General features: G+C 45.1%; 7 protein-coding genes and 1 long non-coding RNA gene across 10 annotated transcripts; 3 read left to right on the forward strand and 5 right to left on the reverse strand.

Moving 5' to 3' along the window:
- Positions 1–445: 445 nt before the first annotated feature.
- On the reverse strand, positions 446–68,907 carry PTPRN (protein tyrosine phosphatase receptor type N). Its single transcript, XM_044303251.1, has 23 exons — positions 68,823–68,907; positions 57,959–58,009; positions 52,586–52,699; positions 49,031–49,136; positions 47,577–47,811; positions 43,641–43,977; positions 39,909–40,097; positions 39,389–39,423; positions 36,523–36,866; positions 26,718–26,804; positions 24,102–24,181; positions 21,476–21,540; positions 12,114–12,332; positions 9,809–10,018; positions 9,536–9,683; positions 8,915–8,988; positions 7,456–7,533; positions 7,248–7,367; positions 6,530–6,696; positions 5,458–5,511; positions 2,935–2,999; positions 2,567–2,640; positions 446–2,425 (listed from the first exon to the last, which is right to left on the reverse strand). The coding sequence occupies exons 1-23, from the start codon at positions 68,905–68,907 to the stop codon at positions 2,354–2,356; spliced, it is 3,009 nt and encodes a 1,002-aa protein (XP_044159186.1). The 3' UTR covers positions 446–2,353.
- Positions 68,908–77,738: 8,831 nt separating this feature from the next.
- Positions 77,739–90,744, reverse strand: LOC122944908 (aspartyl aminopeptidase). The gene is made up of 15 exons (XM_044303637.1): positions 90,676–90,744; positions 89,313–89,403; positions 87,434–87,522; positions 87,241–87,354; positions 87,035–87,160; positions 86,427–86,551; positions 86,248–86,344; positions 86,015–86,122; positions 84,522–84,599; positions 83,087–83,170; positions 82,530–82,690; positions 81,824–81,863; positions 81,637–81,738; positions 81,386–81,553; positions 77,739–77,932 (listed from the first exon to the last, which is right to left on the reverse strand). The coding sequence occupies exons 1-15, from the start codon at positions 90,679–90,681 to the stop codon at positions 77,882–77,884; spliced, it is 1,440 nt and encodes a 479-aa protein (XP_044159572.1). The 5' UTR covers positions 90,682–90,744; the 3' UTR covers positions 77,739–77,881.
- A 43,123-nt stretch (positions 90,745–133,867) lies between these two features.
- LOC122944914 lies at positions 133,868–135,045 on the reverse strand. The gene is made up of 2 exons (XR_006391069.1): positions 134,934–135,045; positions 133,868–134,564 (listed from the first exon to the last, which is right to left on the reverse strand). It is a non-coding gene; the product is annotated as an uncharacterized LOC122944914 (long non-coding RNA).
- Positions 135,046–141,281: 6,236 nt separating this feature from the next.
- DES (desmin) lies at positions 141,282–156,933 on the forward strand. 2 transcript variants are annotated; one of them, XM_044303639.1, is made up of 10 exons: positions 141,282–141,912; positions 150,665–150,725; positions 150,861–150,956; positions 151,632–151,793; positions 151,895–152,020; positions 152,192–152,412; positions 152,763–152,806; positions 152,913–152,995; positions 155,601–155,633; positions 156,635–156,933. In XM_044303639.1, exons 1-9 carry the CDS (start codon positions 141,380–141,382, stop codon positions 155,604–155,606), a joined length of 1,332 nt encoding a protein of 443 aa, XP_044159574.1. In that variant the 5' UTR covers positions 141,282–141,379; the 3' UTR covers positions 155,607–155,633; positions 156,635–156,933. The 2 variants fall into 2 exon arrangements, with proteins under 2 accessions (XP_044159574.1, XP_044159573.1); XM_044303638.1 differs by lacking the exon at positions 155,601–155,633.
- A 33,713-nt stretch (positions 156,934–190,646) lies between these two features.
- Positions 190,647–408,957, forward strand: SPEG (striated muscle enriched protein kinase). Its single transcript, XM_044303636.1, is given in 43 exon segments — positions 190,647–191,469; positions 273,965–274,054; positions 276,171–276,306; positions 279,322–280,733; positions 281,720–281,863; positions 283,077–283,259; positions 294,662–294,846; positions 295,261–295,349; positions 296,788–296,963; positions 318,947–319,207; positions 322,916–323,074; positions 323,270–323,459; positions 324,039–324,268; positions 324,536–324,655; positions 325,384–325,488; positions 326,921–327,127; positions 327,210–327,333; positions 337,394–337,566; positions 338,343–338,455; positions 338,534–338,702; positions 345,955–346,048; positions 347,081–347,258; positions 347,260–347,282; positions 348,061–348,121; positions 352,886–352,963; positions 354,231–354,403; positions 355,963–355,989; positions 356,170–356,322; positions 360,278–360,320; positions 361,137–361,205; positions 361,299–362,093; positions 362,095–364,432; positions 365,946–366,086; positions 375,102–375,218; positions 380,014–380,181; positions 384,740–384,862; positions 385,372–385,533; positions 386,847–388,254; positions 390,170–390,409; positions 393,488–393,711; positions 393,790–393,865; positions 400,234–400,383; positions 407,004–408,957. Coding segments are annotated over 43 exon segments (11,748 nt in total). The 5' UTR covers positions 190,647–191,042; the 3' UTR covers positions 407,218–408,957.
- Positions 369,048–371,702, reverse strand: LOC122944911 (tubulin alpha-1A chain-like). The gene is made up of 4 exons (XM_044303640.1): positions 371,372–371,702; positions 370,595–370,817; positions 370,322–370,470; positions 369,048–370,099 (listed from the first exon to the last, which is right to left on the reverse strand). The coding sequence occupies exons 1-4, from the start codon at positions 371,372–371,374 to the stop codon at positions 369,116–369,118; spliced, it is 1,359 nt and encodes a 452-aa protein (XP_044159575.1). The 5' UTR covers positions 371,375–371,702; the 3' UTR covers positions 369,048–369,115.
- A 9,132-nt stretch (positions 408,958–418,089) lies between the features above and the next one.
- GMPPA (GDP-mannose pyrophosphorylase A) lies at positions 418,090–433,878 on the forward strand. 2 transcript variants are annotated; one of them, XM_044304140.1, is made up of 14 exons: positions 418,090–418,148; positions 419,076–419,126; positions 421,620–421,717; positions 423,685–423,788; positions 424,549–424,741; positions 426,491–426,550; positions 426,774–426,904; positions 427,061–427,078; positions 428,083–428,214; positions 428,327–428,424; positions 428,583–428,629; positions 431,285–431,377; positions 431,456–431,624; positions 433,465–433,878. In XM_044304140.1, the coding sequence occupies exons 2-14, from the start codon at positions 419,087–419,089 to the stop codon at positions 433,563–433,565; spliced, it is 1,284 nt and encodes a 427-aa protein (XP_044160075.1). In that variant the 5' UTR covers positions 418,090–418,148; positions 419,076–419,086; the 3' UTR covers positions 433,566–433,878. The 2 variants fall into 2 exon arrangements, with proteins under 2 accessions (XP_044160075.1, XP_044160076.1); XM_044304141.1 differs by lacking the exon at positions 427,061–427,078.
- A 148-nt stretch (positions 433,879–434,026) lies between these two features.
- LOC122945195 (rac GTPase-activating protein 1-like) lies at positions 434,027–466,727 on the reverse strand. The gene is made up of 16 exons (XM_044304139.1): positions 466,643–466,727; positions 462,405–462,607; positions 461,829–461,965; positions 454,028–454,100; positions 451,669–451,722; positions 449,318–449,398; positions 444,692–444,821; positions 442,847–442,950; positions 442,027–442,200; positions 441,825–441,920; positions 440,491–440,689; positions 440,103–440,208; positions 437,176–437,308; positions 437,006–437,105; positions 435,279–435,363; positions 434,027–434,708 (listed from the first exon to the last, which is right to left on the reverse strand). Exons 1-16 carry the CDS (start codon positions 466,725–466,727, stop codon positions 434,639–434,641), a joined length of 1,830 nt encoding a protein of 609 aa, XP_044160074.1. The 3' UTR covers positions 434,027–434,638.
- Between the last annotated feature and the right edge of the window lie 109,989 nt (positions 466,728–576,716).

Genomic DNA, 576,716 nt, shown 5'->3' on the forward strand with positions numbered 1-576,716 from the left:
GTCACCACAGTGCGCACATGATTTGGCGCGTTTTCTTCAATCAAGATGGCCGCGACGGCCTCTCCGCAAGCAAATGGATAAAGTATGATTTTTTTGTTTGTTTTTAACTAAGGATTAACCCCTGAAAGGCCTCAGTGTGACTGTCAGAGTCCGCGATTACCGTTGAACACAGCATCTGAGGGGTTCAATGCCAGGGGGTGGTGCGATTGCCGTCATTGCGCCCGCTACCATCGCTGTCATTGCGCTCGCTACATACAATGGAATGAGATTCGTGACGAAGTAATTCATAACGAATTTAATTTCTTTGTGAACTTAGGTGAAGTAGCCGAATTGAGTTTTTGATCGTGTGCATGGCTGGTGCCCATCCGCCCCTACAAGCCGCCCCAGTCGGCAGACCCTCCTCTGTGTAACGGACGACACGCGACGCCTTTTGCATTTGCACAAACGAAACACAATTACTTTATTCACATCAATATACAAAATTAAAGTCTATTATATCTCTCTAGAAATGATTCTCTGATTTTTGGCGATGAAGTACGATGCGTTATGATCTAGAAAACATAAAGGGGGTGTAAGGCTGGGCAGTGAAAGCGCTACCTCGTCTCGTGCCTCCCCCCATGCCAATCCCCAGCGGAGAATGCAGCATATTCAGATACAGAGAAGATCGGACAGGACGGAATATGAGGGGCGGGCGTCACATATCACCCCCCCCCCACTAGACACCAACACCTATGGTCAGGCAACGATTCCCGTCTTTAAACCCTTTGTGTTTCAATTCAAAATCCTTGCTTGCTGTCAGTGAACTTAAATAGTCCTGGTTATTGGTAAACTCTACAGGCCTAATACATGAGAGAGATTAGCGCAGCTCATGTAAAACCCGCAAGGTATTACCATTTACTAGACGTCTGCTTCTTGTCAATGAATTGAAGCATTTTTTAGATCTAGAGCCTGAAAAGTGGAACATGCTTGGTCCTGCTCACAGCTGAGGGTTTGCTACATTTGTACTCAATATAGATAATCCTGGCATCAGCAGCAGTAATCTCTTTTGTCCTGCCCTGATAATCTGATACAATGTAACAACGCAGGTAAAATGTTTCCCACATACAATTGTCTAGTCTGGGTACAACTGTAACAAACCCTCAGCTGTGAGAAGTATCAGGTCTGTACAGGTTTTCAGTTTCTGGATGGGATGCAAACAACAATGGGGGTCATCTATTAAGTGTTTTGTATGCCGGTCTTGATATCTCAAGCACCGCCAGCCACATCATAAATTAAGTGCATCCTCTGGCATTGGGTGCACTTGGAATGAACTCTTTGTCAGCTGGTGTAGATTTCAGTCATCAGCTATGCCAGAAAAGTCATGTAAATGTAGATAAAACTTCATGGGATGATAGGCGCCCACATCAAGCCCACTTTTTTGAAAAGTGGCAAGGGTGGGGTTAAAGCGCCATTTTTGCATAAATGACATTTTTTAAAAGTTTCAGATCCATAGTTTGATACTTTTTATAGCCAGCTTTCTGATGTAGGGGTTGTTAAATGCCCCCCAATCATCATCATCATCATCATCTTATGATCCCAGACTGTTACATTTTACCAGCACTGATACATTGTAGCAAACTATCAGCACAGGAGACACTGATGTATTGTCTAGACTGGATACAATTATAGCAATCCCACAGGTGTGAGAAGAATCTGGTCTTGGGTTTTCAAGCTATGAATTCAAATGATGTTCCTATTCACTGACTGCAAGCCAAGATGGTGAGACATTGAAACATTAAGTTTATTACAAAGTTGCATAACTTTTCATTCAGCTTTATATACAGGGATGTTCACCAGTATGGGAGCTTTCACTGGAATTACCGGCAGGCTTCCACCAGATATAGACTGATCCCCACGTGGAATATATAGAAATATCTTTTAAAGGTGCACTTGTGATAAGATCATGGATGAAGGGATATAAAACAGGGAGTGTACAGGTCTCTAGAACGTTGTATTCCAGATGTAAGACCCTTTGCTATAAGTGTTATTGTTTGGATTTCACCCCAGAGAACTTAGGAGACTAAGAACCAGTTTGCTGCTGGGAAACATGAACAGACATGACTACATGATAATGAGGTACTAGCAGCTCAGGGGTGAAGCATGGGGGACGAGGTAGCAAATGTTGGGCTAGAAATCAGGCAGTACTGGGATAAAAGCTTGGATAGGCAGTAGGGGCATGGAAGGGCAGCCTTGGCTCCCTGGCATGATGAGCAGAGAGAACACCGAACGGGTATTTGAGGACGGATCGAGCTGCCATCTCCGTAAGGCAGTACCAGGTCACAACCTTGAGTGGGGAACCTTGGTCACCACGTTCTCATTGCGGCAGAGCCTTAAGAATCGCGTTGACCTCCTCGGCCACAGCCGTCAGGGCGAATTCAAACTGATCCTAGAAAAGACAGGAAAATGACCAATTAAAGGAGATGTGCCTTGTGCAGGGGGCGGAGCATGACACTGGGATTCTGTAGCCCCTCCGTAAATAGTTAATATATCTTCTCCATGCACATTGTGTGTTATAGTGAGAGCATACCTTGGTTCGCACCATCCCTGGCCTCTGGTCCCGGACATGTTCTAGTGAGGCAGCAATATCGATCTCCTTAACTCCTGCATGACAGAGACATACCCCATATCAATCAGGTGCCCTCTCCGTTTCTTATTCTCCCTCCCCCACATTACAGAAATCCAAGAGCTGTGTTTGGCTGCTGGAGGACCCATCGCCGTGGATGTACTGTAATGCTCTGGTTTACCTTTAGGGGAGCTGTAGGGAGAATGAGCATAACAAATGGCAGCCACAATATGCTGCTGACTGATGCTGAGCAACCAAAAGGCATCATGGACACGGAATATCACTGGGGACACTCCTGTTTTCTAGTGACATTTTTAGGTATGTTCTCTCACCTTTAGCCATGCGACTCAGAACCATGTCTACGAGGATGTAGGTCCCGGTCCTCCCGGCTCCATCACTAAGGGAAAAATATATCATAGGCAGATTACATCTGTAGTGTATGTACTGGGTTACAGTATAGCAGAGCTGTGCACCTGTAGTGTATGTACTGGGTTACAGTATAGCAGAGCTGTGCACCTGTAGTGTATGTACTTGGTAATAGTATAGCAGAGCTGTGCACCTATAGTGTATGTACTGGGTCACAGTATAGCAGAGCTGTGCACCTGTAGTGTATGTACTGGGTTACAGTATAGCAGAGCTGTGCACCTGTAGTGTATGTACTTGGTAATAGTATAGCAGAGCTGTGCACCTATAGTGTATGTACTGGGTCACAGTATAGTAGAGCTGTGCACCTGTAGTGTATGTACTGGGTTATAGTAGTGTATGTACTGGTTTACAGTATAGCAGAGCTGTGCACCTGTAGTGTATGTACTGGGTTATAGTATAGCAGAGCTGTGCACCTGTAGTGTATGTCCTGGGTCACAGTATAGCAGAGCTGTGCACCTGTAGTGTATGTACTGGGTCACGGTATAGCAGAGCTGTGCCCCTGTAGTGTATGTACTGGGTCACAGTATAGCAGAGCTGTGCACCTGTAGTGTATGTACTGGGTTACAGTATAGCAGAGCTGTGCACCTGTAGTGTATGTACTTGGTAATAGTATAGCAGAGCTGTGCACCTATAGTGTATGTACTGGGTCACAGTATAGTAGAGCTGTGCACCTGTAGTGTATGTACTGGGTTATAGTATAGCAGAGCTGTGCACCTGTAGTGTATGTCCTGGGTCATGGTATAGCAGAGCTGTGCACCTGTAGTTTATGTACTGGGTCACAGTATAGCAGAGCTGTGCACCTGTAGTGTATGTCCTGGGTCATGGTATAGCAGAGCTGTGCACCTGTAGTGTATGTACTTGGTAATAGTATAGCAGAGCTGTGCACCTATAGTGTATGTACTGGGTCACAGTATAGCAGAGCTGTGCACCTGTAGTGTATGTACTGGGTTATAGTATAGCAGAGCTGTGCACCTGTAGTGTATGTCCTGGGTCATGGTATAGCAGAGCTGTGCACCTGTAGTGTATGTACTGGGTCACAGTATAGCAGAGCTGTGCACCTGTAGTGTATGTCCTGGGTCATGGTATAGCAGAGCTGTGCACCTGTAGTGTATGTACTTGGTAATAGTATAGCAGAGCTGTGCACCTATAGTGTATGTACTGGGTCACAGTATAGCAGAGCTGTGCACCTGTAGTATATGTACTGGGTTATAGTATAGCAGAGCTGTGCACCTGTAGTGTATGTCCTGGGTCACAGTATAGCAGAGCTGTGCACCTGTAGTGTATGTACTGGGTTATAGTATAGCAGAGCTGTGCACCTGTAGTGTATGTACTGGGTCACAGTATAGCAGAGCTGTGCACCTGTAGTGTATGTCCTGGGTCATGGTATAGCAGAGCTGTGCACCTGTAGTGTATGTACTGGGTCACAGTATAGCAGAGCTGTGCACCTGTAGTGTATGTACTTGGTAATAGTATAGCAGAGCTGTGCACCTGTAGTGTATGTCCTGGGTCACAGTATAGCAGAGCTGTGCACCTGTAGTGTATGTACTTGGTAATAGTATAGCAGAGCTGTGCACCTGTAGTGTATGTCCTGGGTCACAGTATAGCAGAGCTGTGCACCTGTAGTGTATGTACTGGGTTATAGTATAGCAGAGCTGTGCACCTGTAGTGTATGTACTGGGTTACAGTATAGTAGAGCTGTGCACCTGTAGTGTATGTACTGGGTTACGGTATAGCAGAGCTGTGCACCTGTAGTGTATGTCCTGGGTCATGGTATAGCAGAGCTGTGCACCTGTAGTGTATGTACTTGGTAATAGTATAGCAGAGCTGTGCACCTATAGTGTATGTACTGGGTCACAGTATAGCAGAGCTGTGCACCTGTAGTGTATGTACTGGGTTATAGTATAGCAGAGCTGTGCACCTGTAGTGTATGTACCTTGGTTATAGTATAGCAGAGCTGTGCACCTGTAGTGTATGTACTGGGTTATAGTATAGCAGAGCTGTGCACCTGTAGTGTATGTACCTTGGTTATAGTATAGCAGAGCTGTGCACCTGTAGTGTATGTCCTGGGTCACAGTATAGCAGAGCTGTGCACCTGTAGTGTATGTACTGGGTTATAGTATAGCAGAGCTGTGCACCTGTAGTGTATGTACCTTGGTTATAGTATAGCAGAGCTGTGCACCTGTAGTGTATGTACTGGGTTACAGTATAGCAGAGCTGTGCACCTGTAGTGTATGTACTGGGTCACAGTGTAGCAGAGCTGTGCACCTATAGTGTATGTACTGGGTCACAGTATAGCAGATCTGTGCACTTGTAGTGTATGTCCTGGATCACGGTATAGCAGAGCTGTGCACCTGTAGTGTATGTACTGGGTCATGGTATAGCAGAGCTGTGCACATGTAGTGTATGTCTATGTGAGACTGTACTGTTACCTGCAGTGCACAATAATGGGGCAGGATCGTCCTCGGAAAGATTTGTTCACCTTCCTGTAACACAAGATGGCACATTCACACCAGTATCACCAGTTATTACTGCCACTTACTGAACCCCCCCCCCCCCCATCCCATGTAAGACAAGTCCCCCCACTCCACCATGCAAAGTCTATGCACCGGGTTCGGGGGCGTTCCATGTTCGTGACGTCCATGGTTAAGAGGAAGTTGTCAGACCCCTTCTCTCTAGTGTCACCTTCTGCCTCTGTCCAGCATTGAGACTAGAGGACAGATGGTGCCCCCTGGTGGCGGAGGCGCGTCTCACCTGCTCATGATCACTTTTGTGACTATGCAACTGAGACCAAAATTACAAGCTGCAAATCACAAAAATGACAAGGGCAGCCGTGAGCTGATACCCAGGAAGATGCAAGGAGGAGATTAAAGAGGCTCCAAGACAGGATCAGGAGGCCGCGCGTCTGTGAAGAAACAAGTCGCGGAAACGTATCACCTCCTGGAGTATAAAGGTTTATCAGCGCAGTCAGGGCTGGCGAGGGAAGGAGTTTCCAGTTTTGCTTCATTAAAACAGAATCATTATATCATCAATAGTTTGACAACTTTCTATTGTACTTTGTGTTTCAGTTCTTCACCATTTTCAAGATCTTCGCTTGCTGTCAGTGGATGAGAACGCTCTCGGGAATGAAAACCTGTAAAGATTTTATTAATTCTCACAGCTGAGGCTTATTACAGTCGTATCCAGTTGGGACAATCCTCTGAGAACTAAAGGCAACAGCAACACAAATGTCTACAGCCCTGGTAGTTTGTTACAATGTATCAGTGCAGGTAAAATGTATCAGTCTGGAATACAACTGGATACAATTGTAAAAAGTCATCAGTTTTGAGACGTTATTGGGTTATATTCACACTTTGCAGATTTCTTGTTAAAACATTTGATTCTGTCCCTTTCCTCTGCATGGGGTTTGCAGAAATTCTCACCTCCCAAGGATCTTCACAAGACCCCAGAGCCTACACGGATGACCTGTCTTAGCTGTGAATGAAAGGAGATTGGGGCGCTCACCTGCGGAAGTCCAGCAATGGGCGAGTGCTGCTGGGGATGCCCTCTGCTGGCCAGCTCAGGAAGTGGAATTGTGTAAGAGTTCGGGTCTCTTGGGTTTGGACATTCTTTAGGTAAAAACTGCGAACCAGGAAATCTTCACACCAGATATGTTCAGACACAAGATTCACCTGAGACGAAGAAAAATATAAAACATGTGACCTAAGCCAAATATCTACTATAATGCACAACTAAGTTATATCTTAAAGTGGACCTCCACCTTTTTGCACCATTTCACTTTCAAAATATTGAATGTAACTTTATAGCAGTCAGAGCTTTATTTTAGTCAAGAGGTAAAATTCTACCTGCCTGCAGCCACCACTAGGGGGAGCTCACTGCATACTGTTTTCTTATTCAGGTCCATATAAGTAATATGCAGTGAGCTCCCCCTAGTGGTGGCTGCAGGCAGCAGTAAACTCATCCTTATGCAGGGGATTAAGACACATTAGGAACATCATTTTGAAGGGGAAAGGAGACACTGATTAACATAAAGGGCTATATTCTTTTCTCAAAGAGGTTCTGCAGCAGCTGATGGATGTAGCTGACTGGATGAACCATACATTGTGAAGTTGCCCAGTCTAAAAATGTAGATTCACTTTTGGGTCCCTGCAAGATTTGCAGTCTGTGCAGCCTCCATGCGGGGTGTCCGCATAGACTGGGGTACGCTGGAGGCTTCACTGACCTCATAGATGTGGTAGAGAGAGGATCCTTCATCAGGCCAATAGCGATCGCACTGCTTAACCCCGTCCTCCACCAGGGGGCTCAGCATCACTATCACTGTGCAGCCGTTCTCCCAAACCATCTAGAGAGGAGAAGAACCAACGTGATCCCGGGGGATAATACACAGATCTACGGACGAGGCAGGAGACATTATAATAGTCCAAACTCACCTGCCAGAAATCAGCAATGGTGTGAGAGAGGGGCCCCTGGGTGGCGATGTAAGCCGGCATACGAGGGTCGTGTTCAATCTGTGATAGAGAATCATAGAAACCGACAATAGAAAATATCTGTAAATATCTGATTCGCCATCTCTATTAACAAGACTGGAGAACATTCTATCTCATATCTCTCTATCTATAGAAAGAAAGATTTGCAGCGCAGCAAATAGCAGATATAGACTGAGGTGCAACACAGAAGTAGACAAATCATCCATCTCATATCTATCTATCTATCTCCTATCTATCTATCTATCTCCTATCTATCTCATATCTCTCTATCTATAGAAAGAAAGATTTGCAGTGCAGCAAATAGCAGATATAGACTGAGGTGCAACACAGAAGTAGACAAATCATCCATCTCATATCTATTATCTATCTATCTCATAGCTATCTATCTATCTATCTATCTATCTATCTATCTCATATCTATTATCTATCTATCATCTATCTCATATCTATCTATCTATCTATCTATCTATCTATCTATCTCATATCTATTATCTATCTATCTATCTATCTATCTATCTTTGTTTTCCATCTTGCATAATGGGAACCAGACGGATCCGTTATGCTGCCCATAGACTTCTGTTATAACGGACCAAAACGAAATGCCTTTAAAAGGCTTCTGTTTTGACTTCCGTCATAATCCTATGGGCAGCATAACGGATCCGTCCTGGTTTCCGTTATGTAGGACTTGGCTCCTGCATAATGGAAACCAGGACGGATCCGTTATGATTTTCATAGACTTGTATTATGAAGGATCATAACGTAATGCCTCTTAAAGGTTTCCGTTTTGACTTCCATCTTATGGATTCCGTTATTTTCCATTATAACCATGTTATAACGGAAAACAATGACGGAATTTATAACGCTGATGTGAACCCGCCCTAAGGGTGCATTCACATCAACGTTAAGCTTTCCGTTCTTCTGATCTGTCAAAAGAAAAGAGAGAGAGAAAAAACTGCATCCTGTAAATAAAACGGATCCTGTTGCATCAGTTGTCATCCATCTGTATGAGATCCTTTTTTTTAAATAGGAAAAAAAGTCCTGCATGCAGGGATCTTAGACAGAAAAGGCTCAAACGGATGACAACTGATGCAACAGGATCCTTTTTTTTTTTTTACAGGATCCTCTTTTTTTTCTTCTGATGATGATCAGAAGAACGGAAAGCTGAACCATGTGAACTCAGCCCAAGCGATTACAATTCCTGTACATTACTTCCAGCCCTGGCCGTTACTTTGGTTGATGCCAGATCCATGTATCCATTACCAGTGAGAACCATTTGTAAGCTCTTCCTGGGGAACATCATGTTCTGGTAGTAGTACTGCTTGTTGGGGGTTGTAATATTAGCAGCTGGATAACAACATGTGACTTATCTGATTTACAGGAACAATCAGTGACTATTACGTACGATGGGACTGGCGTTGATATAATCGCTGCGGGACGGGTTGTTATCGCTCCTCAGCTTTATACGCGCGTGGTCGTCTACAGGAGAGACAGAAAGTCCGAAGTCACCGAGAGAAGAAGGAGAGAACACTGAATCTACATAACGAATCAGCAAGAGAAAATGGCGACCAGCTGTGTCTAAATAGACCTGGTATATGTGGGCAGGCCCAGAGGGGCACCACAAAGCCCAGCCTACTGTTAACATTTGCCCTGTGAGGATCTCAATGGTCGACTCTGATGGTCCCCATTGTATATCTATACAGTGTCATATGTCGCCAATAGGCTCTAAGGTTAAAGGGGTTGTCCACAAACAGCACCCCCACCTGCCCACAGGCTGTTTGTGGTATTGTAGCTCAGTACCATTCACTTCAATGGAGCTGAGCTGCAGTCCCAGGCATAATGCATGAACAGGCGCGGGGCTGCTTTTCAAATAAAGCCACCATAGTTTACTAATCCTGGACAACTCCTTTAAACTGCGCGATGTGCATTTTTTGCAGGATTTTTTGGAGGCCGCTCTCACTTGCTGGGGATTGTAGTGAGGAGACACGGAGTCAGCTTAGTGGTTAAATATAACTATGGCACTCACAGGGTACAAAGTCTGGATTCCTATTCTTCTTCAGGTTGGTATCATTCTTGGCAATAGAGCAGGTGCTTGGCTCAGCCTGGTAGGCACCCAGGGCTTGCCACTCCTTGGCCAGACGATCCCTATTTCTCATATGATCTTCCATGTATGCCTGTAGGGGGTGACGGCAAAAATATGGGGTATTTACTAAACTAAAAGTACTCCAATCACAAAAGACGAGCATCTAATATCATTCACGTGCGGAGGCTTTACGATCGCCCTACGCATTTCACTCACCAGGATCATGTGACCGGTAGAAATGTCCATGTTAGACTGCACGGGCTCCTCACACCAGGACGGAGTGCTGCTGTGGGAACTAGGGCTTGGTTGTGGGACATCACTAAATTGGGAAGACACGCTGCTTACACGGGAGTTCTCCGCCGCTGCCCCCGCTCCCTCTGTGCGACTGAAGAGAGATTTTCCAGCCATGTGCTGCCTGCAAAGGTCCTGCATTGAGATGGAAAGACATAAAGAAGCAAGTTATCTCGACCTCTGTGATTAGAAGGACAGAACTGACTTTAGTAGTTACGGAAAGCTCCAAAGATAAGCGGACTGAATGGTAAGAAGTGGCGTACTCGACGGGATGTGACAAGGCAGCCAAAGTCACAGAGTTAGATCTGAGACACCAGGTAACAATCGTACATCCAATGGATAGAATAATAGGCTGAGCGACCCAATCTCATACATAAATAATGGCACTTTATGTTTCATAAAACCTTAAAGTGAATTTCCAGTCACCATTGATATTAAGGAGAAGGTTCATTTACTGCAAATCTCCAATATCTACCTATTACCTGAATAGAAGCAATTTGGGTAATAAGGGAAAACAATGGTTAGGAAATCAAATTTCAGACAACCGCTCTGCCTCATGCTTTCAGCCGTCGCCATATATTGTACGTGAAGATAACTGCTATAATACTGCTCCTATGTACAGGAATATAACTACTATAATACTGCTCCTATGTACAAGAATATAACTACTATAACACTGCCTCCTGTGTACAAGAATATAACTACTATAATACTGCTCCTATGTACAAGAATATAACTACTATAATACTGCTCCTATGTACAAGAATATAACTACTATAATACTGCCTCCTATGTACAAGAATATAACTACTATAATACTGCTCCCTATGTACAAGAATATATCTACTTTAATACTGCTCCTATGTACAAGAATATAACTACTATAATACTGCCTCCTATGTACAAGAATATAACTACTATAATACTGCTCCTATGTACAAGAATATAACTACTATAATACTGCTCCTATGTACAAGAATATAACTACTATAATACTGTCTCCTATGTAGAAGAATATAACTACTATAATACTGCTCCTATGTACAAGAATATAACTACCATAATACTGCTCCTATGTACAAGAATATAACTACTATAATACTGTCTCCTATGTAGAAGAATATAACTACTATAATACTGCTCCTATGTACAAGAATATAACTACCATAATACTGCTCCTATGTACAAGAATATAACTACCATAATACTGCTCCTATGTACAAGAATATAACTACTATAATACTGCTCCTATGTACAAAAATATCACTACTATAATACTGCTCCTATGTACAATAATATAACTACTATAATACTGCCTCCTATGTACAAGAATATAACTACTATAATACTGCTCCTATGTACAAGAATATAACTACTATAATACTGCCTCCTATGTACAAGAATATAACTACTATAATACTGCTCCTATGTACAGGAATATAACTACTATAATTCTGCTCCTATGTACAGGAATATAACTACTATAATACTGCTCCTATGTACAATAATATAACTACTATAATACTGCCTCCTACGTACAAGAATTTAACTACTTTAATACTGCTCCTATGTACAAGAATATAACTACTATAATACTGGTCCCTATGTACAAGAATATATCTACTTTAATACTGCTCCTATGTACAAGAATATAACTACTATAATACTGCCTCCTATGTACAAGAATATAACTACTATAATACTGCTCCTATGTACAAGAATATAACTACTATAATACTGCTCCTATGTACAAGAATATAACTACTATAATACTGTCTCCTATGTAGAAGAATATAACTACTATAATACTGCTCCTATGTACAAGAATATAACTACCATAATACTGCTCCTATGTACAAGAATATAACTACTATAATACTGTCTCCTATGTAGAAGAATATAACTACTATAATACTGCTCCTATGTACAAGAATATAACTACGATAATACTGCCTCCTATGTACAGGACTATAACTACTATAATACTGCTCCTATGTACAAGAATATAACTACTATAATACTGCTCCCTATGTACAAGAATATAACTGCTATAATACTGCCTCCTATGTACAAGAATATAACTACTATAATACTGCTCCTATGTACAAGAATATAACTACTATAATACTGCTCCTATGTACAAAAATATCACTACTATAATACTGCTCCTATGTACAAGAATATAACTACTATAACACTAACACTTCAAGACAAGAACATGAGTCTTTACCTGATACTCAAAGGTGGAGTCTCCGGCTCCTTCAGGCCCAAGCCCTGCAAGTCGCTCTTTTTCCCGCTGCTTGGCATGTTGTCGTAAACAGAAGATCACAGCAGAGGCGATTACGATTCCAGCTATGCAGGCCAGTGCGATGAAGATAAGGAGAACAAATCGGAAAGTGTCCCCAAAGTGAGAAGCATGGGGGAAGGTGGTGCCGGTGGCATTGCTCCTCTGTATATGAAGAAGGACACGGATTAATACCAGAAACCTTTAATACGGGATCAAATAAAGAACTTTTGTGATTGGCTTCATTAAATAGAGTTGGGAATATCCTACTCGTAGGCATCTCTCTAGGGCCTATATCTGGACACAGGACCACTTTAATAGACATGTACACTATACGGTATACGGTGACATACATGTTATGTGGACACATGATCCATGTTATATGATGACACGGGATTCATGAAGATAATTTTAGAACTTCGACTTGTGATCCCTGTGAATTCTCCACTTACATTTATCTTGAAGTAAATCTGATTACTAGAGCATTAAGAGACATGGAAAAGTGTGCTGTAATATTGTTGCCACTCCACGTCTCCTCTGTGACCCTCAGCATGATCTCAGTTCACCCTGAGTTATATAAGACAGGCTGGTTGCTATGGACATTCTTCCTGACAGCCTCATGTCCTCACCATCTCGGCTGCCACTAGTAATCAGATTTCTCAGAATCCTTATATTGTGTCCAAAGCAAAACTGAATTATTCAAGAACCGAACATCATATTGTGAATTTAATATGATTAAACCCTGTTCATTCTGGCTTCTTTCTCTTATTTTTATATAAGAAAATTATTTAACCCTATGATTATCTCATTTCATTCCACAGTGCAAGACTTGAAGAACATATGATGACTCTTCTGCATTGGGTTTTGGGCATTATATTCGAGGTTCTGGAATGACCGTAGTTTGGGTTGACCTATGTCTATAGTTGGACACACACCCTTAGGAGACCCCAAGAGAGACATCTGCTCATCCTGTGAACCAATAGTCTCCAACTTGTGTCTCTCCAACTGTTGGGCAATCAACAAATCCAAGAAATACCTTCTTAGCAACATAGCAATCTGAGGAGTAGACTAAAACAGAGTTCTGCAAAGGTTTCTTCAGGTTTTAAGTCAATTTTTGGGAGAAGATGGGCATGGGCCTGATTATTCAGACCTCTTCTGAACTCTAAACTACAGCTCAAATCAGGGTAGGATGGCCCCACCAGAGTACCAGAAAATACTCCAGTGAGTGGGCCCTTTATAAAACAGGGTTGTTTATAAGGCAGGGTCCACTAAGGTCTACCAGAGGGTAGGCCTCCAGAAACATTTCCTCTGGTGGACCCAAGGAAATTCATTCTGGCTCTGTATCAAATACCTGACTAATGGGATTGCCTTCTATGGACACTACTTGCTTTTTGTCCTTTTTGGAAATTAGCACTTGATGAGCTATGAGGGTCTATAGAGCATTTCCAAAAACATCTTCCACCCTGAAGGACCACAGATGACCCATGATCCACAACTATTAATCTTCATATTAGAACTGTTGTAGAAAACATTTATTGACATGGTGGCCTCAGGACAAAAATATTCCAAAACATTAAAGGGCTTTTGCTATATGCAACATGTATCACGTTTCCTCAGGATCAGTGATAACTGTATGACTGCTGGGGGTCCGACCGCTGGGTCCCCACTGATCATGAGTATAGGGGTCCCTGAGTCCCACTGTCTATCAGTACTGAGCTTAGCTTCATACGCCCCATAGATGTGAATAAAGCGGCAATCATGCCGGTACTCAAGAACGGCCGCTTTTGTAATCTGGGGGGATTCTAGTGGTTAGACCCCCGGCGATCATACATTTATCACCTATACTGGGCACAAACTACAAACATCGACATACACAAATGATGTAAGTTCTGGACATTTCTTCCATAAAACACTTTTTACATTGTTTTGCTTTTGTACAAAATTGTAACATTGTATCGGATCTGATATAAATATTCCCCTACATTAATACACATAAAAACAATCCAACTCATTTAGATGCATAAAGATTAAAAATTAAAAGAATTTTCAAAAAAACAAACGTTGACACATGAGATATTCATCCTACACATTACACATCATAAAAAAAATAGAATTTCTATGCAATGGTAGAAACTACAATCTCTATACAGCCATATACTGGACTCATATCCCATATCTGACTCTACAGATCTCTACATATCACACATCCCATAAGATTGACATCACCCCCTCTGCTGCACAGGCCTGAATTTGCAATTCCAATTGACACTGCTGTGCCCACAGAGCTTGCAATCCAGACCCGGCAGTCTCTAGAGGTTAACTGGTCTTGTCAAGGTCAATGTTAACCCAGAGCCTAAGGTTGTTCTATTGGCCCTAAGCCCATCTAGGCTACAAGGGCCGAGGCTATGCCGCTTTATATCGATCGTGTTCAGTAAAAAACGAAGAATATGGAATAAACATAAAGAAAGCTGCAGTAGAAAAAAAGCTATAAAAAAATTCAAAAGATTAAAAATGCAAAAAAAAGAAAAAGCTTCTCTCCATTTTGAGGCAACACCCTCCTGCACAGATAGAAGTGGAGAGGAGCTGCTCTCATACAACTTACCTAATGGCAGCTGAGGACAGATCAACCTGAGCGCCTCCTTACTCAGTTCTCCAAGGGGAGGGGGGGACGATGACAATACTGGGATCTTAGGGCCCCAAACCTTATTCATGTCACACACACAAAGCTCTGGGCCAAAGGGAGACAATACAAAGGGACTAATGGAGGAATTAGGGATGGAATGGGAGGAAGCGAGAAGGCCAGGGGGTCTTGGAAAAGTGAGAAAGAGGCGTCCAGATGAGGCTGTGTGTGCAATGAATGAGCGGATCTCGGGGATGGGGTGATGAGGGTGGATGGACAATACCGAGGGGGGCACAAAAGATGGGCAAGTGAGGCACAGGGGGGGATGGAGAGCAGTGATGGAGGAGAGGAGATGGGAGCGGCAGGCAGGGTGTGGGATGGGGTCTCTTGTACCCTCTCCTTGCCACTGTTAGCTCCCTAGAACATCAGCTCCTCCGTCACAATCACAGCACTTGTCACATCAAAAGAGGTTGCCATGACAACAGCTCCATGTTACTGAAAAGAGGCGTGATTCCAATCGCAGGCGTCCGCCCTCCCTCCCCCCACCCAAAGGCAGACTGACACCACCCATGTTCACCCCCCTTTCTTGCAGCTGGAGGACACCTCCCCCCGTGCCCCCGCTAAGAGCCCTTCCCCCACATTAACTTGTAATCAATAAGATGAGACAGGGACAACTGCAAAAACTGCAACATAACAGATACATCGAATCAAGAACTGTCACACAGAGAGCTGTCACATAGAGAGCCACTGACATACAGAGCTGTCACATAGAGAGCCACTGATATACAGAGCTGTCACATAGAGAGCCACTGACATACAGAGCTGTCACATAGAGAGCCACTGATATACAGAGCTGTCACATAGAGAGCCACTGATATCCAGAGCTGTCACATAGAGAGCCACTGATATCCAGAGCTGTCACATAGAGAGCCACTGATATACAGAGCTGTCACATAGAGAGCTGTCACATAGAGAGCCACTGATATACAGAGCTGTCACATAGAGAGCCACTGATATCCAGAGCTGTCACATAGAGAGGCACTGATATACAGAGCTGTCACATAGAGAGCTGTCACATAGAGAGCCACTGATATCCAGAGCTGTCACATAGAAAGCCACTGATATACAGAGCTGTCACATAGAGAGCCACTGATATCCAGAGGTGTCACATAGAGAGCCACTGATATCCAGAGCTGTCACATAGAGAGCCACTGATATCCAGAGCTGTCACATAGAGAGCCACTGATATCCAGAGCTGTCACATAGAGAGCCGCTGATATACAGAGCTGTCACATAGAGAGCCGCTGATATACAAAGCTGTCACATAGAGAGCCACTGATATACAGAGCTGTCACATAGAGAGCCACTGATATCCAGAGCTGTCACATAGAGAGCCACTGATATCCAGAGCTGTCACATAGAAAGCCACTGATATCCAGAGCTGTCACATAGAGAGCCACTGATATACAGAGCTGTCACATAGAGAGCTGCTGACATACAGAGCTGTCACATAGAAAGCCACTGATATACAGCACTGTCACATAGAGAGCCACTGATATACAGAGCTGTCACATAGAGAGCCACTGACATACAGCGCTGTCACATAGAGACCCACTGATATACAGAGCTGTCACATAGAGAGCCACTGATATACAGAGCTGTCACATAGAGAGGCACTGACATACAGAGCTGTCACATAGAGGGGCACTGATATACAGAGCTGTCACATAGAGAGCCACTGATATACAGAGCTGTCACATAGAGAGCCACTGATATACAGAGCTGTCACATAGAGAGCCACTGATATACAGAGCAGTCACATAGAGAGCCACTGATACACAGAGCTGTCACATAGAGAGCCACTGACATACAGCGCTGTCACATAGAGAGCCACTGATATACAGAGCTGTCACATAGAGAGCCACTGATATAGAGAGCTGTCACATAGAGAGCCACTGATATACAGAGCTGTCACATAGAGAGCCACTGATATACAGAGCTGTCACATAGAGAGCCACTGACATACAGAGCTGTCACATAGAGAGCCACTGATATACAGAGCTGTCACATAGAGAGCCACTGATATACAGAGCTGTCACATAGAGAGGCACTGACATACAGAACTGTCACATAGAGAGCTACTGACATAGAGCTGTTACATAGAGAGCCACTGATATACAGCATCCAGAGCCGTCACATAGACAGCCACTAACATACAGAGCTGTCACATAGAGAGGCACTGATATACAGAACTGTCACATAGAGAGCCACTGACATCCAGAGCTTTCACATAGAAAGGCACTGACATACAGAGCTGTCACATAGAGAGCCACTGACATCCAGAGCTGTCGCATAGAGAGGCACTGACATCCAGAGCTGTCGCATAGAGAGGCACTGACATCCAGAGCTGTCACATACAGAGCCACTGATATACAGCATCCAGAGCTGTCACATAGACAGCCACTAACATACAGAGCTGTCACATAGAGTGGCACTGACATACAGAGCTGTCACACAGAGAGGCACTGACATCCAGAGCTGTCACATACAGAGACACTGATATACAGCATCCAGAGCTGTCACATAGAGAGCCACTGAAATCCAGAGCTGTCACATAGAGAGGCACTGACATCCAGAGCTGTCACATAGAGAGGCACTGACATCCAGAGCTGTCACATAGAGAGCCACTGACATCCAGAGCTGTCACATAGAGAGCCACTGACATCCAGAGCTGTCACATAGAGAGGCACTGACATCCAGAGCTGTCACATAGAGAGGCACTGACATCCAGAGCTGTCACATAGAGAGGCACTGACATCCAGAGCTGTCACATAGAGAGGCACTGACATCCAGAGCTGTCACATAGAGAGGCACTGACATCCAGAGCTGTCACATATCTTGCACCATATACTGGACATAAGGTCCTTTTTCTCGGACACTTGACCTCTTCTATAAGACGCACTGATTGCCGTCCTGATCACCATTTTATATTATGCAATCAAATACAGAAATGAGTCTTCCAAATCGGGTTGTCATGGCAACCTAGTGATGATTTTCATGTGATCTCAGCGTGATACACCCCGCACTTTGTCGCATATATCACTCCTCATAGTGATTCTCATCTGTCTGTCATCTCCCAGTACACGCCATCTGCACCAGCATAGATGTGGCAGGACCTGGACCCATCTGACCAGGGACATACACTGTGATCAAAAGTGACAAATCTCAGAGTGACCCTATCCACAAAAAGACAGGCCCAAGGCATGTCACAGTCTGACACACCGGAATCTCCTATAATCGGGCACATCGACGGCCTGGAGGATGCCGGATTACTGGGATTTACTGTACATTGATACACAGCTCCAAATCCTCCACTTTCCATCAAAGCCATAGAGTTCAAGGAATACCGCACAGAAGCTGTCGGAGCGCACAGTCTAGCGGGGGCTGCAGGCAGGCTCGGACTGGCCCACAGGGGTACAGGGGAATTCCCCGGTGGGCCCCTGAGCAATGTGGGCCCCTAGTCTCCCACCCCTGCACAAGTGGCACATAACACATTACATTTACTGCACTACATACATATATTCAATGTCCAGCACCTCCACCAGCCGATGTTCATATAAAAAACTTGTTAGATTATTTATTATATTTGAATGTATCCATACAGTGGGCCCTCAAATTTTTTTTACTGGTGGGCCCTAGGTACCCCAGTCCGACACTGGCTGCAGGTAATCAGAATTTTTCTAAATAGACAATTGCTTAAATGACAATCCCTTGTTATAATATTCTGTAGACAGGAGACAGCAGTCCGGCTGCTGCTGCTAATAGGGCAAATACATATATAAAGTATGTAATCTATTGAATATATTATATTAGGGCAGTGGTGTCTTCTTTGTCTTGCTACCGTCCTATGACTCTCCTGTCCCTGTCTGCAGTCCCCGGAAATTCAGCATCATGACCACTGGTCCCTCTACGCTGTTTCTAGAATTGAAAGAGTTAAAAATTGCAAACTCTGCAGCAGGTAAAGCGTTGCTTCTGATGCCAGCACGGCCACCACTGCATATCCCCATCGCGCGGATCAAAACATGTGGTGACGGGCGTAGGGGGATGGGGTTGGTTAGCCAATAGCAGGCCATGATGGGAAGACGCCTCCATAGTGTCACCCGCCGTGACGGCATAAGAAGCAACGCGGGTGCCGGAGAATGGGGTAAGCAGGGGCGTAGCTATAGGGGGTGCAGAGGTAGCAGTCGCTACCGGACGCAGGAGCCCGGGGGGCCCAAAGACACTTATGCCACATAAGACACTGGCATTATAGAAAGTGCATGCTGGTCTATTTACACCTCTGGGGGAAGGGGTTAGGTCAAGAATTTGGCATGAGGGGGTGCCCTTTCAATGTTTGCCTCTGGCAGCAGGAAGGTTATGTGCTACCCTGCCCCTTGCCAACAAGCACTAAGGGAATGGGGGCCCAAGCTGAACTCTTGCACCAGGGCCCGTGAGCCGCTACGCCCCTGGGGGTAAGTATGACAGTATGAGGGGCACAGGCATTTTTTTGGGGGGGAGCATTACAGGCGTTAATGCTTGTTAATGTCGTTTGAACCCTCTCCTTTCCAGAGTGCACAGCTTAGAGAGAAGACTGATAGTGACAGGGAAGAGGGGAGGAGGGGAGATGCAGCTGCAGACTCTTTTGCTCAGTGTGTGAGGATGCATGCTGCGCGAGGGTAGAGAGAGCAGAAAGGCGAGGCATCTTATTGGCTACGGGCACAGTGCATCGCTCGGACATCACACCAGGATGAGCTCCCCCCCCCCCCCCCCCCCCCCCCCGCACACACTCAGCAGAATTGGGGCACATTTATTAAGACCGGCGTTTTAGACGTTTCACCAGAAGTGATTATGTAAGTTATAATAGATTGCAACTAGTTTTTTTTTTTATTAAAAAAGGACAGGACATATCCGTAGATCGGTGGGGACGATAACCCTATGATAGATTATATTTAAAGGAATTGTCAATCAGACATGTCAAGTCAACAGGGGTCCGATACACAGATCAGGCAAGGGGGCTGTGCTTTGTCATTCCTCTCAATGGCAGCCATGGAAATCTCTCATTGTAATGGAGAGGAATGGGTTATGAACATCCACCCATTCTGAGTGTCAGGATCATTTCTTCCATCCAGGGGTGTAGTAAGTAACCTTGGGACCCCATATATGTATTTCTATGTATGTTGAGCTCCCTCTAGTGGTTGCTGCAGGTAGCAAGAACTTTGCAAGTTATATGAAAGGGTTCTCCTACAAACCACACTTATCACCTTTGCACGGGATAGGTAATACGTTTCTGATCACTTGGGGCCCCCAATGATGATGTGAATTCTGGTCCCTTGTCCCTTGTTCATATGGAGTGACAATCAAGCATGCTGCTCTATTTAAGGACTATGGGACCAACAGCAAGTACAGAGCTCAGCTATCTCTATCAGTTACGCTAAGTTTCAATGGAGCGGCAGCATACATACACAGGACCAGTGTTCTTGTGGTTGGTGGGGGTTCCAGCGGTGGGGCCCCAGGTGATCCTGTGGACAGGTGATACGTTTCGTTCATGGGAAAACCCTTGTAAGCACCTGCTCAAGTGGCACCTTTATCACCCTAAATCAATGACTGTCCCTCCCCTCTGTTGCTGGCCCCTATTATCAATTGCTATGGTTGCTATCATCTCTCTGGTCTAAAAAGGGGCCCCCAGCTCCCTGTGAGTGCAGTACAGCATGGAAGAGCTAAGTGAGTTACCTGGTCACTGAAGGTGGAGATCTTTTTCAAGGTGCCCATACACAGACCAATCTCAGCATTTCTATGGGTTCTTACATCTGTCCTGTTTCAGCAAATATGCAGAAAACTAACGGGACCTTGATCATATATCCATATTTTTAAAGTGAAGCTTCCGCTGCACATTGGCCCCATAGGCAGCAAACAGAAAATCCTTTAAGACCTTTTTTATGCATTTCTTAATTTTTTTCAGTCAGGAGTTCCTACATTAAATCCACCAACAAACTGCTGTTGACGGATCCAGCTGGAAAATAGATAAATACCATGGAACTCCTAAACTTGATAACACTGGAGTAGCCTGTTACTGTTTCCGACATTTTGTAAAAACCCAAGTGACCCTATGTCTGTACCGATATAACCGCTGGGGCCACTAATTGGAAACGCATGTCAAGTAAACAATGATCAGCGGGGCCCATGTAAGTGTTAGTGCATGACTGGCAGAGAATCTGAAAGGTGGGTATGAGGCAATTAGCTTTTAACTACTGTAATATACATGATGCTACCCTTGGGTTTATGAGTCGGGCTGCAGGGTACTAAGGTGAATGACCCAACCAGATCCTTATTTTATCTACAGCGAGTCACAATTATGTGCTGAAAATATGCTATAGAGACAAACAGTGATAACAGATCTGTCAACAGCAGCTTGCTGATTGTCTCCAGGAAGCAATAGGAGATTTTTATATTAGAGATATAGATATTTATATATTTTTATTTAGAGATATATTACTACTGGAATTTACATTTGCTTACTCTAGAACCAATAGGAATCATCTGTATAATGCAGGCTGCCATTTATGGGAGCCTGTACTCAGCTATGTACCATGCAGGCTGTCATACACAATATGTACACATCCATGTAATGAATATCAGACGTCTTCCTCACCTGTCCGATGCCGGTCTGGACAATCTTTATGCCTGTCGCAGTTTGCAGATCCGACTTCAGAGCCACTGAAAGAGGAGGAAAGTTTTACAAATAATTTACTTTTACAACATGAAATGAAACATTTTGAAATAACGTATCAAAACATTCTAAAAAAATATGTGGAGGTATCCCGCAGCAGTTCTGTGCCCTGTCTCTGTGGTAGGTATGCCACTGCCAGGAGCAAACTATGGCTGCAGCTGAGGCATGAGGGAGTGCAAAATGTCTCTCTGCTGCAAAAAAGGAGACCGGTGCCACAAATAACATGTGACTGTCATGGGGCCCTGTTAAAAATTGTGCATTGGGGTCCAGGAACTAAGCCCCTGGCCACTTCACCTGTACAGTTATATGGTAACTAACTGCAGTTGTGATATTCAGCCTGAGAATGAAAGGAAAAAGATTGCCATTCATTGACAGCAAGCAGACATTTTGAAAATAGTAAGGAATTGAAACTCTATAACTAATTAGCACATGACAGCCTGCTCAAGGGAAATATCTGAAGACCCTACATCAAGTGCATAGACACAGCACCGCAGGCAGCCATCTTGACCAGCACTATATACACCAATATATATAGTAGAGCCACATACAGTTCACCAGCCTCCCTCTATTAAGCCCTTTAAAACATAACCTTTATTTGATTGTTTTAAATGAAACAAAAAGAGAAGAAACTAAAACCTTTTGCACCTGTCAGGGGCTACTTGTTTGATAGCCAGACTGTATATTATTGAGTAGGTTAGAGGCTCCTCATGTTTCGTGGCACCAGCAGCGTCATCAGGGGACTACAGACAATAGCAAGATTGTCTGTTGTCTGTAGTCCCCTGATGATGCTGCTGCTGCAGTAGCTTATCAATTGCTATTTTAATAGCACCATATCCTACTGTTGCAGAATCAACTAGGGCTCCGGAACCTAGTTGTTAGATAGGATAAATTATAAATATGTGAGAAAGAGATAAAAAAAGTAGGTGCCTCTAACCTCCTGAATAATATACAGTGAGGCTATCAAACCAGTAGCTCCTGACTCAGACACTTAGGACGCAGGTGCAATAAGGTTTTAACATATTTAGTGTCTTCTGTTTTACGTTTTCATTTAAAGGGGTTCTGCAGTTTGTTTAAACTGATGATCTATCCTCTGGATAGATCATCAGCATCTGATCGGCGGGGGTCCGACACCCGGAACTCCCGCCGATCAGCTGTTTGAGAAGGCAGCGGCGCTGGCAGTAGCGCCGCGGCCTTCTCACTGTTTACCGCTGGCCCAGTGACGTCACGACTAGTATCACTGGACTGGGCAGGGCTAAGCTCTGCTCACTTGAATGGAGCTTAGCCCCACCCAGGCCAGTTGATACTAGTCGTGACATCACTGGGCCAGCGGTAAACAGTGAGAAGGCTATAGCGCCGCTGCCTTCTCAAACAGCTGATCGGCAGGATCACACTAGCGACATGGACCTTCGGCAGGCTGTTCCGTCGGGTGAACAGCATGCCGGATCCGTCCTGCCGCTAGGGACCATGTGCCCCGGACTGCTGCTCAGTCCCCATTGACTATAATCAGGGCGGGGGCAGAGTTCCGGCGAGGCACGGCAGCGCACGGCGAGAGGCTGCCAGAATAAATGTCGTCATGCCATGCGCTGCCGTGCCTCTTCCGGAACTACGCCTCCGCCCCATTTATAGTTAATGGGGACGGAACGGCAGTCCGGCGGCACACGGTCAAGCGGCAGTCCGGGGGCACACGGTCACTAGCGACAGGACGGCTCCGGCAGGCTGTTCACCCGACGGAACAGCCTGCCGGAGGTCCGTGACGCTAGTGTGAAAGTAGCCTTAGTTCTTGTCTTACTGATAAGAACATGGCTTAAATAAGTGTTTATGACCTTTTAGTAGTTTAGAGATGAGGCATTTTAGAAAAGGCACAAACTGAAAGTGAAAGTACCAGTCACACAGTTAGACAAACGGTTAATCCTTTGTGTCAGAACGGCTCAATATTTTTTAATAAAGGCCAATTTAAAATATGATTTTTAGATAAAAATTAGTAAAATGCAATCATAAACAAACATTGCCTCCGAAGGTGTACAGAGCCTTTAAATTTTAAAGGGCCTAATAGAGGGAGGCTGGCGAACTATCAAGCTGTGTCCTGTATGATGCTCTACTGTATATATACATATATATACATTTTCTTCTTTTTTTTGCACTCCCCTCACGTAATCATTGAGTTTCAGTATATATACCTATGGACAGCTAGGACATAATATCTGATATACCCCTGACCCCAGGGATGAGACCTTATATAAATTGATAGTTCTTTATCTCATGTGTTACATACATCATTCAGGTTAAGGTTACAACCTTCAGATTAGCAAATTCCTTACAGCGATGATTTAAATATCCTATATTCACCAATCACACAGGCCAGTAACAATGTAAGTGCCAGCTCTGTAGTGCCACCATGTGATAGACCACAAGTACTGCAGTCTCTTATCTACTAATCCGGAATAACAGAAATTTCCCAGGGAGAATAAAATTGATTATTCTGTGAATTATTATTATTATTTATTTATTTTTAATCTAAATTAGGTAAGGAAACACAGAATGTACTCACTTGCATGATCGGTAATATCCGTTAGTGTGAGGTTTTGCCGATTTTTTCTGATCCGAAATGTCACAGCAGATCCAGCCACACTGTAGAGAAATAAGAGGAGCTTGAGTCCTGGAAGTGCCCATGTTATTCCCAGAAGTAGCAGGATTATTTCATACTAATGAAGCACAATCGTGAAGGGTAGAAATAATTTTGTAGCAGAGCTCAAATAGTTTGAATATGTAATGTTTTGGAGCACCGCAATTCTTCAGTGAGTCTGATAGCTCCGTAGGGTTACAGAAAACCATCTACAGTCACGAGTGACAATTTCAGCACTGCTACATGCCCTATGGTATTGCTGGCCCTCCTACTTCTGTTGTCCCTGCCTATTATGTTGCCTTCTTTTAAAATAGACCCGCCTGCGACATAGGGCCACTTTTAATTTTTTTTTTCCAGGGCCACATTTATTTCCCAGTCCGCCCCTGGTGTTACTGTTTGTAATATCTTACATTATTATAGTTTATACTATGAATTTGTTCTTGATGTTATTATAGTGTTACTTGTATATGTCTATGTTTCTCCTTAGCACGCTTGTGCAAGCTACTCTGTTTCCTTTCTGAAAACTAAAGGGAAGTGCTACAATACAACCGATGTGTTTCCATTAGGGCATCCATTAGTCCAGATCTGATCCTGACTCTTATCTTCCTAAATGTCACTTGCCTATTCTAATTATTAGGCCTACCTATGAATATCCAAACAGATTTTACCAGCTTCCTCTACATGCTGACAGCTGATTGGTCTGTCATCTGACTTCACATTGACTTCAGAACAACAGTAAACGTGATTGGTCAATGTCTTCACTGAAGCTCCGTCTTCTAGACGCATTCGCAAACAGGTGAACAATATCTCAATGGGTCACTAATAATCAAGAAATCTCATTTATGTGAATCCTCCCATGAGAATACTTTGCAAAATAAGAAGACAATTAAGAAAAGAAGCTGCAAACACAATCTACAAGATTATACCAAACAGGTGTAACACTCTCATTACCAATCATGCGCCTGGGAGAGAATAGGGAATCAGATTGGAGCACTGTTATGGTCACAAAACCTTTTTAGCATTTATCAGATAAGGGACCGCCATGGGGCCAAGTATAACCCCTACTTATCAACTGCATTATTTCCTATTCATTCTTTCTAGATATTATTTCCTCTATACATACCTTCATTTCTACTTTGTGGTAGGGAGCTTGTGTGATGTGTCCATTTACATTACCTGGAAATCTGTGCTGTGGAACCTGAGGAACCTGGCAAGAGCTCTAATGCACCAGGTAGGGCAATAAACTAAAGCTGTATTTAAGGGACTTTCTGGTATTTTTTTAAAAATGGGCACAAATCAGTAACTTGCATAAAAAAGAAACAAAAACTCACCTAAAATAGAAACAAAAACTCCCCTTTTTGATAACTAGCCTCTCTAGCGCCACCTCTCCAGGCCCCGCTGGTCCCGCAGTGATCCTGCGCGGTTTATCGTTCACATTAGCACTGGCCTCTGCGGTCACGACTGCATAAATAGCCCACGACCGCTCAGGCCAGCGATTGGCTGCAGTGGTCACATGAAGGATGGACGAGTCATTGTTACTGCAGGATCGGCGGGGACTGGAGTGATGAGGACCAGAGCTGCAGGGCTGGAAAGGCAGGTCATGTGGCCCTCCTTTTTAAAACATTTCAGAAAACCCCTTTAAATTCTATCTCCAGACTTTCATATCACATTGTTTTCTAATCTGAAACTGCCTAATTACTTGTGCAGCCTCCTCGTGTTTATTCTTCACTGATAAGGAGCCACCTACATCAATTTTCTGCACCATGAAAAGGTACCGTAGATTGTACTGCAGATACAACTTCCTGCGACCACCTACATGAAATCAAATGGTGGTCACGCAGACAGGAAGTCAAGTGGTTGCCAGGTAAGCTAAACTCACACACTGCAGGAGACACTAGGAGAGAGGGGGAGCTAAGAAGAGTAATAAAACAGTCCTGTGGGGTATGTATTACTAATTATACCAAGTGTACGGAATGACTGCAGTGGAATCTGGTGTCCTGGCATTTGATCTGATGTAGGCTGATTTGAAGATGCTCCAGGTTTGAGTTTTGAATAGAATGTCCCTTAAAGGATACGTCCACCTGTACAACATTTCTATTAAAAGCTGAAATAATAAATGAAGCAGCTTTACAAATAGTTTTCTTTAAAACATTCAATTCTTTTTTTTTTGTATACAGCCCCTAGGCAGTCCTACGTTTCTCCATGGTTACAGACTACAAACAAACCCTGTGTAGTCTGATCTTGCAGTGAAGTGTTTGTCTCCTGATTTGGTAGAAGGTGGTCTAATAGCATATGACTGCCGTATCTGACTACACATAGGATTTATCTGTAGTCTGTAACCATGGAGATGCCTAGAAGCTGCACCAAATGTAACAGACACTAGATTTTTAATAAAGACTTTTTGCAAAGTTGACTCATTTTTCGCTCATCTCTAGATCTGCTCAGACTTCGGGACCACCAGGTCATGTATATTAGGCCTCGATCTCTTGTGTCTATTTTTATTATGTCTACAGCTACATATTATAGATTGTTCTTCCTCACCTGATGTTGATGAAGCTGGACGTGGACATGTGGACGCTTTGGGCCAGGAAATCCAAGAGGCGAAACCCATTATACAGGCTCAGAGGCCTAAGGAGAAAGGCAGAGGGGTGATGGTAAGCCCAGGGCTGTGGCCCTTTTCATGGTTAAGTGACCTTCCCACCCCCATAGATGTATTTGAAGGTTGGTGTCCTCACTGGATGATTCATATGATTTCAGGTTTACAATTATCTGGAGCTTCATGCTAAGAAAACCTATTTCCATATATTCCATTAGGCACTTCTGAATTAATATATGGGATTTCATTGATGCGGACCCCCTCCCATCTATGAGCCGCGAGGTGGAGGACTCAGCAAGTTTATGTCAATGGGAATTGTGTAATACTTCACTTCCCCTGAGGTGGCACTGCAGGAAAACTGGACACTTCTTGTCATTTCCTCCACAGATTATAACTGATCGCTGAGGGTCCTGACAGCAGAACGCCCAGTGATCACCTTATCATCAGGGACCCCATTGAGAAAGTGGAGAACCCCTTTAAGACTAGAAACATATCTAATTTTACCTCTGCCAAGGTTTCCCTTGAGATACATGTCTACTACTCTAGGTCAGCCGTGCATTTGAATTGAGGCAATGTAATACTACACTTTGCCTGTAGAGGCCACTGCAGCTCCCTCCGATGAACAGTGGATCGGAGATCGGTCATATATCATCTCATTCTGCTGTATTACTAGTATAATTGACTACAGAAATGAAATTATTCATAGTACACTGGAGTTTTAATGGTCTAAACATCCATCTTATGGTCATCACCGCAGCCGTCTGCCGTAAATTGGCTGTGTAGGAAAATATATATCAGTATTTCTCAGCATTATTCACCAAACCATAGTGATCCTAAATGCTGATTTGTTGTATACAGTATATACGCCATGTATAGCTCATTTAAAGGGGAACTCCACCAAGACGCATCGGATATGCTGCCGGGTACAGGTGGGACAGAAGCCTTTCACCAGTCAGGAGACCCCCATTTAGCCATCCGGTGGAGAAGACTGTCATCAAATGCAGGAAAAAGTTAGATTATGTAATTTTGTTTTTGAAGAATTCTATTTAACATGTTGTCCATCATTAGAAACACAAAGACAGCGCCTCACCTGTTCACAGGTTGTGTGTGGTATTGCATCTCAGCCCCTTTTACTTCAAAGGAGCTGAACTGCAATACCACTCAGAACCTTGTGGGCAGGGGTGGCGCTGTTTTTGGAAGTAAGCATCCATGATTCTCTGATTATGAATTCCAGTATTATTTAACTAAGGTATACAATTACACTATTTATTATTTAATTATATGTTCACTATATTGTGGCATCATATGTGTATATAGTGCAACTTCATTTGTGTGTACAGTCTATAACGGCTTTGTGTGTGCAGTTTATAGCAGTTTTATTTGTGTGTACAATTTATAGCGGCTTTATTTATGCGCACAGTTTTAAGCGACTTTGTCTGTACAGTATAGTACATTATAGTGGTTTACTTGTGTGTACAGTATATAGTAGCTTTATATATCTGTAAAGTATATAGTGGATTAATTTGTGTGCACAATATATAGTGACTATTTGTAGGTACAGTCTATAGCGGCTTTATTTGTGTTCAGTATATAATGGATTTATTTTCTTTGTACAGTATATAGGAGCTTTATTTGTATGTAGAGTATGTAGCAGCTTTATTTTCTGTGTACAGTATATAGCAGCTTTATTATCTGTGTACAGTATATAGCAGCTTTATTTTCTGTGTACAGTATATAGAAGCATTATTTTCTGTGTACAGTATATAGCAGCTTTATTATCTGTGTACAGTATATAGCAGCTTTATTTTCTGTGTACAGTATATAGCAGCTTTATTTGTATGTAGATCATGTAGCAGCTTTATTTTCTGTGTACAGTATATAGCAGCTTTATTATCTGTGTACAGTATATAGCAGCTTTATTTTCTGTGTACAGTATATAGCAGCTTTATTTGTATGTAGAGTATGTAGCAGCTTTATTTTCTGTGTACAGTATATAGCAGCTTTATTATCTGTGTACAGTATATAGCAGCTTTATTATCTGTGTACAGTATATAGCAGCTTTATTTTCTGTGTACAGTATATAGCAGCTTTATTTTCTGTGTACAGTATATAGCAGCTTTATTTGTATGTAGATCATGTAGCAGCTTTATTTTCTGTGTACAGTATATAGCAGCTTTATTTTCTGTGTACAGTATATAGCAGCTTTATTATCTGTGTACAGTATATAGCAGCTTTATTTTCTGTGTACAGTATATAGCAGCTTTATTTTCTGTGTACAGTATATAGCAGCTTTATTTGTATGTAGATCATGTAGCAGCTTTATTTTCTGTGTACAGTATATAGCAGCTTTATTATCTGTGTACAGTATATAGCAGCTTTTTTTGTATGTAGATTATGTAGCAGCTTTATTATCTGTGTACAGTATATAGCAGCTTTATTTTCTGTGTACAGTATATAGCAGCTTTATTTTCTATGTACAGTATATAGCAGCTTTATTTGTATGTAGAGTATGTAGCAGCTTTATTTTCTGTGTACAGTATATAGTAGCTTTATATATCTGTAAAGTATATAGTGGATTAATTTGTGTGCACAATATATAGTGACTATTTGTAGGTACAGTCTATAGCGGCTTTATTTGTGTTCAGTATATAATGGATTTATTTTCTTTGTACAGTATATAGGAGCTTTATTTGTATGTAGAGTATGTAGCAGCTTTATTTTCTGTGTACAGTATATAGCAGCTTTATTATCTGTGTACAGTATATAGCAGCTTTATTTTCTGTGTACAGTATATAGAAGCATTATTTTCTGTGTACAGTATATAGCAGCTTTATTATCTGTGTACAGTATATAGCAGCTTTATTTTCTGTGTACAGTATATAGCAGCTTTATTTGTATGTAGATCATGTAGCAGCTTTATTTTCTGTGTACAGTATATAGCAGCTTTATTATCTGTGTACAGTATATAGCAGCTTTATTTTCTGTGTACAGTATATAGCAGCTTTATTTGTATGTAGAGTATGTAGCAGCTTTATTTTCTGTGTACAGTATATAGCAGCTTTATTATCTGTGTACAGTATATAGCAGCTTTATTATCTGTGTACAGTATATAGCAGCTTTATTTTCTGTGTACAGTATATAGCAGCTTTATTTTCTGTGTACAGTATATAGCAGCTTTATTTGTATGTAGATCATGTAGCAGCTTTATTTTCTGTGTACAGTATATAGCAGCTTTATTTTCTGTGTACAGTATATAGCAGCTTTATTATCTGTGTACAGTATATAGCAGCTTTATTTTCTGTGTACAGTATATAGCAGCTTTATTTTCTGTGTACAGTATATAGCAGCTTTATTTGTATGTAGATCATGTAGCAGCTTTATTTTCTGTGTACAGTATATAGCAGCTTTATTATCTGTGTACAGTATATAGCAGCTTTTTTTGTATGTAGATTATGTAGCAGCTTTATTATCTGTGTACAGTATATAGCAGCTTTATTTTCTGTGTACAGTATATAGCAGCTTTATTTTCTATGTACAGTATATAGCAGCTTTATTTGTATGTAGAGTATGTAGCAGCTTTATTTTCTGTGTACAGTATATAGCAGCTTTGTTTTCTGTGTACAGTATATAGCAGCTTTATTTGTATGTTTAGTATATAGCAGCTTTATTTTCTGTGTACAGTATATAGCAGCTTTATTTGTATGTAGATTATATAGCAGCTTTATTTGTATGTAGATTATATAGCAGCTTTATTTTCTGTGTACAGTATATAATGGCTTTATTTTCTGTGTACAGTATATAGCAGCTTTTTTAGTATGTAGAGTATATAGCAGCTTTATTTTCTGTGTACAGTATATAGCAGCTTTATTCTTATGTACAGAATATAGAGTGGCTTTAGTTGTGTATAATGTATATAGTGAATGTATTTGTGTGCGCAGTATATAGCAGCTTTATTTGTATGTACCATCTATAGTGGCTTCATTTATGTGCACAGTTTATAATTACTTTATTTGTAGGTACAGTCTATAACAGCTTTATTTTCTTGGTACAGTATATAGCAACTTTATTTGTGTATACAGTGTATAACAGCTTAATCTTGTACAGTGTTGGCTTTATCTGTATATACATTATATAGCGGCTTTATTTGTGTGTGGATTATATAGCGGCTTAATTTTTGCATACTGCATATGGCAGAATTATTTATGTGTGCAGTGTGTGTCACTATCACCGAGGTACGACTACCTAAAATTTAACCTTTATTTTGGTCAATTAAAAATGAAATTCCCTGGAAGAGGGACAAATGGTGCAACAAAACACAACAAAAACACAGTACAATTTACACACGAAAGAGCAGGATCAGACAAGCGGATCAATATGAGAGGGAAAAAGGGCAGGAACGCATCAGGGCAACCCGTGCCATAACAGTATCTGTCCCTATGTTGTCCCTTTATAACTCCTCAGCCCGGAGATGTGTCTTAGTGGTAGGCACACTCCGTCCACGTACCTATGCTGTCTATCCTTATGATGCCCTTAATATAGTATCCCATATGGATAACTGGGTAGTAGTATATATGATAGATATCGGTTGTACAATCACGCGTCCCGACGCGTTTCCCCCCTTCCTCTCATTGAAGGGGTTCATCAGGGGACAAAAACAAATGTCAATCAAACACATAAAGTGTTCAACAGATATCCGTGAAGATGGATCATTAATCTGGAGGCCACAGCCAAAGCGAGTTCACTAAATATATAGAAGAGAGTCCGCACAAGGTTGTGTTAATATAAACCAACTCTCAAACAGTAATAGATACACTTAGCTGGTCCACTGGATAAGGATCCAAGTCAGCGGTCCTGGGTGAACGTCTTGGAAGGGCCTCCAGGGGGCCTTGGAAGGGCCTCCCTACAACATATCTTGCCCCCTGGAGGCCCTTCCAAGACGTTCACCCAGGACCGCTGACTTGGATCCTTATCCAGTGGACCAGCTAAGTGTATCTATTACTGTTTGAGAGTTGGTTTATATTAACACAACCTTGTGCGGACTCTCTTCTATATATTTAGTGAACTCGCTTTGGCTGTGGCCTCCAGATTAATGATCCATCTTCACGGATATCTGTTGAACACTTTATGTGTTTGATTGACATTTGTTTTTGTCCCCTGATGAACCCCTTCAATGAGAGGAAGGGGGGAAACGCGTCGGGACGCGTGATTGTACAACCGATATCTATCATATATACTACTACCCAGTTATCCATATTGGATAGTATATTAAGGGCATCATAAGGATAGACAGCATAGGTACGTGGACGGAGTGTGCCTACCACTAAGACACATCTCCGGGCTGAGGAGTTATAAAGGGACAACATAGGGACAGATACTGTTATGGCACGGGTTGCCCTGATGCGTTCCTGCCCTTTTTCCCTCTCATATTGATCCGCTTGTCTGATCCTGCTCTTTCGTGTGTAAATTGTACTGTGTTTTTGTTGTGTTTTGTTGCACCATTTGTCCCTCTTCCAGGGAATTTTCATTTTTAATTGACCAAAATAAAGGTTAAATTTTAGGTAGTCGTACCTCGGTGATATTGATTGAATAGTTTTACGACCACCCGCTTTATCTAAATTTAGAGCTTTATTACATTAATTGCAGTGTGTGTCACTATAATTCATATATGCTTTACTCTGTTATTTTTTGGGGGGCACTACGGCAGTAATATCCACTTTCTATGGGATGACATGCCGTACGGTTCATCCAATTCCCCGTATAAAACCAATCTCTAAAGAAGAAGCTTCTAGCTAAGTCTTGGTGTCTCTAGTACAGTGAGCTGGCCGGGATTTGCGCTATAATTTATGCCATGATAAGCAAATATGCCACGCCCCTCCTGCTTAGCCCTGCCCACTTTTTTAAATAATTAAAAAAAAGAACTAAGCCACAGATTTTCATGCAAATTTTGTGCTCAAAGCTGCGACTTTTCTGCTTACGGATACATCGTATCTACATTGCACATAGTATCCTGTCAGTGTTGCAGATTCCGGTGATTTTTCTTTCGGCTCCTTTATCTTTGGATGTAAATTATTTATGTCCATCCCAACCCCCATCCTCGCTGTGTTCCCTGACTCAGTTGGTACGCTCATTGGCGCTGCTCTGGAATAATTGCATAAAATTACAGCAATTACACTTATTGACTCTCATCTGTTTCTGCTGTGCCTGGCAGCTCACAATCTGGACAGTATGTACCACTCGTACAAGGCCCGGTCGAGGTGAAAGGGTCATAAAATCCTCTCCCGCCTCCTTAAAGATTTCAATATATTCTCATTGCGATATTTGTAAGGGAAGTAAATTTGTATCAGGAAGGGAGGAGAGATCAACCAAGAGCTGGAAATAATCCATGAGATAAGGAGTAATGAAGGCACTGTCTCCTTTAAGATTGTCATTGTCTGGTAAAGCTGGGTGACAACAACCAATATGACTACCATTCCAGCTCCCACAGGAGCTACCACCCAACTTTCTTGGGCTCCTGAGAATGTGACTGGAGTGAGTGATATCAGATAAGGAGATGTATTACTGCAAATAGACAAGATGCAATTTTTTCAGCTTTTGTAGATTTGCTTCTCTGGTGCACAGACTGCCTGGAGATGCACCACAGTGCCGCAGGATTCTGAGAAAGCTGAGTGGGAGCTGCAACGTCAGTCATATTGGTACAGTACTCCGCTATAGGGGTGGAATTAGATTTGTCTGGGCCTCTGGGCAAAAAGGGCTATGATCTCGATAGGAGCTGTATAAATGTGAATGCAGTGTGTTCCCCTAGCGGTGGCTGCAGGAGCTGTATAAATCTGTATGCAGTGTGTTCCCCTAGTGGTGGCTGCAGGAGCTGTATAAATCTGTATGCAGTGTGTTCCCCTAGTGGTGGCTGCAGGAGCTGTATAAATCTGTAGGCAGTGTGTTCTCCTAGCGGTGGCTGCAGGAGCTGTATAAGTCTATATGCAGTGAGCTCCCCCTAGTGGTGGCTGCAGGAGCTGTATAAATCTACATGCAGTGTGTTCCCCTAGTGGTGGCTGCAGGAGCTGTATAAATCTGTATGCCGTGTGTCCCCCTAGTGGTGACTGCAGGAGCTGTATAAATCTACATGCCGTGTGTTCCCCTAGTGGTGGCTGCAGGAACTGTATAAATCAATATGCAGTGAGCTCCCCCTAGTGGTGGCTGCAGGAGCTGTATAAATCTACATGCAGTGTGTTCCCCTGGTGGTGGCTGCAGGAGCTGTATAAATCTGTATGCCGTGTGTCCCCCTAGTGGTGACTGCAGGAGCTGTATAAATCTATATGCAGTGAGCTCCCCCTAGTGGTGGCTGCAGGAGCTGTATAAATCTACATGCAGTGTGTTCCCCTAGTGGTGGCTGCAGGAGCTGTATAAATCTGTATGCAGTGTGTTCCCCCTAGTGGTGGCTGCAGGAGCTGTATAAATCTATATGCAGTCTGTTCCCCTAGTGGTGGCTGCAGGAGCTGTATAAATCTGTATGCAGTGAGCTCTCCCTAGTAGTGGCTGAAGGAGCTGTATAAATCTGTATGCAGTGAGATCCCCCTAGTGGTGGCTGCAGGAGCTGTATAAATCTATATGCAGTGAGCTCCCCCTAGTGGTGGCTGAAGGAGCTGTATAAATCTGTATGCAGTGAGCTCCCCTAGTGGTGGCTGCAGCAGCTGTATAAATCTATATGCAGTGAGATCCCCCTAGTGGTGGCTGCAGGAGCTGTATAAATCTGTATGCAGTGTGTTCCCCTAGTGGTGGCTGAAGGAGCTGTATAAATCTGTATGCAGTGTGTTCCCCTAGTGGTGGCTGCAGCAGCTGTATAAATCTATATGCAGTGAGCTCCCCCTAGTGGTGGCTGCAGGAGCTGTATAAATCTGTATGCAGTGTGTTCCCCCTAGTGGTGGCTGCAGGAGCTGTATAAATCTATATGCAGTCTGTTCCCCTAGTGGTGGCTGAAGAAGCTGTATAAATCTGTATGCAGTGAGCTCCCCTAGTGGTGGCTGCAGGAGCTGTACAAATCTGTATGCAGTGTGTTCCCCCTAGTGGTGGCTGAAGGAGCTGTATAAATCTATATGCAGTGTGTTCCTCTAGTGGTGGCTGCAGGAGCTGTATAAATCTGTATGCAGTGGGCTCCCCTAGTGGTGGCTGCAGGAGCTGTATAAATCTGTATGCCATGTGTTCCCCTAGTGGTGGCTGCAGGAGCTGTATAAATCTGTAGGCAGTGTGTTCTCCTAGTGGTGGCTGCAGGAGCTGTATAACTCTATATGCAGTGAGCTCCCCCTAGTGGTGGCTGCAGGAGCTGTATAAATCTACATGCAGTGTGTTCCCCTAGTGGTGGCTGCAGGAGCTGTATAAATCTGTATGCCGTGTGTCCCCCTAGTGGTGACTGCAGGAGCTGTATAAATCTACATGCCGTGTGTTCCCCTAGTGGTGGCTGCAGGAGCTGTATAAATCAATATGCAGTGAGCTCCCCCTAGTGGTGGCTGCAGGAGCTGTATAAATCTATATGCAGTGTGTTCCCCTAGTGGTGGCTGCAGGAGCTGTATAAATCTGTATGCCGTGTGTCCCCCTAGTGGTGACTGCAGGAGCTGTATAAATCTACATGCCGTGTGTTCCCCCTAGTGGTGGCTGCAGGAGCTTTATAAATCTGTATGCAGTGTGTTCCCCTAGTGGTGGCTGCAGGAGCTGTATAAATCTGTATGCAGTGAGCTCCCCCTAGTGGTGGCTGCAGGAGCTGTATAAATCTGTATGCAGTGTGTTCCCCTAGTGGTGGCTGCAGGAGTTGAATAACTGTGTATGAAGTGATCTCTCCCTAGAGGTGCCTGCCGGAGCTGTAGAAGTCTGCATGCAGTGAGCTCACAATAGTGGCGTCTGCAGGATTTGCATAAATCTGCATGCAGAGTGCTCCACCTAGTGGCAGTTGCATGAGCTGCATAAATCTGTAGGCAGAATGCTCCCCCTAGTGATGGCTACAGCAGCTTTTTAAATATGTATGCAGTGAGCTCCCCCTAGTGGTGTCTGCAGGAGCAATATAATTCTGTATGTAGTGAGCTTTCCCTAGAGGTGGTGCAGGTAGCTAGAAATTTAGAAGTTTCCTAGAGAATTTCTGTGAGCCCCTTATGCCCAAACTTATGCCTTATGTGCACCCTTACTCAGCCAAAAAATAACCAAATAGATTTTTGACAACTTTCTGATTTTTCAGTTCAGAGTAGGTCTACTTTCACACTAGCGTTTTGGCTTTCCGTTTTTTGGATCCGTTCAGGGCTCTCACAAGCGGTCCAAAACGGATCAGTTTACATTCTAATGCATTCTGAATGGAAAAGGATCCGCTCACAATGCATCAGTTTGCATCAGTTCAGTCTCCATTACGCTAGAGAGACGGACACCAAAACGCTGCTTGCAGCGTTTTGTTGTCCGTCTGACGAAATGGAGCCAAACGAATCCGTCCTGACACACAATGTAAGTCAATAGGGTCGAATCCGTTTTCACTGACATGATCTGGCACAGTTGACTTTCAATGGTGTTTAAGAAGTCTTGGCTATGTTAAAGATAATACAAACGGATCCGTTCTGAACGGATGCAGACGGTTGTATTATCTGAATGGATCCGCACAAAAGGCGAGTGTGAACGTAGCCTAACTTGCTCTTTATGGCTCTTGGTTGTTCAGTAACCTTCCCCTCGTCACTGGCCCTTTCCCCGGCCTTGATTCTGTGTGACGTCACAGGTACTCACTTCTGATCAGTTAGGATGTATCCATAGTCTTCAGTAGCTTCTTGGGGTTTCTTCTCCGAACCATCAGGTGTTTCTCCAGTTTCTTGGTAACTTTTCTTCTCCAGGCTCTTCTGGGAATCGTCTCTGATGGCGGCCAGCAGATGAGCTTGTTGTTCTCCCAATGTCTGTGCGTCAGGTGCCAGGTGGGTGGTAATAGAGGCGGGGGTGGCACTCATGACGCGCTCCTCGTCCCGTTGGTCAGCATTAAGGGCCACAGGGGCTGGAGAGATGTCCCTTGGGATAATGTCTGGAGGTGGGAAGGGGGGCTGAGCTCCAGAAGAATGCTGCATATCGCCTTCTGAGATCTGAAAGACAAACACAATATGTTATTTGTCCTACAGTGACACAACCCAGCTTTCCTGGTGTCCTGAAAAGCAGCTATTTATTTAAAGTGAACCTCGACTTCAGATTGATACAATTTTGAGTAACTTTGCAAAGTTTTGCTTTTCTTTTGCTGATCTTTAGTCACATCATTCTAGTCTATGTTATGATGATAGAGGGAAACCTATGTTTCCTATTCTCTTTGCTCATCAGATGATACATTGAACCATTAACCCATTCCTGACCACGTTATGTATTTTTACATCGGCGGTCAGGACTTTAAATATGGCGCCCACTCGTGCATGCAACGGGCGCCACAGCTGCTGGGTGCCTGCTCTTTTAAACAGTAGGCACCCAGGGCTCATGGCCACAATGGGCGGTAATGCGATCACAGACTTTTAACCCTTACGATGCCATGGTCAAAAGTTACCACGACATCTGGAGGCACAAAAACCTGGAAGCATACGCTTCCGGGTGTGTTCCGGCTGCTGCACATTAGTTCCTATGGAGAACCTGCCTGTGGCAAGGCTCAATAGGAACTTGGAGAAAGGGCTCATGCACACGAAAGTATTTTCTTTCCGCTTCCGTTCCGGGTTTTTTGCAGACCTTATACGGAACCATTCACTTCAATAGGTCTGCAAAAACAACGGAAGGTACTCCGTATGAATTCCGTTTCCGTATTTCCGTTCCGCAAAAAAGTAGTGCATGTCCTATTATTGTCCGCAAATCACGGTCCGAGGCCCCATTCAAGTCAACAGGTCCGCAAAAAATACGGAACACACACGGAACACATCCGTATGTCATACGTATTTCATCCGTATTTTGCGGATCCATACTGTAGAAATGCTATGCCCAGCCCATATTGCTCATGTGTTTGGTGATTAATAAGTTACTGTTTCCGTTTCCGATCCGCAAAAAAAAAAAGGATCGCATACGGAAACCATATGGATATGTTTTGTGGAATAACGGAACGGAAGAGTACTTAAATCAGAGAAAAAAAAAAAACGGACCGCAAAACAACAACGGTCGTGTGCATAAGTCCCAATTGTCATAAACTCCAATGCTAATGCATTAGAGTCTATGAGAGAAGCAATCTAATGATCGCTTGCTATGGTTCCATAGCTGAACTAAAAAAAAAAGGGTAAAAAAATAATAATAAAATATAAAAAATTCTAATCACCCCCTTTCCCCCAAAATTAAAATAAAAGTACATAAGCAATAAAAAAATTAAACATCATGGGTATCGCCGCGTGTGAAAACGCCCGTACTATTAAAATTTAAAACTATTTATCTCATACGGCAAACAGTGAAATGGAAAAAAAAGTCAAAAAGGCCAATTCGTCGTTTTTTGGTCGCTTTGTCTCCCGCCAAAAATGGAATAAAAAGTGATCAAAATGTGATATACACCCCACAATGGTATCAATGAAAAGTAAAGATCGCCCTGCAAAAAATATTTGACTTCAAACAGCCCTGTACATAAAAAGGTTATGGGGGGTAAGACTATGGTGATGCAAGGAAAAAATTTTTTTTTCCAAAGTTTAAATTTTTGAGGGGTATTGTTATAAATAGTTTTATTGCGTAGGAAACTGTGTAGTAACAAAAAAAAATATAAAAAATTGTGGAGGAATTTTTTAGTTTTTTTATAATTACACCCCATTTGGAATTTAGTTTCGCACTTCCCACTACGGTGCATGCAACTGTAAATGGTGCCATTAGAAAGTACAACTCGTATTGCAAAAAAACAAGCCCTCGTACGGCTGGGGCAGGGAGTAAGAAACGAAAAGGAAAAAAAGTGAAAATGTCCTGGTCATTAAAGGGTTAACAGCAATATGCTATACTGTTGTGTCTGAGAAAGGCTAGCCATTATCCATTCCTATAGGCTGGCCTTTCTGATGATGTAGCAGAGCTTAATTTGCATTATTACATTATTAAGTCTTTGAGTAGTGGGTTTACATGCAGTCCCATGTAAGGCCTCATGCACATGACCGTTCAGTTTCTTTTTGCGGTCCGCAAAACACGGAAGCCGCCCGTGTGTCTTCCGCAATTTGCGGAACGGAACAGGCGGCCCATTGTAGAAATGCCTACTCTTGTCTGCAAAACAGACAAGAATAGGACGTTACATTTTTTTTTGCGGGGCCACGGAACGTGAAGTGAATGGGTCCGCACCCGAGCCGCAAAAACTGCGGCTCGGATGCTGACCAGAACAACGGTCGTGTGCATGAGGCCAAAAACAATACATTTTACTAAATTACTCAGCTCTGCTACATCTGTAGGTCACATTTTTGGAGCACCTACTGTTCTGCTTTTCTATTCAGAGCTCCTGTGCAAAATTTGTAACAGGGCCCCCACTTACCATCTGCCATTTATATCATTGGTAACTTCCTATGAGGCTTGGGGCCCTTTTGGCCCCCCAGACACCAGGGCCTTGATACAACTGCTATCTCTACACCCTCTATAGGTACACCCCTGTGTCAAATGAATGATCACATGATAAAAGGGCACTCACTCGTTTTGGTGGGCTTCTGTCTCCACCTCTTCTTCCTGCAAAAGCAACAATGTCACATCAGACCGCGGGCAATGGTTGTCACCCAGCTTTCTACAGTCTCAGAATAGCATGCAAAGCTCAGTACTAGTCTGTTACATTCCTAAGCATGATCTTGTCTCCTGCTTTGAATGGTGTCAGTCTTCACTGAAGTTCTGACATTCTATTAATGATTAAGATAAGCCCTGCTATAGGTCCTTTGAATAAATTACATTACTGTAGTGGAATGAATTATGGGAACTTAAAAATGAATGAGAATGGAAGGATAAATACTCTTTTAAAGTATTTGTGGATGCTGTATATGTAAAGGTGACAAGGACCTGTAATAACAGCCATTACAGAGATCACCCAGCTTTCTACACACCCTGAATTCTGTAGATGCTGCCTAATCTTTCTCTCCCACTGCTCTGACTGTGCTAGAGTCAGTCTTCACTGCATTCCTGGCATTCTATTCATAAATCACCAAATCTGTGAATTTTCTCACCCTGATTCTGGGGAGCATCTAACTGGAGCATTTGGAGAAGGTATGACAGTTGCTCCAGCTGAGATTCGCTGAGCTGCTTCAAGTCGACTCCGAATTTCTCTAGGACGCCGGCTAAGCTCTGCGCGTCTAATAGGCCGGACACCTCTGGCGCTGATTGAGCCTCCGCTGTGTTCTGAATTCCAATCGAACCTGTGACATAGAAGATGGATCACTCAATATCGCCATCCAGACACTGCAATGAGTAATGGGGTGCGCAAGGAGAGTAATGAATGAGCAGATCCCACCATCAATATCAGCTGATAATCACAGGGGTCTATTGTATCTGCCCCGGACCCTCACCCTGTCAGATTATAAGACGCACGGAGCGATAAGACGTACCCAAGGTTAAGAAAAGAAAGGACATAAACTTATTATAAACACTATACTGATACATACTGATAAATAATGATACATACTGATACATACTGATAAATATTTTCATAATGAAAAACATAGGGTCAAATTTAATACATCATGTACATCAAATTCTAACGTAGAATTCTGTGCCTAAAAGCTGTAGTCCAGACCGTGCGCCAGATTTATTATTCAGTTTTTCGATATTCAGAAAAGGAGATATATAAAAGGAGGCATGGGCAACTGCATTGTAAAATTTGCCAGATTTAGGCAAGGGCTACACAGCAACAATGGTCGCACGTCACCTGTCGTGGACAGGATTGCTGAGCTGCGATGATACCTTAGAAATGAATGGGATCGCCGCGGCAGTCGCAAGAAATCCAACACGGCTGGATTTCTTGCGACTGCCGCGGCGATCCCATATGTTTCTATCAGTGGCGTACACACAATCCATGGGGCCCCGGTGCAAAACTGAATCATGGGGCCCCCCTCCCCGTCGCCGCCACCCCCCAACCTCCCTCCACCAGCAGCAGAGTTAGGCTACTTTCACACCTGCGTTAGGTGCGGATCCGTCTGGCATCTGCACAGACGGATCCGCACCTATAATGCAAACGCTTGCATCTGTTCTGAACGGATCCGTCCAGACTTACAATGTCTGGACGGAGCCTGTGCGGATCCGTCCAGACTTACAATGTAAGTCAATGGGGACGGATCCGTTTGAAGATGCCACAATATGGCTCAATCTTCAAACGGATCCGTCCCCCATTGACTTTCAATGTAAAAGTCTGGACGGATCCGCTCAGGCTAATTTCACACTTAGCCATTATTTGCCAATATAATTCAGACGGATCCGTTCTGAACGGAGCCACCGTCTGCATTAATATGAGCAGATCCGTTCAGAACGGATACGATCGAACGTTAGTGTGAAAGTAGCCTAACTCTGCTATATTTCTGTAGCCTGCAACCTCTGACTGCCCAGTTGGGCTGAAACTACTACACCCAACATGTTTTGGCAATAATAGTAAATGGATATTGGTGCAATTCTGACCTATTAGTCTATATAATACATATATTATATAGACTAATAGCCCAGAATTGCACCAATATCCATTTACTATTACTGCCAAAACATGTTGGGTGTAGTAGTTTCAGCCCAATTGGGCAGTCAGAGGTTGCAGGCTACAGAAATATAGCAGAGTTAGTTATAAAGCCAGCCCCTGCCGACCCTACTCTGAGTCTACTCTGAACTCACTCACTCATAAATGTGGTGAGCAATTAGGAAGATCTTTTTTTTTTCTTTTTACAAATCTAATGTTATCTTATCTTAACTTCCGGACCGGCGCCAGCTTCTTCGCGCTCTCCAGAAAGCGCCTTCTCCCTGCTGCATCTCGGGCTCTCGGCGTCATGTCCGGTGCGGCCGCCCAACCAGAAATGACGAGGCACGCCACACCAGCACGGGGAGGAGAATCAGGGGGTGGAGACTCAAGGAGGGTAGGGCTGGCCTTGGCACTGACTGCAGCTCAGAAACGCAACACTGGGCGGTGGGCCCCGGGTTAAACAGGCAGGCACAGCACTACTGCGGGGCGGGGCCAGGGGTCCACAGGCGGCTGGGCCCCCTGGAGTGCCGGGCCCGGTCGCAACTGCGACCCCTGCGACCCCTGTATGTACTCCCCTGGTTTCTATGTTTCATATGTGGCCGTGACAGGTGTCGCGGTATAGCCTTTATTTTATTACTGACATAAGGCACAATTTTGGCACAAATTCTGGTGTAAGGTAAGCCAACCAGGATGTGGCACGGAGAGGAATAAATGAAAAAAAAAAAAAACACAGTATGGCAGCACAACGGAAAAACGATAAATACCATCCCTTAATGTGGTGGTGCCAGCCGTGTTGGGAGTCAGTCCTGAACTCCCCCAGGTATAGATGCACTTGTAAAGAAAACCGCAGCACTCTCCAGCCTTGAATTTCCAAAAGTTTATTCACCAGCAAAAATGCGACGTTTCGACCTGTGTGGTCTTTTTCAAGCAACTAACAATGTGAACAGAACCAAGTACGTGGACACCCAACTGCCAGTTCGAGGTGGGCGCATCCTCTGTTTGAATGGGACGGCTTAGTTGGGGCGAAAGGGTTAACCCGGGAACGGGGGACTCAACTACCTGACTAAGCTGGTCAGCAGTGGTTGGAACAGAGGAGGGGCGTTCCTTCTATCAAATGGAGGATACGCCCACCTCGAACTGACAGTTGGGTGTCCATGGCGGGTATGTCTACCCCATACGTTAAATGTGGGGTGATGTGTCATCCATTAAGACACTAGAGTGGTTTTGTGGGGGAGAGGAGGGTGATGACCCATACTGGAACGGGGGTTTATGACCTATACCCGATCGGGTTTGGCGATACGGCCCCTTCCCCCAATAAATTGGACATATAAGCCCAATAACCATTAAGCTGAATTAGGTACTTTACCCTGAAATCGTGGCATTATAGTGGATTCTATATTTATGTTTGACAAAAACTCTCTTTATAAAAATATGTAAAGAGGATTTTTTTTTATAAGTAGGCTACCCTTGGACATTGTTAGTTGCTTGAAAAAGGCCACGGAGGTCGAAACGTCGCTGGTGAATAAACTTTTGGAAATTCAAGGCTGGAGAGTGCTGCGGTTTTCTTTACAAGTGCACGGAGAGGAATAAAGTGTCTATCACTGTGATAACTTGGGCGCATCTTCTGCCTGTCTCCTCAGCATTTAAGCCGCCTCTAATGATACAAGGATCTGCAGGATATGATCCAGTGACCCTAGCATTTTTCCAATATTTTTCTTCAAATTGGACCACAAAGGGTGTGGGGGAGACAACTATATGTGAAATTAAGCAAATCAGGGTAGGGTTAAATATGCCCCGGAATTGGGGATCCCAATGTTGAAAGGTATAATATAGTCTTACACAGATCTGTGTAATATGGCACCCATAGTCCTATAGGCCCATCCTGTACCTCTAGTGCTTCAGAGGACTGTGACATGTATCATGCCACATTATAGAGCATCGCTTCTAGGGCATAACACAGGGCCTCATAGAAGCCCCATACTGTGACACACGCGGTGCCAACGAATGCATAATGTGGAGCCACAAAGACTCTGTGCCACTGTGCATGGGACCTTATAGTCCAGTATACACTGACCGGCCATTTCTGATTAAACACTCTGCAATTAGATCTTTGGAGAGCTAATTTGCGTATGTTTTCCCATGGACCATTGCCTGTAATGCTTCATAAACCCGTTAGATGTCTACATTGAGAACCAGTGCCCCCAGATTTTGTAATCTACCAAATTAGTCTTAGGGTTACCACCTCTGAATGTCCGTCCACCTTCCTCTCGACTTTCTGGCTGATGGTTCTGGTCGCCATCTGGCATGCGGTTCATCTGGCTCATCCTCTCGATCCTCTCAGAGCTTTCTGATACGTCATCTGCCAAGCTGTCAAGGCTCCCGCGGGGAAGCTTCCTCCTTAGTTCTGACCAAGACTGATGTATATCACTGGGCACTTGCAGGGGCAGTGGTGGGGTGTCCCGTCCTCCTTCATACCTCCCATAGATAAGTCTTCTGGTTCCGTCTGGCCGGGTGTGGGTAGCAGCAAAGTGAGCATGGTGAGTTGGGTTCCTTGCGCGGGTCAGGTCCTGATAGCTTGGCTGAACAGAGACATAAAGATATTCCATTACATGGTATTCAGACTCTGCATGACTCTGTGGTCAGAAGATGACCTGCAACCACCTTTATCAGACTAGTGGAGTCAGACAAAAGAACATGCAACAAACCCGGTGAGCAGCCAGATATTACCCAGCCACGCCATGCACAGGTCAGTCATCTGGAGGTCTGGTCATATATGGCCCTCTATAGATGTACATTCCGGTTCTTCAAGGGGGTGTCCAGTTTAGACATACTATTAGGGAATTCTGAGTTAATAGAGAAGGTCTCCCCTTTTCAAGATCCTCATATCTTGGACTGGGGTTCAGAGAAGTTATAAAGAGTGTCTCTCAATCTGGAGGACCCGTCCTATCCAGCATCACCCATTGATGTGAATGGACACTGTGTAATCCCTCTTTTCCCCCTGTGGTGGCAGTGCAGGTAAAAAAGTAGACTAACTATACTGGAGTTCAATGTATAAACTGTAAACAGCAAGCTCATGAGCTCCCCCTGGTGGTGACTGGAGGTAGTCAGCATTTTATCATTTAAAGGGCATCTGTCAGCAGATTTGTCCCTATGATACTGGCTGACCTGTTACATGTGCACTTGGCAGCTGAAGGCATCTGTGTTGGTCCCCTCTTCATATGTGCCCGCATTGCTGAGAAAAATGATGTGTTAATATATGCAAATGAGCCTCTGGGTGCAACGGGGGCGTTACCATTACACCTAGATACTCAGCTTTGTCTGCAACTGCCATGTCCTTTGCACTTTGATTGACAGGACCAGGTGTGATGATGTTTTCACTGCCTGGCCCTGTCAATTAAAGTGCAAAGGGAGCGGCAGCTGCAGAGAGAGACAAACCTCTAAGTGTAATGGTAACGCCCCCATTGCCCTAGAAGCTCATTTGCATATAATTTCTCCTAAGCAATGCGGACACGTAAGAACATGGGACCAACACAGAGGCCTTCAGCTGCCAAATGCACATGGAACAGGTCAGCCAGTGTCGTAGGGACAAATCTGCTGACAGATGCCCTTTAAATGATAAAATGCTGACTACCTCCAGTCACCACTAGGGGGAGCTCAAAGGTACAAATCTGCTGACAGATGCTACGCAGGGGATTTGGAGCTTTGTATCAGCAAAAGGATGAAGAAAAAGATGTAAAGAAACAAGTCAGCACAGAATGGTGTTGGATTGCTATGTATACATTTAGTAAATTAAATTAACCCTATAAACATCATTGTTGATTGACTGCTCAGGTTTAGTAATAAGCCCCAATGACAACCCGTCAGACATTCAGAACGACCCTGACTCATATGATTCTAGATTTATTGACTCCTGTTTCTCCATGAAATATTCTAGTATGGAGTAGAAAGCGTAGGTGACATTTATCTTGTCCCCGTTGTGTTTTTTCACAATGGCGCGTCTCTGCAGAAAGTGAGGCAGCAGCAGTGACTCATACGGAGATTATCTGACTTCTGCCGGCACATTGGAAGCCGCAGTTCTCCCCGGAGTCACTTCACAACAATATGTTCTGCAATCTGCAAACACTCCGCCATTTACTGGCCACGTACTGACTGCGCTCGTTTTTTTTTGTTTTTTTTTTATAATTTGGAGATGGAGGACAGATAGTCAAAATTAGACCTGAAATAGGAGGCAGTATACAGTAAGAAGTATTAGGTTACTCCACAGCACAAGTACTAGGAAATTAAAGTACAAGATGATAAGACGACGTGAAGATTTAAAGGTCTCCTACCTACTGTGTATACAGGACATGTCATATACCGCCCTATGCTCTCTGCACTGTATACTGCAATCTCCTGGACATCAATCACTGTCCGGGTTAGGGGTTGGCATAACCTAATAGATGTCACAGAGAGGTCCTACTACAGTTTATCCGGTACAACCACGGCTGGGTGCATTTGTCGTCAAGCCTGTTGACTGGTTCCAGCAGTAGAATAGTGAGTGCAGCTCTGGAGTATGATACAGAATGTAACTCAGGATCAGTACAGGATAAGTAATGTAATGGATGTACACAGTGACTCCACCAGCAGAATGGTGAGTGCAGCTCTGGAGTATAATACAGGATGTAACTCAGGATCAGTACAGGATAAGTAATGTAATGGATGTACACAGTGACTCCACCAGCAGAATGGTGAGTGCAGCTCTGGAGTATAATACAGGATGTAACTCAGGATCAGTACAGGATAAGTAATGTAATGGATGTACACAGTGACTCCACCAGCAGAATGGTGAGTGCAGCTCTGGAGTATAATACAGGATGTAACTCAGGATCAGTACAGGATAAGTAATGTAATGGATGTACACAGTGACTCCACCAGCAGAATGGTGAGTGCAGCTCTGGAGTATAATACAGGATGTAACTCAGGATCAGTACAGGATAAGTAATGTATGTACACAGTGACTGCACCAGCAGAATAGTGAGTGCAGCTCTGGAGTATAACACAGGATGTAACTCAGGATCAGTACAGGATAAGTAATGTAATGTATGTACACAGTGACTGCACCAGCAGAATAGTGAGTGCAGCTCTGGAGTATAATACAGGATGTAACTCAGGATCAGTACAGGATAAGTAATGTATGTACACAGTGACTCCACCAGCAGAATAGTGAGTGCAGCTCTGCAGTATAATACAGGATGTAACTCAGGATCAGTACAGGATACGTAATGTATGTACACAGTGACTCCACCAGCAGAATAGTGAGTGCAGCTCTGGAGTATAATACAGGATGTAACTCAGGATCAGTACAGGATAAGTAATGTATGTACACAGTGACTGCACCAGCAGAATAGTGAGTGCAGCTTTGGAGTATAATACAGGATGTTACTTAGGATCAGTACAGGATAAGTAATGTATGTACACAGTGACTCCACCAGCAGAATAGTGAGTGCAGCTCTGGAGTATAATACAGGATGTAACTCAGGATTAGTACAGGATAAGTAATGTAATGTATGTACACAGTGACTCCACCAGCAGAATAGTGAGTGCAGCTCTGGAGTATAATACAGGATGTAACTCAGGATCAGTACAGGATATGTAATGTATGTACACAGTGACTCCACCAGCAGAATAGTGAGTGCAGCTCTGAAGTATAATACAGGATGTAACTCAGGACCAGTACAGGATAAGTAATATATGTACACAGTGACTGCACCAGCAGAATAGTGAGTGCAGCTCTGGAGTATAATACAGGATGTAACTCAGGATCAGTACAGGATAAGTAATGTATGTACACAGTGACTCCACCAGCAGAATAGTGAGTGCAGCTCTGGAGTATAATACAGGATGTAACTCAGGATCAGTACAGGATACGTAGTGTATGTACACAGTGACTCCACCAGCAGAATAGTGAGTGCAGCTCTGGAGTATGATAGAAGAGGAAATTAAAAATGTTCTTCTATGACTATGCAGGGTATGCGGAGCACTGCATCAGAATATTGGTGACTTAACCCCTATAAAAGGAAGGAATTAATCAGCAGAGAATATTTGGCCTACTTGGGTCCCTCTCCGCTCATCTGCGATACCCGTCAATATAACCTCTACATACAATAAATGTTCATTAGTTTCCATGGCTAGTGCCCACCTGAGGATTGGCCGACTGTAAACTCAGCAGGGAGTATGTCAGGTAACGATCCAACAGAGGAGAAATGTTCTGCTTGAAGTTCCCAGGAAGCCTTTGAGACAGAGTTGAAGAATCTGATGAAGAAACCCGAGGTCTGAAGTACTGCAGGGTATCAGCACGACTGCTCCATCTCTGCAGTGGACCTGCCCCCGTAAGGCGCTGAATAGAGCGCCCAGGTGAAAGGGGCAAAGAAGACCTAAAAATCAGGATGTAGAAATATTTTTATGAGAATGATGTAAATATTTATTGCCTTTCCAGGTACATGAAGTAGGTCTAGGATACACTTCGATACCTGCTCTGTGTATCTGCATAACCAGACCCCTGTGTGCAGTGAAATGCTGGGCCTACCACAGACATGTCACTGCAATGGGCCTGAAATTTCACTGTGCGAATGGTCCACGTGCTGCTGATGTTTGTCACAAGGGCCTCTCTGCACGTGAGTATAGCTTTATATTGGATCATATTGGTCACAAATTCTTCCTTAACAAACCCTGAGATCATCTGCATCAATAAATAAGTCATACTGGACCAATATGGCAGTAGCTGTAGCAGCAGCTGCCTGACACTGAGATTTAAAGGCTATGTACACCTTTGGGGGGAAATTTTTTTATGATTGCATTTTACTCATTTTGGTCTAAAAATCTTTTTTTTCAATTGGTCTTTATTAAAAATATTGAGTTGTTCTGTCACAAAGGGTTAACTGTCTAGCTGTGTTACAAGTACTTTCACTTATCTAATAAACCTTATCTCTATATTACTAAAAGCTCAAAAACACTTATTTAAGCCACATTCTTATCAGTAATGTAAGAAATGCACTATAATGAGGGTTTAGGAGGTCAGAGAGCAGAGATAAGGAGCCCTCAACTGAGCTGCCTGACTAAACAGAGACAAAATTCAGATCCTGAGAGAAACTCAAGACTGCACAGAGAAAGGGGCTCAACATTTTTACTAAAGACCAAATGAAAAAATGATATTTAGCTCAAAATGAGTACAATGCAATAATAAATAATTGCCCCCAAAAATGCACATAGCCTTTAACTTCATCGTCTTCACCTGAACAAGCTTAGGATCAGTTCTACTGTCACACGTCCTTGATGTCATCCATGACAAGATGGTCATCGGTGTGAATACACACATTAAAGTCAATGGGTACATGTGCTGTCTGTGAAGGTGTGAAAGAGGCCTTATAAATAATGCGGAAATTTGGGATCATAATGCTCTGCAGCAATATTCTTGGACGGTCTTCCACTTTCGATATTTTTTTTTTTTTTTTTTACACTTTTTCACCGCTATGTGAACATAGATGAACCCTAACTCATAAAATCAGTTCTTCACATGGTACAACATAGCATAGTTCTAGGCTACAGCATGTCACATTGACCAAATATCAGAGCACACCGCTTCCTCTGGCTTACCTGTCCTCATCCAGAAGGTCAAGTGGCTCCAGGGACTTATGCTGCGGGATCCGTCCCATCTCATGAGCCATTACACGTTGCGTTACATCATCCTTCCACGACAGCCCTGCAGCCACAAGCACAAAGAGTCTTCAAAGGTCAGATCCATAAATTAGATTTACCCTTATTTGAGTTTGTCCATGATGGCTGCATAATCATATATATGTGCCAATGAGTATAAATAAGGGCAACGGTCCTGAACCTGAGTGTTGAAAAACTACAACTACCAGCATGCCCTGCCAACCTCTGGTAAGGCATGCTGGTTGCTTTGAAATCAATAAGGGGTCCACTCCTTAGCAAATGTACTTCTTTATTAGAAAAAGTTAAATCTCAGTGTCAGGGCTGTGCATCCGATCCACATTTTTTGCGGGTCAGATGCAAACCCATTCACTTTAATGGGGCTTCAAAAGATGCGAACCTCACACCGTGCGCTATACGCATCCGTATGTCAATTCAGTGGCACCTACAAAAAAATAGAACATAGAAAAATAGTAAAATTTTTGTCCTTTTTGCAGACAAGGATAGGACTATAGATGGCAGGATGTTAGATTCCGCAAATTGCGGAATGCACATGGTCGGTATCCGTGTTTTGAGGATCTGCAATTTGTGGACCACAAAAATAGCAACGGCCGCATGCATGAGCCCTTAGGCAGCTGCTGCTACAGATAAAGCAGTATTCGTGTGCATCAAATTGGTGTAGACGATATTAGGGCTTGTTGGGGCATGCTGGGAGCTGTAGTTCCACAACACCAGGAGAGGACAGATAGAGGACCATTGTGTTAGACAACAGATGTTTATTAAGTATTCCTATATACAGCATGTGTGAGATGACCAGAGCCATAACTTGAACCTCCTGGACACTAAGGCCTCATGCACAGGACCGTATGTATTTTGCAGTCCGAAAAAACGGATCCGCAAAAAATGCGGGCAACGTCTGTGTGCATTCCGTATTTTGCAGAACAGAACAGCTGGCCCCTAATAGAACAGTCCTATCCTTGTCCTTGACGTGGACAATAATAGGACATGTTCAGTTTTTTTTGCGGAACAGAAATACGGAAACGGAATGCACATGGAGTAACTTCCGTTTGTTTTTGTGGACCCATTGAAATGAATGGTTCCGTATATGGTCGGGAAAAAATACGGAATGGATACGGAAAGAAAATACGTTCGCGTGCATGAAGCCTAATGCAACATGTCGGTCTTTAGCCCCCATTGACACAAAAAAACACACAAGTCAAGTGAAGAAAAATGCCACTGACAAAATAAAAATAAATGTTTTTGTGTTGCATTTAATAATTAACATTGACACCTGGAACTGGTGTTTTATGCATAAAAAGCCTGTTTCTGACTGTCTTATTTTTTCAGTCTCATTTACCAACTGTTTTTGCGCCTGTTTTGGAGGCATTTGCGCCTGTTGCACCTGTTTTGAGTTTTAAAACAAATTCAGAAGTTTTCTAACTTTTGCACCTAACTTCTGTCCTATTTATGTAGGTGCGCCTTATTTTGCACCACATCTTGTTGCAAATACAGTCTAATTTCTACACCACCCCAGGGCTGGCGTACTTTTGTGTCTGTTTTGAGTGGTGAATTGCGTCATAATTTGCCTTCTTTCATGGAGACTTGAGTCAAAATTAAGTTCACTTGCGCCACATTTTCATGCCTATACTATTTAGACCAGTTTAGTGAATTTGAATCTGTCTTACAAGAAAATAACCACTAGATGTCAGACTTAAACCAAAAAAGACAAACCAGATTTATTAAGGCAAATTAAAGGCAGAATTTGCCAATATGCCTGTTTTTTTTACTAAAAAAAAAAGGCCGAACTTAGTAAATTTGCCCCCCCCAAAAAAAAAATGCCGGGCTTTGATAGTCTATGCACTGCCGAAGGATGTGCCTAATTTATGAGGAAGTGTGCACCTTTTTTTAAATAATGCACATCCCTCGGCACTCCATGCTCCTAGTTTGAAATCTACTCCAGTCCCTGGAAATAGGTGTAAATGTTAGTGACGGCCCAGCATCTGCCATAATCCTGACACTCCCCAGTGGACAGCATAAAAACACCCCTGCAACAAAATATTGTTTAAAAAGTCGCAAAACGGCATCTTGCAACTGTTTTTATGCCAAAAATTGGCGTATTAGACTTAATAAATGATCTCCTATAGGTGAAACGACCCTCAAGGTCTCCACCTACTGTGTGAGATGCCTAGAGATACTGTAACTGTAACTCCTCAACTGATCCCAATGCATAATCTGTATCAAGGCCCCCATCTAATGTGAGTTATTTAGACTTTGGGTGCATTGTTAAAGAGGAACTCTAACCTCTCCTGACATGTAACTGCTTGCATTCCCTGTGTAATAACGATTCTGGAGCATCCATTCGTATGACTCCATGTTGTACTTTGAGTTTATGGATGAATTGTCAGCAGCTTGCAGTGAAGGTACAGATGAGTGTTACCAGTTGGGGGCGTGTCCCTGCACAGTCTGACACCAGCAGACATGCCCACTACTGGTAACATCCATGTGCACTTTTAATGCAGACTGTTGGCAATTAATTTGTAAACTTCTAGCAGGAATAATACAGGAAAGGCACAACATAGAGTCATAAGAATAGATACTCCATGGGGAATTTAACATGTCAGGATTGGTGACAGGTCCTCTAAGTGACAGGAGGGGGGAAGGCTGAATTATATCGGCCACAAAATATATTAAATATATTACTAAAAGTATAATAAACCCTGGTATTATGTGCACCTATATAGATTTAACTGTCTAAGCTTTATCAGCAGCTGCCTGACACTGAGATTTACCATCCTCTATGGATATAGTATGGAAGTATTTTTGCTACAGAACCTGTGTTAACCCTTTTAGATTGTGTTCTATGATCTCATATACGATAAGGTGAACACATTTATTATCCTTTCTGCCAATGTTATAAGTAATGCAGACGTCAGGGCCTCCTCCCCATGGTTGGGCTCCTGGAGTTGATTGAAAGGGTTCTGTAGAGGGGCCAATTTTGTCACAGGATGGAGATATGGAAATACATAAGGCTAGTTTCACACTTGCGGCAGGACGGATCCGACAGGCTGTTCACCATGTCGGATCCGTCCTGCAGCTATTTCGCCGTGCCCGCGGACTGCCGCTCCGTCCCCATTAACTACAATGGGGACAGGGGCGGAGCTCTGACGCAGCACGGCGCTGCACGGAGAAAGCCGCCGGACTAAAAAGCCTGACATGCAGTAATTTTAGTCCGGCGGCCTTTCTCCATGCAGCGCCGGAGCTCCGCCCCCGTCCCCATTATAGTCAATGGGGACGGAGCGGCGGTCCGGCGGTACGGCGAAATAGCCGCAGGACGGATCCGACATGGTGAACAGCCTGTCGGATCCGTCCTGCCGCAAGTGTGAAAGTACCCTAAGACGGCAGCGACTGACCGTCAGTCACAGAGCCTAGAGATGGCGAGCCCTGTCATTTCCAATATATCTGACAGTCATTTCCACCAGCAATTTCGTTTGGACTTACCTTTTGCTGTGAGTCGCCGTAGTACGGCCTGCAGCTGCTGCAGCGTACCCGGCGTCACCTGGAACTGGCCCACGTCCCTTTCAGACCGATCACGGCACTGACCGAATAAACCATCTGAAACCGAAAGGCCTGATGTTACAGGTGCAAGGACTACAGCATATGCAAGAAAAAGCGAGTGATGACAGCTCCTTCATGATCTCTGTGATAGAAAGGACCAATCTGACTACATTAATAATGTGAAAACCATTTTGTAATATCTTACTCCTAGGCTGAGATATGGGCACTTGAAGTTACAGGCCCGAAGCCCGAGGCTGCACTACTGAGAGAGACGACGATGTTCTGGTCTTTGTTAGGTACAGCATCATCATGGAGCCCTTGTGTGAATTCAAGTCACCAAATACAACTATATCTATATCCCCTCCCCTGACAAGAATAGCGGCCTTTATTTGTCTTTATGTGGGGAGAGCCATAGATTGTGTGACTGAAATCCACACAGGGTTTCCATGACAACGAGGCTTGCGGCCTGCAACTTCCAGCGCTCATATCTTAGCCCAGGAGTCATATACTGTATTAAAATGGTGGTTTTCACATTATTAGGCTACATTCACATTGCAAAATTGCCGTTACCTGCGCTTTTCATGGGTCCCATTTAGGGTTGCCACCCGGACGATAATTTAGTGCCCCTGCCAGTAATTCTTTTTATACAGAAAAAGAAAAAAAGCACTCATCCATTTGATCGCACTCGCTACTCACTGGAGGACAGGACCTGCGAGATGTCATCACGCTGGAGCGCAGGTCCTGTCCTGAGCTTCCAGTCAGCAGTGAGTGTTCGGCCTCATGCACACGACAGTATTTTTTCATGGTCTGCAAAAACGGGGTCCGTAGGTCCGTGATCCGTGACCGTTTTTTCATCCGTGGGTCTTCCTTGATTTTTGGAGGATCCACGGACATGAAAAAAAAGTTTTGGTGTCCGCCTGGCCGTGCGGAGCCAAACGGATCCGTCCTGAATTACAATGCAAGTCAATGGGGACGGATCCGTGTGATGTTGACACAATATGGTGCAATTGCAAACGGATCCGTCCCCATTGACTTTCAATGTAAAGTCAGGAGTCCCTTCATGGGATCGGAGTTTTCTCCAATCCGATGGCATATTTTAACTTGAAGCGTCCCCATCACCATGGGAACGCCTCTATGTTAGAATATACTGTCGGATATGAGTTACATCGTGAAACTCAGATCCGACAGTATATTCTAACACAGAGGCGTTCCCATGGTGATGGGGACACTTCAGGTTAGAATATACTAAAAAACTGTGTACATGACTGCCCCCTGCTGCCTGGCCAGCAGGGGGCAGACCCCCCCCCCCTCCACCCCTGTAGTTAACTCATTGGTGGCCAGTGGGCCCCCCCTCCCTCCCCTGTAGTTAACGCGTTGGTGGCCAGCCCCCCCTCCCTCCCCTGTAGTTAACTCATTTGTAGCCAGTGGGCCCCCCCCTCCCTCCCCTGTAGTTAACTCATTGGTAGCCAGTGGGGCCCCCCCCTCCCTCCCTCCCCTGTAGTTAACTCATTGGTAGCCAGTGGGGCCCCCCCTCCCTCCCCTGTAGTTAACTCGTTGGTAGCCAGCCCCCCCCCTCCCTCCCCTGTAGTTAACTCATTGGTGTCCAGTGGGCCCACCCTCCCTCCCCTGTAGTTAACTCGTTGGTGGCCAGTGGGCCCTCTCCCCTCCCTCCCCCTCCTAATTAAAATCTCTCCCCTATCATTGGTGGCAGTGGAGAGTACCGATCGGAGTCCCAGTTTAATCGCTGGGGCTCCGATCGGTAACCATGGCAACCGGGACGCTACTGCAGTCCCGGTTGCCATGGTTACTTTGCAATTTGTAGAAGCATCATACTTACCTGCGAGCTGCAATGTCTGTGTCCGGCCGGGAGCTCCTCCTACTGGTAAGTGACAGGTCATTAGGCAATGCACCGGACAGACCTGTCACTTACCAGTAGGAGGAGCTCCCTGCCGGACACAGACATCGCACTGTCGGATCTGAGTTTTCACAAAGTGAAAACTCAGCTCTGAAAAAGCTTTTATGCAGACGGATCTTCGGATCCGTCTATATGAAAGTAACCTACGGCCACAGATCACGGACACGGATGCCAATCTTTTGTGCATCCGTGTTCTTTCACGGACCCATTGACTTGAATGGGTCCGTGAACCGTTGTCCGTCAAAAAAATAGGACAGGTCATATTTTTTTGACGGACAGGATACACGGATCACGGTCTCGGCTGCAAAACGGTGCATTTTCCGATTTTTCCACGGACCCATTGAAAGTCAATGGGTCTGCGAAAAAAAAACGGAAAACGGCACAACGGCCACGGATGCACACAACGGTCGTGTGCATGAGGCCTTCCCCACAGCGCCATCAAATGGAGGAGGTGAGTGCTTTTTTTTTTGCACAGAGAAGAGAAGGGAGCACTAATAGGGGGCATTATTAATTCTGGGGGGGGGGGGGGCGCTAATGGGGTAATTATTAATGCTGGGGGTGCTAATGGGGCATTATTAATTTTGGGGGGTTACTAATGGAGCCATTACTGTTACTGGGGGCACTGATGGGGGCATTATTAATTCAGGAGACACTAATGGGGGCATAACTATTAATAGGGGGCACTACTGGGGGCATTAATATTACTTGGGGAACTAATGGGGGCACTATTAGTTCTGGGGGGCACTAATGGGGACATTTCTATTATTGGGGGCACTATTAATTTTGGGGAGCGCTAATGGGGGCATTATTAATTCTGGGGGCACTAATAGGGGCATTATTAATTCAGGGGGCGCTAATGGGGACATTATTCATCCTGGGGGCACTAATGGGGGCATTATTAATTCTGGGGAAGCTAATGGGGGCATTATTTAACTGGGGGTTGCTAATGGGGTAATTATTAATCCTGGGGGTGCTAATGGGGGCATTGTCCATTCTGGGGGTCACTAATGGAGGCATTAATATTACTGGGGGGCATTAATGGGGGCACTGTTAATACTGGGAGCCACATTATGACACCGTAGCACCATCAAATGGAGGAGGTGAGTTCTTTTTTTTTGCACAGAAAAGAGAAGGGGGCACTAATGGGGGCATTATTAATTCTGCGGGCACTAATGGGGGCATAATTAATTCTGGGGGTGCTAATAGGGGCATTATTACTGTAATGCTGGGGGTGCTAATGGGGGCATTATTAATTATGGGGGGCACTAATGAAGGCATTACTATTACTGGGGGGCACTAATGGGGGCATTGTGAATTCTGGGGGTCACTGATGGACCCATTAATATTACTGTGGGGCACTAATTGGGGGACTATTAATACTGGGAGCCACCTTATGAAACCGCGGCGCCATCAAATGGAGAAGGTGAGTTCTTTTTTCTTTTTTTGCACAGAAAAGAGAAAGGGGCACTAATGGGGGGCATTAATAATTCTGGTGGGCACTAATGGGGATATTACTATGACCAGGGGCATTAATATTACTGGGCGCACTAATGGGGGCACTATCAATTCTGGGGGGCACTAATGATGGGGGCATTACTATTACTGGGGGAACTAATGGGGCACAATTAATTCTGGGGGGCACTAATGGGGGAATTACTATTACTGAGGGCACTAATGGGGACATTATTAATTTTTGGGGCACTAATGGGGGAATTTGTAATTCTGGGTGGGCTAATGGGGGCATTATTAACACAGGGGGTGCTAATGGGGTCATTATTAATTATGCAGGGCACTAATAGAGGCATTACTATTACTGGGGCGCTAATGGGGGCATTATTAATTATGCAGGACACTAATAGAGGCATTACTATTACTGGGGGCACTAATGGGGGCATTAATAATCCCGGGGGGCACTAATAGGGGCCTTATCCATTCTAGGAGTCACTAATGGAGGCATTAACAGTACATGGGGTCACTAATGGGGGCACTATAAATACTGGGAGCTACATAATGACATAGCGACTTAACACCCCGTGTTAAGCCACGCCCAACTTGGTCAGTATTTTTTGTTGGGAAAGGTTCCAACCATAGTCCCACTGTCAAAATGCCTATTCACAAAAGGTACAAGAATAGGACATGTTCTATCATTTGCAGAACGGCCCCACAGATGACATCCATGTGATGACCACTTTTTTTGTGCAATCCACAAAAAATGCTGACTGAATATACGGTCGTGTAAATGACGCCTTATGGGGCCTTTTGAACTGGTCTCCCTAAAGGGTTTTTCCAGCTTTCAGATTTTGATGCCATATCCTCAGGATAGCATACTTACTGACATTTTGGTTTGTAAAATCGGGGCATCCAAAACACTGCGCCCCAGGTAACGCCGCCAACTCCGCCCAGAAATGCCCACTTATGGGCAGGGGGTTATCATAACCCCCACCCATTTTGGTCCGATTTTGCCAGGACTGTGCCTGCAAATTCCGGACAGTTGGCAACTATGAGGATAGGTCATCAATATCAGATTAGTGGGGGTCCGATTCCTGGCACCCTTGCTGATCAGCTCTTTGAAGAAGAGGTGGCGCTTCGTGAGTGCTGCAGCCTGCCCAGCACAGCGCTGTACACTGTATAGTGGCCGTGTTTGGTATTGCAACTCAGGCCCCATTAACTTGAATGGGAATGAGCTGCATAAAGACATGTTACCAATGAACGTGACGTCACTGGCCTATGAAGACGCCGCGCTGTTTGCCAACTGATCGGTGGGGGGAGGGGTTGTCAGGATCAGATACAGATGACCTATCCTGAGGATCTGTCATCGATATTCTACTTCTGGAAAAGCCCTTCAATTAGCACACCACGCTGTAGTGACATCACTGGTATGATTTGCCTGTGTCTGTTGATGTCACGAATTACTACCCTAAAAGCTTAGGCATTATTTGGGAATTAGGATGTGAGCATCGTCTTGGATTAATTCGGTGGCATTCTTTGAGCACTGTATGGCGCTGCTATTTAGGCACTGCATTGCAATACTGTATAGTGGTAAGGTGGTATTGTTTAAATACTCTACGCCCCAAGTGATATTCCGGCAGTACAATGTTTTTCCAAGGGGCCTTTAAGGGGTATTCCCATCTCAGAAATTTATGTCATATTTACAGGTTGGAATATCCCTTTAAAGAAGTAGAAATGATAGAATCAAATATTTTACAGTCTGTTTGCAGACTGACGCTCCTGAGTTCCGTCAGCTGACTGCTCAGGTGAAGCCTTATCTCTGATCTCCTGACCTCATAAACACTCATTACTGCTAAACTCTTATCCTTATAGGAAGTATGGGGAAGGTAGGTACCGCTGCTATGGGCAGAGTTGTACATATGGGTTTCCATTCTTGTGTTTTGCACACTTACCCTGTACGCAGACCTCCTCCTTAGAACAAAGCCGCAGATCAAAGAGACAGCCTGGGGAAAATACAGGAATGTGTGAAAAGGTGGTCGGGAAATACTGTGTGTTTAAAGGCTGTGGACACCTTCGGGGCAAATTATTTTATTATTGCATTTTACTCATTTTGGACTCAAAGTAATTTTTTCAGTTGGTCTTTATTAAAAAATGTCAGCAATTTTTGTGATACATGGGGTTAAAAATGAGTCTATTTACAGACTGTGCCTTCTGAGTTCCATAAGCTGTCGGCTCGTATGAAGCCTTATCTCTGATTTCCTGACCTCATTAAAGCCATCTTCTTATTGGTTAGCTATTACGGTAGTTATAATGAGTGTTTATGAGGTCAGGAGATCAGAGATAAGGCTTCACATGACTGTTGGAACTCAGGAAAGACTGTCTGCAAATAAACAGATTTTTAACCTCATGTATCACAATAAATGCTAAGAAATTTTTAATAAACACCAATTGAAAAAAAATATTTTAAGCCCAATGCAAAATGCAATCATAAATAAATGCCCCGAAGGTATCCATAGCCTTTAAGACTGGGTTCATACAGGACATTTTTGATGCAGTTTTCCATATTTTTTTTACCACATTTTTTAATGACCAAAAATATTATCCTGAAAAAGAATCGGTGCATGCTCCATGATATGTGGCGATAGTCTCTGTAATATCAATGCCATCAACCACATATGGGACATACGGAGCATCAGTCGACGGCCCTGACATGTGCAAGAGGCCTGAATCTACCCTCTACTCAGTTCCTTCTCATACGGATAACACACGCTATTCATCTTACTACGCTTTCTTTTACTACCATCTGCAGGACTACAAACCGCATATCCTTCTGGTCTATATCTGAGGGCAGTAGGAGAAACTCAGAGCTCAGGGATATATCGTTTTCTTTTATATGATTCTGTATTGTCATGTAAAAAGGGATTTTTCAAGAATTTTTCTTAGAAACAGTTCACTCCAGGACTCGCTTTCTCTATGAATTGGTGGGGGATCCAGGACTCACAGGTTTTCTCTATGAGGATGCAGGACTCACAGGCTTTCTCTATGATTTAGTGGGGGATTCGGGACTCACAGGGTTTCTCTATGAATGGGTGGGGGATCCAGGACTCACAGGTTTTCTCTATGAATGGGTGGGGGATTCGGGACTCACAGGCTTTCTCTATGATTTGGTGGGGGATTCGGGACTCACAGGCTTTCTCTATGAATGGGTGGGGGATCCAGGACTTACAGGTTTTTTCTATGAATGGGCGAGGGATTCAGGACTCACTGGCTTTCTCTATGAATAGGTGGGGGATTCAGGACTCACAGGCTTTCTCTATGAATGGCTGGGGGATCCAGGACTCACAGGCTTTCTCTATGAATGGGTGGGGGATCCAGGACTCACAGGCTTTCTCTATGAATGGGTGGGGGATTCAGGACTCACAGACTTTCTATATGAATGTGTGGGGGATTCAGGACTCACAGACTTTCTCTATGAATGGGTGGGGGATTCAGGACTCATAGGCTTTCTCTATGAATGGGTGGGGGATTAAGGACTCACAGGCTTTCTCTATGAATGGGTGAAGGATCCAGGACTCACAGGCTTTATCTATGGATGAGTGGGGAATTCAGGACTCACTTTCTTTCTCTTTGATTGGGTGTAAGATGCAGACTTCACAGGCTTTCTTTATGAATGGGTGGGGGATTCAGGACTCACAGGCTTTCTCAGTGGTTACCGGGATCATTTTACCCCTCCTCTCTATCCCGCACTGCCTTCTGATAAAGACATGACAGATCTGCTTTATCCTTCTTTACTGCATCTTTTCCTACCTGTCAGCTACAAAGTAGTATCTTCCCATCATACTTATACTACACGTTAATCATTTTCTTATCCCTGCACTACCGACTATTATACTGCTCTGTTTCCTCTCTTTCTTATACTTTTATTATCAACCTTCTTTCCATCCTTGTCTATTATCTTCCTATCCCATCACACACTACTCCTCTTCTTCCATCTTCCATCTATATATGTGATACATGGGGTTAAAAATGAGTCTATTTACAGACTGTGCCTTCTGAGTTCCATAAGCTGTCGGCTCGTATGAAGCCTTATCTCTGATTTCCTGACCTCATTATAGCCATATTCTTATCGGTTAGCTATTACGGTAGTTATAATGAGTGTGTATGAGGTCAGGAGATCAGAGATAAGGCTTCACATGACTGTTGGAACTCAGGAAAGACTGTCTGCAAATAAACTGATTTTTAACCCCATGTATCACAAAAAATGCTAAGAAATTTTTAATAAACAACAATTGAAAAAAATATATTTTAAGCCCAATGCAAAATGCAATCATAAATAAATACCCTGAAGGTTCATACAGGACATTTTTGATGCAGTTTTCCATATTTTTTTTACCATATTTTTTAATGACCAAAAATATTATCCTGAAAAAGAATCGGTGCATGCTCCATGATATGTGGCGATAGTCTCTGTAATATCAATGCCATCAACCACATATGGGACATACGAAGCATCAGTCGACGGCCCTGAGATGTGCACGAGGCCTGAGGCCTAACACACGCTATTCATCTTACTCTGCTTTCTTTTACTACCATCTGCAGGACTACAAACCGCATATCCTTCTGGTCTATATCTGAGGGCAGTAGGAGAAACTCAGAGCTCAGGGATATATCGTTTTCTTTTATATGATTCTGTATTGTCATGTAAAAAGGGATTTTTCAAGAATTTTTCTTAGAAACAGTTCACTCCAGGACTCGCTTTCTCTATGAATTGGTGGGGGATTCAGGACTCACAGGTTTTCTCTATGAGGATGCAGGACTCACAGGCTTTCTCTATGATTTAGTAGGGGATTCGGGACTCACAGGGTTTCTCCATGAATGGGTGGGGGATCCAGGATCACAGGTTTTCTCTATGAATGGGTGAGAGATTCAGGACTCACAGGTTTTCTCTATGAATGGGTGGGGGATTCAGGAATCACAGACTTTCTATATGAATGGGTGGGGGATTCAGGACTCATAGGCTTTCTCTATGAATGGGTGGGGGATTAAGGACTCACAGGCTTTCTCTATGAATGGGTGGGGGATCCAGGACTCACAGGCTTTCTCTATGAATGGGTGGGGGATTCAGGAATCACAGACTTTCTATATGAATGGGTGGGGGATTCAGGACTCATAGGCTTTCTCTATGAATGGGTGGGGGATTAAGGACTCACAGACTTTCTCTATGAATGGGTGGGGGATCCAGGACTCACAGGCTTTCTCTATGAATGGGTGGGGGATCCAGGACTCACAGGCTTTCTCTATGAATGGGTGGGGGATCCAGGACTCACAGGCTTTCTCTATGAATGGGTGGGGGATTCAGGACTCACAGGCTTTCTCTATGAATGGGTGGGGGATCCAGGACTCACAGGCTTTCTCTATGAATTGGTGGGGGATTCAGGACTCACAGACTTTCTATATGAATGGGTGGGGGATTCAGGACTCACAGGCTTTCTCTATGAATGGGTGGGGGATTCAGGACTCATAGGCTTTCTCTATGAATGGGTGGGGAATTAAGGACTCACAGGCTTTCTCTATGAATGGGTAAGGGATCCAGGACTCACAGGCTTTCTCTATGAATGGGTGGGGGATCCAGGACTCACAGGCTTTCTCTATGAATGGGTGGGGGATTCAGGACTCACAGACTTTCTATATGAATGTGTGGGGGATTCAGGACTCACAGACTTTCTCTATGAATGGGTGGGGGATTCAGGACTCACAGGCTTTCTCTATGAATGGGTGGGGGATTCAGGACTCACTGGCTTTCTCTATGAATGGCTGGGGGTTTCAGGACTCACTGGCTTTCTCTATGAATGGGTGGGGGATTCAGGACTCACAGGCTTTCTCTATGAATGGGTGGGGGATTAAGGACTCACAGACTTTCTCTATGAATGGGTGAGGGATCCAGGACTCACAGGCTTTATCTATGGATGAGTGGGGAATTCAGGACTCACTTTCTTTCTCTTTGATTGGGTGTAAGATGCAGACTTCACAGGCTTTCTCTATGAATGGGTGGGGGATTCAGGACTCACAGGCTTTCTCAGTGGTTACGGGGATCATTTTACCCCTCCTCTCTATCCCACACTGCCTTCTGATAAAGACATGACAGATCTGCTTTATCCTTCTTTACTGCATCTTTTCCTACCTGTCAGCTACAAAGTAGTATCTTCCCATCATACTTATACTACACGCTAATCATTTTCTTATCCCTGCACTACCGACTATTATACTGCTCTGTTTCCTCTCTTTCTTATACTTTTATTATCGACCTTCTTTCCATCCTTGTCTATCATCTTCCTATCCCATCACACACTACTCCTCTTCTTCCATCTTCCATATATATAGTCCACTCTTATCCTCGGCTGCTTTTCCTTCCTGATCCATATTTTCCCTATTCACATTCAGCACCACAATTAGTGTCCCTCTCACTAGTATTTATCTGTCTCTATATCTATCCATCTATCTATCTATCATCTATATTTATCTCTATCTATCTATTCTATTTACCTATCTATCTACTACATACATCTCATCCTCTGTCCACGCCTTATCCATTCACCCCTTCAGCAGCTGTCATCTATGGCTAAAGATCCTCCTCATCTCAAGAAACCACAAAATACCTGAATGTTCCTTCAATCGTGTAATAATGACATGTATCCAGATCAACAAGAACATTGACGCAGAGACCAAAAACTGATGGGAAGGGGGTGGGTGAGAATGTCTGAAATCCTCCGAGACGTCCAGCTGAATTACCAGAGCTTCTTCGTGTGTTAGAACATTCCCATTTTTACTTGACGTAGCAGATGATTGCCCTCACTGACGTCAGCCTGGGCTTTCAGATGAATGTGAGAGGAGCAGGGGCAGGAAATATAGACGAAAATCCCAGACAACAGCAATAGAATATTTCCCAGTTGGATTATCCATCAATGCATGCTACAGAGCTACCAGTAATCCTGGGCGCAACGTCAGCTCTGCTACATCTTATTTCAAACTATAACATACAAACCCCTGCTTCCTTCCTGGTTATTGATGCGATGAATAGACTACAGTATGATCTGGATTAGATTCTACAACTGAACCCTTTGCATTGGTTCGGTGTAAAGGTGCCCCTACAACCTAATGAAGTTGGAATGAGCTATGGCACCCAGTTCTCCATGTAGGGCTTAGGGCGATAATTAATGGTGCTTATGATCACCCACACAAGCGCTTCACAGACTAGATTACATGAAATTGTAAAGGCCATCTTCAATATTTGACGTGGGATGAGTCACAGGAGGGAGAGGGGGTGGAGAACCAGGCACAAGTAACGTCAGCGTCTGAATCAGCATACGCTTCACACACGACATACGGTATATGTACAATGAAGGGGCGAGATTAACCAGAAGGATATTACATAGAAGCCTTGAAAAAATAGACCATAGAGGATACAGAATATACTGTGAAGAAGGTGGGGTACATGGGATAAAGATAATTCTCATGTCCATGTTACAGTCATTTCTACTCAATGTCAGAGTATTATATAGATTACATAACACTACTAGTAATAACAGTCATTAGTAATTATAATAGTAAAGGCAATTCATGGAGAACAGGCCAGATATGATGGGGGGAGTAGTGCTACATGCAAATGACTCTGCTCCTGCACTGGGCATGAAACTCTGCAGGTTTTAGAATATGAGGTTTACCTGGACCCCAGACTGATACAATGTTACCTGCTCTGATACATTGTAGGAAGCCACAGCTCACAGAGGATGGTCTAGACTGGATCCAGTAGGATCAAACCTTTGTACATCTTGGAAATGGATAGATAGAAATGGAGGAACTGATACTCGAAGTCTGTTAGAAAGTAGGTGTCCACATCCCAGGTATGTAAATAGAATGCTCAGATCAAGGGCGGACACAGACAGAAGTGGTCCCCTGTGCCAGAATAGTATATGGGCCCCTTGACCTCCAGTAGACTGTGACAGAGCCCCTCCAGTAAGCATTTACTGACTGTCCCTTAGGGCTCATGCACACAAAAGTATTTTCTTTCTGTGTCCATTCCGTTTTCTTTGCAGACTGTATACAGAACCATTCATTTTAATGGGTCCGCAAAAAAAAACGGAAGTTACTCCGTGTGCTTTCCATGTCCGTATTTCCGTTCCGCAAAAAAATAGAACATGTCCTATTCTTGTCCGCAATTGCGGACAAGAAAAGGCATTTTCTATGAGAGTGGAACGCACATTGCCGGTGTCCGTGTTTTGCGGATCCGCAAAACACATACAGAAGTGTGAATGGACCCTAACGGATAAGGATAGGACTGTTCTATTAGGGGCCAGTTGTTCCGTTCCGCAAAATACGGAATGCACATGGAAGCCATCCGTATTTTTTGCGGATCTGTGTTTTGCAGACTGCAAAATACATACGGTCGTGTGCATGATCCCTTACATCAGTGTTCCCCAACTCCAGTCCTCAGGGCCCACCTACCGGTCATGATTTGAGAATATCCCACAGAATGAATGCCTGAGGTAAGTCCTGATGCATCAACACTAATTGTATCACCTGCTCAATACTAAGGAAATCCTGAGCACATGACCAGAAGGTGGGCCCCGAGGGCTGGAGTTCTGGAGAGAGCTGCCTGCTGCTCTTAGGATGGCAGTGGGCCCCTTATCTATTGGGCCCCTGTGCAGCTGGACAGGTTGCACATATGGTATGTCTGCCCCTGCCTCAAAAAGATTATACAATAATTTACGGGGATTTCTATAAATATAGTTTCACCTCTGTATAATGAAAAGTTCTCCCACTTTCTAACAGGCTTCGAGTATCAGTTCCTCACCATTTCCAAGACGTACAAAGGTTTGATCCTACTGGATCCAGTCTAGACCATCCTCTGTGAGCTGTGGTGTCCTACAATGTATCAGTGCAGGTAACATTGTATCAGTCTGGGGTCCAGGTTGTTTATCTCAGACTGGATACAGTTGTAGCGAGTATCAGGTTTCTACAGATTTTCTGCCTCTGACTGTTCCCATTCACTGATCACAAGCAGAGATAATGTAGAGGTAATAATCATGGATACAACATAGAATTTCAGCCACGCTGCAGTTTTTCAGTTTTATGTTACAGCCAGGACAACCCGAAATAACAAGTGAAGCGTCCCGTCCGTGTTACAGCAGCGCAGCCCTCGCCAAGACCATTTATCAAACAGAAGAATTTGTCACATTTAGGCCTCATGCACACGACCGTAGCTCGGGTCCGCATCCGAGCCGCAGTTTTTGCGGCTCGGGTGCGGATCCATTCACTTCAATGGGGCCGCAAAAGATGCGAACAGCACTCCGTGTGCTGTCCGCATCCTTTGCTCCGTTCCATAGCCCCGCAAAAAAAATATAGCATGTCCTATTCTTGTCCGTTTTGCGGACAAGAATAGGCATTTCTACAATGGGAGCCAGTTCCGTTCCGCAAATTGCGGAAGGCACATGGACAGCTTCAGTTTTTCCGCGGTTTGTGGACTGCAAAAAACGGAACGGTCGTGTGCATGAGGCCTTAGCATTATCCATCCTGGGGCAGTGGATGACTTTTCTCCTAATCTAAGCAGAATATCCTGAAAATATTTATATGATATTATTATACAATATTTTTTGCATGTTTCAGTCCTTGGCAGTGCTGACATTGTGTGTGGCCATGTTACAATAGACCAGGGATGGCCAATCTGCGGCTCTCCAGCTGTTGCAAAACTACAACTCCCAGCATGCTCAGTCTGCCTACAGCTCTCAGCCCACAGCAGGGCAGGGTGGGAGTTGTAGTTTTACAACAGCCAGAGAGCCGCAGGTTGGCCAGCCCTGCAATAGACTGTCACATGTACAATCGGGCAAATTACTGAACTGACCGAGTGCACTGGGCGTGATCTCATGGGCTATAAATGCTTTACTGATCAGATACTGATGAACTATCCTGAGGATAGTCATCAGCTTTAAACACTTGGACCACCCCTTTAATGTTGTCAGAAAGCGACCTCACGTTTCTTTGGAGGTTCAGGCTGCTGCTCTGTCCTCCATGCTTTACACTGCTGCTTTGCTCATTCATATTGGCTGCTGTGCACAAGCTCAGCATGAAGTCAGTGAATGGAGAGACAGAACGATTAAAGACTACAAATAACGAAGCCACCATTGAAGAAAATAAGTAGAATAGAGGGAACAGTGGTTATGTGCAATCCATCTACTTTGACCCAAAAATCATGTCATTCGGTGCGTCTTGTTGCATTAGCAGGAGGGGTTAATTAAGCAACGTAGCAAAGCTAAATGTGTCCCAGTAGTATATAGGGTTTGCCGTTTGTTAATCTTCAGTTTTACATAGGTTTGCTGTTAACCTACTCTCATATCTGACTTCAATGAGTTAAAGGACACAATCAACTCTGCTACATCTGATGCTGAACATTCATTTCCATGGCAGCAATTAAAGGGCGAAAATGTCTTTGGGTATCCGTTTGGCATAAATAAAGCTTAAAGGGTCACCAGATACCAGAACGGATTCTCTTCAATGTGGGGGGTGCACCATTGTACCCATTAACCATAAAAGTGCTAGTAAGAGGTCTGTGAAATTGCCTGCCATGTATACCCCTGCCCTCCGTGAGCCAAGCCAAAGGAAACATGACAAAATTCCCTGTACTCCAGGAAGAAACTATCCAAGGAGTTCTCATCTCTCAGCTTCCTGAACCTATGACATGGGGGTGATTGGGGGTTAACTGTAGACCGTGGGGAAAGCCGACCACGGCAATGAGGATGTTTTGTCACATCAGATATACTTAAAGGGGTCCTCTCGCTTCAGTAAATGGCATTTATCATGTAGACAAAGTTAATACAAGGCACTTACTAATGTATTGTTTTTATCCATATTGCTTCCATTGCTGGCTATAGTCATTTCTCGATCGCATTATACACTGCTCATTTCCATGGTTACGACCACCCTGTAATCTATCAGTGGTGGTAGTGCTTGCATACTATAGGAAAAAGCACCAGCCTATGCGAGCTCCCATAGCCTCTGGTCACCAGAGATGGCGGCACTTTTGACTATAGTCTGCAAGCACGACCACCACTGCTGATGGATTGCAGGGTGGTCGTAACCATGGAAATGAGCAGTGATGCGATGGAAAAATGAATTCAGCCAGCAAAGGAAGCAATATGGATAATAGCAATACATTAGTAAGTGCCTTGTATTAACTTTCTCTACATGATAGATGCCATCTGCTGAAGTTAGACAACCCCTTTAATGTCATGGAGCCTCCTTTTCCACAGAGATAAGCGGCATTATATGTGTCTGGCAGCCACTTATACCCAGAATGATGGTTTATATATATTGTATACCCGCCTCTCACCAGTCTCACCCCCATCTTCCCATTCCTGGCACCAGGAAGAACATAAATCTATCTTTACCTAATGACAAACCCTCCATTGTCATCCGCTGAATATGACTGATCTGTTACACCGAGCCCCCAGCACACAGTCCCCCGTCAGACCATCCAAACCTCATACTCAGGGGTCAGAAAGCGGCACTTGGAAAGGGGCCCCCGCTCCATCAGCAAGGATAAGCCCCTCATGTCCTATGGACCCCCATGACATTTGCTGCCTGGAGGGTCACACCCATGTTCTTCCTCCCACACACCTTCCCTATAATCATCATCATAGATAATACACATCAAAGACAAAAGCGTGAAGGTTAATTCTAAGGAGCCCCCAGAACAGGTCATGTCCATAGAAACATAGGCATGGAATACTGTCCTCAAAGCAGGAGAAGTGAAGAGGTTCTGCAGCAGCAGACTGGGGGTGGGGAAGAAGGACATGAGATCCCAATGCATACCAAGCCCTACACTTCTCAGGTACCTATAGTGGATGCAAGATGAAGAGGTTCTGCAGCAGCACACGGGGGAGCCCATGCATACCAAGCCCTAAGGTTCTAAGATACTTGTAGTGGATGCAGGTCTATGCAAGATGAAGAGGTTCTGCCGCTGCAGACTGGGAGGGGGGGGGGGGGGACACACACACACACACATTAGAGCCCTATGCACACTAAGTTCTAGGATTCTCAAGTAACTGTGGTGGATGCAAGATGAAGAGGTTCTGCAGCAGCACACGGGGGAGGGAAGACACAAGAGCCCATGCATACCAAGCCCTAATGTTCTCAGATACCTGTAGTGGATGCAGGTCTATGCAAGATGAAGAGGTTCTGCAGCAGCAGACTGGGGGGGGGGGGGGACACACATTAGAGCCCTATGCACACTAAGTTCTAGGATTCTCAAGTAACTCTGGTGGATGCAAGATGAAGAGGTTCTGCAGCAGCACACGGGGGGAGGGGAGACACAAGAGCCCATGCATACCAAGCCCTAATGTTCTCGGATACCTGTAGTGGATGCAGGTGGATGCCAGATGAAGAGGTTCTGCAGCAGCTAAGCAAGTAGTAATAGGTGCATAGAGAATAAATGGGACTCCAACTCACTGAGACTTCTGGTTGTGAGGCCCCTATGGTGGCAGCAGGAGAGGCAGGATCACCACCACCACCATCCATAATAATATAACTACAACACTGATGGCAAAGTTTAAGAAGCCCCCAGCAGACCCTGCCCGCTCCACAGGGGGCGCTCTTATCTTTCCTGCATTGAGCTGTGCGGATCCTGCTCATAACCAGCCCTGCGTGTGCAATCAGTGGGGGGTGGGGGGTGGGGGGGGGGGGGGCTGAAGAGGTTCTACGGCAGCCGGGCCGGGGATTGGTGCCCAGGCTGTACACAAGCCCCCCGCCTCCCCCGGTACTCACCGTGGCTCCGGGCCCCCAGGCCCCTGTGATGGCAGCAGCAGGTGAGGAGCAGGAGGCAGAGCACGGTCCCCGCAGACAGCCTCATCCTGGTGTACGAGGCGCCCCTACAGCACAGCGGACATTGTGCCCTCAAAAGACGGATCCCCCCGGAGATGAGCGGCGGCCGCTCCAGCACCACGGACAGCAGCTGAGAGCCTCCCGAACCCCGCCCCCGAACACAAGACCCCGCCCCCATACGTCTGCAACTAGACCACACCCAAATGCCGACCCGCCACATGGCCCCGCCCACATCCCTGACAGCCCATGAATGGAGTCCACATGTGATTACTCCCCCTATCATCATACTGTTATCACTCCTATCATCGCCTGTGATTATTCCCCCTGTCATCATACATTATTACTCCTATCATCAGTCTAGCTTTCTATCGCTCATTATCTGCAATTAATCAATAAAGCTTTATTGGCAGGTCTAAAATTATACATTAGTATTGCCAAAGCTTGTGGGAAATAGGGGGTTGAGAAATTGGGGCACACCCGGGGTCAGGTTATAGGAGTCCGTGGTGTATCATGACAGGGGGGAAGGGGTGCGGACACACCCGGGGTCAGGGTATCGGAATCTATCTATTCAGAGGCGTAGCTATAGGGGGTGCAGAGGTAGCAGTCGCTACTGGGCCCAAGAGCCTGAGGGGCCCCAAAGACCCTTGTACCACATGAGAAGACACCTGTTTTATAGAAAGTGCTGCTGCTCTAGTTACACCTCTGGCTGGAGGGAAGGAGTTAGGTCAAGAATTGGGGGGGGGGGGGGGGGGGTGCAGTTTAAATTTTTTCCTCAGGCAGTAGGAAGGCAATGTCCTCCCCTGCCCCTGGCCACAAAGCACTGAGGGACGGGGGCCCAAGCTGAACTCTTGCACCAGGGCCCATGAGCTTTTAGCTACGACCCTGTATCTATCTCATATCTATTTCTCTCTCTCTCTCAGAAATTCAGACCCCTCTGTTATCACATGTGTATTGTGACCCCCCTGGGCCTCCTACTTTTGGGCTATGTACTAGGAGACCCCCGCCTGTCGCTGGAGGTAAGGGCCCGGGCTCCTGTAGCCGGGGCTGGGTCTAGGAGGAGGAGGCCGCTGAGCACACGGTGTGGTCCTGTCCGGAGAAGACACGGGCCCCCTGGACGCTCGGTCGCTGGATTTTCTGCAGGTTTATATCAGAAGCCGCACTTGCTTCACGTTGGATCCAGATGGTGACTGGTGGTGGGGTCCGTCCTGGATCCAATGGTTCTGCTGCTTCCTATTCATTGTGTCAAAAGTGGCGAACAGATCAGGTGAAACGACCGGTCCTGTGGGGCGTCCTCCTCGGTATGAATGGTCGGCGCCCACCGATAGTGGTGACAGGGTTATGGGCGCCCGAGACTCATTGATGTGACGGCGAGCCCGTCTGGTCCGAACCCTCAGAATGGCTGCTGTACACCGCTGTTCCCAGCGACCTCCAGAGCCGCCTACACACACGCATCGCCGCGGTTCACCCGATTAAAACGCTGTTTTTGTTTTGTAGGTCCTGAGTTAATATGTAAATGAGGCAGAACTAAGGGCATCGCTGCTGCTCCTGTCACCCCGATACACCAGGGTCAGAACACCAGTCCGAGTGGTGCCAAAAACTACACCACAAATAATAGCAGAATAGAAAAAAACTGTACAAAAACATTAACAATCATAATAAACCATTAAAAGAAGGGACATCAAATGGGAAGTGGGTATAAAAGGTGTTTTGAGCTGGCGCAGTGGGTATATAAGGTGTGTTAATCTGGCTCGGTTTGTATATAAGGTGTGCTGAGCTGGCTCGTGGGTATATAAGGTGTTTTGAGCTGGCTCAGTGGGTATATAAGGTGTGTTGAGCTGGCTCAGTGGGTATATAAGGTGTGTTGAGCTGGCTCGTGGGTATATAAGGTGTGTTGAGCTGGCTCAGTGGGTATATAAGGTGTGTTGAGCTGGCTCGTGGGTATATAAGGTGTTTTGAGCTGGCTCAGTGGGTATATAAGGTGTGTTGAGCTGGCTCGTGGGTATATAAGGTGTGTTGAGCTGGCTCAGTGGGTATATAAGGTGTGTTGAGCTGGCTCGTGGGTATATAAGGTGTGCTGAGCTGGCTCAGTGGGTATATAAGGTGTTTTGAGCAGGCTCGGTGGGTATATAAGGTGTGCTGAGCTGGCTCGGTGGGTATATATGGTGTGTTGAGCTGGCTCACTGGGTATATAAGGTGTGTTGAGCTGGCTCAGTGGGTATATATGGTGTGTTGAGCTGGCTCGGTGGGTATATAAGGTGTGCTGAACGGGCTCGGTGGGTTTATAACAGTTGTGATAGGCTGTCTGCACACATATCCCTTGTAAAAAGGGATGACTACTGGCTTTTAGGCCCCGGGTGGCGGTATTTCTGAACCTGCGCAGTGTGAACTGTTCTCTGCTGCTGCGCTGAAAGTGTATGGTGAGTGAACAAATGGCGCCATTGTGATGTGGAAGCTGCGGAGCACCAGGTGCCATTGATGTGAGAGGTGAATGTTGGCGATGAAGGGGCACAAGGGCTGACCGACACCCTACAGAGGAGCAGCTCACCGCCAGAATGAATCAGGGGCCACCAGACGTGTGTCTAACACAGCAGTTCAGTAAACCGTGCTGTGTATGGGGTCCCGGAGCAGACGGACGGTCACTGCTCCTCTGATAATGAAGCTGCATCGGCAGAAAAGGCTTCAGTTTTTGCGACAATATCGAAATTAGACCTCCGCTGATTGGTAAAGGGTTGTCTTCTCCGATGAGTCACGTTTCCTGCTTCATGGAACAGATGGACGTTGACGTGTCAGGTGAGGATCATCAGAGAGGGAACGCCCTGCAGCCATTGCTGGAAGAACACAAGCCGATTGTCTTCCCTGGGACAGATGGGATCTTCCTGCAAGCCAACGCAACATGTCTGTCACACGGCTAGAAATGTTCAACATTGGTTGGAAGAGCATGACCAAGGCTTCCCAGTACTACCCTGGCCCCCTAAATTCCCAGACATGAACCCAATTGAGCATCTGTGGGACCACCTCGATGGTCATGTTCTCTATATGGATCCCCCCACGCCCCCTCCAGCAGCTGTGGGGTGCACTGCCGTCAGCATGGCTCCAGATACCTGTGACAACCACCAGGACCTTATGGAGTCACTCCGGGCCCGTCTAGCTGCTGTCCGTGCTGCACACGGCGGTCACTGGAGATTAACTGCTGCTCAGAATAATGGGCTCCACTGTGTATGTTTATTGTATCATTGCTGTGTCATGTGACCACTGGATCTGGCTACATTGTATCTATGTTCTTACCTGTCATCCTATATATGCAGTTCCTGCGGGATTTATGAGGACTTGGACCGCGTACATTTTACTCATCACATGTTTTCTGGAAGTGATGACATTCTGCGCAGCTTTACTGTACTGGGTCACCCAATCCTCATGTAAATCACAGTCGCCATTGTGCGGCGCAGGAGGCATCGTCTACATTGAAGTCGCCATTATCTTTGAGTTTACCAGGACACAGACAAAATTACCCTCAGTGGTCGCTTGTCCGGCAGTAATGGTTGATGGTGGAAGGGCTGTGGAAACGACTTGTATTTTTTATGTAATTGCAATTCTGGAACATTTTTCATATAAATCTATATTGTGCCGTTACTCTATTATTCCTACCAGAAGTTATGAATGAATTGCTAGCCGTTTGCAATGAAGGTCTAGTTGTGTGTTACCGGCCCGGGGATAAGCTGTTCACAGTGGGGCACATTTACTAAAGTCTTTGAGCCTGTTTTTAGTCTAAAAAATTCAGTTTTAGACGGTCTTTTTTTACTACTGAAATTGCGCCTGTTTTGGAGCCTTTTGCACCTTGTTCACCTATTTAATTTTTTTTTTGACTAATTCAGAAGTTTTCTAACCTTTGTGACTTTTTTTCACAGGCTCGTCTTTTTTGCCCCTGAATTTGTCTCATAAACAATCTAATTTCTACTCCACCCCAGTGTCAGTTTTGGATCAGTGGTAACACGGACCGTGTTCAATCTGTGTTTTCTCCCGTGACAGATCCGTGTTGAGTCTGTGGGTACGTTTTTTGCTGTCCGTGTTGCATCCGTGTTTCACTGACACTGAACAGCTGAAGAAATAATTTTCAAAGCATCTCTTCTTAATGATCCGTGAAATACGGATGCAACATGGATGGCATCCGTGTTTTTCACAGACCCATAGACTATAATGGGCGTGAGGGATCCGGGAACACGGACCAAGATAGGACATGCATCCGTGCTGAAAACACAGACCCACGGACCGTGCTAAAACACTGATGTGTGAATACACACATTCAAATGAATGGAGAACACGTACGTGAAACACTGTCGTGTGAATGAGGCTTTAAGCTGTTAGGGATGTGTCTGATGACAAGACTGATGACTGTTTCCCAATGGCAACCAAGCAGAATGATTCAAGTAAATGACTGTCCGACCCAAATCCGGTGGTTCCTGGCGCCTGCTCAGGCCCTATAGAAAATAAAAGCAGCGACCAGTTTGCATTCGTTTTCCGAAATCTTCCCAAAATATTTCCTTTACTAGACATCCCCTCCATCACATCGAATTCCGCAGGATCCTCGCCTTGGGGCGCTCCGCAGCTGAGCTCGCCGCCGATGACGATTTTATTAATGACTTTCATCCGTTTTTCTGGATCTTCTATGTATATTTTATTGTAATCACTGTTTAGCTTGGGGGATGGGCACCAGCCGGGTGATTAATGTGGGTGCAGGGGCTTTCTGCGGGTATGACAGCCCTAGCTCTGGGTGTAATCTCATCAACAGGGTGACATGTAATCCATGGTGGTGTACAGGAAATAACAGCAGCATCAAACAGATGATCATGGACGTTTGCCTGGCTGCCGATCCCCGATATACATACAGATACAGCCGGGCGTAGCTATAGCGGGCGCTGGCTGTTGGGTTCTCCCTACCACCAGAACTATAAGTGGCGCCGGATATCAGGGGACTCTGGTAAAGGTTTTGGATCTTCTAGACCCTAACACTTCAAATGACATCTCTGGATGTAGTAGAGCTGAATTTGTCACACCATTGGTGCCCCGTGAAGTGTAAGCAACGACCAATTGTCCTCCTGTCCTTGAAGCATTGAGGGTCCCACTACGCTGGAGATGGACTGATGCTGTTTAAAGAGCTCCCGTCCCCCTTCCTGACATGTTTTAATAGCTACCTACCTTCCCCGTGTAATAATTCTGGAGCATCTTTTCTTGTGACTCTGTGTTGTGTCATTCCTCTATTATTCCAACTAGAAGTTATGAATGAATTACTAGCAGTTTACAGTGAAGGTCCAGCTGGGAGGTACCAGTTGAGGGTGTGTCCCTGCACAGTCTGACACCAGCAGCGCTGATTGGACAGTGACAGACTGTGCAAGGACACGCCCTCCAACCGGTAACTCCCAGCTGGACCTTTATGGCAAACTGCTGGTAATCAGGGGCAAAGCTATAGGGGGAAGCGGCTGCTTTGGGGCCCATCCAGGAGGAGGACTAAAAGATTTTATTGTCAGTGCCCCCTCATCAGTATTATACAATGACATTATATACAGAGACACTGTATATAAATTTGGTGTGGGGCCCAGTCATTTCTAGTTACGCCACTGCTGGTAATTATTATTCTAGCAGGAATAATAGAGGGATGGCACAATATAGAGTCATAAGAATAGATACTTTCGAATTGTTGTTACATGGGGAATGCAAGTAATTACTCAGGAGAGGGGAGAGGTCCTCTTTAAGGCCATGGCCCACTAGCTCTTCTAGACCAGAAGACCTTGACTGCTTGGCGACTCATTTATTGTAGTAAAATCTCAAGACCACTGCAATGCGTCCTCGGTTTCACGTGGCAGGGAACGGTCTAAAAAATTCAACTATTTTGGATTCTTTGCGACTCGCACATGACCGCCAGTCTCCCGAGAGTCCGTTTCTAGGGAACCTTCACTAGTGCAATAGCTGAATCGTATGACTTTATTCTATAAGATATTACCCCCAGTTGTGCCATAGAACAAAATCAGCTCTGCTACATCTGTAAATCATATATAAAATCCACAGCGGAAGATATCACATTGAATCCAGCCTGACACACATTGAGTGGGAGTCTGCACCCCCCCCATAGACCAGCATTAGATATGGATCCATGAGTCAGGGACGCTCCGCACCCAGCAGGATCTTCGTTCAGGAAAATCTAATTTTGGAGCCTGGAAGCAATGACTACTCTATCTCTGGAGCGGCATTATTGGAATTGCTGCGCTCGGCTTCCTGCGACTCCGCAGAGATTATCTGCTTCGATTATTGGAGATAAAAAAGAAAGTCAATCGTCATTTATCTTCAGTCTTCACTTTCTTCTCCCTCTTCACTGAAAACCACGAAAATCTTACTTTACGTATATTTCTCATTATTTCATATTTTTCTGGTTGCGCTGCTTGTAGCTTATACTGTAGCTCTATGACTTTGTGCAGAGCTGGTGCTTATACGCTGCAGCCAATCTGGACAAGTGGAGCTGCAGTGTAAGGGCTCATGCACACAAACGTATTTTTTTTTTCCATTTCCATTTTGTTTTACAGGTCCATACGCAGAACCATTCATTTCAATAGGTCCGCAAAAAATCACTCAGTGTGCATTCTGTTTCCGTATGTCCGTTCCACAAAAAAATAGAACAATGTATGCACAAAAAAAACGGATGCAATACAGATGTAATGTGGATGTCATCCATTTTTTTTTCCGGATTCGTGTTTTGAGGACCGCAAAATACATAGTCGTGTGCATGTGCCATAAAGCACAGAGAAAAGAAAGGACCACTACTGAATTTGGAGATGGGTTTCAGACAAGAGGCACAGCAGCTAAGCCGACCCTAAAATACCTGACTTCTGCATTAAAGTAACAATTCTGGAGCATCTATTCTTAAAGCTCTGCATTGTGCGGGTCCTCTGTTATTCCTCCACAAAATGTATGAATAAATTGACATCTCACTTCTGTTATAAAAGTTTATATATATATATATATATATATATATATATATATATATATATATATATAATATATAATCAGTTAGTCTTGTATTTTTCTGATACAGAGAAAAAAATAATGTATCACCACTAGGGGGAGCTTCAGAGCTCACTGCATACTGCTTATGCATGGAGCTCAATAATAAAACACAGTGGTGTACCACACAACTATGCCTCTTCCACACAGTTAAGATACCTGCTTAGTAATCCACACAGAAAAAGTGCCCTTAGTGAAGCCCTCAAACATTGTACTGCCTCGTTAGTGCCTCTTCATGCAGCATAATGCCCCCTTAATGCATCTTCCACATAGTATGGTGCCCACCTACTGTCTCCCCAACACAGTATAATTTACCCTTAGTGACCCCTCAGACATAGTATGATGCCCCTTAGTGCCCTCCACACAGTAAAGATACCTGTTACATAGTTAATACGATTGAAAAAAGACATACGTCCATCAAGTTCAACCAGGGGATAGGTAGGGACGCGAATCCCAGAAGGAAGTGAGGCTCAGATTTCTACACGTTTTCAGAAGCATTAATGTTTTTTACTTTTAAGAATTCGTCTAAACCCTTTTTGAAACTGTCCCCTATTCCTGCGGTGACCACGTCCGGAGGTGTCTATTCCACAGATTCACAGTTCTTCATAGTAAAGAAGTTTTGACGCTTCCGGAGACTGAACTTTTTCTTCTCCAGTCGGAGGCAGCGCCCCCTTGTCTTTCGAGGGCATTTTACATGGAACAGCTTTTCGCCGTATTTTTTGTATGGCCCATTTATATACTTGTACAGGTTAATCATGTCCCCCCTTAGACGTCTCTTCTCAAGACTAAATAAATTCTTTTAATCTTTCCTCATAACTCAGACCCTCCAGGCCCCTTATCAGGTTAGTCGCTCGCCTCTGTACTTTTTCCATCTCCAGGGCATACTTTCTATAGACTGGTGCCCAGAACTGAACTGCGTCCCAGTCAGCTTGTAGTTTGTGGACATCTTCCATAGACTGTACAGTACTACACAGCTTAGTGTCATCTGCAAAACTAGATATGGTGCTAGTAATCCTCAATATCATTAATAAATAAATTAAATAATAAAGGGCCCAGCACTGAACCTTGGGGTCACCACTTAATTGCAGATACCTGCTTAGTCAGAAATAGTGCCCTTAATGATGCAGCCAAACAGTGTACTGCCTCCTTAGTGCCTCCTCGTGCAGTATAATGCCCCCTTGTTGTATCTTTCACACAGTATGATGCCCCTAAACAGTGTAATGCCCCCTTAGTGCCTCTACACACAGTATGATGCCCACCTAGCGCCTCCCCCCACACAGTATGATGTCCCCTTAGTGCCTCTACACACAGTATGATGCCCACCTAGCGCCTCCCCCCACACAGTATGTTGTCCCCTTACGGCCCCCCCACACAGTCTGATGCCCCTTCGCAGTCCCAAAATGCTCATCTTGGCCTGTCCCTATGATGAAGGAGGCAGACCACCGCTCAGTGCAGGCCTGCTCCATCTCGTGCAGGCTTGGCACATCAGGCATGATGAAGTCACTGTACGATGCCTGCCAGGGTCAAGCCGCCGGCGACAGGGCACAGGATGAATGGTGGCGCAGGATGCTGATGGCTCCCTTGCCGAAGTTGCCGTGATATTCAATAGTATCTGAAACCTGAAATTGCAGATACCGTTGATAGCGGGGGATGCCGCAAAATCCAGGACTGTCCCGCTGGATCCTGGACGGATTTGGAAGGACTCGCGTTTCCCCGATATTTCATTCCTGGGGGTCTCACTTGGCAGCGCTCTATCACTTGCTGCACATAGGAGGGATGTGAATGCACAAAGAACACGCGGCGGCGAAATATACAGAAAAGGTGTTTATTTCCACAAATAAGGGGCGGCTCTTGCCTCTTGCACAAACACCACACCCATCATCACATGGTCAACGGGGGTCCGGGCAGGCAGGGGACACGTGCTCCGTCCACGACGTGGCTGACGGGATTCTTCAGTCCACCAGGAGACAGCTGTTCACAGCCGGGTACTGCTCAAAGAACCCCTGCAAAAAGAGGGGAGGGTGGAGAGGTCACGCATCAGACATGTACAATAGAAGGGGCCCCCAAACTGTACGGCCGTGTTCTATGAGGAGCGGCCGATATCAGCCACTGTATCTGGAGGTCCTCCGCCCTGCAGGTGTGATCATGGGGGGCTGTGAATTTCCTGAACTTCCACCTAGGTTAAAGGGGAAACCTGCCTAAAATCAAGTGGGATTTTCAAGCAGCACTGAAAGGGTTAATAGTCTTTGGAGAGGTTTGAGGTGGGGGGGGGCTAAATTGGACTTCCCCTTTAAAGGGGTTATCCAACACCGATGATGACCCCCCCTTAATACCTTGGCCCCTCATATGGATTATAAGTTACCCCGCTCCCCGGAATCCGTGTCCTGTACGGCCGGGATCAGAAGTGACGCAGATGCCGGGGAGCGGGGTAATTATAATCCATATGAGGGGCCCGGGTATTAGGGTGGTCATTATAGGGTTTGGATAACCCCTTTAAGGTTACCATACACCTTTAATCAGCCGCTCCTCCTCACTCCCCTGGGTACATGAATGCTCAGTCCGGCCCAAGCGTGCGTGTGTTTTCAATGGCCATCGCCGGATGCCTCATCTCGTGCCAGGACATTGCAATTTGACTTGACCACTCCTCTCCTTTCTCCTAGAAATTTGGGAAGCCCCCCATACATTATATGGGACCTATAGGCGTCTACGACGATATATCCCTGGTGCGATTACCACACGCTAGGTCACCTACATTTTCAACAAGGCAGCTGGTCAGGGAGGCTGTTGCCTAGCAACAGGCCTGGTGGGCAGGTCCACACCGGACGGCCATGGTCTTGTGGAGGCCAGGGTGGTCACCGTCGTGCATATTGTTGACAGGTCACCAGAACTACTACTCCCTGGCCACCAGTGCCTATTCCGTTCGGCTTAGACATGCTGGCACTTGTAGTACTTCAGCATCTGAAACATGCTTTGTAGAAATCTCAGGCCTTTTTGGGACGTCGTCTTGGAAGTGGCACGTACAGAGAAATTTGGGAAAAGACGACAGAGCCGAAGACCGGAGAAGCAAATACCCAAGAGACTGCGCAGAATAGGAGCGGGGGAGGGGTGGGGGAGGGCTCTGGTTGCCATGGTTTCCATTATATCATCTCATAGGCTAATACATGCTATTGCTCATTAGAGAGGTACTGCTGTTGCCATAGCAACCACTCGACTAAACCACTGATGTCTGCTGTTGCCACAGCAACTACCCATTGACTTCAAGGCCAGTGTCGGTTGCCATGGCAGCAGCCAATGGGAGAGGGGCACACACATAATTAGAAGCTCGTTCACATAAACCAATAGAAGGACGCATGTGGAAATTTGCGGGAACACGCGGCGATGTGAATGTACACAAACACCATGACATCTCCGGAAGAGAGCGTAGCGCCAGCCCCGTCACACCGCCCGCCGCGACACAGCGGCTGGGGGATACAATCTAGCACAGATTATATATATATATATATATATATATATACACCCACCCCCAACTGCACTAAAACAGGCATAGCAAAGCTGAGTTTGTCATCAAAGATGTCCTAAGGAAACACCCTAGGTAAATGACAAATTCAGCTCTGCTACATCCTTCTCTATAAAAACAATACACACAGAACACAACACTCTGTACTGAAAACAGTGACCTGACTGCATGACAATTAAACAATGATACTCTCTACACAGAGTACTACAACCCCCAACATGACCCAGACAATAGACACTATAGTACATTACTCTATAGTGCTGTTTATTATTACAGGACTACAACCCCCAACATGACCCAGACAATAGATCTGACCATAGTACAATTCTATGCACTGATTAATACAGAACTACAACCCCCAACATGACTTGGTCAATAGACGTGACCATAGTACAATTCTATTGCACCCTAGCAATACAGAACTACAACCCCCAACATGAGCCAGACAATAGATCTGACCATAGTACAATTCTATTGCACTCTTTCAAAACAGAACTAACTACAACTCCCAACATGACCTGTACAATAGACTTGACCATAGTATACAAGTCCTGCGGCTTTCTAATATATGTTGTGCTTCCATCCACCCCATTTTCAAGATATCTGCTTGCTGTCAGTAAACGCGAGCACTTTCTTTACATCCTGAGGCTTTAAGCCTGTAGAGTCCTGACACTTCTCACAGCTGAGGATTTGCTACAATTGCGTCCAGTCTAGACAATCAGCGGCACAGATTCATCTCCTGATGGTTTGTTACAGTTTATCTGCGCTGATACATTGGATCAGTCTGAAGTCTTGTATTAGATTAGCACTGGTTTTCTGCCTCTTGATGCAAGGAAGAATGTTCCCATTCATTGACTGCAAGCAGAACTCTTGAAAATGGTGAGGAATTAAAACACAAAGTGTATTAGAGAACTGCAGGACTCTTCAGCTTACAGTGAATAAGCTTGAGTTACATACATTCGGGAAGCCTTTTAGTTCTTTGTGGTTGTCAGTGCAGCTGGTTTAGCTCTGCTACATCTGTGGGTATTATATATGGTTGGACTATACTCAGTGCAAAGTATTTTTTATTTTTTTTTCGCTTTCTTCAATGTCCTGGGTTTGACGACCTCCTAATTTTTATGCTGTAATTACTGCACTTGAAGCTCCATGCACAGTGTCCCTTACCTCCTCCTGATACTGGAGCTGCTCAGCACTTTCTGCTGTGTTCATATTTAAAGGGGTATTCTCTGATCACAAGAACAGGGATCCTATACCCCCCAGAGTCCCCCGAAATCAAGGGTGGTCCGGCATGTGAACTGAACTGCCACTCCATTTATCTCTATGAGAGTTTTGAAAAAGTACTCGGCTGTCTCTGGAACTCCCATAGAGATGAATGGAGCTCAACCTGCCACTCCGTTCGTTTCCAGGGGGCTCAAAGGGGTCGGGAGTCCTTGCTCTTGTGAACGGTGGGGGATCCCCACCAAATAGGGGTATAACTTCTAACAACCGGAATACCCCTTTAAACTTTATTTCCCTACTGCCCCCTAATACCTCTATGACAGCCTCACTATTAGGCTCCATTCACACGTCCGCAATGTGTTTTGCGGATACACAGAGACACAGATCCGCAAAACACGGAAAGAGGCAATGTGCGTTCTGCATTTTGCGGACCGCACATTGCCGACATAATAGAATATGCCTGTTCTTGTCCGCAATTGCGGACAAGAATAGGACATGTTCTATTTTTTTGCGGAAACGGAAGCGCGGATGCGGAAGTGCGGATCCGCAAATGTCGATGCGGACAGCACATTCCGTCCCCATAGAGAATGAATGGGTCCGCACCCTTTCCGCAAAATTGCGGAAAGGATGCGGACCCATTTTGCGGACGTGTGAATGGAGCCTTACACATGCTCATTAACACTGCCCTCTAGTGGTGACTCAGACACAACACACATATTACCTGGAAGAGAGTGCAGGTCTGCAGGACGCCAGAGGTGCAGCACATCTCCCTGACGGAGTGCATGGCCAGCTGCGGGGATCCTAGATCCAGAACCCTCATGCCCAGCTTGCTTGCCAGAATCGGGCCAATGGTGGTGCCACACGGCACATCATTCCGCACCATGAATTCCTAAAGAGGTAAATTCCAGTTACCAGAACATAAAGGCGTGGATTATGGTTGGCGTTAGGAGGAAGTATGATGGGGGTGATCACCTGCAGCGGGACTCCAACACGTCCAGCAATTTCCCGCAGGACGGCTTCAGTCACAGCGGTGGAGGAGTAGCGCTGGTTGCTATTCACTTTGATAACAGGTCCCTGATTACAAAACACAGACAATAAAGGGATTTATACAGAGCGATACAATGTATCAAGCTGCACATAGGGGCCTGCAGGGACTAACCTTGTGGAAGAGGGGCCGATGATTCTCCTCATGTTTGTCCCTGCAGAAGAAATAAAACAAGAAGTTTTGCAGCTTTCTAATATACTTTGTGTATCAATTCCTCATTGCTTTCAATATATCTCTGCTTGCTTTCTGTGAAAGAGGCTAAATGACCTGATTATGTCCAACTGACACATGAATTGTTGCAGGTTTGTAAAAAATAAAACATCCCAAGATGGGTTTCCAGCCTCTGGATCGAAAGCGCCATGTTTCTGTTCACAGACAGCAAGCAGATATTTTTAGAAAGTCGTAGATTTTTTTTTTTAATTATACAATGATTGAGATTTATTTTCAAGGAAAGGCATCATATGGGGATGCTCCAAAACAAAGATCATTAGGCCCTTTTTGGCAGCTGCCTGACACCAGCACTCCCCCCATTTTCATCTTCCTTCTTCGCAGCACTGGTGGAGATCACGTCCCAGCGCAGGTGGTGGGAAATGGGAATGAGACCAAACTGAAATGGGCCCCATCTCTCCAGGGGCCCCACAGCAGCAGCATGGACTCTCTCTACGGTATACTCATCATGTTCTTTTCATGCTTGATCCCTGCAGTTTCTCGTAGCTGTGGAGGACTACAAGAACAAGCATGCCCTGTACTGTGATTTAGTAGGGATCTGTCACCTTCCCCCCTCTTCCTTGCAGTCTCCGCTCACATCGGGGTCTCTTACATGTAGTTGGGGTGCACGGCATGGGCCATGTCGGCGCTGATCATGAAGGATTTGGGCACGGACTCCTCGAAGGCGGTGAGGTTCTGCGGAGTGGAGGAGATACGGCGCAGGATCAGCTCCGTCAGAAGCGACTCGGCGCCGTGGGCGCTCTCCGATCCGACCTGCCGAGACACGAATGGAAAGCGATGAATACGGTATATACTGCGGCAGCGTACGGAATTCTCCAAATGGCGAGGTGGTTGTCACAGCCCCGCCCACATGACTAATAACTGCATTTAGCGCGGTCTTTCACTTCTTCCAACCCCTGGACACAGAGGTGGTCACCCAGCTTTCCCAAACCTCTGAGCAACTTCTCCCGATAATTCTTGCGGCAGATTTTCCATTCAGGATCCCGGAAAAGCTGGGTGACAACCTCAGTGAGGACTGTACATCAGCCAAGCCGGTTGTCACCCGGCCTTTATGGATGCAGCATTGTACGTCATGTGATTAAAGGTCAGGCCGTCTCCATAAAAGTCGCCTACATACAGCGCAGGCGTCACGCTCCCAGCATGCCTCACCTCTTCATTGTCATACAGGGTGATCATCCTGACGTTGGGGTCATTGGCGAGAGAGGTTGGGGGGTCACAGGAGCCGAGAAGAGCCTGCGGGGGAAGGGGGGGGGGGGGAGACAATGGACGGCAGATTAGTCAGAGGAGATGACATTTTATTGCTTTGCTATTATCACATTGCTAATTCTTGTTCACAGCTGATCCTGGGAAAGCTGGGTGACAGTAAATGTGGCCACCATCACAGCTTTCACAGGCAGTGTATGAGAAGGAAAGCAGTTACTCCCGTCAGGACCCTCATCTATCAGAGCAGCTCCCCTCCGTGCGTTTGATGGACAGCCCATTGATTTCAATAATAACAGGGAAATGCATCATCTCTCCTGCGGGGGCGCTGCAGCTACGCTGAACACCCCCCGACTGCTTCCGATCACTGGGGATCCCCGAGATTAGAGTATATTCATAGGACCCTTATAACAAAAAAAGAGACTGTCCAAAGCGGAGAACCCCTTTAAGGATGAACAGCCACGTCTCCTGCACAGAGAGTAAACGATACGGACATGTAAAGGTCTGGAGCCCGCAGTCCCTCAGGAAGGAAGACTTCTTAAAGGAGCAGCGTCACCTCTTCACCCATGGATGCACGGCTGGCCATGCACACTGGCTGAACGCCATCTCTCCTGCCCCCCCCATACATGCTTACCCCAAACCGAGCATGCATGTGTGTCTGTTCTGAAAGGACTGAGAGGAGTAAGCCACTGACAGATCGGACATGTTGAAATCCAACTGCCCAATCCTTCTTTCCCTGACATCCGTCATCAGGAAGAGTCAGGAGGCCACCATATAACGTTAGATCAGACGATTGTCCTCTCCGGGTGAAGTCGGCGAGTTTGGCCAATATACATAAAGCTGATAACAGAACAATAAATAATCGCTCAGCAGTTAAAGGATATGGACACCTTGGAAACAAAAAAAAATAATAATTGCATTTTACTCATTTTGGGCTAAAATTTCATTTTATCAATTGGTCTTTATTAAAAATGTTCAGCTGTGTCTGAGATGCAGGAGTTAAAACACCAGTCTGTTTTCTCTGAATCCTGTCAGCTGACAGCTCATGTGTATGTCTTCTCTGATCTCCTGACACTTATTTAAGCCATATTCCTATCAGTTTGATAAGAATTGAGGTGTCAATGATGGAAACAGTCAGCAATGATGTCACAAGCTAACTCCATCTGACTACAATAGATCATGCCGATTGGCGCTTTACACCGGAGGCACTGGGCATGAGGACGGGATCCTGTACCCTGCACACCCAGGCCTCGCCCGTCACCACTGCTGCAGCTGCCATGTATAAGGATCTGCTGGAATAACCCCTTATTACCCATGTACAGGGCAGAAATCCCATTCTTACCCAGGATCACCCTGCAGCCGTGTAAGCTGGCACCATACCCACCTGAAGGGCACAATAGCAGCTGTGCAGATTATCCAGGCGCGGCCCAAAGATGAACTCCTCATAGGCGCCCCCTAAAGTCTGAAAGAGGAGGGAGGAAGTTAGCAGGAGCGACTGACACAATCCCATGTGATACAATGTAACAAAGTGTAGATATGAGTCCGGAAATGCAACTGATTGGCTGTGGGTGCTCCGCTAGGTCAAGCATGGCACATAGACTAGATTGTCCACCCTCTATTATACATCCTGGAAGTGAAACATTCACTGGGGATGCTCCACTAGGTCAAGCATGGCACATAGACTAGATTGTATACCCTCTATTATACACCCTGGCAGTAAACCATTGGCTGTGGGTGCTCCACTAGGTCAAGCATGGTGCATAGACTAGATTGTCTACCCTCTATTACACATACTGGAAGTGAACCATTGGCTGGGATTGCTATACTAGATCAAGTATGGCACATAGACTAGATTGCCCACCCTCTATTATACATCCTGGCAGTAAACCATTGGCTGGGAGGGCTCCACTAGATGAAGCATGGCACATAGACTAGATTGCCCACCCTCTATTATACATCCTGGCAGTAAACCATTGGCTGGGGATGCTCCACTAGGATCAAGCATGGTGCATAGACTAGATTGTCTACCCTCTATTACACATCTTGGAAGTGAACCATTGGCTGGGATTGCTATACTAGATCAAGTATGGCACATAGACTAGATTGCCCACCCTCTATTATACATCCTGGCAGTAAACCATTGGCTGGGAGTGCTCCACTAGACCAAGCATGGCGCATAGACTAGATTTTCCACCCTCCATTACACATCCTGGCAGTAAACCATTGGCTGGGTTTGCTATACTAGATCAAGTATGGCGCATAGACTAGATTGCCCACCCTCTATTATACATCCTGGCAGTAAACCATTGGCTGGGATTGCTCCACTAGACCAAGCATGGCACTTAGACTAGATTGCCCACCCTCTATTATACACCCTGGCAGTAAACCATTGGCTGGGATTGCTCCACTAGACCAAGTATGGTGCATAGACTAGATTGCCCACCCTCTATTATACACCCTGGCAGTAAACCATTGGCTGGGATTGCTCCACTAGACCAAGTATGGTGCATAGACTAGATTGCCCACCCTCTATTATACATCCTGGCAGTAAACCATTGGCTGGGAGGGCTCCACTAGACCAAGCATGGCACATAGACTAGATTGCCCACCCTCTATTATACATCCTGGCAGTAAACCATTGGCTGGGAGGGCTCCACTAGACCAAGCATGGCGCATAGACTAGATTGCACACCCTCTATTACACATCCAGAAAGTGAATCATACCCCTATGTAAAATGACATTTAGACAGGACCCTCATCTAGGCCGATACGAACAGCACTGTGTGCCAGTCACAGGGTCCCGGTGCGCAGCGCTGTAATGGTCACTTACTACCGGCAGTAGTAAGTGACACAACGGCGAAGCGTGATAGGACATACCGCAGGTTGGGTGTCAGTCAGGCAGAGCTCCAGTTCCAAAATCTGCTCCGGTTTGACCCCCAGCCGGTCACAGAGCAAGCTGAGCAGAAGAGGATGATGTCTCTCCGTCTAGAGGGGGATTTAAAGAGACAGGCACTACATAAACGGCCATCAATCTGAGGCAGAAGGACAGTGGACGGCACCATAACGTGAGCAAGAGTCCAGGCTGGTGGCCATGATGTCTTTCATCTCACCTGGTTTTGGCCTCCAGCGGTGGAGTGACAGGACGATCCCGAATCCATGGTCTCCTTCTCCAAACCTTCTTGAACCGAAGAAGCAAGGATGGGAACGCTGGCAGGAGAAGAGAGAGGGTGAGAAGGAAGACTCTGGAGCGCGCAGGACTCCGGGGTCTGCACGTCGCTCGCACACTCACAGATGCTGCTCTGTATTGGGTCCAAAGCTCTCGTTGACGTTCCTCTGCAGGTGGATGGCCAGATGGGGGATGCGCAGGATGGGGCGCTCCACGTAGACCAGGCGATGCTGCAGGCGGTGCCCCTCCTGAGACCGTGCAAGAATCATAGATAACATCGATAAATGTCCAAAACAACATCTTCAATTGTTTTTATTACAGTTTTGCACTTGTTATGGAAACCATCAGCAGGCAGATTTGGTTCTATTACCGGATCTTACTCTGGTTTTATTGTATTGTAGTTGGGTGTAGATGGCAGCTTGCTTATCAAGACCATATGGCCATACGCAGAGCTCCTGTGGCTCCGTAGGATTAAACTATAGGGGCCCCGTCTGCATTACAGGCTCCGTGTACATAAAAATACCTCGGCTTGCACAGGATTGGGCATCCATGTGTTAAAGAATTTAATAAGATCCATAGCAGAAAACCATTATACCCACCTTCAAAGCAATATAGACGCACAAGAATGACAGATCTGTCAACAGCAGCTTGCTGACAGTTTCCAGCAGCTATATATGAAGTCATGCAGTAGAGGACTAATTATCAGAATTATGTATCAAAAATATCATCACCTTAACGATCACTCGACCAGCGACAGTCAGATCTCGGTCAAACCAGGTGCTCCAGATCCCACCGCCATAGCACTCGACGCCGACCTGCAGATATCCGGCCTGACCGCGGCAAGACCTGCGCTTCACCTGCCGTAGCAAGACGTAGATTAGAGAGGAGGACGGGCGACGCTTGGTAATTCTAATATCGTGTAGGGTCCCTGCCTTACCCTGAGACACGGGCTGTCTGTATGGGCTCCAACCATCGTAAATCCATTTCCCTGCTGGTAATGGCCGCCCACTGCAAACGCCACCAAGGTGGAGTAATTGCGGGTCACAAAGTACTGCACGGAGATAGGAATGGGTAAGTAGGTCAGCCCCGAGCGTGCTACTTAATAGTGAGAAGGGGCAGCGTGTGCTTACCTTGTGGTTGGGTTTGATATCCCAGTGATCGGCTTCCTTCAGCTCCTGGAATCCTGCTTGTAAGAGGCGGCTCTTGCACTCCTCCACCACTAGGGGGAGCAAGAAGACGTCTTAGGAAAATAATCTGCCCCCAGCGACCTCCGTACCAAACTATATGCACAGACACATCGCTGGGGTTCACCTGATTAAAACACTGCTGTTCTTTCATTGATCCGAGGCTCCTAAAATGAGACCTTTGGTGCAATGAGGGCGTCACCAATGCTCTTGTTATGCCCAAGCTCATCTCCTTGGTATTGCAGCTCGGCTCTATTGTAGTCAACGGAGATGCAATACCATACACAACCTGGAGACAGATGTGGCGCTGTTTTGTGACATGCACCATCTCAATGGTAAAGTGGGGACCTCATGCGCCGCTGTACGGGGTCTGGGCACACTGTTCCGCTATAACCATGACCCATAGTGGGGCCATTGATTTTAGGTACCAGCTCCACAACGCCATCTGGTGGCGGTATGAAGGAAATGTCTTTAGGCCAGGTTCACACAGTACATTATTTTTTATTTTTTTTTGGGGGGGGGGGGGGGGATATGCTACCACTTTATGGTCACTGAAGATCTTTCCTTTTGGGACCCCCCTGATCCTGAGAATGAAGGGGATGCAGCGCCGCTCTAGAGCTATATCCCCTTCAGCGGTTCTGTGCACTGCAGTGCGGCGCTATCCGAGTAAATGGGCCTGGCTGCATTACTCTGGGTGGCCGTACAAAGAATTGGAACCGGACACCAGAATCCTCTTCATTCTCAGGATTAAGGGGGTCCCTACTTTATGACATTTGACTACTTTATGACATATGACTACCCCTAAGACATAGTATACGCTCTGCAAGTGCCAAGCCGTGCCCAAAAGACCGGGCAGTGGTAAAGTTACGGTTTCTGTACATTCATAACGGCCGTCTACACAGCTGGCGGTGAAAAATGCTTCCGATCCCCAGCACTGGAGCGGAGGTCTAGGTAAGTACCTTCCGGTGCAATGTCTGACAGTGGGTACACGTGTGACAGACCCTTACCGTCGGTGAGACATCTGCACGTCTAGGATAGCCTGCACCTGTAGGGTATGAGAAGAGGGAAAGGGCTGTGTATATTTCAGGGGTGGAGGTCACCAGTGATCTAAATGGCACCGCAGGTAAATCAGTGCATAATACTGACTCGTGTACTTCACCCACCGAAGAAATAGACAGGCCAGCACTTTCCTCTTATCACTCAGTTCTCCAAGGAACATGGTGCAAAGGGTAAGATCAGGTACTTTGGACCACCACTGCCGCACGGAGCAGGTGGGTGGTGCAGGCAAGAATGCAGAAATCAGCTTTCACCATGCAATATGGTGACACTTTATAGCAGCCACCACTAGGGGGAGCTCACTGCCTACAGATTGATGCAGTTCCCATCCAGTTCAATACTGCAGTGAGCTCCCCCTAGTGGTGGTTGCAGGAAGAATGATATCATTTGGCATGTATTGAGATCAGGCAGGTCTAACTAAACATGGATTGGTAATAAATGTGTAGTACAGAGGCAACAAACTTTAACTTAACTTTTTAAGGTGGTTTTGTTGTGTCAGTTTACATTGTGCTGCATCTGTTGTATCTCTGCTTTGGAAAATCTAGCTTTTCTGTGTATGAACCCTGATCAAGGCTCTCACCTTCTATCACAGGCATCCTCAAACTGCGGCCCTCCAGCTGTTGTAAAACTACAACTCCCACAACCTGTAGGCTGTTCGGGCATGCTGGGAGTTGTAGTGTGCAACAGCTGGAGGGCCGCAGTTTGAGGATGCCTGTTCTATCAGATATGCCGCCTCTAAAGAATTGCACAATGACCCAGGTTCTCTTACCATGATATGGAGAAACTCCACGATTCAGAAACTTCAGAAACTCCCTGGCTGCTGCCTGACCTGCTTCTCGTGTTCCCTTCATGGCGGCAACCTGCAATGAGAATTAAAGGGATAATGAAATACCTGATGGTCAGGGTATAAACCACCCCTGAAATGCCTTCTCTAGACCTATGGCCTTGATCTGACAGCTGGTACACCTAATCCTCCAGCAGGGCATGGCCGGCTAAGGTACAGTATGTAGGTCACGTCTTGACTCTCATCAATGGGCTGCGCTCGTAATTGCTCTTGTATTGACTTGAATTGGATTGAGGTGCAATACCAGACTCAGCCTACAGGTTAGAGTGGCGCTGTTTCTGGAAGAAAAGTATGTTTTTCTGATCATCCCCCTCCAACATATGATGAGAAAAAGTTTTTCGCAGGAGGAGACCGTGGCCTCCCATGGACACCTGGTAGGTTTAGTATATTTTACATAGGAAAGTGGCAAAAATTAAAGAAAAAGTCTGCAGAATGAGGACGCCCCCATTAAAGCAAGCACTGTACATTAACAGCCTCCTCCGCCCCCCCTTATTTCGCCCCCAAAAAAACAAACAAACAGGATGAGCTGCAGTCATTTGTAACTGTAATATCAATAAGGCAAAGTGAGAAAATAGAGAAACTACAGCGCCCCCTAGATGTTGCAGAACTACAACTGCAAGCATGAGATCACGGAAAGGGGTTGGTCCATTGCAGACATTGATGGTAATGCACCTATCTGCATATCTGGCCCCCCCCCAGAGAGAAGGAGTGCATGGTGCACTCTCCATTCACTGCTATAGGAAAGTAGCTGAGCGAGCGTGCACGGCTATTTTCGGAAGTACCATAGCGGTGAATGCAGGGTGGCAGTGCAGTGCACTCACCTTTACTTCGGGGGCCTGTTCTGGAGATATAAACGAGTCCCAGACATGGGACCCGCACCTATCTGACATTGATGGCATATCTGAGCGATACGAAGTCGATTTGCATAAAACTTTGTTTCAAGACTGTACAGACAGAGCACTATTAGAATGTATTGGCTCCGATGAGCCGAAGTTATTACTTAGCGAAGTCTCAATTGATTTATACTGTAAAAAAACATTTCCCGAACTCGCTCCGTACAGTATTGAAACAAAGTTTCATCCGAAGTCGATTCGCTCATCCCCAGTTACCAGGGTCTGAGATGGGAAAACCCCAACTACAGACAAGACGTAATATTATCTTTGCGTAAACAATGCACAACAATGTAAACAAACTGCTTGTCACTGGATACAATGTTGCACTGCAGTTTGTATACACAGCACTGAGCCATGCACTGCACATCTGTAGCGCAGCCCCGGTGTGTACTGACCTGCATGGTGTGTGCTGTCACTGCTCTCTCTGCCTGGGACTACATTCACTTCCTATATCTCTGTACTCAAGAGCAGCTGCTGCACACTGCACACCCCAGTATGAGGGACCTCTGGGGGATGGGAGGTTATACTGCAGTCTGGACGCCAGAAACTGAAAGGAAAACTACAGGGGTAGCACCACATTTCTCAGACTGTGTCACGTCTGCGCTGGCTACACTGTAACAACACTGCAGCTCATATGCAAAATGTATTATAGCGGCCTTACATAAAACAGTAAAGGATGCTATGCTTGCAGGCTCTGAAGATACCCGGGCTCCATAAGGCCCTGGCAGTAGGGCACAGATGCAGGGTTCAGATTCAGTTTTTTAGCAGAGGTTTTGGTGCAGATTTTCCTGCAGGTTTTTTGGCCAAAGCCAGAAGTTCTGCTTTTAGGGTCCATTCACACGTCCATGAATGTGTCCGCACCCGTTCTGCAATTCTGCGTAACGGGTGCGGACCCATTCATTCTCTATGGGGGCAAGAATGGATGCGGACAGCACACAGTGTGCTGTCTGCATCCACATTTCCGGAGCGCGGCCCCAATTTTTCGGTCCGGGGCTCCGGAAAAAAATAGAACATGTCCTATTCTTGTCTGCAATTGCGGACAAGAATAGGCAGTTCTATGAGGGGGCCGGCCGGGTGTATTGCGGATCCGCAATGCACTACGGACGTGTGAATGGATCCCTATATTTCCAATTCCTTTTGAATCCACTTTTGGCTTTGGCTGAAAAACCTGCAGGAAAATCTGCCCCAAAAACCCCATGTGAATCTACCCTTTTTAAATTTGGTGCCAAGAGCCCTGGGGAATCAGGTGAAAGACCCAGGTTGTTGCCCCTGGTGCCAGGTGCTGCCAATGCGGAGCGAGGGCTCATGCACACGGTCACATTTTGCAGTCCGCAATTCATGGATCTGCATAAAAATGTCCTATCCTTGTCCACAAAACAGGGCTGCGGAACCGACTTACGGATGCTGACAGCACTCAGGTGTGCTGTCAGCATCTTTTCGGCCCTTTTGAGATGAATGGGTCCGCATTCTATCTGCAAAAAAAGCGGATCGGATGTGGACTGAAACTACAGCCATGTGCATGAGCCCTAAAAGATATTTCCCTTTAAAAAATCCTAGTAGGGGCCCATACACGCGGCCGTTGCTGTTTTTGCAGTCTGCAAATTGCCAGATCCGCAAAACCCGGATACCGGCCATGTGCATTCTACACTTTGCGGAACTGAACCTCTGGCCATCTACAGAACTGTCCTATCCTTGTCATGGACATGCTCTATTTTTTTTATAGGTGTCGTGGAATGGACATACGGATGCGGACAGGACACGGTGTGCTGTCCGCATCTTTTGCGTCCCCATTAAAGTGAATAGTCCACATTCGATACACAAAAAATGTGGATTGGATGCGAAAAGTAAATATGTTTGTGTGCATGAGCCCTAATTAGAAGTCCTGGAGTCTTAGACCCCTTTCACACGAGCAAGTATTCTGCGCGGGTGCAATGTGTGATGCGAATGCACTGAGCCCGCACGGAATCCGGAACCATTCATTTCAATAGGTCTGTGTACATGTGCATTGGTTTTTTAATGCATCACTTGTGCGTTGCGTGAAAATCGCAGCATGCTCTATATTCTGCGATTTTCACGCATCGCTGGCCTCATAGAAGTGAATGGAGCTGCGTGAAAATCACATCGCATCCGCAAGCAAGTGCGGATGCGATGCGTTTTTCACGGATGGTTGCTAAGAGACGTTGTTTGTATACCTTCAGTTTTTTTTATCACGCGCGTGCAAAACACATTAAATCGCATTGCACGCGATCGCAGACAAAACTGAATGACTTTGTTTGCGAAATCACGCATTTTTCACTGAACGCATTCGCAACGCATCCGGACCTAATCCGCACACGCTGTTCTGCAAGGGGCTTTAGGGCTCATGCACACGAGCATATTTTCTTTCCGTATCCGTTTTTTTTGCAGACCTATGCGGAACCATTCAATTGGTGTGTATTTGCATGCGGATTTTCCATGTGTGGATTTTACTAAGTGATTGGAGAAAATCCGGTCAGGAAAAATAAAACAAATTTACATGCTGCGGATTTTAAAATCCACGCTGAAAAAATCTTTCAAATTCTCATAGGACACAATGCACATGACCTACAGTACGGATTTTCCCCACTCAAATCTGCGTGGAAAATCCGCACGCAATCCTGATCGTGTGCATTTAGCCTTACTGTGTTTCCTCATTATAGCAACATTTTTACGTTACTGATAAGGGTCCATTCACACGTCCGCAATTTCCTTCAATTGCGGACCCATTCATTTCTATGGGGCAGCACGATTCCCTTCCCGAAAAAAATAGAACATGTCCTATTCTTGTCCGCAATTGCGACAAGAATAGGCATATTCTATTAGTTTCGGCAATGTGCGGTCCGCAAAATGCAGAACGCACATTGCCGCTGTCCGTGTTTTGTGGATCCGCAAAACACGTTGCGGACGTGTGAATGGACCCTTAAGAATGTGGCTCAAATAAGTGTTTATAACCTTTTAGCAATTTAGAGATAAGGTTTATTAGATGACACAAAGTGAAAGTAGCATTCACACCGCAAGACAAACCGTTAACCCTTTGTGACAGAATGACTGAATATTTTTAATAAAGACCAAATTAAAAAATGATTTTTTTTTTAGGTCAAAATTAGTAAAAATACTTTTTTAAAGGGCTTGCGCAGTGCGTAAATATTGATGACCTACCCTCCGATCTGATATTGATGACTTTAATATCTACCCACTGTACAAACCCTTTAATCTAAATAGGTCTAAAGTTCTGTGCTGGTTTATTATTGACTATACCTTTATAGCAGTCAGAATTCCAGTTTTCTGACACAGAGCTCCAAATCTCCATCATAGACATGTCATTACATGATACAATTCCGTATGCCTGAAATCACCACTAGGGGGAGCTCGCAGCATGTAGATTTATACATAAACTTGAATAATATAGCTGTCCTCAGTGAGCTCCCCCTAGTGGCCACTTCAGATGAACAGAACTTGAAGAGAGCTGAAGTTGTGGGCTTAGAGCTTTGTCTGGAACTGGCTACTATTAAAATATATTATGGAATTATTCAGCACAGAAGGGGTTCATTATTATTTATAGACCCTGTCTCTCAATATACATTCTTCTAGATGCCCCTGTGTCTCTACCCAAAGAATATAATCATGTGTTCAGTGTCATATGCAGTCTGGTTAGTTTTCAGTGGCCCTTTGATACCATTATAGCAAATCCCTAGTGTCTAATATACTTTGTGTTTCATTTTCTTACCATCTTCTGCTTGCTGTCAGTGAACTGGAACATTCTTGTTTTCATTCTAGAGTCTGAACGCCCACATTATCTTCTAAGGCTACTTTCACACCAGCGTTTTTCTTTTCCGGCACTGAGTTCCGTCCTAGGGGCTCAATACCGGAAAATAACTGATCAGTTTTATCCCCATGGAATGGAGAGAAATCCGTTCAGGATGCATCAGGACGTCTTCAGTTCAGTCACTGAACAGAGTTTTGGACGGAGGAAATACCGCAGCATCCTGCTGTATTATCTCCGTCCAAAATTCTGCTGGAATTAATTTAGATTGAAATGTATTAGTGCCGGATCCGGCATTAAAAATACTGAAATGCCGGATACGTCCTTTCGGTCTGCGTATATAACGGATCAGTTTTTCCGGATGACATATGGAGAGACGGATCTGTTCTTGCAATGCATTTGTAAGGGCTCTTTAACACCTGCGTTATTGTCTTGCGGCATAGAGTTCCGTCGTCGGGGCTCTATGCCGGAAGAATCCTGATCAGTTTTATCCTAATGCATTCTGAATGGAGTGAAATCCGTTCAGGATGCATCAGGACGTCTTCAATTCCGGAACGGAACGTTTTCTGGCCGGAGAAAATACCGCAGCATGCTGCGCTTTTTGCTCCGGGCAAAAAAACTGAAGACTTGCCGCAAGGCCGGATCCGGAATGAATGCCCATTGAAAGGCATTGATCCGGATCTGGCCTTAAGCTAAACGTCGTTTCGGCGCATTGCTGGATACGACGTTTAGCTTTTTTAGAGTGGTTATCATGGCTGCCGGGACGCTAAAGTCCTGTTTGCCATGGTAAAGTGTAGCGGGGAGCGGGGGAGCAGCATACTTACCGTCCGTGCGGCTCCCGGGGCGCTCCAGAGTGACGTCAGGGCGCCCCAAGCGTATGGATCACGTGATCGCATGCGCATGGGGCGCTCTGACGTCATTCTGGAGCGCCCCGGGAGCCACGCGGACTGTAAGTATACCGCTCCCCCGCTCCCCACTACTACTATGGCAACCAGGACTTTAATAGCGTCCTGGCTGCCATAGTAACACTGAACGCATTTTGAAGACGGATCCGGCTTCAAATGCTTTCAGTACACTTGCGTTTTTCCGGATCCGGCGTGTAATTCCGGCAAGTGGAGTACACGCCGTATCCGGACAACGCAAGTGTGAAAGAGGCCTTAGATGGATCTGCATCCGGAGATCGTCTACAAATGCTGTCCTTTTGCATGCAGATTGCCGGATTCCGGCGACAGAACTGCTTGCCAGATCACTCTGCTGCAAGTGTGAAAGTAGCCTAATACTTCTCACAGCTGAGGGTTTGCTACAATTGTATCGAGTCTAGACAGTCCCCTGTGAGCTACAGTCTGGACTCCAGGCTGATACATTGTAACTATCCGGGCAGGAGGCAGCTTTCAGGTGCTGGTGTGCTGAACTGATAGAGGATTATCTACAGCGGATACTACTGTAGTAAACGCTCCGATGTGACGTGTGTTAGGTTTGTACAGGTTCTCAGCCTCTAAATAGCAATATGTTTCCTATTCACTTATAGTAAGCAGATATTTTGAAAATTTGGGAATTTTAAAGCATATTGTTTTCAAAATTTTCATTCATTTAAACAATGATTAAAGGGGTTGTCTCATTGGTGATGGGATTCAGCTGGGGTGCTCCGAGTCCTCCTCCCGCCACCCCCTTACAGTCAGCAGGCATTTCGGATGACATCTAATACAAGGACAACCCGAGTTCTTCAGAACAGAGCAATTCCTTTGGGGCAGCTGGAAAATTCTGGCTCAAGGTGGGGGTTGTAGAGTGGGGGACCCCTCTATATGCCGTGTATGGACCCTCCTATAATGAAGCATATAGACAGGCTTTGTCTTCATGAGACCACCCCTTTAAACTTTAATTTTTAAATCGACATCTCTTATTGTGATAATTTCCGAAACCTTACAAATGTCCTAACAATGGGCATAAATCACATGGGATTCATATGGCGATGCCATGCATTTTTTGCCCTCCTATCAACCCACCCGCCGCCCTCCCATTGTCCTCCGCTCCATCAGCTCTACATTCTTCATCCTTACCTTGGTTGACCTATCTCCCAGTGTAGCCCCCTCCTCCTTGTGCCCCCAACTCCCATTTTGGGTCTACATCGCGCTCCCAGCCAATAGACGCCACCTATACATATTTTATTATCTCTTACTCTGCAGCCCAGTGTACAGCCATCACTTACATAACACTTCGCTCCTGCCATAGTAATTCCTTATTCTGCTTAGTGCTGACCTACATACCCCGCCGAGTGACGGCACAGTCTTAGCCTGGCCGGACAGATGCCACCCACACCTCCATGTTCTGTGCCTCCAAATAGCATCCTTGATGGATGCCTGTTATATAAGCGGAGGCCGTTCTGCAAAGCCCCAAACCCTCCCCAAAGACCTCCAAGCCGTTCCAGATCCCCAAACTCTTCCACCCCCCCCTCCAGATCTCGAAACCACTCTGCACCCTCAAGGGTCACAAATCATTCCACTCTCCCCTGACCACCAAACTATTCTGCACCCCCCAAAAACCCAAACCAATCCACACTAACTCAGACCTCCAAACCATTCTGCACCCTCAAGGGTCCCAAATCATTTCACTCTCCCCTCAACCCCCAAACCATTCTGCACGCCCAAGAACCGGAAACCATTCTGCACCCCCCAAGAACACCAAACCATTCAACTCTTCCCTAAACCCTCAAAATATTCTGCCCCCCAAGAATCCCAAACCATTTTACTTAACCCCCAAACTATTCTGCACTGCAAAAAAAATAATCCCAAACCATTCCATTTTTTCCTAGACCTCCAAACTATTCTGCGTCCCCCTAGATCCCCCTCCTATTCTGCACCCCCAAAACCATTCCGCTCCCTCCCAACCCCTATATTATTCTCTACCGCTCCCAGAATAAGAGCAGACGATGGTCAATGAGGATACAATCTGTGCCAGTATCAGGCAATTACTGGATGATTTCAATTAAATAATTTGAGCCAACAGCCCGACAGCGACGACCGCTGGGTTTGATGATGTTTCAAGCGACCCAAAATAATGGGGGGGGGGGGTCAATGGCGACAAAATAATATGTGGTAAAATTGGACATCATTTACGACTGCGATGCATCAAAGTAGCAGAGCTGACTATGTCATTTTATGATTGCGTCGTCGCCATGATATCGCCATAAATTGTGCCAAACCAAATCAGCTCTGCTACATCTTCAGAAGAGATTAGAGATAATTCCAGGGGGGATACAGTTACCTGTGTGTCAGTATAGCCGCCCTCTTCCCAGCATCTCTTGCCCAGGCGAAGCAGTTTGAGATTGCCACCAGCTGCCATCTCCACTCAGTGCTCACCCTCTCGCAGGCTGTGCAGAATGTGTGCCAGGGTATGTGCGTGTCACTGTGTGTGTGTGCATGCATGCGTGTGTAAATGTGTGCTCCACACAGAGGCGGGGGCTGTACACGGAGAGAAAGGCGGGGGGGCAGCAAGGATTAGTGAGGTGCAGCCAGTGACAAATGAGAACGAGCTGAGGCAAGCAGTACTGGGCAAACTTTTAACCTAATCGTATGTATAAAGCAAGGCCGCCAATGTAAATACCTATAGGGGAGGCTAAACCCGCTAGTCCCAGCTCAGCAGCCTCATGAATAGGCTCATCCTGTAGAGTTAATAGGGAGGTTAGCGCGATGAACCGTGTCATCCGTCACATATGTAATGTCAGACTATGTGAGGTGTTAGGGACCCTCTAGACAGAACACCCTGCACCCCACATTTGCCTACGACGAGGACTGGCAAGATTCCAACAAATATATGGACTTTATCCACTTTCCAGATACATTCCATCCCACACCTGTAAATAGGGTGGTCTTTGTATTCGGGTCTTACCCCTGGTGGTCTAGAGTGGCTCAGTGGTTAATATTTGATACTGCTAGTGGCCTGAGCTGTTGAAGGGGTTAATGTTGATATACAAACCGGATTCCCAAAAAGTTGGGACACTTTACAAATCGTGAATAAAAACTGAATGCAATGATGTGGAGGCGCCAACTTCTAATATTTTATTCAGAATAGAACATAAATCACGGAACAAAAGTTTAAACTGAGAAAATGTACCATTTTAAGGGAAAAATATGTTGAATCAGAATTTCATGGTGTCAACAAATCCCCAAAAAGTTGGGACAAGGCCATTTTCACCACTGTGTGGCATCTCCCCTTCTTCTTACAACACTCAACAGACGTCTGGGGACCGAGGAGACCAGTTTCTCAAGTTTAGAAATAGGAAGGCTCTCCCATTCTTGTCTAATACAGGCCTCTAACTGTTCCATCGTCTTGGGCCTTCTTTGTTGCACCTTCCTCTTTATGATGCGCCAAATGTTCTCTATAGGTGAAAGATCTGGACTGCAGACTGGCCATTTCAGTACCCGGATCCTTCTCCTACGCAGCCATGATGTTGTGATTGATGCAGAATGTGGTCTGGCATTATCTTGTTGAAAAATGCAGGGTCTTCCCTGAAAGAGATGACGTCTGGATGGGAGCAGATGTTGTTCTAGAACCTGAATATATTTTTCTGCATTGATGGTGCCTTTCCAGACATGCAAGCTGCCCATGCCACACGCACTCATGCAACCCCATACCATCAGAGATGCAGGCTTCTGAACTGAGCGTTGATAACCACTTGGGTTGTCCTTGTCCTCTTTGGTCCGGATGACATGGCGTCCCAGATTTCCAAAAAGAACTTCGAATCGTGACTCGTCTGACCACAGAACAGTCTTCCATTTTGCCACACTCCATTGTAAATGATCCCTGGCCCAGTGAAAACGCCTGAGCTTGTGGATCTTGCTTAGAAATGGCTTCTTCTTTGCACTGTAGAGTTTCAGCTGGCAACGGCGGATGGCACGGTGGATTGTGTTCACTGACAATGGTTTCTGGAAGTATTCCTGAGCCCATTCTGGGATTTCCTTTACAGTAGCATTCCTGTTTGTGGTGCAGTGTCGTTTAAGGGCCTGGAGATCACGGGCATCCAGTATGGTTTTACGGCCTTGACCCTTACGCACAGAGATTGTTCCAGATTCTCGGAATCTTCGGATGATGTTATGCACAGTTGATGATGATAGATGCAAAGTCTTTGCAATGTTTCGCTGGGTAACACCTTTCTGATATTGCTCCACTATCTTTCTGCGCAACATTGTGGGAATTGGTGATCCTCTACCCATCTTGGCTTCTGAGAGACACTGCCACTCTGAGAAGCTCTTTTTATACCCAATCATGTTGCCAATTGACCTAATTAGTGTTAATTGGTCTTCCAGCTCTTCGTTATGCTCAAATTTACTTTTTCCAGCCTCTTATTGCTACTTGTCCCAACTTTTTGGGGATTTGTTGACACCGTGAAAATTTGAATCAACGTATTTTTCCTTTAACCACTTAAGGACCACAGGTTTATACCCCCCTAGTGACCAGGCCCTTTTTTATAAATCGGCACTCCACAACTTTAGCGGTTTATTGCTCGGTCATGCAACTTACCACCCAAATGAATTTTACCTCCTTTTCTTCTCACTAATAGAGCTTTCATTTGGTGGTATTTCATTGCCGCTGACATTTTTACTTTTTTTGTTATTAATCGAAATTTAACGATTTTTTTGCAAAAAAATGACATTTTTCATTTTCAGCTGTAAAATTTTGCAAAAAAAACGACATCCATATATACATTTTTCGCCAAATTTATTGTTCTACATGTCTTTGATAAAAAAAAAATGGGCAAAAAAAAATGGTTTGGGTAAAAGTTATAGCATTTACAAACTATGGTACAAAAATGTGAATTTCCGCTTTTTGAAACAGCTCTGACTTTCTGAGCACCTGTCATGATTCCTGAGGTTCTACAATGCCCAAACAGTAGAAAACCCCCACAAATGACCCCATTTCGGAAAGTAGACACCCTAAGGTATTCGCTGATGGGCATAGTGAGTTCATAGAACTTTTTATTTTTTGTCACAAGTTAGCGGAAAATGATGATGATTTTATTTTGTTTATTTTTTCTTACAAAGTCTCATATTCCACTAACTTGCGACAAAAAATAAAAAATTCTAAAAACTTGCCATGCCCCTCACGGAATACCTTGGGGTGTCTTCTTTCCAAAATGGGGTCACTTGTGGGGTAGTTATACTGCCCTGGCAATTTAGGGGCCCAAATGTGTGAGAAGAACTTTGCAATCAAAATGTGTAAAAAATGACCGGTGAAATCCAAAAGGTGCACTTTGGAATATGTGCCCCTTTGCCCACCTTGGCAGCAAAAAAGTGTGACACATCTGGTATCGCCGTACTCAGGAGAAGTTGGGGAATGTGTTTTGGGGTGTCATTTTACATATACCCATGCTGGGTGAGAAAAATATCTTGGTCAAATGCCAACTTTGTATAAAAAAATGGGAAAAGTTGTCTTTTGCCAAGATATTTTTCTCACCCAGCATGGGTATATGTAAAATGACACCCCAAAACACATTCCCCAACTTCTCCTGAGTACGGCGATACCAGATGTGTCACACTTTTTTGCAGCCAAGGTGGGCAAAGGGGCACATATTCCAAAGTGCACCTTTCAGATTTTGCAGGCCATTTTGTACACATTTTGATTGCAAGGTACTTCTCACACATTAGGGCCCCTAGAATGCCAGGGCAGTATAACTACGCCACAAGTGACCCCATTTTGGAAAGAAGACACCCCAAGGTATTCTGTGAGGGGCATGGCGAGTTCCTAGAATTTTTTATTTTTTGTCACAAGTTAGCGGAAAATGATGATTTTTTTTTTTTCTCTTTTTTCCTTACAAAGTCTCATATTCCACTAACTTGCGACAAAAAATAAAAAATTCTAGGAACTCGCCGTGCCCCTCACGGAATACCTTGGGGTGTCTTCTTTCCAAAATGGGGTCACTTGTGGCGTAGTTATACTGCCCTGGCATTCTAGGGGCCCTAATGTGTGAGAAGTACCTTGCAATCAAAATGTGTACAAAATGGCCTGCGAAATCTGAAAGGTGCACTTTGGAATATGTGCCCCTTTGCCCACCTTGGCTGCAAAAAAGTGTGACACATCTGGTATCGCCGTACTCAGGAGAAGTTGGGGAATGTGTTTTGGGGTGTCATTTTACATATACCCATGCTGGGTGAGAGAAATATCTTGGCAAACGACAACTTTTCCCATTTTTTTATACAAAGTTGGCATTTGACCAAGATATTTTTCTCACCCAGCATGGGTATATGTAAAATGACACCCCAAAACACATTCCCCAACTTCTCCTGAGTACGGCGATACCAGATGTGTCACACTTTTTTGCTGCCAAGGTGGGCAAAGGGGCACATATTCCAAAGTGCACCTTTCGGATTTCGCAGGCCATTTTTTACACATTTTGATTGCAAGGTACTTCTTACACATTTGGGCCCCTAAATTGCCAGGGCAGTATAACTACGCCACAAGTGACCCCATTTTGGAAAGAAGACACCCCAAGGTATTCCGTGAGGGGCATGGCGAGTTCCTAGAATTTTTTATTTTTTGTCGCCCGTTAGTGGAATATGAGACTTTGTAAGGAAAAAAGAAAAAAAAAGAAAAATCATCATTTTCCGCTAACTTGTGACAAAAAATAAAAATTTTTAGGAACTCGCCGTGCCCCTCACGGAATACCTTGGGGTGTCTTCTTTCCAAAATGGGGTCACTTGTGGCGTAGTTATACTGCCCTGGCAATTTAGGGGCCCAAATGTGTAAGAAGTACCTTGCAATCAAAATGTGTAAAAAATGGCCTGCGAAATCCGAAAGGTGCACTTTGGAATATGTGCCCCTTTGCCCACCTTGGCTGCAAAAAAGTGTCACACATCTGGTATCACCGTACTCAGGAGAAGTTGGGCAATGTGTTTTGGGGTGTCATTTTACATATACCCATGCTGGGTGAGAGAAATATCTTGGCAAAAGACAACTTTTCCCATTTTTTTATACAAAGTTGGCATTTGACCAAGATATTTTTCTCACCCAGTATGGGTATATGTAAAATGACACCCCAAAACACATTCCCCAACTTCTCCTGAGTACGGCGATACCACATGTGTGACACTTTTTTGCAGCCTAGATGCGCAAAGGGGCCCAAATTCCTTTTAGGAGGGCATTTTTAGACATTTGGATCCCAGACTTCTTCTCACACTTTCGGGCCCCTAAAAAGCCAGGGCAGTATAAATACCCCACATGTGACCCCACTTTGGAAAGAAGACACCCCAAGGTATTCAATGAGGGGCATGGCGAGTTCCTAGAATTTTTATTTTTTTTGCATAAGTTAGCGGATATTGATTTTTTTTTGTTTTTTTCTCACAAAGTCTCACTTTCCGCTAACTTAGGACAAAAATTTCAATCTTTCATGGACTCAATATGCCCCTCACGGAATACCTTGGGGTGTCTTCTTTCCGAAATGGGGTCACATGTGGGGTATTTATACTGCCCTGGCTTTTTAGGGGCCCTAAAGCGTGAGAAGAAGTCTGGAATATAAATGTCTAAAAATGTTTACGCATTTGGATTCCGTGAGGGGTATGGTGCGTCCATGTGAGATTTTATTTTTTGACACAAGTTAGTGGAATATGAGACTTAGTAAGAAAAAACAAAAACAAAAACAAACAAAAAATTTCCGCTAACTTGTGCCAAAAAAAATGTCTGAATGGAGCCTTACCGGGGGGGGGGGGGGGGTGATCAATGACAGGGGGGTGATCAATGACAGGGGGGTGATCACCCATATAGACTCCCTGATCACCCCCCTGTCATTGATCACCCCCCCTGTAAGGCTCCATTCAGACATCCGCATGATTTTTTACGGATCCATGGATACATGGATCGGATCCACAGAACGCATGCGGACGTCTGAATGGAGCCTTACAGGGGGGTTATCAATGACAGGGGGTGATCAGGGTAATCAGGGTGATCACCCCCCTGTCACTGATCACCCCCCCTGTAAGGCTCCATTCAGACATCCGCATGATTTTTTACGGATCCATGGATACATGGATCGGATCCACAAAACGCATGCGGACGTCTGAATGGAGCCTTACAGGGGGGTTATCAATGACAGGGGTGATCAGGGTAATCAGGGTGATCACCCCCCTGTCACTGATCACCCCCCCCTGTAAGGCTCCATTCAGACATCCGCATGATTTTTTACGGATCCATGGATACATGGATCGGATCCACAAAACGCATGCGGACGTCTGAATGGAGCCTTACAGGGGGGTTATCAATGACAGGGGGTGATCAGGGTAATCACCCCCCTGTCACTGATCACCCCCCCTGTAAGGCTCCATTCAGACATCCGCATGATTTTTTACGGATCCATGGATACATGGATCGGATCCACAAAACGCATGCTGACGTCTGAATGGAGCCTTACAGGGGGGTTATCAATGACAGGGGGTGATCAGGGTGATCAGGGTGATCACCCCCCTGTCACTGATCACCCCCCCTGTAAGGCTCCATTCAGACATCCGCATGATTTTTTACGGATCCATGGATACATGAATCGGATCCACAAAACGCATGCGGACGTCTGAATGGAGCCTTACAGGGGGGTGATCAATGACAGGGGGGTGATCAGGGAGTGTATATGGATGATCACCCGCCTGTCATTGATCACCCCCTGTAAGGCTCCATTCAGACGTCCGCATGTGTTTTGCGGATCCGATCCATGTATCCATGGATCCGTAAAAATCATGCGGACGTCTGAATGGAGCCTTACAGGGGAGTGATCAATGACAGGGGGGTGATCAATGACAGGGGGTGATCAGGGAGTGTATATGGGTGATCACCCGCCTGTCATTGATCACCCCCCTGTAAGGCTCCATTCAGACGTCCGTATGCTTTTTGCGGATCCGATCCATGTATCCGTGGATCCGTAAAAATCATACGGACGTCTGAACGGAGCCTGACAGGGGGGTGATCAATGACAGGGCGGTGATCAATGACAGGGGGGTGATCAGGGAGTTTATATGGGGTGATCATGGGTGGTCAGGGGTTTATAAGGGGTTAATAAGTGACGGGGGGGGGGGGTGTAGTGTAGTGTAGTGTGGTGTTTGGTGCGACTGTACTGACCTACCTGAGTCCTCTGGTGGTCGATCCTAACAAAAGGGACCACCAGAGGACCAGGTAGGAGGTATATTAGACGCTGTTATGAAAACAGCGTCTAATATACCTGTTAGGGGTTAAAAAATTCGCTTTAGATCCACTCGCTTACCTTCCGTTCCTGTGAGCGCGCGCGCCTGTGTGCGCGCGTTCACAGGAAATCTTGCGTCTCGCGAGATGACGCCTATTGGCGTTAGTGTGACCTGGGAGAGCCGCCGCGATGACGCCTTTCGGCGTTAGCGTGGCGGCAAGCGGTTAAAATGATACATTTACTCGGATTAAACGTTTGATCCGTCATCTACGTTCTATTACAAATAACATATTGACATTTGCCGTCTCCACATCATTGCATTCAGTTTTTTCTCACGATTTGTTTAGTGTCCCAACTTTTTTGGAATCCGGTTTGTACAATTTATATCACACATTTAGGCCCCATGCACACGGCCGTTGTTCACAGCCGTGTGCGGGCCGTGGAACCGCGGCCTGGATCCCTGCTGAGAGCAGGAGCGCACGGCGTCACTGGTTGCTATGACGCCGTGCGCTCCCTGCTGCCGGCACAGTACAGTAATACACTGGTATAGATCATACCAGTGTATTACTGTATTGCGGCGGCAGCAGGGAGCGCACGGAGTCATAGCAACCAGTGACGCCGTGCGCTCCTGCTCTCAGGAGGGATCCAGGCCGCGGTTCCACGGCCCGCACACGGCTGTGAAACACGGCCGTGTGCATGGGGCCTTAAATATCGGATGCTTTTGGAGTTAGTCATTGTCTTCCGGCCATAGCCCTGGTGGTCCGGAGTTGCCTCTTTGCTTATTTAATTCTTAAAGGGGTTGTGTCACTTCAGCAAATAGCAGTTATTAGGTAGAAGAAGTTACTAATGTCTTGGGATTGTCCATATTGCTTCCTTTGCTGGCTGGATTCATTTTTTCCATCACATTATACACTGCTCGTTTCCAATCCATCAGTGGTGGTCGTGCTTGCACTCTATAGGAAAAAGTGCCGGCCTGTTTGGTGGCTAGGTCCGTGGGAGCTCAGATAGGCTACAGATTTTAACTATAGTGTACAAGCACGACCACCACTGTTGGATTGCAAGGCGGTCGTAACCATAGAAACAAGCAGTGCACGATGTGATGGAAAAATGAATCCAGCCAGCAAAGGTGGCAATATGGATAATCACAATACATTAGTAAGTGCCTTGTATTAACTTCCTCTACATGATCAATTCTATTTGCTGAAGTGAGACAACTCCTTTAATACCACTGGGGTGATGAAGGGGTTAATATTCATATAAAATTGACATTTATACACAGGGCGGTTTCAAGGCTTAGTGGCGGTGTACCAGACATAGTCCTGGTGGCCTTGAGTACTTGATACTTTATGCTTACATATTGATATATCATTTACATGGTGGTGTACGGTAGTTATGGGCTAATTCTAGTATCCCTGGAGGTCTGTGGGGAGTCAGAGATTAACCCTTAAAATTATATAATTAGTGGATAGGATTGTTATTACTATACTTTAGGTGGAAAGGGGTTAATCAGGGTGGTCTTGGGCAGAAAGTCAATGTTATGTAATCCTAATATAGGTTCAGGCTGTGTTTTCTGTCCTGCAGACACCACTAGGGGGAGCTCATTACACAGAGATTTACACAGGGTCTCTATAGAACTCAATAATAAATGAATTTGTTGTGAAATGAAAAAAAAAACAAAAACATTGGTTGCCAACACATAAAGATTGGGAACAATTAGGCTATGTCCTCGACTGTTAAGGCGGATCTGTAAAGCTACTTGTCCAGAAGGGCAAGTCTTGTGCTGCACAGACTGGCAGTTTACGTATGGCAAGGCAGGATTATGGGGTATGGGCTGGAGAGCGGATGCAGAAGAGTTGTAGCAGAGTTGATGATATAGCAGAGCTGATGATGTAGCAGAGTTGATGATGTAGCAGAGCTGATGATGTAGCAGAGCTGATGATGTAGCAGAGTTGATGATGTAGCAGAGTTGATGATGTAGCAGAGCTGATGATGTAGCAGAGCTGATGATGTAGAAGAGTTGATGATATAGCAGAGCTGATGATGAAGCAAAACTGATAATGCAGCAGTGCTGAAGATGTACCTGAGGTGATGATGCAGCAGAGCTGATGGTCCGGGACAGGTGAGTAACAAAGGTAGAAAGTATCAGTAAAGAGGATACATAAGATGCAGGGCCAAGTTTAGGGTGCATGTGTCATGTACAGAGCACTGCTGAAGGGGTCACTTCAGGGGGTCAGGCCCCGAGGCTTGTGCCCACCACTGGTCTCAGTATTCGTTTTATAGTAGTATTATTCAGATGTATATTTGTCGGATATTTGGTCACTGTAGGTTGGTATTATTTCAGGGAAAATAAGAACCAGAACACAAAGCCATATAAAACATGTTATATCTTTTTATTACAGCATAAATAAATACATATATAAACATTAATCATAATAATGGGAACAAAACATCCGATTATGGAACAATCTCCACAAATGCTGCACTGAGTGTGGAACCCTACACACCCACACCGCTCCCACAAAAGATGAAAGTACATGCAAATGACACAAGGGTTAACAAACCTATACCAATCCATATAATAATCCAACATACTGGGGACACCACTCTAGTCTGCCCATAGGGTGCCCATGCGCGCCCCAGCTCTAAAAGTGCCAATGTGCGTGGACCTTAAACTTCAGCACTAACTTCAACTTAACAGCGAATGGCTGGCAAACCTGGGGTACTTAAAGGGGTTATCCAACATCATACAACAGCCTTCCCCCCCATGTGCTGGGCCCCTCAGAGGGAATATACTTACCTCGCTCGCCGCGCCTGGTCCCCGCACCGCCGCTGCTGCTCCTCCCTGTACACGGATGAAAACATCCGGTGTCGGAAGGGTGCAGCCAATGGCAGGCAGGGACGGGGACAAGCCTCCCTAGAGTCACCTGCGATGCTAGGGAGTCTCGTCCCCATCCCCGCCTGCCATTGGCTGCTCCCCCCCCCCCCAGACACCCGGATGTTTTAATCCGTGCACGGGGAGAAGCAGCAGCGGCGGTGCGGGGACCAGGAGCGGCGAGCGAGGTAAGTATATTCCCTCTGAGGGGCCCGGCACATGGGGGGGCTGTTGTATGATGTTGGATAACCCCTTTAAGGCACCTTCCCTATGGGAGGGTGCCTGAGCAATAGGTTATTCTAGCTTGCAAGTTCCTGTGTGCTGTTCTTTTTGTCTGCCCGTGTATCGATCTCTGCCTCTTTCCTTACCTTCAGCTGCCTGACCTGAGCCATGCTTGATCACTGTGCTGACCCTGTGCTGTCTGCCATGACCTCTGACCTGTATTCACATGTGCAGTTGTGTTCAAAATAATAGCAGTCAGTCATCACTAACCTGATCAATCACTGTTTTTGGTAGAAATTATATTTCTACATGGCAAATAATTTACTAGCAGGTATAGTAGAGTAATAGAAATCCAACAGACCCAACAGTCATGACATGCATGCTGCTGGTTCTGTGTAATTGAATCACATATTGAAAGGGGCATGTTCAAAATAATAGCAGTGTGGAGTTCAATGAGTGAGGTCATTCATTTTTTGAAAAACAGGTGGCAATTATTGCCCTTATTTAAGGAAGGAAGGCAGCAAATGTTGTACATGCTGGTTACAGTGCATTTCTCTCTGAAATTCTGAGGAAAATTGGTCGTTCCAGACATTGTTCAGAAGAACAGCGTACCTTGATTAAAAAGTTGATTGGAGAGGGGAAAACATATAAAGAAGTGCAGAAAATGATACGCTGCTCAGCTAAAATGATCGCAAATGCTTTAAAATGGCAACAAAAACCTGAAAGACGTGGAAGAAAGCGAAAAACTACCATTCAAATCGATAGAAGAATAGCCAAAACGGCAAGGACTCAGCCAACAATCATCTCCAGGAAGATGAAAGAAGCTGTAAAGTTCCCTGTGAGTCCTGTTACAATGAGAAGACGCCTATGTGAAGCCGAGCGATCTGCACGAAGCCCCCGCAAAGTCCCACTGCTGAAGAAAAGACCTGTGCTGAAGAGCTTACAATCTGCCAAAGAGCACAGTGATGGCCTGAAGAGACATTCTGTGGACTGATGGAAGTAAGATTGTTCTTTTTGGGTCTAGTGGCCGGAGACAGTTTGTCAGACGACCCCCAAACACTGAATTCAGCCGCAGGAGACTGTGAAGACAGTGAAGCATGGTGGGCAAGCATCATGATATGGGGATGTGTCTCATACTACGGCGTTGGGCCTATTTATCGCAGACCAGGGATCATGGATCAGTGTGAATCTATCAGAATACTGGAGGAGGTCATGCTGCCTTATGCTGGAGAGGAAATGCCCTTGAAATGGGTGTTCCAACAAGACAACGACCCCAAACACACCAGTAAACGGGCAACATCTCGGTTCCAGACCAACAAGATTGAAGTTACGGAGTGGCCGGCCCGATCCCCGGATCTTAATCCAATAGAAAACTTGTGGGTGACATCAAAAATGCAGTTTCTGAGGCAAAACCAAGAAATAGAGAAGAACTGTGGAATGTGGTCCAATCCTCCTGGGCGGGAGAACCTGGTCACAGAGGCAGAAGATGGTGACTCCGAGCAGCACAGACGTCCAGCCGTTCTCAGAGACAGCGGTTATACAACTAATTAGTGAAGGGATTCAAAGGAAAGCAACATCTTCCAACATTCTTCAGTTTATATAGTGAATGTAAAGAAAAATACAAACACTGCTATTTTTTTGAACAGTCTAATATTCACTTTTCTTAAAAAAATTTAGAGTAACAACACAAATTTGATATATTTTTCTTCATGTTTTGATTTGGAATAGAATGTGTAGTGTCCCCCATGCATTTGTGTGGATGGAAAAAAAGCTATTAGAAGGATTTTGAGCTTTATTCACTTCTTTAAACACACTGCTATTATTTTGAACACAACTGTACTTCTCCTGCCTGTCCTCAGCCTGTCCCTGACTACAATTTTGCCTGACCCCTCGGTGCCCTCCACCAGTTTCTCTGACACGTGTGGGTCAGCTGTCAACCACTCCAGGAAGTAACTGCCTAGTGGTTGCCTGCAGCAAAGTCCAGATCCCTGTACCGAGGGACCTCCAGCAGGGGTGCACCTAGCCCTTCTGCTGCCTGAGGTGAAACCTGAAACAGCTCCCCCCTCCCCCATACCAATTTCTTAACCTAACCCCTTCCCTTCAGCCCATGGCCCTTCTGCTGCCTCCACTCTTGCCCCTACCTGGTGCTGCCTGAGGCGATCGCCTCCCCTGGCCTCATTGGTGGTGCACCCCTGGACCTCCAGGACAATGCCCTTAGGTCTAACTGAAAGTCAAACCAGTTGGTTGACACAGTGGATCCACACCCAATGCCGTACCCCTGCATAATGGAATTGGGACGGATCCATTTTGCAGCCTATAGACTTCTATTATGACGGAAATAACGGAATGCCTCTAAAGACATTCCGTTATGCAGTCCGTCATAGAATTGCGTTATGGTTCGTGGTAACGGAATCCATAACGCAATTCTGCTTTTACCACCAAACAAAGCTTGAACGAATTTCAAGATATGAAATTGGCTCATCTCTATATGAGACATAACACAAGTGCCTGTAGAGTATGACGCGCCGCGCGCAGTACAGTCCAAAAATAGTACATATAATCCTCAGGCTAAAGTGCTCCGTTGTCAGATCACAGAGCGGATCCAAGTGAAGAAGTGACGCGCTGCCACTGCGAATTCTGGCCTCATAATGTCTGAGCGTTCTGCAGTAACAGGATATAATACCCCTATAATGTGCTCAGTATATACCGCACACCGCCATACACACATCATTAGTGCTCAGTGCCACTGGCTCAGTTTTATATGAAACAAAAATCCAGGACACTTCCAGCGCAGGGAGAAACACCCAGGAAGGTGCGTGACGAGGACGTTTTGAGGTCCTTTATTGGTCACTGTGCTTTAGCCCACCGAAATAGCACCTTCATCCGGTCAGCTTTGGCCCTTGGTGACCAGTGATTCTCCAGAAGGTCCCATCTTCTGTGTTCCATATTGATATCTTTCTCTAGGGGTCAGAGATCCACCCCCTGCACAGCCACAGACTAAATGATAAAACCTCTCACTACCTGCAGTTACCACTAGAGGGAGCTTCTCTATTTACTGTATATTGTATACATTGACCTCCTGAGCTCCCCCTAGTGGTGACCACAGGCAGACAGTATAATATGATGCAACTGTATGACTACACAGGGGATTTGTAGCTCTGTATCAGAAACTCAGAGCTTTAGCAGCTATGAAGATATTTTAATTATTGAACCTAAATATTTCATAATAATGAACAGTGGACATTCGCTTTAAGCAAGGCTGCTATTGACCACCAGGCCTATTATAAAAAACGTTTACGGCATCATCAGTCCCCTTCCCTGGCCAAGCTCCATTGGGCAGAGGACATGTACTCAAGGTGGTGCCGAAAGAAAATAACCAGGTTCTTTAGGGGGGTGTTTCCTCTAATGACATCTTACCAGATAATAGAAAACGTTGTGTCCCCCTCCACTTTACAATCTGCTAGACTAGACCCTAAGTATGAAGCATGAACCCCTTTTCTACCCTAGATGATGAGTAACACCCTCAGTAACCCCTGCTCTAGATTGGCAGGGATTTTAGCATTAGTCCCCTTCATTACCCTAGACCACCAGAGACATGTTGTCCTCGGCCACCAGGAGCATTGATATTAACCCCTTTATCGCCCTAGCCCATAAGGAATGCTGTCATTAAACTTTTCACTGTCTGCTCTTGCTGCCAGGGATTTTACTTCATTAAATACTTCAGTACTCTAGACCACCAGAATGAATCCTTCTATCGCTTTAGAAGACCAGATTTTCAGATATTAACCGTCGCACTTCGCTAGATCTGAGGGTTATTTCTATAAATCGCTCCATTACCCGAGTCCACTCGAACAGGCTGTTACCATCAACCCCTTTACTACCCTAGATCACCAGGGACCTGGACAATAATGCATTCACTATCCTAGGCCGTTGGGAAAGTTGACATTAACTCCTTTACTATCTTAGACCACAAGATGTAGATGTTGTCATTAACCCTTTTTACTGTCTATCTTAGCTGCCACGGATTTTACCACTGAATGCTTCACTACTCTAGACCACCAGGGATGTTGACATGAATCTGTCAATCACTTTAATAGACCAGATTTGCAGACATCAGCTCTTTCACTGTCCTATGCCTGAGGTATGTTGCCACAGATCACCTCACTACCCTACTGAACTAGAGTGGGCTGTTGCTATTAACCCCGTAACTACTCTAGACCACCAGGGATATTACCATTGCTCCTTCACCCTTAGCACCAGAATGACAACACTTTTCTGGGGTCCTAGAATTTTTCTGAGCCGACTGCCAGACCCTAGAAATCATTTTGTCTTCTTCGGGATCAACACAGATTGAAAAATTGGCCATTGGTCTGACCTTTAGCTTTGATGACTGTGCTGCGGCGGGTCATACTGGGAGATGTCTGCATTGTATGTCCTGCATAATACATGTCACCTGTGAGCTCAGAGCATGAAAGCTTGTGGACGGGTGAGAGGTGTGGAGCAACTGCTCCGGGCCAGGCGGCAGATTGCTGAGCTTTCACAAGACCTTAAGTCTGCTTGACTGCAGATGGGCTGAGAATCCTCCCGTTGTGCCCGGGGCGCCTGCCTCTTCTGCCATGCCAGGTGCAATGTGATGTGATTATTGCACTTACGCTTTGTTAGCTGCCTGGAACGGGGAATGCAGATCCTCCCTTATCACTGCCTCGTCCAGTAGTCAACACACCCTGATCCCCCCCCCCATACACACACATTCTTCAGCCTTTTCCCACAATGGTATCAGGTCCACTATGTCTACCTGCAGCCGTCCCTTTATGCTTCTGTGTAAAATATCAAATAATGTTATACAATTTTTACATTGTGTGGGGATTTGCTCTGGTAGTTGGGATTAGCGGGTGCAGCACAGACGCAAAGTACAAGTTCTTGGTTCAAAATATCAGTGTTTATTCACATGTGAAAGCAAAACAAAAATGCAAGTTGCTTGGTGATCGTTCACACACATGAAAAGTTCATATACAAAACAGTCACCTTTTCTCCTGGGTGTTACTTCACACCCTGTTGGAAGTTTTGCTTTGTCAAGTCCACAGGCAGGCATTACGCGGCCTATTCGCCCTCATAGGAGTCTGAGCCCTCCAGCCCGGCTCAAGCGGCAGATCCCAACACAGCCCTCAGATCAGCACACAGACCTCCTGAGCTCCACTGTCAGACGGAGGTAATCCTCATCACCTGGCAGTGCTGGCTGGTTTTTATGCCTGGCAAAAACCTGGCCTGGAACGTGGGGAGTAGTCACCCACCCAGCACTTTGACTACTCCCAGTAAGAGCCGTCCCGGATCAGCTATTACAGCCATACTAAGTATCAACTGCTGCTGACACATAAAAACCGTCTCTTACTTCACCGAGGCCAGGAACCTCGTTGATATGTACCTATCATCCACGATGATTCCTTGTACCTTCTTACATACCTTCCCCCTTTGTTTAACCCTGAGGGAGTGAACACATGTCATACAGTATACCCAGGACAGGGCATCTGCGTTTCCTGCAACCGGCCTGCCCTGTGTTCTACGGAGAACTTAACGTTTTGTAAGGACAGGAACCACCTGGTGACTCGGGCATTTCTCTCTTTGGCCTGGCTCATCTATTTGAGAGCGAGTGGTCGGTCACCAGGCTAATGTTCTCCCCAACAAATAATAGCGGAGAGACTTGAGTGCCCACTTGATCGCCAGGCACTCTCTCTCCACTATACTGTACCTGGTCTTGGCTGGGGTGAGATTGCAGCTTAGGAAGACAACAGGATGCTCCTCCTCGTTGACTTCCTGATACAGTACAGCACCGAGGCCTACTTCGGAGGCGTCCGTCTGTACTATGAATTCCCTCTTGAAGACAGGCGTCACCAAAACCGGGGACTCGCACAGGGCCGACTTCAAAGGGGAGAAAGCCTCTTCCGCCCGGTCATTCCACGTCCCCCACCATTACCCTATGCAGGGTTGTCTCCCCCTCTTCCACCGAACTCAGAGGTACCAGTCACTCTCACAATCGGCCATAGGGCCGGGAAACCTGGAAAGTCTCTCCCTATTATGAGTTTGTAGTGCAAATTTGCGGTGACTGCCACTTGGAGGGTCCACCTGCCAGCTACCGTGGGTAGAGTCACCAGCGCTGTGGGGTAGTCTTTTAAGTCTCCGTGAATGCACATCACTAGGGTAGCCCTTACTAGGGTCACCAAGCTCCCTGAGTCCAGCAGCGCCTCAGCTTGAGTGTCTCCCACTTCCACCTGGCACAAGTGGTCTAGAGCCTCCGGGGTACCTGTGGCACACAGTTTCATAGCATACAGTGACTGACGGTAACCACAATTAGTGTCCATGGGCTCAACCCGATGGGGACACTCAGCCCTTATATGGCCAGGTTCCTGACACCGACAGCAGATTACCTGGGTCCGGCCCATAGTGGGAACCTACCAGGTGGGTTTCACCGGCTCATACCGTTGGGCCTGGGGAGGGGAGTTCTGGGGTTTACCTGCCCCCCCTCCCGAAAGAATGCCCCTTAAGATTCTTAGTGGCCTCATAGCGGTCCAGCAGGTCCACCATTTCCAGGGCATTTTCAGGAGATACCTGGCCGATCCAGTGCTGGACAGGGGGTGGCAGAGTCCTCCAGAATATGTCATCCAATAGTCTATCCAGCATAGCCGTGGGACTCAGCACATCAGGCTGCAAAAGGTGGAGTAAGTCATAATACTGGGGTCTCGTAGGCTCAGCTGGCTTAAACCCCCACTGCTGTTCCCGCTGGGCCCGGACCAACACATTTACCCCCAGTCTTGCTAAAATCTCACCCTTTACCTTCGGGTAGTCGGCCGCTTGATCGTTCAGCAAGTCGAAATACACCCGCTGGGACTCTGATGCCAGGAAAGGAGCAATGACCTCAGCCCATTGGTCTTGGTGCAGCTTTTCCCCGGTGGCCACTTTCTCGTACATCACCAGGTAGGTTTCGATGTAATCTGTGCGTGTCATCTTAGGGATCGCTGCATGGACTGCTTTCCGGGCATCGCAGACGCTTGGGGTTGACACTGCTGTCTGCAAAGCCATCATGTGTTGTAGCAGCAACTGGTTGGTCTCTTGCTGCTGCTTATTAGCCTCACGTTGGTGCAGGTTGGTCTCTCGCGGCTGCAGATTAGCCTCCATGAGGGCCTTCACAACAGCCTCCATTTTGTCGTGGGACACGGGTTGTAATACCGCTGGTTTGATGTACAACCGTGCCTGAAAAATGCAGAAACCCAAAAATATATTGGCGTTCACGCCAGCCTCACTGCGCTTGCCCGCATCCTCCACCAAATGTGGGGATTCGCTCTGGTATTTAGGATTAGCGGGTGCAGCACAGAGGCAAAGTACAAGTTCTTGGTTCAAAACATCAGTGTTTATTCACACGTGAAAGCAAAATAAAAACGCAAGTTGCTTGGTGATCGTTCACACACATGAAAAGTTCATATACAAAACAGTCACCTTTTCTCCTGTTCTCCTGGGTGTTACTTCACACCCTGTTGGAAATTCTGCCTTGTCAAGTCCACAGGCAGGCGTTAGGCGGCCTGTTCGCCCTCACAGGGGTCTGAGCCCTCCAGCCCGGCTCAAGCCGCGGATCCCAACACAGCCTTCAGATCACAGCACACAGACCTCCTGAGCTTCACTGTCAGACGGAGTTAATCCTGTCCACCTGGCAGTGCTGGCTGTTTTTTTTTGGCTGGCAAAGCCCGGCCTGGAACGTGGGGAGTAGTCACCCACCCAGCACTTTGACTACTTCCAGTAAGAGCCGTCCCGGATCAGCTATTATAGCCCTACTAAGTATCAAGGTGTCAAACAGCAACTACTACTGACACATAAAACCTGGTTCTTACTCCACCGGGGCCAGGAACCTCGGTGACACGTACCTATCATCCACAATGATTTCAGGTACCTTCTTACAATTGTCAGCGGAGATTTGTATCCTCTGCCATAACTTTTTAGTGCAGTGGTAAACTCAGTGCTGCAAGAATTCCAACGAGGTCGAAATTTGCAGTTTCTGGCTACTTTTTCTTCCATAGTGAAGCACTGGGTTTAAGCGACGATCGTGGACTCTGCCGAGAAAATCTAAACCTACCCAACAGCGTCACAAGCTCTGATCCTAGCTGAGAAGTACGTAGAGATGGGATGGGTTTTCTGCCTCTGAAAGGAAACAATGAATGTATCAATTCACTGACAAGCAGAGATTTTGAAATTGGTTTGAAATTTAAACACAACATTTTAGAACTTTTTGTGATACAATGAGTCAACTTGATTTACAGAAAACACACTATTAGAGGGGGTCTGTAATGAAGCCTAGCCTGCTTCCAAAAAGTTGTATCCCTGTCCAGTCCAGTCCCCCCATCCCCAAGCTGCATTCGGGGCATCTCACTCAGCCATCCGGCATCCTGCTCCTTACCGATGAGGGGAAAGCACTCCGAAACAGCTCTTTTTCTGTTTTTGAATGGATGTTTGGCTTGGCTATTTTTCCTTTGTCATGTCCTCAAGTTTGTTAAAAAGATGGACCTAGACTAAGGATCCATTCACACGTCCGTACAATGGGTCCGGATCCGTTCTGCAACGTTGCGGAACAAATCCGGGCCCATTCATTCTCTATGGGGCCGGAAGAGATGCGGACAGTACAGAGTGTGCTATCCGCATCCTCATTTCCGGAGCGCGGCCCCGATTTTCCGGTCCGCAGCTCCCGGGAAAAATAGAACATGCTCAATTCTTGTCCGCAATTGCAGACAAGAATAGGCAGTTCTATGGAGGTGCCGGCCGGGTGTATTGAGGATCCGCAATACACCACGGACGTGTGAATGGACCCTAACAGGGAGACACTTTAAAGAGGTGGGGCTACGAGATGGTCCTCTTTGCCTAGAAGATGCCAGCTTGCTCTTTAATTAGGCTACTTTCACACTTGCTGCAGAGGAATCCGGCAGGCAGTTCTGGCAACGGAACTGCCTGCCGGATCCGTCAAAACGTATGCCAACTGATGGCATTTGTAAGACTGATCAGGATCCTGATCAGTCTTACAAATGCACTGACATGCCGGATCCGTCTTTCCGGTGTCATCTGGAAAAACAGATCCGGCATTTATTTTTTTCACATTTTGTTTCGGTCTGCGCAAGGACAGATCTGGCATTGCGATATTTTGAATGCCGGATCCAGCACTAATACATTCCTATGAAAAAATGCCGGATCCTGCATTCCGGCAAGTGTTCCGGATTTTTGGCCGGAGATAAAACCGTAGCATGCTGCGGTATTATCTCCGTCCTGAACAGTCAAAAAGACTGAAGACATCCTGATGCATCCTGAACGGATTGCTCTCCATTTAGAATGCATGGGGATAAAACTGATTCCGGTATTGAGCCCCTAGGACAGAACTCTATGCCGGAAAAGAAAAACGCTAGTGTGAAAGTACCCTTAGAGGAGTTAGTGCCTCACAGTTTTCTGTTAGAGTCCTGTTAGATTCCAAAAGATCAGGTAGTTCTGTGCCTAAAAAAATGCCAGACTAGGGAATTTTACTGCTTTTAAACTTTACATTTGTTTTTTCAGTCCAGTCCTTTCATTTTATTGTAATGGTTGGTAAGACTTTCTTCATGTGCTGTAAAGACTCGTGAACAGGAGATGGCGCTGTGGCTCACAGTCTGCAGGAATATCCCAGAAAGGCTGTGCACGGACCTGTCCATAGAAACACTGCCAAAACAAAAAGGACTCTGCTCCAACTACAGGGGTTCACTATAGAAAGAGGCAGGGAATACAAGATCCTTTAAGCGATCCGATTCCAGCAGTATGTTTTCCAGTCTTCACCATTACATTCTTTGCTATCTCTTCTATTTTAACATTTTAATTGAAAATATAAGGAAAAGGATACTAAAAGAAAAAAGGATCAAAAATTAGCATATCTGTGGCAAGCATGCATATGGACATTAAAGATCACACCTGTAATGCAGCTTTGGATGAGGCACCTATGGCTGAGACCTGGGGTACACATATGGCAAAAGCAGACAGCAGGGGGCAGACTTCCATTCTCACACAAGTTGAATGGGGAGGTTGTCTGCATTGTATGTATCTATCTGTATTTGTGGATACCCATTTGGAGATTAAAGATACCCTCCACCCCTAGTAATATAGGGGCATATGCGATGTGCATAGCTCTCTCTGTAGTAAATTTCCATTTAAAGGGGTTTTTCACCCCTGGGGACCTTTTCTGCAGACCTGCGGATGGGGTCATACTAACTTGATGCCTACTCCTGGGTTCCGTCTCCATCTCTTCCCACTGGCCACTGTAGATCTTGGGTCTCCCAGTTTCAACATCCGGTTTGACACGAGGTAGTCGTTGCAGCTGATGACTGGCTGCAGAGGTGACATGTCACTGGGTGGATGGATGACACGTTACTGCTGTGGTCAGTCATTGGCTCCAGTGGCCATGTGACCCACGTCAAGCCAAATATTGACATGGTGAGGGATGGAGCCAGAACCCAGCAGTAGGGATCAGGTAGGTATCAATCCCACTGAAGGTCCGGCCAGGGGTGAATAAACCCTTGGAGAATAAATATGCTATACTAGTCCTCAATTTTTTTAATGCTGAGGACCAGAGGCGTAACTTCTACCATGTGCCATTTATAATACTGGTATCTTCCTACATGGGGTCCTGAGGGCCCTCAGATCCTGGAATTGAATACAACTGTGCGCCCACTGTAGCGACCCCCTTTGGCTGAGACCTTCAGGTTGGATGTTGTCGCCCCTATAAAACAGGAGCCCTAGAGTCCTGTGTGTCTAAGTGTCAGTGCATTTCCGGTCACTCATTCCAATGCTGTGACTATAACTGGTGCTCAATGCATTTACCCAGCGAGATGCCCGGGCGGTGAAGTCACGTGGGGCAGTAAGACGTGATATTCTGGGGTTTCCCTGATTTATATAAATAGCCCAGTGATGAGACTTCTCACTTTAAACTTCAAAACCCCACATCTCAGCTGAAAAGTGGAGCAGACGTGTCGGCGGCTGATAGGCCCCCGGTGCTGGACAGGAGAATGTTCCCGGCGCTCATCACCCTGTTTGTTTGTTAGAGGTTGCTGGGTTTTGAATGATGACTTTCTGGGCCGGGAGCCAGCCGGGTCCACTAAACAGAGGGGCATCTGGAATATGTCTGTATATGGAGAGAGGCTAAAGAGAAAGCGAGAGTGCAACAAGGGAGCGAAGACACAGGAGAGGGCGATACAATGTATCAAGTTCTCCAATCACCTGTTCCGTTTGTTTTTCTATGTTCAAACGCAAAGGAGACTATTATTATTATTAGATGGATTACATTAAAATAAAAATAAACATGATAACAAAAGTGGCGCAAAAAATTCTTTATTGAATTAGGCTACCTTACCCTCGCGTTTGGTGCTGATCCGTCATGGATCTGCACAGACGGATCCATTCAGATAATACAGCCGTCTGCATCCGTTCAGAATGGATCCGTTTGTATTATCTTTACACCATTGAAAGTCAATGGAGGACGGATCAGTTTTCTATTGTGCCAGATTGTGTCATAGTAAACGGATCCGTCCCCATTGACTTACATTGTGTTCCAGGACGGATCCGTTTGGCTCAGTTTTGTCAGACGGACACCAAAACGCTGCAAGCAGCCTCCAAAGCGGAATGGAGACGGAACGGAGGCAAACTGATGCATTCTGAGCGGATCCTTTTCCATTCAGAATGCATTGGGGCAAAACTGATCCGTTTTGGACCGCGTGTGAGAGCCCTGAAACGGATCTCACAAACGGAAAGCCAAAACGCCAGTGTGAAAGTAGCCTTAAGTGTTCCAGCAGTCATATTATCAAAGAAAAAAAAAAAAAGTTCCAACCTCTGTTCCACAGCTCCAGCACTGCTCTGGGAAATCAGGGTTGAGTCTGTGCAAGTATTCTGGCGTTTTGTACCAGCGCGTTAGAAGTTTAAATGCATCGATTAAAGCCATGAGAGTGAGACAGAATAAATGCTTTCTCTGGCTCGGAGAAATGGATTGAGAGCTCCTTTTCCCAGGCAGACATAACATGCAGTGCTGGAGGGGCAGAGGAGAGCAACTCTCTGTACAGCATCGAGAGGTTTTTTTTCGGTGTCTCGGAAACACAAAGCCTTTTTACCATCCCAGTGGGCAACTCGGTAATGAGGGGAGGTAGTTTAAGAGCCTTGATCTCCCGGCTAAATGCCCAGGTAGAAAGGAAGGAGAGGGCTTTAACTCTGGGTAGAGTGTGGATCTTGTCCCATGCCAAGTCCCCAGTAGGAGATATAATGTCTTGTAGGGTAAGGTCGGACCCCAGGTGCCAAACAGGTGCCATAGTTAAGCCCAAATAAGTCGTCGTGGTCGGCTGAGATGCGGATCCCCAAAAACGTGATATCATGGGAAGCCCAAGCAAAAGAGGTGGTGCGCTTGAGGGTCCTGACTTCAGAGGATTTGCAAGATACATTTAGAGCAAGGGACTTGCTGTAATTGATCTTGAAGTTAGAGACCGATCCAAACTCTTCAAATAGTGAATAGAGCCGTGGGAATGAAATCAAAGGGTTAGTGGTCATAATGAGCAGATCATCCACAAAAGCTGCGGTGAGATGAGTGTGGGTGGCCATCTTGATGCCTTTGATATCTGGGTCTTGTCTGATCTTACATAATAAGGTCTCCATAACTATGACAAAGAGGGACGGGGACAGTGGACAACCTTGCCTTGTGCCATTAGTTAAGGCAAAAGCGGGTGAAAGAGTGCCGTTGACCTTGACTCTGGCAGAGGGGGACGAGTACAATGAGAAAATAGCCGAGATGAATTGGTCCGGGAAGCCAAATTTCGACAGGGCCGCAGCCATATAATGCCAGCTAACCCTGTCGAAGGCCTTCTCCGCGTCGGTGCTGAGCAAATCTAGCGGAGCAGAGGTGCTCTGTGCCCAATTCATAAGATGAAGAAGGCGGACAGTGTTTTCGTTCCCCTGTCTGCCAGAGACAAACCCAACCTGCTCCCTATGGATGATATCAGGGAGAACCCGCTGGATCCGCTGAGCTAAGATCTTAGCCCACCATTTTACATCCGTGTTGAGGAGGGATATTGGGCGGTAGCTGCCACAATTTATGGGGTCTTTGTTCTCTTTATGAATTATGGTAATATGGGCCGAGAGCGATTGGGGAGGGAGTTGGCCTCCGTTAAGAAGATGGTTACACATGGAGCGAAAAGTGGGGGACTAGAATATCTTGAAAGGTTTTATAATAGGTGATGGAGAAGCCGTCAGGACCTGGGCTGTTCCCTGAGGGGATAGAGGCAAGAACTCTCAAAGCTTCAGAGTCTGTGATTGGGGCTATCAGATGAGCGGATTGAGCCGGGGTGACATTAGGGAGTTGTAGGGAGGACAGACATTTTCCCGTGGTTTCTGTGAGGGTGTTAATTGACTGACCCGAGGGGGGTGGGAGGTTATAGAGCTCCTAATAGAAGGTGCTAAAGGCCTTCGCTGTGTCGGGGGTAGACTTAAGGTGGGCCCCTGTAGCATCTTTAATTGCAGGGATAAAGGAGTCTGAGTATTGTTTTTTGACTAGTGCCGCCATAAGTTTATTCCCTTTGTCGCCATGTGCGTAGGATCTAAACTTAGAGTGGAGGAGAAGTTTGGCCGAGGTCACATTAAGTCGATTTTTAAGTTTCGCTCTTGCATCAGTAAGTTCAGTTGCACAATTAAGCACTTGCGATCGTTTGTGTACAAGTTCAAGCGACTCAATTTGGGATAATATGGTGGTAATAGCTTGGGAGCGCTGTTTTTTTATATGGGAACCGAGGGCGATGAGTTTCCCATATGATGGGAGGGGAAGGTGGGGCATGTCCGGCATTGTTCTGCTGGAAAAACTCGGTCAAGGAAGAGGTTAGCTTCTGGGAGTTGGTTTGATCCAAAATAAGGGTATCATTGAGGCGCCAATTCCATTCCTTTTTCGGAAGGGTAGACAAGGAGAAGTGCAGGAAAATGGGGGAATGGTCCGACAGAGTGATATTACCTATCTTGGCGTGTAGGAGTAGCTGGGCATGATCTGAGGACAGGAAGAAGTGATCCAATCTATGGTAGGAGGACTTGGCATGGGAGAAGAATGTATAGTCCCGACCTGAAAGGTTTAGGGTGCGCCACGTGTCGAAGACACCTAATTTTTTCAAGGCAGGTTTCAAGCGCCTCAAACGTACGTGTAATAGCCGATTTTCCAGAGGAGGAGTCAAGACTAGGGTCCAGGGACACATTGAAATCGCCTCCTAATATGACAATACCATCTTTAAAAGAGGAAAGGGACGATAGGGTCTGAATTAGCCATGGGACCTGGCCTCTGTTTGGCGCGTACACATTGGCTAATGTAACCGGTGTGTCTGCAATGGTGCCCTTCACAAACAAATATCGACCCTCAGGGTCCGAAGAAGAGGCAGAAACTACAAAAGGGAGTTGCTTGTGAATGGCTTTGCTGACACCCCTTCTAGCAGAGCTATGCGTACTGTGGAACCACTGCGAGAATTTTTTAGGAGGGAGGCTAGGTATCTTTTGGAAGAATGCGATGGAGACTTTGTCTTTCTGCAACAGAGATAGGACCTGGGATCTCTTGCATGGCTCAGTCAGACCTCTAACGTTGAAGGAAGATACTACAATGGAAGCCATCTTGGTACAATGAAAAGGGATGATGCGGGCAGTCGCCATGTAGACCAATTGAGTGTGGAAGAGGGAGGGGGGGGGGCACACACAAAAGGGGAGAGAGACAAAGACAATAGTAAAAGAGTATCTGCAATTGAAGAAACAAAGGATTAAATGCAGCAACCAAAACAATATTCTAGTGAATGGTGGCTCTACAGAGTGCCAGATTTTGAGATGATCCTTTCTCATAACGGCGGTCGGCCGAGATCCATCAGGCGGGGGGTCTCGTAGAGCCCTCGAGGGCCAGTAAAAGGCCATCAGGGGACAGGGGTAGTGAACCTGAGTAGTCGCTGGCTAAACCCAGCTTCTGAGGGGGGGGCAGGGTGGGGGGATATTAAACCATGGAACTATAACAATAACAAGGTCCCAAGAAGACCACAATAGATAGAGTCTCGCTCGCGTTGTATCTATGAACGACATCAGGGTGTCATCAGTGGTCACACGCAGGGTGACCATGAGGTGACGTGCCCTGGGAGAGGGCTTCAAAGCTCAGAGGAAGTCACGAAAGTACCGTGTGCTCTTAACGATGTGGAGGAAGTCCAGACTTAGCAGGGGGCTGACGGTCTCGACCGGATCTGTCCCCTTTACCCGAGGAGACGAGATTCCACTGATCTGCATTTGGAGGAGCGGGTATGGGCTCCCCCTGGTCAGCAGGCATCCAGGACGGAATGTCCAAGGGCGAAATACCCAGGTGGTCCCAGGCAGCATGCAAGTCCTGAGGAGTGCGTATGGTGATCTGTCTCCCATTCTTCATGACAGCTAGGCCAAACAGATAAAGCCATCTGAACTGGGTGGCCGAGGCTTTAAGGGCTTCTAGTAGTGGGCGTAGAATTCTGCGTTTCGCCAACGTGGTAGGAGCTAAGTCCTGAAAGAACAAAATCGGTGTGCCTTCAAATTCAAGGCGATCTGCTTCTCTACCTGCTCTCAGCAGAGCAGCAGTGTCCACATAACTGAGAAGGCCGCAGACCACATCCCTTGGCGGTCCAGAAACTTTAGGCTTGGGTCTCAGAGCTCTATGGATGCGTTTGATTATGATTTTCGCAGCTCTATTAGGACCTAGGAGTTTTGCGAAAATTTCAATCGCAATTTTTTCGAGTGCTTTCGATGCGAATGTTTCAGGCAGCCATCGGATCCGAATATTCCGTCTGCGACTGCGATTTTCTTGATCTTCGATGCGAAGAAGAGCATCATTGAGCAGATCTTTATGCGAATTAAGAGCGACACAGGTTTTCTCCTCGTGGCGAATAATCGCGTCTTGCGAATTTTCCAGTGACGCCACTCAATCGCCTATGGTGCGAAGATCTACCTTGATGTCAGCCAGATCTTGCTTCAGGGGAGCCAGAGCAGAATCGAGGACTTCTCGAAGAGCTGTTTTCGAAAGCAGCATACCTCTTTTCCGAGCAGATGTGTCAGATGCGCTTCCCGCTTCAGAATATTCCTCCGCTTCAGAATGCTGAGTTGCTACCGGCGCCATCTTGGGAGTTTCGGCAGCACGGCCCTTGAGCTGTTTCCTCAAGAATTGCTCCATGTCAGACTGTTTGGAGCAGACCGGAGTATGTTCTACAGGGTCCTTGGTGCGGTCTCTCCCTACTTTGCCCATTTGTGCTGATTAAATATATTCTTGTACATAGGAGGCAGTATTATAGTAGTTATATTCTTAACCAAATTTCTTTTTATTGAAAGAAAAATCAAGGCCATAGCCCACACATGACAGTACAATGATGGCAATAGGATACAAGATATACATCCAGCATACATGTCAAGTGCAAACAGTACCAGCTGTCATTGACAATAATCATACAAAGAAATCAAATAAAGAGAAAAAAAAGGGGGGGAGAAGAGGACCTCAGGAGGGGAGGGAGGGGAGGGAAACAGGGAAGGGATACCCATCTGCTCCATCAAGTAAAATTTCTATAAACTTTCCATGGAGACCACAATTTCAAGAAGCGAGAGCGAGAGTTAGTCTCCCAATGCGCTAGCTCCTCGAAACGGTAGAGCTGGTCCACCTTCTCAGACCACATAAGGGCAGTCGGCGGGGAATCGTTCTTCCACAGAAAGGGAATGATCAACCTAGCCGCTGTGAGCAACATCGTTGGAAGGTCATGTTTGGTGGGTGTGAGGGACTTGTTTGGGCACCATAATAGAATGAGCTTAACATCTAGTGATATCTCAGTATTACATATTTGGTTGATTAGGGCCTCAATCTCGCTCCAGAACGACCGGATCTTAAGACAAAACCACCAAATATGTGATAGGGATCCAGTATCTGTGCCGCATCTCCAACATTTTTCGGAGACCTCTGGGTTCAGTTTATGCAAAAATTCAGGTGTTTTGTACCACCTGCAGAGAAGTTTAAATGAGTTCTCCTGGATTCTCACACAACGGCTGAAACCGTGCGAATGAGCCAGAATAAACGCCCTCTCTGGGTCCGTGAAGGCTACGGAGAGTTCACGTTCCCATGACGCCATGAAACGAAGCTCCGGGGGCAGGGAGGAGAGCAACTCTTTATACATCTGAGATAACGGCCGAATAGGAGGCTTAGAAGTCAGAACCTTTTTTTCAAGCCAGGAAGGGGAGCCACTACCCAAAAGGAGTCCAACACAAAGTTTGGTGTCCCTCTGGAAGTTCGCTAGATGGAAAAAGGGGGCAGCTTTGACCACAGGGAGGTCCATTACTGAATCCCAGTGCCAGCTACCGTCCGGGAGAAGGACATCCCGCAGAGCAGTGTCAGCGAGCTTAGACCAAATCCCGGAGGGGCGTGACACAGCAGGGTGCAGGTGACATTGAAGAAGTCTAAGCGGCATACAAGCGTTTGGGAAGCTAAAAGTACGGGATTGGATCATTTTTGACCACTCCACCAGCATGCCCTTCCAAACCGGGGACGTATAACAATGATTAGCTGAAACAGGCCTTATACCCCACATGGCTAACAGTTCCTGGTCAGTTAAAAGAGCATGTTCAAGACGGGAACAAAGGGAGTTGGACTGGTGAGACATAATATTAACACATCTACCTAGCTGAACAGCGGTGTAGTAAAGCTTGACATCTGGCATCCCAAAACCTCCTAACTTCTTATCCCTTGTAAGCACAGAGTAGGCAATGCGTGGCGATTTGCCATTCCATAGGAAGCGTGTGAACACCCTGCGGACTTCAGCAAAGTATGAATTCGGAAGCCAAATGGGGAGAGATTGCAGCAAGTATAAAAATTTGGGGAGAATAAGGCCCCTTTCACACGGGCGAGTTTTCCGTGCGGGTGCGATGCGTGCGGTGAACGCATTGCACCCGCACTGAATCCTGACCCATTCATTTCTATGAGACTGTGCACACGAGCGGTGATTTTCACGCATCACTTGTGCGTTGCGTGAAAATCGCAGCATGCTCCTCTTTGTGCGTTTTTCACGTAACGCAGGCCCTATAGAAATGAATGGGGTTGCGTGAAAATCGCATGCATCCGCAAGCAAGTGCGGATGCGGTGCGATTTTCACGCATGGGTTCTAGGTGACAGTCTATTCACTGTATTATTTTCCCTTATAACATGGTTATAAGGGAAAATAATAGCATTCTGAATACAGAATGCTTAGTATAATAGTGCTGGAGGGGTTAAAAATAATAAAAAAGTTAACTCACCTTCTCCTCTTGTTAGCGCAGATGCCGGTCTGTTCTTTATCTGTGGGCTAAAGGACCTTTGATGACGTCAGATCACATGCTCCATCACCATGGTGATGGACCATGTGATTGGAGCATGTGATCTGACGTCACCTCAGGTCATTCAGTCCACAGCTAAAGAACAGAGTGGCATCTGCGCGAACAAGAGGAGAAGGTGAGTTAACTTTTTTATTATTTTTAACCCTTCCAGCACTATTATACAAAGCATTCTGTAGTCAGAATGCTATTATTTTCCCTTATAACCATGTTATAAGGGAAAATAATACAATCTTCAGAACATCAATCCCAAGCCCGAACTTCTGTGAAGAAGTTCGGGTCTGGGTACCAAACATGCGCGATTTTTCTCACGCAAGTGCAAAACGCATGACAATGTTTTGCACTCGCGCAGAAAAATCGCGCATTTTCCCGCAACGCACCCGCCTCTTATCCGGGCAAAAAACATGACGCCCGTGTGAAAGAGGCCTAAAGGTCTTGATGTAGTTTTTACGGCCAACCCAGGAAACAAACGGGAGTTTCAGGTTCTGTAAATGTGAGCGAACATTTTGCAGGAGCGGCATAAAGTTAAGGGAAATGAGATCCTGGACATTAGCTGAGATATGCGTCCCCAAATACACAATGTCTCTGGAGGCCCAAGAAAAAGGAGTTGCACGCTTAAGAGCCGTGATCACCTTTTGTGGACATGATATGTTGAGAGCCATGGATTTCCCATAATTAATTTTAAAATTCGAAATGAACCCAAAATCTTCAAATACATTCAGCAACCTGGGCAAGGCCTCCTTGGGGTTCGATGTCATGACTAAAAGGTCATCCGCGAATGCTGCAGCAACGTGAGTACAGGAACCGATACGTAGACCCTCAATCATTGGGTCCAACCGAATTTTACAAAGCAGGGTCTCCAACACCAGAACGAACAATGCAGGAGAAAGGGGGCACCCCTGCCTCGTCCCGTTAGTGATGCGAAATGGCGGCGATAGTGTACCATTCACTTTGACCATGGCAGAGGGGGCCGAGTATAACGTATAGATAGCTTTAATAAACTGGTCCGGTAAACCGAACCTCGACAGGGCCTCGGACATAAAGTGCCAGCTGACCCTGTCGAAGGCCTTCTCCGCATCCGTGCTCACCAACACCAAGGGCTTGGCTGATCGTTTGGCCCAGTTTACAAGCTGAAGGAGCCTTATGGTGTTCTCAGACCCCTGTCTGCCATGGACAAAACCTACCTGGTCCTCATGAATGATGTCGGGTAACACATCCTGGAGCCTAGTAGCTAGGATCTTCGCCCACCACTTCACATCACAATTAAGCAAAGAGATCGGCCTGTAGTTGCTGCAGCATGTCGGATCCTTATTCTCCTTATGTAAGATCGTAATATGCGCCATCAAGGAGTGGGGAGCCAAAGAGCCCCCAGTGAGGAGGTGGTTGCACAGGTCCCTGAAACGAGGAATTAAAACATCTTTAAAGGACTTAAAATAAGCGATGGAAAACCCATCCGGGCCTGGGCTCTTGCCCGAGGGGATGGACATGAGAACCTTATGGATCTCTGAATCGGTGACTGGTCTAGTCAGCTGAGAAGCCTTGAGAGAGGATATGGAGGGGAGGTCTAGATTCTGCAGGAATTTATTCGTGGCTTCAGAAATATCAGTAGCAGCAGCGCCCTCTGGGGGGGGCAGGTTGTAGAGCGCCTCATAGAAAGTACAGAAGGCCTTGGCTATATCTGGGGTGGATTTACATACTGTGCCCTTGGGGTCCTTAATAGAGGAAACAAAGGAGTCAGAGAACTGCTTCTTAGCAATCGCCGACATCAGTCTGTTTCCTCTATCCCCATGTGCATAGGCTTTAAATCGGGAGCGTAGGATCAGCTTAGCAGAGGTGACATTTAAAAGATTTTTCAAATGCACCCTAGCCTCAGTGAGTTCCGCCAAAATGGCCTTAGCCTGAGATTCCTTGTGAGAGGACTCCAGGCGGGCAATTTTCGCAAGCAAAGCATCTAAAGCCTGTGTCCTACGCTTTTTCACATAAGCCCCTAACGCTATTAGTTCCCCCCGTATAACTACCTTATGTGTCTCCCATAGAGTGGAAGGGGAAGGAGGTGACTCCGTTGTGTCATTGAGCACAAAAAACTCAGCAAGCGAGGCCCTGATTTTGCGAGCGTGGGTAGGATCCAAAATCAGGGTGTCGTTCAGACGCCAGATGCGTTCTTTTCTCATTGATCCGGACAGGGAGAAATTAATGATGACAGGCGCATGGTCAGACAATGTGATACTACCAATCCGGGCCTCAGAGACATTGCGTATATGTGAGTCAGACAGGAACAGATAATCTAACCTATGGAATGACATCTTAGCATGTGAATAAAAGGTATAGTCACGGCCATTAGGGTTCATAGTACGCCAAACATCAAGAACCTTCAATTTCCGTAGGGAAGATTTAAGCCTTCTCAAGAGCCTGTAGGACACAGACGGTTTCCCCAATGATGTGTCAACAGCTGGTTCTAGAGCCACATTGAAGTCGCCCCCCAGAACCAACAACCCATCAGTGAATGCTGATAAGGAGGCAAGGGTCTGAACGAGCCATGGTACTTGTCCTCTGTTAGGCGCATAGAGATTGGCGAACGTAACCGGCGAGTCACCAATTACACCCTTTACAAAAATGTACCTGCCCTCAGGATCCGCTGAAGTAGCTGCATGCTTAAAGGGGAGGTTTTTGTGTATAGCAACACTGACTCCTCTACTGGCGGAATCATGTGTACTATGGAACCACTGAACAAACCTCTTAGGAGGGAGACGTGGGATCTTATTCGTTCTAAAATGCGTCTCCTGAAGGAAGACCACCGAGACCTTATCCTTCAGAAGAAGGGAAATAGTGTGAGACCGTTTGCATGGCTCGTTCAGCCCGTGCGCATTCAGGGAGGCGACTACAATCGATGACATGATACAATCCGTATTAAGCAGAGAGAGCACAAATCACTCATGGAAATGTCTAGCAGAGTACAGTATATACGAGCAGGATGAGGGAGGGAGGGAAAGGGAAAACATGTAAAATAAAATAAATTAAGAAAAATAACCAACAACATAGTTGGCCGGTAAAAAACCAGCTCAGATGTAACATACATCTAAAAGAAAGGTTGGTGTTCACCTATCACCATCCAAGACAGGGTTGGAGTGGCGAGGGGGCAAGTGAGACACCTCTAGGTCTACTATAAAACGGAGACCAAAAAACATAAAATGCTTCCAGCACCGGAAACGATCCGGCCATTCCCCTGCATTTGGGGGGGAAAGAAAAAATGCCCACTGAGAGGCATAGTCCCAAAACATGAGAAAAGAGTCCCGAATAAAGCGTGACTTGTTGTAAAAACTCTAGGACCAAAAAACATCATATTTTATGAAAAGTAAAGCGAACCAAAAAGAAGGCCTTAACCCTCCATGTAAACACAAGGCTGTGAAGCCAGGAGACAGTCATCTCTCACATATGAACAGAAGGCAAGGCACGGTAACGGCAGCCCTTGCTAACAGGCAAAAATAATCAATCAACGGCACCTTGTCCTGGGCTCAAGTGAGGGCCCTGTCCATCTTGCTGCGACTCATGCGATCCGACTTGCCAGCGGAGGCCGTCTGCCAAGGAGACACCCGCGGCGGGACAGGTAAGGGGCCATCTTGGTCAGCTGGTAGCCACGAGGGAATCTCCACCGGAGGGACATCTAGGGACCTCCAAACCGACTCTAGGTCCGCAGGTGACCGTACTGTAAGCAGCTTCCCGTTCCTGGAGACAGCCAGCCCAAACGGATAGAGCCACCGGAACGGAGTCGACGTCTTCCTAAGAACTTCAAGGAGAGGCTTGAATAAGCGACGTTTAGCCAGGGTGGAAGGCGCCAGATCCTGGAACATCTGTATCTGTATCAACACCTCCATCTCACGTTGCCTTTTTAAGAGAGCTGCGGTATCAATATAGCTCAATAGGCCACAAATCACGTCACGTGGCGGCTCTTGTGGTTTCGGCCTAGGGCGCAGCGCCCTGTGTATGCGTTCCACCACGATCCCTTCCGCTCTGTCTGGCCCCAGCATGGTGGAGAACAACTCACGCGCCACAGTCGGTAAGGCCTCTGCTGCTATCGATTCAGGTAGGCCGCGGATGCGGATGTTGCGCCGGCGGCTCCGGTTCTCTTGGTCCTCCAATTTCAAGAAGGCCTCATTTAGTAGGGCTTTATGGGACGCTAGTACTTCTGACGCTTTACCTTCATAGGTTAAGATGGCGTCCTGCGTACCCTCCAGCGTGACCACTCTCTGGCCTAGGTGCTTCATGTCGTCCTTGATGTCCGCCAAGTCTTGTTTAAGAGGCGTAAGGGCCGATTCAAGGACCCGACGAAGGGTCCGCTCCGACAGAGGCGGATCTCTGGGCCTCCTGTCTGAGGTATCGGAGCCGCTGCCCGCATCGGATAGCTCTCCTGCATCGGAGTCCTGTGCAATAGACGCCGCCATATTGGCGCCTTTCTGTGCGGCAGCTCTCGGCGTTTTTCGGAGGAATTTCTCCATTTCAGGCTGTCTGGAGCGCTGCGGGGTAGACTCTGAGCTTCCTCTTGTCTTTTCTTTGCCAGGTTTCCCCATAATCAGGTAAAATCCAAGCTTTTATAGGGTAAATGAGCCGGAATGCTGGAGGAGCTCAAGCTCGTGCGGCCATTCAGCAGCGTGGCTCGGCTCCGCCCCTATAGTAGTTATATTCTTGTACATAGGGAGCAGTATTATAGCAGTTATATTCTTGTACATAGGATCAGTATTATAGTAGTTATATTCTTGTACATAGGGAGCAGTATTATTGCAGTTATATTCTTGTACATAGGAGCAGTATTATTGCAGTTATATTCTTGTACATAGGAAGCAGTATTATAGCAGTTATATTCTTGTACATAGGAGCAGTATTATAGTAGTTATATTCTTGTAGATAGGAGCAGTATTATAGTAGTTATATTCTTGTACATAGGAGCAGTATTATAGTAGTTATATTCTTGTACATAGGAGCAGTATTATAGTAGTTATATTCTTGTACATAGGAGCAGTATTATAGTAGTTATATTCTTGTACATAGGAAGCAGTATTATAGCAGTTATATTCTTGTACAAAGGAGCAGTATTATAGCAGTCATATTCTTGTACATAGGAGCAGTATTATAGTAGTTATATTCTTGTACATAGGAGGCAGTATTATAGTAGTTATATTATTGTACATAGGAGGCAGTATTATAGTAGTTATATTCCTGTACAGAGGAGCAGTATTATAGTAGTTATATTCTTGTACATAGGAGGCAGTATTATAGTAGTTATATTCTTGTACATAGGAGGCAGTATTATAGTAGTTATATTCTTGTACATAGGAGGCAGTATTATAGTAGTTATAGTCTTGTACATAGGAGGCAGTATTATAGTAATTATAGTCTTGTACATAGGAGCAGTATTATAGTTGTTATATTCTTGTACATAGGAGCAGTATTATAGTTGTTATATTCTTGTACATAGGATAAGTATTATAGTAGTTATATACTTGTACATAGGAAGCAGTATTATAGTTGTTATATTCTTGTACATAGGATAAGTATTATAGTAGTAATATTCTTGTACATAGGAAGCAGTATTATAGCAGTTATATTCTTGTACATAGGAGCAGTATTATAGCAGTTATATTCTTGTACATAGGATAAGTATTATAGTAGTTATATACTTGTACATAGGAAGCAGTATTATAGCAGTTATATTCTTGTACATAGGAGGCAGTATTATAGTAGTTATATTCTTGTACATAGGAGCAGTATTATAGTAGTTATATTCTTGTACATAGGAGCAGTATTATAGTAGTTATATTCTTGTACATAGGAGCAGTATTATAGTAGTTATATTCTTGTACATAGGAGCAGTATTATAGTAGTTATATTCTTGTACATAGGAAGCAGTATTATAGCAGTTATATTCTTGTACAAAGGAGCAGTATTATAGCAGTCATATTCTTGTACATAGGAGCAGTATTATAGTAGTTATATTCTTGTACATAGGAGGCAGTATTATAGTAGTTATATTATTGTACATAGGAGGCAGTATTATAGTAGTTATATTCCTGTACATAGGAGCAGTATTATAGTAGTTATATTCTTGTACATAGGAGGCAGTATTATAGTAGTTATATTCTTGTACATAGGAGGCAGTATTATAGTAGTTATAGTCTTGTACATAGGAGGCAGTATTATAGTAATTATAGTCTTGTACATAGGAGCAGTATTATAGCAGTTATATTCTTGTACATAGGAGCAGTATTATAGTTGTTATATTCTTGTACATAGGATAAGTATTATAGTAGTTATATACTTGTACATAGGAAGCAGTATTATAGTTGTTATATTCTTGTACATAGGATAAGTATTATAGTAGTAATATTCTTGTACATAGGAAGCAGTATTATAGCAGTTATATTCTTGTACATAGGAGCAGTATTATAGCAGTTATATTCTTGTACATAGGATAAGTATTATAGTAGTTATATTCTTGTACATAGGAAGCAGTATTATAGCAGTTATATTATTGTACATAGGAGCAGTATTATAGTAGTTATATTCTTGTACATAGGAGCAGTATTATAGTAGTTATATTCTTGTACATAGGAGCAGTATTATAGTAGTTATATTCTTGTACATAGGAGCAGTATTATAGTAGTTATATTCTTGTACACAGGAGCAGTATTATAGTAGTTATATTCTTGTACATAGGAGTAGTATTATAGTTGTTATATTCTTGTACATAGGAGGCAGTATTATAGTAGTTATATTCTTGTACATAGGAGGCAATATTATAGTAGTTATATTCTTGTACATAGGAGCAGTATTATAGTAGTTATATTCTTGTACATAGGAGGCAGTATTATAGTAGTTATATTCTTGTACATAGGAGCAGTATTATAGTAGTTATATTCTTGTACATAGGATGCAGTATTATAGTAGTTATATTCTTGTACATAGAAGCAGTATTATAGTAGTTGTATTCTTGTACATAGGAGCAGTATTATAGTAGTTATATTCTTGTACATAGGATGCAGTATTATAGTAGTTATATTCTTGTACATAGAAGCAGTATTATAGTAGTTATATTCTTGTACATAGGAGGCAGTATTATAGTAGTTGTATTTTTGTACATAGGATGCAGTATTATAGTAGTTATATTCTTGTACATAGAAGCAGTATTATAGTAGTTGTATTCTTGTACATAGGAGTAGTATTATAGTAGTTATATTCTTGTACATAGGAGCAGTATGATAGTGGGTATATTCGCGTACATAGGCGCAGTATTATAGTAGTTATATTCTTATACATAGGAGGCAGTATTATAGTAGTTATATTCCTGTACATAGGAGCAGTATTATAGTAGTTGTATTCTTGTACATAGGAGGCAGTATTATATTAGTTTTATTTCTGAATATTTTTTTTACATCTTTATGACTGAGGACGATGTAAACTGTGTCTTTTTTACAGATTTTTATTTTTTACCATATTAGTGTTCTATGTAGAATGACTGAATTTGCTATAAGTGAGGACCACCCATAGTGAGTTTGCTTTAAAGGCCTTATAGGAGAAGACAACACACTTACACATTAGCTAACATCCCTGGTATGTTTAAGTTTTGTATAATAAAATATACTCTGCTCTGTGCATCTCCTCTCCTCTTAAAACTGTGCAGAAGTCTCACGAAAGGAAATTCCATCCCTTGTAAAGTCATATAAATGCCCTAACAAATGTGATATAGTCAATGGAGGCATATAATAATGTATGGATTTAATACAACTAGTATGTGCACGTTTTGCAGGAAAGATGTCCGTATGTGTGACGGCTGCCGGTGATGCCCCAGCGGTATCTGTGATAATCATTATTTTTATATTACACTAATTAATGCAAATATGTTCTTATCAGTATTCTCAGCTATAGACAAATATCACTTCTAATCATTATCAGCATTCTAGTTTGTCTGCAAAGTTTATTGCCTGTCAATGATAGAGATGTGTAGGTTGGTAGATAGATAAATAGATAGATAATGTACATAGATAGACAGAAAGATAAGAGAAATATGGATATATTGATAGAGTTACTATTGAGTTACATTAGCTGCTATGTTGTTGCCAACCTGGAAAAAAAAAAAGATAAATGATAATAACTAGCAAACCAGTGAGATTATATTTTATTTTTGGGAATAATGCTCTCCACTGGGAGGTGTACGGCTGTGATTGGAGCTTCCTATGGGTTTGGAGACATTTGTCCTTTCATCCCCTCCCCCTCCTTCGGCTCCAGCTGAATTCTGTCTAAATACTGGAGTCCCAAACAGCCTGGACTGAAGATAAACACATCCAACAGCACAGACCACCTGTCCGCAGACCCCATAATGTCAGTGCAGACGACCAGACGTGCTTAACATCTTCATTGCTGGAAACCGTTCAAGAGGTACTGAAAAAAAGATTGAAATGGTGCCACCGTCCCCACCTTACCCGCTGGTGCTTGTTGATCCTTCTAACTATCTCTTGTAAAACAGAATGGACTTGTAGGATAATGGAGGCTCCTTGTGGAGAGGGAGCCTTGCACAGGTTTACTCAAACCTTCTGGGCAACTTGATTTGGACCCTTTTTTAGGAGTGTAAAGAGTCACGTGGGCCCCAGAGGCCTATAGATCTCAGGTGATGTCTTTTCTGATTGCAGTTGTTCTATTTGCTTTTTCTTCTCCATCTGATCCAGGCCACCATGGTGACTTCTTCCAGCCACAACTCCTGTCTGCAGAATTTTGCGGACCCATTCATTTCTATGGGGCCCCAAAAAGATGCAGACAGCACACCGTTTGCTGTCCGTGCCTTTTCTTCGGTTCCACGGCCCTGCAAAACAAATAAAACATGTCCTATACTTGGCAGTAAAAATCAGAACATTGCTCCATTGAAGTCTATGGGTCGGCAAAAATGAGGAATGCAATCAATTTTTTAGCGGACTTGCTGAACTGTTTCGGATCCGCATTTTAGCGGATTGCAAAAAACATACGGCCGTCTGAATGAGCCCTTATTCTGGTGTATAATATAGTAGACTACGGTGGATACAGCAAAAATGAAAATGTATACCGTGTGGATAATGGTAGACATGTGCCTATAGAGTGGTATACGCCCAAGCCTACCATTAGAGGTATACTTCAGAAAATCCTACCAACACATACCATCAATGGAAGACCCCAGCTCAGTGTGACAGAGTCTTACCCTTTACTCCGCTCACACACGACACATATACTGCTGCCGGGAAGGGCATCTGATAGCGTCCTATTCTGGTAGCAGCCTATTAATACAGACTCCGAAAGTAGATCGTTGTATTCTTTTCCAGCCTTGGAATCCTTGGGTGGAGAGCTGTCAGGTGATACGCAGGAAAGTCACTCTGAAACGTGCGTTGAGTCATTCAGACGACGGACGCCTGGGGTGTAATATGCAGGAGCTAGGTTTAGTATATACACCAGAGTGATTCAGCGACCCTGGGTATAATTATAGGCCCAGTATACCGTCATCAGTATATAATTATATATGCCATGCAATGGGGGGGGGGGGCACTGTATGCTTTCCTTTATAACATATGAACTGAGGATGTACCCTATATAATTGGGCGCCTGTTACTTTAAATGGACTATATGACCATCAGTCATTGTATATGATTGTATGTGTTGTATATGTGCTGTCTTTACAGGCGTGCTGCTCCGCCATAAGGGCCATAAGCATGACTGTCATCTACATGGGGAGTTATGGATGGCAGTGTAGGTCTAGGAAGAGCCCGGTTCTTGGTGAGAGGCAAGGTGATGCCGGGGCACAGTGCCACCACATGGCCGGAGAAGAGAAAAGGTAGGTTTGATGCCAGAGTATGCTGGTGGTCCATGTGCGGTTGACCTATAACAAAGTTGGGTCTAGGTCTGTCCACGTAGGAGGAACCTGGAAGCCGGTGAAGGCTTCGTCAATGAGGAGTAGTAGTGGTGGACTGGAGGCTGGAAAGGTTGGCGGTGGGCTGGAGAATGGGGATGAAGGGCCTGAAGAAAAACTATGTGGTGGTCACTTGGGTCTTCAGTGTGACAATGAGTATGGCCACAGTGCCCTTTACCTACTATACAGCGTGATCTGCTGTTCTTCCATAAGCGCTTATACTTACCACATCCTTCTCCTTCCCTCTACGAGCGGCATTAGTCTGAAGAAGGCCCCACGGCCGAAACGTCACTATCGCAGCCGCAGCAATTATCAAATAAACTACAATTGCATTACTTTTGGAGCTGGAGTTTACTTTCTTTATAATGAGTATGGCCATGGAGTCTTTTGTCTTTGAAACCAGTAATGTTTTCATCCAAGGTGTAGTGCAGGAGATACTTCAATCTGGGGCCCAGAGAAAAGAGGGGAGCTCCCTCACCCCTAGGTTGTTGTCCACCAGATCTTTAAAGTTTCACAAATAACAGGATGGGGAAAATCTAAGAGAGAACCTTTTATTTTAGAGGAGTTCAAATGCACAGACCTCCGTGTCTAGCCCCCCCCCCCCATCCCATGGAACCCCTAGACATAAGGTGCATTTAAAAAAAAAAAAAACGTGGCAATCCAGTGATCACTGCGGCCGCTGCTCTCTAATTTGACAATCAGCTTCCAAAAATCCTGGGAGACATAAAAAGAACGCAGGACGACGTGAATGACTTTCTGTTCTACTCATAGAAATCACAAGTGGGGAATCCCTGGACAACACAGATTAAATATAGAATGGGTGAAGAATGGCGCGGCCTTCTGTACCAGCTGCTTTTGGGGGAGGTTGGGGGAGCCGTACATTTACATGGCACCTGTCCCCGTCATTCTTCATGGTCTAATGTTTAGGTATTTCTTACCGGTGGTGGATATGATCAGATTGCTGTGTCAGAACGTCCTTTTCAGGTCAGTCTCTTACTAGGGTAATAGGGGCAGATTTTTCCAGCTATATGACAGCCCCAAATCCTTGTCCTAGAGCGGCCCTAACAATCCAGACAGACAGCAACAGAGACCCTAGAAGACTTAGGCCTCACGCACACGACCGTATGTATTTTGCGGTCCGCAAAAAACAGATCCGCAATAAATACGGATGACGTCCGTGTGCATTCCGTATTTTGCAGGAACGGAACAGCTGGCCCCTAATAGAACAGTCCTATCCTTGTCCGTAATGCAGACAATAATAGGACATGTTCTATTTTTTTGCGGAACGGAAATACAGACATACGGAAAAGGAATGTACACGGAGTACCTTCCTTTTTTTTTTTTTTTGCAGACCCATTGAAATGAATGGTTCCGTATACAGTTCGCAGAAAAAACGGAACGGACACGGAAAGAAAATACGTTTGTGTGCATGAGGCCTTAGTCTGGGTTATTAGACCCTAGTTGGGCCAGTGGCTGTAATATAACCTCAAACATGCGCCCGTGTTATATCTTTGAGTAGCCGGCCTTATGGTGGAAATACAACGGTGACTATGTAAAGGTCATTTCCTCCTTAATATTAACCCCTTAAAGGGGTTGTCCAGGATTGATGATCTCTCCGTAGGCCATCAGCAGGGGTATAACTAGAACTTATTGGGCCCCACAGCAAATATTTGAACACTCCTCCCCCCCAGCAACTTCTTTGCAACCTCTTTTTCCTGTGCAACCCCCCCCCCCCCCCCTTCCCTGCGACTAGTCAAGATCGCCCTCTCAGACCAGGCCCGGCGGCGTCCGTTTCCAACACATATATACTGTATGTTATGTCACTGTATATAATGTCATTGTATAATACTGTTGAGGGGGCCTGACAATAAAATCTTTTAGTCCTCCTCCCGGGCGGGCCCCTTCTGAATTTGGCTCCCATAGCAGCTGACCCCCCTTCTTCCACTATAGCTACGCCCCTGGCCATCATAATTTGAACAGCAGCGATCCTACACCCCATACCCCTGCCAATCAGCTTTTTTGGGGTAGCTCTGGTGCCGGAACTATACAGCCCCCTGCACTGTGTTGTGGACTGAGCTGGTAACTATTCACTTCAGTGGGAGCAGTGCTGCAGTTACCAGCTGCGCCCACTGCAAAAGAGATGGCGCTGTGCAGCTAAGGCATGGGAGCTACCACGAAACAGCAGGGGAACTGGACATGTGATCCTCTCATTGCTGATATAATACACCACAATACTTCTGTATTATTCTGTATTGTTGCCTGTCAGTGTTTTATTGAGAGGCAGCCTATTAGACATTGTCCCGGCTATGGTGAGGCCTAATAGGCGCTTACATACTGCCAGGCCCCTCCTATTGGCATGCCATGGGGGTGCCGACGAGGTGACAGAGGAAGCCTACCCCCTCAGCCTAACGGTTAAGTGGCCATTAGAGCAGGGTGACAGCTGTAATACAACCTCTACTGATGGAGCGGGCATGGCTCCGGCGGCTGTACAGGTATGCCACTCACCTTTCTGCAGCGGAGATGCGGCACAGAAAGAGGATTTCAGACTCCTCCAGACTCCATCAGACAGCGCAGCTAAGGCTACTTTCACACTTGCGTTCGGAGCGGATCCGTCTGGTATTTGTACAGACGGATCCGCTCCTATAATGCAAACGATGGGATCCGTTCAGACGGAACCGTCTGCATTATATTTTACTAAAAAAGTCTAAGTACAAATTGTATTCAGACGGATCCGTCCAGACTTTACATTGAAAGTCAATGGGGGCGGATCCGTTTGAAAAATGCACCATATTGTGTCACCTTCGAACGGATCCGCCCCCATTGACTTCCATTGTAACTCAGGACGGATATGTTTGCGGGTGTCCGCCTGCTGAGCGGAGCGGAGGACAGACGGTGCCAGACTGATGCATTCTGAGCGGATCCGCATCCACTCAGAATGCATTGGGGCTGAACGGATGCGTTCGGGGCCGCTTGTGAGAGCCTTCAAACGGAACTCACAAGCGGAGCCCCGAACGCAAGTGTGAAAGTAGCCTTAGCTGGAGCCACGGACCACGGCTGTTACAATGACCTTTCTGGACACTTGTAAAGTTTGACATTAGTATCTAAAGTCTTTTAAGAATTTCTGCTACTTTGTTTCTAATCTTATTTAACAAACATCCCAGAATTGTTCCTCTCACCTTCAGCCTCAAGGGCCTGGACTCTTGTCCTTGTCTTAGCCAAATTACTTCACTCATGAACTTCATTCAATGTCCTCAAACAGGAACCCCCTCCCCTTCACCCCCCGAGTCACAGAGCTCAATATCAGCTTCAAGGAGAAGTAGCAGAACGTCTTGAAATTGTAGAAGCGGAATGTTAAGATCTCATCTATTACAGGTTGCTTTGTAGAACATCCTGCCTTCAAGACGACCTCAGGTCCTGATTATAACAACCAGTGAGGTCTCTGCTGGACAGGGAAAGTGTCATCAGAAGAGGACCTATTGTCAAGTTTTTATGTTAAAAATATCTTATTTCTAAAGAATTTTTGGTGATGCTATTTTTAATTTTCAATATCAATATTTATGTAAAAAAAAAGAAAGAAAAAACTAAAAATCCTGCAGTTTTTGCACTGGCCACTAAGCTTATGAATAGGCGTCACTTCATGGTCTGTACAGTTATCTGCTTATCATTACAGGCAGGACTAGAGTGACAGGTATCATCTGTCCAATACATATGGATAACACAGGATCCACCATTCACAGGTGATATTGCAGCTTATCTTCTCCCTCCTGACCTCTGCACAGGTCACAGACCATGCCTAGAAAACTCCACCATACTATAGAAGTCAATGAGGTCTCCTCCTGACCATTGTGACTAAGGACCATGGGGCTGCTGTAAAGCAATTCTCTAAATGCTATTAAAAATAGCTTAGAAAAGATGGCCGCCCCCCTAAATCATGGGCAGGAAATAGAATAAAAAAATCTGCAAAAAAGGAAATGTGTCACTGTCTGGTTTTAACTGGAAGAAGAAAAAAAAATTGCTGACATTTTCCCTTTAATTTTCTTCGCTGTCATAGATAAAGGAAGGTTCTAATAAGAGGCTATTACATCACTGTGATAAGTATGAGTGGTATGAGCATGGGCAGGAAGTGTTGTCATGGGGAGACATACAAATAGGCTGTTAGGGGGGTGGAAACTTTACCTGCTAAATTAGATAAAAGACATAAAACCAGGGGTGCACCAGCAATGAGGCCAGGTGAGGCGATCACCTCAGGCAGCACCAGGTAGGGGCAAGAGGGGGGCAGCGGAAGGGCCATGGGCTAAAGGGAAGGGGTTAGGTTAAGAAATTGGCATTGGGGAAGGGGGGGGGGGGGGGCGCCGTTTCAGTTCTTGCCTCAGGCTGCAGAAAGGCTAGGTGCACCCAGGGGTGCACCTAGCCTTTCTGCTGCCTGAGGCAAAAACTGATACGGCGCCCCCCTCCATGCCAATTTCTTAACCTAACCCCTTTGCCACAATGAAAGCGCTCATTGCCCATGGCCCTTCTGCTGCCCCTCTTTGCCCCTACCTGGTGCTGCCTCACCTGGCCTTATTGGTGGTGCACCCCTGGGTGCACACCTGCATAACACCCACATATTTTAGGACTAAACCGTCTAGTACTTCTAGTTTAATTATAAATGATATCAAGATCCAATTAAAATATGCAAATTTCGTGTATGTAACTAATTTGTATAAAAAGTTAGAAACATTGTATATTATACAGTGTATGTGTGTGATGAATACTGGGAGACTAAATATCCCTTATGCATTGTACACATTTAGCAGATCTGAATTTGTTACAAATGTAACCCCTTTGGGCCCCATGATAATTTTGTCTAAATGAATCAGATCCTTTAGGAGTCACAGAAAACACATGGAGACACCGTTGATGACAACTTCAGCTCTGCTACATCTGCTAAGCTTAAAGGGGTTCTCTCACTTCAGTAAGTGGCATTTATCATGTATAGAAAGTTAACACAAGCCACTTACTAATGTATTGTTATTATCCATATTGCTTCCTTTGCTGGCTGGATTCATTTTTCCATCACATTATACACTGCTTGTTTCCATGGTTACGACCACCCTGCTATCCGTCAGCAGTGGTCGTGCTTGCACACTATAGGAAAAAGCATTAGCCTCTCTGATGGCCGGAACCAATACTACTTCACTGTAAGTATGGCGTCCAGCTTTATGGATGGGGGGGGGATGCACCATTTTCAGTATTTGAACCATTCAAATACAGTGTAACAGTAGCAACTTTCTGTTTCCTCTGTTAACCCTTTCCAGGCCTACTGCAAGCTGGAGACTCAGGGTTAAATCTCCATAGGGTTCAAAAAGTTTTTGGAAGAATGAAACTTTCCCGAAAGTTAAGAAAATAATCCAAATTATTTTTAGACGTTAACAAATCTTCGTTCTTGAGACCCTTGGCTGATTTTCAAGTCGCTCTTTCCCCTTCTCTTGTCCCAGACATGGGAGGACATTGCAGCTGTTCAGAAGACAATTGGACACGATCTTCACTTACTGTGTGGGATGGAATAGGGGGGTGGGTGGGCGTTATGGGAAGAGGTGGGAGCGCCAGAGAGGGAGAGGAGGTCTCTCATGTCACTGCTCAGGGACGTACAGTACAAATAGACAAGGACCTCTACTTTCGCTCTTGACAATTCACCCCGCTTCCATTCAGAGCCCTACCTCCAGGCTCACCGCATCAAAGCAGCAAGCAAGCCAACCGCAAGCATGAGCCAGTCATACTCCTCCAGCCAACGGGTGTCTTCCTACCGCCGCACCTTCGGAGGTGCATCTCCATCCTTTTCCAGAACCTCCTTTGGATCGAAAGGAGGTTCCGCCAGCTCCCTCAACTCCAGAGTCTACCAGGTGTCTCGTTCCTCAGCAGTCCCAAGTCTCTCCAGTTTCAAGTCCACAAGGCTCGCCCCATCAAGAGCAAGTTACGATGTCCTGGACTTCAACCTGGCAGATGCGATGAACCAGGAGTTCCTTCAAACCCGAACCAACGAGAAGGTTGAGCTGCAGGAACTGAACGACAGGTTCGCCAATTACATTGACAAGGTGCGATACCTGGAGCAGCAGAATGCCATCCTGGTGGCCGAAGTCAACCGACTCAAGGGCAAGGAGCCAACCAGAATCAGCGAGCTGTACGAGGAGCAGATGAGGGAGCTGAGGCACCAGGTGGATATCATTACCAATCAGAGGTCACGGGTGGAGGTGGAAAGGGACAACCTGGCAGATGACCTGCAGAGGCTAAAACAGAAGTGAGTACGCCATACCAAGAGGAAAGAGTCAATGTAGAGGATGGATAGATAGAAGGATGGATGGATAGATGAATGGAAGAATGGATGGAAGGCTAGAAGTAGGGATGCAGGTTCGGACTGGCCCACAGGGGTACAGGTGAATCCCCTGGTGGGCCCCTGAGCAAGGTGGGACCCTAGTCTCCCACCCCTGCACAAGTGGCACATAACACAGTAGATTTACTGCACTACATACATATATTCCATGTACAGCACCTCAATCAGCCGATGTTCATATACAAAACTTGTTAGATTATTATATTTAAATGTATCTGGATAGTAGCCCCCCAAATAAATTTTACTGGTGGGCCCTAGGTGCCCCAGTCCGACACTGGAAGGATGGATGGATGGATGGATAGATAGATAGATAGATAGAAGGATGGATGGATGGATGGATAGATGAAAAGATAGATGGATGGATGGATAGATGAATGGAAGAATGGATGAAAGGCTAGAAGGAAGGATGGATGGATAGATATGAGATAGATAGATAGATATGAGATAGATAGATAGATAAATAGAAGGATGGATGGATAGATGAATGGAAGAATGGATGGAAGGCTAGAAGGAAGGATGGATGGATAGATAAAAGGATGGATGGATAGCTAGATGAAAAGATAGAAGGATGGATGGATAGATGAATGGAAGAATGGATGGAAGGCTAGAAGGAAGGATGGATGGATAGATAGATAGATATGAGATAGATAGATAGATAGATAGATAGATAGATATGAGATAGATAGATAGATAGATAGATAGATAAATAGAAGGATGGATGGATAGATGGATGGAAGGCTAGAAGGAAGGATGAATGGATGGATAGATAGATAGATATGCGATTGATAGATAGATAGATAAATAGAAGGATAGATGGATAGATGAATGGAAGAATGGATGGAGGGCTAGAAGGAAGGATGGATGGATAGATAGGAGATAGATAGATAGATAGATAGATAGATAGATAGATGAAAAGATAGAAGGATGGTTGGATAAATCAATGACAGAATGGATGGAAGGCTAAAAGGATGGATAGATAGATATATGAATGGATGGATGGATGGATATATAGATAGATGGATGGATAGATATATAGATGGATATATGAATGGATGTCAGAGACACAATAAGGTGACTGGCAGTGGGTAGTATGAATAGAGAACAAGCTGATGGAGGGTGCAAGAAGCAAAATTTAATATCGTGATGTATATTTTATTTTTATAGTTCGTAATTTCATTTTGCAAATAAAACAAAATGTCAGATGTAGTGGAGCTGAGTTTGTCCTAATTCATTATACAGTGACATATAAGCCTTGCCATAGATCTGCAGCTTCCACTACTGCACTAGATTTACTCGTAGAGTTATCACAAAATCCATGTAGAGGGACAAACTCAGTTCTGCTACATCTGTACAATCCATTATATATTACACTATATCAGGGGGAAAGAGTCAGTACAGGAGACGGACGATGCCTCAGGGGGTTGTAACAAGGGGCCGGGCAGGAGGCAGTAAGAAAAGGGAAAACGTTGAAGGAGGGCACAAGGAGTAACATTCATACTGTGACGATGTCTATTATTTTTATACTTTGTAACTTGTTATTGCAAGTCAAAAATATTGTGCTGTGAAAACGAGCTGGATATTTTAGATGTAGTAGGGCTGAGTTTGTCACGAGTCATTATGAAGTGACATATAGGCTTTGCTATAGGGCCGCAGCTTCCACTACCTTTTCTCAAGGAGTTAATGATGACCACGTAGAGTGACAAACTCAGCTCTACTGCATCTGTATAGAACTGCTCTATATCACATTGATAGGATGATAGTAAAGGGTTAACAGTACCTGCTGACTGCCATGTAGGCCATCGCCTGTGTACCCCTAGGGCCCCTTGCTCCCCGCTATATCCCATATCTCTGCAGTCACCATATAAGGGTCTTACCCTTCCAGGAATTTGGGAGCGGATATAGACCTCGTGTCGGTGACTTCCTCTTTATGCTCCTCAGCTGTGAGAGGAGACTTCAGTTTGGGGCCCCTGATAACTTCACATAGTGATGTCCCATTGTGCCGCCATCCCATCATTTCCTGATGTACAGTTATATATGAGCTGTAGCAGGGCAATGCTGGGGGTAATAATCAATTATTTAATACTTAGGTCCTCCCTTGAGCTTACACCCATTAGCTAGTCTGAACAAGCAGAGCTGCAGTGTAAAGCATGGGGGAAAGAGCAATAGGAAGCATCTGTTGTATGTTAAGTAGCGCACCCCTCTCTGGTTGGCCTTGAGGGATCTGACAGACTTAGGGCTCATTCACACAAATCGCTATGAGGTGGACGTTGTTGTGTCACCTGTCACACAGCGTTTTCCAGAACCCATTAAAGTCTATGGGACTATTCACATGGCCAGTGATTAGCAGCCATCAAAAAATATGACTTGTCCTATTTATGTCCGTTTTCACGGCCAGACGGACACCATGAAAATCAATGGGCCCTGCTTTTGTCCAAAAAGGGCTTTTCTGAGGTTAAAATAAAACAAAATACTCACCTCATCCACTTGCACATGTGGGAACACTCGCTCCTCCCTGGAGGCCGCAGGACCTGATGTTCCCTGCGGGGTGGCGTCACATGATCACACTAGGAGCATCAGGTCCTGCTGCTCCCAGTGCAAGCTAGTGTTCATGCAAGCCGTGAGGTTTTTGTTATTTTTGGTATTATTAGAATAAGGCGCACTAACGGGGTCATTATTCCTACTGGGGGGCACTAAGTGGGTCACTGTTCCTACTGGGGGGCATTAAAGGGGTGATTATTCCTACTAAAGGGAACTAAGGGGGTCATTATTCCTACTGGGGGGCACTAAGGGGGTGATTATTCCTACTGGGGGGCACTAAGGGGGTCATGATTTCCACTGGAGGACACTAAAGTGGTCATTATTCCTACTGAGTGACACTAATGGAGTCGTTCTTCCTACTGGGGGCACTAAGGGGGTCATTATTCCTACTGGCTGAAACTAATGGGGTCATTATTCGTACTGAAGGGAACTAAGGGGGTTATTATTCCTACTGGGGCACTAAGGGGGTCACTATTCCTACTGGGAGACACTAAGGGGGTCATTATTCCTACTGAAGGGAACTAGGGGGGTTATTATTCCTACTGGGGGGCACTAAGGAGGTCATTATTCCTACTGGGGGCACTAAGGAGGTCATTATTCCTACTGGGGAACACTAAGGGGGTCATTATTCCTACTGGGTGACACAAATGGGGTCATTATTCCTACTGGGGGGCACTAAGGGGGTCATTATTCCTACTGGGTGGCACGAAGGGGATCATTCTTCCTACTGGGGGGCACTAAGGGGGTCATTATTCCTACTGGGTGAAATTAATGGGGTCATGATCCCTACTGGAGGGCACTAAGGGGGTCATTCTTCCTACTGGGGGGCACTGAGAGAGACATTATTCATACTAGGGCCACACAAAGGGGGTCATTATTCATACTGGGGGGCACTATAGGAACCATTTCATGACCAGAGGGTGCTATGGGGGGCACTACAGAGGTTGGGATAAAAAAAAGCCTATCAAATTTACCAATTTTTAATGCCCATTTTTAACATCTGTTAAAATCTGAGGCAAAACAGGCATTAAGAACGGATCGAGGGCGAGAAAAAATGGACGCACAAACGGATGCAAAATGGCTGTGAAAAACTGACAGTGTATCCGTTTTTTTTCACTGTTGTGTAGCCTTAGATACTAGTGACTCGCTTTAGGCACCAAAATCTAAAATAAATATTCGCACCACGTGAACTGACATTATACTGACAGGATATACCATATGAGGGTCCACCGGCACACTGCGGATTTTGTTGCAGAAATTTCCGTAACCGAAAATCGGTTCCATTCATCTGATTGGGGTGGTTTGACTTCTGCAAGCCCCATTGAGGTGAATGGAACTGATTTTCAGTCCAGCGGAAAGTTCCACAACAAATTCCCCCCTGAGCGTACGATCGACGGGGCCCGATCAATGCTTTCTGTTGCAGTCCTATGTAAAACAAGAGACAACACGTTGCCAAATGACAAACTCAGCCCTGCTACATCTGACACTCAGGCCATACTGTACACAGGAGTGACAATTGCTATGCACCAAATGCCACCACGTGCTGGTCCCAGGAGCAGCTGCTCATTCCAGCAAACCGGCAACTATTTATACCGACCCGGTGCCGTATTTCATGTGTCACCCGCAAGGTCGCCTATACTGTGCTCCGTGAAAGGGCAGGGTGACCTATATACAGCCTCCATGACATTTACATGGCGTCTTCTCACTGACGCCATTTGCCATTGCGGGGGCTGACTGCTTACAGTGACGGGGCTGTGGCCCCCCTAGGGCTTCCCCCCAATATAACCTCACCTCAACCAGTTGGGGAGGGAAGAAACCTAGCTGGTTGTGGCCCCCATTGCCTTTGGGACTATTGGGGGTCCCAGACGTCAAAATCCCATTGATCTGTCATTTGCGGCGTTACTAATGGATACGTCATGAATGTTACTGGCACAAATCAATGAATGATTTTGGGGTCTGCACATCCCCTATTAGGGCTGGGGTGTGACTTTCAGCTCCTGGGCGTCAATGCAAAATCAGTACCAGCCCCCCCCCCTCTTACAGAGGAAAGAGGTTACCAGGGGGCAGCTGGTGGCGCTGGACCCCCTAAAGCATGGGGCTCCCCTCTATGAGCCGGATCACAGCCATTAACATAGAAGGGGCCTCGCTCTTACCCTTCCCTACTTGGTGATTGGGGTGGGACCGGCCCTAATCTGTATGAGGGGCCTCCTGACTCCAGACGACCGCATGAATGAGTCCGTACCTGTTCCGCAATTTTGCGGAACGGGTGCGGACCCATTCCTTTCAATGGGGCTGCAAAAGATGCTGACAGCAAACCGTGTGCTGTCCGCATCCGTAGTTCCTTTCCGCGGCTTCGCAAAAAAGATAGAGCATGTCCTATTCTTGTCCGCCATCGTGGACAAGAATAGGCGTTTCTATCCTTATAGTCCGCCTGTCCGCAAAATGCAGAACGCACGCGGCCCGCAAAACACTATGGCCGTCTGAATGAGCCATTATCCAGGGGAGGAAGGATTGGCATGTTGAGTTTTATCACGCCCGAGCCTTTCTTCCCCCAGGAGATAAGCCGCCTCCGCAGACAGGTTTGGCAGAAGCTTACCCCCCATTGAAAACACATGTATGCTCGGCTGCTTACTGTCAATGAGTGGAAACTCTCCTTTAAATCCAGCTGCTGAAAGCCCACCCGTCTAGTCCAATACCTCTCACAGGCGAGCGCCAAATACAGTTGTGTCCCCTCTGGGCTCCAGACTGATACTTTTTACCTGCACTGATACATTGTAACAACCAATCAGGAGAGAGATCTGAGCTGCTGATGCGTCACTTCGCAGGTAGTTGTCTAGACTGGATACAACTGAAGCCTGATTTGTGCAGGACTTATGGATACTGGCAGTAAAGAAGACATTCTATTCAATTAAAGAAAGCAGGGATCTTGAAATGGGTTTCAAATGGAAACACAAAGCAGATTAGAAAGTTGTAGACCTTTTCTTAAAGGGCTATTCCCATCTGAGACATTGATGGCCTATTGCTAGGATACGGAACGTTTGGGACCTGCTCCTATTTCCAGAACGTGGACGTCAAAGCGAGCAGAGAGCAGCTGCGCATGCGTGGCCGCCCTCCGTTCTCCGCTATGGGAGTCCTGAAAATAGCTGGGCACCGGCTCAGCTATTTCTGACACTCCAATAGCTGCACATGGAACCGTGGCTGCGCTTGCGCAGTGTGCTCTCTATACACTGCTATAGGACTTCTGAAAAAAAAAGCCACGCAATATCTGAGCTCCGATAGTGATGAATGGAGGGCACTCCGCATGCACTGTGTGCTCTGCTTCACTTTTGGGGGCCCCCGTTCTGAAGATAGGTGCAGGTCCCACCCAGAGGTGCACCTAGCCGTTCTGCTGCCTGAGGCGAAAACTGAAAGGGCGCCACCACTCCCCAATGCCAATTTCTTAACCTAACCCCTTCCCTTCAGCCCAGGGCCCTTCGGCTGCCGTCCTCTTGCCCCTACCTGTCTCACCTGGCCTCATTGGTGGTGCACCCCTGGACCTGCACCTGTCTGACATTGATGGCATCCGTATCTGAGATGGGAATATTTTACGTAAAGATGACCGTATCTCATTGTCACTTATAATTAGCGGAGACACCCCCCCCCCCACACACACACACTGATACATTTAGGAGTCCGGTTTTTCCTTTTTAGATATTTCCCCAAATTTAGGGAAGATTTCTGTACGGTATTATATATGACATGGGGACAAATAGTATTTCTGTCATTTTTCTTACATCAGTAAATTCTACATGTCAATACAAAGGATGGAGCAGCTTTAATGATTGCAGCACTGCAGGCTATAAATATACATCCCCCCACCTGGCCTGAGGGATAATGGGAGTCACTGACCACTTGTTCACAGCTGACACATAACTCTCATGAGACAGCCTGTTAAAGGGACACTACCGCCAAATCATCCTCTATATTGGCTGTGCCAGTGACCGCAATCTATGTTTCCAGGGATCCGCCATACCGAGCCAGAGAGGTGCTGGGACAGGCGGCCGGTGCCTGGTGACCGCTACCCCTCTCCCTTTAATGATCACTTCCTCCCCACCATGCTGTCAGGAGTGAGGAAGAGCAGACAGCGGAGACATCCTATGTTTGCTCCCTATATGGCGAGGGCGGCGATCATTTCTCCTATGGAATATATAACCATTTGTGTTATGAGCTCACGGCCATTCCTGAAATAAGTGGGGGTCGCAGAAATGGCCTTATTAGGAGTGGAGCGGTGGATATCCGTCTGTCTCTGGCCCATCCATCATATTAACGGTATACCCTGTGATCGGCGCCGCCTATTACACCATTACATAAGGCTGCACTACGGACAGAGGAGCTGCTGAACCTGCACCGGAGTATTCTCCAACTGTACTGCCATAATATGTCTATGTGACACTGATCTTTGCTGTAAATATACATTTCTTTACAATTGTTCTTCATATTACACTGTTAATAGTATGAAGACATTATCTATCTCCTATCTATCTATCTATCTATCTATCTATCTATCTATCTCATATCTATCTATCTATCTCATATCTATCTATCTATCTAAAAAACTAAAATACAACAGCAGCACAGTTAGAAAAAAAGTAAATAGGGTGCAAATCCTCAGGGAAGGTCGGCGACCATTCCACTGTACAATATTTCCAAAAAATGAGGGAGCACTCCAGATAAAAGTGAAAGGTGATGACCCAATATATTCCCAGGCAACATTTCAGCCACCCAATGCGGCCTTTGTCAAGTCTATCTATCTATCTATCTATCTATCTATTATCTATTATCTATCTATATCTATCTATCTATCTATCTATTATCTATTATCTATCTATCTCATATCTATCTATCTATTATCTATCTATCTATCTATCTATCTATCTATTATCTATCTATCTATCTATCTATCTCATATCTATCTAGCTATATCTATCTATCTATTATCTATCTATCTATCTATCTATCTATCTATCTCATATCTATCTATCTATCTATCTATCTATCTCATATCCATCTATCTATCTATCTATCTATCTATCTATCTATCTATCTATCTATCTATCTATCTATCTATCTATCTATCTATCTAGCGAGAGCGAGCGAGCGAGCGAGCGAGCAGCGCGAGCGAGCGAGCGAGCGAGCGAGCGAGCGAGGAGCGAGCGAGCGAGCGAGGAGCGAGCGCAGAGCGAGCGAGCGAGCGAGCGAGCAGCGCAGAGCGAGAGCGAGAGAGAGCGAGCGCAGAGCGAGCGAGGAGCGAGCGAGCGAGCGAGCGCAGCGCGAAGCGAGCGAGCGAGCGAGCGAGCGCAGAGCGAGCGCAGAGCGAGCGAGCGAGCGAGCGAGCGCAGAGCGAGCGAGCGCAGAGCGAGCGAGAGGAGCGAGCGAGCGAGCGCGAGGCGAGAGCGAGGAGAGCGAGCGAGCAGAGCGAGCGAGCGCAGAGCGAGCGAGAGGCGAGCGAGCGCGAGCTAGCGCAGAGCGAGGAGCGAGCGAGCGAGCGAGCGAGCGAGCGAGCGAGCGAGGCAGAGCGAGCGAGCGAGCGCAGAGCGAGAGAGCGAGCGAGCGAGCGAGCGAGAGAGCGAGCTAGCGAGCGAGCATCGAGCTCATAGCTATTAGAGATCTATCGCTAGAGATCGAGATCAGCGAGCTCATTAGCGACTAGCTATCTATATCTATCTATCTATCTCATCTATCTATCGATCTAGCTATATCATCTATCATCTATCTATCATCTATCTATCTATCATCTATCTATCTACTATCGATCTCGATATCTATCATCTATCTATATGCTATCATCTATCTATCTATCTATCTATATTATCTATCTCATATCTATATATATATCATCTATTAGCTCATATCTATTATCTATCTATCTATCTATTCTATCTCATATCTATCTATCATATCTACTATCTATCTATCTATATTTATTATCTACTCTATCTATCTATCTATCTATCTATCTATCTTTCTATCTACCTTGCTGTAATTACAATAAGATCGTTCTTCACATGACACTATTACTAGTATGGAGGAATACGCATTTGTCCGGGGAGTATCCGGCGCTGACCACTCTGTGTTTCTCCAGGCTGCAGGAAGAGATCCAGCTTAAGGAAGATGCCGAGAATAACCTGTCCGCCTTCAGATCTGTAAGTTGTATTACCAGTGATTTAACCCCCGTTGACCTTAGACACTTCAGTTCTTGAGCTGTATGCCCTATGTTCTCCCTGTAAGCCATTTTATTCATCGCTCTCTGTCCTGATATTATCTTTCTAACTCTTCAGGATGTTGATGCTGCCACCCTGGCCAGGATTGATCTGGAGAGGAGGATCGAATCTCTGCAGGAAGAGATTGCATTCCTTAAGAAGGTTCATGATGAGGTAAGAGTGGTCAGCCGTCATCAAGTGGCCTCCAAAGATCATGGTTCTTCTCAGTTATCAAGTTTCTGCCTTTTGGCTTAAGATCAGGTGTAGTATCCAGTGACTAGAGCCAGGGCCATTGGTCATAGATGGGCCTCTGGCCTCTTGATCAAAGCCAAGATGTTGGGTAGTTTTAAAGCCCAAGTGCCACAGAACTGGTGACCCTAGAGTATCTAAACTTACTATGGTGGGATCCTCCATTCATGACATATTTGCACGCCTGTCACTTTGTTGCATTTACTTCTATTTGCCCATGTGTTCTGGCTAGGATAAATACTAGGAGATTTTTATAATTCTGCCCCGATGCCTGGGCTGTTATGACTCGGCACATTTCTATATTTAGTTCATTTTTGTTTATAGTGTTTCACTTTTCATGGTTTTTGGCACCTGGTGGATACTTGGGTGGCAGCTCAGGTAGAAGCAAGGAGCAAGATGAGCTCTTCCTTAGTGTCGGTGAATGGAGGCCATGCGTCCATGACCCTTGTAGAGCCTTCTGGCTTGATGGCTTGAAGAGTTAGGAAAGAAGGTTCTTCTACTTTTAGAATACCCTTGTGCACTTTTTGGGTTGCAGTTGTGTTTTTTTTAAAACTCTCTCCTATATCCAGTCATCGAGAAGGTTCTGTTGTGTCTCCTCAGGAAATTCGGGAACTGCAGGCACAGCTACAGGAACAACATGTACAGGTAGAAATGGACATATCCAGACCAGACTTGACCGCAGCCCTCAGAGACATCCGGGCACAGTATGAGACCATTGCCGCCAAGAATGTTTCAGAAGCTGAGGAATGGTACAAGTCCAAGGTAATGTCCAGACTTGGTCCACAATGATGAGTCCCAGCAGTGGTAATGTAGACAGAAACAATGACCGGACCCTCACTATTTGTATATTTTTCTCCTTTCAGGTGTCTGACCTCAACCAGGCTCAACAGAAGAACAATGATTCTCTTCGTCAGTCCAAACAGGAGCTGATGGAATATCGTCACCAAATCCAATCCTACACCTGTGAGGTTGATGCCCTCAAGGGAACTGTAAGTATCAGACTAGAGTATCAAAAATTACAAGTAATGATTTGCAATTTTCTGATTCATGGTTTATAGAAGAAGATGTCATCTTCTAGATGTCACTTCTTGCCACTTTTCTGTTCTTTTCTCCTATTGCTCAAGAACCTTAGTTCATGCCCTGTGACTCTTATTTTTTAGAATGATTCCCTGATGCGCCAGATGCGAGACCTGGAGGAAAGATTCGCTGGAGAGGCAGCTGGATACCAAGATACCATTGGCCGGCTAGAAGAAGAAATCCGTAACCTGAAAGATGACATGGCAAGACACCTCCGCGAGTATCAGGATCTGTTGAATGTTAAGATGGCACTGGATGTTGAGATTGCCACATACCGGAAACTGCTGGAAGGAGAGGAGAGCAGGTGAGGAGGGCTGATATATGACTAATGATGATGGCCATAAAGGTACTCCTTATCTAAAGTATAAAACCCATAGACAATTGATGACTTTCCTCCAGTAGACCCTGTTTGAGATCTTTATGGCCATGGTGATCTTTATGCCCAAATTCAGGAAGCAGCTAATGCATTTAGCTACTTCATGTTGTATAACAGTATATTTATAATATTAAGCCATTCTTCTGCTGTCTTTAATACAACTTAGTTATAGGCTGTTGGCAGTTCAGTTATAGGCTGTAGTTCCGATGAAGAATGATCATAAAAGACAGGTTTTAAGCGATGGTTCATAGTAACTAGATGATGTTTTTGTATTTTAGGATCACTCTCCCCATCCAGACATATTCAGGACTGAGCTACAGAGGTGAGATGATTATCATTGATCAAGTTTCATTATTTATATGAAGGTAAGAATTCATTGGTCTCTCTCCGTCCAGGGATTTTTAACGGTGCTCTTCTGTCTTCTGCAGAGACCAGCCCAGAGCAGAGATCTTCAGAAGTTCACACCAAGAAAACAGTCATGATCAAAACTATTGAGACCCGAGATGGAGAGGTGAGAAGTGTGGTGACATAGGCATGGTAGACCTTTGCAAATAGGAAATATTACCCTAATGTAAATGGTGATGAGAAATTGACTAATACTATATTGCAAAAAAATACTCCCATCATACACTGCTCGATGAGAATACAACATCGCTACCCATGCTATCCAGACAGTGGGTGACAGAAACACTACACCCACCATATAACCCACCATACAATATGGACCCAGAAAACTGCCCCATCAACAAATGTAACCAGAAATACTTCATTTCCCGCAGCGGCTATAGCTCATGACAGATATAACATTTTATCTCCAGCATGAACTTTTTTCCAAAACTACTTTTGGAAACTTGGCAGCAATTTTATCTGTAAATCCCGACGCCCAGTTGTAACACCTCATTGTCAGACGAGAAAGGAATGGAATGGGAGTTGTGTGCATAAAATCTAGAAACCGCATTCTTGAGAGTAGCTGTAAAATCTTTATTGTAAAGCCTCTTCTGGAGGCATCTGGAAGGCTTTAGTGTACATAAACAGATTTTATCATACACCGGCATTGATCCATGATCTCCCTTGTGCTCTTGAAAGATCCTTATGATGAGGCGTAAAACAAGATAAATGTTCTGGGCCTGCCCTGTCCCTGTCCTTGTCATGCCCCCTATTCTGGAAAGTGGTGAGATTGGTGGAGAAACACCACTTACACAAAAGTTTGCAACTTTTTACCACCAGAAAACTGAAGTAGAAGAATGAAACACCTGGTTGCTTCAGGTTGGCCACACATACAAATATACTGTAAAGTGCAATCATATAAGCAACTAAATTCGTGCTCCATAGTGGGGACAGTTATCAAAATGGCGCAAGGGAAATGTGGAGAGGTTGCCCAAAGCAGCCATTCAGCTTGCTGATATCATTTGCCAAAGTGCTTCTCAAAATAAGAGGTGGAACCTAATTGGCTGCTATGGGCAGATGTTCCATCTCTCCAGTATCATCGATCCGTCTAGTTATTAAAGGGGTTCTCTGTATTTTACAATCCCTTTTTGATAGAGGGGTCCAAAATGAGCCAATCTCAGGCTGTCCCGCTGTGATCCGCTGCAATCTGTGGAGGAACCAAGCAATAGGTGTGCAATTCCTCTGCAGTGCCACCACAGGTGAAATGAAGTATTGCATTATGCCCGTTGAAATCCATGGGATGTCCATATATTTTAGATATGCTGGGTCCTCCAGACTGAGAGGCATTCTTTGTATCCACTTTCTGACCAAGTGATGGAAATCCTATTTTAGGGAACTTCCTCTAGATACTGACAGTGCTGGAATGGGGTATTGGGAAACTAGTTTTCTAAATCATACATCCCCTTTAAATATATATTTCGCTTATTAAAGGTCAATTTATTTGCAACTCAAAGCTAAATGCATTATTGTCCCATGAATAAATATCACATATTTTATATCGGACAATCAAAGACCCCCCAAAACAGATTCCACTGCCCTATGTGCAATTTTTTTGAGCCCCACTTCCTTCCTCTTAGTTTTTGACTGACTTTTTACACTTTAAACCTGCAACTTCTTGCTTAGATCAGAAGCCGTAGGTTCTCTGGACCTTCTGTTGAGTCACTCACCTCGGCTCAGTTACATGGCCTCATCCTGCTTTTTATAGTGACTGCTGAATATAAACACTGAGACACGCACAGGGCTCCACACACTCCAGCACAACGCCCTCTGAAATGGAGAGAATACAACAGCTGTTCCCTAAGAGTTTCTAAAAGTAAAGATGCAACAGCTGCAATCTAGTAAAAGATGGACAGTTATGACGGAGGATGAGATATTTAATGTGCATCTGTCAGAAGGCTGTCACATTACATGATACAGAAAAGACACAGAAATAATAGGGAAATGTAGCACTGGGGCCGCAATGGGGGCAATGACAACCTCTAATGGAACCGCCATGGGGTCTTGATGAGCCCCAATCCTGGTTTTCTCCGCATCCCTTCCTAGGTTTGCAGGCTCTCCTTCATCACAGTCACTGTAAGGTTAACAGACAATGTTGGGGGGCCATAATGCCCTCCTCTCCTACAAACAGTGGCAAAGAAACAAGTACAATAATTGCATTATCTGGATACATGAATGGGATGGACTTGATATCTTGATATTTGATGCTCAGGTTCCAAACAATGACACAGACCTGGAGTGTCTTTCATGTCATATTGTGTATCATTAGACACTCTATGTGTCATTATATGGTACCTGCATGACACTATGTTTCTCCTAAAAGAAATTAATCATGGGGACAATAACTCGACACAACTCCATATGTCTCTATCTATATATAAAATAATTGGACACCAATGGGGTGCAGTATGGACCACCTAGCAGACTAGGAGTGGCATAATACAGGTAACCACAACACAGATATGTAATATGGCCATGTGTATGGAACCTCACACATCTATATAGAGTGGATTTTGCACTGTTTGTGGTATGGCCTTCATCAGGCTCGGAAATGAAGGATCCATTAATAGGTTCTTAGAAAGCGCTCTCTTTATCGTTGGTCTACTGTCTCTATGCTGGAGCATTGCAGAGACGTTAGTAACACACACACGTACTTCTCATTGCCCCAGCAGAACTGAGCACCTTACTGTTCCTCTGGAGCACTGGTAAGTCACACTTGGGCACTTTCCTCTTGATGCCTTCACCTTTATGGCCACATCACTCTTCAAATGTTCACTCAGTAGAAGTTCTGTGCACTGTCCACCACTTTCACCATGTGTATCCCATTGCTTCATGTCTTCTGTCACACTGTATATCCCTGTGCATCTCCATACTTAACCCTCCCGCCATGTATTGTTCCTTTAAGGCTATGCTCAATTTTCCTACATTTTCACATCTGTACACTGAATTTAAGGCTGGGGCAAGATGATGAAGTGGTCCGATGATGTGCTGACTCTTGTGCCATTTTGTAAACGACATCATCCTGGATGTTGGCATTTTTTTTAGAAACCATCACTCATTACAGTTATAGTGGTTCTCCAGAGATCATTTGGGGATAGACTGGATCCTTGGCTAGAGGATCCTTGCTGGGTGCAGTCTTAGATCTCAGAAATGGACTTGATGGAAGGCAGCCCTCAGAATTGTCTCCTTTGGAGCGTCCAATGAACAATAATCCATTATTGAATGTCATTCATAATAGGACATCATCTGACCACCATTATCTAGAACTAGGCTGGCTCTTATCTTCTCATATATTAGTCCCAATTTCCAAACCTGTACAAGTTGACTGCTGCTAGAATATTTTGGGAAAATAAACAAAATTCTATAGGCTTGACAATTTTCCAGGGAGCATCACACAATTTTCCGCTTTTGACAATCCATTTTTGATAGAAAGACCCTTCCCCCCACCTTGATCAGATGATCATGAGATCTCTAGCAATTAGGTGAAAACCAAGTGTTCGCTTCCCCTGCACTGCCCCCAGTGGAGACAATGCGACATTACACAGTTCTCATTAAAATGTAATACTAGGACGTGTCAGGTCCTCCAGAGTGTGAAATCCTCATTAAAGCTAATTTGGGGGCCCTGGGTTTTCTAGACCAGACAATCTCAGATCTTCCATGGATTCTCCTTTCCCGTAACAATACTGACTTGTGTTTGTACCCACAGGTTGTCAGTGAGGCTTCCCAGCAGCATCAAGAGGTCCTGTGAATGGACACATGAAGATGGACGCCCCACGGGAATGACCACAGTGCACAGCCTGAGCGTATCCCTGCTGGACCTAGGCCATCTCATGCTGTATCTTCACCACAGATCTCCACCACACTTGTCACCGCTTCTCCCCTGAACCATGGACTGCTGGAGGCCCAATGCGTATTAGGTCAACCCTCCCCCGTTAGAATAACTAATGTCTTTTTGGAGGTTTCTCATCATTGCAAGAGAAATAAAGTAACCAACACTCTCACAAACAATGGTACTCCCATTCATTTCCTAGGGAAGAAGATGATCCTGTAGGCCTGAGCTAGTTCCAGTGACGAGCCCCACTGCACCTGCCCCTCACCCATTTCTTTGTGGGAGCACATTTACCCTGCATCTGCTGTCATTTCTAAATGCTTTCCTGCCATTATGGCCTCTTATCCCACGTAGAGCATAGACTGAATGACAGCAAATAGCTAATTGGGAACAATCACTTTGAGGCCGAGGACACCATTGTCCTGCGACATTAGGGGCTCTGCCCGTATTTCACGGTCAGTCTAATGAGCTTGAAATTCTATAAGCAAAACCCAATTCAGTTCATATTTTGTCATTTTCGCTCCATACCAACCATTTTAGGGGTTTTCAATGGATCCATCCAATCTATCTCTATTGTACCCCCTTTTAAAGAGGTTGGCCCATCTCACACATTGGTGGCATATCCCAGCGATACCTCTTGGACCTGCAACTATCTCTAGGACAGAGTATGGAACGATGGCACTCCACGCAAGCGCAACTCCCCTCCATTCACTTCTATGGGTGTGTCGAATAGTGGAGCACCTGGTTGGCAATTTCTGTAACTCCTATAGAGGTGTATGGAGGGTGGCTGCGCTTGCACAGTGCGCTCTCTATTCACTTCTATGGGAGTTCTAGAAATAGTTGAGTGCCATAGAGGTAAATGGAGAGCACGACACGCATGCGCGGTCAGCTCTCCTTCACTTTGGGGACCCTGTTCTAGACCTACGCGAGGCCACCAATTTGTGAGATGGGCAAACCCCTTTAAAGGGGTTATCCAAGACTATTAAATGCCCCCCATATGCCCGGGCCCCTCAAACTGAATATACTTGCCTCGCCCCTCGCTCCCTGCGCCGTTCCTGGTCCCCGCACTGTCGGGGACCAATGGCAGGCGGGGACAGGGACGAGCCTTCCTAGCATCGCGGGTGACACTGGGAGGCTCGTCCCCGTCACCGCCTGCCATTGGCTGCTCCCCCCTGACACCGGATGTTTTCATCCGCGCACGGGGAGAAGCATCAGCAGCGGTGCGGGTACCAGGAGCGGTGCAGGGAGAAGGAGCGAGGCAAGTATATTCAGTGTGAGGAGCCCGGGCATATGGGGGGCATTTAATAGTCTTGGATAAACCCTATAAGTAAAGCCCAAATAAACTAACGTTCGACTGAATGCTGTCCGCCTGTTTAAAAGGGCTGCAACTCCCAGCATGCTCTGACAACCTCGGTCCCTTAAGTTTTAGAGCAGCTCAGGAACCGTAGACATCAAAGCACCATATTTCGCCCTGTAGCCATAGTGGTGCAGAGTTGCACTAGTGCCCTGGTGTTTGCGCGGGGGCCGAAAGGCCCCTCTACAGTACAGGACATACACGGCACATGGCAGGTCAGGGTCCCATAACAGATTTTGCATTTGGGCCCTGGAGCTTCAGTTATGTCTTTAGTTGCCTCCACGTTATATGTCCAATCTGTGAAATGGAAATTATGATAGCACCACCTAATGGTGGATCTCATGTACTACACTACTTAGGAAAACTTTTTGTAAATAGATGTAAAAAAGTCCAAGAACAGCTTAGCTATAGAATTTCAAGCTCAGCCCTGTATATTAGGTATGTTGTACATAAAACATTACAGCGTACAGTAGGCCTGACCCCACTCTTTCTCAGGAATGCCTCCATTACCGATACTGGATAACGAATGTGACTGGTAACACTGAAGTCCGGAATGTTAAAGGGGATGTACAGGATTAATAAAACATGGCTACTTTCTTCTAAACCACCCCTGTCCATTAGAGTCAATGGAATGGAGTTCCAATACCATACACAAGCTGTGGACAATTTTGGGAAGAAAGCAGCCATGTTTTGCTAATCCTGGGCAACCCCTTTAATAGAGGGGACAACATATTCTACCATACTGCTCTAGACCAGTGGTCGTCAATCTGTGGTTCTCCAGCTGTTGTGAAACTGGCAGGCTGCGAAGTGTAGTCATTACAGCAGCTGGGGTTCACTGCTCTGCAGCCTCTGCTTCTCGCACTCTGCTGGGAGTTGTAGTCTTACCACAACTGGAGAAACATAGGCTGTAAACCTTGACATGTAAGTGGCATTTGAATGTGGTCTGAAAGAAGATTAGGCACGTTTTAGAGGATTGGATAAAAAATGGCTGCCTCCTTCCAGAAACTGCTCCACACCTGCGTTGGATCCGGTATTGCAGCTCAGCTCCGCTGGGTGAATGATGCCAAGCTGCAATACTACACACAACCTGTGGACGGGTGTGGCGCTAAAGCAGCTATGTTTTTCTAAGCCCTTTCAAATGATTATAGATTGGTGGATATAGAGAGTAAGGATGAACTCTCTCCCGCTGGAGCTGCCAATGTTGAACTACAAGTACCAGCATGTTCTGACCACTGGATATAGGTGTACTCTAATTAGTGAGAAAAAGCCCCAACCCCCCCCAGTACGAAAAATAGCGTATATTACATTGTGTCCTTCTCATGTTTAGATCTGACGCGTTACATGTTAATTATACATCGTGTACATGAATAAATGTATCAAGGCTCCTATCACTGCAGCCGCCTGTCTTATTTCTTCTGGAGAAGCTGGCTTAAAGGGGAACTCCACCTAAGGCTAGGGCTGCACGACGACATGTGTCGCGCGATTTTTTGTCGCACCAATGTCGCGCAACAATTTATATAATGATAGTCTATGGTGTTGCACTGTGACATGCGACATGCTGCGACACGACAGTAGCAAAAAATCCATCCACTGTTGTGTCGCAGTATGTCGCATGTCGCAGTGCGATACCATAGACTATTATTATATAAATTGCCGCGTGACATTGGTGCGACAAAATGTCGCGCGAAACATGTCGTCGTGCAGCCCTAGCCTAAATCTTTTAACATGTTGGATATCGGCATCTTGATATTTTGGAAACGGATCAAAGAAGTAAAACCGTATAGACTCGGGAGGGGTCTGGAATGCAAGCGGTGCATACCATAGAGGAAGCCCGTGCGGCTGCTATGGGGCCCTTGAAGAGATGGGGCCCAGCCATGTTTGGACCCTTTTGTCCTAGCTGGACCAGCACCCAAACAAGGGGGTAAGGAACAGGCAGCATATAGGGTGTGTGGGGGGGGGGGGGTCTGGCCTGATCTTTACTATGGGTCAGAAGGACCCCCTCACTTATAGGTGGGAATCAATATTTGTCTCGTTGAGCAGAACATAAATAGTCGGGATTTATGCAAATTGGTATCAAAATGGATAGAGTCTAGTAGATTTGGGGACATCCCCAGAGTAAATTGGGTCGAACCTACAAATGGGAAAAAAATTAAAAAAATCTCCCCCCCCCCCCCCCATACCATAGCTGTGAATTCATTATTCGACCACAGTACACGGGTTGTCACTCAGCTTTCCCAAGATCCTGAATGGCAAGTTATACAGCACCAACAAAGGCTGGACAACTGGCCCCGACAGCACTATTAGCGGGGTACAAGGGGTAGTGCTACAGGGGTTCAGGGTATGCAGAAGTGGGGGGGGGGGGGCCGTCATATCACAGGGCAGGTGAACAAAAGCAAAATTAGTCTTGACTCTGCTGGAAACACAGGGGGTCATTTAACAAAATGGTATAAAGTAGAACTAGCTTAGTTGCCCATAGCAACCAATCAGATTCTTCCTTTCATTTTGAACAGCTCCTTTGGAAAATGAAAGGTGGGATTTGATTGGTTGCTATGGGCAACTAAGCCAGTTCTACTTTATACCAGTTTGATAAATGACCCCCACAGTTCTCACATTGTGGATCCTGTACCGAGCGCCTTACTCAATAACAGCAAGCAGAGCAGGGGCGTTGCTAGGCTAAAACATTCGGGACCTGGGCCCCTGATGTCTTGTCCTGGCCCCAAATGTTCTGCCTGCCAGATAGATACAACTGTAAGTCCTCAGGACAGTAATACAATTAAATGTACTGCACCGAAGAGATGAAGGACCTCACAGGCAGTGGTTGAGAAGGACCTGCGATTATGTCACCATCATGTGACCAGTGCAGAGGAGAACAGCAGTGAATAGAAGTCCTGGGGAAGGAAGCTGTGGTGATGTTTGCTACATGAGGAGAGGTAAGTGAAGGTAGACGCAGAGCAATGCTGGGAGTTGTAGTTATTTAACTGGGACTGTATGTTAGGGCTGAAGGGAGGGATGTTATTTAACTAGGACTCTATGTTGGAGTGGGGTGGAGTGGTGTTATTTACATGGGACTGTATGTTGATGGCTGTGTGAGGGATTGATGTTATTTACATGGGACTGAATTTTGGAGGGGGCTGTGGGAGGGAGTGATGTTATTTACATTGGACTGTATGTTGAAGGCGGCAGAGGGAGGGAGTGATGTTGTTTACATGGGACTGAATTTTGAGAGGGCAATATTATTTACATGGGACTGTATATTGGAGGGGCTGGAAGGAGGGAAGTGATGTTATTTACATGGGACTGTATGTTGATGGCTGTGTGAGGGATTGATGTTCTTCACATGGGACTGAATTCTGGAGGGGGCTGTAGGAGGGAGTGATGTTAGTTACATGGGACTGTATGTTGAAGGCAGCAGAGGTAGGGAGTGATGTTATCTACATGGGACTGAATGTTAATGGTAGCTTTGGGAGAGAGTGATGTTATTTACATGGGACTGAATTTTGAGAGGGCAATGTTATTTACATGGGATTGCATGTTGGAGGTGGCTGCGGAGGGGGTGATATTATTTACATGGGACTATATTTTGAAGGCGGCTGGGGAGGGGGTGATGTTATTTACATAGGACTGTATATTGAAGGGGCTGGAACGAGGGAAGTGATGTTATTTACATGGGACTGTATTTTGGAGAAGGCTGTAGATAGAGAGGGATGTTATTTACATGGGACTGTATATTGGAGGGGGCTGGAAAGATGGTGTGGAATGAGATTCTAATGGCAGAGGGAAGGAAATTTACATTGGGCTGTATGGTGGAGGGGCTGAGGAATTATAATTTCTGAGGGCACTAAAGGGAGGAACATAACTACAGAGGGCACTGCAGGGCGAGCATTATAACAGTAGGGGGCGGTATAAATACTGGGGGCACTTTAAATCCAGGAGACATTAGGCGTTCTTATTACTACTGGGGTCTATAGGAGGGTCTTATAGATCCGTCTTATTTCTGCTAAGAGCACTATGGGGGCCTCATTACTACTAAGGGGGTCTGCAGAGAGCTTTATTACCACTTTGGGCACAATAGGGGGGGTTCTTTGTACTGGGGGCTCTGTGAGGGCATTATTAATACTGGGGGGGGGGGGGGCATATTTTCACATTTTTGCACCTAGTTTAGTGGGATTCCAGTGAGGAGCTTAAAACATTCCACAATTTTAGAATTCAAATGATGGTAAGAAAAATGGTAGCCTCTTGCATATCGAGCGCAGGCATAAAAGAGGGCACGCTGACCAGCAAGTGGCTCTGAAGGCACAGTGTGTATGTATGTCACCCCCCCACCTCCATCCCTTATCCTCTAAACAGAGCTCTTTTTTCTGGTAGACCTATCTGTATTAAGCTCCAGAGCCGCCTTCACAATTCTTTACAGTTCCTGCTTGTTCAGTGTCTGCACAGAGCGTGCTATGGTTTGCTTGCTTGCTATGATAACATACAATACAAAAACTGACCAAAGGATGAAACTCCTTATTACTGGTAGGTATGTGGTTATGATTGGTTGTCGGATGACGTGTTGTCAGCGACACACCCCTACGATAATGTTTATTCCTTAAAGCTCCTAAAGTCTGGACCTCCATGGTCTAGAGGCCTGATATTGGCCTGCAGGCCACGTAACCATTAAGGATTTGCATCTGGCCAGATCATATGAGGCTCTCTTGAGGTTTGAGGTGTAGAATCAGCACCATGGATGTTTCCATAATGATCACTTTGAGAACCCCAGGTCTTCTCTCTGGCCTCTTATTTGTTGCTGCACAGTTGCGCCCTCTAGTGCTCAGTGTTGACTTTGCAGGTCTACAAAACCCTACAGCTTTTACTTTCCATTATTAAAATATCAGAAGGAGATAAATCATCTACCGATCCATCAGGGTCACATATATGCCCCCATACTGCAAATTTTTGAAACCCTCCATATAGAAACTATTCTCTGTTTGTGGGCATGGCCTAAATGCTCTCTGCAACCTGATTTGTTGCTATGCATGGTGGTACTATCTATACAATACACGGCAGGGGATTTACTAAGTAGAATGTGACAGAATACTAAAGACGGGTGTCAGCATTCGTAAAAAGCCCGCTGGAGGGAGATCCAACCAATTTATTAAAGCGGCTCTGTCACCGGGATCAACCCTATTAAACCAGGCATATAGCACCATGAGGCGGGATATAGCACCATGCCCCTAGTGCTCAATACAGATGCCTCCCCTTAGATTGATAGCGCTAGACATTTGCTAACTGCCCACTTTTTAAAAAGTGGCAAGAGCGACGTAAAACATAAAAAGTTGCATAATTTTTGTGCAAAATTCACTTTGCATCAAATTTTGTGTTTTTTTATCTGCCCAAAACCTGGCATAAAGACTTTGTAAGTGACCCCCATTGTGTCCAAAAAGTGGAGTATGTGTCAAGTGAGAAATGTATACAGGTTTTATGCATTCCTTGAGTGTCTGGAAAAAGGACGTGACTTAGAGGAGTCGAAAAAAGTTCCAAATCCACAACCGACGTGCATTTCTTTAACCAAATATTGATGTATGAAGAAGAGGAAGCTGTATGCCGTCTCCCGTGAGTCGTGCCAGATCTAATACACCAAGGGGCAGATTTACAGAAACTGTCTAATGACCTGTCACAATCTGGCCCTGTGCTTGGTGTACAGCACATACCCAAGATCATCCGTACAACTCTATTTACCCAGTAAAGGCCCAAAATTGTCCTTTTTGCCTTCATCAAGCTGATATGCCTCAATATTCCATTCCATATAACAGTATACAGTAAAATAAATCTCATACCACACCCCAATCCACACCGTAGATTGCCCACAAAAGCAGTCTTTCGTCTAGACATTTTCATAAATCACAATTTGTGCCATTTTGAGTAAGACTGCTCTCTTAGAGTTTTTCTGAATTTTCCCAAAACCAAACAGGTTAAGTTGACTGAGGGCACTGTCCATATACCCTGTTCTAAAAGTTCTGGACAATGCTTTTCTTCCTAGGACTTTAATCTGAAACTTCTCCAGGTCAATGGCAATGATGGTGCCATCAGCTTCCCACCAGAGGCAAACTGGTCACTTTCTAGAATTTTCCAAAGTTTCTGAGGAACTTTCAGGGCTAGAAAATCTTCCCTCTCTCCTTATTATGAAGGCTCTACCATCTGTGTATCTGAGGAAATTTCTTTGGAATATCGTCATGAGTTGCTTCTTGTGTGGAGGATGTAATCTCATCTGAGAACCTCAGTTGTCGGTGGTCACCTGAGTCATCTTCTCAGATTTATGAAAAACTAAGAGCAGAATGGTTGTGCTCCAGAGATGCCCTTCCTTCCCAAATAAGAGATAAGCAATTGCCATCATGACTAGCCATTTTGAGGTTATGGAGCAAACTGTTTGGTCATCCGGACTGGCCACCCACCTGCATACTATGATGCACACACTCCATACCGGGGGATCCCATATCCATTAGTCATACGGTTACACTATGTGCCTTCTGTGTCTTGTTGGATTAGTAACAAGTCCCCATGATGGTGCAACAGAAACCTAGGATTTGAGATGGTCCATTTATTTTCTTGGCCTTTGGATTTTCATTCATTTTATTAGGGTGGCTGTAGAGTCCACCCTGAGGGACATCCCTTGATGAGATAACTTGAAAATAACCCCAAACACAAATACCTCTGGGGTGTTTATCCCACAAAAGATGACAGGTCAGAAAGTCCATCCTGCTCCATGTCTGATTATCTCTCCTCTATAGAGATGGGATTGTTGGTGGCTCTCATTAAACTCAACTACTATAGGGGCTTTGATGAGTGGTTAGGTTATTAAAAGGTGGTTGTCTGCTCTCTGGGCGCCATAGACAGTCTCCAGCTATAATCCCCAGTAGGTACATATATTCATCAATATGTCTATTCAAGTTGACTAATGACATGTATCCAACCAACCGAATATCTTTGAACAACTTGGGTTGAGAATTCTGATATTGCTAAGTAAATCATCCTCATTATTTCTATTGAGGGTGGGAGATAAGTGTCTACAAGAGACATCCGAAGCTACTTATCTGGGACAAACATAAGATCAGATAGATACAAATCCAATTACACAGTCAAGTTCCATTATTCTAACCACTTTCTACTTTCAACATCAGCAGCGTGAAGCTCATGAAGGAAGTGACCTGTGCTGAGCTGGCTCAGTGGGCATATAAGGACTGTGATGAGATGTGGTGAGTGGACAATGGCTCCCTTGTGAATAAATGATGTGGAAACTGCGGAGCACCACGTGCCACTCATGTGAGAGGTGAACGTCGGATATAATGGTGTGTGAAGGCGGAAAGGGTTTCAGTTTTCGCAGCAGTATCGGAATTAGACCTCTGCTAATTGGTAAAGGGTTGTCTTCTCCCGACGAGCCACGTTTCCTGCTTAATGGAACAGATGGACGTTGTCATGTCAGTCGAGAAACATCAGAAAACAAACACCTTGCAACCATTGCTGGAAGAACACAAGCTGGTGGCAGCAGCAGCGTTATGGTCTGGGAAAGGTTTTCCTGGCATTCTTTGGGTCACTCATCCATGTGGAAGGCACGCTCACCTGATTTGAGAATGAATCCATCCTTGCCAATCTCGTCCACCCATATAAGCTGATTGTCTTTCTTGGAGTGAATGGGATCTTCCAGCAAGACAATGCGACATGTCACACGTCTAGAAATGTCCCACATTGGTTGGAAGACATTGACCAAGACTTCCAAGTACTATCCTGGCCCCCTAATTCCTGAGACCTGAATCCAACTGAGCATCTGTGGGACCACCTCAATGGTTGTGTTCTCTCTATAGATCCTCTCCCACGCCCCCTCCAACCGCTGTAGGATGCACTGCCGTCAGCATGGCTCCGGATACCTGTGACAACCTACCAGGACCTTACTGAGTCACCCCGAGCACATATAGCTCTTGCCGGTGCTGCTCACGACAGTTACTCTGGATATTAGCTGATTGTCAGAATAATAATAAGACTTGACCGTGTAGTACCAAAATTACATGACACAAAGGAGAGGTGAATCAGTGATACACTATCCAGGGTAATGTTTTGAGCTCCATACAGGATGACCACCTCCCTTTCCCTAGAACTTAAAGTCTATGCGCAGACCGGTAAAAATGTGAAAAAAGATACAAGACATGACAAGAGGAGAGACGGATCCGTTCTTGCAATGCATTTGGATCCGGCGGGCAGTTCTGATGACGGAATTGCTTGCCGGATCACACTGCCGCAAGTGTGAAAGTAGCCTTAGTAGTTTAGCGATAAGGGTTATTTAGATGACCAGCACAAAGTGAAAGTAAAAAGTCGCATAGTTAGAAAAACAGTTAACCCTTTGTGACAGAATGGCTCAATATTTTTAATAGAGGCCAATTGAAAATATGATTTTTAGCCAAAAATTTGTAAAATGCAATCATAAACAAAAATTGCCTCCGAAGGTGTACATAACCTTTAAAGGCTAGCTGGCAACCCCAGAAGCTGAAGGATGTAGGAGGGGAGGGAGGAACCTAATGGTTCACCCCCTCCAATCCCTGTTTCCTGATGACAGTCCATCTGTCGCCATTCACATGAAACTGTTGTAGTTGGATCATCCATGTCTATGGTCCCCTTTTGAAGACTGAGATAGGTAATCCATTCACCCAGTCCAAATATCTCAACTAATACATGTTCAGTGTATGGATGTGACACCACATAGATGACTTCACAGCCGCTGCTGGAGACAGTGTAGAACTCATTCACTGAGGGCACATCTGGTCTTCTTGGTTTTGGACCTGGGAAAGATTTATAATCCAGGGCAATTGCCCAATTCGCCCATATACTGGGCCCATAAATCAAACGAATCTTTGCAAGTGAATTTATTTCCTTGACTCTAATAGATTTCATACAAAACAGCTGCAAGCCTGGGAGTGCAGGGAACGTGGGAGTTTTTGGGAGCTCTGCCCATTTTTTTGCAGCAGCCTTCAGACATGTCGGTCAGATCTGTGGGGCCGCAGAACGCCCTGGGAGGCTGAATTGTTGATCCCTTCAAAAGTCTCACAATCTATCATTTCATTCACACATCTGAAATAAATGCAAGCTCATACTCACCTACACAAACATCCCCCGACTCAGCCCTGACCTTATCAGAGATGGATCCGATGACCTCTGCCACTCAAAGTTCCTGAACTTTTGAAGACTACATGTATATAAACCCCTAGCAATGGCGGATTACAAAAGGGGTGTTTGGGTTAGAAGCCCCGGGCACCAGCACTGCTGGGGGGCCCAACGCCTACCTGAACACCCACATACTGCGGTAGTCAAATCCTGGCGCAGGCGGGCGTGATGACGTCATCACGTGCCTGTGCCAGGTCGTGTGTGCGCCAGCCTCATCCCGCCTTCCCCTGTGAGCATGCACCTGGCCCTGGACATTGGTGAGCATTTAGCTTTTAATTTTTTTTCCATTTTTTATTTTAATTTTATTTTATGTGCCTACATAGGGGGTGGGGACACACAGGAGGACATATTAGTGAAGAGACATCGAGTACATCGGGGGTAAATTACTATATTGGGGCTTCTGTATGGGGGAAAATTATTATGGGGGATTACTATGTGGGGGCTGTGGGGTAGGGACTACTATGTGAAAGCAAGTCATTATGGAAGGGATTACTATGTGGGGGCAAATTACTTTGTGGGGAAAATTACTATATGGGGCAGTGTGGGGGAAATTACTGTGTGGGGGCAAACTACTACTATATATGGGGGCTGTGTGGGGGAAATTACTATATGGGGGTCTTACTATTGGGGAGGCACTGTAGGGGCAATTCTATTATTTTGGGGGACACTATACAAGGATTATTACATGGAGCACAATATAGGGTGTTATTATTACTGGGGGCACTCTAGGAGACATTATAGCTGCTGTGGACACTATAGGGACATTTATCAAACTGGTGTAAAGCAGAACTGGCTTAGTTGCCCATAGCAGCCAATCAGATTCCACCTTTCATTTTTGACAGCTCTTTTGGAAATCCAGTTCTATTTCACAAAAATGGGATTTGAAAAAATCAAAAATAGGCAGCACTACTACGTCAGGTTCCTCGGGTGGGTGCTCTCAGCCAACAGATTCCCCCAATCTATAAAACTAAATAAATATGTCAAGAAAAGGCTGGGCACTCTCTTTATCTGGAGTTGGTGGTACTTTACCAAATAATCTTAAAATTTATTAAAATTTATATTTAATGTGTGACAAGTCTGGCCAGACTAAAAAGTTATATACAATAATTAATAATATACAATGTATACAATCGTGAATTAAGAATAAGGATTCTCCTTTAGAACCTAATTGATGGTTTTAAATCCAATGTCCAGAGTTTCACATAAATAATCGTAAAAATAATCGCATAATTTGCAGCGACAATAAATATTCATAATTGTTTCGCATTTGTCTATGCAGTTTGTGGTATATCGATGGACAAATCGAGAAAATATCTTACAATTCTTAAGTATAATAAATATTTGTTCGAATCGGACTGATATGTCGATTATGCCCCCATCGCAAATGCTTATTTCGCCTCTAAATAGTGTGTCTACTCACGAGCCAGATCGATGTGGGCGGAATCCGGTGGACAGTCCACGGCGTCCCGCGTGGTAGTTTAAACCAGATCCCCCACTACTGCTTACTCATGTGAGTATCGATTTCACCAGAGGATGATAGTATCCGATTTTGCTGAAATATCGAGGGCGTCTCGACTAAAGCGTCCTTTATCGTCCGCTTTAGCAAATAGAATTTTTACTCACTGGTGCCAGTGGCTCCTTTACGTGTTTCCGGTTCTCCGAATGACACAGAATTATACGATCTGATTGCAATGGTTTCCTTTCAGAGTATTCGTAGCTGTGAATGCTGGTGGTCTTTATGTTGAGCAAGAGGGTCCAAAACCAAACGCGTTTCGGGGCTCTAGGTGGCCGCCGCGGACTGTCCACCGGATTCCGCCCACATCGATATGGCTCGTGAGTAGACACACTATTTAGAGGCGAAATAAGCATTTGCGATGAGGGCATAATCGACATATCAGTCCACATTAGGGTCACTATTTTTTCAGCAGTATAGTACCTGGGGCAATGGGGAGGACAACGGGCACAGGTATTGCGGGTGGCAGCAGGATGACACTGTGGGGACACCAGGATGGGGAGGTTGATGGAAAAATTGAGAAATCTAACGCGTCTGTGTTACAAACTCTGTAGAGATGAGATGTGGTAGAAAAAATTTGCCATGGCGGTCTGGGTCAAACGGAGGAGAAGAGGAAAGAGAAGGTCTACATGACAGGAGATGTCCCTGGATGTAAGAGGTATGTGGTGCTGTATTCTCCTCCAAGTCTTTTTTATTATAATTATATGTATTTTAAATTTGGCGACCAAATTTTTCAGTTTAGTCTAAAGATTTCATATGGCCTAGGAAGAGACTGTAGTGCTCATGAAGCACCGCAGCCTCTTCATTAAAAAAAAAACTTAACTAAAATGGAGGGAGGGGCCCGAGTTGGGTAGACAGCCCTGGGCCTATCATGCATTTAATCTGCCCCTGACCCCTAGTACTAAAGATACGGTGCATGACACCAGACAGTGGTGATCTATGCCATGTTTTTACTCCACTCCCCCATACACACGAATGCTGGGCTCAGCTGATGTGCATGTGTTCTCATTGGGGATCCATCTCTTATGAGAACAAAGTATCTGGCCAGCTGAAATTCAGCAGAGGAAACTCGCCACCACCCTAAACACTTGAGATAGTCAGCCAATCCTGCAGATATCCTTCTCCCCTTTAGGTCTAGGTAGCTCTCCCAGAAGGAGGAACTGAGGGTTGCAGACAAGAAGGAACCTCATAGACATACACCCCTAGAACATCTCAGGAGCTATACACCATCAACAGTTCTTGTGCCCCAATTGTGTATCCCATCAGTATATTTATTGCAAGGTCTTCTCATTTAGTGCCTTAATATTGTTATGCAACTGTTTTTACATGTTATGTGCCTTGTTTTCCAGGAAGTGGCATATGTTTCGGGCATATTCCTTTAGAAAGAATGGAAATAACCATTTTCATTCTGCCCTCCTTTGGGCAGAAGTGGGTTTTCCCAAGTTTCCGAAGTTGAAGTTGGAGGAGTTGAAGTTGGAGTCCTAAGGGACAAGACATGGGATGCATTTCCCCCCTCTCCTGCTGCAAGAGTCTGGGAAGCAGCTCTTAGAGCACCACACTCCTTGCTTTTGACTGAACTAAAGACTTTATTTACATGAGAGGGAAAAAGGGCAAGATACACGCATCTCATTGAAAAGATAATGGACTTAATCGGAATAGGAACTAAGAGTTAATTTAGTAAACTACATTCAAGTTTCCCAGTCTGGACTTCTTCGTCTACTTCAACTCAATTATTGCGGTGCCAGTACTGACCCCAGGGAGCGATGACCTGAGGTAGGACCACTGTGACACAAGGACACTACACTAGGCCATATTATACCACTCGCAGACCTCAACATGAATATACTGGGGCTCCCCGGGGCATATGTTGCAATAGGTTCCCTTTAAATAAAACTACCTTATTTCGTTGCCCCATCGCACGCCTGGTTTTCTTTTTATCTTCCCTTTAACCCTTTACTACTAAATGATCCATAGAGATCCCTTTATCATATGCATAGAGTACACTGGTGTTACAGATATTACATGTAAGTTACATTGCACATATACAAGGAGATTATGCCGCGATACAATGTACGTTAGGTAACCATGCGAGATTCAGGAGCTCCATGAGCAGCTGCCTGCTATAAATTCTAGAAGAGAACATTAAAGTATGCTCAGCAGCTACCAGCGGGAAGTGGATTAGATGGATGATCCCTCATATGTTAATCACAGGTAGCCCTATATAGTTACAAAGTTACATAGTTGTTATGGTTGGAAAAAGACAAAAGTCCATCAAGTCCAACCTGTAATCCTGCTCTTTAGATCCCTGTATCAATGTCCATCTTACTTTTAAAAAGGGGTTGGACCAAAGGGAAAGGGCGTGTAGAACAAGATTTCTATACAATGTCGTAAGCCTCAATGTTATTTTGAATTAAAAAGTCATCTAAACCTTTTTTGAAGCCATCTACTGTGTTTGCTGTGACCAGCTCCTGCAGCAGGCTATTCACAGATCTTACTGTAAAGAATGCTTGTCTCCTCTTATGGCTGAATCTTTTTTTCGCCAGTCGTAGGGAGTGGCCCCTTGTTTTTTGAGGGGGTTTAACACAGAATAGCTTCCCTTGATATTTTTTGTATGGTCCGTTTATATATTTGTACAGGTTAATCATGTCACCCCTTAGACGTCTTTTTTTAAGGCTAAAGAAATTCAGTTATTTAATCTTTGCTCATAAATAAGATCTTCCAGGCTCTTTATGAGTTTAGTTGCTCTCCTCTGTACTTTTCTAACTCCAGGGCATCCTTTTTATGGACTGGTGCCCAGAACTGAACTGTGTATACCAGATAAGGCCTCACCAACGCTTTGTATTGTGGCAATATTATACAAGACAAAATTATTTTGGCCTTAGAGGCAGCTGACTGGCATTGCATGCTGTTATTTAGTCTATGATCTACTAATACACCCAGATCCTTCTCAGCTAGTGACTCTCCAGTGTTACTCCCCCTAGGACATATTCTACATGCAGGTTATTAGCCCTCAAGTGCTTAACTTTACATTTATCTATATTGAACCTCATTTGCCAAGTCAGCTTGTAACTTATTAACATGTTCCATAGACTGGACTGCAGGGGCGTCGCTAGGTTAAAACATTCGGGGCCTGGGCCCCGGATGTTTTGTCCCATGCCCCGAATGTCCTGCCTGCCTGCTAGATACAACTGTATTGCCGTACACAGAACGGCTATACAATTGAATCTTAGGGAAGAGGTGAAGGACCTTTGGTGACATCACAGGTCATGTGATCAGCAAAACAGGCTGTGATAGGATGACCTGGATGATGTCACCATCATGTGACCAGTGCAGGATTGGACGGAGTGAAGAGGAGAAGGAGCCTAATGCTGATGTCTGTACAGGAGAGTTAAGTGAAGGGAGAGGCAGAACAATGCTGGGAGTTGTAGTTATTTAACTGGGATGTATGTTAGGGCTGAAGGGAGGGATGTTATTGACATGGAACTGTGTGCTTGAGGTGGCTGGGGGAGAGAGTGATGTTATTTACATGGGACTGTATGTTGAAAGTGGATGGTGGGGGGGAATGATGTTTATGTACATGGGACTTAATGTTTAGGTTAGGCTACGTTCACACTTGCGTATGGTGATCCGCTTGTGAGATCCGTTTCAGGTCTCTCACAAGCAGCCCCAAATGCATCAGTTTAACCCCAATGCATTCTGAATGGATGCGGATCCATTCAGAATGCATTCGTTTGGCTCCGTACGGCCCCCCGTTCCATTTTGGAGGCGGACCCAAAAATGCTGCAAGCAGCGTTTTTGTGTCCGCATGGCCTTGAAGAGCCAAACTGATCCGTCCTGACTTACAATGTAAGTCAATAGGGACGGATCTCTTTGCATTGACACAAAATGGTGCAATTGTAAACGGATCCGTCCCCCATTCACTTTTAATGTAAGTCAGGACGGATCCGTATTGGGACTTAGAAATTCAAATCTAATACAAACGAGTCGGTCCTGAACGGATGCATTCGTTTGTATTATATCGGTGCAGATCCGTCCTGTACAAGTACAGGACAGATCCGCACAAACGCAAGCGTGAAAGTAGCCTTAGGGGGTGATGTTTACATGGGATTGTGCGTTGGAGGCGGCTGGGGAGGAGGTGATGTTATTTACATGGGACTGTATGGTGGAGGGAGGATTATAACTGCAGGGGGCACTGCAGATCCAGGGGACATTATAGGCGGCCTTATTACTACTGGGGGCTCTATAGGAGGGTCTTATAGATCCGCCTTATTTGTACTAAGTGCACTATGGGGGTCTTATTACTACTGAGGGGTCTGTAGGGAGCTTTATCACCACTGGGGGAACAATAGAGGGCCTTATTTCTACTGGGGACTCTGTGAGGGTATTATTAATATGGGAGGGCTCTTCTCATAATGGGGCATTGTTGAGGAGCATTATCACGGTTGGGGCAGTGTTACTAATGAGGGCATTCTAGAAGGGAATTACTATTGGTGGGACTATGAGGAGCACTATTACTATGGGGGCAGTAATGTATTTGGGGGTATTGGGGGGGGGGGTTGAGGTTTTGGCACAGCAAGCAGCAGGATAACACTGTGGGGACTACAGTTGGGGGATAATGATAGAATGTGAGGAAGCTAAGATGTTTGTGTGTCACACTCTGCAGAGACGAGGCGGCTGAGAGAAGTGTCCGGACCAAGTGGAGAAGATGATGACAGAGAGGAGACGTCACCTGGAGGCCCTGGATGTGACAGGTAAGTGTCGCTGTATAGTAAGTACAGCATAGTGCGGGGGGGGGGGGGGGACATATTTATTGGGGCTTGTGCCCCGGATCTTTTGAGACCCTAGCAACGCCCCTGCTGGACTGTATTACAACGTTTGGTGTCATCTGCAAAAATAGAGACAGCACTATTAATCCCATCCTCTATGTCATAAATGAATAAGTTAAATAATAGTGGACCCAGCACAGAATCTTCGGGGACCATTCAGAGTAGGAATCATTGACCACAACTCTTTGGACACGATCATGAAGCCACTTTTCAATCCAATTACAAATTATATTTTCTAAACCAATAGACCTCAATTTACCCAATTAGTAGTTTGTGTGGGACAATATCAAACGCCTTTGCAAAGTCCAAAAACACAATATCGACAGCCTTCCCTCTGTCCAGGCTTCTACTCACCACCTCATAAAAACAAATCAGGTTAGTCTGACAGCTCCTGTTCTTAGTAAAACCATGTTACCTATCACTTATTATATTATTGCCAGTTACATAATCCTGTATGTCGTCCCGTAGAAGGCCCTCAAACATTTTTCCCACTATGGATGTTAAGCTTACTGGTCTATAATTTCCTGGAGAAGACCTAGCACCCTTTTTGAAAACGGGCACCACATTCGTCTTGCGCCCATCTCTTGGTACAATGCCTGTCATTAAGGAATCTGTAAATATTATGAACAGAGACCAAGCAATAACTGAACTGAGCTCCTTTAGAACTCTAGGGTGTAATCCATCTGGACCCGGGGCCTTGTTCACTTTTTTTTTTTGCATATTAAGGACCATATCTACAGTTAGGCCCCTTTCACACGGGCGAGTTTTCCGTGCGGGTGCGATGCGTGCGGTGAACGTATTGCACGCGCACTGAATCCTGACCCATTCATTTCTATGGGGCTGTGCACATGAGCGGTGATTTTCACGCATCACTTGTGCGTTGAGTGAAAATTGCAGCATGCTCTATATTGTCCGATTTTCACGCGACGCAGGCCCCATAGAAGTGAATGGAAAGCGTGAAAATCGCATAGCATCCGCAAGCAAGTACAGATGCGGTGCGATTTTCACGCACGGTTGCTAGAAGACGATCGGGATGGAGACCCGATCATTATTATTTTCCCTTATAACATGGTTATAAGGGAAAATAATAGCATTCTGAATACAGAATGCATAGTACAATAGGGCTGGAGGGGTTAAAAAAAAATTAAAAATAATTTAACTCACCTTAGTCCACTTGATCGCGAAGCCGGCATCTCCTTGTGTCTCCTCTGCGCTGAACAGGACCTGGGGTGAGCTGCTGCATTAAATACAGGTTAAGGACCTTTAATGACATCACTCCGGTCATCACATGGTCTTTTACCATGGTGAATCACCATGGTAAAAGATCATGTGACGTACCATGTGATGACCGGAGTGACGTCATCAAAGGTCCTTAACCGGTATTTAATGCAGCAGCTCACCCCAGGTCCTGTTCATCAGCAGAGGAGACACAAGGAGATGCCGGCTTCGCGATCAAGTGGACTAAGGTGAGTTAAATTATTTTTTTATTTTTTTTAACCCCTCTAGCGCTGTTTTACTATGCATTCTGTATTCAGAATGCTATTATTTCCCCTTATAACCATGTTATAAGGGAAAATAATACAATCTTCAGAACATCAATCCCAAGCCCGAACTTCTGTGAAGAAGTTCGAGTTTGGGTACCAAACATGCGCGATTTTTCTCACGCGAGTGCAACGCATGACAATGTTTTGCACTCGCGTGGAAAAATTGCGCATTTTCCCGCAACGCACCCAGCTCTTATCCGAGCTAAAAAACCCATTTAGGGGCTCTGCCTTCTCTCGATCCCCAGTGACCAACACCCCCATTGCCATCATTTAGGGGTCCTACATGTTCTGACCTTGTTTTTTTGCATTTATGTATTTGAAGAATGTTTTAGGGTTGTTCTTACTTTCTTTGGCCACCTGTATTTCATTGTGTATTTTCGCTGATTTTATTACCCCCTTACATAATTTATTTAGTTCTTTATACTTTTTAAAGGTTACAGCTGACCCTTCCGATTTGTATTTCTTAAAGGCCCTCTTTTTGTCATTTATTGCACTTTTTACACTATTTGTAAGCCATGTGGGGTTTCATTTTCTTCGCTTGTACTTGTTACCTCTAGGAATGTATTTAACAATATACTTATCCAAAGTAGATTTAAAGCACTCCCATTTAGCATTAGTCTCATTATGTGACAATAGTTGCTCCCAGTCTATGTCCTGAAATTCAGACCTCAACCCGGGGAAATTTGCCTTTTTGAAATTAAGTGTTTTTGCCCTACCGACCTGAGTTTGTTTTTTACAGTTTAGTTGGAATATAATTATATTGTGGTCACTGTTACTAAGGTTTTCATGGACGGTGACATTTCTCACAAGCTCTGCGTTAGAAATTACTAGATCCAGAAGAGCATCGCCTCTAGTAGGATCTTCTACAAACTTGCCCATAAAATTATCCCGCAGAAAGCTGAGGAATTTTCTCAGTTTTGCAGCAGAGGCAGGACCATGTTCCCAATCTATGGATAGTTACAATCTCCCATTATCACCACTGTGCAGGCCTGCGCTGCCCGCTCCATTTGCACATACAGTTGATCTTCTATCTCCTCAGTGATATTGGGGGGGGGGGGGGTCTATAGATCACACCAAGAATTATAAGAATTATTTTTTCATAATTTTTTTCCCTCTGAATTACCACCCACAAGGTTTCAACATCCTCACAACCTTCATCCACAATTGTTTCTTTCACGCTTACTTTCATATCACTCCTGGCATACAAACGTACACCACCGCCTCTGTGGTCAGCCCTATCGTTTCTAAGGAGCGTAAAACCTTGAAGATTTACAGCCCAATCTTGAGAAGAGTCCAGCCATGTCTCAGCAACACCAACTACATCAATATGTTTCTCCAGTACCAAGGCCTCAAGCGCTCCCATTTTGCTTGCTAGACTTCTGGCATTTGTGAACCTAAATTTTACTTTTACACTTTTAGGAAATGTATTTTTTGTATTTATTTTTTGATCATTTTTAACTCCTTCAGAGTTGGTTTGCAACTGACGGATCTCCTTATCCACTTTTCTAATGCTCCCCCACCAATATATTCTGACCCCTCTCTAACCTGTCTACCGCCATATTTATAGCCATATCCTCCCCCTCGTCCCTAGTTTATATGCATTGCCACCCCAGCCAGAATTCTCTCCCCCAACACAGCAGCTCCCCTTCCAAATTATCTGCAGAAAACAGTTTGTACCCCAGTGAAAAGTCAGCTCAGTGGTCTAGGAAGCCAAACCCTTCTGCTCTACACCAAGACTTAAGCCATGCATTTAACTCCCTAAGCTCCCGCTGACGGCCCTGTGTAGCGCATGGCACAGGCAGTATTCTAGAAAACACTACCTTGGAGGTCCTTCCCTTAAGTTTGAAGCCTAGTTCTTTACAATTATCCTTAAGGACCTTCCACCTACCATTTATTTTGTCATCGGTACCAACATGGACCACGGCAGCTGGGTCATCCCCAACCCCTCCAAGTAATTTATCCACCCGTTCAACCACATGCCGAACCCTGGCACCAGGGAGACAGCAAACCATTTGTCTGAGGCGGTCTTGGTGACAAATTATTCTATCCAACTTCCTGATTATAGAATCCCCTATAACCACTAACTGTCTAGGCCTACCTGCACTTCCACCCCCCCTTCCCCCCTGACTACTAGCTAGGCTTTTCTTATGGACAACAGTATCCGCTAGGGCTGCCATTTCTGATACTGACACCCTTGCATCATTGCCCAACTTGGCACTTTTGCTTGGAAGCACAGAAACAGGATTAGCCTTCCTCTTCTTGGATCCCTTTCTACTCCCTCTAAATACATTAATCCAGCTACTTGCCTGTTCCTGATGATCCACCAACTGATCTCCAACTTCCTTATCTACCCCACTAACTGCTTGCTCAGTGAGTAGCATGCTCCTCTCAAGATTGTCAATCGCCCTCAGTGTTGCATTTTGCTCTTCCAGATCTCTAACATGAGCTTCCAGGTGGGAAACATGCTCACATCTTGGAAATCTCCAGTGTTGCTAGCCATTATCCCATTTGCAAAAATAAACAATGAAGATGAAAAAGTAGATTACTTACAGCCTCTTTGTGCCTTATCTTTAGCTCCTTGTCTTAAACTCTGGTTCTTTAACTCCACTTATTCACAAGCCACTTAGTGCAGCAAGTCCAGGAGAGCAGAACAGAGCAGCGGCAGAGCCGTATGGGGTGCAGCCGGGGCAGCTATAAGCAGGCCCTCACCATAAAAGTACTGTCATCCACAGAAGGGTACGGTAGAATAAGGAGCACCCCACATTATTTTGCCCATAAAGTGCAGTATAGGCTAATTTAAAGTAATGTACCGGCATATGGTGTTGAGGATACCTTTTTAATGGTTGAGCCATTTATGGGTTGTCTGTCACCTTTGTTCCTTCTTCCCCGCTCATATGGTTCCCTTAATGCTTACTGCATTTCCCACAATCCCTCTGGCTTTACAGAGACAAAGCGAATGGAGTCTCATCACACTGCGCTTGCTCTGAGTTTTATATAAGGGCGAGATAATAGATGTGTGACATAGAACTTTCGGTCCACTCACTCTGCAGAGTAAGTGTATCCTATGTGATCTAGCTTCAGCCTGTCTCTCCTGCCTCCTACTTGTGATTGGTTTCTCAATTTCAGCTCTGGGGACAGCAGAAGCTGCATCGCATATAAATACACTGGAGGTTCTGCACACAGCACTCACAGTTGGCATGGTCAGTGTCAGGGGAGTTTTATAACTGTGCAGAAGATCAGTGTATGGAATTTGATTACACAGGAGACCAAGCTCTAGACTAGGACACAGGGATTAGAGAGAAGCTGCCCTGAGTTTTATGCTGCCCTGTCTGAGCTAAAACCAATACCGAGCAGCTCCATTGTGAGGTGAGCTTTGGAGTTCGCTCAATATACTGCACAAGCTCAAAAGTCTTCATATTCATGAATGTCTGGTTTTCCATAAGTGACATGATAACTTTATTTGTCAGGTCAATATAATTATAACAATACCAAGTTTGTAATTTTTTTTATTGTTTTTAATATTTTACACAAAATAAATTTTTTGTTTACAATAAAAAAAAAGACAATGCTGTGGCGAGCCATGGCCATACTAGCGCCGGACGCCGCACCACACACCACTTGTGTGGTCACATCTCACAGCCTTAATCGATATATGTTACTGTTTACAAACTCCTGGTGAAACGTCTGTGTTGAAACGCGTTGAGCCTTTACATCTATCATTTTCCTCTCCGGTGATCTAACATTGCGCATACATACCACATATGTGCTGCCATTGAGCACATGGTATTAAACATCTATGATGTGAGGACTATAACTTTAGGGTCATTGGGACCGTCTACTTTCTGGTGTACTAGTGGAAGCAGTCAGATTTTGGACACCACTATTATTGTCTTCACCAATTTCTCTTTCGCATATTTTATTGCGCACACTACAGTGGACACCAGTTGTTCAGGGTCCCATTATCACCCTCATTTTTTCCTCCTGGATTGGCAGCCTCCTTACCACCACGGGGGCTTGTATAACCTGTTCTGCGGTCCAGAGGACTTTATATCCTTAAATATGTCTGTAATCGGGTGCCACCTTTTTTACTTTTGAGTACCAAAAAAGGTCTATTATTTTTATATTTTAGCATCTAAAACAGATAGTAACAGCTAATTTGTGGCGAGGCACTGGCCAGTCTGTGCACCTCGAATGAAAACTACTCTAATTCCTGTCTGGAGTAGTTTTTATTCTAAGGGTCATTACAGACATGGTGACACCAATTATGGACATATTTTTTAATGTAAACAAATGCGCTTGTAAGCAAATCAAAAAAAGTTTTCAAATACTTTAGGTTACTGTATTATTACTATTATCTTTTTTAACTAACTTGAACATACCCTCCTCTGATCGCCCATATAATACAATTCTTATTGCTGTGTCTTGTTACTTTACAGGTCAACAGTGATATTCTACTTAAGCACACAAGAGGGCGCCGTTCATCTACTATTATGAAACGTAAGCGAGAAATCTCCTAGAAGCCTGTTTACATGAAGTTAAGATCTGTCAGCAGCTCATAACTAGCCAAATTTATTACCATAGAGAAAGAAGATGACATGATGGGCCGGGTGATGTGGTAAGAAACACAATGTAAAAATGAGCTGCAAAACTGAGTTCTCTGCAAGCACCATATAACCTGTATATAAGGGATTCAGTATTACAGAAGTTATATTTTTGAATATAGAATGCAGTATTATAGTATATATATTATTGTACATAGGAGGCGGTATTATAGTAGTTATATTCTTGTACATAGGAGCAGTATTATAGTAGTTATATTCTTGTACATAGGAGCAGTATTATAGTAGTAATATTCTTGTACATAGGAGCAGTATTATAGTAGTTATATTCTTGCACATAGGAGGCAGTATTATAGTAGTCATATTCTTGTACATAGGAGCAGTATTATAGTAGTTATATTCTTGTACATAGGAGGCAATATTATAGTAGTTATATTCTTGTACATAGGAGCAGTATTATAGTAGTTATATTCTTGTACATAGGAGCAGTATTATAGTAGTTATATTCTTGTACATAGGAGCAGTATTATAGTAGTTATATTCTTGTACATAGGAGCAGTATTATAGTAGTTATATTCCTTGTACATAGGAGCATTATAGTAGTATTATAGTAGTTATATTCTTGTACATAGGAGCAGTATTATAGTAGTTATATTCTTGTACATAGGGAGCAGTATTATAGTAGGTATACTCTTGTACATAGGAGCAGTATTATAGTAGTTATATTCTTGTAGATAGGAGGCAGTATTATAGTAGTTATATTCTTGTACATAGGAGCAGTATTATAGTAGTTATATTCTTGTACATAGGAGCAGTATTATAGTAGTTATATTCTTGCACATAGGAGGCAGTATTATAGTAGTTATATCTTGTACATAGGAGCAGTATTATAGTAGTTATATTCTTGTACATAGGAGCAGTATTATAGTAGTAATATTCTTGTACATAGGAGCAGTATTATAGTAGTTATATTCTTGCACATAGGAGGCAGTATTATAGTAGTTATATTCTTGTACATAGGAGCAGTATTATAGTAGTTTATTCTTGTACATAGGAGCAGTATTATAGTAGTATATTCTTGTACATAGGAGCAGTATTATAGTAGTTATATTCTGTACATAGGAGGCAGTATTATAGTAGTTATATTCTTGTACATAGGGAGCAGTACTATAGTAGTTATATTCTTGTACATAGGAGGCAGTATATAGTAGTTATTCTTGTACATAGGAGCAGTATTATAGTAGTTATATTCTTGTACATAGGAGCAGTATTATAGTAGTTATATTCTTGTACATAGGAGCAGTATTATAGTAGTTATATTCTTGTACATAGGAGCAGTATTATAGTAGTATATTCTTGTACATAGGAGCAGTATTATAGTAGTTATATTCTTGTACATAGGAGCAGTATTATAGTAGTATATTCTTGTACATAGGAGCAGTATTATAGTAGTTATATTCTTGTACATAGGAGGCAGTATTATAGTAGTTATATTCTTGTACATAGGAGCAGTATTATAGTAGTTATATTCTTGTACATAGGAGCAGTATTATAGTAGTTATATTCTTGTACATAGGAGGCAGTATTATAGTAGTTATATTCTTGTACATAGGAGCAGTATTATAGTAGTTATATTCTTGTACATAGGAGCAGTATTATAGTAGTAATATTCTTGTACATAGGAGCAGTATTATAGTAGTTATATTCTTGTACTAGGAGGCAGTATTATAGTAGTTATATTCTTGTACATAGGAGGCAGTATTATAGTAGTTATATTCTGTACATAGGAGCAGTATTATAGTAGTATATCTTGTACATAGGAGCAGTATTATAGTAGTTTATATTCTTGTACATAGGAGCAGTATTATAGTAGTTATATTCTTGTACATAGGAGCAGTATTATAGTAGTATATTCTTGTACATAGGAGGCCAGTATTATAGTAGTTATATTCTTGTACATAGGAGCAGTATTATAGTAGTTATATTCTTGTACATAGGAGCAGTATTATAGTAGTTATATTCTTGTACATAGGAGGCAGTATTATAGTAGTTATATTCTTGTACATAGGAGCAGTATTATAGTAGTTATATTCTTGTACATAGGGAGCCGTATTATAGTAGGTATCCTCTTGTACATAGGAGCAGTATTAAGTAGTTATATTCTTGTAGATAGGAGGCAGGTATTATAGTAGTTATATTCTTGTACAAAGGAGCAGTATTATAGTAGTTATATTCTTGTACATAGGAGGCAGTATTATAGTAGTTATATTCTTGTACATAGGAGCAGTATTATAGTAGTTATATTCTTGTACAAGGAGCAGTATTATAGTAGTTATATTCCTGTACATAGGAGCAGTATTATAGTAGTTATATTCTTGTACATAGGAGCAGTATTATGAGTAGTAATATTCTTGTACATAGGAGCAGTATTCTTAGCTAGTTATATTCCTGTACATAGGAGGCAGTATTATAGTAGTTATATTCTTGTACATAGGAGCAGTATTATAGTAGTTATATTCCTTGTACATAGGAGCAGTATTATAGTAGTTATATTCTGTACATAGGAGCAGTATTGTAGTAGTTATATTCCTTGTACATAGGAGCTAGTATTATAGTAGTTATATTCTTGTACATAGGAGCAGTATTATAGTAGTTATATTCTTGTACATAGGAGCAGTATTATAGTAGTTATATTCCTGTACATAGGAGCAGTATTATAGTAGTTATATTCCTGTACATAGGAGCAGTATTATAGTAGTTATATTCCTTGTACATAGGAGCAGTATTATAGTAGTTATATTCCTGTACATAGGAGCAGTATTATAGTAGTTATATTCTTGTACATAGGAGCAGTATTATAGTAGTTATATTCTTGTACATAGGAGCAGTATTATAGTAGTTATATTCTTGTACATAGGAGCAGTATTATAGTAGTTATTTCCTGTACATAGGAGCAGTATTATAGTAGTTATATTCTTGTACATAGGAGCAGTATTATAGTAGTTATATTCTTGTACATAGGAGCAGTATTATAGTAGTTATATTCTTGTACATAGGAGCAGTATTATAGTAGTTACTATTCTGGTACATAGGAGGCAGTATTATACGTAGTTATATTCCTGTACATAGGAGCAGTATTATAGTAGATATATTCTTGTACATAGGAGGCAGTATTATAGTAGTTATATTCTTGTACATAGGAGCAGTATTATAGTAGTTATATTCTTGTACAAGGAGGCAGTATTATAGTAGTTATATTCTTGTACATAGGAGCAGTATTATAGTAGTTTAATTCCTTGTACATAGAGGCAGTATTATAGTAGTTATATTCTTGTACATAGGAGCAGTATTATAGTAGTTATATTCTTGTACATAGGAGCAGTATTATAGTAGTTATATTCCTGTACATAGGAGCAGTATTATAGTAGTATATTCTTGTACATAGGAGCAGTATTATAGTAGTTAATATTCTTGTACATAGGAGCAGTATTATAGCAGTTATATTCCTGTTACATAGGAGCAGTATTATAGTAGTTATATTCCTTGTACATAGGAGCAGTATTATAGTAGTTATATTCCTGTACATAGGAGCAGTATTATAGTAGTTATATTCCTGTACATAGGAGCAGTATTATAGTAGTTATATTCCTGTACATAGGAGCAGTATTATAGTAGTTATATTCTGTACATAGGAGCAGTATTATAGTAGCTTGTAAAGGAGGCAGTATTATAGTAGTTATATCTTGTACATAGGAGCAGTATTATAGTAGTTATATTCTTGTACATAGGAGCAGTATTATAGTAGTTATATTCCTGTACATAGGAGGCAGTATTATAGTAGTTATATTCTTGTACATAGGAGGCAGTATTATAGTAGTTATATTCCTGTACATAGGAGCAGTATTATAGTAGATATATTCTTGTACATAGGAGGCAGTATTATAGTAGTTATATTCTTGTACATAGGAGCAGTATTATAGTAGTTATATTCTTGTACAAAGGAGGCAGTATTATAGTAGCTATATTCTTGTACATAGGAGCAGTATTATAGTAGTTATATTCTTGTACATAGGAGGCAGTATTATAGTAGTTATATTCTTGTACATAGGAGCAGTATTATAGTAGTTATATTCTTGTACAAAGGAGGCAGTATTATAGTAGTTATATTCTTGTACATAGGAGGCAGTATTATAGTAGTTATATTCTTGTACATAGGAGGCAGTATTATAGTAGTTATATTCTTGTACATAGGAGGCAGTATTATAGTAGCTATATTCTTGTACATAGGAGCAGTATTATAGTAGTTATATTCTTGTACATAGGAGGCAGTATTATAGTAGTTATATTCTTGTACATAGGAGCAGTATTATAATAGTTATTTTTATTTTTTTGCAGATGGGCAAGAATAATCTAAATAAATACTATTTACATGCACGTTAATGGGTCATTACTTCAGGATTGCAGCATGTTTTGAAGTCTTAATGTTAATTAGTAACTGGAAATGCACTTGCACGGCCATGACATCAGTCCCTGTGTACAGTACATACAGGTTTTTTCGTAGCAGATTTCTCATTTTGACAGAATACGAGGTCTGTGGTTTATAATCTGGGAATGTCAACTGTACAAACAAGTCCTGACCTCAGTCCTAACCGTCAGCTGTGAAATGGCAGCTGATCCATTACCCCTAGAGTCACAGAGCGTGAAAGATATAATCTGTCAATTTACTGGCACACAGTCTCTTCAGATGCTTCTCTGGTATTCTTTTTCCAGGAAAGGTGGGTGACAATCAATATGGCTGCCATTCCAGCTCCCACAGGGGTAGTCACCCAGTGTGACCAGATTGCTGAGTGTCAGGGAATATCCGAATATTTCATCTCCTAACTTTGTATCTAAGATACAGTCAATTTACTTTTTAGTGGTGTGATGTGTAAAGACCCCCAAAGTAATTACAGGTCTCAAACCAGACCCCAGAACAGACCTCATAATAATTACAGACCAGTTCCCAAAGTAGAGGTAGACTAGAGACTAAAATCTAAGATCATCCAAAATAAGGGTCCATTCACACATCAGTATTTTGTAATTCGCATCCGTTCCGCAAATTTGCAGAACAGAATGTGGACCCATTCATTTCAATGGCCCGGCAAAAAGTATGGATAGCACTCAGGGTGCTGTCGGCATCCGTCGTTCCGTTCCGTTATGCGGATACGAAAAAAAAAAAGAGCTTGTCATACTATTGTCGGCAAAATGCGGTCCGTGGTCCTATAGTAGTTAATAGGTCGTCAAAAATGCGGATGACATACGGAATGCATCAATATGTCATCCGCAATTGCGGATCCGTTTCCAGGAAATAGAAAAAAAACAATTTCGTTAGTACCCTAGCAACATATACTCCTCCTTCAGTTTTTTTTTTTAGCGGTAAAACAGAACGAATGCGGATGTACAGTTGGTAAAAACGGAAGGTTTTTGCGAAAAGACGGGTCCTCAAAAAACGGAACGAAGATCGGGAAAAGAAAAATCGTGACGTTTGAATGGACCCTAAATATGTTTACTATAGAAGATTTTCTATGGACATTTTGTAGCACTCTCTAAGGCCTCATGCACACGACCGTTTTTCGGGTCCGCATCCGAACCGCAGTTTTTGCGGCTAGGGTGCGGACCCATTCACTTTATTGCTGTCCCCATCTGTTGCTCCGTTCCGAGGCACCGCAAAAAAAAATATAGCATGTCCTATTCTTGTCCGTTTTGCGGACAAGAATAGGCATGTCTACAATGGCCCGCCCGTTCCGTAAATTGCGGAAGGCACACGGGCGGCCTCCGTTTATTGCGGATCTGCGGTTTGCGGACCGCAAAAAACAGCATGGTCGTGTGCATGTAGTCTAAATCAATGGTTTTCAACCTGTGGTTCTCTAGTTGTTACGATACTACAACTCCCAGCCTCCAGTAATGGGTAAAACAGGGCTAGATGTTCACCAGCTGCAGCTTAACTGTAGGAGGCGTTATATAGGATATACTGTATACCGCCATCTTTTTGGGGATGTTATGGGGGGCAGTACACTTTAATCTGCTTCTAATATCATTATGAAACCTCATTAATACTTAAGGATTTCTCTAAACTGATGGAAGACGAGGGGCCGTTGCCCATAGCAACCATTATCACTTCAGCCTCTCGTTTTCCTAAGGCCTTTGGGAAAATGAAAGCAGCAATCTGATTGGTTGTTATGGGCAATGGCTCCATTTTGAGAAATCTAGGGCTTCTACATGATTCTACACAACCCCCATCATGCTCCGTTTTGTCTGTGGATTTTATTAGCGTTATTTTTCTCTTTTATTATGTTGGGAATTTTCTGCCCGGACATCACAGAGGCTTGTGAGAACCACAATTTACTGACATGATTGTCCGAGTCTGAACATTGGGGGGGCTTTATGAAAACTGAAAATAAGACCTGTCTTTGTTACCCATAGCAACCAATCACAGCGCAGCTTTCACTTTTCAGGATCACTGTAACGCCTGGTTCACACTTGAGCGTATTTGATATGCGCGTTTTACACACATTTTTGTCAGACGTTTTCAGGGCGCGTTTTGGGAACGAGGATACGCGCGTTCTTGCGATTGACCACAGAGGCGTCCAATGAAAAACAGAGGTGTTTATGTAAAGAACGCACGACAATACGCCCAAAAGAAGCTTCTGTACTTCTTTGGGCGTAGTGCGTTTTACAGCGCGTTCGTACGCGCTGTAAAACGCGCAGGTGAGAACCATGCCTATAGGGAAACATGGTTTTTTTGGCCTGTTGAGCGTTTTACAGCACGTAGGAACGCGCTGTAAAACGCTCAGGTGTGAACCAGGCCTAAGAAGAGAAAGCTGAGCTGTGATTGGTTGCTATGGGCAACAAAACAGATTTTTGGCCCCAAAAAAAAAAAAAAAGCCTGACTTGATTAGCATTTATCAAGGTGTTCTTGAGCAGTCCCCCTGTCATGTTACTTAATCTATATGGGAAAAAAGCAAAATATGCCATGCAAAAATACCAACACAGAAAAACACTACAATTTGAAAAAAAAAAAAGTAATGGGCCCACCTAAAAAAAAAGTCCTGTTTATCATGAGTTTAATATTTCCTACTGTCTTCCATGCAACACCTCGAGATGTTTTTCTTTTGACTAAATAATCTAGCAAAATACCCGAAAAAATTAATGTACAAAAATATGCCAAAGCCCTACAAAAATGGCAGAAAAAAATAAATGCGACACCAGCCTAATGCTTTCTTGCCAGCTTTTTATGCAAGGGTAATGGGTGGGTTTGAATAAAAAATTTTTTAGCTTTGGCATCCCTTTTTATCCGACCACAACTGCAGTGGGCAGGTAGGGGTGGATAATATCGACGCCAATTTCAGCGTGCGCAAGGTACTATCCCAGGGCCCTTCCAAGGTGTTATAACGCACGTCCCAGATTAGGAATGCCAGAGTGGTGTAATGGCCTATAATGTCTCTCTAGTTTTGTGGTAGTTGTGTCACGGTGTCTCCTACCTGGGCACGGCCGGACTCCTGGCTCACTTGCAATAAATTTGAGTGTAGTGATAGTAGGAGTAATAGAGGAACGTTGCAGAATAAATGATGTCCAGACCTTTAGATGAAGTTCAAATGTTACTTTACTTGAAATAACTTGCATCCAAACGGTATACAGCTTTGGTCTCTTGGTCCCAGCAGGTTTAGGCAATGATTGGCAGGAATGAGTACTTCTGCTTTAAATGTGACTTCTGCTGTGTGGGGGACAGACTAGCTGAGGAGGAATAGGCTTCTCCTAGGCACTAGACTTATCTCACAGATGGATTCTCAGGGGATGCTTTCTTCTTGGAACTCTGGAGTTGGTCTGTAGTTTCTGCTTTCTTCATCCAGCAGAGCTGAAGGTGCTCAGACTGGGTATATGAACAAGTCTGAGCCGAGACTAGGTCCTTGCTGTCTTCCCTATGCAGGAGAACTCCACACACACACACCCTACCCCTAGCAGGGGTTGGGTTACACTTTCCCTAACTTCCTTCTCCACCCAAACTGCAGGATGCGGGTCCAGCCCACCTCTCTACATAGGGGGAGCTAAGCTGGAATAATCCATTCCAGCTCAGATACACTAAACTGTAACTTGTACCTGCCAATGAGTTGCTGCCACCTACTGGTAACCAGGAAAATTACATGAACAATTGCATTTAACATAGATTTATATGCACATTTGTGGAAGACATAATGTAAATTATATCTGATGACAGTAAAAAGGCTTTTAGAAGATAGTAGCGGGTAGAGGCGTGTAGTAACACAACTCTGGGGTGTTACACAACCACACCCCTTCAATGCGCTTTGGACCCTGGGCTGACGCCATATTATGGCTCTATATACAGTCAAAGTAAATGGAGGACTGATTTCTGGAGGTTTTACCAAGTCTTCCTGGAGTCTCGGAGGTCTCACCTGGCATCTGTAGCCTGTCATCCTGTTGATGTAGGAGGCCCTCACTGATCATGCAAGAGAAACCCCCACCAATATTGAAGGGGTTCTCCACTTTGAACAATCCCTTCTTGTGCTCTGGGGCAGAGGTACTTTGAAGTCTGGACATTTGTGGACATTTGCCTATTTCCCCTATGCAAAGTTATTAACTCCTCACTTTATTTCACTTGAAAGGGTTAACTTGCACTGTTTAATACTGTGTAACTGCATTTTATATGTATGTTGTGATATATATCCTGTTCATTTGCACTGTATTTGCATGGCACTGTGTAAAGGGTTAATGAACATTGAGAGACTTGTGGGACTTTCTAGCTAATAATGAGAAGTTGGTAATCTTCCACAGCTATCATAGGGTTTAAAGAAGAGCATGTTTTGGAAGGAAAAATGCAAGACTTGCTTACCATCAAAACCCGACAGACTGACCTTTTGAATGTCGGTTTAGATCTGTTGCTATATTTGAAAACCTGTTTTTGCCTGAAAAAACTACTGTGTCGTTGCTATTGAGTATCATTGAAGCTGTAATGTAAGTCTATGCCAGACGGGAGTTGTAACTTTGTATCTGCTTGTGCTTCTCTTCTCCACTTCACCCCTCCCACTAGAAGGTTCAGTCTAGCTAGAAACTGTACATAAGGAGAGCAGTCAGACCCCCTAGGGTGCTGCAGTTAGGTACCAGTGCTTGGAGGGGAGTCTCTGCATGAGTGACCAGAAGAAGACACTGAGATGGGGACACTGAGCCACCGATCATGAGTCACCAGTCCTGTGACCAAGGAGCCACCCAGACTTCCGAGATACAGACCGTAGACCTCCAGCGCTTGACTGGGCACCAGCCTTCTGAGAGAGAGGGACAACTAGCTCAGGACTTTCCTTAGCATCAAACCCTTCCTCTACCAGGTAGGAGACTGGAGAAGCCAACCCTATGCTTCGCCTGTATTGTTTTGCTCCTGAATTCCTCCAGTAAAGAAGCGCACTGGTTTACTGCGGACCCTGACTCTCTGGACTTATTTCCCATTGAGGTGCACCACACCTTACCATGCCTTCTGGAGAGCAGCAATTTGTTGTGACACCTCGACGGTGTCCGGGGGACTCAGCATAGCGTTGGGGCCACCCCAAACCCAGCCATTGCACTAACTCAGCGACCTGATCCAAATGAAACTCCACCAACTCTCCGCGGCCAACGGCCACATAATTTTGAAGGCAAGACATCAACTTACGATGCCTTCAAAAACATGCGCCCATTGGCCGAGTTTCCTCTGCATGCAGCTGTTGCAACCCTGGAACCCAGCCTTAAAAAGGGTTCTGTGTCAATAGGCTGATTATAAAGCTTCTCCCTGTTGGGACCCCCACCGATCTTCAACCCTTTCAGGACTATGCGATTTTCCTTTTTTTCCTTTATGTTTTTTAACTTCCAAATCCATAACTATTCTATAGGAAAGGTTGTACTTTTTAATGGCACCATTTAACATGAGAAAAAATGTCCAAATGGGGTGGAATTATAAAGAAAACACAATTCTGTCACAGTTTTTTGAGCTTTGTTTTTACAGTATTTCCTATGCAGTAAAACTGACCCATTACTTTCATTCTCCAGGTCAGGTCAACGATACGACAAATGTATGGTGGTCTTTTAGTGAAAAAAAAACAACTTTTCTTCTTTATATCACCATATTCTAACCTCCATAACTTTTTTATTTTTAGGTATATGTGAGGGCTCATTTTTTCCGGGGCAATCTGTACTTTTCATTGATACCATTTTGGATTGTGTATGACTTTTTGATCACTTTGGCAAATCAACAATTTTTTATTGTCACAGTGCAATAGGTGTGGATAGTTTTTTTTAGATCCCCATTCACATGCAGCAGATTTTTATGTTGCAAAGGGTGAAATTTGCTGCAAAATCCGCTAATTACACATGCCCCCGAGACCTCAACTGATCAGTAGATCAAAGGGACCATATATGTTCCCCTCCTGATACCCAGGGAAAATGTCCCGCCGGGCCCACCCCCATCAACGCCCCTTGGAATAGGCGATTTATCACTCTGGCTGTATGTGGACCCCATAAAAAAAATTCCTGGCATGTTCCGTTTCCCTTTGAAATGGTCGTTATCGATTTCCTTATGTAAATCCATTCTTTACACTGCCACCTGCTCCTGCCCCACGTGTGCGGCCCCTGTCAGCTGAATATGGCAAGTTCCTGCCTAGTTTCTATTCTTTGACCAAGGAGATGAGAGAGAGGGTTTGGGGAGGGGGGCAGAGGACAGAGGAGGGAGGAAGAAGAAAAAGAGTAGGGGGGGGGGGGTGAAAGGCTTCAGCCAAGTTATGTCACATATCAGGAGGAGAGGCAGCTGTCAGTGCCACTTTTGGAATAGTGAGGGAGGGGTGGCTGGGGGGTCTCATTTCTACGTTCAGCAGGTCTGCAGGGTCTCTTTTGCAGATCACAGGCTGAGGAGAAGAGAGAGAAGAAGAGGGGGCTCAGACCTAGGGGCATGTGCAAGGTCTTCTACCACCATAGGCCCCAGCCTAGGAAGTGCACCGATACTGGAGAACGGTGGAGAGTCTCCCACCCATGAATTGTGCAGACCACCAGCAAGAGATTGATTGTATGATACGGGCAGACGTCATCTGTCACCCTTATACCCTGGGGCTGGTGCCCCCTCCTCACATTCTCTCTCTTTATCTTTCCTATTGGTTTGCATTTTGCTAAGTTGTTTCTTCCAACCATTGACGAACTTTGGATTCCTGGAGCAAAAATTGGAATTTCCTACAACCTTTCTTCTCCCCTCCCATTACCTGGAATAAGACCCTGCCTCTGTATTCACCATGCACCGTGCCCAGGTGAGGAAGAACGTAAACAAAACTGAGGAAGGGGCACCAGTCACCCACGGCCGGACCTTCACCAAGACACTGGCTGCTCCACCAAGTCCGACTGTGACCCCCAAGAGGCCAAAACTGATGTCTGACCAAGAGCAGTCCAAGCCATGCCCTCCGCAGATTGTCCGCAAGCTCAAAAACGCTGCAATAGGGACGGGCTGTGACATCAGCCTGAAGGTGGCGGTGGAAGGGGTACCCGTGCCAAGTCTAAGCTGGTACAAAAATAAGGAGCCCCTGGATCCGGGAGCAGAGGAATACGGGACATTGTGTATTAGGGACAGCAAGATAGAAGACGCCGGGGTTTACACCTGTGTTGCTCTAAATCCTCTGGGAGAGGCCATCACAAGCGCGGTTCTTGCCATCATTGATTTAGAAGGTAACGATGATTGTCAATTATTTAAAGGGACAAGACCCTAAAAATATAAAGCATTCTCTTCTGCTATCTGCTTCTGGAAAAGTTAGCTGACAAGCAATATGGCTGCCATTTGAGATCCCTCGGGGGATGGCACGAGGAATTTCTAAACAATCTGAATAGTTATTGGAAAGATGTCTTAGCGGCCATATTGCCAGTCATCCAGCTTACTCAAAAACAGAATTTATGTGCTCATGAATGTTCTTTTATTTACTTCATTTGTATCATTGAAACTTTTCATATGGAAAACATAAAAATAACGCGTCGTGTTCATGTGGCAGTGAGAGGGTGCAAAGTTTGGGAAGGGACTATGCCAACAAAACTTCCTGGTGACAACTGATTTACGTCTTGCATTTACCTAAAGTCAACGAGATTGGTCCCCCAGCCGACCAGGGGACCACCGAGCTCTCCTCGCAGACTCCTTCCTTTTAACGAATACACCATGTTAGAGGATAGCAGTTACCGCGAACATCCCCCTCCATGGCTTTCAATGCAATGTGATATTTAAAGGGGAAAAGGGCAGGTTTGCTGAGACAGAAGCTGAAACCTAAAAATAGCCAACATGGCATCAATCATCCCCCTTCATCCCCCTCCGGGTTTATGTGGTTCAGTAATTACGAGAAATAATAATCTTAGTGCGTAATCCTTGTATTTTACTGAGATAGATATGAGATAGATAGATATATTAGATAGATAGATAGATGGATAGATATATAGATAGATAATAGATAGATAGATAGATAGATATGAGATAGATAGATAGGAGATAAATAGATACGATAGATAGATAGATAGATAGATAAGAGATAGATAATAGATAGATAGATATAAGATAGATGGATAGATAGATAGATAGATAGATAGATAGATAGATAGATATATTAGATAGATATATTAATAGATAGATGGATAGATAGATATAAGATAGATAGATAGATAGGAGATAGATAGATAGATAGATAGATATAAGATAGATAGATAGATAGATAGATAGATAAGAGATAGATAATAGATAGATAGATAGATATAAGATAGATAGATAGATAGATAGATAGATAGATAGATAGATAGATAGGAGATAGATAGATAGATAGATATAAGATAGATAGATAGATAGATAGATAGATAAGAGATAGATAATAGATAGATAGATAGATAGATAGATAGATAGATATAAGATAGATAGATAGATAGATAGATAAGAGATAGATAATAGATAGATAGATATAAGATAGATAGATAGATAGATAGATATAAGATAGATAGATAGATAGATGGATAGATAGGAGATAGATAGATAGATAGGAGATAGATAGATAGATATAAGATAGATAGATAGATGGATAGATAGGAGATAGATAGATAGATAGATAGGAGATAGATAGATAGATAGATAGATAGATAGATATAAGATAGATAGATAGATGGATAGATAGGAGATAGATAGATAGATAGGAGATAGATAGATAGATAGATAGATAGATAGATAGATAGAAGATAGATAGATAGATAGATGGATAGATAGATGGATAGATAGATAGATAGGAGATAGATAGATAGATAGATGGATAGATAGATAGATAGATAGGAGATAGATAGATGGATAGATAGATAGGAGATAGATAGATAGATAGATAGATAGATAGATAGATAGATAGATAGATAGATAGATAGATAGATAGATAGATAGGACATATACAGGTGAAACTCGAAAAATTTGAATATCGTGCAAAGTTCATTTATTTCAGTAATGCAACTTAAAAGGTGAAACTAAGACATGAGACTCATTACAGGCAAAGCGAGAGATTTCATTCCTTTATTTGGTATAATTTGGATGATTATGACTTACAGTTTATGAAACCCCAAAGTCTCAATTTTCAGGTCCCCTTTGCTCAGGGGGTATGGATTAATCAGCTGACTAGAGGGCGACACTTTGAGCCTGAATATCGATTCTTTTCACAAAATACTAATTTTAAGTTGCATTACTGAAATAAATGGACTTTTGCACAATATTCAAATTTTTCGAGTTTCACCTGTATATGGGATAGATAGACAGAAAATAGATATGAGATAGATAGATAGGTGTAACTATAGCCATAGTAGCCGTAGCACTTGCTATGGGGCCCACAGGTAGAGATGACCTAATCATGTGCAAGAACATTGTACCTTTTTGTGTGGAATAACAATATGGCGGCTATTGATTGTAATGTGGGTTTTCCGATATATGGTGCTATTATACATACCTATAATTTTTGTTACTTATTCTGCTGTTTTAATTTTCTTACACTAGGTGGTGGGGCCCTATCTTATTTTGCTATGGGACCCCTATGAATTATAATTATGCCCCCTGGATGCATGGATGGATATATACAGACAGACAGCCCCTGTCACGAAACATAATCCAACTAACCATGACCACCCAGTACTATTTGGTGCTGTACGATGCGATAAGTTGGGAATCTAATTGACTTATTATGTGAGGACTAACTTTGTAATCAAGTACTATTTGGAGAATGCATATTATTTGGGACTATATGGCGGTATTATGTGGGCATAAATTATAGAAGAACAGTAAGTGATAGCGGGGGGGTTCATCCGGCAGAGATAACACATGCACTAGATCATGAAGCAGCATATTTGGTTTCGCCTCCAATATGGCGGCCTCCATGGCTGGTAAAGGAAGTGGACACTGTGAGCCACGAGTCGTGGAGCTCAGTTGATTTTCCATCTTATTCCACTGTGTTTGCAAAATGCTCCATGACATTAAAGTTCGGGAAGTTCTGTATTCAGGCCGCGTCTTGCCTTAACCTTAAAGATTTACAGCCGGGCTCTGATGTGATATGATAAAGGCTTGTGTGAACACGTCTATAATATCCGTCTTGCCCCGGATGATTTCAGCGGTGTGAGACTTGACTCTTAAAGGGGTTGTCTAGCTTTTTGGACTGTTTTTGATACAGACCCCGGCCCCGCAGTATGTTGTACCTTTTTGAAAAAACGCTCCTCACCTGCTCCTCGTCGTCCTGGTTTGGCTCCTTGGTTCGGTTCGGCGGTCTTCCTGTCTCCATCCTGTATACTTCCAGATGGATGCAAGTCACATGGGTCGCTGCAGCCAATGACTGGCCTCAGTGGTGATGTTTCCCCCAAGTGGCATGTCACTGCTAGGTCATGTGTTTCTTGGGGGGCTTGTCACCACAGAGGCCAGTCATTGGCTGCAGCAGATCAAGTTTTACTGCACTGGATCTGGAAGACCGACGATGGGAGCCAGGAACTCGAAATAGGTGCAGCCGGGAGCAGGTGAGTATAAGTTTTTCCAGGGTCTGTTAAAAAAAGAAAGACATAAAGCTGGACAACCCCTTTAAGTCAGTCTTGCAAATCTCAGGGGTTTGGGTGCTCTGGGGCACAGAAAATAAATCATTAATTGCTCTGAGCCAATCAGATGTCCCCCCCCCCCCCCCCTTGCTGTTCCGGTCCTATTTCATGGCATGCAGTCTCACAGACACACAGACAGAAAACTGCAGCTGCATCCCCCACCTGCCCCTCTTCCATTTACTGTGGCTGGATAGCAGATATTCAAGCACACTGCCGAATACTTTGGTCACTCCTTGAAGGTATTGGTGGCTCTCCGTCACTGACATGGAAGAAAGGGTCTACTTTTTGGAAAACCCCTTTTAGAGTATATAGAGGCAGCTATATAGCCATAATGGATGCAGATGTAGCAGTCGCCCTAGGGCTGCACATAATGACGCCAGTATTATAAATGTATGATGCCGTTTTTCATTGGGAGCCCCCAGTATGGAGGGAACTGTCCATGACTTTAATATTGATGACGTTTGCTTGGGATAGGTTATCAATATTCATTTCTTTGGGGTACAATTCCCATGCATTGTGCCAGAACTAGCGCATCTCCGTCAAGTGTCACTGTCATGGTCATTGTTAGTGTTGAGCGAATCGAACTCCGCAAAGTGGCATTCAATTGGAATTTCAGGGAAAATTCAATTCGCTGCGAAGCTGAATTTCCTCGGGCTTCGTGGTAGCGAATCAATTTTCCCTGAATGGCTGTAAAAAAAAAAAAAAACATACTTACCTTATCCGTTTGAGTGCAAAGAGCCAGCCGCCGCGATCTCGGATTAAATCCCGTGCACGGTGATGTATAACGTCACCACGCCGCAGGAGATTTCTCGCTAGATCTTCAATCAAGATGGCAGCGGACCGGCTCTTCGTGATCAAATCGAGGCGGTAAGTAAGAAGTACTATGACGCTATCATTGCACCCACTATTTACAAAGAAATGCGCTTCACGACAAAGTAATTTGTCACAAAGTAAATTTTTTTGTAAAATTTGAAGAATTTTTCAATGCTTCATCATCTCTAGCCATTGTGTTTGCCGCTGCGGTAGCTCCAGAGCCGTGCAAACAGCTGATCAGCGGGGGTCTCAGGAGTCAGATCTGTGCCTGATATCCTAAGGAGACGCCATCAATATTAAAGTCCTACCCTACCCCTGTAAGGTTAGAGCACCGCGACGCAGCTTTACCCACGGCTTATGGATCAGTGTATAATGTTGGTCTCTCTAGGGCGTTGTTCATCATATGGCACTACTGTGTAGATAAGGAACAGTTATGTTCGGCACTGCTATTTGTATACTATATGGCACTGCTTTGTAGGCACATGGACACTATGGTATTGTTATATTATAGCGTAGTATTATATTGGCATCATCCAAATGGACCAGCTCCACAGCGTTTTATCTGGTAAGGTCTTTAGGACAATATGGCGCCTCTATTTGTGCACCATATGGCTATATTAAATGGCACAGTACGTGATCGGTGTGGAGTAGGGGAGTCTGACCCTGGTGTTACCCCATATATACTTGGTTGCAGATCTGCCCCATTAGAAAAATGTTTTTACTAGTGCCCCTTATCCCTCATGTAGCTATCCCACTGGTGCCATGTGAATTATTTGCGCGGCAGATGGTGCATATCAACAAATGTCGTGTTGGTCTAGAATGCGGCACATGCAGTGGTTTGGGGTGGTCCCGATGCTACGCTGGGTCCCTCAGACATCAGTAAGACTTGATGAACCCAAATAAGTCCAGTGAGTCAGGGTCTGCAGTAAACCGGTGTGCTGCTTTACTGGAGAAACTCAAGTGCAAAGCAATACAGGCGGTGCACTGAGCTGGCTTCTCCAGTCTCCCCTCTGGTAACAGAAGGTCCTATGCTAAGGAGAAGCTCTCCCTCTCTCTCAAAAGGCTGGTTCCCTGGCCAATGAGCAGGCCCAGGATCTGCTACTCAGTCATCAAAGGGCTGGAGATCCAGGGTCTGTGGCAGAGTATCCCCCCCCTTCAGCGTCTTCTTCTGGTTACCTGTAGAGTCTGGCAGAGTCTCTCCTACTAAACACTGGTCCCTAGGTGCTAATACTGCTCTCCTTTGCATAGTTCCTGATAGTAACTGTGGAAGATTTCTAACTTCTCAGTGCACAGGTGGAAAGTCCCAAGGTCTCTTAGTATTAGTTGGCTGTGCATTAACCCTTTCCACGGTGCAGTGCAGCTATCGTGTAATAACAGTGCAAATGAACATGATGTATTACAATAAACAATTTAACAATAAAACAGTAGAAGTGCACACGGCAGCATAAATCATAGCGCAGGTTAACCATTCAAAGTGCAATAAAGTATTGAGTTGATGGCTTTGCATAGTAGCCATAGGGACAAATATCTACAAACGTCCATAGTCCAAAGTACTCTTGCTCCGGGGCACTAAACATACGTTTCGCTGCCATGCATATCACCTCTAATGCATTTCATGAAATCCTGCGTTCAGTTTGTTATCATCTCGATCATATGGCAGCAGCCGGGTGCCATTCATTACTGATTAACCAGACAAGGTCAAAACTGAATGTTTAGTTCCAAAAACGTTCCTCCTCTTGTCTAATAACCCGCAGTCATGTATGAAGCCGGGCCGTGGCAGACAGAGGGCACAGGGGCCGGGCAGACGGCCAAGGCATGACTTTCCTGGCAGGTTTCGTGTCGGCCGCACTGGACAACAAGCCGGGATCTTTATTTAGATCTTGTGTTTATTCTCTGAGGACGTGGACTGAGATCTCTCCACCCAAACATGGGGGATTCAGAAGCAAAGCTGCACATGAATGCCTCCAACCACCTGTGGATTCCTAACCAACAGCTGCCCCTACCTTTTACACAAGGTCTTTGGTTTTGATCATTTGTCCCTGACAATAGCTATTATTTTCCATGATGTTCTTTATATGGGGTGTCTGGTTTAGAAAACTTTTTATTAAATACCTTACTGGGTGTCCCCCCATTCTAGATCTACTGTATAACTGTATAAGTCTAGGTTCCCATTTGCAGTGCAGATTGACCCCAATTGAGATCTGTCGATGTTTCCATTATAGTTTCTGCCATTCTGTCCTATACTAATACAGACCCCCGACCCCTAAATACAGACCCAGATTAGATCGCGTAAAAATTCAGATTGCCTAAATACAGACACGGGAGACCACATCAATAAACTCAGACCCCTAAACGCAGACTCTATACAGGCCCCAGACCAGACTTTCTGTACACAGCTCACACTTTCCTTCCCCCCTCTGGCCTGAGGACCTTCAGGGGTCATGTGACCATGTGCAGGTCCTTCTGCCAGTCCTAAATATATAGAAACAGTTATAGTGGCTCTCCCATCGTAATATACGGACTCAGCTGCACTGTTATAGGTTTACCCTTTAACTCTTTTAATAATGGAATATAAAATAAGTTGACAGGCACTCTACCACCTGGGACTGCATCAAGAGTTAACACTTTAGCACTTTGATTCTTTGGTTCAGCACTTTAATAACATACCCTACATGTCTTGATGCGGTCCCAGATGGTAGAGGGCCTGTTTCCCTGCTGTCAGTCCTGCTGATCTTTACACAGGAGAGATTTGTCAAAGTTTTTAACCTTGATTTGCCGCAAAAAACACACAAAGACTGCAATATGCATAATTTATTTGGGCCTTGGGACTTGGGCGACCACCAAAACTAGCAATATTATAGTCCACTGTTTCTGTCTGTAGAAGGAAAGATACTTCTAGAGATCTAAAGCCGGAAAGCAGATCTACTGTACTAAACCCCAGGAAGCTTCCAGTGGAATTTGATATCTCCTTCTTCTTAAATTTTGAGGGATAGGAATACAGATAATGTCACAGATTTGCAGAATGTTTTGTTATGAGCTGCAGGTCCAACTCATCAGCCTGAAAAGGGTCATTCACCTGTTACACAAAAAACAGCCCTGGGAGGTAGAACGTCCTGACTGATAGATGACTTCGTAGAGCGATTCGCCGTGTACTATTGCTGTTCGGTTAGGATTCCTCTGCACAGGGAGCCCTTGGTTACTCTGTATAACTGACCCATTTTCTGCCCTCTGATTCACCCCATCTCTCCAGCGTCCATCATGTCACATTGATGTATCAGGTTTAACGCTTCTCTTTCTGTTTACTGGAGATGAGACGGGTCCAATGTTCATGTGTCATAACATATAATATAGGACACATTAATATTCAATGCATAAGTGATAGTCACAAGAAGTACTGTTATAGATAGATTGATGTGAGAAGTCGGATGTATAATTATCTATTCTATCTATGAGGCAGTACTTCAGATTCAGTAAAAGGTGTTGGACTCATTTATTTCCCCGGGGAAATCATTTGTCTTCTATCGACTAGTGGATTTTTGCCTTTACTCCAAGAGGGATTGCACCCAACAATAACCCTCACTGTACTGCTGGTATCTCCTGTTTTGAACTATCTATCTATCTATCTATCTATCTATCTATCTATCTATCTATCTATCCCATATCTATCTATCCGAGGGAGCGCAGAGCGAGCGAGGGAGCGCAGAGCGAGCGAGCGAGCGAGAGCGAGCGAGCGAGCGAGCGAGCGAGCCCAGAGAGCGAGCGAGGCGCAGAGAGCGAGCAGCGAGCAGCGAGCGCAGAGCGAGCGAGCCGCGAGCGAGCGAGCGCAGAGCGAGCGAGCGAGCGAGCCCAGAGCGAGCGAGCGAGCGAGCGAGCCCAGAGCGAGCGAGCGAGCGAGCGCGCGAGCGCAGAGCGAGCGAGCGAGGCAGAGCGAGCGAGCGAAGAGCGAGCGAGCGAGCGAGCGAGATCGAGCGAGCGAGCGAGCGAGCGAGCCCAGAGCGAGCGAGCCCAGAGAGACGAGCGAGCGCAGAGCGAGCGAGCAGAGCGAGCGAGCGAGCGAGCTAGCCCAAGCGACGAGCGAGCGAGCGCAGAGCGAGCGAGCGCGAGCTAGCGATCCTAGCTATCGAGCCATATCTATCTATATATCCCATATCGAGCTATCCATATCTATCTATCTATCTATCTATCTATCTATCTATCATCTATCTATCTATCTATCTATCCCATATCTATCTATCTATCTATCTATCTATCTATCTATCTATCTATCTATCTATCCCATATCTATCTATCTCATATCTATCTATCTCTCTATCTATCTATCTATCTATCTATCTATCTATCTATCCCATATCTATCTTTGGCAGGAAAATAGCATTGAAGTCAAAGGAGAACCGATCATAATAGAAATACGTTATCCTTTTGGTATCAATCCCTTAGCAATGGAAGAACATGACCTTCCATACATTTTATATAGAGAGTACATGGTATATGAATGATTGTAGGACAGTTTTCCACCGCTAAAACGTCTCCATTACAACCTTAATCTCGGAATTGGATCAAGAAAATTCAGAATCTAGGGATAACCACCCTGAGTGCAGCGGAGGACGCGGCAGCTCCTTACCACGGAGGTTGCGTCTCCACCAGGAATTGTTTTTTTTTTTTTTACAAGAACAAAGGAGGCAAATAAAATGGAATCAATACGACTGTAGAAACTGAATAAATCTTCACAAAGTGAGAATTTCTCAGATGCTCAAAGTCCTGAAAACTGTTACCACTTCACTAGGACAAAAAGAAATCCTAAAACTCACGTGAACGGCGATATGGTAAAAGGTGCTGATCTACAGGTGAGGAGTCACGATGATGGGGAGCAGCGCTCACTGGAGCACCAGGTCCACTTCTTTCTAATGATTGACAGGGGTCCCAAATTATAGATCCACACAATCCAATATTAATGGTCCATCCTGGGGAATACATGTTTTACTTCTGCAAAATCCCTTTAAGGCTTGTTTTACATCTAAGTTGACTCTTACATTATCCTCTTGTGTGAGGATAGAAGAGCAGAGAAAAATGTGGCAGAAATTAATAAAAGCAATGACATCGCACACATTTCAGTGTTGGTCCATCACTGACACATGTAGCCTTTGTGTTGTATACTTGGAGTCCACCAGTGCAAGGTGCCTTCTTTTTTCTGCTTTCAGGCATCTATTTCCACAAGTACAGAGACAATGCACACAGTGATGTCACAGTACAGAGATAATAAACACAGTGATGTCACAGTACAGAGATAATAAACACAGTGATGTCACAGTACAGGGACAATAAACACAGTGATGTCACAGTACAGAGATAATAAACACAGTGATGTCACAGTACAGGGATAATAAACACAGTGATGTCACAGTACAGAGATAATATACACAGTGATGTCACAGTACAGAGATAATAAACACAGTGATGTCACAGTACAGGGATAATAAACACAGTGATGTCACAGTACAGAGATAATAAACACAGTGATGTCACAGTACAGAGATAATAAACACAGTGATGTCACAGTACAGAGATAGTAAACACAGTGATGTCACAGTACAGGGATAATAAACACAGTGATGTCACAGTACAGAGATAATAAACACAGTGATGTCACTGTACAGGGATAATACACACAGTGATGTCACAGTACAGAGATAGTAAACACAGTGATGTCACAGTACAGGGATAATAAACACAGTGATGTCACAGTACAGGGATAATAAACACAGTGATGTCACAGTACAGGGATAATAAACACAGTGATGTCACAGTACAGAGATAATAAACACAGTGATGTCACAGTACAGGATAATAACACAGTGATGTCACAGTACAGGGATAATAAACACAGTGATGTCACAGTACAGAGATAATAAACACAGTGATGTCACAGTACAGGGATAATAAACACTGTGATGTCACAGTAGAGGATAATAAACACAGTGATGTCACAGTACAGGGATAATAAACAGGTGATGTCACAGTACAGGGATAATAAACACAGTGATGTCACAGTACAGGAGATAATAACACAGTGATGTCACAGTACAGGGATAATAACACAGTGATGTCACAGTACAGGGATAATAAACACAGTGATGTCACAGTACAGAGATAATAAACAGTGATGTCACAGTACAGGGATAATAAACACAGTGATGTCACAGTACAGAGATAATAAACACAGTGATGTCACAGTACAGGGATAATAAACACAGTGATGTCACAGTACAGAGATAATAAACACAGTGATGTCACACAGTACAGAGATAATAAACACAGTGATGTCACAGTACAGAGATAATAAACACAGTGATGTCACAGTACAGGGATAATAAACACAGTGATGTCACAGTACAGGGATAATAAACAGTGATGTCACAGTACAGGGATAATAAACACAGTGATGTCACAGCACAGAGATAATAAACACAGTGATGTCACTGTACAGGGATAATAAACAGTGATGTCACAGTACAGGGATAATAAACACAGTGATGTCACAGTACAGGGATAATAAACACAGTGATGTCACAGTACAGGGATAATACACACAGTGATGTCACAGTACAGAGATAATAAACACAGTGATGTCACAGTACAGGGATAATAAACACAGTGATGTCACAGTACAGGGATAATAAACACAGCAATGTCACAGTACAGAGATAATAAACACAGTGATGTCACAGTACAGAGATAATAAACACAGTGATGTCACAGTACAGAGATAATACACACAGTGATGTCACAGTACAGGGATAATACACACAGTGATGTCACAGTACAGAGATAATACACACAGTGATGTCACAGTACAGAGATAATACACACAGTGATGTCACAGTACAGGGATAATAAACACAGTGATGTCACAGTACAGGGATAATAAACACAGCAATGTCACAGTACAGAGATAATAAACACAGTGATGTCACAGTACAGAGATAATAAACACAGTGATGTCACAGTACAGGGATAATACACACAGTGATGTCACAGTACAGGGATAATAAACACAGTGATGTCACAGTACAGAGATAATACACACAGTGATGTCACAGTACAGGGATAATGCACATTGCACACAGTAATGTCACAGTAACCATAGCAGGCCACACCTGTTCCTGGGTTGTGACTGGTATTGCAGCTCAATGCCTTCGAAGTGAATTAGGCTGAGTTACAGTACCACATACAACCTGTGGGCAGGTGTGGTGCCATTTCTGCAATGTTGGACGACACTTATAAGATCTCCCAGGCGGAGGGGGCTGTTATCAGCCAGTCTGATTCTCCTCCCTTTTGGGTGCTCACAGCTCAGCAGATTACATTCCTTCTACCAAGCAGCTGTCTGTTTGCCTGTTGGTCGCTGAGCCCCTTTAATGTAACCATGCTGCATTGTGGGTGATGGGCTCTGATATGGGGCCCTGCCAATATGCTTATTGTATCCTCAGTCAGAAATATGTAAAAAAGGCTAAATTATAGCGATGCTAGGAGAACCTTCTGAAATCCTGCCGCCTGCGCGTCGTGTTTGATGTTGTACCGCGTGTCAGTTCTTGGGTTTTGCGCAGGCTGCCAGCTTGTCGCTGCTTGTTTAGGGGGTTCTTCAGGCTTAGGCTCGGAGCCCAGATATCCATACTTGTTTCTTAGTAAACATCCTTCAGCCACCCTGTGACAGTACATATTCCAAACTGATAGGGTTGTTGTATGGGCAAGGCTTATGTTGCAGCAACTTGACCCCAACGAAAAACTCTTACAGGATCCCTCACCTATCGTTTATATGATGGGTGCCTTCTTATGTGATGACGGAGCCTTTTGTTTGGCCCTTCAGGTACTAGGGCCCCCTATAGCTAAGGGTTCCAGCATTACCCTGAGTAAATTTGCCCTTAAAAGGATTGGTTCGCAAACTACATTTATCAACTATCCACACAATATGTAATAAATATCGGACCACTGGGACACCCACTGATCATGCTGGGACCCCCGCTAAAAGTCCATGAGGGAACATCGCCTAGGGGAAAAGGTTTTATATTAAATAGAAACATTTGAGGGATACCAACATTTTGATGCTATATATGATGTTGCTTTATATAACAATATATAAAAATGTATTAAAAAAATTATTGTAATATGACATAATAATGACAGAGAACATGCAATGTTGTTGATTGGATGTCATGTAATGTGCACTGACAGCACATGTGTATCCACTGAGCGCACACAGCCTGTATGTGATATATGCAATGCAGCAATATCTCCCAGTGACCTGAGACAGACGATCGTCACATTGCTCTCTGTCCCTGTGCACAGATTTAGATCAATGTACAGCTGTCTCCTTCATCAGCAAAGAGACTAACAGACAATCTTACCAATGAGCTACCTGATACAGCATAGAAAGTGTATGAAGAAAAGTCTCCAAATACAGCAGGAGCAATTTATAATAAAGAAATACGAGGTACACTAGATAGTCAACAACCAATCAAAATCAAACACCCATAATCAATGGGGGTGTAAAGGTACATGTTAATTTATAATACTGTCACCTATGTACAAAAATATAACTACTATAATACTGCTCCTATGTACAAGAATATAACTACTATAATACTGCTCCTATGTACAAGAATATAACTACTATAATACTGCTCCTATGTACAAGAATATAACTACTATAATACTGCTCCTATGTACAAGAATATAACTACTATAATACTGCTCCTATGTACAAGAATATAACTACTATAATACTGCTCCTATGTACAAGAATATAACTACTATAATACTGCCTCCTATGTACAAGAATATAACTACTCTAATACTGCCTCCTATGTACAATAATATAACTACTATAATACTGCCTCCTATTACAGAATATAACTACTATAATACTGCTTCCTATGTACAAGAATATAACTACTATAATACTGCTCCTATGTACAAGAATATAACTACTATAATACTGACTCCTATGTTACAAGAATATAACTACTATAATACTGCCTTCCTATGTACAAGAATATACTACTATAATACTGCTCCTAGATACAAGAATATAACTACTATAATACTGCTCCTATGTACAAGAATATAACACTATAATACTGCTCCTATGTACAAGAATATAACTACTAGAATACTGCTCCTATGTACAAGAATATAACTACTATAATACTGTTCCTATGTACAAGAATATACTACTATAATACTGCTCCTATGGTACAAGAGATAACTACTATAATACTGTTTCCTATGTACAAGAATATAACTAATATAATACTGCTTCTATGTCACAAGAGAATATAACTACTATAATACTGCTCCTATGTACAAGAATATAACTACTATAATACTGCCTTCCTATGTACAAGAATATAACTACTATAATACTGCTCCTATGTACAAGAATATAACTACTATAATACTGCTCCTATGTACAAGAATATAACTACTATAATACTGCTCCTATGTACAAGAATATAACTACTATAATACTGCTCCTATGTACAAGAATATAACTACTATATACTGCCTCCTATGTACAAGAATATAACTACTATAATACTGCTCCTATTACAATATAACTACTATAATACTGCCTCCTATGTACAGAATATAACTACTATAATACTGCTCCTATGTACAAGAATATAACTACTATAATACTGCTCCTATGTACAAGAATATAACTACTATAATACTGCTCCTATGTACAAGAATATAACTACTATAATACTGCTCCTATGTACAAGAATATAACTACTATAATACTGCTCCTATGTACAAGAATATAACTACTATAATACTGCTCCTATGTACAAGAATATAACTACTATAATACTGCTTCCTATGTACAAGAATATAACTACTATAATATGCTCCTATGTACAAGAATATACCTACTATAATACTGCTCCTATGTACAAGAATATAACTACTATAATACTGCTCCTATGTACAAGAATATAACTACTATAATACTGCTCTATGTACAATAATATAACTACTATAATACTGCTCCTATGTACAAGAATATAACTACTATAATACTGCTTCTATGTACAAGAATATAACTACTATAATACTGCTCCTATGTACAAGAATATAACTACTATAATACTGCTCCTATGTACAAGAATATAACTACTATAATACTGCTCCTATGTACAATAATATAACTACTATAATACTGCCTCCTATGTACAAGAATATAACTACTATAATACTGCTCCTATGTACAAAATATAACTACTATAATACTGCCTTCCTATGTACAAGAATATAACTACTATAATACTTCTCCTATGTACAAGAATATAAACTACTATAATACTGCTCCTATGTACAAGACTATAACTACTATAATACTGCTCCTATGTACAAGAATATAACTACTATAATACTGCCTCCTATGTACCAGAATATAACTACTATAATACTGCTCCTATGTACAAGACTATAACTACTATAATACTGCCTCTATGTACAAGGAATATAACTACTATAATACTGCCTCCTATGTACAAGAATATAACTACTATAATACTGCCTTCTTTGTACAAGACATAGAAATACTCTAATACTGCCTCCTATGACAAGAATATAACACATAATACTGCATCTATGTACAAGAATATAATACTTTAATACTGGTTCCATTGTACAAGATATAAATACTATCATACTGCTCCTATGTACAAGAATATAACTACTAAATATCATCCTATGTACAAGAATAATAACTACTCTAATACTGCTCTATGTACAAGAAATAATACTATAATACTGTCCTTATACAAAGAATATAATACTCTACTACTGCTCCTATGTACAAGAATATAACTACTATAATACTGCTCCTATGTACAGAATATAACTACTATAATACTGCTTCTAGTACAAGAATATAACTACTATAATACTGCTCCTATGTACAAGAATTATAACTACTATAATTACTGTCCTATGTCCAAGAATATAACTACTATAATACTGCTTCCTATGTACAAGAATATAACTACTATAATACTGCTCCTTATGTACAAGAATATACTACTATAATACTGCTTCCTATGTACAAGAATATAACTACTATAATACTGCTTCCTATGTACAAGAATATAACTACTATAATACTGCTCCTATGTACAAGAATATAACTACTATAATACTGCTTCCTATGTACAAGAATATAACTACTATAATACTGCTCCTATGTACAAGAATATAACTACTATAATACTGCTCCTATGTACAAGAATATAACTACTATAATACTGCTCCTAGTACAAGAATATAACTACTATAATACTGCTCCTATTTACAAGAATATAACTACTATAATACTGCCTCCTATGTACAAGAATATAACTACTATAATACTGCTCCTATGTACAAGAATATAACTACTATAATACTGCCTCCTATGTACAAGAATATAACTACTATAATACTGCTCCTATGTACAAGAATATAACTACTATAATACTGCTCCTATGTACAAGAATATAACTACTATAATACTGCTCCTATGTACAAGAATATAACTACTATAATACTGCTCCTATGTACAAGAATATAACTACTATAATACTGCCTCCTATGTACAAGAATATAACTACTATAATACTGCCTCCTATGTACAAGAATATAACTACTATAATACTGCTCCTATGTACAGGAATATAACTACTATAATACTACCTCCTATGTACAAGAATATAACTACTATAATACTGCTCCTATGTACAAGAATATAACTACTATAATACTGCTCCTATGTACAAGAATATAACTACTATAATACTGCTCCTATGTACAAGAATATAACTACTATAATACTGCATCCTATGTACAAGAATATAACTACTATAATACTGCTTCCTATGTACAAGAATATAACTACTATAATACTGCCTTCTATGTACAAGAATATAACTACTATAATACTGCTCCTATGTACAAGAATATAACTACTATAATACTGCTCCTATGTACAAGAATATAACTACTATAATACCGGACACTATAGACAGGAATATGGATATGAAGTGCTAGGATTGTACAGCAATTAGAAGGGTAGTTCTCATACAGTACAGTATATGAATATATTACTATACACTGATATCTGTGGATCTCTGACAACCTTCTAAAGAAAGTCAGGGTGGTTGTCAGATAATAAAATAAACATTCACCATGGACCTATGTAAATGATTTTGTAGGTGATGAGTAACTTCTGTCAGGAAACTCCATAGGGTTGTTTTATTAACATTTTACACCAGTTTTTTAAACGCTCATTTGACAATATTTTGTCATAAGTGTTTTTATAACGTCCTCTCCACTTGGAAGTGGCACAGGCGTGGCAGGGGCCAGGACATGGGCTCTGACGTATTTACTATGTTGGCGAAAAACTACTCTAGGCAGGGGCCTTAGTAGATTTTACGTCACAGGCGCATGGACTGTCGAAGTTGTGCCCAATTTATGATGCCGCACCATGAGTTACTCGCCCGCCATGGTCCGTTGTGATAAAGCTTCTCAGAGAAACTCGCAACACATCTGCGCCATGTGGTCACATCCAAAGAAGGTGAAGAGCCCGAGTGATTTGTGGAGCGGCATCTATCAGCCCCTCCTGGGCAGTGATGGCCAGTTCGCAGTTTTCGCCCGCAAACACATGCGGGCTGCCATCTTACCTGTCCTTATCTGTGCCTGCGCCGTGAGCCGGTCTGAAACAAATGCGGTCACCGGGAGCAGGCAGTTCCAAGAACAGCCCGATGAAGGCCCCCGGCGGCTTTTCTCGGAACTGCCTGCTCCCAGTGACCGCATTTGTTTCAGACCGGCTCGCGGCGCAGGCACAGGTAAGGACTTACCTGTGCCTCGCTGGACGGGTGAGTTAAGATGGCAGCCCGCATCACTGCTCCTGGGAGGGACATGACTGCAGGATATACAATGTATCACTATGTATCAGCTCATGTAGCCAGCACTAGATCATTAACCCTGTCAATATTCAGGGCAACCTACCTCTATACAACCGGATGGGACGCAGACAGTCGCAGTGTGAGCGGGCACCGAGGGCTCCTTCTGCCCAGGGTACTGCACTGTACGTTTTGGAGACCTATCTTTGGGTATAACAGTTATTAGAGGCACTATCTGTTCATCCTGATACTTTTTAGGTGCGTTATCTTTGCAGCGGTATTCCCTCTCGGGGCTTGTCTGTGGACACTATACTTTTTATGGGTGCACTGGTGCCAGGCCATCTGGGGCGCCCCCTCTAGCAGGAGTGGCTGATGCGCCCTGTTACTGTGCAGGTTATATGCCCCTGAGGCTAAGGATGCCCATGCTCCTTCTATAGCTGAAAGCTCACTTGGCCAGCAGCTATCTCTTTTATCTCCCCGCAGACATGCATGCCCAGTTCAGCCAAGCATGCGTGTGTGATCAGTGGCACGAGAGCAGAAAGCTGTTCCCAGAACAGAAGGATCAGACGTTAAAATTCACCTTACCCAATCCCTCTTGGGAAAATCGGAAGACCCCCATACACACTAGATCAGGCATGGCCAACCAGTGGCTCTCCAGCTGTTGTAAAACTACAATTCCCACCATGCCCTGCTGTAGGCTGATAGCTGTTGGCAGTCCAGGCATGCTGGGAGTTGTAGTTTTGCAACATCTGGAGAGCCTCAGGTTGGCCATCCCTGCACTAAATCGATGGCCATGCCTGCCGACATTGGTGGATTCAGCCAATGGTGATCTAAAGTTATGGGAGCCTTAAAGATGTTTTCAATATTGCAAACCTACCCCCAGGATAGGTCATCAATATCCGATTGGCAGCTGTTTGAAGAGGCCTCCTCACACCTTACCAAGCACAGCGCCACCCATTGGATAGTGGCTGGGTTTGGTAGTGCAGTTCAGCCACATTCACTTTAATAGGACTGAGTTGCACCTACGCTCTGTGACCGAAGAACATGACATCACTGACCTAGGAGGTCACAGCCCTTATCAGTGCACCGCAGCCTCTCCAAACAGCTTGTGGGGGTTCAGGGTGTCGGACCCCCACCGATCTGATACTAATGACCTATCCTGAAGACAGGCCACCAATATCAAAATCTCGGACAACCCTTTTAATGCTGCTGGAATAAATTCCTCCTAATCACTGGAGAGCTACATTTGTCTTGCCACAAAGAATGGTCAAATGACTTTGTATTACAAGTGCTGATGCAGCGTTACAATTGCATCTAAAAATACTGTTATATGGAAAATCCCTTAAAACTTTTTAAAAAGTTCTTCAATCTTCATAAGTAAGTTGTCCTGCTGCATAGACCTCCAGCGATCGCCTATAGCCTATGGGAGAACCCCAGCATGACGTGTTTTATTTCCTTGCAGCGCCACCCCAGGAGAAATGAAGGATTACACAGTTTCCATTGTAATTAATGGTAATCGTTAGGTCCTCCAGAGCAAGAGCCGTTCTTTGTAGCTCTTCTCCACTCCACTGGTTAATGAATGAGGGTAATTAGTGAGGGTCCTGGATGGGGGGGGGGGGCTTTTACTCTGGTTCCAGTTCTCCTGTTGGCCCGGCAGAGCATGTGCGCCCCCCGATTTCTCACACTGTTATTTTTCCCTTTGGAATGTGTTAGCCCTTCAGATTCTACAGGGCAACAAGATATTGTATTACCCGTAATAACCACCATCCCTGCTCTAAATATAACCTGTGGCCATAGTCCTGGGGAAGGGTGTCCCGCGTCTTACCAGAGGCCGCCCCACCCTCTGTACTGTACCCTCCCCAGTCTCTGCACCCACTGCAGACCGGATTATTAGGAGGCAGTGAGGTCATCAGAGCGAATTACTGGCAGCGGCCGGGACCAGCTCAGCTGATTCTTTTAGGGTATGTTCACACGGGGAGGATTTGCCATTTTAGGCGACTTTCACACTCGCGTTTTGGCTTTCCGTTTGTGAGATCCGTTCAGGGCTCTCACACGCGGTCCAAAATGGATCAGTTTGCATTCTAATGCGTTCTGAATGGAAAAGGATCCGCTCAGAATGCATCAGTCCCTTCTCCATTCCGCTCTGGAGGCTGCCAACAGCGTTTTGGCGTCCGTCTGATAAAACTAAGACAAACGGATCCGTCCTGACGCACAATGCAAGTCAATGGGGACGTTTTCTCTGACACAATCTGGCACAACAGAAAAACGGATCTGTCCTCCATTGACTTTCAATAGTGTTCAAGACGGATCCATCTTGGCTATGTTAACGGATCCACGCGAGTGCGAAAGTAGCCTTAGGCCTCATGCACACGGCCGTTGTTTTGGTCCACATCCGAGCCGCCATTTTGGCGGCTCGGATGCGGACCCATTCACTTCAATGGGGCCGCAAAAGATGCGGACAGCACTTCGTGTGCTGTTCGCATCCGTTGCTCTGTTACGTGGCCCTGCTAAAAAAATATAACATGTCCTATTCTTGTCCACGCTTTGCGGACAAGAGTAGGCATTTATATTGAAGGCTGTCCGTGCTGTTCCGCAAATTGCGAAACGTGCACGGGTGCCATCCATGTTTTGCGGGTCTGCGATTTGCGGACCGCAAAACACACCACGGTCGTGTGCATGAGGCCTTAATCTGCAGCTTATTACTAAAGCAGCAAAGTGTCTGAAATTTTACGTCATCCACGCACTGCTGGAAAGTCTCCTCCACTTTATTGCTACTGTTATACAATATAGGTACTATAGGTACTCGCCTGCAAATTCAGGATGGAAAATCTACAGGGCGTCCACCCAGTGTGAACACGCTCTAAAGTGGGCCAGACATCCACGTCTTAGTTTAGAGAATTTTTTATTTTTTAAGTGGCATGTCACTTCTTGGCATCGTATGGGGTTAATTCAGCTGAATGTTTGTTACAATTGTATCCAATCCAGCTCTATCTCCTGTATTGATACAATGTATCAGCACAGGTGAGATACACTGTATCAGTCTACAGTCAGGGTCCATTCACACGTCCGCAAAATGGGTCCGCATCCCTTCCGCAATTTTGCGGAACGGGTGCAGACCCATTCATTTTCAATGGGGCCGGAATGTGCTGTCCGCATCCGCATTTGCGAATCCGCACTTCCACATCCGTGCTTCCGTTTCCGGAAAAAAATAAAAATAGAACATGTCCTTTTCTTGTCCGCAATTTGCGGACAAGATTAGGCATTTTCTATTATAGTGCCGGCGATGTGCGGTCCGCAAATTGCGGAATGAACATTGCCAGTGTCCGTGTTTTGCAGATCCGCAGAACACTTACGGAAGTGTAAATGGACCCTTACACAGAGACCATTTCCCGCACAGTCATCGCACTCGAGCCAGCGCAGCGGCCTCATCATGTGACCAATGAATTGGACATCATTGGCCTAGGAGGAGGCTGCGGTGCTCACCTGAGCTCTGCGGCCGCTTCAAACAGCTGATTGGCGCAAGTTCTGGGCATTAGACCCCTAAGTATTGATGACCTATACTGAAGGTACGTACTGGGGGCGCTGTAGGGGTCATTATCACAGGAAGTCCAGGCAGCATGCTGAAGGTGGGGCTGGCTTGGCCCTGTGGCCCATATCTCGCCCTCTGCTCCATAGCCATATTAGAGACAACTGGAGGAGGAGGACAGAAGGTGGCCGCTATTGATGGCCACCTCAGAGGGGCAGCGTCTGGGGAGGGGGTATTACTGACCCTGACAACTTGTATTGGCTCCATCTACATGTGTTGCTCCACCTTCTGTCAGTTTGGACCCCCCTACGCCATTGGGGCCACTTTAAGTTTTTTTGTTTTTTTTCCAGGGCCACTTTAAGTTCCCAGTCCGCCCCTGGCCAAAAACACGCACTTTTCTCCTACATTTGGCCCGTAGATAGCGATAGCAGCGGCACGTGGTGGCGGTAGATGGGTTAATAGCTCTTTGCTGCTAAGCGTTTATTGCTGGGAAATGTATAAAGACACGAGAAAGGGCAGAATGTTCTGCTCCCGGAACGATGGCCGCTTGTGAACCCACCAGACGTAATCACTTGTCAGAGGCAGCGTAAACCTGCGCTCACGAGCCGCAGACAGTGTAAACTTCCACTACTGTAATAAATGCCGTTTTCTGCTTATAAGGGGCGGTGAATCATCCCGCGGCTCCGAGTTCTGCCTGCACAGAACAAATACAGGATTGTCACATGGTCCGAAAGGGGCCCTTTAAAAAGCTCTCATAGAGCCAACAACGCTTCCCGATGATCACCGCTATTTACTACACACTATGAGTATTCATCATTTACTACACACAGCGGATGTGCATCCAGAGCCTCCTGCTTTATGAACCCAATGCCAGAAGTGCAATAGAGATAGTCACTTACTCCTGCCTCGCTTTGCTTACTACTAGAAAGCGGTATTGCTATGTATAGATGTAGCAGAGCTGATGATGTCATTTTACAGAGTTTTCCGAAAATTTTATTAAAAATATGTGACCATTCTTCTTTCATGATACGATGTCACTCACCGACGACGCCAGTGCATTCAAAATTTTCTTCCTGGACCCCGTTCGCAAAACCTTGCGCCTTCGTTGAACAGTCATGGACGGTGCGCCATTCATTACGATGTCACCACCGCCAGCCATGTGACTAGCTCAGACAATGACTGCAGAGCCACGCGCTGCCATCCTAAAACCAGGTGCCAGCAACCTCCGACACTGCAGCGGTTGTTAAACTACAACTCCCAGAGTGCTCCATTCACTTTTATGGGAGATCCGAGATCAGCCGTGCAAGTGTCCATGCTGAGAGTTGTAGTTTCACAACAGCTGGAGTGTTGGAGGTTGCTGGCGCCCCGCGTTAGGGTATCACCATGAGCAGTGCTCGCTGACAAACTCAGCTCTGCTACGTCTGTCCAGCGAAAAGGCAGGCTCCAGATGGCGGTCTGCTTCTGTAACGGCTCTGCCCAATATTTTTGGCCTTCGCAGAGCTGAATGTGACCTGATCACTAAAATCCCCCCCCACGCTCCCAGATCTGCCGGTGTCCAGTTACCTCTTTTTATATTCACTAAGTCATGTGGGAAGAACTCAGGAAACTATGACCTACAGCCGAGCGCCGATATCTGCCGACCTGCTACCGGGGCCACTATAGGGACAGAATTGGGCTCCTAGAAGGGGCATGCATCGAGCAAAAGGGGGGCCCCCTGTTGGTGCCGGCACATGACATCACACCCCGTCATGACACAGGGATTCTCTCTTTGGACGCCTGTGTCGTGAATCACCCCTTCTGGCGGTGCACCTAGCAGAACAATGGGGGGAAGGGGGGCGGCGGAGTTGGGGCGCATCATTCAAAATGATAACTATGGCACAATTACGCCCAAATTTTTCCAAACTTGAATTTTGACATAACTGACTATTTGTTAAGCTCTTTTTTTTGCAAAAGCACCGACTTTATTTTAGGCATAGTATGCAGCAATGACTACATTTCCTCCATTGGAAGGCTAAAGGAAAAATAGACATTTAAAGGATTATTTCGATTTCAGAAAACAATGGTTATTAATTGTGCATTTAAAGGTAATAATATCTTCTATCTACTTTTTGAGTCCATTTCTTATGGTTTACAAGATCTCTGCTTGCAGTCCTTCCATAGGAACCTGAAAACCAGCCCTGGTCATGTGATGAACACGCGGGTTTACGGCTGGTGACATAAGACAGCTCTGCCAACGACACTGTAACAACCCCGCCCCCGTGTGTCGCCGAACGTTCAATGTCAATGAAGCTTCATTCTCGCGTTGCGAACATTTCGGCAGTTTTCTGACGGGACTGCTCCTAGAACGTGGCCTAAAAGGTGCCAAAAATTCGGGCCCTAAAATATCACATCAAGTTTTAGACATATGGATAAGGCCTCATGCACGCGACCGTTCTGCAAATTGGAGATCCGTTGTTCCGTTGTCCGTTGACGTTTTTTTTTTCCCCCGTTGTGTTTCCGTGTGTCTTCCGTTTTTTTGGGGCGGAATGCCCCCAAAAAAAAGGAAGGGTAAAAAAAGTGTAATTTTAATATCCCCACCCAGGATACTGATTCTACAAAAACGGACGTGGATGACAGACGGTTGTGCATCCGCATTTTTGGCGGTCCCATTAACTTGAACCGTTTTTCGCAGACAAGAATAGGACAGGTTATATTTTTGTGACTGACTGGAACCACGGACGCGGATAACAAACGGTGGACTATCCGCATTTTCAACGGCTCCATAGAAATGAAAGGGTCCGCATCAGAAACGCTAAAATCGGCGGAACGGTCGCGGAAACATACAACAGTCGTGTGCATGAGGCCTAAAGCAAATGCGCCACAAAGAAATAATCCACTGCGCCGTGCTCTCAGTTGGGGGTGTGGCCTATGTAAAAGAGGTGTGGCCTATCTGCACCAAAATTTGGCCATAAAGTAAGCCGACAGTGTGATAAGTCTGGTGCTGTCTACATTTTGGACAGGGTTAGTGTTTCAATTCCTTGCCATTTTCAAGATCTCTGCTTGCTGTCAGTTTAATGAGAACCATTCTTGTTCACATCCAGACCCTGGAAACATGTCCTGATCAGGTTCTAGTTGGTACAAGCGCAAGGTTTTAGAGCACCTTTGTCAGTAGGATGTATCAGGGCCGGCTTTCAATCTCTAGAGGTTTCTATTCACTGGCAGCAAGTAGAGATAGCGTGGTGGAAATGGTGAGGCACTGATGCAGAACTCATGCTCCTACATCAGGAGTAGGCAACCTGCGGCAGTCCAGCTGTTGTGAAACTACAACTCCAACTGAATGGAGCATGCTGGGAGTTGTAGTTTCGCAAAGTGCCAAAGTTTGCTGCAGCCGTGCAGGGAGATGACGAGGGGTTTCCATGTCTTCCCGCTTGGAGGTGGTGAATGCACAGCGCACACAGCACGCTGGGAAGTTACCCTCGGGTTAAAGTCATAGACTCGATCTAGACATCTATTGGTGCCGGTTAGCAAGTGTTGCTAGGCAACAGACTGCCAAAAATGTCTCCGTCAACCTAAAATTTGTGCGCCATTTTGCAGCTTGTCGAGATGTGCGGGTGTGACGGTCGTAGGACACATTCAGGGTTATTGGAGGGTGAGGGGGTCACATTATAGAGAATCGGCCGACGGCATCTCTTTCTGCAGGACCCTGAATATCCTTGCATTTACGAGGAATCTCCATTGATTGCAATGGGGCGGTGTAATACCTCATTTCTCCTGTGGAGGTGCTGTAGGGAAATGTTTGGTCACCTTGTGGTGAAATGATACATTGTAGAGAGTGGAACATTACAATATAGCCTTTACACATTGCTGTTTTAAGCTTATGCTCTCAGCGTGGCCTTTTTTACAGGCTCTGGTTTATCCGGAAGCATCTCCATATTGTAGTATTAAAACGTTAAACAGATTTATAAAAAGTTAAGACGTGGCTGTCTTCTTCCAGAAATAGCACCCCACCTGTCCTCAGACTGTGTCTGATAGTGCAGATCAGCCCCATTCGCTTCAATGAGCCGAGCTGCAGTACCAGGCACAGCCCATGGTCTAGGGTGGCGCTGTTTCTGAAAGAAGGCAGCTATGTTTCCTAATCCTGCAGTTTTTCTGTGGCTTATGCTTCCATTTTCCTTAAAGAGACAGTTCTATATTTATTCTGTTCTGTATAAAGTAAACTCCGTCCTGAACGGTAATAACACCTGGCGTCGTTCAGTGCGTTCTTGATATCGTGTAGTAATTCGCCTCGGGGCGCGAAAAATGAGACATGTAGTACAATGATTGCATTCTGCAGACATAACACACAGCGCCCTGGGGCGATGTATCCGCATTATGACTGGGATACAGAAACCAACCTGAATAACTGAGAGAAGACCTTCAGTCGGGGTCCAGGCTTGTCGTTTATTCTTCGAAGGGGTCCTTAGTGATGGAAGGAGGGTGAAGATATGAACGGCGCCTGCGATTGGGGCTCAAGGTCACTGAATGGTTTTGTGCTTTTTGTAAATCAGTTGTGTATCACAAAATGTAAGCGGTGATTGTAAATAGTAAAATCACAACATGAACACAAAGGGAGCAGATATCAAGTAAAACGCTGGTTGTGATCTCTCTCCACTCGCATCTGACGCGACACAATTAGACTAATGGCGCTGCCAGTCTTCATCCCTGTGCGCCAGAAACTGAAATCTATGCCAGCTAGGGTCTGGCATGGACTTCAGCTATAGCTTAAAGGATAACTGTCATATTTTCATAAAAATATATAAAAAATCTATTTTAGCATATGTCCCTGCTGCAGCAGCATTATGCATAAAGCAATCTTTAGTTTCTTCACATACCACTGTTTTCCTCGAGTTTTCCCCTTAGTTATGGCTGTTTTGAATCCTACATTATGAGGACCTTCTCAAGATGGCTCCTCTGCCAGTTCTCTGAGGCCAAAACTGCTTTCCCTCACTTCACATATACACTTGCTGTAGCCAGCAGCTTCCTGCCAGCCAATCAGATTGGATTACTGAGAGACACGCCTCCTCACTCTGAAGCCTAATGCAGGCATGCAGTGTGAAGGACCGCCCCTCCGTCTTCCTAGCCGGAGACAGATGAGCCCTAGCAATGGTCTTTTAAGGGGGCAGTGGAAAGGGACAGGGGACATGAAAGCTGTTATTATAAGGTAATTACCGATTTTTTGGCAATCATTGACAGACTAAAAAAAATATGACAGTTATCCTTAAAGCCAGTTTCTGCACACAGCCCCATCCCTCTCACTAATCACCGCCCCCATTTCTTGCCACTTTAGATAAGTGTTAGAAAGCTCAAAAAGTCATAAATTATTGTGCCAATATGGCATGTATCATAACATGAAACTTTCTTACGGCACAATAGTGGCGTGAGCGCCTTAGTAAATGCCCCTCAAAGTGTAGACTTGTTTTAGTTATTGCACCACTTATGGACTATCTGATGTGGTTTCCCTAATGTGGCCTAGCTTTCCCATGATGGTTCTGGATTTTCAAAGACGGAGTGTTATCACACAAGGATAGCAAATGAAAGATGAGTAATATAGCACTGGTACTCCCACTACAGGGTCTCAGCTAATCTTATATGATGCAGCTTCAGCCCATCTCACCTGCCTCCTGCTTGTGATAGTTTTCTCCCCATCAGCTATTACAAGCAGGAGACAGGGAAGAGCAGTGTGAAGCTGCATCTGATAGGAATACACAGGAGATTCTGCAAACAGCACTCACAGATAGAGATGTGAGGGAAGTTTTATAGCTCTGCAGCTAATCATTGTATGGACTTACCTAATACCATGTCTACTGACATTGTGTTGGTAAGTTTGGGGTTCCACCCTCAGGCATGCCCAAACCTGGATGGAGTTCTGAGTAGGGTTTACATAAACCCCAGCAACTGTCTGGCTGGGAGAAGCCAAAATTTACCATGGTGCTTCATAATTCAAGATAATCCTGGCAAATTCGGGACTGTTAGCAACTCTGTATCACCACACTCGGATCTCTTCCGAAACACTCTGTGTACAGTATGGCGGGACATACAGAGCAACATAGAAGGCAGAACTGGGTGAGTTAGAGGAGTGTCTGAGAGCTGCCAGGAGAGATGTGATAAATGATGACGCAATTCTGTAATTTACAGGAAGTCAGCAACACAGGAGAGACTGACAACCTGTGTACACAGAAGTGCAAGCTACTAAATGGTGGTCAGACTTTGCTCACATGACCTAGGTGCCCAGAATGAAAGGGTTCAAAAATGGTTGCAGAAATAGAATACATTATACTGCTAGAAGAATTATACTGTATGTCCAAACAATGCGGAGTGCTTCTTTAATCTGACGGAATTTGTATATTTACTGTTTAAAAAATTAATTCAATAATACAAAATATCATTTTCACAACTGCATACAAATGGACCTAGCGGGGTGGTATAATTCTGATTTCTACTGATTGGTACTGCTCAGGTGAAGCTTGTACCCCGTTCTTCAACTATCTTTGGCATTGCTGGCATCTCACACGGCATAGCACCATGGAAGCGGTGAGCAAAATGCCGACCTGTTAAGGGACCTGGCACTTATGGGGGTAAGGTGGCTGGCAGCGGTGGGGTCACTTTGTCTGTGGCTCTCCTTATGTAAGAGCTAAAGCTGGTACTTATAGGGACAGCGGATGAACCCTATGGTGGCTCTGACCTGCATTTATGCGATCTCGCTTGCTGTCTTATGGGGCTGTGTATTACATACAAGGCAATGCCCATGTCTGTGAAGTGTCTCAGCCGGGAGCTGTCAGTAGATGGCGCTGTGGATCCCTTCTGCTATACCCTAAATCTGACAATTTCCAGCTGGGCCGGGTTCTGTTTACAGCACGCTTATGGTCTGTGCAAACCAACATATATTACAGTGTTCTTATAGTGTCCGTGCTATTGTATTGACAATTTCATCTTCGGTTCAATATCTGATTGATTTTCTTCCATTGCATTTGTACAATGCACGTTAAAAGCATTTATAAATATGTATTATCCGCTGTAATTCTCTACATAATGCGCTATCAGATATACTGAGTGGTAAAACCGATCGTCTTATTCAGTCCCATATAATGTCTCATTGTTGTATTATTTAAAGGATGTGTTCATCTTTAGGAACTAATTTACAGTTTATCTACAGAAATAATCTACATACTGTAGAGCGTAGAATCAATTACTGTCACGGCTGTGTCACGGTCGTGTTGTTGTTCGCCGTGACACGATAGCCGTGCATGCTGATTGCCTGGGGCAACGTGTTGTTTGCAGCTTGTGTGTACTTTTCCCCTTTATGATTGGTTTCCCTTCCCTGTCTGTTGTGTGTGGGGTTAACCACTTGGCTGGGTGTAGTCACTAGGTGTTTATATTGCCAGTGGCTGGTAGTAGGAGTTTAGTTGTCCTCCAGCCTTGGTGTGTGCTGGAGTTATGCTCCTGTGCTGGAGATTCCATCTGTCCAGTGTGGGGGCCACCTAGTTTGACATCAATGTCTCTGCAATATCTTCCCGTTGTTGTTATGTCCTCTACCCTTCCTTACATGTCTCTTTGTATGGTGTGGGCTTTGTTTGGGGTATTGTTGTATGTCTAGTAATTGTTACATGTCTGGTCTGTTAGTGTTTGTAGTCCAGCATTTTTGCTAGACATTTTCCCTGTCTGTCTGTGCCTTCAATGAGAGGGATCCTGGGTTCCCCGGAGGGGGAACCACAAGTCAGTGAGCAGCTCTGCTGGTGCCATTGTGCATCCTGTCCGCATGGGGTTCCAGGTAGTTATTGGTGTTGGTGTTCCATCCTGTTGCTGCGGCAGGTAAGTGGTTGCTGTTATGGTGTGTTATTGTATCACTGGGGTGTTTCCTATCGATCCAGTTGCTGTTCACTGTCTTCCCCTCTCCTTGCTGTTAGGCCTGTAGAGACTCCTGTTCATCATGAACAGGGTGTCTCAGTCTTGACATTATTCCAGGGATATTCAGGGTCAGCTAAGGCCCAGGTTCCTGTGTATGAGCCCTCCTACCATCTGGGTCTGGTCATACGGATAGGAGTCAGGGCAAGGATTAGGGATGCTTTAGGAGGTGAAATGCTCCCTTTACCTTGGTGTGCAGGCCTAGTTTCTCTTCCCATTTACTTATGGTTCAATGTAGAGTTGCCCTCCCACAATAAACTGTGACAATTACATCCTGTATTATACTCCAGAGCTGCACTCACTATTCTGCTGGTAGAGTCACTATGTACATACATTACATTACTTCCTCTATACTAATCTTGAGTTACATCCTGTATTATACTCCAGAGCTGTACTCACTATTTTGCTGGTGGAGTCACTGTGTAAATACATTACTTATCCTGTACTGATCCTTAGTTACATCCTGCATTATACTCCAGAGCTGCACTCACTATTCTGCTGGTAGAGTCTCTGTGTACATTACATTACATTACTTATACTGTACTGATCCTGAGTTACATCCTGTATTATACTGCAGAGCTGTACTCACTATTCTGCTGGTGGAGTCACTGTGTACATACATTACTTATCCTGTACTGATCCTGAGTTACATCCTGTATTATACTCCAGAGCTGCACTCACTATTCTGCTGTGGCAGTCACTGTGTACATACATTACATTACTTATCCTGTACTGATCCTGAGTTACATCCTGTATTATACTCCAGAGCTGCACTCACTAATCTGCTGGTGCAGTCACTGTGTACATACATTACATTACTTATCCTGTACTGATCCTGAGTTACATCCTGTATTATACTCCAGAGCTGCACTCACTATTCTGCTATGTTCTTCATGTGTGTCCATTCCCTCCTTCCCCTGGTAGGTTTTGGGGTTTAGTGGTATTTTTAGGAATATTTGGAGATTCCCAGACACTCATCAGATGCCACCTTCTCTTTTTTTTTTTTTTTTGACTTTTTCAAGGGCACAGATGACGGGAGCGGTTTGGGTTGCCATGGAAACTGACAGATGTGCTCTCCCTACGTCTGCGAGAGGGGATAATGCATTGATGCACATGATGAGGGAGAGGACGTGGTTACTGAGTCACGCTGAGCCTCCGGGCCCCGCCGGACATGGTGTCCACGAGAATCTCCATTACAGCACTGATCCTCACCGGCCCCAATATAAGAAATCACTGGTGCTGTTTAACCCCCTGCTGCCCAGCAATGCCCACGTAGTAGCAGGAGCCCCAAATACCTGTAATTAACCCAGATGAGAAAAAAGTAAACTAATCTGCATTCATCTCTGCGGTCAGGGGTCCGGCGCGCCTTCCCTATTGTCGATGAGTCTTCTTCTTTACAGTGCTATTCACCTCTGTCTGTTTCTGGGAAGCTGAGTTACAACCAATGCAGTTCTCACTGGAATGTCGCCTGGCTATCTGGCATATTGGCATAACTAGGTAGATTTGCCATTCACACATTAATAAATAATGGCTGATTTTGTGGAGGGGGTCCATGCTGAGCCCCTCCAGGGTGAAACAGGTCAGTCTCTGGAAAACTGGAATGTCTGCTAGCCCTAAGCATCTACAATTCTGTCTAGGGGGGGTCACTAGAAATGACTGGGCCCCATAGAAGATTTTTGAATTGTCAATCCCCCTCCCTCCCCCCACACACACAACTACTTCCTCGCAACCTCCACGTGTGGTCTGGAAAGGTCTCCTCTACTCGACACTGGTCGCTATCTGCAGAAAACTAGGGGCTCTACTTGCTTTCCTTAAATAGTTACTAACTACGCTAGAACCTTCTAGAGGGAGGGGTGCACTGGAGAAGCACAGCCTAAACAGAAGAATAGTTAATAATTAGTTTGCTGGGGAAGGGGGGACGGCTCGGTGTAGGAAGTGGGAGGAGCGTTTTTTTTCCGCTGTATATTTAAGGCAAGGCAGGAAGGGGAGGCGCTGTTGGGTCTGCAGATGGAGAAGAGCGCAGCCGTTAGAAAGTAATCCCTAGAGCAGTTGTTAGCGAGGTCAGGGCTGCAGCAGTGAGCCACGGTCATGAATGGCTTCAGGAGTCCTTGCAGGCAGCATTGCAAGGGGTTACTGTGGCGGGGGCAGCTCCTGCCCCCAAGGCTCGAACACGGAGATCTAGGCCCCCTGAGCGCTTAAGCCCTGAAGTCACCCCCAGGGTCCGCCTAGGGAGCCCCGTCAGGGACCCTCCTGTTCGGCAACGGGGCAGCGGAGCTTCTGCGGCACGTGACCACTCTAGGAGGAATCCCGCACGGTGGCGGGACTCTGTGGGAGAGGGACGGGCGGGTGTTCATCCAGTCTCCCATGGCCAGCAGCAGGGTGAAATGGAGTCTATGACAGGCTCCCCGCTGGATAGATGGAGCAGGTAGCGCATCAGGTCCCTACCTGTTAGTGGGGCCTCTTCCCAGGAGCGGCGTGCAGGTCCCACGCAGAGAAGCAAGGCGGCTTTCCCTTGGCCAGGGGGTTGCCATGATGATGGGGAGGCACGTGCGGCTGGTGTCCCTGCGCTGCGGCTTGTCAGTGTGAGCCGACAGAGTTCGTTGGTGAGGGACGGTAGAAGGGCTGCTGCGGTTCCACCCCTTGTGCTGCCGGTGTCTGTAGATGGGCGCCCGGTCACTGCAGCTGAAGATGTTTGCCCTGCAGATGAGCAGCTGAGCGCAGATTTCGAATTTCGATTTGGAACTGTTTACGGATGCGTCGGGGTCTTGTGGCTATGGTGCGTTCTTTCAGGGACAATTGAGCGCGGGGGCGTGGCCTGAGGAGTGGCGGCGGGCAGGTTTCCTTACTAATTTAGCCTTGTTGGACCTGTTCCCTATAGTGTTGGCCACTGAGTTGTGGAGTGAGTGTTTGCGGAACGGGGGGGGGGAGGTAGTACGTTTTTGTTGCGATAACTTGGGTGTAGTGCGGGTGATCAATGCGCAGTCGGCTAGTTCTCCACCAGTGCTTCGCTTGTTGCGTCACCTGGTGATAAGGGGTTTGGTTTTGAATTCATGTTTTGTAGTTGTACATGTTCAAGGAGTGGAGAATTCGGGGGCTGATGCTCTTTCTAGTTTTCAGTGGGATTGCTTTCGCAGTCTGGTGCCGGGGGTGCAAAAGCAGGGACGGCCTTGTCCTCAGTGGCTCTGGAGCGTGGCCTTGGGGTCTCCACAACTTTTATTAGGAGGTCCGTGAGTAACAGTACGTGGTCGGCGTATGCGTCAGTGTGGTCTCATTGGGAGTGATTGTTGGAGCAGGTTGGTGGTTGTGTATCAGTGGATGATTTTCGGACGTTGCTGGTGTATTTTGTAGGGTTGTCGTTTAGTGCCGGTTTGTCCTATTCAGTGGTAGCCGCGGTGGGCTTTTGGTTGTGCTTGCGGGGACTGACGGACGCCTCAAAATGTTTTTTTGTCCGGCAGGCCTTGAAAAGTTATCGTTGCAGTACGCATACGAGAGACACGAGTCGCCTTGTCTCTTACCAGTTATTGCAGATGTTATGGCGGCAGGCTGGGTTGATTTCTACATCGGGTTATGAGGCGATTTTGTTCCATGCTGCCTTTTCGGTGGCGTTTTCTGGTGCTTTTCCGGTTTCAGAGTTGGTGGCGAGTAGTAGAGCGGAGGTTGGTGGTTTGCGTTGGGAGGATGTTTTCATCGGTTTGGAAGGGTTGCAGTGTTTTGTGCGTAGATCTAAGACTGATCCGGATGGCAAGGGAGTCCATTTTTTATTGAGACCTTTGCCTGGGTCGTTAGTTTATCCGGTGCGGCGTGTGTCCAATTTTTTGTTGACATGGCTGCTGGTTGCGGGGCGGGTTTACCGGCTAGGGAGTTTGCGTCTCACTCTTTTTGGATTGGAGCTGCCACTGATCAGGCGACTTGGAAGATGGGAGTCGGCAAGTTTTCGATCCTATATTCGCCTGCATTTGCTGTCACAGTTGGATCATCGAGGGTGTTTGGCATAGCTGTTGGGTAATTTATTTGGTTTGCAATGGGCTGGGCTTGTGTTATGGCACAGTCGTACTGATGTGGTGTTTTTCAGGGGGGGTTTTTCTTTGTTCCAGGGTCCACATTGTGTTTAGCCTGGATTTATGGCCACTCCTACGTGTAGTGGGGGGCCCAGCGAGCTGACGTTCGGCGGTATGGAAAGCAGTTGAGTTTTGCGGCTGGTGAGTTGCAGGTTCGCTGGATTGGCCTGCGTGGTCTTTTGTGGGGGCAGGTGCTTCCTGAATTTCGTTTCTATGTTTCCCTAGATTGCCCGCCAGATATTTTGGTGTTGCATGCAGGGAGGAACGATTTGGGGATACGTCGTTCCAGGGATGTCATTCGAGATGTCAAGCTGGATCTGTTATGTTTGTGGGCGGAGTTTCCGGCGTTGTTGATTATTTGGTCGGACATAGTGGCTCGACGGGTTTGGCGGTATGCGAGATCTGTGGATAGATTAAACATAGCTCGGGCAAAAATTAACAAGGTAGTGGGTCGTTTTGTGCGGTCCCAAGGGGGCTTTGTGGTTTGGCATTGAGAGGTGCTTAATGAGGGGTTGCAGGAAGGTCTGGAGACAGCTTTCAGGGTGTGGCAGGACCAACACAGGTGAGGTGTCATCTGTGTTCGTTGGTGGCTGGATAAAGGGGGGATCCTGGGAGGTAAAATGGAGAATAGGTGCATGACTCTTTGGGGGCGTGCATCTAGGAGGTTTTGGTGAATTAGAAACCGGGGCTCCTGTTTGGGTAATAGCCCTGCAGGGGTATAATTTGGATAGGATGGTGCCCTTGGGTCGGTGAATGCGGCCGAGGGTAATGTTTGGATTATAAGTGGAGGTTTGTGAGTGGCGAACACAATTTATTTGGATTGTCTTCTAGGATCCCTTCACATTATGTTGTTGGATTTAATGTTAATATATTTATCTAAAATATGTGGGCGATTTTGACATAATTGTATTGGTTAATAAAATTGGTCGCTATGGTCTTTTTACACCAAGCTAGTTTGGTGTGTCTTTCTTGGGAAGTGGGATATAATAATGGGGGTTGTGAGCCGTAGATCCTTCCATCCAAAGAAGTCAACAATGCTGTAATTTCAGTCTGTCATAGACTTGCATAGAGTTTTAATACAAGTCTATGGGAATGACTAAGCAGTTTTTCCAGACATGAACAAGTCTTCACATGTAAACAGAACTAAATCAGTCAGAAGGTCAGTGTGTCTGTTTCTTATAGTAAATGTGCAAAGATAGAAAGTACCAAAGTCTCTCAGTTTTAGCTGGCTGTGTATTAACCCTTTCCACAGTGCAGTGCGATACAGTGCAAATGAACAGAATATATATATATAGTTATATAATCATAAACATAAGATGCAGTTCAACCATATAAAACAGTGTAGGCATAGTAACGGCATAAATCGCAGTTCAAGTTAACCCTTCAAGATGCACCTAAAGTAGGGTGCTGATGGCTTTGTACAGCAGCAATAGGAGCAAATATCCACAGTCCAAAGCACCCCTGATCCAGGGCACTATATAGGCCATCAAAATTAAAATCCTGAAATACCTCTTAACAGCTTCCGGACAACCTGTTGACTATAAACATCTGGTTGGACCGTACTCAACTCTTCAAACAGCAGTGAGCCCACTATTAAATAATTGCCAGCAGTCTGCAGGAAAGGTCCTACTGTGTGTTACAATTTTCTTTTTTCTTTTTTTTTTTGGGGGGGGGGGGGGGGGGTCCCTGCCCAGTCTGACACTATCCAGTCACTGCTGTCAGTGCCATACTGTGTAGGGACATACCGGTGGTCATGTAGGGGCCTTAGGCTTTTTATGTCTGCCTAGTCTAAGCACTGCTTAGGTCTCCTGTGCAGCGATGGGCAGAAACTAAGCTCTCTTATGATCGCTGAGCTCCTGGATCAGAGCTTCAATGGCGACCGTGGCACCTAAGTGATTTAGAGGGAGGGGACTCCCTCTCACAGGCATTGGTACTGCTGCAAATAGGATTGTAGGGGGCCAATGTCTGAGTATGGGACCCCATTGAAGAGGCGCAGCCTGATAGTGCCTGTATGTATATTACTGACAGTGTATTACACTGTACTGCATAAGCAGTACAGTGTATTATAGGAGCAATCAGAAGATCACTTCTCAGACTCCTCTTGTGGGACTAATACATTGTGAAAATAAGAATTAAATAAAGTTCTATAAAATAAAAAAATCTACAAGTTAAAAAATGCACCTTTTTTCCAAAAATTTCACAAATAAAAACCCCGCCACATATTTGGTATTACCACATTTTTAATGACCCAAACTACACAATTATCAGGTAATTTAAAATAAATGATGAACGTGCAATGGCAGAATTGCTGTTTTTTATTTACTTGCCACCAACAAAGTAATAAGTGCCCAAAAATCATACAAACGAAAACTAAAAAGTCTTCCTGCAAAAATCGAATTTTTTTTTAAATAGGCTTTTTATTGTACAAAATTATTAAAACATTAAAACAACTACATGTTTTTGGTATCGCTGTAAATGTACTGGCCCAGAGAATAACATTATAATGTTATTTATGCTGAAAAACGAAAGCCGCAACTTTTATAACGTGGAAACCAACTGGCAGTATTGCTGTTTTTTCCCATTTCTTCCCTGCCCCCCCCCCCTCCCCCCACCTGGAGCAGGTAATACATATTCGGGGCACATGCACATGACCGTATGTATTTTGCAGTCCGCAAAACACAGATCCGCCAAAAATACAGATGCCTTTTTTTTGGCGGATCCATTGTAACAATGCCTATCCTTATCCGCAAAACGGACAAGAATAGGACATGTTCTATCTTTTTTGCGGAAGGGCCATATGGCTATACGGAAACGGAATGCACACGGAGTCATTTCCGATTTTTTGAGGCCCCGTTGAAGTGAATAGTTCCGCATTCGTGCCACAAAACAAAAAAAAAAACGGAACGGACACGGAAACGAAAGTCAGTTGTGTGCATGAGCTCTTAATCAGTAAATTATGTGTACCCCAAAATTATGCCTATAAAAAAACTACAACTTTTCCCGCAAAAAACAAGCCCTCATATGACCGCAACCAAAAAAAGTTATAGCGGCGATGAAAAAAATGGGGGGGGGGGGGGGGGGAATTTGCTCTTGTCACAAAGACGCAAACCAGGTCGGTCACAAAGGGGTTAATTCCACAATGAATCATCTTTATTTACAAAACAACATTAGATACATTTCTTTAAAACCGCAGATCTATCTCTCCGGCAGTGACCTGAAAAACAGAGAAGTGGGCCGCGGCTGCACGCTGCGGGTAGGTACGACGGACGTAGAAAGTGGCTCACAGATTAGCAAAAGAGAAGAGATTAGAGGAGCGAGTGGGCAACCAAGCAGATGATCTGTGGTGAGAAGGAACCGAGAAAGCAATGACAAGTAGTCAGGGAAGAGGCAGAAAATGAGGAGCGACGCCGAGCAGCCAGAGGAGGGGGATGTGAGAGGCAAAGGACGGGGACAGCTGCCGCTGACGTGAGACCGATGCTCTTTCTCAGAGTCAGCAGGCTTAGGACCTCCTTGCATTTAAAGACACAGCGCGGTGGGCACAAGAAACCGATTCTACCAAGCAGGGGTAGCCTAGCCTTTCTGCAGCGCTCCCCCCCCCAATTCCATTTTCCACAATGAAATCGCTCATTGCCCATGGCCCTTCCGCTGCACTCCTCTTGCCCCAACCTGGCACTGCCTGAGGCCTCATTGGTGGTGCAGCCCGGCTACCAAGTAATAACCCGAGATGACTACTCGATGATAAATCAGCCATAAAAAAACACAGTTCTTCCAAAGGGGGGTGAAAATGTTGCTGCTCTAGATATTAAAGGGGTTCTGCAGTTTGTTTTAACTGATGATCTATCCTCAGGCCAGTTGATACTAGTCGTGACGTCACTGGGCCTGCGGTAAACAGTGAGAAGGCCGCGGAGCTCCTGGAGCGCCGCTGCCTTCTCATACAGCTGATCGGCGGGGGTCCCAGGTGTCGGACCCCCGCCGATCAGATGCTGATGATCTATCCAGAGAATAGATCATCAGTTCAAACAAAGTGCAGAACCCCTTTAAGGCCTTGTTCACATTTGCTATCTGCATTCTCCACAGACAGCACACGTAGCCATAGATTTTTATGTGTTAGTTCACACATCAGCTGTTTTCCACAGACATGAACCACCAAACACTCCCACTGAAGTCTATGGGTCCGTGAAAAAGCGCTCTTACGACACGTATAGCATCAGTGTTTCACGAGCCATCGATAAGAGACGCTCTGGAAATCTGCTTTCCGCTGAGTAGTGTGTGTGGAATGACACACGCAGGGCAAAACACGGACTGAACACGCATTCCTCATGGCTGAAATGAGGACATTTTTTCCACGAACGTCGAACGGACACAGAAATGTGAACGAGGCCTAAAGCCTGTTGCACACAAAAAAAAAAATTCTCAGTTTCCATTCCGTTTTTGCGGTCCGTATGTGGAACCATTCACTTCAATGGGTCCGCAAAAACAACAGAAGGTACTCCGTCTGCATTCCATTTCCGTATTTCCGTTCAAAGATAGAACATGTCCTATTATTGCCCACAAATCACGATCTGTGGCTCCATTCAAGTCAATGGTTCAGCAAAAAAAAAAACGGAATGCATCCGTATGTCTTCCGTATCCGTTCCATTTTTGCGGAACCATCTATTGAAAATTTTATGCCCAGCCCAATTTTTTAATGTACTTACTGTTTAAACATTATTGCATGCTTCCATTTCCGTTTGCGACCTGCAAAAAAAATGATCACAAACGGAAACCAAACGGACCGGCAAAACGGAACAGAAGCGGAAACACTACTGAAACAAAAAAACGGAAAAACTGATCCGTTTAAAACGGACCGCAAATTACTGAAAAAGCCATATGGTCGTGTGCAAGAGGCCTGAGGTTGTATTAGGTTGGCATCTAATTCAGCCATATCCATTGGGTCACCTGACAGATACGGCAGGCTGGTATATGGCGGTATGGTTTATTTCAGCGGTATGAAATACAGTTGGCATATCCTGCCGTGTGCCTGTACAGTGGCATGTGGCAGAGGTATTGGCTGGGAAATCCTGCCAACCTTTCCTTCCAAGGTACCCGGCACAATCCTGGCATCCGACATCACTTGGACAATCAGATGTCTCGAGAGGGTTCACGTAGTGCCAACTAACCAGGGTGGGCTCCAATCAGATGTGCTGAGAGATGGCGCCAACCTTCCTCTGCATATGTCTACACAGTCTTTGGAAATTGGTGCCACGTGAACCCTTCTGCCACTTCTGATTTTTGGCACCATATGAAACGTCTTTGGAATTTCTAATTAGCATTTACCCAGGTGAAAGCGGGCATCACATGGGCATCCTTGGTGCCCACGGCTGGAATCTACCCAGGTCAAAGTTCTTGGTGATTGCAATTTTCCCAGGTAGCCACTGGCACCACTTATAAGTCTTGGAGTATCTTAAGGACACCCTCTATGATGGAAGTTGGTACAAGATGGCGCCACAGCTGATTGACCAAGTCGAATAGGACATCACATGCTAAGTAGTATATACCGCCACAACCTTTATTGGTTTGGCAGGAGTGTTATTTGGGGGGTAATTAATTAGTGGATGCATCTGTTCATCTGAGCAAGTTATGGGTGTCAGTCTATATTCAAGTCTAATATTCTGTTCATGAACCATGCAGATTAGGATGAACACCTCTATAGGCTCTGCCTTGGCAGGGCATGACATTCTTAGAGGATATGCCGGATGCTTTTCTTGGATGTACAAATAACTGGACTCCGAAGCTACAAGATTTATCTTCAATACATCTAATGGATCTTCAGCACATTTTCTTCCAGTCAGGAGCTGGCAAAGATTTAACCCGAATTTTTCTTCTAGTAACTGCAGATAAACACATCGTCCAGCTTAAGATGCCAAATGACGGCACAAATTCTGCCTGATGTCTAGCAGACGGCACTGTAAGAAGGGCTGCGCGTTCCTGCCAGTAAATGTACGTTACAAAAATGGCATCTGATGGATGAATGTGGACAATTCTGAGCCGGTAAAAGTACAAGACACTTTGAGAATTATGTACTGAGACATGGAAATTCTCCAACCTGTGCAGTTATGTAATATCATCTCTAGGGGGCAGTATTACTGTAAAGTCACACACAATAGACTTGAAAAAGAAATGTCTGACAAGAAAAAATGTATGAATTCAGTCTTATCGTACTTAAATTCTTAAACATAGGAGCAGTATTATAGTAGTTCTATTCCTATACAGTGGTGGCCAACCTTACATACACAAAGAGACAAAAAAAACAACAACTTATGACTACCAGGAGCCACAAGATATACAATTACACACGAGGTACTGTATTTTTCGCCCTACAAGATGCACCTAGGTTTTAACAAAGAAAAATAAGATAAAAAAATATTTTTCATCTGATCTGAGGTCTGCTAAAAATATTTTTTTCTTATTTTTCATTAGCAGAGAAAAAAAACGAAATTTTTTTTTTTCACCAGACCTCAGATCAGACTCCTAAATCAGATCCCAAATCCTAATCTGACCTAAAATAAGATCCCCAAACCTCATCAGACCTCCAAATTAGACCCCCCAAAAGAAGACCCCCAATGCTTGGATCAGACAACACAAATCAGACTCCCAGTGTCAGACCCTCAGTGCTCACCTCCCCCCCCCCCCCCCACCATGCTCAGATCTCCTCCCTTCTCAGATCTCCCCCTTCTCAGACCTGACCAACCCATGCTAATACAAGACCCCCATGATCAGATCTGAACCTTCATGCTCAGATCTTCCCACTCATGCTCAGATAAGACCCCCATTGCCCAGATCAGGACCCCCCCCCCCCCCACCCCCCACATGCTAAGATCAGACCTCCATGCTCAGTTCTATAATAAAAAAAAATCTCTTCCCTCTCCTGATCAGGCACCTGCTACTCTGCAGGTCTGACACGCTCTCCTCTGTGACCTGATGGGCACAACGTCAGGTCATAGTGCGTGTCTCCACGTACTACATTCTTACACTGTGTGCATCAGGACGTAGTGAAGAGTGAGCTGGAGCTGCAAAGTAGTAACAGTGCCCGGTCAGGAAAAGAGATCTGAGCATGGGATGGAGAGTGAGCCGGCCTGACTGCTTCCTGGCTTCACAGCTAGAGCCTCACTTGAAGAAGCAAAGAGCCGCATGTGGCTCAAGAGCCACAGGTTGGCCACCCCTGTATTTATACATAGAAGGCAGTATTATAGTAGTTATATTCTTGTACATAGGAGGCAGTATTATAGTAGTTATATTCTTATACATAGGAGCAGTATTATAGTAGTTATATTCTTATACATAGGAGCAGTATTATAGTTGTTATATTCTTATACATAGGAGCAGTATTATAGTAGTTATATTCTTATACATAGGAGCAGTATTACAGTAGTTATATTCTTGTACATAGGAGGCAGTATTATAGTAGTTATATTATTATACATAGGAGCAGTATTATAGTAGTTATATTCTTGTATATGGGATGCAGTATTATAATAGTTATATTCTTGTACATAGGGGCAGTATTATACTAGTTATATTCTTGTACATAGGAGCAGTATTATAGTAGTTATATTCTTGTATATAGGGGCAGTATTATAGTAGTTATATTCTTGTACATAGGAGCAGTATTATAGTAGTTATATTCTTGTACATAGGAGCAGTATTATAGTAGTTATATTCTTGTACATAGGAGCAGTATTATAGTAGTTATATTCTTGTACATAGGAGCAGTATTATAGTAGTTATATTCTTGTACATAGGAGGCAGTATTATAGTAGTTATATTCCTGTACATAGGAGCAGTATTATATCAGTTATATTCTTGTACATAGGAGGCAGTATTATAGTAGTTATATTATTATACATAGGAGCAGTATTATAGTAGTTTTATTCTTGTACATAGGAGCAGTATTATAGTAGTTATATTCTTGTACATAGGAGCAGTATTATAGTAGTTATATTCTTGTACATAGGAGGCAGTATTATAGTAGTTATATTCCTGTACATAGGCGCAGTATTATAGTAGATATATTCTTGTACATAGGAGCAGTATTATAGTAGTTATATTCATGTACATAGGGGCAGTATTATAGTAGTTATATTCTTGTACATAGGAGGCAGTATTATAGTAGTTATATTCTTGTACATAGGAGGCAATATTATAGTAGTTATATTCCTGTACATAGGCGCAGTATTATAGTAGATATATTCTTGTACATAGGAGCAGTATTATAGTAGTTATATGCTTGTACATAGGATCAGTATTATAGTAGTTATATTCTTATACATAGGAGGCAGTATTATAGTAGTTATATGCTTGCACATAGGAGCAGTATTATAGTAGTTATATTCTTGTACATAGGAGCAGTATTATAGTAGTTATATTCTTGTACATAGGAGCAGTATTATAGTAGTTATATTCTTGTACATAGGGAGCAGTATTATAGTAGTAATATTCTTGTACGTAGGAGGCAGTATTATAGCAGTTATATTCTTGTACATAGGAGGAAGTATTATAGTAGTTTTTTTCTTGTTTACAGGGGCAGTATTTTTGTACTAATAAACTATTAATGTTCATTTTGGTCTTTAAACCTGGAGAATGTGGTTCTTGCCATTTGGCAGATGTGTTTTAAATACATTACTTTCCTTATCAACCTCTGTCACCATGGAAACAACCATTGCAGTCCATACATTCTCTTCCAGGTTACAGATGCAGCTAAATAGTCGATATATCTGAGATAGGGTTACAGAGAATGGGAAAAAACACCCAATTATAAATTTTTATGGGTCCTTAGACAGAAATGTTTTTCCAGACTGCTTGGGTTTTTATGGCATTTTTTTTCAGCATTTTTGTTTCTCCTTCTCTATAGCTAAGATGATAGAGAAATGCCTGTAAATAATGCCATAGCTTTGACATGGTGCATTTTGAAAAACAAATCTAACAGAGGTACAAAAAATCACCACCAAACGGAAAAAATGCCTGTAGGCAAAAAACGTATGTGAGTCCTGTATTTTATGTTTACCATAATACGTGTGCCCTGTTTTTCCTATTGCTGCGGACTGCAAATAGCGGTCTGCAATGCACGCCATTTTTGGATGCGGGCCATTATATATACAGGTGCACTAGGTGGGGGGCATTAATAATAACAGGGCGCTAGATGGGGGCCATTTTTAATACTGGAGCACTATGTGGGGTGCATCGATAATAACAGGGCGCTAGGTGGGGGCCATTTTTAATACTGGGGCACTATGTGGGGGGCATTAATAATAATAGGGCGCTAGATGGGGCCCATTTTTAATACTGGAGCACTATGTGGGGGGCATTAATAATAACAGGGCGCTAGATGGGGCCATTTTTAATACTGGAGCACTATGTGGGGTGCATCGATAATAACAGGGCGCTAGATGGGGGCCATTTTTAATACTGGAGCACTATGTGGGGTGCATCAATAATAACAGGATGCTAGATGGGGGCCATTATTAATACTGGGGAACTATGTGGGGGGCATTAATAATAACAGGGCGCTAGGTGGGGGCCATTTTTAATACTGGAGCACTATGTGGGGTGCATCGATAATAACAGGGCGCTAGATGGGGGCCATTTTTAATACTGGAGCACTATGTGGGGTGCATCGATAATAACAGGGCGCTAGGTGGGGGCCATTTTTAATACTGGGGCACTATGTGGGGGGCATTAATAATAATAGGGCGCTAGATGGGGCCCATTTTTAATACTGGAGCACTATGTGGGGGGCATTAATAATAACAGGGCGCTAGATGGGGCCATTTTTAATACTGGAGCACTATGTGGGGTGCATCGATAATAACAGGGCGCTAGATGGGGGCCATTTTTAATACTGGAGCACTATGTGGGGTGCATCAATAATAACAGGATGCTAGATGGGGGCCATTATTAATACTGGGGAACTATGTGGGGGGCATTAATAATAACAGGGCGCTAGGTGGGGGCCATTTTTAATACTGGAGCACTATGTGGGGTGCATCGATAATAACAGGGCGCTAGATGGGGGCCATTTTTAATACTGGGGAACTATGTGGGGGGCATCAATAATAACAGGGCGCTAGGTGGGGGCCATTATTAATACTGGGGCACTATGTGGGGGCATTATACATACTGGGGCAATATGAGGGGGCCATTATAAATATTGGGACACTTATATATATACTGGGGCACTGGCTGTCAAGGGGGTGCTATGGGGGGCATTATATATACTGAGGGCACTGCAGCGGTTTGGCTTTTTTTTTTTAAACACCCATCAACTGCATCCGTTTTTAATGGTCATTGTTAACAGACATTAAAAATGGTTAGACAAAAAATTGCTTCCGTTTTGTCCCCATTCATTGTCAATGGGGACAAAATGTAACTGAACAGAACGGAGCGCTCCAAAATGCATTCCGTTCCGTTCTCATACCGGAGAGCAAACTGCAGCGAGCTGCGATGTGGAGCGAAACGGATCCGTCATGACCCACAATGCAAGTCAATGGGGACGGATCAGTTTTCTCTGACACAATCTGACACAATATAAAACGGATCCGTCCGCCATTGACTTTCAATGGAGTTCATGACGGATGCGTCTTGGCTATGTTAAAGATAATACATAACGGATGCAGATGGTCGTATTATCAGTAAGGCCTCTTTCACACTTGCGTTGTCCGGATCCGGCGTGTACTCCACTTGCCGGAATTACACGCCGGATCCGGAAAAACGCAAGTGTACTGAAAGCATTTGAAGACGGATCCGTCTTCAAAATGCGTTCAGTGTTACTATGGCAGCCAGGACGCTATTAAAGTCCTGGTTGCCATAGTAGTAGTGGGGCGCGGGGAAGCGGTATACTTACCATCCGTGCGGCTCCCGGGGTGCTCCAGAGTGACGTCAGAGTGCCCCATGCGCATGGTTGACGTGCCATGCGTTCACGTCATCTATGCGCGTGGGGCGCCCAGACGTCAATCTGGAGCGCCCCGGGAGCCGCACGGACGGTAAGTATGCTGCTCCCCCGCTCCCCGCTACACTTTACCATGGCTGCCAGGACTTTAGCGTCCCGGCAGCCATGGTAGCCGAAACGACGTTTAGCTTAAGGCCGGATCCGGATCAATGCCTTTCAATGGGCATTCATTCCGGATCCGGCCTTGCGGCAAGTCTTCAGTTTTTTTGGCCGGAGCAAAAAGCGCAGCATGCTGCATTATTTTCTCCGGCCAAAAAACGTTCCGTTCCGGAACTGAAGACATCCTGATGCATCCTGAACGGATTTCACTCCATTCAGAATGCATTAGGATAAAACTGATCAGGATTCTTCCGGCATAGAGCCCCGGCGACGGAACTCTATGCCGGAAGACAATAACGCAGGTGTGAAAGAGCCCTAACAGAAGCGTTTTTGCTGAACCCTGCCGGATCCAGCAAAAACACTAGTGTGAAAGTCGCCTTGGCTAGACTGCTTGGATTTGTAATGGATACATTGTAGCAAGAGATTATTGCAGTATTGTCCAGACTGGATACAATTGTATCCACTTCCCACTGCTCATACACCTTCAGGTTTTGTTCAGGTTTTCAGATGCAGCTTTTGAAGCCAAAAACCAGAAGTGAACAATGAAGTGAATAGTAAAGGGATCAATAACAGAAAGAAGACATGACGGGCAGATTCTACTTATGCTCTTTATGCTTTGAGCTTTAGAACTGCATCAGAAAACCTGAATGTGTACGAGCAAATGACAGGTTTACCTATTTACAGGTTCAATCCACAGTCTATTTATTGGCAATAATTTCCTTTTTGAGGAAGTGCTATTTATGTAATAATAATGTTGTAGGTCAGAGAGAACAGATATTAGGTACATATCAGATAGGGGCGAGATTGGCATTTGTGATGACGAGTCTTCAAGGCTGAAGGAAGCATCGGGAGGAGATGGGCCAGAGCTGACATGGTGGTAATGAATGTCCAGACAGCAATAGTCTCACTCGGTACTTTCACTTAACGGCCGAAAGATGCAAACTCTCTTAGGAGCAGACGGGAAATCAATTCCTGTATTGACAGCTGTGTGTGATAGATAAGACTGGAGAAAGACCACTGTCTGCGAGACCAGCACCAAGTGTCTAACCTTCTATGTGAAGAAATCTCATGTGACGCTGATTAATCGGTAAATTACTAAAATATACATAAGGGTCGGAGCCTCCATAGTGCTGCATGTAGCAGTGATATGACATTTGATTGCACATTGTAATACCAGTGCTATGGAAAACCTTAGGACAGAGATCAGCAACCTCCGGCGCCACAGCTGTTCTGAAACTACAACTCCCAGAATCCTCCTTTCACTTCTATGGGAGTTACAACTACAACCAAGTAAGTGTGCATGCTGGAAGTTGTAGTTTCACAGCAGCTGGAGTGCCAGTTACTGATCAATGCCTTAGGACGGTGGTGGCAAACCTTTAGAGACCGAGTGCCCGAACTGCAACCCAAAACCCACTTATTTATCGCAGAGTGCCAACGCGGCAATTTAACCTGAATACCAATATAGTGTATCTTCCATGTACTTTATTATTTAGCTATAATAGCCGGCCTACATTCAATGCGCTGCCTGTGCCGTTCATAGCGCGCCCTGCGCTGAGGAATGGAAGGAGAAGTCTAAGGCATATTGGACTTTTTCCAGGGTGCGAGTGCCCACAGAGAGGGCTCTGAGTGCCGCCTCTGGCACCCGTGCCACAGGTTCACCACCACTGCCTTAGGATGTAGTCTAGGGGGAACGCACACACTTAGCCCATAGTCATACAGACCCTTTAAAAGTTATGCAGTGTCAAGGCTGGTGTATAGACTAAAGGGGTATTCCAGGATCCTCAGGACAGGCCCTCAGTATCTGATCAGTCGGGGTCTGTAACCCTGCACCCGCCGCTCAGTTCCAGCTCCTGACTCTCTACGCGTCCAGTCCCCGTCTGTCTACCTGCTGCACAGATGGGGTCATACGCATCCCTGCTGTCAGTAACTGGCCTCAAGTGGCACATCACTGCTGGGTCCCCTGCCACTTGGAGACACGTCACTGCTGGGGCCAGTCATTGCTGCAGCGCAACATGTGGCCCCTTCCATACAGGAAGTTGACAGGCTGGCACCAAAAGTCCAGTGAAGGCACCCCAGGAGCCACAGAGCTGGAACTAGATGGCAGGGACCGGGTGAGTATGGATTTCTGAACAGGTCCCTGAAGTTGTAGGAAGATTAAAAAATAACTAACAAATCTGGACAACCCCTTTAAGAAATACTTTGGCCGAGCCCCAGCATCAACCCAGCTCTTTTGGTAAATTAATATTTGCAATTTAAGCCTTTAAAGAGGGAAATAACCCCCCCCCCCCCCCCCTCCCCCCGCAGGGAGCCATGGAGCCATCCAGGCGCTGTCTCCAGCAAAGCTTAGGTTATTTCAGACCCCAATGCAGGCACCTGGTATAGAAGCCAGAGGTGTAACATGGAGCTCGTGAGCCCCAATGCAATATCTATAGCAGGGCCGTCACCGACCATGTGTAATACCGCTGACTAATGTGCCAGGGTTCAGGTACAACTGCTCACCCTACAACCCCCCTATAGCAGAGAGGTGAAATGAATCTCCTGGTCCCTGTTAATCTTGGATCAATGCACCCCATGAACATATTACCAGTGGCCATAATGGAGTCTAGGAGAAAGACCCCTTTACCCATTAAAGGACCATGATATTAGGGGTATGGGATAACTGGCAGCATGTGTGGCCCCACAGAACCCTATTTCAGCTGTCAGTGGTAAGACGAGCCTGTGTGAAGCACTCTGCATTAGCTCATCATCATCTAGAATGTCTTCACACAGAGCAGATCATTGACTCAGATCAATAAGTAAGATGCCCTGGTGGCGGTGATGTATCGTGTCCAGGCGGGGAGTGCTACCTCACTGATGCTGGCAGTGCCAGGCAGTATAGGGGGCGCCTATATCTAGAAGATATAAAAACCTGCACATATCCTTGTGAACCTAGACCAATATATCAGGAAATTGCATAAATAGCCATTCCTTTATAGGGTCATATACATCTCAGCAATCTATAGTGTGCAGCACTTAATGCCACGCATACATGAGTACAGGCTGCTGTTTATGGCAGCCAGTATTCTGGTCTTGAACCAGGACTAGGGTCAGTTTGTATTAGGGGATTGCTATTTATGCAGTAGGTTGACTCACCTGTTGGGTCTCTGCACGTACAAATCAGATGTAGTAGGACCAACTACGTTCTTAAATGTATTGCAAAGCAACCCCAAACAATAATGAACTGACACATTCAGCTCTGCTACATCTACGTAACTGTATAATGATCTAAAAGCACACAAAGAAAAGCCTCTTATCATATAGTACATGACGGAAATCTATTCCTTGGGATGTGACGCAGGCACTAGCTCATTGCCATGATGGCCAGACATTGGTTGTAGGGCATAATGGAAGGTAAAGTTTGGGTGGCAGCCTTCTTCTCAGTGGTCCAGCACCAGGCAGAATTTGCTCACAAACCGTGCACTTCTTGCAATCTCTCCTCCCTTGCTCGCTCCCATCTCAGCGCCCTCCCCTTCTCCCTCCATCCCCCATCCCTCCCCCTGGCTCTCAATGCATTGTATTCCTGACTTGGCTCCTGCTTTGGGAGCGGCAGGAATACAATTAGTGGCTAGCAGGATTTGACATCCACCCGGCTGCCTGGATCCTCGCATCCTCCTCCATCCTTCCATCTTCCACCTGAAGACTATAGGGACCCATCTCTTGCAAGGCTGTATCAGGAACCGAGGAAGTATTTTAGAACCTCATCCGGGGGAGTGGGGTCCCTTCTTCTTATCACCCCCATTCTTAGACATGAAGAAGAGTTGGATCAAAAGACGCTCTCAGGTAAGAGAGGAGGAGAGAGGGGAGGGAGGATGGATAAATAGAGGAGGGGACTGGCATTTATGGGATAGACATGGCTTTGGAGAATAGGTAGGTGGTGGAGGTGACTAGCATCAGGCCACGTAAAGTCCAATTGGGTGACTGATACTGATCAAGTAATGCCCAACTATTGTATATAATCTAATGCTCAATGCTCCTATATTGCCCCATTGTGCTCCAAACCCAACCACAAGAGTCTACTACCAAGACATGAACTATGGAGCATAGACTTCTTTGCCTTGGTTCTTCTCTCTATGATGAGGTCCATCAAGACACATTGTAGGATCTCTCCAGGAACCCAGCACTGATAGCAAACCCTGATTATATAATGCTCCGAGTCCTGAGCTTACACCGGCCCTATGACAACACTTCCCTCATTGGATAACTACAGTCAAAAGTCAATTGTTGGCAAGGATCAATAGTCACTGATCAATGGCCATAGAGAAAAAGAAGACACAACGGGGCTTGAGGAGCAATGGAAGAGTTGGTGCAATACTTTTTACTGATTGTATTGACTTGTTGTAGTAGGAATGTATCACGGACATCATTTTAGTGGACCTTCCATGGATATTGTAGAAGGTTGCACTTCTTCTCATAGCATGATTAGCAATGCAGTCCCCAGGAGGAGATCTTGGGGACCACCACTGAGAAGGTGGTCATGTCCATTTATGTAGCTTTGCATCGGTCCCTATAAATGCAGCAATGGCCACATTCATAGCCACAGTCTCCATGGACCAAATTTGATCAGTTGGACCATGAGGAAACTTCTATCACTCCAGGAACTTGGGCCAATGACAAAGTATTAGGGATTGAGAGGACTGAGCGCCGTCTTACCTATGTACTAATATCTAGAGGTTTATCAGCAGTGGTCGGTGATGGTGACTTATCTGTCTGGAAGTTATCTGCAGGTTTATAAGAGCACAAATGGATGGAGTTCTGTGTAGGTATAATGTATATGGATGGAGGTGATGACTTGTACAGATGACAGGCAGATGTATAGGAACATTAGAACCTCCTAGAAGTTCATTATTGGTGACTTTGGACCCTCCTTAGAGACCCGATGTCCCTTTCATTACTATCTTCTATCGATCTATGGTCAGATATGGTGAGATATCTTAGACCCCTTATATTCTGTTAGAACAGCAGCGCAGGTAAGGTGGTCTAGAAACCCTAATGTCACTATGCCTGCCTTAGAAGATTCTCCCTGACCAGCTGTGGTCGCCTTAGGACTCATGAGGGGTGACATGTTTGATGCTGATGTGCTGTCCGTGCCAGGAACACAGTAGCTGCCAGGGACAGTAGATGTGGACTTTTCCTATGGTAAAGTATCCCAAAAATATGGACACAGTTTTTACACATACATTTTTAGTCAATGGTGAAAATGACATAGTGTGGTAAAAGAAAATAAATAACACCGCCATATTGTGTGCATTGGGTTTTAAAGATCTTCTTCACCACAATGTGATGTCCATAGTGAATGACCAAGTATCCTTAAAGGGGTTGTCCTGTGAAAAATATTCAAAATTTTTCAAAACAACACCTAGATCTGAATGCTTTTCCAGTTGTACGTCAATAGAAATTTAGTATAGCCACTGAGTTATTCAATAAAATCTATCTGTATAGAGCCGCCTAATGTTTATTCCTTCCCTTATTTCTCTGTCCACCTCTGTAGCATCACTGAGGTGGACGCACTTGCTCAGTTCCATCCTTCAACTGCCACCAGTCTTTTATACTGTTAGAAGCTGAGAGTTGCAGCAGAAAGGACAAGGACCCTGAGCTGTGATAGGGAGAGAGCTGCAGCAGAAAGGACACATCCACTGAGCTGTGATAGGCAGAGAGCTGCAGCAGAAAGGACAAGGCCCCTGAGCTGTAAAAGGGAGAGAGCTGCAGCAGAAAGGACAAGGCCCCTGAGCTGTAAAAGGGAGAGAGCTGCAGCAGAAAGGACAATGCCCATGAGCTGTGAAAGGGAGAGAGCTGCAGCAGAAAGGACACACCCACTGAGCTGTGATAGGGAGAGAGGTGCAGCAGAAAGGACAAGGCCTCTGAGCTGTGATAGGCAGAGAGCTTCAGCAGAAAGGACACACGACTGAGCTGTGATAGGGAGAGAGTTGAAGCAGAAAGGACAAGGCCCCTGAGCTGTAATAGGCAGAGAGCTGCAGCAGAAAGGACAAGGCCCCTGAGCTGTGAAAGGGAGAGAGCTGCAGCAGAAAGGACCCACCCACTGAGCTGTGATAGGGAGAGAGGTGCAGCAGAAAGGACAAGGCCTCTGAGCTGTGATAGGCAGAGAGCTGCAGCAGAAAGGACACACCGACTGAGCTGTGATCGGCAGAGAGCTGCAGCAGAAAGGACAAGGCCCCTGAGCTGTGATAGGGAGATAGCTGCAGCAGAAAGGACAATGCCTCTGAGCTGTAATAGGCAGAGAGCTGCAGCAGAAAGGACAAGGCCCCTGAGCTGTGAAAGGGAGAGAGCTGCAGCAGAAAGGACACACCCACTGAGCTGTGATAGGGAGAGAGGTGCAGCAGAAAGGACAAGGCCTCTGAGCTGTGATAGGCAGAGAGCTGCAGAAGAAAGGACACACCGACTGAGCTGTGATAGGCAGAGAGCTGCAGCAGAAAGGACAAGGCCCCTGAGCTGTGATAGGGAGAGAGGTGCAGCAGAAAGGACACACCCACTGAGCTGTGATAGGGAGAGAGGTGCAGCAGAAAGGACAAGGCCTCTGAGCTGTGATAGGCAGAGAGCTGCAGAAGAAAGGACACACCGACTGAGCTGTGATAGGCAGAGAGCTGCAGCAGAAAGGACAAGGCCCCTGAGCTGTGAAAGGGAGAGAGCTGCAGCAGAAAGGACAAGGCCCCTGAGCTGTGAAAGGGAGAGAGCTGCAGCAAAAAGGACACACCCACTGAGCTGTGATAGGGAGAGAGCTGCAGCAGAAAGGACAAGGCCCCTGAGCTGTGATAGGCAGAGAGCTGCAGCAGAAAGGACAAGGCCCTGAGCTGTGAAAGGGAGAGAGCTGCAGCAAAAAGGACACACCCACTGAGCTGTGATAGGGAGAGAGCTGCAGCAGAAAGGACAAGGCCCCTGAGCTGTGAAAGGGAGAGAGCTGCAGCAGAAAGGACACACCCACTGAGCTGTGATAGGGAGATAGCTGCAGAAGAAAGGACAAGGCCCCTGAGCTGTGATAGGGAGAGAGCTGCAGCAGAAAGGACACGTCCATGGGCTGCTAGCTTTTCGGCCCCATCCCACCTCTTTTTTTTCATTGCTGGTGGCCAAGGATGGCGGACATCTCATGAAACATGACCAGGGTCTTCTTCAGGGTGTCTCCACCAGTAACGTCTCTGCTATTATGTAGCTAGAAGTTGCTAATCTCTTGATTTAGACACCTGTCCTTCAGGCTGAGATGCTCTGTCCAGAGGTTTATACGAATATCTGGAGATGAAGGAGAAGTGTCTCAGCCAAGAAAACTATTATCAGGAAGTTTATAGACAAGAAGCGGAGACTGGGGCGAGCGCCGTCTCCATCACAGGCAGTTATCTTGATTTTTCTGAAAACAGATCATTACTTGTTTGAGTGACGGCTGCGCTGACGGTGGGTGAACGTATCAGACTGGGAGGATTGCTGCATGAGCTGGGGAGACTGGTTATATATTTGGAGGAGCGGTGCTGACTCAGCGGGGAACAGTTACCAAGGAGTTTGTGAAAATAATACCTGCCGAGGACGATCTCTGTGTCAGCTGGGAATAGATGTCTCGGAGCTTATAGAAATATTACTTAGAAAGGGATGAGAGTTGTGTCTAAGGGCTCATGCACACGAACATGCGCAGCCTATTCCAGGCATGCACAGGCATCATCTGTGCGGCTGGCACAGACCCATTCTACTTGAACCAGTTCTATATTTTTTTTTTGCAGTGCGGAGGCACGGATAGAAAACCCATGGCAGCACTCCGTAGTGCTTCCAAAAGTGGCGTATATCTGTTCGTAAATGACCCCCTTTATTCCATCACTTGACCCAGCCGCCAGCTGCTGCCGGCGAAGCTGAGGTCCTGACTCTTGGCTGATACAGGTTTTCATGTACGCAGGAAATCTGCACAGAAATGTAGGGTCTATGCATGAAGCTGTGCAGCCCGCACGGACGCTGTATGGTCAGACGTGGAATCCATACAAGTGTTTACTAAAGATAACCAAGCAGGGTCTCCATGAGGTACCATAGAAAAATTTCTATAGGAAAACGCCTGCCTAATACAGCGTGCGGCAGATAACTCTCTGATCTATCATCCCTATGTATCCAATTAAAATGGGCATTATATTGCGAATCTATACAATTTAGATAATGCACATTAATGGGACCATACTTACTTCTGTACACAGAATTTGCAATCAGGTGCCCACATTTGCTATGTGGCACATCCTGTGGAATATGGTTATACATATTAAGGACCAATATGTGCACAAAGCCCTTTGCTGTATTGAACATGCCTCTTTGGGTCCTATTATGGATCTATATCAGGGATCAGCAGCCTCCGGTACTCCAGATGTTCTGAAACTACAACTCCCAGAATGCTCCACTCACTTCTATGGGAGTTAAAAGAACAGCAGACCATGTTTGCATGCTGGGATTTGTAGCTTCACAGCAGCTGGAGTGTCGAAGGTGACCTGATTGCAAATTCTGTATACAGAGTTAAGTATGGTCCCACTAATATGCATTATCACCGTATTTAGGATCTGTGTGATATGGATCCCCATGGCTTAGCAACATGCAAAGAGTGGATTGAGCCCGGTCTTGTTCAGTCCAGGGTATGGGGAATGGGCCATCTCTCACAAGGGCCTTGGCATTCATAGCTGGTCTGGAATCTATCTGATTCAGTCCTGAACCTCTAAGCTACTTGGGTGATTTTCTAGTAGTCCATCACATCTAGACTCCTTCTATGAAAAAATTATTATGGTCAGCGACCCACGAACATGCTCATCATAACAGAAAGTCACTCACCGTTCCAAACTGCAGCAGGATGGTGGGTCCCCCACAGTCTATAATTGAGTTCAAAGAAAAGATTTTAGACGTGATAATAGAAACCACCCAGGTAGCCTAGAGCTAGACATGGAAGGAGACCGTCAGCAGATTATTACGCAAGTCTGCAGACCGTCAGCTCTTAGGATGCAAAGCAATTTTGTGCAAACCACTGAGCAAGCAGGTTAACAGTTAATGGAATGATGCTTGCTGTACATTACAGGAGGAGGGGGGGGGGGGGTGTGTGAGAGACTCCCTTGTAGTTTGTGATACATGTTATACATATATTAATAAGACAAGTGTAGGGCCAGATAATGTATGTGCAATGAGTATCGGGGGACTGCGCTGATGTGTGGACTGCACAATCACTGCCTGACAACATTGATCCCTTTTCCTCCTATTTCCCTTAAATATACAATTACAATGTAGCTTTTCTATGTCGTATGTTTATTTTAAAGTGTAACTGTCACGGCTGTGTCATGGTCTTGTGGTAGTGGATTGTGACACTTTGGCCGTGCATGCTTGTTGCCAGTGGCAACGTGTTGTTTTTAGCATGTTTACACACTGCCCCTTTAAGGTTGTTGTCCCTTCCCATTCTGGTGGGTATGGGGTTAAAGTGTGAGCAAGGTACTTGGGCTTTGAGCCTAAGGTTAGTGGGACTTCAGCTTCTTGTCGAGCTGGAGTTATTCTGCCATCCTGGACCTTACAATCTGTCCAGTTTGAGGGCCACCTTGTTGGACATAGATTGTCATCCCTTATGTATCCTCCATGTTCCCTACCTTACCTGTGTTGATGTTTGGTGTGCGTTTTTGTTCAGGGCGTAGTGTCCATCTTGTTGTAGTTTCATATCAGTTTTTTTGGTGTTGTTCGTCCAGCATGTATGCAAGGCGTTTCCCTGTGTGTTGTGCCTTCGGTGAGGGGGCTCCTGGGTTCCTCGGAGAGGGAACCGTGTTGACCTCTTGCCTACGGAAGTGGGCTCCAGGGTTTCCCAGAGGGGGAACCACTAGTCAGTAGCAGTTGTTTCATCCAGTTGTTGTGGCAGGTAAGTTCTGTTGTTCCAGTATGTGTTGTTTGCGCTATTTGCTTACCTGCCAATCTGGTTTATGCTACTGTCTGCACCTTTTTTGTTGCTAGGCCTGCTGGAGACTCCGGTTCATCTGTGTCGTGGATGAACAGATCATCTCCTAGCCCTGACATTATTACCAGGGATCTCTAGGGTTAGTAGGGCCCGAGGTTCGCTCATACAGTTAGGAGGTCAGGGCTAGGATTAAAGGATGTGTTAGAAGGTGACCTTCCTCCCTTTATTCCTGTTTCCAGACCTAGTGGCATATCCCACCAATCTACATTGTACGGTGTGGCGTTTCCCCCCCATTCCCCACTGTGACAGTAACTGCCATTTATTTTTATTTTTGTAATGCATAGGGACAGTGATACTGAACATTTTTGTACTATACTTTAATTACTAAAATCATACATTTCTATTTAAAGTATTGAAAAATAGCTTTAAAGTGGCCCATTTTGAGACTTAGCAACTATCCTCTGTCTTCTGTTTACATAACAGTGGAGACTTGCTAAACACTAACTGTGTTATGTAAACAGAAGCTCAAAATGGGCCACTTTAAAGCAATTTTTCAATACTTTAAACAGAAATGTATGATTTTAGTAATTAAAGTATATTACAAAAATGGTCAGTATCACTGCCTCTATACATAACAAAAGTAAAAAAAAGAATGACAGTTACACTTTAATGTATTTATTTATTTTTTATTAATTGCTGTTATGTTTGTATATACATTGTGTGTCTGTGATTGCAATTTTTTTTGACTTGAGTCAAATGTGAGTTTCTGTGCAGATTCTGCCACAAATTACAATGCCATGAAATGGTAATTTTCTCTCAGATATTAGGGCTGCCGTGGATTTCCAGATCTACAGTATAGATTGTGGATCTACAATGCAAAGGGGGCAAATTTGCAGCAAAATCCACGTGTTCTGCGTCTGAACGTGTCTTTTTATTCAGTTTAAATACCCACTAGCGTCACGCTTCTGTTTGTTTTTACAATGGATCCATTATAATCAGATTGCAATGGAAAGCTTAACAGAACGTAACTAAAGCCAGATGTTGCTTCACTGATTTCCATGGTATAATGACAGAAGGTCCGATCTTCGTTTTCTCTTACTGAGCGAATTAGCGCTGCAGCTACCTTTTTTCTGGCCACCAAATTAATTAAATCTGATGCTAGAGTATATGGTCCGTCAAATGAATATTTTTTGGGCAATGTGAGCCTTGAGGATGTAGTTTTTCAGGATTGAATATGGCTTCCCTTGCTAAAACCTAAAGGGTGAAGCCAACCTAGATTGGGCTACTAAACTCTAAACTGTGGGTTGTCACATGTAAATGCATGCTGAGAAACTATCAGGGGCGGGCAAAAGAAGGGCATTGGGTGGCATGAAGATGCCCAAACCTTCTTGCTTGCACTGTCCAAACCTACTTTTCCACTGCTGGAGTTGTACATATAACCTCTTCTGTCCTGCTGAGAAATGGCTGGAGAAATTGTAAAGGAGACCCCCTCCCCTCCTAAGTTAATCTATAACATGTAAAATCTATAGGGTGGTGTACCCTCCAATGTCACAGACTCTTTTTGGTGCAAACAGGACAATATTATTTCTCTTACCCAAAGGCACAAAACTTTTAGTGGTTACTGTCCCTTTAAAGGGTACACAAGCATTATGGTTACAGTTTGCAGAAGAGGTACACAGCTTGACGGTCTCTATCACGCCTCTTTAACATTAGAAGGGAACATGTAATATCTCTTTAGGGCCTCACCACAAATCCTGCAGGAGTCTGGTTGCACCCCACAATGGCTGATAGCTTTTGCTCAAATTTTCCATGCCACTGTGGGCCAAGTAGGACTATCCTCTACCACAGTATGCCCTGCCCAGGTATTGTCTATGAGTTTCCACCAGTCTCTTGTAGATCGATAACCTGGTGCCTCCAATTACCTTGACTAGCCTCCAGTGTGTGCAATCAGTCTGCATAAAATGATGCACTTGTAGATGCACAGAGAGCACCCATAAGCTCAGTTCCACTTGGCCCATGGCCTCAAGAATCAACATGTCCTATTACAAAGCTAACTTGTTATTGCCTCAACGATGTTCTGTGACAATATGCCACCACTGGTGCCCTTATATTAGTTCCTCTGACCCGCCAGCCTCTGCTGCTCGCTTTCACTTTCCAAGTTTACCCCTCTGAGGGTTTTCAGCTCCAGGACCCAACTCTCTTACAATGTCCTCGTAGGATGGTTCCGTGGACTCAACTCCTCTCAGGCTTCGGTCACCCTTTCACCTTTCTCTAACTGAGGCGCTCCTCGGTGGCTGTCTATACCCGGGCCTCTGCCCAGTCCCAGAGCAGGTCTTGTTCTCACTTAAATGGGTTGTCCCACAAAAAATACTCTACAGTTTTCAAACCAGCACCTGGATCTGAATACCTTTGTAATTGCATGTAATTAAAAATTTAGCATAGGCACTGAGTTATTCAATAAAATATATCTGTATAGCGCCACCTGCTGTTTGTTCTTTTCTTATTTCTTTGACCTGCTCACTGAGATGGCCGCACATGCTCAGTTTCATCCTCCAACTGCCTCCTGAGCTGTGATAGGGAGAGCGTGGACACGCCCCCTGAGCTGTGATAGGGAGGGCATGGACACGCCCCCTGAGCTGCAGCAGAAAAGACACTCCCCTGAGCTGTCAGCTTGATATTAATCTAGCAGAGCAATGAATGTGGAGATCTCTGGATTAGTGTTGATCGAGCACCAAAGTGCTCGGGTGCTCTGGTGCTCGGGTTGCACACCTCAGGATGCTCGGGTGCTCTACAGAGCACAAGAGCACAATGGAAGTCAATGGGAGAACCCGAGCATTAAAGGGTTTCTACCACTTAGGTGTCACATATTTGGCTGTCAGACACTAGCGATCCGCTAGTGTCTGCTCTGCCCAACCATCCTAATATAATTGCTTTTGGGACGGTGGTTTGGCTAAAAAAACTACTTTTATTAATATGCTAATGAGCCTCTAGGTGCTATGGGGGCGTCATTAGCACCTAGAGGCTCCGTCTACCTTCAGAAACTGCCGCCGCCGAGCGCGTCCCTCCAGCCCGCCCATCTCCTCCTGAATGCGATCCTCGTATGTATTCTGCGCATGCGCAGTGAATGTCTGACCGCTTCCTTGCTCAGACATCTCCACTGCGCCTGCGCGATGACGCCATAGTGCTCCGAGGAACAGGCGCAGTGGAGATGTCTGAGCAGGGAAGCTGTCAGACATTTACTGCGCATGCGCAGAATACATACAAGGATCGCATTCAGGAGGAGATGGGCGGGCTGGAGGGACGCGCTCGGCGGCGGCAGTTTCTGAAGGTAGACGGAGCCTCTAGGTGCTAATGACGCCCCCATAGCACCTAGAGGCTCATTAGCATATTAATAAAAGTAGTTTTTTTAGCCAAACCACCGTCCCAAAAGCAATTATATTAGGATGGTTGGCCAGAGCAGACACTAGCGGATCGCTAGTGTCTGACAGCCAAATATGTGACGCCTAAGTGGTAGAAACCCTTTAAACCAGGCACCCCCTGCTCTGGTTCACAGGAAAAAGTCAGAAAATTATGGAAACTCCACTGAAATGGTTCGGGAACAGCATGGGGAGGATGTCTGGATGCATCTTGGACTCCCAGGTCGCTGCTGGGAACGATGTTGTCCGAGTAGTACGCCACTTTTACAGACTGACAATAATACACACCAAACCGAAGATAAAATCGATTTTAGAGGAAAAATTGTTAGGAAACATTATTTCCTGTATATTTACTTGTATATAAAGTGCAAGTGCTGCCAAAAATTACAAGAAAGAGGCACTCCGATACAACCTGTATATCACATAAAGAAGGGCCTCATTCACATTGTGGTGCAATTGTTCAGGTAGTGGGACTCCTACACTCATAAAGCCTATGCACCAAGTGAAAGGGCTGCCAAAAAGTACAAGGAACCGGCACTCCAATACACCCTTTGTTACACATAAAGGAGGGCATCATACACAGCCTGCTGGTGACAAGGGGCGTTGCTAGGGTCTCAAAAGACCCGGGGCCCAAGCCCCAATGCATATGGCCCAATTCTCTAAGTCGACCCCTAAGGCCGCTATAGATATACAGCTATACAGCAGCACGTACCTCTCACATACAGTTTCTCCCAGGTGACATCTTCTCAATTTCGTCCGGACAACTTCTCTCAGCCACGCCTCAACATCTTAGCTTCCTCATGTTTCTGTACCCCCCAAATACTATCCTGAAGAAAAATTAGTGCCCCCCATAGTAATAGTGCTCCTCATAGTCCCACCAATAGTAATTCCCTTCTAGAATGCCCTCATTAGTAATACTGCCCCCTACAGTGCCCCAAACTGTGATAATGCTCCCCAAGAGTGCCCCCATTAGTTGAAGAGCCCTCCAGTATTAATAATGCCTTTACAGAGCCCCTAGTAGAAAAAAGGCCCCCCTATTGTTCCCCCAGTGGTAATAAAGCTATCTACTGACCCCTCAGTAGTAATAAGACCACCACAGTGCTCTTAGTAGAAATAATGCGGATCTATAAGTCCCTCCTTTAGAGCCCCCAGTAGTATTAAGAACGCCTAATGTCTCCTGGATTTAAAATGCCCACACAGTGCCCCCAGTATTTATAATGCCCCCTACTGTTATAATGCTCACCCTGAAGTGCCCCAGTATTTATATTGCCCCCTACTGTTATAATGCTCGCCCTGAAGCCCTCCCAGTATTTATAATGCCCCCTGCAGTGTCCACTGTAGTTGTATTCCTCAGTTTACTGTCCTCAAAAATTATAATTCCTTAGCCCCTCCACCATACAGTCCCATGTAAATAACATTATTTCCCTTCTCCGCAATAGAGTGCCATGTAAGTACCATCACACCATCTCTCCAGCCCCCTCCAATATACAGTCCCATGTAAATAACATCCCTTTCTATCTTCAGCCCCCTCTAAAATACAGTCCCATGTATATAACATCACATCATCTCTCCTGCCCTCCTCAATATACAGTCCCACGTAAATAACATTACCCCCTTCCCAGCCACCTTCAACATACAGTCCCATGTATATAACATCACCCCTTCAATATTCAGTCCCATGTAAATAACATCACTTCCTCCCCCAGTCACTTTCAACATTCAGTTCCATGTAAATAAAATCACCACCTCCCCAGCCATCTCCAACATGCAGTCCCATGTAAATCACATTACCCCTCAACATTTAGTCCCATGTAAATAATATCACTCCCTCCCACAGCCACCTTCAACATATAGTCCCATGTAAATAACATCACCCTGCCCCAGCCACCTCCAACATGCATTCCCATGTAAATAACATTACTCCCTCAGCTTTCAGTCCCATGTAAATAACATCACTCCACCCCACTGTCCCATGTAAATAACTTCCCTCCCTTCAGCCCTAACATACAGTCTCAGTTAAATAACTACAACTCCCAACATTACTCTGCCTCTCACACTGAGTAATCTACCCCTTCGCTTACCTCTCCTCATGAAGCAGACCTCACCACAGCTTCTTCCCAGGACTTCTCTATACTGCTGAGCCGTCCTCTCCTGCACTGGTCACATGACAGTGACATCAGTCAGGTCCTTTTCAGCTACTTCATTTAGCACTGATCACATGATCTGTTATGTCATCACAGGTCCTTCAGCTCTTGCAGGGCATTAGATTTAATTGTATTGCTGTCCTGAGGATGGCAATACAGTTGTATCTAGCAGGCAGGCAGTACATTCGAGGCCTGGGACAAAACGCTCTGTCAAAACGTTGGCGGCAGGGCAGGCCAGCACCTCCAAGACGTAGAGCGCCAGTTCGTGCCACATGTTCAGCTTGGACACCCAATAGTTGTAAGGCACAGTGAGACCATTGAGGACGCTGACACGGTCTACTATGTAGTAACATAGTAACATAGTACATAAGGCCGAAAAAAGACATTTGTCCATCCAGTTCGGCCTGTTATCCTGTAAGTTGATCCAGAGGAAGGCAAAATAAAAAGCCCTGTGAGATAGAAGCCAATTTTCTCCACTTTAGGGGAATAAAAAATTCCTTCCCGACTCCAATCAGGCATCAGAATAACTCCCTGGATCAGCGACCCCTCTCTAGTAGCTATAGCCTGTAATATTATTACGCTCCAGAAATACATCCAGGCCCCTCCTGAACTCTTTTAGTGACTCCACCATCACCACCTCCTCAGGCAGAGAGCTCCATAGTCTCACTGTTCTTACCGTAAAGAATCCTCTTCTATGTTTGTGTACAAACCTTCTTTCCTCCAGACGCAGAGGATGTCCCCTCGTCACAGTCACAGTCCTGGGGATAAATAGATGATGGGAGTGATCTCTGTACTGACCCCTGATATATTTATACATATTAATTAGATCTCCTCTCAGTCGTCTTTTTTCTAAAGTGAATAACCCTAATTTTGATAATCTTTCAGGGTACTGTAGTTGCCCCATTCCAGTTATTACTTTAGTTGCCCTCCTCTGGACCCTCTCCAGCTCTGCTATGTCTGCCTTGTTTACAGGAGCCCAGAACTGTACACAGTCCTCCATGTGTGGTCTGACTAGCGATTTGTAAAGTGGTAGGACTATGTTCTCATCACGGGCATCTATGCCCCTACTGATGCAACCCTCCTAGTGACACTAGGCCGCGTATCAGGGTGAGGGTGCTGGCGGGGTGTCATCAAACTGTCCCAGGCCCTGCCTCTGTTGGAACTGCTGTGTGTTTCCCTCGTCTCCCCTCCTCGGTTGGCCAAGAAACTACATAGTCTGCCACCAGCGTTGTCAGATGGAAATTTTTGGAGCAATTTTTCCACAAGGACCTTCTGATATTGCACCATTTTGCTAGTCCCAACACAGGAATGAGAGATGAGAAGTTCTCTTTGTAGCGGGGGTTGAGAAGGGTGAACAACCAGTGATCGCTGTTGGCCAAAATGCGTATAACGCGAGGGTCACGGGAAAGGCAGCATAGCATAAAGTCAGCCATGTGTGCCAGAGTCCCAACAGACCAGACTTCGCTGTCCTCATCAGAAGGATGACTCTCAATCTCCTCATCCTCTTTCTCTTCTTTGGCCCATCTACGCTGAACAGATGGAATTGAACTTCCATGGGTACTACCCTCTGTAGCGGAGGCAACCGTCTCCTGCTCCTCCTCCTCATCATCATCCAATTTGCGATGAGAAGACGAACTGAGGCTGGTCTGGCTATCACCCTGTGTACTGTCTTCCCCCATTTCCACCTCTTCCACATGCAAAGCATCCGCCTTCATTGTGAGCAGCGAGCGTTTGAGTAGACACAGAGGTGGGATGGTGACACTGATAATAGCGTTATCCCCGCTCACCATCTGTGTTGATTCCTTAAAGTTGCGTAAAACCTCACAGAGGTCAGACATCCATGCCCACTCCTCGCTTGTGAAGAGCGGAAGCCGACTGGAAAGGCGACGACCATGTTGCAGCTGGTATTCCACTACTGCCCTCTGCTGCTCACAAAGCCTGGCCAACATGTGGAACGTGGAGTTCCAGCGCGTGCTCACGTCACACAACAGTCGGTGAGCTGGCAATTGTAATTGCTGCTGCAGCGTTGACAGACCGGCGGAAGCTGTTGATGACTTTCGGAAATGGGCACACACGTGGCACACCTTCACCAGTGGCTCAGGCAAGTTGGGGTAGGTTTTGGGAAACTGATGAACCACTAAGTTGAACACGTGGGCTAGGCATGGTATGTGTGTGAGCTTGCAGAGCCATTATCAGACACAACCATGCCTGGTTCTAGGTTGAGTGGCGAGAGCCACAGCTCAGTCTGGTCTCTTATCCCCTGCCACAGCTCTGCGGCGGTGTGCTGTTAGCCACCTAAACATATTAGTTTCAGCACGGCCTATTGCCGCTTCCCCACTGCAGTGCTACACTGCATCCAGCTACCGACTGATGGCTGACTGGTGCTGCAAGATGAGAATTCAGAGGTGAAAGTGGAGGAGGAGGTGGAGGAGGAGAAGGGGGGGGGGTTGCAGCCAGTAATGTAGGTGGTGGCAGAAATCCTGATGGAAGTAGGGCCCGCAATCCTTGGCGTCGGTAGCACCTGTGCCATCCCAGGGTACGACTCGCTCCCGGCCTCCACAACATTCACCCAGTGTGCAGTCAGGGAAATGCTTCCCTGGCCAAAAGCACCTGTCGTTGAGTGGACCTTCCCAATAACTGCGTTGGTCAGGGCACGGAAGATATTACGGAACACATGCTGGTGTAAGGCGGGGACGGCACACCGGGAAAAATAGTGGCGGCTGGGGACTGAGTAACGAGGGACGGCTGCCGCCATCAGGCTGCGGAAAGCCTCAGTGTCCACAAGCCTAAATGGTAACATTTTCAGGGCCATCAATTTGGAAAGGTGCTCATTTAGTGCTATGGCCTGTGGGTGGGTGGCTGGGTATTTGCGCTTTCGTTCGAAGGCCTGGGGTATGGACATTTGGACGCTGCGCTGGGACACAGAAGTGGATGTGGTCGCTGATGGTGCTTGCGAAGGTCTAGGTGCAGGACGGGAGGCATCCGTGCCAGAGTCTTAGACAGGGGATTGGTCAGCACATAACAGAGGGGAAGAGGAGGCAGTGGTGTGACCTGCAGACACCCAGGCGTTTGGCCCACCTATTAGGGTGCTTTGCTGCCATGTGGCGGATCATGCTGGTGGTGGTGAGGTTACTAGTGTTCACACCCCTGCTCATATTGGTACGGCACAGGTTGCACATGACAATTCTTTTATCGTCCACACTTTCCTCAAAAAAGCGGAAGACCGCGGAACACCTACCCCTTGGCAAGAGAGATTTACGCAAGGTTACCATCAGCAGCACGGCCACTTCCCCATCCCTTACTGCTCGCATTGAGCATAATAAATGGTATATATGCTTGCAAGTATGTCACATGTACAGTAGCGAAGGTTTTGTAAGTGTGTGCGCAAATAAATTGCACTGAATGTCACAGATATTTCGGATGCGCAAATGTAACACAACAGATGTAGGAGAGGTTGCACGCAATTTAGCGCAGGTTATAATATATATTGCAGCCAGATAAAACAATAGTCCTTAAAAGGACTTTTGGGTCTCTAACACCTTTCAACACTAAACCCTGCCTAAAACAAAAAAAACTATTCCTGTCCCTACACTATCTTTCCCTTCTGCTGCAGCTCGCCCTGACTAAGACTGAGCCGAGCCACGCGATGCGTTCCGTCCAGCCAATCACTGTGATGCCAGTAACCAACATGGCTACAGCATTACAGTGAGTGGAGGAGGAGACTCGAGCACCACGCTCGAGCACAAGCGGTGTTCGGCCGAACACCGCGATGTCCCGAGCATCGCGATGCTCGAATTAAAATAGTGTTCGGCCGAGCATGCTCGCCCAACGCTACTTTAGATCCATGTGAGGTCCAGGGCTGGTTCTAGCTTTAAGAGACTGTCATGTACTATATGATGTCTGATTTTTTATTTTTTACATTAGTAATGGGATAACCCCTTTAAAGAGGACCTTTCAGCAGTTTTAGTCCTAGTCTAATTATGGTCTTACGCTCTGATTGGATGCGCTCACAGCCAGGGAGAAGAGAACCACCCCCAGCGAAACTGCGAGTCTCCACCTAGTATAACCGAGTCGGCTCATTATAATATAAGGCGCCAAATCAACGGGGCCAACAGTGGATGAACGGGGGGGGGTATTTAGAAAAAAAAAAAAAATGCCATGGCATGAGTGGCGGCTGCCCTATAAGGTAAGACCATAATTAGACTAGGACTAAACTGATGAAAGGTCCTCTTTAAGTGCTGGCTGCATGCACACTCCCTCCAAGGACCCCACCTACAGAAGCTGCAGAGCCGTATTTCCGCGTCCACCAAGTAATGACCCTTTCTGTCTGACACCTCCGCCAGATTGATATCCTAGGAGGTCGTGCCTGCTGTCATGAACTAACATAGGAATGGCAGGACCTAATGTACATCGTGTCAGAACCTATCTAGCTGATCCTGGCTGTGCCGTTCCCTCCTACATGTGTGCCTCAAAGAGTTAAATCAACTCCACATCTTGGTCTTCTGACGCCAATAAAGAGCAAACTTGTCTGTGCTGCTCTAGTTATCTTTTAATTAACTAATTAACCTACTTCAGCGCGCCGGTGGAAAACCGCTGCCAGGTGCTATATGTGCAAGGCTGACATTCATACCCAGCGGGATGGTGGATGTGAATGAAGATGAACTGCGCTGTGTTCTCCGCTCAGCGATGGAAGTGATTGACACGTTATATGACCTGCGCTGTCCTAGTTCTGTCACTGTAATAAGATGGTCTACGAGAAGGGCCTGCATGGGTCAGATAACGGACACGGTGTAGAATACGCCGGCCTTTGTCAAACTCTAACCCCCAGCGGGCGTCTTTCAGAGCATGTTGAGAGTCTCAGCTTAAGAACAGCTGGAAAGCCACAGTTTGTAGATCATTGGTAAAAACCAACAATTGTAAAATCATGAGGGGCAGATTGATAAAACTAGAGCAAATGGTGACACCCACTGTTTATTGGAGGACTTAGCACAAACCCTGTATTACAGACTTGCCCATTAATTTCAATGGGGGCAATGTAATACCACATTCCTCCTGTAGAGGCTGCTGCAGTAAAATCGAGCAGCCGCCTGGGGGATTCAGTTGGCGATCACTTCTGGTTCATTAATGGGTCGTCATTTAGAGAAAGGCTCGTCCAATTGCAAAACACTCTTCTGGGTGTGTACCGGGTCTTACCTGGACAGCGCCCTTTATGTTCCTCCAGTTCAAGGTCCTAGCAGCAAAGACAGCAGGGTAACAGGGTGTCTATAGCTGAAAGCCCACAGGCGCACATTTACTATAGCAAATGTATATGTCTTATTATGTCAAGTACAATGGAGGCAAACATACTTAGAGGGTTCATTAAAGGACCTTTGGAAATCTAGGATGTTTATACTGGACAACAATGTAAACCTGCATTCACATTGGAGTCTCATGTCTTGGCTTTGTCAGGGAGACACCTCCTATGGTTTATGCAGATGCAGTTCTCTCTTATGTCCCCCGTACGTGGAGGTGAAGGAGAAGAGAATGGATGTCACAGACGGTACGTCACATCCCAGCGTCATGAGCAAGATCCCATGGGATATGTTCAAATTCAAAGCCTGTAGACAGTGTGACTCAGCAGCAGCTACTGCAGCGCCCGGGAAACTCAGCCCACCTCCCTGCCCCTGCTCCACATCTTCCTCCATATCTTAAAATTAGAAAAGCGTATGGCAAAGACTTGAAGATGCTTCTATGTGCTAACAAGCCTCTCATGGCCAAAAGGAAGACTGCAAAAATACACCCACAACAAGAGCAACTAAGAGGCAGTATTTCCAAGGAGTTGAGTGTCAATTAAAGGCTTGAAAAAGCAAACACTGGATTATAACTATTATATTACTGCCCCTATATACAAGTATATAACTACCATAATACGGCCCCTATGTACAAGAATATAACTGCTACAATACTGCCCCTATGTGCAAGAATATAACTACTATAATACTGCTCCCTATGTACAAGAATATAACTACTATAATACTGCTCCTATGTATAAGAATATAACTACTATAATACTGCTCCTATGTACAAGAATATAACTACTATAATACGGCTCCTATGTACAAGAATATAATAATTATTATAATACTGCCTCCTATGTACAAGAATATAACTACTATAATACTGCTCCCTATGTACAAGAATATAACTACTATAATACTGCTCCTATGTACAAGAATATAACTACTATAATACGGCTCCTATGTACAAGAATATAATAATTATTATAATACTGCCTCCTATGTACAAGAATATAACTACTATAATACTGCCCCTATGTGCAAGAATATAACTACTTTAATACTGCCTCCTATGTACAAGAATATAACTACTATAATACTGCCTCCTATGCACAAGAATATAATTATTATAATACTGCCTTCTATGTACAAGAATATAACTACTATAATACTGCTCCCTATGTACAAGAATATAACTACTATAATACTGCCTCCTATGTACAAGACTATAACTACTATAATACTGCTCCTATGTACAAGAATATAACTACTATAATACTGCCCCATGTACAAGAATATAACTACTATAACACGGCTCCTATGTACAAGAATATAATTATTATAATACTGCCTCCTATGTACAAGAATATAACTACTATAATACTGCCCCTATGTGCAAGAATATAACTACTTTAATACTGCCTCCTATGTACAAGAATATAACTACTATAATACTGCTCCTATGTACAAGAATATATCTACTATAATATTGCTCCTATGTACAAGAATATAACTACTATAATACTGCTCCTATGTACAAGAATATAATTATTATAATACTGCCTCCTATGTACAAGAATATAACTACTATAATACTGCTCCCTATGTACAAGAATATAACTACTATAATACTGCCCCATGTACAAGAATATAACTACTATAATACTGCTCCTATGTACAATAATATAACTACTATAATACTGCTCCTATGTACAATAATATACTACTATAATATTGCCTCCTATGTACAAGAATATAACTACTATAATACTGCCTCATATGTTCAAGAATATAACTACTATAATACTGCTCCTATGTACAAGAATATAATTGCTATAATACTGCCTCCTATGTACAAGAATGTAACTGCTATAATACTGCCTCCTATGTACAAGAATATAACTACTATAATACTGCTCCTATGTACAAGAATATAACTACTATAATACTGCCTCCTATGTACAAGAATATAACTAATATAATACTGCCTCCTATGTACAAGAATATAATTGCTATAATACTGCCTCCTATGTACAAGAATATAACTAATATAATACTGCCTCCTATGTACAAGAATATAATTGCTATAATACTGCCTCCTATTTACAAGAATGTAACTACTATAATACTGCCTCCTATGTACAAGAATATAACTACTATAATACTGCTCCTATGTACAAGAATATAACTACTATAATACTGCCTCCTATGTACAAGAATATAACTACTATAATACTGCCCCTATGTACAAGAATATAACTACTATAATACTGCTCCTATGTACAAGAATAGAACTACTATAATACTGCTCCTATGTACAAGAATATAACTACTATAATACTGCCTCCTATGTACAAGAATATAACTACTATAATACTGCTCCTATGTACAAGAATATAACTACGATAATACTGCTCCTATGTACAAGAATATAACTACTATAATACTGCTCCTATGTACAAGAATATAACTACTATAATACTGCTCCTATGTACAAGAATATAACTACTATAATACTGCCTCCTATGTACAAGAATATAACTACTATAATACTGCCTCTTATGTACAAGAATATAACTACTATAATACTGCCTCCTATGTACAAGAATATAACTACTATAATACTGCCTCTTATGTACAAGAATATAACTACTATAATACTGCCTCCTATGTACAGGAATATAACTACTATAATACTGCCTCTTATGTACAAGAATATAACTACTATAATACTGCCTCCTCGAGAGATGAATACTGGATGTGTTGGCAGTTGCTATGGAGTTCGTGTCTTCCCCTTGCGGTATTACGTCTGGGTTTTGCACGCTTTGTGGTTGATAATACTGACAGATCAGCTGTTGGAAACAGAACTTTCTGGCTGTTTGTTCTTAAGCTCCTGCAATGTGATCAATTAGGATGTGTTAACTGTGCGTCCTCCCAGCTGTGCAGTCACAATCTGCGAGGTCCGTGTGCTCGCTGCTCTGGGGTTTGTCTTCCTGCCATGAGATGTGGAATATTTATGTTTATCTACAGATTGCAGAGGACATGGAGGAAAAGGGACTAGAGAGGACGTGAAGTGTAAAGCAATGCGCTAATCGCTGGAAGAACATTCCTTAGGAGAATGTGAACATTTAGACAGAGGGAACAAACATGATAGGAAATCATTTAACAGGAGGCTCCCTAATATTATGGTAAATGGGACAGTATATTTTTATTTAAAGGGAATGTGTCCATGATTTTTTCTCTTCCAGATAAAACCATTTAGAGACACGGCTCCTTTTTATTAAACAGTTTTTTTTATTTTCTAATTGCAGATTTATTTATTCCATTGATTATGGGGGCGGCCATTTTCCCTGAGCTGTTCTTAAAGGGAGCCTGTCACCGGGCATTTTGTGTATAGAGCTGAGGACATGGGTTGCTAGATGGCCGCTGGCACATCCGCAATACCCAGTCCCCATAGCTCTGTGTGCTTTTTATTGTGTAAAAAAAATGATTTGATACATATGCAAATTACCCTGAGAGGAGTCCTGTCCCTGACTCATCTCACGTACAGGACTCATCTCAGGTTAATTTGCATATATATCGAATCAGGTTTTTTACTCAATAAAAGCACACAGAGCTATGGGGACTGGATATTGTGGATGTGCTAGCGGCCATCTAGCAACCCATGTCCTCAGCTCTATACCCAAAATACTGGTGACAGGTTCCCTTAACAGCATTTAGAGAATGCTTTACGGCAGCCCCATGGGCCATAGACACAATGGTCAGGAGAAGACCTCATTGACTTCTATGGGGGACTTTTCTAGGCATGCTCTGTGACTTGCTGCTGAGGTCATTTGTACAAGGAAAGAGCAGACAAGCTCTGACAATCACTTATTGGATATGTGGATCCTGTCTTATCTATGCACAGAGGTGATACCATTACATGCAGGATTAGAATAACAGATAAGCAGATAACTGCAGTAAAGCGATCTGTACAGACCAAGACGTGACGCCTATTATTAATCCTAGTGGCCAGTGCGAAAACTGCTGAATTTTGTGTTTTTTGTTTATAGATATTGACATGGAAAATGAAAAATACCTTCACTAAAAATACCTAACAAATATGTTAAACATAAAAATGTGATTTCAATTATAGGTCATTTTCTGATGACACATTCCCTTTAAGCATCAATCTAATATATAATGTAAAACCCCTGGATTAATTCTTTAACGTATCGGGGAGTTACGTGTTTCTTCTTCTGGATAGGAGCCGGTGAGGTATACAGGAGGATTGACTCAGGAAACCCCCGCTCCATACACTATAAGAGGATAGGCTACCAAAGAAATGTTAAATGAAACTACAGTATATAAAATGTAATGTTTGGATAATAAACAATATGGGATTTGGGTAAAGTTACAAGTTCTCAATGAATAAAGAAATTATTATTATATTACAGTATATAATTATTTTTTTCCCCCTAAAGGTGAGACAATCAGAAATTAGAATTAATTATTCAGATAAGACAAATGGAACTGACCGAAAAGATATAATATTGATGATATGATAATAAGTTCTGCTCTTTCACATACTGTCTATACGATCGCACATCTCCTCACAATCCTATATGTGATGTGCTATAATTTATACTACAGTCTGAATATCAAATATAAGGTCTGCACGTTGGGGCACTGCTTGCCGCGGATGTTGGCGAGCTTAATAAACTGTAGGTGCTCTTAATGACACAGAAAAGACTTGTAGTTTTTTTTTACAATAACTTAAAGTGGACCTCCCCCTCTCCAGACAGGTCTGTTTACATGCTTCATGCTTTCCCGATGTAATAACAATTCTGAAGCATCGATTCTTATGTCTGTATGTTGTCCTATTCCTCTATTATTCCTGCTAGAAGTTATGAATGAATTGCTAGCGGTCTGCAGTAACGGTACAGAGGGGCGGTAACTAGTTGGGGGGGTGTCCCTGCACAGGCTGAAAATAGCAGCACTGATTGGATAGAGTGAGTCTGTGCAGGGACACGCCCCCAACTGGTTACCTCCCCTCTGTAGCCTTACTGCAGACTGCTAGCAATTCATTTAGGCCCCTTTCACACGGGTTAGATTTCCGCACGGGTGCATTGCACCTGCACTGAATCCGGACCCATTCATTTCTCTGGGGCTGTGTACATGAGCGGTGATTTTCACGCATCACTTGTGCGTTGCGTGAAAATCGCAGCATGCTCCTCTTTGTGCGTTTTCCAAGCAACGCAGGCCCCATAGAAGTGAATGGGGCTGCGTGAAAATCGCAAGCAAGTGCAGATGCGGTGCGATTTTCACGCACGGTTGCTAGGAGATGATCGGGATGGAGACCCGATCATTATTATTTTCCCTTATAACATGGTTATAAGGGAAAATAATAGAATCCTTAATACAGAATGCATAGTACAATAGGGCTGGAGGGGTTAAAAATAATAAAAAATGATTTAACTCACCTTAATCCACTTGCTTGCACAGCCGGCATCTCTTCTGTCTTCATCTTTGCTGTGCACAGGAAAAGGACCTGTGATGATGTCACTGCGCTCATCACATGGACCGTCACATGGTCCATCACCATGGTGATGGATCATGTGATGGACCATGTGATGAGCGCAATGACGTCATCAAAGGTCCTATTCCTCAAAGATGAAGACAGAAGAGAAGCCGGCTGCGCGATCAAGTGGATTAAGGTGAGTTAAATTATTATTATTTTTTATTTTAACCCCTGCAGCGCTATTGTACTATGCATTCTGTATTAAGAATGCTATTATTTTCCCTTATAACCATGTTATAAGGGAAAATAATACAATCTACAGAACACCTAACCCATGCCAATTTTTCTCACGCGCGTGCAAAACGCATTACAATGTTTTGCACTCGAGCGGACAAATCTCGCATTTTCCCGCAACGCACCCGCATCTTATTCGGGCAAAAAACATGGCGCCCGTGTGAAAGAGGCCTATAACTTGTAGTAGAAATAATAGAGGAATGGCACGACATACAGACATAAGAATAGAGGCTCCAGAATGTTATTATACAGGAAATGCATATAGCTATTAAAACACACATGTCAGGAGCGGTGAAAGGTCCTCTTCAACCACTTCACATCTGGGCCATTTACCCCCTTCTAGACAGAGCCTAATTTTGCAAATCTGACATGTGTCACTTTATGTGGTGATAACTTTGGAACGGTTTTACTTATCCAGGCCATTCTGAGACTTTCTCGTAACACATTGTACTTCATGACAGTGGTAAATATGAGTCGATATAATTAAAAATTTACCAAAAATTTTGAAAAATGTGCAGTTTTCTAAATTTCTATTTCTCTGCTTTTAAAACAGAAAGTGATACCTCATAGACTATTTATTACTTACCTTTCATGCGATTTTATTAAGGTAGATATATACCTGTACTTGCGGGGTCCTCCCGCTGATGCTGCCACCCTGCTTGATTTTTTAAAATATGCCTCCTATGCCCCGCTGTGCCCCGCCGGATGTCTCCCGCTCAATATGCTAATACTGAGCATCGGAGCAATGAGGAGGAGACGCAGTCTTTCTCCGTGGGCGTCTCCTTCTCCCTGGCTGTAGCGCTGTCTCCAATCGCAACGCAGAGCGTCACAGCCAGGAAGGTTTTTTTCTCCCTGGCTGCGATTGGACAGCGCTACAGCCAGAGAGAAGGAGACGCCCACATAGAAAGACTGCGTCTCCTCCTCATTTCTGGACATTGTGATGCCAATAATACAATAATACTTATTTCATTTCTTTCCTATTATAAATGGGAAGGGGGAGAGGTGTTGAAACTTTTCTCTTTTTAAATTAATAAAAATTTTATTATTTTTTTATATATATTTTTTATTTTATTACCTCTAGCGGACAGCAGCATTTGATTGCTTTATCAGTTCGGTATTTCAGTGTATTGTACTTTTATGGGGCAGGGTGTAATAGGAGCAGTAACATGGCCGATCTGGCAACTTCTCTAGGTACCCAACAGTCATGACATGTGATGGGCATCCACTTGGGAGGTGATCGGGGACTTAGAGAATCCCTTCCCACTGTGTAAATACTCTGAGGCTGAGGCTGCAGTTGCTATTGATTGCTGCATCTCAGGGGTGCAATAGCGGGTATTGGAGTATTGTACAACAGAGATGGCCCCCACGAAATATGGAGCGGACTCAGCTCCTGCACCCCGTCCATGCGCTCCTTTTTGTATTATGATGTCAGGAAACGGTTAATGCCCAGTTGCAACAGACTCCCATAGATTGCACCCATATCCCTTACTGAGGACAATTGTCTTACTTTTTTCTATACTTTCAGTATGATTTCATCCAATATTACATAGCTCCATGCACTGCTATTTAGGAGGGGCCATGAGCGCTGTTCATTCTGAGTCTCCTTGTCCATGAATAGAATTCAAGAAATACAGTGTTGACTGACACTAACTATAACTTTAGAACTATGTGGTTGTAAATATCTGCAGAAAGCTGGAGAACATATAATGTGGACATGGTATGGTCTGCTCAAGGGCGTAAATTGACACTTATGGGCCTCAATGCAAAATCTGTAACAGGGCCCCCCCAGTTGCCAAGCACCTCCTATGGCTAGATCCCAATTTTTGTCACTGCTGCTTTCTAAAAAATCATACAAATCAAGCCCCACAGCAAAGTTAGAAAATTATTAAAAGTAGACTCCCCCTTTAAGACCCCCAATTCAGGACAGATCTGCGGGCAGTGTTGTTGTGGGGTCCCACTCTGCGGGAATAGGTAGAAGTTGCGCTCATTATTGTCCCTCCAGCCGTGATTTTTTTAAATATAATTCCAATGCGGGTTATTTGTGTAATATACTGCGCTGTACAAATGCATTTATTGTTAGATGTGCCGGGTGCTCGCGGCGAGCTACTCATAAAATATTCAGTGCTCTAATATGTCAGAAAGGGTTTAGTAGACCTGCCAGGTTCATAACCACACGCGGGGGGATGTCATCTACAAATGTGCGGCAGTGAGGGGCATGTGTCAGTCCTAGATGAGGCCGAGTCACTGCTTGTGCAAATGCAAAGTCCTGCTTCAATAAGAAAAGTCTATACAGTGCCTTGAAAAAGTATTTAAACCCTTTGAACGTTTCCAAATTTTTTCATGTTACCCCCACAAACTTAAATGTATTTTATTGGGATTTTATGTGATAGACCAACGCAAAGTACAAGAATGTGTAAAGTGAAAAGAAAATGATACATGGTGTTCCAAAGTTGTTATAAATAAAAATCTGAAAGTGTGGCGTGCATTTGTATTCAGCCCCCTGTACTCTGATACCTTTAAATAAAATGCAGTGTGACAAATTGCCTTCAGAAGTCACCTACTTATTAAATAGTCAACCTGTGTGTAATGTATTCTCAGTATAACTACAGCTGTTCTGTGAAGGTCTCAGAGGATTGTTAGTGAACATGTCACGGCGGACGTGCACTCAGACTCACAGATAAACCACCAACCAGGCTCTAGGCGAGAGGCAGGGGAAGGGTCACCTCCTAGCTAATCACTGACCTCTCTCCCTGCACTGCTCAGCCCACATGCAGACCTTGTTGGTAGGTATGATGTGCCCCCGTGCCTGGGCTGAAACACCCTAAATTCCCGGAGATGGTGAAGAGGGGAAATAGGAGCAGCCTGCTCGCACAGAACCTGGATGGGAGAGAGGACACAAAACAACCAAGACAGCAAGCAACGAAACTTGAAACCACACTTATCTTTCTGAGCTGGAACAGACAACCTTCCTTCCTAGCTTCCAAGACCAAAGTGATTCCTATAATCCGCTCAGAGCACTGGGATGGAGTGCTATTTAAACTAATGACCCCACCCAGTGCACCTGATGAGAGGCGGATCCAGCACGTCTCCAAAACAAAACACTAAACTCGTGCTGCTATTCTGGCCGACCTCCGCACATAGTCAGGGCGGGGCATGACAGATCATTAGTGATCAAACAGAATCATGAAAACCAAGGAACACACCAGACAGGTCAGAGATAAAGTTGTACAGAAGTATAAAGCAGGTTTAGGTTCTAAACAAATATCCCAAGCTCTGAACATCTCATGGAGCCCTGTTCAATCCATCATCTGAAAATGGAGTATGGCACAACTGCAAACCTACTAAGATGTGGCTGTCCACATAAACTGACAACCCAGGCTAGGAGAGAACTAATTAAAGAAGCAGCCAAGAGGCCCATGGTCACTCTGGTGAAGCTGTAGAGATCCACAGCTCAGGTGGGAGAATCTGTCCACAGGACAACTATTAGTCGTGTACTCCACAAATTTGGCCTTTATGGAAGAGAGGCAAGAAGAAAGCCATTTTTGAAAGCAAGCCTGTTTGCAGTTTGCCACAAGCCATGTAGAGGACACAACAGGAATGTAGCAGAAGGTGCTCTGGTCAGATGAGACCAAAGTTGAACTTTTTGGCCTAAATGCACAGCGCTATTTGTGGCGCATATCACCCTGAAACACACCATCCCAACCGTGAAACATGGCGGTGGCAGCATCGTGCTACGGGGAGGCCTTTCTTCAGCAGGGACAGGGAAGCTGGTCAGAGCTGATGTGAAGATGGATGGAGCTGAATACAGGGAAATTTTGGAGGAAAACCTTGTAGAGGCTGTAAAAGACTTGAGACTGAGGCGGAGGATCACCTTCCAGCAGGACAACAACCCTCACAGCAGGACAACAACCCTCAACATACAGCCAGAGCTATAATGGAATAGTTTAGATCAAAGCATCTTCATGTGTTAGAACGGCCCAGTCACAGTCCAGAACCAGTCCCATTGAGAATCTGTGGCAAGACATGAAAATTGCTGTTCACAGACGCTCTCCATCCAATCTGACTGAGCGCAAGCTCTTTTGCACAGAAGAGTGGGCCAAAAGTTCAGCCTCTAGATTTGCAAAGTTTATAGAGAGATACCCAAAAGACTTGAAGCTGCAGCAGAAGATGGTCCTACAAAGTATTGACTCAGGGGGCTGAATACAATACACTTTCACATTTTTATTTATAACACCATGTATCATTTTCTTCTCACTTTACACATTCTTGTACTTTGTGTTGGTCTATCACAAAAATGTATTTTTTGGGTTTTTAGGTTTGTGGGGGTAACATGAAAAAATGTGGAAACGTTCAAAGGGTTTAAAGGGCTTCTGTCACCCCAATAAACCGTTTTTTTGTTTTTGTTTACTTATAAACCCTTTTCATGCGATTTATGCCTACATAATCTAATTAATAATTTTGGTCCAGTAGATTGTGTTAAAAACGTGCTTTTAAAATATGCAAATTACCTTGCTACCAGCAAGTAGGGCGGCAACTTGCTGGTAGCAGCCGCATCCTCCGATCCTAAAGACGCCCCCTCCGCATGTTGATTGACAGGGCCAGGGAACGGGATCGTTCTCTGCTGGCCCTGTTTGCATTCAAAATCTTGCGCCTGCGCCGTACCTGTCTTCAATCGGCGCAGGCGCACTGAGAGGAGGACGCTCACTTGGCCGCTCCATCCTCAATGCGTCTGCGCCGGGTATAGATGTGACGTCATCGGCGCAGGCGCATTGAGGATGGAGCGGCCGCCTCTCAGTGCGCCTGCGCCGACTGAATACCGTTACGGCGCAGGCGCGAGATCTTGATAGCAGACAGGGCCAGCAGAGGACGATCCCGTTCCCTGGCCCTGTCAATCAACATGAGGAGGGGGCGTCTTTAGGATCGGAGGATGCGGCTGCTACCAGCAAGTAGCCGCCCTACTTGCTGGTAGCAAGGTAATTTGCATATTTTAAAAGCACGTTTTTAACACAATCTACTGGACCAAAATGATTAATTAGATTATGTAGGCAGAAATCACAGTGTAGGGATTATAAGTAAACAAAAAAAAAAAAAAAAAACGGTTTAGTGGGGTGACAGAGGCCCTTTAAATACTTTTTCAAGGCAAATGTAGGGCACACTTTCCAGATTTGTATTTATAAAAAATTTGGAAAACCATGTATCATTTTCTTTTCACTTCACACATACTTGCTACTTTGTGTCTATGTATCGCCTAAAATCCCAATAGAATACATTTAAGTTTGTGGGTGTAACATGAAAAATTGTGGAAAAGTTGAAAGGGTATGAATACATTTTCAAAGCACTGTATAATACTGCCTCCAATGAGGGCTGTGTTTGATTTTATTTTTATATTTTTTTGGGAGTATTTTGGTTTTATAGACTGGGATATAGTGAATTGTCACCAGGGATGACAGCGAGACTGCAGGGCAAAGAGATATTACACTGTGATGTTTAAATAGGAGGCTGATTTAATACACGGACAGGTAATCATTTGATTTGTTTGCTCGCTGGAGATGACGGGCTGGCCGCCAGCTTGGATCAGACAGACCTGGGTCATCGAGCAGTTACATCACAGTCCATTCTTCTCTCCGCTGATTCATGAGGAGCTCACTCTGACCGGAGCTGCTGTCTGTGTCGCTGCTCTGATCCTTTAATGGCTCCAAGGAATACAGTAAGTCCCCCCTGCCAAATGCACGAGGGGGACCAAAGGGACAAAAAAAAGTATGCAAAATGTAGCAGTTCAGTATCCACACCTATGGTTTTATCCATTGTATCTTCTATGAATCTGATTATAGCTTTCATAGAAGTCTAGAAATGCCAGTTTACCTAGATTGGCAGTGATACCGTCCACCTGCCCATTTGTTATTTCTTACATACAGGATCCTGTCATTCTATGGATTGTCATCCAGTTATGGAATTATGTATTTTTTTTTGAAAAATAAGATTTTTAGGAAAAGGCAGTTTAAAGTGAATGTATTGCTTAACTCATTATCACGGCGTGGTGTGCGAGGATAACCACACCGACCACAAGAGGGAAGGGAAAAGGTACTATGCCTGGAAACTAGGGAAAGTGGGGAAGGTCACCACCTAGTGAATCCCTAACCTGAGCCCTGACTGCTATAAATATGAACAGACCTTGATGGTAGGAATGTTCATACGCTGGAACCTAGGGCCCTATCTGACCCTAAAGTGCCCTGTAAATAGTGTCAGGACAAGAGATGACCTGTTCTTTTCCAGCTGAAGGAACAGGAGACTCCCTCAGGCCTAATACCAAAAGGTAGGGGAAAACCACAAACAAGAAATAGGGAAAAGACACTTAACTCCAAAATATGCAGAGAAACAGGAACTCAGAGGAGAACCAGACACCAGCACTTCACAACCAAAAGGAGCTATCAACCGCATAGCATGATGGGTGAGGCCAGACTAAATAGACGAGTAGAAATTACCACTTGAGCTACACCTGAGACCAGAGGTGTGGTCATACCCAGCAACAACACAGAAGAGTGAAACCTGAGAGGCTGTCAGATCACATAAGGTGCAGCCAGTCTCCTAGACCGTGACACTCATATGATTCAGCATATTGTTATAGAGGTGGGAGCCTTCTCTTTGTTGCAGAGCTGGAAATCCCTGCTTCCTTTCATACAGGCCTGGAGTGAAATGAGAAGTGTCTGCATGCCTGCAGTCACCACTAGGGGGAGCTCACTGCAGATTTTTATACAGAAAGCCTTTAAGCTCCCCCTAGTGGTGACTGCTATATCTGCAGCAGATTTTCTGATGCAGGATTGTGGGTGGAAAATTGGCAGCATTTACAATAGATTTGCCAACGCTTCAAGGAGTCCAAGGGGTATCTCCTGTTTTGGGGGGGGAGCCTCCCCAAAATTTAGGTAAAGTTGGCAAGTATGTCTTAGGTTAATGTGCATGCGTAGGTGCATAGATCGACTTAACCTTGCATGCATCATGTCGGCTTCACCAGATCACTGTGAAAACCCATCACTAAGATGCCAGTAACATGAACGCTTGCAGATGATTGCTCCCCCACTGCATTATGGGAGGGGGGAGGATCGTTACTTCTCCTTGTTTTGCTATATTAGTGTACAGCGCTGTAAAGACCTTTAGTGATAGTGACAGGGTCAGCGGTCGTTGCCACGGCAACAGATCAAGAATTCCTACTAGAGTCGTTATCGTCTGATGCATCTTATCAACCTGTAGGTTACTGAGGAGAATCCAGCCGGGGTCAGCGTGAGGTTGTCGGGGGGCGTTCAATCTACTTTCCTAGACTTTAATTCAGCTGCTTCTCTTTCTCCTCTGTAGAAATCAGGACACTCCCGGAGGGTCTTTGGACGATTTACTCATGGTGCGTTGCTAAAACATCATCACATTGTGACGTTACCCTCATCATCCAACAATCAAAATGTAACATGTATTGTGCGCTGTGTCAGTTTGGAATTGTGAGAGGCGTGACCCGCCATGGGCAGGGTAACATCCCTTCTATATTCAGACCACAAAGCCCAGACTAATAGTTCAGACCCCAGATCAGACCACAAAAATCAGACACCAGACCAGATCCCATATTTCAGACCTAAGACCAGGGATTGCCTACAAAATTCATCTCTAATGCCATTTGTATTTAAAGTTACAATAACTTAAAATCCAGATTAGAACCCAGACCAGACTCCCAAATTTAGACTCCTAATCAGATTCCTAAGTTCAGATCCCGATCAGACTCCAACATTCAGACCACAGATCAGACTCCAGATTAGTCTCCAAAGTTCAGACCTCAGGTCAGACTTCAAAATTCAGACCCCAAACTGGTCTCTAAAATTCAGACCCCCAGATCAGACTCCAAAATCCAGAACCTAAATCAGTCTCCAAAATTCAGACCCCAGATCAGACTCCAAAATTCAGACCCCCAGATCAGACTCCAAAATCCAGAACCTAAATCAGTCTCCAAAATTCAGACCCCCAGATCAGACTCCAAAATCCAGAACCTAAATCAGTCTCCAAAATTCAGACCCCAGATCAGACTCCAAAATTCAGACCCCAGATCAGACTCCAAAATTCAGACCCCAAATCAGACTCCAAAATTCAGACCCCAGATCAGACTCCAAAATTCAGACCCCCAGATCAGACTCCAAAATTCAGACCCCAGATCAGACTCCAAAATCCAGAACCTAAATCAGTCTCCAAAATTCAGACCCCAGATCAGACTCCAAAATTCAGACCCCAGATCAGACTCCAAAATTCAGACCCCAAATCAGACTCCAAAATTCAGACCCCAGATCAGACTCCAAAATTCAGACCCCCAGATCAGACTCCAAAATTCAGACCCCAGATCAGACTCCAAAATCCAGAACCTAAATCAGTCTCCAAAATTCAGACCCCAGATCAGACTCCAAAATTCAGACCCCAGATCAGACTCCAAAATAATTCAAACCCCAGTTCAGACTCCAAAACTAAGACCCCCAGATCCCATATTTAAAGCTGGAAAATCTGCTTGTGTGGCAGTGGTCTCCGACTTGTGGTTTTTCAGCAGTTGTGAAACTAGAGCTGCCAGGCCATGTTGGGAGTTGTAGTGTCACAAAAGCTGGAGAGCCATAGGCTAAGGAGATCTGTATCATGTACTGTTTATGGTACTGTATGTGGCAAAGAAGGCCCTGCCAGCGTCCACTATGGCTACAGTACCCAATCTTATCACATTTACATTACACCATGCATTTTATCGGGAGTTCTTCTTATTCTCGCCCCATAACCACAGGAAGCTGTGACGCCCTATGGGCGAGGGAATGTGAACGTGGTCTGTGATATTTGAATGCAATATACAGGAACCATGGCGCCCCATTAACTATATATATGTCGATGCTTTCATGCATATTATGCATTTCCCGCCTCATCGTTATCATATATCGGGTTTGTGGATGATTTCTGTTTCTAAATTAGAAAAATATATATTGGCATCCGAAATCAGGCCGGGAATCACCATGGTAACCTCTGCCTGACTACACCAGCCTCTCATCTCATCTACAGACTCAGAGATAATCATTCGCCAAAACAGGTCGAAATGAGATCACCAGGACATACTATAGGACTATACCGTCTAACCGTGAACCCGAATATGCGCCCCAACCATGAATAGTGGTCGCAGCTCCATAACAATAACCAATGCATTTCTGTTGACACCACCAGAGGGCGCCCCAGAGAGCCCCCATTCCTATCCCCCATTGATATGCCATCAGTGTCAGATAGTTGCGAGTTCCACCTCTGCAACTATCTCCGGAACGAGGCCCCTGAAGTGAAGGAGCGTGCACTGCGCATGCGCAGTCTGCTATCCATTCATCGCTATGGGAGTTCTGAAAATAGTTGAGTTAGTGCACTGGGCTGTTTTCGGAAGCACCATGGTGGTGCGTACAGAGGGCACCGTGCAAGCGCAGCCAATGCTGCATTAACTGCCGCGGGACTGACGGAAATAGCTGAGCTGGTGCTCTCCTAAACTCCCTGATCACTTCGGGAACCCTGTTCTGGAGTTAGAACTGGGTCCCGCACAGTGGCGTACATAGAGAAGTAAGGGCCCCATAGCAAAGATCAGACCAGGCCCCCACACAGGGCAGAAGGATTCCCGCCTAAACCCTTTTCAGTGACCCTCAGGCCATTTTTCCACTGCCTTATTTACTAAAAGTTGTTCCTTTAGAGCAGGTATGCTCAACCTGCGGCACTCCAGCTGTTAGTAAGACTACAACTCCCACAATGCCCTGCTGTAGGCTGATAGCTGTAGGCTGTTCGGGCATGCTGGGAGTTGTAGTTTTGCAACAGCTGGAGAGCCGCAGGTTAAGCATGCCTGCTTTACAGGGTAGAGTCCTGACCAAGTTTTCACCTCCAGTAGAAAAGGAGTTAATCCCAAGACTGGGCCCCTTCTTGCGCTGGGGCCCCAAAGCAGTCGCATGGTAGTTATGTCCCTGGTCCCGCACCTATCTGACATTCATGGCCAATCCTGGTGATATGCCATCAATGTCTGAGATGGGCCATCCTCTTTAAAGGGGTATTCTCATCCTATCGTTTGGCTATGCCATCACTTTATGGTCGGTGAGACCTCTGGGTCCCCAAATAAACCAGAAAATGAAGGGGCACAGGTATAAAGTAGTGCTGCCCCCCTTTACTGTTTACCCTGCAAAGGGGCACCGCAGCATCTGTAGTGCAGGGACCTGCAGCACAGCTCCATTCAAGTGCAGGAGGTTGGCTGCAGTTCCTCACACAGCCAGAAGGCGCTGCTGTGCAGGGAAAACTAAATCAGCGCTGCAGCCCCTTCATTCTCAGGATCGGTGGGGCCACAGAGGTCGAATCATAAAATTATAGCATATCCTAACTCCGTGTGTTAACCGTACTGCAAGACTAGAAATAGATGCATGCCGAAGGGAGATGCAGTTGCTGGAAGAAGCCAATAATAACATAGGAATCCCTATTTTTTATTTTTTATTGGGTCAGATATCCCCCTATTGCAATCTGGCTTAACTGCAGCATTTGCTGGTGACCTCTAGAGGTGCACCGGGTACTGCAACCACAATGGAATGAAGCACAACTTCCAGCAGCTGTGTTACGGCGGCCTCTAGTGTTGACATGTGGAAGAGCAGCTTGCATGAATGTCATTGCATGGACTTGCATGCTTGAAATCCTAGGGCTGTTACTAACAGTTTGTGATATGTCTTTTTCTCTCGCTGCCCCTATGGAAGCGAAGTATTCCGCTCCTGCAGGAAACACAGCTATGGTAAGAAAAGTCACCCTCAATTCTGCGAAATAATAGCCATCACTTCATATGTCCTGTATGTTGCAAGTGTGGAACATATAGTCGCATTTAATGCAATCATAACAGGGCTTGGAGCGTATGTGATTCATGATTATAGCAGCGCCCTATGCAGAGGGCTGCAGGGCTCCTAGATGATAATATGGTGCCTGGGGCCTACACAGACCTATATACTGTATACCCATACAGGCCTTGTGTGTTGGTCACATTGTGTAACTTGTTCCCAACATCGACTAAGGGCTCATGCACACGACCGTGCTGCGGACCGCAAATTGCACAACTTGTGGAGGCACGGGCAGAAACCCGTTCCTTGCCTCCGTACCGCACCGACCTTCCTGATTACAGACCCATTCAAGTGAATGGGTCCGCATCTGTGATGCGGTGCTAGAACGGCCAGGGCCCGTATTTTGCGGACGTGTGCATGAGCCCTAAAACATATACATACATTGCTATTAGTTGCTGCGCCATAACCTCCATTTTCATCCTAATGATTTTGTGGGTACTACTAGGACCCCCCAATATCAGCATGGGGGTAATACATAGCCCTCTTCCCACTGTACTTGTAAGTTAACATCTTCCGTGTTGCAATAAAACAGGACCAGGATGGATTTTTCTATCTACTGGGAGTAAACAATGAAGGAATCTATTGAATGACAGCAAACAGAGATCTTGAAAACTGTGAGAAATTGATACAAAAAGCATATTGGAAAATTGTAAACATTTCCAATATAAATCGTTTTTCCGAGACTTTTCTAAAGATGACTTATCCTATGGATGGGTCATCGGTGTCTGATCGTGGGTGTCCGACCCCCCGGACCCCCACCGATGAGCTGTTTGAGCAGACACCTGCACTCGCAGTAGCATTGCGGCCTTCCCTCAGCTCAGCAAGGACGGCGCCGTACATTGTATAGCTGCTGTGATTGGTATCGTGCTGAGCCCCATTCACTTCATTGAGGCTGAGCTGCGCTCCTAGGTCATGTGGCCGACGATCGTGACGTCTCTGGCCTAGGAAAAGCAAAGAGAAGAGCGTGTCACTACTGCAAGCGCCCGTGCCTTCTCGTACAGCGGGGGTCCCGGGTGTCGGACCCCCACCGATCAGATACTGGTGACCTAGGTCATCAGCATAAAAGTCTTGGAAATCCCCTTTAAACATCTTGAAAGGGGGATGGGAGGATTCCTCGCGGTCGCCTTTAACGGAGAAAGACCTGAGATTTGTGTCATTGCGAATGGGTCAAACAGCAAGTGGATTCATGCAGCGCGCTGCGACATGGCGGAGCCGCTCATCTGGAGGCAATGATGGCACCAAGGAGAAGACAAAGTGTCCTTTATCTGTAACCGATTTCTATATTCCTTCTTCACACAGACTCTGAGCCGGGGGAGGAGGACACTGGAGGACCCCAGCTACAGCGCACAATTCGACCCCCAAACAACACGCCTCTGGGAACACCATCGGGTAAGACCCATCTGACTGCTCTCCACCTTTATCGTCTTGGCATCTTTAGGTCCAACGCTCTCTACTGATTCATTTCTTAATATAACTTTATAGCGGTCAGAGCTCCAGTTTTCTGATACAAAGCTCCAAACCTCCTGCATAGATGTGAAGATAGGCAATACATTTCTGTCTGCCTGCAGTCACCCCTAGGGGGAGCTCAGGACGTAATTATTGACTTCTATATATATAAAGCCTCCTATGAGCTCCCTCTAGTGGTGGTTGCCGGAAGCCAGAATGTAATTATGTCTATACAGGGGATTTGGAGTTCTATAATAGAAAAATGGGGCTCTGACCGCTATATGAAGGGTAAAAAGAAGGATTATTTGCCTGTTATGGCCTGCATGACTCCTGACGAAGGGGTCTCCCTTTTTGTTTTCAATGCCGTCACACCATAATCATTAATATTAATCATGGTGCACAAAGGGTTAAAGGGCATCTGTCAGCAGTTTTGTCCCTATGACACTGGCTGACCTGTTACATGTGCGCTCGGCCCCTGAAGGCATCTGTGTTGGTCCCATGTTCATATGTGTCCGCATTGCTGAGAAAAATTATGTTTTATTATATGCAAATGAGCCTTTGGGTGCAACAGGGGTGTTACCATTACTCCTAGAGGCTCTGCTCTCTCTGCAACTGCCGCGCCTTCTGCACTTTGATTGACAGGGACAGGTGTGATGAGGTTTACACTGCATCGCCCTGTCAATCAAAGTACAGAGGCAGCGGCAGCTGCAGAGAGAGCTGAGCCTCTAGGTGTAATGGTAACGCCCCCATTGCTCCTAGAGGCTCATTTGCATATACTAAAAAACATCATTTTTCTCAGCAATACGGGCACATATGAACATGGGACCAACACAGATGCCTTCAGGTGCTGAGCGCACATGTAACAGGTCAGCCAGTGTCATAGGTGCAAAACTGCTGACAGATGCCCTTTAACCCTTTGTGCACCATGATTAATATTAATGATTTTGGTGTGACGGCATTGAAAACAAAAAGGGAGACCCCTTCGTCAGGATCATGCAGATGGTAGGTGTCATGAGTCATGCAGGCCATAACAGGCAAATAATCCTTCTTTTTACTCTTCATATAGCGGTCAGAGCCCCATTTTTATAATACAGAACTCCAAATCCCCTTTATAGACATAATTACATTCTGGCTTCCGGCAACCACCACTAGAGGGAGCTCCTTTAAATGACAAAGGGTGAGAGTCTTCTCTGATCTCTCCCACTAGAGGGGCATCACCAGTATATGTCAGAGCTCACTGTTGCCCCCTGCTGGGTGATGCATTCTATGACCTGCCAAGAGAGCTGACAACTTCTCTGTGCATATTTTGAGCTCTTAAAAGCAGTTGTCACTTTTCGGGTCCACGAAGGACATCAGAGACTTAGTAGCAAATGTCAAATGACTTGTGGAATTTGTGGGCCCAACATTATGGGGCCCCGCAGCTGGCACTGGATGCATGCTGTGCAGTGCTGTGATAGACTGGCACACGTCTCATGTACTGGACTAAATAAACAGAGTATGCTGGCAGAGCTCTACCACAGTGTGTAGTTACAGTATCTGACCGGCACAGCCTAAAAACTGATCCATATGGCCAGGTGGTAGACAGACAGATATTCTGCATTGTTCCGCAGTGTCATATTCACAATGGTTGTAATTGGAAACAGTCAGCAAGTAGTCATCAGACGCCCCCTTCATAGCCTAGCCGAGCTCCTAAAATACAGTGGCAGTTGGTTTTTCCTACATCAGATGACAATACAGTGTCTGGTGTAAAGAGGACATTTACCAGAATACAAATCACTGGGGCAGACACTGAACAAGCAAGGGGTGCTGGGACGTTTAGCTCTGAAACTTGCAGAATTGTGACTGTTACATTGTAACAAACTATTAGGAAAGGGATTTGTGCTGCTGATGCCGGATCCAATTGTGGCAAATCCTGAGCTCTTAGGTCTGTATGGGTTTTCAGATTATTTGACAGCAAGCAGAGCTCTTGATAATGGTGGGGAGACAAAGTTGCAGACAAAGGGAAGTTGCCATTTGCTGATCATCTCCTAACCTCATTTTCTTATTCCTTCCTCCTTAGGGGACTCGGACACCTTGCTGGCCAGTTCCCTTCACACTACTCCCAGCACGCTGACTGGACTCTCCCAGATGGACGAGTTCTCAGACTGGTCGGGCAGTCAACAGACGGTAGTAGAGAGGGACTCCAAAAATGCAAGGCAAGGATACACTCAGGGGGGAGGGGCTCGACACCTGGGAGTGGAGCCCCTCATCCCTGCATCCAGCAACAACCTTCCGGGCAGTGTCTGGGGGTCAGAGGTCAGCCTGTCAGGGTTCAGCGACCTGTATAGCAGCGCCTTCAGCCTCTACCGGGGCAGATCATGTGCCATCCGGGTGTAAGTAACTCAGACTGCGCAACATCACCCGCTACATACCATCCCCTCTGTATTTGGATTTTTCCATTTTTCATTTAGATTTTTTTTATATTTTTTCTCCATTTATTCTTCTTTTTTTTTCTGTTTCTTCGAATGGGCCAGCGAGCTTAGTGCATTACACCCCGAGACACCAACAGTGTCTCTCCCTCATCTTTTCCGTATGTTCCGTATAATCCGTCCTTGTGAGCCGCCGTCCCCCCGGATGCTCCTTTAGGCCTCTTTCACACGACCGTATGGCTATTTCAGTGTTTTGCGGTCCTTTTTTCACGGATCCATTGTCCCGTTTTTTGTTTCCGCTGTGTTTCCGCTCTGTTCCGTTTTTCCGTATGGCATTTACAGTAATTACATAGAAAAAATTGGGCTGGGCATAACATTTTCAATAGATGGTTCAGAAAAAACGGAACGGATACGTAAGACATATGGATGCATTTCCGTATGTGTTCTGTTTTTTTTTTTGCGGACCCATTGACTTGAATGGAGCCACGGAACGTGATTTGCGGGTTATAATAGGACATGTTCCATCTTTCAACGGAACGGAAAAACGGAAATACGGAAACGGAATGCATACGGAGTACATTCAGTTTTTTTTGCGGAACCATTGAAATGAATGGTTCCGTATACGGACCTTATACGGAACGCAAAAAACGGCCCGCAAAACGGAAACAAAAAACGGCCATGTAAAAGAGGCCTTACTTGGTGTATATTTAATTTGCAGCAGTTGGGGCCCTGAAGGATGCTACATTGGGCGGTTGTATCTATCATATAATATCATGTAAAGGGGCTTCCGGTTTATATATAAATAAAGCTTTATATTAATCAGTCTATAAATGAAAAGTTTTACAATTTTCTAATTTACTTTTATATTTCAATTCCTAAGTATTTTCAAGATCTGTGTTTGCTGTCGGTGAATGAGAAGTCTACTTTCCGTTCAGAGGCTGTCATCTTGTATACGGCTGTCTGCTGAGAAATGGATACAATTGTATCCGGTCCAGTCAAAAGCTAAATGGCCTGGAGTCCAGACCGATACATTGTAGCAAACTAGAGACGCGTGCAGCTGCCGCTGATGTGTTTGGCTCACAGAGCATTGTCTACACTGGATACGATTGTAACGAACCCACAGCTGAGAGAAGGGCTAGCTGTATACAGGATTACTGCCTCTGAATAGAAACAAGAAGGCTCTCATTCACTGACAGCAAACTAATATCTTGAAAATGGGGTAGAATTATAATACCAACCATAGTAAAAACTTGTAGAATATTTTTTTAATGAATAGATAAAAAAAAAAAAAAAACTCCCTTAAAGGGCGTCTGTCAGCAGTTTTGTACCTCTGACACTGGCTGACCTGTTACATGTGCGCTCGGCCCCTGAAGGCGTCTGTGTTGGTCCCATGTTCTGGTTATATGTGATCGCATTGCTGAAAATAAGTTTTATTATATGCAAATGAGCCTCTAGGAGCAATGGGGGTGTTGCCGTTACACCTAGAGGCTCTGCCCTCTCTGCAGCTGCTGCGCCCTCTACTCTTTGATCTTTAGGGACATTCAGTGTAAATGTAATCACACCAAACCCTGTCAATCAAAGTGCAGAGGGCGGGGCAGTTCCAGAGAGAGCAGAGCTTCTAGGTGTAACGGCCCCCATTTCTACTAGAGGCTCATTTGCATATATTTAAACATATAAAGTCCGACACTCAGGAAGAAGAGTAATACTTATTTTAGGTTCTATGTCTCATTAAAGAACATTCTATTCATCTACTACTTCTCAGGCTGATTACAGAGAACACTGGTGCGTCCCCGTGGTGTAATGCTGGGGTATACCTCCCTCATAGTGCAGCAGTGGACGATGGCTAAGCTCGGAGCGCTCTGCCCGAAGGTTCTGCAACGTCTCCATTATCTTATTATTTGCATTTATGTTGTACTCCCAGGCTGACCTTTTCTCCCTTCCACCTGCTGGTTTTTGGTTCTTTTTTCCTCATTTACCTCTGTATTGTTCATCCTTCATTTTCAAGATAATTTATACAAGATGCAACTTGTATGTGCACAGTGACTCCAACAGCAGAATAGTGAGTGCAGCTCTGGAGTATAATACAGGATGTAACTCAGGATCAGTACAGGATAAGTAATGTAATGTATGTACACAGTGACTGCACCAGCAGAATAGTGAGTGCAGCTCTGGAGTATAATACAGGATGTAACTCAGGATCAGTACAGGATAAGTAATGTATGTACACAGTGACTGCACCAGCAGAATAATGAGTTCAGCTCTGGAGTATAATACAGGATGTAACTCAGGATCAGTACAGGATAAGTAATGTAATGTATGTACACAGTGACTCCACCAGCAGAATACTGAGTGCAGCTCTGGAGTATAATACAGGATAAAATTAAGGATCAGTACAGGATAAGTAATGTAATGTATGTACACATTGACTCCACCAGCAGAATAATGAGTTCAGCTCTGGAGTATAATACAGGATTTAACTCAGGATCAGTACAGGATAAGTAATGTATGTACACAGTGACTGCACTAGCAGAATAGTGAGTGCAGCTCTGGAGTATAATACAGGATGTAACTCAGGATCAGTACAGGATAAGTAATGTATGTACACAGTGACTCCACCAGCAGAATAGTGAGTGCAGCTCTGGAGTATAATACAGGATGTAGCTCAGGATCAGTACAGGATAAGGCTTCCAGTATAATATTCTACAGACTGGGTGATAAAGTGCCAGTAAATTATTATTGGTGTCCAGACATACATGGCATTCAGCAGATTTATCTTAGCTCACATTTCACTTTCCTTTACAGTTTTTTACCAGAAGGTGGACTTAGGAGAGGAAGCATCAATGGTGCCATACCAGACTCCCCTCGTCCGCTTCAGAATCCAAGACCTCCTGTTCTACCTCCTCCTTCTCCCCGCCTTGGACAGCGCCCTGCTGCCAATCCTTTGCCTAGCGGTCGTGGCCCATCAACACCCCTGACACCCCGAAAGAAAGCCCTTATGCCTCACCAATATCAGGACACAGTGGTTGAAGAGTTTGAGGATAAGGTTAAGAGGCCAAAGTCCTCAGCTGGCTCTCAGGTCAGCGGCCAGGAGTCTCGACCTGTGACACCATTAAGTGAATCTTCAGGGCGAGTGTCCATCTTACGCGCATCTCCAAAGCTGGTCCGTTCAGGCTCCAAGATTTTTGAAAAATTGCGTTGTCTTGAAGAGAGGAGAAAAAGCCTGGATCAGACAGACAGCCCTTTTCCTGTACAGTCCTGGCTACCGCTCCGTAAGACAAGGTCCTTTGACCAGACTGGGGCGGATGGACTGGCCAGTGGTTTGGAGTCCTCAACTGAGGATCTAAGGGATGACCTAAGAGATGGAGTGAGATCAGAACTGGGAGGATATACCTTGAGATGTCCTTCACTGAGGTACAAGACAGCTTCTCTAGATGACAGAGGAGCCTTCTCTGGTCGTGTGAGCGACATTGAGGCACGATTTTCCCAAGAGCTTTCCCGCATTAAGAAAACTGTTTCTCAACAGCAGCTTATCCGTTCATCCCAAGATCTGTCTCGAAGATCACCTTCTCCTCAACAAACTCCAAGTAGCCAACCTGCTTCTTTAGATCCTGCTGCAACACAAGTGCTTAAAGACATTAAGGCACCAGAAATTCAGGAACAAAAGCCAGCAAATGCAGCCACTGCCCGAAAACCCCTAGTCAGGAGCTATGCCAATGTCAACCAAATATCCCAAGAAAAGGAACCTCATGGTGGAATCAAGGGACAATCTGCTCTAGTGCCAGAGAAATCATCAAATGGTTCAATCATCCACCATCAAGTAGTCAAGCAATCAGATACAAGACTAACATCTCACCCACCTTCTGAAGTCAGTGCTCTGAAACCCATCACCACTAAAGGACCAACCTCTAAACAGGAGTCCACAGATTCTCACATAAAGAGGGTTCCTGAGCCACCACCAACCAGCACACAAGCCCCACCAGCACTGGAAATAGCACAGAGAGGGATAGGGCGAGAAAAGAGGACTATGGGTGGAGAAACGAGATACCTTCCATGGGCTACACCAGCAGGTCCTGCCCAGAGAAGTCAAGGGCCACCAGGGAAGGGTGGGGGGCAAACGAAAAAGCACAGCGAAACACATACCAGTGGCAAAACCAACAAAACCACCAAAAGCAAAGGGAAGAGCCGGCGGCACAGAGCCATGTCACCAGAATTAGGTGAGCTATAGGTGACAACCGATGCAGCTGCCATGTGTCACCCAACTTTGCCACACCACTGAAAGACAAATCTGCCCCGTTATGTAGTAATATACCCCCTACTTCCCCAAACTCATGCATGTGCATCCTCTCTGCTGCCGTCATGTGTGTTACCCTGCCTATCTAGTTTCCAGCAGCACAATAGACATTACATATAAAGGACTCATTCACACGATTGTGCAGGTTTTTTTTTGCGGTCCGCAAATTGCGGATCCGCAAAACATGGCTGCCGCCCTTGTGCCTTCCGCAATTCGCGGAACGGAACAGGAGGCCCATTATAAAAATGCCTATTCTTGTCCGCAAAATGGACAATTATTTTTTTTTGCTGGGCCACGGAACGGAGCAACGGATGCGGACAGCACACAGAGTCTTGTCCGCATCTTTTGCGGCCCCATTGAAGTGAATGGGTCCGCACCCGAGCCGCAAAAAATGCAGCTCGGATGCGGACCAAAACCACGGTCATGTGAATGAGCCCTTAAGGGATATTCCAGGAAGAATGGGTTATCACCTATCCACAAGACAGGATCGGTGGGGGTCCACGAGAACGTGTGTCCTGGCCACCCCCCATACAAATGGAGTGGCGGTCGAGCATACGTGCTGCCACGCCTTTCATCTCTTTGGTGCTGCCAGAGCGTACAGCACTCGGAAATCTCTGGCTGTTCCATAGCGTAGCATGCTCAACCGCCTTTCATGGGGGCGAGGGGGCACAAAACCACCATTTCTGGGGATTGATTGGGGGTTCCAGTGATTGAAACCCTGCGATCCTGTGGATATGAGATAAATTGTTGCACCCGGACTACCCCTTTAAAACAACCCTTGTGGCCAATATGGGAACTGCAATAGTTCACTGTTTACAGTATTTTTACATGGGAAAGGGATCCCTTTAATAAATATTTTTTCCGCTGATGTAATTTCCCTTTCTGCTGCTGTCTTATGTCGTCTCCTAGAATCTTCAGATGATTCCTATGTTTCGGCGGATGAAGATCCGAAGGAGGCTCCTGTGATTGAAATTCCCCTGCAAAGTGCCCTGGTGAACGCCGGCTCCGAAGTCTTATTAAAATGTATTATAACAGCGAAACCAAGTCCAGAAGGTCAGTACTGAGCAGAGGGCACCCGGCATGGGCGGCGGGTCTGGGCGGACGTCGCTTGATCTTGGCGGTGTAAAAAACAAAATTTGAATAAACGTCAACTTTGGAAATTTTTGATGGAAAGCTCAGCTGATCTTAGGACTGAGGCCCTCAATATCAGCTGTAATCCAGGCTGGAGAGGAACTAGGCGGTAAAGGCTATGTACACCTATGGTGGCAATTTTTTTGTGGTTGCCTTTTACTCATTTTGGGCTAAAAATATTTTTTTCAAGGCTTCAGGAAAAGAACCAGCGCTGCAGATATTCAGAAATTCCAAATTTATTAAAGGACACACAGCAACGCATTTCGATGTGGACATCATAACTTCCTCAGGCCATAAAACCTACCGTACGTTTTATGGCCTGAGGAAGATGTGATGTCCACATCGAAACGCATTGCCGTGTTTCCTTTCTTTAATAAATTTAGAATTTTAGAATATCAGCAGCGCTGGTTCTTTCCCTGCAGCCTTGATATATTATCCAGCCATCGTTATTGACGTCCCGCTTCATACCTGGCTGCCGCGGATTCTCACACTACTACGTGTTCTTTCAGCGTTGTGCCTGAATTACACAATGTTACAAAGTGAGCATACCATAGCGCCCCCTTTCCCTTCTCTGCAGCTGCAGTTTATGCGCTATGTGACGCTGTGTATTTATTTATTTTTAATGACAATATTTTCAATGGGTTTTTATTAAAAATATTCAGTCGTTTTGACAAAAAGGATTAACTGTTTTTCTAACTTTGTGACTGGTACCTTCACTTTGTGCCGGTCATCTCATAAATCTTATCTCTAAATTACTAAAAGGTCATAAACACTTTATTTAAGCCACATTCTATTCAGTAAGATAAGATTCAACCTATAATGATTGTTTATAAGGTCAGAGATCAGAGATAAGGAGCCATCAGCAGAGCACAGTAAAAATACAGAGCATGCTACTAGAGAATCTCAAGGATGTACAGAGAAAAAGGCTCAAAATTTTTAATAAAGACCAATTAAAAAGTGATTTTTAGGTCACAATGAGTACAATACAACAGTAAAAAAAAAAAAAGTGGTGTACGTAGCCTTTAAGTGTTCTATTCCCCTGCAGCGCTACTGCAGAAGCGTTACAGATGTTGTTGTTTTTGGCAGTGTGGTCATGGGTAATGGGAAATAATGGTTTTATGTTTTTTCCCGGCAGTCATATGGAGGAAGGATCGGATCCATCTGAAGAATAGTCCCACCCATCAGATTCGGGCCGAGGGTGAGAGACACACGCTTGTGATAAGATGGGCGCTGCCATCGGATTCTGGCATTTATACAGTAACAGCAAAGAATGAAGCGGGTGAAGCCAGTAGCTGCGGAGCCCTGACCATCAAACCAGGTACCTGTGAGGTCCAAGAGATTATGCAACATACTGACTGCATCCACAAACTGACTGCATCCAGATACTGACTACATCCACATACTGACTGCATCCAGATACTGACTGCATCCACATACTGACTGCATCCACATACTGACTGCATCCACATACTGACTGCATACACATACTGACTGCATCCACATACTGACTACATCCACGTACTGACTACATCCACATACTGACTGCATACACATACTGACTGCATCCACATACTGACTGCATCCACATACTGACTGCATCCACATACTGACTGCATCCACATACTGACTACATCCACGTACTGACTACATCCACATACTGACTGCATCCACATACTGACTGCATCCACGTACTGACTGCATCCACATACTGACTGCATCCACGTACTGACTGCATCCAGGTACTGACTGCATCCAGATACTGACTGCATCCAGATACTGACTGCATCCACATACTGACTACATCCACATACTGACTGCATCCACATACTGACTACATCCAGGTACTGACTGCATCCAGATACTGACTGCATCCAGATACTGACTGCATACACATACTGACTGCCTCCACATACTGACTACATCCACATACTGACTACATCCAGATACTGACTGCATACACATACTGACTGCCTCCACATACTGACTACATCCACATACTGACTGCATCCAGATACTGACTGCATCCACATACTGACTGCATCCACATACTGACTGCATCCACATACTGACTACATCCAGGTACTGACTGCATCCAGATACTGACTGCATACACATACTGACTGCATCCACATACTGACTACATCCACATACTGACTACATCCAGGTACTGACTGCATCCAGATACTGACTGCATCCAGATACTGACTGCATACACATACTGACTGCCTCCACATACTAACTACATCCACATACTGACTGCATCCACATACTGACTACATCCACATACTGACTGCATCCACATACTGACTACATCCACATACTGACTACATCCACATACTGACTACATCCACATACTGACTACATCCAGGTACTGACTGCATCCACGTACTGACTGCATCCACATACTGACTGCATCCAGATACTGACTGCATCCACGTACTGACTGCATCCACATACTGACTGCATCCACATACTGACTGCATCCACATACTGACTACATCCACATACTGACTACATCCACATACTGACTACATCCAGGTACTGACTGCATCCACGTACTGACTACATCCACATACTGACTACATCCACGTACTGACTACATCCATGTACTGACTGCATCCACATACTGACTGCATCCACATACTGACTACATCCACATACTGACTGCATCCACATACTGACTACATCCACATACTGACTGCATCCACATACTGACTACATCCACATACTGACTGCATCCACATACTGACTGCATCCACATACTGACTACATCCACATACTGACTGCATCCACATACTGACTGCATCCACATACTGACTACATCCACATACTGACTGCATCCAGGTACTGACTGCATCCACATACTGACTGCATCCACATACTGACTGCATCCACATACTGACTACATCCACATACTGACTGCCTCCACATACTGACTACATCCACATACTGACTGCATCCAGATACTGACTGCATCCACATACTGACTGCATCCACATACTGACTACATCCACATACTGACTACATCCACATACTGACTACATCCAGGTACTGACTGCATCCAGATACTGACTGCATCCAGATACTGACTGCATACACATACTGACTGCCTCCACATACTAACTACATCCACATACTGACTGCATCCACATACTGACTACATCCACATACTGACTGCATCCACATACTGACTACATCCACATACTGACTACATCCACATACTGACTACATCCACATACTGACTACATCCACATACTGACTACATCCAGGTACTGACTGCATCCACGTACTGACTGCATCCACATACTGACTGCATCCAGGTACTGACTGCATCCAGATACTGACTGCATCCACGTACTGACTGCATCCACATACTGACTGCATCCACATACTGACTACATCCAGGTACTGACTGCATCCACATACTGACTACATCCAGGTACTGACTGCATCCACGTACTGACTGCATCCACATACTGACTGCATCCACATACTGACTACATCCAGGTACTGACTGCATCCACGTACTGACTGCATCCACATACTGACTGCATCCACATACTGACTGCATCCACATACTGACTACATCCACATACTGACTACATCCACATACTGACTACATCCAGGTACTGACTGCATCCACGTACTGACTACATCCACATACTGACTACATCCACGTACTGACTACATCCACGTACTGACTGCATCCACATACTGACTGCATCCACATACTGACTACATCCACATACTGACTGCATCCACATACTGACTACATCCACATACTGACTGCATCCACATACTGACTACATCCACATACTGACTGCATCCACATACTGACTGCATCCACATACTGACTACATCCACATACTGACTGCATCCACATACTGACTGCATCCACATACTGACTACATCCACATACTGACTGCATCCAGGTACTGACTGCATCCACATACTGACTACATCCACATACTGACTGCATCCACACACTGACTGCATCCACATACTGACTGCATCCAGGTACTGACTGCATCCAGGTACTGACTGCATCCACATACTGACTGCATCCACATACTGACTGCATCCACACACTGACTACATCCACATACTGACTGCATCCACATACTGACTACATCCACATACTGACTGCATCCACATACTGACTGCATCCACATACTGACTACATCCACATACTGACTGCATCCACATACTGACTGCATCCACATACTGACTGCACCCACATACTGACTACATCCACATACTGACTGCATCCAGGTACTGACTGCATCCACATACTGACTACATCCACATACTGACTGCATCCACACACTGACTGCATCCACATACTGACTGCATCCACATACTGACTGCATCCACATACTGACTGCATCCACATACTGACTGCATCCACACACTGACTGCATCCACACACTGACTACATCCACACACTGACTGCATCCACATACTGACTGCATCCACATACTGACTGCATACACATACTGACTGCATACACATACTGACTGCCTCCACACACTGACTGCATCCACATACTGACTGCATCCAGGTACTGACTACATCCACACACTGACTGCATCCACACACTGACTGCATCCACATACTGACTGCATCCACATACTGACTGCATCCACATACTGACTACATCCACATACTGACTGCATCCACACACTGACTGCATCCACATACTGACTGCATCCAGGTACTGACTGCATCCACATACTGACTGCATCCACATACTGACTGCATCCACATACTGACTGCATCCACATACTGACTGCATCCACACACTGACTACATCCACATACTGACTACATCCACATACTGACTGCATCCACATACTGACTGCATCCACATACTGACTACATCCACATACTGACTGCATCCACATACTGACTGCATCCACATACTGACTGCATCCACATACTGACTACATCCACATACTGACTGCATCCACATACTGACTGCATCCACATACTGACTACATCCACATACTGACTGCATCCAGGTACTGACTGCATCCACATACTGACTGCATCCACATACTGACTACATCCACATACTGACTGCCTCCACATACTGACTACATCCACATACTGACTGCATCCAGATACTGACTGCATCCACATACTGACTGCATCCACATACTGACTACATCCACATACTGACTACATCCAGGTACTGACTGCATCCAGGTACTGACTGCATCCAGATACTGACTGCATCCAGATACTGACTGCATACACATACTGACTGCCTCCACATACTAACTACATCCACATACTGACTGCATCCACATACTGACTACATCCACATACTGACTGCATCCACATACTGACTACATCCACATACTGACTACATCCACATACTGACTACATCCACATACTGACTACATCCAGGTACTGACTGCATCCACGTACTGACTGCATCCACATACTGACTGCATCCAGGTACTGACTGCATCCAGATACTGACTGCATCCACGTACTGACTGCATCCACATACTGACTGCATCCACATACTGACTACATCCAGGTACTGACTGCATCCACATACTGACTACATCCAGGTACTGACTGCATCCACGTACTGACTGCATCCACATACTGACTGCATCCACATACTGACTACATCCAGGTACTGACTGCATCCACGTACTGACTGCATCCACATACTGACTGCATCCACATACTGACTGCATCCACATACTGACTACATCCACATACTGACTACATCCACATACTGACTACATCCAGGTACTGACTGCATCCACGTACTGACTACATCCACATACTGACTACATCCACGTACTGACTACATCCACGTACTGACTGCATCCACATACTGACTGCATCCACATACTGACTACATCCACATACTGACTGCATCCACATACTGACTACATCCACATACTGACTGCATCCACATACTGACTACATCCACATACTGACTGCATCCACATACTGACTGCATCCACATACTGACTACATCCACATACTGTCTGCATCCACATACTGACTGCATCCACATACTGACTACATCCACATACTGACTGCATCCAGGTACTGACTGCATCCACATACTGACTACATCCACATACTGACTGCATCCACACACTGACTGCATCCACATACTGACTGCATCCACACACTGACTGCATCCACATACTGACTGCATCCAGGTACTGACTGCATCCAGGTACTGACTGCATCCACATACTGACTGCATCCACATACTGACTACATCCACATACTGACTGCATCCACACACTGACTGCATCCACATACTGACTGCATCCAGGTACTGACTGCATCCAGGTACTGACTGCATCCACATACTGACTGCATCCACATACTGACTGCATCCACACACTGACTACATCCACATACTGACTGCATCCACATACTGACTACATCCACATACTGACTGCATCCACATACTGACTGCATCCACATACTGACTACATCCACATACTGACTGCATCCACATACTGACTGCATCCACATACTGACTGCATCCACATACTGACTACATCCACATACTGACTGCATCCAGGTACTGACTGCATCCACATACTGACTACATCCACATACTGACTGCATCCACACACTGACTGCATCCACATACTGACTGCATCCACAAACTGACTGCATCCACATACTGACTGCATCCACATACTGACTGCATCCACATACTGACTGCATCCACACACTGACTGCATCCACACACTGACTACATCCACACACTGACTGCATCCACGTACTGACTGCATCCAGGTACTGACTGCATCCAGGTACTGACTACATCCACACACTGACTGCATCCACACACTGACTGCATCCACATACTGACTGCATCCACATACTGACTGCATCCACATACTGACTACATCCACATACTGACTGCATCCACACACTGACTGCATCCACATACTGACTACATCCACATACTGACTGCATCCACATACTGACTACATCCACATACTGACTGCATCCACATACTGACTGCATCCACATACTGACTACATCCACATACTGACTGCATCCAGGTACTGACTGCATCCACATACTGACTACATCCACATACTGACTGCATCCACACACTGACTGCATCCACATACTGACTGCATCCAGGTACTGACTGCATCCAGGTACTGACTGCATCCACATACTGACTGCATCCACATACTGACTGCATCCACATACTGACTGCATCCACATACTGACTGCATCCACATACTGACTGCATCCACACACTGACTGCATCCACACACTGACTACATCCACACACTGACTGCATCCACGTACTGACTGCATCCAGGTACTGACTACATCCACACACTGACTGCATCCACGTACTGACTGCATCCACGTACTGACTGCATCCAGGTACTGACTACATCCAGATACTGACTGCATCCACATACTGACTGCATCCACATACTGACTACATCCACATACTGACTGCATCCACATACTGACTGCATCCACATACTGACTACATCCACATACTGACTACATCCACATACTGACTACATCCACACACTGACTGCATCCACACACTGACTGCATCCACATACTGACTGCATCCACATACTGACTACATCCACATACTGACTGCATCCACATACTGACTGCATCCACATACTGACTACATCCACATACTGACTGCATCCACATACTGACTACATCCACATACTGACTGCATCCACATACTGACTGCATCCACATACTGACTACATCCACATACTGACTGCATCCACATACTGACTGCATCCACATACTGACTACATCCACATACTGACTGCATCCAGGTACTGACTGCATCCACATACTGACTACATCCACATACTGACTGCATCCACACACTGACTGCATCCACATACTGACTGCATCCAGGTACTGACTGCATCCAGGTACTGACTGCATCCACATACTGACTGCATCCACATACTGACTGCATCCACATACTGACTGCATCCACACACTGACTACATCCACATACTGACTGCATCCACATACTGACTACATCCACATACTGACTGCATCCACATACTGACTGCATCCACATACTGACTACATCCACATACTGACTGCATCCACATACTGACTGCATCCACATACTGACTGCATCCACATACTGACTACATCCACATACTGACTGCATCCAGGTACTGACTGCATCCACATACTGACTACATCCACATACTGACTGCATCCACACACTGACTGCATCCACATACTGACTGCATCCACATACTGACTGCATCCACATACTGACTGCATCCACATACTGACTGCATCCACATACTGACTGCATCCACACACTGACTGCATCCACACACTGACTACATCCACACACTGACTGCATCCACGTACTGACTGCATCCAGGTACTGACTGCATCCAGGTACTGACTACATCCACACACTGACTGCATCCACACACTGACTGCATCCACATACTGACTGCATCCACATACTGACTACATCCACATACTGACTGCATCCACACACTGACTGCATCCACATACTGACTGCATCCAGGTACTGACTGCATCCAGGTACTGACTGCATCCAGGTACTGACTGCATCCACATACTGACTGCATCCACATACTGACTGCATCCACATACTGACTGCATCCACACACTGACTACATCCACACACTGACTACATCCACATACTGACTGCATCCACATACTGACTGCATCCACATACTGACTACATCCACATACTGACTGCATCCACATACTGACTACATCCAGGTACTGACTGCATCCACGTACTGACTGCATCCACATACTGACTACATCCACATACTGACTGCATCCACATACTGACTACATCCACATACTGACTGCATCCACATACTGACTGCATCCACATACTGACTACATCCACATACTGACTGCATCCAGGTACTGACTGCATCCACATAATGACTACATCCACATACTGACTGCATCCACACACTGACTGCATCCAGGTACTGACTGCATCCAGGTACTGACTGCATCCACATACTGACTGCATCCACATACTGACTGCATCCACATACTGACTGCATCCACATACTGACTGCATCCACATACTGACTGCATCCACACACTGACTGCATCCACACACTGACTACATCCACACACTGACTGCATCCACGTACTGACTGCATCCAGGTACTGACTACATCCACACACTGACTGCATCCACGTACTGACTGCATCCACGTACTGACTGCATCCAGGTACTGACTACATCCAGATACTGACTGCATCCACATACTGACTGCATCCACATACTGACTACATCCACATACTGACTGCATCCACATACTGACTGCATCCACATACTGACTACATCCACATACTGACTACATCCACATACTGACTACATCCACATACTGACTACATCCACACACTGACTGCATCCACACACTGACTGCATCCACATACTGACTGCATCCACATACTGACTGCATCCACATACTGACTACATCCACATACTGACTGCATCCACATACTGACTACATCCACATACTGACTGCATCCACATACTGACTGCATCCACATACTGACTGCATCCACATACTGACTGCATCCACATACTGACTGCATCCACATACTGACTGCATCCACATACTGACTACATCCACATACTGACTGCATCCGACATGGGGTTATAGTAAATCTTAGTTGTCTTGGAGCTACTGTTGCAAAACAATGATGTCCATGGAGCATGCTACTATACCTTTTGAGTAGATTACCACTTTCAAGATCTCTGCTTACTGTCAGTGCGTGAAAACAGTTTTTTTTATTTTTATTTGTTTTTTTCAATTCATGGTGTCTGAAAGCCCATCCTGATGCTTTTTACTATGGATTACAATAGACGCCTGTCAGGAGCCCATCCAAGTTATCCAACAAAAGTGCCCCCCATGACCAGTTACTACACTCTGTGTGACAATCAGGGCACACGCAGACTTCCCAATCTGACCAATACTTAGGGCGTTAATCTACAAAGGTCATTGCTATGTTAGGTGAGGCTGATGGATTGGCCCTTACCATTGTCAGACGTCGCTGTTACATTGCAACGAAGCGGGAGGGAGGAGGAGTCGAGGTGTAAAGCACTACCTATAACATTATCAGCCCCAATGGCACCGGTGTCAGCATTCAGCCACATTACCACCATAACAATGGCTGCTGGGACAGTCATGGATCATGACGTGGATGATGGAAGTGACGTTATGGGGCACATTCTACTGTAGCTCTCCAGCTGTTACAAAACTACAACTCCTATCATGCCCTTATGAGTATATGCTCTGTATAGAATGCAAGTAAGAATGTTCCGGACTCCCCACGGAGGCAGACTGCACCACTGCTGTGGAGATGGTGGTGAGGGGAGGCTCAGGGAGGAACTATCCTTCTTGCTTCTCCACATGAAACCACAGCATTTCCCTCCAGCTGCCACTAGGGGGAGCTCAGTGTATAGAGATGTTATAGCTTCCATTGAGTTCAGTGGTAACTGTATAACTTCATATGCACTGAGCTGTTACTGTAGCAGACAGCTTTGTAGGCAGAGGATTGAGAGCTGCATGGGGGAGATTTACCAGTTGTCTGGCTTAAAGGGCTTGTGCAGTGCTTAGATATTGACCAATCCTCAGGACAGGTCATCAATGTCAGATCAGCAGGGGTACGACGCCTCCGCTGATCAGCTGTTTAAAGAGGCCGCAGCACGTGTCCACCTTACTGATCCCTGCTGCCGTCTGAGTCATCAATATCAAAGCAAGAAAAATGTGGTGTCCATGAGGTTAGGCTACTTTCACACTAGCGTTTTTTTTTTCCGGCGCTGAGTTCCGTCCTAGGGGCTCAAATCCAGAAAAGAACTGATCAGGTATATCCTAATGCATTCTGACTGGAGAGTAATCCGTTCAGGATGCATCAGGACGTCTTCAGTTCGGTCTTTTTGACTGATCAGGCTTTTCAGAAACCGTAGCATGTTGTATTTTTACCTCCGGCCAAAAATCCGGAACACTTTGACTGATTGCCCGGATCCGGCCTTTTTCCCATTGACTTGCATTAACGCCGGATCCGGCGCCGTGTGTTCCGTCAAACCGGATCCGGCTTTTGCATGTTAAACCTGAAAAATGTGAAAAAAAAGTTAAAGATCCATAAATGGCGGATCCGTTTTTTCCAATGCATAGGATTTAAATGTAATCCATTTTCACACGTTTTCCCGGTTCCGGCGGGCAGTTCCGGTGTCGGAATTGAACGCCGGATTCAAACAACGCTAGTGTGAAAGTAGCCTTAGCGAGCGTCCTGTTCATAAAGCACCAGTTCTACTTTTTTTAACTTTGGCAGAACACGGCTTTGTGTTTATTAAAAATAAATCCACATAATAAACAATTGTACATTTTCCAGAAATGTTACATGAAAGGGGGGGTCCTTACTAAATATGCCATGGGCTCCATGAGATCTGTGTACAGCCATATAGATAGGACATAGAATTATAGATAGATAGATAGATAGTCGGGCGGTTCCTTGGTGGCGGGAGGAGTGACCCGAGTCGCCGGTGGCCATTGTCTGTGGGCACTGTATTAGGGCAGAGCTGGCTGGTGTGGGCCCCAGGGATGGTGTCAGGCTGCCCCCCGTCTCCCGCACCTCTCTGTTCTGTTCACTGTCTTCCTTTCCCTCTGTTTGCCGGTGGGAGGGAGCGAGGAGGGTGAGAGTCTAAATACAGCAACAGATTGTACTGGAGGTGACCTCGTCATGTTCGCTCTCTCCACCCTTCTTCTTCTTTCCCTCTCTCTCCGCCGGGATTATTCCTTTTTATGTGCATCTTTCTTCTTCCTCGGCTCTGCCCTCCCCGGGCTCTGTTCTTTCCTTTCCATTCTTCTTCCCCGGTTACTTTTCTCGGTTCCTCTTTGCTCCTCGCTGCCCCCATTGTCTCGGACGCCTCTGCTCAGCTCCTGCTGCACCTTTCCTTCTTTGCCTTTCATCTTAGGATAGTCCAAGATGTTTTTGGGGGTCTGTAGCTGTAAACCGGTGAGTGTCTATGTGTCTGTCCTTACCCTTGCGTGTCTCCTACCCCTTGCATACAGCCGAGGCTCCTCTCAGTTCTTTTTTTGGCAGTGAGGATAAATGCCAGTGCTTTGAGGGGGGGGGGGGGGGGGGGAGTTGGCAGAAAGCCACTTTAGGCATTTAGGAGTTTTTGACTGTATCTTGCAAACTTACAAAAATATCCTAAGAGTTTGGGAGATCTAATGTAGCTGTGAAATGACCAGATTTTGGGAGTTATCAGATATCACTGAGAACATTACACACATCTAGTGTCTGGTTATGTTGATGTCTACGGTGCCGTTGCTGGTTGGGCCCCTTGGCTGAAATCTATCTGCAGATCATAAATTTGTATATATAGTTCTGCTCATCTAAGCTTACATTGGAGACATTCTCATCCACAAGCATGTCCAGTAGGCACCATTGAGGCTCCATGAGATCTGTCCTCCTTTCTTGAAGACCATGAGGACTGACTCAAGGGTCATACCACCTCATGTTCTGTGATGGGCACCATCATAGCTGGATGTGGGGACCCATACTGCTTTTCGCTGTTGGCCCCCTTCCCATCTGTGTCTACTCCAAGCACTCCGGTGTGTTCATGCAGAGTATTTGTAAACGTTGCAGAAGTAGGATCTAAAACTCTCATGGTATTTCCTTCCAGCACCGGCCACAGAGTCTCCTGCTCACCGAGGAACCCCTCGAGATGTTCTGAGCCCCATCACCTCTGATGATGAGTATCTGAGCCCTCAGGAAGATTTAAGCGAGCCCACAACACCGCAGCACGGCATGGCGGGCAAAACCACCATCCAACACAGCGTGACCTTTAAAGCCCCTCCATCATTTAAGGTCAGATTTGGAAAAAGGGGTTTAGTGAGTTTGCATGGTGGACACACTGCTGTAGTAGATGGAGGTGTTAAGATTAAAACCCAGAGCCAGATTGGACATTGGGGCTATGAGGTTCTTGCTCTAGAGCAGGGATGGCCAACCTGAGGCTCTCCAGCTGTTGCAAAACTACAACTCCCATCATGCCTGGACAGTCTACAGCTATCAGCCTACAGCAGGGCATGGTGGGAGTTGTAGTTTTACAACAGCTGGAGAGCCGCAGGTTGGCCATGCCTGCTCTAGAGCCATAGTGTTGGCCAATGGAGGTCCAGTATAGTCAACCAAGACATAAGCCAGGAGCTCCTGGGGTCTGGAGTCTCTGTAATAGCATTAATATGAATATAGGTGTCATTTTTTAATTTTTTAACTTTTCCTAAGGTGGTGCTGTCAGACCAGATGGTGTTTGAGGGCCAGGAGATTATTCTCCGAGTCCAAGTGCAGGGAGAGCCCAAGCCAATGATAAGTTGGTAAGTATACTGTATATCTAGTTACAATATGCATCTAGAACACATGTTCCCTAAGCTTTTAACCTGTCCTGTTCTACATTATGCTGCAGTAATATACCTTTATTTACCCTGCTGGTTCATATTCTGCTGAACGCTGCATGCTCCACTGGGAGATGCGGTGTTAATACCATGTACTATAGGCTCTCAGCTATGGCTGTGTTCACACCATGATCAATATGCAGATCCATAGCATAAGCTGAAGTGGTCTATATTCCCTTTCGCCAACCACCACCCATAGACCCGACAGAGGCCAAAAGTCTAACCTTTCGGCCTCCACCGCTATAACTATATTTTTTTACTGTACAGAAGACGGCTCTATCGTATATAATCAGCAACTGGCCTATGGGGGCCTATGGATGATGTATACGGTGTTATATGACACAGAATTACATTCAGCAAATATGCTGCGAGAATTCAATAGCAATTGTACCGAATTCAGCCCCAAGACCTGATGTGAACAGAGGAGGGAGTGTCTGTCAGCATCACGTGACTCTAGAAGCCATCAGCAGAATTATGAGCGCAGCTCTGCAGTGTGATACAGGCCATAACTGGGGACCAGCCCTAGCAAATCAGCATGTTCATAAAGTTAGTTAGCTTTTTATATACATAATGGGGGTCATTTATGTGCCACTTTTTGGCGTATATCTGCCATAGATTGCGGTGCAAAGTTTATTTGCTTTGCAATCTGCAACTTTTCCCTGCTCACGCCAAGTCTAAAAAAGGGGGCAGGAATGGGGGCGGGCTGGCAGAAAAAGGTCTAAATCTACGCCAGCAAAGGAGCGGTGGATACGCCGAAGTTATGTAGAGGTCTTAATAAATGGCCCCCAATATTTAGATGTAAACTGGAAAACCCTCCTTAAAGGGGTTGTGTCACCTTAGACCTTGGTGGCATATTGCTAGGATATGCCACCGGTGTCAGTAGGTGCGGGTCCCTATCTCTAGAACGGGGCACCCAAAGCGACCGAGAGTGCACCACGCATGCTCGGTGTGTTCCCCATTTACTTCCATAGAAAAAAGGGAGAGCGAACTACGGGGCCGCCACTCCATTCACCTCAATAGGACTGTGGGAAGTGGCACTCTCATTAAAATGAATGGAGATAGGAGCTGGTCCCAGAGGTGGGACCTACACGTATCTGACATTGGTGGCATGTCCGAGGTGAGACAACCCCTTCAAGGGTAAAACGAGTAAAAACAGAACCCTTGTTCTCAATGTCAGTCTGCTGGCGAACAGCCTTGTTCTCTGTCGGTGTTCAGTTGGATGGGAAAATATAAAGTATCAAATCCCTTGTATCAATAATTGTTAATATATGGAGTTCACGTTCTTCTATACAACCTAAAGACTTCATACCTCGGCCTCTGTCGGTGACCATTCATGGTTTCTTCTCTCAATCCTGGACAGGCTAAAGAGCAAGCAGCAAGTGAAGCCCGGTGGAAAATATCACATGACAGAGGAGGAGGAAGGCGTTTTTTCACTTCAGATTGCGGTATCCGACAAACGGGATTCTGGATATTATACCTGCAAAGCAATAAATGAATATGGAACGAAGCAATGCGAGGCCAAGGTAGAAGTAAGAGGTAAGTCCAGACCCTGCACTGACTCTGTCCTGAGTACCTTCTATTGTGACTGCCACAAAATGACAAGTTTATTTACAATATATACAATGTATCAGTCATGTAAAAATAAACATATCTATTGTAAGTGGATTTCTAAGCACCCGGGCAATACTTACTGTACTTTCCTCCCGGAGTCCCATTTTTCACAGGGTTGGCACAACAAAGGGGTGGGGCTTATGCAGATTTGCATATAAGGGGGTGTTTCCATACATTTTTTGGACTTTTCTGGGTGAAAAAAAGGCAGGTCTTAAAGTGGTCTCCAACTCGAGACTCAAGTTGTTGGAGTTATACCATATAGGCAAACTAGGCAGTATCCTAGGATAGTAAAGCCTAGAGCAGGGTCCAGCAGCCTTCGGCACTCCAGCTGTTGTGAAGCTACAACTCCCAGCATGTAAAGCTGCTCAACTGTTCACTGAACCTTCATAGACGGGAATGGAGCATGCTGGGAGTTGTAGTTTCACAACAGCAGGAGTGCCAAAGGTTGCTGAAACCTGGCTTAAGAGGGTAGCATAGCAAATACATTATATGTTGATCAATTTTTTATATATATATATATTACATTTTACATTCTCTTTGAGTTATAATACTATGAGGTATTATAATGTACATTTTTATTACGTTAATTTTCGAATGTTTTCAGTCCATTTTTTTTATATTCTTTTATTTTTTTCATTATTATTAGTTCTATTTTTTATTCTTTTTACTTTTTTTAACTATTTTTTTTATTTTTGTCTTATTTTAGGATTATTGTTTTCATTAATTCTGGTTTTATAATTATTTTATAATTGTTTTTATTCCTATTTTACGTCTTTTAATTTTTTATTTGTACTTTATTTAAGTAATATGGTTTTCTATTTCTATTTGGATTCTTTTTATTTCTTTTGCCTTAATTATCTTTTTATTTTGTCATCTATTTATTTGCATGCTGCGGGAGGCTGCGTAGTGAGGCAATGCAAAGTTGAGGGCACATTTCTAAATGCCGGACGTATCTTGGTAAATAAAACACAGCTCGGGTTAGTAATGTGTAAAAATGGACACAGCCGGTCACTTTAACCCATTATTGACTGTCTACCATTGTGTTGGACAGTTGGGTTTCCATTTGAGGCAGATACAGGGCCTGGCGCTCAGTCAGCTGAAGCATTTGTTTTTACGGCTTCTGCTTTTACGTAACGCTCAGAGACCGTGTTGTGTCCCTATGGTGTATGGGGACATGAGGAAAACCTTCACATTCTTGCAAAATGCTGCTTAGCCAGAAAATCTAAAGAGCAATTCCCCCGTTACCAGAAAGTGACAGCTCAATTGGATCATGGCCTCTGCAACATTAAAAGGGCATTTACGTTTTTTTTTTCTCTTTACATTGATGTATACATATATATACCTGGAGGGGAATTGCTTTTAATATACCGTATTATCTGTATATTTTTTGCAAGAATCTTTTCAGTTTGCGGCTACAGATTTATTTTTCCTGTACAAGGGTCTATGGAAAAATGAATTTTCCCTGAGCTCTTTGATCTGATTCATACTTAAACCTAGGGATAAATATGACGTCTTGCGTTCCCGGGCTCCTGGGTTGTGGACAAAGCAGCAGTCGCCTCCTGTTACTCTTTTCTCTGCATGTTGCCTCAGGCTAAGCCTTCCCCTGGTTTCTGCATGGCACCACCTCTAGGCTGCATGCGTAGCTTCCAGCTGGGCAGAGGGTTGAGGGCGATACGCTATGCTCAGGGAGACTAGCGGTAACATAATTTACTGCAGAATGAGAGGCATGACGGCTAATGCAGATGTATAATACAGAACAAGAAACCATGATCTACCATTGAATGACAGACTGCAATATTCTTTAGCCCTATGACGGACTGGCATGGTACCGCAGTTGCATCCATAGTAATGACTGCATTTACATGGTTAATAGTCTTGCACAATTTTCCATAATCCATGGATATTTCTCTTTTGACTAGCCCTTCTGCAGGTTTATGCTAGTCCATAAAATTCTTTATGTCTGGGTGACCACCTTAGAAGTACTTGAGCCATAGATTCAGTAGAGTCCATAGGATATTAAATCTCCTGTACAGTAGACTGCCTCCATGCTGCACAGACTTGTTTTAGGTCCATGCAACGTGAAAAGACTGTATGGTATGTAATAAAAGCTCAGGATACAAAGCAAACAAGGCAAGAGGGATTTGTTAGGCGGTTAGGTACGGGTGGGATGATTGCTGACTGCAGGGGCCACAGTTTAAGGCTAGGTCTACACCAGTGTTTCCCAACCAGTGTGCCTCCAGCTGTTGCAAAACTACAACTCCCAGCATGCCTGGACAGCCTTTGGCTGTGCGGGCATGCTGGGAGTTGTAGTTTTGCAACAGCTGGAGGCACACTGGTTGGGAAACACTGGTCTACATGACGATATGTGTCGCGCGACAGATAGGGCACAACTACACTGCAACATTTGTCGCGCGACATTTTTTATAATGATAGTCTACGGCGTCGCAATGCGACATGCTGCGACTGGGACGCGACAGTCGCAGAAAAATCCATCTCGAATCTAGACTATCATTATAAAAATTGTCGCGCGACATTGGTGCGACAAAGTGTTGCGCGACAAATGTCGTCGTGTAGACCTAGCCTTAAGGGATTAATCAGAGCGCAAATGGGAGACCCAGCTGGGGTCGGGTGTCCTCACCCCAGGGGTACTTATTGAGTTGGATGTCGGTCAATATATAAAGGGATTTTCTGGGAGATTAATATTGATGACCTATCCATTTACAAGCACAGACTGAGCAAGCAGTGATTGGGAAAGGACTGTTCCTTCCCAAAAACTTCCTTCTCGTCATTGGTCGCTGAACCAAAGAGGTGCCTTCACATGCAGCAATCAGTTCCACTGTATGGGGATGAGCGATAGCTACCGCCATCACACGTACCTAAGCAGATTCATTATTTCTGGGCAGCAGAGCGCTGTTTACACAGCACGAGGTGTCCTATAAATGATGATTTCACCCAATGAATAGCGTTTTCACCTGTACACGGGCCAATTCGTGCTAACGCTTCTTCTTCCCAATAATCGGCCTATTAATTTCTCCGTATAAATCATCACTATCAGGGTAATCATTACTATCAGACTGGAGGGGTCCGACTCCTGCACCCAACTGATCAGCTGTTGGAACCAGGCACTGGATCTACAAATCTCTGTACCCTGCGCAGTGTCCGGGCTTGGTTACTGTCCTGATATATCAGGTCCATGAGGACAGCAGCAGAGGCATATCCTGAAGCGCCAGGGCTTCAAAGCAAAATCTTTAATGGGATTTCTCCTGGGTACAGTATGACATATCACTGGGAGTGCGAGTGCCTTCTTATGGGACGGAGGCCCTATCACCTTTTCACTCAAATTCCTAGAATATATAACTTTATTTAGATGTGAAATTATTTTTGGCCACCAAGCAGAATGTACCCAATAATTCAGCACATGGCACATCTCCTGGGTATTTTGCACTAATAGTTTTCTATACAGTACTTTCATTACTTGCTATAATTTTCTTGCATAATGTATTTATAATATAATTAAATATCTGATAATGTATTCCTGATCTACGTCTCAATCAGTTTGTATTGGTCACGTGAACTAATCTGTTCTTTGCATATGATGTATTTTTGCATATTTATATACAGATCTATCGTTTCTTATAGTCGGCTAACATTTCCAGTCTGATGTTCACCCACCTGCTGATCACCGTGCATGCCCTGCTCTTGGCTTTGCACCATGTTATTGTTGTATGCCTAACCTGTTACTGTGCCTCGCATTTAATTTGTTTTTATTCCTGTTGTTCTAATATTTGCCTGTTGTATTTAAGCACAAAAAAGATGTGTCAACTTTTTACACCCTTAGATCATGTTCCTATCTTGCTGGGAAGACAAGAGAGGTTTCAAAACTGAGAATACCATGTATCTTATTAAATAAAATAATTACATGGATAAATAAATAAATACAATAAAATAACATTTAGAGTGGGGGGGGGGGGGCACTGTTGTATTGCAGTCAATCTAAAATTAAATGACTTCCAGCAGTGGTCAGAAGTGGTACTGCAGGTCAAGGCTCTCTGAGTTCCAAACCCCCCAGGCAATTCCAAAAATGAAGAGGGTACAGTACCTTTTGGGGCACTTGACCCACCCCATCAGGAAGGCTATCTTCTGACAAATCTGCATTAGATTATTTAATTGGATTTCCCTTCATTATGCACTCACTTCTGGTGAGCATATGGTCAGCTAGTGCCTTTACACAATTGATAATACAGAAAAGCATGGCTGCAGTGTAAAGCATGGCGGCCAGAACAGCTGCCTGAGCAACTGATATGACAAGTGGGTATATGTCAGGGTATCTCAAACCCACATTAGACAATGCAGCTAACCTGAAGTCACTGATTATACCTGTATCCTAATGTAACGAGGCTAAATAGCAACTAATACTGAAAAACATGCCAGGTAAGCACTGCCCACAACTGGGCATCCACATCTGCACTCTGTGTAAAGTCCCTTTAAAAGTTGACACATCTAGTGCTATGTACGTGCTTTGCTCACCCCGCAGCATTGCCCGCTATATCCCCTGTGCTGTGAATGGCTGGCTTTCCCGCACGCTGACTGCAGTTTCTGTCTGTATACAGGGCGAGTCAGATAATCTCCTGTCACTAACAAACTAACACAGGAGCCAAGCTGCAACCCCCCGAAAAAAAAAGGATTGCGCCGAGAGGAGAGGGGTCCCGACCCAGCTACACCAGGGGGAGGCATAGGAGCAGGACAGACCTCTTCTTACAGATAAGACGGAGCCGAAAAAAGACTTGTCGGAGGTCTCCTTGTGTCACTGACACTCACCCTGAGGGGACGCTCAGTACCAGACTGCACTAAGTGGCAATCCCATATCTCCAGCCTCTAATGATAAATCTCTTCTTGCTGTTCGTCCATCTCCTTTACTCTATTGCAAAAATAATGCCATCCTTCTTCCTTTGCAGTTGTGATTCCAGGTTCTTAAACTACAACTCCCACCGTGCTTTCTTTTCCAGCGCTAAGGGATTATGGCGGATGTCACTCAAAACCAGACAGTGACATTTTTAACCCCCCCCCCCCCTTCCCCCCTCTGATGTCACATAAGGAGGTCAGGGATATAAAAAAAATATTCATGTTCTACATAGCATCCAACGAGACACTTGCTTTTACTTTGTAACTCTCACCTTTAAACACAATTCTGTGCGAATTCCTTATTATACACTTTTATGTGGATCAGACCTTTGTTTTTCCAATTCAGAACTCCAGATCACCTGCATAGACAGAGATGAAGCCTCCACTAGAGGGAGCCTAGGAGTTTACTGCCTTATTATGTATTTCCATTATGCAGTGAGCTCCCTCTAGTGGTGGCTATAGGTAGACAGAATTTTACCAGTTATCTCTTTGTTTTTTAGGGTATTTTGAACTCTGTATCAGAAAAAGGAAACTTTGGTATAATGATATATTATAAATGTAATCAGCACAGAATGTTGGTGCTCATTGATTTGAGTCATGGCACCAACGAGAAGGAAGCCTAGGAAGTAAGTAGATTCCTAGCTGTTGTGGCTAGACTTTCTGGGTCTTGTAGTTCTGAATAACTGGCGTACAGGGGTAATGTATTCCCCATAGGTATCGAGTTCCCTTATCCTCAGAACAATGGCTGCTTTACGGCATCACAAGATATTTTTGATCACTGCTAATTTAACCTTTTTAAATTACTTCAGTTGGACACCCCATCAAAGTTGACACTTGTATGCCCTGCTTTTCGAACCTTTTTTGCCAGTCACCTAACTTTTTGCAGCCTCTTAGAAACAGCAAGACTCCTCAGGGGTGGGGCTTATTGCTACAGGCCACCTGATTCGCTTTTCATTTAGCGGTCATGTTTACACCTACAAATTTAGCTTTTAAAGATTCTAGATAAAGGTAATCTTAAAGATTCTCTAATAAAAAAAAATAGCCAAACTAGAAAAAACTGCTTCACAGTTGCATTCATGAGCGTAGACTATGAACAGTTTCACTTATAAGATGCAGGAAGCTTTCCCTTGAGGAATGTCCGCTATTGTCTGCAGGCCATTCAGGCATCGAGTGTACAATAGGTAGAACCTGGGGCCCCTCCTACAGTTTTTGCACTTTTTGTACCTCTGTATACCTAAGACTATAAAAGGCCTTTCTGCATTGTGGGTATATCAGTGACAGCTGTCAATCATCTTACTTTGCCTTGACTAAGTGAAATACCGTATAGACTCAATCATTATAGCGCCATCTAGGGCTCAAACTGACACAATAATGCTTGTAGGGCAGTGCACTACCATACAGACGCTTTTCATTGACACCCTATGATGACTGGCGCTTTCACCAAATACAAGTGCATGGCTTTAAGAACTAACATTTTGGGGGCCGTCAGGGTACCATGAGCAGAACTCAACAGCTGCCCACAGGAGGCGTCTATACAGTTCAATAGTCGTAGAGAGCGCCATAGACACTGCACGGAGATTGGGGATCTGCCGATCACAGTGGTCCAGGAAGATGAGATATAAGGAGCTGTTTGCTGATATAGCGTGGAGGCAAATGGCCAGTGATGATTTTCCTACTTACAGGGTAATTTCTGTCAGGGGTGCAAACAGCACCATAGAGCTCAGCTTCCTAGACCCCTTTGGATATTACATGATAGGAAAGGAAAAGTATGGTTGACTTTACTGAAGCACAAATGTTCAGGTTTGGCTCTATTTGTCCTTCAACGTGAAGCAATTATTGCCACCTCCTCCAAATCCTCTGTGCTGCTGTTCACTTAGTGCTTAAACTTTCTATGTGAAGTACAGTGCAAGAAATCATCTCCAGCGTCTAGACATTGTATCTGCTTTTTCACAAGCTGCTTTCAAACTCTGCATCTGAGATGGTTCAGATACCTGACCTTTTTACGACTTTGACTGATTTCTGGGGCTGGCAACGGGTGCTCCAAAGTGGCGAGCATTGGAAACTGGCTTATAGTTCTACAGTCCACTTTCTACATCATTTCACAGTCTGACCTTACATTGTGTATAGATTCTTAGAGTCATTTCAGGCCTTACACTCTAGTCACATTCAAAGCTGCATAAAAATCTGCTGTTTGACGCAGCATTGGATGTGACTGGAGCCTAACTGCGCACCATTACAGACAAGTCAAGGCAAAATAACTAATGCTTATTTACTGTGAAACGTTGGAAGAATAGAGGAGCTTAACTTTGAAATGAGTCACATGACCCTTACCAACCTTCCACTGATTCCAGGTCTGTTATCAGGGCAATGCAGGTGGTAAGGCTGGCAGGGGCCAGTCAGTATGCCAGCTCACATTCAGGAGAAGCAGTCACACAGAGCACAGAAATACAATTCTGACTGCTGGAAGACACCACTAGGGGGAGCTCCCTGCCTAAACAAATATATATATATATATAATTCTACACACCGGAAGCATCAGTTTTGTGGTACGCACGCCATACTGCTACCAATCTGAATACAGGGTGTCACACAGCACAGCAGGGGCAACCAATCGCCATCCGCCTTTCTGCGCCAGTCTGAACCAGGCACAATGTGACGTCACGTAACGCACTCGGGGAAAGTAACACATCTCTGTATCCTGTACCTCACAACCCCTCCCCCACCACTTCCTTACAGAAAAGAGAGAACGAATTTTGTTAAAATTATAATTTTTTTTATTTGTAGTCCCAAATAAAACCTTTGTTTTTTGAAAGTGTGTTTGCTGTCATTACTAACATCCAGATTACGACCCTTATTCTCCGGGCGACGACGCAGCATCGGCTCTTCTCAGTTTTGTGACTCGTCTCTTTGTGTCCATTGTTACATGGTCATCGCTGTGGATTCTATTCACTTCTGTCCTGTGTTATTCGGCTAGCATGGTGTTGTTAAAGGGGAACTCTGACTGGGAGGAGACAGGAAAGACCTCTGCTGGTTCCAGTCCTACACAGAAATCCAGACTCCACCATCTTGCTCTCACATATGTATCACCTGCACATTCTGGACCCAAAAATGATTTATTAGGAAATTTTTAAAGAAGCTTAATATATACCGCAAATGAACCTTCAATATTGTATAATGAAAAGTTTTGCTTGCTGTCAGTGAATGGGACCATTGCTTTTTACATCCAGTAGCTGAAAACCTGTTGCGATCATATCCAAGGCTCGTAACAGTGTCTCTCAAGTCTCTCCTTAGTTAAAGAGGACCTTCCGTGTATTATTTTTGTTTGTTTAGTTAAGTACCTTTACTTGCGGGGTACCCTCGCCGCTGTGATGGCAGCAGAGTACGCCACCGCCAGGGAGAAGGAGACGTCCACTGAGAAAGCCGGGCGTCTCCTCCTCCCGCTGATGAGCGACCCCGAATTTCCTCGTGCTTCGTGGTAGCGAATCGATTTAACCTAATTTGTGTAATTAAAAATAAAAATAAACATTATACTTACCGCCTCCATTTGCTCGGGACGGGCGGGGGCACCGCCATCTTGATTGAAGATCTCGGACGAAATTCCATGCGTAGTGATGTATGACGTCGGCCGGCCCGTCGCGAGCAAATGGAGGCAATAAGTCTGATTTCTGTTAATTTTACACTGCGTTTAGTCTCAGATGCCAGGATCATGTGTGAACGCGGAATCTCAGGGGTACAATGATTGGCAGCGGCGCTAGTGCAGCTCCCTGTCATTGCACCCACTACTGGCAAAGAAATGCGCCTCGTGACGAAGCAAATTTTTTTGTAGAATTCGGCGAAGCAGCCAAATCAAATTTTCAAAAACTTCACTCATCTCTATTTGAAAAAAAGAACAAGGATGGCAGCGTCAGCGGAGCGTACCCCGCAAGTACAGGTACTTCATTAAACAACAAAAAATGCATGAAAAGTCCTTAAAGGGAACCTGTCACCGGGATTTTGTGCATAGAGCTGAGGACATGGGTTGCTAGATGGCCGCTAGCACATCCGCATTACCCAGTCCCTATAGCTCTGTGTGCTTTTATTGTGTAAAAAAAACCTATTTGATACATATGCAAATTAACCTAAGATGAGTCCTGTCCCCGACTCTTCTCACATACAGGACTCATCTCAGGTTAATTTGCATATGTATCAAATAGGTTTTTTTACACAATAAAAGCACACAGAGCTATGTGGACTGGGTTTTGCGAGTGTGCTAGCGGCCATCTAGTAACCCATGTCCTCAGCTTTATACCCCAAATCCCGGTGACAGGTTCCCTTTAAGGTCCTCTTTAACCTCCGCAGAGAGCTAATACTTCTCACCACTGAGTATTTGCTACAATTGTTTCCAGGTAATAATTCTCTCTGATTCCAGACTGATACATTTTACCCGCACTGATATATTGTAGCAACTTTAACCCTAAGTTCACACCTGAGCGTTTTACAGTGCATTTAAACGCGCTGTAAAACGCTCAACACGTGAAAACCAATGCTTCCCTATGGCCCTGGTTCACACTTGAGGTTTGAACGCGCTGTAAAACGCCCGACGCATAAACAAGTTCTTGAGCTTTTTTTTGGGTGTTTGTCGCGCGTTTTGGCCCATAGACTCATTGGACAACACTGCAGTCAATCACACAAACGCGCGTCAAACGCACGTTTACTATTGCAAAAAACGTGCATAAAAACGCGCAACAAATACGCGCGTAAACCGCGCGTCTTAGAAACGCTCAGGTGTGAACCCAGGGTAAATCTAGGAGAGAGATTTGTGCTGCTGGTGTTTTTGTCTCAGAGGATTGTCTAGACCAGGACAACCTCCGGAACTCCAGCTGTTGTGATACTACAACTCCCAGCATGCTTCTTTCACTTCTATGGGAATTCCAAAAACAGCCCAGTAAGTTGGGAATTGCATGCTAGGAATTGTAGTTTCACAACGGCTGAAGTAGCGGAGGTTGCTGACCCCAGTCTAGACCCTAGATTCTCAGCGTGTGGCACATGTACCCCCAGGGAGGGATTCATACCATGTCTTTAGGGGTACTCTCACTGTCCTTCTGCTAGTTATTTTAGAACAGGCAGCACAGTGGATGATTCTTGCATTGTGGGACCTTGGATGTCATTTGTTGAGTAGCTGGTACTTGTCTCGGGAATACAACTATAGCAAATTCTCAGCTGTGAAAAGTATGAGGTCAGTACAGTCTTTTTAGATTTTGGATTTGACTACTGGGTGTACTATTCAATGACAAAGCAAGCAGAGATGCTGATATTGATAAAGGCCAATATAAAGCGGCAGAACTTTTTATTATAAAATGATTGAGCTTCATTGACATAAAGGGGATCCTCGCCTTCTCCTGTTTTCATGATATTCTAAGGCCTCATGCACACGACCGTTTTTTATGTCCGCATCCGAGCCGCAGTTTTTTGCGGCTCGGATGCGGACCCATTCACTTCAATGGGGCCGCAAAAGCTGCGGACAGCACGTGGTCCGCCCAAAAAATATAACCTGTCCTATTCTTGTCCGTTTTGCGGACAAGAATAGGCAGTGATATCAATGGCTGTCCGTGCCGTTCCGCAAATGGCGGAACGCACGCGGACGTCATCCGTGTTTTGCGGATCCGCAATTTGCGGACCGCAAAACACACAACGGTCCTGTGCATGAGGTCTAATGCAGCGCTCAGCAAGCCTGTGGCTATCCCCTGTTGCAAAACTACAACTCCCTGCATGTGCGACTGCCTGCAGCTGTCAGGGAATGCTGGGATTTGTAGTTATGCAGGAGGGTCTCAGTTTGGCACCGCTCTGATGATTAGGAACAATGGGAGACTGCAATTTCCCCACGTTTATCACTAACGTCTTGCGTTTCTGGATAAGTGACATCTATTAAGATGATTTTCTATGAAGGGGGTAATGCAGTCGGCGCCCGGGGGGGGGGGGGGCATACTCTGCCTGTGGGGACAGAATGTTATATGCGGCGGCGGTGGAGACTGGCCCCCCTGGGCACGGCTCGGATAACATTGCTATGCTCTGAGTAGAGGGGGTATTGCTGCTTCATTCAGTGTTCCTCATATTAATGATGTGACAGTGACGCCGGCGCCTGCTCCTGTACACCCGGGGCCCGGAGTCAGTGTCAGGGTTTAGTCATCCCGTCTAATCTTACCCAAGGTGACATATGAGAAACTAAACCACAGGCCATCACCCTCGTCCTTGGGGAAGCCATGTTCCCTTCTATATGTATCCATTGTATCCTGCTGGTGATAGATTGTATCCATTCACTGGTCGCGGTCGATGCCACCCTTCTTCAGTGCTGGTCCCCAGAATGTAAGGAGCTTAATGTTTCTCATCTCACCGACTCATTTCTTGAGACGTCTTCACAGCGGTCAGAGCTCAGTGTTTCTGATACGGAGATCCAAATCCCCAACAGAGGCACAGAGTTAAAGCGGTTTTGTGGGAGTTAAATATTGATGGTCTATTCTGAAGATAGGACATCAGTATCAGACGGGTGGAGGGCCGACTCCCAGAATCCCCTCCACCAGCTGTTTGAAGGGGCGCTGCAGCCCCTTAGTATACCAGTCACAGCGCCGTACATTGCATAGTGGTTGTGCTTGGTATTGCAGCTCAGCCGCATTCACTTGAATGAGCTGCACAAAGGCATTGGGACTGATGGACGTGATGTCACTGACCAAGAAATAGACCGCAGCGCCTTCCAACAGCTGATCGGCAGGGGTGCAAGGTGTAGGACCCCCACCATTTGGATATTGATGACGTATCCTGAGAATGGGTATTCAATTTTTAAAAAGATTTTCTGAGTTTTTAATACTGATTACCTATCCTCAGGATAGGTCATAAATATCTGAACGGTGGGGGGTTTCATACTTGGGACCCCCACTAATCAGCTGTTTGAGAAGGCAGCTCCTTTGAGCAGCTTACCAAGCACAGCGCCGTACATTGTATAGTGGCTGCATTTGGTATTGCGCTCTGCCCCATTCTATGGAGCTGAGCTGCTCCTAGGCCATATGACCAGTGAACATGATGTCACTGGCCTAGGGAAAGCAGCAATAAAGCCGCAGCGCTACTGCGGGCGCCGGTGCCTTCTCAAACAGCTGATGAGCGGGGGCTCCCTGGTGTTGAATCTCTGCCATTATCCTCTAGAGAATAGATCATCAGTATGTAAGTCTTGGAAAACCCCTTTAACTCCAGGAAAACTCCCTTTAAATGATTACATGCCGGTTGTCTGTAGTTGTCACTAGGAGGAGCTTCAGATTTATTAATTTACGGTGTGAACTCCAAAGCACCCTCTAGTGGAGGCTCCCGGCAGCCAGTATTTTATTCTTTAAAGGGGGTTTCCAGTACTTTAATATTGATGGTCTATCCTCCAATATCAGATCAGTGGGGGTCCGACTGCCAACACACCTACTTGATCAGCTGTTTTGGGCAGCTGGAAACTGTACAGTGGATGGATCCAGAAGAGCTAGGTTCCATCCACTGTGTGTAGCGGCTATGCTGCAGGTGAATAGGAGCTGAGCTGCAGTCCATCGGTATCGGACACTACACTGTTGACGGAGCCCTCTGTCCACTCTATAGTTTCTGGTGCTGATGGCCGCCTAAAACAGCTGGGAAGGCCCAGTGATCTGATATTGATTACCTTAAAATCCTAAGGATAGTCCATCAGTGTCTACCGTAAGCACCGGAAAACCACTTTAGGAGATAAGGAGCAATGTGGATACAAATTGAGGCTCCAATGGCTATAATTTTTAGTGTGTATGTAAAGTATATAGTAATAATATGTATTCACACCAGAGGATCAGCATTAAAGGGAACCTGTCACTGGGATTTTGTGTATAGAGCTGAGGACATGGGCTGCTAGATGGCCGCTAGCACATCCGCAATACCCAGTCTCCATAGCTCTGTGTGCTTTTATTGTGTAAAAAAAAACAGATTTGATACATATGCAAATTAACCTGAGATGAGTCCTGTTAATTTGCATATGTATCAAATCTTTTTTTTTTTTTTACACAATAAAAGCATATGGGGACTGGGTATTGCGGATGTGCTAGCAGCTCCGATCGGTAACCATGGCAACCAGGACGCTACTGCAGTTCCGGTTGCCATGGTTACTTAGCAATTTGTAGAAGCATCATACTTACCTGCGAGCTGCGATGTCTGTGTCCAGCCGGGAGCTCCTCCTACTGGTAAGTGACAGATCATTAGGCAATGCACCGCACAGACCTGTCACTTACCGGTTGCCATGGTTACCGATCAGAGCCCCAGCGATTAAACTGGGACTCCGATCGGTACTCTCCGCTGCCACCAATGATAGGGGGGGAGATTTTAATTAGGAGGGGGAGGGAGGGGTGAGGGCCCACTGGCCACCAACGAGTTAACTACAGGGGAGGGAGGGGGGGCCGGCCGGCCGCACAGGACAACAAAGAGTTAACTACAGGGGAGGGGGGGCCGCACTGGCCACTAATGTGTTAACTACAGGGGGGGGGGCTGCCCCCTGCTGCCCCCTGCTGCCTGGCAGCACCTGCCAGGCAGCAGGGGGCAGTCATGTACACAGTTCGTTGTATATTCTAACTAGAAGCGTCCCCATCACCATGGGAACGCCTCTGTGTTAGAATATACTGTCGGATCTGAGTTTTCACGAAAAAGCTTTTATGCAGACGAATCTTCGGATCCGTCTGTATGAAAGTAACCTACGGCCACGGATCACGGACACGGATGCCAATCTTGTGTGCATCCGTGTTCTTTCACGGACCTATTGACTTGAATGGGTCCGTGAACCGTTGTCCGTCAAAAAAATAGGACAGGTCCTATTTTTTTGACGGACAGGATACACGGATCACGGTCTCGGCTGCAAAACGGTGCATTTTCCGATTTTTCCACGGACCCATTGAAAGTCAATGGGTCAGCGAAAAAAAAACGGAAAACGGCACAACGGCCACGGATGCACACAACGGTCGTGTGCATGAGGCCTAAGGCTACATAACGACTTTCGGTTATGCAACATTTGTAAGTCACGTGACAATAGAAAAATTTCCAGAATGGTCATATTTTTCGCAACTGTTGCAAATCGCAGGCAATACCCTCCCACCTCCGGTAAGGAAAGAGTGAGGTCATGTGATGGACACAGTTTTCCAATGACCGAAAGTCGATGCAGCCTTATAACATTCACTATTAGGACGTCATAAAAGTGTAATTTTGCCCCCCCCCCCCCCCCCCTTAAAGTACAATTAACATGGAAATGGAAACATAATATTATAATAATTATTTATGGGGTCATTATTTCATATCTTATAATACCAGCCCCTGTATTGTGCAGAGGCTGTCAAGTGAGCTGCAATACCAGACACAGCCTCTGGACACGAGTGGCGCTGTTTCAGAAAGGAAGCAGCCATGTTTGTGTCTTACACAACTTTTCTTCCCGAGTTAACGCTTGTATAAAGCCATAATTCAAGCATATCTCCACTTTTTGCAAACTTTCATAGTAGAAATCCTCTATCTTCAGTCATTTTTTAATAGTTTGCTTCACTGCTTGACTTATTCTACTGATTTTGAGTTACGTGATGTTTTATTCTCCGTTGTCATCCAAAGCAAAGGTAAAAAAAAAAAAAAAAAAATCTGCTGGTTGCCCTTGGAAAAAGACAGAGAATTGTCTGCATTCCACAGGCAGTCATGTGACCTAACAGCATAGTTGTAACATTGTAACTGATCCGTGCTCCCACAATAGACAGAAGTTACAGTAAATATTTAGAAGGGACTTCGGGGAGATTCCTTAAAGGGGCATAAAAAGCCATGCAAAAATGTTTGACCTTGTGCCCCACCCATTAATTTAGGACATACCCGTACCCTCAACCTGCAACATTTGAGTCACAAATAGTACATATGACCAACAGTACACCACAAAATGAATACAGAGGCCATCAACCCCTGTCCCTTGCAGGGCCTTCTGGTTCAGAGGGTTGGGGAATAGGTCTATGGGGGTCCTCCTACTTTTTAGAAAGGGCTTATGATGGATTGCATCCTAGTGAGCACCTTTTTGGGGGGAGGGGGGACGCTCAATCAGATGCAGATCCCCCAATAATTTCAGAGCACACACCAGACCCCCTAAGTAAATAAAGACCCTCTTATACCCCATTAATACACATTTCTCCATACCCCACTTAATACAGACCAAATCCCCCATTATAGGGACCCCCTAATAACTACCTTTAACTGGACACCTCCCCTTTCTACAGATCTCTGACCCAGCCTAGACCTGTAAGTACCCCTCCCCCCCTCCGCTCCTGCACCCCTCTCCACCTCCTGGCGATGGTCTGTCTTAGGCGGAGGTCCGGGAGTGAAGAGAAGGGCAGGAACAAGGGGAAGTGCAAATTTAAAAAGACCCCAGCAGAATAGGCGGGGCTTATGAAGTGGGCATGCCCAAAAGTAACTAACAGAAATGTTGGTAAGTATGTGGCACCCAAGAGATAAAGGGGAGATCATCCAGACGTTAAAGAGTATGTTCAATGAAGGCAAAATAGGGGCTAAGTGTCCAAAAATAGTTGGCGCTTAGGTAAAATAGGGTTTACAAACAGTTTGGGGCATTCCCAGGGGCGTGGCCTATTTGTCCTCACAAACTGTTACTGATGATTTATCTGGGGGTGTGAATGGAGAAGAAAAAATCACGTCAGATGAAATCTCCTCGTATTACATGAGATATGAAATAATGGCCAGGCACATGGACTGTATGCCGTAAAAAATGGCCAAGTACCGGGCCTGTATACAAGAAATAATGGCCAGGTACAGGGCCTGTATACCGGAAATAATGGCCAAGTACAGGGCTTGTATACGGTTGATAATGGCCAGGTAAAGGGCCTGTATACTGGAAATAATGTCCAAGTACAGGGCCTGTATACTGGAAATAATGGCCAAGTACAGGACTTGTATACGGTTGATAATGGCCAAGTACAGGGCCTGTATACTGGAAATAATGTCCAAGTACAGGGCCTGTATACTGGAAATAATAGCCAGGTACAGGGCCTGTATACTGGAAATAATGGCCAGGTACAGGGCCTGTATACCGGAAATAATGGTCAGGTACAGGGCCTGTATACCGGAAATTATGGCCAGGTACAGGGCCTATATACCGGAAACAATGGCCAAGTACAGGGCCTGTATACTGGAAATAATGGCCAGGTACAGGGCCTGTATACTGGAAATAATGGCCACGTACAGGGCCTGTATACCAGAAAAAATGGCCAGGTACAGGACCTGTATATCGGAAATTATGGCCAGGTACAGGGCCTATATACCGGAAATAATGGCCAAGTACAGGGCCTGTATACTGGAAATAGTGGCCAGGTACAGGGCCTGTATACTGGAAATAATGGCCAAGTACAGACCCTGTATACCGGAAATAATGGCCAGGTACAGGACCTGTATACCGGAAATTATGGCCAGGTACAGGGCCTGTATACCAGAAATAATGGCCAGGTACAGGGCCTGTATAACGGAAATAATGGCCAAGTACAGGGCCTGTATACCGGAAATAATGGCCAGGTACAGGACCTGGATACCGAAAATAATGGCCAAGTACAGGGCCTGTATACCGGAAATAATGGCCAAGTGCAGGGCCTGTATAACGGAAATTATGGCCAAGTACAGGACCTGTATAACGGAAATTATGGCCAGGTACAGGACCTGGATACCGAAAATAATGGCCAAGTACAGGGCCTGTATACCAGAAATAATGGCCAGGTACAGGGCCTGTATACCGGAAATAATGGCCAGGTACAGGGCCTGTATAACGGAAATTATGGCCAGGTACAGGACCTGTATGCCGGAAATAATGGCCAGGTACAGGACCTGTATACCGAGAATAATGGCCAAGTACAGGGCCTGTATACCGGAAATAATGGCCAGGTACAGGACCTGGATACCGAAAATAATGGCCAAGTACAGGGCCTGTATACCAGAAATAATGGCCAAGTACAGGGCCTGTATACCGGAAATAATGGCCAAGTACAGGGCCTGTATACCAGAAATAATGGCCAAGTACAGGGCCTGTATACCGGAAATAATGGCCAAGTACAGGGCCTGTATACCAGAAATAATGGCCGGTACAGGGCCTGTATAAAGGAAATTATGGCCAAGTACAGGACCTGTATAACGGAAATTATGGCCAGGTACAGGACCTGGATACCGAAAATAATGGCCAAGTACAGGGCCTGTATACCAGAAATAATGGCCAGGTACAGGGCCTGTATACCAGAAATAATGGCCAAGTACAGGACCTGTATAACGGAAATTATGGCCAAGTACAGGACCTGTATAACGGAAATTATGGCCAGGTACAGGACCTGGATACCGAAAATAATGGCCAAGTACAGGGCCTGTATACCAGAAATAATGGCCAGGTACAGGGCCTGTATACCGGAAATAATGGCCAAGTACAGGGCCTGTATAACGAAAATTATGGCCAAGTACAGGACCTGTATGCCGGAAATTATGGCCAGGTACAGGGTCTGTATACCGGAAATTATGGCCAGGTACAGGGCCTGTATGCCGGAAATAATGGCCAGGTACAGGACCTGTATGCCAGAAATAATGGCCAGGTACAGGACCTGTATACCGGAAATAATGGCCAGGTACAGGGCCTGTATGCCGGAAATTATGGCCAGGTACAGGGTCTGTATACCGGAAATTATGGCCAGGTACAGGGCCTGTATGCCGGAAATTATGGCCAGGTACAGGGTCTGTATACCGGAAATTATGGCCAGGTACAGGGCCTGTATGCCGGAAATAATGGCCAGGTACAGGACCTGTATGCCAGAAATAATGGCCAGGTACAGGACCTGTATACCGGAAATAATGGCCAGGTACAGGACCTGTATACCGGAAATAATGGCCAAGTATAGGGCCTGTATACCGGAAATAATGGCCAAGTACAGGGCCTGTATACCGGAAATAATGGCCAGGTACAGGACCTGGATACCGGAAATAATGGCCAAGTGCAGGGCCTGTATACCGGAAATAATGGCCAGGTACAGGGCCTGTATACCGGAAATAATGGCCAAGTACAGGGCCTGTATACCGGAAATAGTGGCCAGGTACAGGGCCTGTATACTGGAAATAATGGCCAGGTACAGGGCCTGTATACCGGAAATAATGGCCAGGTACAGGGCCTGTATACCGGAAATAATGGCCAAGTACAGGGCCTGTATACCGGAAATAGTGGCCAGGTACAGGGCCTGTATACTGGAAATAATGGCCAGGTACAGGGCCTGTATACCGGTGTGTATATATATGGGGCAGAGCAGAACCGTCTCAAAGGTAAACTGGCCTTGTTGCCTATGGCAACCAATCACAGTGCAGCTTTCTCTTTACCAGAGCAGCTGAGCTCTTCCTGGTTGCTATGGGTGACGAGGCCTGTGTCCCCTCATGGACAGTCCTGATCGCCCCTGTACCTCCAGACATGACCGTAAAAATTATAAATCAGTAACTGGAAATACAACAGTTTCTCCATCGTCTGTATTTCTTGCTTCATGTAAAGAGCGTTTCCACATTGAGGAAATCAAAATCTTTGAGACGTCTTCTTTCTGCCGTTAAATGGTCTGGTCAGCCATCTGTTTCTAGGAAAGCTGGGTGATCCTATTACATACCCCAGTGCACACCTAGGTACAGGTAAAAGGTCTGGGAAAGCTGGGTGATCCTATTACATACCCCAGTGCACACCTAGGTACAGGTAACAGGTCTGGGAAAGCTGGGTGATCCTATTACATACCCCAGTGCACACCTAAGTACAGGTAACAGGTCTGGGAAAGCTGGGTGATCCTATTACATACCCCAGTGCACACCTAAGTACAGGTAACAGGTCTGGGAAAGCTGGGTGATCCTATTACGTACCCCAGTGCACACCTAGGTACAGGTAAAAGGTCTGGGAAAGCTGGGTGATCCTATTACATACCCCAGTGCACACCTACGTACAGGTACAGGTCTGGGAAAGCTGGGTGATCCTATTACATACCCTAGTGCACACCTAGGTACAGGTAAAAGGTCTGGGAAAGCTGGGTGATCCTATTACATACCCCAGTGCACACCTACGTACAGGTACAGGTCTGGGAAAGCTGGGTGATCCTATTACATACCCCAGTGCACACCGAGGTACAGGTAAAAGGTCTGGGAAAGCTGGGTGATCCTATTACATACCCCAGTGCACACCGAGGTACAGGTATCAGGTCTGGGAAAGCTGGGTGATCCTATTCCATACCCCAGTGCACACCTAGGTACAGGTAATAGGTCTGGGAAAGCTGGGTGATCCTATTACATACCCCAGTGCACACCTAGATACAGGTAACAGGTCTGGGAAAGCTGGGTGATCCTATTACATACCCCAGTGCACACCTAGGTACAGGTATCAGGTCTGGGAAAGATGGTTGATCCTATTACATACCTCAGTACACACCTAGGTACAGGTAACAGGTTTGGGAAAGCTAGGTGATCCTATTACATACCCCAGTGCACACCTAGGTACAGGTAACAGGTTTGGGAAAGCTGGGTGATCCTATTACATACCCCAGTGCACACCTAGGTACAGGTAACAGGTTTGGGAAAGCTGGGTGATCCTATTACATACCCCAGTGCACACCTAGGTACAGGTAACAGGTCTGGGAAAGCTGGGTGATCCTATTACATACCCCAGTGCACACCTAGGTACAGGTAACAGGTTTGGGAAAGCTGGGTGATCCTATTACATACCCCAGTGCACACCTAGGTACAGGTAACAGGTTTGGGAAAGCTGGGTGATCCTATTACATACCCCAGTGCACACCTAGGTACAGGTAACAGGTCTGGAAAAGCTGGGTGATCCTATTACATACCCCAGTGCACACCTAGGTACAGGTAACAGTTTGGGAAAGCTGGGTGATCCTATTACATACCCCAGTGCACACCTAGGTACAGGTAAAATGTCTGGGAAAGCCTGGTGATCCTATTACATACCCCAGTGCACACCTAGGTACAGGTAACAGGTTTGGGAAAGCTGGGTGATCCTATTACATACCCCAGTGCACACCTAGGTACAGGTAAAAGGTCTGGGAAAGCTGGGTGATCCTATTACATACCCCAGTGCACACCTAGGTACAGGTAACAGGTCTGGAAAAGCTGGGTGATCCTATTACATACCCCAGTGCACACCTAGGTACAGGTAACAGTTTGGGAAAGCTGGGTGATCCTATTACATACCCCAGTGCACACCTAGGTACAGGTAAAATGTCTGGGAAAGCTGGGTGATCCTATTACATACCCCAGTGCACACCTAGGTACAGGTAACAGGTTTGGGAAAGCTGGGTGATCCTATTACATACCCCAGTGCACACCTAGGTACAGGTAACAGGTTTGGGAAAGCTGGGTGATCCTATTACATACCCCAGTGCACACCTAGGTACAGGTAACAGGTCTGGGAAAGCTGGGTGATCCTATTACATACCCCAGTGCACACCTAGGTACAGGTAACAGGTTTGGGAAAGCTGGGTGATCCTATTACATACCCCAGTGCACACCTAGGTACAGGTAACAGGTTTGGGAAAGCTGGGTGATCCTATTACATACCCCAGTGCACACCTAGGTACAGGTAACAGGTCTGGAAAAGCTGGGTGATCCTATTACATACCCCAGTGCACACCTAGGTACAGGTAACAGTTTGGGAAAGCTGGGTGATCCTATTACATACCCCAGTGCACACCTAGGTACAGGTAAAATGTCTGGGAAAGCTGGGTGATCCTATTACATACCCCAGTGCACACCTAGGTACAGGTATCGGGTCTGGGAAAGCTGGGTGATCCTATTACATACCCCAGTGCACACCGGGGTACAGGTATCAGGTCTGGGAAAGCTGGGTGATCCTATTCCATACCCCAGTGCACACCTAGGTACAGGTAACAGGACTGGGAAAGCTGGGTGATCCTATTACATACCCCAGTGCACACCTAGGTACAGGTAACAGGTCTGGGAAAGTTGGGTGCTAAACACTTGGCCGTTCTTGCATACCCGACTGCATGACTGGGTTGAAGAAAGACATTTTACATATAACAAGGATTTGCCTTTCAGGAGTCTAGGAAAGGTGGGTTATATCCTCCCTACTGGCTGTCACCTAGCTTTCCTAGAATGCCGAGTATTTTCCACATTTGCTGGGAAAGTTGTGCGACATCCCATGTAGAAGCAGTAACTATAGAAGTGTCAGCCGTCACTCAGCTTTTCTCAGCCCCCTGAACGGCACATCAGTGGCCACATTATACCCGAAACCTGGGTATATCCCATTATGTAGATTTAATTGTGACTCCGTAGGTTGTCACCCAGCTTTCATGGGCATCTGAAAAACCTATCTGCCATATCTGCTTTTCAGGAATCTGGGAAAGACCATGTAGGAGCTGTAAGCATGGCCTAATGGGTTGTCACTCAGCTTTCCCAATCTCCGGAATGGCTTATCTCTGCCATTGAGAAAGAGGTGGCAGCATCCGTTTATTTATCTCCCAGCTTTCTAACTGGTTCTCACACAGCTTTCCCACAACCCTGCACAGTATATCTGTAAGATATGTCCTTCATAAATCTGAAAAAGCTGGATGATACGCCCATGATATGATGATATGGCTCTGGTGCTTGGTATCCAACTTTCTCAGCCTTCTGAATGGCATATCTGTGTTGATATGCAATGCAAAATATCACCCAGCTTTCCCTGACTCAGATAAGAGAGGCAGAGTAGTCGGTAGTTCCGGTGGGGACGCCCTCTACTCGAACTGTTCTTGTGATGTTCTTGCAGTCGTATTACTGATTCCCGAATGTCTCTTTCTGCTCCTCACCCTCTCATTTCCATCTCCCTCTCTGGCGGTCACTTCCCGTGTAACATGTATCTTCCCTCTCTCTGTGTTGTCTTCTCCTTGTCGGTCATTGTGCCATGCCACTTTGTGGTGTCTCTCTGTTGCGTCCTTGTGTGTGTGCGAACCAAGCTTCTTCTGGCAGCAGGACGCTGGAGGTGGTGACCCCCCTGCAGGATGTGAGTGTGTGCGCTGGGGAGGCGGCTGTGTTTGAGTGTGTGGTGTCGGGACCCCAGGACCTGGACGTGGACTGGATGTTTCGGGGGAAACTGCTGCAGCCAGCTCTGCTGGATTGCAAGATGCGATTCAACGGCAAGCAGTGTCTTCTGCTCCTCAACTCTGTCCATGAAGACGACAGCGGGGTCTACACCTGCAAGCTGAGCACAGCTAGAGGTAATCTTACTGCTATGGTACCCCTACCCTTAACCCATTCTTTTTTTCCTCCTCTGAGCATCATCTTACAGTTTACGTATAGTCTACATAAAAAGTTGTTACTGTGTACATCTATTACATTACTTATCCTGTACTGATCCTGGGTTACATCCTGTATTCTACTCCAGAGCTGTACTCACTATTCTGCTGGTGCAGTGACTGTGCACATACATTACTTATCCTGTACTGATCCTGAGTTACATCCTGTATTATACTCCAGAGCTGCTCTCACTATTCTGCTGGTGCAGTCACTGTGTACATACATTACTTACCCTGTACTGATCCTGAGTTACATCCTGTATTATACTCCAGAGCTGCACTTACTATTCTGCTGGTGCAGTCACTGTGCACATACATTACATTACTTACCCTGTACTGATCCTGAGTTACATCCTGTATTATACTCCAGAGCTGCACTTACTATTCTGCTGGTGCAGTCACTGTGTACATACATTACATTACTTACCCTGTACTGATCCTGAGTTACATCCTGTATTATACTCCAGAGCTGCACTCACTATTCTGCTGGTGCAGTCACTGTGTACATACATTACATTACTTATCCTGTACTGATCCTGAGTTACATCCTGTATTATACTCCAGAGCTGCACTCACTGTTCTGCTGGTGCAGTCACTGTGTACATACATTACATTACTTATCCTGTATTGATCCTGAGTTACATCCTGTATTATACTCCAGAGCTGCACTTACTATTCTGCTGGTGCAGTCACTGTGCACATACATTACTTATCCTGTACTGATCCTGAGTTACATCCTGTATTATACTCCAGAGCTGCACTCACTATTCTGATGGTGGAGTCACTGTGTACATACATTACTTATCCTGTACTGATCCTGAGTTACATCCTGTATTATACTCCAGAGCTGCACTCACTATTCTGCTGGTGCAGTCACTGTGTACATACATTACATTACTTATCCTGTACTGATCCTGAGTTACATCCTGTATTATACTCCAGAGCTGCACTCACTATTCTGCTGGTGCAGTCACCGTGTACATACATTACATTACTTATCCTGCACTGATCCTGGGTTACATCCTGTATTATACTCCAGAGCTGCACTCACTATTCTGCTGGTGCAGTCACTGTATACATACATTACTTATCCTGTACTGATCCTGGGTTACATCCTGTATTCTACTCCAGAGCTGTACTCACTATTCTGCTGGTGCAGTGACTGTGCACATACATTACTTATCCTGTACTGATCCTGAGTTACATCCTGTATTATACTCCAGAGCTGCTCTCACTATTCTGCTGGTGCAGTCACTGTGTACATACATTACTTACCCTGTACTGATCCTGAGTTACATCCTGTATTATACTCCAGAGCTGCACTTACTATTCTGCTGGTGCAGTCACTGTGCACATACATTACATTACTTACCCTGTACTGATCCTGAGTTACATCCTGTATTATACTCCAGAGCTGCACTTACTATTCTGCTGGTGCAGTCACTGTGTACATACATTACATTACTTACCCTGTACTGATCCTGAGTTACATCCTGTATTATACTCCAGAGCTGCACTCACTATTCTGCTGGTGCAGTCACTGTGTACATACATTACATTACTTATCCTGTACTGATCCTGAGTTACATCCTGTATTATACTCCAGAGCTGCACTCACTGTTCTGCTGGTGCAGTCACTGTGTACATACATTACATTACTTATCCTGTATTGATCCTGAGTTACATCCTGTATTATACTCCAGAGCTGCACTCACTATTCTGCTGGTGCAGTCACTGTGCACATACATTACTTATCCTGTACTGATCCTGAGTTACATCCTGTATTATACTCCAGAGCTGCACTCACTATTCTGATGGTGGAGTCACTGTGTACATACATTACTTATCCTGTACTGATCCTGAGTTACATCCTGTATTATACTCCAGAGCTGCACTCACTATTCTGCTGGTGCAGTCACTGTGTACATACATTACATTACTTATCCTGTACTGATCCTGAGTTACATCCTGTATTATACTCCAGAGCTGCACTCACTATTCTGCTGGTGCAGTCACCGTGTACATACATTACATTACTTATCCTGCACTGATCCTGGGTTACATCCTGTATTATACTCCAGAGCTGCACTCACTATTCTGCTGGTGCAGTCACTGTGTACATACATTACATTACTTATCCTGTACTGATCCTCAGTTACATCCTGCATTATACTCCAGAGCTGCATTCATACATTTGTATTTCAACAGACTTCAGAGCTGAAATATAGAAACATCCCAGGCTTGTTATGTGCAGTGATCTGATGCAGGAAAAATCAAGTGCCCATGCTGCATTACAGGAGCTCGGCCATGTTGTCAGGAGGGCATCCATTGACAACTTGCTGACTGTTTCAATACTGAAATAACAACCAAAAAATCTAACACACATAAATGATGAATAAATATATCTTTATTATTACAAAATAATTCATTAAAGTATCAAATATAAAAACAGCAATGTTGGAGGTACTGATCAGCACAGGTGTGCCACAGAGCTACTCCCAGTACAAAGAGACAGTAGGCACTGGTAGGTATCATGGGACATATTACACATTATAATCCAGGCCGTTTTGTCCCATAAGTAGCTGCCACACCACGTCACTAATTGCGTCAAATGTCCTGCAGATTAGTTACACTGTTATTAGCGCATACACCGGGAACAAGCGTCCGCAATATACGCACCACAGTACAAGTCAAATTACCGAGGCAATACTCTTACCAATGATGCATGTGCGAAAAAGCTATGAGACACATTGTCCCACAGGTAATTGCCACACCATGTCGCTAATTGTATGTAGTGTCATGCAAATTGGTTGTACAGCTGTAAGCGTATACAAAGGGAACAAACGCCCTCAACTTGCATCCACAGTGTAAGTCTAATCCAGAAGGTGATACCCTCAACAATTGTCATACAGACCGGGAGAGTGACAAGGCACAGCAACCCCAACGCAGGCTTCACCTAGGCTTCTTCCTGGGGGCGCGTCTACACAGCCCAAATAATGAATTATTTTGTAATAATAAAGATATATTTATTCATCATTTATGTTTGTTAGATTTTTTGGTTGTTATTGATGTGGTGTAGCACACATTTAGGTTTGGTAGTCTGTCTACTTGTTGTTGGTTTTACAGTTGAAATACTGAACAGCAACATTTTGAATGCAAAGTATTTACAAAGATACTCAACTTTTTATGTCGATTATATCTGTATATGAGTTATTAGATGGTGATTAGAGGTACTTATACCATTTAAATACTTTTTGGGCAGCATGTTATGTCTATGGCACCTTGGAGTGGTCCACTTCTCTCAAGTTGCTATAAATTCCATTAAGCCATTTATGTATTATGTGTGTTTCTTACAAAGCTGAGTGCTAGCCAATATGCCTAAAAAGTAAAGCTGCCCTTAGACGCGGGTGTACACAGAAATTATGGTACCCCACAGCACCGCTCTCTAATAAAGTATATAAATCTGGCGACCTCCAGTCACCACTAGGTGGAGCTCACTACACTACTAGCATGGAACTCAGTTGGAACAATCTGAATCTGTTTGCAGTGATCTCCCCCTAGTGGTAGCTGCAGGTCCTGCTATGAACCAATATCTCAAGCTTTCTTCTTTTCTTGACGCCTCCTTACCAGACGAGCTGACGTGCAGTGCTGTGCTGACAGTGCACCCCTCGCTGGCTCCTCTCTTTACCAGGAAAATGTCAGACCGAGATGTAATCGAGGGTCGCACTGCCCGGATGGATTGTAAGATCAGTGGCACACCTCCACCTGCAGTCACGTGGACACATGATGGTGAGTGTTCTCCAAGCTTAGCTCATATGAATGCAATACAAATGATATAATCAGAGCTTTGGGCCATTGGTGTCCTCAGTCTTGTTTGTTGCCATGTCTTCGCTGAATAAAGTGGTTCCTAAAGGAAGCGAAATGTATCAAAAATGATAAAGATTCGCGATTCCATGATCTTTCGCTTTCATTCTACCATTTCAGGTCGTGCAGTGGAAGAGAGCGAGTCCGTGCATATCTTAAAAGAGAGAGGATATCACACTCTGCTAATCACCCAGGTGTCAAGCGAGGATGAGGGTCAATATACCGTCATTGCCCGCAATCAACACGGGGAAGCTGAATGCTCCTCAGAGCTGTATGTGGAGGAGCCCAGACTTGGCACCTCATCTCACATGTAAGGCAATCCAGCTAACCTATACTATAGTTCAAAAAGCTTCTAGAATCAGCGGTTACCGTTTTGTGTATACAGCTCGGATGCATCTCTATGGTTACAGACTGCAAACAGACCCTGTGTAGTCTGATTCTGCAAACAGCAATCTTCTCTATCATTTGCCTTTCTAAATATACAGTAGAAAAGGTGGCAGATGGAAGAGAGTAAGATGTGACTGCAGACTACACACAAGGTTTGTTTGTAGTCTGTTACCATAGAGACACATAGCTCTGCATGGAAACTAACAAAACGTAACGGTTAGACCATACTTCATCAAGATGGTATGCAAAGTTGCATCATTCTTTTCTTTAAAATGCTTTGGAGAATTAAAAAAAACTGTTACAAAAGTGTAAATACCCTTTAGGGTGGAAGTTTCCAGTAAGCTCCTAAGCTCCCTCTAGTGGTGGCTGCAGTCAGACAGAATGTAGCAGACTTGGAGTTCCTCAAACCATTATTAAGATATATAAAATAAATAGACATAGAACATAGGACGCACACAGTGAACAGCCACTCTCTGCCCTCCTAATCCTATATTTCATTTAGATCCAAGCTTGAAAAGATGCCTTCCATTCCAGAAGAACCCGAGGTACAAGAAATGGAGGTAGAGGGGGTGCTCATGCCTGATTTCCTGCGCCCCCTACAAGACTTAGACGTGGTGGAGTCTCGTGAAGTGCAGCTAGAGTGTCAGGTCACTGGCTTACCATATCCCGCTATCACCTGGTATCACAATGGACAGAAGATCCAGAGCACGGACGACCGCAGGATGACCCAATGTAAGGAAAGTGTGAGATGCAGGTCACATATATGGAAGGACACAAAACCTAACATCTGTCTTCCCTTTAGTGCTGGGTAGTTAGATCACATCTATTGCTACTTGCTATTAGCCCACTAATTCCTGCTCAGCATATGTTCCTCTAGCACAGCAGGAACTCACAGCACAATTTCATGTCAGCCAACCTCCGCAATGCAGCTGCGAACATATGACACGTTGATTGGTGCAGGCGAGATTATCAATACTTATGTCTTGCATTTCCTTGCAGATAAAGACATTCACCGTCTGGTGTTCCCGTCGGTCAGCCATTCACATGCTGGGGTCTACAAGAGTGTGATTTCCAACAAGGTGGGCAAAGCCGCTTGCTATGCCCACCTATACGTCACAGGTAAGAATTTTATGATTTTAGGAAATGTCCGGGGCTGCCAACTTGATTGATTATATTGAAGTCGGAGGAGAAGCTAGATACTTCTTCTCATCGATGTCACCAATGAACTACATTATTGCCTACTCCTTGGTTTCCAACAAACCAATATACAGTAATCTTATAAGCTATGAACTGAAATGAAGGGAAGAGAGGATTAAGGGTTCAAAGAGGGAGAAAGAAAACCCTCAGATTGGGTGACAGAAAAATGATCCCCATGACAGCTAATATGGCTGACCCTGGTAACTGCCAGCTAGATACTTCCTGTCCCAGGAGTAGAAGTCAGGAGGAATCTGAAGCTGAGCTTACTAAAGGGCAAAATCAACAGGGAAAATGATTGGATCAGATCTGTTACATGGAATTCTAATTTGTGGCTTCCGAGTTCTGACACAATTTATCAATTTGGACCAACTGCAGCATGGGGGCTCAGTGGTTAGCACTAGTGCCTTGCAGCGCTGGGGTTCTAGGTTCAAACCTGACCAAGGAGAACATCTGCATGGAGTTTTTATGTTGTCTTCATATTTACGTGAGTTTCCCCTGCTTTCCTCCCACATGCCAAAGACATACTGATAGGGAACTAAGATTGTGAGCCCCATTGGGGAGAGAGGATGATAATGTCTGTAGAGCGCTGAGGAATCTGTAAGTGAATACAATTAATAAATAAAACATAAACTTGTCCCTTACTTCTACAGATATGGTGCCCACCCCACCAGATGGTCCTCCTATAATTGTCTCTGTAACTGGGAAAGTAGTGAAGCTCAGATGGAATCCCCCAAAAAGACTGGATCCTGCCATAGGTATAATTGTCTAATCATAATATCCTGATTGCCTGCATCCACCACTAGGGGGAGCATAATGTATACTGTTCTGTCATTGATACCAGAGCATATAAAGCCATGCATTAAAGGGGTTGCCCAACTTAAAAAAATAATATTTGTAAAATGCAGGGAAGATGCTACATTCATTACATTACTTATCCTGTACTGATCCTGAGTTACCTCCTGTATTATACTCCAGAGCTGCACTCACTATTCTGCTGGTGCAGTCACTGTGTACATACATTACATTACTTATCCTGTACTGATCCTAAGTTACATCCTGTATTATACTCCAGAGCTGCACTCGCTATTCTGCTGGTGCAGTCACTGTGTACATACATTACTTGTCCTGTACTGATCCTGAGTTACATCCTGTATTATACTCCAGAGCTGCACTCACTATTCTGCAGGTGCAGTCACTGTGTACATACATTACATTACTTACCCTGTACTGATCCTGAGTTACATCCTGTATATTACTCCAGAGCAGCACTCACTATTCTGCAGGTGCAGTCACTGTGTACATACATTACATTACTTACCCTGTACTGATCCTGAGTTACATCCTGTATATTACTCCAGAGCTGCACTCACTATTCTGCTGGTGCAGTCACTGTGTACATACATTACATTACTTATCCTGTACTGATCCTGAGTTACATCCTGTATTATACTCTAGAGCTGCACTCACTATTCTGCTGGTGGAGTCACTGTGTACATACATTACTTATCCTGTACTGATCCTGAGTAACATCCTGTATTATACTCCAGAGCTTCACTCACTATTCTGCTGGTGGAGTCACTGTGTACATACATTACATTACTTATCCTGTACTAATCCTGAGTTACATCCTGTATTATACTCCAGAGCTGCACTCACTATTCTGCTGGTGCAGTCACTGTGTACATACATTACATTACTTATCCTGTACTAATCCTGAGTTACATCCTGTATTATACTCCAGAGCTGCACTCACTATTCTGCTGGTGCAGTCACTGTGTACATACATTACTTATCCTGTACTGATCCTGAGTTACATCCTGTATTATACCCCAGAGCTGCACTCACTATTCTGCTGGTGCAGTCACTGTGTACATACATTACTTATCCTGTACTGATCCTGAGTTACATCCTGTATTATACTCCAGAGCTGCACTCACTATTCTGCAGATTTCAGAGCTAAAAAGTTCCAGCATCCTCTGCCTGTTCAGTGTCTCCACAGAGCTTTTTTTTGGAGAAGTGTCATCTGTACACCAGACCCTGTATAGTAATTTGACATAGGAAAAACTAACTGCCCCTGCCCTATAGGAGCTCAGCACGGCTGCTTGTCAATCAGGGTTCTCCGAACATGCTTGCTGACTGTTTCCAACAACAAGCATACACTTCATCCTGTCTTTTTTGTCTTCCCAGATTTGGCTCAGCTCACATACTCGGTGCAGCAGCAGGCCGTGGGCTCTCCCCAGTGGACGGTCATTGCTAGTAACCTGAAGGAGACCAGCTATAGCATCAAGTCATTAACTAAAGGTTATCAATACCTATTTCGTGTGGTCACACACACTGCCACGTCACACAGCAAACCTTCCCCGCCCAGCGACATCACCAAACTCCTAGACAGAGGTGAGGAGAAGAAGTCCGGGACTGTCATGCATTTAATAGTGTCTTCAGGTTGATCAGTGATCTCTGTGACTTTGTGTTACAGGTCCCTATCTTCGGGAGGCGCCAGTCATCACCGATCGCCCTGAGCTCCTGTACATGGTAGAGAATCAACTATTGTGCGTCACTGTGACACTGAACCACGTTGTTGCCACAGTCACCTGGAGGAGGTAACAACTGCTGCAGTGCAGAGCTGTACAGTGCATGCGCTATGATACGATATGGGCCTTTTTATGTGGCAGAGGGGCCTTTAGGCCATCTCAGGCACCAGAGCCCAGGTGGGACTGCTACCTGTGCACCCCCTGAAGCTACACCTCTGCTGACCATGACATTCTTTGATTTGTCTTCATAATGTGTATTATGATCTTCCTTAAAGGGAACCTGCCAGGAGATTCATGCTGCTAAAACCAAGGGTGACAATAACTAGTGACAGATCCTGTAAAGAAATAGGTTGGGCGCCACACAAATATCAGGCAGACATATAGCCAAGTTAGGTTATATCACCGAAAATTTTATATATCATACATGTTGGTAAGGCTGAGGTTCAGCCTGCATTTGTGGGAGGGGCTTGAGCCTTCTTAAACCCCCCCTACCTCATCACAGTGGGCGTTCCGGTTCTTGGTGATTCACTTGCTATTGTTCGTGTGTCTCCTGGTACCTACGGTCGCCTCGTGCAGAGTTTTGTCTCTTCTGGTGGTAAGTAGGGGGTTTCTTTCGCAGGGTCCTTCCCGCCGGCTCCTTCCCGCCGCCTCATTCTACGGGTGCGTTCCAGCGTGGAACGCACGCGCTTCCGGCTCCCCTCCACCGCCTATCTCCCTGTTTGCCTGGCGGCGTGGTGAGGGGGAGCGCACCCGGTGGCTGGCACGGCTCTTCCATGCCGGGGTGGTGCTCGCTTGTCTGGCAGGCTCGCCTCTTCCCACGGAGGCGTGCCTTCCAGTGTGCCGGTACCCGGCTGCTCCACGGGCTTCCGACGGCGGGCGGCCCGGGGATGAGTCTGCACACCCCGGCGTCTCCCCGACACTACTTCCGGGCCACTGGTGACGTCACCCGCCCCCCCCTTCCCCCCCCCCGGCTGGTCTCCCTGGCTGCAAGGTCGGCTTGCGTTCCACGTGGAGCGCGGGCGGCCGGGCGGCCGGGCCGGCCGGGGAGGGGAGAGAAGGGGGGGGGGGGTGGAGAGAGAGAGAGGGGGGACAGTTCTCCTGGGGTCTGTACGGTCCTGGCCCACAGGGCAGGGCCCTGGGCAGATCGCCCTTTGATTGTTCTAAACCTGCTATCAGTGCAAAAAAAAAAAAAAAAATAAATAAAATATAAAACAAACGTTTTTCAACCAAACCCGCCGTATATAAACTGTAATGATACGAACCGCCATATAGGAATAAATAGGTTAGAAATTAAACCACCATAGAAAATCAATACTATTCAACTGCCATATGAAAAAAAAAAAAAAAAAAAAAAAAAGGGAAAGAAGATGATTCACAGACAAACCCGCCATATGGTTAAAAAAAAAAAAAAAAAAAAAAAAAAAAGGGGTTTAAATTTACTGGAAACCCGCCTTGTGGTAAAAAAGAAGAAAAAAAAAGAAAAAAGGGGAAATTAGGTACTGGAAACCCGCCATATAGTAAAAAAAAAATAGAATAAAATTTAATAAATAATGTTAAATTCAGGGTCCACGTGGGACCAGTCTGGCTCCTTCCCACTTCGCTCAGCAGGTCACATCTGAGGGGTCTGGTTTCCCTGGTTCGCCCAGGCTATCATGTTTTGTCAGGTCACCAGGTCATTGTCTGCCGGTTACAGTCAGGTGGCCGCTCACGGTTGGTGGCGCCCCCTCCTCCCCTGGTACGCTCAGGGCTCGGCTCACTCCTGGTACGCCCAGGTCTTCACGTTTCTTGTCTCACACACGGGTTCACGCACCTGTCCTTCGGCTCAAGGTCTCCTTAGGCGGCCATCTTCGGCTTCTCCCCTGGGCTTCCTTGCTGTCCGTAAATCCGAAGTTCATGGCTTACCACTGCCCTTCGCGGGCCGCTGCTTCGCGCAGCCTCCATTTTCAGGGCTACGCGCCTTCTCTCCTGTCAAACCGCCTGGTTCGCCCAGACGGCTCTCTTCGGTCAGGTGTCCGATCCGATGCGCTCGGATGGTCACTTGGCCTTAGGGTGGGCCCCAGCCTGGCCAGTTCGCCTGGTTGGGGGACACCCATGGCCTCTGCACTTTCAAATGTTTCGCCTGTTGCTTTATTTACAGGAGTTTTGTTCCCAGTTCTCCGTTCCTTTTTTCGGCCCTGTTAAGGTAAGTTCGTGCTGGCACCACCTCGGTCCCAATCCAGTCATAGCCATGCGTTAATTACCTTCGTCTGTTCGGCTAGGCCAGGTTCGTCGGAACCATCTTGCGAATTCCGTTACCGGTACGTGTCTCTCTGTCGTGCACCAATTTAATCTCCAAGTACGTTATCACCTTCGTTTTTTTTTTTTTTTTCTCTCCCTTCCCTTTCTCCCTTTATTTGTCATGCCTTATATTTTTTAGCTGCTCTGCCATGTCTCGAGCCTCGGATATGGAGGACGGCCTTTCCATCTCCGGCTCGATCGCATCAAGCCAAGCGGGTCCCTCGTCCCTTCGGAGCTGGACCATCCCAAAGCTATTGGCCGAGTTAAACCGGAGGGGCATTCCACACCCGGCCACCGCAAGAAAGGCAGAGTTATATAAACTGCTTATGACCAGCCCTAGCGCCACGGCCGTGCAACCGGAGGCGTCGGCCATCCAGTTGTCCCTGGTGCAGCTGCAGGCGACCCTGAATTCCCTGGTGGACTCGGTAGCGGACGTTCGGGCTAGAGTTTCGGAGCTTGAAGCCCGGCCACCCGTGGTACCCCCGGCTCCCGTTCCGCTGATGACCCCATCTACATCAGGCTGGCTGGCTACAGGTACGCCAAGACCCATTCCACAGGTGTCCCCCTCTCACTTCATCCCTGATAACCTTAAAAGAGACATCCTGGAGGGGAAAGATGTCAATTTGGCATCAATCCTCATTGCCGCTCAAGATGTGCCCGAGATCGGGTCATCAACTGTGGTGATGTGTCGGTGGTCCTTCGGGCCAAGGATTCACGGCTCAACCGCAAGTTGTCCATCCCGGAATTTGTCCTGGCCTTCAGCCTCTTCAGGGAAATCGTTTGCACCGCACAGCCAGAGAGAAGAGAGGAGCTGGACAGCTATTTGTACCTAGTCACTGACTTGGGGCACAAATACGGTGGGTCGGCCTTCTATGACTACCACCGTTCCTTTGCAGCTAAGGCGGCGGCAGCCCTGGCCCAGTTCCAGTATGTCACCAGCTGGTCCTTGATTGACACCGAACTTTTCTGCCGTCACTTCGCTGGCCTCAGGGCTCCCAACTGTGCGACATGTCAGTCGATTTTCCACTCCTCTGAATGGTGCCCCAATACCGCGCACCCGTCTCAGGACAGGCCCATCCTGGGGACCTCTGGATCATTTCCTTCCAACCCCTCCACAGACAAGCTCGGCAGACCCATTGTCTACCTGGGGAAGAGCCAGGTCTGCAATAACTTTAATTCAGGGGGGTGCTCTTATGCCAGCTGCCGATCGCTCCATGTCTGGGCCCACCCACAGTCCGCCTGCCCAAAGAAGTCTTCCAAGGGTTCCTGACTAGCGGACATCAACGTGGACCTCTTGGCGGCACTCCTTCGCGATCACCACGATCAAAACTTCGTGGCGTTCTTGTTGGCAGGCTTCCGCAAGGGGTTCCACACAGGGCTCATCGCTCTGCCACAGGTGCCCTGGGAGGGCAAGAATCTGCTGTCCGCCACCCTGGACCCACCGGCAACTAGCGAATTGCTCCAGTCGGAGGTATCCAAGGGATTCCTCATAGGCCCATTCCCACGCATCCCGTTTTCCTCATGGCGCATTAACCCCATCGGCCTGGTAGCAAAGAAGAACACCAATAAAAAAAGATTAATTTATGATCTGTCCGCCCCTCATGTGTCCGGTGTTCCAAGCCTCAATTCTCTGATCCCCTCAGAAGAATTTTCCATGCGTTATTCCTCGGTGGACGACGCCATCCAGGCCATCCTGTCGCATGGTAGGGGCGCTTGGCTGGCAAAAGTTGACATTGCAGATGCGTTTAAACTCCTTCCTATCCTGCCGCAGTTATGGCAGTTCTACGGTATTGAGTGGGCCGGCCAGTATTTTTTCGCCAACAGGCTCACGTTTGGATCCAAGAGTAGCCCGTGGTTATTCGACCAGCTGGCCAAGGCGCTACATTGGATCCTGATCCATCACGGGGGCCTCCGGTCGGTCATTCACTACCTTGACGATTTTCTTGTTGTCGAGGATCCACAGGGCGGGTCCGGCATACTTTCCGTCCTCCTCGAATTGTTTGCCAGTCTGGCTGTTCCGGTCGCGGAGTCTAAGACTGAGGGTCCGGCCACGAGGGTATCATTCTTGGGCATCGTCCTGGATTCGGTTCTGTTGCAAGCCAGCCTACCAGAGGAGAAACTCGCTCAGTGTCGGGAGGTCATTTCCCATGCGGCAGCCACGGGATGCCTCACTAGAGTCGAGTTGCAGTCTCTTCTGGGGCGGCTCAACTTTGCCTCCAGGATTATGCCCCAGGGGAGAACCTTCGTGTCAAGGCTACTCCAGCTTCTTCCCTCGGCACCCGAACAGGACAGCATCATCCGTTTGGACGGCCAGGCCATGGCGGACCTGGCTATGTGGGAGTTGTTCCTGTCCCGGTGGAACGGTGTCTCCTTTTTCGTGTCACCTTGGTCTTCCTCCTGCCCGACTATTTTTTCAGACGCAGCGGCATCTTGCGGCTACGCTGCCATTTGGGGTTCCCAGTGGCTAGCGGATCGTTGGCCCAGCGCCATCTTAGAGGAGGCTGAATCCATCCGCACCTCCTCTTTGTTGGAGTTATACCCCATTGTGGCAGCGGCTCAGGCTTGGGGCCACCTCTGGGCCAACTTGCCGGTGATGTTTGTGACAGATAACCAGGCCTTGGTCGACATATTGGCCAAGGGCAGGGCCAAGTCCCCCAAAATCAAGGCGCTGTTGCGCCAGCTGGTTTGGCTGGCCCTGTCACATAACTTCCACGTGCATTGTAGCCACATCCCGGGGGAGAAGAATATATAGCAGCCGACGCGCTGTCCAGATTTAATTTCGAACTTTTCTTCCAGGTAATGCCGGAGGCCGAGCCACACAGATTTCCCACCCCGCCCTTCAGTTCCCTGACAATGGACTAAGCATACTCATCGCGTCAGCAAGGGACCTGGCGCAGCAGTCCCTTGCCCCCAACACGGCCAGGAACTACCTTTCAGGCCTAAGAACCTTCCAGGAGTTCTCACGCCTGCACCCGCAGGCTGGCCTGGAAGACATTCCCTACGTCATGGCCTTCATCGCCCATTGTCACCACCAGTTACACCTCTCCTACAACACCATTAAGTTGTACCTAGCGGGCGTGCAACACCACACCATGCTCCGCAATCCGGGGGGCGGGTCCATTCTTTCTGCACATGCGGTCAAGGCCACCTTGCGAGGGGTCCAGAAGGGTGGGCCCAATGCCCCGTCCTGCAGACAGGGCATCAAGGGGGAAATGTTCCGGAAATTATCTTCAGCCCTGGATGGTGCTCCTTTTGGGCCCTTTCCCAGCTTGGTCATCAAAGCTGCCATGTACTTAGCATTTTATGGCTTCCTTAGGCCGGGCGAGTTCACGTGCGGTTCGGCGGGACGGTGCAGCCTGCACAGAGAGCAGCTGGTGAGGGGGATTGACCATTACGCGCTGAAGATAATTACCACCAAAACCAGTCAAACTGGCCCCCCGATGGAGGTCCAGTTCTTTCCCACTAGCAATGAATGGTGTCCGATACAGGTATTTGACCGGCTCATCCTCGCCCTCCGGGAGGAGCCACCTCACAGCCCTCTGCTACCCCATCTGAAGGGAGCTCTCACCACGGCGCAATTCATCGGCCACATCCGCACGGTGGCGGCTGGCTTGGGATTGGACTCAGGAGCGATATCCGGTCATTCCTTCCGCATTGGTGCCGCCTCCGCAGCTTCCCGGCGGGGGGTCCCCGCCCATGTCATCCGGAAAATGGGGAGATGGCGTTCGTCTTGCTTCGCCAGGTACATACCTAACCCGCAGGTGGAGATTTCGCTGGCTTTTCGGTCTTTGGTGTTATAAGGTAATAAAGTCTTACACCTTAACTATTGTTGTCATTTTTGCCCCCTTTTAGGCTACTCTCATACCCGGCTCCAGGCACACCCCAGCCGGTTTAGGTTCCAGGCAGGCACTCTGCCCTAGTCTCGTATTTAGCCTCGACCACAAGTTGGTAAGGCTGAGGTTCAGCCTGCATTTGTGGGAGGGGCTTGAGCCTTCTTAAACCCCCCCTACCTCATCACAGTGGGCGTTCCGGTTCTTGGTCCCACCCACCCATTGCCTTCATTTCAAGGGTCTTCCTTGGGGTAGCCCCCTTTTAGGCTACTCTCATACCCGGCTCCAGGCACACCCCAGCCGGTTTAGGTTCCAGGCAGGCACTCTGCCCTAGTCTCGTATTTAGCCTCGACCACAAATAATATATACAACATGTTGCATAAAAACGATACACTTAAAAACAGCAATATGTGAAATTTAAAAATAGATGAACAGCACTGAGTCAATTGTGCCAAAAAAGAGGCTGTATCACCGTAACCTCTATATATTATATTATCCCAAAAGTCTGTGGTCAAAAAGAAAGTCTCATGCAGATGTATGTCACTATAGGGTTATATCACCGTGACCTTTGTAAAACATCCCAAAGCCTGTGGCCCAGAGAGATAGAGTCTCACACAATTGTATGTCACAATGGGCTATAACATGAGAGTCATATATTGTAATATACGTAATGGTCCTCATATAACAGTGCTCAAGCGATACTCATATAATATGGTGAATAAATAGTAGTGGGGCACTCTCTATAGTAATGGGATCTTTATTGATAACCGAATAAAATGTTGACAATAAATAATTAGTTAGTTCAAAGGTCAAGGGTATAATGTAGTTATAATGGAATGACAACAATAAATAACAATGTTACTATACTAAGAATAAACTCTAAAATAAAAACAATACAATTCTATACATAAATATATAGATCCCAGTTAATAATGCTATTCCTAAAACCAACAACCTGTGGAATCTCCGATGGTTTAAAAGGAATCGCACTAAGACAAGTAGTAAAAATAATCGACCAGATGCGGTATTCGATATAAATATTCGAAAGTGGAATTACTAATAAAACTCGATATGATAAGAAAATTCGATATGATAAAATTTCGTAACGAAATAAAACATCAGGTTTTTCGAATGTTCAAACAATATGCCAGGTACTATCCGATTTTTAGCACAAATCGAGGTTAATAGTCAGATATTATTCGATGAAAGTCAGTAGCATATAGAGCGGCGTCCCACTCACTGAATGCAGACAGCGGCGTCCCACTCACTGAATGCAGACAGCGGCGTCCCACTCACTGAATGCAGACAGCGGCGTCCCACTCACTGAATGCAGACAGCGGCGTCCCACTCACTGAATGCAGACAGCGGCGTCCCACTCACTGAATGCAGACAGCGGCGTCCCACTCACTGAATGCAGACAGCGGCGTCCCACTCACTGAATGCAGACAGCGGCGTCCCACTGTATTTTCAACAGAAATGTGATCGCTTATTTTCAAAAGGAATTAGCACAGTCTTACCGGGAGGTCTTTTAAATGGACTTCGTGCCCTCGACGCGGTATCCCTTCTTTGAGGGTTAGGGTTCCGGTCTGAAGGGCTGTTTTTAGTTTTGAATTTCACGCCAAGCCTCTGGATACACGTGGTCCTGTGGAGACGCTGGATATCGTTCGTGCAGTAGAGGTTTTTCTTAGGCGGTTTTATGTTTCATAAGATGATGTCCATACCTGCCTCGGTCTGTCAATGTGCTTTCCAAATGGGGGTAGTACCAGACGCGTTTCGGGGTTTTAGAGCAGTGACCCCTTCATCAGTACCAGTGACCCCTTCTCCACAGGACCACGTGTATCCAGAGGCTTGGCGCGAAATTCAAAACTAAAAACAGTCCTTGAGACCGGAACCCTAACCTTCAAAGAAGGGATACCGCGTTGAGGGCAAGAAGTCCATTTAAAAGACCTCCCGGTAAGACTGTGCTAATTCCTTTTGAAAATAAGCGATCGCATTTCTGTTGAAAATACAGTGGGACGCCGCTGTCTGCATTCAGTGAGTGGGACGCCGCTGTCTGCATTCAGTGAGTGGGACGCCGCTGTCTGCATTCAGTGAGTGGGACGCCGCTGTCTGCATTCAGTGAGTGGGACGCCGCTGTCTGCATTCAGTGAGTGGGACGCCGCTGTCTGCATTCCATTCAGTGAGTGGGACGCCGCTGTCTGCATTCAGTGAGTGGGACGCCGCTGTCTGCATTCAGTGAGTGGGACGCCGCTGTCTGCATTCAGTGAGTGGGACGCCGCTGTCTGCATTCAGTGAGTGGGACGCCGCTGTCTGCATTCAGTGAGTGGGACGCCGCTGTCTGCATTCAGTGAGTGGGACGCCGCTGTCTGCATTCAGTGAGTGGGACGCCGCTGTCTGCATTCAGTGAGTGGGACGCCGCTGTCTGCATTCAGTGAGTGGGACGCCGCTGTCTGCATTCAGTGAGTGGGACGCCGCTGTCTGCATTCAGTGAGTGGGACGCCGCTGTCTGCATTCAGTGAGCGGGATGCCGCTCTATATGCTACTGACTTTCATCAAATAATATCTGACTATTAACCTCGATTTGTGCTAAAAATCGGATAGTACCTGGCATATTGTTTGAACATTCGAAAAACCTGATGTTTTATTTCCTTATCGAATTTTCTTATCATATTGAATTTTCTTATTATATCGAATTTTATTAGTAATTCCACTTTTGAATATTTATATTGAATACCGCATCTGGTCGATTATTTTTACTACTTGTCTTAGTGCGATTCCTTTTAAACCATCGGAGATTCCACAGGTTGTTGGTTTTAGGAATAGCATTATTAACTGGGATCTATATATTTATGTATAGAATTGTATTGTTTTTATTTTAGAGTTTATTCTTAGTATAGTAACATTGTTATTTATTGCTGTCATTCCATTATAACTACATTATACCCTTGACCTTTGAACTAACTAATTATTTATTGTCAACATTTTATTCGGTTATCAATAAAGATCCCATTACTATAGAGAGTGCCCCACTACTATTTATTCACCATATTATATGAGTATCGCTTGAGCACTGTTATATGAGGACCATTACGTATATTACAATATATGACTCTCATGTTATAGCCCATTGTGACATACAATTGTGTGAGACTCTATCTCTCTGGGCCACAGGCTTTGGGATGTTTTTCTTTTTGACCACAGACTTTTGGGATAATATAATATATAGAGGTTACGGTGATACAGCCTCTTTTTTGGCACAATTGACTCAGTGCTGTTCATCTATTTTTTTATTTCACATATTGCTGTTTTTAAGTGTATCGTTTTTATGCAACATGTTGTATATATTATATGAATATCAGGACTTATTGGTATGGGCTGGAGCTGTTATAACCTAGCAGCTCAAAACTGGTTCCCTTTAAGACTCCTTCCTGGCCCAGATATTGACTTGGAGGAGAGCAATGTGTATATTTTCACCAGGCAACATTGTATCAAGTTTCTCTATCGTTTATTTTGCATAACAATGTGTCTCTAGCTCTTTACTGATGAGGCCTGAAAAGGAGGAACAGATTTGTCTTGTCTTAAGACTTTGACCTTGAAGGAGAGCTAAATGCATATTTTTAGTAGACAACATTTTTCCCAAGGAGTCAGTACAGCAATGAAACCAATATCTTGGCTCTTTACTGATGAGGTCTGAAAGGCAGGAACATGTCATGTTCCTCCTCCCTGAGTCACACATTTACTTCCACTATTTTTCCCGGGCAGCATTGTCTCATGTCATCTTTTTACAAATACTGCAGTTAGTGTTGCAATGAATTACTACTGGCAGCTCTTTGCTGATGAGTCTTAACAGATCTGTCTTAAAGACTGCCTCTAAAGTGAGATGTTGACTTGACACTTTTCTTCCCTATGGAAGAGATCTATTTGCTTTAAAATAAATAAAATAAAATAGTAAAATGTATATTTTCCTAAAAGATGATATGTCAGTGCATGCATTATTATAAACAACATGTCCTTCTCTCTAGAGCAGGCCCAATTCTGCGCAGTGTGCAGGGTGTGTGTGAGATGAGCATGCCAGATGACGACCAGCACTCACTCACCATCTACAGTCCCAAGAAGTCGGATCTCGGACAGTTGGTTTTTGAAGCCAGGAACCAACACGGAGCTGACAAATGCACCATCAGCATAGAGATGGCAGGTACCAACGGCAGGGTGCTACAATGTGTAACCGTGGCCACCGTTTATACTATAGCGTTTATTTAAAAAAAAAGTTGCAGTCATATTCCACCTCCCCCCTTCCCCCAACACATTTGGCAGAAGAAAGGTGAAAAGGTGTATGTAACCATAGAGACACATAGGTGTGCATAGGAGCTGTATACAGAAAATGGCTTAATTAAACAATTTGAATTTTATATTGATATATTGGAGCAATATAAAATTGGTGCAACTGCATATGTGAACAATACTTGTCTAAATTGCAAAAATATATTTTGCTACGATTGGAACAATTTACCCACTGCTAACTGTTAACATGTTGTGAGCAAAGCAGCAGGAAGTCTGCTCTACCAGTTATGACACCAACCACATTCCTTCCAACTGTCCTGTTTTTCATGGGATTGTCCTGCAAAATGGACCTCCGATAGAATGGGATTCATGCATGACCCAATAGGGGCATTTATGGAAGTTTTTGGGGAGTTTATTGGGGGGGGGGGGTTAATAATATTGGGAGAAATGCAACCCTTTAGGCCATAAACCAGGGCTGGCCAACCTGCGACTTTCCAGCTGTTGTAAAACTACAACTCCCACCATGCTTTGCTGTAGGCTGATACCTGTAGGCAGTCTGGGCATGCTGGGAGTTGTAGTTTTGCAACATCTGGAGAGCCTCAGGTTGGCCATCCCTGCCATAAACAGTGAAGATGATAGTCACATTTCATCTTCTTCTGCAACCCAGTGTTTCCTGTGTCTTCTCCTCAGAGTCTCCGCGATTTGAATCTATCATGGAAGACATCGAGATTAAGGCTGGAGAAACTGCACGCTTTGTAGTTGTCGTGGAAGGAAAACCAGTGCCGGATATAATGTGGTACAAGGTGCGCCAATGTCCTCCATCCTCATCTCAGTACTCATCAGTCTGTATCTCAGGGTAGTCACGTGTTCCTCTTCTTCAGGACGGAGAGCTCCTGGTGGAAAGCGGACACTTTAATTTTGTGTATGATGATGCTGAGTGCTCCCTGGTTATCCTGAATGCTGCGCCTGAGGACTCGGGGGTGTACACCTGCACGGCACGCAACGTGGCAGGAGAAGTATCATGTAAGGCCGAGCTGCAGGTGTGCAAAGGTAAGAGAAAACTCACTTTCAAACACTCCAATAGGAAATTCTGAGTTTAAGAACATCTATAAAATATGTGTGTGTGTATACGCATATAAATAATACACAAAATGTTACAATACATTTGTTACACCTGTGTTTTAATATCAATTTTATGTTATATATTTATATATATTTTTGTTTTGTTTTATAATTTAAATGGGTTATACCTTTAATTTATAGGTTTGTATTCGACAATAAAGAAAAAGGGACTACGATCCCAAAAAAGGCTTGTCAAAAATGTTCTGATTAGAATTGGAAACTTCAATAAAAAGATTTAAAAAAAAAAATGGTACCCCATTCAGAACCTTTATCTATTGGCCAGGAGTGCAGAGAAGCTTTAAAGAGTTTCTCTCCCTCTTTATGGAGGACCCGGCCTGTCCTTGCATTACTGGATGGCCCATTGATTTTAATGGACCCAGTGTAATGCTACATTTGTCCTGTGGTGGCAGTGTAGGGAAAGTTTCACTTTGCATCAGATTACAGACGATCATTTGTGGTCCCAGGAACGAGATACCTAGTGATCAGCTTATTGCTTGGGGGAATCAAATCTTCTTACTAAAAGGGATTGTCCAAAGCAGAGGACATTTTAAACAGCATTTCTCCTCTAGCTTGTCCTCATCTGCCATAGTCAGGGCCGGACTGGGGATAAAAACCAGCCCTGGAAAACGTTGCATACCAGCCTCACAGCATTGCGTCATTATTTACTTTATATATAGTTTATAAAAGGCAAAAGCATATATTTTAAAACACGTGTGTAAACACGAATATAAATTTTGCCCCACGATAGCTCTTTTGTAGAACCCCCATTGTTTATATTATCACAGTAGACCAGCTTTTCCCAAACAGGATGCGATAACTATATGCGATGCTATATTTTAAGGGAATTGTGCTAGAGGTCTATTTGAAGTGTTATGGGGGATCTGTGGATGGCACTGTTATGGGGGATCTGTGGATGGCACTGTTATGGGGGATCTGTGGATGACACTGTTATGGAGGGGATCTGTGGATGACACTGTTATGGAGGGGATCTGTGGATGACACTGTTATGGAGGGGATCTGTGGATGGCACTGTTATGGAGGGGATCTGTGGATGACACTGTTATGAAGGATCTGTGGATGGCACTGTTATTGGGGATCCGTGGATGGCACTGTTATTGGGGATCCGTGGATGGCACTGTTATGGGGATCTGTAGATGGCACTGTTATGGGGATCTGTGGATGACACACTGTTATGGAGGGGATCTGTGGATGACACTGTTATGGAGGGGATCTGTGGATGACACTGTTATGGAGGGGATCTGTGGATGACACTGTTATGGGGATCTGTGGATGACACTGTTATGGAGGGGATCTGTGGATGACACTGTTATGGAGGGGATCTGTGGATGGCACTGTTATGGGGGGATCAATGGATGGCACTGTTATGGGGGATCTGTGGATGGCACTGTTATGGGGGATCTGTGGATGGCACTGTTATTGGGGATCCGTGGATGGAACTGTTATTGGGGATCCGTGGATGGCACTGTTATGGGGATCTGTAGATGGCACTGTTATGGGGGATCTGTGGATGACACACTGTTATGGAGGGGATCTGTGGATGACACTGTTATGGAGGGGATCTGTGGATGACACTGTTATGGAGGGGATCTGTGGATGGCACTGTTATGGGGGATCAATCGATGGCACTGTTATGGGGGATCTGTGGATGACACACTGTTATGGGGGATCTGTGGATGGCACTGTTATGGGGATCTGTGGATGACACTGTTATGGAGGGGTCTGTGGGTGACACTGTTATGGAGGGGATCTGTGGGTGACACTGTTATGGAGAGGATCTGTGGATGACACACTGTTATGGAGGGGATCTGTGGATGACACTGTTATGGAGGGGATCTGTGGATGACACTGTTATGGAGAGGATCTGTGGATGGCACCGGGTGACACCAGCCCTAGCAACGCCACTGGACTGCAGAGCTGTCATCCGGCTGTTCAGGGCTGTGTGTCAGGTAGGAGGCTGAGTACAGAGAGGCTGGTCATTTTCAATATCAATAGGAGTTTCAATAGGAGAGCGATTGTTTGAGCAGTAAAGAAAAACTTTGCATAAAAAGACAGTAATGTGCGCGGTTTATGATACATGAGGGGACATTAATAAAGTAATGCTGTGACACATAGAGAGGGAGACACATGAGAGGGGCCAGCATAATATGCTATATGTGTGTCATTCACACATATAGCATCTTATGCTGGCCCCCCTCATGGCCCTATGTGTCATAGCACACATCCCCCATAACAGTGCCATCCACAGATCCTCATAACAGTGCCAACCACAGATCCCCATAACAGTGCCATCCACAGATCCCCTCCATAACAGTGCCATCCACGGATCCCCAATAACAGTGTCACCCACAGATCCCCTCCATAACAGTGTGTCATCCACAGATCCCCTCCATAACAGTGTCACCCACAGATCCCCTCAGTGCCATCTACAGATCCCCTCCATAACAATGCCATCCACAGATCCTCTCCATAACAGTGTCATCCACAGATCCCCTCCATAACAGTGTCATCCACAGATCCCCTCCATAACAGTGTGTCATCCACAGATCCTCTCCATAACAGTGTCACCCACAGATCCTCTCCATAACAGTGTCACCCACAGATCCCCTCCATAACAGTGTCACCCACAGACCCCTCCATAACAGTGTCATCCACAGATCCCCATAACAGTGCCATCCACAGATCCTCCATAACAGTGCTATCCACAGATCCCTCATAACAGTGCCATCCACAGATCCCCCATAACAGTGCCATCCATTGATCCCCCATAACAGTGCCATCCACAGATCCCCTCCATAACAGTGTTTGCTATATGTGTATAACAAACATATTTCAAATGAAAACTTACAATTACTTGGCTTGGCCCTTGGGGATCTCGGACGCCACTTCCACACTTTGGCTGGGGGCTCGGCGGAGCTGATGTTGTGTTTTATCCTAATGAGAAAGATTTAATAATAAGGATTTGGAGAAGGGGCAGAGGGATAGCAGAGCAGGGAGAGGCCGGTGCTGCTACTAGGGGGTCATACCATGGAGGAGTAATAAAGCCCACCATAATGCCCCCCCCAGTAGTAATAATTCTCCTTATAATGTGACAGTGCAAAAAATACCCCCTTGTAATGCCCCCAGTTGAGCTAATGTCCCCATAGTGCCCCCATAATGTCCCATTATAAAATACCCCTATATAGTGCCCCCAGTAAATTCCCCCATAGTGCTCCTCTCCCCCCTTCCTGCTAGTGCCCCCCATAATGTACCAGTATAAAATGCCCCATATATAGTGCCCCAGTAGATGCCCTCAGTGTCCGGCCTCTGATAGGCTTCCGGCCTAGTGTCCCTCATAATGCCCCCCAATAATGTACCAGTAATTGTCCCTATAGATGCCCCCCATCATGTGCCAGTATCAAGTGCCTCTCTCCTTCCCCCCACATGTGCCAGTATCATAGTGCCATCTCCCCCCAATGTGCCAGTATTAAGTGCCTCTCTCCTCCCCATGTGCCAGTATCATAGTGCCATCTCCCCCCAAAAAAAGTGCCAGTATCAAGTGCATCTCTCCTTCCCACCCCCATGTGCCAGTATCATAGTGCCAAACCCCCCATGTCCTAGTATCATAGTGCCAAACCCCCCCATGTCCCAGTATCATAGTGCCATATCCCCCTCCCAAAATAAAGTGCCAGTATCAAGTGCCTCCCCCCATGTGCCAGTATCATAGTGCCATCTCCCCCCCCAATGTGCCAGTATTAAGTGCCTCTCTCCTCCCACCATGTGCCAGTATCATAGTGCCACCCCCCAAAAGTGCCAGTATCAAATGCCTCTCTCCTCCCCACCCCCATGTGCCAGTATCATAGTGCCAAACCCCCCCATGTGCCAGTATCAAGGGCCAAACCCCCCCATGTGCCAGTATCATAGTGCCATCTGCCCCCCAAAAGTGCCAGTATCAAGTGCCTCTCTCCTTCCCACCCCCCATGTGCCAGTATCATAGTGCCAAACCCCCCATGTGCCAGTATCAAGTGCCAACCCCCCCATGTGCCAGTATCAAGTGCCTCTCTCCTCCCCCCATGTCCCAGTATCATAGTACCATCTCCCCCCCCCAAAAGTGCCAGTATCAAGTGCCTCTCTCCTCCCCCCCATGTGCCAGTATGAAGTGCCTCTCTCCCCCCCCATGTGCTAGTATCAAGTGCCTCTCTCCCCCCATGTGCCAGTATCATAGTGCCAACCCCCTCCCCATGTGCCAGTAACAGGTGCCAACCCCCCTCTATGTGCCAGTATCAGGTGCCTCTCTCCTTCCCCCCCATGTGCCAGTATCATAGTGCAAACCCCCCCATCCCATGTGCCAGTATCAAGTGCCTCCCGCTCCCCCCATGGCAGTAACAGTCGGGTATTTAAAAAAAAAAATTTTTTACTTACCTCCATGTCAGCGATGCGATGCATCCTCTTCCTGTGTCCCGCCCTGTATGTCCATATATGGATTCAGTGCTTGTGTATTCTAATTTAACCTGTATTTCAGAAAAGTTTCTGCTGGGATTCAAACCCACGCCGTTCTGTATCAGAGGCAAAGCACTTACCCACACAGCCATAAGAGCTGCATTGCCACTGACTGAAAAAATATGAGACTTCTACTGTTATAGCTGGCTAAGTGTACATCTATACACATGACAGCTGCCCTAACACACCCAGCACTGCTATATCTCTATATGACAGCTGCCCCAGCACACTCAGCTCTGCTATATCTCTATATATGATGTACACTTAGTCAGCTATAACAGTAGAAGTCTCATATTTTTTCTGGTTGTAATGGTTTTCCCAGATACCCGAAAGGCAAAATTGCCTAGATACATAGCAGTAAAGATTTGCAATTGAGGAGGCAACACCTTAGCTGTAACTGGGACTGGGCAGATGCCAGGGCCTAATGGGCAAACAGAGATCTGAATAAACATATTGTGTGTTTGTCATCTGTAGGGTTTGAATGGTCCATTACTTAAAGGGGTTATCCTATACCTAATGTAAAAAATGAAAATCAGACATCATACAGTACATGTCAATTTCTAACAAAGCTAGAACCAGACCTGTCCTCACATGGATCCAGAGATCTCCCCAGTCATTGCTCTGCTAGATTTATATCAAGCTGACAGCTCAAGGGGAGTGTCTTTTCTGCTGCAGCTCAGGGGGCATGTCTCAGCTCTCCCTATCACAGCTCAGGAGGCGTGTCTCAGCTCTCCCTATCACAGCTCAGGGGGCGTGTCCATGCTCTCCCTATCACAGCTCAGGAGGCGGTTGAAGGATAAAACTGAGCATGTGCGGCCATCTCAGTGAGCAGGACAAAGAAATAAGAAAAAAACAAACAGCAGGTGGCGCTATACAGATACATTTTATTGAATAGCTCAGTGGCTATGCTAAATGTCTAATTACATGCAATTACAAAAGTATTCAGATCTAGGTGCTGATTTAAAAATTTTAGAATATTTTTAATGGGACAACCCCTTTATAAGGGTTTTCTTAAATTTAAATGCTGATGACCTATCCTATCATCAGTATCTGATCAGTGGGGATCCGACACCCAGGGTGTTTGAGAAGGCACCAGCGTTTCTGTGAGCGCCGCAGCCTTCTCCATGCTCACAGACACAGCTTGGTATTGCAGTTCAGCCGCATGCACTTGAAGTGAATGGGGCTGAGCTTCTCCTGGGCCACGTGACCACTGAATGTGTCCTCACTCGTCCTAGGGAAACAACAGATGATTGGTGTGGGTCCTGGGTGTCGGACCCCACCAATCAGACACTGATGACCTATCCAGAGGATAGGGCATCAATAAAAAAAAATCTCGGAAAACCCCTTTAATAACCATGGTTTTAGTTTTGCAGCACCTAAAAAAAAAACTAATGTAAAAAATGTTAACATTTACTTTTTTCCTGTAATTTTTAAAATGACATGCAAGAGCACTGTTCGTGAACATGTGTTGTTGAATGAGCTCTCATGGAGAAGTAAATAACCACAAAGGCACTTGAACCAAGCGGCCCTAAGCAGGAGCCCGGTTTGCCTTGGTTTGTCCTGGTTTGTCACACTGGTTTGTTTTGTAAAATGATGGTTTATGGCAGGATTCTGTCAGATCTTCCTCTCTAGTGATAGTCTTTATCCCTATTACTGCAGCGTATAATGGAAATCGCTGGAGAAGCGGCCCACAATTGTTACGCTAAAGATCCAGAATGGACAGAAGGACAGTGTAACATGGAGACTTTACTAAAGTCTGTGTGTTAGGGCTGACTAATGTGATGCCGTAATCTAGACGCTGGTAAATGTCAGCAACGGCATAAATAGGCACAGAGGAGGATACGATGGGCGATTGATCAACACTCCCCATATGTGACAATCAGAGTGCAAGTAATGGGGGGTGGAGTGATTACATGCACAGAAGTCCACGTTGGGCTTCGTTCACATCTATATTGGAGGATCCATCAGGAGCCTCCTTTACAGATTCCATCAAAAATAGTATGCTGCACTTTTTTTTCCGGGGTCAGTCAATGGGGTCCATCAGGTTGAATTGATTTCTGTCATTTGCTTCCATTATTTTCACTTTTCTGCTCCTATAATGGAGCAGAGTAGCAAAAATAAAAATGCGAAATGTGAAACCAGTCTTACCCCTCCCCTGTGGTCAGGAGGATCTATGCCTCCCCTCCTCTTCCTGCACATTGTCAGCCCTTACCCCACTGCCTACCCTCTCCTTCTCCTCACAGGCCAGATAAGGGGGGAGCTACTTCAACCTGGGATATCTCAGGCTGCGTAGCACATAGAAATATGAGCCAGGTCTTGTAATATCTGCATATCTCACTCCAGACTCAGATTCTAAAGGTTTTATCTGGAGCTGTAGAGCTCCTCAGCTTTAAAACAAGACCTGGCTCATAACTGTAGTTGCTATACAGCCTGAGATAGAGCCATTAGTAGCTAGGAGGCATCTCTCATACCTCCTTGGCTACTAAAAATCATCTGCAGATAATGTAGCCAGTGCAAATTAAAAACCATCGGTGGTCAATTGTTTACCAGCCAAGTGGCAACACTAGTCTTCTATGGGTCTGCATACACCTGGGACTGGCCCAGAATTGTGGACTTCTCCATTGTCAACCCAGGAAGGATTGACATCTGGGTAATGACCTTGTATCTTACATATTTTTCGCAGTGGAACCAGGAGCTGGTTCAGCACTGGACGAATCCGATGGACTGAAATCTCGCCGACTTTCTGATTACTACACCATTCACAAGGAGATCGGAAGGTTGGTGTCAGTGTCTAGTTAGTCATTGTTCTTTAGGTGATTGGTCATAGGTTATGCTGGCTGCCACCCCCTGCACCATGGCACCTGTTATACCAACCACCAAATCCCAGTGTCTCCTTCCCATCCTGTCCCTATTTGTATGGAGTGGGTTATGTTCAGGGTGTTTGTATGTCTAGTTTGGTGTTACATGTCTGGTGGTGTTTGGTGTCCAGCATGTTTACTAGACATTCCCCTGTCTCATGTTTATTGCAGCTATGGATGTCCTGGGTTCCTGTGTGGTTGTGGTGTGTGCTGTGTTCTTTAATGTTGGTGTGTACACCAGCACTAGTGCATGGGTTCCAGTCTGTGTGTCTGTGGCAGGTAAGTGTGTTATTAGTTTTGCTTACCTGCCATCTCCTTTTGCTGTATGTGTTCTCCTCCCCCTGCTTCTAGGCCTTTTGAGGCTCCTGTTCCTCCGTGTTGTGGATGAACAGGTCGTCTCTCCCCTGCTCCTAAGTGAGGGATTTCCAGGGCGACTCAGGATATTAGGTATCCAGGGTATAAGCCGTCCCATCATCAGGGTCCGCTCATACGGTTAGGAGTTAGGGAGATGATTAGGGATGCTATAGGAGGTGACTTGCTCCCTTATCCCGGCGTCCTGGCCTAGTTGCTACCATTATCCTTCTTGCCTTGTATGGTGGGGGGTTTCCCCCGCTCCCCGCCGTGACAACTACAGTAATCACCCCCTAATCCAGAAGCCAGAATTGGAGAATTTTTACAAAATTCAGAAGCCCCAATGCAAAATCTGCAACAGAAACCCCTACCTACCAATGCTGACGTCTTCTCCTGGAGGAAGAGGGTACACAGGAACTGTAACCCCTACATCCTCTATAATTACACCCCTAATAAATCTGCCAAACAGTAATCCCAGTGCAGATTACAAGGGAATAGTCCAATGGTTTAACTATAGGGCTGGGGCTATATACACTATGTACAGTACATATTACTAAGTGTAATGGTACATTGCCAATGGTCCATTTTCTGTCTCCACAGAGGTGTGTTTTCCTATGTACGACACGTGTTGGAAAAAAACAGCGGGCAGGATTTTGCTGCAAAGTTCATTTCATCTAGAGGGGCGTCCAGGGAGAGCGCACGGAGGGAGATGAGCATCCTGTGCCGGCTCAGTCATGAGAGGATCGTCTACTTCCACGAGGTGTTTGAGAAGAGGAGCTGCACTGATAATCATCATGGAGCTGTATCCATTGCTGCCTGGGTTATATGGGCACATAGGAGCGGGGAATCCATAGGGAGAAAACTATGGTATAGAATAAAAAATAGAACTAATGGTTAGTGTACACAGCTTCAATGCAGACTGATGAACCTCCATGGTTACAGACTACAAGCAAACCCTGTGTGTAGTCTTATCCTGCAATCACGTCTTACTCTCATGCTTTTCTCTCTCTCTTAATACATGGAAAGCATTAGACAGGTTACTATTAATGGATCTGTGGTTGTTATTATGGTTTATGTTTGGTATTTCAGTACACACGAGTGTCTTTAAGGTAACACACTATAAAAAGATCCATCAACAGCAACAAACCAGCCTGCTGATGGTTTGCAGGTAGCAATATAGTATTTCTTCAATTCAAAGAGTAAAAACAGACTAAAATTTACTGATAACAAAAAGGCAATAACAATAAAAGAAATAGTAGCTCTTTAATTTCAGCTGTGGCCATCAATAGAGAAGATGACAAAATATTGGGGAAGATCTATCAAAACTGGTGCCAAGGAAAACTTGAGTATTTGCCCAGGGCATCCAATTAAATGAAGTCCTCAGAAACATGCGGGGAAGAATCTAATTGGTTGCCGGCAGAAAGAACTCCACTTTCCTTTGCACTACCTTTGTCACATCTCATCCAATATCTGTGTCACAGCAGTGAGTGGATATATTATACAGTCAGCAACATTCTCACTGAAGGATGACCTGTGCTCACCTAAACTCCAGAGAAGTGATATTCCTTGACTCCTTGCAGCTGTTCCAAAGAGGAGCTTCTAGACAGAGTGATTCGTAAACCTACAGTCTCCGAAGCAGAGGTGAGAAGATGAAGGAAATTCATGCAGTAACTACTATAATACTGTAATGTGGGAAAAAAACCTATAATTCTGCCTGCTATGTACAAGAATATAACTACTATAATACTGCTCCTATGTACAAGAATATAACTACTATAATACTGCTCTTTATGTACAAAACTATATGCATGTACAAGATATAACTACTATAATACGCTCCTATGTACAAGAATATAAATACTATAATACTGCTTATGTACAAAGAATCATTCTACTATATATGCTCCTATGTACAAGAATCTAACTGCTATAATACTGCTCATATGAAGACTATAACTACTATAATACTGCTCTTATGTACAGAATATATTCTATCATACTGCTCCTAGGTACAAGAATATCACTTCTAAAACTGCCTACTATGTACAAGAATATACTACTATAATACGCTCTTATGTACAAGAATATAACTACTATACTCTGCCTCTATGTACAAGAATATAAACTACTATAATGTCCCATTTACAAGTATATAACTACTATAATACTGCTCCTATGTACAAGAATATAACTAATATAATACTGCTCCTATGTACAAGAATATAACTACTATAATACTGCTCCTATGTACAAAAATATAACTACTATAATACTGCTCCTATGTACAATAATATAACTGCTATAATACTGCTCCTATGTACAAAAATATAACCACTATAATACTGCCTCCTATGTACAAGAATATACCTACTATAATACTGCTCCTATGTACAAGTATATAACTACTATAATACTGCTCCCATGTACAAGAATATAACTACTATAATACTGCTCCCTATGTCCATGAATATAACTACTATAATACTGCTCCCTATGTCCATGAATATAACTACTATAATACTGCTCCTATGTACAAGAATATAACTACTATAATACTGCCTCCTATGTACAAGAATATAACTACTATAATACTGCCTCCTATGTACAAGAATATAACTACTATAATACTGCTCCTATGTACAAGTATATAACTACTATAATACTGCCTCCTATGTACAAGAATATAACTACTATAATACTGCTCCTATGTACAAGAATATAACTACTATAATACTGCTCCTATGTACAAGAATATAACTACTATAATACTGCTCCTATATACAAGAATATAACTACTATAATACTGCTCCTATGTACAAGAATATAACTACTATAATACTGCTTCTATGTACAAGAATATAACTACTATAATACTGCTTCCTATGTACAAGAATATAACTACTATAATACTGCTCCTATGTACAAGAATATAACTACTATAATACTGCTCCTATGTACAAGAATATAACTACTATAATACTGCTTCCTATGTACAAGAATATAACTACTATAATACTGCTCCTATGTACAAGAATATAACTACTATAATACTGCTCCTATGTATAAGAATATAACTGCTATGAAATAAGCTAATGACAGCGCTCAGTAAGAAGCAACAGGCAGACTCCTTTATTCCTGCCATTAAAGACGCAGCAGGTATCAAGCGTAAAACCACACCTGAGATAGCGAAGGCTTTTTGCGCCTTTTATTCCGGTTTATACAACTTACCCCCCCCGAACCAGGCAACTCCTGATATGATTGCCAAGGCATCAGATGCTTTCCTTAACTCGATTAATCTCCCATCACTGAACCCCTCTCAGGTCTCCCAACTCACCTCCCCGATTACAGATGAAGAGATATTGAGAGTGTTATCTTCTATCCCATCTGGTAAAAGTCCCGGCCCCGATGGCCTAAACATTGCATACTATAAGACCTTTAAAGACACACTCCTCCCCTACTTTAACTCCTTATGCAACTACCTACTACAGGGCGGTTCTTTACCCTCACAATCCCTGATGGCCCATGTGACCATTCTCCCTAAAGAGAATAAGGATCCCCTTGAATGCGGCAGCTACAGGCCCATCTCACTATTGAATGTGGATGTCAAGTGGTGGGCGAAAATATTGGCCCAGCGTCTTCAACAGATACTCCCAGATATAATCTATGGTGAGCAAGTTGGCTTTGTCCCTGGCAGACGGGGCACGGAGAACACCATCCGTCTACTGCATTTGATGTCTTGGGCGAGAGCTAAGGCGGTGCCGGTAGCGTTATTGAGCACTGATGCGGAAAAAGCTTTTGACAGGGTGAGCTGGCCCTTCATGTCTAAAACAATGGCCAAATTTGGAATACCGGAGCAATTTATTTCTGCTGTGTTCTCACTATATTTGGCCCCCTCTGCCAGGGTCAAAGTTAACGGGACCCTTTCCCCATCATTTGGCATCACAAATGGCACACGCCAGGGATGCCCACTCTCTCCAGCACTATTTGTAATGGTGATGGAGACACTTTTAAGCAAGATTCGCCAATCATCTGGGGTTGAGGGACTTACCATAGGATCTCAGAGACACCTGACTGCTGCCTTTGCGGACGATCTACTGGTGATGACCTCAAACCCTAAGACGTCTTTCCCCAAATTGCTTGCTATTTTTGAAGAGTTTGGTTTTGTTTCCAATTTTAAGATTAATTACTCCAAATCCATGGCCCTTAATATTTCCTGCCCTACTAATGTGGTGCAACATCTGAAAAACTCCACCCCCTTCAAGTGGGCCCCGAAAGAAATACCATTTCTTGGCATTCGTGTCACAGCGGATCCCAAAGAGCTGTTCCCGTCTAACTACCTGCATTTACTGAAGTCTGTCAGGACACAATTACAATCCTTAAACATGCCATTTATCTCCTGGATAGGAAGGAAAAATTACTTAAAAACTTATATAATTCCTAGGTTTTTGTACCTTATACAGACATTACCCATATGGATTCCGCAGTCCTATTTCATAGAGGTTCGCCGGATGTTGTCCCTCTTTCTTTGGAGAGGTCGGTCCCCTAGAATAGCCTATACCATTCTGACTAGGGAGAAGAGGTTTGGGGGATTTGGACTACCTGATGTTCATGGGTACTATAAAGCAAATCTTATGTGCAGAGGCTTGGACCTTCTTTCAGACCGCTCTGGAAGTATTTGTTCGCGTTTGGAACGAGCTTTACTTACAGACCGTGAAAGGTTAATACTGTGGGGTGTTCGTTCATGTCCCCCTACAGCTTCTAAATTGCCATTATTGTGGAGAGGGGTACTACTCACCTGGTCTATGCTATATGGCTCCAAGACGCTTAACTTCCCTAGTCCCGACCTTCCGCTACATCTTCTGCAGTCCTTTATCAATCCTAAGGTATCGAATGCTACGGGAGTATGGGCTTTGCTCAGAAATCATGCTTTTCAGGAGGTGGTGTCCACAGGGGGAGGGCTGGATTGGGAGAGGATTCTTGGATTGCCTAGGGTCAAATCGATAGCATTTCTACATCTCCTTAGCTTTAAGAGAGACATTAAACTTTTGAAGCTGCAGACCTCTCACCTTGCTTCTCCCACCTGGTTGGAACAGAGGCTGAGGGCCGCTCGACCCTCCGGCAGACCCTTCTCAGTGATGTATAAAGAATTACTATCTTCTGCGTATTCTGAACCCCACTTTATAGGCTCCTGGGAAAAAGAATTATCTCTTACACTGTCTGACCCAGAGAAAGCCTTTGTACTGACCCACTCACACGGCTTTAGCCGTTGCATCAAAATTCAGGAGAACTCGTATAAATTGCTAACTCGCTGGTATAAAACACCTGAGTTCCTTCATAAACTTAATCCGGAGATTCCTGAGGTCTGCTGGAGGTGTGGAGCGGGCATCGGCTCTCTCTCGCACATATGGTGGAGTTGCCCTATTATTCGCCCCTATTGGAGGCAGATAGAAAATGAATTGAACAAGATCTGCTCTACCTCCATTGTCTTGGACCACAAGTTGATTTTACTCTGGTGCCCAAACGCGTCGATCACCCCAGCTAAGTCAGACTTACCTACTATACTTATTACAGCAGCCAAGCTCTTAATCCCCCTTCTATGGCGACAAACCGAGCCTCCTACTGTTATGAGGTGGATAGGAAAAATAGATCAGTTGTACAGGTTTGAGGAACTGGCCCATTGGGAGTCACATACCCGTGCTAAATTTCTGAAAACATGGAGCCCCTGGGAAAACTTTAAACATCCTGCCGGATAGAGCATTCCATCCCTCCCCCCCCCCCCCCCTTCCCCCTCTTTCCTTTTGTCTGTCTTCCAGTCCTTTTCATTTTTATTTACTTTAACTTATGTCCAATGTGTTACACTCTTTGAGGGTGTTTTTGTTCATCTTTGCCATGTGCAGCTTGCTGTACGTGCCTGAAAAGATGTATCTTACTTCTGCCGTTTTTGAAGCTCCCTGTCTGTGTATTGATGTAAAAAGGATCTTGTATCAGTACATTTCTGTTTGCACATGATATGACCAATAAAAAGAGAATTGGTTAAGAATATAACTGCTATAATACTGCTCCTATGTACAAGAATATAACTACTATAATACTGCTCCTATGTACAAGAATATAACTACTATAATACTGCTCCTATGTATAAGAATATAACTGCTATAATACTGCGCCTATATACAAAAATATAACTACTATAATACTGCGCCTATATACAAAAATATAACTGCTATAATACTGCTCCCTGTGTCCATGAATATAAAGACTATAATACTGCCTCTTATGTATAAGAATATATTTTTTAGATATTTGATCAGTTATGAAGGTAGGAATACCCTTTTGAATTCTACACCTATTCAATATCTGCATTAGTCATTCTGCATTCAGAGATATTTTCTTGTTCTTTTCCAGATTCGATCCTTTGTGCGTCAGATCCTGGAAGGTTTAGATTATTTGCATCATAAGAACATTCTGCATCTGGATATTAAGGTGAATTCTTCTTCTAATCTTGTTGTTTTGAGTTGGGGTAGATGCCGAACCTGTAGGCCATATTAGAATGATGATGCATCTGAAGGGCTGACCTTCCCAAGGTTGGCAGGGTGTGATCCCATTAATCTTCCAGGGACCTGTGTTGATTTTTACTATTATGCCCACTCTGTCCTGTGCAGTGTATTAGGTGTATCTTAGGCTATGTTCAGACAAAGCATTTTTCAATGCAGAAAACATAATGATTTGCCGCAGGCCTTGTTTCAGTTTCATATGCCATGGATTAACATGCAGATTCACCCCACTCAATGAGGCTAATCTGCAAGCGCCTACCGCTTGTGGTTTACATGCTGAATCTGCATGGAATTTACTCTTACAAGTGACATCACTTATTTTTTCTGCAATGCAGATTTCCCATTTAAATGAATGAGAGACAAATTTTATGCAGATTTCACTGCAGAATTGTGCAGTGTGAGCGTACATACCCTATGGAGGCCGATATATATGCAGCAGTGAAAACATTCCAACATTTTGTATGATATCATTGTGATGGGTACAAATTATTTACAGAAACGTTGTATTTTAGAACTATTAATGGGTTCATGTAGTGGCTTACTATCCTCAGGATAGATCATCAATATCAGATCAGTGGGGGCCGTCTCCCGGGACCCCCACTGATCAGCTGTTTGAAGGGGGTCACGGTTCTTGTGCAAGCATTGCTTCATCTTCAAACTTACCTGAGTGCGGTCTCCTTTGCAGCGGAGGCGCAGGGTAATTACAACCTCTCGTCCCATTTACTTAGGCCTCTTTCACACGACTGTATGGCTTTTTCAGTGTTTTGCAGTCCGTTTTTCACGGTCCATTGTGTTTCCGTTTCTGTTCCGTTGTTCCGTTTTTCAGTATGGCATATACAGTATACAGTAATTACATGGAAAAAATTTCCGTATGTGATCTGTTTTTATTGTGGACCCATTGACTTGAATGAAGCCATGGAACGTGATTTGCGGGCAATAATGGGACATGTTCTATCTTTCAACAGAATGGAAAAATTGAAAAATGGAAACGGAATGCATACAGAGTACATTCCATTATTTTTGCGGAACCATTGAAATGTATGGTTCCGTATACGGACCGTATATGGAACTCCAAAAATTGGCCCGTAAATGAAAAAAAAATATTTTGTGTGAAAGAGGCCTTATTCTGAGTATAGGTCATTATTATTATTAAGCCACTGCACAATCTCTTTCACTTTAATGTGTCCCCTTCACAGCCAGAGAACATTTTAATGGCCGACATGATTGGTGATCAGATTCGGATATGTGACTTTGGGAACGCTCAGGAACTGAATATTGGAGAACCGCAGTACTGCAAATACGGGACTCCTGAATTTGTGGCACCTGAAATTGTAAACCAGATGCCAATTTCTACAGTCACCGATATATGGTATTACCTCCTATGTACAAGAATATAACTACTATAATACTGCTCCTATGTACAAGAATATAACTACTATAATACTGCTCCTATGTACAGGAATATAACTACTATAATACTGCTCCTATGTACAAGAATATAACTACTATAATACTGCTCCTATGTACAAGAATATAACTACTATAATACTGCTCCTATGTACAAGAATATAACTACTATAATACTGCCTCCTATGTACAAGAATATAACTACTATAATACTGCTCCTATGTACAAGAATATAACTACTATAATACTGCTCCTATGTACAGGAATATAACTACTATAATACTGCTCCTATGTACAAGAATATAACTACTATAATACTGCTCCTATGTACAAGAATATAACTACTATAATACTGCCTCCTATGTACAAGAGTATAACTACTATAATACTGCTCCTATGTACAAGAATATAACTACTATAATACTGCTCCCATATACAAGAATATAACTACTATAATACTGCTCCTATGTACAAGAATATAACTACTATAACACTGCTTCTATGTACAAGAATCTAACTCCTATAATACTGCTCCTATCTACAAGAATATAACTACTATAATACTGCCTCCTATGTACAGGAATATAACTACTATAATACTGCTCCTATGTACAAGAATATAACTACTATAATACTGCTCCTATGTACAAGAATATAACTACTATAATACTGCTCCTCTGTACAAGAATATAACTACTATAATACTGCCTCCTATGTATAAGAATATAACTACTATAATACTGCTCCTATGTACAGGAATATAACTACTATAATACTGCTCCTATGTACAAGAATATAATTAATATAATACTGCTCCTATGTACAAGAATATAACTACTATAATACTGCTCCTATGTACAGGAATATAACTACTATAATACTGCTCCTATGTACAGGAATATAACTACTATAATACTGCTCCTATGTACAAGAATATAATTTATATAATACTGCTCCTATGTACAGGAATATAACTACTATAATACTGCTCCTATGTACAGGAATATGACTACTATAATACTGCCTCCTATGTACAAGAATATAACTACTATAATACTGCTTCTATATGCAAGAATATAATTTATATAATACTGCTCCTATGTACAAGAATATAACTACTATAATACTGCTCCTATGTACAGGAATATAACTACTATAATACTGCTCCTATGTACAAGAATATAACTACTATAATACTGCTCCTATGTACAAGAATATAATTTATATAATACTGTCTCCTATGTACAAGAATATAACTACTATAATACTGCTCCTATGTACTAGAATATAACTACTTTAATACTGCTCCCATGTACCAGAATATAACTACTATAATACTGCTCCTATGTACAAGAATATAACTACTATTATACTGCTCCTATGTACAAGAATATAACTACTATAATACTGCCTCCTATGTACTAGAATATAACTACTATAATACTGCTCCTATGTACTAGAATATAACAACCCCTGTGCACACATGAGCTCTCTATCTTATACCGCCCTCTTGTTTTGCAGGCCAGTGGGTGTCCTGACATATCTATGGTGAGATGTTTCTATGTATATTCATTGTTCTTGATATTGTCAGTAAATGATTTTATCTTGGCTTCGTTATCCTGCAGTAACCGCACCCTGTCACTAGATGGCGCGTGTTTCATTTATAAATAATGGCTGGTAGATGTGACACATATTACATATATGCCCCATGTATCATCTCTCCTGCAGTCTGACCGGAGTGTCCCCTTTTGTGGGTGAAAATGACTACACCACGCTGATGAATATTCGTGGCTACACGGTGGCATTTGAGGAGAAGATGTTTGCTGATCTGACTCGCGAGGCAAGAGGATTCTTGATTAAAGTCCTCGGCAATGAAAAACTGTGAGTACGACCAGCATCGGTTCATGTAGATGCCCGCAGCCGAGGGTCAAGTGACATCAGCACTGTTATATGCACAATGTCAAATATTTATTGTATGAAATTGGAGAGAAATGTGCGTCCCCTTAATGAAGGCTGCCATGACACCCTATAACTATGGCGGCCACAGTTCCTCTTAAAGAAATCAAGAAAAATTAGTGTCCCAAATACTAGTGCCAGCTTCACTGCCCCATATAACATTGGCACCCACAGTGCCCCCAGGGGTGCACCTAGCCTTTCTGCTGCCTGATGCGAAAACTGAAAAGCCGCCCCCTCCATGCCAATTTCTTAACCTAACCCCTTTGTCACAATAAAAGCGCTCATTGCCCATGGCCCTTCCGCTGCCTCCCTCTCGTCCCTACCTGGTGCTGCCTGAGGCGATCGCCTCACCTGGCCTCATTGGTGGTGCACCCCTGCATTCTCCCATAGATCTGTTTGGCACTACTTCAACTCCCAAACTGGTGGTAAACGCTTCTGCCGATGCTGCCCCCTGCTGGCTAATACCTATAAGACTAATAACTCCAGACAAGCTTCACCTACTTCCTATTAAGAAACATAGAAACAAAGAATGTGTCGGCAGATAAGAACCATTTGGCCCATCTAGTCTGCCCAATATACTGAATACTATGGATAGCCCCTGGCCCTATCTTATATGAAGGATGGCCTTATGCCTATCCCATGCATGCTTAAACTCCTCCACTGTATTTGCAGCTGCCACTTCTGCAGGAAGGCTATTCCATGCATCCACTACTCTCTCAGTAAAGTAATACTGCCTAATATTACTATTAAACCTTTGCCCCTCTAATTTAAAACTATGTCCTCTTGTAGCAGTTCTTCTTCTTTTAAATATTCTCTCCTCTTTTACCTTGTTGATTCCCTTTATGCATTTCTCTCATCTCCCCTCTGTCTCGTCTTTCTTCCAAGCTATACATGTTAAGGTCCTTTAATCTTTCCTGGTAAGTTTTATCCTGCAATCCATGTACCAGTTTAGTAGTTCTTCTGTGAACTCTCTCCAAAGTATCAATATCCTTCTGGAGATATGGTCTCCAGTACTGAGCACAATACTCCAGATGAGGTCTCACTAGTGCTCTGTAGAGCGGCATGAGCACCTCCCTCTTTCTACTGGTAATGCCTCTCCCTATACACCCAAGCATTCTGCTAGCATCTCCTGCTGCTCTATGACATGGTCTGCCTACCTTTAAGTCTTCTGAAATAATGACCCCTAAATCCCTTTCCTCAGATACTTTCCTGAGGTTAGGACTGTATCACTGACTTTATATTCTGCTCTTGGGTTTTTACGCCCCAGGTGCATTATCTTGCACTTATCAACATTAAATTTTAGTTGCCAGATTTTTGACCATTCCTCTAGTTTTCCTAAGTCCTTTTCCATTTGGTGTATTCCTCCAGGAACATCAACCCTGTTACAAATCTTTGTGTCATCAGCAAAAAGACACACCTTACCATCGAGGCCTTCTGCAATTTCGCTGATAAAGATATTAAACAATATGGGTCCCAGAACAGATCCCTGAGGTACCCCACTGGTAACAAGACCTTGGTCTGAATATACTCCATTGACTACAATCCTCTGTTGCCTGTCCCTCAGCCACTGCCTAATCCATTCAACAATATGGGAGTCCAAGCCCAAAGACTGCAATTTATTGATAAGCCTTCTATTTGGGACAGTATCAAAAGCCTTACTAAAGTCTAGATAAGCGATGTCTACTGCACCTCCGCAATCTATTATTTTAGTCACCCAATCAAAAAAATCAATAAGATTAGTTTGACATGATCTCCCTGAAGTAAACCCATGCTGTTTTTCATCTTTTAATCCATGGGATTTTAGATGTTCCACAATCCTCTCCTTAAGTATGGTTTCCATTAATTTCCCCACTATTGATGTCAGGCTCACTGGTCTATAGTTGCCCGATTCCTCCCTACTACCTTTCTTGTGAATGGGCACAACATTTGCTAATTTCCAATCTTCTGGGACGACTCCTGTTACCAGTGAATGGTTAAATAAATCTGTTAATGGTTTTGCTAGTTCACCGCTGAGCTCTTTTAATAGCTTTTGGGTGTATCCCATCAGGCCCCTGTGACTTATTTGTATTAATTTTAGACAGCTGACTTAGAACCTCTTCCTCTGTAAAGACACATGCATCACAAGATTCATTAGTCTTCTTTCCTAACTGAGGTCCTTCTCCTTCATTTTCCTTTGTAAAAACTGAACAGAAGTATTCTTTGAGGCAGTCAGCTAGTTCTTTATCTTCTTCCATATACCTTCCTTCTTTTGTTTTTAATTTGGTAATTCCTTGTTTTAGTTTCCTTTTTTCATTTATGTATCTGAAGAATGTTTTATCGCCCTTTTTCACTGACTGAGCTAATTTCTCTTCTGCCTGTGCTTTAGAAGCTCTTATAACTTGTTTGGCCTCTCTCTGCCTAATCTTATAAATTTGCCTGTTATCCTTGTTTTTAAAAAAAATATAATTACTAAATGCTATCTTTTTGTTTTTAATGATTTTGGCCACTTCTGCTGAGTACCACAGTGGTCTCTGCCTTTTTTTGCTTTTAGTGACAAGCCTAATGCAATTTTCTGTTGCCTTCAATAGTGCCACTTTTAAGTAGTCCCATTTCTCTTGGACTCCATTGAAACTGTTCCAATCTGATAGGGACTCGTATACCACTAATCTAATTATAGAAAAATCAGTTTTTCTACAATCTAAAACTTTGGTTTTTGTGTGGTGTGACACAGTCACTGTACTTCTAGTAAACCACACTGACTGGTGATCCCTAGATCCCAAGCTTTCCCCTACAGTAATATCAGATACCAAATTCCCATTTGTGAATACTAAATCTAAAATGGCCTCCTTCCGGGTTGGCTCCTAAACTACTTGCTGTAGAGCTAATCCCAGTAGGGAATTTAGAATATCTGTACTCCTGGCAGAACTAGCTATTTTGGTTTTCCAGTTTACATCTGGAAGATTGAAGTCTCCCATAATGATAACTTCCCCCTTCAGTGTCATTTTAGCAATTTCCTCAACTAGTAGATTATCTAATTCTTGGACTTGGCTAGGTGGTCTATATATCACACCTGCACGAGTTACCTTATGATTATCAAGCTGTAAGGTAACCCAAACTGACTCTAAATTGGTCTCGCTAACTTGTATTAAATTAGATTTTATGCTATCTTTCACATACAGGGCCACCCCTCCCTCTTTCTTGCCTTCTCTGTCTTTCCTATATAGAGAGAACCCTGGTATTGTTATATCACAGTCATTACTCCCATTGAATCTGGTCTCAGTAACAGCCACTAAATCTATATTCTCAGATGCCATTATAGTCTCAAGTTCATTGATCTTATTCCCTAAACTGCGAGCATTTGTAGACAAGACTCTGAGCTTGTCATTTCTTAACCTATGTGCTATTTGCATCTTCTGGCATTGTTCTGGGGGGCATTTCAGACTGCTGGATTATCACTCTTTTGCCCCCCTTTCCTAGTTTAAATGCTCCTTAGCAAATACTTTGAACTGTTCACTGAGGACATCCGTTCCCTTGAGAGAAAGATGCAAACCATCTTTCTTGTACAGTTCTTTTCCATTCCAACGAGAGCTAACATGAGACACAAAGCCAAACCCTTGGTTCAGACACCATTCAGCAAGCCATACATTGAATTCCTTAATGCGCATCTTCCTGTCATGCTGAAGGTTATGCACAGGCAAAACCATGTCTCTTCCTTTTAATACAATGGAGGCTAAGGGTATGATCACACATATGCTGCTGACCTTCTGTTTGGATTTGCGGGTGGGAGATCCACAAAGCATTACAGTAACAGGGAAGTGCATGAGATTTAAACTATTTAATAAAATAAAAATGCCTCATATGTAAGACAATATGGCTGATATTCATCTGTGTGTTTGTATAGGAGGCCTAATGCTGAAGAGAGTCTGGAGCACCCCTGGTTCAAGGTGAGCGGAGCTTTAAGTGCATTTTTGGGGGTGGTATCAATCTGATCGATTACCATCTGTGAATACTGCCACCTATAGGTCATTAGCAGTACTGCATTTATAGGGAAATTGTATAGGGAAGCTGTGTTGGGGCTTTCAGATCAGTGCCAGAGGACCTGTCTAAGTGTTTTATACTGATGCCCTATCCTCACCCAGGACCCCTGCCGATCAGCTGTTTAAAGACTCTCCATTGAGCAATGCAGCCTCCTCACACTTGCCCTAGGCCAGTGGTGTCACGTTCATGTACACGAGCTGTGATACCATGCATAGCCACTATCCAGTGGACAGCACTGTGCTTGGTAAGGTGCGAGGAGGCTGCAGCACTCACCTGAGCACCGTGACCTCCTCAAACAGCTGATCAGTGAGGATCCCAGGAGTCTCACTCGTGCCGATCAGATACTGGTGACCTATTCTGAGGATAGGTCATCAGTATAAAACATTTTCTGAGTTCCTTCCAGAAATCACCCCGTCCGTGGATTGTGTCTGGTATTGCATCTCAGCTTCATTGACCTGAATGTGACAGAGCTCCACACATAATCTGTGGACAGGAGCAACACTTTTTTTTTCTTCTTTTTTTCCAATCAGCCATGTTTTTCCAGTGTTGGACAACCTCTCTATTTTAGGAATCAGAAGGGGCCCCACCTTATGATATGTCATATACAGTAGCAGCACCAGTACAATACTTTTGGCTCCTTACATGTTTTGAGTCATGATTTCCGTGTCCCTGAAATACAGTAGTATTTAACATTTTTATATCATTTTTCTCATCTTCTATAGACTTTGGCGAAGGGAAAAAACATCAGCACTGATCATATTAAACTGTTCCAGTCTCGACGCAAGTGGCAGGTAAGATAAAAACTTAAACTATAGTAATAGTTGTTGGTTTTTGTGCTGCAGCGAGCACACGCTGTAATGTTTTGTTTGCTTTTTCCCACTTAGAGATCCTTAATCAGCTTCAAGTCCAACATGGTGATGAGATCTATTCCAGAGCTCCTACAAGACACGAGCAACCACTTATCTATTGCAGTCCCGAGACATCCTAAGGAGTCAACAAGCCTATCATCTTCCTCAGACTCAGATGATCTTGAAGAGCTTCCATATGTCCCTATGCCACTTCAAGTGCAGTTCTCTGGTTCTCGAATGTCTCTTAATGAAATACCAACAGATGAAGAGCAGCCTTCTCAGTCCCCTGAAGATGCTAGCATTCCAGGAAATCTGGAGGTAGAAGAGAATGCAGTCGACAGTAAAATAACCGAACCGGAAGTGCAACGTAGAGAGGTGACAGAGTCATCAAGCAAACGTCCTAAGGGGTCACTAACAAGAAAGAAATCGAATGAAGCTGATCCTAGCTCGTCTTCAGATGATGAGATCTCAGAAAAGAAGGAGAAGCCAAGGAAGACTCTTAAAAAAGGGTCAAGCCTTGAATCTTCAGAGGTTCCTGATGATGAACTTGTGACAGCACGAAGAGGTGAATTGAGAAGGGGAAGCTCCGCAGATAGTGCTCTCTTACTCAATGTGTCTACTGAAGATGAAGAAGGAAGAGATACATTTGACAGAGGCATGACCAAAGCTGCTTCCATGGAACTACCAACACGAAACCGCAGCCCAATGAGGCGACGAAAGCTTGGGTCAGCTGAGGAAGAGTATGCCCAACGTTTGGAGCTAATGAGGCAAAGGTTATTAAAGGGAAGTTCTGCAGATAACAAGCTCAGTGGTCTTAGAGGGCCGCTGATAGGAAACACTTTCCTTTGATAAAAAGCGAGTTGAACAGATGTCCCAGCGTTCTGAGAACATGCCACCTTCACCCATCCCTGTTATAAAGTTGACACGTGCTGCTTCCAGTGAGGCCGCTCCTGGTCGAGAATCATCAGACGAAAGGGTCTTACGAAAAACCAGCTCTTTTTCCAATGATGACACAGAACCCCTTGTTCTACATCGTAGGTCTGGAGCACCCTTGGAAATTCCTCTTGCACAACTAGAGGCACAACGGTTGAAGGAGTCTCCATCTCTATCTGCTCTGACTGACCAGTCACGATTTGATTCCCGTCCTCAAACGCCTCGTGAGATTCCTTCCAAGTCTTTGACTCCCGATCCAACAACAGAAAATGTGGTCCTGGAAACAGAGAATAGTAAAGTAGATGAAAATGACAAGTCACATAAATTGAAGCCCAGGTCTGATAAATATTCTAAAGAGAACTCAGAAGTTGTACTTCCAAAAGTGACTACATTGGTAGATGATGCAATACCCAAAAAAGAAACATCCAGTATCCAGTCGGGACGGCCAATGACAAAAGAACCTCAAAGCTATCCAACGAAAAGTGACAGAAGTGATGGTTTTGTATCACCACATCCTTCATCAGCTGAAGCATCCATATCGAAACCAATGGAGGATTCTTTGCTGACTCCTGCTCCAACTCAAAATTCAGTGCCTTCCAACACAAAGCCTCCACAGATCCAAACCCAAGCGCCAACATCAGTGGTTTCTTCTGTCTCTTCTGTACAGAAGAATGAAACCTTAACTACTGTCCAATCATCAATGCCAAGTCAATTTCCTGCAAAATATACTTTTTCAAGATCATCCGTCATCTCATCACCTTCAACAACTATTGTCCCATCTCCCTTACAAAGTTCAGGCACTGACAGGTCTTCTCTATCAAATCAACCATCTGCTCCATCAAGACCAGCAATTGTCCCATCTTTATTGTCTTCTTCGGTAAGTAAATCAATTGCTTCATCAACGTTGCCAAGGCCTCAAGGTACCCCAACTCTCTTGCCAAGTTCAGATGTCACACAGTCTTCTTCACCAGGCCCAGCAGTAGCTACATCTACTTTACCAAGGTCTTCAGGTGTCACTTCTCTTTTGCCAAACTATATGAAAAAATCTGTCTCTGTGCCTTCATCTTTGTCTATGCAAATGAAAGAGCCTTTACAAATGGCAATGAAGACACAAGATCCTCCACCTCCAGCAGCTAGTGAACCTGCTCCCATACCCCAGACTGCAAATACAGGGACCTTTAAACTGTCACCTTATGCAGAAATGCTGCAAACTCTCCAAGTGGACACTGTACTGGAAGGGCCTCAACTACAGAACACACAGGCTGAAATGTCACCAGATGTCTCACCTCTCACACCCAGCCAGCCTGACAGACCTTCAGAAATAAAATCTAGCCTGTCTAAAGTCACTAATGTGGATCCAAAAGTAACTAAAGAAGATGAAGGAGCACAACCCCCAGCATTTGCAAAGGTTAAAGAAACAACCAGAGCTGAAAGCACAGAGAACGTCCATTATATCAGCAACATAGATTCTGAAGAAGTGTTTGAAGCTAAGTTTAAGAGAAACCGTGGTTCTTCTTTGACACGAGGTCTGAAGATGTTAACTAGGTCTTGGTCAGAGGAGAAGAATTTATCAGCCGCTCATGCATCTCAAGAGGAGGAAATGTACAGGCCTAGTCCTGTCGGTGTCCCGCTCGAGTTCCTAGTTCCAGCAGCTCTAGGAATGGATGATAGGTCGAGATCTATGCAGGACTTGTCAAATTCAGAAAGAGATCCAAGCTTCATGAGAAGACTGTCCCAACGCTTCAAGAAAACACCATCAAGTGAGCGTTCGCAAAAGCCATCAGAAGATATTGAAGGGTCGAGTTCACTGGGAGGACGTCTTTCTTGGACGTTAGGTAGGGGAAGTTCCAAAGAAAGAAAAGACAATGAAAGCATGAAATCCGAGAAAGGATCCATTGAAACAATCTCAGAAAGTGTTGCCAAAGAGCAGAAGAAGTCCAGCGAATCTCCAGTGTTAGCAATGAGGAAGAAGATTGGAAGCACCATGGACCGTCTGTCCTCAAAATTGAGAAGTCAGTCAGAGGAAAGGACAGAAAACAAGTCTGCTGACAGAAATGAGGACAGACCGGAGCGAAGAACCCCACTACTGTCACTACTCAGGAGATCCAACTCAGAAGGGGAGAACTTACGAAAGTTAGAAATACCCCAGAACCAACTTGCCTCTCAGTCTGCTTCATCTCGTTCTAAAGAGTCTGTCAACTCGGGACTTAGCATCAAATCAGAAATGGTAGAGAGAGGTGAGTGCTTGCAAGATGTTGGTGGTGACCGTATCAGTATAAAGGCCCCAAAAAAATGTGCTGGTTTCCTCCATTGCCTAGGAATATTTGAGTTCTCAATGGTCCAGGATTAGAAAAACATGATTGTTTCCTTCCAAAAAAAACAGCGACACACCTGTCCACAGGTTGTGTGTGGTATTGCCGCTCAGGCGCTTTCACATCAATTCTGCTCCTCTGCAATACCGCACATACCCCATAGACCGGTGTGGTGCTGTTTGTGGAAGAACGCATCCTTGTCTTTAATCCTGGACAACTCCTATATGATTAGATATGTTGGCCCACGTATCAATTCTGTGTCCGATTTTTTTCTTTCTTGACTTTTTTTTATTTGTCACATTTTAAATTGGAGAACTTGCACTTTTTTTTCCCCCCGCTAAAAAGTAACTCTGCCCACTCACACCCACTTGGCTTATACAACTAATGGAGTGGTGCACAGGATGTATACAGTATATTTTTGTAGCAAAGATTTAGTAAATAGTGCACGTAGTACACTGCCTTAAGACTACCTACGCACTTTGCGGATTAAGCTTGTTTTTTTCAGTGCAGATTCTCTTGCGGAAAAAGTGCAGTGTAATACAGTACCAACAAAATGTATCAGATAAGACAAATCCTATGTACACTTTGCTTTTTATCTTCTATGAAGAAATTAACCTGCTGTGCAGATTTTGAAACCCTCAGCATGTCAATTCTTTGTACGATATTTCACCCTTTTCAATGGAAGGCTAAGATCTGGAGCAAAATCGCATCAAATCTGCAAGCAACACATACAGATTGTAATTCAGATTTGGTGCAGAAACGTTTCCTTCTCAAAATCAGTTCCAAAAACCGCCTCAAAACAGCGGCTCATTCATTTCAATGGGAAGCAGCACTTGACATTTTTTCCATTTGGCAGGGAATCCACATGGAAAAAACGTAATCCGCACTGTGTGCAGGCACCCTAATTCCACTAAAATTGTGCCAAAAAGTGGCGTACAGACGTTGATAGATACAGAAGCCATTAATATCGGGTGTTTTTTTGTTTTTGTTTTGTTTTTGCAAAACACCATACGGCAGTGCTGAGTTTGTTATTATTTCATAAAATGACCTAATTTTCATATATTTGTTATATATGTTTTGTAGGGGGGTTAGAGTGATTGGGTCCAGTTTAGGAAAATGCACGTCACATGACTCTTTACAAATTTGGCATATGTTGACCAATCAAGCAGAAAATCTAATCTGTGCACTTTCCGCCATTCTGACATAATTCCCTTAATATTTTGAAATTAACGCATCATAGGCATAATTATGTCTCTACTGACCTGAACTGACGGCCTCATAGACCTGTGATTGAGACAAAATAAGGTCGTAAAACTGACCTTAAATGCCCATTTTCATGCCACTTTTCAAATCTGACAAATAAGACGCTTCACTTCGGTGATTTTTTTTTTGGGCGCGGTTTACACCAAAACCTACATACATTCTATTCTCTTTACAGATGAAAGGAGATCCCGTTGGGACCGCTGGGGGCTGTCACGTAGCAAGAAGGACAAGATGGCTTCCCAGCCAAGTATTCCAGCCAGCTTGACAAGTGAAGACGGAAACATAGTAGGAAGGCAATACATACGCAATGAATCAGGTAGGGGACCTAGACTTTTCCATCACTTTTGTATTTAAAATGTTTCCTTTTCTTTACTTTTATTCATATTCTACAAAACAGGAGGAATAAACATTTTCAGAAATCCCTGTATGTTACCATAAGCATGCACCGGCACCCAGTATCAGATTTAGGCCTCGTCCACGTTTACGTTCTGTTTTTCACATGCGTGTCTGTTCACATATCAGGATTTTTTTAATGACCGTGGGTCAGTGAAAAAATCACAGAGACATGCACCTCTTTGGTCCGTGAGGCAGACATTGAAGTCTATGGGTCTATAGTGCCTTCGTCCGTCGAAAACACACGTCGGGGTAGCGCCATCCTGGTTGTCCACACAGAACCTTTGGGTAAAGTTCCTTGCAGCGGGACCCAGTCTTTCATGCAAAGGGAAGACTTATTACTTTTATCCCGGGCACTACTTTATTGCTATTCTTTAATGAATTAATGAGGCTAAATATTAATAATACACACCGGATTCCCAAAAAGTTGGGACACTAAACAAATTGTGAATAAAAACTGAATGCAATGATGTGGAGATGGCAAATGTCAATATTTTATTTGTAATAGAACGTAGATGACAGATCAAACGTTTAATCCGAGTAAATGTATCATTTTAAAGGAAAAATACATTGATTCAAATTTTCACGGTGTCAACAAATCCCCAAAAAGTTGGGACAAGTAGCAATAAGAGGCTGGAAAAAGTTTTGAGCATAACGAAGAGCTGGAAGACCAATTAACACTAATTAGGTCAATTGGCAACATGATTGGGTATAAAAAGAGCTTCTCAGAGCGGCAGTGTCTCTCAGAAGCCAAGATGGGTAGAGGATCACCAATTCCCACAATGTTGCGCAGAAAGATAGTGGAGCAATATCAGAAAGGTGTTACCCAGCGAAACATTGCAAAGACTTTGCATCTATCATCATCAACTGTGCATAACATCATCCGAAGATTCAGAGAATCTGGAACAATCTCTGTGCGTAAGGGTCAAGGCCGTAAAACCATACTGGATGCCCGTGATCTCCAGGCCCTTAAACGACACTGCACCACAAACAGGAATGCTACTGTAAAGGAAATCACAGAATGGGCTCAGGAATACTTCCAGAATCCATTGTCAGTGAACACAATCCACCGCGCCATCCGCCGCTGCCAGCTGAAACTCTACAGTGCAAAGAAGAAGCCATTTCTAAGCAAGATCCACAAGCTCAGGCGTTTTCACTGGGCCAGGGGTCATTTACAATGGAGTGTGGCAAAATGGAAGACTGTTCTGTGGTCAGACGAGTCAGGTTCTAGAACAACATCTACTCCCATCCAGACGTCATCTCTTTCAGGGAAGACCCTGCATTTTTCAACAAGATAATGCCAGACCACATTCTGCATCAATCAAAACATCATGGCTGCGTAGGAGAAGGATCCGGGTACTGAAATGGCCGGTCTGCAGTCCAGATCTGTCACCTATAGAGAACATTTGGCGCATCATAAAGAGGAAGGTGCAACAAAGAAGGCCCAAGACGATGGAACAGTTAGAGGCCTGTATTAGACAAGAATGGGAGAGCATTCCTATTTCTAAACCTGAGAAACTGGTCTCCTCGGTCCCCAGACGTCTGTTGAGTGTTGTAAGAAGAAGGGGAGATGCCACACAGTGGTGAAAATGGCCTTGTCCCAACTTTTTGGGGATTTGTTGACACCATGAAATTCTGATTCAACATATTTTCCCCTTAAAATGGTACATTTTCTCAGTTTAAACTTTTTTTCCGTGATTTATGTTCTATTCTGAATAAAATATTAGAAGTTTGCACCTCCACATCATTGCATTCAGTTTTTATTCACGATTTGTATAGTGTCCCAACTTTTTGGGAATCCGGTTTGTATGTTGTAAATTCTTATATAGAAAAAAAGGACCAAAGATGGCCCAATGGTGAGAGCGGGGGTAAGTGCCCACTCAAGAAAACCATGGGCCCCCTGTAGAAATGACTCGGTACCAGCTCCCGAGTATAACAAGTAAACAAACAGAAAACGGAGCTCACACATTACCGTTATAAAATATATGTAATTTTTATTGTAACATGATTAAAATATATATAATAAGCCGTTAAAAATGAAGGAGAGTGACAGAAAAAACGCCATCCGACCCCCGGACGAAGGCACGCCGAAACGCGCGTCGGGGCAGCGCCATCCTGGTTGGTACAGCACACTGTCACCATTAGGTGAGTCTCTGCCTTTTATTTCTATTGGCATGGGGTAAAGTTCACCTCTTCTACCTGGTGATCACTGTGATTTTGCACTTTTGCATATGCATGTGGTTTTTTATATCTTAGCCATGTGGCCAACGTTATTGAGACTCATCCTGTATATTCTTTATATGCATAATATATTGTATACATTACATTTGGATACGCTTGTTACCTTCTTTGACACGTGTGCAGCGCCAGGATGGCGTTTTTTCTGTCACTCTCCTTAATTTTTAACGGCTTGTTATATATATTTTAATCAATGTTACAATAAAAATGACATATGTTTTATAACGGTAATGTGTGAGCTCCGTTTTCTGTTTGTTTACTTGTTATACTCGGGAGCTGGTACCGAGTCAATTGTAGTGGTGGCCCATGGTTTTGTTGGGTGGGTACTTACCTCCACTCTTACCATTGGGTCATCTTTGGTCCTTTTTTTCTATGTAGGAACTTACAACATATTATTAATATTTAGCCTGTGTAATGACCAGGACGGTGTGTTTCTTTCTGCTACCTTTCCTTTTTAAGTGACATTGTCGTTTTACATTTCTGCGATTTAATAAAATATAATATTTTTTACTGGTACTCTGTGAGCTCCATTTTTTGTAGGTTTCGTTACCACTGATCTAGGGTAATAGGAATAAGTTAGTTTTAACAGGTACATCACCATCACCACTGGGAGCATTGGCAGATAAAGAACTCACAATACACTATGGAGGCAATAAAATAAATTATTTATTTGGGCCCATACAGATGATCAGGTATCTGAGATTAAATCACACTTTAATACTCTTCTCCCTCCTCTCCTTCTCCTTCTCCTTCCACGCTGTCAGTGCCGACCTCCTCATAATCCTTCTCCAGGGCGGCCATGTCCTCCCGAGCCTCAGAGAACTCTCCTTCCTCCATACCCTCACCCACATACCAGTGCACAAAGGCACGCTTGGCATACATCAGGTCAAACTTGTGGTCCAGGCGAGCCCAGGCCTCGGCAATGGCGGTGGTGTTACTCAACATGCACACTGCCCGCTGCACCTTGGCCAGGTCTCCACCGGGAACCACAGTTGGTGGTTGGTAATTGATACCAACTTTGAACCCTGTTGGGCACCAGTCCACAAACTGGATGGTGCGCTTGGTCTTGATGGTGGCAATAGCAGCATTGACATCCTTGGGGACAACATCACCTCGATATAGCATACAGCAGGCCATGTATTTGCCATGTCTGGGGTCACATTTAACCAGCTGGTTGGCTGGCTCGAAGCAAGCGTTGGTGATCTCAGCCACAGAGAGTTGCTCATGGTAAGCTTTCTCTGCAGAGATGACAGGGGCATAGGTGGCCAGTGGGAAGTGGATACGGGGGTAGGGCACCAGGTTGGTCTGGAACTCTGTCAAGTCCACATTCAGAGCACCATCAAACCTGAGAGAGGCTGTGATGGAGGACACGATCTGGCCAATCAGACGATTCAGGTTGGTGTAGGTTGGGCGCTCAATGTCCAGGTTCCTGCGGCAGATGTCATAGATGGCCTCATTGTCCACCATGAAGGCACAGTCTGAGTGCTCCAGGGTGGTGTGGGTGGTGAGGATGGAGTTATATGGTTCAACCACTGCTGTGGAGATCTGCGGGGCAGGGTAGATAGCGAACTCTAGCTTGGATTTCTTGCCATAGTCAACAGAGAGACGTTCCATCAAGAGGGAGGTGAAGCCTGATCCAGTGCCACCACCGAAACTGTGGAAGATGAGGAAGCCCTGGAGACCTGTGCACTGGTCAGCCTAATGGAAGAGAGGAACAAAAGAAAGTTAGTAAATTAACAATAATCAGATGGAAATATGAAGCCAGGGTCTAAAGTTTCACCCCATGGTGCTGCCCGTAGCAATTAGACTATAGTAGCATTTCTAGAAAGTTGATGATAAAAATAAGACCCTGACTTCTAAAAGGTCAGCTGTGTTGATGAGTAGGCTTGTCAGAATACATGAAGATCTCAATAAACTCACCAGCTTGCGGACCCTGTCCAGCACCAGGTCAATGATCTCCTTGCCAATGGTGTAATGACCACGGGCATAGTTATTGGCGGCGTCCTCCTTGCCGGTGATGAGCTGCTCTGGGTGGAACAGTTGTCTGTAGGTTCCAGTTCTCACCTCATCTGTAGGAGAGAAATAACAGAGGTTTCTATGTGAGATCCAGAACCATCCGTCCCACTCATCTCCCCAGATCACTGATGTCTCTTCTATCCCATCGTCATAGACAATCAGATCTGATGTACTCACCGATCACAGTGGGCTCCAGGTCCACAAACACAGCGCGGGGGACATGTTTACCAGCCCCCGTCTCACTGAAGAAGGTGTTGAAGGAATCGTCTCCTCCACCGATGGTCTTGTCACTGGGCATCTGCCCATCCGGCTGGATGCCATGTTCCAGGCAGTACAACTCCCAGCAGGCATTGCCAATCTGGACTCCAGCCTGGCCAACGTGGACTGAGATGCATTCCCTCTGTATGGGGGGAAAGGGGGATATGATGAGGGTTATATTTCTATGACAAGGTGTTTCTTACTATAGGCTGGAAGGTTAGTACATACCGACACACAGGATAGGACAGTATAGACTGACACAGGCAGACACACTGCACATAGGGCAGTACTAACTAATATAGACACACACTATATACATATATATAAGACAGCACAGACTGATGCAGTTACACACTAGGACGGTATACAATGATATAGTCATACATCACATGAAGAGGACGGTACAGGCCATGTCTGATATATAGTACATTGGTAGGGCAGTGTAGACTGACACACTCATACACTGACTAGATAAGCATCTTGTACTAATATATACGGAGAAAAAGCCCCATACACACGAGAATGATGTATAATGGCAGCCGAATGGTAAACGGATACAGATACACAGACGAGATCTAACAGATGAGATTGTATAGATGAAATCCGATGGATGAGATTGGGCGGTGACACATATAATACATGGGATCTTATAGCCGAGACTATATCATATACAGCACATATAGATTGGGCACTCACCATGATTTCGGCTGTAGATCTCCTGTCTCCAATGAGTTAGGTCTTGGGATGTGGAGTAGTTCTGTCCTCTCTCCGCTCTCCCCTCTCTATATATAGGAGTCACTGCCCAGAGAGTCCTTAGTAACAGAAGGCGGTGACCCCCTCCCCCCCGAGCCCTGCCCTGTGTATAACACAATCCAAGACAACACAACTGTTACTAGGTACAATGCTGCACAATGTGACCCCCAGGGCAGGGAGCTGGGAGTCAAAACACAAGAAGAGAATGGAGGGAGACAGAGAGGGAAACCCTGATAGAGCTAGAAGAACGACGGAGGGAAGCAGTGGGGGTGGGGTTCATATATCTCAGGGTTTAACATCTATCCTTCCGGTTGAAATGCGGAAGAAGAAGACTCCCTCCCCTCCATTGTTCTTGCGATTTCTTTTCTGCACCATCTGCCGCGCAGTATAATCTTTATTCCACCGGTTTGCGGTGATACCAGAGATGTGAACTATTTGACTTTTATTCCATAAATTATATTGTTATAGAAATCTGTTTCTTTTTTTCGTTGTCTTTTTCACAACTTGCAGCTTTTGATATAAAATACACTTGTATACCGTATATATCATGACTGGCAGTGAAAGAGTTAGGGCTCATACACTACTTCTCTGCGGTGTCGACAGTCGAATGCGGATCACGGACCCCATTTAAGCGAATGGGTCCTGTCTCTGCACACGGTGGCCTGTACGCTTGGTGCCTGTGCGTTGGGGGCCGTAATTTTTGGTACGCAGCACGGGCCCGGCCGGCACATGTTCATTAACCCTTAGGCCTCATGCACACGACCGTTGTGTGCATCCGTTGTTCCGTTTTCTGTGATTTTCTGCGGACCCATTGACTTTCAATGGGCCTGTAGAAAACGCGGAAAATGCACCGTTTGTCATCCGCGTCCGTGATCCGTGTTTCCTGTCTGTCAAAAAAATATGACCTGTCCTATTTTTTTGACGGACAACGGTTCGCGGACCCATTCAAGTCAATGGGTCCGTGAAAAAACACGGAGGCACACAAGATTGTCATCCGCGTCCGTGATCTGTGTCCGTTTTTTTCCTATCATTTTCAAGGCAAACTTGACTTCGATTTTTTTTCATTTTTCTGGTCTGGTGATCCTCTAAAAATCAAGGAAGACAAACGGAACAAAAAATGGACATGGATCACGGAACAACGGAACCCCGTTTTGCGGACCGTGAAAAAATACTGTCGTGTGCATGAGGCCTTACTCTGATTCTAAAAAGGGTCTAGAAAAAGGGGAGCAGCTACGAGGCGTAAAACCCTCTAAATTCACTAAGAACGTGCACCATTTCTATGGTACAAAATACATATGTAAAAAATGTTGGTCCTGAGGTGGAGTAAGGCTACATGCACACGACCGTGGCATTTTTTGCGAATCTGCAAAAAACGGAAGCCGCCCGTGTGCCTTCCGCAATTTATGGAACGGAACAGGCAGCCCATTGTAGAAATGCCTATTCTTCTCCGCAAAACGGACAAGAATAGGACATGCTATATTTTTTTTGCGGGGCCACGGAACGGAGCAACGAATGCTGACAGCACACGGAGTTCTGTCCGCATCTTTTGCAGCCCCATTGAAGTGAATGGGTCCGCACCCGAGCCGCAAAAACGGCGGCTCGGATGCGGACCCAAACAACGGCCATGTGCATGAGGCCTAAAGGAAAGAAAACAAACATGTCTGCGCCAATAAATTTGAGTCATAGATAGATTCCTCCGTTGACTCAGCATGTGTAAATTACGTGAGGCCTCGAATCCTACCCCCTAACCCCCCCCGCTCAGTTTGAATTTTGGATTCTGCATTTTAATTGATTCTGACCCCCAGGGCGGGAGGCTGGGAGTCAAAACACAAGGACAGGATGGAGGGAGACAGAGAGGGAAAACCAAAGAGGGAAACTTGGGACTAAGGAGGGAATGAAGTCTGGACAGTTATCATTGTTTTCATTGTATCATTTTATGCGGCGCAAATTTATCAAAATGATACATTTTATGCGACCTGGAAGACACATTTCTTCATATGACCTCATGACTGGCGTACACTCTTTAAAGGGTCTTTGAGTTTTGATTAAACTTTTGCTATATCATAGACACATATCGAAAGTTTTGATCAGTGGGGGTCTGAGCGCTGAGACCCCAACCGATCACTAGAACGAGGAGAGAGAAGCACGCGCATATCGCACTCCTCACTGCGGGAGACAGGCTCAGTACAGTCTATGGGGGTCCTTTTAGACGCCGATGCCTTTAGTCGGCGGTGGATGTGCCGAATTTATGTAGGGGCGCCGGCCTCTGTTAATTTCGGCGTATCCATCACCTGTCTACATCTACGCCAGCTTCCTTGCTGGTGAACACTTAGACCATTTTCTATGCCTAAAACAGGCATCGAAAATGATAAATAAGACAGGGAAAAGTCGCAATCTGCGACAGATATAAACCAGAAAGTGGCGTATATCTGTTTGTAAATGACCCCCTATGTGCCTGTCCCGATTCTATCCTCCTCCGAGACAGAGCGCCATATACACAAGCTTCTCTCTCCTCATTCCAGCAATCAGTGGGGGTCTCGGCGCTCAGACCCCCACCAATCCAAACTTTTGATATGTCTCTATGACAGATCAAAAATTTTACCAAAAATCTGTGACCCTGATGATTTAGACTCAGGAGGTCATTTCTTGGGTAATAAATGAAGTCATTTTTGGGAGGGTCTGCTGCGGGCCGTGTCATTCCTTTTTTGCTCCAAATTTAAGAGTTCTGAATTTCGGAGCTCTGGTATTTTGCCTGCTGGATCCAGTATGGGTACCTTCGATTGGTGTAAAAATCGGAAGAGTCGCTAAGTCACTATTCAGGGGATAAAATCTTGCCCTAATAGGGAGTGCTGTGCTGACCCTAGGGATCTAACCACGGAGCACCCGCCCTGAGAAGGGCGACCTCATCCGGAACCTGACCCTATAGTAAATTACCGTGTGTTTCCCTATTACTGGATTCAGCAATTGCCTAAGCAACTATTTTTTATGGCATTTTTTTTGTGCACTTTTGCAAGTTTAAGGTGTTTTTTTTTTTCATTTTTTTTTTTTTTTTCAGGGCCCTTTAGGAAATGAAACGTGAGCTCTGATTAATTGCGAGGACTAAGACAATTTTACTGTTAGACAGTTTTGATAACTGGGGCCCAATGTGTGCAAAAAAACACCCCAAAAACTGCCACAAAAACAGACATAAAATGCAGATGGCAAAACAAAAAACAACGCATGCAGTTATTCTGGAGTGCTTGTACTTTGAACGCCTCTAAGTCAGAAGCCCCCAAAACAAGATGATGGCGCGTTCAGAGGAGACCCGGTTGGCTTGGGATAACCGGCCTCCTCCTCCGGGCGTGGACCGGCATGTGCAGCCGCACGTCAGAACCCCCACCCCCCCACCTCTCTCCCGCAGCACATTGCACTCTCGGGGGAACCTGGTGCTGAATAATTCATAGACGACCTGATTATGGGTCCCACATTCATGTGCAGCAGAGCAGCAACCTCAAAGCTAGCCAGATCCGTCATGCAGGAATCTGGAAAAGCTGAGTGACAGCCTCTTGGAAGTAATAATGGCGACCATATTAGTTGTCATCCAGCTTTCCTAGAAGCGGATAGGAGTTTTTATGTAGGCCATCTGCTGTTTGTACGTCCCCCGGGTTTATGGGCAATGTTTTCTTCTCTTTAGACTTCCCACCAGTCTTCCACATCAAGCTGAAGGACGTTGTGATACTAGAAGGAGATTCGGTGTCCCTGTCCTGTCTTCCTGCCGGGAGCCCCGCACCCCGAATTCTATGGAAGAAAGGTAATTATAATGCAGCTTTGCCTTTGGTAGGTACATATGTCTGGTATTGAAATGTCCAAAGTGAATTATTAGGGCCAACATTCTGGGCTAATTACCTTCTTAGGCCTCATGCACACGAACGTATTTTTTAACGTCCCGCAAAACGTGGTTCCGTTGTACCGTGATCCGTGCCCGTTTTTTCTTCCGTGGGTCTGCCGTGATTTTTGGAGGATCCACGGACATGAAAGATGAAAAAAAAATCTAAGTCAAGTTTGCCATTGAAATGATAGGAAAAAACGGACACGGATCACGGACACGGATCACGGACACGGATGACAATCTTGTGTGCATCCGTGATTTTCACGGACCCATTGACTTGAATGGGCCCGTGAACCGTTGGCCGTGAAAAAAATAGGACAGGTTATATTTTTTTCACGGCCTCGAAACACGGGTCACGGGCGCGGTGTAAAAACGGTGCACAAGCCGAGTTTTCTACGGCCCCATTGAAAGTCAATGGAGCCGCAGAAAAAAACGGAAAACGGCACAACGGCCACGGGTGCACACAACGGTCGTGTGCATGAGGCCTTAAAGGGTTTATACCCGGAGTAGAATATTGATGGCTTATCCTCAGGATGTGACCTCAATATCATACCGCTGGGGATCTGACTACCGACACTCCTACTGATCGGCTGTTTGAAGAGGCCATGACGCTCTGGTGAGTGCAGCGGCCTCCAAGCACAGCGCCATACATCCTATAGTGGCTGTGCTTGGTACTGCAGCTCAGGTCCATTCAGTTGAATGTAACTGAGCGGCAAATCAGCCATGTGACCAATGAACATGATGTCTCTGGCCTAGGAAGGGGCCACAGCGCTCAAGGGAGTCGGAGCCCAACTGATCAGATATTGATCTGAGGATAGGCCATCGATATCAAAATCTTGCACAACCCCCTTAACATATTTTTATAGCAGTCGGAGCTCCAGATGTCCTGCATAGACATAATTACATGGTATAAATCTGTCTGCCTTCAACAACCACTAGAGGGAGCTGTAGAGCTCAGTATATGTACAGTAAAGGCAGCCTGCAGTAAGCTCCTGAGCTCCCCCTAGTGGTGGCTGCAGTGAGAAGTTTAGCATTTATCTAGGCAGGTTATATGGCGCTCTGTATAAGAAAAACGAGTCTCTGATTGCTATAAAGATATATTATCATATTAATCAGCACAGAACTTCAGACTTATTTAGATAAAAGTAAAAGGAAGAATTTCACTTAAAGGCCAAAATTGGTTTTGTCCTTAAAGGGTTAAAAGTAAAAAAAAAAAATTAAAAAAAACTGGAGCAGCTGTATGCTGTGATAATGATATGTCTGACATCTGTTCTACCGGACGTATCTCATCCTAGGGATGGGAAGCATCTTGCATTATTGATATCCAGTCTAAAGCCTCAATATCTCGAGCAGCGCAGCCATGTGGAACGAAGCATGGACGCCTGCAACGTAGCAGACAGCCTTCGCTCACTTGCAGAATACCGATGCAGCAGAGATGAGCTAGCAAATACCATGCAGCTGAGTTTGTCATTCGGTTCAATGTGCCAGTCAGGACGTCACATGTCAGTTCACCTGCTGAATGAATATCTTTGTCACGGTCATATTGGTGTTTGACCGTGACGCGGTTGCCATGCAGACTGGTTGCCGGTGGCAACGTGTTGTTGGCAGTTTGCATGTGCACTTCCCCTTTAAGGTTTGCCTCCCTGCTGTTTGGTGAGCAAGGGGTTAATCTTCTTGCTAGTGGGGATTAAGGTGTTTAATTATCCATACTCCTGACTTAGGCCTCTTTCACACGACCGTTTTTTTTTTCCGTTTTGCGGGCCGTTTTTTGCGGTCCGTATACGGTCCGTATACGGAACCATTCATTTCAATGGTTCCGCAAAAAAAACGGAATGTACTCCGTGTGCATTCCGTTTCCGTATTTCCGTTTTTCCGTTCCGTTTAAAGATAGAACATGTCCTATATTTGGCCGCAAATCACGTTCCGTGGCTCCATTAAAGTCTATGGGTCCACAAAAAAACGGAATGCATACGGAAATGCATCCGTATGTCTTCCGTATCCGTTCCGTTTTTTGCGGAACCATCTATTGAAAATGTTATGCCCAGCCCAATTTTTAATATGAAATTACTGTATACTGTATTTGCCATACGGAAAAACGGAACGGAACAACGGAACGGAAACGGAACCACAACGGAAGCAAAAAACGGAACAACGGATCCGTGAAAAACGGACCGCAAAACACTGAAATGGACATACTGTCGTGTGAAAGAGGCCTTAAAGTTACTTTTATTCAACCAGCAAGTAATTTTTTGTTGTGAAATGACATCGGTGTCTCCCAAAAGATAATAAGACGATGCACAAGAGGCATTATTGTGGGGAAACATTTCTCAGCTTTTATTTACATTTGAGCAAAAAGTGTCCAGTCCAAAATTATTCCTACCCTTCTCAATAATCAATAGAAAAGCCTTTATTGGCTATTACAGCGATCAGACGCTTCCTGTAATTGCAGAGCAGCTTTTTGTCTCCACAGGTATTTTTGCCCATTCATCTTCAGCAATGAGCTCCAGATCTTTCAGGTTGGAGGGTCTTCTTGCCATCACCCTGATCTTTAGCTCCCTCCACAGATTCTCAATTGGATTCCAGTCTGGACTCTGGCTGGGCCACTCCAAAACGTTAATGTTGTTGTCTGCCAACCATTTCTTCACCACTTTTGCTGTGTGTTTTGGGTCATTGTCATGCTGAAATGTCCACTGGTGCCCAAGGCCAAGTTTCTCTGCAGACTGCCGGATGTTGTCGGTGAGAATCCTCATGTGTTGCTCTTTTTTCATGGAGCCGTTTTCTGTGATTAGGTTCCCTGGTCCATTGGCTGAAAAACACCCCCAAAGCATTAGGTTCCCACCACCATCTTTGACAGTGGGGATGGTGTTCTTTGGGTTGAAGGCTTCTCCTTTTTTACGCCAAATGAAGGTAACATCATTGTGACCAAACAATTCAATTTTTGCTTCATCTGACCATAACACAGAAGACCAGAAGTCTTCTTCTTTGTCCAGATGAGCTTTTGCAAAGGCCAAGCGAGCTTTTGTGTGCCTTATCTGGAGAAGTGGAGTCCTCCTTGGTCTGTATTGTGCAGTGTCCGTTGGATTGTCTGCCTTGAGACATTGCCACCAGCAGAGCCCAGATTCACCAGGATGGCCTTGGTGGTGATCCTTGGATTCTTTTTCACCTCTCTAACTATCCTCCTGGCCAGCACAGGTGTCACTTTTGGCTTCCGACCACGTCCTCTGAGATTTTCCACAGTGCGGAACATCTTGTATTTTTTTATAATACTTTGCACTGTAGCCACTGGAACTTGAAAACTTTTAGAAATGGCCTTGTAGCCCTTTCCTGACTTGTGAGCAGCCACAATGCGCAGCCGCAGGTCCTCACTGAGCTCCTTCGTCTTAGCCATGACTGTCCACAAACCAACTGCAGAGAGCTGCTGTTTTTCACCTGTTGAGTTGATTAAAACAGCTGTTCCCAATTAATCAGGGTAATTAGGATGCTTTAGAACCGCTTGGACTATTTGGAATGGTATAGAACTTTGGATTTTCCCAAAGACTGTGACAGTTTGTCAAGGGTATGAATAATTTTGGACTGGAAACTTTTTGCTCAAATGTAAATTAAAGCTGAGAAATGGTTCCCCCCCCCCCCCCCCCACCCACAATAATGCCTCTTGTACATCGTCCTATTATCTTTTGGGAGACACCTATGTAATTTCCCGTCAAAAAATTACTTGCTGGTTGAATAAAAGTAACTTTAAGTAAAAATTTGCCAGGGGTATGAATAATTATGGGCAGCACTGTACCTTGCTTGGTGTTGGAGCTTTGCTCCTTGCCTGGGTGTCTCTGCCAGTCCTTGAGGGCCACTTTATGGAACATAAATTGTCCTCCCTTATGTGCCCTCCATGTACCTTTACCCTCACTGGTTGTATGTGTGGTGTGGGTTTATGTTCTGGGTGTGTGAAGTGTTTTGTTGGTTGTTACATGTCTGGGCTGTTGTTGGTGTTGGGCCCTGCATGTATGCCATTTATCACCCGATATGTTGATACCTCCAGAAGGGGGTTGGTTTCCCGGAGGGGTGAACCATAGGTCTGGATGCAGTGCTGCCTGGGCTGCCGTGCAACTTGCTGTATGGGGCCCAGGCAGTATCAGGGGTGCTGGATTCCGCTGTGTAATGGTGTTTGTACAGTGTCCTATTTGGTGTGTGGGCACCTGTACTTATGAATGGGTTCCAGTCATGGTGGCTGCAGCAGGTAAGTGAGTTTCTGGTGTTCGTACCTGCCGACTCTGTTGCTGTATTCGGTCGTCCACTTTTCCCTGCAGCTAGGCCTGTGGAGACTCTGGTTCATCCGTGTCTTGGATGAACCTGGTTGTCTCTTGTCCCTGTCTCCTAACCTCAGGGATTTCAGGGTTCTGAGGTTTCCGGTGTATGGGCCCTCATACCTTAAGGGTCGGCCTATACAGTTAGGAGAACAGGACCAGATTTAGGGATGCTATAGGAGGTGACCAGCTACCTTTTCTTGGTAGCCTGGTCTAGCTGCTACCCCTATCCCTTTTACCCCACTCCCCACCGTGACAATCTTATCACAATGCACAAAAAGGCACATTCAGCTCTGCTACATCTGTACTCAGTAGTAACTCTTCCATCGGATGGGCCCACAGCGCTGTCAGCACCACAGCTGTACTCCTATATGCATATACTGTATCTATATTCATGCAGATTGTCGCTCTCTTCTTAGATAAGATGGTCATAGAATCTGGAGGACAGGTCAATATAAGATCCAATCCAGATGGACGTCAAGTTCTCACCATCACGAGGGCTGGCCAGAGAGAAGCCGGGCTCTATGAGTGCGTGGCAGCCAATGCGCTGGGCAATGCCACCAGCTCCTGCTCATTAGCAGTGGCACGTATGTATACTTCTTACTTTCTTTTTAATAAACCTTGAATACGGAAAATTAACCTCAGCCGTTTGGTGACTGATGAGGGGAGAAATACAAAGCACGGCTCTGGTTTTCTAACTTCTGACTGACCACTAGGGGGAGCTCACAGAATATGGATTATTACAGAGGTTCTCCGAGACAAGAACCTTTTTTCATATGTGCAGGCAGGGTAATGGAGTTAAAAAAAATTCACCTGTCACCAGTGCTCAGGTTCCAGCGCCAAGTTCCCTTCATTATATTCCTCCCCCTCTGGACTGGAAGTGTGACATGCTGTCTACACCCAATTTGTGGCCTCAGCGGTGCTGGCCCTGCACATGACCAGTGCCACTGCTGAGGCCATTAATTGGCTGGCGACATGAGTGTAGATGGCACATCACGCTTCCAGTCCAGCAGGGACGGAAGTGGAGGAGAAAGGAGCTTAGTATTGGAACTGGAGCACCAGTTACAGGTGAGACTTTTTTTTAACCCCTGCACCCTGCCTGCCCATATGGGTTCCCGGTCTTCATGAGCCCCTTTAGAAGAGTATTCCCATCTTATAAAATGATGTCATATTGCTAGAATATGCCATCATATTTTGACTGATGAGCTCCGACCTCTGGGACCCCATGATGTTGGACCCCCACTGCTTTAGGGCTGCATCCCCTCCTAAGTTTGTCCTGCACATAGATGCTCAGCATTTCCCTATTGACTTACATAGGGTCACATTGCATTTCACTGCATAGGGAGGGGAGCATTGTTCAGAGGAGGGGGACACTGAAGGGGATGCAGTGATAGAACAGAGCAATGTCCACTTCATTCTGAAGAGATGGAACCCTCAGCAGTCATAAAGCCCTGGCATACCCCTTTAACGGGAGCTGTTTTACTTCATCTGCATTGAGCTCCCCCTAGTGGTGGCTGTAGGTAACTACTATAATGGTGTGACGACAAGCAAGAGCCTCAGATGGGTGGTTCTCTAAAAGAAGGTCAATGTACAAAGACTAGGTTTGGATCATGGGTGGTCTTCTCAAAGAAGTGGTCTCATGTGAACAGGGATGCAGCACTACACCAAAGCTGCAACCCCTTCATTGTCAGGATCTCTGGGGCTCTCAGAGGTCAGATCCCCAGCGATCATAAAGTGATACTCCTTCTTTATTTTTTTATTTTTGGGGGGCTTTTTTGGGCTTTACTTTTTTAGTAATCTTTTTATTGAGTTTTATGTATCGTATAAATATATGCAAACATAAACATGTATACATTATTCTGATCAAACAATAGAGGTCAGTTAACGGAAATAAAGCTGGACATACGGCCGGATGCACCCGGACATTTCAGTGGAATTGGCAGACCATTTATACAGGTCCTTCTAAAAAAATTAGCATATTGTGATAAAGTTCATTATTTTCTGTAATGTACTGATAAACATTAGACTTTCATATATTTTAGATTCATTACACACAACTGAAGTAGTTCAAGCCTTTTATTGTTTTAATATTGATGGTTTTGGCATACAGCTCATGAAAACCCAAAATTCCGATCTAAAAAAAATTAGCATATCATGAAAAGGTTCTCTAAACGAGCTATTAACCTAATCATCTGAATCAACTAATTAACTCTAAACACCTGCAAAAGATTCCTGAGGCTTTTAAAAACTCCCAGCCTGGTTCATTACTCCAAACCGCAATCATGGGTAAGACTGCCGACCTGACTGCTGTCCAGAAGGCCATCATTGACACCCTCAAGCAAGAGGGTAAGACACAGAGAGACATTTCTGAAGGAATAGGCTGTTCCCAGAGTGCTGTATCAAGGCACCTCAGTGGGAAGTCTGTGGGAAGGAAAAAGTGTGGCAGAAAACGCTGCACAACGAGAAGAGGTGACCGGACCCTGAGGAAGATTGTGGAGAAGGACCGATTCCAGACCTTGGGGGACCTGCGGAAGCAGTGGATTGAGTCTGGAGTAGAAACATCCAGAGCCCCCGTGTACAGGCGTGTGCAGGAAATGGGCTACAGGTGCCGCATTCCCCAGAAACAGCGGCAGAAGCGCCTGACCTGGGCTACAGAGAAGCAGCACTGGACTGTTGCATGTCATTCGGAAATCAAGGTGCCAGAGTCTGGAGGAAGACTGGGGAGAGGGAAATGCCAAAATGCCTGAAGTCCAGTGTCAAGTTCCCACAGTCAGTGATGGTCTGGGGTGCCATGTCAGCTGCTGGTGTTGGTCCACTGTGTTTTATCAAGGGCAGGGTCAATGCAGCCGCTATCAGGAGATTTTGGAGCACTTCATGCTTCCATCTGCTGAAAAGCTTTATGGAGATGAAGATGTCATTTTTCAGCACGACCTGGCACCTGCTCACAGTGCCAACACCACTGGTAAATGGTTTACTGACCATGGTATTACTGGGCTCAATTGGCCTGCCAACTCTCCTGACCTGAACCCCATAGAGAATCTGTGGGATATTGGGAAGAGAAAGTTGAGAGACGCAAGACCCAACACTCTGGATGAGCTTAAGGCCGCTATCGAAGCCTCCTGGGCCTCCATAACACCTCAGCAGTGCCACAGGCTGATTGCCTCCATGCCACGCCGCATTGAAGCATCCTGGGCCTCCATAACACCTCAGCAGTGCCACAGGCTGATTGCCTCCATGCCACGCCGCAGTGAAGCCTCCTGGGCCTCCATAACACCTCAGCAGTGCCACAGGCTGATTGCCTCCATGCCACGCAGCATTGAAGCCTCCTGGGCCTCCATAACACCTCAGCAGTGCCACAGGCTGATTGCCTCCATGCCACGCCGCATTGAAGCCTCCTGGGCCTCCATAACACCTCAGCAGTGCCACAGGCTGATTGCCTCCCTGCCACGCCACATTGAAGCATCCTGGGCCTCCATAACACCTCAGCAGTGCCACAGGCTGATTGCCTCCATGCCACGCCGCATTGAAGCCTCCTGGGCCTCCATAACACCTCAGCAGTGCCACAGGCTGATTGCCTCCCTGCCACGCCACATTGAAGCATCCTGGGCCTCCATAACACCTCAGCAGTGCCACAGGCTGATGGCCTCCCTGCCACGCCGCATTGAAGCTGTCATTTCTGCAAAAGGATTCCCGACCAAGTATTGAGTGCAGAACTGAACATCATTATTTGAAGGTTGACTTTTTTTGTATTAAAAACACTTTTCTTTTATTGGTCGGATGAAATATGCTAATTTTTTGAGATAGGAAATTTGGGTTTTCATGAGCTGTATGCCAAAATCATCAATATTAAAACAATAAAAGGCTTGAACTACTTCAGTTGTGTGTAATGAATCTAAAATATATGAAAGTCTAATGTTTATCAGTACATTACAGAAAATAATGAACTTTATCACAATATGCAAATTTTTTTAGAAGGACCTGTATACTCACATCCACACATATACATATCTATATTTACACATGTATACATGTCAACATATGTAATACGCACAATATATTTGTAAAGACACATTATGTGCACGCACCCACGTATATATTTATCTTAAATATCAAAGGAATAGTTATTATATATTTTTATAATATAGATATAACCATTAAATAATATCAACATTAGTCTAGAAATGATCTATGATTAAGGGAAAATCCGTCTGGACTGGTACTTAGATAGTTCCGGTTCCATAGAGACCAATATTTTTTAATTTTCTCAAAGATAGTGAATATGATGCAAATTTAATTTCCATACTGTGTGCGTGCGAGACGGATGTCCATACTTCTGAGATGGTGGGGATTTCTGGAGGTTTCCATGCTTGTGCTATGGGGCTTCTTGCGGCCAGTATTATATGGGATCCCACTGTTTTGGTATGTTGTGGAATAGGTTGATTGGGTAAAAAACATAAGGCAGAGTCTGGAGATGGCTGAATGTTTATACGGAGCATCTTGTTTTAGTTTTTCGAATACCGTTTTCCTTTAAGTATACAGAACATACACACTCTGCACATTTATGTATCATTTAGGCTACGTTCACACTTGAGGCAGAGGATCCCGGCAGGCAGTTCCATCGCCGGAACTGCCTGCTGGATCCGGCAATCCGGACGCAAACTGATGGCATTTGTCAGATGGACCCGGATGCAGACAAATGCGTTGAAATACCGGATCCGTCTCTCCAGTGTCATCCGGAAAAACAGATCCGGTATTAATTTAGAATTTTTTATTTTTTTTTAATTTTTAAAGGTCTGCGCATGCGCAGACCGGAAAGCCGGATCTGTTTTGCCGGAACACTTAATGCCGGATCCGGCACTAATACACTTCAATGTAAATTAATGCCGGCATTCCGGCAAGTCTTCAGTATTTTTGGCCGGAGAGAAAACTGCAGCATGCTGCGGTATTTTCTCCGTCCAAACAACTTAAGAGGGACTGAACTGATGCCTCCTGAACGGATCGCTCTCCATTCAGAATGTATTAGGATAAAACTGATCAGTTTTTTCCCCGGTATTGAGCTCCTGTGACGTAACTCAATGCCGGGAAAAAAAAATAAAAGTGTGAAAGTACCCTAATACATGTGTTAATTATCACTGTCTTTTCCAGGAATCCCCCAGGCCCCTGGTACCCCAGAGATTCCGCAGAAATATAAGGACACGGTGCTGGTTCTGTGGAAATCCTTTGAGCTCAGCTGCCCCTGCACCTACACCCTGGAGTGTCAGATGAATGGTGAGTGCTGTCCAGAAGCTGAGTGACGATGCACAACTCGGATGTGACCATCAGCTGTGTCAGACATCCCACATCAAGGCTACACGATGACGTTTGCTGAGACTGTCGCAGCATGTTGCATGTTGCAGTGCGACACCATAGACTACCATTATAAAAATTGTTGCGCTACATTGGTGCAACAAAATGTCGCGCAACAAGTGTCGTCGTGTAGACCTAACCTAAAAGTCAGCCTTTACTCTGCCGGAAATGGCAGATAACAGGGAGCACTAGACTTCATTCACCTGCAGGACAGACAGTATTTCCTCTCCAGATCCTATTCTCTAGGACAGGGATGCCCAACCTGTGGTCCTCCAGCTATTGTAAAACTACAACTCCCACCATGCCCTGCTGTAGATTGATAGCTGTTGGCTGTCCGTGCATGCTGGGAGTTGTAGTTTTGCAACAGCTGGAGGGCCGCAGGTTGGACCTTCCTGCTCGAGGATCATTCATGTTGTTATCTGTTCCAATAGGACAAGGGAAGTGGAAGGTGATCAGCTCCGGCATCAAAGACTGCTACTACAATGTCACGGATCTGCAGCCCGGCTCAGTCAGATTCCGTGTGGCTTGTGTGAACAAAGCAGGACAAGGGCCCTACAGCGAGATATCCAAGACTGTTGTCATAGAAGGAGACGGTAAGCAGCCAAAGTCATCTGTATGTGGCACAGAATCGCACAGGATCTCAATGAATGATCTTGAAGCTCTACAGCCTGGACTGCAGACTGATACATTGTAGCAAACTATCAGAGAGATGTATGCAGCGGCTGCTTCTGTGTTTAGCTGACGAGCACTGTATAGACTGGATACAGTCGTATCCACGTCTCAGCTGAGAGCAGAATGAGCTATGATGCATGTGAATGTAAAGAGGATGTTCTCATTCGCTGACAGCAAACAAAGATCTTGAAAATGGTGAGAAATTGAAACATAAATGGGGTAATTTACTAAAGTCTGGCATTTCACAGACAGTCTTAGTAAAAAGCTTGCTGGCTTAAATTATACTACACATGTCAGACTGCTGTGTCCTTGCCCCCTCCAGCAAAGCTCCACTCGCTTCTTAAAAAGGGGCGAGGGCAGCTTTAAACATAAAGTTATAAAATTATTTGCATAAAATCTCAGGCTAAAACTGTTGAAAAGCCTTTGAAAATAACGGCCAAAGTCTATAGTAAAAATTGTAGAATTTTGCAGCCACCACTTGGGGGAGCTCATGAGCTAACTGATTACTGTTTCGTTGTCGAGCTCAGTGTATAAGTCGCATGTATTGTGCACCCCCTAGTGGTGGCTGCGAGCATAAGGTTTTTATGATGTAGTTCTAAGGCTCTAACGCTATAAAAAAACAAGCTCCAACTGCCATAAAGATATATGAAGAAATGAACTGGCACAGAATTTAAGATCTTTATAGACAAAACATTTCTTCAAGGATGGACATTCCTATCAAGGCCAATTATGCTATTTGTGCCAGTATTGTTTCTATAGCTTGGATTTTTCATCCGTACTTTTTTGATGATACATTCAGTCATACATCTACCTCTTTAAATAATGTACTGTATTCTTAAAAAATTAATACAGTAATTTTTTTCGTAAAGCAAGATAGCTTGTAGAACTATGTAATTGTTGGAGGCCTTTGGATTCCTAACTGACTGGAGCCAGTACCATCCACCTCCGCCGGCCCACTTACATTGTCATCATTGCATGGTGTTTTTTGGGGCTACTTGTATTCCTTGTAGAGATCCAGCTGGTGTAGGGAGTCTTTCCGGTAATGCATCCTGGGAAAGAGAATGCAAAGTAGCTCTTACCAAGAAGGGAGAACTTGATTACTCCCATGGTGCACCCATACATTGTTCAGTTCTACTTTGTGATGTCCTATGCTCCACTTTGTCTGTCCTGGTCTCATTCATGACCCTGTGTAGACTCAGAACCTCTCATGATATTTGAATTCTTCTATTTGCAGACCAAAAGCCATCCCCTGCCTTGGCTCATCCTGCCCAGAAGGCCCGGCAACTAGTGCCCACTTTTGGACCTGTTTCTCCCCGGGTCACCGTGGCACCAGCAGTTTCCTCTTCAGTTGTTACCACTTCCAGTCTTCCTCCATCCATTGGATCTCCGCTTGCTGTTACCTCTCCACCTACAAATGTCCCTACTCCTATACAACCAGTTACCAAAGGAGCTCCCCCTCCAACTCCTCCAAGACGGCACAGAGGACTTCCAACTCCCCCCACAGTGCATAGGGCCTTACCTCAAGTAGAGACCCAAAATCAAGGTGTTTTGAATAAACAACAGTTACCTGAACCTGCACCAGGGGCGGTGGTGACCTCCCATATTTCTACAGTCACTGTATCAGTGGCCCCTAGACAAGCTGTGTCCCATTTAAGAGTTCCACCAGCTCCCCCGGTTCAGCAAGTGAAACCTCCAGAACCAGTTGCTAAAACTACCCCGGGGGTGAAGCCTCCAACAGAGGCCCAGAAGACTCCCTCAGTGACCTATGTGGCCCCAGTTAAACCTGTGGAAGGGGTGAGGTCTCCAACAGAGTTCCAGAAGACTCCCTCAGTGCCCTATGGGGCCCCAGTTAAACCTGTGGAAGGGATGAGGTCTCCAACAGAGTTCCAGAAGACTCCCTCAGTGCCCTATGTGGTCCCAGTTAAACCTGTGGAAGGGGTGAGGTCTCCAACAGAGTTCCAGAAGACTCCCTCAGTGCCCTATGTGGCCCCAGTTAAACCTGTGGAAGGGATGAGGTCTCCAACAGAGTTCCAGAAGACTCCCTCAGGGACCTATGTGGCCCCAGTTAAACCTGTGGAAGGGGTGAGGTCTCCAACAGAGTTCCAGAAGACTCCCTCAGTGACCTATGTAGCTCCAGTTAAACCCTTCCCTATCCCCCAAGCTGCAAAGTCTCCAGTGCCTGAGGAACAAGCATCAGGCCCAGTATCTGCAGCGGCAAAAGTTCCACCACCAGTGGCTCCAAAACCAGTGCCTGCTACTCCTTCAGTACCAATCATGCTGCACATTCCCCCCTTTAAATCTTCAAGTCTACCTTCGCCGTTAAGCCCTACGTCCAGCATGAAGCCTTCATTCCCATCTCCTCCCACCAGCCCAGTCTATAAGCCATCAACCCCGACCTCTCCAACATACATGGTCACCTCTTTCATATCAATGCCACCCTCACCAACTACAGAGGTGCCCCCTCCCCAACCTGCTGCCCCAGAAGCCCAGACAGTCCCTACCCGCGTCTTAGTGAAGAGCGTCACCCCTAGTAAGGATGGTAGATATACGCCAGGAGGGAGGGCAACTCCATCAGGAAGAGAAAGTGCCCTCCGACAAGGAGTGCCACAGAAACCCTACACATTTCTGGAGGAGAAGGCAAGGTGAGTGCTCGAAGGACCTAGGGCATGGTGTGAAATCTGATAGCTGCAATAAATGAGACCTCTGCCTCCCCCAGTAGGTTAGATGTGCTAAGAACAGCAGTCTCCATGGTAGTTAGTTCATCAGGCTCCATGAGGAATACATGCTAGGCAGCCAATGAAGGTGATCAGACAGGATCGCTATGATTTTCTCTAGTCCAGTGTTCCCAACCTATAGCTCTCCAACTACTACTCCCAGCCTACCTTACATCCTGGGTCACTGTGTAATCTTAACTGTGAATAATTCCTTCTACTGACACTAGATGGAGTGGGAGTTAAATATTAACAAACTATCCTCAGGAGAGGTCACCAATATCAGATCGGTGGGGATCAGCACCTCCACTGATCAGCTGTTTAAAGAGGGCTCGGTACTTTGTGGACTCCTCATAGTATACCAAGCATGGTGACGTACATTGGATAGTGGCTGTGCTCCGTATTGCAGCTCAGTCCCATTCACTGAAGTGTACAAAGGCCATGTGACTGATGGACATGATGTTAGAAGCCTTGGAAGAAGCTGTGACCCTTCAAACAGCTGATCAGTGGAGGTGCTGAGAGTCTGACCCCCATGATCCTGAGGATAGGTCATCAGTACTTAATGCCAGGAACACTCCATTAATTCAGAGGGAACTGCATAGGACCCTATGCCACAAGCTCCCCCTAGTGGCGGCTGCAGGCAGACAGAATTGTATCATCTAATTGGATTGGATTGGGAGGGACATCATGGGAAGCTGGAGACTGTGTCAGTTAAGACAATATAATATCAAATTATAGGAACTCTTTCCTTCCCTAGAAAAGCGAGCTGTTAACATCTGCACCAACATAGACCCCCGGGGGTATTAGATACTATCCTATAAACCACTCTAGACCACTAGGAATAATAGATAAAGGGAGTCTGTTACCAAAATATGACGTTATACACCACTTACATGGCTCTCTAGCACCTATCCATGATTCTAATGGTAGCTTTATAATTTTCTTCTTACTTTCACCAGTTTAATCCATATGCAAATGAGGGCTCACAAGTGCCCGGGGGCGGCCTTGCGTCATCCACAGGAGCAGCCGATATCCTAATGTGAAGCCCATTGTGGGCACGGCTTTGCTACATGTAGTGCGCATGCGCCAGCCTCCAGTCCTCCTGTTTGCTTCTGATCCGCCCCCCCTAGTCACTGGTTTCATGCCGTTTGATGGCGCATGCACACTACATGTAGCGATGCCGTGCCCACAATGGGCATCAGAGTGCGCGTGCCTGCTCAGGCGGTGCACCCGCGGGATATCGGAGGGGTCCTGTGGATGACGCAACGGACTTGTAGGGTGGGCCAAGGAAGAGGCTGGGGAGGAGTAATGTAAAAAGAAGGCAGAGCAGCCTATACACCGAACGCCGCCCCGGGCACTTGCCAGCCCTCATTTGCATATGGATTAAACTGCGTTTTTCCTGCTGGTGAAAGTCAGAAGATAATTACAAAGGTACCGTTAGAATCATGGATAGGTGCTAGAGAGCCATGTAAGTGGTGTACAACGTCATATTTTGGTGACAGACTCCCTTTAACCTCTTGCTCACAGCTGATGGTTTGCTACTTCAGACTGATCACTTTACCTTCACCGATACATTGTTACAAACTGTCAGGACAGGAGGGCGACGTGTTCCCCTCACAGAGGATTTTGTAGACTACATTCTACAAATGTAGCAAATCCTCTGCTGGGAAAAGTATTAGGCAAGGATTGGGCTTTCAGCTTCTGCATGGAAACAATTCAATGACAGCAAGTAGAGATCCTAAGAATGGTGAAGAATTGAAACACAAAGCACACTAGAAAGTGGCAGCATTTTCATATTGGAGGGGTCTGTACAGCGGTCATAATGATATGGATTCTTCCTCCACAGGGGTCGCTTTGGGGTGATCCGGGAATGTAAGGAGAATGCCACAGGAAAGCACTTCATGGCGAAAATTATTCCCTACGAGCCTGAGAATAAGCAAAGCGCCCTGCAAGAATATGAGGTTCTGAAGTGTCTTCACCATCAGAGGATCCTGAGCCTACATGAGGCATACATTACACCCCGCTACCTGGTCCTGATCTCTGAGCAGTGCCCTGGAAGAGAAATCCTGTACTGCCTGGTGGAAAGGTAGGTGGACGTGGGCTACGCAAGGGACACGTATGTACTGTGTATAGATGACAACATGTATAGTACATACAGAGGAAGGACTGTCTCATGTGTATTGTCGTCAGCTGTCAAGTTATTTTCAGCCTTTACTTAGACTTATCTGTTTCCAATATGGTCACTATTACAAACCTCATGAGAGTTGTCATCTAGCTATGTGCCACCCAGATCTTCAGGGTTACAACCCCCAGTCAGGGGCCGATTAAGTGCATGATAGGCCCGGGGCCGTCTACCCAACTCGGGCCCCTCCCTCCATTTTAGTTTAGTTTTTTTCTGTATGAAGAGGCTGCGGTGCTTCGTGAGCGTCACAGTCTCTTCTTAGGCCATATGACATCCACAGACAAAAAAAACAACAACCCCAAATTGGGTCCTAAACTGAAAAATTTGGTTGCCAAATTTTAAATACATATAACTATAATAAAAAAGACATGGAGGAGAATACAGCACCACATACCTCTTACATCCAGTGACATCTCCTGTCATGTAGACCTTCTCTTTCCTCTTCTCCTCCGTTAGACCAGACCACCATGACTAATTCTTTCAGCCGCATCTCGTCTCTACAGAGTTTGTAACAGAGACACGTTAGATTTCTCAGTTTTTCCATCAACCTCCTCATCCTGGTGTCCCCACAGTGTCATCCTGCTGCCACCCCCAATACTGTGCTCGTTGTGCCCCCAATGCCCCAGGTACTATACTGCTGAAAAAATAGTGACCCCAGTAGACATAATTGGAGTCAAACTGGTGTAAAGTAGAACTGGATTTCCAAAAGAGCTGTCAGACATGAAAGGTGGAATCTGATTGGCTGCTATGGGCAACTAAGCCAGTTCTGCTTTACACCAGTTTGATAAATTACCCCAAATGTTCCTATAGTGTCCACAGCAGCTATAATGTCCCCTAGAGACCCCCAGTAATAATAACACCCTATATTGTGCTCCAGGTAATAATCTCTGTATAGTGTCCCCAAAAATAATAGAATTGCCCCTACAGTGCCTCCCCAATAGCAACGCCCCCACGCTGCCCCCATATAGTAATTTGCCCCCATAGAAATTTCCCCCACAGTGCCCCACATAGTAATTTGCCCCAATATAGTAATTTCCCCCCCAATGTACTCGATACCTCTTTACTAATGTCCTCCTGTGTGTCCCCACCCCCCATGTCCCCCAAAGTAGGCACATGAAATAAATAAAATAAAATAAAAATAAAAAAAAGCTAAATGCTCACCTATGTCCAGGGCCAGGCGCTTGCTCGCAGAGGAAGGCAGGATGAGGCAGGCGCGCACACGTCACAGTGCTGCATCCCGGCACAGGAGCGCGATGACGTCATCACGCCTGCCTGCGCCGGGATTTCACTACCGCATAGGCCTCAGGCCTACTAGGCCTGAAGCCTATGGCGGTGATCACGGTGGGGTAGGGAACTATGCGCTCCCGTGCCGCACCGCAGTATGTGGACGTTCGGGTCAGCGTTGGGCCCCCCAGGGCTTCTGACACGAACGCCCCTATTGTAATCCGCCACTGCCCCCGGTTTAGACATAGGCTCGTCATAAAATCCATTTCTGTCGCAGCCACCACTAAGGAGAGCTCAGGAGCTTAACAAATACTGCATATGCTCTGAGTTAGCACTGGTGCCTGGCAGCGCTGGGGTCCTAGGTTCAAGTCCGACCAAGGACAACATCTGCATGGAGTTTGTATGTTCTCCCTGTGTTTGTGTGGTTTCCTCAGAGTTCTTCGGTTTCCTCCCACACTCCAAAGAGGGACCTTAGATTGTGAGCCCCATTGGGGACAGTTGGATGCTAATGTCTGTAAAGCACATATAACACACTGAACCAAACCCTCAGCGGTAGGGAAGAGGGAAAGAGGCACCCAGCTCCTTCAACAACCGAAGAAGCTAGCGTCACCCTAGAGGTCTAATCAAAACAGACACAGTAGGAACAAGGGAAAAGGACTTATCTAAGGATGTGTTGGACCAGACGATCCACCAAACTTCCAGAGCTCACACAAGGCAGAACTATAACCCGCATAGGCTATAGGGAGAGGGAGGAGTAAATAGCCTCACCCATTACCTAAAGAGCAATACCTGGGAGGAGGTGGGATTCTGCTCAAACCCACAACAAAACAAACTGTCAGATCAAGTTACGTGCAGCAACTCTGACAGATCTCCTCAGAACACCCACAGGGCAGGGCGTGACACCTGGGCTCCCTCTTGTGGTGGCTGCAGGCAGCATTGAATATTATAATGCTCCACTGGATGCAAGGGATTTGGAGCTCTTTCGTAGAAAAATAACATTTGGCTTTGGCCACTGAGAAATGCAGTGATTGTAAGAACAGGGTTCCGAGTTAAACAAATGAATTGAATGGTGGTCGAGCTGCCACTCCATTAATTCAAACTGGACTGCCATAAATAGTCAAGTAAAGCTCTTGCCGGTCTTCAGCAGTCCATAGAGAATGAATGGAGCAGTGTCCATGCCCTACCGCTGCTTCATTAATTTGCAGGAATGAGGACCCCTCCTTTCTTGTGATCGGTCGGGTTTCAGCAATCTGAACCCCTTCTACACCTCCAGCAATTAGGACCCCTACTAATAAGATGCTTGTCCCCTACTCTGTGTTTAGGGGACACATTTTTAGCTTGGTACAAAGCCTTTAAATGAAGCTTCTCAGCACCACCTAGTGGCCTAATCCGCCACTGCAGGTTTTATAAATTATGCAAGCCATGATGCTGAGAGGGCGCACTATTCCAGACTCCCTGCAGCCGGACCCCCCCCCCAATCACACTTTAATAAAAAAAAATTATCTTCAAAGCAAACACATGGCTCTATAAATTCATCATTGTCACCAGGGGTGCACCTAGCCTTTCTGCTGCCTGACACGAAAACTGAAACGGCCCCCCCCCCAACGCCAATTTCTTAACCTAACCACTTCCCTCCAGCCCATGGCCCTTCTTGCCCCTACTTGGTGCTGCCTGAGGGGCCGCCTCACCTGGCCTCATCGGTGGTGCACCCCTGATTGTCAGCTTTTACCAAACTCATTTAGATTTTTTTTTTTTCAGATTCCGTTACTCAGAGGACGACGTGGCCAATTATCTGCTTCAGATCCTACAGGGTCTGGAGTATCTCCACGAACAGAAGATCCTACATCTGGACATTAAACCAGAGAACATTATAGTGTCCTATATGAACACTGTCAAGATCATTGACTTTGGAAGCGCTCAGATATTCAACCCCCTCGTCCTTCGTCAGCTGGGAAAGCGCGTGGGGACGCTGGAATATATGGGTACGTAAACCCCCTCCATCACCGTAACCAACGCAGGAATATACCTTCTTGTATGACCGCCTTGTTCTTTCCTCACAGCTCCGGAGATGATCAGAGGAGACCCGGTCGGGGCAGCCGCCGATGTGTGGGGGCTAGGAGTATTGACCTATATCATGTGAGTAACAAATACCATGGCGACATTTAGTAAAACTGATGCAAGTGACGAGTGGAGCAATGACTCTGGGTTGCTATGAACAACTGCACCACTTTTACCTTGCACAAGTTTTGATAAATTACCTTCAAGTATCTGCGTTAGGGCTCATTCACACGGCCGTGGCCCTTCTATTGCTGTATTGCGGCCCGCATACGGCAGGTCTGCAATACACGAGGCACTGGCCATGTGCATTCTGTGGTTCCGATGCGGTGCGGAACTGAACCACAGAACGGAACACTACGGAAACACTACGAAGTGCTTCCGTGGGTTCCGTTCCGTTCCGTTCCTCCGCACCACAAATAGATAGAACTTGTTCTATCTTTTTGCAGAACAGGAGGATCGCGGATGCCATTCAAGTGAATGGGGCCGCGATCCGCATGTGGCAGCCCCACGGCCGGTGCCCTTGCATTGCGGACCGCAATTTGTGGTCCACAGCATGGACAGGGAGGGGCAACGGTCGTGTGAACAAGCCCTTATACAGCACTATACATCTGAACGACTCCCGCCCTGCCCATCCAAACCCTTCATGGTGGATTTTGTGCGCTTAAGGCCTCATGCACACGACCGTAGTTCTGGTCCGCATCCGAGCCGCAGTTTTTGCTGCTCGGGTGGGAACCCATTCACTTCAATGGGGCCGCAAAAGATGCGAACAGCACTCCGTGTGCTGCCCGCATCCATTGCTCGGTTCCGTGGTCCGCAAAAAAAATATAACCTGTCCTATTCTTGTCCGTGCTTTGCGGACAAGAATAGGCAGTTATATTAAAGGCTGTCCGTGGCGTTCCGCAAAATTGCGGAACGCACACGGACGCCATCTGTGTTTTGCAGATCCGCGGTTTGCAAAACACACAACGGTCGTGTGCATGAGGCCTAAATCTGGCGGTATCCTCACAGAAACAGGCTGCAGATGGTTTCCGCGCACATTTTCCAGACCGTGTCAAGAACTGACATTGAATAGGACTAAAGTTGCAGGAGAAATTCAAAACCGCGGCAGCAACCTGAGGATCATCTTCAGATTTCTACCGCGCCATGTGAACATACCCTTAGGCCTTTTTCGCACGAGCGTTATGGATTCTCCCAGGGTCTGTTCAGAAAAAAACTGATGGTTTTGCACGCAAGTTTAGCCAGTTTTGTCTGTGATTGCATTGAGTGTTTCAGTTCTTTCTGCGCGGGCGCAATCAGTTTTTGATGCGTTTTTACATGCGTGTGAAAAAACAATGAAGAATAACAATCTACATCTCCTAGCAACCATCAGTGAAAAACACATTGCATCCGGATGCAATGCATTTTTCACGGAAGCCCCATTCACTTCTATGGAACCAGGGCGGCGTGAAAAATGCAGAATATAGAACGTGCTGCGATTTTATTTTTTTCTGAACGCAAAAATGCGTGAAAAACAACGCTCATGTGCACAGACTCATTAAAATGAATAGGTCAGTATTCAGTGCGGGTGCTACGTGTTTGCTTCACGCATCGCACCCTGACGGAAAACTTGCTTGTGTGAAAGAGGCCTTAGATGCCATAGTAGTTTTGGTGTCCGCCTGGCCGTGCGGAGCCAAACTGATCCGTCCAGACTTACAATGCAAGTCAATAGGGACAGATCTGTTTGACGTTGACACAATATGGTGCAATTGCAAACGGATCCGTCCCCATTGACTTTCAATGTAAAGTCAGGAGTCCCTTTTATACCATCGGATCGGAGTTTTCTCCAATCCGATGGTATATTGTAACTTGAAATGTCCCCATCACCATGGGAACGCCTCCATGTTAGAATATACCATCGGATGTGAGTTACATAGTGAAAACTCAGATCCGACAGTATATTCTAACACAGAGGCGTTCCCATAGTGATTTTAGAAGCATTATACTTACCTGCGCTGTCTGTGACCGGCCGGGAGCTCCTCCTACTGGTAAGTGACAGGTCTGTGCGGCGCATTGCTTATAGCACAGACCTGTCACTTACCAGTAGGAGGAGCGCCCGGCCGGTCACAGACAGCGCAGGTAAGTATAATGCTTCTAAAATTGCTAAGTAACCATGGCAGCCAGGACTGCAGTAGCGTCCTGGTTGCCATGGTAAACAATCGGAGCCCCAGCGATTAAACTGGGACTCCGATCGGAACTCTCCGCTGCCACCAATGATGGGGGGGGGGATTTTAATTAGGGGGGGAGGCCGCAATGGACACCAATGAATTTAATACAGGGGAGGGAGGGAGGCCGCACTGGCCACCAATGAATTTAAAACTGGGGAGGGAGGGGGCACCTGAGGGGTTAATTGTGTGGATCACAGCCCCCTGTAAGAGATCGGGTGCTGCCAGGCAGCAGGGGGCAGTCATGTACACAGTTCTTAGTATATTATAACTTGAAGCGCCCCCATCACCATGGGAACGCCTCTGTGTTAGAATATACTGTCGGATCTGAGTTTTCACAATGTAACTCAAATCCGATGGTATATTCTAACATAGAGGCGTTCCCATGGTGATGGGGACGCTTCAAGTTAAAATATACCATCGGATTGGAGAAAACTCTGATAGGGACTCCAGACTTTACATTGAAAGTCAATGGGGGACGGATCTGTTTGCAATTACACCATATTGTGTCAACGTCCAACGGATCCGTCCCTATTGACTTGCATTGTAAGTCAGGACGGATCCGTTTGGCTCCGCACGGCCAGGTTGACACTGAAACAACTTTTTTTTTAACTTTCCTTCATGTCTGGTGATCCTCCAAAAATCACGGAAGACACACGGAAGAAAAAACGGACACGGATCACGGAACAACGGAACCCCGTTTTGCGGACCGTGAAAAAATACTGTCGTGTGCATGAGGCCTAAATAGAAGCATTACTGAACCTGAACTATGTTATTGTAATAAAATTTAATTAAAGGAATAGCAGCCTCCAAAAAAAAAAAAAAACTTGAATAAAAGTTGATGCAAAAGTCATATCCCCTCCCCCCTCCACACACACAGGAGCCCTGACACGGCTACAGCAAGAGAAAAATACACAACTGATGGCTCTCAGAACACGGCGACACAAAAATAGGATTTTTTATTGTGCAAAGGTATTAAAACTTAAAAAATATATATATATGAATTTGAAATTTCCCTAATCATACTGACCATCAGACTAAGGGCCCATGCACACAAACGCATGTGCCCCATGCCCGTATTCTGGCCCACAAACACTGGCCCTGTGCACTCCATATCACAAATCCGCAAGATACGGAGACGGAGCACCACGAAGTGCGGGATTTCAGTCCGTGTCTCAGCATTGCACAAAAAAATAGAACATGTCCTATTTTGTTGTGGTGCAGACCATCTCTTGTTGATCGCAGAACCATTCAAGTCAATGGGTCCGCATCCGCAAACGGCGTGCACACGGATGGTGCCCATGCATTTAGCAGTACACAGCACGGGGCACACATGCTCATGTGCATGAGCCCTAAAGGCGGCATGTCAATTACACCACGTGGGGAATGCTGTGAAAAAGGAAACCCGAAAAACAGAAACCACAAAATTGCAGAACTGCTTTTTTTCACCCTTCAACAAAATGATAGTATTTACAATTAATGATCATAATTATGTTATTCAGTACATTATATTATACCCCAAAATGGTTCCTTTAAAAACTAAAACTCATCCTGCAATAAAAGAAATCCTCCTACAGCTATGATGATTCAAAAATGTAATGGCTCTTAAAATGCAGGGATGAAAAACAAAAATAATGTCTTGTTCTGAAAGCAAAATCCTGTAGGTCACGTCTTTAAAGGGGTTGTCCAGTATAATACAGGATGTAACTCAGGATCAGTACAGGATAAGTAATGTATGTACACAGTGACTGCACCAGCAGAATAGTGAGTGCAGCTCTGGAGTATAATACAGGATGTAACTCAGGATCAGTATAGGATAAGTAATGTATGGACACAGTGACTGCACCAGCAGAATAGTGAGTGCAGCTCTGGAGTATAATACAGGATGTAACTCAGGATAAGTAATGTATTTACACAGTGACTCCACCAGCAGAATAGTGAGTGCAGCTCTGGAGTATAATACAAGATGTAACTCAGGATCAGTACAGGATAAGTAATGTATGTACACAGTGACTCCACCAGCAGAATAGTGAGTGCAGCTCTGGAGTAAAATACAGGATGTAACTCAGCATCAGTACAGGATAAGTAATGTAATGTATGTACACAGTGACTCCACCAGCAGAATAGTGAGTGCAGCTCTGGAGTATAATACAGGATGTAACTCAGGATCAGTACAGGATAAGTAATGTATGTACACAGTGACTGCACCAGCAGAATAGTGAGTGCAGCTCTGGAGTATAATACAGGATGTAACTCAGGATCAGTACAGGATAAATAATGTATGTACGTACGCAGTGACTGCACCAGCAGAATAGGGAGTGCAGCTCTGGCGTATAATAAAGGATGTAACTCAGGATCAGTACAGGATAAGTAATGTAATGTATGTACACAGTGACTGCACCAGCAGAATAGGGAGTGCAGCTCTGGCGTATAATACAGGATGTAACTCAGGATCAGTACAGGATAAGTAATGTAATGTATGTACACAGTGACTGCACCAGCAGAATAGTGAGTGCAGCTCTGGAGTATAATACAGGATGTAACTCAGGATCAGTACAGGATAAGTAATGTATGTACACAGTGACTGCACCAGCAGAATAGTGAGTGCAGCTCTGGAGTATAATACAGGATGTAACTCAGGATCAGTACAGGATAAGTAATGTATGTACACAGTGACTGCACCAGCAGAATAGTGAGTGCAGCTCTGGAGTATAATACAGGATGTAACTCAGGATCAGTACAGGATAAGTAATGTATGTACACAGTGACTGCACCAGCAGAATAGTGAGTGCAGCTCTGGAGTATAATACAGGATGTAACTCAGGATCAGTACAGGATAAGTAATGTATGTACACAGTGACTGCACCAGCAGAATAGTGAGTGCAGCTCTGGAGTATAATACAGGATGTAACTCAGGATCAGTACAGGATAAGTAATGTATGTACACAGTGACTGCACCAGCAGAATAGTGAGTGCAGCTCTGGAGTATAATACAGGATGTAACTCAGGATCAGTACAGGATAAGTAATGTATGTACACAGTGACTGCACCAGCAGAATAGTGAGTGCAGCTCTGGAGTATAATACAGGATGTAACTCAGGATCAGTACAGGATAAGTAATGTATGTACACAGTGACTGCACCAGCAGAATAGTGAGTGCAGCTCTGGAGTATAATACAGGATGTAACTCAGGATCAGTACAGGATAAGTAATGTAATGTATGTACACAGTGACTGCACCAGCAGAATAGTGAGTGCAGCTCTGGAGTATAATACAGGATGTAACTCAGGATCAGTACAGGATAAGTAATGTATGTACACAGTGACTGCACCAGCAGAATAGTGAGTGCAGCTCTGGAGTATAATACAGGATGTAACTCAGGATCAGTACAGGATAAGTAATGTAATGTATGTACACAGTGACTGCACCAGCAGAATAGTGAGTGCAGCTCTGGAGTATAATACAGGATGTAACTCAGGATCAGTACAGGATAAGTAATGTATGTACACAGTGACTGCACCAGCAGAATAGTGAGTGCAGCTCTGGAGTATAATACAGGATGTAACTCAGGATCAGTACAGGATAAGTAATGTATGTACACAGTGACTGCACCAGCAGAATAGTGAGTGCAGCTCTGGAGTATAATACAGGATGTAACTCAGGATCAGTACAGGATAAGTAATGTATGTACACAGTGACTGCACCAGCAGAATAGTGAGTGCAGCTCTGGAGTATAATACAGGATGTAACTCAGGATCAGTACAGGATAAGTAATGTATGTACACAGTGACTGCACCAGCAGAATAGTGAGTGCAGCTCTGGAGTATAATACAGGATGTAACTCAGGATCAGTACAGGATAAGTAATGTATGTACACAGTGACTGCACCAGCAGAATAGTGAGTGCAGCTCTGGAGTATAATACAAGATGTAACTCAGGATCAGTACAGGATAAGTAATGTATGTACATAGTGACTACACCAGCAGAATAGTGAGTGCAGCTCTGGAGTATAATACAGGATATAACTCAGGATCAGTACAGGATAAGTAATGTATGTACACAGTGACTGCACCAGCAGAATAGTGAGTGCAGCTCACTTCTTGTTACTTGACAAAAAGTGCTGTCACAACTGGATAGAGAACATACTAGCGTTGATGAGCATGCTTCTTGCTCTTGTTTAGTAATATATGTCTATTTCTTTGCTGCAAATTTTGGTGCAAATATATGCATTTTCTTATGCCGCAGGCTGAGTGGACGATCTCCCTTCTTTGAATTGGACACAGCAGAAACAGAAAATAAGATCTTATCAGGACGGTTTGACATCTTTAAGCTGTACTCCAATGTGTCTCAGAGCGCATCCCTCTTCATACGAAAAATGCTGTCTGTATATCCCTGGTGAGCGAACCAACATTTGTAGGGGCTGAGACCCACATGTAGTATGAAAGGGTACTACAATTCTAGAAAAATATTCCTCGGAGACAAAAACAGTGCTGAGCCAAATAGTAATAAACCACTCATATTTACTAAAAGAGACACTTGAGCTGACAGCTCCTCTATACTACACCACACAGGAGAGCTGACAGATCCTCTATACTACACCACACAGGAGAGCTGACAGATCCTCTATACTACACCGCACAGGAGAGCTGACAGATCCTCTATACTACACCACACAGGAGAGCTGACATCCTCTATACTACACCGCACAGGAGAGCCGACAGATCCTCTATACTACACCACACAGGAGAGCTGACAGATCCTCTATACTACACCACACAGGAGAGCCGACAGATCCTCTATACTACACCGCACAGGAGAGCTGACAGATCCTCTATACTACACCACACAGGAGAGCTGACAGATCCTCTATACTACACCACACAGGAGAGCTGACAGATCCTCTATACTACACCACACAGGAGAGCTGACAGATCCTCTATACTAAACCACACAGGAGAGCTGACAGATCCTCTATACTACACCACACAGGAGAGCTGACAGATCCTCTATACTACACCACACAGGAGAGCCGACAGATCCTCTATACTACAGCACACAGGAGAGCCGACAGATCCTCTATACTACACACACAGGAGAGCCGACAGATCCTCTATACTACACCGTACAGGAGAGCTGACAGATCCTCTATACTACACCGCACAGGAGAGCTGACAGATCCTCTATACTACACCACACAGGAGAGCTGACAGATCCTCTATACTACACCACACAGGAGATGTGACAGATCCTCTATACTACACCACACAGGAGAGCCGACAGATCCTCTATACTACACCACACAGGAGAGCTGACAGATCCTCTATACTAAACCACACAGGAGAGCTGACAGATCCTCTATACTACACCGCACAGGAGAGCTGACAGATCCTCTATACTACACCACACAGGAGAGCTGACAGATCCTCTATACTACACCACACAGGAGAGCTGACAGATCCTCTATACTACACCACACAGGAGAGCTGACAGATCCTCTATACTACACCACACAGGAGAGCTGACAGATCCTCTATACTACACCACACAGGAGAGCTGACAGATCCTCTATACTAACACCACACAGGAGAGCTGACAGATCCTCTATACTACACCACACAGGAGAGCTGACAGATCCTCTATACTACACCACACAGGAGAGCTGACAGATCCTCTATACTACACCACACAGGAGAGCTGACAGATCCTCTATACTACACCACACAGGAGAGCTGACAGATCCTCTATACTACACCACACAGGAGAGCTGACAGATCCTCTATACTACACCACACAGGAGAAGCTGACAGATCCTCTATACTACAGCACACAGGAGAGCCGACAGATCCTCTATACTACACACACAGAGAGACTGACAGATCCTCCTATACTACCACAGGAGAGCTGACAGATCCTCTATACTACCACTACAGGAGGAGCTGACAGATCCTCTATACTACACCGCACAGGAGAGCTGACAGATCCTCTATACTACACCACACAGGAGAGCTGACAGATTCCTCTATACTACACCACACAGGAGAGCTGACAGATCCTCTATACTACACACACAGGAGAGCTGACAGATCCTCTATACTACACCACACAGGAGAGCTGACAGATCCTCTATACTACACCACACAGGAGAGCTGACAGATCCTCTATACTACACCACACAGGAGAGCTGACAGATCCTCTATACTTACACCACACAGGAGAGCTGACAGATCCTCTATACTACACCACACAGGAGAGCCGACAGATCCTCTATACTACACCACACAGGAGAGCTGACAGATCCTCTATACTACACCGCACAGGAGAGCTGACAGATCCTCTATACTACACCATCACAGGAGAGCTGACAGATCCTCTATACTACACCATACAGGAGAGCTGACAGATCCTCTATACTACACCACACAGGAGAGCTGACAGATCCTCTATACTACACCACACAGGAGAGCCGACAGATCCTCTATACTACACCACACAGGAGAGCCGACAGATCCTCTATACTACACAACACAGGAGAGCTGACAGATCCTCTATACTACACCACACAGCAGAGCTGACAGATCCTCTATACTACACCACACAGGAGAGCTGACAGATCCTCTATACTAAACCACACAGGAGAGCTGACAGATCCTCTATACTACATCACACAGGAGAGCTGACAGATCCTCTATACTACACCTCACAGGAGAGCTGACAGATCCTCTATACTACACCGCACAGGAGAGCTGACAGATCCTCTATACTACATCACACAGGAGAGCCGACAGATCCTCTATACTACACCATACAGGAGAGCCGACAGATCCTCTATACTACACCACACAGGAGAGCTGACAGATCCTGTATACTACACCGCACAGGAGAGCTGACAGATCCTCTATACTACACCACACAGGAGAGCTGACAGATCCTGTATACTACACCACACAGGAGAGCTGACAGATCCTCTATACTACACCACACAGGAGAGCTGACAGATCCTATATTCTGCACCGCACAGGAGAGCTGACAGATCCTCTATACTACACCACACAGGAGAGCCGACAGATCCTCTATACTACACCGCACAGGAGAGCCGACAGATCCTCTATACTACACCATACAGGAGAGCCGACAGATCCTCTATACTACACCATACAGGAGAGCTGACAGATCCTCTATACTACACCACACAGGAGAGCTGACAGCTCCTCTATACTACACCACACAGAAGAGCCGACAGATCCTCTATACTACACCACACAGGAGAGCCGACAGATCCTCTATACTACACCGCACAGGAGAGCCGACAGATCCTCTATACTACACCACACAGGAGAGCCGACAGATCCCGTATACTACACCACACAGGAGAGCCGACAGATCCTCTATACTACACCACACAGGAGAGCTGACAGATCCTCTATACTACACAACACAGGAGAGCTGACAGATCCTCTGTACTACACCACACAGGAGAGCAGACAGATCCTCTATACTACACCACACAGGAGAGCTGACAGATCCTCTATACTACACCACACAGCAGAGCTGACAGATCCTCTATACTACACCGCACAGCAGAGCTGACAGATCCTCTATACTACACCGCACAGGAGAGCTGACAGATCCTCTATACTACACCACACAGGAGAGCTGACAGATCCTCTATACTACACCACACAGGAGAGCTGACAGCTCCTCTATACTACACCACACAGGAGAGCCGACAGATCCTCTATACTACACCACACAGGAGAGCTGACAGATCCTCTATACTACACCACACAGGAGAGCTGACAGATCCTCTATACTACACCACACAGGAGAGCTGACAGATCCTCTATACTACACCTCACAGGAGAGCTGACAGCTCCTCTATACTACACCACACAGGGGAGCTGACAGCTCCTCTATACTACACCACACAGGAGAGCTGACAGATCCTCTATACTACACCACACAGGAGAGCTGTCAGATTCTCTATACTACACAGGAGAGCTGACAGATCCTCTATACTACACCACACAGGAGAGCCGACAGGTCCTCTATACTACACCGCACAGGAGAGCTGATAGATCCTCTATACTACACCACACAGGAGAGCCGACAGGTCCTCTATACTACACCGCACAGGAGAGCCGACAGATCCTGTATACTACACCACACAGGAGAGCCGACAGATCCTGTATACTACACCACACAGGAGAGCCGACAGATCCTCTATACTACACCACACAGGAGAGCCGACAGATCCTCTATACTACACCACACAGGAGAGTCGACAGATCCTCTATACTACACCACACAGAAGAGCCGACAGATCCTCTATACTACACTACACAGGAGAGCTGACAGATCCTCTATACTACACCGCACAGGAGAGCTGACAGATCCTCTATACTACACCACACAGGAGAGCTGACAGATCCTCTATACTACACCATACTGGAGAGCCGACAGATCCTCTATACTACACCATACAGGAGAGCTGACAGATCCTCTATACTACACAGGAGAGCTGACAGATCCTCTATACTACACCACACAGGAGAGCTGACAGATCCTCTATACTACACCACACAGGAGAGCTGACAGATCCTCTATACTACACCGCACAGGAGAGCCGACAGATCCTCTATACTACACCGCACAGCAGAGCCGACAGATCCTCTATACCAGTGTTTCCCAACTAGTGTGCCTCCAGCTGTTGCAAAACTACACCTCCCAGCATGCCCGCACAGTCAAACGCTGTCCGGGCATGCTGGGAGTTGTAGTTTTGCAACAGCTGGAGGCACGCTGGTTGGGAAACACTGCTCTATACTGTACCACACAGGAGAGCCGACAGATCCTCTATACTACACCACACAGGAGAGCTGACAGATCCTCTATACTTCACCACACAGGAGGGCCGACAGATCCTCTATACTACACCACACAGGAGAGCTGACAGATCCTCTATACTACACCACACAGGAGAGCAGACAGATCCTCTATACTATACCACACAGGAGAGCTGACAGATCCTCTATACTACACCGCACAGGAGAGCTGACAGATCTTCTATACTACACCATACAGGAGAGCTGACAGATCCTCTATACTACACCATACTGGAGAGCCGACAGATCCTCTATACTACACCATACAGGAGAGCTGACAGATCCTCTATACTACACAGGAGAGCTGACAGATCCTCTATACTACACCACACAGAAGAGCCGACAGATCCTCTATACTACACCACACAGGAGAGCTGACAGATCCTCTATACTACACCACACAGGAGAGCTGACAGATCCTCTATACTACACCGCACAGGAGAGCCGACAGATCCTCTATACTACACCGCACAGCAGAGCCGACAGATCCTCTATAGTATAGAGGATCTGTCGGCTCTGCTGTGCGGTGTAGTATAGAGGATCTGTCGGCTCTCCTGTGCGGTGTAGTATAGAGGATCTGTCAGCTCTCCTGTGTGGTGTAGTATAGAGGATCTGTCAGCTCTCCTGTGTGGTGTAGTATAGAGGATCTGTCAGCTCTCCTGTGTGGTGTAGTATAGAGGATCTGTCAGCTCTCCTGTGTGGTGTAGTATAGAGGATCTGTCGGCTCTCCTGTGTGGTACAGTATAGAGTCTATACTGTACCACACAGGAGAGCCGACAGATCCTCTATACTACACCACACAGGAGAGCTGACAGATCCTCTATACTACACCACACAGGAGAGCTGACAGATCCTCTATACTACACCACACAGGAGAGCCGACAGATCCTCTATACTACACCACACAGGAGAGCTGACAGATCCTCTATACTACACCACATAGCAGAGCTGACAGATCCTCTATACTTCACCACACAGGAGGGCCGACAGATCCTCTATACTACACCACACAGGAGAGCTGACAGATCCTCTATACTACACCACACAGGAGAGCAGACAGATCCTCTATACTACACCACACAGGAGAGCTGACAGATCCTCTATACTACTCCACACAGGAGAGCTGACAGATCCTCTATACTACACCTCACAGGAGAGCTGACAGATCCTCTATACTACACCACACAGGAGAGCTGACAGATCCTCTATACTACACCACACAGGAGAGCTGACAGATCCTCTATACTACACCTCACAGGAGAGCTGACAGATCCTCTATACTACACCACACAGGAGAGCCGACAGATCCTCTATACTACACCGCACAGGAGAGCCAACAGATCCTCTATACTACACCACACAGGAGAGCCGACAGATCCTCTATACTACACCACACAGGAGAGCCGACAGATCCTCTATACTACACCACACAGGAGAGCCGACAGATCCTCTATACCACACCGCATAGGGGAGCCGACAGATCCTCTATACTACACCACACAGGAGAGCCGACAGATCCTCTATACTACAGCACACAGGAGAGCTGACAGATCCTCTATACTACACCACACAGGAGAGCTGACAGATCTTCTATACTACACCACACAGGAGAGCTGACAGATCTTCTATACTACACCACACAGCAGAGCCGACAGATTCTCTATACTACACCGCACAGGAGAGCTGACACATCCTCTATACTACACCGCACAGGAGAGCTGACACATCCTCTATACTACACCACACAGGAGAGCTGACAGATCTTCTATACTACACCACACAGCAGAGCCGACAGATTCTCTATACTACACCGCACAGGGGTCACCCACCGATCAGCTGTTTGAGGAAGTTGCAGCACCCACTAGCGCAAGCACAGCGACATATGCGGTATAGCAGCTGTGCTTGGTATTGCAGCTCAACCTTATTCGCTGTAATGGTGCCGAGCTGTTCCTAGGCCACATAACTGATTTATGGTGATGTCACTTAGGCTTAGGTCCATATGTTGCGCTGCGGTCTCTTCATGCAGCTGATTAGCGGGGGTCCCGAGTGTCCGACATCCCCAAATCTGAGGATAGGTCATCAATATGAAATTCCTGGATAACCTCTATATATTTACGCCCTGTTTTTTGTCTACAGGAGCCGTCCCTCCTTACAAGAATGTTTCTCCAACCCCTGGCTACAAGACGCCTATCTGATGAAGCTCCGACGACAGACTCTCACTTTTACCACCAACCGCCTCAAGGAGTTCCTGGTGGAGCAGCAGAGGAGACGCTCGGACACTGCTACCAAGCACAAAGTCCTTCTCCGCTCCTACCATGGTGGACAGCCCACAGCACCTGTCACCCAGTGACCACGGAGGAAGGACTTTGACAATAAAGAAGGTGGCCACAGAGCCAGAGGTGCATTCCACTGGATGATGTGGGGCGCCAGCAGTCCCAGGAAGTCAGGAGCGGTCAGAGACAAATCGCTAACAGTAAATACCCTGTGTATATAGAGAGGACCCCACATAACCTAGAGCAAGGGGGTTCCTGGAGCACTGCTGGTCAACATACCTCAATAACAGAAGTGAAACAGTCCAGTGATACTGGGGGACAGAGATGAGTCAAGAAGTGGGGGTGCATGATGCATGTAACACACAATGGCCCATCCTCCGCTGGTACCAGCTCAAGCTGCCGCTCTGGACCTCAGTTCAGTGAGATCTCTGGCACCAACCTTTCTGCTGGAAATTCACCTGGATCGTCTTGGACAACCCTTCGTTTACACAGATCTTCCCAGGAATTCCTGGTTGAATCAAGTGGTCTTAGCAATTCAGAAGGGCATGAATTAATTCTATTGTTTTTTATTTTATTTATTTATTTAGATGAGGGTAACAAGAGATTTTATCAAAGGGGCAGTGTAGGTATTTATTAATCACATACCCATAGGTAGCCGTATCCCTGCGATACTTGTTTACAAAAAGATAGGATGTTTTTGAAAACCCATAGGAAGCGCAGACAAATATGAGCCGACGTGGGTCCTGACGCTTGTAGGGTGGGGGTTGGGAAGGGACTACTGGTGAATTCGGGGGTTTCTACGTGTATGAGAGAGACAGAGGACTAAACATGATGGACAACTCTGGACATTTCCTTTAAGGATCCAATATCTGGCTCTGTACCAGACCTATGGCCCTTGTTCATGGTGATTACTACTCCCAACATCCTGATTTAACTAGTAAAAAGGATTCTCGCTTTTTATCCTCAATATAATCCTTGCCTTTTCTCGCGTCATCGTATTGAAAAATAGGAGTTGAATTTTTTTATGATCCAGGAGTCTCATCTTCTATTACTACATAGGCACTAGTGATGAAGAGGCTTAAAATGTAAATATTGATATTTTGGGTGGAGCCTAGCAGTCACATGACTGTATAACCGATTCTTAGTAAAGCGCAACTTGCTACAATATAGGAACCATTCTGTAACGAGTCTTTCGACTAGCGCTCTCCTTGAAGTGATGCTGCAAGTATCGGATATCTCTTCTCCCAGCATGCACGGCTCTTCTGCTCCCTACTTGACGTCTGGGTAATGAATTCCCATTTCCCAAGTCCTCTCTAACAGGTACATAGAGTCCTCGAAATACCAGACCATCGCCCACACGGACGAGGACAAACGTCTTCCGCACGTATAGCGTGGAATTACATGCACATGAATGATACACGTATGTTGGAATGGAGGGAGGATACAAATGCCGTGAGAGTCCCGACCGTCACAGGCAATCAGGTGGACAATGAGATGTTTCCAACAGAAGGACGATTTGGTTCTGGTGATCCAGAAGAGGGAGGATGGGCTCCTCCGATGAAAGGGGGGCAGTTTGTACAGTTGTTGCGGGGGGTGAGCCGCACTCCTTCCCTCCCCCGCCCAAGCTGCTCTTGAGCTTCTTATTTATTCACTAACATCTGAAGATGTTTCCTTTTATTTAATAGAATTTGTGTTGCTTTCCTGGAGTTTGTAATGTTCCCCTCATGTTTTTTTTTTTTTCTGTGTGGAGAAGTTAAGATGCTAAAATAAAGTTTCGGAGGTCGCACGGGGCCCCACGTGTGACCTGGACTGCTGAGGCTGCCGTCTTCTCTGTCTCTTCTTCTTTCTCTGGGTAAACATATGACAAAGGGGCACTAATAAAAAAAATGGTGGCCTTTGATGACATCACACCCTGCCACCACTGGATTGGACAACTCGCCCCTTGTACCCTCCTACCCCACAAGCTTCTAGGAGGCGTCACCCCACTCATGGGGTTTGAAGCAGACAGATCGGGGGCATCAGTATGAAGTCACCTACTTAGGCTACTTTCACACTTGCGGCAGAGTGATCCGGGCAAACAGTTCCGTCCCCGGAACTGCCTGCCGGATCCGTCAAAACGTATGCCAGCTGATGGCATTTGTAAGACTGATCAGGATCCCGATCCGTCTTACAAATGCATTGAAATGCCGGATCCGTCTTTCCGGTGTCATCCGGAAAAACAGATCCGCCATGGAAGGACGGATCCAGCATTCCGATATTTTGAATGCCAGATCCGACACTAACACATCCCTGAGGAAAAAAAATGACGGATCCGGCATTCAGGCAAGTGTTCTGTTTTTTTGGCCGGAGATAAAACCGTAGCATGCTGCGGTTTTATCTCTTGCTCTCCATTCATAATGCATGGGGATAAAACTGATCAGTTCTTTTCCGGTATTGAGCCCCCTAGGACGGAACTCTATGCCGGAAAAGAAAAACGCAAGTGTGAAAGTAGCCTTAGTTATCCCTTGTAGAGAACGGTGCCATCTCCTCTGGCTGGTTTTCCTCCTCTTTTTTAGTGCTCAGTCTCAACATTTGCCATTAAAGGGGGTTTCTGGAGAAATGTTTTATAAAAAAAAAATGGGGCATAAAGCGTTAAAAATGTAGAATAAACCATAGTCATCCTCACCGTTCCTCCACTGCCATTCTGGCACTTGCTTCTCTCCACTTGCTGGTCCAGCTCGTAGTTCCAGGGGAAAAGGCGCACTCAGTTCTTCACTTGGCAGTAGCAGCGACCCACCTCGGCCAGTGATTGGCTGACCGGCCATTTTTGGTGTGTGTCGAGCCAGGAACGGGAAGTGAAGAACGATGAGAACTAAACCAGTGTCAGAACAGCATCAGAGGGAATCGGTGAGGGTCAGTATGGTCTATTTTTAACCCTTTGTGCTTCTCCCCAGCCCCCACTAAACCCATAAACCACTTTAAGGGCTCATGCGCCGGTCCGTGCCCGTATTGCGGCCCGCAAACAACTTGAAGGGATCCGGAAGCCCACGAAAGCACTACGGAGAAAACCATGGGTTTTCTGTCCGTGCCTCCAGACTGCACTACTTGTTTGCGGTACGGACTGTCGGATCGCGGACCCCATTCAAGTGAATGGATCTGCGTCTGCAGACGGCGGGCTCATGGTTGGTACCTGTGCATTAGGTATGTGCATGGCTGGCACACGGTCGTGTAGATGAGGCCTTACTTGTATTTTCAGGCACCGCTGGTGCTGCTTATCTCCGTGAGAAACAAAAGGTTCAGACCCTTTAATATCCAAAATCACCGTGTACCTAAGGGTTTTGTCACCATGATGTCCTAGGGTCCGGAAAGGCAAATCTGCTGGGGGCAGCTCAATGGAAGCCGATGATTCTAGGACTGGAGGATGTCAGTGATACTGTGAATGAAATGAAGCAGCCCTGACATTCCTTCCACTACAACCCCCATCCTGACACAGGCCGTGTCTCCGACCCTAGTCAGACACTATATATAACTGGCATGTCCATATGAGGAGCTGTAACATGCTGAGTCTCCCGGGCGGGAGGGGGTGACATGTGTTTATTACTGATGAAATCTGCTGTACGTATTACACACCGACGGGCAGCGCCCACAATCATGGCCCCGTGTGGGGAAGACAAAGCACTAAGAGCTGCCATAATTAACTATTAGCCCCCTTTCACACGAGCAAGAACGCATTGCACCCGCACTGAATCCGGACCCATTCACTTCAATGGGGCTGTGCAGATGAGCGGTGACTTTCACGCAGCATGTTCTATATTCTGTGTTTTTCACGCAACGCAGGCCCCATAGAAGTGAATGGGGCTGTGTGAAAATCGCAAGCAAGTGCTGATGGGGTGAGATTTTCACGCATGGTTGCTAGGAGATGATAGCGATGAGCAACCCCGGACCCCATTAAAGTCTAATCACTGTATTATTTTCCCTTATAACATGGCTATAAGGAAAAAGAATAGCATTCTCAGGGCCGTCTTTAATATTGATTGGACCCTGGGCAAAAATTTACTTGGACCCCCTGGATCCCGCCTTCCCACACCTTAGCAGGCAATCACACCCTCCACCACAACACACATACAAAAAAATCCACACACCTGGTAGAGTCCAGTGAATGACTGTAAATACTTCCAGTTCTGAAGACTCCAGCGGCTCAGGATCAGTGCTCTGGGCTCAGGCTGGAAGTGGGCACCGCTCTGCAGGAAGGAGACCAGGGCTCGGCTCACCCTAGTGTTACAGTGCACCCCAGCACCCCACACTATGCAGTATAGCACCCTATAGTATACAGCACCACACAGTATGCAGTATAGCACCACACACTATACAGTACCCCACAGTATAAAGTAGAGCAGTATAGCAGCCCACAGTATACAGCACCCCACAGTATACAACACCTCACAGTATACAACACCTCACTGTATACAGCACCCCAAACTATACACGATACAGCCCCCCACACAATACAGTACAGCAGTATAGCACTCCACACTATACCGCACCCACAGTATACAGACCCCCACAGTATACAGTACAGCAGTATAGCACTCCACACTATACAGGCCCCCCCACAGTATACAGGCCCCCCACAGTATACAGGCCCCCCACAGTATACAGCCCCCCACACTATACAGCCCCCCACACAGTATACAGGCCCCCACACACAGTATACAGGCCCCCACACACAGTATACAGCCCCCCACACAGTATACAGCCCCCCCCACAGTATATAGCCCCCCCCACACAGTATACAGCCCCCCCCACACAGTATACAGGCCCCCACACAGTATACAGGCCCCACACAGTATACAGCCCACCACACAGTATACAGGCCCCCACACAGTATACAGCCCACCACACAGTATACAGGCCCCCACACAGTATACAGGCCCCCACACAGTATACAGCCCCCCCCCCCACACAGTATACAGCCCCCCCACACAGTATACAGCCCCCCACACAGTATACAGCCCCCCACACAGTATACAGCCCACCACACAGTATACAGGCCCCCACACAGTATACAGACCCCCACACAGTATACATCCCCCCCACACAGTATACATCCCCCCCACACAGTATACATCCCCCCACACAGTATAAGCTCCCCCACAGTATACAGGCCCCCACACAGTATACAGCCCACCACACAGTATACAGCCCCCCACACAGTATACAGCCCACCACACAGTATAAGGCCCCCCCACAGTATACAGGCCCACCACACAGTATACAGCCCCCACAGTATACAGCCCCCCCCCCCACAGTATACAGCCCCACACAGTATACAGCCCACCACACAGTATACAGTCCCACACAATATACAGCCCACCACACAGTATACAGGCCCCCACACAGTATACAGGCCCCCACACAGTATACAGGCCCCCACACAGTATACAGCCCCCCCCCACACAGTATACAGCCCCCCACACAGTATACAGCCCCCCACACAGTATACAGCCCACCACACAATATACAGGCCCCCACACAGTATACATCCCCCCCACACAGTATACATCCCCCCCACACAGTATACATCCCCCCCACACAGTATAAGCCCCCCCACAGTATACAGGCCCCCACACAGTATACAGCCCACCACACAGTATACAGCCCCCCACACACTATACAGCCCACCACACAGTATAAGGCCCCCCCACAGTATACAGGCCCACCACACAGTATACAGCCCCCACAGTATACAGGCCCCCCACAGTATACAGCCCCACACAGTATACAGCCCACCACACAGTATACAGTCCCACACAATATACAGCCCACCACACAGTATACAGCCCCCCACACAGTATACAGCCCCCCACACAGTATATAGCCCCCCCCACACAGTATACAGCCCCCCCCCCACACAGTATACAGGCCCCCACACAGTATACAGGCCCCACACAGTATACAGCCCACCACACAGTATACAGCCCACCACACAGTATACAGGCCCCCACACAGTATACAGCCCACCACACAGTATACAGGCCCCCACACAGTATACAGGCCCCCACACAGTATACAGCCCCCCCCCCCACACAGTATACAGCCCCCCCCCACACAGTATACAGCCCCCCCCCACACAGTATACAGCCCCCCCACACAGTATACAGCCCCCCACACAGTATACAGCCCCCCACACAGTATACAGCCCACCACACAGTATACAGGCCCCCACACAGTATACAGACCCCCACACAGTATACATCCCCCCCACACAGTATACATCCCCCCCACACAGTATACATCCCCCCACACAGTATAAGCCCCCCCACAGTATACAGGCCCCCACACAGTATACAACCCACCACACAGTATACAGCCCCCCACACAGTATACAGCCCACCACACAGTATAAGGCCCCCCCACAGTATACAGCCCCCCCCCACAGTATACAGCCCCACACAGTATACAGCCCACCACACAGTATACAGTCCCACACAATATACAGCCCACCACACAGTATACAGGCCCCCACACAGTATACAGGCCCCCACACAGTATACAGTCCCCCACACAGTATACAGGCCCCCACACAGTATACAGCCCCCCCCCCACACAGTATAGAGCCCCCCCCCCACACAGTATACAGCCCCCCACACAGTATACAGCCCCCCACACAGTATACAGCCCCCCACACAGTATACAGCCCACCACACAATATACAGGCCCCCACACAGTATACAGACCCCCACACAGTATACATCCCCCCACACAGTATACATCCCCCCCACACAGTATACATCCCCCCACACAGTATAAGCCCCCCCACAGTATACAGGCCCCCACACAGTATACAGCCCACCACACAGTATACAGCCCCCCACACACTATACAGCCCACCACACAGTATAAGGCCCCCCCACAGTATACAGGCCCACCACACAGTATACAGCCCCCACAGTATACAGCCCCCCCCACAGTATACAGCCCCCCCCCACAGTATACAGCCCCACACAGTATACAGCCCACCACACAGTATACAGTCCCACACAATATACAGCCCACCACACAGTATACAGGCCCCCACACAGTATACAGCACCCCACTATACAGTAGTTTACAGTATATTAACATAGCCCCTGTCACCTTTTTCTGATGTAATCTTCACACAAAAAAGCTCCACAGTTGACTTCTGCAACACACCTGCTAGGACCTGTGATGACCTCATAGCCATGTGACCAGTAATTGCTAGGTTACTGGTCACATGGTGATGATGTCATCTAAGGTCCTAGATCTTTAACAACTTTAACACAGTACGATGCCTGTGTAGCTGACAGCTTGACACCCGGGGCAGTAGCTAGCAGGGCTCAAGAGGCAGCTGCCTTGGGCCCCCCAGGAGCAACTGGGCCCGGGGCAGCTGCCCCTTTTGCCCTTTGGTAAAGACGGCCCTGAGCATTCTTAATACAGAATGAAAGAAGATGATGCCGGCTGCGCCATCAAGTGGATGAGGTGGAAAGGGAAAATAATAAAATCTACAGAACACCTAACTGGGTATAACATTCAGTTTTTTATCACACGCGTGCAAAACGCATTGCACCCGTGCGATAGAAACTGAACAATGCAATCGCAGTCAAAACTGACTGAAATTGTGTGCGTATAGAAGGAGAGGACTACAACTCCCAGCATGTCCAGCTAGTTATGGGATATTAGAGGGCAATTCAAATAAGGAGTATAAGAGAAGAGGATTACAACTCCCAGCATGACCAGCTCGACATGGGATATTAGAGGGCAATTAAGATAAGGAATATAATAGAGGACTACAACTCCCAGCATGTCCAGCTCGTTATGGAATATTAGAGGGCAATTCAGATATGGAGTATAGGAGGAGAGGACTACAACCCCCAGCATGTCCAGCTCGTTATGGGATATCAGAGGACAATTCAGATAAGGAGTATAAAAAAAAAGAGAACTTCAACTCCCAGCATCTACAGGCTGATATAATGTGATGTCAGAGCACATTACAGGGGGGAGGTATGAGGAAAAGGCTACAACTCCCAGCATGTCCAGGCCGTTATTATGGGATATCAGAAAACTATTCAGAGAGGGTGTATAAGAGGAGAGAACTACAACTTCCAAAGTTTCTCAGGCTCAAATCTTCTCCACTGCTGAGCTCTGCCCTTGCTAGTACTGATAACATGATGCTTACCACTTCTCCACTGCTAAGCTCTGCCTCTGCCTGCCCTGATCACATGATGATGACATCATCACAGGTCCTTACCACTTCTCCACTGCTAAGCTCCGCCTCTGCCTGCCCTGATCACATGATGATGACATCATCACAGGTTCTTACCACTTCTCTCCACTGCTGAGCTCTGCCCTTGCTAGTACTGATAACATGATGATGACATCATCACAGGTCCTTACCACTTCTCCACTGCTAAGCTCCGCCTCTGCCTGCCCTGATCACATGATGATGACATCATCACAGGTTCTTACCACTTCTCTCCACTGCTGAGCTCTGGCCCATCTTGCAATAATCACATGACTGTGATGTCATCATAGGCCCTGCCTTCACTGTAGCAGTTTATAGTGCCCACCCAGCGGATGTTGTTGGTAATTTATAAACCCTCCCTGGACAATTCATTTTAGGTCCCAGAAAGAGGACATGACTGGGAAAAAGAGGACGTATGCAGGGGAGAACTGGAAACTTAAAGTGGCCCTGGAAAATAAATTAAAACTGCCCCATGTTATAGTCTGGTGCAAATCGACCGTAGGCGGAGCAACACAAGTAGGCGGGGCCAGCAATAACATACTGCGGCACAAAATATTAGTCAGGGTACCGGCGGCTGTATGTTGTTGCTGGCCCCGCCTACTTGTGTTGCTCCGCCTACGGTCGATTTGCACCAGACTATAACATGGGGCAGTTTTAATTTATTTTCCAGGGCCACTTTAAGTTTCCAGTTCTCCCCTGCATACGTCCTCTTTTTCCCAGTCATCAGAAGTGCTTCCCTCCCCCTGCATTACTTAGACCAGTACTTCTCTGTACTTCCCCCCCCCCCACCCAAGGCATCCGGCCACTGGGAAGTTTCCCTGTAGGATCTATGGCCAGTCCACCCCTGGACGTATGGTTGCAGCGTGCCAGTCCGCAGGGCTAGAACATGCGAGGTTCACGGTGGGTCGGAATGTACAAACAGTTCATCGGTTACTCACGGTTTAGCAGTTGCCTCCCTGGGCCAGCAGTGCAGTGAAGGGGAGAGCAGCACTGGATTCTCCGGGGCACACTCTATTACAGGGGACACCGGCCAGGTGGTGATTGAGGTGCCCTTGATGGTGAATGGGTGCTGAGTGCCTGTGCGGCTGGGCCCCTGACTTAGGTAATGTTGTGACGCCAGCACCTTGGTGGTGTAAAATGTTAAGAGTTGTAGTAGTATGACGTTAGAAGAATGAGGCAGGTTTAAATCCAACTGGGAACTTTACTATAACAAGGTTCTTGATAACAGGTTACATCCAGTAATAAATCAGTCTCTGAAACACCAGCAAGTTGGATGTGATGAATCCCAGTAACAGGCTGTGCTGGTAGTAATGTGTCAGGCTATAGTAGGTAGTTATGTACTCACTAATACTCAGCTCCTTGCCTTGCTTCAGTCTCAGTTGAGGTAGTTCCAGTCTTGAATTTCTACACAAGTGATACAACAGAACCCTCATCTGTCCTTAGAATAACGGTGAGGTTCCCGGAAGCTAATAAGTCCTTCACCTTGGTACAAAGGCGCCTAGAGCCCAGAATAACGGCTTTGTCCTTCCTTTGTCTTTATCCAACAATAAACTTGACCAAAAATTCAATTGTTACTCCTGAAGAGTGAATAGTAGAATGTAGACTTTCCTCTGCCTGTCTTTGATACTGAGGTGTAGATGGCTTCTCTGGGCCGTGGAGCCCCAGAGAGAGCTGAGAGGAGAGGGGACCTTTCCTTCCCCCTTAGCTCCTCACTCCATCTCCTTCACACTGCCAACTCTCAACAACTCCCTAACTAGGCCTGATCTGCACTATATATACTGTGGTGCTACCCCCATCTAGTGGTGAGATGTATGTGGTGCACCTGACAGCCTGGTGACACAATACAGCATGATATTACAGATGACAACAAAGCTTTTGCAGGTCCCACATAAGCTAATGGGACACTGCATGGTCACCCCACATAACCGCCTGAACTACCACCAATAGTTCCTCATCTTGGAACGCGTCGATACAAAAAGATTTGTATTGTATTTAAACCTGAATATATAATTGGTATCGCAGTAATTGTACCGACCTGCAATGTTAACGGATTGTGTAATTTATGCATACTTACCCTGGGAACACCCCAACCCCGCCAGGGAACAATCGGGGTTATGGGCGGGGTTTCTGTTAGTCCGCCCATTTTTAGCCCGGGACAGCACAAATTTGCCAGAACTGTCTCTAAAAATTAGGGACGGTCCCGCCAAATTCAGGACAGCTGGCGACTATGTTTGTGCCGCAAAGTGAACAGCATGTAATGGCGGACGGGCTGTTTTTTCCCCCCTGAGAAGGAATTAATCAATGAGATAAGTCTGCCCCAAAAAGGCGCCGTAAAAAACTAGCCTCCGTACGGCCACATTGAAGGGGAAAAAAAAAGAAAAATGACAGCTCTTGAAATGTGAAGATGAATAAACAATAATAATATTTTTTTAAAAAAATTGCTTAGTACAAAGCAGGGCAGTCACTAAGGGGTTAATATTATAATCATCAGTTAATATAAATATTATATAGTTATACTGTTACTGTGACATGACATCATGGCCGCGGGTCACGTGATCCATATCCGTCATTCCGCATTGAATTGAACATGACGTCACTAGCTTGCCAAGTTACCGTGGTGACCACGCTCAACCAACGCGTAACATCACGTGACTCCAGCCGTCCAATCATAGAGCCGCTAATCGGACAAACTACATATCCCGGCATCCTCCGTCCGGCTGACGTGCCATAGAGGCCACTGACGCGGAAGTGCAGAGAGGAGAGCAGGTAATGGAGCTGTAGCCATCCTTATTATCTTATTGTAAAGGTTATTCAGGGGGTCTGCGCGTGTCAGGCTTTGTACTGACTGCACCGGGCTTGTGTTGTAAAGGTGGCAGCAGAGCAGGGGGACTACAAGCGCCAGCATGCCCTATCCTGGCCATTGCTTGTAGCCCCACAGCTTCTGCGCCCTTCTGGGACTTGCAAGTGTGAAGTGCTCTGTGACTACTACTCCCAGCAGTTTTAGGTTGCCCTGGAATTTCTAGAATTTCTGCTTGCTGTCTGTGAATGAAAAGACTATTGCTCCCATCTATGCAGTAGACACCTAAGATCCTGCAAAAGCAATAACAGCCCCCAAACTAAACTACCACTCATCATTTATAGCAAGGAAGGCAGAAGGGCCCCGGGCTGGGTGCGACCCCTGCAATCGCCACATCGGCAGCCAGAATCAGCCCCTATCCTAACAGTTTGTATCGGTGTGAAGCCAGAGGATTGTCTAGACTGGCTGCAATAGTAGCAAACCCTCAGCTGTGAGAAGTATTAAGTCACGGTAGATTTTCTATTTCTGGAGTGTAAACAAAAATGCCCCATTTACTGACTGCAAGCAGAGGTCTAAAAAATACGGTGAGGAATTGAAACACAAAGGGGCGTTGAACATTGCAGAGCTCTTCATTATACCAGGATTGTGGATGTAAAGTTGGAAGACCCCCTTAATGCCCAGGTATTTTGCTGTTTCTGTGTCATATAGCCCAAGCCCTCCCCTGACCTAAGAGTGGGATACAATACAATGTTTCATTACTGCTGCTGGACTTTCAGAGCATGTTGGGAGTTGTAGTGTCACAGCAGCTGTAGAGCCGCGGGTTGGCGGAGCGCCATCTCCCAGGATGTGTCTGTCCTCCTTCTCCTCCTGTCTTCATGTTTTTGTATTTCTTTCAGACGCTGTAAACATGCTGAAAGCCGTGATCCTAATCGGGGGCCCACAGAAGGGTGAGCACGACAAATTAAAGGGAGTGTCTGGAAGTATTGATGGCCTGTCTTTCGGATAGGTCATCGATATCCGAACGGCAGGGGGGCTGACATCCAGCACACCCCCCCCAATAGGCCGGGGACATCACGTTCATTAGTCACATGTCATAGGTGCAGCTCAGTCAGGTTCAAGTAAATGGTACCAGGCTGCAATACCAAGCACAACCACTATACAATGTACGGCGCTATATGCGTATAAGAGGAGGCCTCAGTGTGCACTGGAGCGCTGCGGCCTCTTCAAACATCTGATCGCCGGGGTTTCCGGAAGTCAGATGACCACAGATTAGTATTGATGACCTGTCTGGAGGATAAAGCATCAGTGTTAGGGTCCATTCACACGTCTGTTGTTTCTTTCCTAATCAGTTCCGTTTTTTGCGGAACAGATCTGGACCAGTTCTGTACCCATTCATTTTCAATGGGTCCTGAAAAAAATCAGACAGCTCAATGTCAGATTTTTTTTTTTCAGGACCCATTGAAAATGAATGGGTACAGAACTGGTCCAGATCTGTTCCGCAAAAAACGGAACAGATCAGGAAAGAAACAACGGACGTGTGAATGGACCCAACTCCCAGAAAACACCATGAGGCTTCTTTACATTAGCGTTTTTTTCGGTTACGTCATGGATCTGCAAAAACGCTTCTGTTACAATAATACAACCGCATGCATCCGTCATGAACGGATCCGGTTGTATTGTGTCTTATATAGCCAAGACGGATCCGTCATGAACTCCATTAAAAGTTTTCTATTGTGTCAGAGGAAACGGATCCGTCCTGACACACAATGTAAGTCAATGGGGGACGGATCCGTTTCCTCTGACAGCAGCACATCGTGGACAGAAAAACGCTGCTTGCAGCATTATTCTGTCCGCGATGGGAGCACAACCAAACGGAACGGGATGCATTCTGCCGCACTCCGTTTTGTTCAGTTTTGTCCCCATTGACAATGAATGAGGACAAAACTGAAGCGTTTTCATCCGCTTTTGAGATCTGTTATTGAAAACGCTGGTGTGAAAGTAGCCTCAATTGTAATGTTCATTCATAGAAAGGGTGTGTATACTTTGGCAACCAGTTCTCCCAATGCATTGAAAAATAAATAAATAAATGAAGCAACTTTTGAAATGGTCCCGATTAAAAAAAAAAAAAAAAGTGTTCTGTTTTATTACAGCTCCTGTGCAGACCTATGTGTCTCCATGGTTACAGACAAGTAACACACCGCTGCAGGATCTGACTACACAGGGCTTGTTTGTAGTCTGTAACCATGGAGACACATAGGTCTGCCTAAGAGCTGTGTATATCAAACGGGAGTAGCAAAGTAGCCTTTTTTATTTTTTTTTTATTTTTTTTTACATAAACAAACAGTGCTTAAAGGGCTTTCCCACTAATGTCCTTAGGTCAGAGGTCAGACTGCAGGGATCGGGGGCGATGCGCATGTGCAGCCACTTCAGCTGAGGCTATTTAATAATCGTCTATTTAAATACAGGTGAAACTCGAAAAACTAGACTATCGTGCACAAGTTAATTTATTTCAGTAATGCAACTTAAAATTAGAATATTGTGAAAAGGTTCAATATTCTCGGCTCAAAGTGTCGCCCTCTAGTCGGCTGATTAATCCATACCCCCTGAGCAAAGGGGACCTGAGATTGTGACTTTGGGGTTTCATAAGCTGTAAGCCATAATCATCCAAATTATACCAAATAAAGGCTTGAAATATCGCGCGTTGCCTGTAATGAGTCCGACTTTTTAGTCTGGCGGCCTCTATAATAATAGGACATGTTCTATTTATAATTTTTTTTTTTTTTTGCGGGACTGACATATGGAAATGGTATGCACACAGAGTAATTTCCTTTATTTATTTTTTTGCGGACCCGTTCAAGTGAATGGCTCCGCTTATGGGCCGCAAAAAACGGAACGGACACGGAATTTGTGCATGCATGAGCCCTTAAACTGTTAGGGTGCATTCACACGACTGTATGTATTTTGCAGTACGGATGACGTCCATGTTGCATCTGTTTTTATTTTTTTATTTTTTGCGAATCCATTGTAACAATGCCTATTCTTTGGCCGCAAAATGGAGAAGAATAGGACATGTTCTATCTTTTTTGCAGGGCCACGGAACGGACATTCGGATGCAGACATTTTTTACAGACCCATTGAAATGAAGGGGTCTGCATCCTATCCGCGAAAAAATGTGGGTTGAATGTGGACCAAAAATACTGTCGTGTGAATGGGGCCTTATGGTTTAAGAACCTGCCTCAGTTTGCTCAGAAATGCTGGGGTTTAGGTGCAGTGTACACGGTCCATCCAGAACAGAGCATCGGCTGATGAGCATCAGTCGCCCTTTGCCCTCCTCCACGTCTTTGAGACCAGGGTCTCTCTTGGGGTAGAACCACCGAGTAAGGAGGCCTGGTCCGGTTGATGTGCTCTGGGGTTCTAAGTTCTCTTCTGTTTTTTGGTAGGTACCAGGTTCCGTCCTTTATCTTTCGAGGTTCCCAAGCCCCTGTTCCCTGTTGCAGGCGTCCCCATGTTACAGCATCACATCGAGGCTTGCAGCAAGGTAAGATCTCCATGAGCAGCCGCACTCTACTGAAGGATGTCTTCTAAAGCCGTCCATCACTATGTGATCCGTGGAGGTTGGAACCTCAGAACCTCCCCCCCGGGAACAGTACAAATGGGCCGCACTCCCCTGGTACTGCTCATGTACATGTGGATGTGTCTGGTCCTGCTAGTCAGTCTTCTTTGCTGGAATGGAGCGGAGTTGCAGTATCAGGTACAGCCATGAAGGTAGAGATGGCGCTGTGCAGGGTACTGCAGTCTTCTGCTGATCAGGAAGGCCCATCAGCTCTGCTCAGCTCGGAAGCAGAGAGAGTGCCCACTCTTTAATGATCGTCCAGAGCGCTCCTGAATCACTCTGCCTGATCATAGGGAGAACTGTGCAGCCGTATAGTTATAGCTGCTGCATCCTTGCTATCCCCTCCCTGCCCTCATGGAGAGTTGAGAGCCCAGGGAGGCAGCATTAACCCTTCCACTGCATCCACCAGGGATATTAGAAATAACACTTTATATTAACTACTTTACTGCTCTGAACTACCACATATACGTACACTAACCCTTTCACTGCCTTAGACCACAAGGGATGCTGACATTAAATCTTTCACTGCCCTAGACCACCGAGGATTCTGACATTAACCCCTTCACTGCCCTAGACACCAGTTACTGACCTAGGCCTGCAAATATTTTCACAATAACATTATCAGTGTCCTAGACCACCAGGGATGCTGACACTTGAACCTTTACTGCCCTAGACCACCAGGGATGCAGACAGTAACTGACTGTCCTGGATCTGGATGCTGTTTATTACAATTTGCATTGCTGTGCCCCTGTATATCTGGCTGTGGTACGGATAATTTTTACTGCGCTGTATTTTAATATGAGGTGGTTTTGTATTGACCGGCTTAGAGGAAGCAGTGCCCTGGTCTATTACTGGCCCGCTCACTAAGGCCTCTTTACACGGGCGTCATGTTTTTTGCCCAGATAAGAGGCGGGTGCGTTGCAGGAAAATGCGCGATTTTTCCGCGCGAGTGCAAAACATTGTAATGCGTTTTGCACTCGCGTGAGGAGAAATCGGCATGTTTGGTACCCAAACCCGAACTTCTTCACAGAAGTTTGGGTTAGGTGCTGGGTAGATTGTATTATTTTCCCTTATAACATGGTTATAAGGGAAAAAAAATAGCATTCTCAATACAGAATGCATAGTACAAAAGCGCTGGAGGGGTTAAAAAAAATAAAATATATTTTTTAACTCGCCTTAATCCACTTGCTCGCGCAGCCCGACTTCTCTTCTGTCTTCTTTTTTGCTGTGTGCAGGAAAAGGACCTGTGGTGACGTCACTCCGGTCATCACATGGTGATGGACCATGTGATGACTGGAGTGACGTCACCACAGGTCTTTTTCCTGCACACAGCAAAAAAGAAGACAGGAGATGCCGGCTGCGCGATCAAGTGGATTAAGGTGAGTTAAATTATTATTATTTTTTTTTAACCCCTCCAGCGCTATTGTACTATGCATTCTGTATTAAGAATACTATTATTTATAACCATGTTATAAAGGAAAATAGTCCAATCTACCTAGCACCTAACCCAAACCCGAATTTCTGTGAAGAAGTTCGGGTTTGGGTACCAAACATACCGATTTTTCTCACGCGAGTGCAAAACGCATTACAATGTTTTGCACTTCTGCGGAAAAATTGCGCATTTTCCCGCAATGCTGCCGCCTCTTATCCGGGCAAAAAACATGACGCCCGTGTGAAAGAGGCCTTAGAGGAGCACTGCCCATCAGTGGAAACCTTGGCTGTATGTGGCGTTGTTCAGGTCTTGCACTGATGAGGGTTGAGAAGCCTGGAACAGATCTGTGTCAGTGCTGTACACCGGAGCATGAGGCATACACTGCCGACGGACCCATCAACCAAATCCTTACTGATAATACACAACCTGCTTCACTGTTCCTGAACCTTCTGTATCATAGGTGCCCAACCTGAAGGAGATCTTACTGATAGGATTCTACCAGCCCAACGAGGCACTGAGCCGCTTCCTTGTCACAGCGCAGCAAGAGTTTAAAGTGGCGATCAGGTGAGAGGTCGTGTATGGCTTTATCGTTCAGCTTTTATACTCCAGGCACATCCAGAGCTGCATTCAGATTTCCACTGGATGAAAACCCCCTTTGCGCTTAGCCCAGATAATATAATGCGTTGCACTGTGTATGAATGGAGTTCCTTGTGGTGCAAAGAGTTTTTGGAAATACGAATACTGATCGCCATAATGTAAAGAGATCTGAATAGAGATGGTCTAAAAAATAATCAGTGAAGTAAAACAGACATTGATCCAGCAGGGGCTGTGAGATCTGCCAACCTCGCAGGTAATGGGGAAAGGAATAGAATTTTGAATGCAACTGTAGAAGTGACTGGAGTATGACTTGACATTTACAGGTAATTATTGGGGAGGGTGCGTTCCTTCCTGATAATTGCCTGCTCGTCGGTGGAGGTGAAGAGCTGCCTTTACATGCAGCGATCACCTCCACTGTATGGGACAAGTGACGTCTACTGCAGTCGCTCATCCTCGTACAGATCACTGTTCACACTGCGTGATCTGCTGCCCAAAAACAATCATTTAATGCTCTGAAAGATCATTTCAACCGATGTCTGAGCGTTTTCGCGTGTTTAACAGGTGATCGGCAGCAGATTATCGGGAATGAGCCTTCGTAGTAACATTTGTTCTTTATAATCTGCCCGACAATTGTGTGGTGTGAATTAGTGTTTAAAGGGTGTAGTGTTTTTTCCCCCCCAGCAGATTGTGCACTAATAAAGACCTCCTACTCCCGTTCTCTTGGCAGGTATCTGCAGGAGTTTTCAGCCCTGGGCACCGGAGGAGGGATCTATCACTTCCGGGACCAGATCCTCTCCGGGGGGCCACAGGCGTTCTTTGTGATGAATGCAGATGTTTGCTGTGAGTTCCCCCTTCTCCAGATGTTGGAGTTTCAGAAGCAACATGAAGAGACGCACCAATACATCATGCTGGGAACCACGGTACGCCGCTGTAGGGGGGCGGAATACTGTGAGGCGCAGATAGTTCATCTCTACCGCGATGACTGTGCGGATTGGGTGTACGGGGAGATTGATAAAAACTAGTGTCAAGGAAAACTGGTTTAGTTGCCCATAGCAACCAATCAGATTCCACCTTTTCATTTTTTGGAACCAGTTTTCCTTTGCACCAGTTTCGATAAATTTTCCAGGCCTATTGCACACGAACGTGTGCGCTCCGTGGCCGTATTGTGGACCTAATTTGCAGATCCGCAATACGCAGGCACCGTTCCGCGTGCATTCCGCATCACGGATGTGGACCAATTCACGTCAATGGGTCCGTAAATCCGGAGGTGCGGAACGGAACCCTACGGAAGCACTACGGAGTACTTCCATGGGGTTTCGTCCCTGTACTTCCGTTCCGCAAAAAGATAGAACATGTCCTATCTTTTTGCGGAACGACCAGATCGCGGACCCATTAAAGTTAATGGGTCCGCGATCTGCTGCGGCTGCCCCACGGACAGTGTTCGTGCATTTGCGGGCCGCAGCACGACCACGGGGCGCACACGTTCATGTGTAGGAGGCCTTAGAGTGGTGTTGGCACAGTATCCAGCACCTTCCTTGTTTAGCTTTATGACCCTGTCGCCATTTTCATTTATTTTTCAGGTCACTGCTAATCCATGGAAATCATTAACAAGCTGCTGTTGACAGATCTAAATATTAATGTCAGGAGCCGTGGGCTTTATTGACCCCTAATTACCCTCTGCGGGCTAATTAACACATGGGTGGGGGGGAATTATTATAGCCTGGTAGCATATGTCTTGCCATAAATTGGGCACAGCATCTGTCAGTCGTCCGCCCCAACTGTAATCTACGCCAACCTCTGGCTGGTGCGGATTTCAGTGTTCCTCTATGCTAGAAAACTGGAGTAGATGATGATAAACGTGGGGACACGCCCTTTTTTGTGTGGAAAAGTGGCGAGACCGGCGAACAAATGCCACTGGTGCAAAAGTTTTTAGCGCAAACGTCATTGAAAAAGTCACCAACGCGCATTCGGCGACTTTTTCACGCCACAGACGTGGAGTATCCTAATGATAAATATGGCCTGTGGACGTTAATTAAGTTTTAATTAAAATGTGAATATTTAGGGCCCAGAAAGCAATTTTAACCCATATGCCTTTAACAAAAACTGCTCTGATTCATTGCAAAACCATAAGTCGGCGCAGTTTTTGGCCACATCACAACCACATTGGTGGCCTCTGCCTCCCCAGTTTGGGTATTCATCTTGTAATCAGCAGCGTGTTAATGGGAGGTCCTACCCGGGCGGAATTCACACGCAGCAGTTTTATGGGCAGCAGTTTCTACGTCTGAGAATCCCTTCCGTAGAATTGGGGTTGTTTATGCTGCAAGCACATGGCTTTCTGCCCCATTAAGGGGACGTTTCTGTGTGAAATGTGAATATACCCTTGTAGTGCCCAAATTTGCAGAGTTACTAGAAAGATTTGCTTCAACCAGAGTTTAAAATCTCTGCTTGCTTTAGTGAGTGGAAATGTTTTTGGGTTTCAATCTAGAGGCTGTAAACCCATCCTGATCATGTACATGATTTATTACCAGAGAGAATTCTGATACACTGTTAAGAGAAGAATGTAAACAAGAATGTTTCCATTCACAGACAGCAAGCAAAGAACCTGAAAATAATGAGGACTGAACCGTACTTATGTGCATAATTATGTTAAGCAACTTCCTGTCTTTTAGGCCAATAGGACACAGTCTCTGAACTACGGCTGCATTGTGGCGAAGGCGGATACCCAAGAGGTAATAGGTGGTGCTGTACTGCCAGGATAGAGAAGGATGGCGGTGGATGCCACTAGGGGGGGGTGCTCACTGCATACAGATTCATACAGCTCCCCTTTGACCTCTATAATAAATCTGTATGCGGGAAGCTCCCCCTAGTGGTGACGGCCGGCCGACCGACCGATTCTGATCATTGCACTCTATGGTTGGAGACCGTTGATGACGTTGTGCTTGTGCTCGGCAGGTCCTGCATTACGTGGAGAAGCCCGGTACATTTGTCAGCGACATCATCAACTGTGGGATCTATCTCTTCTCGCCATCCATATTCAAGCACATTGCCGAGGTTTTCAAAAGAAACCAGCAGGACGTACAGCTGTGAGTCGCCCCCTCCGTCTGTCCATCAGCGCACGGACACCCCCTTGCGTCTCCCCCTCTTTCTATTTCACTTATCGTTTCCTCATGTACATTCATTCTTCTTCTTTTTTCCTCCTCTGCCTCTGTGTCCCCTGCTCCTCCTGCATGTGCGGCCAGTTGTTCCTCCTGCATCAGGTGAGTGCTGTGTGTGGCACCGGCACATGGCATGAGCACCGGAGTGAGCGTGGCAGTATAGATTGCTATGCAATGTTTGGCTTCAAAGCACACAAGCACCGCATCTGTCCAGTCATCACAACCATTTCTTGTCTTCCTTTCCCGGCCGGTGGGATGAATGGTGGTGGATTTTCAGCTAGAAATGGCTTCTTGTCCATTCATTGCTATGCTATGTGGCCATTTCTTAAAGGGGTTGTCCAAGATCAGAAAAACATGGCTGCTTTCTTCCAGAAGCAGCATCACAGTTGTCCATGGCCGTGCCTGGTATTGCTGCTCGGTGTCATTCACTTCAGTGTAGCTGAGCTGCAATACCAGACGTCACCAATGACAGCGGTGGCGCTGTTTCTAGGGGGGAAAAAAAAGCAGCCATGTTTTTCAACAACTCCTTTTTAATTTAATCTGGGAAAGCTTGGTGACTACTAGTCGGGTGACCATGACAGGTCTATAGATGTCATAGCATCCTGCTAGTAATGCTGCATCACAGGAGGATGAGATGTATCGGATCCATTGCTTCTTGTACTGGAGCTTATTGGGATTTCCCACCATGGAATTATTATTTAGATGGGGGTCTTACTGGTAAAATCCTCACTGATCCTGGCTACAGGGAGTCTCAAACCCCAGCTCATAGGAGACAATGGTCACGCACACGCAGTTTCCGATCTTCCGAATTAATAGGAACGTTGTACATGGCCAGGTGAGCGCACCTTAGTGTGTGCTAGTTGCCTCTTCAGTTGTGGACAGGGTAATACAATTTTAAAGATAGTAGGGTACTAGTCATCGTACCTACTGTGTGGTCATAGAGGACACAATGCAACGTGCTCTGTACACACCCTGTGCCAGCAGGTGGCAGCAGTGAAACGTCAGATGCAGCCAGAACGCAGCAAACTCCTGAATGCGGAAAATAAAATCTACATTTTTTTAAAAATTTTACAGAAGAAAACTTGTTGGATTCTTTTCTGTTGCAGTGAGGAGAACTCGAGCTGGCAGCGGACGGAGGTGATCCGGTTGGAGCAGGATATTTTCACCGCTCTCGCCGGGCGGGGGCAGCTCTACGTCTATAAAACGGATGGGTTCTGGAGTCAGATTAAGTCTGCGGGGTGAGTGTCAGCTCCTGGGGTTTATTCACACACTTTTGGAATAAGCCCTATGCCTTCATGTGTGGAACAGATCAGACACTAAACCTGTCATGTCACTTCTTGTATTCCTCAGCTCGGCCATATACGCCAGCCGCCTGTATCTGGACCAGTATCACATAACGCATCCTGAGAGACTGGCACAAAACCGGGAGGGGGCGCCGATCATACTGGGTATGAGCGAACATTATTACTGAATAGTCATACAGATTTTTTTTTAACTTGTTTCTGCTGAAAACAGCGCCCGCTCCCACGGCTGGCACCATGTACATTATCACAGGGGTGCACTTGTCTGTGGTGTAACCATATTCCACGCTTCTTTCTTCCTCTAGGAAATGTGTATATTCATCCCACAGCCAATGTGGATCGCACTGCCGTGGTAAGTAACTCATGCATGAAGGGGGGGAGACACTTTGTTTTGGGAACACAGTCCATACTGTGGAGCTGCCTGCATGTGGCGTGCCTCCTTTATCGTACCGTATTACATGGCATCTGACATAAAAGATGCAGGTACGGTTGGGTGTAACGGACGTCATTATATGAATGAGCCCCAGACTGCACAACAACAGCACGATGATTTTGATGCTCATTAGGGCGTTGGAGGCATCTACATGAAGCAGTTGATGTGATGCTCTGCAGCAGTGACACCCTTCGCCTCTACGTAAAATGAATCCATCGCTTCACATACGTGAGGACAAATGGCAAAGCACTTCTCTGACATGGATTCAAAGCGCAGGATAGTTGTGTGGCTGGGGCCGCCATACTGGCACTCGACCCCAGTGCAATGGGGAAGCCAATTTGCTGATTTGTATATTTTTGGAGTGTGAAAGGAAACCCACGCAAACATGGGCAGAACATACAATCTCCATGTAGACAGATGTTCGAATCCAGGACCCCAGCGCTGAGCTGTGAACACCTTATCATTTTCAGTGAGATTTTTAATCTCGTGGGAACATCTTCAAAGTGCCTCTGATAATCAGAAATGCTCCTTACCGCCGGCTAGGTCAGAGAGTAAAGGCCCATTAACACCAGATGATAACTGAGTCGTGTGCCACCGATCACCCAGTGATCATCGTGTGAAAATGTTGGGCAGCAAACGACGAGCCGGCAGTTATCTGGAACAAACTGCTAATTCCCCATAATTGCCTGCTCACTCGTCTCGTGTAAGTGACATTTATTCTCTATAGGCTGCAGACGACAGATGGAAGAAATAAATAACATTACCTTTTAAATGTCCCGCTGCTCCTGGATATCAATCGTTCACATGACTGCTGCTGCTAATCACTGGAATCAGCAGTCACATGCCATTCGTGCACACACAACCACTGAAGCCAGTGATGGGCTGCAGTGGTCATGTAAATATGCAGCACAAGTTCACAGTGGTGGGACATCTGAAAGGTGAAAACATTTTTTTTTTCTTTTTTTCTGTTTCCTTTGTTTTAAACAGCTCCCTGGTCATTGCCAAATAAAAAAATAAATAAATCTTGGAAAACCCCTATAAGAGGTTTTTTTGGTGTCTACAGCTCCTATGCAAACCAATGTGTCTCCATGGTTACAGACTACAAGCAAACCTGTGTAGTCTGATCCTGCACGCATGTTTCTTTATTTTATACAGCCTCCTGATCTGCATAAAATTGTTCAAACTCCTGGAATAACCCTTTCTTGCTGGATTCACATATTTTTGTTTATGGTGTTTTTGCGCAACTTTTTTTTTTTTTTTTTTTAATCAAAGTCTGTGTGAATTTTTCTTTTCATGGTGGTACTACAGCATGTTCAAAAAAAGTAATAGCTGAAATTTTTTTTTACAATTCACACATGTGAAGAAGAGTAGTCACCAATAATGCAACATCTGACGAGCAAAAAGTATGCAATTTTATGGCATTTGTAAGGCTGCAAAAAAAACACCAAAGCAAATCCATTCATTTCAATGGGACTGTGTACATGAGCGTTTTTTTTTTTTTTTTTTCACGAATCAGTTCTGCGTTGCATGAGAATAGCAGCCTGTTCTATATTCTGCGTTTTTCACGCGGCCCAGGCCCCATAGAAGTGAATGGGGCTTTTAGTGAAAAACACATTGTATCCGGAAGCAACACATTTTCCACTGATGGTTGCTAAGAGATGTTGTTTGTGTACCTTCAGTTTTTTTTTATCACGCGCATGAAAAACACATTGCACCCGCACGGAAAAAACTGATTGCAATAGCAGACAATGCTTGCAAAATGGTGCAAGTTTCACTGAACGCATTCGGAGCCAATCCATATTATTCGTGTGAAAGAGGCCTTACAGACAAGGATAGGACTGTTCTATTAGGGCTGTGGCGTGCACATGGCCAGTATCCGTGTTTTGTGGATCCACACTTTGTAGACGGCAAAACATCCAATGGTCGTGTGCATGAACCTTAATTTTTTTAGAGGCAGTGGAAAAATACAATTAGTTGCAAAAGTGCGCATAGCCTTTAAAGGGGGTTGTCACATTGCAACAACTTATCCCCTATTCACGGGATGGGAGATAAGTCTCTGATCACTAGAATAGGGGCCTGTGTTCCCCTATTTGGACAGAGCTTTGGACACACATGCATGCTGATACTCCTTTCAACTCCGTGTGACTTCTGGAAATAACGGAGTGCAGGGAAAAACAGTGAAGAGAACACAGCGCTGCAGCCAATTCATTCTCAGGATCAGAAGAAGAGGTCAGACCCTGGTGATTATAAAGTGTTGGCTTATCCAAGAGATGTCATCACTTTAGAAAATGGGATTAACCCCTTTAATTCTGCATTACTACATGCAGGATTAGAAAAACATGGTTTTCTTCCAAAAACAGCATCACCCCTGTGCAGCATTGCAGCTCAACCCCATTTGTGCCAGTGAATCAGAACTGCAATACTAGGCACAAGCCATGGGCAGGTGTGGGGCGGTTTCTGGAAGACGTCGGCAATGTTTTCCGTTCTGGACAGCCCTTTTTATAATTTGAAAATTTTGTTGCATAGTTTCCATTTGTGTCAGGTATTATATCCATCCATTTCTGTCCTTGACAGCTGGGCCCCAATGTCTCTGTCGGTATGGGAGTGACGATTGGAGCTGGGGTCCGGGTGCGGGAATCGATCATTTTACATGGAGCCGTGCTGCAGGTAAGTGAGCGTGGCCGCAGATCACTGCCTTACACGATATGAATCTGTTTTATACACCATCTCCATGTTGCTCTCTAGGATCACAGCTGCGTCTTAAACACCATAGTCGGCTGGGACAGCAGCATTGGCCGATGGGCCCGCGTGGAAGGGACACCTAGTGACCCCAATCCTAATGACCCTTATGCCAAAATAGACAGTGAAACCTTGTTCCGGGAAGGGAAGCTCACTCCTTCAATCACAATTTTGGGTAAGAAATGAATGTATGCACATACTGCACCTGCAGAGGACAGGAATATAATGCTACATTAAACGATATGTACATTTGCAAATGCCATGCTTGTGTTAGGCCCTGTACTCTAGTCACCCCCAGAGCTGCATTACAATTTTGAATCCATAAAGACTAGGCTCGAAAGTTCAACCCCTACAAAACATGGGAATCCTTAAAGGAGACCTATTAGAATAGAAGATCCTTTAGACCGGTTACATGACTATTTAGGGTGAGAACAGATGGTCCAGATGCAGCCCGTGGCTAAAGCTCTGCTCGCATGCAGTGGTCAATGGCCGTGAGATTTTTAAGGTAATACCTCAGTTTTACCCAATAGATTGCAGCCATTGACCACCACTGTATAAGGGCTCATTCACATGACTGTATATTGGGTCCGCATCCGTTCCACAACTTTGCAGAATAGATGCCGACCTATTCATTTCAATAGGGCTGCAAAAGATGTTCCCCATGTGCTGTCTGTATCCGTACTTCCGTTCAGTGGCCCTGCAAAAAAAAAGATAGGACATGTCCTATTCTTGTCTGTAATCATACAGCTGGCCGTTCCGTTCCACAAAATGCAGAACGCACATGGCCGGTATATGCGTTTTGCAGATCCGCAATTTGCGAACTGTGAAACAGATACGGTCATATGAATGAGCCCTGAAGGTGAGGTTTTAGCTGCATGCAGCATCCAGATCACCTGTTCTTATCTAGAGGCAGAGACATTCTTATGGCAACATGTCCTCTCCCAATTGATGTCAGGTGCGTGTGGTCATGAAAACCTTGTGCACAACACCATCCATGTGAGCACAGTACAATAGACCCGCTATCAGATAGGAACTGACTGCATCAGAAATCACTGCAATGCAGTCAGGTCAGGGGAGCCGCGGTCTGGGACACAAGGGACGTGTTTCCCAGACAGAGCACAGTCGTGTGACTAAGCCCTTATTAGGGTCTTTTCAGAGTCACAGGGATGACTTCACACAGGACCCCCAGTCCCAGACGGTGTAACCAGGAAACCGCCTTTGATCGCTGCTGTCAACATTGAATGGATCATGATAAAATGTCACATGGCTGGGAATCTCCAAATCTGGCCATAGATCAGGGGCTTGGCTGGCCATAGATATTGAAGCACTTGAGGGCAGCACAGGACACCCATTCAGGGCTTATTATACACTGTTGTAAAAATGCATATTGGTGGTCATTAGGGGGTTAAAGAAAGTTTTAGAAACACGACCAGAGTTTGAGACACTGAGTCTTTGATCTCAGCTGCAGAGTTTAAACTGGATGCTGTCAGGGCCTGCTGGGAGTTGTAGTTTCACAGATTGCAGCTTTAGGCTACATGCACACGAACGTTGTTTGTTTCCGTTCATTTCAATGGGTCCGCAAAAAACGTGGAAAGCACACAGTGTGCTCTCAGTATGTCCGTTCCATAGTGCCGCAAAAAAACTAGAACATGTTCTATTCTTGTCTGTTTTAGGCAGTCACAATGGATCCACCCCAAAAAAAACAGATGGCATGCAGATGTCATCCGTCTTTTATTTGTGGACCCCAGAACACATATGGTTGTGTGCATGTAGCCTTAGGCCTCATGCACACAACAGTTGTTTTTTGCGTCAGTGATTTCCATCGGTGATTGTGAGCCAAAACCAGAAGTGGAGGCTACACAGACATCAGGTATAAGGGAAAGAGCTGCACCTGGTTTTGGCCCACAATCACTGACCGAACTCAGGCCTTACGGAAACCATTCTAGTACTTGCATCCATTGGGCTCTAGTAAACAGAACTGTAAGAAAATCTACACAGAATGTTGTCTCTTCCAGGATGTAACGTTTCCATCCCTGCCGAGGTCGTGATACTCAACTCCATCGTCCTCCCGCACAAGGAGTTGAGTCGCAGCTTCAAGAATCAGATTATTCTGTAGTTTGGGGACATTGAAGAGAGCAGCGCTCGGGGCATGGACTCTTCTCTGTGTACGGGCAGCCCTTCCAGCAGGGACCTGTCCAAGTGACTTCTGGAGCTGCTGCGGCTACAAATTGGACATGGAGCCGGACAAAGGTCAAGGAGATCTGCCTACTTCCAGCAGAGACTGATTATGAGAGGCAGCGCTCTGTAGACACCCGCCCCAGGGGTTCCTATTTTTACTGTAATTTCAGTCACATATACAGAGCGTCTGCAGGCCAAATCCTCGTCATCTGGCCTCTGTTCATAAGAGTTTATTAAAAGTTAGATTTGGAGATTTTTTTTTTAATATAAAACCTTCCCATCACCCTCTGCTTTGTGACTGGAAAAGTCATGAATGCAGGTACATGATCTATGCTTGTCCATAGAAAGGGGAAACTGCAAATGCAAAGTTCATGGCCAAGCCTGGCAGGGATAGAAAAACAAAACTAACTCCTTAGAGGTGTTGTCCAGGACTATAGATGAGGATAGGTCATCAACATTTGATTACTAGGCGTCTAATTCCTGACATGAGCACTGTATGCTACAGCAGCCATAAACCCGCACTGTACATGTTCAGTGGTGTGGGGTTTAAAGCCTATGACTACGGTCTGGACCCCTGCCAGTCAGGCACTGAATATAGGCCATCGGTATAAAATAAGCGGACAATCCCTGCAACGTCCTCTGTGGAGCAAATGAGGATCCTTTCCTCACGTCAGACTTACACATCCACCTTCAAACCCACTGTCCAATTCCAATTCATCTAAAATGAAGCAACTTTAGAAGTCTATCTACTTTCTGTTGGCAACGAGCGAGGCCCAGAATAATGAATGCAGCGAAAGGAAAAATAAACCCCAAAACTTGTTGCTTCCATAATTTATTTCCTATAAATATGATATACATTTTATATTATTCTCCAGGGAGGTAACACTCAGGAGGCGGTCAGCACTTCTCCTATACAGTGTCGTCCATAGACATCCAAAACACACAAGGGACGGTGAACAGGTATATTAAGTGTGATACGTGCAGACGACAGAAGGTGCAGCGTTAACCCCTTCAGGCGTTAGGAGAAGTGAAAAACCTTCCAGTCTTCTTTGGCAGCTCACTCTTGCTTGCAGACTCTGTTCTGTGATAGTGAGAAGGAATGATGAGAAGGCCTAGAACAGGTATGGCCAACCTGCGGCGTTCCAGCTGTTGTAAAACTACAACTCCCACCATGCCCTGCTGTAGGCAGTCTGGAAGTTGTAGTTTTGCAACAGCTGGAGAGCCTCAGGTTGGCCATCCCTGCCCTAGAAGGATGCGAGTGCAGACAATGGGGCAGGTTTAGTAGACAGTTATAAGGCCAGTTTCACACTAGCATTTAAACCTGCCAGCAGAGGAACAGGCTGCCGGAGTTCATCGTATCTGGCACAGCTGGAAGGGGCCAAGCAATGCCACACCCCATTGACTCTAATGGGACCCGTCCTGTTTCTGGCATTAGTGCCAGAATTCTGCCGGACAGTACCGGCGCTTGCAGTGCTTTTTGTCCAGCTGGATCTCAGTCAGGGCCCCATCATAGTCCATGGGCCCTGGTGGGGATTGCAGGATACGATCCACTCCAGCAGGCTGTTCCTCTGCTCCAATCCATCAGGGTCTCGGCTCATCCTACACTCCTTCCTCTGCCCCTCACTAACCCAGAACCATCAGCGATACTTACAAGTGAGGAGACCCCCCTCTGTGTTTCAGGGAAAGGGTGGGTGTAGTGGTAATCTCAGGCGAGGTCAGTGGACGAAACAGACGCTCTGGACAGAGAATGGACACGTCATGAGGTTATCCTGAACAATTACTGGCATAGCACACAACATGGAGAGTCGGGTTTCTACATTTGGACTCCAGAACCTTTTTACAATGCAGAACTTTTAAACAAACTATGGTACATGATCTGTTCAAAAAAAATTAACATGCAAGCTGGACTAGCAAACGTGTTTCTTCAGCTTATTGCACGGTAATGAGAAGCCGTCCACACGACGGGGGCAGAATCTTCTGAAATGCTAAACAGCCTTAGACCCAAATCACTGATCAAACAGTGAAACCAGGGACGTGGCTTGTGTTATTCAGAACGGCGTGCTTTATTTATCTTGCCCCAGGGACGCCATGTCAGAGGTAATCCTAATATTTTTGGTTCTTTAGTGGTTCCCATTTAGTGGTGTAAAAGTCACAAGTGGATTGCAACCCCCCCCCAGCTGCTTGTCTCGCAAAAGGAATCCTCAGTTAGGACTATGAGCACTGGTTACAACATCCACCCCGACAACACTGCAGACATCTTAACCAAATAGAGCCAGTCTAAGGGGTATGATACCAGTGTGTCACATCTTACATCCAGTATTCTACTCCAGAGCTGAACTCACTATTCTGCTGGTGCAGTCACTGTGTACATACATTACTTATCCCGAGTTACATCCTGTATTATACTCCAGAGCTGCAGTCACTGTGTACATACATTACTTATCCTGTACTAATCCCGAGTTATATCCTGTATTATACTGCAGAGCTGCACTCACTATTCTGCTGGTGGAGTCACTGCGTACGTACATACATTATTTATCCTGTACTGATCCTGAGTTACATCCTGTATTATACTCCAGAGCTGCACTCACTATTCTGCTGGTGCAGTCACTGTGTACATACATTACTTATCCTGTACTGATCCCGAGTTATATCCTGTATTAGGCCGCATTAACACATATGTGGATTTTCACGGTCTGTGAAAATAAGTCCTGCCGAGTGCACGGCGTCATTGGTTGCTATGACGCCGTGCGCCTTGTGCCGCTGTACAGTAATACACTCATATGATCTATACGATTATTACTGTACAGCGGCCGCATGAAGCACACTGCGTCATAGCAACCAATGACGCTGTGCACTCAGCAGGACGGGTTTTCACGGATCGTAGTCTGAAAATCCACGTATGTGTGAATGCAGCCTTTTGCTTCAGAGCTGTACTCACTATTCTACTGGTGGAGTCACATTACTTATCCTCTACTGATCCTGAGATACCATTACTACTCTGTTGGTTGATAGTGGAAACAGTCAGCAAGCTGTTGTCAGACACACCGCATAGCATCTGACCCTAGCTCCTGTAATGTGGAGGGCAATAGGTAAAGATGGTAATACTCAAAATGAGAAGCACTGCAAGCACCGAACAGGCAGGGAGAGTTCAGCCCTAAAGCCTGCAAGATTGTGAAAGCATCCCTGGGTGGATAATTTCACCACAATGTACCTTGTGATGCCATGTAACTACACACACATCCCAAAGTGAAGAGGTGGTGGCCACTGTGGAGAACCTGGACCTTCATTCTGGGAAATTCTTTGGGTCTTCCCTCAGAGAGGGGCATAGTAAATAAAATTTCAGAACCCCCAGATGTTTTTCCTCCTCGGACCCACCTTGCGCCATGCTCACAGAGTCACAATTTTGATTCTCCCGATTGTTGGACAAGAACTGATTCCAGAAGCCGCAGGGCAGCGAGAGCAGCAGAGACATCACCTGACGACAAACCCACAAGTCAGTCATGGAGGTAAAGAAATGGTCTTCAGCAGTATTTGCGGTCACTGACCTTGGCTTGTCGGGGGGTGTCCTGCATGATTACCAGAGGGCTGGGGTCAGGCACTGAATAACCAACGATGGTCGGACCAAAGACCCGAGACAAGTTCATCCTATCCATCTGACATTCTGGACTCCGCATCACTCTGTGGAAGAAATACTGAAATCCTGTCTTGTATGGGACTACACAGTGTGTCGCCTGCAATTTAGGATTAGTGACACCAAATATATGTGCACAATTTTCTGACTTTGCAAATAAGTTGCAGTTTGATATGACTGCTGCTGAAAAAGTTGCCTACAATCTGCTACCAGAAGTCCGGCCTGGTCAGATTTTTTGCACCAGTCGCGTCATGCAGGCATTACATCATGTGCCACATTCACTGCCGATGTAGAAATGCGATCTTTGTGTCACATAACCAATGTTTCCTTGTAGTCAACTTGTACGGGGAGGGGGACCACACTATGGGGCTCCGCTTCCGGGACACACACACACACACACTATGGGGCTCCGCCCCCGGGACACACACACACACACTATGGGGCTCCGCTTCCGGGACACACACACACACTATGGGGCTCCGCTTCCGGGACACACACACACACACTATGGGGCTCCTCCCCCGGGACACACACACGCACACACGCACGCACACACACACTATGGGGCTCCTCCCCCGGGACACACGCATGCACACACACACACACTATGGGGCTCCGCCCCCGGGACACACACACACACACTATGGGGCTCCGCCCCCGGGACACACACACACACACACTACGGGGCTCCTCCCCCGGGACACACGCACGCACACACGCACACACACACTATGGGGCTCCTCCCCCGGGACACACGCATGCACGCACACACACACTATGGGGCTCCTCCCCCGGGACACACGCATGCACACACACACACACTATGGGGCTCCGCCCCCGGGACACACACACACACACTATGGGGCTCCGCCCCCGGGACACACACACACACACACTACGGGGCTCCTCCCCCGGGACACACGCACGCACACACGCACACACACACTATGGGGCTCCTCCCCCGGGACACACGCATGCACGCACACACACACTATGGGGCTCCTCCCCCGGGACACACGCATGCACACACACACACTCTATGGGGCTCCGCCCCCGGGACACACGCATGCACACACACACTATGGGGCTCCGCCCCCGGGACACACGCATGCGCACACACACACACACACACTATGGGGCTCCGCCCCCGGGACACACACACACACTATGGGGCTCCGCCCCCGGGACACACACGCACACTGTGGGGCTCCGCCCCCGGGACACACACACACACTATGGGGCTCCGCCCCCGGGACACACACACACACTATGGGGCTCCGCCCCCGGGACACACACACACACTATGGGGCTCCGCCCCCGGGACACACACACACACTATGGGGCTCCGCCCCCGGGACACACACACACACACTATGGGGCTCCGCCCCCGGGACACACACACACACTATGGGGCTCCGCCCCCGGGACACACACACACACTATGGGGCTCCGCCCCCGGGACACACACACACACTATGGGGCTCCGCCCCCGGGACACACACACACACACTATGGGGCTCCGCCCCCGGGACACACAACACACACACACACACTATGGGGCTCCGCCCCCGGGACACACACACACACACACACTATGGGGCTCCGCCCCCGGGACACACACACACACACACACTATGGGGCTCCGCCCCCGGGACACACACACACACTATGGGGCTCCGCCCCCGGGACACACACACACACTATGGGGCTCCGCCCCCGGGACACACACACTATGGGGCTCCGCCCCCGGGACACACACACTATGGGGCTCCGCCCCCGGGACACACACACTATGGGGCTCCGCCCCCGGGACACACACACACTATGGGGCTCCGCCCCCGGGACACACACACACACACACACTATGGGGCTCCGCCCCCGGGACACACACACACACTATGGGGCTCCGCCCCCGGGACACACACACACACACTATGGGGCTCCGCCCCCGGGACACACACACACACACACTATGGGGCTCCGCCCCCGGGACACACACACACACACACACACTATGGGGCTCCGCCCCCGGGACACACACACACACACACACACACACACACACACACTATGGGGCTCCGCCCCCGGGACACACACACACACTATGGGGCTCCGCCCCCGGGACACACACACACACACACACTATGGGGCTCCGCCCCCGGGACACACACACACACACTATGGGGCTCCGCCCCCGGGACACACACACACACACACTATGGGGCTCCGCCCCCGGGACACACACACACACACACTATGGGGCTCCGCCCCCGGGACACACACACACACACACACACACACACTATGGGGCTCCGCCCCCGGGACACACACACACACACTATGGGGCTCCGCCCCCGGGACACACACACACACACTATGGGGCTCCGCCCCCGGGACACACACACACACACTATGGGGCTCCACCCCCGGGACACACACACACACACTATGGGGCTCCGCCCCCGGGACACACACACTATGGGGCTCCGCCCCCGGGACACACACACACACACACACTATGGGGCTCCGCCCCCGGGACACACACACACACACTATGGGGCTCCGCCCCCGGGACACACACACACTATGGGGCTCCGCCCCCAGGACACACACACTATGGGGCTCCGCCCCCAGGACACACACACACTATGGGGCTCCGCCCCCGGGACACACACACACACTATGGGGCTCCGCCCCCGGGACACACACACACACACTATGGGGCTCCTCCCCGGGGAGGGGTGGGGGAAGACACAGTGGGGAACACACTATGGGGCTCCGCACCCGGGGGGACCAAGCAATGAGGGCGCACAGAGGGGGGCCCACACAATAGGTCATTACCTGTACAGGTGCAGGATGAGGAAGGCCAGCGTGTCCCTGTTTGCAGGGGGAAGCTCCTGAACAGCCTGGCAGATCTCACATTTACTGTCACTTTCATTGAGAATATCTACACATGACGGAAAGAAAGATAAAGACAGTATGAAGGATCCTCAGTACATATAGTGGAGTTCATCATCCTCTTCTGTCCAGTTATTAAAAACTGTCTGTCCGTTTCACTTTATCAGTTTGTTGGAAAGCTGGGTGGCGCCGACAACATAATATCCAGAGGGGTTTCCTGCAGTTTCCAAGTCATATTGGTCGCCATCCAGCTTTTCCAGGAACAGACAGACTAAAGAGCTGAAAAATAAATTGTCCGTTTTCACCATGGCTTCCCATATTCAGGACTTACCGGCGGCGTCCAGGAACTGGGCGTGCAGGGAGAAGGTGAGGAGAGGCTCTGTCAGGTTCCGCAGGAAATCCTTCAAGACGCCGCACACAGCGTGAATATCTTCTTTTGCCAGTTGATGACCCTTCGCTTTCCCATAGAGAAGTTTGTGTTTCATTTCCTTTACCAGTCGCTCACCACCAGAGATACGATAGAGACCCCGCTGGTGACAAGACAGGGGCCCATTACACCCAAGAGGAACCCCGCCGTGATCAGACAAATGGAGCCAAACGTTATAGAAGTATAAGCCATATCTTTATAGAGCACAGCACCCCAAAAGCTTCCCTTCACACAGTCATAGGGGTTAACCCCTAGTTTCCAAGAGCCATAACCTTTCTTTTCATGGCGTTCATCGATCGATATACTTACTTCAGCAGGTGACATTTATCATATAGAGAAAGTTAATGCACTATATGCACTGTGATTGTTCATATTGCCTCCTTTACCGTCTGGATTCATGTTTCCATCACTTTATACACTGCTTGTTTCCATGGTTACGACCACCCTGCAATCCATCACCAGTGGTCGTGCTTGCACACTATAGGAAAAAATGCCAGAATGTGGGAGCGCACATAGGCTGGTGCTTTTTCCTATAGTGTGCAAGCACGGCGACCACCGATGCAGGGTGGTCGTAACCACGGAAACGAGCAGTGTATAATGTGATGGAAAAATGAATCCAGCCAGAAAAAGGGAGCAATACCGATAATCACAATACATTAGTAAGTGACGTGAATTAACTCTCTCTACAAAATAAATGCCATTTCCTGAAGTGACAACCCCTTTAATGTGATATTGTAATATTTTGCGGTAAATCTCAGTTGTGTTATATAATAAAAACAAAAAGGTGTTTCTTTAGAATTTTTAATATCAGTTTTTTTAAATATTTTTTTTTTACTGTATCCAACATCTTTTTTTTAAACTTTTTTTGTATTCCCCCTAGGGGACGCAAACCTGTGGATTGTATGGACAGAAGCCTGCTTACCATGGCGTCCCAGCTGTAGCATAAAGGTGTCAGCTGTATAACGCAGCCGACACCTCTAAAGTATAAGTACGTTGTTGTACACATATGGGTTAAAAAGGCATTCCCAGTAAAAAAAATATGCTTTTGAACAAACAATTATGTTACAATGCAACTGTACAAACAGCAGAAGGGGGGAAAAATTGTAACAGTGCCTATTCAAGTGATGAAATGCTTTCTGTCTGCAGCCACCACTAGGGGGAGCTTCTTCCATACAGATCCCTTTTATTAAAGGTGGACATTCACCATAGCCTAAGGTTTAAATGCATGATTGTCGTACCTCATTCAGACCCCTCTTCTCAATTTCATTTACACATTGAATGACCAGACTGGGCACCATAGGAGGAGTGGTCGGGGCGAAGTCAGACAGCAGCACCTGTAATCATGACAAGTCAGAGACAGCATTTCACAGACCCTAGATTTAGAACCATGATCTAGGATCTTCCCTGACACCCCCACTGGTATTGGCAGGGGAGGGTCACCTGTCCTTTTTTTGGTGCCGTGTTCTGAGAGGGCACAGAGGTGGAAGGGCACAGCTTGGGGCAAAAGTCTCGGCATTCAGGATGTATTAAAATCCGACAGTTTCTGCACTTTAAAGACATCTTCCCAAACCGGGTCTTATGGCCGCAGACGGAGCACTGCTCGGCCCGGATCATCTGTAATTCAGTACAAAATAAGTTCAATTGTTACAAAATGAAAAGTGTGTAATCACCAATGAGTAACATATTACAGTTCACATACAGAAAGAATCTACATAGAAAGTTGAAAATGTTAAGCATATTGAATTACTTATCCTGTACTGATCCTGAGTTACATCCTATATTATACTCCAGAGCTGCACTCACTATTCTGCTGGTGGAGTCACTGTGTACATACATTACTTATCCTGTACTGATCCTGAGTTACATCCTGTATTATACTGCAGAGCTGCACTCACTATTCTGCTGGTGGAGTCACTGTGTACATACATTACTTATCCTGTACTGATCCTGAGTTACATCCTGTATTATCCTCCAGAGCTGCACTCACTATTCTGCTGGTGCAGTCACTGTGTACATACATTACTTATCCTGTACTGATCCTGAGTTACATCCTGTATTATACTCCAGAGCTGCACTCACTATTCTGCTGGTGCGGTCACTGTGTACATACATTACTTATCCTGTACTGATCCTTATGTAGATTCATTCTATATATAAACTGCAATAGCTTCTATAATCATTAATGGTGCCAGGCACTTCATTTTCATTCCCCCTTTCTATGATATTATATCCGATTTACGGTACCACTTTTGGTCCTCACCGTTTTGGACAAGAAGACGTGCGCTTGTGCTGGGTTGTTGGGTTGAGGCAATTCTGGTTCAGTTTCTTGATCCGCCTCATTTATTTGTGGTAATATAGACTGGTCTGAAAACAAGCACAGAGACCTCCCAAAGTCTGACGTATATTTGATATGTGGTGGTGACACCTCAGGGACCAGTCACCTATTGAGTGAACTGTACCCTCTGACCAGAGGCAGCCCCACATCAAGGCATAGGATTAGAGGTGGCGAACCATGCAAGGTGCTGACTGGAATTGTATTCCTAGATGCAGCACACTGCTTTTCCCTGCCTCCTCCTTGTGCGGTCTGACAGGGAGAAACCCATCACAAGCAGGAGGCAGGGAAGACAGGCTGAAGCTGTGCTACATAGAAATACAAGACGACTCTTCATGATGAGTCAGGAGACGGCGGTTCTAGGTCACTAGTCTGTCACTTGCTGTTCTCAGAATGGATTAAGGGTCCATTCACACGTCCGTTGTTCCTTTCCTGATCTGTTCCGTTTTTTGCTGAACAGATCTGGACCAGATCTGGACCCATTCATTTTCAATGGGTCCTGAAAAAAAATCTGACATTGTGCTGTCCGTTTTTTTTCAGGGCCCATTGAAAATGAATGGGTCCAGATCTGGTCCAGATCTGTTCCGCAAAAAACGGAACAGATCAGGAAAGAAACAACGGACGTGTGAATGGACCCTAAGAGTCGAGCAAGCGAAGTGTGATGAAACCCCGCACCTCTGGCTCTGAAAAACCAGAGGCATCATGGGAAGTGTAAACCACATCTGAGGTCAAGAAAGAATGAAGACAGCAGACAACCCATAGATGGCACTTAAACTAATACAGGTATACACAAGAACCTAGGCTGCACTATATAGGCATCTTTTTGCTAGGGTGCTTCTTTAAAGTGGACTCCTCGCCTCCCCAACATGTCAGTTTTACGAAATCATTTCATTCCCCTTGCAATAATGGTTCTGGAGCATCTTTTCACATACCATTATATTGCTCTGATCTTCAGTTATTGCTACTAGAAGTTTATAAATAAATCTGCAACTGGGTGTTACCAGCCGGGTGTGTGTCCATACACACTGTCCAACGAACACTGCCAGTGCCAGACTGTGCAGGGACACACCCCTGCTGGTAACACACAGTTGGGGATTCATTAATAAACTTCACGTTTTGGGATTACAAGATGGCTCGCTCCCCTTCCAGGGGTTAATTAATGGCATCAGATCCCGGCAGTGGCGGCAGGATCAGGGCTGTGTATAACAATGCTTCTGAGGCTAAGCTCATAGGTACAGCGGCAGTGATCATGGGATCATTGTGACGGGTATCAGCCACAAATGTGAAGAAGCACTTGGTCACATGTCTCTAAGGGGTTAAAGTGGCCCCTGGGAATATTTCCCATAAATGCCAGTTACATCCTGATCCTATCACATCAGGATGGTGGATTAAAGGGGGTTATCCAAGACGATAAAAATGTCCCCCCCCATATGCCGGGCTCCTCACAATAAATATATTTACCCCGCTCCCTGCCGCTTCTCTGCGTGCACGGATGAAAACATCCGGTGTCGGGGGGTGGGGAGCAGCCATGGCAGGCAGGGACAGGGACAAGTCTCTATAGCATCTAGGGAGGCTCGTCCCTGCCATTGGCTGCTCCCCACCCCCTGGCACCGGATGTTTTCATCCGCGCACAGGGAGAAGCAGCAGCGGCAGTGTGGGGTAAGTATATTCATTGTGAGGGACCCAGCATTTTTAGAGTCTTGGAGAACCCCTTTAAGGAATGTTATGCTATATAGTCAGTATATGCTCAGCAGAACTCCAAGAGACCCCCACCTTGCATGCATGAGAAGGCTTTACTCTTGCGCGATCGTCGGCGTGGTACAGACTCAATGGAGGACGTGGCATGGATTGGACCGGAGTCTCTAATCAACATGGTGGTTTTTGCAATAATTGCTTCCTTAATCTGCAAACACAAAACACTGAATTATAGACCTAAGGCCTCATGCACACAACCGTTTTTTTTTTTTAAGGTCCGCAAAAACGGGGTCCGTAGGTTCGTTTTTTCGTCCGTGGATCTTCCTTGTTTTTTGAAGGATCCACGGACATGAAAATGATAGGAAAAAACGGACACGGATCACGAACACTGACGCGGATGACAATCTTGTGTGCATCCGTGATTTTTCACGGACCCATTGACTTGAATGGGTCAGAGAAAAAAAATAGGACAGGTCCTATTTTTTTCACGGCCAGGAAACACTGATCACGGATGCGGCTGCCAAACGGTGCATTTTCCGATTTTTCCACGGACCCATTGAAAGTCAATGGGTCCGCGAAAAAAAACAAAAACGGAAAACGGCACAACGGCCACGGATGCACACAACGGTCGTGTGCATGAGGCCTTAAAGAAACACAAAAAATATTCTACAGTTTTCAAAACAGCCCCTGGACCTGAAGACTTTTGTAATTGCATGTAATTAAAAATGTATTATAGCTACTGAGTTATTCAATAAAATGTATCTGTATAGCGCCACCTGCTCACTGAGATGGCCGCACATGCTCAGTTTCATCCTTCAACTGCCTCCTGAGCTGTGATAGGGAGAGCTGGGATACGCCCCCCAGAGAAGACACTCCCCTTCAGCTGTTAGCTTGATACAAATCTAGCAGAGCAATGAATGGGGAGATCTCTGGACCCATGTGAGGTACAGGGCTGGTTCTAGATTTGTTAGAATGATTGTCATGTATTATAGGATGTCTGATTTTCATTTTTTACATTAATCATGGGAAACCCCTTTCAGGTCCTGGGGGAGGGGGTGGCAGAGCAAGACATGAGCATGACACGGGGATTCATAAACTATATAGACTGTCATGCTCCGCCCACTCAGCCTTGCGCTACACACAGCACAGTGTTTCAGTCTTAGCCGGAGTGTTCCTTTAACCGGTACTAAACCTACACAAACATATGGAAGGCTGGTTCTGTCACTGATAAAGATAAAACTGGTCTAAACTGAGAAAAAAAATAAAATAAAAATAAAATTAAAAACACGTCCATTTTCTTCCAAAACCGGTGGCATATCTGTCCAGCCTTAGGGACCTCAACCTATCAGACGAATGGCATACTGAGGCAGCTGCATAAAATATCACAGTGGGATCAGACTATATAAAATTAACAAAAGAAGCCCAAAAAATAAATAAAAATCCTACTGTTCAGTGTAACAGTCCTAAAGAAGAGCATTCCCCTCAAAGGATCTCATTTACATTACGCTGATCCTCTGCCGCCGTCCCCTCTGTAAATCTCCACCGCTGCGCAAGCTCCAAGTTTACTTTGAAGTTGCAAATCAATTTCTTCATCTTTCAAAATACATCTCATCAGTATTTTAAAAAGGGAGAAGAAAAAAATAAATAAATCCTGTTCCTGATACACCGCCATTCTACGAGACCAAAGAACCAAGCAGAGGAGCAGGGTATGGGCCGAATCCTTTTATCTCGCCAACCTCGGCTTACTGACCTGTAATAGAAGATTACAACAACCAACATCCCTTCTTTATCCTTCCTCTACACACAAGGGGGGGCAGAACGGCGTACACAGCTCCAGCGCTCGGCGCTGTGCAATGGATTTATGGAGCATTTTCTCTTGACCCTAAATCCTTCATTACTGTGCAGCTATTCTGGGAAAGCTGGGCGACAACCAACATAGGCTTCCTGGTCCCCTGACACAGAAAATGTCAAGAGGGACCATGCACATCAGACTACCCCTGAAGGCAATCACGAGGACCGTCTCCCAGCAATCCCAGTAAAACGAAACAGCTGTATAGGAATTGTATCTTCCCGAGAAAAGCTGGGTGACCATCTCAGAGATCAGATTCTTATTTGGTTGTCAGGTGACAGAGGGAAAGCTGGGTGACCACCAACATCACTAACAGTACCGCTCTCACCCAGCTTTCCCGAGAACAGATGAAAGTAAATCAGCTGTATGTAATTTTTATGGTCACCTTTACATGCAGCCCCTCGAAAAGAAAAACTGCCAATGCTTTCCTTAGAGAGGTCATTTTTAAATTATAGTGACCTCTCCCAATTTGTGCACTCCTCTGGGCTCTGGTCTAGGGTATGTATAAAGGGAAATGGGCAGGGGTCTGCATTTGTTCAGGGGTGTGTGGTCTGGGGTCTACATTTATTTTAAGGGTCTTGCCTGCCATCTATATTAGTTTGAAGGGGATCTCCGAGACCAGGAACCCCTGTTCTGACATCTAGCTCTATTCTCCTCTGCTTCTGGTCCCAGCATTAGGATGTGGCATCTACATGCATGTCTACCTGCTGGCCAATCAATGGAATCAGCGGTGGTGGCAATCACACGTCTTGCCTAATCATGTTGCGGTTGAGACCACTGATTGGCCAGCGGTAGCCTGTTTTATTTTTGACTTTTGTACTGTGCCCAGCCATCTGAACAAGGGTTCCCAGTCTTGGAGAACCCCTTTAAGAGGATCTATCTTCATTGTGAGGTGTGAAAAAGATCATATGTGCCATCTGTGATTCAAATTCTATAAGAAAAGGGATGCGTCCAACATACTTGGGTGGGGCATAAAGGGAAAAAAATAAAAATTGGCCTGGCATGCACAGCTCGCCACTTCCCATTTTGCTCTTCGGAATCTCCATGATGTCGCTTCTCAAAATTTTGCAAGTATTCAGTAAAACCTTTATTTTGTTAGTATGCTGCAGTTATAACCTTCCCAGCATTAGGGCCTCACCAAACAGCTCCCCACATCTCAGCTCCCTGAAGGCAGAATTATTATTATTATTTTTTTTCTACAGATCTCGCCATACAGTGTATTTACATCACTGTAACACACAACCCAACACATTATCTGCTGTTTTTCCATGCGGCAGCGTTCCCCTCTGAATAAGAAGGCCAGTGGAGAATCCACTCTTTATATCCAGTGGGTAAAAATAAGAATCAAGCGAGCAACGCTCTGAAAACTTGACCATCATCTTTGCCCAGTTCCGCTCTCTACCAGTAGATGGCAGCCTCAGTCTTCAGCAGACAGAGGCCCCTCGCTCCCGAGTCACGTACGCTGTAAATTGCACTGCGATGTATATCACGGATTAGTCGCTCTGAATTTTAGCAGTCAATAGATTGTGGACTGCAGTAACTACGGAGCTGTAACTGGACAGATGACAAAACCCAGACCGGCCAAATGACTGTGTACGGCAGTAACAAAGCGGCGGCAGCTTCTAATAGAAAGAGTAATTGTGCACAAGTATCAAGTAAATGTTACATCTAAACAGCCTCGTTAGTAATACATAATGCCCTTGTTTCTTATCTGCAGCCAATGCTGCGGGGCAGAGCTGCATACATGCACCTCCAGGTCATACACCGGAATCTCTGCAGACCACGTAGGGGAATATAGGAAACACAGGAAAATCTCTCTCCAGTATGGCTTCCTTTTAAGAGGTGAAGTCAGATGCTTACAGATCCCCCCTGCCATCTTCTGACATATCTCTTCGGCAGGTATTGCTTTTTTATGGTGAATTTTTATATGAAATTTCCACTTTACAAATGCAGTCATAAGAAAGAGAAAATTTGGAAGAAGTCTTACAGGGTGTGTGCAAATATCCATTTTCTAAGGGTACTGTCGCACTTGTGGCAGAGGATTCCGGCAGGCAGTTCAGTCGCTGGAACACTGTGCATGCACAGACCGGAAAGCCGGATCCGTTTTGCCGGAACCAGCACTAATACACCCGGCATTCTGGCAAGTGTTCAGTATTTTTGGCCGGAGAGAAAATTGTAGCATGCTGCGGTATTTTCTCCGTCCAGAAAAAGTAAGAGGGACTGAACTGATACATCCTGAACGGAATGGTCTCCATTCAGAATGTATTAGGATGATAAAACTGATCAGTTTTTTCCCAGTATTGATCTCCTGTGACGGAACTCAATACCGGAAAACAAAAAAACGCTAGTGTGAAAGTACCCTAATGCTCCAATACATGTCATCAATCTACCTTCTTGTACAGCTCCTGTGCAGAGCTGTGCGTCTCTGTGGTTACAGACTACAAACAAACCATCTGTAGTCTGATCCTACAGTCGCGTTACTCCACTAATGTAGAGAAGGGAAGCCATCCCACCCAGCGAAAGCAGAAACCGAATCTGCAGAACAGATCCAAAGCTTGTTAGGGCTGGTGAGGATTCCAAAGTAGAAGGAGGGAGAGGATCCAGCGCGTTACATAAAATCCAAGGCCTAATTATTTCAATAAAAAAAAAACGTCTTCCCAGTTATAGTCTCACACACTTACGTGTTTCCACCGTCTATTGAGGTCCTAGTCATAAGAAAACACAAGGCAGTAGAAACTCGATATGACTAAGACCACAGTAGACGGTAGAATGATAGCCGTGGATTCTGTGTGACCCGCTGGATCCTCTGTCACTTCACTAACCCCGGACACAGCTCTACAGACCGGGTCACTCACATTCTCATTTACGATAGCAGCTGTTAAACTCGGCCGAGGTTTCTTCACAAACGGAGCAAACAGGGGAGAAAGTGAGGACCGCTGAGGAGACACAAAACACATATGTCAGTTCATTTCCACCGCCTATAAAGAAGCGTCAGCAAATACATCAACCTGCATCATCAACAGGACAACTGCGCCGTTCCCCTTTAAATAGACAGAGGTGTTTCATGTACTACCTCACCCCCATAAATTGTGAACTATGAAATTTCAAGATAGGCCATCAATATCTGATTGGCAGGGGTCCAACACCTCCGCCTCGTTGGTGCTGCAATAACCACTTCCTTCGAATCCACAATGGAGCACCGGAGATACACTGGACCCTCGCTGATCAGATAGTGATCCTGAAAACAGGCCATAAATAGCAAAATCCTGGAACATCCCTTAAAATAAGTTTTCCCAGTAAGACAACACCCCACCTATCAACAGGTGATGAGTGTCTGATCACCAGGAATAACCGTGTGCATGCTTGACCACCTCTCCATTCCATTGGGGTACGCAGGCCCCCTATTCTCAAAATTGGTGAAGGGCCATGCAGTGACACCCCAATCTGACACTTAACTATGCTGTGCACGGATAAAATTGTCATTCTGAGACAACCCTTTTAAAAAGGCGTTTTCCAAATGAGGAGATATGGCTGGCATATGCCATGACATTTTAAAATCAATAGTGGGTCTTACCCCTGGGACCTTCACAGTCCTGAGAATGAAAGGGTTGCAGTGAGGACTCTGCACGGTGAAGGGGCTGCAGCACTGAAGCAGCCCCTTTATTCTCTGGAATGGCTGAGGGTCCCAGAGGCTGGACCCCCCGCCGATCATATCATAAACGTATGACATATGCTAGCAACTAGATTAGCCCTTTATACTAGTAATACCCCTTCAATTTTCAAATAAATCTTTAATCATTTTGACACACCTGATCCTTCTTCCCTTAGACATCTGGACACCTTCCTACACATTAGATGGTTGGCCTATCCTGCCCAAAAATCGGTAGATTCGGCCAGTGTTCATCTAATGTGTAAGGCCATTGTTACACAGGGGAATGCAATAAAAGATTGTAAATTGGGGCGGACGTCATTACAGTATAACAGAGCCTGTTGAACGGTGGGTGACCATGGACTACCCCATTACAGATATCATCTGTTATCCGTGTAGTGGAGCAGATATATACCCACAAGTCAACCAGTTGCAGCTTGAGCAAAGCCAATAAACACCATGTAACAAGCAAAATATGTTATCATTTTATTATATCATCTGCTTTTATAATTTTCTTCTCTTTAGCTAACCTCAGTTCTTCATAATTCTCTTCTTTCAGGTCTCCTGTTTAATAATGCATATCTTTACATGAATACCAGCAGTAATTCCTGTCCATTAGCAGTCTATACTACCAGTGTTGACCACTAGAGGGCGCCTGCACACAGGGCAGAGGAACGTCCCTAATACCTGCACGATGATTTATGAAAAATTCCAGCCAAACCTGCAGGAGCCCGGTGTCCAAATAATGAACTTTTTATTGATCCCCGACAATTTGCTGACAAATGAAGTCAGTTTGTCTGGTCTTTGGCATTAATAACATCTGACCCCTGGTGTCCGAGAGGGAGGAGGACGAGCGATGGAAGCTAATATTTACATTGAGTAATTGATGTATTTACACAGGGTATTATAGACGAGGTATAGCGTGTGAAATTATATCAGGCAGTACAAATCTGTCACCAGGAAATTCACTGTTATACTGGGCACAATGCCTGGTGGAGCTAGCTCAGCTGAATGTAATGTTACCTTTCACTTAGCGACCCCTTGCTTCATTCTGGAGACAAAGTACTTAGAATCCATATGGAAATGAGCCGTTAAGTGCACCGAGGGCGGGCCCAAGTCACTCTGTGCACCCTTCCTCATCCTGCTTCCTCTGACAACCCTTCCCTCTCCTTCTTGATTCGCAGCACCAGGAACCTGACAATCAAGATGACAGAAGAAGCAGGAAGTGCAAGGGTGACTTGGGCCTGCCCTCGGTGCACTTAATTAAACATACTTTTTCTCCAGAATGAAGCAATGGATCGCTAAGTGAAAGGTATCATTAAATACAGTTGAGCTAGCTCTACAAAGCAGTTTTAACACTCAATTTCCTGTTGACAGTCTCCCTTTAATCTGGCAACCAATCGGACTTGACAACTGCTGCGTTATCAGATATTCTGGATTATCAGATAAAAGGTAGACACCCTCCAGGGTGCCAGACTATGAGACTCTCTGGATGACCAGATGTCAGATCAATAGAATTACACTGCATATACATACTGAGCATGCTTTATACTTAACCCTTCTTTCCCGGGGCTTCAGTTTCACAGGTTTCCCTGAAAATTCCTCCAGATCCTGAGGAGAATAAGAATCTTATGATAAATGTTGAACGAAGAACCGTCCTGCAAAACAGAACTCCAAATTCTGCAGGTCGTCCTTGGAAACAGACGACAGTTTAGCCTCTGCAGGAGAAAGAGTGAAGGGAGCACCCTGGCCTCCTTCATTCTTAGGATGTGTGAAAGATCGCATTCAGACAACCGTGCCAGTGTTTTGCGGTCCGCAAAACACTGATGCCGTCCACGTTCGTTCCACAATTTGCGTAACAGAACGGGAGGCCCATTATGGAAATGCCTTTTCTTGTCCGCTGACAAGAATAGGACATACTCCATATTTTTTCCAGGGCAGTGAAACAGATGCAGAGAGCACATTGAAACGAGTGGGTCCGCACCCGTTCTACAAAATTGCGGAAGGGGGTCAACCCAATTACAGTGATGGCCTATCCTACCGATAGGTCAGCGCCTTTAGAAGAGAATACCCCTTTAAAGGGGTTATTCCATCTTAGACAATGGGGGCATATCGCTCAGATATGCCCCCAATGTCTGATATGTGCGGATCCCACAGTCTGGGACCCGCACCTACAAGGAGAACGGAGTCTGGGAGAGTTGTGGCTGGAGGACCCCGTCCACCACGGGGCGCAGCTCCCCGCCTCTCCCACTGAAGTAAATTGGAGCGCACCGCTCATGCGCGGCCACCGCTCCCATCAACTTCTATGGGGCCGACGGAAATAGCCGAGCCAGCGCTCGGCTATTTTCGGCGGCTCCATAGAAATGAAAGGAGGGCGGCTGCGCATGGGCAGTGCGCCCTCCTTAACTTTCTCCGCTCCGTTTTCCTTGTAGGTGCAGGTCCCAGAGGTGGGATCCGCACCTATCAGACAATGGGGGCATATCCTAGCGATATGCCCCCATTGTCTAAGATGGGAAAACCCCTTTAAAGAGGAGCGGTCACCTCTCCTGACATGTCGGTACCCTTGTAATAATTCTGGAGTATCTGTTCTTATGAACATGTGGCATTCCTCTATTATTCCTGCCAGTTATGAATTAATTACTAGCAGTTTGCAATGAAGGTACAGATGGGTGTTACCAATTGGGGCGAGTACCTGCACAGTCTGAAACTACCCAATTAGTGCTGCCAATGTCAGACTGAGCAGGGACACCCCTTCAACGTGTAGTATCGATCTAGATCAGGCATCCTCAAACTTGCGGCCCTCCAGCTGTTGTAAAACTACAACTCCCACAAAGCCCTGCTGTAGGTTGATACCTGTAGGCTGTTCGGGCATGCTGGGAGTTGTAGTTTTGCAACAGCTGGAGGGCCGCAGTTTGAGGATGCCTGATCTAGATCTTCATTGCAAATTACCAGTAATTCATTCATAACTTCTAGTAGGAATAATAGAAGAATTACACAACACAGAGTCATAAGAATAGGTGCTACAGAATTGTTATAACAAGGTTAATGCAAGCACTTACTAAAACAGACATGTCAGGAGAGGTGAGAGCGACTGCATCCTGTGAAGCTCTCTGCCGGGTGGAAATACCAGTGTCCTCGCCTCCTTCCACTATCCATACATTTTACCACACCGGGCATTACGACTTTCATCATGACGCAACCTAATAGGGGAGTTTAGAGCCTCGCTGTTCAATAAATGAGAAGCATTCACAACCTAAGGTAGCTCTCAGCGGCTCAGTGGGGGAGAAGTTTATCTTTACTGAGATTCTTCCTGTGAAACATTTTCCACAAAACTGACAACTTATTGCGCTGAACTCCTAAGGTAAGTATCTCTGTGCTAAACCAGGCCACTAACGGTTTGCACAAGACAGGCTGTTGGACACACTCCTCCAGACAGTAGATGCTCGGGACGTGTAACACAACCCTAAGCGGCGAGTGCAGGAGGCAGCAGAGCCATCGAGCCAGCTAAATATTAATGCCGTCTCTGGGAGACACCGCAGGCAGCTCTGGACGGTTCAAAAGCATTAAGGAAAGCAAATTACAAACAGGATGTATTCTCAGGAGCACAGTGTGCGAGCGGGGAGGGAGAGCCAAACAGGGTGGAGGGGGGAGAAGACTCCCCACAGGGACCTTTCTCGCCTGAACGCTCAGCGAAAGACTCCCGGTTACACCGAAAGGGACAGAAATTAGCATTTAAATTGGATGGAATGAGATTTTGTGGTTTTATTTTATTAATAAATATAAACCAGTTGTCAGAAGAGTGAAGAGAGCAAGGGCATGGCGTTAGTAAGGGAAACAAGACGGATTTACATGGGTCCTATAACGGCGAGGTGGGGGAGGGGCGATCCCAGAGAGGCGACAATGCAGTGGGACTCACCAGGTCATCGTCAGTCTGGTCATAGCTGATGTCCGACAGAAAGGAACCGCAAGACTCGTCTACCATGGACAATCTGACAAAGAAAAGAATAAGAATGGTCATTTTTCTAGCCCGTATTAAAGGGCAACAAAAAACTCTATATAAAAAAAAAAAAAAAAAAAAAAGGGGTTTTCCAGGACAAAAAAGTTTTCGCCTAGAAACAGCATCACCTTTGTCCATGGGCAGTTCACTCCTATTAACCTGAATGTCATAGGGGTTTGGGGGTCTCACTCAGGACCCCTATTTGATGAGCGAGAGCATAGAGGTGCTGGAGTTAGGCTACTTTCACACTTGCGTTGTTTGATTCCAGCAGGCAGGCAGGCAGTTCCGTTGCCTGAACTGCCTGATCAGGCAAACTGTATGCAAACTCATGTAATTTTTTCTGACTGATCAGGCATTTTTCAGATTTATCAGGATCCTGATCAGTCTGAAAAATGCATTGCAATACCGGATCCGTTTTTCCAGTGTCATCAGGCAAAACGTATCAGGTATTGAGTTTTTTCTCATTTTTAGAGGTCTGCGTATGCACAGACCGGAAGGACCGATCCGGCATTTTGAACTAATACATTCCTATGGGAAAAAATGCCGGATCCGGCATTCAGGCAAGTCTTCAGTTTCTTTCGCCGGAGATAAAACCGTAGCATGCTGCGGTTTTCTCTTTTGCCTGATCAGTCAAAATGACTGAACTGAAGACATCCTGAACGGATTACTCTCCATTCAGAATGCATGGGGATATGCCTGATCAGTTCTTTTCCGGTATAGAGCCCCTGTGACAGAACTCTATGCTGGAAAAGAAAAACGCTAGATTTAGCCAAAAACATACTTTTATGATATGCTAATTACATTTCACCGAAAGAGAAGACGTCATCGGCGCAGGCGCACTGAGGGAGTGCTGAGGAGGCGAGCCTCCTTCTCTCAGAGCGCCTGCACTGAATCAACACAGGCGCGCGATTTTTGGAGGAAGAGATCGCGGCTGGCCCTGTCAATCAACACAAGGAGGGGGCGGTTTTCTGCAGCTGCTACCAGCAAGTAGACGCCCTACTTGCTGGTAGAAAGGTAATTAGCATATCATAAAAGTAAGTTGTTGGCTAAATCTACTGAACAAAAATTATTAATAACATAATGTATGGAAATATGGCAGGATAGGGATTATAAGTAAACAAAAATAAATAAATGCGTTTAGTGGGGTGACAGAAGCCATTTAATGTAATACTATGCGATTTACAGTTCTAGAACTGCAAAGGTGGTACAGTACATGCAACCATCTGCGCATGCGCAGTAATCATCTGAAGCAGATGTACTGTTTATGTGCCAATGGTTGAATGTATGATGCAAAATCAAACAGAGTAAACCGCGCCACTCAAATTGTAGTATGCAGTAGTGAGAATATTTAAATTTTTTTATTCCATCCAAAAATGAACATAGAGCATGTAGCCAATGTTTTGGTCTATCCTAAACCTTGTTCACGGCCTATGATGTACATAGATAAGAATAAGTGGTGGCGTAACAAAAATATACATTCAAGACAAAAAAAAAAAAAAAAAATCAAAAAGGGAAAAAAGGTACTTCATTTTGTATCGGTAAGCGGTTTTCCCAGGGATTTCTTATACAATATGTTGTAGCCGTATTGGCGCAGAGTGCAGTGAATGTAATAAAGGTACAATAGACATGCATACATTAAACATATATTTGACATATACTGAATCCAATTGAGTTTTACTCATTGATAAAATGCTACTAATCTTTCAACAGGGTAATGGAATCCCCCTATATACAAACAAATGATATAATCTAATGTGGCTTTGAGTATAGTTCATTATCTTATATAACGTATGGTAAAGCGTATAGTAGAGCAGGACTGACAATGAATGTTCTGAAACACACCTAGATCTATATGGGAGATATCAGGGCACGCAACTAACTGAGCCACATGTTCTTCAAAGAAGACAAAGTTATTATTCCTATGTATGTATGTATGTATATTATAGGCCGTGAACAAGGTCTACGATAGACCGAAACGTTGGCCACATGGCTCTATGTTAATTTTTGGGATGGAATAAAAAAAAATGTTCTTACTACTGCATACAATTTGAGTGCAGTGGTTTACTCCGTTTGATTTTGCAAAAGCATTTACCACTGAGCACCATCTACAATGACCAGGAGCGCCGACCAATTCACTTTAACTTTGAATGTATGGTGCAGGCGCGGAGAAGGAACGGACCACCAGTCAAAGAGGGGGGGGGGGGGGGGGGAATAAACAAAGTTGCAAAATGTAAAAGCTAAGGTGCACCAAGCGGGCTAGGACCCGTTCCTCGGTGCACTGATGCCCTCATTGCGTAAAAATTAAAACACCCTTTCTACACAAAGGTGCAACAGAATCTCACAATAAAGGCATTTTAATCAGCAGGATCAACTCAAGCTGGCATTATGTCTGGTTTAAAACAGGATTGATCCTGCTGACAGATGCTCTTTAATATCAGATGTGTTTTGGGACTTAAAGGGGTTTATCTAGTTTCTACAAAAAAAAAAAACCACAAATGCTATAAAATTAGAATGAGACTACTCGCCTCTTCACTCCCTCGCTGATCCAGCACACTTGCTCTCTTTACCACTGATTGGTTTCAGTGCTCCTGTGTCAGCTGCTTCTTGGGGTCGGGGGAATGTCCATGTTGGATCGGCAGAAGAACTGGTATTTATTTATTTTTTACAGTATTTGCTGTTTTTTTTGTTTTTTTTAAATGGGCATAATGTTATCCACTTTAAAAAATAAATTAATCATTTTTTCATCTTTTTTAGAGACAGATGGAGCTTTATTATTTGAGCAATTTACATACCTAATATGTGGTATCTTTTTTATAATTATAATAAAAATGAATATTTCAAGCTCAAACTATCCTATTTAATCACACAGTGGATCCCTATTATAGGATTTATTTTTGTATCTATTATCTGATGTTCATTTTGAGCTATAACAAGATTACTTAGACATGTACCAGGACTAGTGCTTTGGACGAGCTGGCAGGGCATAGGAAGAGTGTTTTTTTAAAAAATGTTTCATTATTGTTATTTTTTTTTCTAATGACTTTTTTTTTCTCATTTAACATGTCCTCCAGCAGGGCATAAAAGACATTTGATTACTTTTGCACGGCAGTTAGACCTTCTTCACAAAAATGTATTTTTATTTTTTGGAGGTAAAACATGCCATGTGTATTTTTACCCTTTTTGTGGGCACTTTGCAGTCGTTTTTTTACCTCCCAGACATACCTAGAGAGAATGCTGTTTGACAAAAATGCCACAAATGCAATACAAAAAAAATGCAGTGTTAAAAATGCTTTTTCTATGGCAAATTTCATATTTCACTATAGACTTAATTTCCTGATGACCACAATGTGCAAAAAAATATGCAGAAAAACCCCTACTGTAGGTGAAACCAGCCCAAAAGGGAAAAATGCCACAGCTCTTACAATCAAGGCTGTGCCTCATTAGGTATAGGAGCTCTGTCATATGGCGCGACACTACTTCTATCATATACACATTGGGAAACATTTTAGACGCCGGTCTTAAAGGGGGTTGTCTCACTTCAGTAAGTTGCATTTATCATAGAAACATAGAATGTGTCGGCAGATAAGAACCATTTGGCCCATCTAGTCTGCCCAATATACTGAATACTATGGATAGCCCCCGGCCCTATCTTATATGAAGGATAGCCTTATGCCTATCCCATGCATGCTTAAACTCCTCCACTGTATTTGCAGCTACCACTTCTGCAGGAAGGCTATTCCATGCATCCACTACTCTCTCAGTAAAGTAATACTTCCTGATATTAGTTTTAAATTAGAGGGGCAAAGGTTTAAAACTATGTCCTCTTATAGCAGTTTTTCTTCTTTTAAATATTCTCTCCTCTTTTACCTTGTTGATTCCCTTTATGTATTTAGCAGTTTCTCTCATCTCCCCTCTGCCTCGTCTTTCTTCCAAGCTATACATGTTAAGGTCCTTTAATCTTTCCTGGTAAGTTTTATCCTGCAATCCATGTACCAGTTTAGTAGCTCTTCTCTGAACTCTCTCCAAAGTATCAATATCCTTCTGGAGATATGGTCTCCGGTACTGAGCACAATACTCCAAATGAGGTCTCACTAGTGCTCTGTAGAGCGGCATGAGCACCTCCCTCTGTCTACTGGTAATGCCTCTCCCTATACACCCCAGCATTCTGCTAGCATCTCCTGCTGCTCTATGACATGGTCTGCCTACCTTTAGGTCTTCTGAAATAATGATCCCTAAATCCCTTTCCTCAGATACTGAGGTTAGGACTATCACTGATTGTATATTCTGCTCTTGGGTTTTTACGCCCCAGGTGCATTATCTTGCACTTATCAACATTACTTTTTAGTTGCCAGATTTTTGACCATTCCTCTAGTTTCCCTAAATCCTTTTCCATTTGGTGTATCCCTCCAGGAACAATCAACCCTGTTACAAATCTTTGTGTCATCAGCAAAAAAAAACACACCTTACCATCGAGGCCTTCTGCAATTACGATAAAGATATTAAACAATATGGATCCCAGAACAGATCCCTAAAGTACCCCACTGGTAACAAGACCATGGTCTGAATATACTCCATTGACTACAACCCTCTGTTGTCTGTCCCTCAGCCACTGCCTAATCCATTCATGTAGAGAACGTTAATACAAGGCACTTACTAATGTATTGTGATTGTCCATATTGCTTTCTTTGCTGGCTGGATTCATTTTTCCATCACATTATACACTGCTCGTTTCCATGGTTACGACCACCTGCAATCCATCAGTGGTGGTCGTGCTTACACTAGAGGGGGAGGAGAGAGGGAAAAAATAAAAATAAAAAGGCAGCCTTTCTGGTGGACGGGACCTTCGAAGTGCACATAGGCTGGTGCTTTTTCCTATATTGTGCAGGCACAACCACCACTGATGGATTGCAGGGTGGTCTGTAATCATGGAAACGAGCAGTGTATAATGTGATAGAAAAAATAATCCAGCCAGCAAAGGAAGCAACATGGATAATAATATATTAATGAGTGGCTTGTACTAACTTTCTCTACACGATAAATGCCTCTTACTGAAGTGAGACAACCCTTTTAAATAAAGCCCCATAGCTGGCGGTGGTTTAGCTAAAGTTATGAAGAGGCGCCAACCTCTACATAACTTCGGCGTATCCTCCGACAGTTCTAAATGTAAGACCGCTTCCTTGCTGTGTTCTATTTAGACCTTTTTCTACGTCTAAAACAAGTGTAGAAAATGGTAAATGAGATGGGACTCCTGGCCCGTCCCATTCGCCATCAATGCCACGCCCACTTTTTAGACCTGGCGTGAGCAGGGAAAAGTTCCAGATTGCGGCGCAAATAACTGCTGCGGCGCACTCTGTGCCTGTATTACACCTAATATAGGCGTATTTCAGCATCATAAATGACCCATTATTTACTGAGAGCTGTGAATAGAGTGACTGGTAATGCAGAGACTATAACGGTTACCTAGTCTCTGCCTTCTTTTCCCAGTGTCTGGCTGTCTCCAACAGCTAGACATTTGACTTGTGGCTGTATGATCTTCTCTACAGCTACCTTTCTGCAGAAATGTAAAAACATGGTGCATCAGAAGTCCCTGAACAACCGCCGTAGAAACACTAGACAGAAGTAAAGTGTCGATTATCTTCTATATAAAAATAATCTTTATATAAAAGAGAGGATCAAAAAAATAAAATTAAAAAAAATTATATGATCCTTCAGGTGGACATAATCGCCTCCAAGTTCTTTTATCGAGTATCTTAATTTGATTTGTGCAAACGGTGAAACAATTGTCCATGCAAAAATATATATGCAATTTATTATACACAATACAAACCAAGAATATAAAATCAATAAGATTGCAAAGACAAACAATGAAGCTGTAAAATAATACCCAAAATATGCCACACGGTGGTGCTAACATACCACTATCTCACCAACACAGTACAACTTAAAGTTACTGATGACAAAACGCTATGCTTTACTTTTAACAGACCAATGATTTATATACCAGGAGAAACTTAGGATCTTCTGTTTACCAAACAGGCTATAACAAAACACGGAATATACAGTATGAATAAAGGTTATCCCTTGACTCGGTTTCCCTATGACCAATCAAAAATATGATATTAATATGATAAAATATCCAGCTCGGCAACCAGACTACGGAATATAACTTCCCAAGGGTTTTGTCCTCTTTTCAAATGATGCCAGATCTTCCATTAGCAATATGCATCTTTGCTAAGAGAATAATCAGCATTATGGAGGCGCCTAACACTATATATTCCCACAGTATGGGGACTTTTGGCTATATACCGAGAGAAATATCTTATTAATATCATGAGCAATAAGCACAGTATACGTTACCGGGTCAAAGGTAGACAGTTTCAGATGGGACCAGTTCTCAAGAACTTTCCTAGTAGTCAAAATATAATCCAAGTTTCTTTTGGTATATCTTTCTTGTGGTCAGTTTCCTTTGTGAGTTTTTCTTTTTGGTGTCCCCCTGATGCTCTGCACATGAGCAATTATTCCCCACCTTATCTAAGAATCATCCCCTTCTGGATCAGGGATTTCCAATCAGGTAAGGTGGGTGTATTCGTATAACAATTATGTTATATTAACCCTTGACCTGGTATAAAAAAAAAATGGTTAAATATAATATTGGTTATCTACCTCCAGATGGCACTGTTGTAATATCATACTTTTAAGTGAAAACTTAGATAACATGGCTTTATTTTATGCGAGTACCTATTAACCTTTCTCAACGTATATCAAAGAGGAGGGATACTTCTCTGACGCTCTGAAGTAATCTTTCCAGACTTACTGGTACCATTATGATTTTCCTAGACTCTCGAATTTATGGTCTGATAAGAAATACAATGGGCCTTACACTTGCACCGTGGGTTTGTATATCTAACTGTCCAAGCTATTGAGTAACGACGCCTGGAATAACATTAGCTTTTCTGAGAAACTTCCATTAGCAGAAAACCTTAATGCTTCCTATACCTTCTAAGACTGTATCAACTCAGTGATATACACACTGCATAAAGTATACCTTAGTACTTGGTTATACTATATATCAATATTGCATATTATACATGAATCAATAATATGTTCATACTAAAAAGCTAAATAAATGCACACATGAATATATATATATATATATATATATATATATATATATATATATATATATATGTAATACTCATGAATATATGAATAGACATCACACACCAGATATAAATTCTTATCTTGTCATGGTTTAGCCATGAAACAAACATTGTTCTTTCAGACAGACATGTCTGGAGAAGCTAGTATACTCCCTATAGATAAACCCATATCTTTTAGCAATAACTTTTAAAATACAATGTCCTTTATATTCACCATAACTCTTATATAAACTGAACTTGCCATGAACTCATCTTGGCCTCTTCAGCCACATAACAGAACTTTGGTTCAAGCCGATTTCATTCTTAAAGGCAATGAGCATTCATTTTGGCTATAATATCATTAGATAATACTGTACACTCATGAAAATGCACAACAAAAGGGGTTAAAAGACAACATGCTGGCAACCTGCAGCCACCACAAGAGGGAGCTCCGGAGCGCGCTGAATACAGAACTAAATAGCTCGTATTGAATGAAATGAGGATTAATTGTACTTCTATGAGAAGGCCCATATGTGAGGAAATCTCCCATGCTTTTATGCTGCCTTGTGCACATACTGTACCTGTTTCCAGCTCCATGGGCTGCAGGATTGGAGCGGGGTCCCCCGAAGAACGCCAAAACAGAGTCGCTAAGAGGCACTGTGGTCTGACCATCATTCTGTATCTGTATAACTTCCCCAATCAGCTGCATCTGACGCTCCTGTTGTAAAAGATTAATTGTTGCAGCAGATTCTAGAGACTTCTATATCCATATTAACCCCTCTGGGACCCGCACCTACACTTAGAACAAAGCCCACAATGTGCCAGAGGGTACAGCTGCCCTCCATTCATTTCTACAGGACCGCCGAAAATAGTAGAGTGCTGGCTCTGTTATTTCCGTAAGCACCACAGAAGCGAACAGAGCAGTGGCCGCGCTTGCTCATTGCGCTTCCCATTTATTTAGTCCAGTACCAAGCTCTGCTATTTTCGTCAGTCCCACAGAAATGAATGGAGGGCGGCCCTATCAGCACCTATCCGACATTGGGGGGGAATATCCTAGCGATATGCCCACAAGGTCCAAGATGGGAATACCCCTTTAAGGAATCTGCTATCTAGGCATCACAGTTATGACACATGTATGGTCCTCTATGGACAGTTACCACAGTCTGCAGCTCGGTCTCTGCTCTCTGACGGCGCTTCATCTCCACGTCCACCTGATTGCGGGCATGCTTCAGCTTCACCTGCAGCGCTGAGCGATCGATCTCACATCGCAATAAAGTCTCCTGTTTCTCCCTCAGCACCTTCTCAGTCTGCTGCCATCTCTTCCTCGATGCCTCAAAACTTTGAGCAACCTGGATAAAATCTGTGGGCGAAAAAGGCAATAGGATAAAGAAAAATTACCCATTATATCCATGTATATCTTCTTAAAGGGAACCCACCAACATGAAAATGTGAAGTAATCTGCAGGCACCATGTTATAGAGCTGGAGGAGCTGAGCAGACGGATATATGGTTGTATAGGAAAAGATTCAGTAAAACTTATTTTTTATTCATTTGATATCTTTGCTCATTCTCGGCTTTGAAGTCCAGGAGGCGGTCCTATCAGTGATTGACAGCCTGCCCTCTAGGACTGTGTATACAGAGAGAGCTGTCAATCACAGACAGGACCGCCTCCCGGACGTCAAAGCCCATGTACCCGGATCAAAACCATATATCAATCTACTCAGCTCCTCCTGCTCTATAACATGCTGCCTTCAGCTCAGACACCAGGTTCTATGTGACAGGTTCCTTTTATTCTGGGGCACTCATTTTTAAATTTATGTCCACAATTATCAGGGACTAAATTATCAATTATCAGGGACTAAATTATCAGTCCTTATTGTGGACATAAGTTTATTTGGAAGATTGCGGTGGATACATTGTACTATATCAGTTATCAATTAGACAAAGCCATATCAGCCACCATGTTGTAGGGGGCTAATCGAACCAGGATCAGATTCGTCTTATTATCGTTTATTGTTTTTACAGGCTATGCCATAAAGGTCTAGGACCCGCATTTATCTTTAGACCAGGACCCCTTTTACCGGATTCCTTCACTTCTATGAGAGTTCTAAGAACTGTTCTATTCCTGAGTATCACTATACAAAGGGTTAAATGAGGAAAAGTCTAAACGCGTTGGAAGGGTTAAATGGTCCCTGCGGTGCCAGGGAGTGGTCAGGTTAGGGCTTAGGTACGAGGACCGGCTGGGGTGCTCCGCTATGCCAGTGTAAGGGCAAAATTTAGCGGGCTGCACTCTCGCAGACTCTAGGGAAAGCTAGCCGACCCCAGACAAGTACCCAATTCACCCCCATTTGTACAGTCACATAACCCAACCGTTTTATAATTTTTTTAAAAGCAATAATAAAAGTTATGTTCTATTCCTTGGAGTTCCAAGAACAGCCGCACGCAGCTGCTCGTGCACTGAAAACCTTGGAACGGGACGGGGGGAGCCTGCTATTATTTAGGGCTTCCTTTTACGGTGCTCATGTTATGTTTATTCTGCAGTTCAGTGTGATTTAAGTGTAAACACATTTGCATAACTTAAAAAAAAAAAACTATCTTAAAATATAGCTTTGTGTTCTTTATTTTTCTGTCGTTTTTATTGGTATAATTTAGAGGTATATACAAATTTTTGATTAATTAAAAAAGTAATTTTTCAGGGTGTTTTGAGATAAAAATAAAATAAGGTAATGCTTTTATTTTCGGATATTTTTGGAGGTGATAATTATGTTTACTTTTTTATTTTGATAAATGGGAAAAGGCATTTTTTTTAAATATTTTTTATACTTTGCATTTTTTTTTTCTTATATATTTTAAAAGGGGACTGAAATGCATGCAATTGTACAGAGCAGTGACATAGTTCTGTGTTGCAGTGCATTTTGCTTTTACTATTAACCTATTATAGCGTGAGGGTGTAATGGGGGTATTAAGCAGGGGTGAACTGGTCATAGACAATAAAGGTAAATTTCCTGGTTGGCAGATGCATTAATTAATGCTAGGCATATCAGGTACTTATGCCCCTGGTTGACGGTGCAAAGTGCCCTCCTGCATTAAACTGTATTGCTGTCCTCAGGACTTCGATACTGTTGAACACTGCAGCTGGTACGGCAGTACCTTATGCTGGACTGTGGTATACAGTATTGCTGGCCCTATCTACTTGTTTTCACAGAATTTTTCAATACATAATTTGGGTAGGTATATTGCAGAAAATTTCGCTGAAAAATTAAACCTACTTTAAAAATTAACTTTTAATGGATACTTTATAAGATAAATCCCAAATAACAATACTTTTTTACATATATATATATATATAGATTAGATAACGACTGCAGTATATTTTATACTGGCTGCAGTTTCATATCTAGCATAGAGAGTTCACAGGGTTCTTTTGTGTTTCCAATGTGTATCACACTAGATAAAAAGATTGTTACCACTCACGGTTACCGATGGTGATTCACAGTGGGTCCCAGACCAGGTTTTCAGAGGATGACTGGATGTTGAGTTCCGGATCCGAATACCCTTGATCTTCAGGTGTAGGTACGGTTTCTCCACTATCAGTTTTGCCAATAGGTTAGGTTGGAGAAAAACGGAACAAAAATAAGAAAAAATAGGGAGGTCTGACCCTAAACTACTTGTGAGTCCCTGCCTAAAAGTGGAGAGACCCTCTGCCTAAATGCAGAGGTATCACCCCCTAATGAGGCGACCCCACTTGTCGACGGCTAAACCCTGAGTGGTAGCCCTGAGGATAAACTCCCAAAACGATATAGTAGATCCCGACGCGTTTCTCACTGTCACTGGTTTGGTGACAGGATCATCAGGGGATATCAGATGTAAGTGGCACAATCGCCCAAAAAGTTTTTAAGCCAGATGAGAGCTGCTGGTATTGCTGCTAGGTGGATGTAAAGATGGCAGTCCAGGACTGCCATCTTTACATCCACCTAGCAGCAATACCAGCAGCTCTCATCTGGCTTAAAAACTTTTTGGGCGATTGTGCCACTTACATCTGATATCCCCTGATGATCCTGTCACCAAACCAGTGACAGTGAGAAACGCGTCGGGATCTACTATATCGTTTTGGGAGTTTATCCTCAGGGCTACCACTCAGGGTTTAGCCGTCGATAAGTGGGGTCGCCTCATTAGGGGGTGATACCTCTGCATTTAGGCAGAGGGTCTCTCCACTTTTAGGCAGGGACTCACAAGTAGTTTAGGGTCAGACCTCCCTATTTTTTCTTATTTTTGTTCCGTTTTTCTCCAACCTAACCTATTGGCAAAACTGATAGTGGAGAAACCGTACCTACACCTGAAGATCAAGGGTATTCGGATCCGGAACTCAACATCCAGTCATCCTCTGAAAACCTGGTCTGGGACCCACTGTGAATCACCATCGGTAACCGTGAGTGGTAACAATCTTTTTATCTAGTGTGATACACATTGGAAACACAAAAGAACCCTGTGAACTCTCTATGCTAGATATGAAACTGCAGCCAGTATAAAATATACTGCAGTCGTTATCTAATCTATATATATATGTAAAAAAGTATTGTTATTTGGGATTTATCTTATAAAGTATCCATTAAAAGTTAATTTTTAAAGTAGGTTTAACCCTATCTACTTGTGTAGCCCCACCTTCTGTCAGTTTGGACCCACCTACAACATAGAGCCACTGTAGTTTTTTTTCCCAGGGCCACTTTAAGTGTCCAGGCCCGGGGGCTGCGTTCACCAGTTTATGTCCAAACCCAGTCGCTGTAGGTGGGTGTAACCTGTATAACACAGCTGACTCCCACCGTGTATGGAGGAGGCTCAGCTCCCAAGCCTACTCCACTCACTCTTCTGGTTTTCACCATACAGGTACGGCTGATGTTGGCAAGGGATTGCCCAGGCTACAGATATTGAAGACCCATTCTCAGGATAGGTCACCCAATATCAGATCAAAAGAGATCTGACACTTGGCAACCCCACCGATCAGCTGATTCAGGCATCCACAGTGCTGGAAACTATATAGTGTATGGCTCAGTACACAGTGTCTGTGCTGGGCTACCATTTGCTTGAACAGAAGCTGAGCTGCATTTCCTTGGCACGGCCACTACACCATGTACAAAGATTTGTGCTTCCACTCCATAGGATACTCCACTGTATAGTTTCCAGGGACTGCCTAAAACAGCTGTAGTGGGGGTGCTGGCTGTTGGACCTACACTGATCTTATATGGGTGACCTATGCTGAGGATAGTTCATCAACACCTGTAGCCCGGACAACCCCTTTACCGGTATTCTTCGCTCTTGCAACCCGCAGTATTGCAAATTTTTACTTTAGACCTGAATGGTGGAGAAAGCACCAAATATTGTGGACATTTTCCATTTACCTTCCTCAGTAGCAGAGTTGAACTCGATGAGTCTGAGCAAACGGTCGGCGTAGGACTGAAGCGCTCGCTTCTGCGACTCCCCCATCCTGCTTCAAAAACACAAATATTAAAATCTGATCATCCAGCTCCTGCCCTACAGAGAACATTTCCCCCCCCATGCCACTCCTGAAACCTTACACTAACAACTCGGGAGAAACCTAGAAGATTGACGGCAGAAAAAGACCCCCCCTTCCCCGGTCCATCTAATCTGCCCTTATGTTCCTTTTTTTATCTTAGAATAGACATGTTAGAATGCATGTGAATTTAATCGGGTGGTACTGCGCTAAATTCGGTGTATACTGTTCTAAGTACAGGTGGGTTTTTCCACCTCCGCATGTGTCGCCCTGCGGCAATTTTCTACACAGCTTTTCTTCACCGGGCGTCAAAAATCATGAGAAATATTCCTCTGGAACAGATTCCCTCCTCCCCGTGTCTGAGCGGCTCCCCCTTAGTTTTGATTTAATGACGCTTTTTTCTCTGTATTACAAATTAACTCAGCCCTGACGCCCCAAAGAGGCAGGAATAAAAAAAAATAATAATAAAAAAAATTACAGATAATACAACTCCATTATAGCGTTGCTTTATATACTGCCCTATAATGCTTTGCATCAGAAGGTATAGCCTCCGTCAGCCAGCGACAGACCTGACAGATGGCAATCACAGCCTGACAACTATAAAGCGATCATCAGTGTAGACGGCAGGATCGTGCGCTCCTGCGGGGAGCTGCGCTACACTTAGTATATTGGAAGGAGGCTAATGTACGCAGGCAGGAGGTAGAAACTTACACGGTACCCGCCACGGCTACCAGGGAAACTGCAAATACATATCATATACACTGTGTGCAAAAGATAGACGCCAAGACTGTGCTCCCCAACCCCTTAAAGGCAGAACGATTTAGCATTTTCATTTTTCCACTCCCCGCCTTCCCGGAAACACAACTTTTTTTTATTTTTCCATTTACAGGGCCGTATAAGCCCCTTTCACACAAGCGAGTTTTCCGCGCGGGTGCAATGCGTGACGTGAACGCACAGCACCCGCACTGAAACCTAACCCATTAATTTCTATGGGTCTGTGTACACGCATCAGTTCTGCGTTGCGTGGAAAACGCAGCATGTTCTATATTCTGCATTTTTCATGCAGTCCTGGCCCCATAGAGATGAATGGGGCTTCAGTGAAAAAAACGCAGTTCATCCGGAAGCAAGTGCGGGTGCGATGCGTTTTTCACTGATGGTTGCTAAGAGATGTTGTTTGTAAACCTTCAGTTTTTTATCACGCGCGTGAAGCAAGTTCAGTTAGTTTTCTCTGCGATTGCTTTCAGTTTTTTTCCGTGCGGAGTGCAATGCGCTTTGATGTGTTTTTCACGCGCGTGATAAAAAACTGAAAGTTTACAAACAACATCTCTTAGCAACCATCAGTGAAAAATGCATCACATCTGCACTTGCTTGCGGATATAATGCGTTTTTCACTGAAGACCTATTCACTTCTATGGGGCCAGGGCTGCGTGAAAAACGCAGAACTGATGAGTGAAAAAAAAAAATGCTCATGTGCACAGACCCACTGAAATAAATGGGTCAGGATTCAGTGCAGGTGCAATGCGTTCACGTCATGCATTGTACCGGTTAACTTCATTCTCTAGGTCAGTATGATTACAGTGATACCACATTTATATTGCTTTTCTTGTGTTTTAATTACTTGGGGGGGGAACACGACAACGACTTAATTTTTTCTTTGCATCGTATTCATATTCTGAACCACATAACTTTTTTACAGTTATGTCTAAAAAGCTCTGATAGGCCATTGTTGCAGGGTGATCTGCAGTTTTTTACTGGGAGGTGAAGTGACAAAAAGGCAAATCAGCCATTTTTCACATATTTTTTTTCCATTAAGGCGTTCACCATATGGGATAAAAAACATTTATATGTTAATATTTCAGGGATTTTGGGACATGGCGATGCCCGTGATCTTTATTATTGTTGTTTTCTATTTTTAATATGTATTTTTTAAAACTTTTTTTCACTTTACGTTTCCCTAGGGGACTTCAATATGCGATCGCTTCTCCCACTGACTGCTGTGAATTACCCACAGGCAGGGCTTCATACGAACTAGCTCTGTGGTCGCCGTGTAGCCGTTAAAGGGATTGTGGCTACCGCAATGAATGAATGGCTCCTTCAATCGCTGCACAGGGGAGCCCTTTGAACCCCGTGGAACAGCCACTCAGGGGTTAAATGTTCATGAACAGCAGAAATCCGGCGGCTATGGGGCCTGCTCTGCTTCCGATTGGGTGCCATATTTACAGGCCGGATTTCCGCCGTACCGGCAGCCATCATTAAGGGGTTAAAGGAACACGGCATATAGGAAATACACACACACACACACACACAAAAAAAAAAAGCTCTACCTCCATTTATCTTGTCCTTTCCTTTGCTCATATTTTGTGTCATATTACAAATCTTCTTCCTCATCACTGTCCTATGTCTGGCTGTAAGACAACTGACTGCCGCAGGAGCCTCTCTGTCTGCAGGATTTCTACAAGACTGTTACAGGATCATGCAGAAAATCCTGCCGGAAAAGTCTGCTCAGCCTTCCGGAGCGTCGAGCCAGGCCCAGGAGTAAAGAGCAGCGAGAGGAGAGCCGGGGGTTGGCCCACCAGGAACACTTATCACCAACCTACAGGATAGGCGCTAAATGTACGACCGCTGGGACCTTACCAATCAGGAGAACTGGGGTGCCCAAGTCCTAAGCGAATGGAGTGGGGATGCACTTGTGAGTAGAGCTCCACTCACTTCTATGGGACCACCTCATACAGCACTCATCAATCTGTCGACCTATAGAAGCGAGTGCGGCAGTAGTCACACATAACCACAGGGGACTCAGGGACCCCGTTTTCCCGATTAGCGAGGGTCCCTGCAGTCAGACCCCTGGCGATCACACACTTGTAACTAGAGATGAGCGAATTTCATATTTTGAAATTCGTTCACGCTTCGTTTGGTGGTAAAAGCAAATGTACAGACTATATCTATAGGAAGCAGTCATGCATCGTGCCAGGGTCTTCCCTCATCTTACTTGGCACAGAGATCACCTCTGGCATTTCTATAGGGGCCAAGTATAGTCATATACGGGATGATCACACTGCAAAGTATCAGAACTGGCACTATACATGAACACTGGACCTATATGTCCCTAATCCCATTGGAGGACACTGCTATTCAGCCTTTCACCAGCCCGATGTGGCTGACAACGGTGAACAATAGCTCACAAACATTAAATAGGCTTTAGGTTTAGTGTCCCTTTAAAAAGTGACCACTATGGCCCATGTTACTAGACTGTACTGGGTGAAAAGGCCACGATGGCTGCCGTCTCCGCTCACTACATCCCGGGAACAGATATTTAGAAAAGAAACAGCTGCTCGTCTTCTTCTTACTTCCCATTTCCAGATCTATTAAAAAATAACCACCATTGTAAATTCTCCCATAATTGCCCCATAACTCATTCCACATGGCGGCGGCGAGGTCCCGCGGCTCTGCCTTACTGATCAGCTCATCGTAAAAAGCGCGTTTTACACCAGGATTCAGTATTCATCTCCAGCGCACACTCCAGAGAGTGAGAAAAATTATAGGACAAGAAGGGGGGCACTAGTTCTACATTACAGGCGTCAGGGGGGTCTCAAACCTAACTGGGGGGGGGGGGGGGATTATGGGGACTCCATGAGAATTACCATCAAGATCACCTGTCAGTTCTTCACTCTCTTCCAGCCAATAATTCAGGAAAACTTTCTCAGAACTCTCCCTTGTGCTGTTACTCTGTTATTCCTCCTGGAAATATATGAATGGACAACTGTTTTACCCTGTCTGGCCACCCAGTGTGCATGGAACTGCAGCATGGCCCCATTCAAATGAACCGGGGCAGGTGAAAACGGCTGGGTAACTGGGAGCAAAACTGTGAAGAAAACTTAGAAGGGAATACAACACTGTGGCAATACCGCTCCTCATTCTTGGGATTGGTTGCATGCCGGAGGTAAGACCCCCACTGATTCCCTGCACGGCCAGGACCACCACTGCGCAGAGTACACTTTGAAAGTGGACTACACCACCAATGCGGACCCTTCATTCTCAGGATTGTTGGGGATCCCAGAGGTCAGCCCCCCATGATCCTAGTAATATGCCATCACTTTACAGGATGGGAATACCCTTTGAAATCACCAATCCAATGGAAAAATGAGAAAGTGGTCCATGAATGGTCAAAATAGAGGGTCCCTCCAAACTAGCATGTCCTGCTCCCACATCTGAGGGTCTACTGTATTTTCTGTGTGCTAAACGCAGCACGAACCTATCCCGATCCAACTAATTTCTCTTCCCAACACTGATACATTGTAACGAAGCGAGCAGCTTCATAAGCAGCTTGATGTAAATCAGAATATTTCCGTTCACTGACAGCAAAATAAGATCTTAACCTGGTAAGGGTTAGAAACTTGCTACATGACGCTTTTGAAAACATTTAAGTAGTCCACGAGGGCGCAATTTAGAATTCTTAATAAACAATTATTTATCTGTGCTACACGCGGACACAGCGCCGGCCAAAACGCATCGGAAGTGTTATGTGTGAATAGATCCCGTAAACCGTAGGCCTCATGCACGTGACCGTATACATTTTGGTTTCCGCAAACTGCAGATCCGCAAAATACGGACACTGGCAATGTGCATTCCGCAAGTTATCACTCCTCTGTAGAAACGTCCATTCTTATCTGCAAAATGGAGAAGAATAAGACAGAAATTCTTCATCTCTGTGTTGTCTGTGTTTTTTGGGGACCCATAGAAATGAATGGATCCACGTGCATCCTGCAAAAAAAAAAGAAGCGGATCAGACACAGACCAAAACTCTGGTCGTGTGCATGAGGTCATGAGACGATCTGGCATAAACTGCTGCACGCAGCAATGGGAAAGTCCGGCAGTGCCGGATCCGGCGGGCGAACACTGGCCGGCCGGCCTCTACCGCAACAGCCTGCTGGAAACATTCACCGGAGATGTGAACGCAGCCCAAGGATAAGGCCGGCTGGGGAGGAGAATTGTTACTGCAGATTTTGCTATGGATCTGCAGCAGTATGCATGCAGGTTCTGACGGGGATTTGTTGCAAAATCTGCAGTTGAAAGTATCCGCCACTTCCAAAAATCTGCAACCTTTTTGCCACATATTTTGAAGCAAATCCTCCGGAAAATCTACACATTACACAGAGAAGATTGCACTTTTATGCACTGCAAAGGGTAAAAATCCTATAACAGAACTAACATACTGCAGCTTTGAGAGCCGCATGGGTGTTTCTCTGCTACACGTGGATCCTTCCCGCCGTGGCATAATCCATACATTACATGCGGATTTGCCTCAGATTTCGCCCACAAAGGCTGAAATCCGCATATTTGTACTCTGTTTTGAAAACCCAATACGCCTGTATGGTACCATAAATTGCACAGATTGACAGCGTGTGATCAGTCACAGATTTTCTGGGACAATCTGACATACAATACATGTGACGTATCTATGCAGAATTCATTGCATCTGCAGGAAGCCAATTAGCTTGTGGATTCCACCCTTTTCTGCAAATTCTGCACGTAACACATGCAGATTTCGTTCCGATTTGTGGCTACATCCGCCACATGCGTGGGCTTACCTTTACTGACCAGACCTGTGAGCGACTAGAAAACCCAGCGCACTCCCCTGCATACAGAGTGGGCTATTAGCCGTATACTATAGTCAATCTGCATTAAGATAATTCGGTGGTGCATTACCTCTATGGGGTGATAAAGAGTCTGTTTAACCATTCAGCTGCCAAACAACGGATATGGTGTGTATGACAGGCAGGAGACAACCCCCCCAATGTATGCTAAATAGAGCCTAGAATAGATGGCTAAGGCGGCGCAGCTCATATCTCGCCTCCCCCCCGCTCCCCGAGTAATTTGATTCTTGAATTTGCTTCCACAAAATGCAGTTAAAGCGCATTCATTACGGACAGTTAAGATGAAATTGGACAAGTTCCTTGAGGAAAACCGCAGGTAGAGTTATTGGATTCTGCAGGTTATATAAATGTACACGATAAATAGTTTATCCAACATTTTACTAAAACTTTCTTATTTTTGGCTGACCAAGTAAAAAAATAAATAAAAAACACATTACGTGCTCCACGGTCGGCTGATTTACCAACCCAGGACTAAGCGGTACTATAAAATACGACCGGGCTGCAGAGGGCGGGGGGCATTACAAAATGCTCTCAGATGCTTTATGCCCATGACCTGATTTGGAATGCATATCGCCGTATACACACAGTGAATTTTTTTTAAATTTGTATTTTTATTGGTTTTTCAAAAGAGAACAGAAGAAACTATTTGTACAAGGAGCGATATTAGACGGCGTTCACTTCACGCTTGTGATATAGGCCAAGACAGCTTCCGAACGCGTCCATAGGGTTACATAATAGCGCAGCAGAGTGCACCACTCCATGGTTATATACCGTATATATAGTGGAACCCTTGGTGTGACGGATGCGTCTGTGTAACGTATATATGTCCCAGCCAAAAACGTGATGTGAACAGACCCTTACGGTGGATCACATATGCAGATCTGGTACGGTACATCCGTGAAGAAAGGTAACATTACATTACAGAGAAACATGGCAGATCATAGGTTTTAGGCTATACCGCTACCGGTTTCTGCCCATAAAGATCAATGTTCACTGCTGTATCAAGCCGATCGGCGCCCATTAACCGCCCTGAGGAAATCCTCGTACGGTATGGGGACACATGAGCGGAAATATAACAGTTTGGGTTTATACAGTAAGTATCATTGTCGGCAGCACATCCATGCGGGGAGATGTGCTGCCGACTATTTTTCTGCCCGCGTAAAAGATACGATCGGCCAACAAGCTGATGAACGAGCTAAGGTCTGGAATGAATGTTAGTCCAGCCGACCATCAGGCCTGCGTAAAAGGGCATTAAAAGGGTTGTCGGGCTACAGATATTGGTGAGGATAGGTAAACACCAGGGACCCCTACCGATTAGCTGTTTTGTGCATCCGTGGTGGCAGAGAATAAACAGTGTATGGAGCTGGAAGCGGACAGCTCTGTAGACTGTGTAGGGGGGGGGGGGGCTGCGCTGCAGTACATCAGCTAGTCGTGGGGGAGCGGTGTCGGATCCCCACGGATCTAATATCCAGAGGATATGTCACCCATATCTATAGCCCGGACAACAAAGTCATAAGTGAGTATAGCTATGGGTGCACGATGCAATTTAGGGATCTGAGAGGAAGCACAAGTACAGAGCACGGCATCTTAAGAAAACCCTATAGGGCTCTGTTTCCAGTGACCTCCCTATCCAACTGTCTTCTTTTGTAGATCTGAGGTCCCATTTCTGAGTTATGATACTTTCTTAATATGCAAATTAGGCCCTTGGTGCAATGAGAGCGTCACCATTGCTTTCGTTGATCCCAAGCTCCACTCTTTTCTGTGGACAGCCCTTCCCCCACTGCCTGGCCCTATCAATCAAAGCAGAGAGGGAGGGGCTGGCCACAGACATGAGTAGATATTGGGAGCCACGCCGACGCCCTCACTGCACCAAAGGCCTAATTTGCATATTAAGAAAACGTTATATAATTCGGGAATGGAGCTTTAGAGCAACAGAAGGAAAACAGCATTTTAATGAGGTGAACCACAACTATGTGGGTGTGCAGACAGCTGGATAGGTGGTCACTGGGGACAGATTCCCATTCAGGTTTCCTGATGCCATTTTTGAACCCAAAACCAGGGGAGAGAATGTTTAAAGGACAGATGCTGCCTCACCGCTTTTTAGACTCCATTCCTGATTTTGGCTCCAAAAACTGCATCTTCAAACCTGAATGTCTAAACACAGCCTAATGAAGGCACGAAGACCTTCTAGAGCACTAAAGGTCCCGGGCAGGTGACTCCACATGGGTCGTACAATGGTGTAAAGAGAAGCGGGCATAGCCTCAAATGTAGAGCCGACGCAGCAGTCAGACTTCACAGGAAACACCGCCGACACATGACCCGTATAGTGGAATCCAACCATACTGACAAACACTAGAGATGACAGTGAGAAAAGGTCAAGGTGAGGTCCAGGAGACGGCAGGCGTCTCAGCTAGTATCCATAAGAGGAGAGCAGATCCAGTCAAGTGGGTGAAGCCCCTGAAACTAGAGTACGGTGTCCTGGATGTGAAGGCAGAGATGGCAACTGATTGGCCAAACCCTCCGTGGCAGCCAGAATCCCCACACAAGATATAGAGGAGCGAGGTTGTGCGCCATACTGCACAGAAGTCCTGCCAGAGGAAGTGGGACACGGCCTCAGCTACCTGTGTACATACTCGGTGCAGTGCATCTGTGTAAGAAAGCGCCGCGTCAATGGGGCACATTTACTATAGTGTCCGCACCTGTTTTAAAGGGAACCTGTCACCGAGATTGTGTGTATAGAGCTGAGGAAATGGGTTGCTAGATGGCCGCTAGCACATCCGCAATACCCAGTCCCCATAGCTCTGTGTGCTTTTCTTGTGTAAAAAAACCTATTTGATACATATGCAAATTAACCCGAGATGAGTCCTGTACGTGAGATGAGTCGGGGACAGGACTCATCTCAGGTTAATTTGCAAATGTATCAAATCGTTTTTTTTTTACACAAAAAAAGCACACAGAGCTACGGGGACTGGGTATTGCGGATGTGCTAGCGGCCATCTAGCAACCCATGTCCTCAGCTCTATGCACAAAATCCCGGTGACAGGTTCCCTTTAAAACAAAAAAAAAATCAAATTAAAATGACCGTTCTGTGTTTTGCGGACCGCACATGGCCGAAACTATATAGAAAATGCCTATATTGTTTGCGGGGGCCGCAGAACGGAACTACAGATGCGGACAACAAACTGTGTGCTGTCCGCTTCTTTTGCAGCCCCGTTGAAATGAAGGGGTCTGCACCCGTTCTGCAAATGTGGGGAACGGATGCGGACCAATACATAAGGTGGTGTGAATGACCCGCTTGACTGTTGCATTTACTACTGAAATCCTGTTTTGAGGCATTTGCATCTCGTTCGCCTATTCTGATTTTTTACAATAAATTCTGAAGTTTTCTAACTTTTTTGACTATTTTTCATCCTATTTATGTAGCTGCACATTTTTTCTCTTTTTTTTTTGTGTGCCCGTTTTAGTCTCAAAAGTTCAAAACACTAATTTCTACTCCTCTCCGGGGCTGGCGTACTTTTCTCTGTCCGTTTTGAGTGGCAAGCTGCGCCACCTTTTGCCTAAAAAGTTGCACTTTCACGGAGACGTGTTTTGCGCAACATTTTCATGCGCTCACTAATTAGACCAGTCTTAGTGGATACGAACCTGTCGTACTGAAAAAGAACCACCAGGGGTCAGACTAACAGCAATACGCCGAGTCCAATTCACGAAGTGCCGTACGACATTTGATAAACACTGGGTGACAGACTAATGTAATAAGCCTGTCTAATTGCAAGCCTAAAAACAGGTGGGCTTGATAGATGTGTCCGTTACCTGCGTCCATGTTTTTCGGGGCAGCCTGCTGCTTGGACACCGACTATAATGCGCTGGTCATGCGGACATCTGGGGGGAAAAAAAAAAAGCCAGGGGACGTAGCTGCATGGCGCTTTCCTAGCGTTACAACAGAGAGCCATATGCTGCCTTTTCCCTGCATATTGCAGATTTTTAGTCAGCGCTGTGTGAACAATGGCGCAAAGACAACAATAGGAGGGTATTTCAAGCAGATTTTAGGCCAGAATCTGAGAGGAAATCTATGAGGAAAAGAAAAGCCACTGTGTGCAACATGACAAGAATTCTGGACGACCGGGTTTCTGGATTAACAGATGCAAATGTCTCTGTACTGTATAGAGTTAGGAATATATATAATGCTGCCCTATATAACAGACTTCCTCAGCTCCTCCACCGCCCACCCTCAGGTACTCACCTCATCATGGCTGCCCCCGCTTCCCACAATCCTCCGCAGGGGAAGGCTGACAGGAATAATATGACCTCGGCGTCACGTGACCCGCGTTCTCGCGTAGCGCCTTGTGAGTACGTTCAAAACGTGCCAGGCCGCTGACGTCACCGCGCAAGCAGCCGTCGAGATCATCGGGAGGGAATGTAGTAAATCTAGGAGTGGGTCGATCGATTCCTCTCTTCGGGACGGGTCTGTGCAGCGCGGTATCCAATGACTGATATGTGCTCCAGGCCCACGTTAGACTAGTGGAAAACTGGCGGGAATGCCGCCGCCGCAGCCAATCAGATTCCAGCTTGAATCTTTTTTTGGCAAGATAGAAAATAAAAGCAGTGTTCTAATTGGTTGCTGTGGGTGACTACTCCATATTCGTCATGGCTGCACCAGTTTTCATACAAGCCTGTACTAGATGATTTTTTATTTATTTTCTGCTGGTTGTCAGGGCAGAGAAATATCTGCTGTTATTGCCCTTCTGGTTAATGCCTTGTGACCAGGTGGTGGTGAAAGAAGATGGTGCTACCCTCAAAGTGTAGGACTGGTACCAAGTCTCTTCAGTCTACATCTCCTCAAATTCTTGTACTGAAAAGGAAAGCCGAGACAGGACTGCACCTTCTCTGTCGTGTCTGCTTTCGTCTATGATATAACAATGCAAGAACACCTTGAAGTCTGCATTGCGCTCTTCCTCTGTTATTCCTCCTGGAAGCATATATGACTGAACTGACCTTTCTTCCTGTCAGCAGGATGCTTTGGGACCGGCTGCAGATCCCTGTGTGCCTTTTGGAAGCAGAGTCTTTCAGCTTCCATCAATCCACGCAGAATGTACTGGCCCTTTAAATTGCACTGTTGCCCCCCACATCCCGTTTCCCCTTGTACCTGTGCTCTCCCTGTCTGTCTACCTGAATGTCCGTCCTGAGCGCCGTGGAGGGGGAATCGGTGTTATCCTTGCGTCAGGGTATTAATACCCTGATCCGGGCGCCGGAGGGTGCGGATGAAATACGGATTTATGATACCGATCGTTTATTTTTTATTTTTTTTACATTAAAATGTTGTGACCGGGTGAGGTGAGAAGCAGACATCTCTGGGCTACCCTGCCAGTGTATGACGGGTACCGAGGGTCTTGTATCTTCACCGCCAAAGATCCTGGTGCTGCACAGTGTGATCAGAGGGGGGAGGGGTCTGACCTCTGGGACCCCCACAGGTCCTGATTCATCGCTGCAGCCCCTCCTCGGTTTTTCGCTTCTGTACTTCGATACCGCAGCCTGCAGTAAGGGTACAGATTGCTGTTACCAGTAGTGGGCGTGTCTGACTCTGTCCTATCAGTGCTGCTAGTGTCAGACTGTGCAGGGACACGCCCCCAACTGGTAATGCCCATCTGTACCTTTACTGCAAGCTGCTCATTTATTCATAACTTCTAGTAGAAATAATAGAGGAACGGCACAAGATAATCATAAGAATAGATGCGCCAGAATTGTTATTACATGGGGAACACAGGTAGTGACTGAAACGGCCGTATCTGGAGAGATGGCGGCCACATGTGTCGTAATGATTGTCATTGGTGTTGCACTGTGACGCGACAGTTGCACAAAAATCCAACTTGGATGGATTTTTTGTGACTGTTGTGTCGCAGTGCAACACTATTGACTATTATTATAAAAAAAAGTTGCGTGATACATGTCACCGTGTAGCCTTAGCCTAAAAGAGAGGCAGAAGACTGTTCTCTGGAAATGGGGGCATGTCAGAGCTAGCTGAGACCCTGAGCCTGATAGAAGAACTGCTTCTACACTACTTCTGAGGACTATAGGACCCTCCTGGTTGTCTGTAAGTGTGATCTCCCCCTCCTTATCTGTTCTGTGAGCTCCGGAGCTGAAATCAAACATAGTGGGAAGTAAGGGAAAGAGCGTCACAGGAGTTCAGCGCTGGCAGATTTCATAGAAGGGATACACCCCATTCTTCTGAGAGAAATGCATCTAGCTGTGCAGCTGAAAAAGACTTTAGGGAAGCCCAGAAATGACCCATTCCTTCACGGTTATGATTGTACAAAGAAGCACAGCCATTATGCAAACTTTTTTTGAAAACGTAGGTACGCTTTAGGCCTCTTGCACATGAACGTATTTTCTTTTTTTTTTTTTTTTTTGCAGACCGTATGCTGAACCAATCATTTCAATGGGTCCGCAAAAAACGGAACTTACTCCGTGTGCATTCCATTTCCGTATGTCCGTATTTCTATTCTGCAAAACAATAGAACATTTCCTATTATTGTCCGCATCACGGACAAGGATAGGACTGTTCTATTAGGGGCCGGCTGTTCTGTTCCGCAAAATACGGAATGTACACGGATGTCATCCTTTTTTTTTGCAGACCGCAAAATACATACCGTCGTGTGCAAGAGACCTTAAAGGTGTTGTAATCTGAAATCCTGACCCACTTTTCACTCCACTTCTTAAAGTGGCGAGGCTCACTAAATGTCTCAAAATTTGACCAAATGTTGCAAAAAATATGCACACGGGCATCACTTGCGACTTTTTTTTCACCACAAAACTGGTGTAGCAGATTTTATAAACCAATGCATCTAGTGCTGAAACTGAGCAGTCTGAAATACCCCTGAACTATATTCACAGATGTGCAGGCTTCAGAGCTGAAATTGAAATCCCCTAGCATTCTCTGCACAATGCATTATAGGAGGTTAGGGCTTGTGTGTCAACAAGCCTGTTGATGGTTTCCAATGAAAACCAGTATACGGGGTATAATATAGGATGTACCTCACACAGTGACTCCACCAGCAGAATACAGGATGTAACTCAGGATCAGTACAAGATAAGTAATGTATGTACACCGCAACTGCACCAGCAGAATAGTGAGTGCAGCTCTGGAGTATAATACAGGATGTAACTCAGGATCAGTACAGGATAAGTAATGTAATGTATGTACACCGCAACTGCACCAGCAGAATAGTGAGTGCAGCTCTGGAGTATAATACAGGATGTAACTCAGGATCAGTACAGGATAAGTAATGTATTGTCACAACCAGACAGCTGAGAAGCTCTGACAGAAGCCTTTCAGAACCTCCTCCTTGAGTTTTCTTTGTTGTGCTGTTCAGTTCCTCATCTCGTTAGCCTCTCTCAGCTGTCATGTAGTTGGACTGATTGCTTCCCTTTAAATTCCTCCCCATAATGCATTACTGTGCGGCTTATACTTCTTCTTGGAGTGTGTGTGCATGCTGATCCTGTTTCCCAGTCTGCTACAAAGTTAAGTGCTGTACATTTATCTGTTATTTTCTGTTTGCTGGATCCCAGGTGACCCTGACTCCCTCCGTGTCTGGCGTAGGGAGCCGGTGGTCGTGTCCCCTCACTATTGTAGGGTATTCAGGGGTTATATAGTCGAGGTACGTGGATATGCAACCATCCACCTTTGGGATCTTTGCATAGGCTGAGCAGCCAGGGAAAGTCTCAGGTCTTGTGCAGGGGTCTCCCTTTTGGTTCCTTAGCTTTGGATCCAGTGAGTCATATATGCATGTTGCATTGTCTTGTTTCCTGTACACCGTCCGTGACATGTATGTACACAGTGACTGCACCAGCAGAATAGTGAGTGCAGCTCTGGAGTATAATGCAGGATGTAACTAAGGATCAGTACAGGATATGTAATGTATGTACACAGTGACTGCACCAGCAGAATAGTGAGTGCAGCTCTGGAGTATAATACAGGATGTAACTCAGGATCAGTACAGGATAAGTTATGTATGTACACAGTGACTGCACCAGCAGAATAGTGAGTGCAGCTCTGGAGTGTTCTATAGGATGTAACTCAGGATCAGTACAGGATAAGTAATGTATGTATACTGGTCCATTTGTCCATTTAACCCTTCCCCCCGTAATGTAATTTTTTTTTGTTTTTAACAGTAAAATATCTTTCCATATGTCGAGCAGCGAGGAGAGGCGTCAGGAACCCTGACAGGACGTGAACAGGGTGTGACATCAGGTAGGTGAGTGGACATGTTATAATGGACGGGGTCTTGTCTGTGGCGCCGTCTCATTCGGTATTCTCCGCTTATTACCATGTCCAGAATGCGCTTCTCATTTAATCAGGACGCGGCGGTGCTTTGCATGTGAAAGGAGATCTGAGCTTGCTGCATGTGTTTGAGGGAATAGGAGATAACAGGCATGAGTCACACAGGGTCAGCGGGGGATCTCTGGGGGGTGGGGGGCTCCGCTCCCAGGAATAGGTCAGTGTCCTTATCATATCATTTGCTGTTTGTATTATTTTCTCTGACTCGGCGTTCCCGCAGCATCGCCCGGGGGCCTCTCTTTGATCCATTACTATCACTCCATGACTCTGGCATCTCTGTTTTCTGTCGAATAAAACTTTATTCTGACTGTGGATGCAAATGATTATCAGAGGCGCCAGAATAAATCAGCTGATTAAAGGGTTAAAAGCAGGGCTGACAGGCAGTCGCAGTGGGGCTCCTATAGTTTAATTAGAAAAGATGAAACTTTCTTTACAATGTGCAGTGGAAGTAGAAGCCGAGCTCAGATGCAGGTGCCGCAGAGCTGAGCGTGTCGCTGAGCACTACGCTTTGTGATTGCACCTTATGCTAGTTGACATCATCTTTGGCGTTTAAAAAAAAAATGAGAATAAGAATGAGTACAAACTGGAAAACAGACCCCCTAAACAAAGATAATAGGGGGTAATTTACCAAGACCAGCTTTTTGTGCCGATCTTTGTTCCCCTCCTGCACTGCCGGAGGATTCGCCTTATTTATGACGAGTCGTGCGCCGACAGTCCCTGTGCCTGAAGTAAAAACTACTGCAGCCCCGGACTCTTCTATGTTGTCAGGCATAAATCTTAGTAAATTTGCAGTGGGCGAATTGCTGGACCAGCCCTCGGCACCCTCTCTTCTCTTCCAAGTGGCGAGGACAGCGTAAAAACACTGGTGCTACAAAAAAAGTGATTTTTGCTTTGCATTGCCGTTTTCTGACACCCAGAACAGTTTTTTTAATATTTCCGTCAGCAGGACTTGTTTTATGTCGGACAAGCTGTAGTTTTTATTGACACCATTTCGGGGTATGTATGACTTATGGTGATCACTTCAGTGTGACCAAAAAATGGCAAATAGATACCATAAATATTTTATTTTTTTGTCTGTTATGGCGTTCGTACTATATAACTGGGATGCCAAACCTTCGGCTCTCCAGCTGTTGCAAAACTACAACTCCCAGCATGTCTGGACAGCCTATAGCTATTAGAGTATGCTGGGAGTTGTAGTTTTGCAGCAGCTGATGGGCCGCATCCCTGGTATATAAAGCACAGCGCTGTTCTTGGTGTAGCAGCTCATTATCATTCACTCAAATAGGATGAAGCTGCAGAAAGACCATGCGACGGAAGGACGTGACATCACAGGTCTAGAAAGTAGCTCAACCGAGCGCCGCAACCTCTTCAAACAGCTGATCGTGGGGGTGCTGGAAGTCTGACCATCACCAATCCTAGGGCTTGTGCACGTGAACGTGTGCCACCCGTTCCGTGCATTAGGGACCACAAATTGCGGTCCCCCAATGCACAGGCACCATCCGTGCAGCTGCCGCAGATAGATGCACACCCATTCAACTCCAAAAATAGTATCAATAAAAGCGACATATTGTCCAACAAAAAATAAGCCCCCACACAGCTCAGTAGATATAACAATATACAGTGAGGAATAGAAGTATTTGAACACCCTGCGATTTTGCAAGTTCTTCCACTTAGAAATCATGGAGGGTCTGACATTCACATTGTAGGTGCATTCCCACTCAGACAGAATAATATAAAATCCAGGAAATCACATTGTATGATTTATAAAGAATGTATTTGTCTTGCACGGCTGAACATAAGGATTTGAACACCTGAGAACATCTGTGTTACTATTTGGTCCAGAAGCCTTCGTTTGCAGTTACAGAGGTCAGACGTCTCCTGCAGTTCTTGACCAGGTTTGCACACACGGCAGCAGGGATTGTGGCCCACTCCTCCACACAGATCTCCTCTAGATCTGTCAGGTTTCGGGGCTGTCGCTGAGAAACACAGAGTTTCAGCTCCCTCCAAAGATGTTCTATTGGATTTAGGTCTGGAGACTGGCTAGGCCACTCCAGAACCTTGATATGCTTCTTACAGAGCCGCTCTTTGGCTATCCTGGCTGTGTGCTTCGGGTCGTTGTCATGTTGGAAGACCCAGCCACGACCCATCTTCAATGCTCTGACTCAGGGAAGGAGGTTGTTGCTCAAAATCTCACAATAAATGGCCCCATTCATCCTCTTCTTAATACAGTGCCGTCATCCTGTCCCCTTCGCAGAAAAGCACCCCCAAAGGATGATATTACCCCCCCCCCCCCATGCTTCACAGTAGGGACGGTGTTCTTGGGATGCAACTCATCCTACTTTTTCCTCCAAACACGATGAGTGAAGTTTAGACCAAAAAGTTCTACTTTGGTCTCATCTGACCACATGACTTTCTCCCCGGCCTCCTCTGGATCATCCAGATGGTCATTGGCAAACTTCAGACGGGCCTGGACATGTGATGACTTGAGCAGGGGAACCTTCCGTGCAATGCATGATCTGAAACCATGGCGGCGTAGTGTTCTACTGACATTGACCTTTGAAACTGTGGTCCCAACTCTCTTCATGTCATCGACCAGCTCCTCCTCTGTGGTTCTGGGCTGATTCCTCACCTTTCTTATCATCAGTGATACCCCACGAGGTGAGATCTTGCATCGAGCCCCAGTCCGAGGGAGACTGACAGTCGTCTCTAGCCTCTTCCATTTTCTAACAATTGTGCAAGAGTAATAGTGGCTCTCCCAGATTATTCCCTGGAATGGTGCTCTTGTCGGAGGTGGTTCACCTACCCACTGATAAGTATATAATTGATAAAAGTAAGAAAAGTCAACAGGCACTCTAGATCTGGTTTTTAAGGATATTTATTGGTTGATATTGTACAGGGTTTTTTGTTAAAAATGTTGATTTTTATTCTTATTCATTAAAAATTATTAAAATATTGAATTTGTTTGTTTGTTGTTGTGGTGGGGGATGGGTGGTGTGATTTGGGTATTTGAAGGTGTAACCTGAAAATATTATCCGGATGGGGGGGGGGGCTGAGGTTGTGTGTGGTGCTGATGTGGTCACCCAGGTAGTGGGGGATTGAATTCTAATTGTTAGGAGTAAAATCGAAAAAATATGATCAAGAGTGAAGAAAGTCGATGCCAATTGATCTAATGCAAAATAATCAGTGAAAAAATAATAATCAATGTAAAACTAGTCGAAATAAAATAATCAATGAACAAGAATCGTTACTAAAGTACTATTGAAAATATAGAGGGATCCAATAATGTCCAGGATATATCCAAGGTATGTCCAAAGGTTTAGGATAAAAATATGATCAAAATATGAAAAAAGTATATGTATATATATACAGTCATGTGAAAAGATTAGGACACCCTTTGAAAGCATGTGGTTTTTTGTAACATTTTTAATAAAAGGTTATTTCATCTCCGTTTCAACAATACAGAGAGATTAAAGTAATCCGACTAAACAAAGAAAACTGAAGAAAAGTCTTTTCAAGATCTTCTGTAAATGTCATTCTACAAAAATGCCTATTCTAACTGAGGAAAAAGATAGGACACCCTTGCCCCTAATAGCGAGTGTTACCTCCTTTGGCTGAAATAACTGCAGTGAGACGGTTCTTGTAGCCATCTACCAGTCTTCGACATCGGTCTGAGGAAATTTTACCCCACTCCTCAATGCAGAACTTTTTCAGCTGTGAGATGTTTGAGGGGTTTCTTGCACGTACAGCCCTTTTCAAGTCACCCCACAGCATCTCAATGGGATTCAAATCTGGACTTTGACTTGGCCATTCCAGGACTCTCCATTTCTTCTTTTTCAGCCAATCTTTGGTTGATTTACTAGTATGTTTTGGGTCATTGTCATGTTGCATGGTCCAGTTCCGCTTCAGCTTTATTTTTCTAACTGATGGTCTCACATGTTCTTCAAGCACCTTCTGATACACAGTAGAATTCATCGTGGATTCTATGATGGTGAGCTGACCAGGTCCTGCTGCAGCAAAGCAGCCCCAAACCATGACACTTCCACCTCCATGCTTCACAGTTGGTATGAGGTTCTTTTCTTGGAATGCTGTGTTTGGTTTACGCCAAACATGTCCTCTGCTGTTGTGTCCAAATAATTCAATTTTGGACTCATCTGTCCAAAGAACATTATTCCAGAAGTCCTGGTCTTTGTCAACTTTATCTCTGGCAAATGTCAGTCTGGCCTCGATGTTTCTCTTGGAAAGCAAAGGTTTCCTCCTTGCACACCTCCCATGCAAGTTAAACTTGTACAGTCTCTTTCTGATTGTAGAGGCATGTACTTCTACATCAACAGTAGCCAGAGCCTGCTGTAGTTCTCGAGATGACACTTTAGGGTTTTTGGAGACCTCTTTTAGCATCTTGCGGTCTGCTCTTGGGGTGAACTTGCTGGGGCGACCAGTCCTGGGCATGTTGGCAGTTGTTTTGAAAGCCCTCCACTTGTAGACTATCTTCCGGACAGTGGAATGGCTGATTTCAAAATCTTTTGAGATCTTTTTAAATCCCTTCCCAGACTCATAGGCTGCTACAATCTTTTTTCTGAAGTCCTCTGACAGCTCTTTTGCTCTCACCATGGTGCTCACTCTCACTTCAACAGTCAGGAGCACACCAAACTAAATGTCTGAGGTTTAAATAGGGCAAGCCTCATTCAACATGCAGAGTAACGATCTACTAATTATGTGCACCTGGTGTGATATACCTGTGTGAGATCTGAGCCAATTTAAGAGGGAATACATGTGAGGGTGTCCTATCTTTTTCCTCAGTTAGAATAGGCATTTTTGTAGAATGACATTTACAGAAGATCTTGAAAAGACTTTTCTTCAGTTTTCTTTGTTTAGTTGGATTACTTTAATCTCTCTGTATTGTTAAAACGGAGATGAAATAACCTTTTATTAAAAATGTTACAAAAAACCACATGCTTTCAAAGGGTGTCCTAATTTTTTCACATGACTGTATATATATATATATATATATATATATGTGTGACTTAAGTAGGAAAAAATAATAAATAAATAATAAAATAGCTGAAAAATAGCCTCTGCAGGTATATTAACATGTGATAGTATAGGCAGAATTTGTCTTCTGTTCAAACAAATAGTTGGTAGTGTAATGTTCGCTTACAGTTTATTGCTGGTGGCGTCCCACACAGCAATTGTTTGTACTCACCCTTCGGTCTGAGTTGGGTACCTGTTTAGTAGAGCTGTAGCTGGTGCACACTGTGTATCACATGCTTTATCTCGCTGGATCGGCGTCTCGGTAAGAGGTAGTTGGTGCGCTTTTTCTGATGGTTTGTCCGAGCACGCTGTGTGTTGCGCGCCTTTTCCCGCTAGGTCGGCGTCTCACGTGATTTGTCGCGTGGTTGTTGGCTGTTCAGTAAGTGACCTTTTCTTTGTATTATAATTCGCAAAAGGTTCCTTGTGTGATTCCGATCTTCTAAGGTTCTTCTTAGCAAAGGCGTGTGTTTTTGCAAAGTAATGCCAAGTTGCCCATGGTAGTAGTTGGCCTCTGACTGACTGTGGGGTGGACAGGGGTCTGTAAAGAGCTCAGACAGGGGCTACTAAGTTAGATTAATGAGTGGAGTAGAGGTGGACTTTTTAAAGGGAATCTGTCACCTGCTTTTACCATTTTAAGCTGGCACCATCGCTATGTTCACTAAAGTACCTTATTTCCAGCAGTCGTCTTTCTACTTTATTTCATTTTGTAGTTTTGATATAAAAGCGCTTTTTATGTTATGCTAATGAGGCTCCAAGGTGCCCAGAGGGGTGTTTTTCTCACGCTCCGGTGCCCAGTGACGCCCCCCTGCAGTGCCCAAGAACGCCTCCTGATCCTGAAATTACCTCCCACAGCCCGGCAAACGGTTCCACCCCCTCCCCACGTCATAGTCTACCTTATAGAAATGCCCCGTCCTTCTTTTCCGCCTGCGGCCAGAAAACTTGCGCAGGCGCAGTACTGCCTGCAGCCTGGGCGATCATCAACCTCCTGAGGGCAACAGCGCTCAGGTTACATCACTGGGCTCGGCGCATGCCCAGTGAGACTTTTGAGGCTGTTGCCCTCAGGAGGTTGATGATCGCACAGGCCGCAGGCAGGAAGACGGACGGGGCATTTCTATAAGGTAGACTATGACGTGGGGAGGGGGTGGAACCATTTGCCGGGCTGTGGGAGGTTATTTGATGGTCAGGAGGCGTTCTTGGGCACTGCAGGGGGCGTCACTGGGCGCCGCAGAGTGAAAAAAAACACCCCTCTGGGCACCTTGGGGCCTCATTAGCATAACATAAAAAGCGCTTTTATATCAAAACTACAAAATGAAATAAAGTAAAAAGAAGACTGCTGGAAATAAGGTACTTTAGTGAACATAGCGATGGTGCCAGCTTAAAATGGTAAAAGCAGGTGACAGATTCCCTTTAAAGGCACAGTAACAGGTCTTTGAGAGACAGAATTGTTGCTATTTCTCAGGTGTTCAGCCGTGCAAGACAAATAAATTCTTTAAAAATCATACAATGTGATTACCTGAAAAAAAAAATAAAAATTCTGTCCCTCTTGGGAAGTCACCTACATTGTGAATTTCAGACCCTCCATGATTTCTAAGTGGGAGAACTTGCAAAATCGCAGGTTGTTCAAATACTTCTGTTCCTCCCTGTAAGTTATGGGGTTCAGAATAGGGTGATTTAAAAACATATTTTTTCTCAAAGTTTACATTTATTTTTGCACTATTTAGACTATAAAAACCTATACCTATCTGGTATCGTTGTAATCGTACTGACCCAGAGAATTAAGAGCATGGGTCAGTTTTTCCACAAACGGAGCGCTGTGGGAACAAAACCCATAAAATAGTGGAGGAATTGCGTTTTTTTCCAATTCCGCCCCATTTGGATTTTTCCCCCGCTTCCCACTACATTGTATACGATATTAAATGATGACATTAGACACTTTTCCCACAAAAAATAAGCCCTTATACAGCTGTGAATGGAAAAATAAAAAAGTTATGGCTCAAGGAAGATAGGGAAGAAAATTGAAAATGCAAAAATCCTAATGGTTAATGAACGAACACCTATTGAAAAGGTGTTGCAAAATCTAAGTAGCGGATTGTGGGTAATGTTTTTTTAACCCCTTCGGGAGGGTCTCTACCCGCCCACCGTTATTATATGGTGTTATTTTCATCCTGATGGGTCCAGGCTCATACAGAGTACCGCAAAACCCTGCTTCCCTCCCAGTCATTTCTTTTTTATGGTAAGTAACGCTGACCGATGCGAGGCATCATCATAAAACCGCAGCAGTCATTTTATGGAGGTGCCCGGGCTGCATTTATAACCTGCAGTGCCAGCTTCTCGGATACCTGAAGCCATCAGCGGCCGTCACATGCCCGTCCGCAGCTGAGAGACGCAGCACGCACTTCACAGAGGCCAGCGTGAAATCAGACGCGCCACAATAATGTTTCAGCGGGAGAAAATAGCAGCACACGTCCCCCGGGACATATTATATTTTTAGGAAGCATTCGATTCTCAGCAGCATGAAAAACACAAAGCTGTCAGTGACCGAGACGTGCTCCGAAGAGAAGTAGTCATTGGCAGGTTTATACTCTGTTGTGGAACTACAACTCCCAGCATGGCTGTCGGGAGGTGTTTAGGCTAATTTGCAGTGTTGATCTTTGGAATGTAAGATGGCACAGGGGTTGTTCATTGATAAGTTGTGCCACTGTCTAATATACTTTCTGTTTACGTTTTTCAACCTTTTCAAGATCTCCGCTCAGTGTCGGTGAATGGAAACAGTATTGTTCTCACCCAGTGTCTTTTCCAACTGAAAGATCGGATTGGCAGGCAGCCATCAGGACAGGTTTATAGCTTCTAAAGGTAAACGAGAACCGTTCCATTTATTGACAGAACCCTCAGGAAAGTCAGAATGTATTAAACCAGGGATGCTCAACCTGTGGCCCTCCAGCTGTTGTAAAACTACAACTCCCACCATGCCCTGCTGCAGGCTGATAGCTGTAGACTGTCTTAGAATGCTGGGAGTTGTAGTTTTGCAACAGCTGGAGGGCCGCAGGGTGAGCATGCCTGTATTAAACCATTACAAAAGTTGCAGGGTTTTGGCGAATCCAAATTTTGCTCAGAAATTTGCAACTTTTTGCCCTTTTCACCTAGTTTAGCGAGAGGGGACGTGGCCTCCTGTGTCCCAACAGAGTTATTATTATTTATGCCTGAAGGATAGCCCAAATCTACGGTCACTCATCTCAGCTGGCATTGTTCTGCTTTTCTGGTGCACGGATAGCCAGAAGATGCGCCAAATGTATTAAGAGGCCAGCACTAGACTTGGCGTATCTTACTCCAGTCTATTAGAAGGTTGCAGATTATATTTATAAAGTGATTAACCGGGATGTGACAAATTTCATCAGAGCGTATTAAAGAGTACCTCTCCTCTAACATAATAATCATTCGGGAGCATCATTTCATATAACTTTATGTTGTGCCATCCCTCTGTTATTCCTTCTAGAAGTTTATGAATAAATTGCTAACTGGCAGTTGAAGCCGCGCGCTGCTGCGCTCATTCTTGGACCTTTTTTTTTGTGGCCACTACAGATTGTGCTCCGACAATTCCTCGCCACCACCTTTCTTGTCATGTACGTGAGCGGCCTCACCTTGTATATCGGACTACGCATGGAGGGCCGCTATGGACTCTGCATTCGGCTAACAGATCATTGTCCCAAGAGGGTCCCCCTTCCCCCATGGCATCCATGTTCCTTAATAGGTCTTCCAGACAGGGTCTCCCACCTGTAGCATCCATCAGTCTGTTAGACACTACAGGCTGATTGTTTCCACCTCGTGATACAATGTTCCGCTATGTTGGCAACATTTTATTAAAATAAGAAAAAAAAAATCATAATTGAATCCGTCTTGGTTTCACCTCAGGCTCACAAATTGTAGGTTGGGATTACAAGGCAATTAACCTCACATAAAGGAGGCTATTACTTGTTTTCTTCTTTTTTCTTCCATAGGATGAAGATTCCAGTGTAATACGCAGATAGAAGGGCGGATAGCGGCAGATCCAAGAGTCGGCGTCTGCCACTTGACCCGCAGATTTACATCTACCACAGTGGAGGATTGTAGGTCAGTGGGCTGGCATGTTTACCTCTGAAGAAGATAATGATGGAGATTTACTATTGGTGTCTAAAACAGCATAAGCTAGACCGGGCAGAAGAGGCAATAAGGTCACGCGGTGTGCGATAGATGCGACGCATCCTGATAGGCGTGTTAGATGCTTTTCTGTAATGTATGCCACACCTAGGTTGGCTTACCTTACACAAGTATTTTACTCCACAATTGTGGCGCACGCCATTAATACATCCCACGCATTTTACGACTCCACTAAGGTACCCTTCACACTAGCGTTTTTCTTTTCCGGCACCGAGTTCCGTCCTAGGGGGCTCAATACTGGAAAAGAGCTAATTAGTTTTATCCCCATGCATTCTGAATGGAGAGCAATCCGTTCAGGATGTCTTCAGTTCAGTCTTTTGGACTGTTCAGGACGGAGATAATACCGCAGCATGCTGCGGTTCTATCTCCGGCCAAAATTCCGGATCAGTTGCAGGAATGCTTGCTGGATCCGTCATGGATCAGCAAAAACCCTTCCGTTAGGATAATACAGCCGGCTGCATCCGTTCTGAACAGATCCAGTTGTGTTATCTCTAAAATGACCAAGACGGATCCGGCACTAAAACCATTGTAAGTGAATGGGCGTCCGAGAAAACGTTTCTAGCACCATTGACGTACATTGTGTTTCATGCCGTATCTGTCTTGATCAGTATCCCATGACGCACATAAAAAAAACGCTGCTTGCAGCGGTTTTGTGTCCGGCGTGGGAATGCAACCAAACGGAACAGGATGCATTTTGGAGCAATCCGTTCCGTTCAATTTTGTCCGCATTGACAATGAATGGGGACAAAACTGAAGCGTTTTCCTCCGGTTTTGAGATCCTTTGACGAATCTCAATACCGGAAAGGAAAGCGCAGATGTGAAAGTAGCCTTTGCGATGCTCCCTTTTCTAGGCACTTCTCAAAACTGTTTAATGAAGCCCCTAAATGTCTAAAGTACACAATGGCACATTTAGCTTAGGAATCTCCACATTATTCATTTTTTTAAAGAGACACTTATCCCCTATGCACCGGCTTCTGATCAGCAGGGGTCTGGCACTGAAGCCCAAGCCGATCACAAGAGAGGTGATCCTGTGTTCCTCGTATTGAATGCATTGCCGGTCACACACATGTGCTGCCGCTTCATTCATCTCTATGGGACTTCTGGAGAACAAGAGCTCAGCTACTTTCTCTGGCAGTCCCATAGAGTTGAATGAAGTGGTAGGGTGTATGCATGTCCATGGGCAAGTACTCCACTTTTTCCTTGCTGCAGTGTTGCCACATCTCCTCCATTGATCCACTTACTCTTTGCTTCTATGATCTGATTTAAAGGGGGCATTGCTCGCTAGCATATGCAATAGCAGTGTCCAACCGGCGGAGTTCCTCCTGCTGGTCACTAGAGTTGGTGGCAGCGGCCATGCTACTCTGTCTCCTCCATCACATGCATATGAGCTCTCCTCCAGAAGGAAGAAAAGCATCTCTACTGCCACCTATAGGTAGCTACCCTGCATGTCAATGTTCTACCCATTAAAAAGTCTTGGCTAAGGCCTCTTGCACACGAGGGCATGCTGTGGCCTGCAAATTGCGGGCTGCAATGCACAAACACCCACCGCTGGGCAGCCGCAGCGGATCGTGGACCCATTCACTTTAATGGGTCCGCAATCCGGCCGTTCTGCAAAAAGATAGGACATGATCTATCTTTTGCGGAATGGAAGTACGGGACAAAACCCTACAGAAGCACTCTGTAGTGCTTCCGTAGGGTTCCGTTCCGTGCTTCTGTTCCACACCATTCCGCATCTCCGGATTTGCAGACCCATTGAAGTGAATAAGTCCGCATCCGTGATGCTGAATGCAAACGGAACGGTGCCCATGTATCGGCAAATGTGGTCCGCAATACAGCCACGGGGCGCACACGTTCTTGTGCAATAAGCCGAAGGATATCAGACAAACCAGAGACCCCCATCTGCAGACAGCACTGTTTCTGCTGCTCATCGGCACACAGTAGGGGTCTGGTTGGCTTAGTGAGATGCCAGCAGGATTTTTAGTGAACAATGGGTGCAAGATTTGCAAAAAATCCTCGGCGTATTACACTGGCAGCAAAGTGGATGAAATCACGTTCTGCATAAAAAAACTGCTGTCAATTTATGATGCTGATTTTTTTCTTTTAGCTGAATTTTGGCAGAATCCTTGTCAGAAGATCCATCTCATGCGGCTTTACTCTTACAGGCAATGCTTCCTGGGAAGACTATGCAAATAAGTTATTTTCCAGAAGGAAGAAAACTATGCCTCTTGTGACAACCACAGCATTGCTGGCTACCCAGTAAGTTAAAGGGGTTGTGCACCTTTGAGGGTGTTTTTTTTCTGCAAACCCCCTCCTTCTTGGCAGACCTGCGAACGGAAGCTGTTTATTGACTCCCTGGACGTAAGCCTCCTGTTTGATGCCGCTGTAGCCAATCGCTGGCCGCAGCAGTGTCCTGCTCACCTTGCCTCATGTGACCATTTGTCCTGACAGGTCTGCCCAGGAGGGAGCCCTATTTCCTTTAAAAAAATTAAACAAAATTGCACAACCCCTTTTAAAGGTTTATTCCCATCACAGACAATGGGGGCATATCGCTAGGATATGCCCCCATTGTCTGATAGGTGCAGGTCCGACCTCGAGAACAGAGCGGGGAGAGTGGTGGCTGGGTCTGGCCACCGCCAAATGCTCTCCCCATACAAGTGAACGGCAGTACACCGCGCTTGCGCAGCCATTGCTCCCATTCATTTCTATGTGGCCGACGGAAATTGCCGAGCCAGTGCTCGGCTATTTTTGGTGGCCCCAAAGAAATGAATGGAGGGCTGCTGAGCATTTGCAGTGCGCCCTCCGCCACCTTTCCCGCTACGTTCTCGATGCAGGTCCCAGTGGGGACCCGCACCTATCAGATAATGGGCATATCCTAGCGATATGCCCCATTGTCTGTGATGGGAACACCCCTTTTATATCTGACTTATTTAAAAAGGTCCTGTCACCTCTATTGACTTGTCTGTTTTAGTAACTACTTGCATTCCCAACTTCCTGCTAGAAGTTATAATGAATTGCCAGTCTGCAAAGAAGTCTCAGATGGGTGGTCCCTGCACAGTCTGACATAGGCAGCACTGATTGGGTGGTGCCAGACTGTGCAGGGACACACCACCGACTGGTAACACCCAGTTGTACCTTCATAAGTAGTTAATGACTTCTAGGAGGAATAACAGAGTAATGGCACAACATAGAGTCATAAGAATAGATGCTCCTAGACTGTTATTATGAGGGGAATGCAAGTACTAAAACAGACCGGTCCTGTTTAAGAGCCCAGAAACATGACTTCAGCCCAACCAGCGCCCTATCTGTGAACATCCCTGTACAGCACAGAGGTAGCTGACTGCAGGTGGCGCTAGAGAGACGGCGTTCTTCTGGAGGAGAGCCGATTTACATACTTTTTTCTACGGTTGCTCGCCTGTAAGGCTACTTTCACCCCAGTGTTTTTGCTTTCTCCATGATAATACAACCGTCTGCATCCGTTATGAACGGATCCGGTTGTATTATCTCTAAAATAGCCAAGACGTCTCTAAAACCAATGTAAGTTGATGGGGGATGAATCCTCCACCATTGACTTACATTGTGCGTCTTGACGAATCCTTCTTTCTCCGCACCACATTCTGTCCGAGATAGGGAGGCAACCAAACGGAACGGAATACATTCTGGCACTCTCCGTTCCGTTCAGTTTTATCCCTATTGACAATGAATGGGGACAAAACGGAAGCGTTTTCCTCCGCTATTGAGATCCTATGACAGATCTCAATAGCGGAAAGGGAAAGCGCAGATGTGAAAGTAGCCTAAGACGCCTATTGGGTCTCCACAAGCAGAACCAGTACCAACCGTGAACATCATGTAAATGATTATTCCCCAAAGTTCAGTGAAAACTTGCGATCTAGGAGTAAACTTTATACTCTCCTCATAAAAGTTAATTTGATCCAAAATGAATCCAGGAATAGTCGTTGCGGGGCGGCTGAGGTCATCGTTGCAGAGCTGCCTGCGAGCGGTGGAATATTCATTGTCAGCAGGCAGCCAAGAAGGAGCTTTTCATTGCTGCTGATTCCACTATCTTTATACGTTTTTTCCCTGTGCTTCTTGGCGCGGCATAAATAGAACCCCAACTCTGTAATCCCAACTCTTCCCGCTCCCCTCAGTCATTTGGCTGTATTCTGTCATTTCAAGAGCAATGGGCTGATTTGCACACCAATAGCGCTCATCCCAAGCCACGCTGTCATTACCAGGGTGCTCATCTCCAGGCTGTGATAAAAGCGGGAGGATTGGAAGAAATGTCAGGGCGAATCCCAGAATAGCCTCTCAGAATGCGACAGAGGAAAATCTCATCCTTTCTACGGTCGATCAAGGGCTGTGATGGTCCAGTCTTCGTCTTGCACAGTAGATGTGCTGGGGGTGGTTGACCTGTGTAATCCTATAGGTCTGCCAGAAAAGCTTGTAAGTCTGTACATAAAGGTTACACTTACCTGCTACTTTCTTTCTTTAGTGTTGCCTCCTTTCATTTAGGCCTCTTGCACACGAACGTCTGCACCCCGTGGTCATGCTGCGGCCCGCAAAATGCACAGCACAGCCGCAGCGGCTCACTTTAATGGGTCCGCGATACGTCCGTTCCGCAAAAAGATAGGACATGTTCTATCTTTTTGCGGAACGGAAGTACAGAACGAAACCCCACGGAAGCAATACGTAGTGCTTCTGTAGGGTTCCGTTCCGCACCTCTGGATTTTCGGACCCATTGAAGTGAATGCCCACGGAACGGCAGCCGTGTATTGCGGATCCACAAATGCGGTCCGCAATACGGCAAAAGAGGCCTAAGGCCTTGGTTATGATTAATGATTCCAGAGTCTCTGGTTGTCCAAAATCTACCTCCTCAAGTTGCATCTCTGCCCTTCTCCATGCTTTACAGTGCAGCTCCACTTGCAACAGCTCATGTTTTACCTTTCTGTTGCCGCAGATTTTCCTTAAATGGAATCTCAGATAGACAGAGCAGTTGGCTACTTCCTCCCTAGCTGATGTCCCCATTGAATGGTATTACTCTTTGTGCTCTACTAACCTCATGGGCTGTAAGTGAATGTGACGATGCCGGTCTGTATGACCCATTCCTGTAGTCACGGATCATGATTATATGCTCAAGATTGGGGTGAAGCTCACCCGCTGTCACTGACTGCCAGGCAGAGCTGAGGGAGACGTGGCAGCAATGTATGGGTGACAAATATTAGCACCATTGCAGGTAACATGGATGAGAGTAGTAGTTATCTGCTAATATACTACTAGTAAGGCAGGGATCAGCAACCTCCTTTCCCAGCATGCTCCTTTCACTTCAGAGAACAGCCAAGCAAGTGTGCATGATGGGAGATGTAGTTTCACAACACCTGGAGTGCCGGAGGTTGCTGACTCCTATAGTAAGGGCTGGTCCGCACCACATCAGAGCCGACGTTTGGTGTATCCAGGAATGCTCCCGGCATATACATATTACCTATCTATAAGCGAGTGACTTTTCGTCGGGCTGGTATACGGTACGTCCATCTAGTACGTCACTCCATTATATGCAGAGGCATCCCTTGAAAAAAACATGCATCACATGGTACACACCTATCTGACCTGGGAGCCCTTGGGTGCCAGGCTGCTGTGTGCTTATACAGTGACATACAGCAGAGGTATACATAGGGAACCCCTGTGAAGAACGGCTCAGACGTGAGGTGAACAGCTGCATGCAGTGACTGCATGTAAGGGGTCAGGGGCAGAAGTAAGATTTAAAAGGGCACTCCCGGCTTAGAAAGCGATGGCACAGCGCTAGGCCATCACTTTATGGTCGGGGGGGGGGTCTGTCCTCTGGGACCTTCCCTGATCCTGAGAGCTAAGCGGCCCAGCATTGCTGCATCTCCCACTCTGCTCGGTAGTGCCCCGGCTGCCGGCAGTGCAGCTGCTCCTATGACTTGAATGGGATGGATTGGAGCGCAGCTCTGCAGGAAAAGCAGTGAAGGTAACATAGCTCTAAAACAGAGCTACATACAGCCCCTTTGCTCTCAGGATCAATGATTATCCCAGATGCCAGGCCTAGCGACATGCCATCACTTTATCAGGTGTGAATACCCCTTTAGCTTTTGGCTGGAAGCCCAACTTACCTTTACAGTCTGGTATGAAGTCAGCGCAGATCAAAGTAACCTCTCATTTCTTCTGCAGTTGGCGGTGAGCGCCCGGAACACGTCGCACTGCATCTGTATTTTAATTAAAGCTCTTTAATCACTTTTATGTGAGGATCCCCCCCCATCCTTCTCATTAGCCGCACATCTGAGTAACTGCACTCCGGAGCGCCATTCTTTCTGTCCCCTTCCACCACCTATATTTTTCCTGCCTCTACCTGGTCCGCGAGGAACGTCCGGCCCCGTGTGCGGCGATCTGCCGGCGGCTACTTCTCGTAAGGCACGGATTTACTAGGGTTTTACGTCAATACATTGAGATGGTTGTGACGGTTTTATAGAACCGGCGCTCAGTCATCGTGCAGTGAAAAGTTCTGTAATTTTCTTACAGACTTTGTGTTTCAATTCCTCGCTGTTTTCTTAATATCTGCTTGCTTGCTGAATGGAACCAACATTGTTTACATCTTTTCCAATCAAAAAGTAAACTGCAGTCTAGGTCTTTAGGACAGGTATTTAGCCCTGAAAGGGGTATTAAGTTATCCCCTCTTCACAGGATAGGAGATAACTATTAGATCGGTGAGGGTGCGACCACTAGGACCCCCTCCCATCACAGGAACTCGGACGCTGTGCATCCCGTTCTCCATGGATGTAGGTGAGCATTGTACGGAGCTATCTCTGAGAATAAATGCAGCGTCAGGGTGCATGCTCTTGATCGGACAAACCCTTTAAGGATCAGCGTCGCAATAGTATGGCACTGGCAGTAAGCCTCAGAAGTCCAGGACTGTCGCACAGTTCTGATAGCATGGAGCTCCAGTCCCAGCTGTTTAACCCTTTGGATGCCATGGTAAATAGGATCCCCTTCATGTAACTAGCTCAGCACCGGGAGGGGGCATCCTCCTATACCTTGTTGCCCCCCCCCTCTAACAGTGGCCCACTTGTTTGCCATGTTAGCTCCTGGCCAGGGCCTAATAGGATGCCTGTCAGCATTAGGGCTCATGCACACAACAGTATGTATTTTGTGGTCCGCAAAAAGTACAGATGATGTCCGTGTGCGTTCCGTATTTTGCGGAACGGGACAGCTGGCCCCTAATAGAACAGTCCTATCCTTGGCCGTAATGCGGAACGGAAATGGAATGCACACGGAGTAACTTCCATTTTATTTTTGCGGACCCATTCAAATGAATGGTTCTGCATATGGTCCGCAAAAAAAAAAATGAACGGGCACGGAAAGAAAATACGTTCGTGGTGATTAACCCTTATGCTGACAGACACATTACTAAACAGGAGTATTGCGTTGTACTGTATTATATGAACAGTGAAGCTAATAGGAGTTCAAGGCCTCAACCCAAAATGGTGCAAATGAGATAAACTCTAATGTATATAGGACAGAAGACGTCCCCGCCGTCTCCATAAGTCAAGTTGGATTTGAACCTTTATGGTCTTGTTTCCCAGGAGATAATCGTCGCCAGAGATGACTTGGCGCTGCCTATCCTTGAAGGCGAGTCTGCATTGTGTGTGGGTGGGGGTAAGATTGTTATCATCTAAGTTCTCTCTTTTTACATCTTATCTGCTAATTACTCCTCCGTAGCGAGATCCTGTGCCTCTAATTATGCCGCTATTGTACGGCAGCGTCTGAAATCATTTCCCTGCGCATGTAAGTGACACTCCACACTCCGCAGCGTTATCACTCATTACACTATCACACCTGCTTTATTTATCGCACTTCTTTTGTGCGGATTTACGGCACCAGCGTGCATTTATTATATCAGCCATCAAGAAGGGACAGACGCTGCCCGGATAACATCTGCAGGTATGAATTATTTCCCTTCTCTCAGTCGTGTAGTGTTGTGCCACCTCTCCACTGAATTCTGCCTGGTTTAGGCATAGAAAATGGTCTAAATGTAAGACAGCCAGGAAGCTGGATTTCATTTAGAAGTGGGGCTGGATGCGCCAAAGTTATGTAGAAGCCGGCGCCTCTTCAAAACTCCGGGGGATCCACTGCCAAGCATGGGCTTTATTAAGACAGACATCTAAAATGCCGGTCTTAATAAATGACCCCCTACATGTCTAATATTGTGTAGTTCCTTCTCTAGGCTCGTTCACAGAGGCACGTGTAGAACGTGTAGGTCAGCGTTCTACACTTGCCACTGTGAACGAGCCGCGGCACTCGTCCTGCTCATCTGGCTCACACTTGATAAAGGGGACTCTAGCACCCTGAAACGCGTTGTCTCACGAATAATTGGAATACTGCTGAAACCGAAACATTGCCCATGACCGGTTGTTTTGTGCGCCCTCTGTGGTCCATACGCTCTACGTAAAGTTTAGCGTTTTTTTTCTTCATACCGTTACCCGAGTGGCAGGGTGGCCCCTGCCCAAGGTGATCGGACGAATCTAGGCTGCACCAACCGTTACTCATCCATACTTGACCTTCATTGCAGTTGCGTCCAATTGATGCCGCAATAGGTGAGCAAACCATTTCTATCAGTAGAAATTTGATTTGCTGAACTTACTCACCCTATGAGCGCCTTTCTCTATCCCATTGGCCACTTTTTGCTATACCTATCAAGGCATGGACTCCATAAGACCTCTGAGGTGGCACGTCCTGTGGCATCTGGCACGCCAGCCGCAGATCCAATATATTGTGAGGACTTTTTTTTCCCTGCATATCCGTGACAAGGGGGGTACAGGCCTATCCACTGATTAGGTAGGTGGCATGTGTCACCTCCACTAGGGTTTTCCAGCAGAGCATTGCCCAGAGCATCACGCCTTCTCCAGTGGCTTGTCTTCTTCCTATAGTGGTGTCATCTCTTTCCCAGGTAAGTGACGCACATGCACCCGGCTGTCCCACATGATGTAACGTGATTCCTCAGACCAGGCCACCTGGTGTCATCTCTTCCCCAGGTAAGTGACGCACATGCACCCGGCTGTCCCACATGATGTAACGTGATTCCTCAGACCAGGCCACCTGGTGTCATCTCTTCCCCAGGTAAGTGACGCACATGCACCCGGACATTCACATCATGTAACGTGATCCATGAGACCAGGCCGCCTTCTTCCCATAGTGCACCTGGTGCCATCGCTTTCCCAGGTAAGTGACACACACGCACCTGGCCGTCCACATAATGTAACCTGATTTATCAGACTTGGCCGCCTTCTTCCGTTGCTCCATGGTCCAGTTTAATTATTGCAGACACTTTCAGCAGTGGACAGTCTGGTTCGGCATGGATGCTCTGACCTGTCTGCCGTTACATAACCCCATACACAGCAAGCTGCAATGTCCTGACACCTTTCTATCATCACCAGCAGTAACGTTATCAGCAATTTGCTCTACAGTACCTCGTCTACGGGATCGGACCAGATGGGCTAGTCTTCACTCCCCACACGCATCAATGAGGCTTGGGCGCCCATGACCCTGTCACTGGTGTCCTCCCTTTGACCACTTCTGGTAGGTTCTTTCTGACCACTAAGAAAAAAATGTGGGGGGTTCAGCCAGCACAACCCTGTAGCAGGTGCACATTGCTATGGCGAAATACAGATACAAACGTAAAAACACAAATGCAATAGCACTCTGCAACCAGCACTCTGCCCTGCCTCTCTGCTAGATGTTGAATGAGGCATTGGTGTACATTTTGGCTAAAGTGTAATAAGGCACTCACCACGTCAAGGTCGCCTCTATGAGTGGTCCCTAACACTAGTTCCTACCTGTTATGGGCCATGACAGCCACACAAAGTCCAGGGAGCGCAGGTACAGCATGCACGCCAAGCACACTCTGCTTTTAACCCCGCCTGGTGCCATTACAGCTTTCATCGGATCCAGGGATGCAAGTACCAACATGCATGCTGAGCCCACTATATACTTCTGGAGCCAAATGGCTAATGGTAGGCGCTATGAAAGCAGACTCAATTTTATACTGACTTTAAAACCAGCCTCCAGGGCAGACTAACTGGTCAGGTGTGCATGACTGCATGGAGATCGTCACGCCTCCAATATATACTACAAAGAGAAAAATGTGGGGGGTTCAATCGGCACAACCCCTGACCACTGCATACTGGGAGCTCCCCAAAAGACTGATCATTCTGGAGATGCTCCAGCCATCTATCCATAACCATTTGTCAGACGCTCCAATCCTTACGCTTGCACGTTTTTCTTGCTTTCCAACAAACCGACTGCCTGATATATCCCACCCCTTGACAGGCGCCATTGTCGCCATATAATCAGTGTTATTCACTTCCCCTGTCAATGGATTTAATGTTATGGCTGACGGGTGCATATCCTCTGACTTTTTGTCTGTAAATCAGCCCAGCTCTGGTAATCCATATATTTCATGGGTCTTTATCCCCCATAATTCAGTTATTTTGTATTTCTAACCTCCAGCCGCAGCGTTTTTCACTTTCGCCGCTCTCCCATATTTACCTGAATCATTGGTAATTGTATTTGCATGGCCGTGAGCGCGGGCTTAACCCGGTTACAGTGGCTCTCGCCTTCTGTAAATCACTCTCCATTCAATCCCACATTGTGGAGGTAATTGCGTGTCTTTTGGGGTCTGCAGTATAACAGGGGCCCCTGAGGTTGACAAGTAAAAGGGCGGCCTGCGCTGCCTGTTATAGCTATTCACAGCCTCAGCGGGCGCTGTGGCAGATAAGCGGTTAACTTCCTATGAATCAGAAATAATGACACGAGTATGAATCGGCCATTACGTTGACTTTGCGAGGTCGTCCGTTCTCCGGATACTTTCCCACCAGCCTTTATTCAGTGAATCTCCTGCAGCATCTCGTACATTCGGAGGCCCCCGGCTTCTCGTGCGGCGCTCCCCCCTCCCCTCGTTCTACACTGTTCCGCTTTATAGGGCTGAGTTTAACTAAATCAGTGGTGGGTAACCTAATTTAATCAGAAAGCTACAGGCATGTCCCTAAAGTACCCTCAAGGACCCTGCGCGTCACATGACAAAGGGACACGACAAGAGCATAGCCATCCACTGTTTTTACTGCATCTGCCTGGTAGAAAAAGATCAAAAAGCCAAAAATTTTAAGGGGGTTTTACAAGTTCAGCTTGTTCTTTGCAGAAGAAAAAGTAACATTTTTGTTTTCTCTTTCAATTTGTCATGGATTTCGAGATCACTGCTTGCTGTCATTCAGTAGGTCGAAATCTGTTCTGGCCACTTGACGGACACACAGGTCGGTGTGCGGTTTGTTAAGAGTGCAGCTATCAGAGCTTTGTCTAACGAAGTTTTCAAGACCTCTGCTTGCTGTCATTTATCAGGAACTTTTAATGTGACAGGCGCCCAGACATTATAAGGGTAAGCATACAGGTTGTGACAACAGCACGCAGCCGAATCCCCACCTACCCACAGTGGCCAGAGTTTTCATGGTAATGCGTCATTTTCAGCCATTGGCCACCGTCGGTGGACGGGATGTCTTCTGCTGGGTGTGTCTGCGCCCGGCTGATGTCGTGTAACGAGCCATGCTCCTGTGTGTCCAACACATGGTGACAGATTTTATCAGTTGGATTAAAGCAAGCAGTGATCTTAAAACCTTGAGGAATTGATACAGAAATTATATTGAAACATTGTATAAGTACAGTCCTGATCAAAAGTTTAAGACCACTTGAAAAATGGCAAAAAAATCTGATTTTACATTGTTGGATCTTAACAAAGTTCCAAGTGGAGCTTCAACATGCAACAAGAAGAAATGGGAGCGAGACAAAACCATTTTTTGAGCATTCAATTAATTTAAAATAACGATTAGGCCTCATGCACACGACCGTATTTTGTTTCCGTGTCCGATCCGTTTTGGGTCCGCAAAAAACGTGTGCTGTCCGCATCAGTATGTCCGTTCCGTTGCTCCGCCAAAAAAATAGCGCATGTCCTATTTTTTTCTATTTTGCGGACAAGGATAGGCATTATTACAATGGATCCGCAAAAAAAACGGATCCGCAAAAAAAAAGGATGCCAATTTGTGAACCGCAAAATACATACGGTCGTGTGCAGGGCTTTTTTTCTCAGAGAAAAGGTGGTGGAACCCCCCCCCTCCCCTGGCCACGCCCCTACCCACCCCTAGGACCGCCCCCCTAAAACCGCCCCTTTAGAGAACAGGGATGCAAGTAAAATTTGGGGGGGCTATAAAAGTCCAGCCCAGCAAAGAGACCCCCCAGATGGGGATGGCACTGTTAATGGGGGATCTGGGGATGGCACTGTTAATGGGGGATCTGGGGATGGCACTGTTATGGGGTGGAGGATCTGTGGATGGCACTGTTATGGGGGATCTGTGGATGGCATCCACAGACCCCCCCACCCCATAACTGTGCCATCCACAGACCCCCCCCCACCCCATAACAGTGCCATCCACAGATCCCCCCTATCCTATAACAGTGCCATCCACAGACCCCCCACCACCCCATAACAGTGCCATCCACAGACCCCCCCATCCTATAACAGTGCCATCCACAGACCCCCCCCCACCCCATAACAGTGCCATCCACAGACCCCCCCCCCATCCTATAACAGTGTCATCCACAGACCCCCCCCATTGACGCTCCAGTACAGTTATAAAATGTGTAATTCAATTAATAATGATTCATGCTGCCCCCTCTGTAGTATAACATTCAATATATCCTACTCACAGGGCTACTGTTATATCGTAATGCAGGCCAGCCGGGCAGACGAGCGGCAGCCTCACTGACTGACGTCATGTGCCTGCGCCGCCTGCTTCATTCATAAAGTAGGCCGGGCAGGCACGTGACGTCAGTAGCCTTTAAAAGGCATTCCGTTTTGCTCCGTCCTAATAGAAGTCTATGGGAAAGCCCTTCCGTCTTATGGATTCCGTTATGTTCCGTTAAAACCCTGTTATAACGGAAAGCCATAACGGACTCCATAACGCTAGGCAGGGGCGTAGCGTGGGGGGGGCCGGAGGGGCCGTTGCCCCGGGCGCCAAATTGCAGGGGGCGCCAGGCAGCCGAAATTTCAATGAGGGCTACGGGAGCCTATGGCTCCCGTCCCCTCCGTTATGCCCCATAGGCTTCAGGCCTAGTGGCCTGAAGCCTATAAGGCAGTAGAGCGATGCAGGACTCGGTCACGATAACCTCACTGTGACCTCCTGCGTCGGGTCTCGCGAGATGACGCGATGACGCGGCGCAGGAAGGCACAGTGAGGCGTTCGTGACCGCCTGCGGCGGGAACAAGCAGGGATGGAGATGGGTAAGTATTTTTTTTTGTTACCTTTCCTAATTGCAGTGCAGAGGCTCTGGGGGCAGTATGGGGGGTGGGAGAGGACTGGAGCAGAAAGGCTATGGCATTGGCATAGTAATAAGAGGGGGCCAGTACATTAATAACAAAGAGGGGGACATTATATTAGCAAAGAGGGGGCCAGTACATTAATAACAAAGAGGGGGCCAGTACATTATTAATAAAAAGGGGGGCATTATATTAATAATAAAGAGGGGGCCAGTACATTATTAATAAAAAGGGGGGAATTATATTAATAATAGAGGGGGCCAGTACATTACTATTAATGACCCCCTCTTCATTATTAATGTAATGACCCCCTCTTCATTATTAATGTTATGACCCCCTCTTCATTATTAATGTAATGACCCCCTCTTTATTATTAATGTAATGACCCCCTCTTTGTTATTAATGTAATGACCCCCTCTTTATTATTAATATAATGACCCCCTCTTTGTTATTAATGTAATTGCCCCCTCGTTGTTATTAATGTAATGACCCCCTCTTTATTATTAATATAATGACCCCCTCTTTATTATTAATGTAATGACCCCCTCTTTGTTATTAATGTAATGACCCCCCTCTTTATTATTAATGTAATGGCCCCCTCTTTATTATTAATATAATGACCCCCTCTTTGTTATTAATGTAATGACCCCCCTCTTTGTTATTAATGTAATGACCCCCTCTTTGTTATTAATGTAATGACCCCCTCTTTATTATTAATATAATGACCCCCTCTTTATTATTAATGTAATGGCCCCTCTTTGCTAATATAATGGCCCCCTCTTTATTATTAATGTAATGGCCCCTCTTTATTATTAATGTACTGGCCCCCTCTTTGCTAATGTAATGACCCCCCTCTTTATTATTAATGTAATGACCCCCTCTTTGCTAATATAATGGCCCCCTCTTTGTTATTAAAGAGGGGGCCAGTACATTAATAATAAAGAGGGGGCCATTATAATATACAGGGGGAATAATATTATGGGGAATGAAAGCTATCTGTCTGGCTCTAGCTCAGTATTGGGGGGCAGCAGGATGACAGTGTTGAGACACCAGGAAGGAGAGCATGATAGTAAAGTGAGGAACCTAATTTTTTTTCGGTGAAACTCTGCAGAGACGAGAAGCGGCTGAAAGAAGTTATCATGGCGGTCTTATCTCTGAATGAAGACGTCGAGGAGAGTCTACATCACAGGAGACGTCACTGGATGTAACAGGTATGGTGCGGTATTCTACTGTAATAATAATGTCCATCCATATCTGTTTCATGGTAGGGTTGAGGGAGAAGATTGAGAATTTGGCCCATACTGCCGCATTCTGGCCCCAGACTTCAGGTCACACTGTGTGTGTTCTGAATTCTGGGGCCTCACACCCATCTACTACATTATCTGTACTCAGAGAGTTATCTCTGTGTTATCTGAAGTGTTACATAGGACTGCTAGTGATCTACTATAGTATCTGTTAAAAGTGGCGTGCCTGGGGTAGGCGCGGGGGGGGGGGGGGGCGCAATTTTTGGCTTGCCCCGGGTGCTGGCAACCCACGCTACGCCACTGACGCTAGGTGCACCTACATAAATAGGTGCAAAAGTTTGAAAACGTCTGAATTAGCCTCAAAACTCTAAATAGGTGCAACAGGCGCAAATGCCTCCAAAACAGGCGCAAAATGAGTTGTTAAATGAGACTTAAAAAATAAGGCAGTCGGAAACAGGCTTTTTACAGTAAATGTGCCCCATTGTTGTCGACTTTTAAGAGGTGTCCTGACAGTTCAGTATTGATGGCCTATCTATCCCAGTGATGGCTAACCTCCGGCACTCCACCTGTGGTGCAACTACGACTCCCAGCATGCTCTATTCAAGCTAATGTGCATCTTGGGAGTTGTAGTTTTACCACAGCCGGAGTGCCGGAGGTTAGCCATCACAAGCCTATCCTAAGGGCAGGTCATCAATATCTGATCGTGGGGGTCCGACTGTCAGAACTCTCTCCCCCGATCAACTGTTTGAAGAGTCCGCAGCGCTCTGGTGAGTGCTGCGCCCTCTTCCTAGGCCAGAGACGTCACGTTCATCGGTCACATGACCTAGGTGCAGCATGAATGGACCTGAGCTGCGATACCAGGCATGGCCACTATACAATGTACGGCACTGTGATTGGTAAGCTGCAAAAAGGCCACAGCGCTCTCAAACAGCTGATCGGCGGGGGTCGGACCACCACCGATCAGATACTGATGACCTATCCAAAGGACCTGTAATGCAGAAGGACCATGCAGCTAGTGTGGGGCTCTTGGAGATGGAGGGCCCAGCCTTGGTTGGAGGGGGAAACCAATACAGCACAACCTAATAGAGATCTATTTTGATCCTTGCTGTGGGGCCCCCTCTTTTCTATGTGTGCCATTGCTTTCTCCTACTTCCTTTTCTGCATATGTGTCAGTCTTCACTGTTCTTCCTGCATTCTATTCTATTCTGGGCATGCTCAGGTAGGGTAGTATAGCACTGAAGGCTCAAGGTGTTATATTTAACTTCTTTATTTTCTTCCTTAGCGTGGAGGAGGAGGAAGAGGACACAACCGGGAGCGTGTTCTTACCGCACACATGCAGGGTGTATACCGCCAACACAGCAGCCGCCTCATAAACCCTTTCATTGCACAGTAAGTAATTGCAGTATAAGAAGGAGATGTAAATTAGCGCGGGGCTCCGTTGTGACATTTTGACCAAAGAGTATACAAATTCACCGCAGGAAGAGCGTTCCCGTGGTCTCCGCCGCCTCCGAGCTTTATAAAGGTCATTTTTCAAATAGTTGGATTAAGGTATTTTAAAATTACATCTTTTTTCATGATATAAAAAAAATATATATTGTGTCGCCACCCGGCCCTCTCCTGGGCATCCAGCTCCATTTTACCGGCGTGTTGACCCCATTATTTCACGCTCGCGGTGTAATGAGCTCTCTGTACACAAAGCCGGCCAGCAATCCTGTTCTGGGAGTTTATCTATTAACCCCTGTGTTTTTTTAAAATTCTTTACAAGAGGGACCTTGTTCTGCAGAGCAATGCTCTGCAGGGATCGCTCAGGTCTCCAGCCCCGCTCAGCAGTCTGAGCCCGTACACAGGGTACATTATAGATGGATGTATTAATAAAACAGAACCAGCCCATTTTATTGCATGTAATTATATATAATGGCAGGGACGTGGAGCGGCGACATATCTGCAGAGTGGGGATAAAAGCGGCACACCGCCGGGGAGTGAACAGCCAGTGTCCAGGTCTGCAACCTGTAGCTCTCTAACTGCTGGGAAACTACAACTCCCAGCATGCTCAGACAGCCATACATGTGTATCAGAGCCACTCTAACTAGTGGGAAACTACAACTCCCAGCATGCTCTAACCTCCATACATCTATCGTGTCTCCTATAAATGCTGGAAACTACAGCTACTAGCATGCTCAGACAGCCACAACTCCCAACATGCTCTGACAGCCAAAACTCCTATCAGGTCTCCCCTAACTATTTGGAAACTACAAATTCTAGCATCTACTAGGGGGCATTATTTACTGGGAGCCCCCATATATTAGAAATATACTGGCACTATGGGGGGGGAGAGGAGCCATATGAGGGCATCTGCTGGGGGGCATTATATAGTGGCATTTTATACTGGCACAAACTGTACAGTGCCTTGCAAAAGTATTCACCCCCCTGACTTTTTTTTATGTTTTGGTGCCTCACCACCTGGAATTAACATGGATTGTTTGAGGATTTACAGCACATGCCGACAACTGTGAAGATGTTTGTGTGTTTTTTTTTATTTATTGTGAAGCAAACAACAAATAGGACAAAATAACAGAAAAGGTAAATGTGCAGAACTATTCACCCCCCTGAAGTCAATACTTTGTAGAGCCGCCTTGTGCGGGATTCACAGCTCCAAGTCTCTTTGGATAAGTCTCTATGAGCAGTCGCCACATCTTACCGCTGGGATTGTTGCCCGTTCCTCCCTGCAGAACTTCTCCAGCTCCTTCAGGTCGGATGTTTGTGCTTGTGAACAGCAATCTTTACGTCTGACCACAGATCTTCTATTGGATTGAGATCTGGGCTGTGACTCGGCCGTTCCAACACATTTACATGTTTCCTCTTAAACCCCTCAAGTGTTGCTCTAGCCGTGTGTTTGGGGTCATTGTCCTGCTGGAAGGTGAGCCTGCGTCCTCGCCTCAGATCACGCACAGAGTGGGGCAGGTTCTGCTCAAGAATATCCCTGTATATAGCACCGTCCATCTTTCCCTCAGCTCTGACCAGTTTCCCAGTCCCATCCCCCAGTATGATGTGCCAGACATAGCGTTTTCTTTGATGGCCGAAAAGTTCCATTTTAGTCTCCTCAGACCAGAGCCCCTTCCTCCATACATTTCGGGAGTCTCCCACAGGCCTTTTCACAAATTCACAACAAGACTTTTTGTTTGTAGCTGACAGTAATGGCTTCTTCTGGCCACTCTGCCATAAAGCCCAACTCTATGGAGCGTACGGCTTATTGTCGTCCTATGTACAGATCCTCCAGTCTCTGCTGTGGAACTCTGCAGCTCCTCCGGGGTCACCTTAGGTCTCGGTGCTGCCTCTCTGATTAATGCCCTCCTTGCCCGGTCTGTGAGTTTTGGTGGGCGGCCGTCTCTTGGCAGGTTTGCTGTTGTGCCATGTTCTTTCCATTTGGTTATGATAGATTTGATGGTGCTCCTGGGGATCATCAGAGATTTGGATATTTTTTATAACCTAACTCTGACTTGTGCTTCTCCACAACATTGTCCCTTACTTGTTTGGAGAGTTCCTTGGTCTTCATGGCAGTGTTTAGTTAGTGATGTCTCTTGCTTAGGTGCTGCAGCCTCTGGTGTGTATATGTAATGACAGATCATGTGACACTTAGATTGCACACAGGTGACTTTATGTCACTAATTATGTGACTTCTGAAGGTAATTGGTCGCACCAGAGCTTTTTATGGGCTTCCTAACAAAGGGGGTGAATACATACGCACATGGCAATTTTCTGTTTTCTATTTCTGAAAAATACGGTAATTTTATTTATATATTTTTCTCATTTCACTTCACCGACTTAGACTATTGTGTTCTGATCCATCACATAGAATTCAGATTAACAAAACATTGAACTTAAGGCTGTAATGTAACAAAACACGAAAAAAGTCAAAGAGGGTGAATACTTTTGCAAGGCATTGTATATGCAATATGAGGATGGGGATGAGTACTATACTGGCATACATTATGGGGGCACTATGTGGAAGGGGGGGGGAGCATTATTGGGGCACTCTATAAGGGCATTTTATACTGGCACATTGTCAGTCACCATGGGACAGGGGGAGGAGCACTATGGGGGCACTGTATAGGAGTATTTTATACTGGTGCAAATTTTTGGGCACTAAGGTTTTTTTTGGGCACACAGTAGGGTGCATTAGCACACATTATGAGGGCACTATAGGGACATTGGCTCTACCGGGGGCACTAACAGGAGGTATTTTTTTACTGCCACACAACAGGGCATTTTTTTGTGTCATATTTTTGAGGGACGTTATGTTTACACTATTAGTGTCAGGGACACGGTTTCCTTGGCGCAGATATATTTTTGGGCTGTGTGAGCCAATAATTATTGTCGGGGGCACTATCTGTGTGGTACTAGTATTTTCAGAGGGACTGTTTCTGCAGTATTGTATTGGGGAGCACAGCGGGCACAGTATTGGGGATGGCAGGATGGGGTGTTCAGAAGGTGGTAGGATGATGGAAAAGTAGGAAACTAAGATGTCTGTCTGTCAAACTCTGCAGAGAAGAGAGATGGCTGAAATAAATAATCATGGCGGTCTGGTCTGAAAGGAGAAGATGAGGAAAGAGAACATCTACATCTATAAGGAGACGTCACTGGATGTAAGAGGTATTTGGCTGTATTAGGCTACTTTCCCATCTGCGTTAGTGATTCCGGCAGACTATTCCAGCAGAGAACAGCCGCCTGCTGGAATTCACTGGATCCGGCACTGCTGGATGCAGACAGAATGCCCGCCGGTCACATTAACTATAATGGGGTACGGCAGAGATGCGGCCACATCTGGCAAAAATGCTGAGAATCGGAGGGACACAAACCGCTGCATGCTGTGGGTTATATACCCGGACGGATCGTAGTGCCGCAGGTGTGAAAGTAGCCTTACCCTGTATGTCTTGTATTGGCAGGCATTTTCTTTGCACAGGGGCCCTTTGCTGTCTGTGTCTGCCCCTGTCTATCGGGTACCCTTTACCTGCTGGGAAACTATAACTCCCATCATGCCCTTACAGCCATATACCTATCAGATTTCCCAGCATGCCTTGACATCCATAAACCTATCAGAACCCCTCTAACTGGTGGGAAACTACAACTTCCAGCATGCTTTGAAAGCCATATACAGTACCTGTGAGGTCCCCTGTAACTGGAGGAAAACTACAACTCCCAGCATGTTCCGTCAGCCATTCACCTATCGGATCTCCTCTAACTGGTGGAAAACTACAACTCCCAGCATACTTCAACAGTTATGAGATTCTGATTGCTATAAATCTAACAGGTACCCTCTTATTAGTAGGAAACTAACTCCCATCATGCCTTCACAGCCAATCGATAGATGCCACATTTGGCTGCTGACATACAATTTTTATTTATTTATTTATTTATTTTGCCTTAAAATTTATGCAGTGAAATTTATGGCATATCTGATCCTGGAAAAGCTGGGTGACGACCCATAGGATCGCCCCAGGGGTTTTGTGATCCAGCTTTCCCAGAAACCTGATATATGTCCTCTCCTGATTCCTGACCGCCCTGCAGATTGTGTCGTCTGTCTCTGTGTACTGCGCATGTGCATACAGTCTGTTGCTCCCTATTATCAGCCATTTCTCTGCGCAGGCATGTGCAGAAGGCTATTTCCTGTACAGGTTCCCGGCAGGCTCCCCGGGGGTCTTGCCAGTGGACCGCGTGGATCTGAATTGGCGTGAATCAGGAACGTGTATTTTCGTGGTGGTGGTGGTGGTGGTGGTGGTGGTGGGGGGGTCCTCCCCTCCTTTGAACTTTTCCCTGGAGTTTCCCTTTAGAATTTTCTCTAGTGACAGCAGGAGGACTCCATAAAGGCGGCTGCTCATTCTTCCTCTCGTCAGCTTCTTATCTCTGAGAACATATTGTAGAGGTTCGTGTGTTTGTAGATTATGTTCTGGGATTGTTGCTTCGCTTTTCCCGAGGAGGGGGGGGGGGGTGCGGGGTGCGGACAGACTGAAGTGTTAATCTCAGCACAAAGCTCCAGAAACCTCCCTAATGTTCTCAGCAGGATACATTCATCTACTTAACAGGGATTTTCTAGCATTTTTATGATATAATAAAAAAGTTCTGCAACTTTCTGAAAGTTTTCAAGATCTCTGCTTTCTGTCAGTGAATGGGGACGTTCTTTTCACATCCAGAGGCTGATGACCCGAACAGACATATCCCAGAATGACATGGAAAGGTGATATATATTATCAAAGGGGGACCCACTGCTGGGACCCTCGCCAGTGACTAGAATGGGGGTCCCTTGTCTCCCAGTTGAATGGAATGGTGGTCAAACAAGTGCACAGCCACCGCACTCAAGCTGTACCGAAGATATGGGAACAATGTTATAAGGGAAAATAATACAATCTACAGAACACTGATCCCAACCCCGAACTTCTGTGAAGAAGTCCGGGTTTGGGTACCAAACATGCCGATTTTTCTCACGCACGTGCAAAACGCATTACAATGTTTTGCACTCGCGCTGAAAAATCGTGCATGTTCCCGCAACGCACCTGCACATTTTCCCGCAACGCTCGTCTGAAAGAGGCCTAAGGGCGTTATCCTAGAGGTTCACTGGTTTTCACCTTTTTACCCCAATACAGGGATCTGGACTTCTCTGCAGGGGAACCACCAGACTGCAGACTCCTGGAGTAGTCCCGGTATGGTTCACAGCTGACTCACAGGCGTCAGAGACACTGATTCAGAGCCAAAATCATAGTCAGGAACAGGCCAAGGTCAGGGCAGGCAGTGTATGTGCAAATCCATGAAACAGGCAGGTAGCGAAGGCAAAAAAATATACAATGCAACAGCACTCTGCAAACCAAATAAAGTACAATAATGCCAAAATAATAGAAAGTATTCTGGTGCTAATGCTACGCTAATACATTTGAGATGCTTGGTAAATCATTTTGTACAAAATTATTTGGACCCGTCTGCCAAACGTCAAGGCGATCTCAGTAAGACGGGAACCTAACAATAAAGACCACATTAACTGGTGCCATACTGGCCTCTATTACATTCAGGGAATGCAGGCTCCACATGCATGCCGAGCCCACATTATATTATGTCTCTTATGGTGCCAAAATGGCCTCCATTATATTCAGGGGCACCATAAGAGGCATAATATAATGTGGGCTCGGCATGCATGTGGAGCCTGCATTCCCTGAATGTAATGGAGTATAGAGATTTTGCAGCGCAAAATGTTGCATCAGATCTCCCTACCCCTGAGTGCGCACGCCCGCACAAATCATCATATCAAGTCAACTGATGATTTGTGCGCACTCTGGGGTAGGGCGATCTGATGCAACATTTTGCGCTGCAAAATCTTTATACCCCTAAGTGCGAACGTGCAGTACACGAAGTACTTCTATCGCGGCTCTGCAACGATTCTTTCCTAAGCTAGTGGATGTGCGCTTGCGCAGCGCCGCGCACACCCTCCTCCAGCTGATTCCTGTGCGGCCACGTCACTTCCGGTATAGACTTTTCACAAGGTATAGAGATCTGGCAGAACACCGGTCATTGCACTGATGCCTCCACCCTGTGCCGGTCATTGCACTGATGCTTCCACCCTGTGCCGGTCATTGCACCGATGCTTCCACCCTGTGCCGGTCATTGCACCGATGCTTCCACCCTGTGCCGGTCATTACACTGATGCTTCCACCCTGTGTCGGTCATTGCACTGATGCTTCCACCCTGTGCCGGTCATTGTACTGATACTCCCACCCTGTGTCGGTCATTGCACCGATGCTTCCACTTTGTGCCGGTCATTGCTCTGATGCTTCCACCCTGTGTCGGTCATTGCACTGTTGCTTCCACCCTGTGCCGGTCATTGCTCTGTTGCTTCCACCCTGTGCCGGTCATTGCACTGATGCTTCCACCCTGTGCCGGTCATTACACTGATGCTTCCACCCTGTGCCGGTCATTGCACTGATGCTTCCACCCTGTGTCGGTCGCCACACTTGTTGCACATCCATTACTAACCTCCTCCATAACCAAGACCTGCCACTCCCGTCTACAAGAACTCTCTCGTGCTGCACCAGTTCTCTGGAATGTGCCACCCTGTAGAATCATACTGATTACCAACATCCACAGTTTTAGGCATGTCCTAAAACACGTCTGTAGAAAGGTCTATCACATTTCACCAGTTGAATCTTATCCTTTCTTCACCTTTATTCCCCAGAATCCAACCCTCCCTTCACCAGTTTCCGACCCTCCCTTCACCAGTATCCCCCACACTCCCTGCATCCTAATACTTCATACCTGTACATGCACACATACTGGCTGCTGACCGGCTCAGACAGCGCTATAAAAAATTTACAAAACAAGCACTTTCACCGTTTGGGTCTCGTCCCATTTCATCATGGACTGTAAGCTCTTGGGCACAGGGCTCTTATTCTTCTTGTTTGAATTGTTAGTTTGTTCTTCCGTAATGTCTGATTTTCTTTATACGTGTATCGTCTGAAATGCAAAGCGCTGTGGGCTATGTTGGCAGTACAGAGATTGGTAGCAGTTTCTGCAGTGTCATGCATGTGCCACTAGGTGGCAGTATATTCCAAGTCCTGGAATTAGCAGAGCCACAGAACTTTCTATAAGGTTACTTATAAAATGTATTTTTGAAGATGGTGCTGGGGACACACATCTGGCTCCTGCTCACACCAGATTACATCTGGCAGCTCCTGGGCACAGGTACTACTATATCCTGGGCACTAAGAAGGTCTATAGCACCGTCCCAGGCAACTTTTAGTACTTCTTAGTGCTGGTTATTATGACATCAGTCAAGCGCTGATCACACTGAGGCGAGAGGGGTTATCTCATGGTTAAAGGGGTTTTCTGAGATATTTTTACTGATGACCTATACCCTGCATAGGTCATCCGTATCTGATCGGTGGGGGTCCTACACCTGGGGCCCCCGCCAATCAGCTGTGGCACTCCTGTGAGCATGTGTGTCCACCTCAGTGTGAAAGAGGAAAAAGAACAAACAGCAGGTGGCGCTATACAGATACGCTTTATTGAATAACTTAGTGGCTTTGCTACATTTTTAATTGCATGCAATTACAAAAGTATTCAGATCCAGGTGCTGGTTTGAAAACTGCCGGATATTTTTTGTGGGACAACCCCTATAAGTAGACTGAGCTGATGAATGACACAGGCTTAGTGTATGGGGGAGAGGGCAAAAGCCATTGTTCGGGGCCCCCAAAAATACTACACTAGTTAGTGGTGCCATCCCATCGGGCAGATTCTGCATTAGTTGCCCTCTGGTTATAGGTGCTGTGCAGATCATGAGAATATATACATAGAGTATCTCAAGGTAATAGATCCCCAATCTGCACCCCCCCCCCCCCCCCCCTCTATTAGCCGGAGCAGAGAACCACTGCAATAAGCATCTCCATTATGTACACAGCCCCTATGCAAACCTATGTGTCGCCATGGTTACAGACTGCAAACAGACCCATACCAAATATAACAGAGACAGACAGACAGGAGATTGCTTTGTAGCTAGTCTGGTACCATGGAGGCACATGGATCTGCATGGAAGCTGTATACACAAAACGGTAACACAGCTGCTTCATGTTTTATGCATTACAGTGGTATGAAATGATTGCAAAAATGGCCATAGTCTTTGTGCTTGAGGATTTAATCTCCTGCTTTTTGTGCCGCCGAGCCTCCCTCTGCCCTAAAGGCTTGAACCTGGAACTATACAATTTGTTCAATAGCTAATCTCGACAGAAAGCACTCGGGGAGAAGACTTTATGGCTTGGAGAGCTCGATGAATGGCGCGCTAATACCTAAGAGATGCCCTGCTCTAAAGTTATAACCTGGTATTCTTTGCAAGAATTGTGGAATTATTTTGCTGTTCCTGAGGTGTCCACTGGGGGCACTGTCACATCAGAGCTAGTTGTGCCTTTCCCCAAAAATAATACTGATAATAGTAGTAATATGGCACCGACGTGTTCTGAGCGGAGGGTACACACGTCAGAAGATACAGGTATACACTGTAACTAATCAGCAATTCAAACAATAGGAGTGTGGGCCCTGTGCCCAAGAGCTTACACTCTATGAGCAAATAAGGAGGAACCCTAAGGGCTGTTTCACACGAGCGAGTCTTTTTTGGCCTTTTTTCTACAGAATCATACTGACAGCTTTATGTCACTATAATTCTGTGGAAAAAAGGCCATGCAGAGACACATAGCATTATAAATCATGATAATGCCGTGCGCTCCTGCAAGTCCAGAGCGGAGGATCACACTGACACACGGAGCGTGATTCCCGCAATGGACTCGCTCGTGGGGAAACAGCCCTTAGGGTAAAAGTGCTTGTTTTGTACAATGGTCCAGCCATCTTTATAGGGAAGTACACATAATGCTGCCTTAGCCGGTCGTCGATAACTGTTTATGTACAGGTATGAAGTGTGTGGGCGAGACTGGGGAAGGAAGGGGCAGGTTCTGAGGAATAGCGGTGATTAAAGGGGTTGTGTCCAGACTGCAAGTTATCCCCTATCCTCTGGATAGCTTGCTGATCGCTGGGGTCTGGCTGGCTGCCGGGACCCCCACAACACGAACCCCTGATAAGGTGGAGCAGCAGGTTGGACATGTGCCCTGCTGCTCCATTAATTCTCTATGGGAGTGGACTGAGCCAGAACCACAGGGCTCCATCCGCTGAGTAGTGGCCGTTCTGAGGTACTGCAGCTCCGCTCACATTCAAGTGAATTTGGGTCTTCTGTCCACTATACCACTTTGCGTCATGTTAATTGGTAGCAAGTGTAGCAAGAGGGCCAGGTAACCGCTGGCTGGCGCCAAACAGGATAGGCACATAGGGTGAACTGAACGCTGCAGCGTTGGCAGGGGAGCTAAGAAGCCGGGACCTAGCAGCGGGGAACAGGTAAGAATGTATTCCTCCGCAGGTTCGGCTACGAGAGGGAGTGATCTGCCAAAAGAGCCCCCAGACAATGAACAGTCCCTTTAAGGGTAGGTTCACACAGGGCGGACACTTCCACCCAGATTATTTGGATGTAGCATCCTCATTACAGTAGCAGCAAAGTGGATGAGATTTGTTAAAATCCCCAGCGTTACTGGTTCGCGATGGTCAGGGTGGTACAGTCATCGTCTAATAAGCCGGGCGTCTGCATGTGGCCTCGGAGAACAGCCGGGAGCTGCCATCTGCCGTACGATCACAATGCGAGGTGCGTGACATTGTAAATATTTTATTCCGCCTTGTGTATGATTCGTAGATTTTTGTCAAACATACGGGGGAAGAAAGAGTAAATGCCTTAACAGACTGCTGCAGCCGCCTCCAGCAGAAAGTCTCCGCGCTCACCGCTCCTGTCATGTGCCGAAGACTCACACACATCTGTAAGTGTACTCCATATATATATTGTATATAGAACCTAAGGAAGAATTTACATCTATGAAGCCTGTAGGTACTTGAAGTACTTACTAGGACCCCTACCAGTGACGAGAGCAGGGCCCCCATACCCTGGACATGAATGAAGCGGCAGGTCGGGCATGTGCACTACAGATCCCTGCATTCTCTATGGGACTGCCGGAGATAGCCGATTGCGCTAAAGCTGGAATGGAACGACGGTGAATATGCTCACCCTGCTTCTTCATTCACTACAGGTCCCAGCGATCAGACCCACTGATCTAATAATTATCCCCTATTCTGCGAATAAGGGCTAACTACATCTTTAATGATGAGCACGTTAAAGGCGCTCTCCTCTTTGGAAAATCCCTACTTCTTAGGCCTCTTTCACACGGGCGTCATGTTTTTGGGCCGGATAAGATGCGGGTGCGTCACGGGAAAATGCAAGTGCAAAACATTTTAATGCGTTTTGCACGCGCGTGAGAAAAAACGGCATGTTTGGTACCTGAACTTCTTTACAGAAGTTCAGGTTTGGGTTAGGTGTTGTGTAGATTGTATTATTTTCCCTTATAACATGGTGATAAGGGAAAATAATACCATTCTTAATACAGAATGCAAAGGGGTTAAACATTTTTTTTTTAACTCACCTTAATCCACTTGTTCGCGCAGCCCGGCTTCTCTTCTGTCTTCTTCTTTGCTGTGAAGTAGGAATAGGACCTTTGATGACGTCATTGCGCTCATCACATGGCCCATCACGATGGTGATGGACCATGTGATGAGCGCAGTGACATCACCACAGGTCCTTTTCCTCACAGATGAAGACAGAAGAGATGCCGGCTGCGTGAACAAGTGGATTAAGGTGAGTTAATTTATTTATTTATTTTAACCCCTCCAGCCCTATTTTACTAAGCATTCTGTTTTAAGAATGCTATTATTTTCCCTTATATATACATGCAAGAAGTGCCAGCGGATATGGATTCTGACAAAATCACCTGATTCGAATATATAAGAAATTCCACTGCACCTTCATATAGTGAAAGAAATTGTGTCCTTTATTCACCCGTGCAACGTTTCAGTCCACTTGCTGGGACTTTTTTCAAGCAGAAAAAAGTCCCAGCAAGTGGACTGAAACGTTGCACGAGTGAATAAAGGACAAAATGTATTTCACTTTATAGAGGTGCTGTGGAATTTCTTATATACATTGAGGAACAGAAGTAGTTGAACACCCTGCGATTTTGCGCGTTCTCCCACTTAGAAATTATGGAGGGGTCTGATATTCGCATTGTAGGTGCATTCCCACTCTGAGAGAGAATGAAAAAAATTTCAGGAAATCACATTGTATAATTTGTACAGAATTTTTTTGTCTTGCACTGCTGCACATAAGTATTTGAAGACCTGAGAAACAGCAAGAATTCTGGGTGACGGCACTGTATTAAGGAGAGGGTGAATGGGGCCATTAATTGTGACATTTTGAGCAACAACCTCCTTCCCTCAGTCAGAGCATTGAAGATGGGTCGTGGCTGGGTCTTCCAACATAACAAGGACCCGAAGCACACAGCCAGGATAGCCAAGGAGTGGCTCCGTAAGAAGCATATCAAGGTTCTGGAGTGGCCCAGCCAGTCTACAGACCTAAATCCAATAGAACATCTTTGGAGGGAGCTGAAACTCCATGTTGCTCAGCGACAGCCCCGAAACCTGGCAGATCTAGAGGAGATCTGTGTGGAGGAGTCGGCCAAAACCCCTGCTGCAGTGTGTGCGAACCTGGACAAGAACTGCAGGAGACGTCTGACCTCTGGAACTGCAAACGAAGGCTTCTGGACCAAATGTGTTCAAATCCTTCTGTTCAGCCGTGCAAGACAAATGCATTCTTTATAAATCATACAATGTGATTTCCTGATTATTTTCTTTTAATTCTGTCTCTGAGTGGGAATGCACCTACAATGTGAATGTCAGACCCTCCGTGATTTCTAAGTGGGAGAACTTGCAAAATCGCAGGCTGTTCCTCATTGTGTGTGTGTGTGTGTGTGTATATATATATATATATATACAGACGTGGACAAAATTGTTGGTACCCTTTGGTCAATGAAAGAAAAAGTCACAATGGTCACAGAAATAACTTTAATCTGACAAAAGTAATAATAAATTAAAATTCTATAAATGTTAACCAATGAAAGTCAGACATTGTTTTTCAACCATGCTTCAACAGAATTATGTAAAAAAATAAACTCATGAAACAGGCATGGACAAAAATGATGGTACCCCTAGAAAACACAGAACATAATGTGACCAAAGGGACATGTTAATTCAAGGTGTGTCCACTAATTAGCATCACAGGTGTCTACAACCTTGTAATCAGCCATTGGGCCTATATATATGGCTCCAGGTAATCACTGTGTTGTTTGGTGATATGGTGTGTACCACACTCGACATGGACCAGAGGAAGCAAATGAAAGAGCTGTCTCAAGAGATCAGAAAGAAAATTATAGACAAGCATGTTAAAGGTAAAGGCTATAAGACCATCTCCAAGCAACTAGATGTTCCTGTGAGTACAGTTGCACATATTATTCATAAGTTTAAGATCCATGGGACTGTAGCCAACCTCCCTGGACGTGGCCGCAGGAGGAAAATTGATGACAAATCTAAGAGACGGATAATCCGAATGGTAACAAAAGAGCCTAGAAAGACTTCTAAAGAGATTCAAGGTGAACTTCATGCTCAAGGAACATCAGTGTCAGATCGCACCATCCGTCGTTGTTTGAGCCAAAGTGGACTACATGGGAGACGACCAAGGAGGACACCATTGTTGAAAACGAATCATAAAAAAGCAAGACTGGAATATGCCAAACTACATGTTGACAAGCCACAAAGCTTCTGGGAGAATGTCCTGTGGACAGATGAGACAAAAATCGAAGTTTTTGCCAAGGCACATCAGCTGTATGTTCACAGACGAAAAAATGAAGCATATCAAGAAAAGAACACTGTCCCTACTGTGAAACATGGAGGAGGCTCTGTTATGTTCTGGGGCTGCTTTGCTGCGTCTGGCACAGGGTGTCTTGAATCTGTGCAGGGTACAATGAAATCTCAAGACTATCAAGGAATTCTAGAGAGAAATGTACTAGCCAGTGTCAGAAAGCTTGGTCTCAGTCGCAGGTCATGGGTCTTGCAACAGGACAATGACCCAAAACACACCGCTAAAAACACCCAAGAATGGCTAAGAGGAAAAAATTGGACTATTCTAAAGTGGCCTTCTATGAGCCCTGACCTCAATCCTATTGAGCATCTTTGGAAGGAGCTGAAACATGCAGTCTGGAAAAGGCACCCTTCAAACCGGACACAACTGGAGCAGTTTGCTCATGAGGAGTGGGCCAAAATACCTGCTGAGAGGTGCAGATGTCTCATTGACAGTTACAGGAAGCGTTTGATTGCAGTGATTGCCTCAAAAGGTTGCGCAACAAAATATTAAGTTAGGGGTACCATCATTTTTGTCCATGCCTGTTTCATGAGTTTATTTTTTTACATAATTCTGTTGAAGCATGGTTGAAAAACAATGTCTGACTTTCATTGGTTAACATTTATAGAATTTTAATTTATTATTACTTTTGTCAGATTAAAGTTATTTCTGTGACCATTGTGACTTTTTCTTTCATTGACCAAAGGGTACCAACAATTTTGTCCACGTCTGTATATATATATATATATATATATATATACCGTATATACACTGCTCGTCCCCAAAAATATTTTGTTGGACCGCCTTTAGCTTTGATTACGGCACGCATTCGCTGTGGCATTGTTTCGATAAGCTTCTGCAATATCACAAGATTTATTTCCATCCAGTGTTGCATTTATTTTTCATCAAGATCTTGCATTGATGATGGTGGAGTCTGACCGCTGCGCAAAGCCTTCTCCAGCACATCCCAGAGATTATCAATGGGGTTAAGGTCTGGACTCTGTGGTGGCCAATCCATGTGTGACAATGATGTCTCGTGCTCCCTGAACCACTCTTTCACAATTTGAGCCCGATGAATCCTGGCATTGTCATCTTGGAATATGCCCGTCCATCAGGGAAGAACAAATCCATTGATGGAATAACCTGGTCACTCAGTATGTTCAGGTAGTCGCTGACCTCATTCTTGGAGCACATACTGTTGCTGAACCTAGACCTGACCATCTGCAGCAACCCCAGATCATAGCACTGCCCCCACAGGCTTGTACAGGAGGCACTGGGCATGATGGGGGCATCACTTCATCTGCCTCTCTTCTTACCCTGATGTGCCCATCACTCTGGAACAGGGTAAATCTGGACTCATCAGACCAAATCACCTTCCTCCATTGCTCCAGAGTCCAATCTTTATGCTCCCTAGCAAATTGAAGCTTTTTTTTCTGGTTTTCCTCACTGATTAGTGGTTTTCTTACAGCTACACAGCTGTTCAGTCCCAATCCCTTGAGTTCCCTTTGCATTGTGTGTGTGGAAATGCTCTTACTTTCACTATTAAACATAGCCCTGAGTTCTGCTCTTGTTTTTCTTCGATTTGATTTCACCAAACGTTTTGATTGCCGATCACGATCATTCAGGATTTTTTTCCCCCACCACATTTCTTCCTCGAATACGATGGATCCCCACTATCCTTCCAGTGTTTAATAATGCGTTGGACAGTTGGCACGGGGCGCTCACTCTGCTCAGTGCCACCGGCGTCCCGTTTCTGTGCAGAAGCGAGGACACGCACGCTGTCCTCGTCTCCTTGGGGATAGGTGGCGGGTCGGACCAGCTGCGCATGTCTCCTCCGTGCGGCCGGCGCCCCCAGTTTCCCCAGTAACCAGGCGGGGTCTGAGCACCGAGCTGGGCACTCAGTGCTCGGCTGTACTTCCTGCTGCGGGTCATGTGACGCTGGCCACGTCACATGACCCCAGCTAGTCAGTATTTAACAGGCAGCCTGCTGGCCACAGGTTGCCTGTTAATTCTAGGTTCCTGGCGATTTGTTGGACTACTGAATACTCACCTGATCCTGTTCCCTGACGATCCTTTGCCTGCTCCTCCTGTACTGTGTATCCCTCCTGGTATTTTGACCTCGGCTTCCACCTGACTGCTTTTGCAGACTCCTCTGGTACTTCTCTACTCTCCTGGTATTTGACCCCGGCACCTCATGGTTGTTTAAGAAATGAGAAGCAACTCATTGCACCAGTTGGGGTTAAATAACTTGTTGCCAGCTGACAGATAATCGCCCTGCAGTAATTATCCAATAGGAGCCGCATAACTATTTGCTTAGTTAAATCCAGGTGGCGACTTTTTTTTGGACAGGCAGTGTATATTTTATTATTATTATTATAGTGGATGCAGTATACAATGTACATGACCAACGGTGCGTATTTTCCACACGCAAATCTGCTCTTAATCCTGATTGTGTGCATTAAGCCTTAGGGTACAATCACACGGTGTGGTTGTGTCACGGTTGCTGCAGTGGTCGGGTGCCGTGAAGCTGTACAGGCCACAGCGGGCCCTAACAAAACTAATGAGGAGCGCACTGTTTAGTTGGCCTTCACTGTTAATGGCCGTGCGATAGGCCAAATAAACAGTGCGATCCTTGTTACTTTAATTAGGGCTCGCTGCGGCTTGTGCCCGACTGCGGTGCAACCTCAGTGGTCATACACTTGGACATGGACCTTTGCTGCCTAGTTGATAATTTGCCTGCCACATACTGTACCTTTTTATTAAACCTCAATATAGTTTCCTAAACCAAGATGATTGAATTAGAGGGGACGTGTATTGGGGTCCCACTATGGAGAACTATTATCTGTGGGGGAGACACTTTATTCGATACGACAGTACTGCAAAGAATATAAAGCTTTACCAAAGGCTTCTCCCACCATAGAGAAGACACCGTATATCCTAAAAGTATGATTTGGGGGGGGGGGGGGGAGTCTGACTATGGGAGAGTCCTGTCCCTATGTCAGGGGTTGCCCCCATTGAACAAACTCAAGGGGGTCCAGCCAAGAGCAGATCCTCTCTAGTTATTGCATGGCCATATGTCATCTCATGTTTTAGGCTCCGCCATCATCTCCTTGAGCACAGAGACGGATGTCTTCTCAGAAGATTAGCTTTAATAGCTTCGGTTTTGCTCAATTGGCTCCTTCCGTTCAATCTTTCTTCCTGTGATAATATTTATTATAGAATATGGCAGCCCCCCGGCTCCATCGTACACAATATCATGGAGGTCACAGGTAGACCCCGGTCTGGACGCAGCTGACTAGTCACATGCCGCTTCTTAATGCCGCTATCTCAGTGTTAAAAATGTAAAATGCAGGGTCATAGACAGTGAGAGGGTCATTAATCACCAGCTTTCTTGGCTGTCATACCAAGCTGCAGAAACCAGCGCAGAATTCATCAATAAGTGGATAATTGCATTTTTTTTGTTTAGAAATTTATTTATTTTTTTTGCAATCTTCGAACTGCTCGTCCAGACTTTAATAAATGTCCCCGTACAGGTGGGTCTGCGCAGAACTCGCCTATTAGCCATTGCTGGATAGCCGAGACATTGAGGAATGAAGCAATGTTCAAGGCACCACTGGCAAAGAGCCGATATTGCCGGGGAAAGCTGCAGCCAGCCAGTGTGTCTCCTGCACAAGTGGCCGTCCATGTAATACATCTGGGATGGGATACAGCAAGGGAACAGTGGTGGTGGAAAGATTTGAGCATTGACCAAGTCCAAGGATTGACAAAGTCCAAATTGGGATGTCTAGTTGACTAGGTCAGAGCTTCTTCACAACGGGTGGGCTTGTGGGGTGTTCCCTGTAGGCAGTGGTTAGTACTCACCATAAGTGGTCCATGGAAGGACAACTGATGAACCAGCAACAGGGTCATGGACACTCAAGGCTCACTGATGTGCATAAGATGTGATCCCACAGAAGACCTACTGTAGAGCAAATTGCTGACAACGTTCCTGCTGGCCATGATAGAAAGGTGTCAGGACACACAGGGTGTAGACCAGTTAGAGCCCCATGCCGACCTTTGTTATCTCCAAGAGGCCTACAGCAGGCTTGTGAACATCACAACTGGTAGCCTGGTCTGAATCATCATCTGGGTGCGTCACTTACCTGGGGAAGAGATGGTACCAGGTGCACTATGGGAACAAGGAGGCCTAGTCTGATGAATCACATGATATCATGTGGACCTTCGAGGGGCATGTGTGTCACCTTTGAAAGGGAAGGCGGCCTGGTCTGATGAATTACGTGACATTTTGTGGGTGGGCGTGTGCGTCGGTTGTCTGGAAAGAGATGAAACCAATTTGCATTTTGGGAAACAGTGGAGGCAGTGTAATGTTTTGGGCAATGTCCTGGTGGAAACCTTATCTTCTGGCATCATGAAGATGTGACACGTATACCACCCACCTAACTACTGTACAGACAAGTACCCCCTTCGTGGAGGTGGTGCTCCCTAATGGCAGTGCCCTCTTTCAGCAGGATAATTCCCTGGCCACACTGCAGATACTGACCAAGAATGAGGAACATGACACAGAGGTCAAGGTGATGACTTGGCTAAAAGTTCTCAAGATCTCAGTCTGATCATCATCTGTGAGAAGTGAAGGGAAAACAATTGTTTTTGGCTGATCAGTGTATATCTTGATAGCGGTTAAAACTCCACATGCTCTATGTATTATATGCAGTCGAATTATATAGTTCTGGCTGCCTGCAGTGACCACAAGAGGGAGCTCAAAAGCTTACTGCATACTGTTATGTATCTAGTGAGCTCCCTCTAGTGGTGGCCACAGGTAGTGAGAAATGTCATTCGGCTCTATGTCTAAGCAGGGCACTTTGCCTCCTGTATCAGAAAAAGAAGCATTAACTCTATAAATGTATTATAAATGAGGATGTACAGAATGCAGGTCCTGAGGATAGAAGGTGGAGGTATAGTCCTGTCATTGTATGCTTGCGTTTTTTGTGGTGTCTTCATAACATGTGATGCGATGTAGCTTTTATCTACAGATTGTGATTGGCCCTTGAAACGCGGCAGCTTTCATAAGTATTGGAGCCGTCAGCAGCCACAGTTTGTCGTTCACTTTGGCGAGCGGACAGATGTTGCTGTCATATCATTTAGTCGGAGTCTCTCCAAATACATGGCTGCTCGTAAGCTCTGAAAGAACGTAATCGTGTGCGGTACGTCCGCTGGTTTCATACACTACACTTCACATGTGGGGTCGTTACTTGGGCTCCTCCCCGGGGCCCGGGTGTCAATGTGCAGAACTAATTGCTGCTGGCACCTGACTTTTTATTTTGGAGTCATTTCGATTGATGTCAGTCGATTTCCATCTTCTCATTGCTGAATTCTGCAGCTTCCTCAGTATGACTGCAGCACTTGGCTGTAGCCCTCCAGCAATTGTAAAACTACAACTCCCAACATGCTGCCAGTGAATGATATTCTTGTTTTTATCAGGAAGTAAAAAACCCAGACAGGCCTCATGTTCTCACAGCGTTGATTGGGTTTGTTTCACTTGTATCAGTCTAGACATTGTTCTAGCATTCCAGATTGATACATTTTACCTGCACTGATACAATGTAACAACCTGTCAGCACAGGAGGGGGATTTGTACCACTGATGTGATGTAGTTACATTTCTCACACAGGTTTGTCTAAATAGTGTTTAATTTTGTAACAAACGAAGTACATGCGTGGGTTTTCAACTTTATTGCCAACAAGACAACTCCCTAAACCGTAATAATACCCCAAACGCGGCCTAGCCTCTGTTATTTCACATTCATAGGTGTTAAGAGAGCTGAGATAGGAGGAGCTGTTTGGTGGGATCATCAAACTAACAAACTGCTAAAGCTGAGCCTCTTGTGTCAAGAATAAAACATTCAGGAAGCTGAGATATTAGGGTCTGTTTGTTAAGGTTTTGACGCTGTGGAGCCGTATCTGTCTCTTTGATGCCTGTGACTTGGAGGGTACATCTTGTGAGATGAGATATGAGGAGCTTTTTGTTGGAGGTCTTCATAGTGTTGGGCTATGTATCTCACCCTGTGAGATGAGATATGGGGAGCTGTTGGTTGGGGAGCTTCTCACCGAAGGGCTGCTCTAGATGTCCCTAGGCTGTCTGTGAAATGGAGGAAACATCAAGTAAGCTTAGATACAGGGAGCTGTTTGTTGGGCTCTTACACTGCAGAGCTGGTTTAGCAGTTCTTGTCTTGAGAACATTCAGAAATCTGAGATATGGGAGCTGTTTGTTGGGATCTCCATATTATGGAGTGGAGCTATGTTAGCTGTCCCTGTGATGCCAATGACACAGAGGTAACATCTAGTAAGCTGAGATATGAGGAGCTGTTTGTTGGAGGTCTTCATACTGCAGACCTATGTCTCCATCCCTGCGATGCCTATGGCATGGAGGGAACATCTAGTAGGTCGAAATATCTTTTTAAGGAAGAAAAAAAGTCTCTGGTGACCAAATGTACAAATCGCAGACGGCACAGGAATAGCTAATGGGGCTCTACATTGTGAAACCCAGCCAGCTCCTCATATCTCAGCTTCCTGCAAGCTTGTGAATGGAAGAGAATGGAACCTAAGTCACCTCGGACACCTCGGTAAGCGATGTGAGATGTGCCATGATGATGGGACTACTTGCCGGTGCCCTGATCGGCAAATTCCCACAGATACCCGTTCAGTCCGGGGGTATCCGGCTCCATTGTGTGGAGGGCGCAGCTTTGTTTCTATGTTTTCTTGTATAAAATGAGTGCATTTTCCTTCTGACATGTTTATGAAATCCTAATCCCAAAAGGCCCCAGCAGAAGATCTATCGGATTCTGTAGATTTCATGTTTTGTTATTCTCTTTCATATACGGGCACTTGTGATGTATTTATAAAGTTACTGCTATTCAGCTTAAGAAAGTAGCAGAGTACGGTATTCTGATCCAAATCTAAGAAGTAGAAGCTTTGTGATCAAAAACAGTTACTTGTCTACAGAAAGAAGGTCTACACGTCAACCTGCAAGAGTGTACACCGCCATACAAATACCAGGTGATAGACTCAATGAGTAACAGTTACACCTTACTCTTAGGTAGTTGGATCATAGTTTCTTATCAATAGTTTTATTATTGTGCATGGGGCAGTATTATAGTAGTTATATTCTTGTACATAGGAACAGTATTATAGTAATTATATTCTTGTACATAGGAGCAGTATTATAGTAGTTCTATTCTTGTACATAGGAGCAGTATTATAGTAGTTATATTCTTGTACATAGGAGCAGTATTATAGTAGTTATATTCTTGTACATAGGAGCAGTATTATAGTAGTTATATTCTTGTACATAGGAGCAGTATTATAGTAGTTACATTCTTGTACATAGGAGCAGTATTATAGTAGTTATATTCTTGTACATTGGAGCAGTATTATAGTAGTTATATTGTTGTACATAGGAGCAGTATTATAGTAGTTATATTCTTGTACATAGGAGGCAGTATTATAGTAGGTATATTCTTGTACATAGGAGCAGTATTATAGTAGTTACATTCTTGTACATAGGAGCAGTATTATAGTAGTTATATTCTTGTACATAGGAGCAGTATTATAGTAGTTATATTCCTGTACATAGGAGGCAGTATTATAGTAGTTATATTCTTGTACATAGGAACAGTATTATAGTAGTTATATTCTTGTACTCAGCGGGCAGTATTATAGTAGTTATATTGTACATAGGAGCAGTATTATAGTAGTTATATTCTTGTACATAGGAACAGTATTATAGTAGTTATATTCTTGTACATAGGAGCAGTATTATAGTAGTTATATTCTTGTACATAGGGGCAGTATTATAGTAGTTATATTCTTGTACATAGGGGCTGTATTATAGTAGTTATATTCTTGTACATAGGAGCAGTATTATAGTAGTTATATTCTTGTACATAGGAGCAGTATTATAGTAGTTATATTCTTGTACATAGGAACAGTATTATAGTAGTTATATTCTTGTACATAGGAGCAGTATTATAGTAGTTATATTCCTGTACATAGGAGGCAGTATTATAGTAGTTATATTCTTGTACATAGGAACAGTATTATAGCAGTTATATTCTTGTACATAGGAGCAGTATTATAGTAGTTATATTCTTGTACATAGGAGCAGTATTATAGTAGTTATATCCTTGTACATAGGAGCAGTATTATAGTAGTTATATCCTTGTACATGGGGCAGTATTATAGTAGTTATATTCTTGTACATAGGAACAGTATTATAGTAGTTATATCCTTGTACATAGGAGGCAGTATTATAGTAGTTATATTCTTGTACATAGGAGCAGTATTATAGTAGTTATATCCTTGTACATAGGAGGCAGTATTATAGTAGTTATATTCTTGTACATAGGAGGCAGTATTATAGTAGTTATATTCTTGTACATAGGAGCAGTATTATAGTAGTTATATTCTTGTACATAGGAGCAGTATTATAGTAGTTATATTCTTGTACATAGGAACAGTATTATAGTAGTTATATACTTGTACATAGGAGGCAGTATTATAGTAGTTATATTCTTGTACATAGGAGCAGTATTATAGTAGTTATATTCTTGTACACAGGAGCAGTATTATAGTAGTTATATTCTTGTACATAGGAGCAGTATTATAGTAGTTATATTCTTGTACATAGGAACAGTATTATAGTAGTTATATCCTTGTACATAGGGGCAGTATTATAGTAGTTATATCCTTGTACATAGGAACAGTATTATAGTAGTTATATCCTTGTACATAGGAGGCAGTATTATAGTAGTTATATTCTTGTACATAGGAGCAGTATTATAGTAGTTATATTCTTGTACATAGGGGCAGTATTATAGTAGTTATATCCTTGTACATAGGAACAGTAATATAGTTGGTTCATTACTATATATTTGTTAGTATTGGTCCTGAAACCTTTGCTGTTTGTGTACTTACCAATAAGGTATAGGTGTGTTCGGCAGCACTTTACATGCATATTTCTGAGCATTTTACAGTAGTACTTGTACATAGAACTCATATCTCCATATGTATAGGATCACTGCCGCTATAAGTAGTTTGCAATAATTTTGTTTGTGTTTACCTGCACTTAATATTTTCTGTTGAGTTTAGATTGGTCCCGAGCAGTGTAACAAGGATCGGTGCAGGACTTGTCCGTCGTACTCAAGGACAGGATGACAAAATTGGTGTAAGTGTAGCCGGCTGTCAGCACAACTAGAGAAGATATATAGGTGCGTCCATGATACACAGCCTATGAGAAATGCTTTCTGCTCTCCACTCTTTACAAAATGTAAATCTATGTGTATTCTATGCATGTATTACCATAATGTGGATGATGTGCCAATACTGCACTGCAATCCGGTACTCGCCGAGATGTGGGTAGGACATAAATGTATGAATAAAAAATAGAAGTGTGTGCTATCATCCTTCATTAGGGACCCATGACAAGCCCCATGCTCCTCCACCGCTGGAGGCCCCCATGGTCTGTAGTTACAGATGTAGCATTGACCCTGATGATAACTGAATGTCGTTCTGTTCAGTGCATTGCATAAGTCCCCTGTCTGGACTGGAGCTAGAGTTCTGTTCATCATGGGCCTCCTGATTCATGAATAGAATTCCAGAACTACTTTAAAAACTGTCACATATGCAGGCATTAGCAAGAAAAGCAGGAGATAAAAGGTAAACGGCATAAAAATACAGATACCTAATGGGACAGAGAGGTGGTGCCTTTATCTATTTGCATATGAGGAGGTGGGTCGAGACAGTTTCCGGGCAGTCCGTGTTCCACAATTTACAATTGACGTTTTTTGGAAGACTGTAGGTTTATATTCCAAGCAGTGCTGGATTCATATACGTGAGAGGAGTCTACAACATACATCCGGGTCTTCCTGGTGCATTACTACAGAACTGCTGTGTCTATAGTAGAGTTGTTGCGATACCAATTTTTTGATTCGGTTTCGATACCATGAAAAAGTATTGCGATACTCGATACCATTCGATACCACGCGAAAAAAATAAACAAAAAAAGCCACGTGCATTCCTCATTTTTAAAAATGGCGAATCGCGCAGTTTTTATTTTATTTTTTCTGTTCCGGCATTCACCACCTAGATTTTTTTTATATATTTTAATAGTTTGGACTTTTCTGACGTGGCGATGTAATATGTTTATTATTTAAATATTTTATATGTGAAATTGGGAAAAGGGGGTGATTTATACTTCATATTTTAGTGTTTTTTGTTTGTTTTATTTACACTTTTTATTTAATGACTATTTTCCCCTTAGGGGCTAGAACCTGGGATCTTTCATCCCTTTTCCTATTCAGCCTGATAGATCTCTATTAGGGTGAATAGGACTCCACACTGTCCCTGCTGCTCTGTGCACACAGCATCAGGGATGTTACCATGGCAACCAGGGCTTCTGTAGCGTCCTGGCTGCCATGGTAACCGATCGGAGCCCCAGGCTTACACAGCTGGGGCTCCGATCAGAAGCTGCCACTGCACCACCAATGAGGGGGGGGGGGGGGGAAGAGGTCCCTGTGGCCACTGCCACCAATGATTTTAATACTGGGGGGTTGAGAGGGGCCGGCACACTGTGCCACCAATGATCTTAATGGGATGGGTGGGTTGAGGGGGGGGGGGGGGGCAATGATAACTACCTCTTTATACAGGAGGCGGGTACTGGCAGATCAGCGGCAGTTAACTGCCGCTGATCGCAGCTCCCTGTCAGGGGCAGGGTGCCGGCAATGCGATTCTGCTGCCGGCACCCGCCTCCTGTATGTGTTAAAGACTGACTACTGTATATGAGTCCAGACTTTCACTATCAGGCCACACAGAGCGGCGCCCAGCAATGTCCCAGCACTCACCATTAGTCCTGGGCGCCGCTCCGTTCGCCTGCAGTGCTCCATTACTGTCTCCTGTCCTGCTCCACATGCTGCTGATTACTATCGGAGCGATGGGAGGAGACATCAGATTCACTAGTGGGCGTTCCTTCTTCCTGGCTGTAGCGCTGTCCAATCGCAGCGCAGGGAGAAGGAACGCCTACTAGTGAAGCTGATGTCTCCTCCCATCGCTCCGATAGTAATCAGCAGCATGTGGAGCAGGAGAGGAGACAGTAATGGGGCACTGCAGGCGAACGGAGCGGCGCCCAGGACTAATGGTGAGTGCTGGGGCATCGCTGGGCGCAGCTCTGTGTTGAAATAATCCTATCATTGGTGGCGCAGTGCGCCCGCCCCTCCTCCGCCCCTCTCTTCTCATTGCCGGCGCTGCCCCTCCTCCGCCCCTCGCTTCTCATTGCCGGCGCTGCCCCTCCTCCGCCCCTCGCTTCTCATTGCCGGCGCTGCCCCTCCTCCGCCCCTCGCTTCTCATTGCCGGCGCTGCCCCTCCTCCGCCCCTCTCTTCTCATTGCCGGCGCCGCCCCTCCTCCGCCCCTCGCTTCTCATTGCCGGCGCTGCCCCTCCTCCGCCCCTCGCTTCTCATTGCCGGCGCTGCCCCTCCTCCGCCCCTCGCTTCTCATTGCCGGCGCTGCCCCTCCTCCGCCCCTCGCTTCTCATTGCCGGCGCTGCCCCTCCTCCGCCCCTCGCTTCTCATTGCCGGCGCTGCCCCTCCTCCGCCCCTCGCTTCTCATTGGTGGCAGCGGCAGCAGCAGCACAGGGGGAGGGAGGACAGCTTCCTTCTCCCCGTGCTGCTGAGAGAGAACATGAGCGCGCCGATAGCAGCGCGCTCATGTTCAGAGATACTAGACTGCGCAGAAGCGCAGCCCAGTATCGAAAAAACGGAAATCCCGGTATCGTATCGATACCGGGACAAAAGTATCGATTGGGTATCGAAATTTCGATACCCGCAACAACCCTAGTCTATAGGGTACCAAGCTGTATGGTAAATTTGGTGCAGGGATAGACTGTTTTAACACCCCTTGCGGCAGAATTTTGCGCTATAATTTTGTCTCAACACCCCTTTTCCGGATTCTTCTCTTTGTTGTATCTGATTCATAAATCTAACGCCAAGTTGTTCCAAATTTCTGCACATTTTAAATAGGTCATGCACACGACCGTATGTATTTTGCGGACTTCAAAATATACGGATGACGTCCATGTGCATTCTGTATTTTGCGGAACGGAACAGCCGTCCCCTAATAGAATAGTCCTATTTTTGTCCGTAATATGGACAATAATAGGATATGTTCTATTTTTTTGTGGAACGAACATATGGAAATGGAATGCACACGGAGTAACTTCCGTTTTTTTTGCAGACCCATTAAGTTCTGTATATGGTCTGCAAAAAAAACCAAAATGGAACGGACACAGAAAGAAAATACGTTTGCATGAGTCCTGTGAAGGGAAGCACACTTACCTGCGTCCTGCTCCAGGCTCCCGGCTCCTTCTCTCCCTGTCCCTTGGCTGCTTCGCTTTGTTCCCAGAATGTAAATTTCCATTTTGAAGCTTCTGCAGCCAATCGCTGGCTGCAGTGGTGGTGACCTGCCCCATTGCATCTCGTGATCATTTGACAAGACGCAAGGGAAGCAAGTTACCTCTGCAGCCAGCGACTGGCTGCAGCGGTATCAAAATAGAAGTTTATATCCTGGGAGCAGAGCAGCTGATGCCGGGGAGAGAAGGAGTCGGGAACCACGTAAGTATGCTTCCCTTCGCAGGTCTGCTCAAGGAGGGGGGTTACTAAAACCCCCACCAAAGTTGCAAAACCCTTTTAAGCAAAATGCTGCCAACAGACATGTGCCTGGAGGGTTCCTTTAATACGATCGAATGATCCAGTAATAAAATGCAGCAGCCACATGAAAGGAGGCGTCTAAGCATTGTAGCACCAGGGAATAAAAGCTGCGTAGATGAAGTGGCGCTAGAAAAAGCTGAGGCCGCAGAAAGGGAACATCAAATATTACAACTTGTGTCCATTTCTATGTTTGGTTTCATGATTGAATTGTTTAACGTGTGCAGTTTGATCTTGTTCTAAAAGGGATGATAACGGCGCGCCTGATGTTTGCCCAGCAAAGTTACGCTAAGATGCAGCTGGCGACTGGTGTATCAGCTGGGGAAACGTAACTCCAGCTGCGCACTCGGCAGATGATATGTGCTGGATACCGGAGGAGATACAGAAAGCAGATTTCACGTCTGGACCATTAATCTTCCTGCTGGAAAAAATCAAAACAGAAATGTAATTAAAATACTGCACGAGGACGAGGTTTGATCTGAGGCTTATTAATCAAAAGGGAGCGGGGGAGGCTCTTGTTGGGGGTGAAGTTAATTTTTTGGGTAAGGACGGTTGGATGGACCAGTCCTGGAGTCTGACAAGTCACTGCTTGGTCCCCTCTGTACTTTCTGTGGTATATAGCACTGCACTGTACATAGACACTCAATAGTAGTATTATGTAGGCACAGTATGGCGCTATTATATAAGCACCATGGGGGTCATTTATTATACTGAAATATGCCTATTTTAGACGTATTTCAGATGCAGATGGTGGCGCAATGGTTAGTTGCGGTGCCATCTGCGACTTTTCCCCCGCTCACGCCAGGTGTAAATCGTACGGAGGGGCCGGCAGGCACTTCTCTTTTACCATTTTCTACTACCGTTTCAGGCATAGAAAATGGTCTTACGCTTAGAAGCGTCAGTGGATCCGCCGAAGTTATGTAGATCCCACACATAGAGGTTACTAAGACCGGCGTCTAAAACGCTGGTCTTAATAAATGACCCCCCGTATGCGTATTGTGTAAGCACTGAATACAATTATTAGGTTGTTTCTGTTACGGTCCCATTATATAAGCACAGTATAGCAATATTATATAGCTTCTGTATGACACTATTATGCACTCAGCGTATAGTAATATAATGTAAACAGTAATGTGCAGCACTATATAGAAAAACTGTGTAGCCTCTGTATACCATTGTTTTGTAGGTACTGTATAATACTATATGGCTTTTATGCATATGGTACCATTTATGCAGTATTATGTAGACATTACTGTATAATAGCTATTGCCAATATTTTGTAGACGCTGTAATGCACTATTATGTAGCACTGTATTGCAGTGTTATGTGAGTGCTCTACGGTAGTATTGAGCACTATTATGTAACACTACATGAGCACTGTACAGTAGTATTATTTATGCACTATTACGTAGCACGTTATGCAAGCCCTGTACTGTAGTATTATTTATACACTAGTTTGGAAGTATTACACATATTTCTCTCCATTTTCCTCCTTACAACTATCTTGTCCAAGAGTAGATTAGAAAGGTAGAGGGCACACCAAATAATACACGGTGTGCAAAGGGGTGGTGAAAAGAGCATAAGACTACACCTGACCTAAGAGAGAGTCACAAGAACCACCCCATAAATGCACATCCGACAATGAATCAGTATCAAAAATATATATAAAGTTTATTGGACATACCAACATACACATATTTTAAAAATTGTATACAATTAGAACAAAGTGCGGTATGCAATAAAATATATGTAATCGACACACACAGGTCCACTGGATTGCCACAGAATGGGCATATACACTATAAACCAGCATATATAAACCGGCTTCATCAGGAAGTTTACCCCTGAGGAAGACGGATCCTTCCAGCGATACGCGTTGGGCGTTACTCATTTTTCCAGGTCCACTGCACCAGCGGCTCATGTAGGTTTTGGCTCTCTAAATTAGACCTTATCATGGTCTGTTTGCATTTCTAGTGGTCTTACCTTACTTCATATTTGCTTCATGTTTTGTATTGGATTTTCATATGCTGGTTTATAGTGTATATGCCCATTTTGTGGCAATCCAGTGGACCTGTGTGTGTCGGTTACATATATTTTATTGCATACCGCACTTTGTTCTAATTGTATACATTTTTTAAAATGTGTGTATGTTGGTGTGTCCAATAAACTTTATATATATTTTTGATACTGATTCATTGTCGGATGTGCATTTATGGGGTGGTTCTTGTGACTCTCTCTTGGGTCAGGTGTTGTCTTATCTTGTCCAAGAGTCCCACAGGTCTTCATCCAGCTCTGAAGCTGTCTATGTATATTAGATGTACAGTATATCGACCGACCTCAGGACTGGCTGACCAACTAATATGTTTGTAGGCCTCCTGTCTGTACCCCGGCAACAGATGTTTGGTGAGATAAGGGTTAAGCTATTGGATTAAACATGCCCGATCCATTTGTAACTGGCATCAATGTATTCCCATCTCTCTGGTCAGAACACATGCACTCTCAGCCCAGCCTAGCATGCACATATGTGGGAGGTGGAGTATCCGGAGAGAGAGCTGTGAACCAAATCCTCCCATCTCCACCTTTTACGTGCACGCTTTGCTCGTAGGTTTGGCCGATTTTCTTAAGTCACATAATTTGTGTTTTTTAGCACAGTGCACTGACAGATGTGTGGCGTTTTTTGCATTCCAAAAACAGACCTCCCCGCTCCCATCTGAGAAGGGTTTAGACCACCACTGCTTGCTGTGCTTTCCTGCCTATTGCAGAACCGACTAATGACGATGTCCGGATAGTGGAAACAGGTCATCAGGCTGTATGTATGTAGCTGCTATAGGTCCCAATGAGCACCTGCTGGGACTGTTAGTTCCACCACAGCCATTGCCATGTCACAGTGACATGTCATTTGTATATGGTGAACTATTAATATTTTTCTTCTGTCAGCAGTCATTGGCCCTCCAGTAATTCCATCCACTTTTATCATGGGCTCGCACACTTGATGGAAATATTGGAAGTCAGATTGAATCGCACAAGAAAATCATGAAAAAAAAAAGAATGCATAGTATGAGACAAATCCCACAGTTGTCTCCCCCGCGGTCAGGGAGATTGGGTTGGAAGCAGCTTTACTTCTAAGAGAGCAAATCTCCCCAGGACTGCAGGCTCCCACGGCGTCCCATAATCCTCCAGCTACTCCAAACCCATGCACACAATGCCGCCTCTCGCATGTTTGCCCTTCTTCCAGCGCCTACGGGCTGGATCTGCCATGCTTAAATCGCTGGCTACTGGAGAGCAGACATAGACAAGATATAAATACACGGTATATAAGCCGTAATATTCCACACGTCCAAGCAACCAGTCATTGCAAATATGAATGTAAAATCCAGGGCTCCACTGAGGTATAGTAAGAGTACTTTCCGACTAGCGTTTTTCTTTTCCGGCATAGAGTTCCGTCACAGGGGCTCTATACCGGAAAAGAACTGATCAGTTTTATCCCCATGCATTCTGAATAGAGAGAAATCCGTTCAGGATGCATCCGGATGTCTTCAGTTCAGTCTTTTTGCTTTTTCAGGACGGAGATAATACCGCCACATGCTGCGGTTTTATCTCCGACCAAAATTCCAGAACACTTGCCGGATCCGGCATTAAATAACATTGAAATGTATTAGTGCCGGACCCGTCCTTCCGGTCTGCGCATGCGCAGACCTTTAAAAATGTGAGAAAAAAACTGATCCGTTTGTCCGTATGACAAACGGACAGACGGATCCGTTCTTGCAATGCATTTGTGAGACGGATCCGTCTACAAATGCTGTCCGTTTGCATGCAGATTGCCGGATCACTCTGCCGCAAGTGTGAAAGTAACCTAAGTAACCTAGCAATATACAACCCTCGTTACATGGGTTCTCACTGTGTAACGAAAAGTAATGCAACTTTCTAATATACTTTGTGTATCAGTTCCTCACTACTTTCACGATCTCTGCTTGCTGTCTGTGAATTGAAACATTCTTGTTTGCCTCCAACATTTTGCCCAACTGAAAAAAAGCCTGCAGGGATCATTACTAGTGGGAGCTCTGAGACACTGTACTGATAGGGTTACTACCTGGCCAGTACTAGCAAATTCACCTGCCAGTATTTTCTCTGTGCTGCCTGGAAGTCCCTGCTCTGTGTCCATATATTGAGTCAGTGCTATGATCCTGAAGTGGCAGTGTATTCGTCAGTGCTGCCTGGGGACACCCCTGTGTATTTAACATTTATTAAGTCTATATTTAAATTGTTTCTGCCGGGTATCAAACCCACAACCTTCTGCAAAAACTATAACCACTGAGCCTCAGAGCTCAATAATTATGGCTAAAATAGAGAATCGGTGGATCTGCACCTGGAGAAAGGAGTTCACAGGGTAAGTATTCTCTTTGTTCACCTTCCTAGGTAATGTAAGTTTCTTTGCTTGAACCAGAGGGTTGCTTTAAGAAACTAGTTGATGAAAGAGTTAGGCCTCTTTCACACGGGCAAGTTTTCCGCGCGGGTGCAATGCGTGAGGTGAACGTATTGCACCCGCACTGAATCCGAACCCATTAATTTCTATGGGGCTGTGCATATGAACAGTGATTTTCACGCATCACTTGTGCGTTGCGTTAAAATCGCAGCATGCTCTATATTGTGCATTTTTCACGCAACGCAGGCCCCATAGAAGTGAATGGGGATGCATGAAAAGTGCGGATGCGGTGCGATTTTCACTCATGGTTGCTAGGAGACAATCGGGATGGAGACCTGATCATTATTATTTTTCCTTATACCATGGTTATAAGGAAAAATAATACCATTCTAAATACAGAATGCTTAGTAAATTAGGGATGGAGGGGTTAAATAAAAAATTATAATAATTAAACTCACCTCATCCACTTGTTCGCGCTGTCCGACTCGTCTTCTTTCTTCTTCTTTGATGACCTGGGAGGAAAAGGACCTTTTGGTGACGTCACTGCTCTCATCACATGGTCTATAGACCATGTGATGAGCGCAGTGATGTCACCAAAGGTCCTTTTCCTCCAGGTCATCAAAGAAGAAGACAGAAGAGAATCCGGGCTGCACGAACAAGTGGATGAGGTGAGTTAAATTTTTATTTTATTTTTTTCTAACCCCTCCAGCCCTATTGTACTATGCATTCTGTATTAAGAATGCTATTATTTTCCCTTATAACCATGGTATAAGAGAAAATAATAAAATCTACAAAACACCTAACCCAAACCCGAACTTCTGTGAAGAAGTCCGTGTTCGGGTCTGGACACCAAACATGCCGATTTTTCTCACGCGCGTACAAAACACATTTAAATGCGAGACGCACCCGCATTCTATCCGGCCCTCACACACGACGCCCGTGTGAAAGAGGCCTAAAACTCAAGGACTTCCACCTTCCTCTTCCAACGTTGCACCAGTACCCCTAGCAAGCTGCTTACCAGCTTTCGTAAATACAGATATAAAGAAACAGACACTAAAAGACTCAATAATTTACAGTAACTGGTGAATAATTTTTTTTCTAATGTGGAAATGCATTATCATAACCGACCACAAAATAGCGGATCCAACAGAAGCTGAAACATAGAATTTTTCTGTAAAAAAAAACAACTTGAGACATTAGATCTGTGAGGGGAGCTCAAGAATAGCCACATTTACGCTTTTTGTGGCGGATTAATAAAGTCATTTAGGATCCAGCCCTCCTCTCGTCTCCATCTCGGAATATTCTTCTCGGCACGGGCCGGTGAATAGGCCTCATGCAGCTTTAATGCGTGCGATATAGGCTTCTCATTTCTTTAGGCTCCATTTAAGGGAATTACTCACTAGGTCCTGAGCATTATGGTGGACCACTGCGCATGGTCGGGCCAGTTATTTCCAGACGTTTCAGCCATTTTCGCTCTTTTTGTACTCGATTTATGATAGAAGAATAAAGAGCTGAAATATCCATATTCAGAACGAGCCTTCCTTTGCAAAGTTATTGTAATACATTCAATGGAAACTCCTCAGACGACGGGAGAAAGAGAATCCGATGTGAATAATAAAGCAAACTTGTATCAGTCTAATCACACTGAATATATTCCTGAAGATACCGACGTGCTTCTCAAGTCAGCCCGGAATAGTGTGTACAGCGGCGGGCCCCCGAGTGTAGGAACCAGAGGCGTTCAGAGACACAAAGTTAATAAAGTAAAGACACATTTATTTTTACCAAAACTTTCAGGTTTTGTTTGATTTATGCTCATTTGTATCTTTTTGGGAACTGATGGTGGCAAACAATGGGAAATTTGCCCAGACGTTCCAGTTCTGAGAAAGCTAGGAATCTGAATGCGTTAAATCTGAATTAGTCCTATTAGTTGCTTTGGGTAACGAGGCTGCTTCTGCGTACATGAGGTCCTCTGGACTAAAGTTTCATTTCATACTACATTTGCACACATGTGCTGCCACAAGTCCACCCGGCCCCATTCACTATAATGGAGATCTGGCCGCAGCACTGCAAACATGCCAAGAGGCGGCCGGACAAAAACCGCAGCATGCAGCGGTTTGTGTTCCGCTGCCGGAAGAGTTTACCCAAAGTGTGAAGGTAGCCTTACAAAATTGCTGTATAAAGAGTAAGGCCGAATGCACACGGACGTGAGCGGTCTGTGGTATCCCGGCCTGGCATCCCGCTGACAGCAGGAGCGCACGGCGTCATTGGTTGCTATGACGCTGTGTGCTTCATGCCGCCGCTGCACTACAGTAATGCACTGGTATGATCTATACGAGTGTATTACTGTAGTGCCGCAGCGGCATGAAGCGCACGGCATCATAGCAACCAATGACGCCGTGCGCTCCTGCTGTCAGCGGGATGCCAGGCCGGGATACCACAGACCGCTCACGTCCGTTTGCATTAGGCCTAAGGAGGATGCAGTTGTACCTTACTCCTAGGGTGTGAAGGGGCCCAGCAGCGACTCTTCCAATCATGGAAATATCATTGTATGTACTGTGACATCACTGCGTCTATTATCCCTGTACTGTGACATCACTGTGTTTATTATCCCTGTACTGTGACATCACTGTGTTTATTATCCCTGTACTGTGACATCCCTGTGTTTATTATCCCTGTACTGTGACATCACTGTGTGTATTATCCCTGTACTGTGACATCACTGTGTGTATTATCCCTGTACTGTGACATCACTGTGTGTATTATCCCTGTACTGTGACATCACTGTGTGTATTATCCCTGTACTGTGACATCACTGTGTTTATTATCCCTGTACTGTGACATCACTGTGTTTATTATCCCTGTACTGTGACATCACTGTGTGTATTATCCCTGTACTGTGACATCACTGTGTTTATTATCCCTGTACTGTGACATCACTGTTTATTATCCCTGTACTGTGACATCACTGTGTTTATTATCTCTGTACTGTGACATCACTGTGTTTATTATCCCTGTACTGTGACATCACTGTGTTTATTATCTCTGTACTGTGACATCACTGTGTGTATTATCTCTGTACTGTGACATCACTGTGTGTATTATCCCTGTACTGTGACATCGCTGTGTTTATTGTCTCTGTACTGTGACATCACTGTGTGTATTATCTCTGTACTGTGACATCACTGTGTTTATTATCTCTGTACTGTGACATCACTGTGTGTATTATCCCTGTACTGTGACATCGCTGTGTTTATTGTCTCTGTACTGTGACATCACTGTGTTTATTATCCCTGTACTGTGACATCACTGTGTGTATTATCCCTGTACTGTGACATCACTGTGTGTATTATCTCTGTACTGTGACATCACTATGTGTATTATCCCTGTACTGTGACATCACTGTGTTTATTATCCCTGTACTGTGACATCACTGTGTTTATTATCCCTGTACTGTGACATCACTGTGTTTATTATCCCTGTACTGTGACATCACTGTGTTTATTATCCCCACACTGTGACATCACTGTGTTTATTATCTCTGTACTGTGACATCACTGTGTTTATTATCTCTGTACTGTGACATCACTGTGATTATTATCCCTGTACTGTGACATCACTGTGTGTATTATCCCTGTACTGTGACATTACTGTGTTTATTATCTCTGTACTGTGACATCACTGTGTGTACTATCTCTGTACTGTGACATCACTGTGTTTATTATCCCTGTACTGTGACATCACTGTGTTTATTACCCCTGTACTGTGACATCACTGTGTTTATTATCCTGTACTGTGACATTACTGTGTTTATTATCTCTGTACTGTGACATCACTGTGTTTATTATCCCTGTACTGTGACATCACTGTGTTTATTACCCCTGTACTGTGACATCACGGTCTTTATTATCTCTGTACTGTGACATCACTGTGTGTATTATCTCTGTACTGTGACATCACTGTGTTTATTATCCCTGTACTGTGACATCACTGTGTGTATTATCTCTGTACTGTGACATCACTGTGTTTATTATCTCTGTACTGTGACATCACTGTGTTTATTATCCCTGTACTGTGACATCACTGTGTTTATTACCCCTGTACTGTGACATCACGGTCTTTATTATCTCTGTACTGTGACATCACTGTGTGTATTATCTCTGTACTGTGACATCACTGTGTTTATTATCTCTGTACTGTGACATCACTGTGTTTATTAGCCCTGTACTGTGACATCACGGTCTTTATTATCTCTGTACTGTGACATCACTGTGATTATTATCCCTGTACTGTGACATCACTGTGTTTATTACCCCTGTACTGTGACATCATGGTCTTTATTATCTCTGTACTGTGACGGTATTAGTTGAGGCCCGGGAGCACCATGTTATGTCTACTTTATAACAGTGCTGCATATTTGACGTCAGCATAGCCTCAGGAGGCAGTTTCAGACCATTGCCCCTACAACCTTTTAGACCATTGCTGAATGTTTTGCTACTGGTGGTAGAGTTAATGTATCCTTAAATAGGAAGTCACCACTTTACAAGCATGAATAAGGACATGAATACAGAAAATGTCATTATTTAGGGGGTGGTGTGGTACAATCGGATCACCATGCTTTCAGTTAGACATGAGACCCATCCAGTTTTACTGCAAATTACCTAGGAGAGGAAAGCAAAGCGGAAAACAGCATCATTGGTTCATTAGCCTAAGTGTGTAGAGTGATTTTATTCCCTGGAACACATGCTTTGTGACAACGCTATATATTCTCATCTGCACAATTGCATTATTGATAATTTCATACTCCCTCTCCATATAGTGTTGATGTCTTGAAGATGGGAACCCTAAATGACCTGGTGTTGAGGAAGCTGACTAGGGATGTGTTGCCCCTGGCTTGATACAATGTAACTCTCCCAGATGCATATAGACCTTTTACTAGAATATTGTGTTGGCTCTTACAAAGAAGCTACAGCAGGTGAGGAATGTGTGGGATGTTGGGAATTCAGCTCGGCAGCCTCTCCTGTGCTTTCCCGATGTTTGATGTGTCAGGGGAAGTTCTGAGCAGATGCTGCATCTTCTTGAGATGGACTTAATGGAGGCGGCAGAGGGAGGCGCACACTCAGGCCATCTGGATGGAAAACCCAGAGAGGACTGGCTGATGGAAAACCAGGAGCTGCTGAACAGGCAACCTGCATGCCAATTGTCAGGGGGCACATGTCTGTGATGGGAACATGGTGGCAAGGGAGGAGTATTGTCTTCCTACAGGTCTACTGGGCAACATACCAGGAAGGGTTCTCCTGAGGGATCTCCTGTAGGAGTGGACTTTTCTATTTTAATCCCCTCGTAGGTATCAGCACTAGACTGACGTTTAATGGGCATAAGCATAGTGCATGTTTTGGGGTTAAATTGTGTCATTTTAGCTTATTCACAAAGAGGCATCGGTGCATTAAAGAAAGTAATTTCATTGATGGGAAAGGCATTACATCCTTCAAAAACCTCCTGGCAGAATGAAGGAGATGCGCCAGGCGTGCGTTAAATTGGACACCCCTGTAGATTTCCTAATTTCTTGCAGCCAGGAGCAAAACAGATTACTGTTTAGCGTAAATCCTTCAGGATCTGAATATGGAAGTTTTGGTTATGGTAGAGCTGGCAGTCAGCAGCGAAGGAGACGTGAAGTGTGGACATGAGGAGGGAACGCACTGTTTTTCCTCCTTCCTAAACTAACTTCTTCTTCAATCATGAGACCGGTGAAGCGAGAAGAACACGTTACACCTATATTGGCACAGTCCCTTTGCACAAGAGCCATTGTGGTAGCTGCTGAGCCATTAGTTTACAACAGCGGCCACTAGAGGTGTAATGTAGTGTTACACTGAACCATGTGATAAAGTGAGAGCCATTTTTGTTGGTGGCTGTCCACTGTGGCTCATCAAGAGGTGTTTCTGATCCAGGCAGATGATGCCAAGATGGGACAATGCCTTTAAGGAAACCAACATGTCATCATGAAGACTAGACTTGAGATTTGCTGCTTTTAGCTTGTGAGTTTGCTTGGATGGGGCACCTAGTGGCCCTTTTAAGATGGGATGAGAATGGGCGAAGCTAGTCTTGCTACAAAGGACCATAGTGCTAAGTGGCAGAAGAAGGCTGAGAGGACATGGAGGCGGATGAGTACAAGAATGGGCGAACTGTTGGCGTAAATATATTGGATTGGCTGAGGACCACCATCATGGGCTGAAGAAGAACAGTTTCTATTCTAGTACAGATATAAAAATGTAGAAGTCCACCACATGTTCTGATACATCTGGAAGCTTACCTACCATGGACCCTCCAGCAATTACTCAGGATGCAAATATATTGACTCTGGATCTAGAATTATCTCCCTTTTTGTGGTTCATGCAGTAACTGATTGTGAGGAAGCTTTGGCGGATAATGATCTCTATTAATAACCCAGATGAGATCAGGAGGCTGAAGGGAGCAGCCACAGGCCACATAATGTCAGGCCTTGATTCCAGGAAAAGCACTTTGTACCAGGAGGAGTGAGCGGTCAGTACACAAAGTCCTCTCCTAACCGAGCTCAGAAACCACTTATTCCCAAGAGTTTCACATAGTGGACCCCTCTTCATCATAGTGGTATTTGTCATAGAGCTAAGTGAAGGATCTGATTATCGGAATATCAGGCACATATTCCATCTATGTGGATATTAAAGATCTGTCTTGTAAGGATCGATAATGCAGCAGCTGTAGCTTGCTGTGGGCCCCCACAGAGCCATGCTCAATGGCATGATCTATTACAGTGGTATTCACATCAGAAGCATCACTTGGCTTCATACAAAGTGTTTGCAGAGGGGGCAGAAAGAATATAACAACTACAGACTACACAGGAGCTGTATACACAAAATGGTTGGAGATTTTTTAAGCAAGGCTATCTGCAAAAGCTTGTTTCTCTTTTATCATTTTAAAATGATAGATAAGTAGATAGGAATAGATACAGTATTACAGTGCCTCGAAAAAGTATTCAAACAACGTGAACTTTTCCAAATTTTTTAAAGAGGACCTTTCATGGGTTTGTAGTAATGAGATAAATATCTGTACCTGTGGGGTACCCCCCCTCTATGCTGCCACCCTGCCTGGTTTTTCAAAATAGCACTCCTGCTCCCCGTTATGGCCCCCCATAAATTTCGCACTCAGTATGCTAATACTGAGCATCGGAGCAATGGGGAGCAGACGCAGTCTTTCTCCGTGGACGTCTTCTTCTCCCCTGGCTGTAGCGCTGTCTCCAATCGCCGTGCAGAGCGTCACAGCCAAGGAGGTTTTTTTCTCCCTGGCTGTGACGTTCTGCGCTGCGATTGGAGAGCGCCCACAGCGAAGGAGACGCCCAGACAGAAAGACTGCGTCTCCTCCCCATTGCTCCGATGCTCAGTATTAGCATACTGAGTGTGAAATTTGCAGGGGGGCCATAACGGGGCGCAGGAGTGCTATTTTGAAAAACCAGGTAGAGTGGTAGCAAGGCGTACCGTAGGTACAGATATTTATCTCACTTACTACAAACCCATGAAAGGTCCTCTTTAATGTTACGCCCACAAAATTAAATATATTTTATTGGGAATTAAGTTGGATTTTATTGGGATTTTATGTGATTGACCAACACAAAGTAGCAAGCATGTGTGAAGTGAAAAGAATGGTTTTCAAAAAATTTTATAAATAAAAATCTGAAAAGTGTGACGTGCATTTGTATTCAGCCCCCTGTACTCTGATACTCGTAAACAAAATCCAGTGTGACCAACTGCCTTCAGAAGTCACCTACTTAGTAAATAGAGTCCACCTGTGTGTAATGTATTCTCGGTATAACTACAGCTGTTCGGTGAAGGCCTCGGAGGTTTGTTAGAGAACATTAGTGATCAAACAGCATCATGAAAACCAAGGAACACACCAGACAGGTCAGGGATAAAGTTGTGAAAAAGTGTAAAGCAGGATTAGGTTATAAACATCTCACTGCACATTGTTTAATTAATCATATGAAAATGGAAGGAGTATGGCACAATTGCAAACCTGCCAAGACATGGACATCAACCATAAATCTGGACTTTATGGAGGAGTTTCAAGAGGAAAGCCATTTTTGAAAGCAAGCGATAAGAAGTCCCTTCACAAGTCATGTAGGGGACACAGCAAACATGTGGAAGAAGAGTGATCTAGTCAGATATAACCATAGTTGAACTTTTTGGCCTAAATCCAAAACACTATGAGGGGATATATCAAAACTGGCGCATCCATATGCCAGTCTTGATCTCCTTGCACTGGCGTGAGATGTGCCTAATTTATTAGGGGGGCGCATGCCTCTTAACAAATTGGGTGCATCTCTGCTCTGCCATGCGCCAGAAACTGAAGTGTACGCCAGCGGCAGGCCGGCGTAGACTTCAGCTATAACTTCTACCACGTTCTGGCGAATGTTATAGTAAATGCGGTGGGCAGCATGAAGCCATGCCCCATGAAACAATTCCCCCTTTTCTTGACACCTCAGAGTACAGTGCAGACAAGCTCAAAAAAATAAAATAATGTCAATAAAGAGCTTAACAAATGTCTTCTATGTATAATGAAAGACTAACTGCACACCATCCCTACCATAAAACATCATGCTGCGGGGATGCTTTTCTTCAGCAGGGACAGGGAAGCTGGTCAGAGCTAATGTGAAGATGGATGGAGCTAAATACAGGGCAATCCTGAAGGAAAACCTGGTAGAGTCTGCAAAAGACTTAAGACTGGGGCGGAGGTTCACTTTCCTGCAGGACAACAACCCTCAACATCCAGCCAGATCTACAAGGGAATGGTTTAGATCAGAGATACCCCACCTGCGGCTCTCCAGCTGTTGCAAAACTACAACTCTCAGCATGCCCGGACAGCCTACAGCAGGGCGTGATGGGAGTTGTAGTTTTACAACAGATGGAAGGCCGCAGATTGGAGTTTTACAACAGATGGAAGGCCGCAGATTGAGCATCCCTGGTTTGGATCACAGGATATTCATGTGTTAGAATGGCACAGTCCATACCTAAATCCCATTGAGAATCTGAGGCAAGACTTGAAAATTGCTGTTAAAATGTCAGACTCTAGATGGGCAACAGACTGTAATTGTAGTGAAAGGCAGTCCTACCAAGTATTGACTCATGGGAATGAATGCAAATGCAGAGCACAAATTTTAGATTTTTATTTAGTAATATTTTTGAAAACCATGTATCATTTTATTTTCCCTTCACACATACTTTCTACTTTGTGTTGGTCTATCACATAAAATACATTTATTTGTGGGTGTAACGTGGAAAAAAATGTGGAAAAGTTCTAGGGGTATGAATACTGCTCAAGGCACTGTAGATAGATTAATATAAGATAATTTGCTAGATATGAGATAGATAGACTGATACTAGATTGATAATACTTAGATATGAGAAAAATAGATACATCTATAAATATGAAATAGATCAGATAAATATATATAATTATGATATGAACTATGGATACTAGATGGATAGCTAGATTAATATATAGAGATGGATAGATATAAACAGTAGATAGCAAATTGATAAATATGAGAGATAATAGGAGAACAGGCGGCAGAACTCCTAGTAGAATGAAAAATAGACCTTTATCCTTCCATATGCAATAAAGAACATCCAGTTTTTCACCTTATTTGCAGAGCTGCTTCGTTTCCTTTTTTTTTATTCCGAAGGACCCTGAGCCACAGTCTTGTTTTTTTTTTTGTTTTTTTAGTTTAGATCTCCGGATTTTTGTTTCATGGAGCACACAAGTATTGTATGGTTAGAAATGTTATTCCTATAAACAGTGAGCCTGCCTGAGCACAGCTCCATTATGATTTTTATCCTGTTAGTTGAAATGTTTTAATTATGTAATTGCAATTATCCCAACTCTGCAGGAGGCTGCTGCTATATAAATCATTAAATTATTTAATCCACCACAGCGCTGGCAGCCATTACAGCTCAGAGAGTTCGTACTGAAAACTTTAGTAAAGCTACAAGCATTGTATTCATGGCAGCTGAAATGCTGATGTTAAAATATCCTCAGCTACACATTGTACTAACATTCATTTAAATAAACCAAAATATATACGGTACATATAATCTCTGTGGTTGATTCCGTATGTCTATAAAATGCAAGAAGCATTAAAGGATTATCTTCTACATACAGTATCTCTATGATCAAGTGTTTGTAATATGTCACCATGAACAGTGTTAGGCTACTTTCACACTCTCGTTTTGGCTTTCCGTTTGTGAGATCCGTTCAGGGCTCTCACAAGCGGTCCAAAACAGATTGTTTTGCCCTAATGCATTCTGAATGGAAAAGGATCCGCTCGGAATGCATCAGTTTGCCTCCGTTCCGTCTCCATTCCGCTCTGGAGACGGACACCAAAACGCTGCCTGCAGAATTTTGCTGTCCGCTTAACGAAACTGAGTTAAACGGATCCGTCCTGACACACAATGTAAGTCAATGGGGACGGATCAGTTTACTCTGACACAATCTGGCACAATTAACTTTCAATGGAGTTCATGATGGATCCGTCTTGGCTATGTTACAGATAATACAAACGGATCCGCCCAAAATACAAGTGTAAAAGTAGCCTTATCATGTCTGCTGATTATCTCTTTACTATAATGCTGCCTCCTATATACAAGAATATAACTATTATAATACTGCTCTTATGTACAAGAATATGACTACTATAATACTGTCTGCCATGTACAAGAATATAACTACTATAATACTGCCCCCTATGTACAAGAATATAACTACTATAATACTGCTCCTATGTGCAAGAATACAACTACTATAATACTGCTCTTATGTACAAGAATATAACTACTATAATACTGCTCCTATGTACAAGAATATAACTACTATAATACTGCTCCTATGTACAAGAATATAACTACTATAATACTGCTCCTATGTACAAGAATAGAACTACTATAATACTGCTCCTATGTGCAAGAATACAACTACTATAATACTGCCCCTATGTACAGGAATATAACTACTATAATACTGCTCCTATGTACAAGAATATACCTACTATAATACTGCTACTATGTACAAGAATATAACTACTATAATACTGCTCCTATGTACAAGAATATAACTACTATAATACTGCCCCATGTACAAGAATATAACTACTATAATGCTGCTCCTATGTACAAGAATATAATTACTATAATACTGCTCCTATGTACAAGAATATAACTACTATAATACTGCTTCTGTGTAAAAGAATATAACTACTATAATACTGCTCCTATGTACAAGAATATAACTACTATAATACTGCTCTTATGTACAAGAATATAACTACTATAATACTGCTCCTATGTACAAGAATATAATTACTATAATACTGCTCTTATGTGCAAGAATATATCTACTATAATACTGCTCTTATGTACAAAAATATATCTACTATAATACTGCTCCTATGTACAAGAATATAACTACTATAATACTGCTTCTGTGTAAAAGAATATAACTACTATAATACTGCTCTTATGTACAAGAATATAACTACTATAATACTGCTCCTATGTACAAGAATATAATTACTATAATACTGCTCTTATGTGCAAGAATATATCTACTATAATACTGCTCTTATGTACAAAAATATATCTACTATAATACTGCTCCTATGTACAAGAATATAACTACTATAATACTGCTCCTATGTACAAGAATAGAACTACTATAATACTGCTCCTATGTGCAAGAATACAACTACTATAATACTGCCCCTATGTACAGGAATATAACTACTATAATACTGCTCCTATGTACAAGAATATACCTACTATAATACTGCTACTATGTACAAGAATATAACTACTATAATACTGCTCCTATGTACAAGAATATAACTACTATAATACTGCCCCATGTACAAGAATATAACTACTATAATGCTGCTCCTATGTACAAGAATATAATTACTATAATACTGCTCCTATGTACAAGAATATAACTACTATAATACTGCTCCTATGTACAAGAATATAACTACTATAATACTGCTCCTATGTACAAGAATATAACTACTATAATACTGATCCTATGTACAAGAATATAACTACTATAATACTGCTCTTATGTACAAGAATATAACTACTATAATACTGCTCCTATGTACAAGAATATAATTACTATAATACTGCTCTTATGTGCAAGAATATATCTACTATAATACTGCTCTTATGTACAAAAATATATCTACTATAATACTGCTCCTATGTACAAGAATATAACTACTATAATACTGCTCCTATGTACAAGAATATAACTACTATAATACTGCCTCCTATGTACAAGAATATAACTGCTATAATACTGCCTCCTATGTACAAGAATATAACTACTATAATACTGCTTCTATGTTCAAGAATATAACTACTATAATACTGCTCCTATGTACAAGACTATAACTACTATAATACTGCCTCCTATGTACAAGAATATAACTACTATAATACTGCTCCTATGTACAAGAATATATCTACTATAATACTGCTCCTATGTACAAGAATATAACTACTATAATACTGCCTCCTATGTACAAGAATATAACTACTATAATACTGCCTCCTATGTACAAGAATATAACTACTATAACACTGCTCCTATGTACAAGAATATAACTACTATAATACTGCTCCTATGTATAAGAATATAATTACTATAATACTGCTCCTATGTACAAGAATATAATTACTATAATACTGCTCCTATGTACAAGAATATAATTACTATAATACTGCTCCTATGTACAAGAATATAACTACTATAATACTGCTCCTATGTACAAGAATATAACTACTATAATACTGCCTCCTATGTAAAAGAATATAACTACTATAATACTGCCCCAATATACAATAATATAACTACTATAATACTGCCCCAATATACAATAAAATAACTACAATCTTTGTTGTTAAAAAAAAAGAAAGAAGTAAATGCACGTTTTTGCTGTCTGGAGACCCTGTGATGGTATTTGACAGACAGACGTTGGGAGCCGCTGATCTGTGGTCTCATTATCTATGTAAATTGACAGCTTTGAAAATTCAATATCACAGTTTGTTGATTAAAAAAAATGTCTATGGCACAAATGTTATCTCTCCTGGCAGCTTCATTTGAAACCTGTACATGGGTGTACCTGGAGGCGAGCACGGCGCCGTCATCCCCTGTCCTCATCTCCATCTCTGTCCACCCCACTTTATGCACCCCCCATGCTTTCATCTTTTACTGCTGCAATCAGTAGAGAAATGCCAACTCCTGACCTTTACAGAATCTGGATTAGCCTTTTCTAAACAGTTTAAAAGTGTTTGACCAGGGTACAATTACCGCAGCTATTGAGTGATCTAAGATGAATTAATGGAGTCACTGCAGGGAGAGGCAGGAGCTCCGGCAGATGGGGGGGGGGGGGGGATCAAAGGAAACATTTCTGATCATGACAATTACTGATTCCGGTACAGTGTATCAATAATGTTACATAACATCCACATTTCACTGCCACAATGTGTTTCCACTGCTTGATGTTCAGTATCTAATGGCGGGTACAGGCTGTGGTCACCCTGGGCCCAGGTACCTTAGGGTGTGCTGGCAGATCATGGCAATGCAGTAACATTAGACAGAATATCTCTAAATATCTATACAGAGAATGAATTTGGACATTGTGCATATTAGAATAGCTACATCTTACTCTAATTGCTGGAGAAGGGGTACTGCTATCCTGTAGAAGCCCTTGAAGACTCCTCTGTTGTGATATGGTGACATAACTTTGCATAAATCATCAGTACAGACAAATTTAAGAAACTTTGTAATATATCCCATGAGAGAAAAATGTGTCATTTTCCAGTTATCATCTATTCTCCCTTCCTTTTCTAAACTAACCTTCTCTCTGAAATGTGTGAGAAATCCATCTGGTGAGACCAAGACGGTTTGCCTGCACACTGAGGGATCAGATTACATTATCCCATAGAACTCCATGGATAAGGGAGGGTGAAGCAGAATGGAAGAAGTGTAGAGGCAGACAGACAGACATGTTTCAGCAGATTCAGCAGCTAACAGTAAGAGTTATATCTCACCCCAAGTGCTTTATTCACATCTAGGCTTGAGAGAATCGAGTTTCGTATCATAGATCCAAAGTCGATTCGTTCAACAGCTTGGGGGGAAATTGATCAAAACTCGTGTAAAGGAAAACAGCTCTTTTGGAAAATTAAAGGTGGAATCTGATTTTCCTTTCCACCAGTTTAAAATGTATTTGCTACGTGTAGGCAAGCTTCGTATCGCCCATAGTTGCTCGAGTCTTTGGTGAATTACTTCTGTATTCCTATCTGCGTATTTAAAAACATTTTAAAATAGGAATCCAAAGTAGGTTTTGGTACTGGCTGGTACCTGGGTACCTTTAATGTAGGGGTGGGAATAGTGCAGCCCTGATCTCCACCCGCACCTCTCTCCCTACCTTTTTGCGCGGCCCGTCCTATCTGACAGCGTACAACTTGGCAGCGGTCCCTAGCTTAGATACGTGCAGGGGCCTAAAGTGTGCTATATTAACACGTAACAGAGTCAGGGAAGCAAAGGTCAAAGCCAGATGGTCACACAGGTACACAAGGGAAAACACAATAGCAAGGTCAACACAAACCGAAGTCAGAAGCCGAGAGGTCACGTCAATTCCAAGGAGGTAACAAGGTCGAGGTCAGAAACAAAGCCAAGGTCCAAACACAAAAGCAAGGTAACAATAGGAACGCTGGTGAAGGTAGATAGACAAATCACAGGCAACCTGTGGCCAGCAGGCTGCCTGTTTAAATAGCCAGACTGGTGAGTCACATGACGTAGCCAGCGTCACGTGACTTGCCCAACATTATCATTTTCGGCGCTCAGCTCTCCTGCTGCTTGTTGCGTCATCCGTGTATCTAGAAAACAGAGGACGCCGGCCACGCAGAGGAGGCATGCACGGCCGGTTCCCCCCCGCCCCCTGGTCCCATGGAATGCAGGCGGCGCTGCAAAGGGAGAGTGCGCCGCTGGCTCCCCGTGACAGTACCCACCCTTCCACGAAGGGCACCGGACCCATGATCTCTGTAGTGGGTTTCTCCGGGTGAGCCAGATGGAATTTTCTTACCAACCTCTCAGCATGCATATTCTTAGCCGGCACCCAAGACCTCTCCTCAAGACCAAAACCTCTCCAATGGAACAAATACTGAAAAGAACTCTGGACCCTTCTCACATCAATATTCCTAGAGATCTCAAATTCAGGTTGACCAGCAACCTCCACTGGTAGCAGAGATTCCTGTGTAGGGGATACAGGGGACACATACTTCTTGAGTAAAGACTTGTGAATAACATTGTGAATACGAAAAGAGTCAGGCAAATGTAACTTAAAATACACAGGATTAATAATGTCAACAATCTCATAAGGCCCAATAAACCTTGGTGCAAACTTATTGGAAGGTACCTTCAAGGACAAATTCTTGGTGGATAACCATACTTTTATCACCTAACCCAAAGTCTACTCCTCGCGAGCGCTTTTTATCCGCATTGGTTTTATGAACCTCTTGGGCTTTTTTCAGGTTCGACTGAACCTGGGCCCAAACTGTGCACGGTTCTTTAGCTACCAGATCAGCTTCCGGAATTTGTGAGGAAGACGGCGAACACTAAAACACGGATTGAAACCAAGATTACAAAAAAAAGGAGACATATCAATAGATGAGTTCACCTGGTTGTTAATAGCTAATTCAGCCAGGGGCAGATGCTTCACCCACAGCTGTTGGTTGTCTCTGCTCCAGAGACTGGTTCAAACATTCAGTTTGACAGTTGGTTTCCGGATGAAAGGCCAAAGAAAAAGTCAAAGAGATGTTAAATTTGCAACAAAAGGCCCTCTAAAACCTAGAAACAAATTGAACACCTCTATCCGAAACCACATTCTCTGGAATTCCATGTAACCGAATAAGGCTACTTTCACACTAGCGTTCGATCGGATCCGTTCTGAACGGATCCGCTCATATTAATGCAGACGGAGGCTCCGTTCAGAACGGATCCGTCTGCATTAAATTGGCAAAAAAAAGCTAAGTGGGAAATTAGCCTGAGCGGATCCGTCCAGACTTTTACATTGAAAGTCAATGGGGGACGGATCCGCTTGAAGATTGAGCCATATTGTGGCATCTTCAAACGGATCCGTCCCCATTGACTTACATTGTAAGTCTGGACGGATCCGCGCGCCTCCGCACGGCCAGGCGGACACCCGAACGCTGCAAGCAGCGTTCAGGTGTCCGCCTGCTGAGCGGAGCGGAGGCTGAACGCCGCCAGACTGATGCAGTCTGAGCGGATCCGCATCCATTCAGACTGCATCAGGGCTGGACGGAAGCGTTCGGGTCCGCTCGTGAGCCCCTTCAAACGGAGCTCACGAGCGGACAGCCGAACGCTAGTGTGAAAGTAGCCTAACATGATCAACAACCAGAGAAGCTAAAGTCTTGGCAGTAGGCAGTTTTGACAGAGGGATGAAGTGCACTTTACTAAATCTGTCCACAACTACCCATATCACCGACTTACCCTCAGACACCGGCAAGTCAGTGATAAAGTCCATGGAGATATGGGACGAAGGTCTACTAGGGATGGGCAGTGGTCGTAACTCCCCCACCGGACAAAACCTAGGAGTCTTGGACCTGGCACAAGCCTCACATAAAGATACATATGAGTGGACATCTCTAGACAGAGTAGGCCACCAATAAAACCTGACGAGTTCCTTGGTGGCATTAATACCCGGATGTCCACTAAACACGAATTTATGGCACTCGGAGATGTAAATGACCCGGAGCAAATAATTTATCAGTAGGAGATTGTACCGGAGCCAAGTGTTGCCTATTTCGGTCTTCAGATTGGAGGAAATCGAAGCCACAATGACACCTGCCGGTAATATTGGTTCTGGTGGAGTATCGGGAGATTGAAAAGTGCAAAAACTGTGGGATAAGGTGTCTGCTTTAATATTTTTACTTCCTGGCCTGAAAGTAATACAAAAAATTAAAACGTGTTGTGGGGATTCGCTCTGGTAGGCAGATTAGCAGACGCAGTACAGAGGCGAAAACAAAGTCTTCGACTTAAACAGTGCAGTGTTTATTCACACATAAACAAAAATGACAGTTTGTCGTATTGGTGTATATTCACACCATGGCAAGTCCACAGAACTAAAAACATTCACCTTGTCAGAGGTTTTTTTCAGCAGCAGTCCACAACAGGCTTTAGGGCCTGCTTCCCAGAAATGCGGCCTTCAGCCCTTTAGTACGGCACACATCATTCAGATCTCAAACCACAGAGACTCCACAGATCCACTGTGAAATGGAGGGTAATCCACACAGCTGAGACTGCTGGCTGGGTTTTTTATCCTAGACCAAAACCCGGCCTGGAACGTGGGGAACAGCCACCCACCCTGCACTTTGGCTGCTCCCAGTAAGAGCCATCCCGGATCGGCTTTACAGCCACACTAAATAACCAATAGTGTCAGTGAGCACTGGCTGCCGCTGACACTTAAAATTACCGGCTCTTACCTCACCAAGGCCAGGAACCTCAGTGACACATATCTTCCGTCAATGACGGACCCTTGTGCCTTCCTACAGTGTAAAGAATAATGCCCACCTAGACTGTCTCTGTGATTCAAATGTTTAGCAGATTCCTATGATCCGTAATTACTGTAACCTGATGTTTAGCCCCCTCCAGAAAATGGTGCTATTTCTCAAAAGCCCATTTAATAGCAAGTAACTCTCAATAACCAATGTCATAATTTCTCTAAGTAGAAGAGAATTTACGAGAAAAGAAAGCACAAGGTCTCAGGTTAGTAAGAGTTGATGACCCCCTGGTGGGAGAGTACTGCCCCAACTCCATCCTCGGAAGCATCCACCTCTACCACAAAAGGCTGCTCTTGGTCAGGTTGAACTAATACTGGGGCGTAAACGAAACACCTCTTGAGTGTTTCAAAAGCCTTTATGGCCTCTGGTAACCAATTCACTAGATCAGCTCCCTTCTTAGTTAGATCCGTGAGAGGCTTGGCAATAATAGAAAAGTTCTTATTCAATTTTCGATAATAATTTGCGAAACCCAAGAAGCGTTGTAATGCTTTAAAGGGGTTGTCCGGGTTCAGAGCTGAACCCGGACATACCCTTATTTTCACCCCGGCAGCCCTCCTGAGCCTGGCATCGGAGCATCTCATGCTCCGATGCGCTCCCGTGCCCTGCGCTAGATCGCGCAGGGCACAGGCTCTTGTGTTTTCAATAACACACTGCCGGGCGGTAACTTCCGCCCAGCAGTGTGTTCGGTGACGTCACCGGCTCTGAGGGGCGGGCTTTAGCTCTGCCCTAGCCGTTTTACTGGCTAGGGCAGAGCCAAATCCCGCCCATCAGTGCCGGTGACGTCACCGGGCTGCCTGTCAGCCCCATAGAGAGCCCGGTATGTCACCGGAACTCAGAAAAATGCCTTTGCCCTGCGCGATTTAGCGCAGGGCAAAGGAGAGCATCGGAGCATGAACTGCTCCGATGCTCATGTCAGGGGGGCTGCCGGGGTGAAAATGGAGGGATGTCCAGGTTCAGCTCTGAACCTGGACAACCCCTTTAAGAGAGGAAGGTCTCACCCACTCCAAAATGGCCTGTACCTTTCCTGAAGGATTGGGGTGTGAGACTATATCCTAAAAGGTTTCCTGCACTCCAAAAATACACTTCTCACCCTTCACGAACAGTTGGTTCTCCCGAAGAACCTCCGGTACCTGTCTAGTGTGAATAACATGAGAATCCAAGTCAGGTGAATAAATCAGGATGTCATAATAAACAATTATGAATTTTCCAATAAATTGTCTAAAGATGTCTTTGACAACATTTTGGAAAACCGCCGGAGCATTACTTAACCCAAACGGCATCACTAAATATTCAGAATGACCCTCTGGGGTATTAAATGCCGTCTTCTACTCATCCCCCTCCTTAATTCGGATAAGATTATAGGCCCCCCTGAGACTAAGTTTAGTGAACCAGTGAGCTCTAAGAGTTTGATTAAACAGGTCTGGAATCAACGGCAACGGGTACTGATTCTTAACAGTAATCTTATTCAACTCTCTATAATCAATACACGGCCTCAATCCACCGTCCTTCTTAGCAACAAAGAAAAACTCCGCCCCCATAGGAGACACTGAGGGTCTAATATGTCCTTTTTGTAGACTCTCCTTCAAGTAGTCCCTCATAGACTTCCGTTCCGGACCTGTCAAATTATAAATACGACCCCTAGGGTACTTAGATCCCGAGACAAGGTCTATGGTACAGTCATAGGGTCTATGAAGGGGAAGGAAATTAGCCTCGGACATAGAAAAAACATCAGCAAAGTCACTAATGTATGTGGGAAGAGAGACTCCAGGCTGAATAACAGGTAGACAACATGAATCACATTTCACCCCCCATTTCTCTAATTCACCCGTCGACCAGTTGATGACTGGATTATGAACCTGGAGCCAAGGTACACCCAGAACTACCTCCACCGGTAAATTTTTTAGAATCAAAAAAGAAGTACACTCCATATGACAGTCAAAGTTACTTCCGGAGTATAATATTCTACTGTCGTAACGAATAAGAACTGTATTGTTCGAAACGTGTAAACGAGAGGGGGCGAGTGGAGACTATGTTCACTGGATGTATTTTTAAAGAATATAAATAAAGAGCAAAGCAACTTGAAAGAATCACTACGTGCTGGACGTCTTTCTGTTCATGTATCATTTATACCCTGTTTTCACTGAGCTTTTATACTAGATATCTGTCAGTGATGTTCCCGCGACAGGTGGCAGGAGATCGGTGAGACTGGCAACACTTGGTTTGATCTGACATGTTTTCCGTTTGGATCAATTGACGTCTGTGTTGTTTCTGGTGCCTGCCTCACATTCTTTCCCCAGGTGTGGCTATTAGGGTCATTTAATCTTCTCTATTTATAGTTGCTTCTCCCACAATGCTGTGCGGTTTATAGCTTCTGTTTGGACCTTTGGATAGATTGTGGTTGGATCCCGGCTGAGTTCCTGGTGCTTCCATTGCTCCTTTGAAGTTAAGTCTTTCCTTTCCCTTTTGTATTTTGTTTGGGTTCTGTGTGTTGCATTTACCTATTGTTTGTATTAGGCCTGAAGACTCCTGTTCGTCCTTCCTTTTAGAGGAACAGGTAGTCTCGTCCCTGCCATTAGCACCAGGGTCCTATAAGGCTTGATAGGACTCTAGGTATTCCTGCGTATGAACTCACCTACCTTTGGGGTCTGTTCATATTGGCAGTCCGTCAGGATTTTGGTTAGGGTTTTCACTAGGAGGTGTCCATTTTTCTTCCCTAGTTCTCAGGCCTGATTCCCTGTTCCTCCCTTCTCTCCTATGCTCAGTGTTGAGTTTCCCTCCCACACCGAAGCGTGACAATATTGTAGGAACAAGCCATCAGTTATGCATTTCATAAAACACCATTAAAATGAAAAAGCAGCAGAAATGATGTGACTTCTATCCGTGCATGGGTCGTTTTCCTTTTAGGGCTCCACACACTCACTGCGTCCAGGCATTGGGTGCTAAACACTTCATTATTAATAAGGAATGGACCGTGTATTCATACGGGTTACAATGCCACCATTTCTGGGCCGGTTTTGGGACGTACGAGGGCTTCTACATCCCCTCGCTTTCTACTATAAAGAATTGAATGCATTTTTTACTTCTTCTCAAATCAGCACCGAGAACAAACTTTTTTTTATATCCTTTCGAGCACTAATTCAGCATCCAGCCAAGCCAAATATTAATAATAGATCCCAATCAATACTCACCCCCTCGTCCCCATGAATATTTGATGACCCCAGATATAACATTAATGATCCTCGGGCTGGTTATTGCTCGCTTTTCGCACGCTTTAGATATATCAGATATGACTTTTACATTGATTTGCCGCTAATTCTCCATTTGCTGGATTTGTTTAACTTGTAATGCTAAATCTGGAAGCTTACTTAAAGGGAATCTATCAGCAATGCTGGATTTCTTCTGATAATGGCATCCCCACAGTGTGAGAGCAAAGCTTGAGTAGCGGGTTAAACGGCACCCTCTTAATGCCCCTCCCCCATCGAAGCGTCAATCAGAAGACAGGAGCCCCCGACTCTTGTGGAATGGGACTCTTTATTGTTAATGCGACCCCTTAGAAGGGTTGCTTACAGAGGAGCGTGTTTCAGAAGTTTAATATTGTGTGCTGATTCAATTTACAATATATCTTCATCGGGGTCGGAGTTCTATTTTTCTGTATACAGAGTTCCAAATTCCCTGCATAGACAGTTATATATTGTAATTCTGTGTCCACTACAGAGAGCTCATTGCTTACAGCTCCCACGGATCTCCATACTTAGACTTGTATGCAGTAAGTTCCAAAGCTCCCCCTAGTGGTGGCTACAAGCAGCCAGAATTGTATCATACAAATTGCCTCTGCAGGGGGTTTGGAGCTGTGCATTGGAAAAAACCGATCTCCGGCTCCTTATACTTTATAAAGTTAATGAGCATAGCATTAGGGACCTAAATTGGCAACGTGTTCAAAAATAATTCTCACTTTAAGGTCTCATGCACACGACCGTTGTTCGGGTCGGCATCCGAGCCGCAGTTTTTGCGGTTTGGATGCAGACCCATTCACTTCAATGGGGCCTAAAAAGATGCGGACACCACTCCGTGTGCTGTCCGCATCCGTTGCACCGTTCCCGTTTGCCCGCAAAAAAAATAGAACATGTCCTATTCTTGTCCGTTTTGCAGACAAGAATAGGCATTTCTACAATGGGCCGCCTGTTCCATTCCGCAAATCGCGGAAGGCACACGGACGGCTTCCATTTTTTTGCGGATACGCGGTTTGCGGACCGCAAAAAAACGGAACGGTCATGTGCATGAGGCCTTGGGCTAAGCTCAAACATTGTGGATTTGCTGCTGAATTGCAGTGTAGAATCTGCAGCGATTTTCAGCACAATAACGTGGATGGAATTTTCAAGACCCATTCCATATGTAGCGAAAAAATTCGCACAAAAGTCTGATTTTCAGATCCATAGCATGCTCATTCTTGTGTGTAAAGGCCACAGGTTTAACCCTTTGCTGTGTGGTAGTGTAAAGTCAGCACTGAATCTGCGGTCAAATCTGTAACCAAATCTTGATGCAGCACATACGGATTTTTCAGCGGATTCTTCACAGATTTGGTGCCGGTTTGCGTTCAAATCTGCAGCAAAAATGAACCACCATGTTGGAAACCACTCTAAAGCTGGACATACTTATTTAACTAATTGCTGGCTGAACGCTCTTTTAACCAATAGCTATCCCTCCTGACCCCCCCCCCCCTCCCACGTACACTTGCATGCTTGGTTTAACCAAGCATGCATGTGTTCTAGATGGAGAGGAGTAAGCTGCTGTCAGGCTTCTCTGGTGGGGGCTCATTTCCCTGAGACCGTAAGTAGTTTTGAGCGAATTGAAGTCCACGACACCAGTTAGGCCTCTTTCACACGGGCGTCATGTTTTTTGCCCGGATAAGAGGCGGGTGCGTTGCGGGAAAATGCGCGATTTTTCTGCGCGAGTGCAAAACATTGTCATGCGTTTTGCACTCGCGTGAGAAAAATCGCGCATGTTTGGTACCCAGACCCGAACTTCTTCACAGAAGTTCGGGCTTGGGATTGATGTTCTGAAGATTGTATTATTTTCCCTTATAACATGGTTATAAGGGAAAATAATAGCATTCTGACTACAGAATGCTTTGTATAATAGTGCTGGAAGGGTTAAAAATAATAAAAAAGTTAACTCACCTTCTCCTCTTGTTCGCGCAGATTCCACTCTGTTCTTTAGCTGTGGACTGAATGACCTGAGGTGACGTCAGATCACATGCTCCAATCACATGGTCCATCACCATGGTGATGGAGCATGTGATCTGACGTCATCAAAGGTCCTTTAGCCCACAGATAAAGAACAGACCGGCATCTGCGCTAACAAGAGGAGAAGGTGAGTTAACTTTTTTATTATTTTTAACCCCTCCAGCACTATTATACAAAGCATTCTGTATTCAGAATGCTATTATTTTCCCTTATAACCATGTTATAAGGGAAAATAATACAGTGAATAGACTGTCACCTAGAACCCATGCGTGAAAATCGCACCGCATCCGCACTTGCTTGCGGATGCATGCGATTTTCACGCAACCCCATTCATTTCTATAGGGCCTGCGTTACGTGAAAAACGCACAAAGAGGAGCATGCTGCGATTTTCACGCAACGCACAAGTGATGCGTGAAAATCACCGCTCGTGTGCACAGTCTCATAGAAATGAATGGGTCAGGATTCAGTGCGGGTGCAATGCGTTCACCGCACGCATCGCACCCGCACGGAAAACTCGCCCGTGTGAAAGGGGCCTTAAAGAGACAGGCACAGGGAGCCTTTTAGAGCTAAGACACCCTCAGCACCAAACGTACATCTAGTCGTCCACATCCCAAGCCCTGACACTTCAGTAGCGTCTTCATTAAGTTGCCCGCGGCCCGGCTGTATTTGCTCTGCGCGGATCGGTCATTCCGGCGCTGGATATTTGTGTTTCCTTTGTATCGGCCTCTGCATAGCATTGCAGTTTAATTAAATATCGAGCGTCTCCGTTCTCTTGGCAGTCGCTGATGGGTTGTGAAAATCTCGCACATGGTTCACGGACATTGTTATTCAGGGGGCAGCAGCTTTTCAAACACGCATTTAGTTAAGGCTAAAAGAAGTGACGCCGTTGTGACTTCCACATACGAGGCGTCTGCCAAGCATCTGCCGCCGGCGGAGAAAGCCTCAAATCTGCAGGCGAGGAGGGAGAAGTCCTTGAAGCGTCCTCTTCAGTCAGTCGGTTAATAGTTATATATCATACTTTCTTCTTCTGGGAAAGCTGAGTGGCAATCAATATGGCTGCCACTAGACTTCTCACCCATTTCCATTTCTTGGATTGCAACATGTGCCCAACCACAATGCCCCACGAAAGCCATACAATAATTCCCCCTTATGTCAGCCATACTTCCCCTCCATGACTGGCACAGTGCACCTTAATGAGTGTAATTGCACTTAACAAATACTTGCCAACTTAGAGGATGCGGCACACGCCGATCACTGCCAGAATTTTTCCATGTAAGCCACGCCCCATTACAAACACCCTCACTTTGTGTCTGGACACCAGCCCTGAAACCACACACAATTAGGAGGTGCTCGGAGGCGCTCCTGGAAAATTGGGATATTTGCAAACTTTTCTGGGAGGCTGAGAGATCTCCTATTTTTCCCAGAGCTTCCCTGAGTTTCTGGGAGAGCTGGCAAGTATGACTAACCTCACTGGGCGTCTTCTAGTCTGACGTAGAAACCTCCTGGGCCATGTCCACCATAGGCTCCCATGCCTCATAGGAGCCCAAGCGCCACAGAGTCTATAGATATGTATGTGGTAATTAGCTTCGTAATGGTAGACAAAATGGGATCAAATGCAGTCAAGCATGTAGCCTTTACATTTAGGCTCTAAACACCTGCCCATCATTCCATAAACATCCAGGCCCAAAAACAGGACCTACCAAAGCCTTGGTAAACTGATCTTTGCTGGGGATACTCAACTTTCCTGGATTCCTTGTATCTCATCCGGCTTTCCCTGGAAGAGACATATACTTCCTATAGCCCAACTCATATCAGAAGAATCTTGAGGATCGCCTTGACGTTTGGCAGACGGGCCCAAATGGTTTTGTACAAAATGCATTTGCCAAGTATCTCACTTTCTAAACAAGCGTACCATTAGCACCATAATATTTTTTGTGACTATGGCATTATTGTACTTTATCTGGTTTGCCGGGTGCTGTTGCATTGTCTTTTTTTCTAGAAGAATCTTGAGGAAATATAACGATCAATCACTTTTCCAGTCACTGTCTCCTGTCTCATACTGTATATATAACTTTTTAGATGATCAAAGAGGGACACTTACGTGAAAGATCCAATCTCCGGCAGAGGTAGGTCATGGCTGCCGCCAGTGATTTTACTGAGCTTCATTCACAGCGATTTCCTGCCATGTGGGTTGCAGCAAGGAGCATCTGCAGAAGTGGTGGATAAGTTCTGGGAGTTTTTTTGTGCATGTGCAACTCATTGGACAGGTTTTTTTCTTGACCTGGAATACCCCTTTAAATTTAGCACACAAATCATCAGGATTTTTGTGCTAAGATTTCCGCATTTTCAGCATAGACACAAAAGATGGGCATCAGTGGTTAGAAGTCCAAATGAGGTTTTATTTTCTCCATAAACACCACTAGGCATCCACGTTCAGTATTCATTCGGATGAGTCCAGGGCACATAAACAAAATACCTGCCCTACTAGGTGCTAGCAGGAGGTTACCTCACCATAGAGCAAACAGGGGGGATCAGGCTTTGCCCAGCCACCACAAGTCATGCAGTCTCCAAGCTCTGACAAGGAATGAGCTTTTAAGGCTTGTATGTATATATATCCCCACCATAATGCGCCCAGCAGATACACCTTGATTCATCTCAGGCTAGGGGAAAATGTTGTACTGGAGTGGGAGGGAATGGCAGGTCCCTCTACCAGCCTTTCGATAAAAAAAAGCCCTTTAAAGAAACGTGCCTCAACAATCTACACTTTGCTGAAATCACCCAGCTTTCCAGAATTCTTGTTACCTCACCCATCTGAGCATTCTGGGTGAGATATACAATATGCGATGTATGTAGATAATCGGTGCGGTGCACATTTTAGCGTGAGGACTTTTATTCTAGCAGTTTAGCATAACAATAAATGACTGCCATTAATTGTAGTCTTTGGGTTCACTTAGTAGCATCTATTTGAGATGCAGACTCACCCAGCCATGTAATAGTTTCCCAGCCGTTATAATTGTTGTTCCCGTGTCCTGTCATTAAATATATGTTTGTAGAATTAAGTCTCGGATGCCGACTGCACAAAACAGAATATAGATGATACCATAAAATGGTCCGTAGGTCACATAATACAGGAGGAGACCCTCCAGGGCTGGAAGATGTGATACCGCAGCTCGGAGCCATATGGCTGTGTACAGACCAAGGCTGGGGGGGGGGGGGGGGTCCTGTTTTTATACTCATAAAAAAGTCACTTTGTACAACAAATCTTTATTGAACAGCATTTTCAGCAGTGTAAACAATTGGGGTTCTCATTCTGGTTGCAGAAATTTTGCATGACGTGGCTTCGATATAAATGAAAACCAAATTTGCTAACATTTGCATCTTGATCGATGGGACACTTTTTGTTAAAATTGTTGATTTAAAGGGGCTTTCTGGGTCTGCACTATTAGTATAGGTCTGTGATGGCTCCAAGTGTGGTGGAACTACGACTCCCAGCATGCTTCATTCATTTCTATGGAGTTCTGAGAACAGCCAAGCAAGTATACATCTTGGGAGTCGTAGTTTTACCACAGCTGGAGTGCCAGAGGTTAGCCATCACAGGGATAGGATGATGAGGGTCAAAGTTGCTCAGTCTCTTGAATGATACCGAGCTACAGTACCAGGCACGGCCATAAACAGTTATAGGGCGCTGTGCCCGGTAAGCAATGAAGATGCTTCTGGTTGGACCACCACGGTGTCTTCATTCAGCTGAGTGGGACCCCTATGGATGGTCTAAGTAGTGGAGCCCCCATTCAGGACCCTCATCTATGGCCACAAAGAGCGTCTCTCACCCTGGAGGACCCGACATGTCCATACAGTACACTAACTTCAATGGGACTTGTGCAATAATCTAGGTCCCCTGTGGTGGCGCTGTAGGGAAATCGAACACCACTTACAGATTGCTGATGATCGCTGGTGGTCTCAGAAGCAGGACCCTCAGCTTCTGAGGATCAGCTTAATTTCTAACAAAAAAAAAAAAAGACAATATAAAGTGGAGAACCCTTTTAAGATGCTGCAAATTATCTAAGAATCTGTCATCTGGCAGCACAGAAGAGAGTGTGGGACATGGTAGTAATAAGTGAGATCCGTGCATAATATATTTTACCTCGCAGGGATGGAGAGAGCTCGGCTTTGTTTGGTTGGCGCATTCTGATCCCCAGTTAAAGGGCCGGGTCCCCTGTTAGTGCCGACTCAACTTTCTTCTCATCCCGGCCTCCTTTCCTCTTAATGAGCTGGTGCCCCCTCGTCGTGTGATGTAAGCGTTCTCCACATGCTACGCAGAGACATTTCAGGGTCCCCCCGGGGCTGATCTGAAGACTTTGCAGAACAATCTGCTAACAAAAAAAAAATCTCTCTTGTTCTAATTGGGGCGGCCTGACCTTACCCATAGTCCTAATTTGAAAAAGAGGGGAAAAATAACAAAAAATCAAGATACTGCTGATTCTGGATGAAATGTGCTCATTTACATATCAATTACCAGTGCCCGCTTCTGTAAAGAAGCCCAGAGCTGTGTCAGATAAACAGAAATGACTCCGCAACGTGGTGCTGGGAGCAGGGGCTGACTGGGAGCACCCTGGGCCCCTAAACTGGAATGTAGTCACTGTGACTGGTGTAGTAATGCCATTTAAAGGGCACCTATCTTTTTATTTTTTATAAATCAGTAGTAATACATGTGAGTTGTAACATATGACATTTGACTGTATGAAACTACGTAATATATTTCATTAGGAGAACATGGCATCTTCATCGTCTTCGATCAGCCTGAAGTTCCCCTTTCTCTACCTCTATTCTTTATTTAAATGTTTAAAAACCTCCTCAATGCCCCCCCCCCCCCCCCCCAAATCAGTTTAATATACAGGGTGGGCCATTTATATGGATACACCTTAATAAAATGGGAATGGTTGGTGATATTAACTTCCTGTTTGTGGCACATTAGTATATGTGAGGGGGGAAACTTTTCAAGATGGGTGGTGACCATGGTGGCCATTTTGAAGTCGGCCATTTTGAATCCAACTTTTGTCATGTGACACATCAAACTTATTGGGAATTTCACAAGAAAAACAATGGTGTGCTTGGTTTTAATGTAACTTTATTCTTTCATGAGTTATTTACAAGTTTCTGACCACTTATAAAATGTGTTCAATGTGTTGTCCATTGTGTTGGATTGTCAATGCAACCCTCTTCTCCCACTCTTCACACACTGATAGCAACACCGCAGGAGAAATGCTAGCACAGGCTTCCGCTACGAGATGTGCAGCACCTAAAACTACGGATACTTTTCAATGGAAAAATGGATCCAGGAAAAAACGGCCGCAAAACACTGAAAAAGACATACGGCCGTGTGAACGAGCCCTTATGCAAAAGTATGTCCTGCTAATTACACGGAGTGTGCAGCTGCTGCAAAAATGCAAGATTTATAGCTTATTATAAGCGCATCAGCATGTTAGAGCCGACACGGGTCTTCTGTGTCCATTATTCCCCCACGAGTCAGGGTAAAATGATGATCTCACTTAACTGTTTATTTATCATTGTTTCTGCCATGAATAAGATATGTGGTAGGAGAGCGCGGTCACACCGCAGACACACTCTACCTTCTGCAGCACGCCATTACGCCTTGTCTCTCAGCCGGCCGCAGACTACGTCACCGTAGATGATGCACTAAGTGCTGCTTTATAACCAGAAGAATGAAGAGTAAGACAGGCCTGTGTGTACTGGGGATTGTAGAGCATTAGCTCCGGTTCGGGGGTGGCTCGCAGATATGAGGGTGCAGGGCTTCTGAGTCCTACTTGCGGCTGATGTCTTGGAGGGAGATGAATAGTGCGAGGTGATAACTCTGTGAAACTTCTAGGAAAGTTATTAGGTGCTGACAGTGGGGTGTAAAGGCACAGCGGTGTAACATCCATGGGGCCCCAGAGCAAAGCATGGAGTGGAGCCCCTCTCTACCAGCATCAACACATTTATATCTCTGCACTATGCCAGGGGTGCACCCAGAGGCGTACATAGGAATCACTGGGCCCCATAGCAAAAATCTGAATTGGGCCCCTTAACCCCGCCCACTACCCACCATGGCCCCTCCCACTTCCTGACTTTGCTCCTCCCATGCCACACCCCCATTAAATAAATTTATACATGACCTACAGAAACTGTTAGGGGTTTCCTGGGGGTGACCTGTCACATGGGATATCTGCTGCAGCCTGCAGGTCTCCTTATTTGGGGTGCCATGTTAGGCTACTTTCACACTTGCGTTCGGGTCTCCGCTTGTGAGTTCCGTTTGAAGGTTCTCACAAGCGGCACCGAACGGATCCGTCCAGCCCTAATGCATTCTGAGTGGATGCGGATCCGCTCAGAATGCATCAGTATGGCTCCGTCTGTCCTCCGCTCAGCAGACGGACACCTGAACGCTGCTTGCAGCATTCGGGTGTCTGCCTGGCCGTGCAGAGGCAAACGGATCCGTCCAGACTTATAATGTAAGTCAATGGGGACGGATCCGTTTGAAGTTGACACAGTATGGCTCAATTTTCAAACGGATCCGTCCCCCATTGACTTTCAATGTAAAGTCAAAACGGATCCGTTTGCACTATCATGAACAAAAAAAAAATATGTTTTTTTTTTTTGTTCATGTTAATGCAAACGGATCCGTTCTGAACGGATCTAAGCGTTTGCATTATAGGTGCGGATCCGTCTGTGCAGACACCAGACGGATCCGCTCTGAACGCAAGTGTGAAAGTAGCCTTAAAGGGAATCTGTCACTAGCAATTTACCCCCAATTTTTTTTTCATGTTTAACAGAGTACCTGTTTTCCATCTGTCTTGTTCTTTTGATTGCGAGTCTTGTAATTTCTTCAAAAAATCGATTCTTATGATATGCAAATGAAGCTGTAAGGAGCCCAGAGGGGCGTTATTCTTTCTCCACTGTGCCCAGGAACGCCCCTCTGAAGTGCCGTGCCCGCCTAAGTTTGAAAACTAATAACGCCTCCAAGTTCATCTAAATCGCCTCCCAGAGGCGCGGCTAAGTGCTCAACACCCCCCCTCCTCAGCGCCGCGCTCTGCGGCAAACACCCCGATCCTCCTCTCGCCGGCATCCCAAATCCCGCGCAGGCGTAGTGCCGTCAGTCATCTTATCATAGCGCAGGCAATCGCCGGCACTGCGCCTGCACGGGATTTGGGATGCCAGCGAGAGGAGGATCGTGTTTGGGAGGCGATTTAGATGAACTTGGAGGCGTTATTAGTTTTCAAATTTAGCCGGGCACGGCACTTCAGAGGGGCGTTCCTGGGCACCGTGGAGAAAGAATAACGCCCCTCTGGGCTCCTTACAGCGTCATTTACATATCATAAGAATCGATTTTTTGAAGAAATGACAAGACTCACAATCCAAAGAACAAGACAGATGGAAAAAAGGTACTCATGGATCCATGTTTAATAAAGTACCTTTTTTCCATCTGTGTTCTTCTTTTCCATGTCAGTCTTGTCCTTTCTTCTAAAAATCGATTCTTAGGATAAGCAAATGACGCTGTAAGGACTGGAGCCCAGAGGGGCGGTTTTCTTTCTCCACGGTGCCCCTCTGAAGTGCCGTGCCCGCCTAAATATGAAAACTCTAACGCCTCCATGTTTAGCTGAATCGCCTCCCAGAGGCGCGGCTAAGGCCCTAGACACCCGCCCCCCTCCTCAGCGCGGTCTGCAAACACCCGATCCTCCTCTCGTCGGCGTCCCAAATCCCGCGCAGGCGCAGTGCCGGCGATTGCCTGCGCCTGCGCTCTGATAATACGGCTGAGGGCAACAGCTTCAACATCGTCACTGGGCTCGGCGCATGCCCAGTGACGATGTTGAAGCTGTTGCCTTCAGCCGTATTATCAGAGCGCAGGCGCAGGCAATCGCCGGCACTGCGCCTGCGCGGGATTTGGGACGCCGACGAGAGGAGGATCGGGTGTTTGCAGACCGCGCTGAGGAGGGGGGCGGGTGTCTAGGGCCTTAGCCGCGCCTCTGGGAGGCGATTCAGCTAAACATGGGGGGGGGGCCCTGGGGAGAAAAGCAGCCGCATAGCCGGCTACAGGTCATGAGTGGGCGGGGCCTTATCTGCGCTACGGGCCCCCCAGTGCCGCGGGCCCCATAGCAGTGGCGTGGTCTGCCTCTATGGGCGGTACGCCACTGGGTGCACCTAGCCCTTCTGCTGCCTGAGGCGAAAACTAAAAACCCCAGCCCCATGCCAATTTCTTAACCTAACCCCTTTGCCACAAAGAAAGCACTCATTCTCCATGGCCCTTCCGCTGCTCCCCCTCTTGCCTCACCTGGCCTCATTGATGGTGCACCCCTGGTCGTATGTAACTCACCAAGTGATGTATAGGGATAATGCACACAGTGATGTCTTAGGACATGGATAATCTACTCGGTGATGTCATAGTATAGGCGTAATATCTCGGTGAGACCTCATTAACAGTGCAAGCAGATTCTCCTCCATAAATAATTCTTCTAGACCCCAGAGCATTGCCTGTAGAGTGACCTACAGTATACAATGCTTCCCTTTACACAGCACTAGATTGCAAAGTTAAAATTCTGAATGCCTGCAGCCTCCACAAGGGGGAGCTCTGCATATATACTATCAGAATATAATTGCATAGCAGTGAGCTCCACCTAGTGGCCACTCTGCTGGGAGACACACACTGACTATCTGGGAGAGTAGATTTGGGTTACATAAGAGATGGGTGCTCCACCACCCATGAGCCAATATTAGGAGGGGGGGTGGGGGGGGGATACAACAAGCAGTAAAATGACTGCTATCGGTCACCTCTCTGCATTTTATTCACTTTCATACATTAGGCTCAGTCTCCAATCCTCTTTTCTAAAAGTCAAGAGAGATATCATAGTAACAGCTCGTTTTATTAATTATAAGTTGTCAGTGTTTTGCAGAAAACTGTCTCGCCGTGAAAGATTTCCTAATAATAATCATTTCTTTATCTGTCAAGTTCCTGGAGCAGGATTTTCGGCGGCGAGAAGCTTATATTGATGTCTCCTAATACAAGCGGGACACCCATTGTGTTACCTGTTCTCATTAACATCCTGCAACTTCAATGCAACCGTGGCAAATTATCATGAAAAAGGCAAAAAACGAGCCGCAAAGCGAACAAAGCGGCGCTGAGACATTTCTTCTGAGCAGGAAAGGAAGGTGCAACTCGTGGCCCAGACCTGGGGGCGGCTATTAAAGGGTCTTGTCCAATAATCCACTGGACAAGTGTCTGATTGGTGAAAGGTCTTAGGGAACACGTTTTTATTATGGGAAAACCCCTTCCCGACCACTAGTAAATTTATAGCGGTAATTGGGTATTTAAACATGGCACCCGCTCCCCAGTACAGCAGGATCCGAAGCCGAAGGGTGCCTGCTGTTTTAAACAGCAGACACCTTGAGCTGGTCTGCAATCGGAGATAATGCCGATCGCAGACATCTAACCCTTCAGATGTTGTGGTCAAATGTAACACTTCAGGAGCTGACACTGCTCCCCCTAGTGGCGATCGGGGAAGCTGAGGCTTCCACAACCATGTTCCTATGTAGAAGCTTAAAAAAATAGTTTTTAAAAATGAAAAATTCCGATCACCCCCTTTTTCCAAAATAAAATTAAACAATTAAAAAATTAAACATCATAGGCATAGCTGCATCTGAAAACGCCTGCACTATTAAAATATACAAATATTTATAGCATACGGTGAACAGAAAAAAAGATCAAAATTGCAGATTCACAATTTTTTGTTGTTTTACTTCCCCCACAAATGTGAATAAAAAGTGATCAAAAAGTCATAAATATCCCAATGTACAGATTGCCCTGCAAAAAGTCCTCACACAGCTCTGTAGACATAAATTATGGGGCTCATAATATGACGATGCAAAGAAACAATTTAATAGTTTTTTCCCCCCAGTATTAAAACACAAGAAAAACTACAATATTGTTGTAATCGTACTGACCTGGAGAATGAAGGTAACGGGTAATTTTTACCGCATAGGGAACATCATAATGGCTTTGTGAATGGAAAAATAAAAACATTATGGCTCTGGGAAAGCTGGAAGTCAAAAATGAAAATGGAAAATGGCTCAGTCCCTTCTTCCTGCCTAAGACATTTTTTGTTATTGCTCCCCACCTTCCAAGAGCCATAACCTTTTCCAGTTTTATGTCATGTTTTGTGTCTTCCTATTCTGACACCCAGTGGTTCCTGTAGCCACCACTAGAGGGAGCGCTCTGCATGTAGCTTTAAACACATCCAGTAGAATTCAATACCTTATGTATGAATTCACATGTAGTTAGCTCCCTCTAGTGGTGAATTCGGACAGCCGGAATTCTATCATTCTGTAACTTTGGATATACTAGGGCTCATTCTATAGTACCTTATAGCATGTGGACCCCCATATAGTTATCCCCTATCCTGTTAGATTAGTTGAGATCCTAGCACTGGGACCCCTATCAATCCTGAGAACGGGGACTCCTGAAATGAATGGCGTGGCAGGTGGAAAATGCGCACTCCTGCTACTGCTGCATCCGGAGACAGTGCAGTACTGCAGCATGAATGGAGCTGCAGTACGCATGCTCGACCTGCCAGTCCGTTCATTTCAAAGCGGCCCCAAGGGTTACGGGGGTGATGGTCCTAGAGGATGGACCTCACGATCGAATAGCTATCGCCATTAAACAGGGTAGGCAGGGGCGTACCTAGAGCATTTGGCACCCGGGGCGAACCCTTTGTTTGGCACCCCCCCCCCCCCCCCAAGAAAGTTAAGAAAACATGCACAAACTTTTTTCAATGTTTTCAATAATATTTATTACAAAACATTCAGACATCCGCATGTGTTTTGCGGATCCGATCCATGTATCAGTGGATCCATAAAAATCATATGGACCTCTGAATGGAGCCTTACAGGGGGGTGATCAATGACAGGGGGGTGATCAGGGAGTCTATATGGGGTGATCAGTGGTTCATAAGGGGCATCTCCTCTCCTACATAGCGCCACATACCTCTTACATCCAGTGATGTCACCTTTGATGTAGACGTTCTCTTTCCTCATCTTCTCCATTCAAACCAGACCGCCATGATGATTTTTCTGCCATCTCCCGTCTCCGCAGAGATTGAGAAACAGACATTAGTTTCCTGCCACCCCCAATACTATACTGCAGAAACAGTCCCCCTGGAAATACTACTATAGTGCCCTAGTAATCATGTTCCTCATAGCCCCCAGTAGTAGTATAGCTCCCCATGATACCCCCTAGTAGTACTAATTTTCCCTATAATATGACAGTACATGAAATACCCCCGCTTAGTGCCCGCAGTTGAGCTAATGTCCCCATAATGTATGCCAGTATAAAATACCCCTATATAGTGCCCCAGTAAATGCCCTCATACTGCTCCTCTCCCCCTTCCCCATAGTGTCCCCCATAATATGCCAGTAAAAAAATGCCCCTTAGTGCCCCCAGCAGATGCCCCTATAGTGCCAGCTCCCCCTATAGTGCTCCTCCCCCACAATGTGTCAGTAAAAAAATGCCCCTTCTTAGTGCCACCATATGCCCCAATAGTGCTCCACTCCCCCATAGTGCCGCTCTCCCCTATAGTGCCTCCCATAATGTGCCAGTAAAAAAATGCCCCCTTAGTGCCACCAAATGCCAGTGCCCCCCATAATACAAAAGACCACTTTAGAGCCCCCACTTCCCCATAGTGCCCCCAAATAATGCCCCTATACTAACACCAGATGCCCCATAGTGCTGCTCTCCCCTATAGTGCCCCCCAGAATGTGCCAATAATTAAAAAAAAGCCCACAGATACCCCCATGGTGCCCCCCCATAATGTGCCAGTAAGAAATGTCCCCATAGTGCCAGCTCCCCCCCCCTATAGTGCCAGCTCCCCCCCAATAGTGCCAGCCCCCCCTATAGTGCCAGCCCCCCCTATAGTGTCAGCTCCCCCTATAGTGCCAGCCTTCCCTATAGTGCCCCCCCCATAGTGCTAGTTCCCCCATAGTGCCAGATCTCCCCCCTATAGTGCCAGATCTCCCCCCTATAGTGCCAGATCTCCCCCCTATAGTGCCAGATCTCCCCCTATAGTGACCCCCCATAGTGCCCCTCCATAGTGCTAGTTCCCACATAGTGCCAGCTCCCCCCCCCCCCCCCCCATAGTGCCAGATCTCCCCCCTCCATAGTGCCAGGCGCCCCCCCGCAAAGAGGAAAAAAAAAAAACGAATACTTACCTCCATCAGCTCAGCAGCGATGCAAGCCTTTTCCGGCCTGTGTCCCTGCTGTGTGCTGCCGGTCTCAGGCGTCGCGATGATAATGACATCATCGCGCTGCCTGAGCCGGCCTCTGATAGGCTGCAAGCATTAGTGCCTGCGGCCTATCAGAAGAACAGGGGAGGGACACGCCTCTCCCTCCCCTGCCCACAGCACACAGCACGGCCGCAATTACATCCAGGGCCGCGCCGCCTGTGGCGATCGGCGGTGCGGCCCTGGCACCCCCCCGTGAGTGGCACCCGGGGTGGCCCGCCCCCCCCCCCGCCCCCCTTGGTACGCCACTGAGGGTAGGGGATAACGTGTCACAACCAGAATACCCCTTTAAACTAGTTTAGCTGTTTTTAGCGTTAAATTTGATACAATGACGTACCCTGCACTTAGACATATGGCACATAAAAAAGCTTTCTCCATGATTGCGTTCCTCATATTCAGTCTTTTCATTACGGCTTTTGGTGGAGAGAAGAAACCAGAAACTAAAAACAGTCAGATGTGAGTATGAGGGGGGCAATGATATCGCAGAGGCAGAACATTCGGACTCAGACTCCTTATCCTGCCCTCTTACCCTGTAGGTGACCCAGAGGACGGCACACAGCTCCGCCATCCTGCCGACCAGTGCTGGCTCCGATACAGAAAAGAGAAGAATTGAAAGGTTTTTTTCCCCCCTAAATGAGGTGTTAATTACCATAATCTGGTAATTGAGTATAATTAAATTATGCAGAACTAATGGATTTACAGTGATACCACAGGATTGTGATTGAGGAGGGGGAGAACCAAGGGAGGATAACTGCATCAGCAGAAGAGCGTAATGTGCCTGTCTGTATCCTGACAACTGCCCAGTAATAGGAAAGGATGAGAACAAGCCTGACAACAGCAGAGAACACGGAGATGGATTCCTCTACCTGCCCTGATGTATGTTCTTGTACATAGGATGCAGTATTATAGTAGTTATATCCTTGTACATAGGAGCAGTATTATAGTAGTTATATCCTTGTACATAGGAACAGTATTATAGTAGTTATATTCTTGTACATAGGAGGCAGTATTATAGTAGTTATATTCTTGTACATAGGAGCAGTATTATATCAGTATATTCTTGTACATAGGAGCTTGTACATAGGAGCAGTATTATAGTAGTTATATCTTGTACATAGGGACAGTATTATAGTAGTTATATTCTTGTACATAGGAGGACAGTATTATAGTAGTTATATTCTTGTACATAGGAGGCAGTATTATAGTAGTTATATCTTGTACATAGGAGCAGTATTATAGTAGTTATATTCTTGTACATAGGAGCAGTATTATAGTAGTTATATTCTTGTACATAGGAGCAGTATTATAGTAGTTATATTCTTGTACATAGGAGCAGTATTATAGTAGTTATATTCTTGTACATAGGAGGCAGTATATAGTAGTTATATTCCTTGTACATAGGAGACAGTATTATAGTAGTTATATTCTTGTACATAGGAGCAGTATTATAGTAGTTATATTCTTGTACATAGGAGCAGTATTATAGTAGTTATATTCTTGTACATAGGAGGCAGTATTATAGTAGTTATATTCCTTGTACATAGGAAGCAGTATTATAGTAGTTATATCTTGTACATAGGAGGCAGTATTATAGTAGTTATATCTTGTACATAGGAAGCAGTATTATAGTAGTTATATTCTTGTACATAGGAGCAGTATTATAGTAGTTATATTCTTGTACATAGGAGGCAGTATTATAGTAGTTATATTCTTGTACATAGGAACAGTATTATAGTAGTTATATTCTTGTACATAGGAGGCAGTATTATAGTAGTTATATTCTTGTACATAGGAGCAGTATTATAGTAGTTATATCCTTGTACATAGGAGACAGTATTATAGTAGTTATATCCTTGTACATAGGAGACAGTATTATAGTAGTTATATTCTTGTACATAGGAGGCAGTATTATAGTAGTTATATCCTTGTACATAGGAGACAGTATTATAGTAGTTTATTCTTGTACATAGGAGCAGTATTATAGTAGTTATTATTCCTTGTACATAGGAACAGTATTATAGTAGTTATATTCTTGTACATAGGAGCAGTATTATAGTAGTTATATTCTTGTACATAGGAGCAGTATTATAGTAGTTATATTCTTGTACATAGGAGCAGTATTATAGTAGTTATATTCTTGTACATAGGAGCAGTATTATAGTAGTTATATTCTTGTACAAGAGTATTATAGTAGTTTATTGGTTTGTACATAGGAGTATTATAGTAGTTATATTCTTGTACATAGGAGCAGTATTATAGTAGTTATATTCTTGATACATAAGAGACAGCTATTATAGTAGTTATATTCCTTGTACATAGGAGCCAGCTATTATAGTAGTTATATCCTCTGTACATAGGAAGCAGTATTATAGTAGTTATATTCTTGTACATATGAGCAGTATGTATAGTCAGTTATATTCTTGTACATAGGCGGCAGTATTTATAGTTAGTTATATACTTGCTACATAAGAGGCCAGTATTATAGTAGTTAGATCCTGTACATAGGAGCAGTATTTATAGTAGTTATATCCTGTACATAGGAACAGTATATAGTAGTTAATTTCTTGTACATAGGAGCAGTATTATAGTAAATTATATCCTGTACATAGGAACAGTATTATAGTAGTTATATCGTGTACATAGGCGCAGTATTATAGTATTTTGATCCTTGACATATGAACAGTATTATAGTAGTTAATCTTGTACATAGGAGCAGTATTATAGTAGTTATATTCTTGTACATAGGAGCAGTATTATAGTAGTTATATTCTTGTACATAGGAGGCAGTATTATAGTAGTTATATTCTTGTACATAGGAGCAGTATTATAGTAGTTATATTCTTGTACATAGGAGGCAGTATTATAGTAGTTATATTCTTGTACATAGGAGCAGTATTATAGTAGTTATATTCTTGTACATAGGAGCAGTATTATAGTAGTTATATTCTTGTACATAGGAGCAGTATTATAGTAGTTATATTCTTGTACATAGGAGGCAGTATTATAGTAGTTATATTCTTGTACATAGGAGCAGTATTATAGTAGTTATATTCTTGTACATAGGAGCAGTATTATAGTAGTTATATTCTTGTACATAGGAGCAGTATTATAGTAGTTATATTCTTGTACATAGGAGCAGTATTATAGTAGTTATATCCTTGTACATAGGAGCAGTATTATAGTAGTTATATTCTTGTACATAGGAGCAGTATTATAGTAGTTATATTCTTGTACATAGGAGCAGTATTATAGTTTATCTTGTAATAGGAGCAGTATTATAGTAGTTATATTCTTGTACATAGGAGCAGTATTATAGTAGTTATATTCTTGTACATAGGAGCAGTATTATAGTAGTTATATTCTTGTACATAGGAGCAGTATTATAGTAGTTATATTCTTGTACATAGGAGCAGTATTATAGTAGTTATATTCTTGTACATAGGAGCAGTATTATAGTAGTTATATTCTTGTACATAGGAGGCAGTATTATAGTAGTTATATTCTTGTACATAGGAGCAGTATTATAGTAGTTATATCTTGTACATAGGAGCAGTATTATAGTAGTTATATTCTTGTACATAGGAGCAGTATTATAGTAGTTATATTCTTGTACATAGGAGCAGTATTATAGTAGTTATATTCTTGTACATAGGAGCAGTATTATAGTAGTTATATTCTTGTACATAGGAGCAGTATTATAGTAGTTATATTCTTGTACATAGGAGCAGTATTATAGTAGTTATATTCTTGTACATAGGAGCAGTATTATAGTAGTTATATTCTTGTACATAGGAGCAGTATTATAGTAGTTATATTCTTGTACATAGGAGCAGTATTATAGTAGTTATATTCTTGTACATAGGAGCAGTATTATAGTATTATCTCTTGTACATAGGAGCAGTATTATAGTAGTTATATTCTTGTACATAGGAGCAGTATTATAGTAGTTATATTCTGTACATAGGAGCAGTATTATAGTAGTTATATTCTTGTACATAGGAGCAGTATTATAGTAGTTATATTCTTGTACATAGGAGCAGTATTATAGTAGTTATATTCTTGTACATAGGAGCAGTATTATAGTAGTTATATTCTTGTACATAGGAGCAGTATTATAGTAGTTATATTCTTGTACATAGGAGCAGTATTATAGTTATATTCTTGTACATAGGAGCAGTATTATAGTAGTTATATTCTTGTACATAGGAGCAGTATTATAGTAGTTATATTCTTGTACATAGGAGCAGTATTATAGTAGTTATATTCTTGTACATAGGAGCAGTATTATAGTAGTTATATTCTTGTACATAGGAGCATATTATAGTAGTTATATTCTTGTACATAGGGGCAGTATTATAGTAGTTATATTCTTGTACATAGGAGCAGTATTATAGTAGTTATATTCTTGTACATAGGAGCAGTATTATAGTAGTTATTATTCTGTACATAGGAGCAGTATTATAGTAGTTATATACTTGTACATAGGAGCAGTATTATAGCTAGTTATATTCTTGTACATAGGAGCAGATTATAGTAGTTATATTCCTTGTACATAGGAGCAGTATTATAGTAGTTATATTCTTGTACATAGGAGCAGTATTATAGTAGTTATATTCCTTGTACATAGGAGCAGTATTATAGTAGTTATATTCTTGTACATAGGAGCAGTATTATAGTAGTTATATTCCTTGTACCATAGGAGCAGTATTATAGTAGTTATCTTCTGTACATAGGAGCAGTATTATAGTAGTTATATTCTTGTACATAGGAGCAGTATTATAGTAGTAATATTCTTGTACATAAGGAGCAGTATTATAGTAGTTATATTCTTGTACATAGGAGGCAGTATTATAGTAGTTATATTCTTGTACATAGGGGCAGTATTATAGTAGTTATATTCTTGTACATAGGAGCAGTATTATAGTAGTTATATTCTTGTACATAGGGTACAGTATTATAGTAGTTATATTCTTGTACATAGGAGGCAGTATTATAGTAGTTATATTCTTGTACATAGGAGCAGTATTATAGTAGTTATATTCTTGTGCATAGGAGGTGTATTATAGTAGTTATATTCTTGTACATAGGAGCAGTATTATAGTAGTAATATTCTTGTACATAAGGAGCAGTATTATAGTAGTTATATTCTTGTACATAGGAGCAGTATTATAGTAGTTATATTCTTGTACATAGGAGGCAGTATTATAGTAGTTATATTCTTGTACATAGGGTACAGTATTATAGTAGTTATATTCTTGTACATAGGATGCAGTATTATAGTAGTTATATTCTTGTACATAGGAGCAGTATTATAGTAGTTATATTCTTGTGCATAGGAGGAGTATTATAGTAGTTATATTCTTGTACATAGGGTACAGTATAATAGTAGTTATATTCTTGTACA

Source organism: Bufo gargarizans, chromosome 8 (genome assembly GCF_014858855.1).
Source record: "Bufo gargarizans isolate SCDJY-AF-19 chromosome 8, ASM1485885v1, whole genome shotgun sequence".
Classification (NCBI taxonomy): domain Eukaryota; kingdom Metazoa; phylum Chordata; class Amphibia; order Anura; family Bufonidae; genus Bufo; species Bufo gargarizans.

Excerpts from the sequence above, each read along its gene's own strand:
- DES (XM_044303638.1), top strand. The coding sequence starts at position 141,380 with ATGAGCCAGTCATACTCCTCCAGCCAACGGGTGTCTTCCTACCGCCGC. Across the intron at positions 152,413-152,762 it reads CTGGAAGGAGAGGAGAGCAG|GATCACTCTCCCCATCCAGA; the intron begins GTGAGGAGGGCT and ends TTTGTATTTTAG. Across the intron at positions 152,996-156,634 it reads TTGAGACCCGAGATGGAGAG|GTTGTCAGTGAGGCTTCCCA; the intron begins GTGAGAAGTGTG and ends TTGTACCCACAG.
- LOC122945195 (XM_044304139.1), bottom strand. The coding sequence starts at position 466,727 with ATGGGGGAGTCGCAGAAGCGAGCGCTTCAGTCCTACGCCGACCGTTTG. Across the intron at positions 442,951-444,691 it reads AGCCTTCTCATGCATGCAAG|ACCAGTCTATATTACCACAA; the intron begins GTGGGGGTCTCT and ends GCTTGTTTTCAG. Across the intron at positions 437,309-440,102 it reads CTCATCCTGCACCTGTACAG|AGTGATGCGGAGTCCAGAAT; the intron begins GTAATGACCTAT and ends TTTCTTCCACAG.
- GMPPA (XM_044304140.1), top strand. The coding sequence starts at position 419,087 with ATGCTGAAAGCCGTGATCCTAATCGGGGGCCCACAGAAGG. Across the intron at positions 426,551-426,773 it reads CGAAGGCGGATACCCAAGAG|GTCCTGCATTACGTGGAGAA; the intron begins GTAATAGGTGGT and ends TGTGCTCGGCAG. Across the intron at positions 428,215-428,326 it reads AGTCAGATTAAGTCTGCGGG|CTCGGCCATATACGCCAGCC; the intron begins GTGAGTGTCAGC and ends TGTATTCCTCAG.
- PTPRN (XM_044303251.1), bottom strand. The coding sequence starts at position 68,907 with ATGAGGCTGTCTGCGGGGACCGTGCTCTGCCTCCTGCTCCTCACCTGC. Across the intron at positions 5,512-6,529 it reads CCATTGCTGGACTTCCGCAG|GAAGGTGAACAAATCTTTCC; the intron begins GTGAGCGCCCCA and ends CTTGTGTTACAG. Across the intron at positions 2,641-2,934 it reads TCTGAGTCGCATGGCTAAAG|GAGTTAAGGAGATCGATATT; the intron begins GTGAGAGAACAT and ends TCTGTCATGCAG.
- LOC122944908 (XM_044303637.1), bottom strand. Across the intron at positions 87,355-87,433 it reads ATATCAAACCCAACCACAAG|TACTTTGTGACCCGCAATTA; the intron begins GTAAGCACACGC and ends ATCTCCGTGCAG. Across the intron at positions 81,739-81,823 it reads ATCGGCCCCTCTTCCACAAG|GGACCTGTTATCAAAGTGAA; the intron begins GTTAGTCCCTGC and ends TTTTGTAATCAG.
- LOC122944911 (XM_044303640.1), bottom strand. Across the intron at positions 370,471-370,594 it reads CCTGGAGCCCACTGTGATCG|ATGAGGTGAGAACTGGAACC; the intron begins GTGAGTACATCA and ends TCTCTCCTACAG. Across the intron at positions 370,100-370,321 it reads TGGACAGGGTCCGCAAGCTG|GCTGACCAGTGCACAGGTCT; the intron begins GTGAGTTTATTG and ends CTCTTCCATTAG.